Source organism: Pseudopipra pipra, chromosome 11 (genome assembly GCF_036250125.1).
Source record: "Pseudopipra pipra isolate bDixPip1 chromosome 11, bDixPip1.hap1, whole genome shotgun sequence".
In the NCBI taxonomy this organism is placed as follows: domain Eukaryota; kingdom Metazoa; phylum Chordata; class Aves; order Passeriformes; family Pipridae; genus Pseudopipra; species Pseudopipra pipra.
The window spans coordinates 17,971,415-18,495,978 of NC_087559.1; the positions used below are offsets into that span (position 1 = coordinate 17,971,415).

Consider the following 524,564-nt stretch of genomic DNA (forward strand, 5'->3'; position numbering starts at 1 on the left):
TGAGACGATGCTCCTTGTAGGTGGTGAAAACAGAGCACTTTATTCAAAATTCCCACTCTTAAATCCCTGTGTACCATGTGGCTTCTTCAGCCAATAGAGTTATATGTGACTGCGCATGTCCCCTCGGGCCCCTCGCCCTGGCACATCCCCTGTGCATCCAGACACGCCTCCCACAATGCCATTTCTAACTTCAACAGCATAAAGTCCCTGACATTTTAAAGGAGGTTAGCTAAATCCTGTTTGGAACAGGACCTGCTTGCTGGGAGATAGAAACATGTCACAGTAACACTGCAGCACAGGTTTAAGGCTTCCAGACCATCTCTGGCTGTACTTGCAGAAAACATTGTCTAGATGGAAGAGGTCCAAAGGAGAATGAGCACACAGAGCAATTGCAAGTTGGTGTTATATGAAACGTTACTGACAGTGTGTTTCCAAAGGGCCTACCTAAAACCTATTTGCACATAGCAAATAGGTCATTTCACACAGAGTATTCTGAGTTGGAAGTGACCCACAAGGATCAAAATAATAGCAAAGAAGACTGAGCATGAAACTGCTGCAGAAGTGAAGCTGAATATAATTGAGTGGGTAGTGGGTAAGCATAAGCTGGTAGCACAGAAGTTGTTCTTCAAGTAACTGTGTAACAGGCATGAGCAAGAAAGGACGCTCATCTCTTGCAGAACATTTTCCAGTATAAAGCCTCTCAGCATAGAATCACAGAATGGTTCAAGTTGGAAGGGACCACACACAGTTGATCATCTAGTCCAACCTCCCTGCTTAAACAGAGTCATCCCACAGCACATGGCACAGGATTCTGTCCAGAAGGTTCTGGAATATGTCCAGTAAGCGAGTCTCCACAGCCTCTCTGGGCAAAGTGTTCCAGTGTTCTGTCACCTACAGAGTAAAGAAGTTCTTCCTTATGTTCAGGTGGAACTTCCTGTGTGTCATTTTCTGCCTGTTGCCTCTTGTCTTATTGCTCAGCACCCCCAATAAGAGCCTGGCTCCATCCTCTTAACACCTTCAAACACATTATGGGTACTGCCTAACACTGACAAAGAGAAGGTTCTTGCACAAAATTGCTCTGACCAAACATCTACACAAGACAAGACCCAAGACCTTAACATCTGTTAAGAAATTGGTTTTATCATAATTGCAGTGGGACACTTAATTCAAGAACAAAAAGATTGCCCTAGTTAATGGCTATAACACTTCCTCACTGATAGAGGTGCACTTTTTGTCAAAGGATAATAAGGTGCACTATCCTCCTAGATAGTGAGCCGGAACATGGATATCTCCTGTATTTTCTTATTTGCTCATGGTGGGGGGGAATTGTGCAAAGTTTGATTACTCTTCACCAATTTCACAGCCAGTGAAGTTACTAAATGCCTAACAACACTATTTGCAAAAACATCATTGCATGAATTCTTCATGTCTTATGCAACAAAATAATCCCTTTGAATCCAGAGATTTGCGCGCAACACTTTTCTAAACATTTTTAGATGTGAAGCAAAAATAAACATGATCTTAAAGACAGAAATGAAAATTGTTAAGTTAGTTGTTTTCCCTTTGGAAAAAGAAACCAACAAACCCTGTGTGTTTGTTTAACATAGAGCAGATGTGCTGGATCTATGGAAGTCACAAAAATATCAGTTTAGTTAACATATGCGATAATGTGCTACATATTTGAGATTTTTCAGGTCTTGAACTAGTTTTGTAAGGCAGCTGCACTAAAAGAAACGACACATACCAAGCTACTTCAGGGCACATGCTCATTATCAGAGGAAGAGTGACAAGAGTGACAACCCTACGGCTGGATCAGGCATTGAAATGATCCCAAACCGAAATGTGATTTCTGATCTCCTGGTGTTTCCTCAGGTAAATTAACATGTCACCCTCAGGGCGGCTTCCCCTCTGCAGACGGAAGCAATCTCTGATTCCCACAGGTTTGCAATACAGGGGTTCACGGCCGAGCTGAGCCGGGAAAAGCCGCAGGGAGCAGAGCGGCAGCGCTGTGTCAGCTCGGGTACGCGGAACCGAGCTCGGTCCGCCAGCGCTGCATCGGGGAAGGGGGAAACTCGCTCTGCAGCTCCCAGAGTCCCGGCTAGCTCCGCACCGGAGGGGCGGGAGAGGGCAGGGCAGGGCAGGGCATCACATCCCGCCCCGGCCCTGCCCAGCCGGGGGCGCGGACACCGCACGGGGAGGGCGAAGGGAACGACCGCCACCGGCCCGGCCGGGGCTGCCCGAGCTGCCGGAGGTGCTGGGAGCCGGTCCCCGCTGTCCTCTTCGCTTTGCCGGTAAGTGGACGGCGGACGGGCAAAGGGAAGAGAGAGATGGGATGAAGGGGAGCGGCGGCATCCTCGGCTGGGGAGCGGGAGGGGAGATTGGAGGCTTGGGGAGCGCTGGGGGCTCCTCGGTCCCCGCTCGTCCCAGCCGAGACAGGCAACGATAGCACTGAGCGCGGGGAGGAGCGCTGGGGGGGAAGAAAGCAAGCAAGAGCAAAACAGCTCACCGGCACACTTCGGGTTTGACGTTTCCCAAGCATTGACTGAAAACACTTTGCAGAAGTAGGCTGCTCCTTATCGGGTTCCTGCAAGCTGGCAGCACAGCCCAGAAGAGCAGACGGGTGTACAGGCTTAGCGGCGAGCCAAGGATGCCACGTAGGGGCAAACAAAACTGAGGAAAAAAGACAAAAGGTGCTTCGATACACTCTAAGAAGCTCAGCCACCTTTCTTCCCCAGAGGACACTTGTCCAAGCTGCAGTCCTGGCAGCACCAAAGGGCGCTCCAGTCTGGCACCCAACAGCCCCAGCTGCTCCAGTAGCAGAGAGGAGCCCCAGGCCAGCAAGGGGCAGAGCATGAAGGTGATGTTCATGTGGAAGGGGAAAGGAAGGGAAGAGAAACAGATGGATAAGGTCCAGATTCTCCATTGTACTTAGTGGCCACACTGACCACTTGAATAAAGATGGTTAGGGGGAGTTTCTGTCTACCTGCAAAATATATTTACGCTCTTATTTTAAGCATTTTCCTCTTGACAAATGATAAGTTTCCATGAAAGAGTACATGGCTGAGAGAAAGCCAGGGAGGGGTTGGTTCTGTGTTTTAAGGATGAACAATGCCTTGGCTGAAGAAAGAGAAAGGTATGCCTGAATATCCTCATCCCTTTCTGAAGGAATTGTGCTCTTGCATGTGGGGAAAAAATCATAGATGCATTAATTTCCATAGAGATCTTGTCCATCCAGCACATCTGAGGGGGGCCAATGGGAATGGGGGCTATAGTAGGGACATAACCTGCTCTAAACCTATACCACAGACAATTCTTGAAGTAGCCTCCCCAGGCTTTCCTTTACAGACACTGGGTAGGAATGATGGAGAGGAATCGGGCTTCTTGGACAAGCTGCTTCTAAACTGTTCACTTGCAAAGCGCCAAGCTCTCGAGCTGTAAGAGACCTTGTGCTCCACCAGTGCATCTCAGTCATCTGTTTAATTCAACAAGAATCAGCAAAGCTGCCTGGAGAAAAGTTGGAGGTTATTGAAATCAGATATGTATTTTTATAAAGGAAAAAATTGTACATTCAATGACTTATTGCTAAAATATGAAGGAATTCATAATACTGCTACAGTAAGTTTAGCAGAAGTTTAAAGAGATTGATAACTCAATATACATTCCAAATTAGAGACCAAAAAAATTATTTGTACATTAACATATCTAAGTGAGCTGAAACCAAACCTTTCAGTAGCAGGGTTTACTTTTATTAACAGCACAAGGGCTGCTAGGATTTCTTAATTTGTGCATTTTTGTGATGACAGGTGGAGTTACATTTTTAAAAGTTGACTGCATTTCTGATGCAGAAGCATTAAAGCCAGCTAGTTTTACAGCTCATCAAGGGTTGCAGTAAGTAGTAATAGCAAGAGGTGGAATTGAAAAAATTCTAAAGAATTTTTGCTATCCCTGTATGAAAGATGTCCTGTTTTAGTGAGCTGGAATAATGGATTCCAATAACAGAATAGATCCTCAGTGAAAAGGCACACAAAGGCTACTCAGCTTTAAAGGAACCACATTACTGGGAAATTCCCCTTGTTTATAAGAGATTTTACAGCTCACGGTTTTGTTTACTACATCAAAACACAAAGGACTTTTCATCTATTACAGCACTTATTACATAGGTCTAACAACTACACAAAAGTGTCTTTTTACATACAAGTAATGGAGTAAAGAAGATAAGACTTCTCCAGCACAGCACATTTAAATAACATTTAAATATTGTTCTGCTGAGAGATCCCATTGACGACAAAGTGGATGATACAGATAATGTTTAAACTAGCAGGGAAAATTAATACCATATCTGGAGCTTTAGGATTGCAGTCATGATGGGGATTTCCGCCCTGTATCTGTGCAAAAATAATTCATATATGGGAGATACTACCACAGGAATAAGACTTTAGTATGAATTAAACTAGAAAGTTGAGCCACTGGGAGAAGAGTTTCATAGAAGTCTGAGCTTCTATGAGGGGATGACACATATTAACAATATGATGAACGACATATATTAACATATATTAACACATATTACATATATTAACATATATTAACAATAACAATATTATTGTTATTACATTTTGAAGGCCAAAATATTCTTTGGAATGCGTCCATCATCTGTAAGTTTTTTTGGTTTTAATGCTCATGAAATATAGACCCATTTTTACAGAGAGTTTTAAAAAATGCCAGCCAGAGTTTAAAAAGTATATATCTACCTCTTGATAATTTCAGGTTAAGGCACAAACTTAAAATTAATAAATAAATAAATACGCATCATAATACAATGGTATCTAGAAAATTGTTTAATTAAATAGTTGGTTATACTGCTAAATACATGTATATATCACCAACAATGTCAACTTAGGAAGGTTCAGTATTAATATATAAAAATGAAGCTCAGCCCTCAGAAGACAGCAGCATGACAAAGCTGGGGGGTTGGGATCAGGCAGGACACCAGGATAAAACAGAAACACCCAGACATCCAATAAATTTCCAAGTCTCATTTCATACATCCAGCACTTGAAAGATACTGAAGCTACGGTTTCAAACTATCCTGGTTTAGGAGACACTGTTGGAAATTAAAACATGATATCAAGATCTCTGCCTACTAATATTGATTCTACTACTCCACACTGAATATAAAAACACCCTCTGCTCCTGGTGTTCCACATCATAGATTAAAGCTGTCCATGATACACATTCATCAAAAGAAGTCTTAAATAAATAAACAAATAAACACATCAGCTCTCAAGTGGCTAAAACTAAATGATCTATCTGAGGATTCTCCAGAAGGGTTTCATTTTAAACCCTTATATATAAAGAGAAAAAGCAATAATATATCTGCATACAGCCAGATATTGGCTGCTACCAGGTTAGATGAGATTTTTAGGCTGCTTGTTGGATGCTTTTTGGATGTTCATTATTCACTGATTCAAAGGACATGGATCTACTCTGATACACGAACAAGAAGAAATTCAAGTTGATTATAATATTCAATGTAACTTGATAGCTTTCTTTTTTTATATGCTCCTTCTGGGATTCACTGTTCCATTTATGGGCTTCCCTACCCTCCTCTGTTCAGCTGTAGTTTTTTTTCTTTATTTTTCCATTTCCTAAGTTGTTTTCAGAGGGTTCCTAAACAAACAGCATGGAAGTTACTGCATTCACCTGTTCTGCTGAGAAGCTATGTGCCTGCAGCTCTAATCCTGTAAATTAAGGCTTTCTGGATTATGAATTGCATCCAGACTTTTTTTTAACTTTTTTTTTTGGTGTTTCCCTAGCCAAAGTTCTGTCAGTAACTGAATTGTCAGAGGATGTTTAATTTTTCCTGATACTATTCCTGTAGCTCTCATATGAATCATACAGGCAGGTTTTTAAGTTCTCCTCCAGCTAGAAGACAGGCCTGAGGGAATATCAGGAAAGATCTGGTAAAGGTCAGGGGACCTGAAGTAGAGGACTGAAAAAGGAGACCATGAGAGCCTTGGCACCATGCAGGATGTATTGAAACGCACAGGAAAACACCCTTGCTCATACTCTTCCTTTGCTTTCCATGTAAAAAGTAGTTTTCAACCACTGATTTATGTGTCCAGGAGTTATACAACACTGTTGAATATGCAGCAGCATCGGAACAATGAAAATTCAAATGAGCAGAACATGATTTGGAGCACAAACCTCAGTGCAGAGATATCAAAGACACTGATGCTCTGTTCATCATTATGCATTGAAAAATAATGCTCTCAAACAATCAATTCTCAGCCTAAAAAAAATATTGAGAACTCAGAACAATGTTATGGATTAGTAGCTACAGTGTGAGCCTGCATAACTCTGTAGTTCACTTAGGCTAAAGAGAAGAAAGATAAGAAAGAGATGATATGCAAAGAAATTAGTACCATAAATACACCAAGGAAAAACAAATCTGTAGGGACTTAAACAGCATGTGAAATCTGGGAGTACTAATGATAAACTGCTTGTGGATAAGAGCATACCCATAGTAACAGTGAATGTCACAAATGGTAACCAGCCTTTAAAGAAGAAAATATTGTTAGAAGTACCTTTTCCCTTTACTACTCACTAGCCTTTGACTAGTTAGGTAGGTTTTAGGAGAGTGTTTCAGCTCCAAACCACTCAATAACAAGCTGAACTTTGCGGGACTGAATTTGGTTTGGGTGTTTAACTTCCTGTCTTGGTGTGGTGGTTTGAAACTCCCAAGAATCTAATTTTTAAGTTCAAGCCCCCCCTCCCACAGTTTGCCCCTGTGAGCAGGGTTTAGTGATGGTATAGACTTTTTCACCCCATGTGGAGAGTTTTCAGATAAAACACAACCATTCGGTATTGGGGGAGGGGGAAAATATTTACAAAGGTTTATTTACACCCACATATTTATTTACATTAAATTAAATTATTTCTCCTCTTCTTCAATAAAAGTCCAAGAAGAAAAGAGAAAAGTCTTTCTATCACTTCTCAGGCCACAGTTCCTTCATTTCAGTTTTTTGTGGCACTGGGTAGTGTCCTTCATTTTCCTGAGGCAGCAGATTTATGTATGGCAGTCAGGATTTTTGTTCTTATTTTGTGGAAATTTCAACCCCGAGCCCGAGCCTTCGGGGGATTTCCTTGTAGATCTTCACTCCTTTTGGGTTAGAACATTGAAGGCAGCTTTCAGTTCAGTCTTACCAACGCTCTTTTGCTCTGTCCCAGCTCGACAGCTTGATAGAAACAGCAACAGCAGCAGCAGAGGGCACGGCCACCTCCTCCACATTCCGTCCTGGCTCAGCTCTCAGGACAAACTCCGGGTTTTCAGCTCCTTTCTCCCTCTCTCTCACTGCTGCTGCAGTTCGGGACTCCCTAAGGGTTTGGAAGTCCACCCCTCCTCTTCAGAGAGACTCTGTTTTTTGGGAAAATAATACAGTCTTACTTCAAACCAGCTCTGTTGAGTTTACCTCTGTTTTGTTGTCAACTCTCCCTCCTGCAGGAACATCTCTGCGTCTTTCAGCCGGCTTCACGTTATCTCGTTGCTACTGGCTACCTTTTGGCTTTTAGTCATCGCTGTCTCTGTTCAGGACTGCTCTGCTGCCACTTTCAGTGTCGTCTGCTGCTGCTGACAGTAAGGAAACTTTTCCAGTTCTTGATTATGGGACCCGGTCCAGTTTTGACACTATACTGGGTCTCCTGTAGCCTTGGGTGGGGGCTGGGGGCCCTTGGCCCCCAGAGGGGTTCACTGGCCCTCTGCCTCCTCGTGGCTCAGATCATGGCTACCTCTCTTCTAAACTATCTTCACCACCTTCTCTTCCGTTTCTGTGGGCACGTAATTTCCATAGGGTGCATGTGGACTATTGATTGATCCAGTAAGAATACTATCAGTGGGGCAAACCATTACTACCTCAAAAAAGGTTTTTCAAACCACCACACTTGGCATGGCCTCTTCATATTTAGAAGGAAGTATTGCTTAGCACTAAATTGTATGTTCACCTATGCCAATTAATTAGGACATGCATGCTCATTTAATCAAATTAATGATGGAGAGGCATGAACAGATTGCTCACAGACCCTTAAGATCAGCAAAATGTCAGCTTTATTAGAAGAAAGACAGTTTATATAGTCGTCATGACGCTTAGTTCTTGTTCACACTACATTGGTTACATAAAGAAAACATACTTTGCTGTCCACTGCTAATTGGATCACAACAGGTGGTCATAGGAGATGAGAAAACTTTATTCACCTGCCAAAACTCCTCCTTGGCATCTGGCATGAATCCACCTTTGTTCTAACTTCAGCTCCTGTAGCCATTTTAACTAGCTGACTACACCCAAACTGTGCTAAAGCAATACACACAGAAATGTAAGGGAAATTGTTCACACAATTTCTGTCTTCCGACATCAAATTATGGTATTGCCAGTCTTTTCTGCTCACACAAGGATTTCTCTACACAGGAAAGCATTTTAGATGCCCATTAAGCTTTACTTCTTGGGTACCTTTACTATGTAAAGGTACCTCTCCTTTTTGAGCCAATATTTGATATTTTTCTGTATATTGCATATTATTAGTTATGTGGACACTTCCTAAGACTAATGTGTCTGTATTTTGGATTTAATTTCCACTTCTGACATATTACTGCTGCTCCCAGAACATTGCCTTCCGAGCATCACTTTCTTGGCTTTAGTGGTGGGTTTTTGAATACAGTAATGAACACCTAAAATATACTTCCAGGTTCACATATGCTCAGCATCATATAGGAACTATACAGTAAAATTTGTACTTCTTGTCATCCTGGGAGATCAAATAATCAACTTGATTTAAAAAAAAAATAAAATTCAGAACACGGAAACACAGGAACACATAGCAAATATCAAAACCAGAATGAAGTTTTCCCTTGTCTCAGGGAAAAGAACTCTGATGGTGTTCTGGTTACTACTAATGAGAGCAAGAACTTCCAGAGGAGTATTTCTTCGATCACTCTTTGCTCAAGAACTGGCCCTTACAGTGAGTCTAAGTTTGGAAATTGAATTCTCGTGTTTGGCAGTGCCCAAGAACAGAAACAGAAGACTGGATGGGAGGATGCAAAGTTAGATTGAGCTGAAGTTAAACACCTGGGTTGGATTAGCTTTATTTCAGTTTGTCCATATAGACAAGTCATAAGCAGGTAGAAAATTAGGCTTCTTCACGTCAAACGACTTCAAATCATCATCCTTGTGTAGCCACAACTGAAGTAATAAACTCCTCAAACTTTGCATTGCTTGAGTGTGAAGCTGCATTTGTACCAAAGCTCCATTTGTACCATAAGCTTCCATATTTTACAGAAATAATTTGCTTTTGACAGGTTGTTATAGTTTGTCTAGTTCCCCTGCTGTGATGTGCATTCATAACTGTGTATAACACAATATCTCAATTAATCTGCAAAGTGACTGAGTACCCAGCCATGCCGTGGAAGTACCTATCAAACTCTGGGACTGAATCCCCTCCATGAACATACTATGAAAATAGCACAACATGCTATTTTAAAGTGGAAAGAGTATAAGATCAGCAAAAGCACACTGCTACAGTATTGCAAACAGAACTGCCTATACGGTTGTTTTGAGTTTTGGGTTTTATTAATTTTTTTGTTTTAATCGCAATGTTTCATATTATTGTTCTTACAGTATTTTTAAATGACCTCTGAGAAATGTCTGCAAGGCTGCACTCCTGCTCTAGCCTAAGTTGTTTCCTCAGGGGATTTAAGGATAATGGCACCCATCCCTGTGGAGAAACACAGGGAGGTATGTTCTCCCGACCCTTCATCCATTTCTCCTTTGGGTCGCTACAATTGCTTCTGGGAAGTTTAAATTCTCTTTAGATGTCAGAGATGTCTTACTCTTTGGGCTTTGTGTGCAAGTTTGTGCCATTATGGCACACCTAATATGAAGCCAGGGTCAGGAATCGTCAAGAATGCGTCCAGAAGCCCACCCCAGTGGTGGGAAACCTCGAGTGGCAGGGGTTATGGGAGGATATGGGTAAATTCTCAGAGAACTTTTCTGCTCCAACAACATGGAAGTTCACCCTTGAACAGCTCCTAAAGCCCATGAAAATAATGAAATCCATGAGGGAGAGAGGTTGTGGTAGACTCATGGAAAGGCAGCTCACAGTTGCATGCGGAGTTTTGGCCACTGCCTACCGGCAGCTGCTTGGTGTGGTGCAGCAAGGGAAAGGAAAATGCCTGATCCCATGGGGACTCAGGATATGGCCAAACCAAAAGAACAGACCAAGCCAATGGAGGTTGCCCCTATCCAAAAAAGGAAATATGAGACTATTTCACCAGTTGATGATGGCAGGGAGGCAGGACCCTCACAGGCGGCAGGCCCAGAGCCAGAGATCATCACAGAGGCCTTGTCATATAACAAACTCCGGAGTTTGTTACTTGTCACTCAAATGAGCCCATTCTGACCTGGATGATCTGAGTTTGGGACTCTACGGGTAAGGCCATAAACCTTGATGCAGTGAAGCAAGGTTCTTGAGGTCTATTGCCCAGGGTGCGAGTATCAAGGAGGTGTTTGTGAGAGAATCAAAGTCCCTTTCTCTCTGGACATGACTTCTGACCGGTGTGAGGGAGAGGTTCATTTACAGAGAACCTTTGCAGGAGCACCATTATTCAAAGGGCTGGAAGACCATAGAGGAGGGGATCCTACACCTGAGGGAACTGGCACTGTTAGAGGTACTTTTTGGAAGGGACCCTGACAGAGTTAGGTGCACACCACAGATGTGGTGGAGCCTCACACCCATGGAGCCGTCTGCACATGCCAGTTACCTGACACCATTGCAGGCTGGGGAAAACTGAGAGCCAGGGAGCTCTATAATAAATAAACTTCAGATGTATGACAGCATGATCAGTGGCCCGCTACAGGCCCCCATCCCCAGCGCAGAGACATTGATTGAGGGCCTCAAGACACTACACAGGCAAAGGATGGACAGAAAAAACTGAGAGAGAAGATTGAGGTAGACTGTTTCCATGTCTCGGCTGCAGGAGCTGAGGAAAAAAACTCCAAAGCAATTTAATTGGAGATAAGAAAAGGATTTAATTAAGTAACAAGACACCCCTCTGTACAGATGTTACAATTTATAATATTGGTTGTCCAATCCCAGGTTTCATCCACCCACTGGCTTTTGCCCTGGTCCACCCCTGGCCTGCCCGTGGAGAATTGAGGCTGGGGGCTTTTCAAGACCACTTCTTCATCATCTTCATCTTCTTCAGAGCACAAAGGGTACACAGTCACCCAGTTCTTGACTGTACTCTTGCAGTTCAGGCCAGGGTACAAGTGTTCTCTAAACAAAATAGGCCTACTCTTAAAGAGAGACTAAGCATTTTCTACTGGAATTCAGGGGATATTGATATGGGAGCATGGAATGGGGTGATGGGGTAGGGGAATGTGTGAGCTACTGTGCTAAAGGGTGAGTGAATAAGGGTTGCTGCTTCTAAAATCTACTTCTACTATATAACTACTTATAAAGCTGGATTTTGGGGTTCTCAAACCATGACAAAAGCTTATAAACATTAGTAAAATAAGAAAAAACCAGATGGACCTAAAGGCATCACATGTGGCACCGGTGTGAACTAGACGCCCCCCAGCTAGAGAGAGAGGACAGACCTCACAAACCAAGGTGTGGAAGTCCTAGAGGACCATGGAGAAGACATGAGGCGGTGGAACAGGAAACCCACCTGTGCTCCAGCAGCCTGACTACAGGAGCTGAAGGAGAGAGAAAAAGGGAAGTCAATGAGAGTGAGTGCAGTACCGGTATCCTATGGGCAGGGATCTGACCTGCTAGAAAGTACCTCCCATATGTATTCACAGGGAAAAACCTGTGATTGACTGAAGAACAGTTTTAGGGGATTTTGTTCTGTTACCTACATTTTTTAGTAAAGAGCTGTTATTTTCTTTTCCACACCTTTTCGACTGGAGCCTCTTAATTTCAAAGTTATAATTACCCAGAGGGAGGAGCTTGGTTTTTTCTCATATCCCGCCCTCCTTAGCAGACATCCCTGTCTCGTTAAACTGAGGCAGTGGTAAAATGAGTATGTTTGTTCTCACTGCACAAAATTCAAAGCTGTTTTTCCTTCCCTTCTCCCCATTCCCCTGAGATCCAACAGCATCACATATCCTTAGTAGTTACTCAAGGATATCAGACTGCAAAGCAGAGAGATGATTTAAGATGGGATACAGTACAATATTCTTAATCCAATGCAGTGAACAGTACACCAGTAAGAGGGAGGTGGGGGGAAGGTCAGCACACCAGAAGAGATGGTTATTTCTGAGAGAGACCAATATTTTCACAAGCAGACACAGTACAGCATCTTGATCAAGAGTTGAGCTCAGTGGTGCCTCAGATTCAAGTACTCAATTTCCTCACAAAGTTCACAGGCCTTGGGATCCATGCATGCAAATAATGATAGCATGGCTATATTGATTTGTGATCTTCATGCTAAAACTTTCAGAAGGCTCTGGAGGTCTACAGTTTTTGCTGGCAGAGAGCTAAAACTAACCAGTTTCTTTCCTACTGAACCAGGCCCCTCACCCAAATAAAAGCCTAAAGATCAGCAATCAGCAAAATCTATGTTGAGAGTAGCATGTAGTCTGCCAATCTGATCACTGCGTGAGGCTGGAGAAGCAACTGCTCTGATTCTATAAAAGCTAAAACCTGAAAATATCAAATATAATCAAGCTTCAGGCTTGTAGATGAAGCTTCCACTTATATTTTCTAAATTTTCAGCCAGCACAAATGTTTTCTTGCTCTTTGAATTATGCTTCACTTTAAATATCCCCATGTAATATTTCCTCAATTAAATAAAAGCAGAAGTATTTGTCTGCAATCCTGACAGCCTGTACCCTAATATCCAAATACACCAATTAAAAAAAAAAGAGTGATAGCACAGTAGAATCACTGGACTGAAAAGAAAATAGCCCTACATAAGTCAGTTACAAATTCAGTGTATTATATTTTCATAATAATAAATACTTTTTTCTCCTTGAAAGACTTCATAAAGTAACTCAGAAATGTCAATTGTCCTTCACAATAGGCTCTGCATTCCATCTTTTTGTTGTTCACAAGGTCTGCTTGTTATGCTTAGAATATCACCATCCAAGTTAGAGAAATAAGGGTAAATTTAAAATCACAGAACAGACCACAACCAAGTTAAATAGCTCCTATGTAGAAGGACAGACATGCTGACTTTGTTCTAGCCCTTTTCTAACACTGAATTAAGCAGTCCCCTGTTCACTGCTCTAGGCATGAGAGGACCATTCACAGGGTACTGCACACTCAGAACAGCTGGATAAATGAATTCAAGGAGCCTTCAGCTAAAGTATTTTAAAATAATTTGTAATGTGTATTGCTAGAGATAATTGAATAAATGTCTTAGGAGTGTGGATGTAACCACACTGTTCCTTCTATTCTGCTTTATTCTTGCTCTGAACCTATACAACCTATTGAAAATATTTTTTAGACAAGTGACAGAATAAGGAGGGATAAAAAAGGCATCAATTACAGCATTGGACCATCGAATCTCCTTGGAAGTGAAAGTGTGGAGAAGGCTTCAGAACCAGCCTGCTTGCCCTTCCCCTGCCCAGGAAGAATACCTTTCCCAGTCACCACTGGCACACTGAAGGCCTGCATCATTTTGCGGAGCATCCAGCTCCTAAATCAGCATGTAGATCTCAAATCCAACAACTCAGACAGCACTTTTCTCTGCAGTCTAGTCTGTAAAGTAGATTTCAGCACATCTGCTACATTAGTTCTGGCCTCATTTATTCCCCAAGACAGCATTTACTTCAAGAACGACTGAAAATCCTCTGCCACCAAATGCACACAATGCAAGTTAATGCAAAACTAGACAGTCACATGCCCAAATCTGTTGTTAAGGAGTTTCTCCACACAAAGGAAGAGTCATAATAAAAACAAGGAATGAAAGTATTTGTAAGTCAGACTGGCTTGTTTGTTCACAGAGTAAGAGATTTATTTATAACTCTCACTGCCCGTTAAAATAGGTATCTGAGGGGAAGAGGACAATCCAGCAGGACAAACTTTGACTGGTCAGACACTAAAGCTTCAGATTATGTATCTTTTCATTTTAGACTACCTAGGAGAGACAACTCAAGGACAGACGAAATTCAGTCTTTCCTTTGATAGTGGAAGACACTTTTCTGAGATAAAAAACCAAACAAACAACCAAAACCCAAAACAACAAACTTGTGTCCTCCCTGGACTGAGACAGTGGGAACAGCAGGCAAGTTATCAAGGTTTTTCATCTACTTTTTATCAAAAATGTTCCTTGAATATTGGCAGGCATTGAATAGGGAATGTTTCCTTACAGAGAAATAAATGAGTCTTTTGAGAGGGAAATTAATCAAACCTGTAGCAACATTAAAACTTTCAACACCTAAAGAATAATTAAAACAAATCACTAGAAACAAATAGGTTTCTCGAGTATAACATAATGAAGACAGGTCATCTGAAATCAAATTTTAGCTTCTAACTTGAACTTAGTCCGATGAACAAAAATTCAGCTCTAGCCCAGCCCTTTCCTATTGGAGCTGTAGTTTCTTACAAGCTCATCCATAAGAGATATGCTGGCATCTCTTTCTAGAAACTTCCTCCCACTTAGCCAGGGCTTAATAGATTGCACCTGCACTAATGAGTCAATAAGACATCCACTCAGCATGTCCCAGTAGATTCTTGTTCCTTATAACTGTGATACAATAATAAACAAATCATGATTACTGGTTTTCCTTATAGAAAAAGCTCTTTACAGACTGTAAAAATTAGAGAGGCATTTCATGGTGAGGTCAGGGTTCAGAAATTCCAAAAAGTAATCCAAGACCTTAGACTGACTGTTTTCTTTAAAATCTGTTTAGTATTAGTGAACTTTGTCTTGGTGTAACTCTTCAAACATTAAAACCCATTTATTCAGTATCATGACTGTTCCTCTACTGGGAACTGAGTTACAGATAAGGAATTAAACCAGTAGCTCCTGAACAGGGGTACATATACCACAAGCAGCTTACAGACACTTGCCAAATGGTGTGTGCCTCAAGGAAGAGAAAGGAACTGCTATTGCAAATCACAGAGCTACCACCATGACTAACTGCTGATGATATTTGGTACCATCACTACTAATGGTGTTGGGAGGAAGTTTAAGAAGGAAATTTGTAGACTACAATCTTCCTTAGAGCACAGAAGAGGAGAGTGGTGAATTTCACATTATGGAGAAAGGCTTATTGCTTTCTAATTAGCTTCCATTGGACAAAATGGTGTGGCAAAATGTACTAATTCCAACAAAGAGTGACAAATGTAGCAGTTCAATATAAGCTTACTGGGTAAGAGAGGGCAAAGGGCTCTGAATACAGTGTGGTATTGGAGGGCACTGAGTAGTAACATTTCTGCAAATGAAAGGAACTTCACTGCATGCTATTTTGTGTGCAGTCACCTTCACTTCTGAGGGGAACCTGACTCGTTTCTCTTGCACTGTTCTGCTGGTCTGTATAGAAAAGGGAGATGTGGGCCCTCTGTAACTAACTCCTTGTTGAAAGGGTACGGACACTGATGGGTGCAGGACGTACAGTCTCCTGCGTTGGAAGCCTTCTTTGGCCCCCAGAAGACTCAAGAAGGACACCAGATTATTTTTCATGTACACACATGAGTGTGGGACTACGGTATATCTGATATGTTGCCAAATGCCTACCAGAATTTAAGGAGAATTTTGTGCGATCTGAAAAATCTAAGGCAGAAACAGCAGCAGCACATGGTGTCATGTGCTAGGAAATGCAAAGAGACAGTTGCAAGGACTAGATCATACAAAGGCAACATTGCATTTCTGCTCTACTTTAAGCATTTTGTGCCCAATTCAATCCCTTGATACAACTTTTTAATGGATTCAGAGGTACAGTTTGGCTTCAGATTAAACTAAAAGATTCAGAAGCATGTGCTGGTATATAACTTTCGTGACAAAGGTATGGAGACCCTCCTCCAGTTATATCTTTAGTGGCTTCTTTCTTATCAACACACTCCAAAACCTAAATCAATCAGAGCCTTAAAGTACTGTCTTTGGTGGGAGAATACTCCCAAAATCAGGGTTGTAAAAGATCATCTGTGAAATCCACAAATTGTTCAACAGGGAAAATATGGTGTTACTGTAAAGCTTTCATATCCTAATCCAGCTTCAGAACTACTCACTCTAGACTAGGGCAAATGGTTCTTGCAAGCTCATTTCAGTAATTAATACTGTAGGGGTTTTTTACTGGGTATAGTCCCACTCATAGCCATATTAAACCTGTCATATAAGTGGACTTGTTCCAATGGAAGATGTCAGAAGATCAAAGTCAGACTAGATTGCTTGCACTGCGTTGAAGTTTAAAAAAACCCTAATTTCAAAATCTAGATTGCTTGTCTAGAGTGTCTGAAGGAGTACAGACCAAAAAAAGTCTAAACAGAAAAAATCAGTAAGTAGTCAGGACATTGGCTGGTTTTAGATGTATGATGTTTGCCGATCTGGCAAACTGTTCCTCAATTTCACTTTAAAATTTAATAATTCATGGCCAGCTCTCTACAAAGCTGAGAAGATAAGATACATGAGGGACTATGAATTGCTCAAATGATACTGTGATGAAAATTACATTATAAGACAGAATTATTATAAACATGAAGTACCACTTAGCATGTGTATTTTTTAAAGAGCAAGTGCATTACCCTGAATTTTTCTTGTTCTTAGCATTTTCAAATTATTTTCATCTCCTGACATAATTTTTGGATTCTTATAGCTTGCATAAGCTCTTCCAAAACAGAAAAGTAATCAAGCTTTGTAATGTAATAAAAGACATTTTAATAAAAGGGGAGTGTGAGTTGAAAACTTGACCTTCATGCCTTCTTTGGAGCACAACTCCAGATCGAGTTCTGCAAGTTGCTTTCTAAATCCTACCCTGTCTTACCACAGCAGTGCTAAGAAGAAAGTTTGGGAAGCAGTCAACAAAATTTACTGAATTCTGCTCTATGTTTTGTTCACAAAAGCACAGAATTGTTAGGGTTGGAAGGGATCTCTGAAGGTTGTCCAGTCCAACCCCATACGCATATATATTCCATATACAGTTCATAAATAACAAAGGAGAGCTGTCTAACCAGATAACTTTCTTTGCTGTTATTTTTAATGTTGAAGACTCAGTTAAAGTTGCCTTCTCTACCTTTATTTTACCATAAATTGAAATGAAAATACGTGAAGATCAGTCATTTCTTTATGGGGTCCCTGAAGCAATGAACATAATTCCTTGACCTGAGCACATCCTGTACCCTCACACCCAGTGAGGAGGTCACAGTGTTTAGCTGTGGAAAGGACAGAGTGGGATATAATAATTTTCCATCACCAGGAAAATTATTATATCCTGGTGATATATTATTATTTTCAAATCGAAGGAGTAATTTCTGTTCTCATTCTCACACAGGAGATGCTTGAGGCCTCTGATCTGCTGACATCTGTGCCAGGCTGCCACTGAGGACCTGTACCTGACAGAACCTGAGGGCTGTATGGAATATACAGAATACAAAATTCCAGAGCACAGCTGTCAAGCTCACACCCCATGGTGTCCCTATTTCCTCTGCCTATGGATGCTCCTGCTTCCAAGGACACATCTCAACACCAGGCATTTGTAAGTAAAGCCTAAGTAAAGCCCTCAAAGCAGGGATTTGACCTCTTATAAGAAAGCACACAAACATTTTAGTTTCAAACCTGATTTCTGGAATAAGAAAGATAAAGTTAGCACGAAACACTGAATTATTGAATTTCAATATTAAACATTGATCACTGAATAATCTATTGCATTGTATTGTTTAGACCTTGTTTAGAACTCTAAGGATGAGAAATCCCATATATATCTCAGTGCTAGCTGTGTAAAAACTTTGGGCTAATATCTTTACAATCTGTTTCTTTCCTCATTCGTTTAAGAGATTTACCAGAACATAAACTCAGACAAGCTCTATAAAATGGCACAAAACGTGTATCACCCTCACGGACATTTTTCTTCTATGTCCTGAAGGCAGAATTTGGTCAATTGACCATATGCTCCAAGACTTAAAATATTATTAATCATTTTTTGGACTTTAGATCAATGCATGAAGTTAGCAGTTGGGAAGTAGATTCTTAATAATCCTAAAAAATTCTATTATTTTGCACTTGATTTAAAATAAGAATAGCATCTTTAAATGTTTGAAATCTGTGTAAGCCTAAATTGTGTAGGAATAGATTACTCATTACCTATAATTTGAATGATTGCTTCTGGCTGCCAACTGCTGTATTCTCAAACTATTAGGTGTAGGTTGTAAATTACAGGTTTGTTTAAATGTTTTAGTACAAAATATGTTAATATACTTTTTACTACCACTTTAAATTGGTTTGCCAGTATGTAGTTTATATTTCTGTTTTTGATCAGCTATTTACTGAGATATAATGAATTAAACCAGTGAGGACTGAAATTTCTTCTCCAGATTCTGGGGTCAGAAATATATAAAGCCCTATGAAACACCTCTGCAAACCATTTTGGATTGGTTAGTGGAGCTTGCTCCAGTACTTTTCATAGAACACATCTTTTATTACCTTGTGGGTCCCTTCCAACTCAGAATATTCTGTGAAATCTGTGAAACCTATATGTAAAATGTTGTAAAAATTCATTACTTAGGAAAGCCCTAAAAGGGACAGTGATAAGGTGAAGCACAGATAAGCTTTATTATTTTATTTTATTTTAGTACTACAGTGATTAAGCACGTTTCTTTTCCTTTCCCTAGTTCTGGAAATAAAAATCACAAAGCAATCCAACACATTTTCATCCAGAAGTGTAAACCAAGAGTGACTTTCCAAGGCCTGGACATTGGCCCTGATTTTCATTCTGTGGGCCTATGAAAAAGATGTCAAAAAACACAACAGATAACTCAACTAACCCTCACTCAGCTCTTCTAGGCCTGTTCCTGGGAAGCATTTCACTGATCACTATTGTCATGAATATATTAGTACTATGTGCTGTGAAAACTGAGAAGAAGCTGCAGACAGTTGGCAATTTATACATTGTCAGCCTATCTATCGCAGATCTTATAGTTGGTGCAGCTGTCATGCCCCTGAATATTGTCTATCTTCTAAGTCCAGTGTGGCCTCTGGGTTTACCAATCTGTTTGTTCTGGCTGTCCATGGATTATGTGGCCAGCACTGCCTCCATTTTCAACCTCTTCATATTGTGCATCGACCGCTACCAGTCAGTTCAGCAACCACTGAAATATCTCAAGTACCGAACAAAAATGAGAGCATCGCTCATGATTTTGGGGATCTGGTTGCTCTCTTTCATGTGGGTCATTCCAATCCTAGGATGGCACCTTTTTGCTAACAATGGGGAAAGGAAAGTAAAGAAAAACAAGTGTGAGACGGAATTCTCTGAGGTCACCTGGTTCAAAGTGTTGACGGCCATTGTCAACTTCTACCTACCCTCGATCTTGATGTTGTGGTTCTATTATAAAATATTCAGAACTGTTCGAAAACACTGCCAACACCGAGAGCTCATCAATGGATCAGATGGGTCTTCCTCAGACAAAAACTTCATACAGTGTAGCAAGATGAAGGACGAGCAAAATGTTTGCCTCCAAAAGCAGATCTTAGATGAGAACACCCCGCCCAAAGACAAGCAAAGCTCCCCACAGCCTGAAAATGCGGAGGCAGAACTTCATTTCAGTAATCCTGACAAGTCTTCAAAGGCGCTTGATGGCAAGAGTAACAGGAAAGTCTTTAAATGGAGGTGTTTTCCTCTCAGCACTGCCCAGTCTGAGCGAGGCCTGGATAAAGCAGGAAAGAACTACCTGTGTGCAATGAAAGAGAGCGCAAACGAGAAGGAGCCCTGCTCACAAGACAGTGACTCAAGTGTTGCATCGGACAACCAGACTTTCCCTGAGGTGGTACCATGTGGAGAGAACTCCAACCCTAACTCGGAAAGAGCCTGCAGTGCTCAGGAAAAGACTGAGAACAGGGATTTCAGAGGACTGATTTACCTGAGGAAAACCTGGCAAAGTCTCCATACCCATTCCAAAGGGAACATTCAGGGACTGCATGGGAACAGGGAGAGGAAAGCAGCAAAGCAGTTAGGGGTCATAATGGCAACCTTCATGCTGTGCTGGATTCCCTATTTTGTGTCATTTATGGTAATAGCATTTCATGACCATGAACAGTTTTCAAAATTACATATGGTCACTGTATGGCTCGGCTATGTGAACTCCACCTTAAATCCCTTCCTGTATCCTCTTTGTAACCACAATTTCAAGAAGACATTCAAACAGATCCTTCACATTCACTGATATTGCTCTGAATTTTTGAGCTCAAAAGCAGCTCAAGAGGGCAAACAAACATAATCTTCCAGTCTCAAAGAAAAACACCAAAAAAGTTGTAATTTATAAGCAAATGTTAGTAAAAGTGGGAAATATGCATTTAACAGTTTTACCCATATTTGAAGAGAGCTACTTCAGATCAGGAATCTGAAAAATTCATGGTCAACCTCCAAACTGTTGGACTGTTGTAAACCATTTACAATTTGAGATGGCCTCTTTCATCACGCAGAACAAAACTGGAGGTATAAATAGAGATCTTCAGTGATTATAAATTATTCAGCTACAGAAAAGGAAGAAATAGAATAACACTTCTGTGATTGGCCAAATATATTTTTCTCTTTCAACTTACTCCATTAAACACAGGAACATATTGCTTGCAAAGTGGGATTTGCAAGTGGAGGTACTCTGCATAGTCAAAGAAAGAACTTTCAACTGTTTAAGAAAGTCTACCATATTTATTTAAAGCTTCCCCAAAAATCATAAACTTTTAATGAAATGTCAAGTCATATTGTACCCTACTGTATCTCTTTGATATCATGTTTGCTCCATTTATACCTGTACACTGACTTTGCTGAAAAAATTAGTATTTTTATGTCCTAGAAATTTTGCTAAGACTTTTCATGCTGTCACTATCTGTTCAAGAACAGTGTGCTGCTGTTTCCAGGCTTGCAGTTGATTATACATGAAGTATGTTTACCTTTTCTTTCCTTTATATTTAATTGCATTTTATAAATCTCGACTGAAGGCCCACACCAAGACCTTAAACCATCTTGTCTGGGAGCTGCTTTATGCTGATGACGCCGCCCTTGTTGCCCACACAGAAGCAGCTCTGCAGCGTTTAACATCCTGCTTTGCTGAGGCTGCTGAGCTCTTTGGGCTGGAAGTCAGCTTAAAGAAGACAGAGGTCCTCCATCAACCTGCACCTCAGGAAGTCCCCCATCATCCCCACATCACCATTGGCCAATCAGAACTCAAATCAGTCCAACAGTTTAATTACCTCGGTAGCCTCATCTCCTCAGAGGGTAAGATCGACGGAGAGCTAGACAAAAGGTTAGCTAAGGCATATAGTGCTTTTGGAAGACTCCACAAAAGAGTTTGGCGTAATAAACACTTGAAGAAAAGCACCAAGATCAGTGTTTACAAAGCCATAGTGTTGTCGACTCTCTTATATGGTTCCGAATCATGGGTCATCTACCGCCACCACCTGCGTCTCCTAGAACACTTCCATCAACGCTGCCTCTGTACAATCCTAAACATCCACTGGTCAGATTATGTGACCAATACATCTGTTCTAGAGCAAGCAGCTGTCACAAGTATTGAGGCCATGTTACTGAGAACGCAGCTGCAATGGGCAGAGCACATCTCAAGGATGAAGGACCACCCCCTCCCTAAGATCTGCTCTATGGTGAACTTGCCACTGGCTGCCGCAAGAGAGGAGCCCTGAAGAAAAGATACAAGGACTCCCTGAAACAACATCTCAGCCTTGGCCATATTGATCACCATAACTGGTCTACTCTGGCCTCAAATCGGGAGGTCTGGAGACACACCATCTATAACGCAGCTGTCTCCTTCGAGAACACACGCAGGATCACTCTTGAGGAGAAAAGGCAACGCAGAAAGAACCATGTATTTCAGAATACACAATCTAAGGAGTCTTTCTGCTGTGCCTTTTGCAATCGGATATGTCTGTCACGTATTGGCCTCATAAGCCACCAGCGTGCCTGTAGCAAATGTGGATAGAGCCTCCCAAATCTTTGTTCGCGAAGCCTAGCCATGATGATGATAAATCTTGTTGTAAATGCTGTAAAATATTTCAGGAGAAACTCATGATAATAGAATACTCTGTTTGAAGAGATCTCAAAAAAACATCTAAGTACAAGCTACAGCTGAAATCTGGGCTGGCTTTTACATTACATGATGTTGCTCAGGGCCTTTGTCCACAACTTCAAATCATAGAATAATAGAATCAACTGGGTTGGAAAAGACTTCTGAGATCATCAAGAACAACCCTTGAATGACAAACATCTGTAAAAACAGCTTCACGTGGAAAAGCTGGGAGGCAGCCTTGACAGATGAGGTTCATTCCACCAACTCTGAGCATTCACTTCCTCAGCCACTGATTTAACTGTTTCTAAGAATTGACTAATTCTCAGAACCAACATGCCCTGTTACACAGCAGAAATCAATCCCCTCTTCCTAAGTGCAGTCAAGTATAGATTAGTTCCCAAAGGAAGAACACACAGTCCCTCAGCACAGAATGGTTTGGGTTGAAAAGGATCTTAAAGACCATCTCGTTTCAACCCCCTGCCATGGGCAGGGAAACCTTCCACTAGCCCAGGTTGCTCCAAGCCCCGTCCAACCTGGCCTTGGACACTTCCAGGGATGGGGCAGCCACAGCTCCTCTGGGCAACCTGTGCCAGGGCCTCACCACCCTCATATATATAAATTTCTTCCTTATATCTGATTTAAATCTGCCCTCTATCAATTCAAAGCACGGTATATAGTGTCATATATCATATGAGCCAACTTATCAGGGAGCTTGCAACTTCACAGAATAATGACACCAAAATAAAAGCAGAGAGTACAGACTGGGGAGCAAGGAGGAGAATTGAGGCAGGCTAGATCTCAGGCCCTGGATTAGCCAAGTATATCAAGATACAATAGCACCTTGTTTGTGGCACATCAGTAAAGCTTTCATTCCTATTCTGCTGCTAGGAACAAGAGATGCTTCTCTATATGAGAGAGGCATTTTAAGCAAACACTGCGGAGTATGTTAGCTTTAAGAGAAATCCCAGAACCAGATGACTTCAACAGCTAAAGTCACATTTGCATGTCATGGTGAGTTTATGTAAGTATTTTCCCATACATTTTAGGAATGATGATTAAAGAGGCATCCTGAAGTTTCCAAGTAAAAAGATTGTCCTCTGATTTTGTTGTGATGATGTATTTACCATATCCTGGATGTTTTCTTGCTTCTGAAATTGCTGTTAGCTTAACAACAAACTTCTGATTGCACTTGGACTCCTTCAACTGACTATTGTCCTGAGTTTGGTGGGATGAGCGGAAGGGACATTCTGTGTAATACCTTTATTACATCAGGAGCAAAAAATGGTAGTTTAATGGTAGGAGGAGAAATTCTGAAATCTATGTTCTTAATTAAAGATCTTGAGCTACTTAAGTTGCTCTGTGCCTATTAAGTAAAGTGAATATAAGAAGACTTACAGTAACAGTGAAATACTCAGGGTAACATGTGAATGATGCTCATGAATGCTGGACATAATACTCTAAAGTATTCAAAGTATTATTATCCTCTGTCAACACTTCAGTGTTAATAGTTGCATTTAAAGTATTCAATATTAAATGAAGCTCTAATATACCTACATTTTAATAAATTGGAAAAATGTGTTAAAGGAATAAACTTAAATTCAGTCCATTTCAATGTATCATACAAGGTTCAGAGATTAATTGACTTTGGTTTCAAGTTGCATTTCAGAAAAATTGCATTTAGGGAACTTAAATCTAGAAGAAATAAAGGCAAAATGCAGAGACAATATAAAAGCAACAAAATTTATACCAGAATTCAGACAACTTTTTCACTGCAGGAGGAACACCTGCACAAGTAATAAAATACACATTCTTTTGGAGTACAGAGCAGCATCTCTGGAAACATATGCTCTAATCCCATGGCCTTCCACAAACAATTGCAGAGATTCACAGCCATTATGATTTTTTTTCTATTGTGATATGCAACAGCCAAAATGGAAGGCAATTTAGATGATCCCTGAGGAAATAAAAAGGCAGTACACTAAGTCAGTTACAGTTATTAGTGCACATTGCTGAAACATATTTACCCAAGGGCTAGTCAGAGTCATCAAGAAGTCTGTTCTCTTGAACATGACAATTGTCTTTTCTGATTTTAAAATGTACTAATACATGACAAAACAACAAAAACAAGATAATTGAAAATTTTTCTAAAAATTATAATGATCATAACAAGGAAAACCTTAGTAAAATTACAGAACGTTCAAACACAGCACAGCTAAACCCAAGCAAATAAAGTTGCTTGAATATTTTTTATCTCACTTTATTTTTATCCATGATTTTAGTGCAAATGTGTTAATAATAAAGACAGGAGAAGTAATCATGGGCTTCTCTGATGTGATAGCTATAATAGATAATAGTAAAGTAGGAGAATTTTATTTTTTTTTATAATATCCTGTTTTAAATGCCAATTATCATGGTACCTAAGAGGATTTATCAGTTTACTGTACTGAATAGGCAATTCAAATGGCTCTGGATGTAAGAGAAGGAGAGGAAAGCAAATTAGGGTAAGGAGTGGAGAAGCTTCCTACCACGTGGGGCTAAGGCTCAAGAGAGTATTTCAGGTGTGGTTTCCCGTAAAATATTTCAACGTTTTCTAGTTTATAAACAAGGTCAGAGGACACATAGCTTTAAGAGAACATAACAAGTGTCTTGGAATGTCTTGGATTGGAGTTCTGTTGTGATTAAAGTGTGGTGAGAACAACCGACCCGGCTTTTCAGAGGCAGAAAAAGCCGTTCTCACAATGTTTTCTGCGTCAACGGTGACATCTGGTGGGTAATGAGTGAATTCCGGGGTGCTGCATGGAATGCTGTGCATTGGGAAGTTTGCCATTTAGTATTTGCTTTCCCCCATATTATTTTCAGGAAATGTCGCCCTCAGAAAGGAAACGTAAGTGTAGGGACACAGCTGGGCCTCATTCCATCATCTAAAAGGACTCCATTACATTTTCTGTGAGACCGCTTAATGATGCACTTTGTGAAAGCACAATAACTGAAAATGACTGAAAGACTCACTTAAAAAATGCATTTCTAATGCTCAGATATTAATATAGAAACACTGTAAACACTTCTGGACAGTTCTAGAGAAGCCCCTGAATTCTGCAGATTTTCCACTGTTATCAGGGATTTTAGAGGACTAGTTCCTAACCTGGCTTAAGTTCCTACAGAGAAGGTGTAAGAATATACTTAAAAACTTCAATGCAGGTAATCCCTCCATCAGAACAAGAGTTCGTTCACTTGTAAATGCCAAATTAAGTTTAAATGCTATGCATACATATTCACTTTTGCTTATCAAATACAACGACAAAAGTATTAATTTTCATCAAACTGTGAGTCTATTTAAGAATTAGAATATAAAAACAACAATTAATGTTGACACAGTGTGAAAAATAACTCCTGAAAATAAGTTTACTCTCCTGATATTGAGTTCAAAATTATCTTAAAAAAATGCTACATATCTGACACCGAAATAAATTGTTTCTCCACTGTCATCTGAGAGTGTAAAATAGAAACAGGAAAAAAAATCAAAGGTGAGATGTACATTTTACACCCCTGCACAGACATGAGTTCACATACCAGGCTATTACAAAATTGCATTTGTGATCTCCACCAGTTAGGAAGTACAAGGGATGTACATTTGTGTGTGGCAATGGTTCAAACCATTTCGACATCTGGTAAGTTTAAGTGTTGCTATTTTTAACTGTATTTGTATCAGTTATCATTTGGGTTTGTCTGCAAAGATACCTTAAAAGGACTGCACAGTACCCACTGCTATATATTGACAGGTATCCTACCTGGCAACTAATTTCATCCTCACTAGACATGAATAATCCCTAGATCTGCACAATCTCTACAACTGCTGCGCAGAAATCCAACTCCTGGAGTCTGATTTCAGGTACCCTTCTCCTTCCCACTTGTAGCTGTGCATCTTTCATTATGACCTGCCTCCATCCTCACTCCAGACTACCTCAGACTGCCATCCAACTCCTCAGACTGCCATCCGACCCCGCCCCCCTTTGCCCCCCCCTCCGCTCTCTCCGCGCCTCCTGCCCCACCCCCGCCACAGGCAGAGAGCGCCCACGTGTCGTCATCGCTCCGCGCCGGCCGCCCTGATCACGTGGGTGCGGCGGGGTGACGTCACTCGGTGGAGCCGGCCGGCGATGTGGGAGGTGCGGAGCGGGCGGCGCGGGCGGTGAGGGGATCGCGGGGTCGGTCCCGCGGGGTCGGTCCCGCGGGGTCTGGCGCTGATCTTCCACGCCGCCCCACCAGGGTGCCGGCACTGATTCTCCCTCCCGCCCCCCGGGGTCCCGGCACTAGTCCTCTGCGCCACCCCCCCGGGATCCCAGCACTAGTTCTCCGCACCGTCCCCCCAGGGTCCCGGCGCTGGTCCCAACGCTGCCCCCGTACCAGCCCCGCACTGCACCTCGCCCGCCTCAGGGTCCCGCCGACCGCGAGCTCCCGCGCCCCTGGAGATCGCGGTGTCCCGAATCCTCAGCTAGGACTGCAGTCAGGCAGTGTGCGGTGCCGGGGCCGTGTCGGGTGCGGGGCCGGGGCCGTGTCGGTGTGCGGGGCCGGGGCCGTGTCGGTGTGCGGGGCCGGGGCCGTGTCGGTGTGCGGGGCCGGGGCCGTGTCGGTGTGCGGGGCCCGGAGGCGGGGCGGGCAGCGCCTGCCGGCTCGGTCAGTGTTTCGGCGGGACGGATGACCGCCGTTGCCAGCGTAGCCTTTTTGTGTGTTCATAATGACCTTGGGCACGGGGAAGAGTTCTTTGTCCCGAGAATTGGCTTGAAAAGGGGCATGAACCCAGAAGCAGCCTCTCTGAAAATTTTTTACTCTTCAGAGAATAATTCAGGCAATAGTGATCTTCTTTGCACAGGTACCGTTGACATACCCACCTCTGGGCCGCTGAATAAAACATTTTGTACAAAACCCTACACATGTTAGGGGACTGTGTGAATTCGGTTTAAAACCTGTAATTTCATGATAGTTTTAAATGCTGGGAAACCGGTAATCAGACTTTTACAACAGATTAATTATGTCTGTCAAGGGAAAGACCAATATTAGTAAAAGACCTGCTGTGTTTTTCACTTAACATATTACTCCATGAGATCAGTTTTAAACGTCTGCATGTTTAAGAGCAAGTGCTAGAACTTAGGCTGGTGATAAGGCATCTGTATTTGGGGTTAAATACTCCCAAATTCTGTGACTGGCAGGATATCTAAGGCATACTGGTAAATCTTTTTATTTCAAGCACAATTTTCAACTGTGCCCTTTTGTAACTCATGGTTGTTCCACATATAAAGTTTTGGATATATTTTTTCTACTTCTCTTTATTATATTTTCCTAGTCACTTCTTACCTTTAGAGGCTGTGTGTGAATTTCTGCATGCAACCTCCGCAAAATGTATACATTTTGTCTTCAGTCTTCTAAAATTTGTTGCACAGATTTACCTTGGATATTGCATTAAGAATGCATGTAGGCGAATGTTTATATCAGAATACATTAAATAAGATTTTTAAGAATCCGTACATCAGAGGTGATTGCATGTGCTCTTCTGTTTGCATGTGCATCACATAGTGAGATCCCCTGTTTGTATTCCTTAAGTTGCACCATAACTCTTGAGATGCTGTAATAAAATAAGGAGGGTGTTACAATTGATTCCAAGTGGATGCTTTTAGGCTGGTATTTTCAGTGTATGTTACTCATGTACATCTCGGTACTGTCACTGGTTTCTTGGTCGTGTAAAATGTTTGACAGGACACTTTTGTCTTGGGTGTGTCATGGGGGGAAAAGCAAAGTGAAAACATTACCTGTTTGAAAAGTTGAGAAAAGGCTTGAAGGAAATTCAGAATTTTTAGTTACAATAGAGCTTGTCTGGCAAGAAAAGTGACAACTTGATCTTGTTTCGGAAAAAAATGGTGATAGGGAACTTAGTGGATTCATATTGACTAGGCAGCTGTTGAACCTTTGAATAAAAGTTTTATCATGGAAGCCTTGGCATCAAGCACCCTGTAATCTGACTCTTATTGCTAACGTCTCTATGACAAATGATTGTTTGCCTGTTTTATGATAAGCTTTCAGTGACATACAGTTGCAAACAAAAAAATTATTAGGGCTTAAAAGCTATGTAGTAGTAAAAGTTAAATGTTTGCTGATTTATGTTACTTCTTATACTCGCAGAAAAAGAAGTTTATAAAAATGGTGAGAAAATTCCATGCAGTTAGTTGTGATCTTTACATTTCTAGGACTTGCAAAGTTTCAAGAAACTGATTTTTTTTGTGTTAATAAAAAGGGATAAGCTATCAAAGTTCACACTGCCATGCATTCCAGCTGCTGCTAAAAATTAAGGGAATGTAAGAAAAAGGTGGTGGAGGGGGAAGACAAAATGGTGTATTTGCAATATGCCAGTTACAGCAAGACATCGTGACAGAACTGAAACATGTAGCTTTCATCATGAAAGATATGGAAAACCTCAAACCTACACCCAAAAAACCACATTCCACAACTTAGCAGCAAGTAAAGAAAGCAGTTACAGTAAAAGGAGAAGCCAAGCTGGATAAATTGAACATAGAAGGCATAGCTGGGTTACACTGAAGACTGTTTAAGGAAGTGTCTTGTAAGGAAAAGCATAACTGCCTTTGACTCAAAGTTGGATATTTGGCAGTTATTAAGAAATTAAACCCACCACTTGTTCCTTTCCCCCTGTTCCAAAGAGAGCGAAAGAAAAGCTTGTAAGCTCAGTTCCTTTGCAAAAGTGACTTCACAGGATAGTAAACTTGGAGCAGTTCAATTCAATCCAAACTTCAATACAGCAAAACTGTAGTTATCTGTTCAGATTAGTGTCAGAGAACACAGCTGTGTTGGGAACCTTATTTTTGACTTTCCTGCTTTAAAATCCTAGCATTGATTCACGTGTAAAGGTAATGGGGGTATTGTGAAGGATCAGTAACAAAAACCAATTGCACAGGATTACATTATGCAAGCTAAAAAATAGTCTTTAAAAAATATTTAGTTGAAGGAATCATTTCAAGGTCATTTGAGTTCAGGTGGTTGATTTGATAAGCATTGGAACAGAACTGGAATCAATAGCTGTTGGCCTCCCTTCTGGACTTGGAAAACAGCAGTTGCTGGCTTGGCAGATGGATGTGCTGTGAGAGAGATATGAGCTTATGTTCATATCTTTGTGAGGAGTTTTAAAACTGATATTTTAAAATCTTAATTTTAATGTGTAACAAATCCTTGTTTTGCAGCATTTATGCTTATCTTAGATAATCACAGACTTTCTTCACTTTAATCCAACAAAATCTGTTAAAAAGTAGCTGCGAGTAGTCATAGGTGATACGATCTATTGAGTATATACTTATCAGGCATATCTGCTCTTACAGAATTCTGTTTAACAGTGATCATCAGCTGAAATTATGGCCACTGCCAGTGGTGAGGTGCACCATCCTGTAGATCCCGGAATCTCAAAGCTGCAGTTTGCTCCCTTCAGTAGTGCCTTGGATGCAGGATTCTGGCACGAACTAACCCAGAAGAAACTCAATGAATACCGACTGGATGAGACCCCCAAAGTTATCAAGGGATACTATTACAATGGTAGGTGGAAACTGCACATCTTCCTTAGCAGTTCAGGTTTCTCCTGTCATAGTCTTCTAAGTATTTGTGTAACATAATTTAGGTGTTTGGCTGAAACATTAGAAAATATGGCTGAATGAGCTGAGAATTCTTTGTGGGTAATTTATAACTTACGTTAACAAAAAAAGGGTAATTCATCTATGTATTTCAGTTTAAAAGAAGCATCTTGCTGCTTTTTGTCCAGGTGATCCTTTGGGTTTGCCAGCTCGCTTGACATTGGAGTTTAGTGCCTTTGATACGTAAGTACATACTGTGGTTTACCTTAATTCCTGCATGAAGACACTTTCCTTGCGTAACAGCTACACATAGGTATGTAATATTACTTAGATAAACTCTACATGAGAATAAATATACCTTTTCATGAACTTTATAACAGTGGAGAGACTACTTTCAGTTGCAAACACTAGCTCCTTGTGTCTGAAGGGCTGAGTTTAAAATATGGTGGTAAGTCTCAAATTCACTCAGTGTTTGTATATATGTTTATAAAATGCCACTTTTCCCATTTCTTCGGTTTTTCTGTGTAAAAAAGGCTATTTCAGTCATCCAATTTCAAATTTTTCCTTAGATCTTTATTTACTGAGGGATTCATCGTTGCAATCAGAATTTCAAAATAGTTTTTACTATCCCTGGTTGTTACGTTGCAGTCTTTTCCAAAATATTTTAACATTTCTGACTGGAGTTTTGTAGTTTTGTCTTCATCCCAAAGTGAAAGGTAAATCAAAGTTGCCTCAGTGTACAGAGCAAAAACGAGATGAGAGGGAAAATATTTTTTTAACGTGGTTTTAATTTCCAGCAATGCCTAAGTTAGTATAACTAACATAGGAACAGATGTCTTCATAGTTAGTGTCTTGTTTGTTTTAAAGTGGTGGATTATAGAGTTGTAAATCACAGTGTGCCTTGCTTGGTGAGGGTGTTAGGAGCCTGCTGAGGCTTTGTGCATTTTGAGATAATTTCCTAGGAGATATTATCCCATTAATTCTTACGTAAGAATATTTAGGTAAAATACTGAAGGCTTATGCAGCAAAGTGCAATTGGAAGACAGCTGTGACATTGGGAACAGGAATTGCAGGTTAGGAATAAAGGGATGGTACCATGGTGTTTGAACTCACAACCATTAGGACAAAAATAAAATTACGAAACGTCCACTTAGGTAGCGTTTAATTGTTCCTTCTACTATAGTAATTTTCTGTACCTTATGTAATCAATTTAGGTGATCATGAAGAAGTGCCTTTTAGTTTTAAAAATTTTTGGAAACTACATCATATGTATTTATGATGTAACTTAAACATTTACTGTATTTAAGTTTTAGCAATGGCCAGAAACGTATCAGTTTGGGAGAAGAATGTTAAAAAGGAGTCAATGGTCAGATCTATAAATAAGGGAATATTGTAGGGTTTTACCTAATTTATCTCAAAAAACCCCTCTGTATCTGCAAACAGCAGTTTTTCCTCTTAATCTTTTGTCTGCTTTAGACTTCCTTTGGGACATATTTTAAACATAAAATTTTAACTGAGTAACTCTTTATGTGAATACTGATGTCTAAGTTTAGCCTAAATTTTTTTTTCTGAGTGAAAATCACATTTGTCATGGATAGCTTATATTTGAACAGAATTTTTAAATCCATGTTTTAGTGTCACCTTGCTTAGAGACAATACAGATGCCTCATCTGTTTTCAAAGTCATAATGGAGAGGTGTATTTGTAACCAGTCCATATTCTATAAAGCATTATGATCATAAAATTGTTTTTATTTGAGGTGTTGTTGACTTGTGTTACTGTGCCTCATCACTTGGTAATTTCAGGGCAAGCTTACACCATAGGAAGCTACTGCTGCTATCTCTGATTGTGTTAAAGGTATATCCAATTCCCAGGTGTTTTCTTCTTTCTTTCAGGAACGCTTCGATACCAGCCCGTTGCTGTCCTGCTTTTGGAACGTTGTATAATACCAACACTTTTGAGACGTTCAAATCCTGTGATAAGAAATCACTTCTGGAAAAAGAAGCCAATGAGGTAAGACTAAAAAATCAAATCACCGGTTATTTCCAAATCCTTTCTACCAATTGAAGTGCCTTATAGTCTCTGCTCCAAGTATTGGAGATACTCACCCATATAAGTAGCCTCAGGATCTACCTTATTCTGGTAGGAATAGTTTGATGTTTGATTTTTACAGTTCTTTACAAGAGAGTGGAAAGTAGCTAATTATACTTTGAGAACTTGATTCACTGTTCTGCTAGGCTGCATTTTAAGCCTAGCAAGAGCTGCCAATTTGTCTTGACATCCAGAAACCAGCCAGTGCCTGGTTTAAACATTGGATTACTGCAATATATCTCTGTGACAAAGAGATGGAGAAGCTCCAGAACAGCAAGAAGACTGAAATAAAGCAAGAAAAAGGTGGCTGTCAAAGAGGCCGGTCTGCTTGCACTATAACGAGCTAAATTTAATGTCATGGCTTGGTAAGAAGCGAAAGTCAAACTTAAGGCAACCTTTTACTGTTTTAGGCACTTCACTTTGACCAACCCTTGATTCCTTTAGTTCAATTGATTGTCTGCATGCTGGCATGGAGTAGCAAAATTTTCATGCATCTCTTCACTCAAGACTGAATTTTTTGTGTTCCTGCATCTTGCCTTTAAGATCCTTTTTCCACAGATAACAGTGTGGATGAGATCAGTTAGGAAAGGATCACAGTGTATTACTGGGAGTGGTAATTTCCAGACTTTAAAGGTATAGCTTGAAGAATTAAAGCTTTTGCAGCTGTTCTCATGCTCTCTTTGTGTTTTGTTTTTCTGCCCTTTCTCTTCCTTCTTGTCCATCAATGACAGATATGGGAATCCATAAAATCTGGAGCTGCTCTTGAAAACCCCATGCTCTTGAACAGGTTTCTACTGCTGACATTTGCAGTGAGTAGAGATAATATATCTCATATTTAGAGCATTGTAGTGGAAATGATGAAGTGGTTTCTTTTAAGGAGAAATGCTGTATTACTGTTACCGTATCAATGTCACCAGGATCACTCTCAGACACCTTACAATGTCTGAAAATATTTTTAAAAAAACCTAATAAACCACTCTGATGTAGAGCTATCAAATATTTTAGGATGTGTTCTTTAAAAAATGCTGGTGCCATCTCATATAGTTTCTACAAATCTGTTAGATTACCTGATGGCTTTATACATACTAGTAAAAGTAGAGAAACTGTTTCATGTTTCACAAATTGGAAGTTTTAATAAATGCTCCAGTTAATAAAAACTGAAGGATTGTATACACATTATCTGTTTAAATCTTAAATAAAAATGTATACAGAGAAGGGAAGTTTTCTAGTATTTTTTATGGTTTTCTAAAGTCATGACACAGTGCCTTATGAGGTAAAGAGAACCGTGGTTCCTATGATTAGTATAATTGACCATCAATTATAATTAATATTCCAAACCATCATTTAGTTTGATGTATATTTTTATTATCTAATTTTACATTTCTTTTTCTAGGATTTAAAAAAGTATCACTTCTATTACTGGTTTTGTTACCCTGCTCTCTGCTTCCCCAGTGGAATACATATAATTCAGAAACCGGTGTGTCTTGGTGAGAGGTTCTCATTAAATCAGGTATTCAAAATGCTGAATATTCTGAAGTCTAGTACTAAGAAATTTTGTGAGCTGCAAAACTTAGTATTTTTCGTTAGCACGTACTGAATTAATTTGAGAACCTAATTTCTTTTAAAATCTTCACTTTTGTTATTTCCAAGTGGGTGTTTTGTTTACCTCTTTTTTTGTTATTGTATACAATCTCTCAGCTTAACATTACTTCACCTTTATTCATTTAGATGAGGTAATAATGATTCAGGCAATGAAGCAAATGATGTGGCAAACACTTCTTAAAGTGGCAGTTATGTTAATTTTTTTTATATACAGCTTAATGAATATATAGCTATGTGTTTGAAACCCATTATAAAAGAAAATTTTTTAAAAGGGCATCCCCTGGCAGAACCAAGTCATTAAAATTACAAAATTGTTAAAATAAATGATTGGATAAAGAAAAGGAGTTAATGGGGAAGATTTTTTTTTTTAAGGAGAAAAGATAACTATTTTGAGTTTCTTTCATACTACAGTGTAAAAGAACCAAAAAAATCCACTTGCCCACATGTGCCTTTTTTCTTTGACAGAAGTTAATACAAAACCTTGAATGGCTTTTTAATGGAAGAGTAATCAATGAGAAACAATTTTGGTTTTTTTCAGTGAAAAATACTTATATCCCTTTTTGGAAGACCTTTCTGTAGTGGTAAATAGTGTAAAAATACCTAACAGTCATGATCCAAAGACAAGAGTTTTAACTAAACACTGAAAATGCACCTAGTGAAATAAATTAAGTAGGACTGGTTTTTTCCTAATAAGAAAGGGACAGATTTAGTTTCTAAGAAGCTTCTCTGACTATCAGATGAGATTTTTATCTTGGTTTAATTCTTATTGCTACATCAGTTTGTGGCAATGATAATAATGCTCCTGTTTAAATTTACATTGACAAATGCTGTTTTAGCAACTTAATTTTTTTATCTCTGTTACTGTGGTTAAAACTGTTGGTTACAGTTATCTTTTTGCTTTTAGATTCAAGCACTTCAGAAAGCATATGATGACCTTTGCCAGAAAGAGGGAGTTACAGCCCTGCCTTATTTTTTAATCAAGTATCACGACAATTCTGTCATGATATCTCTATTGAAAAAGTGGGATGGTTTCTTTCAAGACCAAGGGGGAAAGGTAATGAGAATTTTAAATCTTATAAATGTTTAATTTTCAAATGGTTTGAAAATTGTCTGTGATACTGAGCTGGGCACAATGGTACCATCTTGAAGGTTGGCTTTACAAGTGATTTTTATGCTGGTTTTCCTTTAATTTATTGTCTTGCTGACATGTGTCCCTTCACTTTTTGATCATTCCAAAGTGAGTACAGAATTTTGTTTTGAAAGCAAGGCTTCAGTTGATGGGCTTCTCTCATAATGGTGTTTTTAAGCAAAGTAAGGAAGGTGCATTTATTGGAGTGAACATTGAATGTCCATAAAGAGACCAAACTAAATAAATGTCAAAGCTGTGGCAAATGCTTGACTGAAATCTAGCGTAACTATATAATAAATATTTGTAAATATGTAAAATGTGTGTGTAGGCCTTCCCTGTCCAGAATTTTTACATTAAAAATGCCAGATAACTTTTACTGCGAACTGAATTAATATATGTATGAATAGATGACTTCTCATGCAGATCAATTTCATTTGCAGGTGACGGTTGGAGTTTATGATCCATGTAATTTATCCCAATATCCAGGATGGCCACTGAGAAATTTCCTGATCTTGGCAGCCCACAATTGGTATCTATTTTATTCTTTCACACAAAGCTAATTTATTGGTTGATACCAAATTAGGCATTTTTCTCCCCATGGCACTTTACTTGTATCACCCATCAGAGATTTTGCTTTTACCCTCGACATGCCTCACCTTGAGTGATTCTGATTTTATATATTATTCTGGTTTTTATTTCTGTGAGCCACAAGTTCCTATTAATCCTAATCCTCACATGAATGCATGTGCCTGGAAATACCTGCTTCAGACCCCGATAATACCCGGTAGGTGCTTCAAATATTGTTAAAAGTATTCTATGAATTTATATCATTTATTAGTGTCAAGTAATAGTGAACCTCAATTTTGAAAATCATATATTCTTAGGTTTTCTTGTAGTGTACCATCTTGAATTTTTTTTGTTAGACAGAAGATGGGAGGCAGGACAGTTTTACGCTCTGGTTTTTGGGAGAAAAAAGTATAATTTAAACTGGTTTTTGGAAAAGAAGTATAATTTAAAGGATCAAATAAATTTGTGTTGCTGTAACAAAATTGTAATTAAGCTGCACTGCCATAGTTTTGACTGTCATGTTTTATTCCAAAGCACTAAGGAGAAGATGTGCAGGGTTGGGTGTGTTTTCTGGGCTGCCAGTGTGCAAAGATGTTGTAAGAGCCAAGGGGTTTGCATGTTCTTGGGATTCAGGGGGTTTTAGGCACTCAAGTTCTATTGGTTGATTTGAGAGTTTGAATCATAAGGAGGAAAAATTATACCATATTTAGAACTAAGAGGATCTTGCTTGTGACATATCACAGTCCATCGTCACCTGAGATGTGCTCTAGTGATTCCCTGCTTTTTATTCCTCTAAATATATAGTTTGTCCAGCAGCATTTTATATATGAGAGAGGACAGGCTGACAGTGTCATTACATAGAACTGTTCACAGCAAACTAGTTATTTTCATATTTTTATATCCTAAGGAGTTGTTTCTATTTCTGTTCTATTTCTGTGCCTGAGAAAAAGCCTTACTCAGAATCTACGAGGGACTAAACCTTTATGAAATGGTGTTTAAAAGAAGTCCCTCTTCTATTAAAGAAGTTGCATGTCTGTCTCTATTATCTTTTTTTTTTTTTTAATGGCAGGAGCAACATTCTCCAGACAGTTGAAGTGCTCTGCTTCAGAGACAGGACCATGCAAGGGGTGAGGGACATAACACACAGCATTATCTTTGAAATAAAACTTCCAGAGAAACCCCTTGGCCCAGGTAATCTAGTTAAAAAAAAATTCCTATTTTTTTTTCTCCCTCCTCAATCACTGCAGAGACAGAAAAATAAAATAATCATACCAAGTCATTGCTTATACTAAGTTATTTCAAAGGGATTTTAAATTGTTTGCATTTCTGTCAAATGTCTACAATGGAAATGGTTCTGTCTTCAACAAAGAAAGAAGAGAGCATATTCTCTTTTAATTTTTTCCTACATTAATTGTGTTTCTAATTTAAAAACAAGAAAAGTCCTCCTGGTATCATATGAAATACAAAAAGCCCAGGCAATCAGTATGTTCTTGTTAAATTTGTACACAGTTCCTCAGGTAGAAAAAAATGCATATAATAGTGAATTTATATGGTGTAAACTTTCTGTATATTGCTAAAATAGTAAAAGCCTGGAGCAGAGTGAAACTGTTTCTTCAATCCCGTAGTGACATATCCAGATGTATTTTAGAGCAATACATACGTAATGCTCAAGCATAATTTCAGAGTTAAAGGACATTATCACAACATTACCTCATCCAAAAAGTTCTGAATGCTTTATATATATCATTTTTATGAATTGTTTGATTATATATATATATATATAATTCTCCACTGAATTCACAGGTAGTGTCTAGGGAACGTGAAGAAATGATTGAACTTGGCAAAATTTACTGAGTTCTGATTTATGAATTTACTGAGCTTGACATTAAAGATCTGGAGGCTTGACGGGGAATGGTGCTGTCTCTTTTAGGTTTAAAGCAAGCTGAACAGGCAAGAGCAGCACATGGGACACCTGAGGGCAAAGCACTTCTCTGAGAATCAATGCTTTCAGGTGATGAAATCAGCAATATTTGTGTAGCAACATGCACTGGGTGGTTAAGATACAGATTATTTACCTAGAAGTTTAGCATTAGTGTTTTTCCAACAATGTTAAATCCAACAAAATTTCTTTTTTCTATCCTGTGATATTAAGGCTTTCATTCTTTCTTTTGTTTTTTTCTTCATTTTTTTTTCTCTCCATATGTCAAACAGATTGTCCAAAAGCTGTTGGATGGGAGAAAAACCAAAAGGGAGGCATGGGTCCGAGGATGGTGAATCTCAGTGAGTGCATGGATCCAAAAAGGTTTGGTTTTTATCTTTTAAATTCCAGTAGTTTTCTTTACTTGGGCTCAATCCATAACAAGTTGGAAGTGTGAAATGCAAGGAATATCTGTCTCTTAGGTCAGAATATCCAGTAACATATACAGTGGGTATTGTTTTGGCAGTCCTTTTGGAGGGAAGAACCTTAATGGAACAGTGCACTGCCTGCAGCAGAAATCTTTGCCATTTTTAACTTCAGCTTAAAATTTCAAATGCATTGTATTTAGAACTGAGTGAGATGTAGGCCATGATGTTACAGGCCTGTGGTTTTCACTGAATTCTATAACCTGCAGGTTGTTAATGATAATAAGCATGGAGAAAAGTTCAGCCTTTGGGAATTGTTAGAGTGTGACAGGAAAGAGCTCAGGAAACGTGACTTTAGTGATTTTTATCATTCAGTAATGGATTGAAAAGAGTTACAGGGCCTGTTGGCTCGTCTACTTTCACTGGCTGTATCTGTGTTCTTGGCTTGGAAACACCGTAAGAGTGTGCTGATCTAATGATTCAGGTTAACCTTTTACCCATCAAGCAAAGCCATTTTTGTCTTGCAATTGTGCCAATTCTCAGTATGTTCATACTTCCTTCGAGAAAGTTCATCTCAGGACTCTTGATTATAGGTAAATGTAACTTCTTTATTTTATGCATGTTCACTTCTGTTATTTCCTACAGGGGATGTTGGTAATATGCCAGCCTTGACAGCTGCCATCTTAAATCCTTGTTGAACAAATAATTTAGTGGATACTGCAAAATTTTTTATATGATGTATAAGGGAATGAAACTTAGGAATCTGAGAGCTGTGATGACCTGGTTGATGAGAGTTTTAACACCCTGTGTTCTGATGAATATAAAAATCCGAAACTAGCTTGAACATGGATTTCCTACCTCATTTTCCTTCTAAAACTTTCACAAAGAACTGACCAGATTCTTTAGGGGATAAATGTAATATTTCATGTTAAGGGCAGGTGTAATTGCATACAGGAAACCAATTTAAAGAAGAAAAAATAGTTGATGGGCAAATGATCTTAACAGGAATCTTGTCTGAGACACTGTTTTTATTTTCATGCTTGCATCAGTTTTGTTACTAAAATTTTAATTTTGGATTGTTACCTTTTTCAGAAGCTCTTAGAGACCTGTTCCAATTCCAAAGGACGTTAGTAGCAAGTCCAGAGTGGCCAGCTGACACCTTTTTAGTATATCCAGGCTTATGAAAGAGAGCATTTTCCTAGCAAAATTACCTGCTTAATAACCATCTTTTCAAATATCTACAAGTTATTTCTTTTAAACTTCCACTATCTTTTTACTGTTTCTTCAGTAGTGATTTACTCTTCTGTTTTTAAGCAGTGCAGTCACAGCTTTTCTGAGAATGTTATTGGGCCAACACATTGGTTACAATAAGAGGTTCCAAGGAAACTGAGTATCAGGAACTGTGTGTGTATTTATTTAGAATGATTTTTGGCATCTTCTTTTTGCATGTTTTGCATGTGTCATGAGTGAACAAGGAGCATAAAAAAAGTTTTTCCACTGTCCTTGCCATGCACCTTATTATTAGGTAGAAATATGCTTGAGAGACTTTGTTTGTCGTATTACTGATGTGTTAAATCGCCAAATTCTTTCTCTCCTTTAAAAAAATAAGTCTTGAACTTCTCCAGTTGAAAAACAAGTAATTGCTTTGTTGGAGAAACACAAGAGCATTCAGAAGTGTGTTGCTATTTATTTTGTGGTCTAGGTTAGCAGAATCATCTGTGGATCTTAATTTGAAATTGATGTGCTGGCGTTTGGTCCCTACTCTGGATTTAGAAAAGATTGTGTCTGCCAAGTGTCTGCTGCTAGGAGCTGGTACACTGGGTTGTAGTGTTGCAAGGACCTTGATGGTAAGTCCTGAGTTAATCTTAAAACTAATCTGCTGTTTCTTATAAATTCTGTGTTTCTTTTTTTTGTCCAGCTGCATGACACATAAGAGAAAAGTTGTATTCCTGTGCATTAAAATACACATAATGCATAATTAGTTGATACTATAAATTGCAGGAAAGAGGTAAGATCCGTAGCCAAAAAGTTCTGCTAATAGTAGAATAGCAGAAAGTCAGAGAACCATGGCAGAATAGTACTTGTTTAGAATTTACATTAAAAAAGATTGAACAAAAAGTTCTCGTTAATTTTAATGAGCTATAATATGCAGTATGGGTAACAAACAGGAGGAGCTGGGAGCCATTGTGCAGCAGGAAAACTGGGATGTGGTCACCATCAAAGAAACATGGTGGGATGACTCCCGTGACTGGAGTGCTGCCATGGGTGGCTACAGGCTCTTCAGAAGGGACAGGCAAGGTAGGAGAGGTGGAGGGGTGGCTCTGTATGTTAGAGAGTCTCTTGACTCTGTGGAATTTGAAGTCAGTAACAATAAGGTTGAGTGCCTGTGGATCAGAATCGGGTAAGGCCAACAAGGTTGATATCCTGATGGGAGTCTGTTACAGACTACCCAACCAGGATGATGAGGGTGATGAATTATTCTACAAGCAGCTAGTGGATGTCTCAAAATCGCCAGCCCTTGTCCTTGTAGGCAACTTTACCCTGCTGGATGTCTGTGTTCTCCCTGTGTGGGAACTCCACACAGTGGAGAAGAGGCAGTCTAGGGATCCTACACTGTATAGAGAATAATTTCCTGCTCCACCTGGTAAATGAGCCTGCCAAGGTGGGGCCCCACTAGACCTGCTGTTCACAGAGAGGAGCCGGTAGGAGATGTGGTGGTCAGAGGCCCTCTGGGGCAGGCACAGTGACCATGAAATAAGAGAGTTTTCCATACTCAGAGATGCAAGGAGGGCCATCAATAAAACTTCTGCCCTGGACTTTCAGAGGGAAGATTTTGGTCTATTCGGAAGACTAGTTCACAGGGTACCTTGGGAAACAGCCCTGGAAAACAAAGGGGTCCAGGAGGGATGGACATGCAAGTCTTGAAGGCACAGGAGCAGCTGTCCCAGTGTGCCGAAAGGCGAGCCGGCAGGGACGATGGCCAGCCTGGCTGAACAGGGAGATTTTAAAGGAAATTAGGGGAAAAAAGAGAACTTACCGACTGTGGAAAAAAGGGCTGGCTACTCATGAAGAGTATAGGAATACAGTTAGGTCACGTAGAAAGAAAATTAGAGAGACAAAGGCACAATTTGTACTCAGTCTAGCCATGGCTGTTAGGGATAACAAGAAGTGCTTCTACAAATTCATCAATAGCAAAAGGAGAGGCAAGGAAAACCTCCATTCTTTATTGGACATGGGGGGAGCATAGTCATGAAATATGAGGAAAAGGCTGAGGTACTTAACACCTTCTTTGCCTCACTTTTCAACAGTAAGACAGGTTGTCCTCGGGACATCTGACCTCTGGAGCTGGTAGACAGAGACAGGAAGCAGAACAGCCCCCCTGTAATCCAGGATGGAACAGTTAGCCACCTGCTAAGCCACTTGGATCCTCACAAGTCTATGGGACCAGACGGGATCCACCCAAGGGTGATGAGGAGCTGGCAGAAGAGCTCGCCAAGCCTCTCTCCATCCTTTCCCAACAGCCCTGGCTCACTGGGGAGGTCCCAGATGATGGAAGTTGGTGAATGTCATGCCCATCCACAAAAAGGGCTGCAAGGAGGACCCAGAAAACTCCAGGCCTGTCAGCCTTACCTAAGTGCCTGGCAAGGTTACGGAGCAGATCATCCTCAGTGCAATCACACAGCACCTACAGGATGGACAAGGAATCAGACCCAGCCAGCAGGGGTTTAGGAAGGGCAGGTCCTGCCTGACCAACCTGATCTCCTTTTATGATCAGGTGACCCGCCTGGTGGATGAGGGGAAGGCTGTGGATGTGTCTGTCTGGACTTCAGCAAAGCCTTGGACACCGTCTCCCATGGCACACTCCTGGAAAAACCGCAGCCCATGGCTTGGACAGGGGCACTCTGTGCTGGGTTAGGAACTGGCTGGAGGGCCAGGCCCAGAGAGTGGTAGGGAACAGTGCTGCATCCAGTTGGGATCTGGTCACTAGTGGTGTCCCCAAGGCATCAGTGTTGGGCCAAGTTCTGTTTCATCTTTTATTGATGATCTGGGTGATCGGATTGAGTGTACTATTAGCAAATTTGCAGATGACACCAAACTTGGGGGAGCGTCGATCAGCTGGAAGGCAGGAGGGCTCTGCAGAGGGACGTGGACAGGCTGGAGAGTTGGGCTGATTCCAATGGGATGAGGTTCAAGCAGGCCAAGTGCCGGGTCCTGCCCTTTGGCCACAACAACCCCTGGCAGCCCCACGGGCTGGGGACAGAGTGGCTGGAGAGCAGCCAGGCAGAGAGGGACCTGGGAGTTTGGATTGACAGGAGGCTGAATATGAGGCAGAGTGTGCCCAGGTGGCCAAGAAGGCCAATGAATCCTGGCCTGGATCAGGAACAGTGTGGCAGCAGGAGCAGGGAAGTGATTCTTCCCCTGTACTTGGCATTGGTGAGGCCACCCCTGGAGTGCTGTGTCCAGTTCTGGGCCCCTCAGTTCAGGAAGGACATGGAGGTGCTGGAGCAGGTCCAGAGAAGAGCAGCAAGGCTGGGGAAGGGAGTGGAGCACAAGTGGTGTGAGGAGAGGCTGAGGGAGCTGGGGCTGTTCAGCCTGGAGAAGAGGAGGCTTGGGGGAGACCTCCTCAGTCTCTACAACTACCTGCCAGAAGGGTGTAGCCAGGTGGGAGTTGGTCTCTTCTCCCAGGCAACCAGCAGTAGGACAAGATGGCACAGTGTAAAGCTGTGCCAGGGGAGGTTTAGGTTAGATGTTGGGAATAAATTTTTTACAGAGAGAGTAATCAGGCATTGGAATGGGTTGCCCAGGGAGGTGGTGGAGTCACCGTCCCTGGTGGTTTTTAAGATGAGACTGGATATGGCATCAGTGCCGTGGTCTGGGAACCACGGCAGGGTTGGATCAAGGGTTGGACTTGATCTTGGAGGTCTTTTCCAACCTGGTTGATTCTATGATTCTATGATCAAATTCACAGTGAAGCACTTAAAAGTAACTAACTATGCTGATAATTGCTTTCAGGGATGTTTCAGGTTTTGAGGGATTACTGTTAAATGATATATTTGGACAGACTATATTTTCTGTTCTTCGATTTCTGTGTGAGTACAAGGTTCAAAAGCTTTCGTAGCTTGATCTTTCTAGAAACAAAATGGACAATGTGTCTGGCATTACTCAAAAGTATTTATCTAAGGCTATGGTACTTGTCATTATTTGAACTCCTTTCTCATTTAGGGCTGGGGAGTCAGGAAGATCACATTTGTGGACAATGCAAAGATCTCCTACTCCAACCCTGTGCGGCAGCCGCTGTACGAGTTTGAGGACTGTCTGAGTGGGGGGAAGCCCAAGGCACTTGCAGCAGCAGACAGGCTACTGAAAATCTTCCCAGGAGTGGTAAGATCAGTATTTTACAACATATTGATACATTGCTTGGAAGAAAACCAGGGACTTTAAATTGCTATTCCACGTGCTAGTAATTAAACATTATTATGAGTGAGGAAAAATGCTACACAGGTGATATGTTGGTTACTGACAAACCTGCAAGCATTTTACTTCAGATACTCCATAGCTGTTAAACTTTATTGAGACAAATATTTGTAATCATGACATATAAGTAAACACCATCTGAATTATCTTGTAGCTCATTGATGGTGAAGTAAAATGTATTTCTGTCTAGTATGTCCTAAGGACATAAATGTGAGATCAGACATATTAATTGTCCATTTATGGGAGCAGGTCTTGGAACTGTAATAAATGTATCATTGAGATTCTCTATTATGTTTTACACTAAAAATTTGCAGTCTTATTTGCCACCGTCCAAAAGGGGTGGGGGACCGTGACACAAAGGGTCGAGTCCGTGACACAAAGGTGGGATGCAGGTAGAATGCTTTATTCATGCGTGCACCTGGTCTTTTTATCAGCTCGGGAGGGGAAAGGGCCAGAACATAGGGCAGAGCATGAGACAGACAAGCGGGGGGACAAACCAGGATAGGGACACGGGCAGAAGAGGGAGGAACCGGGGAGAGAAGGGGCGAATGGAGGCTGTCCCCTCTCTGCAGCTTCTCCAGCCAATCGGCAGAGAAGCAGGAGCAGGGAGGTGAGCAGGGAGGTGAACAGGCTGGGACATGCCTGGGAAATATAAATTCTGGAGAAGCATACAATGTGTATATACATAATAACTGTAAAGTCTGTATCATAAAGTCCTTTCAATCACTGTACATCTTTTTCCACTTCTGAGATTTTCCCCATTCTGATTCCTGGTCCTTCACACTTATTTAATTGATTTTCAACATTAGAAGAAAATAAGTTAATGGTTAACTTCCAGAAAAGTAGTTGGCCTATAATTTCAGAATAGACACACTCTCAGCATCCTCTATCATGAACAAAAAAATTTTAGACTAGTTTGGCATGTGATGAAAGTCACTCAACTGTTGATAAAACAGTGTTTGTTTTGGAATTGAGACTGTCTTAGAATGGGTAGCTATAGTTACCAGAGCTCAGCTGGCAAACAGTGTAGTAAGAACGCTCACTATGCAATTCTGTGTTTAAAGTGCTACTATGTTACTAGTCATAATAATGTTAGGAGTTATGAAAAGAGAAATACAGATTATGTCATTGGTGTTCAGCGTTGTGAACAACTTTACAGATCATTTCTAAACATCTTTAGGTTTGTTTAGTTTCAGCCAAGGAGTGCCCTGTGCTTTTATTCTTCTCTCTGTGTTGACCCTGTTATTATCCTACCATTATCATTTATGAAGTCAGCATTGCTACTAAGTAGTAATTCAGTGAATATTTGAGTATCAAACAATGATTGCCAGTATGAAAAAATTCTGAGCATTTCACTTTCAGAACTTTTGGTAAGTAAACCAGAAGAAACTCTCTGAAAGTTCCAAGAGCTTTATTTAAGCTTGCTGCACTATAGTGTTGCTGTTACTTGGTGATACTCCTTTAGTTATAGAAATATTAAATATCAAGTACAGAAGAGAAAGCATCTGTGCAGTGTCACACAGAGCACTAACAGGATGCCCTCTAGGGCATGTGTCACATGATTTCTCACTTTTTTTACTTGAGAACTCAAAAACAGGAATATTAAGAAAGCATGAGTACTTTAATTAGAGGAAATAAAGGCTGTTTGTGGAATCCTGACTTGTACAGTTATGAGTTTTCTTGTTAGAAATAACCAAGAAAGCAAAAGACCAAACTATACCATGGAATCGTGAGATTGTGATGAGGCTTGGGAAAAATAAAAAGGAAAAAAAAAAGTTAAAGTAGCCTGGAGAAGAGCTTCTAGTAATAAAGGGGAGCCAATAACAATGCTTTAGTGAGCCTGTATTGATGATGTATATACATGTATATTTGCTATACACAGGGAAAAAAACCAATTTTCCTGTTTGGTAATAGCATATACAATGTGCAACCTGTACTGTGTGTAAGGAATTTTTCCTCTACTATACACCTCAAATATTCTGCATCTCCCACTGTTTTTGTAGCACAGTATCCCCATTAGTGTTTTGCATTCCCTGTGTTTTCCTCATGCCATGGATGTGTCACATCTGATCAGCCTTCAGTGGGACTCACACCTGGTTTCATAGCTTTTTGGCACAAGTGAGGAGAAAGCAATTGCACAGTTCCTGTGTACCCACAGGATAGAATGTTTCTAATATATTTTTTCGTCAATCTCATTCCTGCAGTAGAATTCATGGAGGAGAGGGATCCTGTTTGAGGATCTGTAAATAAACAGAGAAACTACATGCCAGCACCAACAAGAATTAGCAGGGCTTCCTAGTAAAACCTCTGGTTCAAAGAGTTCATATCATGCTGGCAGCATGTGAGTCGTGAGGTTCAAGTGGCAGGCCAAGCGCAGGGACTAACAGTAAGTCTTTAATTAGTCAGGGTAAAATCTTGGTGCCTTGGAATGGTTTGGACAGTGAAGCTGCTGTAGCTGGAGATGTTCGTAGTCCAGTGACTGCACCGGGCTTCTCCACACGGAGCTACAGCTGTTCCTGCACACTGTGCTTTGCTTCTTACCAAAGTCCAGATTTATCAGTATAAATGTCTTTGAAGAAAAAGATTAGTTGTCCTGGATTTTGAGCCTTCTCATTTCTCTCATACTGAAGGAGTAGCCAAAGCTGTCTCTTGCTGTTTGGAAACCCACATGGTCCTTTCCGAGGGAATCCAATCAGCAATGCTGGTTCTGAAGGCATTTCTGAAAACTTGGGTTTACATTTGCAGTCTAATTTACTTTCTTTGATTCAATTTTGAGTAATATTTTGCATGTAAAATGCAGTTTCTCCTGGTTGACTTTGAAATGCTTGACTGCTCTCTGTGAATTCTGCTTTATTTTTTAATTTTACATCCTTTCTAGTTGGAAGAGTAACCACCTCATCATTGCAGATGAAACAAGAAGGAATGCTTTGGCAAGGAGCTTTGATTTGTTTCATTCCACTTCTAAGATTATCATTAGCTGTAGCTTAGAGTTTTACTATAGAAAAGAAGAGAAGCCTTGGAAATAGCAGCATTTATGAATTCACAGCTTTTCCTAACAAGTAGGTAATGCACAGAGTCATTCATGCAACTGTTCTGTGGAATTTAACTTTCTTACCTTCAGGCATGGAACTCCAGTGTATTTAGCATCTTATCATCCTTTATTCTGTACTGCCTGAGGGGGCCACTTTATGTAGATGCTTCTCATAGAACAATTTAATGATGCCAGCACCCCATTTCTTAATGTTGTATGTACCTACACACTTCTGTTCAGGTTTAATGTATTGAACACAGTTATATTCTAAGTGATCTGAGCCATGGTTTAACCAAAAATGCAGAAAGTTAATAGAAATGAGAAAAAAAATGAGACAGAATGTTATGGTAGCATCACAAATTGCAATATTTTGGCTGTTGGCTTTAAAAAGAAATGCAAAAAACCCAAAAGCACTAGAGCCTTTAGCACAGCTTTGATCAGCTGTCAGTGAAAGTGTTGAAAAGTACATTATCTTTTATGGTTTTGCACGTGTCAACATACTTTTAAAAAAAAGGAGTTCTGTGTGATTCTATGACTTTATGGGATGGTAACTTTAAAAACTTTTTTTAGTGTGAAGGTCTTAAAATCTAAGCTTTTTTGTGAGCAGTGAAGCAGAATTCTTTTCATCACATAGAGACTCCTGAGATTTTGGAATGAGCAAGATCTGTCTTTGGAGATATATGTGTATTTATTCTTCCTTAAAATAATATTCATGTGGCATCCCAAGCTACTCTTTGAGCTCTTTTTGCCAGCATTTGGCTGCAAAAGTGAACCTCAGCCACTTTTGCTAGTGACTGGTTGTGGTGGGGGGAAACAGTTTTCCCCCTGCAGTTATAAAATGGTAAAAACCCAGGGGGTGGTGACCCTTGAGGTTTTACCCAATGAGCGCTTCTGCAAAATATAAACATATCACAAGCAGACCGGAAGAGAAGGTGTAGTGATTGTTGTAGTTGAAGAAGTAGCCATGTTGTAGAGCCACGAGGAGAAGCAGCAGCAGCCCCACTGGGGGCTGCCCCCCCCCCCCCCCCAGCCCCCAGCTGAGGGGCTGCAGGGACTTGGAACAGTGTAAAACTGGGCTAAGTACCTGTAGCTAGAAAGCTAAAGGAGTTTTCTCCACCATGAGTTGACAGACAGAGCAGCAGCATGAGCAGTGTCCAGAGAGCAGTGGCAGAGAGCCAGAAGAGATAAGGGAGAAGCAGCAGAAACAAACATGCAGCCGAGCAAGAGACACAGAGTTGTCCGAGAGAAGGAGAGCCAGCAGCAGAGAGAGCAAGACTAAGCTCTACAGAGAGAGAGAGAGTGTTTGGGTAAGAACCAAAAAAAACCCCCAAACTCCTTTGAGACCCCTCCTAGGAGGAGGATGATATACTCTTACTTGAGAAGAGTCTGGAATGCTACAGCACTGCAGAAAGGAGCTGAAAAGCTCAGAGAAAGAGTGCGGAGGGGGTAACCTTGGCCCCCCTCGCCACTGCTGCCAAGCTAAGCTAGCAGCCTGAGATCAGAGCACAGAAGCTCTGATAGAACTCTTGAGGCAAAGGTCTTCAACTGAAAGCTGCTCGAGATGTTCTGACTCAGGGGTGAGTCCCCTGAGGAAGGGACCTTCATGGGGGTCTTACATCCCATGAAATGACATGGTGAAGTGAGTTTTGTCCCTGCTATGCAGTCCACGGAAGAGAAGACCCTCGCTTGGAGACGATGGGCTGAGGGGCTTGGATACCCCCTCGTGTGTACTGGCAGAGATCCAGCTACAGCTGCTGCATGAGAAGAAGAGAGCCTGCTGCCATAGAGACTGCTGCTCTGAAAGTAGAAAAGATCTTTTCCTTCTTCCCTCCTGGACTTTTATTTGGAGGGGAGAAGAGATTTGATCCATTGTAAATACTTTTATGTCATGGTAGAGATAGCTAAGATTGTATATAATGTACTGTAGTATTTATTTTGTACAGTCATTGTAATATATATTCCCTTCCCCCCATTTTGAGTCTCGTGTGGTGTCTGGAAAACCCATCTCACACTGGGTTGAGATGTGGGAGGGGGTTTGGACTAGGGAATTGGATTTTGGAGCTCTTAAACCATGATATTTTTGGTAGCAGAGGATGGTTTTGATCCATCGAGATAAAGAGAAGAGCCATGATGCTTGTGATAACAGAAAGAGTTTCCAGACAAAACACAGACTGGACCATTGTAGAGAAAGTAAGGCTATAGTAATGTAAGTTAAGTACTAAGAGTAGAGTTAAGTTTGTGATAATGCTATATTGATGTGTAGTAGAGAGATTTTGGTTATATTTTAGTTTATTGAAGATTGCATGTTGATTAGAGTTTTTCAAATTGTTGTGATATGTTATATTTCACAAAAGCGAGGCGGTGGACAGTTGTGGTGGGAGGAAACAGTTTTCCCCCTGAAGTTATAAAATGGTAAAAACCCAGGGGGTGGTGACCCTTGAGGTTTTACCCAATGAGCGCTTCTGCAAAATATAAACATATCACAAGCAGACCGGAAGAGAAGGTGTAGTGATTGTTGTAGTTGAAGAAGTAGCCATGTTGTAGAGCCATGAGGAGAAAGGGCAAGAGCCCCCTGGGGGGGCTCTGGCCCCCCCAGCCCCCAACTGGGGGCTGCAGGGACTTGGAACAGTGTAAGACTGGGCTAAGTGTCTGTAGCTGAGCCGGGGGATGTTTCTCCACTGTGAGCTGCAGCAAGAGATACTGAAAAGCAGCGGCAGAACAGCAGTGGACGGAGAAAGTGGCAGAGAGCCAGAAGAGATAAGACCAAGCAGCAACAACAGAGAGAACTCCTGGAAGGAGAGAGAGAAAGAGAAAGATAGCCAGCAGCAGAGAGAGAGAACAAGACTAAGCTCTACAGACAGAGACAGAGTTCTGGGATAAGAACTGAATCAAAAACCCCCAAACTCCTTTTGTGACCTTTCCTAAGTGGAGAGGATGGACTCCTACAGAATGGAAGTCCTAAAACTGCAGCAGCACTGGAGAAAGGAGCTGAAAAGCCCCGAGAAGGAATGCGGAGGGGGTGACCTTAGCCCCCCAGCTGCTTGAGACAGAGCACAGAGCTCTGCAAAGGGAATTTGAGTCCCCTGAAGATAGGGACCGTCACGAAGATCCCTGAGCTTCGTGATATGACGTAGTGAAGTGACCCTTGTCCCGGTGAACACAGCCTACGGAAGAGAAGACCCTCGCTTGGAGACGATGGGTCGAGGGGCTTGGATACCCCCTCGTGTGTACTGGCAGAGATCCAGCTACAGCTGCTGCATGGAAGAGAGAGACAGAGATGCCTGCTGCCTTAGAGACTCTGCTGCTCTGAGAGCGGAAAGGATCTTTTCCTTCTTCCCTCTTGGACTTTTATTTGGAGGGGAGAAGAGATTTGATCCATTGTAAATACTGTTTTGTCATGGTTAGAGATAGTTAAGATTGTATATAATGTACTGTAGTATTTATTTTGTACAGTCATTGTAATATATATTCCCTTCCCCCCATTTTGAGTCTCGTGTGGTGTCTGGAAAACCCATCTCACACTGGGTTGAGATGTGGGAGGGGGCTTGGACTAGGGAATTGGATTTTGGAGCTCTCAAACCATGACATTTTCAAGGAACAGTTGAAACTATTGAAGCTGCTAGACTTGTCTGTATTCCTACAGCTACAGTCACAGGATGTTTTTTTTCTGAATTCTGCTGAGATTTTTGTATTTTACAAACCCGGTTTCCATATTTCTATGCAAGTGGTGTTTAACTCATTTGTTTACTTGTTTGTGTTAATTTATTGAACAAAAATCAACCTCCTAAGTCACCAGCAGTGTCAGTTATGCTTATGTAATAAATCAGCACGTGTGTGCAGCATGACTTAATGAGTTATCTATAAATACATTATTCATGTACAACATGGATTAAGTTTTCTGTTCCTGCCACAGCTTTTTGAGGGTATAATGACCCTGAAGGTAGAACCTCCTTCAGTAATTACCCAGTGTTGTGCTGGTGATATAGAGCTGTTCTCACTGGGAAACAGCTCCCTGTTGGTAGCATGCTGGGTCACTGTGGGCTCTGCTTTCCTGCCCTTGGAGGTGGCAGTGAGGGAAAAAGGGGGGAAAAAAAGTATATCCTTTGGTGTGGTTAATACAGATATTACTGAATTAATTTCCCCAAGCTGCTATATGTACCTTGTTCTTTTTATCATCCTCAGGGGTATTTGTGACGTTTAGAATGTACATTCACCCTTCTGGTTATTTACCTCACCTGGATTTATGAGTTGTGCTTGTAGTCAGTCTATACAAGAAGCACATTCCACCAACCTTCCTTTTCTCTCTTTCCATGCAATTTTATCTTTGGTTCATCCAGCTTTTAAATTTTGTCTTTTAAACTGTTGGTTGCTTAGGGCACAGTGACAGGCAGGGAGGCTTTGGCAAAGCTTATGCTTTAACATATACGAAGATCCATTCTTCTCTTATAGCAGATGGCTGACAGATTGTGTTAATGTATTTCCAAATTAATGAGTTAATTCTTTGCATTGTATATGCATTGTGTATGTGCTTATTTGGCTCAGTGTTTTCTGCTTAGTATGCCTTGCCCAAGTAGGGGGTTGGAAGAGGAACATGTTTCTGCAACAGGAATACGCTCTTTTCAGCATCTGCACAGTACAAGTCTCCAGACAGCCAAGCTCTAGAGTAACAAGTCTCAGAAGTGCTTTTCTTGTATATCAGCTTCACATATGGCTGGTTGAATTACAGTAAAATCATTTGAGACTAAGGAATTTAAAACAAATAGCAGAATGTGTGATACTTCACGTGCCTTACTGTAACTAAGTCAGTATTCCATAATCAGAAATGTGAACTGCATCCTGTGAACATCATGTATGAAGTGACTGCGAAGAGAATCCAAAACAAAGATTTTATACATGTTTAACAACTGAATCATAGTCACATGTAAACGGGATTGCTTGCCTTTGTAGTGAGGATGTTTGTAATTTCTGGGATTAAGAGCAATTCAAATACCTTCTTGTAGTGATTTGCTAGGCCTAAAAAGACCTTCTGAGACACATAAACAGGGTTGGTCTGCACTCGTGACCCAAACTAGTCTGTTTGCACTGAGCTGCTCTGTTCTGGATAAATACAGCAGCTGAGACTCAGAAACTTTAGCACTGCGCTGTCACACAGAGATGTCAAGAAGAAAGTTGCCATTCTGCCAAAGAGTAATTGAATTTGTACTCTATACAGTTTTGTATTGAATTTTATACTAATTCTATTCAGTCACAAGGTTATCTTTTTAACCTGTTGTTTTCTGTCTGCCTCCATCTAGAGCTCAGAAGGCTATAACATGAGCATCCCTATGCCAGGTCACCCAGTGAATTTTTCTGAGGTAACAATGGCACAGGCTCGGAAGGACGTGGCTAAACTTGAAGAGCTTATTGATACTCATGATGTTGTTTTCCTACTGATGGACACTAGAGAAAGTCGATGGCTTCCTGCTGTCATTGCAGCCAGTAAGAGGAAGGTATTGTACCATTTCTTTTCTTTCATTCTTTCCTTAATTTAAATAGATTTCTGATCCTGAACAATAGTCTTGTATGTCTTTGTAGCTCAAATGAACTTCCCTTTGCCAGTAGAAAGATCAGTGTGTCTTTTTAGTGCAGACTTCACTGAACTATAACTTCAGGTGTGAGTGGGTGTAACTTGATAACTTAATCAATTCCTCCTTAATCCTCCTGTCTTCTCTGCAGTTTGCACCTGTGGTCTTTCAGCAATCTTTTAGCTGTTTAAAAAAGCTCAGAAATGGCATAAAGAGTGAGTTTGCAAAGCTGGGTATTGAACTGGAAAGTGCCAGCCTACTCTTCCATATGTATGGTGGTTGGTAATTGTAAGAAATATATGCAATTTTATATGCATATGCATATTTTATATGCAGCCTGTCTGGTTCAGTCAGAACAGGGTTGTTTTAATGATCTCTAAAACCTCCCCCCCGCATTTGCTTAGCTAACAGTGCCCCACTACGTTTGCCTTGCAGCATTCAAATCATATTCTGATGACAAAGTTTAAAATTTCTTTGTGACACTTCTCTGTTATTCAGTGGCATAGTGTGTCTGCATCACAGTTGGTTGATTTGATAAGATCACTTTGATATGAGGAGATGGAATTCCCTGTCACTGAATAAGCACAGCAGTGAAATCTCAAGGTGTCCAAACTGAAATGCTCAGTACTTCGTGCTGACACGCATCTACTGAGAGCTCTGTTTCAAATGCAATCTTGTATGATGACTGCAGATCTGAAGTACTGCAGTTTGGTCCCCAAGGTCTCAAAAAAGGCACATGGAATATGAAGAACCTAGTGAGTGAGAATGTGTGTAAAGTGCATAAAAACAGGTACATAGGTAGAAGAAAGAGCTGGTTTTCCCATATAGTCATTCTTTGATATTCCTGCAGTCCTCTCCCCAAAACAAGCATCTTAGACCCCTCAAGTGTTAAATCCTCATGTCAGATGTTAAACCTTTGTTCCTCTTGAGCACTGGAACTTGTAAAATTTTGCACCTTTTTTTTTTTTTTTTTTTTTTAATGCATGCCAAGAGACACTTTTCCATTGTCTCTTTATCCAAACCAGATGATTCTGGGTTTTTTTGTTAAGGGTCAATCAGTTAGATTGAAATAGTTGCGAGCCAGTAAACTGAAAAGAGAGAAACAGCTTATTGCAGTGGGAAGTGTTTGGCAATGTTATTAATTTCTGGTAATACCAGCCGTGCCATGTTACTGATATTTCGAAGGTGGAATACCATATTCAGGCTTTACAGGTAGATGTAATGAGAAGATGCAGTCTTTTAATTGCTGTAGACCTGGCTGTGCTGCCACAGATTCAACAGCATGGTTCTACTTTAGAAGCGAGGGGAGAAAAAACTACTACGAAAGAGACTATCCAGAAATTATTTGAAATACTGAGAATGATGATGCAACTCACAAGCTTGCTGTTAGGATGGCTAATTCTTCATAGCTTCCCTCAGAGTCTCTCTTTTAAATAATTCCTGCCTATAAGAATGAAAAATTACGAACTGCTGCACTAGAATTTCTATCAAAAGTATCTGCATGTGAAGCAGTGTAGAATTTTCCTTTAGATTTTACTGGCTACAGTCATTATTTTATTGATGTTATGCTTATAACATACAGAGCTCCAGATTACCCTAACACTTGCCAAAAACCAGAGAGAAAAGGGAAAATGATGACAGTGTAACTGTGCCATAGCTGCTTGTGCTCCCCACGTGACTAAGCATATGCATATGAAGACCATAAGTAATCATTAATTGCTTTCCTTACTGAGCAGAAGTGGGTTTTTTTTGGATAACAGATGGTGTTTCACTGCTTGAAGTTCCTGTTACTTCTTTGTCAGCAAGTGTGCATGGGTTTGTGTAGCAGGTAGTTGGAGTCATTAATTTGTATCAGATTTCCCTGAAAGACACAGAAAAAGGCAAAGGTTTATGCCTTTCTGAAACAGACTTTTATTTAGGTTTTGTTTCTTAGAAGCACTTGATAACTGGAATTCTGCACCTTTCAGAAACTTTATTGTTTATTACAAGGATGGTAGATATGCAGTTAATGGGTAGTTCATCTATCTACAGCATGTGGGGGTTTTTGACATTTACAGTTAATAAAGCCTTGAGGCCTTTTTTTCCCCTCCCTTTTTGGCTCCCTTAAAATCTCTTGTTCTCCCTTTATTGTTCACAGTTGGTCATCAATGCTGCCTTAGGATTTGACACTTTCGTTGTTATGAGACACGGCCTAAAGAAACCAAAACAGCAAGAGTCTGGTGATTCGTGTTTCAGCAATGCTGCTGGTCCTTCTGATCTTTTGGGATCGTCACTCTTTTCAAATATCCCTGGCTATAAACTGGGCTGCTACTTCTGCAATGATGTTGTGGCACCAGGGGATGTGAGTAGAACTTTATGCAACTGGTGATTATATATTTCTTCTGTCGTGACTTGAATTTTTTATTTCCTTTAAATGAAGTTTCATGAAGGGATTTGTTTTAAGTTGATGTACATGGGATTAAGAAATGGCTCATCTTTTACTTGGAAGATCAAAGAAATTAATTGCACAGAACTAAGGTTGTTTTGTGTAGCAGGACAGATAGTTACTTTTGAGTTACTTTTTTTCTTTCCTTTAGAATTGTCTATCTTTGTAGTCCACCAGGGATCGGACACTGGACCAGCAGTGCACAGTCAGTCGCCCTGGATTAGCCATGGTAGCTGGAGCCCTTGCAGTGGAATTAATGGTTTCTGTTTTACAGCATCCAGAAGGGTGAGTCATTTCTGCACTGGTATTATCTGAGAAATAAGACAAATTCAATAAAATCTTTTGAGAAGAAGGAAGTACACACCAAGTAGGACAATTCTGTAAGGTGTAGTGTTGTCTGTAGATTAATGTAATCTATAGATCACATCTACTGTATTAGTGTAATATAACAGTGTCTGAGAGAACTGATTCATCAAATCTTGAGTTTTTCTTTTTATTTTCTCTCTGAGTTTAACAGTAGAAAAGTATTGAGAAGAAAATATTGCTGTTAGTGGATCTTGGCATTCCCTTGTTGGACAGTGTTTGAGTGTAATGAACAGCTGTTGTAACTATCTGTGTCCCATGAAGGGCTTCAAGATAAGCCACATATTGCAAACCTTAATTAAAATTAAGTGGGTTTAATACAGTAATTATTCTGAAATCCTGCAACTTGAAATCGAGGCTTTTTTTCTGTCTTTAAAATCCGTGAACGAAAAAGTGACTTAGGAGTTGACCATGAGCACATTACAAGTCTCAGACTGATTTATATCCCCATGGTGTATCTTAGTTACTCTGAAACAGACTTTCCAGATAGGTTCCTTTCCAGATTCTAAACCGTGAGCTGTAACAAAATGCCTCGAAGCTGACTGGAAATTTTGACTCTGAGTGTGCTGTCTTGTTCTAATTTTCCTTCTTGAATTTTTGGCAGTGGTTATGCTGTGGCCAGCAGTAGTGATGATAGAATGAATGAGCCCCCTACTTCTCTTGGACTTGTTCCTCATCAGGTAAATAATTTGTGAGTAAATGCTTTTGTTTAAGACCTGGGAACTGATAAAAGACAAATGTCACAGATTTTGTCTCCTTAACAAAAACATGCAATATGCTGATTCCGTTCCTCAAAGGACCGACTCTCCATGTTTGTTTAAAAAAAACATATATGAATAATATTAATCCATCACACAGGCCAAGGTAGTTGTGTTCCTGGCATTGTGTCTGTCCTCCTTGTGGATGCACAGATCCTGCTATCTACATAGCAAGAATTTCTTTGGAGCAGGCAATATGTGAATAAGGCAGCCTCTGACTGTCCTGTTCCCCATCAGAGCTGACAATATGATCATTTCAAAGTGACTTTTGTTCCCTTTTTAAATCTCTTCAGAATATGAAAAAAATTCAAATCCAGCCAACTCACAATTATTATAGTTCTCCAAAATATTCATGTATTTTTGGTACAATACAGCACTTTTTTCTTTTACTCAACCCAAACGCTAGTTACAAATGTGCTAAGGATAAAGTTTTTCAAATTGCTGGATAGACTTGTTCTTATTTCTTATATTATACAGTCAAAAAACTGTCTCCTGATTTTACCCACAGTCATATCCTCTTTGATATTGTCATTGGGAACTAGAATTATTCTGTGCCTCTTTCCTTATGTTGCTATCCGAATGACTGTATGCTTCCATTGTATAAATAAACCATTTATTTGTTTCTGCGTTTCTAGGTTCTGTTGTTTTTTGCAGGTTTTTTACACTAAGAATGAATCTTGATTCAGAAAAACATAAAGCTACTAATATGTTGTCTTTGCAGCATCCAAGTGTCTCGGGGTCTGGACTGTATAAAATCTGTCTGATTTTGTTTATAATTTTATGTAATGACCAGTGTGCACACTTGGGTCATTTTATGCAGTGGGGTGCCCTAGGTTCTCCCTGGGTTCTCTCTCTCCAGGAAGTCTGGAGTCTCTTCAGTTCAGGAGTCCCCTGAAGTTTTTCCCCTTTTTACTGTGGACACTCAGCTTGGGACTGGTCAGGAATATCCAGTTCTTGATTGACTGGTTCAGATCCCCTCAGTATGAGGCTTTTGTCCCTGCTGGGACTTTTGATCTCATCTGGAAGGGTCTCAACATTTCCAGCTTTGGCACTAATTGATAAGTTTGTTGCTTTCCCAGTGTTACTTAATTATAACTTAGTTATTCCCATATCCTATAGTGTTATCTGTAGTTCCAGTGCTAATGCTGTTGTCAGTCAAGTCCAGCCCACACAAGCTGCTGAGGGAGATATTTTGACCTCTTACTTCTCAGTAGGAAGCAGAATCCAAATCTAAGTCTTGTTCATTTGCTGATCCAGATACTGATTTATCACTGGAGAAGTTTTTGCTTTCTTAGTTGACAAACTAATGTCTGTAATTATCGGGATTAATTATCTATTATTATCAGAATGCCTCCTGTGATCATATGGAATGGTAGTATGAAAGACATTTTACTCTTGCTAGATCAGTTTGTTTGGGAAAATAATTTCAGTAATTTTGACAGTTGAATCTTTGAGTCTTATACAGTGATTTTGTTCTCAAATAGTGGATATGCTCCAGACCTCCGAAAAACACATCTGCAATTTGAACTTTCTCTTAGCACCTAAAAAGGGATAGTGAAGAAGTAATTTACTTTCCCCCAACAAAAAGCAAGGAATATTACATAATGTAGTTAATATTTTTTAGAATATTTCCTAGTAAACTTTAAAAATTATACTGTTTCTAGTGGAAAAATAATGGTTTCTAAGTTCATGTGTTTCTGACTGATGAGAATATCAACTGTCCAGTCAGTGCTTTCTGATTTGGTTTATATCCCTTTTACTTGCGTTCTATCTCTGTTTTGGGGTATGCTTTCAGATATATTCGTGTCAAATATAGATTTTAACTGGAAAACTATTCATAGAATTGTGACTTCTGTCAATCCTATACCTGTTTTCACATTTACATTTAGTGACTGTTATGAATGTCTTCTCTTTTAGACATGCTAACATAAATACAGCTTCAGTTGGTATCAAGTGAAAACAGATAGTATTTTTTTCAAAGAATGTGAAATCTAATCCTTTTACAAACTGCTGGTTTCTCTTAGCAGTCAGCCATCTAACCAACTGGGGAAGTGCAATATTTTCTCCAGGAGTCTATAATTAACTGTTAGTTTTTGGGGAGGTGTTTTATGTTGGTCTTTGTTCACTTGGTGAGCCAAATACTGTGGAAAAAGTGGGGTAGTAATTAATGCAGCAGTCTTCTTTTTGAGATGGTATTGCTTGATGGATAAAAAGCATTGCACACTCATAGACTCTTGGACTGTCATAAATGAACTGGATTTATTTCCAGGAAGTGACTTGGAGTTCCTTGGATATTGGAAGTACAGAACAGTGGTACCAGAAAGGCTTGATTCTGTTGTTTTCTTTTCATCTTTCTTTGTGTCAAAAATGGCTGTATTTTTGTGTTCTGATACCATGTATGGCTTGGCGTTTCTGCAAAAATACCTTTGTATTAATACTAGTTATACTATTTAATAGTATAAATTGCTTTTGGCTTCCCAGGTCTCTGCCATTCCAGCTCCATTAAATGTGTGGAGTGTATGTTGGATGGATTTCCATAACAGACTTCAAAATTAAGGCATTATTTGTATTACAGAGTTACTAAAGTTCTGTTCTTGACATCTCTTCATTGTAATAGGCCTGTAAAAGCACAGAATAAAAAGGACGATCAATACTCCAAAGAGTTCATAGTCTGAATATTCAAACATGCTGCAAAGTGTTTGGTCTGGAATTTTAAATTCACCTATCAGTACTATCATATTAACATTACAGTTTAGTAATGCACAACAGCTGGATTTTCAGACTATATGTTAGAAATGGGCGATAAAAGTATGTTTAACTGGTTATACCATGACTTTTTATTTTTGATCAAATTTTTGCACTCAGAAAAGGCAAACTGCAGGTGGTGCTGTGCCTCTATTTCTGGCTAAATAGTGTTGCATTTAGATAGTTGTGCCTTTATTTGCATATAGAAAAACAGTAATATGTGTTAGTATGAATTTACTACAGGTGTTACTGAGGGTGACTGTTAGAATGGTATATACCCTAGTTAGAGATTGTGTATCTTCAGTTCATGTTGAATTCTGGGAGTGTTTTAAGACAGTATTGTAATTTTCTTTCCTCATCTAGATCCGAGGATTTTTATCAAGATTTGATAATGTTCTTCCAGTCAGCCTGGCATTTGATAAGTGCACAGCCTGCTCAGCCAAGGTAAGTCTAAGTTTGTCTGTGCTTTATTTATATGTCTTGCTCTGGGTCAGTCTTGGAGTACTGTGGACTGCTTTATGTTTGACTTTTTGTCTGTCTTCCTTAGGAATTGGAATCACTTCAGCTGAAGTTCTTGTGCCCTTCTACCCTTCTTTTTTTGCTGTTTTCCAAGTTTCTTTGACATCACCTATTAGCATGCTATCTCCATGTAAATGTTCTAGTCAGCTGAAGAATCCAAGAAGAGAGTGGATTCTGAAACATTTCTGAAAGGTTTTTCACATAAATACTGTCAATATCTTTTAGTTTTGTGGGAAGGAATAAGATTGATATTGTTTAAGAAATTCTTTCTGATGTCTGATAAATACAACTTTTTAGCTTTCTGGAACTTAAGCAACTTTGTGTATTTGTAAAGATACTAAATTTCTGTTTTGTGATACGAAACAGACATATAAAGAACAATTGAGAAAAAAAATTACTTCTTAATTGAAGAGACTGTTCATTTTGGTGCTGGTGTTGACAGTCCTGAGTCAGCTCACAGTTTGCAGCTGTTCCTTGACTCCGTGCTGTGTCCTGCCAGAACAGTGGGGCAGCTCTTGAGTTGTCTTCCTGTACTGTGGCCTGGAAAAGTTTTCTCTCACAAGTTTTCTATGGCCATGTAGTGCAAGTTCAAGAAGTTTTGAGTGGGATATCTTGATAGGAAGTTTCAGAGGTTTTGACTCGTGGTTTGGACTGCTTGGGAGTGCCATTGATTTGGTTCCCTTTTGTGTATCTTGAGACCGACTGCAAGAAGTTCTTTCTGTTCTTTTCACTGCACTTGCCTTTCTTTCAAACAGCCATCAAAAACTCCTGGACCACTGTCATTTTTTTGAGAACTTGCACAATATCTTATTCTACAGTATTCCTTTTATTCCTCTGGGCTACCTGGGTTCATTTGACAAGTTTTGAAGGACGCTTAATGTTCATTTCTCCTCAGAAGTTGAAGCATTAAACTTGCACATTTCTAAAAATAACAGCAGTTTGGTCTACCCTTTTGAATAGCTGACAGCTCAGCAGTAGCTAAAATTTGATGGTGGAACCTGAGGAGTTAAACTGTTAGAATAAGCTTATTTCTTTTTTTTCTTTTTTTTTTTAATCTCCAATCCAAGACATACCAATATATAAAAAGAATAAAAATGTTCACCTATATAGATAAATGCAGGTATCAATTTTTTGTTAGCAAATAATTTCCTCTCGGAGGTCATTTAAAGAGAGCCCAGTTTTACATAAACAGACTTGACGATTTAATAAAAACTGACTTGGATTTTAGCAGCTGTTCTATTCCCAGAGAGATCACTTTTCATGTGGTTTGGGTATTAAATTACTTCTGTGCTGAAAAGGTTGCTTCATTGGCGCACGTATTTCCTTACAGTAGAAACACAGGCTTTGTTTACTTTTCTAACTTTCTATTTATTAGCACAAGAATATGTCACCCTGCATTATGTGGAAATCTGATGCTAATACTTTGAAATGGCAAATCCACTTACAGTTTAGTCTTTATGTTGGTTTGTTGTATGGTGGTGTTTTCTTGGGGTTTTTTTTGGTTTTTTTTTAATATAGTAATTTAGCATAATTTCATCCTGCTCTATGTCAGATTTACTGTAGACTCAGACTTTTAGCACAGAAGTGGCTTCGCTGATATAATTGAATTTGCTGGCACCATATTCATTTTTGTTCTTTCTTACATCAGCATTCTCTCTCTTGAGCTCTTGCCACTCTGTTACTCTTAAAACATAAAACTAATAAATTAGGAATTTTTAAAAAAATCCAATACATTCTTAAGCCATCTAGTGTAGCTGGATGACTTAGGAGAACCCGCTAATGATCTGCAAGTCCTTTTTGGTTTGACTCGCAGTCATTACTTCATCTCGCTGGTTTTGAAGCTGAGGAGACCAGACGTCCAATAGCCAACTCTTCCATATCCAGAATTGTCCCAAACAGGCTGCATGCCAGAAAAGCTTCCCACAGGCAGTTGTTCAGGAATTTTGGGGTGGTCGCAGCAGGAAACCATTCTATTTTTGTTCTGGGCCAAATTTTCCTTTTGTGATTTCCCCTGCTGTCTTATTCTGATTCTGCAGAAGTGTGTGCTGGAATGTCAAATGTCCCTCCTCGGAGCTAAGGGCACTGCCGGTGGAGCTCTGAGGAGCAGGGAAAGCTCCTCTGGTGCCGAACTGGTTCTGTAACTGAAAAGGGAGAGCCCCAAGTTCTTTAGTATCGGTATTTATTTGTAACAACTGCTTTACTTACAGAATGTGAATATTAAGCTTATTACTGTGCTAATTAAGCTGTCTGTTTACCCTTATGGGAGCAAAATCAGGGTATTTGCTCATAATATTATGGTGAGAAGCATTGGAATTCCTTAAAAAAGCAGAGCAGTCCTAATCCTGTGCTAGTAGACCCTTGCAGACAACTGGCTAAAACCTTGACACATGTTAAAATATGTATTTTAATGCAAAACTGCCAGTGTTTATATTTTAATGAGGGTAGTAAACATTTTCATGTTATTGCTCCCCTTGTTGTGCATCGCGGAACAAACAAGAAGGCCTCGTAGAGTCAGAGTTTAACATCATTAAGGAAAATTGCTACCAACCAACTTGGATACACAGATACCCCCTCTGTTTTTACATAGATCTCACATCTCCTCCTGAGATAGGATTTATCATCCATGTGCTGGAAAGCTGGCTTGTTTTCCTTAAAGATATTTTCTCCTTCCCCTACTACAATCAGTCTCATGTAATTATGTCCACTACGAAATTTTAAAAAATCACTGTAAGTATGTCTACTAATTTTCAAGTTCTTTCTCAACTCTCCATTCAGTGTGCTGAAAACTTGAGCTGCTGATGTAATTTTTTAACCACTGAGCAATCTCACTGACTTAGCATTAAATGTTTTTCAGTTTCATCGCGTGTCAGGAAGGGACAGACACTGGGATCAGGGATGGTATTCTAGGCATTATGTTACAATTTCTGCTTTCAGTCAAGATAGTCCCCTACACTTGCAAATGTTTTCCCCTTTTAACATCCCAGGAATACATTAAACACTTTTGCTGGGACATTTACTGAGTGCCTGGGTTGTGTAAGTTGCTTGTGAGTGTTTCAGTTTTTAAATCTATCATCATGTAGACTTAACAATGCTTTCATTGTTCTCATCTGCTGACTGCTGTGCATGCATTTTTACTTTAAACTGTTCTGATCAGTTATGACAGTAACTTGCAATATTCAACTTACTGGTGTTTTTCAGTTGACATAATTTTAATTTTGATTCCAGCAAGTCCCTTCATATTTGCCCCAGCTGCACTGAGAAAAACATTCCTATTTGCTTTCTCCCAGTAGTAGCATATTGTACAACCTGTCAGTGAAACTCTTGAAGCATTTTATATTCTACATTTCTCAATTCAAGTACTGTGCTGATGTTAGAGATGTAAAAATCATGGGGGGGAAAAAAGCCTTGGTCTCTTCCTGTACTAAAAAAAGCCAACTCTTACAGAGCTTGCAGAAATGATGAAGGAAATGAAAAATTTGTCCTTCAGGAATTAATGTTTCAAAAATTTAAAAGAATGTTTTAAAAGAGCTAATTCTGGAGCTGTGCTGTAACATTGAGTCTGCATAACCAAGTCCATTTATAACTTTCCTTATTTCCTGAATTTACATATGTTAACATTTGGCTCGTCCATTTACAGTGCAGCCTCTATAATATTGGGCAGATTTCATTCAGACTTGAAGAATGTCTCATAGGTACACCTAGGCATATTTTCAACATACTGAGTTAAATCTAGTACTTTTCTTACCTTTAAGCTGGCATAGAAATTTGCTTTATGGTGAGTTACAGAAATTTATCACTTTTGCTTTTGCTCTTTGAAAAATGTCATTTTAACTGGAGGAAGCAGGAGGCAGGATTATCTTGCCCATAACTTTTGAAATATCAGGCAGCCTTTACCTCTCTGGAAATGAATTTTAAATTGAGAGAATTGAAATGATTTATCTTTTCAAAATGAGTCACAGTGAGAATGTTTTACTGCTCATTACCTGAAAGGTGTGCATTCTTCAAAATACTGCCTGGTCTTACTATTTTATAAATACTGAACTTTTACAATAAAGTCAACAAAATATAATGTAGAGTATCCCAAGTAAAAGGATACTTACAGAATGAAGCTGTGATGTGGAATGAGAATGCCACATCACACGCTAAGAAATTATGACCATGGTAATGTGACCATTATGGTGGAATTTTGTTCCCTTAGAGGGCAGCAAATGTGATAAAGAACCTCAGAAATCTTAAAAGTTACATTGCCCTGTTTTGTGAACAGAGAAGAGGGTGTGGAGGCTGTACAGACAGGAGAGGTGATCATTGAAAAATGGAACATGTATGTGTATATATATATAATGGAACAATAACAACACTGAATCTAATAGGGTAAGAGAGAGCTCATTATCTCTGTCCTATATCTGAGAAAAAATACATGGTTTTAATGAAGTATGTGTAGGTGAGTGGGGAAGTTACTCCTTGCTTAGTCCATCGTGATGACTGGGAACATCATGGCTAATCCTACATGAAGACAGTAGTGCTGAACTTGCACAGAACAGCTCCTTGTGAAAGGAAGGGACATGGGGAAAGATAGAACATATTCATGTCAACTCTTAAATCGTGCCCTTTACCAAAATTCAGCAAGCAGGAGACTGCCATGTGTTGGCACTGCTCTGGCTGGATTGTGAGTGGGAAATGGTGGATCTTTTGCACCAGCTGTTCAGAGGTGATGGATGCAGGTTGATCCATGTTTAATAGATAACATAAGTCGTTGACACCAAACAGCCCCCAAGTGTCAACAGAAGAGAGGATTTTTAAAAACAAAGCAAAACTTTATATTACACCTTATATTAAGGTACTGAAGAGAAACAAGGTTATTTAAAAACTCAGGCAGCTCACAAGGATAGTTTAGAACTTTAACCAGTGCTGCTGCTGGCAGCATTTGCTTGTGCTCTTCTGCCCCACCAGACATGATGATGTTGGACGTCTTTAACAAACAATTGCTCCTAACCATTCCACTGTTTCTGTGTTGCAACTTCTAACATATCTGTGAAATGGCTTCTTAATCAATTTACTGTTACATTTTCTTCAATTAAGATAAATCTATCAAGTAAAAAAGAATTCAGGCAACTTTTTTTTTTCTCTTTTTGACTACATTCTTATTCTCTGTTGTAATTTAGTTGGAGTTACAGTGGGGGCTAATTTCTTGCTGTTATTACTTACTGTTTCTTTTAAGGAGAAGAAATTGTGCTTCTCCATGGGAAATCGAGGAGACATTATTCCATTTCAGATTCTCTTATTAGTGTATTGATCTGTATTAATTGACATTGTTTATACAAAGTGAAAGATCAGTTTGTGTCTTGTCATACTAAACCACCCATCCAAATACTTTCACATGGGTGAGGATATGTTTTGTGTTCAGGGCTCAGAGAGGAGGATGCGTTTCATAACTTCTGACTTCAGGAGAGGTAGATCTTTCCCAAGGTAGCAGCTGGATATGCAGTGTCCAAGCACTTGTTTTGAGTGTGGGTGTTTGCAACTGCCTTTAAATGTTGAAAACTGAAGGTTTGTGTCTTTCATACTTTGCTGAACAAAACCGGTTTTTATTACTCAGCCCCCAATCCAAAGATAATTGTATTTATTGTCTCCAACCCACTTGTCTTCATCAGGTAAGACTTCTCTGCATGGCAAATGCAACTATTACAATCTTAGGGAGTGTAAGTACAACTTGGCATAGAAAATAACAAAGTAAACCACATTCCTTCCCAGATCATTCTGGTTTGGGGTCTTGCCTTCACAACACAAGGGAGTGGATAGAGTGCAGGTTTACTGCAAAGTGTTTTAGGAACCATTCTTCAGTATTGTGTTCTTTGCACTGGAAGTTCTGAACTCTGCTGATTAAATAATTAAGGAGGTTTCTTGAAAGGGAAAGACAAAGAGGAAGGGAGAAAAAAAGAACAGAGAACATAAAACTCTGAAATTCATGTTATTCTCTCTTCCTTTTGCTCTAGAAAATAAGCAGTTCTGTTTTTATTACTTCTGGTTTTGGAGTAGTAAAGTTGCTAGATGAAGAATCCCTTGCTAGTAAATAGGTAACACCTTTTTGCCCTTCAGAGAAGTAAACAAATTATTTTGTTGTTCTGTATTTCTTTTATTTGGTCAATTTGTTGTTTCCTGATGTTTCAGTGAAATAGCATGTCCATTCATGCTTCTGTGGCAATGTACCATGTTAGATGGTAGATTCAAAGTTATGTTGCAGAAAGTCCCAGAGTTCAGTCCAAGAAGCAGCTGGTGTGACTGATTGGTCCAAGACATTGACTCATTTGCTTCTTTCCACGTTAAATAGCATTAAAAGTAGTAAAAATATGTTCCAGTAATTGTTCAGTGACCTTAAATGGATGTAAGATATTATTCTAAATAGTCCTGAGTGGGAGAGAGAATGGTTTATGAAGTCCATTAAACAGAAGTCTGTATTATCTGAACTAAAAGAAAAAAATGGAATTGATTGAAGTCTTGAAGTGAAAATACTTATATAGTTTCTGAACCATGAATAAAATTAATTTTCCAAAGTAAGTTAAGTTTAACTTACTTTAAAATGCTGCTTTTTAAGGGGAAGAAGAAACCTGTCACTCTTAAAAACAATGGATTAATATTTCTGACAGGTTGTATTTCTGTTGCATTTAAATTAAATTCTGTGGGTCTTAGAAGATTGGGTTTTTGTTGTTGGGGTTTTTTCCCAATATTTATTGTTCCTTCGATTCAATTACATTTTAACTACAATTAGTACAAAGTAAAGGACTATCTGGAAAAAGACAGTATCATTGCAGTTTTCTAGTATTGACATGTTCAGTACCTAACTGCGCCTAGAATACCATTTGTAATAATTTATTCTAATGGCAATTAGGTAGTGCCTTGTCAGATCTCTGTAAAGCTATTACAGAATTCATTTTCTGTCAGTAAAAACAAAACCGAACTAAAACACTTTGACTTAAAATATCTAATGCCTCCTATTCCCTTATTTATTGTTCTGTTATTCCAAGGGTTCAATGCATATTCATAGACACAGTACACTTTTATATTTTTAATTATTATAATTGTTTCTTTTATGTTTTTCTGCATTCTCCTCATTGCAGTCTTTGACAGGAGTGGTCTACATCAATGCCTGTTTTCTTTAGTTAAACTTAAATCATCAGCCTTGCTTTACTGGAAAGCAGTTGTTTTGTTTAGAAAAGCCCATGTAGGCATTGTTGAACAGTTAAAGTTAAGTTTGACTTTTATTCAATTTTTCCACATTTCTACAGGGTTGCCCATATCTGTGTCTCTGCAGAATTGCTTCTGTTTTCTTTGAAATTGGAAAAGAGTGAAGGAAATTTAATTTAAAAAGATGATAAAACAGTTCAAATTTATGAAATCCACTAAATACAGTTTTGAAGAAAATACTGCTGTTCCTCCAGTGTGATTTTGCATAGATATTGTACACATCCAGATAGTGAAATCCTCTGCTCTGAAATAGCCTACAAAATCTGGGTTTTTAAGCCTAGATCTGAAACTACTGAGCAGCTGCAGTTTCTGTTTGAGGCAGTGATAGTTTTGGGTGCTCAATGTCTGACAGACCATGCCTTATTGTTGAAGTGCTGATGGCCGGGGAAAGCTGAATGGAATAAATGACTTTATGTGCAGTACCCAGTGCTGGCTTTTGGCTTGCTTAAATCAGCCCTTCAGAGATGGACTGCTCCTGTCTTTGTATAATCAAATTGTACATGCAGCCAAAGCAGCCTTCAGCGTCAGGCAGTTGCTTTTCTGTGAGAAGAATCATTTTCTTAGATGTTGGGGAAGTGCCCTTGCTTCACTCCCAGCATTAGGGAATCTCTGCTGCTTCTGGACTGTCCCTTCAAGGCAAACCCCAGGATTGTGCTCTGGATGTCTGTCCCCATATATGGGACGTGTTATCCAGCCCTAAATTGTCAATGCCCTCGGATGGGACTGGGGAAAGAGAAGGACTTTTTGAGTTGTTGTACAATAGATGGTGACTAATGCCAGAATGAACTGGAGCCAAACATGTTGTAACTGCTGATGAGCTAATCAGCATAAATTCTGGACAGGAAGTAGAATGGGGATAAATAAAGTTGTTAATATCCATCCGGTGTAAAACATGGAGCAAGCAGGAAATGGCAATTAGGTGACTTAAAGATATACCAGTGTGTTAAAAGAGGTCAGGACAGATGATCTAATGGTATTGACTACTAGAAAACTCTTTTGTTCCTCTTTCTTCATCTCTAGAATGGCGATGTTTATTTTCTTATGCTCTCTGTTCCTTTCTCCTCTTACCTTTCTATTTACTAATGCTTTCTGGCAGGGAGTGCCTTAAACTTGTATGCTGTGCAGTAGAGTCCTTGTATTGACTGGAATCTGCAAATGCTGTTATGTTTAATTGGTGAGAAATATTTTAGAAAGAAAAGAGTAGCTAAAATAAAAATCTTGTAGTTTTGTCTGTATTATTACTCTATCAATTTGTATCAGAAAAAATGATTACTTTTGTATAAAGCCCATCAAGGTCATTTCAGAAAAGCTCAGAATGCATGCAGCTCCCAAGAACTAAATGTTGGCGAGATCGACATATCTTAAAATTCTAAGAACTCTACTTTTCCTCCTTTTTCCTTTGTTTCTTTTTTCAGGAGAAACTGAAAAGTTCTAAGCAGAAAAAAAATCTTGTTGAGACCTTTCAGGGCCAGTTCTTCAGTAAGTTAGTATTCCATTTTCTGTCCACTGTCATTCAAAATTGCTGTAGGAAATAGCAACAGACAAAACACATTTGTCTGAATACATTCCTACTCTAAATTAAAGCAGCAATCTGTTCCTTAAATGATTTTTCAGCACATTGTACTCAGATTAGGTAAGGTTTGAGACTGATTTGCTCTCATTTTTAATCCTGATTATGGGAAGGTAAGGAGAGAATTGTGTATGCAGAGGGTGTTTTAATTATTTGGACGTGAGCCAAAAATTATGCAATTTTTGCCTTGTAACTTATAACTGTCCCATGTTTCCAGAGTAGCCTTGTTCAGTGTGGGCCTGGAGTGCAGCGTTTTTCAAAACTTTTTTCTGTGATCTTGTTCTTAAAACTTAGTCATGTGTGAATGCACTTGGAGTATTATCTAACGGTGAAGTGTTTTAAGAATCAATTTTGTGCTCATGTAACATTATCAGACTTTTTTGTTCCAATATCATGAACTGAGTCCCTGAAAAATCATTACCTGATTTTCACAAAAGTGCAGTTCTGTTGCATTCTTTTTCAGAGATGTATTACAGCATCACCTTATTAGACTTTTTTTTTACAACTTCTCAATATCAAATGGCAATAAAAATTGAGAACTTCATGAAAAGGCAGGAGTCTAGAAGATGAGGGTTTTTTAAGGAAACCAGAATTATGGGTCTCATGATAAAATTTTGAACATTAGTAGTGCTGTGCAACTGCCTGGGCCCAAGGTCCTGATAGTTCAGCTTATTATCTTCTCATTTAAGAGGATTCTTCACAGCATTGTCATCCTTCACTAAACTTACCGTTTTAATAGCAGATACGTTGAACTTTGAAGAGGGGACCTGGCAAGACTTTTACGTGTCTGTCTTATTTTCCAGATAGCTGTTGAAACTGAAATATCTCTTTTTTCAAGCTACACGGTAGTTTTCTATTCACTCTGCTTTGCCTGCGATAACCAGATACTTAACAGTGTGCAAAAATATATGTAGACATGTCAAATTTCTAAATAGAACATTGAATATTGTGATTTTCCTGACTCTGAAATGTTTAGTGAAGTATCTGCCCCCTTTGAAAGAGGCAGGACAGGGAGGGAAGTGTTCTGTCATCTTTGAAGAAAGTGTTTAAAGCCAGGAAGAGTGTAAAACACAGCACCCCTCATTTTGGAGGTGGGCTACTCATAGATCTTTCTTAGTGTAAACAATCCATCTAGTTTTAATAATAATTATTTTATTTTTCCTGGAAAGTAAACAACACTGTTTCAAGCTCTGCAGATGCAAAATGCCTAGGAAAGAAAAAAGCCAAACCAAATGTAAATACTGGTGAAAAGTTTTAAATTTCTGTGACAGAAATAGGGCATAAACCATAAGCCAGTTTTGCATCAGTAGCCAGGTTCTTTGGGTTAGGAGCTTGTTTTTTGTGTGCTTACTTAACCAGATATTAACTTTTATGCTATAAAGCAGTGCTGGAGCCCGATTCTCTTTCTGGATGTCTTTCTACCCAGCAAACTGAGACTGCTTTGTGCAGAATATTGTTAAAAAGAATATAACACAAAGGCTGCACATCTGTTTCCCATTTCAAAACAAGTTCTTTTACTCTAGGTCTGTATTTCTTTCCTCCTGCTATGAGATTTGTTTTTTTTTTTCCTTCAGTAAACAGACAAGTTTAAAAAGATTGCTCATGAAATGGGTTACTGGGTATTGTTTACATGGGAGACTTTGGCAATACATTAATTTGGCCCTGTTGTGATAACGTGCATCCACAGCTTCGTTTGTTCCACTAAAATGTGAATTCTCCTGTAGATGCTCTGAAATAGAGGACATGGTACTTTCCAGTTCTCCTCCTAAGATCTGACAAATGACCTACAAGTGAGAAAAAAGATAAGAATGCCCTAATAAATCTTTATTGCTCCAGCTTTCCAGGCCTGGTGCTAGAATTATACCCTTCTGGTTCTTTTTGTTGTTGCTGTTTTGCAGGTTTTTTCTGCTTGAGAAAATTAATTGCTGCATAGTGACATATGACTGGGTAGAGACACTTTTATTCCCAGGAAAAGTTTATGCAAGATTTTTCACATCTGCAACTAAATAGTTTGAGATCAATAGTAATAAAAATTAGAACATCTCTCAAGTATTTTCCTTCCATAAAGCTGTTATTCAGAATGATCACATTGGTTCCAAGTGTAGTGTCAGCAGCAAAGAGAATTGTTCAGAAGTGCAAAAGCAAGCTCATACCGACTTATTAAATCTGGAAAATTTTTTTAGAATTATTTTGTGTCCATTTGTTATCTTGACTGGCATTATTCCTGGTGATCCACAGAGTGTCCCTGTGTGGTCTCCTGGCATAGGAATCTGAGATGAGTTTTATTTTTCCTCATTCTTTTTTCTTTCTGAGGTCTGTTCAGTGGCTACTGAACAAATATATGCCATGTTACATTTATCAGAGAACAGCTGCTACTGAATTTGTGTAGTAAAGGTTAAAGGTGTTTATCCTTTTTGTGGCATTGTAAAGTTTTAATTGTCTGAACTGGGAAATAAAATCCCTGAGGGTGACAAAATGTTCTTTGAGTCGCTGTGTATATATTAAAAGGATTTCATTGTAATGTATGTCTTCTTTAATGGTACCACCACTGCTCAGGCAGCAGAGTGCTGCTGCCAGGTCCTTTGGCTCCTTGCTATGAAGTTTGTTGGGCCATGTGACTGGGATTTCAGATTTAAAAGTAGTTAACAGATACTTCTATTCAGCAGGCTGCTCTCATTATAAAAAGCAAGCAATTATAATCACCAAGTACATTTTTCAGTAAAGCTCTTCAGGTTTCTCTGGTTGCTAGTAGAAGAAAAAATATTCTTTTTTTCGTACTTTAAGTATTTCAGATACTGCAGCTATACTCAAATTTGTTATCCAAACCTAAGTTTGCCATTGTAGCACTGTGGAAAGTCACTGCCACAGAGCAGGATGGCATGATGGAGTTGCTACAGGGAGAAAATAAACCAGGGCAGTTCATGCAGAGCACCCTGGCACACTGAATTCGTGTACTTACTGAGGAAGCAATACCTGGAAGTTCTCACTTCAGGCCTGAGTCACAGGTTTTTTGGAAATGAGGATTAAAGCACAGTTAGCTGAGTAACAACATCAACCAGATTTAAAGGCTGTTTGATAAATGACTTGTATGTAGTAAGGTTGCACTCAATTCCTGCCTCTGCTCATAAAATTTGCATATCCCAAGATAGTTTACATCTTTAGCAAGTTTTACCTCTGGGAAGAGAGCAAAATATATTAATGTTGTTATCCCTGCATTTCATGGATATGCTGTAAAATTTTAAAATAAGGCTAGAGTTTATTGTGTATAGGCTGGAAATGGTTTCAGTGTGCCATGACCTATAACCTGGCCTGCATCACCAAAAATCTGCCTCCTGAGCTCTGGATTGTGGTTCCAACAAATGGCACCAGCAGCACACTGGAGAACACTGATAGCTTTTGGGGGATATGCACAGGCAGGGCTGTGAATACATTCTAAGCTTAGGAGTTGGCATCTGCATACAGTATTTCACAAAGAGCCAGATGCAAGAGATTTCTGCACTTCAGTTGGTATATTGTAATTTTGAAACACAGAAGAGTCATTAAATGTCTGTGTCTATCCACAGTGCAATTTGACTGGGATAATGTTAAGAGGACACATCTCAAATGAAATGCTGACGTTGTACAGTTCTCTGCATTGCATTGTGAATGTTCAGATTACTTTGTTTCTCTGGAATAAAAAAAACACAAACAAAACACAAAGAAATGGCTCTAATAATATTTTAATATCTTTTTTCCTTTCCTTTTTTCTTTTTTGATTTCTCATTATGTTATGGGTCAATGAACAAATACACAAAACCCCACGTATGGCAAAATAAATAAATAAAGCGTGAAGAACGATTTCTGCTGATTTAGTAAGAGAACACTAAGTGCTGGTTTTATCTACTTTAGGAGCATAAAGTGTGGTCAAGAAGGTGCCACGTGTTTGCTATATTCACCTACATCTGTCTTTTTCATAATTGTGTTTCTGTTGTTTCTCTTTGTGTTTTTTTGAAACCTAAGAATGCATTAGATAATTTTGCTGCTAAATGGACATTTTGCATGAAAATCTGAGTGAAGATCCTAGTCTGGTTTTATCAGTAAACTTACAATTCTGTCAGCTAAATATGAATATGTTTTTAAATGAGTTTGAATTCCTGTAGGACTCGGTGTAAAAGCTCACTGGACGTGTTTTGCTGAAAAATGCTATCGGATGGTGCAAGTTTCCACAATTTTAAGATTTATCAATGCAAAGGTTATTTGAGACAATTAGGAATTGTTAAACTAGAGAAGAATAAGATTGTTGAGAGTAAGTTGTGAAGACCAGTTGAGGAAGTTGGGGCTATTCAGCCTGGAGAAGAGAAGGTTGTGTGGAGACCTCAGAGCACCTTCCAGTGTCTGAAGGGGCTACAAGGAGGCCAGAGAGGGACTGTCCATCAGGAACTGTAGTGACAGACAAGGGGGAATGGCTTCAAACTGAAAGAGAGTAGGTTTAAATTATATATTAGGAAGAAATACTTCTCTGTGTGGGTGCTGACACCCTGACACAGGTTGCCCAGGGAACCTGTGGCTGCTCCGTCCCTGGAAGTGTCCAAGGCCAGGTTGGACAGGGCTTGGAGCAACCTGGGCTAGTGGAAGGTGTCCCTGCCCATGCCAGGGGTTTGAACAAGATGAGCTTTAAGGCCCCTTCCAACACAAGTCATTCTAGGGTTCTGTGATTTGGATGAGTTAGATGAATTCATAATGGAACTCTCATTTCCACTCTTCTGAAAAGCTTGCCTCTTCTGATCCAGGGTGATCCTGCTGATCCTTCTCCTGCCTCTCTAGCTCTGAAGTCATTTATATTTCTCCTTTGTATTTAAATATTGTGTGGTTTTGAGATCCCTACATGCATCCTGCTCTGCTACACAAACCTCTGTAGGAGAAGTTACTTTGGAGTCTGTCAAGCTCAGCTGCTTCATCTGTAAGCCTGGTGACAGCAAACCAGGGTATTAAATAATCAATGGTAGAACCTGGAACAAAAACGGGGAAACAGCAGATACTGTGTTGCGCAGTCATAAGTTCCTTCCGTTTTCTGGCTACCTGCTTTCACAAAACTTGTGGAATCATCTTTATCTTTGAGATTTTTCTTCTGTTCCCTTAATCTCCATCACACTGGATTGAAATCAGCCTGGCAAATAGTTTATCTAAGCTAAAGCTGTGTGAAGTAAAATTCTTCATGGTCGGGGGATTGAGACGAGCATAAGCTAAAATCTTCCTCACAGTTCTTGTAGGAGTCTGTAAAATTCTCCAAAGAAAAGATAAACTGTGAAGATTAGAGCAGAAAAATAGAGAGTGCTTTAAGATACAATAATCTCAGAACCATGAATCACTGGAGACTGGGAGGATGTTGGACTTGGACACCGAATCGGGGAATTTTTCAGTCTGTCCCAGCATGGTTCTTTCCCTTCAACTGATACATTGGAACAGTCTTTTACTGTGTTTTGTGTAACTCAAATGCTGCTTTCATGACTTTGCAGCGAAGTGTTTCTTCTTGCCATATCATCTGTCTTGTTACAAGCTTAAAGACGTGTTTAAACCAGGAAATCTTAAACCCTCTTCTGTTCCCTCTTGCCCTCACCTTTCCTCACTTTAGGAATAAAGTTGGGGAAATTTTTAGCTGCTTACAATATACAGTCATTTTCTGAGCATAAGAAAGTTTGTGCTTTTATTTTGTGAGCAAACTATGATGATGAATCATGTTATGGGTATTATATTTTAAATACTTTTCTGTTTGTTTATTTGACAGGTCCTTGAACAGTATGAGCGAGAAGGATTTAATTTCCTAGCTAAAGTTTTTAATTCTTCACATTCCTTCTTGGAAGATTTGACAGGTCTAACTTTATTACACCAGGAGACACAAGCTGCAGAGGTAAGAAAATACAATTTGGATTTTAAGAATTAGCCACGTGATTAAATGAATCACTGATAGAATCAAGCAGTGGTATTTGATTTACTCAGTGATTTGGACATTCTCTTAAATTACTTGTAACTTTTTGTATCCTGGGTTTTCAGATACTGCTTTTAAAGGAAATAAGTGACTTGTGTTATGTAGTATAAGGAAATCAATTACCATTTTAGGTCAATTAAAATGTAGTTATTATAGTGCTTGAGGGATTGTAGTATGGGGAAAACAATGCTGTTTGTCTAGTGACAAAAGTTGGAATGTGGGAAGAAATTGGGGTATGTTTTGATCTCATGGGCAATAACACTGTCTAAAGAGTTGTGATAGCTGAGTGTGTTCCATAAAAAATGAAACAGGTATCAGAATCATAGAATGGCCTGGGTAGGGAGGGACCTTAAAGATCATCTAGTTCCAATCCCCCTGCCATGGACCTCTCACTAGATCAGGTTGCTCAGGTATCTGTTTTAATATTGTATTTTAGTAATGATTAGTGTTCCCTACTCCATCTGCCAATGTCTATACCACTCTACATCATAATTTAATTTTGGCATAGTCGTATCACATGGATGTTTCTGAAGTGATTATTGAGTTACTGCAGCCTGTGCAAATGGTGGAGCTGTTTTTTCAGCTGGAAATGGCTCAACAGTGTTGCTTAATAAGGTTGGGGGGGATAATGATAACTTGGCTCTCTATTTCATGTTTTAACCTTTTAAAATAATTGGAGCAGATGCTGGAAACATTCAACTGTAAAATACCTGATGCATTCTTAAATCAACCTGGTAATACCTAGAAAATATTTAAATATATATATGAGAGGGATCCAAGAAAGGAGAAGAAACACCATTTAACACATACCACTTATTAACAGTTAGAATAATTGTGGTCTGATTGCCATGCCTGACTTTTAGACTGCTAATGTAAAATGTAAAAACAATTACAATTGCCCTAGTTAGTAATGTATTATTTTGCAGACATCAGTCAATAAATTTCTTTTGCAGTTTCAGCGTGTCCACAGGTGTTTGTTTATGAAGTTTTAGATACTTTCTACAAAATGTGGAGTCAGGTGTGAGTTTATTGCAACTTACTGAAGTTCAAAGTTTATAATAAAAATGAAATTAGTGTGCTTTCAAAAAATCTTTTGATTCAATGCTGAGGTTTATGTGATGAAATCATTACTCATACGTGGAAAAACTGACATACAAAATATTTGCAGAGCTAATGCTTTCAAATTAGCCTAATTGCCATAAAACCAGTGACTTTTCTTGATTGCTTTCCTGTAGTATTGGTATATTTTTGTAAAAATTCATCTGTTTTATCAGGATTAACTAGTATAATAGTCTTGATAAAGTCTGTGTTTATGAAGGTTAAGGTCTGATAGGCAGATTATCTGCAGATGCTGGAGTATGCTTGCTTGCTTCGGATTAAAAGACCTATTCTTTCGTTGCATTTTACCACTGTTGGCTCTTAAAATCAAAGGGGTTGTTTTGGGGTCTCCCACTACCCCCTCAGTACATAATTTGCGGCAAATTTTAATTTTTTTAGATGCACAAGAGAGTGCTTTTAATATATTTTCTGCTGAATTATTCTTGTATTTTGAGCTCATTTTTCTCACACTGCAGTTGGTGAGTGTGAGGTCTGCAAAATGGTTTTTCAGGTTTCTGGCTACTTTGGAGCTGCTGTTGGCAGAAAGTGTTCTCTAAAATGGAAGCATTAGATTTGTTAAGGTTGGTGCTCCTTAGATTGGTCTGAGATATTCTTGTTATGTTCTAAAGACTGCAGCAAAAGTACTGAGAGGTTTCATAAGACATTTATGGGCTCTTTTGGTGAATAGAATATTTGATTGTTCTGTTAAGGAGTTATGTGCCTTTCAGCATGCAAACTCTTCAGAGAGATTTTATAGGTTATTGGTGGGTTTGGAGACCATAAAAATGGTTTCTAGTAACTGAAGATTTTCCTTTCCTCCCGTTTAGTAAAATTTCACCAGTGCTATTTCTGCACTGTAAAGAAAATAGACTTGTAAAGTTAAATGTCATCCAACCTCATATTTACTGCAGTAGCATCATAATCAGGTTGTAATTCTGCATGCAAAATCACTGATATTTGACTGATAAATTTGCATCTGATAGGGAAACAACTCAATCTTGTGCTTTTTTAAAAAGGATTGCTCCTAAAATGTTGATTCATTAAGAGGATTTAAATGAATGTTTTGCTTAGAGTGTTTTGTTGCAGTCAGCAAAACTGTCATGCTGGTCTTATGCTTCAGTATCTTAAGTGAAATCACACACTGAAACTTTTTCTTGTTTTTTTAAATTCACCTAAATGCTTAGCTGCTTTCATGATGTGTGTATGTAATTGCTTTGATGAGAAATTGCTTCTAAATTTGAGTTGCTTAAAAGAGATTCTGGATAAGTTATGCGAGTTCCGTAGGAGTGACAGAACAGTTTTGGATGGCCTGAAGTTTCCATAAAAACTCTCCCTCCCTACATTATTAGCACAGACTGCATTTTCCCAGATTAAAGCAATACAACTTGCAGTAAGAAATGGGAGACTTTTCACTTACTGAATATCTTTTTTACTTGCATTGTTCAGTTTCCTTTTCCAGAGCTGGACTGTTGACCCAAGTATTAATGCCATCTTGACATGCTTTACCTTGTCTTTTTAAAATGACTGATAAGAATATAGTCCTAATTCAACGTGCAATCAGAGTAGCAATCATAATACAGATTTAGTTTGTGGTTTAACTTTGATACTTATTGCAGGAATTTTAGTTAATAAAGCACTTACTTCTTTGGCATGAGATGCATCAGGAAATTATAAATGTTCCACGTGACTTCCTTCATGACAATTTACTCAGTAAATAGTAATATTAGCAAGTGTTTCTATTCTATCTTGAAATGACAGTAAATTTTAGGCATCTGCTTTTTCCACATCTGGCTTTAATTTAGGTTCTATGGAACTTTTTTGATTATTTTTTTTTTTTTTAATACCGGTTAGATATTTATGTACAGCTTCAGCAAGAGACTCTGATGACACACATGGCTTTGAAGGCCAATAGAATCTGTGGGAAACTCCCATGTCAGCACTTAGGTCTTGTTTCCACTGGATACAGTTCATTTAGGGAGCTGCCCAAGCTCATGTAAAAACTGCACTTCTGTTTTCCAGATCACTTTGTCTCCTTGCTCTTAACCTAAACTTTTAAACTTGACACTTGTTCAATGTGTAGTCGAGTTTAATAGCTGGGCTTAAAATAGAGACAGCCTATGGATCCTTGAATTATTAGTGAGAAACTGGAGGTGTTGACTTGGAGACAGAACAACCAAGTGGATGATTTCCAGTTCAGAACTTGGCTGAGCTGGATTGTTGTGTCTCAGTGCATCCCTAACCCAGCTGGTTTGCTCCCCATAGACACCAGATTTAACCCTGCAAAGGGTAATGCTGTTTGCCAGGGTCGAAAGCTCTTCAGATTCAGTCTAAAATTACAGCTTTCCTGATATTCACTCTCCTACTCTGTGTTAAAGGTTAATTTTTACTGATGTGACACTGCTGGAAGTAAAAACTAACACAGTTATAAAGCCCACAGCCAAGGTTATTCCATACTTGTGGAAAAACCATTCCCATTTGTAAGATTTTCTAAGAAACTTAGTTCTTGAAGGGTGCTCGTTTCATTGTTGCCCTTTTCCTCCAGAAGTAACTGCCACTGTTCTTCAAGACCCAATTAAACAAAGTAACCAAGCTTATCTTTGCTGAGACTAATGTAAGTGCTCTTGAAATCACCAGGAGTGAAGCATCTTATTTGAAAGGGATTGTCAATACCAGAAGGAGTGATAATAGTGGGAAAGGGAAATTTTCGCATGAATTCACTGTAGTATGAGCAGTTGAATTTCTGTACAACGATTTTCCAACTATATTCATTTTCAGAAGTACAGAAGCCTCATTTCTCTCTGTTCCTAGTAAGACCCAAATGTAACTATACTTTCTCTTCCTTTGGATTTCAATTCCTAAATTACTTGAGTGCTTTACTGTACTTACTGCTTTCATGAGGATGAAAGAAGATTATAGAATATATACAAGAAATAAAATTTTCACTTTGTTTTATGATCGATTAAAACATGAGAAGGCGTAGAAGTCTTGTCATCTTAAGGGGGTCATAAAGAGTTTTGGAAAAAAAAATCAAATCCAGACCAGAGTTCGTATTTCTGAATGTGATTATAAAGGTCAGATATTGGTGCCAGCAAAATAACGTCTGTGTTATTTTGCTTTAGTAATGTTGTAATTCAAGTTTTTTGTCTCTTACAAAAAGTGGGATCCATAGCATCTGTAATTTCTATGACAAGTTCTTGTGGTCAGTGAATGTTTGTTATTTGCAAAATCACTTTTCTGTGCTGGTTTACTGTATCCCAAGCTATGTTTCTTATCCTATGCAAGGGTAGGCTCAATTTAAAAAAAAAGGGATTCATGCTAGTAAAATACTCAGAGCTCTTTGACTAAGAGAAAACACAGAAAACCCTTTTTTATTCTGTTTCTGCACTTGCTTGACATTTGTGCCTGACCATTTTTTCAGTCATTTCTTGAGGAACAAGGCTGAGCTGTATAATAGGCAACTGGTATTAAAAGGGAACTTATCCTAGTTTGGAAGAAAATTCAGAATTTCCAGTGTGCTTTGCTATTAAAAATATCCTGTTTGTTTGTGATTCTGCATTATATTATGCAATATATTTGATGTCGAAACAATAACATATGAATAGCCAAAAAAAATCCCAAGCAAAACAGAAAAACCCAACTGCAACAATATTTTAACAGTAAGTTCTTTAGCTTAACAGGTTTTTTCTGTTAGCCAAACAGTCTTCAGAAGTTAATTTTACTTGATGTTACGAAAACTTCCTGAAGAAATCACTACTGATGGGTAGACCAAAATTAATATTTGAGACTTTTCTGTGTCCGTGAGCTTTTTTGTTTTCATGTTTTTAATCTGGTGCATTTCAGGAGAAATTCACTTTGACAGATTCAGGCCTGCCCTGGAATTTCTTTCTGAAGAGATTAAGAGATTAATTTAGTTTTTTTCATGAGATAGGTTGTTTTTTTCTGTCTTAAGTTTTCTCATGGTGTCAATTAGTGTCATCATATTTCTTCATTCATCAAGCGGTATTTCCCAGATCTTCAAATAATGGTGAATTTTTTTCTGAAAAAGAATTCCTGTTGAACACAGTCCAAGTGAGAAATGAGTCTTGGTTAGAGCAGATTTTAAAATATGTGTAAATGTGCAGTGCCTAAAATAGATTTAGTTAGTCTGTCCTTCACACACTGTTCTGCTGAACTGATGGTATTTCTGCTACTGACATTTTGCCAGGTGAGGTAATTGTTACATCAACACAGAACAGTTCAAACTGAGTTTTATAGCCTCTGAACGAGCCCCAGAATGGTCTTTAAGCTGATACCTTATGTTGCTCTTTGAAGATTTTAGAAATACCTGTGAAGCGTTGCCTCTGTTTGGTACCAAAACATGATCTCCTTGTCTTTCCCCTGATATCTTTACTGATAACTTCAATTATTATCCCTTATTATCATCAGCAACCGGTGTGCACAAATACTCATATGTTTCATGATATGTTTGAATAAATACATATTCGTGCCTTTAGGATGGGGAGTGGCATTTGCAGTCATTTTATTTTGGGGGAGCCAGGAGGAAGAAGGGGGAAGGACAGTTGCTTGTAGGGTTGTATGGAAGGAAAGATGTCAGGGATGAGAACCAGCCAACCCTCTGAGCTGAGTCAGAGTTACAAACATCTTTTCATCAGACAACCCTCAGTATTGTTTGAATTCTGAAGGGATTTTAAGTGAGGGCAGCTATAAAAACACTATCCATACTACTACAAATGAATAAATCTGCATTGTCATAAACATCTGTTGTGACATCTCAAAAATATGAAATGACCTTATAAAATGTTTTTACTTGAAAGTTTTGACTTGTAAATGATGGCATCTTTCAGTAAAAGGCACTACTGCTTAGCTCCACAGATTGATAGATTTGCTAGACTGGTACAGTTATTAGTCAGATTAAATGAAACTCTGCAAATTCAAATATAAGAATCAATTCTTGAGGGCAAAGACAGAGAAAATGCTGATTTATTCAGTATAAAGAATTTTTTTTAATTTAAGCTGATGTTGCTATCAAGTTGTCTTTTTTGTTTGAAATTTCAAACACATGGAAAAAAATTTGACAAAACTACTAAAAGAAATAAAATAATGGCATTTGGATTAGCAACAGATGGAAGGGTTTTTAATGTTTTTTTCCTGTATTTATTTTCCTGTCAATTGCTGTCATAGTGCCAAAGCATTGATAGGGTTTAAATCTCTCTATACAATGTCACAGTAAATCTCACATAACTATAAAATGGAAAATGCTGCTGTGAATAAATTTATAATTTCATCAGTTTTTATGTGAGAGGGAAGAGCTGTGAACAAATAGCTGTACAAAGCCATCAACCTCAGTACTCCAGCACCTTTCCAGGTGCTAGGGAACTGCTGAACCATAAATGTGTACTTCATGTTCTTCATGCTGCTTATGCAGCTGGTGAGCACTGGATTTTTCATCCTCTGTCTAAACAGTATTGGTCAGCAGAGCTTTGTACTGTTCAATATCAGACATTCTCTACCAATAGGGCTCAGTGTCTGTGCTTTTTGACGTTTCCTGTTTTAATGATGACAGCTCCTCAGGTACATTTGCAAAGGTACACTCATTTTCTTTATGAATTGTAGTAAATGATATTAAATTGTACTTTATTTATGATTTTAGAGTAATTTTAGTTAATGATGAACATAGCACCCCAAAATTTGAAGTGAACGCCTATACTTAAGATGTAAAATCTGAAATAGAAACTTGCTGATGTCTCTAGAAATGAATTGTGCCTCTAAGGAACTTGGTACATCTCGTTACATTTCCATAAGTCAGAAGACATAGCCCCAGTTTTCATATGTAATGATCCATCACACCGAGTTGGCATCAGTATGACAGAACAGCTTCAATATTCCGGTATAATTTCTTTGCCAGTCTCTGACAGTGCAAGGTGACGAAGTTATCAATGAATTCTGTACCTGAAATGGCTCATCCATTACTAAAAATATTTGTTAAATTAGGATTATAACCTGGTGGGGTTTTGGTTTGGTTTTGTTGTTGGGGTTTGTTTTTTTTTTATGTGTGTGGGCTACCAATTCTCTTCTAGAAAGATTTTCAGACTTAATTGGAAGGAAAAATCACCAGTAAAGAAGGGAGAAGAAAAAGAATTTAGAGATTAAATTTCTTCCATTCCAATACACTTTGTCACAATGAAGAATGAATACATTTTTCAAGATGCATTCTATTATTCTGCTGTGAAGAATAAGAAATTACACAACACAGACAAACATGCTAATAAACTTCATTTTATAATTAAGAACATAAATTATACAATGTGCATCTTAGTTCAAGAGAACAGTTGCAGAGTATATGAGCCCTTGTCAAGTCAAAAAAGAGGAAAAAGTTTGCTGTTGGACAAATTACTCCCAGATGCAGGTTTCAAGAAGCACATATTGTTGTAGCCTTGCCGGAAGGTGCTGTGAATGTCTTGAGGCAAATCTTCCTCAGCATTCCCTGAACTGTTGAATGTTGGAGTGTTAATTGAGTTACTTATATTATGTCTGAGTGAGCTTTTATTGTGCTCAATTCATCTTATAGGCTGTTAAATGTTGTCCAAGAGTATTTAATTGTTAAAAGTATTTGCACTCTTCTGACAGTCTATATTTCCTCTGGAAATGTCTCTCAAACTTCTCTTAAGGCATTCGGAGTTGCGCAAGAGAATTCGTGCAGTCAGTTGTCACACATACTAAGGGCATTGGTGTTTTGTTATTGCCAGCATCTAATTTAGGCTACCTTTCTGCACAAACAGTTATGGCTTCTTTTCTAACTCTGTAAGCTTCTGACTTTCCTGTAAATATTTGTATACCTAGTGAATGGTAATAAGTGAAGTTGATTGCAATGTGAAGAGCTGTTGAAAAATCATATAGATTTAGCACAGCTTTTCTCTAGTACCAGCAGTTGCTAATTCATGTGACCATCAGAGGAAATTAAGCATCACAAATTTTAATAACAGAACATGAATTTCAGACGTACGTCTATGTGGAAATCTCATATGGAAAACCATTTGTAAACTACTTGTCAGCTTAAATTTTTGCAATGTCTTAGGGTTTCTTCCTTTATGAACTACGGCATAATTTTACCAGCACGAGTGTTTAAAGATTTGCATCTGTGTTGCTACAGTAATGCAAATATTGTTGGCTGAATTTTGGTTGAGACTAATTTTGCAGAGATTTATAAAACAGGCGAATTTGAGTAGCCTTGAAAATTAGTACTAACCTAGCTTTTACTGGCCTGAGTTTTCTTTCTGTTTGATTCTGAATATTTTCTGGGTGTTTGCACTTTAATGAACATCTCTGCAAAGTGCTGGTATTTCCTTTCCCTTACTGTATTTCAGGTTCTCTTGAAGTTTTCTTACTACAACATCTTTTTCTTGAATGCATTATAACTTGGCTTCCAGCTGAAGTCTGCCATGCAGCATAGGTTTTTTTGTATGAAGTTGGCTGGAATCCTGGAAAGACCACCTGATACTTTAGGAGTGATACAAATTAATGACCAATCTTGATTCCAAGATTAGCCTATTTGTGCTTGAGAAGATAAGGATTGGTCATCTCTTATCACTTAGCAGTGACTTCCAGTTGATTTAAGGTCAAACTGGGTGGAAAATCATGTTCTTGTAAATGAAAGTTGTGTCTGACCTCATGAAGAGACATCAAAAAAGTCTACAGTGTTATGCATACAATAAAAAATTTGCCCAGAGAAAAGGGATTAAGTTCAGAGAGCATAACATTTAAAAAAAAGTTTTAGGATAAGCTTCTGTTTTCTTGCTCTCTCAACGTCTAAAACCCCTACTCTAGGTATTAACTAATTAACATGCTTCAAATTACTAATGAGTTGTTGCATTCTCTAGGTATCCAGGCTGGGACACTGAAACTATATTTATATTTAATATTTCATGAAGCAAGAGCTGCTTGTCAGTTACTGAGTTTGTTGTTATTTTTGTATACTTTTTGTTATTCTACAGGTCTGATGATGATTTTTAACCATTTAATTGTTATGCAGCAGCCTTAAAATAGTGCAGTTTTACTGGATAAGTATGAATGGGAACATGCTAGACCTTGAAATCTGACAACATACTCTTTAAATTAGGCTGAGCTGCAAGCTCTGGTAGGAAGTGAAATTAATTCATGGTTGAGATGTGATAAGGATCAAATCACAGATCTGATTTTAAAGTCTGTGTGCAGCAGTTCTGCTGACATTTCTGTGTATGAAGGTTTACATGCAGATGTCTGATTACTGAAGTGTAAAATCTCACAAAATGGCTATTTAATGGCATGTGACTGTCTAAGAGAATAAGTGAATTGACTCTATTCCAGTTAAAACAAAAAATTAAATATAAAACTAGTCTAGTTGGAATGAACTTAAAGCAGTGAGATTATGGAAGTAAATTTGGAGAAATACTCTGTATGTGCAAGCACATCAGTACTTCGTCATCTTAAAATAGGGGTTCTGTTTAAGTACTTACTATACATAAAATAAACTTCTGTAATTGTAAAGTACTGACCTAAGCCTACCAGGTAGTGAATTGGATCCCCTGCGAGTCAAGTGTGAAATCAAATAGGTTAATCAGTAAATACAAAAAGTACATGGTTAAGAAAAAGATACGAACTGTGATTTAGACGGAGGTAACTGCTAAGATGCTTTATTTTTTTGTAACTAAAGAAAGTCAGTCACAGAAACGGAAAAGGGATGCACACATAAACCTGGAAAGAGTTAAGTAATCACTTTCCAGCCTCTCAGGGGGATAGGGGCTAAGAGATACAGTTTTAAAAGTCTTTATGTTGTTGAAAAGTTATTTGTCTGGTGTCTACTGAGTCAGTGTGCCAACAACAGCAAATCCAAAATGCAAGTTAAAAATACAAAACTACTACTGGAAGAGAATATGAAGACATAACAAAGCTTTTTAGAATTATTACAGTGCAACAGCTGGTTTTGCTAATGTTTCTTGGTTATTAAAAAAAAAAAATCATCTAAGTTTTAATCCCCTTTGTCTTCTCACTTTGAGTAACTGCAGTATATGAATTTTGCCTGCCTATGACTCGTTCTTCCCACAATACTCTTTCTTTGAAAAGCCCTTGTGAAAACATGCATTTTGTATTAGTTGCCTTAGTTGGCAACTGTGTAGGCTTTTTTCTTCCTGAGTGAGTGATTTATATGTACTAATCTCTGGATCTGCCTCTGCCACACATAGTGCATGTGAGAACAGTGGTGACCCTGTGCTGTACCTGTGCTTGCTGTGCTGGCAGTTCTGAAAGAGTGCAGTTGGCTGGGACAGTGTATCAAGCACCCAAACTGGTTTAATCTCTTGCTCCACAGGCAATAGTCTCATATGTAACAAATTCTGATACCTTGTGCACGTTTTCAGGGACATGCAGTCATGAAATTGAGGCTCAATTTTAAATCTTAATAGATTTGAAAGGATAAAGAACAAAGAAGACATAAATGCAAAATAAGATGTTATTTCCGGCCTCCAAAAGAAATGTCCTTGCATGAGTTTGGTTCACTATAAGAAATATGGAAGCTAAATGACTGAGGTTCATTCAGCTGAAGAATTAAAGAGTATCTGTTGTAGCTTTTGTATGTGAGTGCTGGGCAGTGTTTTTTAACTGTACCTCTGTAGGCAGCCCTGGCATTATTCTAAAGAATAGCCCTGGCCGTATTTTCTCTTGCTGCTTTCACAGGGCTTCACATTTTCTCTTCTGCCCCAATGGAACAGGCAAGCTCCTGTGAGAGAATTCTCTCCTGAATTCTGTATCCTCTGTGAGTTTGTCCAACTGTGCCAGCACACATCCATCACAGCAGCACGTGTGGAGATGGATATGGGCAGCATCCTCTCCAGCTGTCTTTGCTTCCCCAAAGGGAGGGATGGGTGAACTGGGTCATCCTTTGGATTGAGTCCAAACTGTAAAACACAAGCTCCCATGTTTAGATGGGTAATGAAATACTTTAAACTCTGCCTGCCTTGGAATTACAAGTTCTTTGTTGGCTGGGGCTACTTATTTGATACTTCTGCTTTCTGGATTTAATCTAGAGTTTAGTATTTGGATCAAATTGTTTAATGCATTTAATATGGAATTTAATATGGTCTAATGTGTATTTAATATGTAGATTTATGCCTGCAGATTATAGTTGGATTACTCAACAAAGTAAAATCCTGGTTGTAGCTGAAACATGTTGATAAAAGTTCAAGCAGCTGACTGTGAATTTTCTTTTTATACAGTGGAAATTAGAGATGGTTATGGGAGATTTGGGAAAAGAAAGTAATACTGTTAAATATCATTTTAGTTACATTGAGGTATAAAGGTCACAAATTTTTTGCTGAGTGAGGTTGAATTCAATCAAGGTTGGTCATTTTAAAAAAAATACCATTTTTTGTAGTGTAGCATTAGTAACACTTATGTCATAGCTGGTGGAGGATGCTACAGGACTTTTCAGGACAATACTAGAAAAAAGTTAGTGTATTTGGTAAACTGCTAGGATTTAAGCTTACTTATGAAAGAGAAAAATGTTGTTTTCGTGAAGAAATTTCTAAATTGAAGAATGAATATTTTGACCATTGAGTCTTTTGCATTCCAAGGAGAATGGTATTCCCAGTTCTAGCATGAAGTATGCAATCCTTCATTCTGGTTATAAAGTGGGATTTTTCTTTACTCTCTTCAGTTTAAAAGTGAAAGAACTTAATGGCAGAGAAAATTGCCTATAGAATAGACTGCCCATTTAGAAATGTTATTTTAATGTGAAGGGATGAGGTAATAGAGTAAAGCAATGACCAGCAAGCTGCAATGTTTGACTCCAGTATCAATGGCAACTTCACAGTCCTGATCTTTATTGTACTTTTTTTAAAAATGGCATATCTGTTTCAGGAAGAGTATCAGGAATACTCTAATTTCATACATAAATATGGGATCTGATTAATACTTGAGGCATGCAAGGGAGCTATAACATTAAGACTGTTGTTACTATAGTGAGGTGCTATTACAGACATCACAAGACTTGTTATACAAGGAAACATGATTTCTTTGGATTAGAGAAGTTGCCAGAGGCTTGAAGGATTTATAGGTGCTGCTGCTTTGAGTTATATATAACTTCATTTATTTTTTTTTTTAAATTTAGATCTAGAATTAATGATCTAGAATTAATGTTGATGAAATGAATTAGCAAGTTTGACAGCTTTTAATGACACCGAGCAAATGAGGAATTTCATTGGAGCATTCCTTAGCTCTCCAAATGGCTAGATAATTTACAGGAAGTTATAAATCCAGCTTCTGCACAGAGAAATGAAGCTAATATCCCTTATGACTGAAGTGAGGTGCGTTAGAGTTGACATGGTCAAGGTTGTTTTTCTTAAATGACTTATATTCTTACACAAGGGGAGGAGGAAATGATCTGTCATGTTGTGGGCATGGGACAAAAAATGATGAGAGCATCTGCAAAGATGTGAGGAGGAAGCACAGGGATGAGTGAGAGCACTGATCATGTGGGTCTGAGCAAGGCAAGAATTGAGTCCCATGAGAAATTGTGCTGTCCTGGGGCCCCCAGGGGTCCACAGGGGCTATAGTTCCAAAGGGCTCTGGAGCTTGCTGTTAATGCCAGGTGGGCTGAGTTAGTTTTAAATATTCTGAGTTTAAGAGGGGCATCAAGGAGTTTAGAAGGACAGGGATTGCAAGCCCCAGGCAAAGAGGAAGTGGGGAAATGTGACTTTAGAAACAAAGGATTGAAATTGGCTTTTTTTTTTCTGCAGCATCTCCAAAATTTAGTCACGGTTACTATAATGAGAAGGGACGTTGAAATACAAATGTGTAACAGCACTGGGATGTGCTGGGCTCCTGCAAGGTCTCTTTTTAGGTGAATTAGGAGTTCAGTGCATATCACATCCATTTGATCATTTCATTAATCTCAGCTGTATAAAATTGGCAGTATTGTAGCATTGCTTCACTAACCCAGCTCAGAGACTAGTGTGACATCCAGTAACTTTTTCTAGACAGCTGCATTCCATACTGTGAAGTCTGTAGTACTGCAGGGATGTTTCCAAATGATTATTACTTAAACAGCCAATTAATTGCAAATTATTTATTGGGTTCTTAGAGTTAGCTCAGCAGACATCATTTGCTCTTGTTACCATGACACAGAATTAGTGGTATGGGTATTAATGTGAGTGTCAGTAAATCTGAATGAGAAATGAGCTATAATCAATGATGAAAGGCTTCTAAGTTTTGAAGTAGTCTTACAACATTTGTTTCTTGCAAGCAATACTATAAAAAGAAAATATGTAATGGCAGAAATCGTTCTTGAGTTCCTTTTGACTCTCCCTCTTTAATGGGACTCAGGAATTTAGTTATGTAAAAATATGACTAAGTCTTTTTTGCCTTTGAGATATAGACCTGGATGAGATCCAGTATGAGATTGGATATCAGTAAATTGGAAAAGTTCTTTCCTAGTCTTTTTAACTTTGTATTTGGAACAAAACTACATCAAAAGCTGGAATAGGTTCCTCATCTAATTTTTCCATGACCGGGTGGGTTTTTTTGTCTTCAGATAGTGTCTGATTACTAAATTAAGCTCTCAGCATCAATAAATCATTCCCCTGCAGAGTAAAATCTGTAATTTTTCATATATGTTGTCTTTTATGCCTTTGAAATATAACTCTTAGGACTGTGGAGCGAATCCCTGGGTAGATACAGCAAAGAGGGAGAGAGTAGAAAGGAATCCCAGTGCATATTGTATAGTTTGTTAGGGTGACATGCTGAACATATGGCAGAGTATTTGCAGGTGCTGTATGAACTCCTGGGAGCAGTGGCTGGTTGGGTTATGGAGTTTATGTAATGAAGAGTCAGTGTAGTTCCTGTTACAGCCCAAATGAGGGTTTTTTCAGAAGCTTAATATGTGCTGTGGTGTGATACATCTGTCACACCAGTGCAGTTACACTGCCAGGAAGTGTAAGGAGGTAGGGAAGCACAGAGGAGCATCATTCCTGATGCTGTATGAGCAGTGTTAAAAAGCAAACTAACCCAACTTGGCGTTGGAATCTGCATTCATACTGTTTAGAGGGTAAAGCAGAGTCTGCAGAGCCAAGCATGTGGAAAGTGTTCGTGCTACCTTGCCAAGCCCGTGTTCCAAATGGCATTGGAATAGATTAACTTTTAATTTCTCTTAATGTTATACAGGACATCACAGAGTGAAAGTCTTAAAATGCAAACAGTCCGTTTGTTCTGTGTATCAGAGAGATGGGGGACAGAAGGGAAGAATGGAAATAATCTCCTACCCATATTATTATGTTAGTGGAAATTAGGCAAAATCTGTTAGTCCACAAAAACAACAGCTGGAATTTATCTTGTCGTGCGAGCCTTCAGCTAATTTTTCTCACTGTATCCTGCCCAAAGGTATTTTTAAAACTGGATGAAGACAGCTCTTATTTTCTCCGTTGTACTTATATTGACACAGTTACAGATGTTGTTACTATGCAAAGCACTATTATTATTTTTTTCTCTTAAGTACTCTCCCAGTTTCCCTTTCACTGTGACAATTTTTTTCATTGTTGTTGGGAGATGGAACTATTTCATTCATGGGCCACAAATGTTTTCTTTTAAGTATTTGAAATGTCCCATCCTTCTATTGTGCTTTTCCAGTTTACTATAAAATGCTCCAACCCTATTCAATATATTTTTGTTTAAACCTTCCATTCCTGTTATTTTTAAAACTGTATGTGTGTTGCTTTAGTTTTTCAAGATGTATCATCACTGTCATTTTAGCAATGAAATTCTGCTGTCTCAATCACTTACTTCAATGTGATCTGTTGCTTTCTTTGTATTTCACTTTATCACAGCACTTTCTCTCATCTCTGTCATCCATAATTTCTCTATTTGATTCATACCCGCTTGCAGATCTACTTTGTATCCTCTGTATGTTTTATTTTAATTGGGCATCTGCATGACTTGAAATAAAAATGTTAGTCTTTTCGTCTTCCAGATTTACGAAAATATTTCATATTATTTAGTAGTAAACTCTTGGAATAAACAGTTGTAGATTCCTATTATTTTTTTATTTCTCTGTAATAGTAGCTGTAAGTGGACATAGAAATGCTTCTAAACAATTTGCTTTTCAATAATCGACTTGGTTTTCCACCAGAATGTTGTAAAAAGTACTATTCATTAATGGTTCTTTCTTGCACTTCTGAGCACGTTGTCATGTTAAAAAAAAAAATCAGAATTTTTCTTCTGTCATTTTTTTATTTCACAATAATCTTGGTCTGTAATGTGGCATTTATTATATTTATGCTTGCAAACACTTTCATTTTGAAAAACTACTGGACAATTCTATTGAATTCCATCAATAATACTGTGGTACTGTTAACTGGTTGGTATTTAAATTTATTTTTTATTTTAATATTTAAATGTATTCTTACATTTAAAGGACTGCATTGGTATTTTATTTGTTTCTTTAGCTGCTCAGTTTGTCAGATGACAGATATTGTGCTCGCTGGACTCAGCACCATTGCCTTGCCTCAGCGTTTGCTCTGTTCTCCCTATAAACTCAATTTAGTAGTCTGGTTGATTTTCCATTCCTCTTGTACAAACATGCATCTTCCAATACTTGCATTCACATTGAGCAATAAGAAATTGTCAGTACCTGTTTTTCTTGACTGCTAAGTATCAGGTGTAATTTAGCAGTCATTTTTGGGAAGTATTCTTTCAGCCCATTGCCCCTTGTCAGCAACCTTCCTCAGCCGGGTGTGCCTGGGTATTATTCTAATACACAGCTCTTGCCAAGGCCTGTTACCTCCTAGATTTTGACAGTTAAGCATCAAAAGTTACACTTCAAACACTAATATTCGTACTAAAAAAATACCTTGTTTAATCTTTTTTTTTTTTGCCCCTAGCTCCTTCATGCCTGGGACCAGTATTTGAGGTAATGCAATTTCCTGAAAATTTAAGGCTATCCACATAACAATGCTTATGGCCTAAGATGCAGAGCATCCTCTGCCTTTTCTGAAAAAAAAAAATATATTTTTTCAAAAATAGATATCTGCCCTCATTAGTGTTGAGTTCAGACATGAGCAAGTCCATCTGTTTCTGGCAGGGTTTTGTAGAGGGCTTTCTATACTTTTTATTTGCATGTATCTCCTAAATAATGCTGTTATTTCACCCAAATTCCACGAAAAGAGTGCGGAGCAAATGAAAAAGCTGGACTAAATCCCTTGTATTGCAGTTTATGGAGTCTTTTGTATTAAAACTGTTGTTGATCTCTTAGGTTTCATGTTCTTTAGCTACAAGCCAGAGCATGTTGACATTACTAACAATTTCCAAGTATGTTTTCACCTCACACATACGAAAAAGAGAAGGAGCCCCTTCAGGTACTATTCCATGTCCAACTCCAATCTCTCCACAACTTTATGTGCTGAGCAGAAAAGCCAAGTAAGTGAAATACAAGGGAGAAGTTTGTCATCATTGTTCTCACCATTGACTCCAGCACATTTAAAGTCTAGTTTTTATCTCTGGCAACTGAGTATCTGTTCACAGAAAAATACTGGAAGTTCTTGGAATTACAAACATATCGAGTCATGAGCCAAGTTTTCCCTGGCTAAGGAGTGACAAAAGCTGCCAGTTGATCTGAATTTTATGTGGTGTTTTTTTCTGTTGAGAACTACTGTTCACTCTGAGATCATTAAAACTTATTGCAGCTAGGATCCAATATTAGATTTTAATCATTGTTCCAGAGTTAGAATGTGAATTCTCATTATGGAACACCAATGAGTTCATAGCTGAAGTTGTTCATCTTGAAATTTTACAATTAAATTAAATTTTATCCCAGTATATTAGTAATTTTAGCAGAATGTTCTAATCCAAAATGAAATCAGATGTTCTTCATGGAAATAGGGAAGTCCAGACAATGGGTATTGTATTTAGGTTACCAGACTTGTGGGGTTTTTTTTAATTTTATTTTCATTGTTTACATTGTAGGAACACTCTTTGCTCATTTTAAGGAGTAAAGCTATTAGTTTAAAAACATTTTTTTAAAGTTTGTATCCAAAAATATTTCTCTTGAGTTGTATAAAACATTAGGTCTTCTGGAAATTCATTGCCCTCCTGAATGGACTCCTGGTGAGTGAGGCACTTTTATGACTCCCTTAAAAAACAATTGCAAGCATTCCAAAAATAAACAATACGTTGATTTGGGGGGATGTTTTAATGAGTATTTTATAATTATTTGTTCTCCCATGTTTAATTCAGTATGGTATGTTTAAATTTTTAACTTGATTTTACTAAGAATTCTCTTGTAGCAGCAGAGAGAGTAGAGCTTTGGAGCAGGAGCCAATGCTGTTTCAATTCCCATGTACAGATACAGGACTGAGTAGGATATTTCACTGATTTCCATGAATTCTTGAAGAAGAGCTGGAATAGTTCAGTTACATAGGCCAGCTGCTTTCTACTTCTTTTTGCATTTCGCAATTAGGGTTTTTTGCATTGGCAGTTTTGATCTCATTTCCTAAATTAGTTTTTCCTTCTGTGTCTTTCATTAATAAATTTCACATGTGATTTTCTTTTGTTTTATTTTTCTTCTTTCGGGGCTGTTTTTGATGAAGAGTTGACCATACAGTTACGTTGGATTTGGTTTTTCCTGCCTGGGGTGTAAATTATTGCAAGTGACAATTCTTATTTTATTGGCACAATAAGTCAGTCATTCATTAAATATTCACAGAGCAGCTCTTGGTACAGCAGAAACCCTGATGCTGATATTGCAGAAGAGCTTTATTGGGGGTAAGAGGGACTTCACGTCATTGGATTGCTTGATGTCTCAAGGGAACAGCAGTTGCACGCCCATGAAAGCTCTCCTTGTTGCTTTTGGACAAGATTTACTTTTGACTGCTGAATCTCTAAATAATCCAGGAGATCCTGTTATCACCAGAAGTACAGCTTTTTTTTTTTTCAGTTCATGTTCAGTAGCTGCAGGACTTTTTCTGATTTTAATTCCTGGCAATAACGTTTTGTTCACCTTGAGTGAGCTCACGTGGAAGATGATAACATTTAGAACCTGAAAAATGTTGTGCAGCCAGTATGAACCCAGTTGCCTGGGATTTCAGACAGACTTCTCAGCCTTAATTTCCACTCTGTCAAACCTCTGTGTTTGTTCTCAGCAAGTTTTTCCTCTAGTCCTTTAATCCATTAGGTAGAAACTTTGCAGTGCTGTGCTGCCCTGGGGATGCAGCAGACCTTGCACGGCTGCAGGAGCAGGAGGGGGCTTAACAAGGACAATCGAAACACCTTCTGGATCTGCACATGAGTAGCACAAATATGAATAGTGGACCATGTTGACATGAGTACAGAGACAGAGACTGATCGGATTTTGAAGGTCCTTTCTCCTTTAAGGGAGCCTGGCAGACTTTCCAGGTTACTGCTGTTAGAAAATTATAAACCAGAAAAATACAGATCAAAGATAGAGTGATCATCTTCCAACTTTGCAAGAGCATAAAGGCATTCTGTGAGAAACCAGATCACTTCTTGGTTCTCCAGAACAACACAGGGACAGCTTCAGAAAGCAGAGCTTACTGATCCTGCTCTGATATTCAGGAGGCTCAGGAAGGGACATGGATGCTGTGGAGCAACACTACTCTTCTGGGATTTGCTGTCTTACAAAGCATGTTACAAACCTACTTGCAAGGATTCCTTATTTTTTTCTCTGAATCAGTATTTCTAACTGTGACAGAGTGATTTATGTCATGGTTCAGCACTGGCTTGGCCTCAGCAGAAAGATCAAAGAAAGAAATGGATGTAAGCATCAGAGCAATAGTAAGTAGGTGTGTTCAGAAGGTGAAATGAAGCTGGTTTAGTATAAGTTCAGTCTTGACTGGACTCTGATTTCTAATTAATTGATGAATTTTACAGACGTTTTATTTCATTACATAAAAAACCTTTGCAAAAGATAAATATTTTTATTGTAGAGCAGCTGAGAAATTATCTTCTCTGTGTATTTCTCCACTCTGGGGTTTCTACAAAACTCACAGATGCAGAAAGAGGGTCATTGAAAAGCAGTCTCTTACTGCTTTCATGCTCTATTAAAAATGGTATTTGTATTTTTTAGTTGCTAAAGAATAATTTTAATTTGGGGGATTTAGAAATACTCTACAGTTTACGGGTATAACTGCCCTGAGTGTCCGGTGATGTTATCCTGACTCCTGGAGTGTGATGCTGCCAAACAGGCAGCAGGATGTGTTCCCACACATCCAAGGACAAGTCCAAAACCAAGGAAGTGGAGCTTACTCAAAATGGGAAATTTCACATCCTCTCTGCTGACTGGGAGATGAATTGAGGAAAACTAATGTTACTAAGTGGTGTGTCAGCAGTTCCGAGGGAATTATTGGAGTGAGAAGAAAACCTGGATGAAACTTGGTAGTCACCTGTATTAATAACACAACTCTGAAACTAAGGACCTTTTCAATTTTTAGTTGCAATAACTATATTTTCCTCAACTGCATCTTAAAACTATGAGTATACTACTCTGAAATAATGTTTATATAGTTTTGAAAACTCCTTTAAAATTTTATTGTGCAACTCTCCAAATATTTCCACCCCAAAAATGCCGGCAAATAGATTTCTTGCTGCTAAACCGTTCCACACTTAAGTCAAAAAAAAGCGAGTGGATAAGTGAATTATCACAGAGAAAGCAGCATATTCACATTGTATTTTCCTCCCAAGTTCTTCACAGGACAAAATGAACGTGCAACCTCTGTTTGAAATAATTAGTCATGGTTTACTGGGGGAATTTTGGTACTTTCATGTTGTACTTGCTTTTGATCAAAATTTTTCTCCACTGCCTTGTTTAATTCTGGCCATCTGGATTAAAAGGCTTTCTTAAATACAGATTGTATGTCTCTCATTTGGAGTGCACTGCCATAAAATTCTGTCAGGTTTCCAGCTTTCTTCATTAAAGCTTTCTTTATTATGGTTTGTCATCCATTAAATGATTGTTATGCACAATGGTTACTTGATTATAATTTGCTGAAGCTGGGAATCAGTTACAGCAGTAACCCAGTTCTGTAATTAAAAGAGAACATGTTTATACCTGCTAGGATCTTGAGAGTGAGGAGAAAACCCAGTTGAAAGGCAACGATTTTTGCTAATAAGACATTTAAGCACTTTAATCTGACAGTATTTTGTACTGTGTTGTGGAAGTGTGACTTTCTGCATAATAACTATATTTGAACCAAAATTCCTGGTTGTGACAGGGATAAAAGGGCAGTTTCATTTGTTGTAAATCTTCTCACAGCTTTTATTTTTGTTTTGGGTTTAGAAAAGGGATGTACATTTCTGTTAGAAAAGGAGCAATTGGGGATCCTTGAATCCTCTCCAGGTTCTGTTTCTACTCTTGTGTGTTTTTTGTTGGGGAGCTCAATCTCTCTTTTGTTGTTTTTTACACCTGTAAAGTTTTGAAAAATTATGAGAAAATTGCCAGCTTTAAAATTATTTTATTAGTTTTTTTCATAGCTGCTTGTGTCATTTACTTTTGTATTTTTGTTGTTGTGGAGTTGCAAGATACCTAAGTTTGTCGTGGCTATGTAGTTGAACTGTTATGGACAAACAATAGCATGACATAGCTGGTGGTGTAATTGAATCTGATTCTTAGCAGTATGTTACTGATAACTTCGAAGTTATAAAGAAATATTTTCTAAGTTTATCATGTATATACTTTGGGTTAAGTAGCACAGCTTTGCAATACTTTTTTTCCCCTAACCTGTGTCTGTCCTATCTCCTAACACTCCATCTTTGAGATGCCTTTTAGAAAATCTTCACCTAAAAAAGGTCTCTGAGAACTGAATCTGTGGATATTTGGTGAGATGAAGCTGATTAATTAAATAATTTCACTTCAAATTTTGCAGGCATCTGTTTGGCTGAAAACAATTTCAGCCACAGCTGAAAACTAGAGATGCAAACACTGTGTGTGCAACAAATTCCTGTCTTGCAATTACCTATTAGTCTGCAGGGAATTGTTCATATAAGTAGGTCAGAAATGTACTTTTTAATATCTCTCAAATTGGGTCTCTCAAAGGAAATACAATTTGCCTGTTGCACTGAAAGAGACTTTATTGTAGGCTGTGGACTAAACAAAAAAAAAAATGAAGGAAACTTGCAGAATTTAAGTGCTCTTTCCCAACATCTCATGACAATTGTTGGTGATGTCATCAGGAGTTTTCAATCTCACTAAACAGGTGAGGAATAGAAATGAATAAATCCAGTACCTCATAATTCTGTCTTTACTCAGCATAGTGAACCCTGATGTTCTAGTGAACATACAATTGAGATATGCAAGTTTTTTGAGGGTAATTTAAATAATTTGGAAATTCAGAGTTACCTGAAAAATCCCTTCTCCTTTCAAACAAATCTTTTATTTTTACGAGGGTTTTTTTTTTAAGCTTTGTTGATTTCAGAAAAAGTAGAAGGCGTTTCTTGTGAGTCTAATCTTCTCAATGGCAAGTCCTTGCACTGCCTTTGCCAATAGTTGATTTCATATTCAGTCCAGTTTTCTTTTCACATATGTGAAATAACAGTTTGGCAAGTGGTAAACAAATTATATACTGTGAAGAAAAAAGGCTTGTATTTTTTTTTAGAGTAAAAATATATTTTTTATGAAATAATCCTTTCATTGAAGTGAATAATTAAAGCTAAAATAAATAAGATCTTATAAGAGATTGCACAATAATTATATAACTTTTAAGAAGAAAGGGTTCATGGTAATGAAGTATTTTCACTTCACTAGGTTTTTCTTGGAAAAGTACAGTGTCATGTGATGATGTGCCACAATGTGTGAGAGTAGTTTGCTGGTACAAAATCCAAACATCACAAAGTGCTTTCCAAAGACCAGATGTTTATCAGCTGTGTCCTATGGACTAGAGCAAAATAGTTCTTATTTAAAGTTTGTTGTCTGGTTCTGCACTGTAACTCCACGGTGGGCATTCATACAGGGTGACTGGTGTATGGCCTAGAAGGGATTTGTGTTTGGAGAAAGAAAATTGTTTATATGACTCCATAGTCAATAACCTGTTAGAACTGTGAGGAAAAACCAGCTGGAGCTATTCCTAGTTCAGGAAGTGCTGGGTATGGCTGGTTCACTATGGGCTTCTTCAACCCTTCCTTAGAGAAGTAGTGCACCTTTGATATTTAGAGAAGCCTTCCTCTTCCCAGCCCTCTTCACTTAGCAGTGTTTTTGAGAGTTATCAGGGGTAGAGACATGAGGAAATTCCTCTCATTAAGGCAGTAGTTAAAATGCACAGTGTGCTGGGTTTTGATAGTTTTGAACCTCTTAAGAATTTCACCCACATCTGAAAATTAATTATTATTGTCCTATTATATTGAATACAAACTGAATCAATTCCTGTGTCCCCAGAGTGTTTATCTGACACCGAGGGACATTCTCATGTGTTATATGTTACAGTATTTATGGCATAATGTACTGTTGAGCAGCAGCTGATAACTGGTCTCTGGTTTAAATGCAGCTGTGTTGCTCTGCTCTGCTCGTTTTCATCAGAATTATATCAATATTCTCAGTGTGTGTCTGTGTGTGTAATTTTAATACAAACCTCCCCTCTGTTCTTACTAATTAATAGATGTATTGTGACATAGTTGAAGGGCAGTTTCAAGTGGAAAAGTAAACTGCAGCTTGTAGTGCTTTCACCTGTTTAAATATTGTTTAGCTGGATGCAACATGTGCTTTGGTTCTGTACTTGGGTTTCCTATGGTGCCACTATACTCTTGCAAAGCTTAAAACAACTAATTTTTTTTTTTCTTACTGTAAGTAGAAGATGCAATTATAGATATTTTATTCACATATCTGCCTGACCGCTTTCACAGAATGACTAAGACCCTTAAACTGATTTAGATACCTAATGTTACCAGTAACATCATAAATTTCAGGGGCAAAAGGGAAAAGTTAGCAAGGCTCATTTAAAAAAATAAAATAAAAAATAAAGAAGGCAAAGCAAAACCCAATCTCTGCTTCCTCTGTGATAGTTCCAGTTCCAAAATACTAAACTGATTATGTTGAAACTGCATATTCTGAGCTGGGAATGCATTCTTTTACCATTTATTTCTATTGTCCAGAAAAAAAGAAATGCATTTTTCCAATAAGCTTATTTACCATCTATTTCAACATTGCCATGTTATCTGTGCCTGATTAGAAGTGCATATGTACTTGATTTGACGTGGGAAGTTACAGTCTGACAATAACATAACAAAAATTCATGTTGAATTAAATGATATTTTGGTTTATTTTAGTTCTGAAATTTATCTGTCAATCTATAATTTTAGCAAACAACAAGAATGTTTTTATATGAACATGCAGGATCTTGTTGCTAATCAAATATGTTAAGGTCACTCCTATGCAAATATTGTAAGAGATGGTCTTTGCACAAAGCCTTTTACCACAAAGCCCTTTGCCGAAAGAATTTTCTTTCAGAAGTTAGAATCAAATATTTACTGAGGGCTGTCGCTCTCTGAAGAATGCTCGTTCAGCCTTTCCTGTTGTGGTGCATTGATAATAAAGTCAGGTTTTAAGGCATGGTCTTTACATGATTGTAACTCTAAAGCTAATTTATTCCTCCAGTTCTTTCCATAGGGCAGGCAGGATTTGCTTGTTCCTGTTATTTGTATTGAATTTAGGTATTTGTAGTAACATTAGAATACTTAGATTAGAATTTAAAGGTATTTAGTGTCATTCCCCTTTAACGTCATAAGGTACAGTTATAACATGCAGTTACTGTGCAGCCACTGTGTCATTTCAGGGGCTGTGTTTTGAACAATTTAAAACAATGCCCGTATTTGCAGATACCTTTACAGAATACAACTCCCTTTGATTTGTTCTGATGAAGAAGTGGGAAGGGAATTAGAGTAGATTACATCTGAAGTACTTATATGATGCTTACAGTACAATTGTATCTTTTTGAAGGATTAATTTGAGCAGTGAAGCCTCTGGGGTATTTCACAATAACTATCAGAATTTTCACACACACTGATCTTCTCCGAGATCTTGAGCTCCTTGAAGTTACTCAATGCCAGTCAATATCTTTGGGTTATGAATTAGTTTTTAATTAACATAATTGAATTTTGACAGAAATTAATGTATTGACTTCTCGAGAGCTCTTGCTTGTGTTGCAGACTTTTCCGAAGTATCCTCCATAAATTCTCTTGGGAAAATAAGAGAAATTCAAACCTTGTAAACAAATACGCGAGTATTACAAAATTTGATTCCTAATTATGTTGTCTTACACTTGGCACTTCGTCTCACTTATCATGTCTCAAGTGTAGTTGGTTTCACAGTGTTCTTCCTCTTCACAGACAGAGGAAGAAATAAATGAAAAAAATGGTATCTTCAGCAAATGAAACCCCAGTATTGTCACTTGTGCTTTAGGCCACTGACTAATGCTGTTTCTTAGGGGACTCTGTCAACATTTTGCCAACTAGGAGAGAAAAAAAAGAAACTTTAGCAGTGAAGAGGTAGGTAAGAAATTACCTTTGTATTTATTCTATGTTGTGTTTTGTTGTTAAGGAAGAGATTTGAAAAATCAAAGTATCAAAGCTGTACTGGAAGTAGTTGAAATCCGTTTTTCTCCATTCACCAGTCAAATGTCATTCCCACGTATTAAAATACTCATTTCAGATATTATGAACCGTGGGATAAAAATAGCACTAAGTGCAAATTTGGACAGTGGCTTTTGTATGCACTTAGCTCCTGAACTCTGCTGCTGCACAGTGCTGCCACTGACATTTTTGCTGCTGTTATTTGAAGGGGGATTTTGTTGTTAATATTTCAGCAAAACCGATAGGGCTTTGTGTCTGTTAAGCCTTGTATTGTGATTTAAACAGCGTTGTTTGAGTATTTAGAAACATTAGGCAAATAAACTAAAGCTGGAAGAAGCAGGTTAGCTCGGCCTCTGAGTGATTGCTTGATACAAGGGACTCAGCATTTTCTGAGTGCTGATGTTATAATTCATCGAATATTTGAATAAGAGCAGAAGAGGAGGGGTTTGGCTTGGCTTCCCAGATGTCTTCCAGCTCTTCCAACAAAACAGTAGCCCTTGCTTGTCCTTGTTTCCATGGGTGCATGAGTCATAAGAAAGCAATTTAAAAAATCAACCAAGTAAGGACATACAACTGGAAAATAAACTTCCTGCAAGACTTGCAATTAAATCATGAAAAATGTTTGCAGAAGCATCTGTCTATAGCGTTCCCTAAGAGCCACGGTTGTGGGATTAGCCAAGCCAATGTGCAGCAAATGCTTCCCTCCCTCCTCGTCCCCCCCTTGCTTTTCCACAGCAGTTTCAGACTGCCAGGGTGTGATCGAGGCTTATTCTGCTTTGGTTTGTCTTTTTAAATTGTTGGCCAAGTACCTGTGAATGGGAACTGTAGCTGTGGCACTTGGGAATGTGGTATAAAGATGGAATTCTTTGTTGGAGGGCTTGTTTTTATTTTGTATCTCTGCCTCTGTATTATATAAGATGCTGACCAAAATCTAGGATTTTAGAATATATTTGCAGATGAAAAGTTAAGCTTCTACTGTATGTGGTGGTTTGAAAATTAGGAGGTAAAACCTTCTTTGAAAAAACTCAGTAAGTGCTGGATTTTGGAAGTATTTATGCTGTCATGCTGTGTTTGTTTTAGTTATCTTAAATAAAAAAATATATAGCAGTCAGGGAGTTGTTCTTTAATGTGTGCAAGTTGTCATTTGGGGCATTTTCATAATTGTGTTGGATATTTTAATATTTAACGCAAAAATAATTCAAATATCGTTCAAGTGTAAAAGTTTTCTTTTTCCTGCCAGAAGGAAAATAATCTTAAACTGTCAGCCTGTCTGTGCTTGTTTGGACTTGGTAATCTTAACTAAATGAAACAACCTCTTAACTGTTTGTTTTGACTGAATTTTTCCTCATAGTCAAAAAAGTAAGATTACACCTGTCCATTGTTTCATTTACTGTAGTATTTATTATGGTACTATTTAGAGGGAAGTCACATCTTTCAATAGGTATTGAAACCAGGTTTCTGATTAAGGTCAAGGTTAAACTTAAAGAAAATAGGCACTTTGCAAAACAACTCTGCTTATAAGCGATACAGGCTTCATTTGTGTGAGGCTGAACAAAACTCATTCTGCTGTTGTGAAGAAAACACCTTGGGCCATAAACATTTGTAATTTAAAAAATAAAACTCTTGTCTTCAGTTCACAAGAATTTGGTGAGTGTCGAGATTTTGACTTTAAATTGCCGATGCGAACAGAGAGATCTTTATTCTGAGGGGACTTTTTGTAGAATCCTGAGGAACAGGTTTGGTTTTAAAAGTGATTTCATTCCACCCTTTCACACTTGTATCTGATGTAATTTTTTTAAAAAAATAATCTCTCAAACCCAGTAAGGGCACTGCACTTGGAACATTTCTGTCTTTCTAAGCAGGCAGTGCTGTCAAAGGTGGGAAAGCAAAAGGGTGAAGATGATGACATTATCCCAGGCTGAGGAGAAGGTTTGAAATGGGATGAATTTCCTGTACAGTTATGTGCAAATTATATTTGTGACACGAGTAAATGAGACCTCAGGAGAGAATCTTGTATTCCAGCAGACTCCAACACAATGCTCTGGAGACCTGGAGCTATTTGGGGTTGACAGGGGAGAGCCAGTTTTGTCTGTTCTGATACTTCAAGGGTGTTTACAGAGAAAATGGAACCATATCATTCCTGGAGGTGTCTGGTGACAGGACAGTCATGAGAAATTCTGATTTGGTATGAGGAAAAAGGTTGTGTGCTTTTTTTTTTTTTTTTTTTAATGAGGTTGGTTAACCAGGGACAGAAGAAACTTATGGGGTCTTCTTTCTTGAAATTTAACTGGACAAGGCTTGAGTCTCATTTCCTTGACTTTGCTTGGTGTGGGGGTTACAGTAAATGACCACCAGGTGTCCCAAACTTATTTTTTCTCTAATTCTAAGCAAAATTATAATAATTCTTAAGAAGAACACACATGATGCATAGATCTGTCACTGTGTGCTGGTCTTGTGTTTTTTTGCTAAGCCTGCATTTCTGAAAGCTTTAATCACATTTGAACTGCACTGAAGTCTCATGTTGAGCTTGTGTTGAGCCATGCTTTTTACTTAGCAGAAATAAGAGTTGCCCCTGATTAATTAATTTGCAGTATAATTTTCCTGAAAATAATTTGAAAACTTTTTAATTCATTGATTTGAATGGAATTGATGGCATAGAAGGGGAAATGGTTTTTGTACAGTAGAAACAAGATAATTCTGCATATGACTGAACATTCAGAAACATTCTAACTTGGCTGGTTTTGGATATAGGACATGATACTAAGAAGACAGCTATTATTGTCCACATCAACTATTCATGAACCCTGCTTCTGAACTTGGGGCTCTGTTGACACATGCAAGAAAAAAACAAAACAAAGAAGTGCTACCTTTTTGCTAAACTTCAGCTTTATAATTATTAGATCTATCTCTGGTCTACCAGACCTCCTGTCTTGCCCCATAGCAAAGCTGCTGTTTCTATTTTGTCAGAACAAGCAGTTTTCGAAAATAATTGCTGTTCTAAATTAAATATAAAAAAAGTCTTGCTGGACAATGTTGTTCCCGTATCTGGCTTCCTTTTTGGAGAAGTAATTTCTGCTCACAGTTCTAGTGGTTTCTGCTGCCAGGAAGAGACAGGGAATTTTTATAATTCTTGCATTCTACTCATTAATTGAATATATTGTGTATCAGACTGAGGTTTTGTTGGAACTTGGCAGGACTGCCCAGCTCCCAGATCTCTGGATGTAGAGCTGACCATAATCCTTTTTGTTCATGCTTGTCATCAATTTTTATGCAAGGTTAATAACTATGTACCATAAACCTGGATTTTGGAAAACTTTACCTTAAGGATGAATTTGCTAGACCACACTATTGTTGGGTTGAGACAGCTCGTTCCTGTTTTAATGCTTTCTGTCCATAGACACAAATAGCTTAAAACTGTGTTGAACAAGTCCAAACTATGTTGAAACCATGTTTAGTAATAAACACACAAAACCAGTTTTGAACAAGTTGAAAATTTTATAAGGAGGCCAAAGGAAGTTTTGCTGTTGACTCTCATACAGTGTAATAAGGTTCAAGCTTTTCTTCATCAGTGTTATGAGAAATAAAAATGTGGTTTTTTTATATAGGCGTATCGTAAAGTTGTGAGATGTCCAAGTTCCAAAAACTGGATTTAGGAACTTTTTTGGGTTTCCCTTTCAAAGTCTCACAACACAAATAATTGAAAATTGGTTCTAGCTACAGCTGCTGGAAATAGGTTATAAATTAGATTACTTTGTCTAGATCAACTGGCAATGGAGCTTTTAAAAATACAACTGGGTGTAACTGATGGATGACTTCTTTAAACTGTAGTTTAAGTCATACACAAAACATTAAAAAAAATAAAGATTATGCATCCGAGGCTGTAATATTTTTGTGTCTCGGTAGGAAATGGCTTTCAGATTACTTGGAAGACTTGCATTCAATACTCAGTCTGTGTATCTAAGTCCACTGCATATGCATATATTCGTTTAAGTACTGTGACTCTTTTATAATCAAGTAAAATAGTGAAAAAATCATCATTTTCTGAACTGATTTTCAGCATGTGTTGCAGTGTTGTGTTTTGTACTGATGAACTCTCTAAATCTTAGAAACAGTGTTAAAATGAGTTATTAATGTATACTGTAGGCTTGCTTAAGCTGGAAATAGATATGCTGTTTCGTAGAAACAAATATAATTGACTTCAGCTGCTTTTAACTATTTGCCTCAGGCTACTAAATTAACTTTTCCATTCTCTGAATAGTTACCCTGACAAGAAGTCCCTCTTGTTTCCTGCTCTCAGTTCTTGCTCGACTGTGTGGATTGAGCTGTGTTACTTAACATTAAAATGAGGTGGTGTGGGTTCCTTCCCAGTCGTAAAACATATCGCCCTGTTCCAGGAAACACCACCCACTGTTGTTTCCAAGACTTTGCAGGTCTTACGTACATTAGGTAATTTAATTGTGATACAGTAATTAAAACCAAAAGTTCTTTTGCTCCCCACAAAAAAACCCCCTGTATTATTTTTTTTATAACATATATGCAAATTTAAAAACTAAAGACGTGCTGGTTTAAAAGTAAACTGGCAGAAGAAATGAACGCAACTCCAGAGAGGTTACAAGTCACAGTTACAATCTATTAAAAAAAAAATTACAATAAATGCAATGATACAGGGAAAACTACTTTAAACCCCCAAAGACAGATGTATAACCCAGCACCCTGGGACAAGAACAGAACAGTGTTTGTTGTCCCCTGTGCTGAGCACCCACGTGGCCCCCCGGATGCAAAGTAAAAGGAAAGGAAACCTGTTGGTCCAGATGATGGTGACAATCCTGTCAAAGTAATGATCACAGTATTCTTAGCTGGGATGAACAAATCCGTCCCTGCAGCACTTGAATATTATTTACTGATTTCTTACTAACCGTCAATTTACAGATGGTAACTTTTGGGGTTGTTTTTTTTCCAAATCAGTGTACACCTCTGACAGCTTGTTTTAAACTTTGCATTTTAAGGAAAAAAATTGTTTTTGGTTAGTTCTCAAATAAAAACCATTTTTGTAATGGAAAGGAAATTTTATGATGGGTGAAATATGAAGAATGAAGAATATATGCTGGTCTTTGTATATGTAGTAGAGGCAGTAAAATGTGTAAACAGATATTTATAGAATACTTAGAGCTTTCAAAAAACTGTAGAATTAGAAATTCTGGAGAATTTGTGCATGTAAATACTGCAGCAAGAAATAAATAAGATTACAAGGAATGTTGGACATCTATTAATCTTTTAAAAACATGTTCATGCAAGACTTCTAAGATCTGCTTTCAGTTGATGTCTTCACTTGTGCACTCTGCAAATGTGTCAGATTGTGTAGATACGACAAATGGTTGCTGCCTTTTATCTTCTCCCTGGAAGCCCTCAGCTATCCTTACACTTCAGCTTCTAATTCTATATGTGGTTCTAAAAAAAACCCTATGAAAATAGCAAATTGTGATAGTATGTTGTGTACTGAAAAGATAAGAACATGGTGATAACAAGCCACAGTGGAAAAAAAGTCTTATTTCCCACTCTAATTATTAGCTAATACTTTTAGAAAGTAGTGGTAGTAATACCCTTAGCATTTCTTTTGACTCCTTGTTTTTCATTGAAGCAATAGAACTAATTTTTGAAAAATAAATATTATAGCTTATCTTGAAAGGGATTCTTTCTCAAGGGGAAAACCTTGGTAAATTCATGAACTTCTTCCAACAGTAGGATTAAGATCCTGATGTGCCAGATTATCAAAGACATTATTACATTGGTGAAGATGAGAAAGAAACTCTGAATAGTATTTCAGTACTGCCAAGTCTTCACAAGCTTCTGATTCAAATGCTTGCAGTAACAAGAATATTGTATAATGAAATCTGTAGAATGTGTTGCAGTGCTGTGGTGCCACTGCTGAGGAGCATCAGTGTGCATTTCAGCTGAAAAAATATGCCAAATACTGGGATGTCTGAGTCTAAAAATAAATATTTTGATTGGCCATATCTTTAAAATGTGTTTCAATTAATTTTATTAAGACTGTTGTTCTTCCAGAACTGCTGAACAAACACTTTGGGATCTGATCCTTCATCATTTAGATAAATGCCAAAATTCCAGTTGACTTCAAAGAGAGCAGAATTAAGATCTTAGTCCCCAAAAGACACATTCTGATTTTATCTCATAAACGGGAGGGTAACGTGTGATAGTTTGACAGAACAGAAACAAGTGCCTGAAGGGAAGTGGCAGTTGGGTAAGTGAGTCTTCTGCATTAAAATCACCACTGAAGGCCTGTGTTAGTTTGTGCCAGGGAGGCAGCCTAATATTAAAGATGTTGTCTCTCATTAGACACGCAGTTAAGCAGTCAGGTACTAGCAGCTCACACTTACCAAGCAAACTCCTTCATCAATCCAATTGTCCAAATTATTGGTTGCTTCTAGCTTTTTAAATCTGTGATTCTCCACTCTGAGTTGGTGATGTGGAGCAGTCAACTAGTAATAATATAGCTCTGGCAGTCTAAGGAATAAACACAGCAAGGTTTGTAGAGAAGGAAATTCTTGTATTAGATGTACTGACATAGTTGGAAAAGCAAAATAACCTCTTGATGTAGAATATTTACATGTCAAGAAAAAGCTGAAAAGTTTCAGTTGGCTGGAACTGAGATTCAATAGCAAAGTTCCTCCTTGGCTTCATCATCATCCAGTCATTTCCATTTTCCTTTTTTTCCCCATTAGGAGCTGGTGTTAGATCCTGTTTAGAGTTTGTTCCTCAAAGGTAGATGACTTTCCTAAGCCATTTCAGAGTGCATATTCCTCCCCAGCTGTGTTGGCCATCTCTCCAAGCAGGATGAGCTGCAGTGTGGACAGGTGGGAGCAGGCAGGGAGCGTGTTGGGCTGGTGGCTCTGCCAAAGCCATGCTTGAATTTATCAGATGACTGACAGAGAATTAAGTGGTCAGGCTGAAATGAGGAATGTGAGCTCAGAGATGGTTTGATTTGATGGAAAGAAGTGGATGATTTGATGGAAACTGTCTTGTTGTTGATAACTGGATGCTTATCATATTCCAGGCAGCTTTGGCTGCTTTTGATTTGTCTTGAGACTATTGGCTGCAATACACATTGTGGAAATTTTAGATTAAAAAAAAACCTGCTTAAATATAGCTCCTTGTTAACTTCTTCTTTCCAAAGTCTCTGCATCTCCTATCCCTTCCTGTATCTCACTTTCTCTTCTGAATCAATGATGGCAGCTATACCCGTTTATAATTTTCTAATTAAACATAATTTTCTCGCATTATACCAAACCAGGTACCAGGTTTTTTAGTTACACTGATTCACAAGATCATTATTTTGCTTCTCCATGTTACTGTTCACAACTTAGTTAATCTGTGGCATCTCTAAGAAATTATCCATGTAAGAATCATGAGTTGAAGAGAAAATCATAGATATTTAACACTTTATTGGTTGATATTCTGCTCAAAATACTCTGAATGTAGAGATGTGTCAATACTTAGCCAGAACATCCTGTTTGCAGGAAGATGGACAGCCAGAAGGAGAGGTGCCAGCAGCAGGGAGGTGTTTTAAGGTGACTTGATGGCATCTGTGGGCAGCAAATGGGCCTTTGATGTACAGCCTGAACTCCAGACCAGATCTCTGATTGGCTTGAGCTGCCTTAGCAAATCATGGCATGGTGGCAGGAGGCCTGCAGTGCTACCTAACATAGTTATTTAATACCAGCAAGCACTGCAGGAAAATAGTTATAAGTAATGGCAATTTTAATGCTTTTCCTTTCTGCTGACAGTGCCTGTGTAGTTGTTTGATTGCTCGATGTAGAGCAGGAGAGGGGAGCGGGACAATGTCCTTTGAAGCCAGTCCAGTATTTGCAGGAACATGTAACACAAGGCTGAGCCTGACTTTAACCTTACCAGGTACTAATGAGGGCTGGACTCAAAGTTGGCTACTGGGGCTCAGCTTGTGACACCTTGCTCTGGTGAGTGACAGTGAGAATATAATAATATAGTCGGGATATAAGAGAATTGGGAGGTTGCTTGGTTTGTTATGTTCTTTGGTTTTATCTTGGATTTGGTCTTTGGGGGTTTTTTTAATTGGATTTTTTTTTTCAGGAACCTCAGTGTGGTTAATTGAAAACAATTTTGTTTAACAGACCTTAGCTCTACTAATTACCTCTTTCTATTTTATGATTATTTAGGAGAAGACCTAACTTTAGTAATGATAGTTAAGTCTCCCACACTCAACCTGTAGGAGACAAACTTCTCTTGCATTTTAAAGTCAGAGTATACAGGTATTTGTGGAGATGTGTGTAGCATCAGAAGACCCAACTTTTAGGGCTTCTCCTTTTTGATGGCTGACGTCTTTCTAGTTAAACAAATAAACAACAAAAAAAAAGTTCTCCTTTGAGCCAAAGATGGGAATTTCATTCAGCTGTGAAGACAGCTGATGTGCCTTGGGGCAAAATGTGGGAAGAAAGAGATGGCCATAAAAGGAGAAGCACTAGGGAATAAAATAATTAAAATTGCCAAACAAGAGCTTATAAATAAAATCTGTGAAAGCTTACTGTACATAAGCAAAAATCCAATTTAAGAGTATTGCATGCTATGTTGTGTCTTAAAGGGCTCATCCAGGTAACTTACTGGGTTTGCATTTACAGTCTTGTTTTGGACTTGGTACTATGTTGGAAAATTGTTGTCATGTTCCATAAGGGTATGCACATCATGTACATATAACATATATAATTTCAAATTGCATTTGGATTTTTCTTCAGGGTATTTTCAATATATTTGTTAGAGCATTTTTTGTTCATAAAAAATTAATGACAGCATGAGGCAAAACTTAAAAATTCAAATTGGCATTTGATATGGTTTGAAGCTGACTCCCTGCCAAGTCTCCAAACCTTACCACCAGAAGTCGTCGTCCCCCACCCCCCGCCAAACCTCAGGGAGAAGAGGGAGAAAAAAAACCTAAGAAAACCCGAAACGAGAGAGAGACAACCAAAGTGAGATATATAAATATATTTACACTTATATATAATTAAAATATACAATTTCAAAAGGGAAGGGGGAAGGGAAAAGGAACAAAACTAAAATAAAATATATGTATATGTATCCTGATTAGTGACACAATATCTAACAACTAAAAGAGTTAGCAAAGAAAATAGCTCACTACTCTCCTGGGACAACCGAGAGTCGCTCCGGAACGATCACCGGCAACCTCCGTCTCCCAAGGTCGGCAAGGCCTCACCAGGCCTCGCTCCCCAGCACGGCAGATCAACAGCAGGGAACCTGCACCTCCAAGCTGCTGAAGGAAAGAGAGCGAAGGCGTCTCCTCCTTTCTTCTTATAATCTGGCTTACGTAAAAATCGTAGGGAATACTGGGCAAATCTGGACCCTTCCTTGGTTACAAACTGGTCACCAAGGAAGGCCTAGCCCAAACCACCACAGCATTGCAGTGCTGTGAACTCCCTTTGAATTTTGCAAATTCCTGAAACATGTTCTCTATAAGTCTTATGTCTCCAATTATAAATATTTCTTCTTAGGTAGGGGCGTAATTCCTCAAAATGAAATAAGTTATTCTTTAGACTTTCTATTCCGGCTCTTGGTGAACTTATGCACATTCAACCCAGGCCATTCTATGATTCTCTGATCTTGATCATGGTTCTAATTATTATATTTGAAAAGTCTTATTTGGGTGTAACTTGGACATTGTTGTGTGTCCCTTCTGTGTTTCTGTGATTCTTGGGAACTATGATAAGGCACTACATTCTGTTGAAGTTGTATGTCTGTCTGTCCCTAATTCTAATTTATATGCTGTTAAAAAAGGTGTTCTCCTCCAGAAACAGAACTTTTGTTCATTCTTTGAGGGGAAAAAAAAAAGTCTCCTTACCTTGTATGTGCAGGTCAGCATAAAGCGTTGCATTTTGGCTTTCTCTCAGGAAATCATCTTACTATATTTCCTCATTGGTTGTTTCTTTTCACTGTTTCTGAAAAAGGCAAATGCTGATTAAAAGCATTTAAATGTATATCAAAGATGTAGAATTGTTTCCAGGGACATGTCTTCATTTTTATGTTGCAAGAATAATTATAATGAATTCGATTTGTAATTGCTGCCAGAGCAACAGTTCTAGTCTAGTCAACATACAGAAGGGTAAGAAATATGGTGGGATAAGTCTGGGCTTCAGCTGGAAAGAAAAACTCTGTTCTTACTTGCCCAGTATTAAGTGCAGAGTTCTCTCCTGCCCCCCCATTTTTCTTCCTTCCCCCACTCCTGTAACCACAAGCACTTTGTCATGTTGACACTGGCAATTGAACTGTCTTGCTTTGAGTATGAAAGAACTACTTTTATCATTTCTAATATGCAGCCTAGGGCCAAAACAGACAAAGCAATTTTAAAGGACTAGGTTCAGGAGGAGGCTGGAATTCCCATTGTACAGCCCTTGAACATGACTTCAGTAACCAACTCTGAAGCAGTTACTTATCACAACTGGTGCTCTGCCTGTGCTTGGTCAGCTGAGCTCCACACTGGTGGATTGTGATGAGCTTATGGCCATCAATCCCCAAACAGCAGAAATGATTTGTTATGCTCTGGCTTATTAGAGCTGTCAGGATACACCTATATTCTTTAATCTGGTTCTTAAACTTCAAAAATGGTAATATTCCATATTTCTTAAAAGTATTGGTCTAGATCAGTGTTTTGACACTTCAGAGGAGAACCTAATTCTTCAGCAAATGTACCATTAATACTGATGTCTACGTTACTTTCTATCAGTAGATACCTTTTCACATCAGTAGGACCTTTTCACATCAGAGTTTTCTCTTTTATTTACTTTCACGTGGCACTGTTCCTCCTGGTTTTTTCTACATGTTTTACCTATGTTTTGCATTAAGAACTTTTTTTATTCTAGCACCTTTGTCCTTTATATTGTAAGTCACCATAAACTTTTTGATGTTTTGATCCATGCATCTTGTGACCAAACTCTAGCTTGTCTTAAAAATGATTTTGCTTTATATCAATCTTCTTTTGAACTCTCCTCACCACTGCTGTCAGCTTTCTGACACCTTTCTTTTACTGCAGGATGTTTTCAGTCTGGAGTGATACTAGAACCCCAGTTAATACCTTTTTCATCTCAATTTCTATGAAACACTTCTAATAAATCTCCTTTAACTCATTTTTCATAGAGCTGTCACCAGTAATCAAACGTAGAGCTGTCACCAATAATCAGACAACCCATACATGTTTATCCTTCAGTCTCATTGCTACATGATTTAAGATGCTTCTAATTTCCTTTTTTTATGGATGATAAATCAGGTTGACACTGCCATTTTCTCCAAGTAAAAAATACTCCCTTTATTAATGTAATCATGCCATACTGTATAAGTCGAGGAACATAACTCTATCACCCCTGTGACATTGTCCTGCTTGTCTAATGTTCTTTTAGTCCAGTTACAAGCATGAAGAAATGCAATGGTTATCCCATTTCCCATTGTATTTTAATAACCCTTGACTCACTGCATAATTTTTCATAAGTTTTTATGATACTTCTAGTCTTTGTGTGAACTTTTATAATTATAATAACTTGGAACTTATTCTGCCTTTTGAATGCTTTGTTTGGTTTTGACTTCTTTCTTCTCATTAGCAGCAATGCCATAACTTTAAAAAAAAATTCCCCAAATGAAATAATGCGTTGTGCCTGCCCAGCTTTGTACTTAATCTCCATATGAATTTCATTTTTCCTTGGTGTGGGAAAAGTTCTAGTCTAGAGATAAATCCCATTCTGATTGACTGCTTTAAATAAAGGGACAGAGTGGCTGGAGAGCAGCCAGGCAGAAAGGGACCTGGGAGTTTGGATTGACAGGAAGCTGAACATGAGCCAGAGTGTGCCCAGGTGGGCAAGAAGGCCAATGGATCCTGGCCTGGATCAGGAACAGTGTGGCAGCAGGAGCAGGGAAGTGATTCTTGCCCGGGACTCAGCACTGGTGAGGCCACACCTTGAGTGCTGTGTCCAGTTCTGGGACCCTCAGCTCAGGAAGGACATGGAGGTGCTGGAGCAGGTCCAGAGAAGAGCAGCGAGGCTGGGGAAGGGACTGGAGCACAAGTCCTATGAGGAGAGGCTGAGGGAGCTGGGGCTGTTCAGCCTGGAGAAGAGGAGGCTCAGGGGAGACCTCCTCACTCTCTGCAACTCCCTGACAGGAGGGGGGAGCCAGGGGGGGGTTGGTCTCTTCTCCCAGGCACTTCTCAGTAAGACAAGAGGGCTGGGTCTTAAGCTGTGCCAGGGGAGGTTTAGGTTGGATATTAGGAAGAATTTCTTTCCAGAGAGAGTAATCAGGCATTGGAATGGGCTGCCCGGGGAAGTGATGGATTCTCTGTCCCTGGAGGTGTTTAAGATGAGACTGGATGTGGCATCAGTGCCATGGTCTGGGAACCATGGCGGGGTTGGACTTGATGATCTCAGAGATCCCTTCCAACCCAGCTGATTCTATGATTCTATGAAACAGCAATTGTCTCTAAACTAATGTCACTGATGTTATCACTGCCCCAGATTAGAACGTGAAGACATCGATAGAGATATATAATTTCTTTTATTGAACCTGATCTGTTAGGGTTTTTTTCTTATGAAAGGCAAATCCTACTCTGTTATTTAATGAGATGTGAAGCCGATACAGTTTTTTGACTCGAAGAGTTGAAGTTTAAGTTTAAACTATATACTAACATATTGTTATATATTAGTTAAGAATTTGGTAAAATACATATAAATAATGTGTGTCTGTGTCACCTGCCAGGCTTAAGATTCTCCAGAATGCAAATTTAAGCTGAAGGGAAAAATGTGTATTTCCATACAAATATAACAAATCCAACAGAATGAATACAGCTTTGGGCTGTACTGTACCCTCACTGAGTCAGAGAGGTCCAAACGTAAGATTTGTGCTAATTTGTATATGGTTTTGTTTAATATTTTGCTGATTGTCTGAACATTAACCTGGTCTTGTGGGGCAAGATTGACTCACATTGCATAGGTCATGAAGCTGCCCTTTACAGAGCTGGCACTTCACTGATGATTTCATAATCAGAGTACAGATGCATCTTAAACTGCTTCCTCCAATAAAGTGATAGAGGTAAAAGGGAGTGTATATGTTGGAAATGGAGGTACCACTGCCAAAGCAGGGAAACACTGTTTGGCTGTTTGTAGAGCACAGAACCACACTTACTCCTTGCATAGTTATTTACATGAGATCCACCTCCTTGCTGGTTTTCAATATCGTTTTGCTTCATGCAGCATGTTTTATAGGGGAATAGCTTCTGGCTGTTTTGGAGCACAGATTAAAAACCTTGCTAGAATATCTTAGAAAGAACCCACCCCATCCTTGCATAAGTGAAGGAACCATTTGAATTCATCTCCCAGTTTGAGCTGCTGCCTATACCCTTTGCCATTCCTGAGGTGTTTTAGATCTGTCATTTCTATCCTCAGTGGGGACTGCAGCTCTGAATTATGCTTGTTTTGAAATTTCACTGAGGCATACTTAGACTCTTACAAAATCCCTCCAGACATCACTGTGTGTTGACACTGCACGTCTATGAGGACGCTGAGATTGTTCCTTCGATTGCTCATTTTGAGCTTCTATTCAAAGATTCCTTGTGTGCTCACCAGGTGTACGGCCAACCAGGGGAATGGTGTCCATGTGTGCGGGGTTCTGGCTGGAGGAAAGGCGTGTAAAAACAGCCTTTGAGAACCAGTTGACCTATGTGGAAACAGCCTGTGCAGATGTGTTGTAATATCCTTCTCCGCTCAGCAGACATGACTAAACAGACTTTGTCTGCTCCGAACAATTAAGATGTTTGCCAGGGTGTGCAGGGCCCCATGCAAGTTCCAGCTTGCTCCCAGCTGGTAGAGGACTTTTTCAATTTGTGCAAAAATACTTTAGCTGTTCGTGTTCTCTTCATTTTGGGGTTTGCTCGAGACTTCTAACTTTTCAAGGAACGCTTTAGTCTTTGACACTTCCAGTCTTCAGATTTCTGTAGTTTTTTTAATTCCCTGGAAGCAGTGCTTCACATAGCCCAAAAAGCCGATCTTGCTTTATATGAAAATGAAATAAGAATACCCAGCAATGTTTATTCATGGCCATAACAGTTTTCCTGTAACATGACTCACTGAAAGACTGAGAATCTCTGCTCAGATTTTTGCTTTAATGTGGAGACTCTTGAGTGTGAGTTTAGAGCTCTTGAGTGATATCCCTGGGATGCAGATGGAAATGAGGACTGATGCTGTGCAACTGATGTCAGCTTTTTGCCATTAAATTAAATAAGGAAGGAACAGGGAAGTCACTAATAAAAGCTGGGAGAGAAATAAGATTAGGTTTATCATGCTGAATAGTGTGATCAACTCTGGCTCTTGGCCCAGGGATAAGTTATGATAGGTGGGTGATGGGACTCCACTGCCGCTGAAGGTGTGGTTTCCAGTGGGACAAATCTGTGCTCTTCTGAGACCAGTTGGAGAGTCATTTGTCTGCTGAGTTAGGCTGAAAAGTTGGATATATGTAGTTTTTTGACAAGGGCTTCATGTTCTCATGTCTCTCATGTCTATTTGGTAATTGGAGAAATCATCTGAAGCAAGTGAGTTTGAAGGATTGAATGCTGTTCAAAGAAACCATCACAGAAAATGAAGCATACAGATCCAAACCTGAGATACAATTGTTAATGGGGTTGGATGGTTTTTGGCCCCTCAATATTGCTGATTAGTGTTATGGAACTTTTTTTACTGTTGACATTTTAATTGAGCTATATAGTACAAAGACAAAGGAATATAAAAGTTTCCATGAGCGGCTACTTCCTTACCTCAGCAACAGCACTTAGAGCAATAATATTTAGGAATCAGATTAGTGGGAAATGAGTACATCAGGCTAGGACAGCTAATCATTTAGTCCTTCAGAAAGCTTTTGAACTAGAAAACAGTTCCATGGCTTTCAAAACAATAATTATAAAGGATGTTTTTGTATTAAGTATAGATTATTTGTTCCGTATTAAAATAATTAGACAGTATTTGGTTAAAACTTTGCTGCCTAGGTTTTTTAACTGGAAATTGAGCTTCACCAACTGAGCAGAACGTGAAAAAGAAACGCCAACCCCTCTCTCCCACAGCAATCTCCCCTCTGTCATGAACAAATAAGCCTTTAAAATAAATAATATTCAGTTAAGTTGCTAAACTCATTAGAGGATTTAATTTTTCATATATAACTAAGTCATCTGAGTAATGTAATGATGTTGATACAGCTTAATTTATAACACTTAACTGCCAGTTATTCAATATAGTAAGAATCCTAGAACATGGAGGCTGGAAGGGAGTTCATGGTCATCACATCCAGGTTCCTCCTCAGTGCAGGGCTCAGCCCTTGGGCAGTTTGTCCCAGTGCCCCACCACTGTCACTTGACAGTGTCTCCTGATTTCCAGACAGATTTTCTCTTGCCGCAGCTTATGCTCATTGCCTTTTCCTCTTTCTGTACATACCACTCTGATGGCAGGAGGGTTGGAATGAGATGATCTGTAAGGCCTCAAACCTTTCTATGATTCCACACCTGATTGCTGGAAGAGAAGGAGGAAATATTTTACTAGAATTTACAGAACTATCTAACACATGAGCTTTATAGACTGTTTACTCACTGAATTTCTTAGTAAAGCTTTCTGTTCAATGCTAAAAGCTAGTTTAAATCAAAGTTCAGCAAAACAAATTTTGAAAATCTATCTTCATAGAGGTAATTCTGTACTTTGCTGTTAGATACAGTTACTGAAGAGACTTATTGGATGATGTTTTGTCTTAGAGAAAGAAGGAATTGCTTTTTAAAAGACAGTTGTTCATTTAAGTGCAGTATATGTGACTAGAAGATTCTTCCTATTTTCCCAAAGTTTGTCTTATCTAAAGAGTGCACTGATAGAGCACTAATTTTTAAAAATCACAATATTTAACAAGCATATTCTCTTCATTATAACTGTGTCTGGAATTATCTCCATTATCTAGAATAGTGTATAAAGGTTGCCTGTGCCAGCTCTTGTTGACTACATAATCTTACCAGTGGAATAAACAGCTCATGACTTTGAAGATGAAGAAAAACTTTGCTTAATCTTTAGTTTATTAACCAGACCATGGATCATTATATTGAATGTTGTGCAGAGGGGCAGAGAAGAAAATAGTTCCTGCTTTCAATATCCTGTTTCAATTCCCCCCCCCCCCAAAAAAAAAAAAATTGCTGTCTTTGGTAGTTTGAAGCCATACTCAAAAATTCTACTTCCACAACATCCCATCACTTGTTTCTTTGATTTCTGAATGTGGTTAATTCACCTTTCGGGAATATCAAAGAATAAGTTATCAACTGTTAACATATAATTTTAATTGAGAATTGATCCCCTGTGGATAGATCAGTGTGGGAGAAAGCCCCACAGTAGCTGATAAAACAGATGAGTGGACAACAGAAATTTTGCTTAATGCCAGAATGACATGAGGTCTGTTACTGCAGATGGGAAAGATTTCAAAGGCAGAAATGAGTGGTTCTGAGCTAACATTTCCCTGCTATGGAGCTATGTAGAAATCAAGCTTCATTTATGTCTTTTGAAACTTGTTTTCTTGAATGTTTTCATTTTTGAAGTCTCTTCAACCACAGCCTGGGTATGGTATGTCTCTAATTCAGATTTAACTCATTAGAAAATATTTTCTGTTACCTATAATAAAAAAAAAAAAAACAAAATAGGGGAAAACTTCCATCTCTGCTGTATAGGAAATCAAAATCTCAATTCTTAATCACAATATAATTTTTTTAGACTGTTATGAGGACAAAGGACTCTATCAATAGAAGAGAAATATCAGAGCTACATAAGAACTCTTAAACAAATTTTGTGCTAAAATAGTAGCACTTGAAAGGTTAATCCAAGAGACATGGTCAGCTTTGCAGAGAATACAAAATTCACTTTTCTGAGCTCCCAGTGAGGATGCTTTGGTGGAATATTGCTCCTGGGAAACCGTATTTTGTGTTAGATGTGTTTTGTGTGGTGGTTTGGGTTTGCGTTTTTTGAAGTCTCTGCATTACACAAGAGGTGATGCAGTGGTGGCATTTTGTAAGAATATTCCAGTGAGCCAAAAAAACATTATAAAGATTTGGTGTGGAGTCAGACAGGCTAAGGATGAGATGATTCCACATGGAGCTGCAAGTGGGAATGCAGCTCACCACTGAGCACTGTGCAGCAAAAGGGTCCCAGTTTGCACAGGGCATGATCCATATTTTGGGAACGGGATCAAAGTAAAGAGATTATCAAAATAATTCTTCTAAGGTGTTTATTTTGGATAAAATCATTTCAATTTGAAGTCCCACAGTGTAGCTATTCAACACACTCATATGTTTCTCAAATTTAGACCCAAATGTTTCATAACACTGGAATGGTTTGAGTTGAAAGCGACCTTACAGATCATCATTATAAGAGTGCTCCTCAGATTTTTTTTTCAGTCTAAAAACAGGAGTTGCAAACAATAACTTAATGTTTCAATTATTAATAGAGTACCTTTTTTGTTTGATTTCTCCCACATCTTCAGTTTTCTCCTATGCAATATCTCTAATCACCTGTTCCTTTTCATGGCTAGGCTTCGCGAACGAAGATTTGGGAAGGCGCTACCCACGCTTGTTGCAAGCGCACTGGTGGCTAAAAAGGCCAATATGAGATAGACATGTCCGGTTGCAAAAGGCACAGCAGAAAGACTCCTTTGGTGGTAAATTCTGCAAGGCACGATTCTTTCTGCGCTGTCTTTTCTCTTCGAGAGTGATCCTGCGTGCGCTCTCAAAGGCATCAGCTGCGTTATAGATGGTGTGTCTCCAGACCTCCCGATTGGAGGCCAGAGTAGACCAGTTATGTTGGTCAATATGGCCGAGGCTGAGATGTTGTTTCAGGGAGTCCTTGTATCTTTGGGGCTCCTCTCTTGCGGCAGCCAGTGGCAAGTTCACCGTAAAGCAGGATCTTAGGGAGGTGGTGGTCCTTTATCCTGGAGATGTGCCCTGCCCATCGCAGCTGTGTTCTCAGCAACATGGCCTCAATACTTGTGACTGCTGCTTGTTCTAGAACAGATGTATTGGTGACATAATCTGACCAGTGGATGTTTAGGATTGTACAGAGGCAGCGTTGATGGAAGCGTTCTAGGAGTTGCAGGTGGTGGCGGTAGATGACCCATGATTCAAATCCGTATAAGAGAGTAGACAGCACAATGGCTCTGTGAACACTGATCTTGGTACTTTTCTTCAAGTGTTTATTTCGCCAAACTCTTTTATGGAGTCTTCCAAAAGCACTATATGCCTTTGCTAACCTGTTGTCTATCTCTTCGTCAGTCTTACCCTCTGAGGAGATGAGGCTACCTAGGTAATTAAACTGCTGGACTGATTCGAGCTATGATTGGCCAATGGTGATATGGGGGTGATGGAAGACTTCCTGAGGTGCTGGCTGATAGAGAACTTCTGTCTTTTTTAAGCTGACTTCCAGCCCAAAGAGCTCAGCAGCCTCAGCAAAGCAGGATGTTAAACGCTGCAGAGCTGCTTCTGTGTGGGCAACAAGGGCGGCATCATCAGCATAAAGCAGCTCCTGGATGAGATGGTTTAAGGTCTTGGTGTGGGCCTTCAGTCGCCTTAGGTTGAAAAGGCTTCCATCAGTATGATATTGAATGTAGTTACCATCCTGATCCTTGAGATCTGCCGTGGCCCTTTGCAGCATCATGCTGAAGAAGATTGTGAATAGGGTTGGTGCAAGAACGCAGCCTTGTTTCACACCATTGGTTATTAGAAAGGGCTCAGAAAGTGCATTGCCATATCTGACTTGGCCGTGCTGATCCTCATGGAGTGAGATGATCATTTTAAGGAACTTGGGGGGACAACCTAAACGTTCCAAAATCTGCCATAGACCTTTTCTGCTCACAGTATCGAAAGCCTTGGTGAGGTCGACAAAGGTTACATAGAGACCTTTGTTCTGTTCCCTACACTTCTCTTGCAGTTGTCTGAGAACAAATCCCATGTCTGTGGTACTCCTGTTGGCTCTGAAACCACACTGACTTTCAGGTAGAATTCTTTCAGCTATAGCGGGTATTAGTCTGTTCAAGAGTATTCTTGCCAGGATTTTACCAGCAATGGAGAGCAGAGTAATACCACTGGTAATTTGAGCAGTCTGATTTAATACCTTTCTTCTTATACAAAGTGATGATGACTGCATGTCAAAGGTCTGATGGGAGTTCGCCTAGTTCCCAACAGCGCACCACCAACTCAAACTTGCGTGGAATGCAAGGCCCCCATGTTTCCAAACTTCAGGTGGAATTCCATCAACCCCAGCTGCCTTGCCGATTTTCACCTGCTGTATGGCCTTAAAAAAAGTGGGGGCACTATCCAATTCATATTTCACCAGTTGTTGTGTGATGGACTGAATAGCTGAGTCTTGGACTACATGGTTGGTACTGAAAAGTGTTCAGACCATCGATTCAGAATGGAGGTTTTATCTGTTAGAAGCGTTTGACTATCAGCACTGTGTAGAGGGCTTTGGACTTGGTATGTAGGCACGTATGCTGTTTTCAGGGCCTCATAGAATCCTTTGTGATCACCCATGTCTGGACATAACTGAGTTTTTTCAGCTAGACTGATCCACCACTTGTTCTGGATGTCACGGAGTTTCTGTTGGAGCTTGTTGCATGCAAGACGAAAGGCTGTTTTTCTTGTGTGACAGGATGGCAGTGCAAGGTGTGCTTGGTGAGCGGTTCTCTTCTTCCTCAACAATTCCTGGATTTCTTGATTGTTTTCATCAAACCAGTCCTTGTTCTTCTTGAGGGAGAATCCTAAGGATTCTTCGGAGGATTGCAGGATGCTGTTTTTAATATGGTGCCAAATCGTTTCAGGAGAGGAATCTGTGGAATGGTTATCAAGCTTAATTTGAAGGTTTGCCTGGAATCTGTCTCCTACTGTGGCTGATTGGAGATTGTTAACTTAACGTCTTCTCCTTGGGAGACTGCCCTTTTTAGGTTTGATTTTGAGATTGAAGTTGAGTTTGCAGCACACAAGCCGATGGTCTGTTTGGCATTCTGCACTGGGCATCACGCGGGTATGGTGGACATCACGGACATCTTTCCGTCTCACCAAGACATAATCGATGAGGTGCCAATGCTTAGATCTGGGGTGCATCCAGGTTGTCTTCAGACTATTTTTCTGCTGAAAGATAGTATTAGTGATGGTGAACTGTTGCTCTGCACAGAATTCTAGCAGGAGTCGACCATTATCGTTGCAGTTTCCAACACCATGCTTGCCTAATATTCCTTTCCAGGCTTCAAAATTCTTGCGTACTCTGGCGTTGAAATCACCAAGGATAATGATCTTATCATCTGCAGGCGCCTTTTGGGTAAGGCAGTGCAGGTCAGTGTAAAATGTATCTTTTTCAGCAGGGTCAGCTTGGAGAGTTGGGGCGTATATACTAAAGAGGACAATGTGTTGCTTGTTGTGTAGTGGAAGGCGTAGAGAGATAATGCGGTCAGAGTGACCTGTCGGCAGATTTTCAAGTTTGGGAACAATAGAGTTTTTGATCATGAAAAAACTCCTGAGAGATGTTTTTCTGTTCTGGGCTTACCTGATCAAAAGAGGGTGGTAACCGGCACCATGTTCTCTGAGGCTGCCTTCCTCGTGAAGGTGAACTTCACTGAGAGCAGCAATGTCGATGTTGAGATGAGCCAGCTCATGGGCAATTAGGGCAAAGCAACGCTCAGGGCGTCCGCTATCCGCAGAATCGAGCATGGTTCTGATGTTCCAACATGCTAGAGTTAATTTGGGTACACCTTTGGAGGCAGGTGCGTGCCTTTGTCTTTTGATCTTTGTGCGACCGCATTGGAAGAAGATGCCCGTTAGCCTGCGATTAACCAACCGGGTGAAGGTGGAGATGAGCTTTGTTTAGGCCACCTTTTCTAGGCCCCTCTCTGAGTGGAGGAAGCAGTGTTGTTCTTGAAAAGGCTGCTTGGTCGTTCAGGGTGCTGCCCCAAGAGACTGTCATCTCCGGTCAGTCTCAAATGACCAATATCCTGAACCGCCTGCATGCAGGATTGGGTCTGCGGCTCCCAGTGCACCTTTCACCTGCTGTTTCGACCCTCGCCCGTCACTACAGGACTTTTTGCATGTGGGTAAAGCCTTCAAGCCTGCGCAATGGATTTTTTAGGTGAAATGCAGTATGCGCAGAACTGAACCCACTCTTCAATCCCAAGGTTCGTCTGCCAGGGCTATGCAAGCTTGGACGGTGGCAGCGAGGTCCTCAGGACGTAGGTTTGATTAGAGTGACCTTCTCTTAGATGGATGGCCTTACAGGGCTCATCATCTGCCCGGGTTTGGGATTAGAGTTGTCCTTCTCCTAGGATGACTGCCAGAAGGCTAACGAGCTCATCCTGCCCAATAATGTATTAAATCTGGCCCTACGTTTTTGACCTGTCTGGCATGGGCAACCCTACCGAAGGCATGTACCATTGGCAGCGTAGCTCACAACCACATAGGGGTACAAAGGCTATGTTCCTATTAGAATGATTCGGGCAAGTCTTTCATGTCTTACTTTACTATCACCTATCTATATACAATCTCAAGGAGATACTCAGGAACAACCCTTTGTCCTGTCCACCCTTTCAGGATGTAACAGCGCAAAGCAGATATATCCAGAACATGCTGAACCTGGGCAGTAGCCGCAGGTAAACCAGAAACAAACAGACAAACAAACAAACCACCCGTTCTGGTCCCTGTACCCATCCAAGGCTGGGGTGCCTTTCAAGGCCCCAGCCTGACCGGGACCTCCATCATTCTAAAAGAACCCACTATCCACCCTGACCTTATCCTTCACTACTGTTACCACATAACTTCAGGCGCACTGCTCACCTGCGCCATTTCATACAGGATTGCCCCGCTCTCCAACCCGCCACTTGGAGGAGCCTTCCCCTCTCCTCCTCTGCCTCCCCCGCCCCCCCAAACCTGGAATGGCAAACCTCTGCGTGCTCCAAAGCTCCTCTCTCCTCTTCTACAGGGGTGCAGTACCCGCTGGCAAGGCTTTCCCTCTTTCTCCTTTCTCCCGCTGTGGCCATGCCTGGGGGCCGAACCGCGCGCGTGCAGAGCGCACGCGGCACGGGGGCCTCCGACCAGCCCGGGACCCCGCGCAGCATGTGCGGCGACTTACGGCCCACCTGTCCCTTTTAATTTCTTCTTATTATCAGTTCTTTAAAAAATTGATTTAGAAACTGAGTAAAATGAATCATTTTATTCACTAATCATGGAACGCCTCTCCTATGGAGATAGGCTGAGAGAGCTGGGGCTGTTCAGCCTGGGGAAGAGAAGGCTCCAGGGAGATCTTAGAGCCCCTTCCAGTGCCTAAAAGGGCTTATAAAAAAAGGAGGGAGAGGGACTTTTTATATGAGCAGGTAGTGACAGAATAAGGGGCAATGGTTTTAAACTGAGAGTAAGTTTGGTTTAGACTTTAGGAAGAAATTCCTTACTCAGAGAGTGGTGAAACACTGGAACAAGTTGCCCAAAAAGGTTGTGACTGCCTGTCCAAGGCCAGGTTGGACAGGGCTTGGAGCAACCTGGTCTAGTGAAAGGTGTCCCTGCCCATGGCAGGGGGTGGAACTGGATCTTTAAGGTCCTTTTCAACCCAAACAATTCTGTGATTCTGTGATTCCAGGAGTGTAATATGATTTAAAATGTTTATAAATGAATATGACCTCAGCTTTGAATATTGTCCACAAAGGTGTCACTTGTGGCGTGTTGTCCAAGTGCTCCTTGATCCTGCTCCTCTTGGCACTAAAGGGAGAGCACAGCCCGATGGAACGGCAGTTGTGCTGGGGCAGGGTGCTCTGGGCTGTGTCTCTGCTGGATGCTAAGACGGCAAGGCTCGTGCAGCCTGTGGGAATCACAGCATGAGAGGATATCCCTGAGGACCCTGCAGTATTTGACCATTCTCTGTTTGAATTAAAACACTTAATTGTTCACAATTATGCAGAACAACCTCATAGGTGTATTCCAGTATTTTGTTTGGGAAGAAGAGGAGGTGGTGAAATGGAAAAAAAAAGAGATATTTAAGATAATGTAAATTTAGTGCCACAAAGAAGTAAAGTATGTTTTCATAGTGCAGGAGATCTGTTGCTTGTTTTGAGGTGAATTTTACGGAAAATTCCTTTAACAGCCTTGGTTTGTATTCCCATTTTGGAAACATACTAACTAATATTGGCTGCCTGCAATCAAACTTTTAAAAGTAGCTTCTCAGTCTGTTGCTCAGGGTTGGATTAATGCATTCTTTCTGCAGTCCTGTTGATCCCATAAACTCAGTATAGTTACAGTCCTATAATAGGCAAAAAGATCAAAGTAATCCCATAGTGGGGGGAAAGAGGATTCTTAGCCAAAACAAGCTGTTTGGCTTGTAAGCTTTGCTCTAGCACATCTGCCATGTCCCCAGCATTCCAGAGCTCCATGATGTGCCTCCTGTTCCTGTGACACCAGGGAAGTGCTGCAACAGGGCTTTGCTAATCCTGACTGGACTTGAAATAACAGGATTGGTTTGTACCAGATAGACTAGTTTGCAGGGGCCTATGTGTATTTCTCTTCTTTTTCAAAGCACTGGGTGGGATTTGGAATTGGTCAAGAATTTGCTGCACTCTAAGAAACCAATTGCTGGTCGTGCTATCTTCTGACAGCTTTGTGCTACCAGTCTGCAAAAAGGTTCACCCACCATAAGCAGCTTTTTAAAAGATTGCTTTCTTACTGGAAATGAAAAACCAACAGCAGAGCAAGTGAGCTTCCACTTTGTTACAGCAGGTCCAGCAGGACAGATAAAGGAAGGGAATATGAGGGAATTAAATAAGGAGACTTGATAGTTAGGACACAACTGTTTGCAAACCATCTGCTAGTCCAACAGATTTTGAAACTTTGGTCGAAAGCAATTTCAAAGCAATTTTGAAAAAGGCTTACAGAATCCAGAGTCATGCAAGCCCCTCCAAGCCCAAAATGTCTGCACAGGATCATCAGAATTCTTGTTTGTTCGGTTGTTTCTGTATTAATGGAGGTTTTACAGAAATAAATCTGACACTTGGACAAGTTTTCAGCTGAATCTGAGTAGAATTGAAGCACTGTTACCTGAGTCACTGCATGAGGTTTGAGTGAAGCTGAGGCTGCCTCTTTTATTTAGAAAATTGTTAATGTATTGGCATAGCAAATGTGCTTGTAGGGGTCTGTTACTGCTGATGCACCTTCTGCTTTTTCATGTTAGTTTTCTGTCCATTTGAAACAAAACTAAACCTTAAATCTGATCTGCCTGCTGTATTTCTAGAACATCATTACCTTACCTGTAATAACTAAATTTTGTCCTACCAATGCTTTTCTGGGTAATATTTATTTTTATATTATTTGATAAACATAATGGGGAAAGTGACAGGTATTATTATTATAATAATCATAGGGGAAACTGGCATGTAATATTTTAATAAATATTTATTTTAATAAAGCATTCATTAAAATAATCTATAAAATATACAATAATACTGTATAAAGTATTTATCTTTCCCAAGTTTTTGAACTATATAACATGAAATAAATCTGATATTCCGTTATCTTTTGTGCATTTAATACTGCCAGCCATGTTCCTTTATTCATTTAGTTTCAACTTGTGTCTTCCAAGATTATTTTTCTAACTATATGAAAAGCATTCTTTCTGCGTAAGAGGAGAGAGGAGAAAGTTTTCCATAACTTCTGGATGCCTCCTCCACAAGATAGAAATATTGTGTATACACCACAAGTATCTCCATGGAAGCAATGATGAGATTAGTGAGGTCACTGGATATATCAAAACTTTAATGAATTAATATTTTGATGGCTTTTCAAGTTTTTTATTACTTATGTGTTGCAGACAGTGCAGGAGAGGGTCTGTTTACGGTAAAGATGTGTACAAAATACACATGTAAGATGACATAACGGCATGTGGGAAATGTGTTGTTTTTTTCTGCGAAATGTTATTTTCTGATAATGGGAATTGAGCTGGAAAGGATGCCTATTATTGGAATAATGCATATCTTGCTTGCCTTTGCCAGCTACACTTTGTGAAGGTGCAGTGTGGTTGATCCAACAGGAACATGCCATAGGTGTAGGATTGAAATGTGACCCGTGTCTGAGTTAGGGGACATTCCAATAATACTTTTTATTGTTATGGGATTCTCTGTCTCCTCTGAAAATGTTCTGTGCTCTTTAATCACTCAGTACAGCTTCAAGGATTTCTGTTGACCTTTTTTGTTCTTCTAGAATTTGGGGGGTTTTTTTGAAAAGAAGAGGGAGATTTTCCCAGTTCTGGAGGGTATTCATCTGGCAGTCTCCTTTTGTGATATGATCTGCAAAGGCCGATCTTAGTTCCTTCTCCCACCCAAAATCTGTCTCCATGAAGACTGGTGGGATGATGGATGTTCACACAGGCTGTCAGAGCTCACCTCCAGCAGTGTGTCCCCTGTCTGACCAGGCAGATGGTTACGATTGGAGTTGCTTTTGAATATAAGGGTTATCTGGTTTTTGGGTGAATAGAACCGTGGCTTTATAGCTCAGCAGCTTTAAGCTGTTGGAAAGACTGGAAGTAGATGAGTGTGCTGTTCCTGCCAGGAAGGTGTTGCTCTGTCAGCTATGGGCAGGGGCTATAAAGAAGCATGAGGAGGAGGACGAGGAGGACATATTTATGGATATGTGGTGGGTATGGGCTAATCTGACAAAAACGATCCTTGTTTCAAGAGATGATTTAATCTTATGTTTGGATATAAAGTAAAACACTGGATCAGGATTTTTAGAGAGACTGAAATCACAGAGATATTTAAAATTCAGCTGAACAAACCATTCTATGAATCTATGGTGATTCTATTCACAGGACCCTGAGCAACTTGATTTAGTTGGTCCTGCTTTGAGGGAAGAGATGGCCAAAATGATTTCCAGAAGTACCCTCCAGTTGAGCTTGGTCTCTGATTCTGTGATCCTGTGTTAGAACACTGAGTGTACCTTAAATACCATGTTCTATAATCTCTTTATTGTTTCTGAATTATTTCTGCAATTCACTTGAAAAGTTCCTTGTCATGGTTTGAGATAGCCCCAAAATCCAATTCCCTAGCTCCATCCCCCCTCCCACATCTCAACCTAATGTGAGATGGGTTTTTCCAGACAAAACACACCAGACTCAAAGTGGGGGAAAGGGAATATATTACAATGACTGTACAAATAAATACCATATCACATTATACACACGATCACAACTATCTCTACCATGACATATAGTATTTACAATGGATCAGATCTCCTCTCCCCTCCAAATAAAAGTCCAGGAGGGAAAGAAGGACAGATCCCTTCCAGTCCTTAAGCAGCAGCATCTTCTGAGGCAGCAATCTGTCTGTCTTCTCCACATGCATGCAGCAGCTGCGGCTGGCTTTCTGCCAGCACTCAACGAGGGAGGTATCCAAGCTCCCTCGGCCCCCTTGACGCAGGCAAAGGGGTCTTCCGTGGGCTTCGTAACCCCAGACAAGGTCGTTTCACCACGTCATATCACGAAGACACAGGGGGGTCTTCGTGACGGTCTGGTATCTCTTGCAGGGCCTCTGTGCCCTGTCTCTCAGGCTGCCACCGTGGCAGCAGTGCGAGGGGGGGGAGCCAAGGTCAACTCCCCCCCCATTCCATCTGGCCGTCCCGGTCCAGCTCCGGGACATCTTTTGAGCTTCTCAGCTCCTCTCTCTCTCCGGTGCTGCATGTCCAAAACTCTTCTCCTTAAGAGGAGTCCATCTCCCTCTTTTCTCAGAGGGATCTCAAAGGAGTTTTGGGGGGCTGGTACAGTCTTACCCCCAGAACTCTGTCTCTCAGCTGCTGGCTCTCTTTCTTCCTGGCTCTCCTTCCAGGAGTCCTTTCTCTGGTTCTGCATGTTGCTTCTGCTGCTCCTTCAGTTCAGCTCTTATCTCTGGCTCTCTGCCACCGTTTCTCTGGTCAGCGCCAGCTGCTGCTCTGCGCCCATGGAGAAAACATCTCCCGGCATAACTACAGGCACCCAGCCCAGCTTTATGCTGTTCCAGGTCCCCGCAGGCCCCCCGCTGGGGGCTGGGGGCCAAAGCCCCCCTGTGGGGCTCAGAGCCCCTTCCTCGTGGCTCTACAACATGGCCACCTCTCCTCAACAACCAAACTACAACTCATCTCTTCCGTTGAGCTTGTGGGATGTTTACATTTCTGCAGGAGCACCCACTGGGCAGAACTTCAAAACTTCCAGGGGTTTCCACCCCTTGAGGTCTACCACTTTTCTTTAGCCTCTGGGGGAAAACAAAGTCCAAACCACGACAACACTCCACCCCTCGCTCCTGCGAAATGTCAACATATCACAACAACTTAAAAACTCTAATCAACATTCAATCTTCAATAAACTAAAATATAACCAAAATATCTCTACTACACATCAATATAGCACTATCACAAACTTAACTCTACTCTTAGTACTTAACTTACATTACTATAGCCTTACTTTCTCTACAATGGTACAGTCTGTGTTTTGTCTGGAAAAACCCATCTCACATTAGGTTGAGATGTGGGAGGGGGGATGGAGCTAGGGAATTGGATTTTGGGGCTATCTCAAACCATGGCATTCCTGTAGGTAAACTGCTGCTTATTTTTAATCAGTAACTATCAACTGTTTGATTGTGGGTGACCTGAGAGCTCATTTACAGACCTTAGACAGCAGTTCTGCATCACCTGTGAATTAAAAAGATGCAGTGGAACATGGCAAGCTATTGATTTACAGCAGAACAAATAAAGTCTGTGCAGTTGGAATGGCATAGACTCAGGTGTATAAATTGTGTTAATTGTTGTGAAAGATCCATTTATGTTTACAGTCCAGATTTCCTGTACAAGGGTGCACAACCCTTAAAAGTGTATGTGCCTTTACATGTACATTGTCAGGTTTTTTGCAGGGTTTATAAATGTGATGAAAATAGACTTACACACAGCTTTATTTTTAATGGAAAATCTGGACACATCAAAGGAGGAAGATGATAGAAGAATTTGAATGTATACTTTTATATACTATAATGTTTAATTTTCATTTCAGTCAAAGGGTTTATGTCAGATCTAATCATTACTATGACAATATTTACATTAATTGTGGCTTCCTTCAAACAACTGTTCTTTTTGGATAGTTGCCTTTTGGTGGTAGTAAAATGAAGTTTAAAATCCTGCACAAAATAAAATAATGGCAATCATCAAAAGTGCTTGTGGGGGTGTGTTTGTTTTCACACTAGTTTGTTTTCAGTTTTTAAGAGCCTGAAGAAAAGATTGAATAGTAGAAACTATCCTCTTAGGTACAGTCATTCCAACAACTCAAGTGCTGTGCCCTGAAAATGGCCTTTTCAGCTCTAAAGCACTTTAAGGTGAGAGAAATTGGTTTTGTGTTTGCTGCTTCTGTTTTTTTTTCTTTTTTTTTCCTTGTAAAACAAGGAACAATGGAAGGAAGTGTGTCTGAGCCATTCTTATACCAGAAAAACCATTTTTTGTATGTTTTCTTGTTGTATTGTTTCGTTAACTGTTAGTCATGTTCAAACAAAATTCTTTTAATGAATGTTTTCATATAATATTCGGATGAATATCTGGGAAAGCTACAATAAAACTAGAAGGGACTAAATACTATCTAGTGCTGTTTATTTGTGTATCTGTTTGGAACGTATTACTGGAGATATGAAAAAGGCTTTCTAGCTAAAAGTTTATTTGTAAATGAATACTTTCTTTACTGTTTACTTACCTTTTTTCAGTTTGTTCTTAAAAATAGCTTTCAAAGTGTTTGGTACCTTGAGATGCTAGTTCTATAAGATATTTAGGCAAGGGTCTGGTTTCGGGTGTGTGAGCTAAACTCAGGTGCTCAGGAGCTTTCTGCATCTGCCTTTTGCCCACCTGTTGCTCAAATGTAGGTGAGTCACACAAAGCCCATCTTGGAAAAGGATATTTTCAGAGAAAGACTTTGATCCCTCTTTCCCAGGCTCCTGGAAAACTGGTGCTGGATAAAAAGGATACAAAAATGGATAAAGAGTAAAGGGACAGCAAATAAACCTCAAGGCATTGATAGAATGGAGAACATCAGAGGAAGCAAGAAAGCAAGGAAATGTCTTGGAGGGCAATGTCAGGATTCTTAAGCAAACTGCAGCTGCCAGGATAGAAATCAGGAGGGTTGTTTTGAGAGGGTAACACTTGAGTTTTGTATGAGACCACTCATGGATGGAACTCTGAGTAACCTGATCTATTGGAGGGTGTCTGCCCATGGCAGAGGGCTGGAACGAAGTTTTTAAGGTCCCTTCCAACCCAAACCATTCTGTGATTCTAAGTATTGTACATCTGTTAAAAAAAATTGCATGCAAGAGGAACTTGAAGAATTGTTGCTGTTGGTTGAGATCAAAATGAGAATGCCCCAACACCTTGATAAGCTGTGGTTATGGGCTGAAAGTTTAGAATTTTGGAAAGACTGTAAAGGTAAATCAAACATCAGTCAGGGGCACCATCATTGAAAAAAAAAAGATATGAAGTTGATGGATTTGATTTTATTGCAAGATAGTAAACCATTCAGACAGGAAAGCCTTTGATGGCAGAGACAGAAAAACAGAACTTGTGGAGGTACCAGGAATGCCAGGAATTTGGCAGCCAGGTCAACTAGCTAGGATAGGACCATTGTGTAAAGGGATCTGGAGAAATTTTCTCTACCTGATAGTTGAATAAAGCAGCTTGAAGAAAGAAATGCAGTTTTTCTAGTCCTTGACTTTGACTTTTTTTTTTTAAGTTTAATTTGTTTCTGTGCATTTAGGTTTGCAATTTGTGTGTCAACGGAAGTAAAAAGTATCTCATGGATAGTTCTTCAGATTATAGCCAAAGCTGACTCTAGCTGTAGTTTAATTATACAAAGTTAGAAGCCAGTTCTGAAAAAAACAAACATGGGGGAACTACTGTGATAGTTGTAGGATAAGGTCTTGCACTGGGAGCACAGGTGGATCCTTGTTTTAAGTGCATCCCTTTGGTTCTTAGACAGCGAATGTACCTGACCGTGGAGTCAGTACATTCTGACAACCTGAGCAGGCTCTGACATGCAGCCAGGTCTAAATTCTGAACAAAGGAAAATGTTCCTGTTGGTCTAGAGCACTCTTCATGTTGTTTGTTCATTTATGGCCTTTTTTTTTTTTCCTGTGGGAAAGGGGGATGGGGAAGGAATTGTTGAATATGCAAAATGCTTGAAGTGTTTTGGGTTTCGGCAAGATGAAGGGTAATGCTCACTGTGCAGCCCAAGATGAAAGGAGCGTGCTGAACTTCATAATTATCCCCCTCGGTCTATACTGTAAAGTCTGAAAAAGTTGCAGGTTAGAACCTGCAGGTATTTAATGAATTTCAAGGTGCAATTTCATTTTTTGGGCATTCCTGAAAGATGCAGCCAGTAGACCAAGAAGAACATGGAACAGGTCACGTGAGGTGTGTTCGCGCAGCCTGCTCTGTGCAGTTCGTTTCTAGTACAAGTACATTTAACCACCCATGCATAAGATGTAAAGTAATTTAGGCTGCCCAAAGTTCTGTTGTATTGTCTTTTTGGTAGAGCATAGAACAAGAACATGTTTAACCTCATATCTATCAAAAAACTCACATTTTATAGCTATAAAATAATTTAGTTGCTTTAAATTTAAACAGATGCTCAAATATATTCTTTTTTCATTAAATTTACTGTTTGTTTCTAAATCACAAACTAAGATTTGGTAAGCCTTAATTGATCTGGGAAGCCATGTGTTCTCGTGGTACTCAGCTGTGCTCTTTGGTTGATGTAACATTTAATTTTCAGCCTTTACCTCTGCCTGCGAATTTTACTCTTTACTCCTCACCATATCTTAAGCATTTATTAACGTAGTAAACACTGTGGTTTACATAATAAAACTATTCCAGATTCTACTAAGCAGAGTGTTTTGGTACATGGGCATGTAAATTTATCTCAGTTGTGTGTAGAAAATAGTACGTGTGGGGGTTGTTTGTTTGTTTGGCAGTTTGGAGGCAAGAAACTTTTAAGAATCCCCTAAAGGTGCATTTATATTTCTTGCAAGTTTGTTTATAAGATCAACAGTTGTTATCTGTTTGAATCACATATGTTAATTCTAAGATGCAAAGCCACTACCTGCCTCAGTAGGTGAACACCAATTTTGGAACCGTTGTGGAAGTTCAGTTGCAGGTACCAGGTGTTACTGTTGTATGAAAGAAATGCAAAACTCTCTGTTCAGTGGGATTTATTGAATGCTACAGTCTGGAACTGTGTAAAATCAGTCAGTGGGAATTTGTGAACAATTAATACACAGGGCTTTTTTTCCCCCCTACTCTTCCCATTACTTAGGAAAATAATGCTTGTAACTTCAAGAAAACAAGTGTGGGAATTCTGCTCTTATCCTGAATAGGCATAATTTGTATGTGAAATTTAAGAACTTCTACAAAGAATTTTGAATATAAAAGCACATATTTGAAGAAACAGGTGCATTCAGATAATCGCCCAGATTTGTGCAGGCTGGGGTGAGGTTGACAGCTGGTTTATTATCTTCCCATTTTGAGACTTCTCCTGTCATTGCCTGTAGCTGCGTTTGGGTTTGACTCACCAGGTGTGCTCAGGACAGAGAAATGAGAACAAAATCCAGATTAACAGCTTGGTTTGGGTATCAAATTCTTGCCATGACAGTCATTTTAGGTGTTAGCTTTCATGGCTTTCTGTATTTCATTATTTCCCCTTTTAAAAGGTTCGCTTTGCATAGTCATAGTCTATTATAGCTTAAATGTCTTTCATGAAACATAGTTGCTTTTCGTTAAGAGCTTGTGATAATTCAGCTGTCACTATTGACATCTCACACAACTTCCTTTGCACAATACCCTGTAGCTTTTCTTGAAGTTAATTTGCAGTTGTTAACTTCTGTATTGAATTTTTCCCTTTTGTTTCATGTTTTCTCTTCCCTCTGCATGTCATTTATTAAGGTACCTCTACTTCGTTCTTTATGAACCGTAGTAAGATTTGACACACAATGCTGTGTCCCAGTCCTGGAAGTGTCCAAGGCCAGGTTGGACAGGGCTTGGAGCAACCTGGGCTAGTGGAAGGTGTCCCTGCCCATGGCAGGGGTATGGAACAAGATGACCTTTAAGGTCACTTCCAACCCAAACCATTCTATGGTTTGATGGTTCTGACTGCTCTGATAGTTGGATGAAGTGTAAACTGTCTTATAAAACTGTCTGTTGTCCTGGAGGTGAAATAATAGCATAGTTTTCAAACATTTAAAAAAAAATCCTCCTCAGTCCAAGATGTTTGAGTAGTGGTTAAATACCTGTGAACATCTGTTGCAGTCGTTTTGCAAATATTTTTTTTGTTAAAAGCCTCCTAGAAAAGAGCTGTGCTTGATAGGAGAGCATTTGATTGTCATTCTTTTCACTTTTTTTAATGAGCTTATTCCTAATAGGCCGTGGATGTATTTGGGCTGTCAGGTTGCCTGGACCCTCCAAGGGTTGCCTGTCCTATACCAGCAAACTCAGGGAAGCACTTTGTGCCCTCTAGTTCCAAGAAAAGCCCTGGCAGCGCCATTGGAGCTGCTGGCTGGGTTGGGCAGGGTGACAGAGCAGCACTGCACAGGAGACAGGGAGAGTAAAACAGCTCTTCAGGCTTTGCAGGAATCATGGAGCTGCCAGTTCCTGCATGGAAGGATTTGCCTATCACAGAATTACTGATGTAGCTGGTACCTGAACAGCCTTTCTCTCTACAAAACAAATAACCCAACAGGGAGTGTGCTCTCCTGCTCACCCCCCCACTGCTTGGATCAGGGCGATGATGGGAGGGCTTGGAGTGGAGGAGCTGGATCCCTGGGGATCTCTTGTGGAGATAAAGGAGACTTTTTAGGGCTATCAGTCGGCTCCTTTCACTTTGCCTTTGAATCACCTCATGGTGTATTTTTAAAAGTATTTGTTGTACTGCTGTGCCTGAGATGTGTTTGTCAAGGTTGCAGTCTATGGGCTTTGTTTCCAGGAGATTGGAGTAGGCCAGACAGAGAGGGACTGTCTGTCTAAAATTGAGATTTCTGCTTTTCTCTGGCTTGAATCATACCATAAACTCTATTTAAAGATTTTGGGTTTTGTATTTATTTTCCACATCCTTGACCCTGACTGGTGAGCTGGACATTTGTGTTTGCCTTGGCAAGCTCCAAGCTGCTCATCTAGGGCAGGATGAAAACTTTTTTTTTCCTTTTGTAAACAGACTGTTCCTTCAGTATTTTCCATAAGGATTTACACCACCATTTTGCAACGCTTCTAGGAATCAAGAAACTCTCGCCATTCGGAGTTTTCATTTTACACAGCTTGGAGCAAAGCTGCGAAATGTTTGATTTTATGTTTTCCAAGTTTGAATTTGAAGAGCTTTTTTCAGAATGTTTTTTAATTCCAGAAATACTACTTTTTTTTCTCAAAGAGATTTCTTAAAGCTAAAGGTCAATAGGCATTGTTACCTGTCTAGAAACAGGGTTATTTGTATTTTTTATTGGTCTATCCAGTGCCATGAGAACAGTGCCCCATTGTCCCAGGCACTGTATACATGTAAAATACTGCTTTGTGCCCTGAAGAATTTACAGCCTAAATAACTTCACATTCTGTTGGGGGGGGGGGGGGAGGGTTTGATATATTTTAGTGGTCAGGATGTAAAATGAGAGAATAACTCAGCTGGCAATTTTATGCCAACACACAAGTTATGTTTTGGAACAAATTAACTAAATTTCATTTTCCCAGGGACACAGGGCTGCTGCTCCTTTTGTCAGGTGAGAGACTTCCTCCTCTTCTGAAAGCTCTGTGCTCTAGAAATTTCATTCTTCGTACTCAGAAAGACTTGTCATGGTACTCCAACAGTATTGCAGATAATTTGGGCAAGTTTGAAATGCCCCAAGTCACAGATGAAGTTTTATGTATTGTAAACTTAGTATTATGATATTTTTAAGTCCAACTCAAAGCTGAGTACCCATGTTAGTCCTGAGCCTAAGCCTGCCAAGCGGAAGGAGGGTATTTGCCAGGAGCTAAACCTCCGAAAAATCATAGTCTCTTAAGTACCCCCCTGTTTCTCTGGAAGAAGAAGCTTGTGCTATATATTCAGAATACGTTACTCCCCCCAGAATAGTTCTGCTAGCAAGTCCCTGTATTTTCCCTCAGATCTGCTGCCTGGGAACTGCTCTGAATTTCCAACATTTACCTTAGTGTGTTCACAAGGGTACCAGATTCCTTGATGGTCTATGCAAATACTCATTTCTTTCCCCCATCTATAACCTCTTACTGAACAAGGGCAAGTTGGAAAGTAAAAGTACAATCCTGTTGTACTGCAGAAAAAAATCTGTAGTTTTTAATTTTTTTAAACAATAGAAAAGTACAAATTTCCATATAACTTCTTGTCTTTAAGCTGCTGTTTATGAGATTAATATTTGAGTGTAAAGTGAAGTATGGGATGTCTTGAAATTTTTCTCCAATGTTTAGTAGATTACGCTGGTTATTAAAAGTTATTACTCACATTAAGTATGTGCCAATGAGTCAACAAACCAAAACAAAATGTCTGGTTTTTGGTCTAAGTCTTACTGTAAATGATTCTAAATAACAAATAGCCGAAGTGACAAATGCTGAAAATTATATGTTTAAAAATATCCCAAGATGACAAATAATTAATGGTATGTAGGTTGTTAACAGAACAGAAGAACACTGAATTTTATGGAAAGCTCCATTGGTGCTAGTTAACAGTTCATAAAATGCTATTTATTCTTCCTTTTAAAGTAATTTAAATAGTAATTTGAATTTATAAAAGTATATTAAAAGCATATTTCAAGTCCACAGACTAAAATTACACTTCCTTTTTGTTGCAGATCTGGGACATGAGTGATGATGAAACAATCTGAAATCAGCTGGATAAGGAGGAGGATGACCTGGACTGCAGCCCTGCCTTTATCTGTTACCTGACAAGTTAATGATTGCTTACCCATTCTGACTGCTGCAAATACAAATATAATCCACATTTTGACATTAATAACTTCACCTTAAAAGCAGTCTGTTATGGACAGAACTCTCCATGTTTTCATTTTTATTTCGTAAATAACTAAAGCAGTGTGGTTATGTTTAAACTTGGTCTTTTTTTTTTTTTTGTTAGTTTCTAAATATGGCTTACGTATAAAATACACTGCTTAAATAAGCTTTGGAGGTTTATTTGTCCCAGGTTTTATTTTGCTTGTCAGTGGACACGTGGAAGCAGCATGTCTTTTTTCATCTTTCCCAGATTTGTGCCCCTTTAGTTGGAATCTGTTGTTAAGACTGAGCATGTTCTGCTACTGGGAATTAAACTTCATCTTTAAAGGAGGGTGGGAGTGGGGAAGAACCCACACCTCCTGCTTCCACCACATTGCTTTTGTCTCCAAGCACATATTTAGAGTACAGTTGTTCTTGATGTGTCAGTGCAGGTGTTATTCTCTGTAAAGATCTCATCATTTCATGCTATGGCAACAATGTAGTTTGACTTATTTTGCACAGAAAAGACCAGAATGCAATTTTTATGATGATGAAGCTTTCCTGAAGTTCAGAGAAGGCTCTGTTAATGTAGTAAAAAAAAAAAAGTGTTTTAGGGGGTGGATCACTGATTCAGTCAAAACTTCTAGAAAAATACTTAAATGAAATAAGAAATTGGTTCTCTGACTTTGCTGTTCTTGGATGTGGACCTCCAGTACTTTATAGGTGTTAAAAAGGAGCAGTTGTGAGATTTTTTTTTATTCATTTAAGTCTTTCCATTTTTACAGCATCAAGAATGGTTCCAGAGATTATGGCTGAGCACAAACAGTAGTTTGAGAATCCTCAAGTTTAACAGATAACTTGAGGAAAAGGACTTTTAAAATATCAAAGTAAATTACTACAAAATTGAATCTATTGCTTTTAACATGGAAAACATTTTAGAAGGATATTTGAAATCTCTTTTATAGCTTTATATTGTGGGGTTTATGGGCTAACTCACTAAGAAGAAGTGCAAATCGCCTTATCTGTCAAGCAGTCTCTGTTTCCCATATATGTTATGAAAAGTAGTTGCTCAATCCAATTATTTAGGTCCTTAAAATAAGCTCTGAATATTTTTTGTAGAGAATTTTGCAGCTTCTCTCTGTGCCACATCAGAAGTTCATTCAGATCAAGGATATCTGCAACTCCCATATTCTGACCATAAAAGAAGATTTATTGAAACGTGCTGGGGTTTGCACCAACTGTCTAAATTAGCAATTATTTGTACTTATTTTAACTATCATATTCATATATTTACATGATTTTTCATGTAGTGTAGTGTCTAGTTTAATTAACTTCATTGTAATATAAAAATATATATTGAAGCAATATATTTTTGAAAGGCTAGTAATGATAGCAATCTGATCTATAGGAGGTCAGGCACTGAACACTGAGATTGATAACATTCCATGTAAATTTTTAAAGCAGTTTGTTAAATTGTATAATTAGTTTGGAGCTCAAATGACTCCCATGTTGTTATCCATGCCATTGTCCAGCTGGAACCATGGATTGGTAGCAGGGTAGTTTAAAGGGAATAATCTGCTTTTTTGTCTTTTGGAGTTGCTGACCCTTGGAGCGTGAATGTCTTTGCAGAATCTGGTTATCTAAAACCTGAAAGCTGAATCTGATAAACATCAATAATTATTTTAAATGTCTGAAACTCTGCTTATCCTGTTACAGTTACCTTGTAGCTTTGCATTGGAAGTATCTGTTTAAGTGCAGAAGAGCACAAGGCAGGAAGGTTCAAAACTCAGGGTTAATGTAATGTTTCCTTACCTCAGTGTTTTCAGTAACATACAGCTCTCTGAGACTGAGCTGTGTCCTGCACATATGCTCCCCAGCTGTCTCTGATGTTCAAAAACACTTCAGTTGGACTTGGAATAACTTCCGTTTTCTAACTATAATGTTGTTTTCTTTCTCCTTGTGGACCAGAATTCCTCTTATTTTGCTTTTACTCAGTTTCTAGGCATTTACTGAGTGAGAAATTGTGAGAATCCATTCAAATGAATGAATGCACATTCACATACTATTAGCAGATAAACACATTTACTTGCTGGCTTGTATGCATCTAATGACAGGATTTCAGCACAGTCCTCAGCTCCAGTTATTGCTGGTTAATGGAAGAAGCTAAATTTTCCCTTTCTTCATGAAGGAGGTAGGATTTTGATGTTATTTGTGCTGCCATGACGTCAGTGAAGAACCCAAACTCATACTTATGCTGCAGAACCCAACGGCTACTGTGGCTTTTCAGGTGTAAAACAAATCTGTTGGGAAGAGGGAATGAGTAGCCTCAGAGGAACCTGCTCATCTTCCTAAACTATCTAACAGAAATGTAATGGCATTATAGGACTGTGGAGGTGGGAACTGTGACACCTACATATCTTGTCTGGGACCATTTAATACTGTTAGTAGAAGAGCACAGATCTCAGTGGAAAGCTCTTGACGCCGCTTTTGTACTTGAGTATTAAAGAAACAAATGGAATTATATCCTCTGTTTTGATGTCACACTTGTACTGACTGGAATTTTTCTTCAGTGTCACCCCTTCGTCGTGTTTGCTGGCTGGAGTTTGGATTTTGTTACATGAATGTGCCACATTCACTGAAGTGAGGAACTTGAGATTCTGTGTGAGACTTTTCTTCCTTAAAGCCCCCACTTGCTCTCATCCTTGCTTTCACAGTCTGCTGTGTCATAGTCTGTCAATCAGGAATAAATTTCCCTTAGGCCTTTGCCCTTTATGTCCCGTGTAAATGGTCCCACACCATTAGATCCAGGAGAATCATGGCCAGTACCTGCTTCAGCCCACACAAGAATCTGCTCATGGAGCGTGACTAGTTTGGGTCTTAAGCCTTCAACACTGGGCTCTGTAAGGGAGAAAAGGCACAAATTTGAAAATTTCACTTAGATCCATGAAAAAAGATTCATGATAGCAGAGACAGGTTGGTTGAGAAAGTCATCAGGGAGTGGGACCACAGGAGTTCTATTCCTGGGAAGCTGATGATGCCCAAGAGCTAAACAGAGATTCTGCTTCAGTAGAAGTCAACAGCACAACAGGTATTTTGTCATGTCAAAGAAAAATGTAGGGACTGCTCAGGCCTTAATATCATTGAGCTTGGAAAAATGCTTTTTCCTTCCTTGTGTTCTGTACGGCTTCAGTATTGTGTCTTCAGAGAAGTGATATAAACTAAAATTTCTGTGTTCTCATCTTTGATATTCTTATCTCACTTCCTGTATGTCCCTGCCCATGACAGGGGGGGTTGGGACTAGATGATATTTAAGATCCCTTCCAACCCCTTAGAACTATGATTCTAATTCTGTTTCTTTGTATAAAATTTGGCTGTTCATCTTAAATATATGCATCAGAATTATTAGCAAAATGTAGTAATTCTCCCATATATGAGCACTCTATTTTACTTTCTCACTTGTGCTCTCATAGATAACTTTTATTGAAATGGGTATTATGTATTTCTGAACTTTGTGCTGTAGAATCGCAGTACTTGTTTCTCCCTCTTACTGAATTCTTCCTAAATGTATGTTAACTAATGTAATTATTATTGCTGATGGAATCATAGAGTCATTTGGTTGGAAAAGACCTTTAAGATCATCAAATCCAGCTGTTGCCCCAGCACTGCTCTGGGACCATGTTGGGCCATGAAGAGTTCACCCAGTTCCTGACTCCCTGTTGAGTTTTCTTTCACTTTTTCAAGTCACATCGTAAAAACAGTGGAATTCTGAGGTTTGACTTTGCCATCCAGAATTCTCGTTAAGGCCAGTAATGTGTGAGGTCACTGAGTTGCTGATACCAACTTTTCTGATGGTGATCAAGAACAATTGTGCATGTTTCTTACAGAGTCCTGGAGAGGTGTGACAGAATCCACGAGGTTATTTTATATAGTTCCTTATGCAACATGGTAAACTTTAGCTGACTTCCTAAGAAACAGTCTGGAAGATATCTTGAGCCTGTTACTATTTTTCTTCTGAATCTTTTGATGTGGCTTCATTAATTCCTTTTCTCTTTTTTTTTAATTTAATTTTCAGTGCAGAGGATGTGCTTGTGCATATTCTAAGTTTCAGAAGAATGAAACTTCCCCTCAAGAGGGTGTTATGCACCTTTTCTCTCTTAGAGCACCTGGATTAATTGTTTTAAAAGACAGAAATACTACACTACAAGGACTTTGGACTGTCCCACCCTGGCAGTGTGTAAATTCCTAACCTATGAAAAACCTGCTTACCTGTCCCATTTCAGTTCCAGCTCTCCTTCCCCTGCAGCTGCCTGGACCTCTGCTAGACCTTAACAGTGTGTAAAAATACTGTGGCACCACACAGGTAATGCATTAGGTTTGAAAATAATCTAGACTGGCCCTCTCTATTGCCACTTCAGCTTTCCAGTGTAATGATTTCTGAAAAAGTTCACTTACTTATCTGTGCAGCACTTGACAAACTGTAACAGTTTGTTGACATTGGTTTTTTTTCCCTCATTTCACTTTTATTGATACCCTTTTGTCCCCTACTACTGACAGTACTTGGCAAAGAATATCTATGGGTTTTATTCTCAATTATCCTGGGTCAAACTGTTGTTCCAACCTGGGGTTTTTTTGCAGTATTCAAATCATGTCACGATAACCCAAGTGGGCTGTGGCTTGTGCTCATTTCTCCTCAGTACAGGAGCTGACAGTCAGAAATCCACATTCTTCCACCAGCCAGCAATTCTATCCAGGTCGTAGTGAAGTCTCTGGTGTGAGTCACTTGAGGATTTTAACCTGGCCAAGGAGGTTGGCACAGGGAAGAAGAACTGAAGCTCCTCCCCAAAGAATTAATAGCAATACTCTCCAACAGCAATGATGTTAAGTACCTTAAGGTATTCCATGTCTTAGGGCAGCAATTTTTTCACCTAATTCCCCAGCCCAAATGATCTCACCCCAGGGTAAGTATGCAGATGACTACTCCAGCCATGTATAAGTTTGAGTTCTGATTGCAGCCCTCATAACAGTATTAATATTATCTACCTGTTGTGATTTCACCACAGCATTTTTTCAAATCCAGTGGGATTATTTAGGACATTTTCTGAAAAGAGTTTCAAAACCCACCAGTCATTTGTCAGAACTTTGCAAATGAAGTAGCAGAGGTTCTTTCTGTTCAATGTTCTCTTGCCATTGAAGCTTCTTGCAGGCACTTCCTTGGGCTTACAGCTAAAAGGGGCAATCAGGAGTTCTAAAAACAAACATGTTTTGTTTCCTGGCTGGCATAGAGCACACACTCTCCTTCCATCTCCTGTAGCAGTCTAAATGCCTGTTTCCTCACGTTCTTTGAGTGGATGTTTATACAGGACATTGAATATAAAGTACAATGGGCTCTGTCTCTGGAGCTGAAAGGCACGTGCACACACTCATTTCATTTTAAATGCTAAAAATTTCAAATTAGTTCTCAACAAAATATCTTGGTAAGCTAACAGGGAAGGACAGAAGCATATGCACAGCACTGTACTGCTGCAAATGAAAAGCACAATTTTTAAAAAATCAGTCCTTGTAACTTCCATCCAGTTACTCTTTGTTCTTACATTCCTTGGCTGTAAATTGCTGCTTCAGTTGCCCTCAAGCATCCAAAAATCCAGGCTTGTGTGTAACTTCAGTTTTCTTTTTGGCACCAGGACATTTGATTTTTGCTAGGTCTCAGCAGAATGATTCATTGTTTGATTTGTTAATGAAATTCACTACTAATATTAATTACTAATGTTATGCACTATGGAAATAAGAGAGACGTTATTCTGGTTTGCTTCTTACAGAGAAGGTCAGTAGTTTTTTCCTTAATTTCTCCTTTGGTCTAATGGTCCTAATGGTCTTCTAATGATGCTCATCTCTTAAGAAGCTGCAGTTGATGCATCCTGGCAAGGCTGTGCTGCAGGATCTGGGGCATGTGAAATGCAAGCTGGCATCTTGTTGCTGGAATGGTTTTACTTTCTAAATCAAATGAATGTGGGCTAAAGCTGCCTGGAAAAATGCTGCTGGAATTGTTTCCTCGTCATGTCAATAGGCTGGGAAGGACAGCAAGGCCTGCAGAGCTTCCACATCTGCTGCACTGAATGCATTTGGACTCTGGTTTTTGGCAGTTTTTGATGTCCTTTCCATCTGCTTTTTTCTGTCCCTGTGAGTATCTTCCCCCACCCCCAGTGCTCATGTCCTCACTGCTGAGGGAGGGCTGTCAGCGAGCACCCAAATGAATTTCTAGTGACAGACTTCAATTAGTGGCGAGGAAACATCTAGCTTAGGGAGGATCTGACTTGAGGTTTTTCCTTTGTCTGTAAGTGTCCTCATTTCATGCTTCCAAGTCTGACTTTTATAAGGTAATTCTGTAGGTGTTGCCACTTCCTCCGGAACCTGTGACTCAGGCGCCCTATAAATGCCGTGACATCACCAGCAGCTCCTGTGGAATTGCCAGTTTCCTAAATGAGGCTGTTGGCTTCGCTTTTGGGACTTCCAGCTTTGCTTTGAGGGTTTTTTTTGTCAGGGGGGAGGGATTAAGGGTTTTAATTACTTAAGGCAGCCTTGCCATTCCAGGGAACCACACTGCAGGTGTTTTAGCCTTTTGAATTGTGGAAATTGCCAATGTAGAAGTTTACTTAAAACAGGAGATCCACATTCATATACCAGTTATTTATGAATGAAATAATTGTAATTAGGCCTTTGTAGAGGTTCTGTTGTTATAAATCAGTCTTAATTCACTCCTGGTTTAGGGAGGGGTGGAGACAAGGGGAGGAAAAGGTCTGAGCGTACTTTTCCATTGTTTTTTTGGAAGCAATGAAACAAAAGACGTGTTCATACTACAGAGTGTGAAATGACTCTCAGCAAGTGTGTATCTGCAGCACAGCAGATTCACGGCAGATTTCAGTGTTTCCTTTCCAGTGGCAGTGCTGTGTAAGTCCATGGCTGGAACAGGAGGAGCTGCAGTAAGTTCTGGTTCTGTGGGGAGTGTCCCTGAAGCCGGCAGGACTCGGGGTGGCAGCAGGAAGGCAGGGGCCACAGGCAGCTCCTGCGGCTGTGTGTCCTTGGCCACGAGCCCCAGCGTCACTGCAGGCAGGACCTGGCTGGGGAACTGCTGAGAGAAATAATGTCAGGAATTCTGGTCATCAGAGGAATGTGACGAGTTGGATGTCTGTCTAGGTCATGTGTTCATGGTGTTCTTGTACAGGCTGTAAAAGTGTTGGTTTATTTTTTATTGTTGGGAGCAAAGGATCCCCGTCCCTTTGTTTAAATAGTAGCATTTTGGAACTCCACAATAATTTGTGCAGCAGAGGCTTTAGGTGTGGCCTTTGATTGTGCTTGGATCGTGTGGGTTCTCACTGAGCAGGCAGTGCTGTTGTGGTTGTACTTAAAGGAAAATTCAGAGAACATCCATGTATGCAGGGAGGTGGCATCAGTGGCTACCATAGATAATGGTCTTTCTTCTAATGATATCAGTCCATGTCAAAATTTGGCACTATTGAGAACTATGTAATTAAAGTTATTTTTCAGATGACACATTAAACCAAAGTCCTAAAAGAAAGTTCTATTATCTCTTTCTACTTTCTTTCTGATAATTTATTTTCTTTCTTTCTGTTTTTTTCTTTTAATCGTACCTTCCTGAAGTTGCTATTGAGTTTCCTCTGGGCCCTTCATTTTCTAAGTTACTTTGTGCATGCTTTTAACTAAAAACTCTCACTCAAGTTTTACCCAGTGGCCAGTGGCTATTGGAGCACTAGTTGTTTATCATTATGGGCACTAAGCTGGGAGTGCTTTAAGTGATAACATTGCAATTATTTGATCACACAAATATGAAGACAGTTTTCCCCTAATTAGAACGTTTGCTGTTTTGTGCCTCTTGCATGCAGTTGAACACTATTTGTGGTTTTCCTTGGGGCAGTAGTTGGGATCTGTAAAAGCTCCTGCCCCATGAGCCATGATGGAGCAGCTGATGTCTGATCACACTCTCCAAACCCCTGGTACCCTCACATGGCCAGTGCTCCCCAAAATCCTGGGCTGGGGCATTCAATTACTTGCTAACTCTGTTGTGTTGAACAGGAATTCAGTCGAGTTTAGCAGTCAAATACTACAAACTCCAGACAGACTTCTTTTAACCACTAGTTTTCAAGGGAGGAAGACAGCAAGTCAGCTGGTGTGTGTCCAGTGTTGCCCTGTGGCTGGACATACTCTAGTTTCATTTTCAAAAATGATGATGTCTGTTACTTCATTTAATTTCCTGTTGATAGTATTTGGCAATGTCATTAAGAGATTCAGATAGATAACTTCATGATATCCGATACTGGAAAAGTATGTGACTCAAATGTCACTCGTGTGTACAGATGCCACGGGGACGTGCAGCAGAACATGTTTCAGAATATGACCAAAATCCTGGTTTTAAATTATTTTGTTGATGTAGTTGTAGGTGGTTGTGGCTTCAGAAATTTTGTAAGCCAAAGTGTTATTGTTATTTTCCAGCTTTCACGGTTTGGAATTTTTAAAAACATTGATTATTTAAAGGAACTTTGTCCTCTCCATAATAGTCACATCCATGGGAAGATGGATCGAGGCAGGGGCCTGAGGGGCTGTACTCCAGGCCTCCAGTGAGGCCAAAGAAAATCTCAGTTTGAGTTAGTTCAGTAGAGACTCTTGCTGAGTAAGGGCCTGGTGCAGTGAGACCAATCTCCATGGAGTCAGCTGGGCAAGAGAATAGTACAGGTGCTAGAGGTGATAAAGCTTTGTCTCACCTCTGATATTGTCTATTAATGCCTTTTAATTGAATTTGGATAAGTTGCTCAGGTTAGTGGAATTCATTTGTGTCAATTTTTGGATGCCAAAATTTGGATGCTCTGATCCAGACTTTGATGGTGTCTTAAACTGGGTTTCAGAATTCTAAAAGGAGTCTGTTTTGGAATGTAAAGACAATCTTAAGCATGTATTTCTAAAACTTATGTGTGTAAAAGAGGATGAAATAAATCTGTTCTTAAATTTTAACTGCTTGCTGTTTCAGTTTTGCACTTCCTTGCCGGGCTGTACTGGCCGAGGTGCTCCCCAGCACGGGCGCTGGGATTCGTGTAATAAATCAGCTAAAATAGAGAGGAGTCACCAAAGAGCTTTGCTATTCCTGGGGAAAAAAATAACAGAAAAGGAAAAAGTTAGTTGAGTGCACTTTTTAAAAAGGAGTTTCTGGTTTTGAGGCTTGTGGTGTTTGTTACCAGTCTTGTGATGTTTGTTACCAATCTTCCTGCCAGAAGCTTGACTTTGTCTCACAGCAAGTGCACGCTGCTCCCAGAGGGATTCACATCCACAGTCAGCTTGGGTTAGCATGGTTGGAAATGGAGTAATAAAGCTCAGCGACCCAGTCTGAGAGCGGCTGGAAATAACACTGGCTGTGTTCTCCCAGGCCTGAACTGACATTGAAAGTTTCTGTCCCCAGGAACTAGAGGTTTGGATTCAGTTACAAAAGGAAGGTGTGCACTGCCTTTAGTGGAACAGAATTAAGCAGGTAAGAATTGGACTTGGGTTTTTGAAATTTTCTTATTTAACAAACATTTCTTGATTAGTTCTGGCTATATATTATAAATGTACTCCAGAGGAGAAAAAAACCCTTCTTTTTTCATTTCCTGAGTGAACTCCAGAGAAGTGTTCATGAACTAAGTATAAAGTGTAAGTTGCCATGACATGTAATTTGTGGTGTTAGTGACATCTTTGTGTTTTACAAACCTTTCACAGTGTTTTCATTGGCTGTTTTCTCCAGTTAAACTTTTCACTAAAAAAAGTACAAAACTTCCATTATGAGAGAAGAACAAAATGAACTGAAATGATTTGAAATCGTCACCCATTGCCCCAAATCTTTGTTGTAGTGAAGCTCCAGCAATTCTTTTGTCCTACCATACTAATGTTTTTATTTCCTCCTTTGTTCCAGTTCTAGATGGGAGATATGAAGGGGCAGAAGAGGAACCTGGAGGAGAGGCAGGAAAGACACTGTATAGAGACTGGCTTCCTGTCTAAGGCTTTAGGAACAATGGACCAAGACTACCCCAGTTTGGGAGCTTTCCCATCAGAGGTATTGTCATTGGACATTCCTTCTAAGAGCTTCAGTTCTTCTCCTTGGCTGCTGACAGATCTTGGCACATCCTTTTTTCTGGCCAGGGCCTGTCTATCTATGGGGAGTTCTCCTGAGGCTTAGCATCAATTTTCTTCTATTGTGGAGCTTCCACAGTATTGTGGGTTGCTGTATCTGTGAGGTTTCAGAGGATCACAGGCAGTGGATCACAGCCAGCTTTCATGGAGATTAAGTACTACTCCTCTTTTGTCACCCAGCTTCTCTAGTGCTCTCAGGAAGGAGAGGAATGTTGTTCTGAATTTGTACCTACAGAGCAATTAGACCAATAGACTTGCTTAAGCAGATTTCTTAGCCACAAGCAAAATAAATAAATATATATCTGGAAGCTTCGTGATGTGATCTTGTATCTTAGTGAACAATCCCTTTGCTCCCTAAACACCATCCCATGTGAAGTTCAAGCAGTGTTTTGCTTTGAGGTTATAGTGTAGCTAATTCCCACATCATGGCTGCAGAGTTAAGCAGTGGAGGTTTCCTGAGGAGAGAATCTTTGCTTTTCATCAGTCTGCCTAGTTGGGCAGATTAGAGCTTTCACAACTCTCAGAATGTTGCTGGTCTCCCAGCACTGGGGTTTTGTTTTATGTTCCGTCAATTCCCAAGAATCTGTTTTCTTTTTTCTTGAATTTAAAAATGAACACATCTGGTTTGTGGCTGTGTAAAAAAGACATGAAAATGTGAAGCTAAATGGCTCAAGGACAGAATTAATTCCAAATGTCATTATTTATAATAACTTGATTTTAATTTTACTTCTGAAAAATTCGAGTGAAACATTTTCTGAGGTCTGTGAATGCGTAACACAGTTGTGGTGAGATAGCAGTGTTACCACCTTACAGTTGTTCATAGAAGTCAAAATAACTGATGGCAAGAAAACTCTCCAGGCACTGCAGCACTCTAATGTTGTTGTGCCTGGGTGTCTGTTCAAGGCAAACAGCCACAGAGCAGTAGAGATTTGTATAAGCAATATAAAAGCAATGGTCTGTATCTGTTCCTTGGTGTTATAAAGGCAGAAAACCAATTTTTGAATGTCTGGGGAGCAGTGTAAAGAACTCCCAAAGTCCAGATGCTGTTGATGCTCCAGCAGCAGGATCCCATTGTGGCAGCTGTGACACTTCCTTGCCTCTGTGCCCCAGCATCACATGTTACATTCTAGGCAGCTCATGAGGTTGGATACTCTCAGTTTTCTTTTTGTTGAGCTCTGGGAATCAGCACCCTGAATATAGACTTCTGTGCCATCAAGGGAAGAGCTTATTTTATAATTTAGAACAGCCAGCTAAAAGAACCGTGTGTTCAGTTGCAGATTTTGGAGCCTTGGGCAAATTTTACTTTTCTAGTCACTGGCAAGTGATTAGTTTTAAGCACTTTCTGCCCAGTTACTGCAACTTTGCACAGGCGGGAGGGATGTGTGAGAGGCTGTATTGCTCCACCTGAGAGCTGGACTGGTTGTGCCGTGGCAGAAAGGGAAGGATCCTGCAGGAGCTACAGAGAGAGGAGTGATGTGTAAGCTAATTTAGTTTTGCTGCTAACACTGACTTTTGTCTTAGGGGAAAATGCATCTAACTTGCTTTGGGAGTGTGTCACAGAAGGACAGAATGGAGAGAAGATGGGATCTGTCATGGGGCAACTGTTAAAAGGAACAAACTTTTCATATAAATAGGAGAATATTTCTTCTTGCCTTCATTAGCTTCTCTTTCTTTAATGATCTATTATGGGTGGATCGCTACTGACTTTAATTCTCAGCCCTTGCCCAGGCATTTTTCACATTTCCTGTGGGAATTGGTAGAACCATCTGCATCCCGAGTTCATCTGTACCAGGGCAGAGCAGGAGGAGAATCCCACATTCTTCTTTCCTGTATTTCCAAGTAGAAATTGTTTATATGTTGGATGAGTCACTAAAAGTTACAGACATGTCAGCGAAGTCACCATTTGATTTACTGCTGCTGATTTTGCATAGTCCTGAAAGGTCAGAGCCTGTCCCATATTACAGGCTTTATTTGTAAGCCTGGCAGCAACAAAAGCATTATTTTTTGTGGGGAGGAAATCTGTTGAAAATCTTTAAACCAAGAGCCCTGGAATCCCACCGTGCTCTGTGGGTGGTGGCTTTGGAGGGTTTTTCTTCATTTCTCCACCTGAAAGCTCTGCCTTAGAGCTCTCCCATTACACTGAACAGACCAGCAAAGAGAGAGGCTGAATTAGCAAGGCACGAACTGAGAGACAAGGGTGCAAAACAAAGCTTTGAAATAGCACGATTTAGGCAACATCTTTAAAAGCTGAAGTGCATTTTACATTTATGTGGTTGATCATTCTGAAGCTGGTTCTTAGCCCGTATTTATCCAGCCACATCTTTATTACAATAAAGAAAATGTCTTCCTTGCTTTTAGATATTACTTTCCTCTGGCCTAGCTAATTCCACTTTCCTGATGTGTCATCAGGGCTTTCTTAAAGCAAAAGGTTAATTATATACCTATGTATATAATTAATCTGTGTTTAGGGGGTCAAAATGAGAATATTGCCTACTTTTTAAGATCTAGGTTTACTGGTTGCTGTTGTTACTTTATTAATTGGCCCTGCAAGCTAAGAAATTACTTCTTTTAATCTTGATTTTCTGGTTCATGGGGGGAGGTGTGAGAGCCACTGGGAAAGAGAGACTTACAAACAAGTGGCAAAAGGTTGCCATTGAGGTAAAAAAGACCTTCACAGCAGAGGATGACTTTATTTTTAGCAGCTCTGAATAATGAGAAGAAATTATTATCTTCTTCAATTAGATATCTGTTCCCATTAGTTTCTTTCAGCATTTTCATTGGTAGGAAGGGGCAGATTGGTGGCAGGAGGTTTTCACCTTTCTTGCCTACTTGAGAGGAAATTATTTATCAGTCTATAAAGCATAACAAGCTGGAGCAGCTGGAACAATGTCAGTAACTACTCACACCCTGAGAAAATGTGTGATGGATAAAAGTAAAACCAAGTTAACTCAGGGCACGTCAGGGAAAGTAAGAGAAAAGACTTTGCTGCTGCCCTAAGCCCCATAACAGTGCTGTGCCACCTCTGGTGCTCCTTGAACACACACACTTTCTTCTGGGGAAGTTAATAAGCTGAAATTTTCTGTAGCTTTAGCAGAAGCTCAAGAACTTGTCACTTGAAAGGAAAAGGAAAGGCCCTCATTTTGATCTGTAAGTATTGTTACTTCTTTCCATTATTTTCATCTCCCTCTTCCCCTTCAAAAAAAAAAAAAAAAGAAGGAAAAAAGAATTCTACAGTGTGCCAGTGAAAAGGTTTGGGTTTAGGCTGAGAAATTTTTTTTTTTAACTAGTTGAATAATTTTTTTCTCTGAAAGCAAAAAAAAAAAAATAAAATTCCTGTGTTTTTTATACTTTCATTTAACTACCTGGAACTAATATAATCAGAGCGGTATATTGTGTATATTTTAACACACAAGCCACATGTCATTAATGCAACTCGACCCACGTTATTTTACTACTTTGGGAAGCAGGAGTTGGAGCTTTGTGTTTTCCTGGATTAGAAAAGTAGCCTTGATTCCCCACGATAGCAGACACTCTCAGAAGGATTTCTGTGTGCAGAGTATTTCCCCAAATGGAGTAAACAGTTTTAAGATAAGCAGCTTTCTATTAAATGTGGCAGGCATTTGGCTGACACAGCTTTGTGTTGACAGATGCCTTTGTGTCTCTTTGTGATGGAGAGAAGACAGATGTTCTCCTTGGCATTTAAGAAGGCTGTTGCTTAGCAAAATAAAATGTAAAATTAGACTGAACAGTGCAACAGTGAGCAGTGAAACTGGCAGGACTACAAGCAAGAAGAGATTGAAAGAGTTTCATGTGACTGAAGTAGCTCTTGCTGGAAGTCAGTAACTGCTTTGTCATTATGTAAAATTAGCCTATGGGAAAAGAAATTCTGTTTTTTCCAGCTCTGTTACAATATAAACTCATGCCAGTGAATATCCGTGTAAGACTAATCCTATGCCAACCATTCTCAGCAGGCAGGAATGTCAGTGGGTATTGATGCTGATGTGATACAGCAGTTAGCAGCTGTAAACCCCTCAGTCTGTGCATTGTTGTCTGATGAATTGGGCTCTTGATTGTGTCACAAAGGAGAATATGAGATTTTCTTATTGATGGCTGTAGGATGGGGACAGAGCCTGCCTTCAGCAGGACCCTGTCCACTCTGAGCACCAGAGGAAGGAGCAGCCCAAGAGGAGCCTGCACTGGGAATGGTCTGGTGTTTGGTGTGTTTGGCCCTGGTCCCACTGTCTCTGCAGGGTGGGTACATTGCAGAGGTGGACCTGGAGAGCTCTCATTTCTCTTTGAGCTGGGTCCTGTCCATGTTAAATGTAAACCCCGTATGGAGACTTTATGATGGTCTCAATGGAGCACTTGGTTCCCCTCATCAGTGCCTCAGAGCTGGTCTAGTGGGATCTGTGTCTCCTCAGTCAGTGGTGTGGAAGCTCCTGAGGAGCTCTTCACCTCTCACCTACCTCTGGAGACACGTAGTGCTGTTGCCTTATGTGTGTGACAGGAGAGCACCAAGGGAACACAGGAGAGCCTTGTCTGAAGAACAACGCAGCTGCTGTGGGGCTGTATATAACTGCAGCTTAAAAAAAATTGTCTCTCTTGGCTGCCTTATACCCAAGAAATACACTTGAGAGAGCTGCTACACAGAGAGGGATAGAATGTTCCCATGGAAGAAGAGGTTAAAAATTATTAAATTAGTATAGTTTCTATCATGAGCCCTTCAGGGATAAAATGTGTTTCAACAAACCACATAATCCAGCTGTGAAAAAACTGTCTGCTAAGGGAAGAGAGCTGGAGCCATGGTGTGTAACATGCTTTGGGTCTGTACCTGTGCCAGATGAGACAGGGAGCATGTCAGGAAGATGCAGAGTGGTTTCCTATTTCACTGTTCCTCAAGAAGGATCTAAAGAGAGTGTGAACGTTCCCCTCAGCCAAGCCCAAGTGAACCAGTTTTGGTGAGTGCAGCTCTTGCTCAAATAACATTGAAAATACTTGGGATGTGTTTTGCCAGGGTACCACGTTAAGCAACTTGACACGTTGGCACAGTGTGTGGATGCTGGAGAAGTCCTTCATTCACAGCTCCATGGATTGTCTCTCCCACACGTCAGGAGTTGGAGCAGCCTGAGCAATGAGTGCTCCCCATCCTGCCACTACACAGAGGCTGAAGGACATTTCTGCATCTCCACTGACCAGTTTGGCCTTGCTGGAACAGCTGTTCTCACCCCCAGCAGTGTCTCAGCCCTGGGAGTGTTCCCCCACTGCAATGACAGCTCAGCTGTGATTTGGGAAGCAGCTCCTCACTGGTGCAGTTACAGCCCCAGTCCATGATGGTGAGCTGGTTACAGCTGCGAGTTCTGTGCATGTGCCATGTGAAGTCTGACGGTTATTCTGGGATAAGTACAGCTGATTTAGGAGCAGCTGCAGCAATTCCCTGCTGAGCTCTCTGCAGCTATCTGACTCTAGAGTGCCCTCATCCAGTGCAGACCCCAGCGGGAGCAACTATGAGCCTGGTACCATCTATAAACTCCCTTTGCTGCTGTGTGTGGTTTTAGTTTTAGAGGACATGAACACTGTGCAAGGTCCCTTCCACCCTGCTGGGCAAGCCCAGTCCATGGATAGGTCAGTGGTCACTTACTTATCAGGGACACCACTCACTGAGGACACAGAGACATCGTGCCCAGGTATGTGGTACACACATGATTATGTTCTGTTGGGTCACACCAGCACTGGCTATCTCTCTGGCCTCTGGATATATTTGTATGCAAAAGTAATTTTCACAACCAATCCATCTTGAAATGCATAGAGACGGCACTCAACTCTGCACAAAGATCCCAACTCAATCCCAAGGGTATTTGTGGTCAGGTCCGTTTTCTAACATTAAAGTTTTGGCTAAAATTAAATTAGCAAAAATACGTGTATGTGTAGGGGTGAGCTGGAAGTTGCCTCTTGTTTAGCTCCTACAAAAAAGCCATTACAAATACTGTGGGACTTAATGAAATGTGTGTATATGGTCTGGTTGTGTGTGTATGGCCTTGTTTCTCCTGGCCATGGTGCCACCCTCCTGTGCAGAATTCCTGCTTAGTAATTAGAAATATCATGTGGTAGGAAAAAAAATTACTGTTTTCTTCCTTTTACCATGTAGAAAATGGAACACGTAAGTTACTGACCTGAAAAAGTGATGCTCTTTGGCATGTCTCATGGACACCCCCTCCCCAAAATCTCTGGTGCAAGGATGACTTTTTCCTGAAAGGAAACCAGCTCCCCTTGGAAAGCAGACTGTGAGGCTTGTGGGGCGTGTTGTCCTTGGACTCCCTCCCACACACCCTCACAACATGGATTTAGGCCTCTTTCCACCAGAGGGATGTGTTTCAGGTGTGTTAAACAAATCATTCTGGAAGGGGTCTCGCGGAATCTCTCCCACCCCAAGCCCAGCCGTTGGACAGCCAAGCCAGACCTGCTGTGTTTCCAAACCACTTAGGCCCCACTGCTCAAACAGGAACTTTGCGTCTTGTTACTTTTAGGGGCTCCTTTTTTAATTTTGGAACCCCCTCTCATGCATTCAGTGTTGAAAAGCCCTCTGCAGGCTCTTGCCTGGTTCACCGATCTTTCTCAAACTCAGGTAATTAGAACACTTGTTTTTAAGGATTAACCATCTTCAGTTGATGAATGAATGATCTGCCATTAGAATGCACCTTACCTGGAACACAAGATGGTGGATGCTGACATTTGAAATACAGTTGTCTTCTTCCTGTTCTCTAGGTAACACTTGAAGAAGTTGTGGGACAAATGAAATGGAAGAAAATGGACACATTGGTTATTTTATGAATGAGGCAGAAATGCAGGACCAGCTGGTGTTTTCCAAACCAGTCCCTGTTCAGGAGCAGCTGCTGGTGAGCTCCTGTAGGCCCAGCACAGCTGCTGGGGCAGCAACATTCTTTTTGTTGCTGAAAATATTTTTTTCTTGACAAAGTCTTGTAGGGACCCCCCTGCCAAGGCTCAGGTGAGGCTGTGGCAGCCCCTTTGGTGGGGTCACCGTCCTGAACAAGGTGGGTTCATTGGAAGGAGACCAGGACATGACCAGAGGCTTGTTTCTGCTTCCAGCTCCAGAGGCACAGACACCAATTTCCTCTCTTGCCAAGCAATACAGAGGCATAGGAACACACCTGTGATTTAAGAGCACTTTATTGTTCTTTAAGGCTACTTTTAAGTACAAAAAAAAAAGATGGCCTGCCAAACCTTTTTTTTTTCCAGGTGAAACAAGGCCACAAAAGAATGGTATATTACAGATTTACAAACAGAGAGAGAATTGTTTAAACTGAACTGTAGATAACCTGGCTCTGTGAAGAAACTTCACCACGTCTCGTGATGGTGAGTTCAGTTTAGCGTCCTTCCACCACCCCCCAACCCCTTGGCTTTCATGACATTGTTGGGTCCAATAATTTATGTTTTACTGGACATAGCACATTAAATCTTTATTGCCCTCAAATCCATTTACCTATCTCAGATAAGTAAATGTAACCTTGTAAAACAGCTATTATTGAAAATATTAGCTTTAAAACCATTATCTTACTTGTGTTTACAAAGAAATGTAGGAGTCACATTTTCCACAGAGTCCATCTACAGTATTAGTATTGACTGTTATACTGCTCAGTAGCCTCTAGCAATAACAAATGAGTGGCTATTAATGCTAATGCAGTGTCCTCATAGAATAACTGTGTTCCTGCACTTTTACTGTATTACAGACAAATCTACAACAAAAAAAAAAGATCAACTTTTTTCTCCAACCAAAAAAAAAAAATAATAAATGAATGATTACAATAAAGGAAAGGGAAAAATTAAATAGCTACATATCATTAACAAATTAATTGTTCCTCAAAAAATACCTACAAATTTCTCTGTACATTCTTTACGCACAGCGTAACGATGGTCTTAAAGTTACCTATATAAAAAAGTGTTCTTTTAACAATCTTCCTACAGAGAGTAGGGTACTGAATGCCAAAGCAAGGAAGCGTTGACTACCCAGTAAGATGGTAGTGAAATGTGTAAAACTGGGGGCTTAGATGTTGGGGGGTTTTTATATTTTTTTTTTTTAAAGAAAACTGAGCAGCCACCTTCTCACCAAGAGTAAGAGCCAATCTCCCCATCTCTTTCTACCCCGCACCCTTTCCAAATTAAATAGCTTAACTTTAAAAAAAAAAAAAAGGCATAAAATAAAAGCCACAGTGGACCCAATACTGTAACACAGTCCATAATACATCACGTGTAGTTCATCTTCCAACTAGTTCTCATTTTCTACACTGAACCAATCGTTTCAGGTAACCCAGTATAAAAAAAAAGCCCTAGCTGCAACTGTATTGGGAAGATGGAATGTACGGGGGAGAGTAGTTACACTTAACAAGAAAAAGAGAAGCTCTTAGCACTAGCACAGCTGTGGTTTCATGCCTGCCTCTACTACCTAATTTCTAGTTAGTAGCTATCAATATAGCAAATGATAATAAATGCAGTAATACCTGTATAAAGTCTCTACTGGAGGAATGTTTGCTGCAACTTGGCATCGGTTTAGGAATAGGCTTAAGAAAAAGGAAAAAAAAAGACAGAAAGAAAGATCATATGTCACAAACTGTAACAATCTGTTGTCCAGCCAAGATCCGTAACAGTAGCAGTTCCTGCAGCTAGTTAAGGGTAGATTACACAGACTTGGTTTTAGGAAGCAGATCCCTGTGAAGCAGCAGTGCTGCAACCAGGGAGGGTGGCTGGACCTGCGCAGAGCTCAGCATCCTGTGCCAGCAGCCACCAGCTCCAAGGGTGGCACGAGGCCTGTCCTGAGGCTGCCCTCGATGCTGGCTGCTGCTAAAGTGAATATCAAATACAAATACCATAGAGTACAACTGTACCAGCAGTAAGTATATCTAGGATTGTTACTGACAAAAATAAACTAGTTCTGAAGAAAAGCTAATAAGTATTATGATTCTTACTGTCTATACATTAATAGATACCAGCTATTTTTCATAAAACATGCATCGTTAAGCACTATGGAACCCTCCAACCTCAGCTCTAGTCTAACAAACTGCAGTGTTTAGGAAAAAATGCCCGTGTTCTGTAAATTATGCAGTCCAGTTGCAAGCACTAAGCACCTGAAATCTAAAGAGAGAAAGACCTATAACCTGTATGAGACTTCCCCTTCCAAAGCTGTTTTGCTTTAAGAAAAATCAAACTGATAGAAATGTCATCCTTAAACCCTTTTTTCAGCAGTTTGCCCTCAAAATATTAGCCTCTTCCAGAAAGTTGCTGTGCAACTTCAGTCCTCCTCCAATAGTGCAAATCATACATAACAGTTCTTTTCAAGTATATACATACAAAATTACTTCACAGAGGGAAAAAAAAAAAAGGCAATGTAAGCAAACCAGACAAATTCTAGTCTTAAGAAGCTAAGAAAAGCAAAAAGGACTGGGGTCAACCAACTAAGTGTAATGGCTTTTGTGGATCAGCGTGCATTATTTTCTTAAGGGGCAGCAGATTTGCATCAGAGGTTTCTTTGGTAATTGAGGCAGGAAAAAAGGATGCTACATCATATGAATCTTTATGAAATAGTTCCTGCTATTGTCTTTAAGGGCACCCTTTCACAAAAAAAAAGTGAGTACACAATAACATGTTGAAAACTAACCTCTCCTCCCCCAACACTACCTAAGCACTGTTCAAAGCTCAGTCAAACCATGCAAATTGACAAAGGGAAGGGTCCTCTCCTCAGGAGACCACGGAGGGTGAGTGATTATGATTGACCATGTGGGAGGAAGGGGAAGACTGGCCCCGCCGCGATGCTGACTCGGGGCTGCTGGAGACGCCGTCCTTGGCAGCCTTGATCTGCAGCCACGTGTCCCCCAGTGCTTTGGCAAAGTGGTCATCGACTGAGCCCGTGATGGACACCGAGTTTGCCACTGGCTCAGGCTCCTTGTAGTTCTTGCCGAGGCTCCGGCGGAAGTGCTCCTCCACCACCGGGTCACAGGCAGTGGTGGCTGCAGGGAAAGGAGGCACAGGATGTGTTAGAACCCTGGCACCAAGGGCTGGATCCACAACCCACATTTTCTCCTGTATTTCTGTCACAAAACACAGGATGGTTTGGGTAGGGAGAGACCTTAAAGCTAATCCCATGGACAGGGACACCTTCCACTAGCCCAAGTTGATCCAAGCCCTGTCCAGCCTGGTCTTGGACATTTCCAGGGATGGGGCAGCCACAGCTTCTCCGGGCAACCTGTGCCAAGGGTCTCACCACCCTCACAGGGAAGAAATTCTTTCCAATATCCAACCTAAATCTACCCTCCTTTAACTTAAGGCCACTTGTCCTGTCACTACAAGCCCTCATGAAAAGCCCCTGTCTCAGCATGAGGCCAGGCTTCCTTACATCATTAGGGGACTGTTAGTGAATGGGATGGGGAAGAAGAAATGAAAATGAAAAGAAGTAAAAATGGAGTTAAGTATTTTTGCATTTCTGTGACCTGCAACAGGTGAGCATTTTATATATAATTATATTCTCCCTCAGCCTACTAATAGCTACAGCTGCAATTCTGTGGAAACCCTCTCCCCGAACAATAACATAGTAAATTCTTTAGGCTTAAACAGAATTGAAGATGTAAATGGTTCTTTAAAATCACGTCCCAGTCAGGTGTGAGGCACCCTCATTCTAAATTACGTGCCAAGAGCTGACCTCAGGGTTTCATCTTACTTCACACACTTGTGCTTGGAGCAGTCAGCAAACTAAATGAAATCATTACCTTTGCATTGGGTGCATTAAACTGATGTAATACTATTAAAAAAGGAACAAAGAACCTGAAAAGACAGGTTTTGTACAGTAATTCCTCAGACTAAATATGAGAGAGCTGCAGTTTTACGTTTTAGAAACAGTATCTGTGTCTAAATGAGAATTATCTTTCAGAAAGCACTTGGAACTGTCGGGATCCATGGCACTGGCATCTGTGCTACAGCAAGGTCTAACTGATCCCAAAATAAACGTGAGTGTCATGCATAAACCTCTTCACCTGACAGGAGACAAATCTTTTCTGGAAACCTTTACCCTTCTTCCCAAGCCCATGTAAGTGCAGCTGAGGTCTCCTGCAGCTCTCCTGAGACCAGTAACACCAGTTCATGAGAAAACTTGTAACAGCTGAGGTCCCTATTGACTGATTTGTTCAAGAGTCTAAGGGTTTCCTTCAGCTTCTAATTCTAATTCTAGTTAGCACTTCAGCTTCTAAATCTAGTTATCAACAATACACTGAGCTTTACAAAATCAAAAAAATACTGCTACTAATAATACTAATACCCTACTATAGACTTCTAGGTTCCTGCCTACAACACACTGGTGTTGTTCCATGGACACATCCAGGTTGACGAAGCCCCACTGCCGTGACCTTTCAGCGATGCTGTGTATTAAAGCTCTGCCTCAGCAGGTAAAGGACTTGACATGAAAGGGCTGTGCTTCCCCTGGGCTTTCCCACTCTGCAGTGGGAGAGATGAACAGAAACGGGCCCAGGTTTCCCAGCAAGTATTGCCTGAATGAAAATCATAGAATCATAGAATCATAGAATCATAGAATAGATTGGGTTGGAAAAGACCTCCAAGATCATCAAGTCCAACCCCTGATCCAACTCCAATTACTATATCATGGCACTAAGGGCCACGTCCAATCTCTTTTTAAAAACCTCCAGGGATGGTGAATCCACCACCTCTCTGGGTAGGCCGTTCCAATGCCTGACAACCCTCTCCGTAAAGAATTTCTTCCTAACATCTAACCTAAACCTCCCCTGGCAGAGCTTGAGCCCATGTCCCCTTGTCCTATTGTTGGTTGCCTGGGAGAAGAGACCAACCCCCGCCTGGCTATAACCTCCCTTCAGGTAGTTGAAGAGAGTGATGAGGTCACCTCTAAGTCTTCTCTTCTCCAGACTAAACAACCCCAGCTCCCTCAGCCTCTCCTCATAGGACTTGTGCTCAAGTCCCTTCACCAGCCTCGTTGCTCTTCTAAAGTACCATAGAAGGCAGAAAGTTAAAACTTCCTGCTTGGGTTGCTGTAGCAACTGCCCTCCAAAGCTTTTTGTGTTATCCATGCAGAGCTGGGTGGAGTGTATGGGCTTTGGAAGAGTATTTGTAGCTGCAGGAAAGATTTTTGTGACTGCAGCTGAACAGTAAGAGTTTAGTGGCTATTGAAAGACTGGAGAAACTACAGCTTCTAAAATATGGTTCCATAGTTGGATCTGCTGGCCCTGGCTGCTGTTTGTCAGATGGACTAAAATAAACATCATGACTTATTTGTCTGTGTGGGGTGGTTTTTTTTAAGCAGCTTTTCAAAACAAGAAGAAAGAGCACCTCTCTCCTCCCCCCCCCCTACTTTGAATTGGTACTTTCTTCAGTGGCACAGGATTGATGGCTAGAAAGTGCATGTCCAGGGAGCAGATGTACAAAGAGGTGTCCATTGTTTCACCTCTTTTTTTATTGCTGTTAATACATCAGTGCCTGCACCAGCTAAGGTTGGTGAGCCCATTCTGTTCTCCTGGGATTCTCCTGAGGCCGTGGGGAGTTTGGAGGTGTCACTTACTGCTGGAGGGTCTCCTGTAGGCAGGCCCGGAGCCGCAGCCGCTGTGGGCGATGGGGCAGTGGGAGAGGCTGCAGTTGCGGTTGTTGGCAGAGGCACAGGTGATGACAGAGGGACGGTTCTGGGGGGGACACACAGGAAAGCTGTCACTCACTCAGGCAATCAGCCACAGCAGCACCAATTAAACCCATGAACTATCCGATTCAACAAAGCACATTAAACCCCCCAAATTATTCAGCTTTAAAAAAAATCCGCACTTAAAATTCCAAAATTCCACCGTTATGGAAATAAAGTGGTGAGTGGCCACACAGAAAAAGGGCAGTGTGAAAGCGAATCATTACAAGCATTAAAATGATTTTACAGTGACTGTTTCAACCTCACAGACATTCCATATGCAGCACTAAATGTCAAATGTCAACACATTAAATGTATGTTTCATCCTACGGCCACACATCCGTGTCATTCCAGGACTCAGAAGGGCTTTGCAGATTTTACAGGTATTTGTCATCTTGGTGTTACCCAAGTTTTTCATTCAGAAGTTGAGTTTTCCTAGCTCTAATTCTGTATTCTATATTGCAGACACAAAGTAATGTATAATCTGAAGAGCTCCTGAGCCAGTCTTGACCACAAATACTTTCCTGTTGTAATTAATCTGCTCTCCAGCACTACTTAATTAACATAATCTTTTTTCATTCTCAACACATGCAAATTTCCCAAAATCTATATTACATCATCATAGCTCTGCCATCTATACTCTGTACAAAGTGTAAACATAAAATACTCTTTTTATAGTTGTTTACTATGTAAATGTTACATTGAAACAAGGTCTTGGGAAAAGAAATGTCCCAGTTTCTCCAGGTGGCTGAAGGGAAAGAACACAGGTATTGGAATAGATTTGCTTTGCATCTTTGGTATATTTTCTGATACAAATAGTCCATTATACTCAATGCAAGTTAATTGTTAAGTGTTCAAAAAAAATTAACAGAATTGATGTAATTTAACTTCTTGTCCATTTTACAAATCTGTGAAGCAAACCCACAAAAATCACTGCATTACCCTGACACAAAGTCAGTGGGGAAGAAGGTGGTTCTTTAGGTAGAGTAAGAGCAAGGCCAGTGAAGTCTTGCTCTTACTAGTAAAGAGCAAGATCTGTAAAGTAAAAGAGCTGAGCTTTTCAGGGAGGTTTAACACCATTTGGCAGGACATGACACAACAGGAATTTTACACAACAGGATAGCTACATCTCACTGCACTGACAACAAAGTAAAAAAAAGGAAATAAAGAAAAGAAAGGAAGTATTTGATTTTTTGGAAGCACTTCACATGTGGAAGTATTTATTTTCTATAGAGGCCAAGATGTTGTACCTCTTCGAAGCGTTTTTTTGAGAAGGGTATGTATGCTAATCTTTTCAAAAGAGTATTTTGGACATGAAAGAGGTGGGAAGTAGAGACAGACAGGTAATAATGCCTCAGGAATCCATGTGCCAATACCACGAAGGATCCAAGAGGCAGGATAAGGCATCTTAGAGAGTCCTCTGCTGTGGCTGTGTGTTTGTACAGAGCACTGAGCAGAATACAGGCACTTGTATGAAAATACTGAGGTAAATTGAGGATTTAGTAGCAGTGAGTACAACGGAATACAGAATAACCCCGCCCTGCTGAAAATAAGAAGGAAATTTTTCCCCACCTGTTTATTAGAAACAGAGTAAGATGAAATCCCGTTCAACATGTTAAGGTGAAAAAAACCCACAAAACCGAACAATGAATCATCAACCTAAGGTTTCTTTTTATCACTAGACTTTTTATTTTGGATGATTTCTATTCCGTGATCTTAGCAAGGTCTTACCTCAACATCCTATTTTCCCAAGAAAAATGACTGTAATCTAATTCAGACCATCAAAGATGACAGGAGAGAGGAATCCAGTACTGGGCAGCAGGAATCAGCCCAGGTCAGACAGAATGTCAGTGGTGCAGCTGCTGAGCAGGGACACAGCAGTAATGCTGTCAACGGGCACTGGCGTTGTCACTGGAGCCTATCCCTTCTCTTCTGTCATCACTGATAACCAAGAGCAAGGAACAGCCGACCTGCACTGAACAGTAGCTCTGCAAGCTACTGCCAAAGGGTGTGAGAGAGCAGCAGTGCAAAGTTGGGGTTTGGCACAGCAAAATGTGAGGGACTTGTGTACACAGCCAACCCCCGTGGAAATCCACAGGGGATGGGAAGTTGATGGCTCCAGTGAAAAGCACGTGAAAAACCATCTACTCCACGTGTTCACCCTTTGCAGGCATCATTGCAGGAGGGAAGGAAGGAAGGATGGATGTGGGTACATGGGCCAGTTTCATTTCTCAGTGCTGCAGCTCATCACAACTCAATTCTCTTTGCTTTGTCTCTCCACTTGTAAGAGGGATTGAAGCAAGTCTGACACTTAACTGTTCTTGTAGAACCTGCATAGGCTCATCTTCAGCGCTTCTGAAGCAAAACAAGTGCAATGTGCGAGAAAGTCAAGAAACAACCAATCAACAAAAAAACCCCTCCAACAACCACTCCAGCATATGGAAATAAAGTATAAAATAATCAAAAACAATTACTTGGCTTTAGGAAAAGTCGTTATGACTTAGTGACACAACACTGCTCTGAACAATGCAGCTTTTGGCTGGCTAAAACAACTAAGATCATTCCAGCTTCTTTCACCTGGAACATTCAGTGCAAAATTTTCCCTTATGCCCTTTTTGTCCTGCACCCGTTTTTCAGCAGTCCTGGTGGGAGAGAGCCGGGACAGAGGGGAGGGGAGCACACATGGATCACCAAGAGAGGCACAATTGCATCAATTTGCAACTACCTCCAAATTGCATCAGTCATTGCCTAGCAGGTATTGGGACTTCACTGAACCACACACTTCGCATTCCCAATTAAAACACGTGCGTCAGGGAAAGCAGAAAGGCCAAGAAATCTGTGACAGATACATTTACACAGCAGTGATATATTCACATTACACACAATGAGTTGTGACATTCACTGCGTGTTTTTAAAATACATTTTGCCTGAGGAATAGTATCTCCTCTCTATTGTAATTCACAAAACGTTCTGCTTATACCTGGGAGTCCTCCCTGTGTCCACAGCCAACACTCTCCACCCACACAGCTCCTGCCAGCCCGTACCTGCTGCCGTTCCACAGAAGTCAGTGTTGGTGTGATGCCGACTGTCCTGGTTGCATCCATGCTGGTTTTGGTCAGTGCTAGAGGTTGATCCACACTCAAGCTTGGGATTGAGGCATATATATGATTGGCATGAAGGCTCATTGTCGGGGCAGCTGCCCTCTCGATGGGGCTGCGACTCCTCTCCCGGTGCTCCTTCCGGTAATCCCCGTTGGAAGTCTTGTTTCTAAGGCAGGAAAGAAAAAAGGCCTTACTGTTGTTCCAAGCTCTTCTGAGCTATGCAACATCAAATCCCTGTAAGAAACACCAGGAAATGCACTTTGCTTGGGTTGTGGGAGGTGTAGAACCAATCCCTCAGTGAGGTACCCCTGGTCTATCCAGCCTCCTTCCCTGCAAAGTGAAGCCAATCATCCCAATTTGCAACCTCTGGCAGCCAGCATTTCTCTTCACTGTAGAATTTCTTCAGATATTCATTCAGATGCACCGAGTTAAAGTGACAACTTTTTTAAGATCAGATAACTCCTCATTTAACATACTGTTAATCCCACTCCCTCTCCTAACACTGCAATATTCACTGCTGAAGCCCAAGGCAAGTTTATTTTACTGAAAAGACATAGTTGATATCAGCAAAAATGCAGTGAGTCAAGGCAGGAAGCAAAATCTTCAGAGTAGAAAATGACGGAAAAGCAAACTACACTGCACTTACCTCAGAATCACTTAATTACAACTGCTCTTTCAAAAGAGTAACTTCAAACTACTCCTGAAAAGTAAATCCCAGGAGATGTGCTCACATAATTAGCCTATCATTCACTGCAATGGAAATAAAGCTGGGTTTGTATCTAGGGATGAGAGACTTCAGTTTCCATACAGCAGTATAATTGTCATTAAAGGCAAACCAGTGACTCAAGGGAAAGGCACTTCACTCATAACTCAGGGAAGTGTGGGTATCACTGGCAGTCTGGGGAGTACCAGTGTTGTAAGAGTTCACACACTTGCAGGGACTGGTCACTGAGTTTCAAACTGCAAACTCCATCAATCCTTCCCATAGGAAGGCACTAGAGGAGAAAGTTGGCTTTGTGCAAAATAAAACCTGTCTTCAGAAGATTCTTGAAGTACTAATGAAGTGTCCTATGTGTCCTGTGTATAAGTGGGTAAAACTCAAAGTGGTTTTCCTCCCATTTTTTTAAAGCATATCACAGCAAGTTAATATACAGGAGCAACCTTTAAAAATGCTGATGAATATTAGGCAGAGAGAGAAAAGGAATCAATTCAATACTGAAGTTACAAGTTCAAAAAGCTAATGCCTGTTTCAATATCTGAGGAAATGTCTCCAAAAGGAAGGCTGAGGGGAAAAAAGCCCTGCCAGTCGAGGGAAATAAGGAACACCTAAAACACCCAAACAGGGTGTGGGGATGTCTCATGGTGATCCTGTCCTGGATCCTGGCCAGTCCTGAATCTTTTAGCCTCACCAGCATCCTGTGGCCAGGGATTCCGCAGTCTAAACGACATACTTTGTTAGTACCTTTTCTTCACGGGCTCTTTTTGTTTCTTTTTAACCTAAAATCTGTCTTGGTCTGCTTTGCCTCGATTCTTGTATTAGGAGAGAGACAAAGCCATTGCTTCCTGCTCATCATCTTCATGCCGCTCCCAAGTTCATCTCTGTTCAACAACCTTTTTTTCCCAATGTAATACTTTATTCAGATAAAACCTGTTCCCATATCTTTGTGGCCCCTCTCAGGTAAGAGCTAGAAAAGTGATCATCTTTCTAGGGATGAGGATCCAGATCTCTGCTGTGTTGAGAAACTTCTCACAGTTCTTCAGTGCTATTGTTGAGCTTGCTTAAGAGTCATGTGGTTGTACAGAAATCTGCTATTGCTGCCTGAATCAAATTTCATTTATTGTGGTAAAGATAGGGTTAATATGATGTCAGGCAACCAGTGACTTGAGAACCTCAGGACACAGCCCTCAAGCAGATTCCCTGTGCTTAGGAGGGAACAGCCAACAGCATAACAATAGGATTTGTAACCCTTTGGATCCCCCTGCTCTGCCCCCCATTGCTTTCAACTAATTCCAAATTAGCAGTTGCAGGTCAGCAGAACTGACCAGCAGATCCAGCCTCGAAGGTCTCACAGCTGGTGCTCAAGATGGTCCCTGAACACCCTGTGTTTCCCAAACCTCTCTGCAGGCTGGATTTGGACAGCATAAAGCAGCTCAAATCCAGCAGGAATGGCTTTCCCAGCCTTGGGCCTGTTTCAATTGCACTGCTCTGCAGGAGCAGAGCTCAGCAGGAAAGTTTGGAATTGCAGCGCTCTGAGCTAATGACTGATGCAAATGTGTGTTAATGGCAGCGCCGGGGACTATATTTAACATACAGTAGCCTCCTCTTGAATTACAGTATGGAAACAGCTCCTGGACACAACCAAACCCTCCTGCCCCACCCCGAGGAAGCAAGCGGGGAACTTCAGAAATAGCACAGCAGCCATGAGATATCCTGGGAAACAGCAACACGGAAAGCCACGGCAAAAAATCACCGTTTAAATGAAGGCTGTGTAGGGGTGGCTTGTTCTCCGTCCTGCAATGAAGAATCTTTGACGGCTGCAAGCCAAATTCTTACTTTTCAACAAAATATTATCTGGTCTACTACAATTTAAATGACCATTTGGAGGTTGCAAAACCACCTACAGCTCTAGCACATTCCTACTTTTCACTCCCTCAAAGAAAAGAATAATCTCTGTTCAGAATTTTTCTGTTTTAATAAGCACAAGTTGATTTTCAAGGGAAAAATTTAGTTTCCTCCACCAAAAATACTTGTAAAATGAGTCAAAAAAATGTAGCTACACCAGTTGTTTGGGGGTTTTGTCTTATAACTCACTTTTCAACAACTTAGTGCTGCATTTACTGGGGAGTGAGGCTGTCAAGTGACCACTGATGAACAAACTTACTGAAATTTCCAAGCAAAATACATTTTCCATTTTACACAACAGCACCTATTTCACGCGTCCTCACTTTAAACAAAAAGTCACAGCCCTAAATAGGGGTGAAGTGGTAGTTTTGCTGCCCCCAAAACACCCAAACCAACAAAAAAACAAACAAAACCCCCAACTCTTAACAAAAAACAAAACACAAAAAAACCCCAACAACACTTTCCTGCAAAGATTTTTGGAAGGGACCAAGAAACTGGGCAATGAGATCAGCCTGATGCCAGGAACAAGCCCAGCAGGCAGACTTTCCCTAAAGACACCTAAAATTGAGTTATCTCAGCAATCTCAGCAGGCCGCACCCCAGTCCTGTCTGTAAGCAAATAATGTCCTCTTCCTAAATTAGAACAACTCCTCTTCTGGTCAGGGAACTGTTTTATACTCCACTCTTCAAAGATCCTCTCCTCAATTCATCTACCTTCAACTATATAGTCTTTGCAAAAAAAAAGAAAAATATCTGAAGCTTCTACTTCCACATCAGATATTATTTTTTCTGAGCCCAGCTGGAAATGTTACAGCACCGTGTAGGACAGTAACATGATAGCTCTGCCCTTGTGAAAATACACCAGCACTTGTTAGTCCCTCCTATTTAAATATAAACAGCAAATCCTACAGATATCCGACTCCACTTGTAAGACAATTGTACTTAAAATTACTTACAGGGTATTCATCAATTTCCCATTATTAAGTAATTTTAGTTTAAAATGACACTTTAGAAATAATTTTCTATTAGAAATGGAAAATTTTTTACAATTTCAAAATGATTAATTATTATTATTGACAGAAGTCATTTTTGTTTTGCTATTAGACACTTTATCTGAGGGGGCAGCAAAACTGCATGTGTATGAAGATAATTACATTTCACTGAAGTCCATCAGCTTAAACATTCCACGTGCACTGAACAAGGAGAAATGCATCCCTTAGGTCAAACATAAGGGCAGAAAATTACAAAGAAGGATTTCTGACCAAGTTTGAAAAAGAACTTAAAAATATATATCACAAATAAATCTAGCTGTCTAAACAGCTTTGCCATCCCCAGACTCCACTTCATCTTAAAAACCAGGATATGCAGCCCTGGGCTCCACGTGCAGTGCAACTCTACTGGCTTAAAAAATAGCAATTCCCATGGTGAGACCATCAGTCATATCCACCACCCTTCCTCCCTGCTAACACAGGTAATTCCAGCTACTTGCAGGTTTATTTTAGCAAAATTACAATTCCAACCTAAAATTAATTTCTCCAACACTTGAAAAACAGACAATTGTTTCCCATGTTGCTTCCCAATGAATCATAACCCGGACTCCAGCACTTACCAAGCATCATGTGCTCGGGTGGATGTCATACCAAAACCACACACATCCTGACTGGAATTCTGCTGCAGTCTGGTTCTAAAGAAATTTCTACTGAAAGCAATGCTCCAGCCCTCCTCAGAACCAGCTCAAAGGGACTCAAATGCATTGTTTGCATTTTTTGCTGCAGACCCTTTAGCCGCGGCTGTTCTGTTCGCTGGCACTGAGCGGGGTAATTCACACTCTGCTACGGGAACAAGAGAACTCTGCCAGCTGCTTAAGGAAAAGGGAAAAAAGAGGCCCAGTGAAGGGGACAGTTTTGCTTGCACTCACTTTCAGCCTGCAGATCCTTAAGGAACAGTTGCCAAAAGCATTACTGTACCTCCAAGAGAAGAAATCACACTCTCTTTGGCAGAACCAGAGCTCTGACTTGAAATGGTTGCACAGGGGAGTGTGTTGCACAAAGAACAACTATGTAAAATGTTTTCTTTACACAAACACAGTGCATAATATTGCTTGGGAGTAAACTTCCATTTGTGTAACAAGTCAAATATGATTTAAATATTTTTAGCATCTTTGTAATATTTATTTTCTAACATCTTTTATTGTCTTTATTCATTAACTCTGAAGTCTGAAAGAGGACAGCTGCTTTTGTTTAAGATTGCTTAAGGATCTATAATCCTCTGATACTTAATATCTGCTCCACATGACGGGGATCATTTCCTGTGAAAGTATCTACTTTTATCTACATTACTTGTGTTACTTGTGTTACTTGTGAGGTGGGAAAACTAGAATTTAAGATGGTATTTCAAAATACAATGATGCATATGCATAGGGAAAAATCCGGAGTGTTCTTTACTCAGATTTTTTTTAAGCAAGCTGAATTGACTTAAAAAAACCCCCAACAACCCAAATAAAACCTGAAAGTAATATCACTTTGCTCTGTCAGCCAATCATCTGAAGTATTTATAACATGAAAAAATACCCCAAACAGCCCAATGCCCTCTTCAAACCACATCTCCTCTGAATGACTGTCATCTAAATATATAACCCTTTCCTATCCTGCTTTATTAACTTCATGCTTGGCAGTTCCTTCAAGTAGCCTTTTCCTTTTATGGCTCAGTACTCCATTCCAAAAAGCCTTCAAAGAGGCAACTTGCAGAGATCATTGTCTTTGCAGGAATCACTCCTGCCACGAAACCTGGACACACGACAGGGTTTCCCAAGAAAGTTAATGAATGTCCTCCCTTTCTTTGCCACTGCTGATATTTTAACATTATTTGTACAGTATCTCCATCCCTGCAGGAAACCTGGCCAAACTAAAGCTCATGTTTTTGTACCAACGCACAGGTCAAGCTGGCAACTGCTCTCCCGGGAAGGCCTTTCTGGAAGCAGCACTGGAGCATCCCTGTCTCCTGCTCTGGTCCTGCTGGGGCCAGCTGGCCATGGAGGGCTCTGCCACAGGTCTGGCCTGGCCTGGAACATCCTCCAGCCCTTTGCCCATCCCAGTGTGGTTTAACAAGGATAGAAACAAGCGGCTGAGCCTTCACTTTCTGCTTCAGGCTACAAACAACTCCTGAGAGCCACCCAGGATTTCAAGCACTGCCTCGAAGCTTCTCCAGCCACCAGTAATTAAAGTTAACTCCTCCCAGAAAAGAGCTTGTTGTTCTTTTGAATTTTTAACTTGAGCACCAGCCCCAGTCTGGGAAATTAAACATCATATTTATACAAGTTCTCTCAGAGTCCAAATCACACATGCACCAACCACACCAATTTTCCCTGCTCTCCCCACTCCTCTGTAGTTGGAATTGTGCAGTTCCTTCCCTTAAAAAGTTTCAATTAATGATATTTTTTTTCAGCTTAGTGCTACAGCTGATGGAAAGACCTTTGAAATGAGAAGTCTAAACCACTGAAAATACTCTAACAAATAGGATAATCTTACATATAAACAAACACAGGTCAGACTGTCTATATTTATCCTCATCAAAACAGGATTTTCAGAGATAAAATCTCGGACAAGATTGTCACTTACAAATGGAATCAACAAAGAGGACAGATTTCACAGTAAAGTAATCAATAATAAGCTGTGAAATGCATAAAGGAGTGTCCCATTACTGCCTGCACCAAGCACAAATTTTTAGATACAGATGAGCTTCTCTTCCTGAAGGCTTAATACTCACAAGTATGAAAGAATGCAAGAGAACCACAGGATGTAAGAACTCAATCCATAGCCAAACCCACAAAACTGAAATCTAAATCAAATGTACAGTAAAATCAATTAGCACAACCTCAGATCCTACTTATTTTCTCACAGGAATTTTTTTTTTAATATTTGGCCATCTTTGCTCCAACACTCGAAGGATTGTTTTAAAAGGTAGCACTGGTTTCTTCATAAAAGTAATCACTCATTCCATCCATAAGTAAAATGCTGGGATTCATTAAATGAAAAGTTACATCACTGCTGGAACACATGTACATATACAATGCAGAAACACTGACAAAGTTACCTCACTGCAATAGGTACAGGTTGCAGGTTACCTGTAATTCAACCTTCAAAAAAAAGGGGGGGAAAATCGCCCACTAATCTCTCTGCTCCGCAGTGCTACTGCCTGTTTGCTCAACTCCAAACCTACTCCAACTCCTGCATTTAAGTCCTCATTTTGCTTGGTACACCTGATGGCTCATTCTAAATTTCCATAACTTTTTGAAGAAATTAAACCATACCTGAGATGCAAACAACAAAATTTTAACACATAGTAAATATCCAGAAAAATTCTGAAATGGTAAGGGGTGTCATTAATTCTGTTGAGGCAGCTGTAAATATGAATTAGCCTGTTAGGAAAATTACATAAATTTTAACAATCATTAATTGTTCAAAAGGTGGAATTAGAGCAACAGAACGTTCCAGCATTTCAGTACTACCACAGTAACAAGTATCTGGGTATAACTGGTTATTGCAGTAAGCTTAAAAAATTTCCTAAAATGTACAGTGGTTTTTGGAGTATAAACATAATCCCATTTCACATCTTCAAACTTTGGTTTAACTCTTTCGAGGTGGGAACCAACAGCTGAGTACAGTTGCCACCAGCTCTGACTTAGTTTTCAAGGATTGAGGACAAAAAGTATTCATCCCTTAGTCAACGAGGAGAAACTTCCTGGTCCTCTAACCTGCAAGGGGGTATCTTTGGCTTCCCTCTCCCAACTCTGCCCAGGAACAGCACAGTTCTTGGGAAAGAGACAGGACAAGTAACTAACCTTTGAGATTTATCTGATTCAGCCACCCCTCCATAACTCCCTCTTGAAAGAACAACAGTAGCTTCAGTTGCCTTTGGAAAATCCTGCACAACTGCACTAGAAAAATGCATAACAGAAGAACTATTTCTGCCAACTGTGAAGAACAAAAGACAGAAGAAGCGAACATTTGGGAAGCTGAGAAAGGCACTGCAGAGGATGTGGTCTGTCTTTATGAGATGCTGCTACTGCAGTTCAGAGAGCACTTTTTTGGAAGGTAGTTTCAGTAAAAGTGAAAGACTCAGACATATCAAAGCATGCCAGAAACTCAATCCTACAGCTGCCAGTCAGGACCCACAACTAAGATTTCATTTCTAGCTCAAAAGTAAACTCCACAGAAGTCACCATAGTAGCAGGGTACTTGGTGGCACAATAACCTTATTTTGAGACAGTCAAACAAAGCTGGTGAAGCAGAGGGAGTCTGTCAGTGCTCACTTCTGGAGAGCAAGGCAGGGTAATGCAGATACTGGGATCAACAGAACAGGATCTAGAAAGGCAAGTCACTGCTGCAAGGGAAACTAGAAGTGTCTGTGCAGAAATCTGAACTGTTTCAAGTCCATAAGGCACTTTGAATGCTTGGAGGGGAGAACTTCCAGAAAAGCAAATGATAAAAAAACGAGGTTAAAGAGACACTCCAAACTTTCCCTAAAGTTTCTAACAAGCAGGAAGAAAAATCTGACAGCACAGGGAAAGAGCAAAGAGGCTTCCATGCAAACAGCTCGAAGGTCAGAGGGGTTACTGTAAAAATTCAGAGGCAGCTGTAAAGGGATTCATTTGTACCCACTGCATTGCCCACCCAAACACCTCTGGCAGACATTTCCTCCCACATTCTACCAATTCATGAGCTGGGTCACGTGCAGCTTTTATAATTCAGCCATATTAACATCCTTTGAAGTTCAACTTGGCACATGCAACAAACCTTTTATACCGAGTCACTGGAAAATACCGTAAAAACTATTTATGGTCACACAGAGAATCCCACAGGCCAATGGCAGAGAAAGGCTGCAACAGAAAATACAGCAGTGGGTCATGTCCCAGTGCAGCAAGATCAGCCACATCCACGTGTGCTCAACACTGCCAGGGAGCATCAGTCTGTTCTGCAGGCTCTAGGAAAACTCAGTGGTGAAGCTCTGCAGGACTGCCAGAGGAAATAAAAAATGGCAGTCACATTTTCTTAGAGGATTCACTGGGCTGCTCCTCACAATATTTTCTACTTTTTTTTATTTGGAAAAAATATTTTTGTTCATCACTCAATGCCTGTCATGGAACTGTTTCTGTAAAAGTGAGCACCAGGTTAAGTCAGTCTGTGAATCCCTAATTCTCACCAGTTTAAGGGATTTTACTTGGTTCCATCATCTAAAAGATGCATCAAGTGAAAATCTTACAGCAGAGGAGCATATAAAAATTTTTTTTCAAAGAGATGATGTGGGAAGTAAAAGATACCAACAACATGAGAATGGCAGGTTTATTTATTAAGAGCTTTAACAACACAACCCAATCTCTGAAAATAGTGCTGGAATTAACTGTGCCAAATTTCCAGCTTCAGTGGGTCTTATGAGAAAGAGGGAAAAGGGCCTGGATCCTTAAAGCTTATGAATTGTGGTCTCTATCCATCAGATACATACTATAACATTAGCTGATGTGCAGCGGGAAAAGCAGAGAAAGTACAATAAATCACCTTCATACAAAAATTTCAACAACTCTCAAAGAACCCCCAGGTTCTTCAGGCCTTTAGACTGAGAATAGTGTATAAATAACTGGTTTTAAGAAATCAGATTTTTTTCACAGGCTGTTTTATAAAAGGAATAAACATTTCATTAGAAGTTTATTGAAACTCTTTGTAATTGCTAATAAAATCTGAATTATCAAAACCTCTAGAAGCACTATAAATACAGTAACAGCTTCATTGTATATTGCACAACTGTTCTTACCAATATAGTTGCCATAGGTTTGAAAAGAAACGTTGGAATCCGTTTCTCCCGGGCTGGGGGTGGGGGCAGCGTGGGGAGGGCGGGGAGTCCTTTGTTCGGGGCCTTTTGAGGGTTTGGTCCGGGCCAGGACTGAGCAGGAGCCCGGTTTTTGGCCGCCTCCTTCTCTTTTCCTGAGAGGAAGTTTTTCCCCACAGGACACCTCGCGGAGGACAACTGAGAGAGAAACTGACCCATCTGAGAGCGAGGTATTCTGCTTTCGAGACTGCCTGTGGGAAAAAGACTTTTTTTTTTCATTTCTGACTGCCAGCACACGTGGCTGTGAGCACCTTCTGAACTGTCGGGACAGTCCTGCATTCCCCCCCTCCCCGGTTTGCCGCGGGTTTCTCCCCCTCCCCCCCGGGGATTTGGAACTTTGTTTTGTTTCTTCTGAAAGTTTTTGATTGCACCATTTGTTGTTTATTCAGACTTTGTTAATGCAAAGCTGTTTCTTTTCCTTTTCCACACTTCCACCTGAAGTCTCTTAATTTTTAAGTTGTAATCTTGTTAAACCAAGACAATAGTAAAACAATTCCTTTGAAAAGCTGATAAGCAAAGCAACCCCAGCAGCAGTTGCATGTTTAGAGGGCACTTCTGCAACTCAGGCGCTTGAGTTATCCATCACACTCTGCAATCAACAGTATCCTCTCACTGCAGCTTCTGGTTTAAAGGAGACTTTAGTTAAAAAATCAAACCACAAGCAAAAATGTTCGGGGATTTTACTCCCTTTCCTCCCCTCTCCCCCCTTTTAAAGTATTGGTTTGTGAATAATGAAAGTTACTGATTAAAAATGTGACTAAGAGATTCATGAGGCATCATTCAGGCACCACGACCTCAGCGACGTCAGTCATGTCCACATGGCTCACACACATATGGTACAAATTACTCGGACAGACAAGGACTGTAAAAGCAGGACTGTGACAGGAACATTGGAATCGACCACAACGTGACTGCACTGTGTGACTGTTCCTTACGGAGCACAGCACATGTGCACCACCTCAAACACAACATGCAGCAGTAACTGGAGCATGCCAAGCTCCCCCCAGATGCTCTGAAGGCTGTTCCCATGGCTTACCAAACCCACCCCTCTCCTTCCTCACCAGGTATCCTGCGCTCTGGTCAGTAAACCAGGTGTATCCCATCCCCCCCTGCACACACAGTCCCACAGGTACAGCTGCTGCTGTTCTGGGCACATCCTGCCGTGCTTCAGGAACATTTATATTGGGAATGAGGAGCTGCAGTTTGTGTACAGCACCAGCGCAGTTAGGTAAGAAATGCAGAGGCAGCTCAGTGTGAGCTGAGTGGTACAGACATGGGATCCACCCATACAGGGATCCACCCACACTGGATCCATCCACATGGGTGTACACCCACACAGGAGTCCACCCACCGTGGGATTTATCCACGAGGGGGTCCATCCACACCAGGACCCCATCCACACGGGATCTATCCACATAAGTGTCCACGCTCACAGTATCCACTCCCATGGCACCCATTCACAGGTCCATCCATACGGGTGACCAGCCACACAGGACCCATCTACACCGGATCCATCCCCACTGGATCCGATTCAGCACCACACCGCGTGGATCTCAGCAGCATTCCCTCCCCCCTGGGAGAAGCGGTCCCGTCACTGAGGTCAAACCCTCCAGACTGCAACGGCGGGGAAGCCCTTTTATTTCCCTCCTCGCTTTCTTTTGAGATAAACCTCAAACACAGCCCAGCCCTGGCCCAGTGCAGGGCAGGGTCCCCCCGGACTCCGGGCATCGCCGTCGGTGCAGGACATGACCCCCGGCCCACCCGTCCTGTCGGCGCAAGAGTCCCCCGGGATCGGCCCCCGTATCCGATGGGAGATCCATCAGCTCCCTTCCCCAGATCATGTTTGGGAATCACAGCCATGTCTGTTCACCCAGACCCACTGCAAGGAGTTAAACCTGCGGGGCTGTGCCTGCCGCCCTCCAGCACCAGCACTGCCAGCCCGGGGAACAAAACTACTGATTCAACTAGAAATTCATGTAACGTTTGATTCCAAATCTTACCCTCACAGAGTCATTGTCTATAGCAACAGTGTCCACAACATTCTAATTCTCAAGAGCGCAACTTTCTAGTAAAAGGCACATCTGTCAAACTGCAGGAAACATCTGGGAAAATGGTTAAATAGAAAGAAGTGAGATTAAACCTTTGTTTCCATGAGGTTGGGATATACATTTAGAATAAGCTTGCAAAGGTTCTTTTCTTCCCTCTTGCTTAGATATCAGGCTTTTGGATTGGTGCTGAATTTCACCCCATGACAATATATGATAGTTCACATAATGTAAAATTTTACTTTCACCCTGGGGTAAAAATCCAACACCAGGGCTCAAGGGATTCCCCATTCACTAAATAGTTGGACTCCATGATCCTTATGGGTCCCTTCAAATTAGGTGATTCATGTTCCATCCCTGTGTGCACAGGCGCCCAGGCACCTTCCCTAAGTGGGTGTCCAAACCTCCGTATGGGTGCTTGGACCCCCTGTGCAACACTAACACAGCTTTTCCCCTCACAAGGCATCTTGGAGCCTTGCCACACTATAGAAGGGTTATGCTTCTTCACATGAGATGTAAAATGAAAGTGGGAAACATGATATCAAAGCAGAAATCTGGAGCTCACTAACAAACCCCTTCTGTTTGCAAGTGGAGGAGACACCTGAGCTAACATTACTTGATTTTTCAAGTACTTCAACATATACCCAAATTTTGACAGATAGGTATTTTTGCAAAGGACTGATAAGCTATCAATCAGATTGCTTTTAGCCCTGGAACTGTTCATAACAAACCTTTTACATGTGCTTGAACTGAAAGGGAGTGGAGTGCATTCTGAAATTCCCCCTTGGCTAAGAACTGTAAAACTCAGTGTTAAATATTAACTCAGGTATGGTGGCTTTTTCAAGTCCACCTCTGAAGGTTCAATTAAACATATATTTCTTGGAAGCAACTGAACAGTGATTTTGTGTATTGTGCAATCTCCATTAGTAAATAAGAAAATACATCTGATTGATTCAGTCCATCATTCAAGCAAAGAAAAAAAAAATTAGGAAGAGCAGTTTGAAACCTGCCTTGTGATTCTTTGTCCACTTAATCAACAAGAGTAACATTGTATCAGTTCCACTGGCAATAGAGTTCAGCTTCAACAGGACTGATTTGAGAGGCCCAGGTGAACCGTAAAATACCTCAAGAGCATATTTGTGCCCGGAGGACTGAGTGAAGATGCTTCACTCAGCAAATGAGAAACACTTGGGGTGTTCTGAATTGTGTGTTGGGGTTTTTATCCAATTCCAATTTGTCACAATAAAGTGATAGTGTAAACATATTTCTTAATACCATATGAAGTTTGGAACCCAAAAAGGAGCAGTTAGCAGCAAAGAACTTCTCTGACAACTCCCACACTACCTCTGCAAGCCAGTTCTGCATCTTTTCAAACCCTGCTGGAGCTGGAGCCTCCTCCACAATGAGGACCTGATTTTCTGCAGAACATTTCCACTCTGGGTTCTCAGTCAGGCTCAGGGAATGGTAAGGAGGAAAGTGACAGAGCCCACCTCTAATGAGGAGGGCCTTGTTTTATTGAGTACTTCAGATCTTAAGGTTTCTGGCTTTGAGCTACCACAAGCTTGAAGAAGATGCAGCTGACCCTGCTCTGAGCAGGAGGTTGTTTCTGAAATGGCTTGTTCTAACACAAATTATTTTGTGGTCTTTGAATACAGGTCACTTTTAGGACAGATTTTTTTAAAGGCTGCCCTGGTGATTTCTACCACAGTGTCATTAAAGTGCACAGATGCCATTGGATGTTCATGGTAAAAAATCTGTGGTGTAGGGCAGCTTCCACGGTGTAGGGCAGCTTCCACACTGCAGGAGTCTTATGGGTGGGACTGACATGATTCTTCTTTGTAACAAAAGCGAAGACAAACCAGAATTTGAAACAGAAGAGTCTGGCTCTGGACGGTTTATGTCTGAAACTACACATCATTTTGCATGACACATTAAACTACTTTATTCATGTGCAGACCTTTCTTCATCACAAGAAAAAGCCGAATTATATATCACAGAAACCAAGAGATGATTATTCCTCAGACATCAACTTAACAGCTGCAAACATTTTGCCATAAGGTGATTTCTGTATAGAAATTAATTTACATTGCAATCCTAATGCCAACAAACCAAATGGGAATCCCAACAAGCAGAAAATACTCTGTCCACAAGCCTTCTTGTCCCAAACCCCAACTTCCAGCCTGATGTACTCCATGAGTAAACAAAAATAATGGTCACAATAGGAACTCAAATGGTTATTTCTCTTTAAAGCTCTTCGGCCTGGGCACCTCTGGCTGATGGAAGGGGAGCTGGGGACTCTTAGGGCAGAGGTGCGTCCCGCGGGCAGGGCTGTGTGTGCCCGGCTGGGACAAGGCGGTCTTTGTATTCCCGGGGATTCGGGAACCCGAGAGAGAGTGGGAGGGAGGGAGGAAGGGAGGGAGGGAGGAAGAGAACCCGAGAGGAGGGAGAGAGGGAACCCGCAGACACGCTCGGCCATGCCTGGGCAGCGCTCACCCCGCCAGGCTTCCCCAAACGCACCCCGGAGGTGGAACAACGCGGCCACCCTGCCCGCACACACAGAGAGAATTCTCACTTAATCCGAGTTCCTAATTACCCTCCTGTAAATCAGAGTGATTTTAGTGAATTCATGGGAAAACAAAGGTGTGTTTCAACCCGAGGCTCAAAACAAGCGCACTTCTATTTCACGCAGCACCAGAAAATGAAGTGCGGTGCAAAAAGCACTTTTTACTTCAGCAAGATTAACTTTAGTGAGTGCATTTCAAGTAAAACATCTGAGGGACACACCAGAAAGTGTGAAATGCAAACAAAGGAATTCCATATTACTTGTGGAAGGAGTGGAAATACTCTTTCTCCCCAAGGAGCTTATGGGAGTATACAACCTCTATCATCACAAAAATACAAAAGCTTTATAAGTATATGTAAGTAAGGAAGGTAGCACCACACACTGATTTTTAAAAATTAAACCACAAGGTCTCAAGTATATTCTATTATCTTAAAGCTGAGAATCATCTCCTTTGAAAATAGCTTTTGATAAATTGTTCTTTGCACAGAAATTCCATTACATATTTCAGAACGCCAGGAGGTTTGCCAGGGCATTTGATTCACTCTGCTCTGGACACTGTACTCCAATAGTTGTGTTTTTCCACAATAAAAGTAAAAACACTCACAGATGATACTTCAGGGAGTTACACCTGAGCAGGGAATATCTCAAAGCCCTCCGTTTCCAAACAAAAGGCTGACGTAACTGGATTTCTAATAAAATATTCAAAGCCTTTAAACGGATTCATTCCCACTGAAGCACAGTTGGGGTGCCGCTACCTAAGAGTTAAGACCAAATTGCTATTGAAAGATTCTACCATTTATAATGAACCAAAGACACAATTCTTGTCCTATTTAATTACATTTCCAACCACAAGACGCTGGTGTTAAGAGGATGAACACACAGCTGCTTCCCAGTTCTACCAGCACCATCACAAAGACCCAAATGCCTGACCAAGAGCTGCTGGAGGTTATAAAGACTTCTGTCTTCTAAGCACTGACTTCCAAATGAAAGTGGTCTGCCCATCTGGACACTGGGAATCACTGGAGGCATTCACACACTGCTTTGGGCAGAGATGTGCAGTCTGCAGCCCTCATATTGATCACGGCAGCTGTGCCCAGATTTTGTATCACCAACTCTTTCATCCTATGCTTTTCAGGGGACTTGGTCCTGAAAAGGAGACTGAAACTTATCTTTATAGTTTGAGTCACAGAAATAAATGTCTTTGCTATCACCAAAGATATTGTGCCATCTAGTTTCCCCACGTTACACTCCACGTCTCTTTACAGATCTGGTTTTCTAAATTAAATGTTGTCATACTTTCTAGAACCGTCAAGTCACACACTGCCATTATTGTGTTCTATAAAACATCTATTTCCCCAAACCTACTGTCTTTTTCCTTATTGTGAAAAACTCAAGCTTCTACAACACACTTCCCATCTCCAAACCAAAATTTTTAGGACAGTTCCACAGAGTTTGAGTAATCCATTTCATTTGTTAAACCAGAACATCAAAATCCAAAAAAGAGGGAAAACATTCAGAAAAAAAAACTTCACTGGTTGTGGAGGCAGGGAAATAGGAGTAAAATTTAAAGAATGTTTGTGAACTTCTCTGATACATCTGAAATACACGGACATTCAGCTATTTCAGATGCATCACAAAAGTTCCAGTTTCTGTAATATTCCATTGAAAGTACATTTTTCTTATGGTCAGATCAAACTTAAAATAAATAAAGTAGAAAAAAAGATGGCCTCATGGATGCTATTTTAGATTATAATTCATTTGCAGTAGATGGTTTAATTAAACACATTAAATCACATGAGCTCTGGACAGAAAACCAGTGCTTTTTATTATAAGGAGATGCATGTTTCATGTACAAAATCACAGAAAGAATCCATTGAGTAGAACCATAAAAAGATACCATACTGGAAAATATTGGATAGCTTTAATGTATATCTAAGGGATCATTGAAATAACTGCCTGTATCTTTTAGTTTTGAACCTTGGTTGCACAAGAGTCTGCTGGTTCAGACTTCATTATTTTTATGGTCTCCACTGTTATAATGTACATATGTGCCAGCTGTGTTTTATTTCATCACTAGAAAATAAGTTTTTTAAAAAAAATAGAAATCACACTTTTCCCCATAAAGTTGCATAATGTTTCAAAAATGCCATAAATCTCTTCGGTTGTGTGATGCATGTGTGCCACAAAACACAGCACACAGTTCTTTCCAATACCAGCACTCTCAGCTCCAAAGAAAGGCTACAAATAGTTAAATTTTTAGGCAAAAGAAGGAGGTATGTTGTAAAGTCTCTTTCAGCTTGTGAGCTTTTATTGTTTTGCATTACTTCAGTGCTGGATTCCGGATTTGTAACAAATTCCAAGAGTGCAGACTGCAGGCCCAGCCTCTGACTAACACTGTGGTGATTTATTTGAGGATAAATACCTCTGTCCACATCTCAGGGCTGCACACCAGAGTCCAAGGCAGCGCGCGGAATGCGCGGAATGCCGGGGCTGCAGGAGCTGAGGCAGCAGGGACAGGCATCGGGCTGCTGAACCGCTCCATGGCTTCCTCCAGTCAAGAATGAAAGGAATTCTCTAAGTCTGAACTTTGTGCCAACCACGCTTGCATTCCCAGGAATGAGAACGCAGCAAGAATGGCATTTGCTGATTGCCCAACACGTGCACCTCACTCACCGACACCTTACCTGTCCACATCTAACTGTCAGAGCCGTGCAATCCCTCAGTAATGTTTAGAAACAAATGCAGCTTGCCCAGTTGTCAAGGCAGACAAGGGAGCAGCCGGCTCACAAGTTCCTGGCCTCAAAAAAATGCAAAGCATTTGTGTTTCTCCTCCTCCTGCCTCCCCACCCCCACCCGCACAGAGCGCCCAGAATGGGGGGAAGTGAAAGGGGCAGATAACAAAGAACAACCGAACAATACTTCAGGAATTGCAAGGTGAATACGTGTGTTTTACTATAAATAGCTGAGCTAATTCCTGTTACTTCATGCTGTACGAAAACAAAAGAAAACAAGAAACCCCATCTAATCGCAGCAGCTTTTAGGCAGATCTCCCATACAAGCTGGAACAAAAGGAAAATCCAGGGCAAAGTTTTTAGCCAGGGCATGATTTGAGCACACAGAGAGATGCAGAGGATAACCTTAAATAGCGTGGCACTTACAGATGTGGATTGAACATCCGACTCATTTTAGAGACATGGTCGTTTTCACAGTCTAGCTCCTCGTCCCCTTGGTCCATGCTGAGCTTCCTCTTGTTGGGGCTGATGGGAGGAGGGCCTGTCCGGTGGTTGGTAAGCGCAGGGGACACGGGAAGGGGCTGAATTCGGGGCTCACCTCTCAGTGCTGCCTCACCTAGGGGGGAACACGGCAGAGAGTGAACACGGCAGGGAAAAGACAGGTGAAATAACATGTTTTGAAAACGTGCTTGCAGAAAAATTTCCCCAAAATTTCAAAATTTTCAAAAATTTTCCAAACTGCACGGGCACCTTCAACATGGTTGTACCACAACAATGCTTTATGCTGGGACAAAAAGTTGAGAAAAGGCAGCATAAGAGAGGTGGGAGCTCACCTCAGATGATCTGAAAGGCTGAGCTAACTCATCTTTGCAACAGCTTTTTTTACTCAGAAACATTCCTTCGCACAGGCTGCAATTCCAACACCGAGCTTTGATTACCTCACTCTGCAAACCATGACTGCTCACAGCGAAATAAGCTTTGTTCCTTTTCTTACAGTTGTGGTTATAAATTCCAGGGCTACAGTTCACATTTATGCCAAAAATCCAAGATATAAAACCGAATGAACGTTCAAATTCTCAGATGATTCCCTTTACAAAAAGCTGTCCAAAACAAGCTTGTCTGGTATATAACCATGCAAGGGAAAAATTAAAGAAAAAAATTGGAACTTGCTGATGCAAGTTTTAAGTACTTTAAAACTGTGGTTTTGGAGCTGTGAACAAAGAGCACAATTCTTCAGCACAGGAATCACAGAATTTCAATTGGATAATGCTAATTTCCATCTGGGCAGATGGGGGGGGGGAGGGTAGGCTCCTGAGTAGATTATAAATTTTTATATAATCTAACACTTACCAGAAAACACCATTCACAGCATATGAGAGCTGTGTATAAATAATTTCAGCAACAACAGAGTTGCCTTTGCATAAACACATTGACATAGCGTTGCTAAACAGGCATTAAAGCATGACTACAGCACTTTTCTAATTTAAATTAAATGTCTCAGTACTTGCACCAGCTGAAGCACAGTGCTGCACTTCATCAGCACTTACAGACTTTACCGGAACTCACATCCTTACAGCCACAGGCCATATTTAGACCTTATAGGGATTTAAAGATGTTAAAAAAAATGCTTTTGGGGCTTCATCAGGGGCCTGTAGAGAGCTAAATTAACCAGGGTTACCTATTCTGGTAATATCTCTGAAATAGCCACCTTTGCTAGAGTTTAAAATTTGTATTTTTCCTACACTGCCAGAAGCATTTTGTTTTCTACACAGCCATAATTTCCAGACCTAAAATTAGGATCAAGTTAACTCCATCCACAGCGCTGAGGTACCTGACAATGGAAATCTTTGTATACCACCACACATTTTCACATCAGCGCCGAGGCAGATGATTTATAAAATGCTGCCCTAATTCCACACATGACAAATGCCATTTTGTTGGAAAAAGGAGTGAGGAGAAAACCTCCTGAATGTTTACCAGTAAAAATAAGCATTCTGCCAATGTAGTCAGCATAATATAAACTAGCAAATACATGCTGACCTATAATACACCACAAGCCATGATTTCTATTAAAGACTCTGGCACCAAATCTAAATAGGAACTTTCCATCTCAGCTCTAAATAGCAAAAACTGTGCCCTGCTGCAAATGCTCTAGGACAGACATCCAGACCTCTCCTGTTCCAAAGAACCAAAGTGTTAATTGAGAAGCCCCCACAACTGCTCCAGTGTCACAGAGGAGCCTTTATTAAAAAGACCTCTCATAGAAATAGTCTTCAGACCAGTAAACTTCTGCATTTTTAATTCAGCCTTTGTATTTTGCCAGTAGAAACCTTCACCTACAGAGTGTTCATATCCTAAACTTTAAAAGTAAACCACATCATACCAGTTCCTTTCTGTGAGGAATCTCCCTCATTTTTGTCTTTGAAAAAAATTAAGTTAATACCAATGTCAAAAGATAAAGCTTTCACCACCTAAAGTGAAACAGTGATACTGTCTTCCCACCCACTTGCAATCACTCTTCTCCCTGCAGTATCTCTGATCACTTCTGAGGACTCCGATACAAAATTCCACTACAGCAATTACAAATTCCATGTAGGCACCTAACTCCTACTGACTTCTGACCAACTCCTGACAGGAACACAGGCAATTTAAATATCCATGGAAAGCTAACTGGGGTGTTTACAAAAAACAAAACCCAAAAAATCTCTAGATGTTGTTCAATTGACTAAATTAGTCATTTTTTTTCCCCAAACAGCAGGTAGGAGCCTGATATTAAATTACCACAATGGGATTTTTTTTCTTTAAAAAAATAATAAAAATTTCCATTTCTTATATGGATGGTAAGAACAGCATTTATATATTAGCATCCAGATTGAGTACAAAAGCTGGTAAAAATGCTATTGCATGCTAGAAGAAAACCCATTTTAAAGAAATTTTGCAAAGAAAGGAACAGCTTCTAACTAAAGCCTGTCAAATTTGGTAATGCATTTGCAGGGAACACCAAGGCCTTCAGTTAAACATACCAGAATCTGACCAGCACCATAGGGGCCATTTGTTCAAAATTAATCAAACACCAACACCTTGAACTGGTGGAAGCAATGTGCAGGTTGGAGCAGTGTGTCTCTCACAGGACAGACTGACAGCCACCAGTGAGAGGGTTCAAGTGGCCAGTGCTCAGCATCTTGTACAGCCCATCCTGCCAACACCAGACAAGCAGAACAATGCCAAAGATGGGTCCAGACAGCAGGGTAAGATCAAGAGGAAAAATCTCTTTAAATTGTTTATAGAGATAAACTGCTTATTCATATACTGAATTTGTACTGCACCATGAGTTCTCATGAGGCCTGTACATTTGATTAGGGCTAAAACTGCTTTTAATTTAAGATGGTGACTTCTTTCCCCACTACCTTCCTCCTTACCAAACTTGAATTTAAAGCAGAGAGGGAGAAACCACAAAGGAGACTACTGCCCCAAATGCTGCTTTAGGGACTAAATTTGTCTCCCCCAGCTGACCACACTCCATGGAAACCAGACTAGCATCACACAGCTGGCAAGACAACACTCTGATAGAACAACTGTGTTTTATAAAATTCCCCAAGTCCAAACTCCAGTCTTCAAAATTCATTACTGTGATGGCTTGTGTCTGCCCTGCAACTGAGAGCAGAGATAGCAAACACATTTATTGTGCCTCTCATAATGCTTCTCTTTGTCTCAGTCAGCAGCTGGTGTAAGGCACTCCAGATCTGCTGCTTTCAGATAGTTCTACTTACAACTATTCATACCAGTCCCTTCCCCCCCCCCCTCTTTTTTTTTATTAAAACTGTTGGGCAACACGATAAAAAGCACAGACAAGCTAAACAAAGATAACACCGTGACGTAGTGTCTGCCTATAGAGCAGCAGAGCTCTCAGTTGACTCAAGTCCATGCAGTCAGCAAGAATGTTCTTTATTTTAACCACTTACCAGCCTAAACTGAAAGTGGTTCGAATTAACACATGCAAACTAAATGTTTGTCAAACCAGCATGGCTCTTTTCAGTCCTACACACCACCAGACAGCTCTCTGTAAACAGTGGATCTCCAGCTCTGTTTGCCCTTCTCTCACAGCTCAGTCAGCAGGATCTGCATCCCCACCTGAACGTCCACGCAACACAAACATCACAACAGCAAAAGTCATGTTTTTACAAGTGTGGATTTGATAGCAAGACACCAGAGAAGTCTTAAATGTGTCTGAGAACTCCAGGAGTTACCAAGGACTGGAAAAAAAAAACCCCACACTATTTTGGCAGCTAAGCTTCCTTCCTCTGCCCCAGCAGCTCCATATGGGCTGCACGGAGCCATATCCTATCCCCCCTCCCAGCTTCCTCTCTCCTGCTGGCTGCTATTCATGCACAAAGTCTAAGCATTAATTACCACCCAGAAATGAAAGGCTTTGTCTCTCCAGCTGAAGACTGACATGATACAGACCTTAAGACAGATTGAAATAAAACTCCTCGAAAGAAAATTCCAGCACTGCCCTTGCCCGTTTTACTTCTGTGTTCTGCATCTGATAAATGGATTTGTTCACGAGAGTAAATTCCCAACAACTTTATTAACTTTGGACAAAAATTAATGAATTCCTCAGTTGTGGTGTTTGTCACCAAGACCTTGAAGGTCTTGGGAATTACCATGACCTCAGGCCACTCTATGAATTAATCAAATCATGGGCAAGAGCGTTTAAGAGACTTTAATTAATGGGTGTTACGCTTTTAATTACCTTTTCCAATACCTGCAGACCAACTCTCAGTAGTAGAAGGAGCTGCCTCATGTTCCTAGGGCCAGATTCCCAGGAATGAATAGTACATGGAGATCTTCAAGGGCAGTTTTCTCTACTGATTCAAGACCAAAATTTACCTTTGTGACATATGAAGCACTTCTGCTGAAAAGTCAAGATAATCACAAAAGCAATCTATGTGGGAAAAGGATAATATAAAATGAAATTTATATTATTTTCTATTCCTGTATTCTAACAATCATGAGGAGATTAAATCACAGGTAGATTGGAATGAATTTATAAAATACTGTATGTTTTTTCCACTATCTTAAACAGAGAAGTCAGTCTGTGTCAACATAAATTGGGATAAATGGCAAAAAAATTCCAATTCATGTACAAAATAAAAAATCACATGATTTGAGATATCAAATACCAAGTAGGGAAGTCACCACAAATTACTCAATTCAACAAGTCATCAAAACAAGTTATCAAAACAGAAGAACTGCAATACAGCCCCAGAGAATCAATGTGCAGATTTTGGCAGCTGCCTAGTTTAGGTGTTACTTCACAGCATACTGTACAGCAAGAGAATTGATACGCCTGAAATTGGGAAATTCCCCAGAAATTAGATATGTGTGAAACAGACAGTCTTAAAAATGTGTAATTTAAGGCAGATTTGCTTCACTTGCTTGAGCAAAGACAACAAATTAGTCCATTCAGACTCCTCAGTAAGAAATCTTTGGTTACCATAAGAGACATCCTAAGAAGCAGTTACAAATTATAATATTTATATAATTGCTGAAAATCTCTACAACCTCCACTCAGACAAACAAAATCCCTTATGTGGAATCATCACTTTTTACCATTACTTTGTTGCTGGGTTGCTTCTTCAAAATATATGATTTAAGCTGAGCTTAAATAAGACATAATTCTGGGAAGCAGTCTGTCAAACACTGTAAACAGAGTCACAGTAGTTGTATTTCCTTTAGAATATATTAAACAGGCCTATCGGGAGAGCATAATAAAACAGCAAACTACAAAACAACAAAAAATTAAGTATTGATGGCAACAGAATGGCAAAAAATGCTGCTATGAAATCAGATCTTGGAAATATTTTTTATCATAATTAATAGATTTTTTTTTTTCAGCAGCCAACTTACCAATTCCCTTACAGGTTCCCTTATTTGAAACGTATTTTACAGACTTTCTGGTATGATAACAAAAAGGCTAATTTAGGAGACCAGAAAGTTACATACACATACAGAAAAATTGGCAAAAGTTTCTTCTCCTCTGTTTACAAAACATATGAAAAACACTTACTCCTGGAACAAAGCTCTGGCTACCGCTGTGCAGAGACCTGTGTGCCAGAAAACCCATGGCCAAAGCCAAAATACAGTCATTAAATCGACTGTTCTGTCCTGGCTCCTCCATCTGGCCGTGCCTGCCAATGAGGGACACGTCACGCTTGACGTTGCAAGCAAAAACATAAAACAGTGACCTCCGCGTTCAATCACCTCCACCCACTTCTCCTCCACTTCCTGCAAAACCTTGTACAAAGGAGCCCCAAGTCAGGCACAGTGCACAGACGTGCAGTCTGCACACAAGCTCACTTGAGGATCCTTTCCAAAACACATACTGGCGTTCAGAGCTGAGCAGCACAGGTTAAAGCAGTTTTCCACTTTACAGGTCTTGAAAATGCTGTATTATATACCAAACACTACATTGCAACAGACAGAAAACAGTCAATTTGCCCTCTCAAAGCTAAGTATAACCGTATTTGCTCCTTCAAAGGTACTGTGAGAAACTGCCTGCCTCATCTTCTGTTGTCTCTGATCACGTTGTAAAAGCACAGCTGTACCAAATAGCATTGCACACTCTTGCATTAACTGACTTGTATGGATAACTGCTTAGTAGTTCTACAGACTACTTCACAAACATATAAGACACGTAAAAGGTCCCTGCTGACCACTTAAAGACTGAAAAATTCTCTCTGCTCTATCAACCAGGTACCAACTGAGGGAGTCTCTTTGGTAAGAAATGGATGGCATGGAAAGAAGAAGGGCAGCAGAGGTGCCACAAAGAAAGCAGGATGGAATAAATTTCAATGCTTTGGTCTGGCAGAGCTCCTTATTATCTCCTCTGTCAAACTCCAATTTTTCACACCTCAACAGTTGTGAATGTAGGGCTGTGTTCAGTTCCAACCCAACAATGAACTCAGGCTTGGGTCTAACTGCAGAGCATGAGATTACTTCATAAATTTGCAGATCTCCCTTTAAGATAATGTCCCATTTAGGTAACTCCTAAAAAACTCTGAAAAAATGTTCCTTTATTCTGCTTAGAATACCTGTACTCATGTAAACTATGGCTAAAATCAGATTCCAATTATCTGGCAGACAAGATTTAAATTTAATCAATTAAACTACACTAATCTCCAGATAAACAGCACTGGAGTTGCCTACAACACTAGTTAACATCAATGTCAAAAAAAAGATTCCTCTGTGTTCAAGGCAGAGGATGGGTGTTGGTTCAGGAAGCAGGGAGCACTCCTTTGAGCCTTTCTGCCAGCTCTCCCAGGAAACGCCAGTATCGACCATTTAAAATCAGTTAAGAGGGACTAAAAATCAACACAATTATAATTTTATGTTTGCCCAGTGCATTACAGAGGCTCCTGAAGAAGAACCAAGCTCTGCACTAAGCCCAGTTACTGAGTGGGGCCAAGTGCAGGAGGCAGCAGTTTGGGCATCCCAAACACAGGAGAGGAGAAAAGAGAAAGGAAAGCAAAGGGAGAAGTATAATTTACATTTTCTGCAGAAAACAGTGCATTTCACATTATTCTGTTTGCTTACTAAACATGACATTAGTATTTACTGGGCAGCAAAAGATACAGGAGCCATTTAATTCCCTGGCAAAACACAGTGCATTGTTAAGCAGTCCTGGTGCATCCCTACACCACACTCTGTATACTGGTACTGAAACTCAGTCATTGCAGTTTATTCAGTGCCGGGCAATGTTTTGTCCTCAGTGTGGTTGAAATCCTTAAAGATTCTAGACTGTGTGTGTCCCATGAAGAAAGATGAGGCACTGCATTTCCACCCTGGAATGTGGCTGGAATGACTCTGGGACACACACACCAGAAAGCAGGCAACAAACACCACGGTGAGGGTTACAGTAACCATAACATAGAAAATAATTCCAGAACGCTGAACGAAAACTATCACCATGCAAAGTTTAAATAATAACCACAGCATCAGAATGCAGCTCCATTTAATTTATTTGTAGAACAATTATACATCATTCTCCCACACAAGTTGAAGATGTTGCTTTCCAGATCTAGGTGTTCTTCCTTTGGTCACACTGCTAAATGACTTACTGTGTTATAGAAAAGACGGCAAGGCTAAACTGATCAAAGATCAGCCTGTCTTTCAGCTGAAACGATCAAAGCTAGAAGACCTGCCATCTATTTCAAAAGTAAATCAAAGTCACAGCAAGGTCACAACAGAAGAAATTGGATTGGGGGCTTGAGCAGTATTTCAATGTATTAAATGATACCTTACAACTATATTTTCATGAGATGGCAAAGACAAATAGGAAAATCGATTTATGAAAGCTCAAATTTGAATAATTCCTCCTGTCAGTGGATACTCAGGTCTGAAACACCCCCTTCTGCTCCGATGGCTGATATTTCATGGATATGATCCTGTAATGCAAATTAAACTTTATTGCACTGGGTAATCAGCGCTCCTCACAGATATGAGGACAGTCAGTATGTTCTACAGCAGCCATGCTTAAAATATTAATTCTGACGATGCTCACTTGCAATGGGGTCATATTAAAATTAAATCCAATAAATCGTGAACTGTTTCTTTCATAAGGATTTGAAGAAAAAGGCACTATGCAAAGGTTAAAAAAATATTCCACTTATTTCAACTATTTTTATTTTTAGAAATACTACAAGCTTTTATTGTAGTTTACTATAAACATGCTCTGAACACCTTTTCTCACATTATTCTCCTTTGCCACATGTGGAAAAATTCAGAGCATCGAGAAAATGAGCTTTCTAAAAGAGCTGTGAAATCTGATACTGCACTTTCAAGCAGTTTCGTTTATTCCCATATTATTTTCCCCCAAATTCCCTACCTGGAAGGTAAAATGCCCTCAAGAGAGCATAGAAATGCTTTAAAATACAAACACAAAAGCAAATGTATTCAAAATGTTAATAAAAGATATGCACAGGTGGGTGGCTCCTTTCAGAATGGACTTGGAACTAAGTCGGGCCAGTGTTCGGAGGACTGTGCTGCTGCAAGTCCTGCAAAGCTTTGTGCCCAGTTCCCTGAGGGAATCCCCACAAGAAGCAAACGACTGACCAAATTCTCTCCCTAAACTGAGCTGAAATGAGCAAATTACATTTGGCCTAATAAGCACAGGAAAAACTTCAATTTCCATTTTGGTTTTGCTACCTGACGGCAGCGCCTGTGAAACGGACGCGTGTGAAGGACACAGAGCTCCTTCAACCACAGTGCACACAATATTGAAGATATTTAATCCACAGAGCATCAGAACAATTCCAACCCATCTCCCACAAAGAATCCATTGTAGAGAACAAAATCCCTTTGTACTTCAAAGTGGGCTCCAAAATCCCTTCTAGAGAGGGAAAGCAAGGGAGCAGTGACGACTGTGCAGGGCGCTCAGGCACAGAATCCAGCAGCAAACCACAGGAGCCATTCAGATGAAAACAAGATCATCTTTTGGCTGTGCTCTTTCCATGGAAAATGAGGAGGATGTGTCAGTTTGCCAGTTCCTCGTGTGCAGGGTTGGTCTGCAGCTGATGGCAGGAGGCTGAGATACAACTCAGTCATTGCCTGAGCCAGTGGAAGAGCAGGATTTCAGCTCGTCACCAGCACTACAAGGGTGGATAACACAGAGCCTTCAAGCCACTGGCTCTGCATTATTCTGAGACATAACAGTGTCCCTCAGCCACTGCTCACATGGAGAACTTGTGAAGGCTTCATCTTCTGGAAGAGCCCAGAGAACAGTGCAGCTCATGAGATTCAGAGGAAAGGATTTCAGATAATTTCTCCAGGGTGTTGGTATAAAGAAACATACATAAAAACTGTAAAATATTAGCATTGTTCCTGACAGGACTGTCTTCCAAAATGAACAGACAAACAGGCACACACCACCAATAAGGAAAAAGATAAAATTAATTCTGTGCCTCTGACATAGCAGTTCTTAATCTTGGGTTCATGACATTCAACTACAATGAGTAATTTTATTGGGGAAAATAATGGCTATGACGAGATCTACAGAAAAAATTTAGGTAAACCACAGAGCACAAAAGCTTGAAAACTGTTGCTCCACTAGAGGACTCAAGTTGTGAAAAATCTGATACCAGAGAATATTATTAATTCCTCCCCAAAAGGACTGAAGGTAGTGGGTCTGAATTAACACTCCCACCCACCCCGAGGGTCAGTGTGGCTATGCAGGGGCTGACACTGCTGGTGGTTGTCAGAGGGATAAAAGGCAGCCAGTCCCACGGTGCCAGGGAATGGATGGGAGCACTGCCTGCCCGGCTGGTTACTCCACAAGAAGGAGGCTGGTTTATAAGGCCATGTTGCAGGGTCACTTAAAGTCAATGTTCTCTCCAAGGGAAGCGAAGGCAAGGAAGGTAGAGGGAGGGACTGTGTTTGCTACCAAGAAATTATAGACTGCCTGGCCAGCCTTTCTCACAGTTTTCTGGGCACTGAGGGCAGGTTTTCCAGAACTCTTGGAAAAACAAGGAACGAGCAGAAATTCATATTTGTGAAGTTATCTTGAAAGTCATGGGATTGGAAGGGATAAACACTACTAAAGTTACACTCTGCTTCTCAAAGACATTTACTCAGGGCTTTGTCTTCTTCCCCCTACACCTACTAGTCCTTAGCTGAATCTCCCTTTTGATTAACTTAACTCCAGGCCCCCAGTCTTTCTGTTTTAAAGCTGCAGAAGCAACTAATTCCTGACAAAACACAAAATGGACAAGGAAGTGCAGATAAAATGAAAGTAACAAAACATGTCAGTTGTGTGTTTGTGATCCACTACTCACATCCAGAAATGAAACCTGTCACTGCATTACTATGATATCATTCCCCAGTTAACTATCTCTTAAATCCTTCCCCATCTCACTCAAATGACATACATCTTATGCATTTCTGTAGATCTCTACCTCCTATCACACATTAAAGATGTTCTGCCCCATAATTAAGCAGCCACTTTATTAAATACCACTGTGAAGTTTTTAATGGAACCAAATGGCAATTTTGGGGGCAGCGAAACATGCATTAATAAAAAAGTTTGGAAGCACTGCTTCAGGTAATAAATGGGCTCTCAGCCTGTTGCTGATCACAGTTTGCTGATCCTGCAATGCTGATCCTGCATTGCAGGATCACAGTTTGACTGCTGTTTCACTGGAGTTTCTCATCCCAACTCATCTTTTGAAAGGAACACAAAATTACCTGCCAGCTCCCGTGGGCACGTTCCTTTTACACAACTCAACAGACCTAATCTAAAAGAAGAGATCTATGAAGGTCCTGTGGCTCAGACAGAGGAACTTAAAATTCTTCCCAAAATAAAATCCCTCTATTGTCTGTAAGGGCTCATTCCTTGCATCAGCTAAAAACACTCAACTACTTCCACTGAAACAAGTGCCATCACCTCAGTTTAAATGGGGTCCACTACAGACGAACCACAGTCACAATATTTTAGTCCAAAAGCTCTTGCTTTCCCTCCATGATGGCTGAGCACAAAGCAAGGACCTAGTTCATATGGTATCAGTCCAAGTTTCAGAGTTTTTATCTGCTTAGTTGATCAATGACTATTTTTATTTGCACATCTCAAACAGGCAAAAGCACTTTTTGTTTACTGGCAGGTCACAGTAAGGTTTAGCAGCCATGGCAAAATATTACAACTGAGGTACTTTGAATGTTGGGGTCAGCTTTATCCTTGACTTACGTGAAGTCAACCAATTACAGCTCTTTTTTCCCCCTCTGTAAGTAAGTTCACTCTTTATTTCATGGGGGAATCTAGAAGTTGAATTAACTATGCTTCTGTGAGAACTAGGACTCTGCAGAGAGGGTTGAAAATATATACATATATTAAAATGTCTGTTATCACATTTGTTTCTAAATGGACCCCCTGAGAAACACTTGAAATCAAATAGGGTAGTGTTCAATTTACCCTGCTACAAAGAAGAAGTCAGAACATCCACAGATTAGTTATTAAGGCAAACATAAAGTACCTCAAAGCAGTTACAGTCTTAGATAGCTGGTCTTTTAAGGATTTTTAAAGGAAGAAAACTTTTTAAGTTGTTTTTTTTTCTGGCTGACGAGCTGAGGTAAATACATTGACTATGTAACATCAATGAGAGAAGCATTTTCTAAAATACAGAAACCAAGCCAAGACTCTGTAAACATCCTTGTTAATGCTGGAATTCCTATTTTTGACACCTCTGGTAAATAGCTCAGTGTGATGCCTATGGCAAGACAAGAGCAAAGCGTTCCCCTCTTTAACTGGTTTTAGAGTGTTCAGCAGGAAAAGTGTGCACGTCAGCATTCTCCCAGCTGGCTCAAGGAGATTTAATTTACACCAACCACAGAGTGACTGTGACTGCTCTCTGAGATGCCACAGCATGAAAACTGAAGGGTGGGGGTTAAACAAGCAGCAATGCACACCAGATGTCTGAGGAGGACATCTGAAAGAGCCCGAGCACAAGGAAGCATATTAAAAAAATCCCCTTCAATGTCATAAATATTTATACTAAATCTGAGAAACTGGCCGAGTTCAAACTTGTCCTACACGAATCATACAGCATTTCCTTCGCCTCATCTTCATTTAGTGTGTTTGGGATAAAACCTCCACAAAGGAGGTGCCATAGTTATGTCAACTTCTTTTTCTATATGCTAAGAGCACTTTTCGTAGAGATCCTGCTCTAGAAGATATTACTTCCCAAAGAATATAAACAGAACAACTAAATAGTCCTACTTTACTCGGCCAGCTCTTGTGTGGCATTTACTGACCTTACTAGATAATTTAGATTCACAGAAATAGTTTCCTTTTGCCTGGACAACTTTAATTTTCTTCATAGGACCATTTAATTACAATTATCAAAACATCACAAAGAAAACAATTCAGTAATCTGGAGCCAAGAGACCATAATTTCCTGAAAGGGTCTGCTCTGAAAGTGTCCAAACCTGCTAATTTCACAAATACCTGAATTTACTTTCAGAAGTAAGACCTACCAAACAATAGCAATTAAATAACAAAATTGAAAATCTCAATACCAACTCTGAAGTGCAACCACAGTGTGTTGATGCCATTAGTAAAACAAGTAAATACTCACTTATTCCTAAAAGACAACAGCTATTTCAAAAGATCCATTTAGCAGCTTTGGTTTTCACTCTTCTTATGCAAAAGATTGCTGGGCTGGCCATTTGGTAGATGGTAACTATTGCTAATCAGCTGTTCTGGGATTTTTAGTTCAAACAACACATAATAAATGTTCCAATATTGGATTATATTCCCATACTAGAGTGCCATTCCTATCCTGGGTAAAAAAAATGGTAGGCTTATGTACTAAATCTCTCTCACATCTACCTACAAACCACATTTAAAGGCAAAAAACCCCTATTTCTGTATGCTGAGGAATAAATATTCAGTCTCACAAACAAGGGAAATGCAATGCTGAGTGGTCTGCCCTGTCAAATGGGTTTCCAGGAAAAACTACTGCTTTTTAAACACGACTGGGTCCAAACTTTTTCTGGGAGAGCAAATATATTTCCTGGAACCTGCTAGTGACATTTGGAAGAACAGAAAGAAAGTTATACACTACAGTGCCTGATTCTCACAGCTGACAGGGAACACTCCAAACTGCTGAGGAGTGAAAAAGTACATGTCTTTAAATAATCAGAGACTCTTGTAACAACATGTATTATGAAAAGAAGTAAATAAGCTGGCACCTACCTGCTGAAGACACCCTTCTCTTCCTCCCCGTGTGCCACAAAGGTTTTAACATTCCACTTTATCCAAAATATTACCTACCTCCATCCATGTACACCACCACACTGTGGATGAGTTTTTCCTCCAAAGACAAAATGAGGCACAAAGTGTCACATAACACTTAGGGAGGGAAAAGCTGGACTGCACCAAGTGCTGCTATGTTTAACAAGTTCTGGTTTTTAACACTAGCAGCAACAAAGTTTAAACGCAAAGAAAAAGAGGAAAGTTACTTTAAAAAATTCTGATGCCAAACAGTGCCATGAAATTTAGGCAAGGAAACATTCTAAACTCTTGTTTAAAAAAAAAAAAATCTGATACCAAACAGCACTGTGAAACTTAGGTAAAGGAAACATTCCAACATCCATTTCTCACTTTTGTCCCCACCACCCTGAGATTTTCAGGACCGACATTCCTATTAAAACTAGAGCTCTGAAGATCTTTGATGAAGACCCATCACCTCACTGAGGTTTCTAGATGACTTCTTTCTTTGGCTAGAACCAATGCCATGGTGGTCCCAGGAACAACATTACCTCAACTTCACCAAGGTTACACAGGAAGAAGCTGTACAGAGATCTTTCCTAACAAGGAAAGGCCCTTTCTAAGGGAATGGCCTGAAGTGGTGTCAGGGGAGGTTTAGGATGGATCTCAGGAAAAGGTTCTTTCCCCAGAGGGTGGCTGGGCACTGCCCAGGCTCCCCAGGGCAGTGGGCACAGCACCAAGGCTGCCAGAGCTCCAGGAGGGTTTGGACCCACATGGTGGGATTGTTGGGGTGTCCTGTGCAAGGCCAGGGGTTGGACTAGATGATCCTGATGGGTCCATTCCAACTCAGGAAATTCTGTGATTCTCTGATCTAAAGTCCTCCAAGCTTGACTGCCCCTACAATCAGTGCCAGACTACTCTTGATATTAAGACTCTCCCAACTCCATTCATCTGTAACATGAGGTTGACAAGTGGACAGAGATAACCCTAATTAAGAGCTCAACTGCCTGTTCAGTGCACTAGATGATCCATCAAGGCTCCCAGGATACACACCAGTGCTCACCAAGCTCCACAGACCATTAAGTCCACTTGTAGAGACAGGGCATGAGAATGTCCTCTCTCTGTCTCTTAAGAAAAGCTGTCAGAAGAAGCACCCAGGAAAATTTGCCTCCAGGAAACCCAAAGGGAGCAGGGTGGTGTGCATGTTACTGCAATCTCAGCCTCAGTGCTCACCCAGCAGCAGCCAGCAGTGCTGGATCCCAGAGTCAGTTGTCCCCCAAAGGCAGGGCTGTCACCCAGAGGGAAGGGAACAATGGCTCTGTGTGTCCAGCAACTGCTCCATGCTCATTTGCAAAGCAATTTCCAGGGAGATGATACAGACTGCATGAGGAAGGGAAAACTGGCTGGCTTTAAAGAAGGAATTAAAACCAAAATCACTTCTGATTCTTTAGTGCTGAGAAAGCATAATACCATTTTTGTAAACACGTCTCCAGAAACTTGTGTTCACCACTACCTTATACTATTATCAGGGAGAAATTATAGGCTCTGTCCTGCTGGCTTACTGTTAGTGTAAACAGCTTTACTAAATTGCTTGGCACACTGTCTGCATGCAGCATGTTCAAACTCTGTAGCCTATTCAGCCAAAATCAAATATAAAGGCCCATCTGTATTAATCCTCAAGAAGAAATTAATAGACAGCTATTTTCATGCAAAGCAGAAATTTAAAAAAGGCAAACCCGATACATATGGATGAACTTTTCCATTCATAATTTTAGATGCCACACAGTGAAGACTGTTGTTTAAGGTTTATTTTTTCTCTAACAGTTCCCCATACAATACAGTGCATTGTTCAAACTCTGGAGCAATTTAAGCTTTTTCAATGTCTCCTAAAATCCCTGGATTTATATCCAAAGAGACCTGGCACTGTAACAAATCTGACTTGTGAGTAAAAAGTTACAGCCTTTAAGCAAAGTGCTCATTAACACAGAATTTAACTTACTGCTACAAAACTCACTACCTTTTATCTCAGAAAAAAATGTGTTGCCTATCTTATCTACTGAAAGCTGTGGGATAACACTCTACTATATTTACGTTTTTAATTTCCTTTTTTGAATTCTCAGTACAAATGCTGAACTAGCATCCAGGGTGAGGAGAACAACAGAACTCCAGGGGGAAAAAAAAAAGAAAGCTTGAGTATGACCTAAATCTATCCCGCCTTTGATGAATGAGGAAAATAAACTGAATTTTGATGTCAGCACTGAAGAGGATATTCCCAACTTCATGTTAGGAGGAAATGAGTAAGAAAAGCCCAACTGTGAAGTTGGGGCTCTTTGTTTTTTTTCTGAAGATAAAAGACATTGAAAAGGCAAAACCCACAAAACCCACAAAATGTTCTATAAATAGGGAACATTTTGTAGGTGTATCTTAATTTACATGGCTTTGAACAGAAATTTTACACTGAATTACAAATAAGAACACTTAATTCACCATGAAGGAGATTTTTATCCCATTCTTAATAGAAGAATAGTGCTAAAGTCATTTCATATATTTAGAAACTAAACCAAATAATACGAGAAACTGATGTTACAAACCCAGTGAAAAATGCAAGGTCAGCAAAAACAGCTGACTGAAACTATTCTTTAGAACTTAAGAAAACACATGACATTTCATTAAAAAGCAAATGAAGCTTGCAGAATGCATGTGGGACTCCTCATCTGATACCAAACATCTGAACTGGCCTTTTGGGGAAGACAGACACATATTCAGAATGCCTTGCAGTGCCCTGAGAAGACACACAGCTATGCAAGCTCAGTGTTGTGGCCAAGTAATGCTTCATTGTTACAGGAAGGCAGTGAAAAAATTATGTAATATGCCACTAACTAATGTAAGCTGTCCTGAAACCAGAAAGGGGTGTTTTTCCAAAAATCTGGATCCAATTTTCTTCATTAAAAAAAAATATCTAGTCTTCTGGACTGTCCAGAGAACTCTGTATAACTATTTCAAGTGCTCCAAGTCTCGTAACATGCCTGGGGGATTTCTTAGCATCTTATTGCATTTCTTTATACCTTTCCCAGCACAGCATTTCCAGCCCTGAGAATGCACTAATAACCCAAAGCATTTGAAACTGGGAGAGAGAGTAAGACAGAAATCTGTACACTCCCTCGGATAAACAACAGAATGAAACAAATCTGCTTGGAGACTGCACCTCCTCATACATATTCTACTGGAAACGAGGAGCCAAAACTTGCTGGACAGAGTCAAAGAGCCGGATCACCTGAGATTTGTTTTCTTTAACTCTGAGCACTCCATTACCTCACACACAAGGCTCTCTGAGAAAGAATATTAAGCTGACTTTAAGTGAGTTTCCATTGCAAAACAAGATGCAGATGTTCTACCTCTGAATACATGCCCAGATTAAGTGCCTGTCATTCGATCCGAAGCCCTGAGAACGCCAGGCTGGTACAGAATGGTTCTGCTCCCTGGCCTTTGCACCTCAGCGAGGACAGCAGCCTCCCAAGAGTTTTCTGATGCCTCTGAGCTCATTAGGAAGAAAACAATGACATGAAAGCACTACTCATTAAACTGGCCATTGTTAATAATTGGCAGCAAATGTTTAGTGGAAGAATATCAGATGTATTAATACTACAAATCAGCATCCAGATACCAAGTCAACAATTCTCTATTTCTTCTTTTCTTTCCTATTGCACCAAATATATATTTAATAAAATTGCTTGAAATGGTTGATTAGTGCTAATATAACTATCCTTTTCTATTGGTGAAGACTAAACATTCTTATTTGATTGATTTAAAATCAAAACAAAGGAAAATGAAATTCAAATGTTCTGTTCTGTGCAACTTGTTAAAAAAACCCACCATGTTGTTAAAATTCAGGTTTTCCTCCAAAAGCACTAATCAGAGTTAAGATTATCACGGGGCATCACAAGGTGCTCAAAGCCAGTAATAAGATTAAGGAAACACTCAAAATTATAAGTGTAAAATAATCCTGAGGAAAGGAAATGGCTTTATTCTGTGGTTCAAAGCTATGGACCCCCTTCTCACCTCATCTCGGGTTATAAGCCTTTTCCTGGCTGTAGCTGCTTTAATTGCATGAGTGTACAGAACTTCCCAAGTGTTGAAGCTAGAAAGTCACCTCTAGAGATCATCTAGTCCAAATCTCCTGCTCAAAACCAGGACAGGATGCTCAGGGCCATGTCCAGACAGGTTTTGAGTATCTCTAAAGATGGAAACTCCATAACTTTACTGGGCAACCTGTGCCAGTGCTACAGCAATCTTACAGTTAAAAAAAAAAAAAGGAATAAAGGGCAAAAGTATGTTTGAAAGAACAGTCAACTTCAATTCAGGTTTCATCTACAAAGCCATCAGGTAAATCTACAACACACCGTTACCTCTTAAATGTTAATAGAACTTCTGATCTCCCGTTTCTCCCCCAGCCTCAGCAAAACGACGCTTTTCTGTCCATGAAGCAGATCTCATTTATGTTAACATCATTTACATTCTTCCCCCAGACTAGCCAAAAGCAGAAATTGTTTTATGAACTAAACAGCACTTGGACAATATCTCCATACTTGCTGGAGTGTGATCATGAATGGCACAACTTAGCAACCTCCCAGAGGTTCCTGCACCTACCAGCCAAGGAAGACTATCCCAGTGCTGGCATTAACTCAATAGCCTGGAGCTTACTGTGACTGGAGCTATCTTTGACTTTTGCTGGGCAAGAAAAAGCAGGACTCATCTTGGGCTGCAAATTATACTCTTTTATTCCATGTCAAACTAAAGGCCCACCAAATGCACATGATGGAAGAACTCTTCCTGTTTCTGTGTTCCAATACATCTCTTATCCATAAGGTGCAGCTACAAATCAATGGCACAGAGTTCCAGTGGCTTGTGTCAGAGATGAAAGATTAAAATCACTAGTAAACCTCATAAAATGATACTGACATATTTCACCAATAAGCAAAAACAACTGTTTCAAGAGAGAATCTAAAGGAATAAGGAACCCATCTCACTTCCATCCTGCAGCATATAGGCCCTTCATTCTTTCCTCTGAAATTCCAAACCTATTTTCCCATCATACAATGCATTTGTATCTTATCCTTCTCCAAAAGTACTTTTCAGGAAGGCACCTATTTATAAGTAGTTAAAGTGTGACATTCAGTAAATGCTAATTCATTGAGTTTGAAAGGATACTTTGTTGTCAATATAGTTACTACTGCGGCAGTGCCTTTGAAAAGACAAGATCTATCACTGCTGATACAACTCACTTATAAAAGAAATAGTAGGACAGAGGCTGGAAGATCTGTAGGCATCTCTAAAACACCCTTTGAGTTCAGTGCAGATGTTGCCAGTATTTATAATTTTTAAGCCACTGGGATATAAACACTTGACTATAAACACCACTGAAGTTTTGCTTTTCTTTTTTTCATTCTGTGTGTGTTTATTTTAGTGTTAAAAATGTTAACTTCAAGAATAAGAAAAAAGCAACAGATGTTTAAATTAAACAAAAACTGGTCCAATAGAGTATTTCTTAAGCTGTTCTTTTGCTTTTGAACTATTAAAGCTAAGATCCGGTTAAATAACAATTACTGGAGAAAAGGGTGGGGGGAAAAGGGGCTGGAAAGAATCTTCCATAAATACTAGGCATAATTACAATGAATTGAACTAATGAGCCAAAATTACAGGTCAACAAACTTAGTCAACAAAACACTCAGAAACTACATAAATAAAGTTCTGCATATAATGCTATGGTCTTCATCAGAAGTTATTGATTGTTTCCAAAGAAAATACTGGTTACTGTAGAGAGCAATGAAGAAGTTAGTTTCCTGCAAGTTGTTCTTCTTTATTTTCTTTAAAACTAGTTTTCTTGTGCTAATAAAGAAAGGATAAGAAAGAGGTTGGAAATTCAACTCCATTGAACCCCAGCTCTATATTTTTCAGCTCAATCTTCTGTAAAAGAGCTTTATTCAAATGAATATATACCTATTCATGCAGGAAAGAAAAAGAAGAAACCAAAATAAAAAGAAACAAAGATATTAACAGTTCAACAGGGAGCCACTCCACTTCCTGAAGGGAAGAAATGTGACCATGCTGGTTTAGTGATAGAAAAGACTATTTTCCAAAGTGAGATTCAGCTCCCTGTGTTCTGGCCTGGCCTGGCCTGGAGTATGAACAGATATCTCCTGGGCCTATGTATACTCTATATTGTTTCATTCCTGACAACTACAGCAAGATAATTTTCCAAACGAACATGGAAAATGTTTCTGCTGAATCAGAAAGAAAAAAAAAAAAATTTGCAGTGCTTGTGTGTGGCTACAGCAAAAACAGTTCTACTGCCAAGCTGAATTAGCTCTGTGGTGCCTTTCTTTCCAGGCAAAGCCAAGCCATAACCGCTTCTTCGAGACGCACGTAGAGAAAAACTCCACTAGATTAAGAAACTGATTTTGCCCTGTTACCTCAGGCGCCTTCCCAACAGGGCTCTGAATGCTGACAGTGTGCAGAGCAAGCGCCAGCCTACCCTGGATGGAGGCGACACCAGGGGAACTCAGCGCCGGGTTCCAGGAGCACAACCCGCGTTGTGTAATTCCCGGCGGGGGCCGGAGCGCGGGGCGGTGCTGGGGGAGGAGAGGAGGGGACGGAGCGGCCGAACAATGGACACGGCCCCGAGAGGGACACGGCGGGGCCCAGCCTGGCCACCGAGCCGTGTCGGGCAACGCCGAGGGACCCACGCGGGAACTCGCCCGTCCTCGCACCGCTTCTCCCACAGCTCCGGGAGCGACGGACAAACCCCCACCCGCACCGCGGGCCTTCGGTCTGAGCAATCCTGCCTGTAGGAAAAAGTAAAGTTGCCGCTGGAAACTCGTCTTGTAAAAAAAGAATAGAAAAACCAAATGAAGAGAAAGAAATTCCTGCCCTCAAAGCTCTGACAACAGCCCGCGGGGTGTCCCACACCGCCGATCTCCAGAGGGAACACTCCCGCTGACAAACAACAGCAAACAGCGCTCGGCGAAGGGATCCATTCCACCCCCCGTGGAAGGGAAGCGCTGCCTTCCCGTGGAAGGGATCCATTACCCTCCCGTGAAAAGGTACCATTACCTTCGTAGCACAGGATGCCGATATTGTTGTTCATCTTGTCCAAGTACTGGTAGTTCAACAGGTCCATCCTCATAAACAGCATTTATCGAGCTGGCGGAGAGGACCGGCTCGCTCGCTTTGGCCCGGGCTCAGAGAGGGGGAGGCAGCCGGGCAGACGGCGCCGAGGCTTTCCCGGCTCCCAAACTCCAGCAGCGCGAGGCCCAGCCTGGAGCGGGTCGGGACGGGGAGCGTGGGTTCCTCCGCACACGCTCCTCTGCCAGCCCGCCGAGGGGTAACGCGCAGCGGGGACGGGGGGGGCTGTGCGAGGGCTTCCCAATGCTTTTTTCAAGTTTGTTTGCTTGTTTGTTTGTTAAAAAAAAAAAAAAAAAAAAGTGGAAAAGCAAAGCAAACCCGTCGGGAAAAGGCGGCAGGGGAGAGAAGGGAGGGCAGTTCCCGGGGGGGGGAACCCGCTGCAAGCGCCGGCGCTGACAGCGGCAGTGCCCGGCACTGCCCGCCGGGGCCCCGCTCCGATCCCGACCGCGATCCCGATCCCGGCCCCGGTCCCGGCCCGCCTCCCGCGCACGCGCGGCCGCTGGGATGTTGGGGATGCTTTGTACACCAGATCAGCCCAAAAAGCGCCCAGTGTCGGAGCTGGGGCGGGGGGGCCGGAGGAGGAGGGAGGGCCGGCCCGGGGCCGCGTCAGAGCGGCGCTCACAGGAAACACCGCCCGGGAGGAGGAGGCGGCGGGTGGAAGGGGAGGAAGCCGCAGCCGCGGAGCTGAGGGGCCTCCTCCGGGCACGGGCACGGGCACGGGCACAAGCCAGCACACAGCAACTTTTGGGCCGGATGCTGATCTTCTGTTTAAAACTAATCCTGACTCTTCAGCTCCTGCTTCATTCCCTAGCACTGTCTCACACACCCCAGTGCCTTACCGTGAAAAATAATGTGGTTCTACAGCAACAGGACAGGACATCAGCCCTGGAATCACGGAATGCTATCACAGGAATGATAAATGGAATCATAGAAATGAGAAAGACAATTAAAATTAAAGGCGCGTGGTACAGTGGCCGTTTCCCCGTGTATATAGTTCATATATACAGTTTTAAAAGGTTTCTGTCTATGCATATAAACAGGCACTGCACATATTGGTGCGATTCTGTCAGGGCACAGCCACATTGGATTTTTTAAGGGCTATTAGCGGTTAAACATTCTGGGCTCTGGATCTTTAACAGCTGCCAAAGCTCTAGTTAGATGACAGAAATGATGATGCTTTGCAGTAACCGGAAAGAACACCGGCACACAGCAACGTTTTGGTCAGATGCTGAGCCTTCTATTTTAAACTAATTCTGACTCTTCAATGCCTATTTCATTCCCTAGCACGGCCTCAAATATGCCTTACAGTGAAAAATGGTGGTGCCTTACAGTAACAGGGCAGAACAGCAGCTCTAGAATCACAGAATGGTATCACTGGAATGATAAGTGGAATCACAGGAACTAAAAAGACAAAATTAAAGGCGTGAGGTACAGTGGCCATTTTCCCATGTATATAATTTATATATATAATTTAAAAAGGTTTCTGCCTATGCATGTAGACAGGCACTGCACACATTGCTACGATTCTGTCAGGGCACAGCCACATTGGATTTTTTAAGGGCTATTAGCGGTTAAACATTCTGGGCTCTGGATCTTTAACAGCTCCAGTCAGATGACAGAAATGATGGAGATTGGTGCTGCAGTCCTCTCATCTCAGGATGTGGTCTCTCCTTCTGCACTCCCAACCTTGATCATAAAGGCTCTGGCTGCTTATACAGATGTGTGTGACTCATCCTGAGAGGGCAGAACATTTGCATGGGTGTAAGCATGTGCTATCCCTATGGGCATCAGTCTGCATTTCCTGCAGCCCATCAGCACCTGACATCTGGGCTGATAGGAAAGACAAACACTGGGGAAGTTTGGTCCAAGAACATGGTGTAAAAACAAAAAAAGCTAATGGAGTCCTAATCTTCCCTCTGCCCTCTTAGGCTTGGAGGCTCATCCCTGCCTCTCTGGGATGGAGAATCTTCATCATACACATGAGAGCAGACAGTGAGAACCAGTAAAACATTTTCATTTCCACCCTGAGAACTTCTTCCCTCTGTTAGAGAAGGGGAAGATACAACATGACAGAGGCAACTCGTGGAGTCCCATTTGGTGATGGCATTTTGAAAATTACTGCTTGAATGCTCTGGGTATTTCAGTAAACAAGGTAGCTAGTTTACTTAAATTTACTACTGGTATCTACTGAATCTTCTAAGGAAGACTGCCTAGAACCTAAATAAGATTTCTCCTCATTTGAGATACACAAGGCAGTCCTGTGTGTTACCTACCTAGGTGCTTCAGCTGAAGGAGAATGGCCACTAACAGTGGCCATTCAACAGAGCAAGAAACAAAGCCCCCGAATGGCTGGGGAGCTGAAGGTTAAGAAGCCCTTTATTGATTATTTCTATACAAGAAGGGCACTCTCCTAATTGGAAATGCTATTAATCTACACTACTTTAACATGGTATAAAAACTTATGGGTACTTAATGCTGAGGTAACAGCACTTTTCTTGGATGGCACCTAATAAAAAGGTTACAGTTGTTTTTTCACTTCACAGGATTTGTTACTGCAAAAGTTGCAACCAGGCAGACCAAAGTAGCCCATAGTATTTTCTAGAAAGAGAAATATTTTTTAATAATGAAAAGTTCATTACGATTTTTAAGTAGGGGCCTGGAAGTTTTGCATAGCAGACCACATTGTGCATACTCAAAGATATTCTACACCATTGCATCAAATTAAACCAGCCATCTAATAAAGGCACTGAGAGATCTTAGCCCTTTAAGATATAAACTGCAATAAAAATCCCCATCTACAACGTTAACAAAAGAGAGGCTCATTTCTTCACCACGAAATGCAAGTTTCTTACATAAGTATACAAAATATTTTGGGGACAATATTTTGATATGTACAGTTTTTAACATAGAGAGCACCCCTGAATTTAAACTAATGCTACACTTTTATTGGATACTTAGGAAGGATAAGAAAAGTATTTAATTTTTCCAATTTAAAATGCTTAAATCTTTCTGAGAGGTGCAGGTGACAAGGAAGAAAAGAAAACACTGTTTTTCTACGCTCCTTTAGAGCACGGGCCTACAAGACAGGGTGTGCACACTGTGCTAGCTACACACGGGCATAACAGTTCCAAGGCCAATATGAATTCTCCTCTATATTCAAGGATATATATTTCTTCAAGCTGTTTGGAAAAGCATGGTTAGGTGTTGCCTACAAACCACTGAATACTCAGTAGTGCTGTCCAGACACCAAAAAATAAGTTAATTCTTCTTTATGAGACCAGTTGTCACTGGTGTACAGGTTTTTAGGCAGTAATGATCACTGTCATGTGAAATGGCTTTCAGCAGCACAGCACACTCTGATTAGACTTGTCAAATGTTGTGTAATGAACAACTCAGATGTTTCACAATAAATAATAATAAACTGGTACCAAATACTGGGAGCTTTATGAATTTCTAAATTAAAATATCTACGCTGAAAATAAGGTAATGCCTAGTGAAATAATGGGTGGGGGAAATTATCAATGTAAACGTATCTCTTATATTATATTTTAAATCCAAAATCCATTCATAGGAACCCCTTCTTCAAAAGAAAACTTATCAGCTCAACAAATTCAAGTCCAGCAGACATTAACTTTAAATACTGCCAAGGTCACTATAAAGTACTTGGTTCCTGTCAACAAATCCTTGATCCAGATTGCTCTAAACAGGTGTTGATTGTTCATCAAACACTTCACCCGTCTGAGAGACCTTCCACTGAACTGCAATCAGTAATCAATGCATCAGCAGGTTGGATGGAACTTACACTGAAAAACAAGCTATTAACATCCCCCAGGACCTTTGTTAAGTGCCTTCTGTTCTTCTACATATTGATCGTTGCAAACACAGTTACAAGCTGTAGTATCTCTGCTTCATGCTAGCTGGAGTACTTCCCGCAGGATTGCACATTTTTTCCTTCGGTCAGGTAGATAAACACCCAGATCTATAGATCAAATGTTAAAACACTAGAACTTTAACACAACAGCATCCCCTAGAGGTAACAGAAATCCACAGGGCTTGGAATCACCGGGGACTTCACATGGGAGTTGATTCTAATTATCCCACATAGCAGATAGATAGTGATCTTCTGGTTCACTTTAGTACAGGAAAGCAAATTCAGTCTTCACACAAGAATGTCCTATCACAGAAGTGTACTGTAGCAAGGATAGCAAAATACAGAAAAAAAAAAAGATGGTTCTAATGAGTAGAAAAATCACCATTGTCAAACCCAGGTGACTAAAAGTGTCTTTTGCCAGTTAGTCATAGAATAGTTTGGGTTGGAAAGGACCTTAGAGATCATCTAGTTCCAAGCCCCCTCCATAGGCAGACACCTGAATTAGTCCATGCATTAGGGTGGAGTTTGAAAGATTTCTGTGCCCTTCTACAGTTCTCACAATAAGAAAATACCAAATTCTCTCTCGGAGCATACAGTGGTGTGAAGCACCTGGAACAGTGGACTCAACCTTCTCAGCTCCACACGTTTTCCCTGATCTGGCTTTTATTCAGACAGACAGACCAATGTCCCCTCAGCAGCTGGAGCACATCAGGGGCACCCTCACTGCACTTCTCCCAGCTTCTTTTCATCTGAACACATCTAGTCCATGGCCAAGACCCCTCTGTGATGCAGATCAAAGAAAGGCAATCAGGAGGTTCACTCTGAAAGCAAACATCTGCCCCAACGAAAGCACTGCTATGGATGTACCAACAGCTGAGGAGAACCACAAAGCATTTTTCAGATTTAAAAAGAGCTTGAGAAACTTACCTTTCCAAAGAGTTACAGTGCATGTCATGAGTGTTATTGAGTCACTGGTTCCTAATGCTGATAAAACTTCTCCATGATAAAAACACACAGGCCTGCCTTATTTGAGCAATAATAGGACTTCATATAAAACTTACAGAGCCACAAAATATGCTGAGCTGGAAGGGACCCACAAGGATCATCCAGTCCAACCCCTGGCCCTGCACAGGCCCATCCCCAAGAGTCACCCCCTGTGCCCCAGAGGATCATCCAAACCCTCCTGGAGCTCTGGCAGCCTTGGGGCTGTGCCCACTGCCCTGGGGAGCCTGGGCAGTGCCCAACCAGCCTCTGGGGGAAGAACCTTTTCCTAATGTCCAGCCTAAACCTCCTCTGACAGAACTTCAGGCCATTCCCTTGAGTCCTGTCACTGGTCCACACAGAGAAAAGATCAATGCCTGCCCTTCCTCTTCCCCTCATGAAGAAGCTGTAGAGTGCAATGAGGTACAATTGTACATATTCGCTACTTGAATTTTTGCAGAGAAAAAATCCTTAATATATCAAGTCTATAATATCAGACTTGACAGTAAGAGTTTATATGGTTTTGACAGCACTTAAACATACACTGAGCTGCTTTAGAACAAATGTTTTCAAGCAAGCTACCACTGAGCTCTGCTGTCTGCCTTTCCTTCGCTGCCCTCAGCCAATGGACCATTGCCCTTCCCACCCTCTCCTCCCTCTTTATTCTCACACTTGCTGCTGCCTCAGGCAGTAGTGCTGAAGAGATTGAGAAAATGGCTTTGGTGCAGTTTTATCAGCTTGGCCTCCACTCCACACCACACAACATCTTTCAGTGGGAAAATGGCATCACTGGACAAGAATGGACACTACAAAAGAGAGACAACTGAAATTTCAGCTTTGATCATCAGTAAAGAACAGCTATTTATACAGTGACCGATTTTGCAACTGAGAGAAAAAATAGTCTTTATAGAGGTGAGACACACTCTGGTGTGTCTGTGTGACCATGCAGTGCTGTTCAGTATAATTCCATTTTTGAGTGGACAATTATCTGCTGCAGCTCCTGAGGTCAGGACACTGCATCTACTGATACCTCAGTATGCACCAAGGAGGTAGTGGAGGAATAAAGCACTTAAAAACAGGTTTTACCTTTTTTCTTTAACTAAGAAATGAGCAATTTTGAGTTGCCAGCTGCTAGGTGGCGATGTGCCTGAAGAAAAAAGGTTGCTTTTCTTCTTCCGTGCACTCCACTGCAAAACTGCTGCGCTTCACACCTCAATTCTTATATTTCAGTTAGAATACATTTCACAGGGAAAACCAAAACAAAAATTCTCCTTGAAGCAAGATGGGTTGTTTGCTTTGAAATACATTCAGATTTGATGAGGAAACACATTTAAAATGGATTGGACACACAGGAAGTTCAGAGATGCATTATAAGAAAAACGACATTCAAAGTTCCTTTGATAGCTGCAAGCAGCTATCTCACAGCTGTGCCTCTGACACCCACAGAGAGCAAAAGACAACTCAGCTCTGCTCAGTGAGTCAGATACCACAAAACATACCAACTTTATACACTTCTTATGAAGCATTAAGTACTGACAACTGCACCAGTGAACAGAAGGTATCAAAACACACATTCTTTCAGATGTGGACTCTTCTTTTTTTTTTTTTAATCATAAGGGTACATTGCAAATAGATTTTAATCACAAACTACCTGCTTCCTTTCACAGCCTTAAAAAAATAAAGAAAAAAGCCCTACCAGTTAGACCATCTCTGAATAAAGTTAGTGCTTGTCTTCTTGTTTTTCCTGTCCTTCGCTAGCTGAAGGTTTCAAAAACATGCCAGACATTATAGAACACAAAAGATGTTGTTGCTATTATCAGTGGAGCTTCTCAAAAATGAAATAGTAGACTTACACCCAATATTAAGTTGTAACAAAGTAATTTGTATATTCTTTCATTATTGTCATACCCTACCTTACTCAATATTGCTTCAAAAACCCAAACACAGTATTATCTAGTAAGGAATTCTGTTTATGACTGTGTATGTGTACTGGACTCACAAACTGCTGGGTAACTTATGTTAGGAATCACTCTATTCCCAGCAGGACCAAGCCAGCAGGCACCCTGGCTCCATTTCCCACTGAAAAAAATCCCAGAGAAACCAAAAATATAGTGATACCCAAGAATATCTGGAGTTGCAAGCTCTTCTAGGGCCCAGGAATGGATGGTAATGGCTTGTCTGGCAGCTGGACTTTTATTATTAGTTTTTTAAAAATATCTTGCTGTACTGCAGATCTCATTCTGTATTAGTTTTTTGAAGACACAGATTTTAAACAGCATATCACTGTGAATGTAAATAAAAAATTCAGATCACTTATTTGTAAATATTTAGATTTAGAACCAGCCATTTCATATCAGATCAAAAAACTCTGAGGCACTTAACAACTCACAAAGCTTTTTGGTTAATTAAATCCTGTCCTCATCAGCAAGAACCCTCTCCCTCTACCTTTCAGTTCCCCTCCCCCCATCATCCTCAGAAAGCCATTTGCCTTCTACCCCAAACTAAACACACCTGCTCTCATACCACAGCCCATTTTCACATGGCAATTGAGGACAGGGTGAGGGGACAGAAAATCCAGGGCCCAAGGCAGGGCACAGGCAAGTCTTCTCTGAGCTCCCACTTGGGTTTGGGGGGGTTTTTTGGCAATAGTGACATTTAGCTCCATGGGTGACTATATAAAATGGGCACAAAGGTCCTCTGTGAGGCCTCCAGGAGCAGCTGCTGCTCCAGCAGGTACTTTTTGTCTCCAAAAAGACACAGCTGGCAACTGGAAGGAGCCACTTCGCTCCCATCAGTGGGATCACACTGACCCAGGACTTGAGCCGTGTCCTTCCATCACCTTATTTTCTCTGGCTGTGGCACAAAAGCTGTAACTCCTGGTTGTTTCCAAGCTTAAAGTGCTTTTAAAAGCTTTTAATTGATGGTGAGCAGGGGCTTGGAAAGCACACGATCTACTGTTCCTTCTGACCTCCAGAACTATTTCGCACCTGCCAAAGGCCATGGGGCAGTCGAGGGAATGAAGCAGAGGATCACTCCAAATGCTACCAGGTGGAACACAAACGAGCAAACTCAATAGCACCTGATTTATCCTGACCTCATTCCCTGAATGCATGCTCAAAGTGAGCAGCAAGCTTGAGATCAGGTTTACCAAGAATTTTTTTTCATTTCTGAATGGTACTCTGCAATTCACAATTTGCTGGTGTTTTTATCTTTTTATTCTCTTAAGCTGAGCTGACAACACTTCAATAATGCAGCTAGAATACATAACAGATAAGTGTAGTTTATCTAGGCTGAAAAATTGTTATGTGCTAATTAAAAACTTGATAATCTTTCCTGTTATTTGCCTGCTAATATAAATTTCTGAAGGGCTGATGATAATCATAAACATAATTAAAATTGATCTACAAAGAGTCTCAAACACCACTGGAGCCTCCAGATGCAAACAGTGAAGTGCTAACTTTGCCATGCCCTGCTACCGTGCTAACAGGGCAAAGGAAACACTTCATGTTCTTCCAATATGAGAAATGAGAAGATAAAAAAATGAGAGAGTATTAAAGAAAAAAGCCAATTCTAAACCAGTTTGATGCTGAGGCATCTCAAATACTTTTAACTTAGAAAAGTTAGGAGCCAACCCATGTTTAGAGGTTAGATTTCAAAATTACTATGCATATCCCTCAGCTTTGGGAAGAAGCAAATCCAGTTTCCAGAACCCACTAATTACAGGGTTTAGAAATAAAGCAAAGAGCTCTAAGATTACTAAAGTCTTTGAAAACATTTCCCCTTACAGCTTGTTTGGTGAGACATAAGATATATATATAAATACATATATATACACACACACAGGGCCTAATTGAGCTTTGAAGTTGACATATGTAGATCTGTGGAGCTGACCTTACTTGCACACAGACTAAATATTACAGTAACCCAGGTAACAGCCTTATAAATGAGATAAAATCCCAATGCTATCCCACGTAGCAAAATCAATCACAACTTTTCTTATGAAACAAATTTAATTTGGCTTTTAAATGTTAAAGCAATTACTTATCCTAAATGTTAAGATGAAAATATTAGTAAGTACCTATTACAGATCCCAATTTTATAACTTACAATCTACTTCATTAACTTAAAATGAAATTTCACTGAAGTTCTAAGACTATTCTTTTCCAACCGAAGGTCTTATTCTCTAATATTTTTAAAGTATTTGACTGCAGTAAGCTGGTTTTTACCACATTAAGAAAAAAAACCCCAAACCCTAAACACACTCTCACTTATCCCAAACTGTAGTGCTCATAAAACCCCAGCCAGCCAGAGAACAGCACCTTTGCTCATGATCCTGATGGATGTCCTCCAGATCAAATAGAAGAATATAAGAAAAAAGAACCATGAAGTGTTGCTGTTGCATTGTTTAAAGCAGCATTACAAGAAAGAATATGTTGTAGCTGTATAGGATTTACACATACACATACACACACATATGTGCATGTTATGTAACATGCATGTGGAATGTTAAAAATTGTACTAATTCCGCTGCCTACTGCAGAGGGTGCCCTCACTGTCCATAAGCACAAATTCACAGGTCTCAGAAATAGAGAAATAACACCCCTGTCAGCCCCTGTATAAGGGAAAACCTCACAAAAGCAGTCGAGCTCTTCCTGTTCCAAAAAACAACCATCAGCTTCAAACATTCCTGCTTTCCACCCGTGAAAAGTACTAACAGTGGACAGGAAGCTGAAATCCTCCTTTTTCCAATGGATCAAAGTTACCATTTCCAATTCTACAGGTTCACACAAGGCAAGAAATTTTGCCTTCCAAAAGGGTAATTTTTAGTCTGAAACTCAGAGACTGCTGGAAATTCTCAATCAAAACTATCTATCAACACTAGCTTTTCTTGTTGTGCATTTGATGTTTTCACTTCAAAATGAAACAGAAACAAGAAGGATTAAATAAATTTTTCATGATTTGCATTAAAAAGACACTTATTTGTTATTAACTTCCAGCTTTCTGACAAAACCACCAATTCTATACTTACATGTCTTTCCTGTAGCTTCCCTGCTTTTCTTAGGGAACACAGTGCTCACGAGGATCACTCACCACCTTTAATAGAAGGGACCATTGCACAGCATGGAAAGTGTAACAGCAACATGGGGCTTCCAAACTGCAGTGCTAAAAATGCCATTTTAAACCCAAATGTTAGGCTTTCATTTACCATAAAGTCTCCAAACTTCCCCTCTGATGAACACTGCCCATGTGTCAGGTTGTGCTCAACTCTATTCACTGCCTCTGAAGCAAGACAAATATAACATCCCCAAAACTTCCTCAGCCTTTTAAAGTGTTTCCCATTTTATCATTCTCTTTCACTTATCTACAAGCTTCTCTGTCTCCTTCCAACCATCTCAACACCCTTACTCCAGATTTGTTCTCCAACTGCCCTAAATTCCATCCTTCTCTTCCTGCACTAAGAACCTACTTTTCTCATCAACCCCAACTTACCCAGAGCCTCCCATCCTCCCTCACCACAAATTCCCAGCCCTCCCCACCCAAAGTGTACTTCATAACCAAGGCTTTAAAATCCCCTCTGCCTGTTCCCCTCCAAAGCAGCCTCAGCTCCTCAGCTCCTCTGCTTCTGGTTGCTGCCAGCCCTGGAGCCACAGGACAGGCCCAAGCACGCACAACACCAAAAGATACACAATCCTAGGATCCTGATACCCCAAACATGAAGTCACAGGTCGCACTCTTAGCCTCGCACTACCTTCTCTCTCTTTGTCTTGGTCCTTTTCCTCTTGACCTTTTATTTCCTTTCTCTTGAGCTACAGGAACAGGGACTCAAGATAAGCAATGTTTGCTTCTACTAACCCAGTGATACACCATCTTCTTCCCAAAGTGCTAGAAAAAGAGAGAGTCATCCTGGGTATACTGGAGTTCACATACTCCTCCTTCAAGAGGAGAGGGCAAAAAAGGCATTATTTTGTAACAGGACTGGTGGCTAAAGAGGAAATGGTCCCAGCAATTCCTTCTGATAAAGACTCCACTGCAGATAAAATTCCCCTATAGACAGATCCCAGCTCCTAAGCAAGGAGAAAAAAAAACCAACAGTGGTAGGAGGTAAGCTGAGCTAATTACATGAAGTCATATTATTGCCAAAAGTTCTGGGCTTGTTATTTCCAGAAGTTAGAGAAAGTGAACTGTCATATGAAAATGATTGCTCAGGCTGGGTCACGACAATTAAATAGGGAGTCACATCACTGGCTGAACTGCTGATTTGTTGAGACAATGATAAATGAAGAGGCGAATAGACACAACCTGCACTGACAAGCATTTAAACCATGCACAAAAGTATGATATTGTATCCTTAAAATCAAAGGCTCTCAGTTTATGACCTTAATATGGAGCATAACTGAGTTTATGTCAGTCTTGGTAATTGGTCTGGAAGCAAGACTGACTCCAAGGTGTGTGAGCAGCCCTGACTAACTGCTCCATGAGCCACATGGCACCAAAATGCATGCGCACACACACACACACATCCCCCAGGTGAAGTCTGGTTTTGTCAGCATTTTCAGCCGTGATTTTGTTTTAAAAGAAGTAGCACCAAAAAGGTTACAAAACAAAAAACAATACAACAACAACAAATCCTAAGCTGGAGACATCCTACTGTTTCCATGACATGCCTTATGAAACATATCCTATGTTTAAAGGATATCATAGTGATTGTAAAAATCAAATACTGACAAGTTAAAATATACCAGGAAAGGGATTTTTGGTGCACCCCGGCTTTGCCACTGCATGATCACACTTGCTTACCTTGCAGGCTCTATTCCCACAGGACCTCACCACATTTTGTGTAAAGAAAGATTTACTGGCTCTGGTCCTGAATAATGATTGAATTGAATCATATCAAAAAGTTGTGAATATTAATTAAAGGTTTGTCAAGTTTTTTGGCAGCACAGTGACAGCCACACAAAAACCTACAAGGACTTGAACAATCCTGCCTGTTGGGCTTGCTTTGGACAGTGGGCAGAAATAAAGTTTAAGTTCCACACTAAGCAATGCAGAAAAAACCACCTAAATATCAAATAGTTCTTTCACTGTCCCTCTCAGCAAGTGAGACTATGGCCCTGAGTGAAAAACAGCTTATGGTCAAGAGTGCTCTATACCCTGCATTTTTAACAAAGAAGCTGAATTTAATCACCATCTTCAAAATTTCAAAACTTCAACACAAAATTTCAACATATAGGCTCTCCCTAACAGGGCAAGTTGCAAAGAACAGAACTGCCCCCCAGCACTGTTCCACAAAACTAGTACCCACAGAAGTTAAGGGTGAGGCTGAACTCCTCATATCCACCAAGCAGGCAAAATGCTTCCCAGCCCTCCTGCGCATCCCATTTTCCTCCTGTCCCATCGCCCTCCTTCCTGGGCTGCCTTATCACCTGAGCCTCCAACTCCCATGTCCCTTTTCAATGATCCTGGACTAGTACCTGCTTGTCCCAAACTCTTGCCTAACCAGTCCCAGCTCCTGTATTCTTCTGCCAACATGCACTGCTGCCTCCCAAAGCACGCCCTGCACTCAGACAGCTCACCTTGCTCTGCTTTCCCCTCTCTCTGCCCGATCTCACCTCTGAGGAGTTCAGTGTTGGAGACACCAGAGCCCAGCAGCTCCTTCCCCCATGCTGCCAGGACCAGGATCCACAGAAACATCCAAAATATGGGCACCGACACCTCTGAGCTTCTCCTTAACTTAAACTGATTCTTAGAGGGGCAGTAAAAAGTACACAAAGGTCAGCCTTCGAATCCCCCCTCTAAAACAGATCACCAAAATTAATGTGAGGTTTTTATAAATAAGGAGAAAATAATTCCTGGGGTTTCCCTATTATTTCCTGCATTTTTCCCTATCTTATTTTTGGCAATAGGTAACTCACTCTGAGTGAAGTTACAGGTTCTGTATATACATGTGTGTATCTATAATGACTTCTAAAACCAGGTTCGTTTTTCTCAATACCATCATTGCCTCAGTTTATTAAAACAAAATTAATGTGAAATACATTCCCACATGCATGCTATTGGCATAATTAAACAAATACAGAAAATCCTAGCAATATACATCTTGAAGAGAGTTGATGACCTTGTTTCTCTTTTTTTTTTTTTTGTGGAAATGCTTAATTTTATCACACACTTTATTCAAGTAGATACTCTACTAAATTATTCTGTGTTCTTATAAGTTCTTATACTTTTGACAATGGTACTTACGGGATTAAGAAGAAGAAATGTAAAACCACTTAAAACAAGACAAATTCAAATTATTCTTATTTTCCAATTTTCCATCAAGAAAAATTCAAATTATTCTTATTTTCTATCTACAGACGCATAAATCAAATCCTCCATGAAACAATCTTAAGAACCTGTATCAGAGACAGCAAAGTAAATATTGCCACCAAAATAAATGCCAGGGGCTAAAGTGGAAGTGACACAATTCACCACACCTCCCATAAGTCAGAATGTATTTGTCATACCACGTTAAAAAACCCTGTAATGTCTCTGCACATATTTGTAGCCTACAAAGTACAAATTCGCAATTAAAAGAGTGGAGCCAGTAAGTAAAACCAGTGGACATTCCCCTTTTCCCAGTGTTTTATTTCTCTGAGCCCCACCTTTGCCACCATTTGGGGAATGGGTTTAAACATCCCAGTGGCAAAGCTGCATCTAAAAGAAAAAAACAGCCCAAAGAGGGATCTCCACACAAAGCCTGAAGTGTCCCTGTGGAACCAGCTCCAGCCCATCTCCCCGTGCCCTGGCTGTGCCAAAGGAGCCGACAGGAGCTGTTCCCTGGAGCTTGAGGGCAGGGTGAGCCTGCCTAGCTGGAGCCAGCGCCCAGCCCTGCTCCTCCGCAGGGCTCTCACACCCTCCTGTCCACACCTGCCCTGCACGGGATGCAAATCACCCCCAGAACCAAGGAGTCAAACCTACAGCACTGGAGCTGATCATTTCCAAGTATTCCATACGTGTGTCTCAAGGAAAAATCAACTGTAGCAGAGCCATGACAGGGCCGACAGAACAGAACCCTGAGTGGCCCAGAACAGTGTTTACTTTCATATTCTGAGTGTTCTAACAGACCATGTAAAGTGAAATAAGGAGACTCTGCTCCTAAAAAACTGGTATCTAGCAGTGACCTGGCCCCTTTTTTCCCCATGTTCTTTATGTTGCAAGTGCATGATATTGCAAGGTTTTGCAATATTGATGTTTTTCTCAAAGCCTCATTTCTCCCATGGGCATCTGAAGACATTGCACACATTTTATTTTTTTTTCAGCTTTTAATTCTAACAGATTAAAAAAAAAGAGTCACGTAAATCAGGCCTCGAAGTGAATCCATGAGCTCAAACTTGAAAGTAGTTAAAACTTTTTTTAATTGAACATTTCTGAAGCCCAACTGCGAAGTGCTAAAATGTTTGGGTTTGGCAAAATACAACAACTTTTAAACGGTGTGGATGGATAAAGACTGTCAAAGTACATTTTTTTCTTAGGTATCTCATTCATCAAATGCACTCAGTCATGTAGATATCTTCTATTTCAGGAAAAATTCACCATCTTAAGCTTTCTCTGAAGTCAGATACCTGGACATCCATAACAAAATTGACAGAATTACATATTTTCCAGTTACTTTCCACAAAGAGAAGAAACAATGCACCTAAACTGAAGCCATGTGATCAGGATTTTTATTTTTCAACAGGTTAGTTTTCTAACATGTAATACAGACAACGTATTAGAAATACTATGTGCATAGAATTTCTACCTGCAAGGAACCGTGCAAACGTGAATATATTCTGCTTCCTCCTGAGGCAAGGATCACACCTCTATCACAGCTGGAGAAACCCAGGCAGGAGGATGAGATTCACCTGAAGGCACAGAAGCTAGTCAGATCCTGACTCTCCTCCTGGGCCAAAGGCCACACCTTGCTTTCATCCACTCTCATAATTACAAATAAAAGAACTCTTGGTCTGTATATTCTTTTCAGGCAGAACCTGTCTGACCTGTTAATTTACTGACAGCATATTTAAAAAGTCACCAGCCAGCAGAGAACCTTTATTAAAAGAATCCTGGTGCTGCACTTGTAGAGTATTTACCTCCTTTTCCTTGCTCTGAGCTGTGCTCATTCTGCAAAATACTCTCTTTAGTTTTGTTGATGGGGGATATAAACTCGGATTCTTCCAGGGACTGTGAGAAAGATTTGAACTCACACATAAGTGAAGCAGCATTTACCCTCTGCAAAGTCAATCAGATTCTTTAAGTGAGTGAAGCAGTTAATTCCTGTCTGTACATCCCGATTTGCAAGAGAGCATTGCAACAACAGGCCTCGGGAAGCTGGTTGAACTGCATATCTTCTGACATTCTTGGATTCTTGTGAACCTTTGCACATCTCGCTAAGCACAATCTGCTCGTTAACTTCAACTAAAAAAACTACAGCCTGACTTTGGTCTCAGAAAAGTGTCATTTCATAGTTTCTTTGTGTATAAGATACACCAAGATCAAAAAAAAGAAAGCTAGTCAAAAGGAGGACTTCATATCCACAAACATCACAATAATTAGAATTAATTACTGTTCATGGGAATAAGCATTGACAAGACAAGCAGCCTTAGAAAAAATCTGCAGTGCAGATGATGCCAAGATCAAAGTTCACCTTACAGACTTAACAGCAGCAGGATTCAGCTACAAAGGGAAACACACTACCCAGTTATATCACATATACACACCAACACAGCTCTCCCTGGGCACACATCACTTCCACAAGGAACAGTACATTCATAGGGCCACCAAAAGAACAAAAACAGTGTGCTGAAGCCATGCCAGTAGATTTTCCTAAATGAATAATTCTTCCAGCTCCAAAGCCAGTAAGTGCTTTATACTTTGTCAGGCTGCAGCAGATAGGCCAAATGTAAATTAATGTCACTAATAATACAAAATAGCAGATCAACTGAACTGCCAGTGTATAACAACTGACTAACGCATCATTCCCTGTCAAAACTGCTGCCTGATTTTTTATTTTTATTGAATTTTATACCACCAAGAAAATCTCTCTCTGAGCTATACACCTTCTCAACCTTGCTGCTGTTCTTCTCTGAACACAAATGTGTACGTGTGGAACATGAATTTTCAAAGTTCAACGCAATCTTCACAAACTGGTGATGACTCTGCTGCCACCGTGGTCACTATTCTCCAATCATTCTTATTTACTGATAGGCAGCAGTAGATTCATCTTTATACACCATTTTCTCCTCAGGTTTTCCACATACTAAACAAATACTGAACACTCAGAGCTCTCAAGTTTCAGAAGCATTGGTAAACTGATGCGTCTCTCCAGTTAGACAAATACAATAGACAGTCATCACATTACAGAATGATATTGGAGCAACATCATTTCTGTTGGGCTAATTTAGGCTTTATTCTGTACTCCCAGACAGGTCAACCAACTCAGGCTAAATCCTACTTGATTTAGGTTTCCTTTGCTTCCTTGATCACTGAGTTTCTGTCAGGAATGTATGTCTGTGCAGTAAAGACAATCTCGAAGAAACCAATTAACCACACCAGTCGGCACAGCAGCTGGCTTGGAATTCAGTATCAGGAATGCTACCTGAGCACTGTCAGAGGTTATCAGATATCTGACAGCTTGCAAAGTTTTGAGGAAAAAAATTACTATAAAAAAAGTGATACAACTCAGTTAACTGTGTTGCATAACAAACGTTCAAAATACATTCTGCCTCTTCGGATGCCAGGGCCAGAAATTGTGCAATATTGTTTACTGTAAACTCAGCACAACAGTGATTGTGGACACACAGGTCTGAGTGCAGGATGTCAGCAGATGACAGTGAGGCCTCCCAAATGCAATAAGCACAGAGAAAATCTAATAGAAGCATCAAGTTCTTGTCTTCACACATGTGTCTACTCCTCTAACATTCCAATTACAAAGTTTATTCTTGATCTCGGTCTGCAACTGCAGTAAACCCTATGAAGGCTTGAATCAATTAATATGGTTGTTTGTTAATGTTAATCATATGACTAAACTCACTAAACTGACACTACTTTGTCATAAGGGTCTACACTAATTCCACAAAGTTGGTTTGTGTATTGGTTTCCAAGTAAAATTGATAAAACACCTGTACACAGCCTAAAACGGAGAACAAACTGGGAGGGGATGTAGCTGTTTAAATAAACAAACTCTGGTTCCTCTGCAGTTGTGGAGAATCCCACTTTCCTCAGTGGGCAAGAAAAGGAATCAGAAACAAGTAACGTCCTCAGCAGAAGTGCTGACGTGGCAACAGTTTTTGGAGGGGATGCAGCATCTCTGACTGCCAAAGAGAACCCTGGGTATGAAATCGGATCCTGTGCCTACAGTCAACAGGGAGCACAGGGAGGCACAGCCCATCCACTGCCTTTCACTGAACCCTCTTCCCATGAACAAACACACTGATCCATCCTCCAGGGGTGACTAGCACTCTCTTTAAAGTTTAGCCTAAAGCCTCTGGCCACCCAGACAATTCCTGTTAAAAGCACGGTCGCACCTCCCCAAAAGTTTTTCTGCAGGATTGTAAACTGTAGTTAGGAATCAAGCTGGACATTCCAGTTACTTGTGCACTTTGTACAAAGCATCTAGTGTTCAAGAAACAGTGACAATTCTTAAATTTAGTGAGCTCTGGGGTGAAAGCTGGCTGGAACCTGGCCATCTATAAAGCAAAGGCATCACAGTCCATATCTCAAACTCTGTGGGAACTGAACAGTCACCACATTGCACTGTGTTAATTTTATCCCTCATATTTGTCTAACAGTGCACTAGTATAGCCTGCTGTCGTTGACTTAAATCATAAATTCAATGCCTGCTTCACAGTATAGTGACAAAAACCAAACCCTACAGTCTGGAAAAAACAGTATCAGCTAAAATATGACTGTAGCAGACATGAGAAAATAATGCTGCAGCTCTTAAAGGTTCTCTTAAGTCGTCAATTCCTTTCTCTCCACCCCCCCCTCTACACCTCCACTTTAATTCCATACAGAATTCCCTATGCTTTTCCAACTTTCTTCTTGTACATTTACTTCAGAATGACCTGAATATAATGCCTTATAACATATTTCTAAATCTAAACACTTATGAACTATAGGCTAAACCAACAATTCACACCATGGCAAAGAAATTGTGCTAAACATGCTAAGAATGTACTAACACAGGAAAGACTTGTCATTTCTTCAGCCCCATTTTCACCACTTCTCACCTCACCTTCCACTCTCTGTCAGTAATATACCTTTAAAAGAGAAACTATCAAATTGTAGAGAGGTACATTTCCGTTAAAGCTGATGACACAAACCACTGTTCCACTGTTCCAGGGATACCTTCTCAACTGAAACAAAAGTACATTCCAATTATTTCTTCCTATTCCAGCAAAATGTAAAAGAAGCCCACATTTTAAAAAAATTATTGGTTAAAAGCATTAAATATTTTAAATGTGTCACTACATTAATACATTCAATTTCAGTGCCATTTCTAGAAATTAATCTCGGTTACTTCACAAATGGCACCATGTGGATTTCCTTGCAGCCATACAAAAGAAAGGACACCAATTCATGTTGAACATGGAATGTAATTCCAACACTAAGTTGTACACTCATTTTTAGCCTCCAATCTATTACCCACACGTGCAAAGAACAAAAGAATAATCACACACCACTTCCATAATGGAAGGTAGAAAGAAAATAAAAAACAAGACCTCAGAGAATGCAGAGGGCTAACTGAACTGAGGCTTTAAAAAAAACCAATCTTCATTTATACCACAGCTTCTATTTCTCATAGGAAACATCAGTTATTCTATAGTTACTGGAGAAATTATTTATCTTTTTTGTGTGATAACAGTCAAAAGAAAAGAAGTCACCAAGTAGCATCATTTGCATAAGTATTTGCCACTTACTTCAGTGACCATGCAATTTCAGCCATAAAATGAAAGTGATAACCTCTTTCCAATTTAATGGAGAACGGGAATCCAAAGAAGAAAAGTAAATAAGACTTTAGTAACTAAAAATATATCTAGAATCAGTTTTGTCAGATGGAAAAGCTCTGTCCCAGATGAAACCAGGACAGAATCCAAATTGAGAAATACATAAAAGGTCTTCCACAAAACTCTTTCTTTTGTACTTGACACATGTTCATTATATTCATAAAATATGCATGGAATTCCATCCTACACACAAGTCTGCTAAAGGGGTGAGCTGAGTAGACCTTTCACTGCAGCTCACTGTCCACTATTTCCTACCTTGCTGGCACATCACTTTTCAGCTCTTTGTAACCATCATTAAGTCCCTCTGGAGAGGAAGCTCCGATCTCTGCCCTCTGTGACCAGTGACAGGACCGGAGGGAATGGCTGGAGCTGTGCCAGGGCAGGGTCAGGTTGGATCTCAGGGAAAGGTTCTTCCCCCAGAGGCTGGTTGGGCACTGACCAGGCTCCCCAGTCTTCCCTGGGCAGGTCCTACCTACACCAGCCTGAGATCACCTGAGTGGCCACTGCTCTGTTCTTCTAGAAATTCTCTGCCACTCCATCCAAGATTCTTCAGGTTTATCACATTTATCCCATGCTGGACCCATATGCTCATAATTTTACAACTAGTACAACACTGCGAAGCAGCAAGTGTATATCCATCCTGTCACTTCAGTGACTTGAAGTTACCTGAGTGCTACCAGAAAGCACAACCTGCTGTTATTAATAACTGAAATAGGTAAGGAGAGCAGAAGGGCACATGTTTGAACAGATTAGTGGTGGTTAGGAGTTAATAGACAGAAGCAGTAGTAAAGACCTACATTTTTCTATTGTCAGTCTTCCTCTCATTACTAAGTAATATTTGGGTATGACTGAAAGCAGAAAGACAGCGGCATTAATGTCAATGGAGCAGCTCATAATACCACTATGCCCTATTTCTGAGAAGTAAAAAGAAAACTGATTTTAGAATAGACCTGCCAGACTATCAGAAGATCAGACAGGCATATGCATGCAAACACAAACAGATGACCACAAAAAAAGAGTCTAGCTAGGGAGATCTATACTGGAAGCACTAACAATACAGGTACATAACAATGCTCAAGTTATGTGGGGATACCAGTTTGCCTCTGCTCTACCTATAGACACGGAGATATTTAGTCTTGAAGCCTTACAAAAATACAGTACTTAGAACTCCAATGATTGTGCCTTACACCGTTCAGAAAACCAACACATTCTAATTACTCGTACAGTCTTTTTATTTTGGCACTGTCTTATCCTTTTAAAACATGCTCTGCCAGTTGTTATGAAAGTGGGTATTGTGAGATTTGGTCGAATAACTAAGGAAGTGAAAAAGAAATTAATGAAATTTCATTCCTGATGTCCAACTACATTCCAGTTGTGAACTATGCTGGCACGCTCTAGGAAGCACAGAACCAGCCTGGTCAGAAAGTTAAAGTGACCTTTAAAGGCAAAACATCTGTTGGGAGTCATGAGAAGTTCAGTCCAAAGGATTAAGGCAGCTGAGCCCTGGCCCCATGGAACCACAGGGTAGTCATGTAACCAACTCCTGCTGTAACTCAGATAAAATCTCTCCAGTACTGTAGACAAGAAGAGTCAGACAGCTCAGAGGTTTCCACTGAGATTAGTTAATTATTATTGCACTAAAAAAAGAAAAAAGCAACAAACACCAGCTAGATTTCTGCAAAACGACTGAAATTTTCCTCCACAGAAGACAGTGGAAAGCCCATTACTTTCCTTCACATTCAAACACTGACAAATGACATTCTTAAGCCTATGTTATTCACGTGTTTTATTAAAGAGATCAAGAAATTATTGATTTATAACAAATTTATTAGGGACTACTATAAATCCTTTAATGTATTTAAATGCATAATGTTTAACATATGTAAAGATAATTAGCTATTCAACTGTACTTCTAAAAACAGAGCTCATCTTCTGAATAAAAGAATAGTTTGGGTGGGTGAATGTAACATAAAATGATGTCATTATGGTAAGTGCCAGCATTCTGCAATAAATACATGCATACATACATACATACATGCATACATACACGCATGCATACACGCACGCACGCGCGCGCGCACACGCGCACACGCACACATGCATGCATACATGCATACATTTATTTTCTGAGATACTTGCACAGTGAGGTCACGGATTTCAACCAGAGCCAACACTGCTCACCTTGAACATACTGGAAATCTAGACCACTATTGGAAAATCATTATATTGTCTAGTGATGGGATAACTCAGGATAAAACCAATTGAAAGAGGTCCTCATAATTTGGAGGTGAGTTCAGAGGGGAAAGTAACATTTTTGCCTGTTTATATAATCAAATGTTTTCCAAGTCAGGCTAAGCAAGAAGTGCATTAAGATACAAAAAGAGACAGATGGAGCTGTGGATGAACAGTCACTGCTGTACAACCCAGAGATATCCAGCTCTAAAGAAGGCAAGTAAAGGCTGGAGATTCACAGCAATAAAGTTACAGCTGTAATACACAGATGTTTTCACACAAACCAAACAGACGACATGGACATGACCCAGAAAATAAAAGCAGTTACTGCCACAGTTTCAGGAAAATTCAGCCTAGTGTGTGTGCTAAAATTGTTCCATTTAAAATAAGAACACACAAAAGGCTATTTCTGTCCAACTACTGTTTAGAATTTCTCTGCCTTACAAAGCAATAAATGTGTATCTAAAGCAAATTTATTCCAGTGTTATGAAGTCATTATCACCTAGTACAATACTGTTGTAGTGGATGCACAAAAATACTCTTGTAATACACCTTTCAATGAATGTCATTAAGCTTAAAGTCAGAAAAGAAGAGGAAAAAAAAATCAGAGGAGGGTAATAAATCATTCTTCACTCTTCAATTTGCTAAATAAGAAGCATTTCTCCTTTTAAGCTTAAGGATGACAGAAGTTTCTGTAGTCACATTGTTTATAGTTGTGCTGCAGATTTGTAGCCAGAATTCTGCTTACACAAGTAATTGATTTTTGGTTCAGCAGCAAAAGGGGGAGAAAATTGAAAGCAAGTAATTTTGGTGTTTGCTTCTTGGGGGAGAAATATGTTCTCTTCAGCCTGAAGCAAAGTACTGCTGCTTTTTTTAATTATTTTTTTATTTTATTTTTTCTTAAACAACAGAACAAAAGGCAAGAGCCAGTAAAACAGTGTGTTAATTGACAGTATCCCCTTTTTATTTCATAAACCATATAATTAGGACACTCATCTTGGATTGGGAAACCCATGTTCAAATCCCTCCTCCTTCAGGTCAGAATTTGAATGGCACAGCATAAATTAAGTCTGGGATCCCAACAAGGGAAAAGAAAATACCAAACAGATGCTCATTAACTAAGAACTTGCATATTGCTTTTTACAACAGATCTGTAAATATTCTATGCTCATTTCACCAAAGACTATGACTGAACAAGTAGTAAAGATTGTACAGGACAACCTCAATTTTAACAAAATTCTAACTGGCTTTATAACATTAAGTCTGGTTTAAGACATGGTGTTAGAGAGGCAATAAGGAAGCTGCAAGTGCTCTATTCTAACCCTTTCAGACACAGACAAAGTGCTGAAATAAGTATCTAAAAAACAATTAAATATGGAAAAAGCGGTAAACAATAGTAAATATTCCAAACCCAAAGTATTTCAGAAATATTTTAACTCTTTTCCTCACCAATTCTGCCTTGCCAGCTTTTCATGTGTGGCACTGTCATTTCCAAGATTGACCCAACTCTCTGTACTCTTAAAGACATGGAAAGGACATCCTGGGAAAGTACCCTGCATTTCCCAAGTCAGCCTGCAGTATTTCCAATTAACTAAGAACTTAAAAAAAAAAAATTAAAATTACATCAACCAAATAATACGTATCACATGAAGAATGGCCAGATTTTCACATGCCAGAATATTCTGCTAAGTTGGAAACCCCAGTCCATTTCTGTAATTCCACCCATCACTAAAAAACTCAATGGACAAAACCTAATGAGTGAATAATTTCCCCGCATCGTTTGAAAATTCAGTATATAATAAATACAGGTTATGGTAAAATAGACAAGCAGAGCACCCAGTTCCAAGCCCAGCATTTCAGAAATGCCAGTCATTTAGGAGCACATGCACCAACAAGATCCGGATAGGTCTGGATGTGCTCGCACACTTAACAACACGGTGTTCAGCCAGTTGTGATTTTCAGAGCAATGGTTGCTATCTGATGGCAAATTCCACCCTGGTAAAAAGATTCCTTCCTCTCCATTTGCCAAACAACATTTAAAGACAGCATTCCTGTAAACATCATTTACTTGGAGGTAATGCCACCAGTCACTGCAAATATTTTATCACCAATTAGCTGAAAAGGATTCAGAAAGAAAAGCCACGTTGTGGCTGCCACTGCTCAGGAGCTCTGAGCAGCCTCGGCAGAAATATCTGCTATGTTGAAGGATGTTACAACAGGTTTACAAACTGTAGGCAGCTGAACCTCTTGCAAATGTTTTTTAAAATTAATTTGAAAAAAACATGTAGACTCTTTTGTCCCTTGCAGGCATTACCACCACTCCATTGCCTATGCTAATGGCATTCCCCTGCTATTAAAATACATCCAGGCGCCAGGCAGACAATTGCCCCATTTTCCAGCCTATTTAACAAGCTGAAAACATAACTGTACTCATTCTTTATTTCCTTGCTACAATAAACTTGGAGGAAAAGAGGGTGAAACTTTCTGCGGGTAAGAATAATTTTTTTTTTTTTTTAAACAAAACAACCCAAATGAGTAGTTATCCTACTTAACACTCCTACTTTCAGGAAAATCCTAAAAATAATGAAATGGCCCTGACACTATTTACAGGAAGTTATCCTGTGAAATACCAAGTAATACAAAGAGCTAAAGGTTTTGGAAAAACAAAACCCAGAAGATCAGGAATTCACCCATTCTGATATTTTTACAAAAAACCAGACTAACTGATATTTAAAACAGATGATATTAGTATTTTCTGTATGGTTCATGAATTTAAAAGCAGAGGACTATGCATGTTACTACTCCGAATTTTAATTATTTCAAGCTTTTGGTGTTCAGACACAACATCAGATGATTGAGGCCACATCTCAAGGATCGAACCACTCACATTTCTCCATCACGTTATTATTAAGCTGAAACATCCCATTTCCATACTTTTCTCCTGTCCAGTAAAAAAAAAGGATTATTTATATCACAGGTTCTGCTCCAAAACTAACAGGACTCCCCTCTTCCGCTGCCATTGATTAAACATTACAAAAAGACAAATAGCTGACAAATCCACTTTTAACACCTCTCATAGCTGTTAAGGGACTACAAATGTAGATTTTTGCTGATGCTGCTCCTTCGAAATTAGAGCTTTTCCTTCAGAAACCTTCAGTTCCTCTCTTGCTGGACACCACAGACAAGCTCTGACCACAAACACAGTTGCTAAATCATACAAGCTATTCAGTTACTTAACTACACATTAATTTCTGCAACTAAAGAATTCAGTGTATTAAACTGAGTTGCAGAACACCAAAGTCTAACCCTACCTCTGATTTTTTAAGACCAACTCTTTGTGTCTATCAAATATCTGCCTCTTCTCTGAACCCACAGACATATTCATCCAATCACCAACCTGGCAGAAAGACAACCAAATCAATATTTTAATTTGCCATAAAAGAAGAAACAAACATCCATGTGGAGAGTCCGCCCACATTCATACAAGAAATTATCACAAAGTACTTCTTACCCTCCTCTCAACCCAATAAGGGAAAAGTCCTTCTGAAGAAGTCAAGTTCTAAATGAAAGTTTGCACTGGATTGGTTAAAAGAGACATCCAAGGGTTGCCAAACCCTGATTAAAAATCCCCAAACTTCAAAAGCACTGAAAAACAACATGCATATAAAATACTGTTAAATTTATTTACAGAATGCAAAAGAAAAATCTGGGTTAACATGGTCGTGTTTCCCTCAACATAGCCAAGCAGGATTGCAGCAAGTATTGTCCCACAAACCAAAAAATGTTTCACTGGAGGAGTCCTGAAAGTCATAGGAAGGAATATTTTTAGTAGAAGCATCACATACAACTTTTTCATTATAAGGTAAATTTTAATCTGGTCTAAATTGGGGAAAAAACAAGATTTAGTCAGCCCTACTGGCAATGGTATCTTAAGGTTATCCATAATGACTCCCAGCATGCCCTGGTAAAGGATCATAACCCAGCATGACACACTTCAAAGCAAGGAATTCCTTAAGAATACTTTCCCTGTGAGCAATTTCATGGTACAGCTGTGAGCTTCTGTAACAGACAATCACCCGTTCATTTCCTGAGTATTCCAAAAGTGACACTTCCAAGGTAGCAACAGTGTCCACAGCAGCAGACTCTGCCAGGACTCCTGGCCACGTCTTTTGCACACCAGCAGAGCTCAAGGGTTCAAAAGAAGCCTTGTGGCTTCAGTGTCGTGGTGCTACAGAGAGAAGTCAGGAATGGGAGTCTGGAGCTTCCATCCCTGCTCCTGACTCTCTGGGTAATGGGAAGCAGCCCCATATCAGGACAGCAGAGCTCTGCTTCCTGCCCTCGACACTGCCGAGAACCTTTTCCCAGGTATTTGTACAGCACCAAGAACTACAGAAAACATTCACATACTCCACACTGTGGCAGTGAAAAAATAATGACAAACTCCAGGAATAATGGCAGAACAATAAACACAAACCAGATTAACTGTGGTGTACTAAACTGCTCCATGTATTACACACAGGATTGGGGATGCCAAATAATGAATACCAGCATGAACAAAAACCGGTTTACCACCAAAACAGTCTATATGAGAACTACGGTTCAGTACATAAACATATTTTAGATGTCAAAAGAACTCTAAACATGCTCCAGGATGCCCTTATTAAACCAATTTGATTCCTTTCCACCCCTAAAGCAAACATTCCATAAATGAGAAGCAATACTGAAATATCTCTTCATACCGCGTGCCGCTAAGACCTTTTCCATTTATTTCTTTGCTACCAGATTTCCTATTTTGGATATATATGTGCAAATAGAAATACAAAGGGCAAGTCACATGACAAGATTATGTTCTCCTGGAAATATTTCATCTTGTTCCAAGTAATATTTGCTATATAATATTTATCATTCTTGCTACAAGCACCGCAATTCCTCCCACTTTTACTCAGAATGGTGTGAACTGGTGAATAGAAAATACTCAAGGACTGTGACATGATACTGCTTCTTCATTTCTGTGCAAAAATGCTGCCACTGTAACCCATTTTTCTGAAGCGGATGCCAGGAAAACCTCAAACCCCCCCCCTAAAAAGCAAATCTCAAATGAAACAGATCCTTGAGACTTGTACTAACTGCATCATACAGCAAGTTCCATCCAATTCCTCACTTTCAGTCAGTCAAAAACCCCTGAGGCCCTGAAGTATTTTCAGTGCTGATGTGAGTGTTCCCACTCACATCACTTAGGATTTTAAAACTTCTGCACACATTGATATTAAAACCTTTCTCAGGCTTATTGCCCATAATTTGCTATAAATTTACACAACAAACATTAGTAGTGTAGGTGCAAAAGTCCTGGTGATGCTGGAAATATTTCATCATTAATATCTCTAACACACATAACATTCAAGTCTAATTCTACTATAAATACTGCTTGTTTTGTATTTAAAGACAATAAGTCTACAGAATTAGTGTCCTCTTCAAGAGTCCTAAAAAATAATACATTGTTTTCACCTCTGCCTTGAAGTGATACGTATTTTAGGATCAGCTATCCAAAACAATTAATCAGTGCATATTTATTAATGATGAGCTGACAGCCAGCACAAAATTCCCACTTCTAACTATTGATACCAATGAAGAACAGTGAAAACTGACTTGTAGGTCTTGTCTACTGTAGTGGTTTGGACTTTGTTTTCCCCCAGAGGCTAAGAGAAGTGGTAGACCCCAAGGGGTGGAAACCCTTAGAAGTTTTGAAGTTCTGCCCAATGGACGCTCCTGCAGAAATGTCAACATATCACAACCAGACCAGAAGAGAAGAGTTGTAGTTTTGGGTTGTTGTAGGAGTGGTGGCCATGTTGTGAGCCACGAGGAAGGGGCTCTAAGCCCCTTGGGCCCTCTGGGGCCTCCCAGCCCCCGGCTGGGGGGGCTGCAGGGACCTGGAACAGCATAAAGCTGGGCTAGGTGCCTGTAGTTATGCCGGGAGATGTTTTTTCTCCATGGGCACAGACAGCAGCCGGCAAGCACCAGAGAAACGGTGGTAGAGAGCCAGAGATAAGAACCAGAACTGAAGGAGCAGCAGAAGCAACATGCAGCACCAGAGAAAAGACTCCTGGAAAGGGAGAGAGAGAGAACCAGCAGCTGAGAGACAGAGTTTGGGTCCACAGGTGAGGCCTTCGCTTGGACCGAAGGAGAGCCGAGGGGCTTGGAGACCCCCTTGTGTATGTTGAACAGAGATCCAGCTACAACAACCCAGTTACTGCTGCATGGAGGACAGAAGAGGAGCTGCTGCTTAAGGACTGGAAGGGATCTGTCCTTCTTTCCCTCCTGGACTTTTATTTGGAGGGGAGAAGAGATCTGATCATTGTAAATACTATATGTCATGGTAGAGATAGCTGTGATCATGTGTATAATGTGATATGGTATTTATTTGTACAGTCATTGTAATATATTTCCCTTTCCCCCACTTTGAGTCTGGTGTGTTTTGTCTGGAAAAAAACCCATCTCACATTGGGTTGAGATGTGGGAGGGGGGAATGGAGCTAGGGGATTGGATTTTGGGGCTATCTCAAACCATGACATCTACACAAGAATTTTATGACAAAGCAGATTAGGGCAGGGATTTTAAAGCACAATAATTCTTCTGTACTAGAAATATCAACTGTATGGTCCAATTATTTGAAGTGCATTAAACAAAACCACATAAGAGAAACTGCTGCCAAACAATAACAGTGTTCACAGGCAAGAAGTGTGGAATAGCAATTCCAGGCTTCCATATACCCAGGGATGACACATGTGGCTGATCCCACATATGCAAGAAGCATGACTTGATCAAAGATATTTTTTTTTATTCGTGTAGTTCTTTATCAGTTTTTCAAAACATAAATCAAGACTCAACAAGTATGGATTTGGTACAAGGCATTAGGTTGCTAAGTTCTTAGCCAGGACTTCAATGTGGCATTCATTAGCTGTTTCCAAACCTTTCATTTCCTTATGGACGTATATTTTCTCCTGTTTGTCAACAACAGATTTTTCACTATATTACCCTGAGAGAGTGAGAAATGACATATTTTTTCCTCATTCTTTCCCATATTCTTAAACTGGACTTAAATATTGGAGGAAAGTGTAAATGTTACTATAAAATCAGTACAGGTGAGTACTCACTGCTTACAACACATTCTGCAAGCACAACTCCTTCTTAGTGTTTTCCTTCACTATTTTCTCAATAACAAGATTATGCTTTTAAAACGCTGTTTATAACTGAAACACCAGTTCCCAAATCTCTTATTTTTACATGAGATAAATACAAAATTATAATCCTCCTTACTGTATGAACACTTGCTTAAATCTTACCAGCTTTCACTGTGGTCTTCTAAAACCAGCCAACTTGAACCCTGAACATACGAGAAATCAGTATAACCCCAGTGAGAAGTATAGGGAAAGAAGAGGAATAAGAGTAATGAGTATCAAACATCTCATTGTAAAATGGATTTCTGCAGTTTACAATAACCCACATTCAATAATGTTTATGGCCACAATAACATTCAAAAACCAGCAAACATGCATATCATACAGATGGTTACTCCATCTAAATCCCACTCCCGAAGTCCTGAAAAGAACCCAGAAAAACTTTACAGGTGCCACTTACAGATAAAATAGTTGCACATTACCTACTCCAGCACTGAACATCTGCTCATAAACAGCACAGGCTTCCTGTGGCCTTTCCTCCACGATTGACAAGTCAGAAACTAGTGACAAGCCTTTAAGATGTCTGGCTTATAATGACATCATTGTCTACCTTCTATTGCTCAGCCTTTTTTTTTTTTTTTTTTTTTAAGTACAGATCCACTGTATCATAACCTTAAATAGCTGTTTCCATCACAGTGGTAAGAGTTATAAACACAGAATTGCAGTAGTCATTTCTTCTCCCTATAATTTATCTTTTCCATGACACAGCAGTTAACCAAATGGGGTTCATAAATTTTTGTTGCTAACAAGTGCAGAATGATTTAAACTGGGAGCTGTTGAAATACAGTCTATAATACAGTTCATGAACTAAACCAGAGATGAGACTGAAAGCAACACCAAGTACTAATGTATCACTGAGGTTCAATCTCACTGACCCAGGTGCAGCTGGGAAAAAACACAAACCAAAAACATCAAGGTCATATTTGCTTAAGAAACCAATGACCATTCTGGGAAATCTCCATTGGCATGTCCTGGTTGCAGCTGGGATAGAGTTAATTGCCTTCCTAGTAGCTGGCATAGTGCTGTTTTGGATTTAGTACAGGAATAATGTTATAGAATCATAGAATCCCAGAATTGTTTGGGTTGGAAGGGAGTTAAAGCTCATCCGGTCCCACCCCCTGCCATGGGCAGGGACACCTTCCATTATCCCAGGTTGCTTCAAGCTCTGTCCAACCTGGCCTTGGACACTTCCAGGGATGGGGCAGCCACAGTTTCTCTGGGCAACCTGGGCCAGGGCCTCGCCACCCACACAGGGAGAAATTTCTTCCTAATATCCCATCTGAACCTACTCACTGTCCATGTGAAGCCATTCCCTTTTGATCTGTCACTCCAGGCTCTTGTAAATAGTCTCTCTCCATCCTTCCTTTAGGCTGTGGGCTCCCTTCAGGTCCGAAGGGATAAATACAATGCTGACAACACACTCCTGGTTGGTTGTTGCCGAGCAGTGCTCACCTGAAGCCAAGGACTTCCCAGTGCCCCAGGCTCTGCCAGTGAGGAGGTGCACAAGAAGCCAGGAGGGAGCATGGCCAGGACAGCTGACCTGAACTGGCCAAAGGGATATTCCACAGCACAGAATGCTGTGCTCAGTGTAGAAACTGGGGGGAACTGGCCACTGATCCCTGCCTGGGGACAGGCTCTGCATCGACAGGAGGTGGTGAGCACCTGTATTGTGCAGCACTTGTCTTTCTTGGGTTTTATTTCTCTCTCTCTTTTTGTTGTCTCCCTTTTCATTACTGTAATTATAATATTTTATTTCAATCATTAAACTGTTCTTATCTCAACACACAGGTTGAGATATTTTTATTCTGATTTTATTCTGATTCTTCTCCCCATTCCAGCAGGGCAGGGGACATGTAAGTGAGCAGCTGGGTGGTACGTGGGTGCTGGCTGAGGTTAAGCCACAATAACATACATCTCCTGGGAAGTTTAAAAGCATTTGTTTTAAACAGTATGTGATTTGTCTATAAACAAAGATATATGTGTTCATACAACATATAAGACAAAGACATTTTAATATTACTTGACACTGCAGTGAGTGCCCACAGAGATAAGAGGATCCTTCACTTTATAAAAAAATTATTCCTGAACTCCTGGACATGACTGGAATATTGGAAACTCTCTGTAGAACTCTGTGTGTCAGACAAAGTGAACGAGGATACAGAAATACAGACAGGACCACTGCTAGAACTCCATGAGCAGCATGCCAGGCACTTCACTGGAAAGCTCAAGGATAATTTCTGATTTCAAGACTAAGACTAACTTCAAGCTGTTAGTATCCACTTTAACAAAGGGTGAAGTCTGGCTGGTGCCATTTCCACTAAAGCTGACACAAAAAAGTGCAACTTCAGGGACTGCTCTTCTCTTCCTCTCAGCAGCTCTTCTTACTACAGCTTTTCGGTGTGTGATTCACACAAGAGGACAAGCTCAGAGATAGCACAAGTTAGAAGCTGCAGAGTGGCATAAATCTAATTAAGTCTAAGTGGTAAGACTAAAGGAATGTAAATTAGAACCAGATACACATCAGCTTCCTCACATGCAAGTTGCACTGAATCAGACTTCCTCTGGATTCTCCAGATCCAGCGCAATATTCCTACCCCATGGAACTCAAATTCAAACTAGAGTCTCAGGGAATAGTTAACCAAAAAGAATGCATTTAAGCTTAAGAACATTGAGAATACATATTCATAATATATTATAAAATATAGGCAAAGCAAAATAGGTTAAGCTTTTGACTTTTCTGCAAATATATGTTAGTTTGCAAGAGAAATCCCCCAGGCCAAATTCACAGTTGAAACTATTTCCTCAAGGAGTTCCATTGCTGTTCATTTTACCAGCAATAGTCAATAACTGTGGCAATCAACTAAGTCATCCATCTACAGTGAGACCAACAAAAACTTGGTAGTTATCCAGCAGCAAAGTGAACATGAAAGAACAGCAAAACCAATATTCATTATAAGGCTAAAAGCCAGTAACACAGAAGAGCTCATCAGGGTATGAAACCTTCATTTTATAGACTTCTGAAAGGGTGAGCTACTGCTTTCTTGACTATTTGAATACACACAAAAAATCTGGGACTTGTTATCCAAATATGCTGTATTTTTTTACTTTGTGATTACTTGAGTGAGTTGATTAACAACAGTGCATCAATTATTTTATTTAACATTCAATACAACTGCTTTTCAAAAACACATGCAGAATAAAGGAACAAAGATCAAAAGAAGAAAAGCTGAACTCATCTTGAAAGGCGATTTTAGGCACAGAAGCTACACACAAAAGCAGTTTGAAATCCAAAATATCATTTTGCTAGTCGGCACCTCTTGAGGCTGATAGCCAAGAGGCACACACTCCCTGAGTGCTTACACTACTCGGAAAAACCTGGCAAAGACATTTATCAGTGAGCATGCAGGTAACAATTTGATCTACAAAGCAGCACTGCAGTTTGGCAGAACTGAAAACATTATTCCAACATTAGTTAACCCACCTGAAACTCTTATTATTAATATTAAAAGCAAAAATACTACCCAAATGATGGGCTGCCACTGACATCACTATGTTAAAACCCTGTTATCACCTTTTACTGGCAGTGAAAGGAAAATGAAGTGCTCATTACTAATGATAACAGTCCACCTGGTAGTTTGTATGAACTGAAATCTTTGCAACCCACTCATGCCCACACAGTTCTGTGTTCTTAAATGAGAACAAGTCTAACCAATACCATTAGGGAGGGCAAGTTTTCAAACTGGCCTTAGTTTGACATAGTTCCATCACAACTTTTTGTCTACTCACAATGCATATGCAATTGGGAAAAGAGGGGCACCTTCACGTGAATTGGTAAGTAATTTTAAATAATAGGAATGATTCTGTCTTGCACACTAACCGATTTAAATGCAACATATTGGGTTTGCACCTGAGGAAGACAACCTCTAAAGGGTTCTTGACATTTTTCTACACATCTTTGATTCAGCAAAATACCAAGATTGATAGAGCAAACATCTAGGCTGACACACAGTGCAAATGTAATGATCTGGATCCAGCAAAGCAGAGCTAAATCGCAGACTTACGTTTCTCATCATCAGCGTGTACTAGAGATGCTGCTCTCGACAGTACATCCAATGGAGTCTCCATTCCTCCCTGGATCCTGCAAAATTCAGACCCAAAGTTACAGATAGGAAACTCAGAATCCTTAACATACCAAGTGCTGCATCACCTGTTCAGAGCATACATACATCAGGTTTTACAGAAGGAATGAAAAAGAGCATGACAGCAAAAAGAATCAAAAATCTAAGTTTCTGCTGTTCTTTTCATGTTATACCAGCACAGGACTTGTTAAAACTAAGTAATTGCTTAGTTTTGAAAACAAGGAAACACTGGAATTAGCTTTCCCACCAACTACTTGCCCAAACAAACCAGAAGACCAAATTCTCAAGTACTGAAGCTGATGACTGCTGGTCACAAATGTTGCAGCAGGGTTATCTACTACATGTTGTAAGTGCTTTTTTGTCCCACATGCTGGCCTTCCATCCCAATAAAGAGCTACTTGAGACACTATCCAAAGATGCAACTCATTTGCAGTGAAGGTGACAGCTGGCCTGACTACCCGAGCACGAGACTGCTTTAGAGCCACAGGATTCAATAAACTCCATCTCCACACTCCTGTGTCCAAGGGAGAATCATTCAAAGTTTATAAGCCATTTACTAATGAATATATAGCTGAACTCTGGGTATGTGTATATACAACAACACAGAGAACTGCAACCTGTATAATTACACACCTCAATAGCTGCTTCTCCCCAGTTTTAGCCCCTTGCAACACATAATTCTCATACACAAAACATTCATCCTACCACATTAAAAATGGACATTTCAGCACTGTATCAAGCAACAGACTCTCCCATTAAAACCAATGATTGCGCTGCAGCTCACATAAGCTTCTCAAAGCTTCACATAGATGGCTTCAAAACTAAAAAAAGAAGTTCCAATAGGAAATTCCAAAAATATGAAAGGGAAATCAAGGAAGAGAATAACGTGCTGTCAAGTTGCTTTTATTAAAAGGCCAGCAACTTATATGTGTTTTTAAACAAGAAGGCAACAGCATAGGCAGAACTGTTAAGAAAAAAAAATAGAGAAAGAAAATCTCAGAACAGCTAACAGTTTTGTTGGATTTCTTCCACCAAAAACTTAGCATGATCTTCTATCATAAAAACTGTTTACTGTAACTTACTTTACAGTATAATCTTAAAAAAAAAAAGAAGGTAGTGGCAACTACAGAAATCTCAAACATGTATAACATGTACACAGACTTAACAACAAGCATATGTTTGGGAAGCAATTTCCTTGACTTTGCACTAAAACAATAAACTTCACTGTCCTCCCTCCCTCTTCCTAAATAACCTCAAAGATTTTAATCAAAGGTTTTAAAGCATAAGAGAAAGGATTTTGAAGTATTTGTAAGTTTAAAAAATATATTTTTAAGTTTAAATAATTAAATCCAGTAATGTTTCCACAGAACTATATAAGAGAAAAACTTGAAATAACAAAGCATAGCACTTTAGGATTAAAACATGCACTTTCCCTCCCTGTCATCATCAGCTTTTGCTCAAGAACAGTATTTTAACTAAGCTGTAAGTCAATTAACTCTTTCATTTAAAGATAGTACCTGTGGGCAAGAGGTTTTAGAAAATAAGATCTGAGCTTCTTATTTTACTATTAAATATTTCTTCATATCTTGTCTGGCCACATTCTCCTCCAAACCAAAGCAAATATTTGGCAGAGCGTGTTTGCTGGAGAAGCCTTCAGCATCATTCCACTTTGATCCTTTAGACCTTGATGCTTAGTTTCTTTCCTGCTTTTTGTTTTCTTGGACTTCAAAATAACACTTTATTTCTCCCCAGACTGTTGATTACTGACCCTCTTACACAAATTCCTCTAACAGAGCAAAAATTCAGTCAGAAAAATTACTAAAATATGTCTGATCAGGTGATGCAGCTACACCAAACTGAAGGCTAACTCGTGATTTAGTGCTAACTTTGTCTTAAATTTCAAAGACAGGAATGTAAACCCTTTTAGTCAACTCTTTAGGAAAAGAAAAACAAAAAACCAAGCACCTCTTGATAAAGAACAACGCAAAGGATAGTAAAATGTTTTTTATTGACAACAAATTGCCTTTTTTCTTTAAGTTTTTCAGCAAATTTCAAGTAATGGGAGTAGCAGATGCCCAAACCCTTTCCGGAACATGTTCCTAGTAAAAGAATTAGCTGGTGACAGAAATCCACATTGAGAGAAGGAAACAGGAACCAGGTCTTAATTCTATTCAGGAAATTAGACACTTCAAAAACAACTTCACTAAAAGTGGGCTCTATATAATTTTGCACCTTTGTATATTATTCAAGTCCATATCATGAGAGAGCTGCTGAGATGCTCCTCTAAAATTAAGGCCTTGTGCAGAATACCGAGCTCATCCAAGAGCTGCTTTGAAGGGAGAGCTGCAAATCCCACAGTGCAATACCAAGTATTCTGGGATTTTTTTAAACACACTGAACACATTCACAGTTATGAAAGTTACCTTCAAGGAGATACAAACTTCCAGATTCTTTTCCAAACAACATTAAATATCCCTCTATCTCTAAATTAGACTAACAAGCCAGTGATAACACTTTAGAAAGTAATAAAGGTTGCCTATGAGAATGAGAGAGAAGGGATCTTAGACTGCTCAAAGCTTAAAAACCTAATCTGATTTGGGCAAGGTCAGCAACTGATACAGCTTTGCCAAGGCTGCCTTCAGAGAACAGCCCAGCCATCCTCAGGAGGAGTCACGTTTCAGAAATAAAGACCAGGACACTTTCCAGGGTTCCAAAAAAAAATTAAAAAAATAAAAAAGCGAGTTAAAAAGCAGACTCCTGACAAAATCCAGCTAATTCTCTGTGTGACACAGAAACCTGTGTATGCAGAAACCAGCCTGCATGAATGCTGGACTTTCATGAGTATCCCCATCAAAAACCAACTCTATCTTATGTGTAAGTACTGCTCTGCGCCCCGATCTGGTAAGGGAAAACAACTGACCAGTGAAATACAAGAACACAATTGAACTTCCTCTGGCTAAATCTGATTTAAACTATGGAAAGAGTTTCCCAAATATCTTACTTGTTACAATCCCTTAACTGTTAGATTTAAAGAGACATGAGCCAAAAGCACTTTTACAAACATTCAAGATATTTTTATCTACTGTAATTTGAAATATTAGTTTAATATCTTACTTAGTCCTTTCATTTATCAGCTACTGCTCCCATTCAACATGCCCTTAACTCTGTCCTCTCACCTACACTGCAGTACAGAAATATTCTGGAAAGTAGTAAAGACACAGAATGTAAAATCAGAGTACAATGCCTGGAAGACAAATAAGTTACTAAACACTGATCTACCTGTAATTTTTTTTATGCAGCACTTGAAACACGCAACACCCATTAGTATAACAAAACAGTGCATTTTTTTCCCCCTCTCCTTTTCACATTTTTGAAAATTCCAGGTACACATGGAATACTCTCAGCAAATGTCTGCTAACTTTTTTTTTTTTTTAAGACTATGGAGAAATAAAAGCTTTTGAAAATGAAGATTGAAGTGATTTCATGGATTTATACAGCACCCTCCAAGCACCCGGAAAAGCATTCGTGGAAAAATCCTAAAGTTGCTTGTTTGAAATTAAGTAAACAGCACCAATTCACTCAGCCTGAACAGAAAGACAATTATTTAATCTCACCAAAGTTATATTCAGGGTACGTCAGGAATAATTTGAAATAAAGAGAAGAACTTCATATTTGATTTTTTAAAAGGGGGAATAGCAAAGAGACAGAAAGAAAAGAGAAACATGAAAGATGATGTTTGGGTAGTACTCATTAAGGAGATATGATGGTTTTTGTCTAGGATGGACTTTACCTTGGAGCTGAAGTAACAAGTTAGATGATAGAAACAAGGACAAAGAGTGATGAGGACAACAGACATGCTGAGCAGGTAAGGAAAAAAAAAAAATCAGAAGAATTTTGACCCAGTTTGGATATGAAAAGTCAAAGTGAAATCACAGCCATGAGGATGACTGGATTCTAGGTGTGACTGACAGAACAGCCACTGCAAACACCTTCCTAAGGAACACCTGAAAGAGTTCTCTCAAATGTGTCCAGTGTGAACTAGAGACAGACAAGGAGAGAAAGGCTGAACCTTCTAATGATTGAGAGAAAAGTCTGGTACTTGAATTGCCATCTGGTGAAATTATAGAGATAACTTTAGAGGGAGAAAAGGAGGGTTCATAAACAAAGCCCATTGTAACAATGACAAAGTGATTCAAAATGACAAGACACTCGAGAAACAATCAAGACTAAAGTGAACAGAGTGCAGATAAACACAAGTACAGGGAAAACAAGATTAATTGAAAAGTATGGTCAAACAGGTCAAAAGCAGCTCCTACCTGGGGAAATACAGGCACAGTCCTGCCCAAATTCATAACCAGAAGTACCTATAGAGAGAGACTCAGCTGATTTCAATGAGAGAGAGCAAAACTGAAGAGGAAATCCAGGCACAGCTTATCAGCACAACCAGTAAGTCCACAGAGGAAAGGAAGATAAAGCAGCAGTTTGATGCAAAATAGGTGAATACCTTTTATTTTTTATTATAGGAGAGAGTAAATCAGATTTGCAACATGAATGAGAATAATGATGAGCACAGTATGTGTCTCAAATAGACACAATAAATTCCTTCAACTGCACTTAGATCAAAGCTTCTACTTGTTGATACATGAATCCTGTGTTGAGATACCCATGTGAAATGTTAACTGCAAGTACTCAGTGTAGGTCATGACTATGGTTAGTACTGCTCATTTCCTGCATTTACAACCCATCGTCCCCAGAGTGAGTTCAGGCCAAGTATGGCCAAGGAATCTTCAAAATATCACTTTCTTTAAAAAAAAAAAATTATTTATTCACTACTTTGAGGTTTTTTAACCATGGTTGTTTTTTTTGCATGTGGAAGAAGTGTTTGAACAGGCAAATCTTCAGGCAGAAACAACAATTTAACTCATCACACAGAAAATTATAAGCTTAAAGCAGAGCTTCGGCATTTTACCTTGTGCCTTTTGTTGCCTTGTCGCATAAAAACTCCTTAACAAAGTAACATTCTACAAAGAAATCTATTAGCAATGGTGTTTGAATTAAAAGCTAACCTAAGAAATTAAAGGTAGAGAAGTCCAACCTGACCATGTCTTGTATCTATCTGCAAGACCACTCAGTCCATCCTACATGTTACACACTCCGCTGCAAACCTATTATGAAACATTTAACTACAGCAGATAGAACTGAAGGTCCCTTTTATAATAGAAAACTTTCAAATGTTTCTGAGAACAAACAAATTAACTAATGTAATATGGAGATGCTGAGAAGGTTATCAGAGCTACATATATGTAAATAAGAACGTGACACTTTATTGTGTGAATGCTCTTAATTAATATGCCCCCAAGTGTGGCAATGGATTTGCCATATGCAGGATGGAAAAAGTCCTGTCAGAGATGGGCTGGTGAGGAAAACAGCTCAAGCCTGGAGGTCTGCCCCATCTCCCCAGTCCGCCGTACCCAAGAGTCTGTATAATGATTTTCTACCCTGTTTTAGCATCCTGCACCAAAACACCCCATTCTTGTTCCCCGCAGTACGCTGGGGATGCTGGAGATCCAGCAACAACTGTTCCAGCCCAGTTATTTACTTAAAAAATGCAAACCTCGAGAACTGATTACTGCTGATCGCATCTGGGGAACACATAAGACAGCCTGACATTGCACTGCTACAGATCGAATAAAAAAATATCTCTACAAATGGAATATACAAGATACAGAGTCAAAAACCTTCCCAGCGCCCTTGGGACTCATTCTAGAAGGTTTCACCTCTGCTACTGATGTGACCCCAGGGATTTTCCCTGTAGGAAAAGCACGCCGTGCGGGAGCCCACGTGTAAGTCGGGGACGGCAGGGACGCAGCGCCCGCTCAGTCCCGCTGCTCCTAACACCCGGGGTAGGGGCTCCTGGGGGGTATTTCCTCCCCGTTCCCGTTCGCCGGGACCTGCGGCACCTCGGGCACCTCCAGCCGGCGAAGCCAGTCCCTGTCGGGACAGCCTCGCTGCTCGGGCGGGCCCGGCCCCGCCGGCAGCGCTCGGAGCCCCCGCGGCCGCTCCGAGGTGGTTCCGCGGCCCCCCCGGGAGGCTCCGCTCCGCCCGCCCCGGGGAAAGTCCCGCAGCGCGGAGAACGCGCCAGGGCAGCACCTGCCCCCGCCCCCGCCCGGCCGCTCCCCCCTCACTCACCGGCACTCCGGGCGGCGGCGGGGCCGGGCGGCGGCAGGAGGAGCGGCGGCAGCGCGGCCGCGGCGCCCCCGGGCCGGGCCGGGAGTGGCGGGAAGGGGCGGCACTGGCGGCCCGGCAGCGGAGCGGAGCGGAGCGGAGCGGAGCAGGCGCGGCGAGCCTGGCCCCGCTGGCCCCGCTCGCTCGCGGGCCCGGGGAGGAATCCCAGGAATGAGGGAATTCTGCGCCGAGCAGGTGGGGAGCGCGGGGCGGCCCCATTGGCCGAGCCCGCTATGACGTCACCGTAATTAGGGTAATGATAAGCTGACGTCACATCCTCGCAGGTAGGGAGCGCGCGCGCCAGGCCCCGCCCCGGGGAGGGGCTCGCGGGGGCCAAGGTCGAAGGGCCAGCGGTTCGAACCCCGAGAAAGCCGGGAACGCCACACCGAGGAACAGGAGAACAGGGAGCGGGGACAACGCCGCCGGTCTGTGCCTGCTTGACTCCGACTCTGGTTTAAAAGCTTTTCTGAAACTACAGGCAAACAACAAAAAATTTTTCTTCACAACGCACTTTTTTAAAAGCCGAAGTGCGCCACTTGCGTTTCCAATTGAAACGCGCCGTCACTCAGCATCTCACAAACAGGCTGAGCAGCCACACGCACAAATGACGAGGAACAAGCGTTTCAGAGCCTGAGGTAACGTACTACAGCCGGGCTGAAGGACTGGGGGCTAACGTCCACCTATTCCACACAATTTGACGATAATTGGTCTGAACAGATCCGTCACTTTGTTTCCTGTTTACTGCTCGTACCGCAGCAGAGTTTTACAGAATCCCTTCTTGCACTCGATATGACTCATTCAGCCGCCGGAGGAACTGCCACCAGTCAGACGTGTGTGAAACTAAAGCTGAGCCATCGCCATGGTCAACGAATCGCTCTCGTACTCTTCCATCTCCAGAGCAGGAGCTCCCACGTGCAACTGCAAAAAGTCTGAATGTCTGCTAGGAGCCAGAACGATCCAGTCCCTCAGCACTGGACTACTGGGAAAAGCAAGAAACACTCCTGTTCTCACCATCCCAGCACTCCCCGAACACCAGCACATCCTCATTCCCCTTGCCTTGCAGCAGCACTCATTCCAAGTTTGCCATTCCCAAGATTCAAGCAATTTAGGAGCACATTTTGCCTGTTTTGAGTAATGTTACCAAAAACAAACTGGTTTGGAACAGCTTGTGTATTTGAAAGAGCCACTTCTCAGAAGCCAAACTAAGACTATTCCAATGCACTCTGAAGAACCCCGGAATGCTGTTTGTGCAACAGGCATTTAATTTGCAGAAATTAATTACAGAAAAGTAATGGGAAAGTGCTGTACTGATCTTCTGGTGTCCACATGAACATCAGTTGTCATGTAGAGAAACATGTCCAATAATTCTGCATTTTACCTTCACAAAGATCTGAGGGTGCTTTGGGCAGCTCTTGGAGTGCACTGCAAAGGGAAAGAATCCCAGAATGTGCTGAGTTGGAAGGGACCCACAGGGATCCTCCAGTCCAACCCCTGGCCCTGCCCAGACCCATCCCCAAAGGTCACCCCCTGTGCCCCAGAGGATCATCCAAACCCTCCTGGAGCTCTGGCAGCCTTGGGGAGCCTGGTCAGTGCCCAACCAGCCTCTGGGGGAAGAACCTTTTCCCGAGATCCAACCTGACCCTGCCCTGACACAACTTCAAATCAGTGTGAACCCCACAAAGAGCCTTAGGGCTGCAGATTTGGGGTGGAACCCAAAAAGAGCAACAGAAATGCCGTGTCTCAGTGGAATTCTGCTTATGGTATTTCTCCCACCCAGCTCCTCCTCCCTTCAGTGTGACAGACACACACACTATTATAATAAATGCATAAGTATATAAATGGCAGCACAACTGTCTGTGTTTTCTCAAGGAAAAAAAAAGTACCAAGGCACAGCAAGGTTTATTTTAGATCCTGAAACTGGGATTGGTGCATGAAATGGTGGAGGGAGCACAGCTCCCACATGTCACCAGAGGTGCAGCCAAAGCAGCAGCCTGGCCAAGTGGTGTGGGAGGCTGCACGGAAGGGAACGGCCGGGGATGAACCCACACACCCTGCACTTGGATTCCTTGAAAGATTCAGATCCCATGAAGGGCCTGTGCTGTCCAGTTCCCATTTAAAAGTCTATCAAAATCATGCAGGAATAGCTGACACTGAAGTATTTTCATATCCTTGCATGGACAGGTCATGAGATCTCCGGGCCACCAAAAGCTAGCCAAAAATGTATTCCAAACATTAAATGAAATCCAGATTTAGACTCCACACACTCAGTATACCTAATAGAAACATTTCAGTTGCTAAAAAACTGAAAGGCATATAGTCTCATAATGATAATAATAAACATCATTTTATACATACTTTTAAACCTTTGTCTATGACATTTATACCAATATATGGTAATATTTATATTTTTTAAAATTAATATTGTATTAATAGACTACTGAAAAATATTTTCATTACCAGCTAACAAGAACAGAATTTTGATGATCTAATATTTGGAAAAATACTAGTCATAATAATCTAAAACTTGAGAAAAAAAAGATATCAGAAAAAAAAATGAAATACGGAAAACAAACCCACAGGCACTGGGAAAAGATCTGAACTAGACATTGGTACACATCACGAGAATTAATTGCTGCAGACTTTTTAATATGCATCTTTAAGAAAAAAGTCTGCCACTCCTGTTTATAACTGCTGGAGGGAATAGGTAGGAAGGATTTTTTTGTTTAATGACACAGAGCTCCTGGGATGAGGAGGAGCTTGAAAAAGGAGAGGTCAAAACCAGCTTTTCATCCTTTGGATATTCTATTACAGCTCCCAGCAAAAGTTTTACAACAGGATATTTACTAAACATCTAAAGAGTCTGAGGAACATCAGCTTGCTGGGAACAGTGACCCTGTGCATTCCCGTACAGACACTGCTGGTGCAGACAGACAGACTTCCCCACTGAAGTGAGCTGTAAACACTCGTTAAAACAAAAAGAATGAAGGGCAAGTTGTCAAACCCTGGAAATCTTCGAAAACAGCATAAGAAAATCTTGTTGAAGCTGCTGAGTTCAACACAGGCTAATGTTCAGCGAAGCCACTCAAAAGGCAAATTCACAAACCAGTAAAGCAAACCCAGCCTTGGGTGATGAATGAGATTTTGTTTTGCTCAGCTGTTAAAATTTGTTTTCGTTTTTGCATGTACTTTCTAACTGAATGATATCAAAGGCTCTTTGCTGACTTGGATACCAGCAAAAATATACTTTGCTGAAACCCAAAAAGCGATTGAGACAGCTGAGGGTTCCTAGCTGAACTAAAACAAAAGTAGTGCTTGAAGCCTTAGGTAAGGCACCTAAGATATGATGCAAATCCTGGGACAGACTCCAGTTGCTACTCCTGTTCCAAATGTGTATTAATCACCAAAAATTAGTCACATTCTCCATACGGTATGGCCACCGCAACAGAAGATTTAACCCCTGCGTGAGGGAGCCGGTATCATTCCTGACGGTGCCTCTCAGGTGCCGCAGGATCGATGTCTCCCGACTTCTGCTGTGGATGTGCCAGTCACACAGAGATCTGCCACATCCCCCAGGCCCACTGAGCTCCTCAAACAATATGTTAGCACAGGGGCACAGAGAGACACCAGTATTTCACAAGCACCAAAAGCCACCAAGTCATTTCTAAGTATGTTTTGAGAGTTACCACTGTTTCACAAAGTGTTTTAACACTTTTTTCTTCTTTTTAGTATAGAAGAAGAACCTGAAACCAGAGGGGGAAACCTGTATACTAGCAAGTGCAGTTGCAGTCTGCAGGGAGATCTGATGGCCCAGTTCTACAGACCCTACTCAAACATTAATCTTGTAATTACTATTGAAATTAAGCCTGACATCTGTTCCATGGCCAACCAAGAAAATAAAACATTTTCACCATACCAAGAGTTGGTTAAAAATGCCTTGGGCAAGTACCTCCCTCCATGTGGGTCCCAACAGCAATAGCCTTATTATTGTGAAAGTCTGCAGTGTTCACCAGCCACGGGTGCTCCATGTGCAAAGGGACTCCAGCCTGGTTTGGTAAACTATTTTTGACTGATTTCAGCTTCTAAGAGTTGCAGCAGGGGGCACGTGTTGTGTGTTACTTCAATCAACAATACAAGTGTAGAGCTACAAAGAGATGGTTTCTTTTTCTTTAGGTGCCCATCTAAGGAAGTAATTTGCCAACTGGTATCACTGCAGGTAAGAGAGGAATTTATGGAAGTTCTTCCAGTTTCTTACTGCAATCTCATTTAGTTTTTCGAACAGCAACAATACAGTTATGTCTGTTACAACAGAGAGGAATGCATGAAGTTACCTTGAGTCTGAGGAGAAGCCCAAGACATACTAAACTTTGCATGAAGATGATTAAGTTGGTGCCAAAAGCAAACACTTTTCCCAAAGCTATCACAAAACACCATTACTTGTCAGCTTAGTAAGGCATGTCATTGCTTCCCAATCTCTGTCAGTACAACTACAATGCATGCTTCCATCTATCCACACATTCTTTTAATAAAACAGGTTGATTTTACACCAAATGACAGCAGCTTTTAAAATCATATCTCAAAACACATTTTATCACACACAAATTATGCAGCCGCTGAAACAAACATCTTTTCTTCCATGTTAACACTCCTAAGCTCTGAATCTAAAACTCTTCCCTGCAAAAATCTGGGTTCATTTGCACTGCATCTCAAAGCTACCTTATATAAAAACACACCCAAAATCCAAAACACTGTGGAATATCAGACTTAAAAAGACACTTTAAAATTTTTTGAAGATAGTTTATTATTTCATTACACCATAATGTGTTAAATTGCAGTAATTCCAGACAGACAAGTTGATCCAAACTGTAAGTTGATGGAGATGGTTATTTATTACCTGCTTCAAGACAAAGCTTGTCCTCTTCATAATTGTCTGCCTCATCATCCAAAGACAGATTAAAAGAGACAGTATAATTTCAGTTGGAGCAGGGTCATAACACCAGCATAATCTTCAAGCAAACAATGAGATACTTTCAGACTAAAACAGAAATATGAACACCACCAACTCTGTTCTTTCAGAACATTTAACCACAGGTACTTTTTCCTTGCTTTGTTCTAGGAAAGATTCCACCCTATGGATGTTCCCATAAAATGAAGACAGTCAAGATATCTGAGAAAAAAAAAAGTTAAAAATGAAGGAGTGTCAGATTAACAAATTAAAAGCAAGCTTTGGTCACACCCACTGTTTTTAATTTGTCCAAGTTTTGTTAAACACTGATAAAAAGACCACAAATGGTTCACAGAGAGACTGAATGATGAGCTCAGTGTAAAAAAAAGGTCAGTATAACCATGATACACAAATGCAGATAAAGATTCAAAGCAACCTCTTTACTGTACACTTTTTTCTTGTGCAACAAACACATACATATAATAGATTTAACTCCCTATTAGATTTGTATCCTTTCAAATAGGTCAAGAGGAACTTTAGTTCCACTGGGATCATTAAAATCATGGACTGGTTGCAATTCATGATAAAATGCAAATCTGTTTTTCTGAGTTTCCACACTAACTTATTGTAAGCTACATAATTTCTGTACATTTCGAGGTTATAAGGAAAGGTTCTTCAGTCACCTGAATTTCTTCTAAACCAGCAGTAGGTGACTGGATTAGAATAACATGCCTGCCTAAAGGAACTGGGCACCAGGAGACTGTCTAGGCCCCTAGGAATATCCATCTGTCAGCTGTCCATGTGTCATAGAATCACACCATATTGGTCAAAGGTTGCACTCAAGGATCCTGGAGGTCTTTTCCAACCTAAATGATTCTATGATTCTATAATACAAGTAACATGTTTTCAATTTTATACTGAAAATTAGTCACAAACTCTAGATAAGGAACAGAGGAGACATTCTTTAAACAACAAAAAGAAAAGCAGAAAAACCCAGAACTTTAAAAGCACCTGTGCAAGTACAACCCTTAAATATAATCCACTTTAAAATGTAAGCATTTTAAGCACAGTGACCATCTACTGTTGTCTGTACAAACTCACCTTCAAACTATGAAATTGCTGCTGACTCAGTCTTCTGCTTGGCAAGTCTAACCCAAGGATGCAGGCTCAAAGTTAACCAGGAGTGTGCAGAATGTGTACCATCTCCCCACCTAGGATTTATGCCCCAACACCAGACTTGGGAGGCAATGAGGGGAGAAAAAACAGAGGGGGAAAAAAAAAGAAAAAAAGAAATAGTCTAGAATTTATTGTGCAAATAATTTGGTTTTCAAAAGCCTTGCCCCAGGCTGTAATGCCAAAGCACTGTGACAATATCATGAGACAGACATTGGGAGGCTGCTTTATGTCAGCTCTGCCCCCTGTCCTGCACCACTTTTCAAAACATTTTTAAGGAGCCAAACTTCTTGGCTCTCACTGCTGTCTCATACAAGGAGTGAACCAGACATTTCACCACTGCTAAGCGCAAGACAGCTTGAGGATGGCAACATTAAAAGAACAAACCAAAATCACAAACAAAACCAAAAAAACTCCATTGAATGCCCCCCCCCCCCCCCCCCCCCTTCATGCTTCGATACCAAGGTTTGGAGAAGCTTTGGCAGGAAAGCAGAGATTAAAAAAATAATCCTCTGTGTGGGAGCAGAACCTTTCAAATTTACCAAGTATTTCATAGAGCTAGATAGATTCCATGTAGAGAAGTAGTACAAATTAATTAAATAAATGAGATATTTTACCATTTACTTGGCCTGTTTAACCAGTAGGGGAGGTATCTTAAACATCAGGCTCGAGTCTTTCAGAGCAGGTCTCACAGTACAACAAAAGCAAGTGAAGGAACCAAAAGACATAGTGTTATGACCGGTTTTTGGTTTGTTTTGTTTTTAAAGACTGTCCCCTGTGGTTGCAAGCTCCCAAGAATCAAATTCTATTCAAATTCAAAAGCAGGAGGAATCCTCTATAGCCATGACACTTGCATGAAGTTTCAGTCAGTTCAGAATATTGTCTTTACAGCTGCAGTATCTTCAATTTCTCAGGAAAAAAATGTGCATAATCGTCAAAATAGCCACCCACCACTAATGAAAAGGTTTGGGCAGAATGCTGAATTGTGAAGGCAAAAATGACATGAAAGTTCTACTGAAGGTGTAACTAAAACATTTGCAGCTTTCATGAATAATTTCAGAATGTATATAGTCCAAAGCTTCCTGTTCATGTACTAAAATTTAACCCATTTCTTAACATCTCTGATTTAACCAGTCTGAGTAAGAGGTTAAAATGTGCAAGAGTAAAGTGATTCCTGCCTCTCCCTAAGGCAGCCATTAAGTTCAGGATCAGTTAGCAACTATGATGTAAATTTTTATCTAGAAAAACAGGTAAATAAGGTCACTGCAAAATTTTGTGAAACCACAGTATTAAAAGTGACAGAGCAGCTGTTCACTCAGACAAAAAATATGCCAGAAAATACCTATGTAGAGGTAATGTCTCTTCTTCCTGCAGTAGATAATACAAAGAAAATTCATTTTCTACACAGAATATAGGCCAGCAGAACTGAATTTGAAAATGAATAATACTTCGTCCTCTATCAACACCTTACCCATGAAAAACTATCAGACACACACTGACCTGGCATTCTGACCTTCAAAGCATCAGTGTCAATTCTATTTTTAAATTAATTGCTGGGAAAAGGCATGAGTCACAACCCTGCTTGGATCCCCCTCCACTGGACACTCACCAAGGGCTCTGTTTATTCTGAAGTTTCCCAAGTCAGAACAAGATGTAGCATTACTACCTCAGTGTGGAGAACAAGGACCTCACAGTTCAGTTCCCTAAGCAACCCAGGAATACTGGTCTCTGGATCCATCTTTATCTTCCCAATTTGGCAAAGATTTTTGTTGCAAACATCAGGAAGCTCTGGAATACTCCAAAGTGCATCCCTCTAACAGAAAGGGATCCCACTTGCTCAGCTGTGTGCTAACCTACAGCACCTTGTTTATGATCAGGTTGCAGCTATTACTCCCCATCTGTTGGTCCAATTCCCTCACACTGAAGGTCAACCAAATTGAAAGAGAAGCCTCCCTGAAGCACAGGTGAGAAATACAGGCTCTGCAGTTAAAACTAAGTCAGGTGCACTCAATATAGGTGGTATTTGAGGGGTCCTACAGCCAACCAGCTGGAGAAACTCAGTGCTCAAACACCTGGAAAATGGGAAATGTGCACGTGATAAAGAACACATCCCACGAATGCTGATGGAGGAGGTCAGCATACTGTGTCCTACAGCTCTGTGCACTGCCCAAATCCAAAGTTTAGGAGCAGCCAAACATCCCACTGCTAGCCAAATGGGCTGCTCACAACAGTGGACAAGTTAACAAAGAAGTGGAAACCAGAATCTATGGTGATGTATCCAGTCAAATTTTGATTTCCCATTGTCATCTACTTCATTCCCTCTGAAGCATGAGATAGTTCCATACTTCACTGTGGACACTGTGGGTCTCAGAGCCAGCCAGGCCCATGCTGCTGACTCACCTATGGAAATCCTTAGTGGTTTGCTTGGCTCCAGGCTCTTCATTACAAAGAAGCCTTTTAAGACATCAGAAATAAATCATCTGCCTGGTTGCCTTTAATGAAAGCACTGTTACACAGGAAAAAGAGGGAGGGAGTATGAAACAATATCCATGTGGGACAGCGAAACCAAAAAAGAGGGATGTCTGAAGAACAGAATGAAAGACTTGAGAATTAAGTCAAGAAACAATAAAGCAGTATGGAAATGGAGCAGGAAGGTATAAACAGGAAAGTTACAAATGGAATGAAAAGCTGAAGTGACTATTTTTTGTGAAAGAGCAAACACCTCATTAGGACAAAGAGTTAGTAACATATTCCCATGTACCAACTTCCCATTCAACAATCACGAGTTATTTTAGTGCATTACAGCTGTACAACCGTAAGAAATCATTTCCACATACTGTTGAGGAACTTCAAAAGCAACTAACAAGTCTGAAATCAATCTCTCTTCTCTTAAAAGTCTCCCAGAGCAAGGCGTTGTAACAACTGCCCTAAGTATTCCCTATTAACAATCGAGAGGAGCCCAGGCTGAGCTGCTCAGGGCTATGATTCATTCATGGCACTCTGCCAAAAAAATAAATACGTTCAAGACCAATGGCCCCAAGGGGAAAGGTAGGCCACTTCTTAAAAGGCACAGAGATAAATGATTTACAGAACAGAATACAGTTGAAGATTTCAGCCTATATGGATGATGAGGAAGGACTTAAGATAAGTCTCACAAAGATTTAGTGCACAGACTTAGATACTGGCAATGTATCAACAGATGGAGTGAACTAGGAACTATTAAACTGGGATTTGCAAAACTCTCTCCAAAGAGCAAGAAGCGACCCATTATAGTGCTGTACACAAAGGAAGTTCATAAAGGAAAATCAAGATATGCAGGGGGTATCCAGCAATGTAAGACAAACATGACCAGCTCAGGTTACAGGCAAACTTCAGTAAAGTAACACCTGTAGAGGGGCAGAGCAATCCATGGCAGGACAAACAGTGTAAGGGTTGGGAGGGCCTGATGCCACACAGCATCTGCTGCACATAAAAATGGTTAATTAGCTGCCAGACAGCAAGCAGTACGTTACCTTTTTTTTTTCTAGGAGAACCTTATTTCTTGAATAAATGCCCTTGCTCAGCTAGCAAGGTGCAGGATGAAGACTGCTGTTTCGCTGCAGGAATGAGGCCAACTCATTCTCACATCACAGACTTGTTTTTGCCTTCTAATGTTTTGAAGCACCATTTCAGGGGCAAGCAGCTTCTGAAACACCAAACCCACTCTTAAATGTGTCTTATTTTAATATTCAGGACATTATCTTTGTATTACTAAGGGTTTTTAAAGAAAGCTGCTCTTTCAAATGCTTCCCTAGAGTTACAACTGCATTTCATCATTAAAAAATTCCAGATTTAACTGCTGCTTATCCCCAAACTCACCAATAGTGAGAAACTGCAGAGAAGGAGAAACACTGAGCCTCTCAGGATACAAGATATCCCCACAAGATACTCTATTTAAAGTTCTGGTGCACACATATCTCCAAGGCATTCTCTCTCAACAGAAGGGAAAACAGCCACAACTTCAAGGTAACAAATAAAAATCACCAGAGTGAATGAGCTGTTAAAATCCAGCCTTTACTTATGCGGCAGCCGTATCCCAGGAGGGGGTCAGCCATGTCCAACTGTACTGTACAACTCTCTACATCAAGGATTTGTACAATTTTTTTTACTCCTGTAGATTCAAGGCCAAGCTATATGTTGCCATTATGTCAAAAAGGAATTACATCCCTATTCAAAAACAGTGCTAACCTATGCATTTTAAGTCAAGCATGTGATTAAATGCTCTGCTAATAGGAATTCTCAACCAGATGTTGAGCAATCTTATGACACATGACCCCTCTCAACCAGTGCTTGAAGCAGTTACAATTTATGGCTTCCTATCCTGTGGTGCTGTTATTTAACCAGGTTAAAAAGCCCCAGTATCACCTTTTTGTGTTAAGGAAACAAAAGAAAAGAGTGCACGGGTTCGTCAGGATGGTTTTGTTCAATATTACTCCCCAGAATGCCTCATGATGTTTAAAACTTCATTCCACAATTACAGGAGGAAGGAATGAGCTTATTAAAATCTAAATGTCTTAGTTTTGCCACTGCCTCTTTTTTTCTTAATTTGGTCATATTGCTTATTCTATGGAAAACTTTTAGCTCCATCTGTGCACCACAGATGTCCTTTTGTTTTCTGTCAGCCTGTAGATTTCTATGCAATGCCTAGTAAAGCCTGCATCCTTGAGGGAATTATGGGAATCAGAAATGCAATAGTTATATTTTCATTTATGGACACAAAGAGGAAATAAATGAGGCAAAATCTGCAATAACATTTTAGTTGTTAGCCTTAATTATCTGGTAATGTATTCAGTATATGGAATAGATTTCTAACAGTCCAGTGTGCAGCAACTGGCACTTCTTAAAAACACAAAACCAACTCCATTTTTCTGCTTACAGACTTTATTTTCCAAAAGTTGACTAGAGGAACAGAATTCACACAGAAAAATACAGGTTCACTAGGAATGATCTCTCTGAATTTGTCGAGGACAAATCCTCACCAGTGGTTGGCGTCCTCTTCTTTGGAAGGAGCGAAGGCTCTCTTAGACCCCTTCCCATACAGCCTTCAAAGAAAAAGAACAAAACTACAAAAGATAAATACGATAAATAGTTTTGCTAACTACTTATGCAGAGGGATATGTTTGAAATTGTCCCGTTTCCTACAAGGATAATTTATGCACTGACAATTTCAGTTTTCCAATTTTTTCGTATCCTAAGCCTTTCACAGATGAGGACTTTCTTCCCTCCTTCCCTCCCCAGATACTACCCTGGACCCTACTAAAAGTTTTCTAACACCAGATAAAAAATCAGTGTTCTGTCTATGCTGCTGCACACGTGCCCAAGTGTTCCCCTATGGAGCATTTCATTTGGGACCAACTAATCAAAGCTGTCACCTTGTTAGATGACTAAATCAGGCAGTTCTCACTTTTTACCTGTTAACTATTTCATTCAGAAGGCCATGGCTCCATCCTGAATCTTTTCTCAGGCTGTTCATTTGTCCAAAACCTTTGTATCTGTCGGGATCTGTTTCTAGCACTGGGATCAGTGTTTTCTGTTCTTAAGAGCTTCCCACCGAGCACACCTAAGCAAGTCAACATCTGATTTCAGATTTCTTTTACTAGAGCTTATGCTGAAATGTTAAAAATGGTATGGCTACTGTAAGCCCTCACTTAATTAACTCGTATGAGGTTAATTTTAAGGTGGATAGGGTGTATTATGTATAAAAGACTTCTAGATTATCTACAAAGGAACCTCTTCGTGCAAACAAAAAAATCCAGCCAAAACCCAAGTTAAGTTTATTTAAGCAGTGGCTTAAAGCCCCTGGTGACATTTCTTATATGGTAAACTTTTCAAATTGGGGAATTTGGCCTCTTCCATTAGTAAGGGGGGACAGGGAATGCTAATACCACACATACAAACATTCTTCATCACCATAAAAAGGGTCATGAGCCTTCTAATATCAGCAAAGGGACATTTGAGGGGATTTGGCTCACCCATTCTGGATCTATCACCAATGGATAATGCAAAGTTTTAGGAATCTACCTATGGCCTTAGAAATTTTCACAGTAATTTCCTTACTATTTCACAGGAATAATATTTTTAAAGATAATAATTTTAAAAAGGGGACACATTTATTTCCTGACTCTGGTTTAAAATTTCAAACTCAAATATTTAAAAATAATCAATATTTTAAAGTTGTCCTATGATTAAAGTAAGCCTGCATGAGTCATATTACATACAATAATATATTTTCTGTTGTCTTTCTTAAATTCATGCTTTGAACTGCTCCCTGGAAACAATTAGCAGATAACTTCATTCCAATAATTTAAAGTGAGATCACTAAATTGAATGTAGCTTGAGATAACCCTACTGATCAGATAATATACAAGAAAAAAAACCCATGCTAATCAGGAAAGATACATTTTATTTCCATTTTTTACCATTACATTATTTTTATCATTGACATTTTCACTAACAAAATTAAATCTTGTCTCAATTTATTTCTAATAAGATAAACTTCCCAAAGTAGGAAACCCACCTGAGTGTGAAAAATATTCTGTTTACAAAAGATCCTCCAAATTTATTGCACCACACATGAAAACTGCCAGAAATGTCCAATCTTTAATGGCATGATTGACACATTATGTAAAACTCCAATTTTCTTTAGTTTAGCTAATTTTTAAAGGGAAAACAAGTTTCACCTTTGTGGACAGTATTTTCAGGGGAAAAAAAATAAAATCAAAGAATCAAAAAATATGTGCTTTTGTTCATAATATTCCCAACTTCAAAGTGCTTTGATAGAATCTTTTGCCAAACAACACATATTTCATAAGTCTGCACAAGTAGGTCCATGGAATTATGATTTTCCCTCCAACTCTGGCTCTTCTGACAAGGCTGAACCATGAGTTGGGCAGTTTTCATCTCAGGCTCATAAAAGGATTTTTATGAAAGGATTGAAACCTGACACCTGACAAGCTGCTCATTTCTCTTTCCCACACTGAAAGTCACCGTGGAAGTTTTTTGGATTCAGAATGTCACACGTGAGAAGAAATCTCCTTTCCATAAGGTCTGCCCTGCAGAAGCATCCAGTGAGGATCCTCAGAAGAATTCTAAGGATGAACTTGTCAATGCAGAAATGTGAAAGGACAGTTTCTTATCTACACAAAATTCAGTGGGCTCTCCAGTTCCATAAGTCCCTGAAAGAACTTGATTATTTTGAAAGAGCCTGAGGGTTTTTTTTAGGAAAATAAAGCTAGCAATACATAGAAAATGAGTGGCTTTGGGTTTTCATTCATATGTACAATCAATTCTTTTTACTAGGGGTTTCTGAAAATCCAAGCTCTAGTATACAAGAAAATACAGTTCAGTATTTACAGAGTAGAATTCCTTTGCCCTATTACCAGCAAACCTTCTCCCATTAAAAAGTTCCTATTTCATTCATAAAATTGGGCATGTAAATCATTAGAATGGACTTCTTAAATGCGTTGTAATCTTCTCAAGTATGCAAAGTGGCATTTGAAAAATATTTAGAGAAAATGTACCATTTATTTACCCATACATACTACGTCAAGACTCAAGATGTCTTTCTTAACCATCCCTTTGTCATTTTATATAATTTCTTCATACTGTAAGTTACAGATTTCTTTGCCCCTAAAAAAAAGACAAAAAAAAAGACAAAATGAAAAATATAAACATTTAGGAAGGCTGACTCAGATAATAGTTTTTACTACATCAAGTGAAGTATTTCCATGGAGGAATGACAACCTAATCCACCAGGCAGATATGCAAATAGCCTTCATAACATAGTAGATAATGACACAAAAAAAAACTTTAATAGTATCAAAGCATGTACAATAAACAGGTTCATTCTGAAGGCCTGACAATGCTGTATACAAGCACATTGTACAGACAATAACCGAGGGATAGCAAATGTAGAGATTCCTGCTGAAACAATTAACTGGTGCAGAGGGAAACTTCTCCTTCACATCACTGTTTCTAAATGCTACATACAGGAAGGCTTTTAACGCACCTGTGTGTACTGCAGATCCTCAGCAAACTAATACACTGTGCTTTTTCAAGCCCTTTCTCATCTACTGCAAGGTATGTCCAGCTGAGTAGGATTCCACTCTGGCTGGTAATGGACACCAGCAACCTGCCAGATTCCACTGTGCAGCAGGACACCTAAGCAGGACTGTTTGGAGGATTCCAGGCTGCCGTTAGCCATGCAGGTTACTTAGTTGGCCATGCCTGTGAGAAGAATCTAGTTGTCAAAGCAGTTTGGCTCTTGAGACAGGAGCCCAATTCCCAGATTCTGGAGATTAGATGAAGAACCTCAAGCTATGCCCAAAGCTATGCAGCCAAAATTTTACTGAAGGGATAAAGGGGAAGGAGTGAGAGGGCTGAACCAGGACAAAAGAACATCCTGCTCAAGCACAACAAGCAAAGTCCACGTGACTGGTAGGTAACAAGCTCTACACTTCCACCCCCTCCTGGGCCAATTCCTGGTGCCAAGCAGATGTTAGACAGCTGTGCTTAGTGCCATACACTGGGCACCTGCCTGCCTTGTTGGAGACCAATTCTACAGATAGAACTGAGAAGCATCACACTGATGCCCACCTCAACTACGTGTTTAATCAAACCCTGCAGACTATCAGCAGCCCAGGCACTGCTATGCAAAGGCTCTTGAATTAAAAGTGAAAACAGAGATCTGGGTTTGTCATAGGAACTGTGTTGCTGACTGTTAAGGTGCAAATCTGTTCTGGTTTCAACAAGCTGTAAAGTACACTGTAACTTCCTTGAATATTTTGTTATTGCCTCATGCCAACTAGGTACAAGGGCAGGTACAATTTCATAACTGACAGAATGGTACATCTGCCAGAGAATAAAACTGCTCAATCTGTGTGCTTAGGAGATGATACTGAAATGATGGGTCTGGAACACCAGGCAAGGCACATACCCAGCTGAACTGAAAGCAGCAAAAATAATGAGATGATGACAAGCAGCTATACTTTGGAGACACTGCCAATATCAGAGGTGTACCATGGACCTCAATGTGAAAAATGTCACGGGGATGTTGTCTGGACCAATTTTGCTTTAGAATAACCTGCTGTCACTTGGTTATAACAAACCTCATATGAAGCCAGAATAGCTGCCATACCCTAGCACTCTCCTGCCCACAAGTAGTGAACTCTGGTAAATACCACACCATCACACTGGGCCTACAGTGAAGGCAGGAATGTCTCAGTTTTCATAAAGACAGAGCAGCAGTCATTGCCTCCAAGCATTTAGGAGTTTTAGATAAGAAGGGACCAAGGATGACTCCCACACAATTTGTGAAGTGCACCCTTAGAGTTAAACACTTAAATTCTACCAGCCATCTCTTACAGACCGAGAATAAACAAAAGACATAGCCTTTTGCTGAGTTTAGTCATCTAGTATTTGTAAACTTAAAACCAAAATACTGTTACTTTTGGCATTTCAGTGGGGTCCTGAGATCCTAGCAAGTGGAGCTACTTGTTTTTCCATCTTTCAGCTTTTTTTGTTTAAAATACTCCCCAAAACAAACAAACAAAAAAACCCAACATAAGACACAGTGACTTTTCAGCTTACAACACAGTTCAATCACACCCTTACAAATTCAAAACTGAAAAGGGAAGCTTTTAATGCTGCACAAGAAGCTTTCATTTTGACACTTAAATGCAGAGATCGAAAGTATGGTACGTTATACTTACTACAGTCTTTCTTATGTTTATCTAATTGAACACCTCACAAGACTGACTAAAAATACACAGAAGCAATTTAGCCGTAAGGCACACAGTATGACAGACCAGAGTGCAAGGAAAGATATTCTGGAACAAGTACCACAGGTTTAGCCATCTACTGCCCTGGTCTTTTCTTGGGGAGAGGGAGGAGAGGAGGGTATGATCAGTTTTAATTTGAAAAAGACCTTAGAAAGCAATCAAATGAAGATAAAATATTTCAAGTGAAAAGATACATTCGGTATTGACAGTCTAGAGTAGCAAGAAGTCAAACGAGTATGCAGTAACAAGGAAAGGTGCATGCTCTGTTTCTGAGGGTAAAAATCCTATGATAAATACTCTGTATAGAATCAGTTTTACACTTCTGGTGCCTCTAACTGCAATTTAAATAAGCTCAGCTTTATCTTTCATAAGAAATAATCCATACCTGTATTTTGAACTTACAAACCCGCTCTATGCCGTATGCTCTAACTTTTCTACAATTAATAGGTTTTTGTAAAAGCGAGCACACTACTGAAGTCATGACAGGCTCCTCAAATAATAAGTGAATAATCATGTAAATTCCAAGGCAACTCACATATCCACATTGGAATTGCACACAGGGTAAGAATTCCAGTTGCAGAACAAGGCCAGGCTGAGCTCGGGCATAGCAAATAAATGAAAGAAGTGATTCCAATCTCCAAAGTTAAAACTGTGTGTATGGCTTTGAAAATGAATGTCCAGTCTCCCAGGTACTGTACATGCAGGATCCAGCCCCTCCAATACGGGAATTGCTCTGACAGGATGGATGCTGTTGTGCCATTACAATGAAGTCAGAGTACTTGTGGAAGTGCAGGATAATGTGGCAGACCAACAGCAACGCAGCTGATTCAGCCCTGCAGGACTGCAATTAACTGTGCTGGCACTGCAGCCTGCAAGTCAGCTTGTTCTACCAGCCTGCCAACTCACCCTGCCTCCTGAAGCAGCTCAACAGAAAGAGATTTTTCTCTTTCCTATTTTCCCCCTGCAGGGAGCACTCCACTGAACTCCACCCACCAGAGGCTTATGGAATGAGATGCTTACATTTCTGCCCCACCACATCAGCCTGCAAAGGAAAATGCAGGTTTATACATACAGCTGGTTTCTTAAAGCAGCCCTCAGGGTGATGAGTCACATCTGTAGTAAAAGTTAATGGTTGTAATTATGGCTCAGTCTCAGAATCTGAAGCAGTTGACCCACATAAAAATGTCTTTCTTACTTCAGCTATGAATCTATGACTTGGTGGTTCCACCTCCCCTTCAAATTTTTCCACTATAGGATACAGAACAAAGGCCTAATGCACATGGGACCGAGACCACAGCATCTCAGTGTAAACACAAGTTGTATCTGGTTTTACTTAACAATCTGCATTGAGTTTTTTGGAAGTGTTAGTGTTGTAAGACAGCAATTTGGCTGAAGTCCCCCAAAGTTTTCTGGTAGATATGCCTGGATGTAGTATTCCTTTTAAAAAGAAAGACTGATGTATGTACTGCTGAAGAGCTGTCATGTGGAGGCAAATAGTTACATACTGATAGTTGTCGTGCACAGACATATGCAAACTTTGTACACATATTCCCAGTGAAGTTGGTGGCAATGCAGTATCTGCTCAGGCAGCTGATGAGGACATCAGTTATCTGAACCCTACAGAGTATTTTACATATAAAGCTGATCCTTTAAGTTTAAAAGAATCCTTGAATACACAAGGATGATTATACTAATATCTCAATTCTAAGAAAACAAATGTTATTCAGAGCATTTGTGTTAACTTAAAAGTATCTTGAACAAATGCTTCAATTGATGATTTAATTCATAGTATTGTATTTATAGAAAAATTTTCAAGGCTTGCTGCATTCCTCGAGTGAAATATAAAGAAGAAATCCAAGCTAAATAAGTATCAACATCTCCTTCAGAGGAGCTAAATATAAGAGCTGCAGAGTTAGTTCCCAAAGACCATGCAAACTCTAGCTACATGGGAAAACAAATTAAACCATGGTGCCATCTCTAATGAGAAACAGAGAGGCAACCTCACCACAGACTCGAAGAAATGCACAGGCACATTTTCAAAAACTAAACAGGGCATTTAACAACAAACAAAAACACAGAGCTAGAGCTCAACTTCAAAACCACATTGTCAGAGAAAGATGAAAAAAGTTCTCTTAAATGGGTTGAAATTCTTTATTTTGCTTGTGCTCCTTGCCAATAATGTTAATACCCAGCATGCCACCTCAGCACAACGATTGCTGATTTAACATTTAGCATTCAATTTAGAAATATGCTGTACATTTGACAGCCATGCTATGGACCAGAGTAGGCATTTCACTTTTTTTGGTTGTTAAAGTAAAACAATCAGCTAAGGAAAAGATATTGTGTCCTCCCTTACATTCCAAAAAGAACGATGGCCAGGTAGTGAAAACGAATTCTTCCTCAAACAAACTATTTATACAGTTACTAGAAACAGCAACAAAAAAAAAAAAGTCAGAGCTTATTTAATGAAGCCACAGATTTAATGAACCTCTTTAATAATTCTCTTATTTTAAGCTACTATTCTTGACCTAAGCATTGCAGAAGGTCAGAGCCATATACTTTTCCTAAAGTCTCTACTAGAAAGCGTGAAAATAGGTCTTAGGGGAACAGAATATTAGACAAGATTTGGACAAAGAATGAAGAAATATGGCATCCTTAGGGATTGAATTTAGAGCTCCACACTTCCCTGTAAGACACATTCCTTGCATGAGTCAAGCAACTATTCCAATGCAGGAGCCACCCTGTGTTGTGCACATTCTGTGCACGTGGAGAGCCCCAAGGACTGGCACAGCCACGGCAGCAGCAGTACTGCTGCCCCTAGGAATGCATTTTTAAATTAAGAAACTGTACTTGAGAGAAAATCTTCATAAGAAGATACAGCAAGATTTAACATAATCATAAGTGTTTGGAGAGAATTATTTAAAAAAAAAAAAAGGCAACAAAAAGAAACCCCACAAGCAAAAAGCTTTTACTAACTAACTAACTAACTAACTCCTAAACCCATGGACACCCATTCCTCCTCAATTCCAGGGAAAATCATTTAAGATCATACAAACCTCACATCTGAAAAATCCATCAATCCTGAATTCTGTTGCAAATGGTTTTGGCCAGATTCTGACAGAAGACTGTAAATATGTTTAAAAAAAAGGAACTAAATTATGCTAAAAGTAAGAAAAATCAACTCCCCTAGGGCCTCCTTGCTCAAATTTGGCTCGTGCTTGAGGCAAAGGATCCAAATTGCTTTGCTTTACCTGAATCAAACCACAAAAATATGTTTTCAACACTAAAACCACCAGCAGAAAAAACATGTTTTTAAATATGAGTGTTATTCTATCTTAACTGGCTGGTTAGGAGACAACTCAAGTTTGTTTTAAAGGGGAAAAAAAGCCACTGTATATAAAGCAAAAAGCAGTTAAAGGAAAGTAAAGGCATTTCCCAAATAACTAGTTTCAAGTGCACAAGCAGAAAACATGGTAAGAATCACAAGTCCTACTAGAAGATGCATTAGGACCCCACAAAAGTCCCAGTACCAACACAGGCTGTGATTTACTGCATGACATGCAAAAGGAGCTAATAACTCCCAGAGGGGATTTTCTGTCCATCAGAACAGACAGAAGGAGAGCATAAATAACCTAGAAAGCTCAGCTGTCTCTATCCCTGCTCTTTAAGTTACACACAAACAGCTTTGCCCTACTGGGCAGTCAGGATAACTTTCCCAAGCACTGGATTCAATAGGATAACACTGTCTTTGACCCCTCCCCTACAATTATTTCACAAAAAAAATCTACGCTCCATGGATTTAGGAACAGATAGGATGCAAGTTGACATCTCTAAATGCACCAGAATTCTTGACCACTAGCAGGTAATTTTGACAACAAACCGTAGAAGAAAAATGTACCTATTTGGTTGGAAACCTTACATTAGAAACTAACATCTGCCATGCGCTTAATTGATATATAACAAAACTGCTTTACTTAGATGGAGTTCTGTCTCCTCCAGCTACTAAAAGTTAGGCAATAGTTTTGTCAGACTTCTTCCATTTAATAGAACTAAACTATTAACAGACACATATAAAAAGTAAAAGTGTTCCTGCTTATTTTACTCAGCAGACCTGTAATGGTCCTGAACACTGAAAGCTGTGTTTCTTTGCTAGGGGTAGGAGGTGTAACATGGAGTCACCAACACCAATGGAGGGGAACAGCCTCTGTAGAAGTCTGGATAAGGATTGCTCAGTAGGAACCTCTATAGCTGCTTTTAAAACCAGTACTGGCATCATTTGTATATAATTGCTTTTGTGGAAGAACTAGGAATAGGTATGAATGAGTTCAGAAAATTATTTAAGCAACTTCAAGAAAGCATGAAGCCTTTTTAATGCAGAAAGTGCAGAACTAGTGCATATCAGCCAGTTCTGGCCTGCATAGAAAATTAAACTGAACTCAGAAGTTGGTTTTTTCCTTACTTTTGGGTTGTTGGGGGGTTTGTTTATTTGTTTACAACTTGCACAGACTCCAGTTCCTTTTAGCATTTTACAATTTTGCAACAGTTACAGTAAATCTTCTGCTTTAAATATTACTTTTATCTCCCAGGGGCTTTCAATTAAATGCACAAAAGTTTAAAGAATAAACTCCTGTAACAAGATAGTCTTGGGGCCCTGTAATTTTTCCTTTGTGAAATTAAAAGACCTATGTTGATGGAAATCACACACATTCTTACCAGCTGTCAGTATGGTTTTAGCACTCTGCACTATACTGGAAGATCTCACAATTCCTGAAATGCCTGCAGAGAGAAAAGCACACAGATGTTATCCATCTTAGCAGTTTTGTGCCGATTTTTTTTTTTACCCTCCAACATACACAAGTCAAATATTGTTCCAGTTATACAATCAAGCCAGCCTGAAAGTAAAACATACATTTATGCTGACAATGTTTTGTTTCTTCTCTGCTTTGTCATATTAATTGAAAATATTCTCTAAGCTATTTTATTTTATATATAACATACAGGAAAAAACCAAACCAAATCAATATTAAAACAGACAACAACCGGTAGGAATTGATCAAATAAATGTATTTAGAGGTCCCACTACATCTCTACTAAGATAATGAGTCACAACGGATTCAGAGTTGTTTCATCTAAGTGCTGGTATCAACATTCTAGAGCAGAACAAATTATACTTCATGATTACTTCAATATAAAATTGGGATTTTGCACTTCTCTGATCAAGTAGAGATGTCACTATTGTGCAGAGCTTGTCTGGCTTTTCTAAATTATCAGCTTTGAAAGATAACTCTCATTTATCACTTTGCACTGTGCCACATTCAGTTCTCATTGTCCCGTGGTTCTTAGGTATTAATGGAAAAGTATATAAAACTTAAAATTCTTTTTTCAGAAGTATTGGTATGTTTGTTCTAACACATAAAAGCATACTGATATGTAAAAAAGTACTGCACGTTACTAAATACTTAAAAAAAAATGCAGGAATGCAGTAGTCTCAGTTAGGCTTCCAAACTGAAAGATATTATCCTGCATTAAACACCTAGAATATAATTTCAAATATTTTTAAACCCTTCTTTCAAAGCTACTTCCATAATGAAGAACAAAGTTTAGTGTAATCCATTAATAACTAAGAGGGATACAATGTTCCACTGAAAATAATTTGAGGGGTAGGGAGGGGAAAGGAAGAAATCATATTGATCTAGCAAAATATCTAGGGATAATATAATTCAGATTGAGTAATCAGCTTTGTCTTGTAGGATTCCCAAATGGCTTGTCCTGGCCTTCACTCAGAGTGATGAATTAGGAAAATCTTTTGGCCACAAAAGTGAAAGAGGGGTTTTGATTTGTTCTCCTAAGAGTTTAAACTGTTTGGCCTGAGAAGACCAGATCTATTCAGTGTTTTGATACTGAACTGCTGCACCACTGTGCACAGCCACAGCCACGTCTGCAAGACCCTACAGAAACACAACCACAAGGATGATGAGCTCAGGGGGGATAACTTGGAGCTCTAAAATCATGTGCAGCTCACAACACTGCTCCTGGATTCAGCTTTTATCCTGTTACTGTTGCAGCCCAGCACAGAAGACTGTCATGAAAAAGCTGGACACCTCAACGTCCAGATGCAATTCATCCTATACTGCCAGTGGAGAACTGCAAGTCTCAGGAGCTTTATTTCCCCAAACCAAAAACAGTCTAAAAGCTCCCTCAGCAGTTGCAGAGTGTCTAGTGGCTCCCAGGCACGTAGGGAACTTTTGCTGTGCTGAAAGGAGCTTGCAAAATTTGCTAACTGGAACTAAAAATTTGTCAAGTTCTTCAAGTACTAAACATTTTCCTTTTTCTGCAGCATATAAAAACATTGATGTCTGCAGCATTAGCTTTAACTTGCTCATATGACATAATCTTGCCTCAGAGCAGCTGTGATGATGAGACACACCTCAATCTTTTTCCTTAAAGCTTGAGTTCTCTGCCAGAGCTTACATGTCTGGACTAACCAACATGATTGGGAAGAGTAATGTCAGCAAGACAGAAAATTAGCTTATCCTTGCAACGTGTGACTGGTAGGATACATAGCTCAGTATTTCGATGAAGTTATGCCTAAAGGTGTAAGCACTACAGAGTTAAGACGGTCTAAGCAGGCCACACTAATCCCTAAAGACTGTCTCTTCCAGGACCCAAACCAAAACATATCTTCCTATATCACTAGGAATGCTATTTGCTAGTTTTTCAGATAACCTGTTTGCAATCAAAGAAGTCCGAACCGATGTTTTTAAGGAGGTATCTCGTGATTAATCTCTTGGGTTTTTCACCCTTCTCTTTAAACCATCCTTCTGAAATAGAAAAACAGGTACAGATACAGATTTGTATCTCTATCACGTCTTAAAAGAGATTACAGACACTGGTTAGGCCTACCTTGATGCACCACAAATCCACAGTCAGGGTCATGGGCAACTTGCAGTAAAATTTCTTCCACATCTCTGTTTTTTCCAGGAGGGTTTACCAGAGAAGTTATCTTTTGCTGCAGAGTCTTTGGCAAAGCCATTAGTTGTGCAAATTGACCTTCTGGACTTTTATCAATCTGAATGTTATAGAAAATAAGACAGAAAAAAACATTCAGTTCTCTTTATCTTAAAGAAGTCCGAAAATTCTTCTGGCTATCTTTGACCTCTGAGAAATATCTCTCAGAACCCAATCTATGTCACTAGCACAAGTAATGGACATTTGTAACGAAAATTTCCCAAGCACAGGGAAATGCAGTTATCTCAGTTCTGAACCTGAAGAATAACTCAATGCAAAGATGTTAATTTTAATTAAAGACATACATGATCTTCCTGTCTCTGTAAGTAACTTTTCATTGAAACTGTATAGTTTCTGTTATATCCAATTTCCTTTGGAAACATAAGTACACTACAATTAAAAAAAAATTCCCAAAAGACCACTTAGCTCAGTTTCTTCTGCCTGAATATAATCAAACTGTAGACACACACATTTCAAGTTTAGTTTGAAAACCATTTTCTCTGCTTTAAACTCAAACCACATCTGGTTTGTAAAATTTGAAGAAAACATTCATTCCACATTTTCCAATCTAAATCAGAAATTCAAGGACCCTTTTTTGAATACAACAATGCCAACGTACAAGCTTGTACATATTTATACAGAGTGTAAGCACAAACACTGAAAAATGCATGATGGAGCAGATCTCTCCAAAACTGGAGGAAAATATGAAGAGCTCAGTTCCTCCCACACAACATCTCAGACACTTCATGGAGACATCAGACAGGAGTCTAGTTCCCCTATCCACTCCCTTTTGTCAGTGTGGAGAAAATGATCTCCAGATGAATCACTCCAGAGTCAGCCGACGATGAGCAGGCTCTGAACATTATGTGGGAGGAATCCATGTCTGAACCAAAACTGTGAGAACTAGTGTCTGTCTTCAGTTGGTTTTGAGGAATCTTTTAAGAAAGAATTTTCTCTGTAACTCTGAAGACATATACTTGGAGAAGGGGGTTCTATTCTGCATTAAACTGCACTCCTGAGAGCAGACATTCACCTCAGTCTGGGTAATAACTGCCAATAATCACACCAAGGTGTGAACAATAGAATATTAAAGCACCTTACTTCAAATCAACAGTGAAATAATGGCATTTAATCAACAACCTTGATGACAATTGTGGAATTATGGACAGATTTATTATCCAACAGCATATTTGCAGTACGTTATCAGGATTTTTTTTAAAGGTAAAACAACGGGAAGTATTATTGTAACTAGCCTTTTTCTTGAAGAAAGTATTACTGATCCTTTTCAAAATTAAATATTTCTTCCACTAAACCGTTGAAGAGCACACTGATAAGAAAACATGGAGACAGCTGCAGTGTAAGACAGATCTGCCTATGCTGTCCTCCAAAGCGCTGCAGAACAATTTTTTACTGTATTCAGGTCTGCTTAAAACTGTACTTATATCAGTTTCTAACAAAGACGCATCCTAAAAGGAAGCATTTGGGAGATAATTACCACGGTGACTTGAGGATAAGAGTCCATAAGACAACCCGTGCTATTTGTAACTTCATGCTGAAGTTTATATCACACTTGAATATTCACACATGGACATGCAAACTACAAGAGGAAAACTGCTACTGGACCCCTGACTGTGTGGCATCTCTCCCCTAATTCCAATGTTATACCAGAAAGATCAAATTCAAGATACTGGTCATTTTGGATTTCCCAAATACTCAGGATAGAAATGGTTTAGGATGGGTATTTAAAGATAATGTCAGAATTTCACTTAGGTTTAGTCAGCCGATCTTCACAACTAGCACTTGATGAGTTTTTTTGTGAGATGCAGTTTTTGATTGTGGAAAGTTGCACCTCTGAGTTACAACCTAATCTTTTTAACATAAACCATATGTTCATTCATCACTGCCTAGACTGTTGTGTCCATGTGGTAGTCATTAGAACATGTGTTTTACAACCATCTTCTCTTGTTCCTTTGCTAGGGCTCTAGTTCTGTGCCCATACACAAAGAAAATGAGCAGTAGTTACTACATATGCAGAGACTGGTATTTAAGGCAAATCTTCCGGTTGCAGAATTAACTAAACAACAGAAACATAACAAATAGCAAGTACAGTGACTACAACTGCCCTCCTTAGTGCACGGCATAATTCCTGCCTTCTGTCAATGTGATAAAGCACTTCCACCTGTTTGTTTTAAAAATGTTTTGAAGAACACTTGCCTCTAGCCTTCCCAGATGGTGCTTATATACCACTTGAGGGCAGTCCTGTAATATGGTACTGTACAGCTTCTGAAAATGGGGTATGTTGGGTTTCACTATGTTCTGCACTTTCGATCTGTCTTCTCCTATTATCATTCTGAAATCACCTGGTCAAGAAAAGAGACACAGTTAATTCATTAGGAAAAACCCAAAAACTCAGAGAAGAAGAATATAACAGAAATCAATATAGTAAAAAGCTGTCATCTAAAGCTTTTTTCTTCAGTTCTACCAATGCCTGCATAATTCACAAGGTTCACCTTCTATTAGTCAAAAAGCTATTCAAATATCTTCAAGCACAGAAAATACGTGCTTAGAGTCAAATATTGTTTTGTGGCCTCTGATATGCTGTAATATCATCAGCCCATATGTCCACATTTTCACTTGTGGACGACAAAATAAGTCCAGCTGTCAAGTGGCAGTAGCAGTTACATTCTTTGCAATGATACATACATTTCAAAAGACTACTAAACAAACTGACCAGTTCTAATACTTTGTATCTACAAACAAATAAGCTTAATTTTCCAATATTGAGAGAAAATAATTTGCATTGTCTCTGCACTTCAAGGGCAGTACCTGAAGTTCACCTAATGGCAGTCATGGTAAGATTACTGTATTATCTTTTCCTCTTAGCCACGTATTTTGTTATTAGTCTGAAAAATCAACTGCTTTTAACACCACTGTTACATCACTGACCTTTACACTTTCTCTTCTGATACATGACTGAAAAGTTTCAGAGAGAATAAGTGAAAAGACAGCTAGTATGTAATAACTACCTCAGTTAGGTACTAGCCTGGTAACTTCCGGTGTTTCTAACCAGGAGTTAGAGGCTCAGTGCAGCGTGTATCAACAAACAAAATCCTGAATCAATTCATTTTCCCCACTTCCCACATTCAGGAGACAAATGTTATTGAAAGACGGCAACTTGCTAGCCTTACTTAGTTTTTTCAATTTATGCCAAGCCACAAAACAAACACTTTGCATACAAATGGTACTGACTCACTGCTCTCAAAAAATGCATAAAAAAATAAAGGCTAAACATTTTCTAAATTCAAGCATGAACAACTCTTTTCAGCAGTCTGCAAGGAGATTAATTAGAGTAACACATAAAATCAATTTTGTCTACTAGTATACCCTCTGAAAGACTTAACAAAATGGAAGCAAAATAAAATATCCACGAACATATAATCAGCAGCCTTTTCCTTGAATATTCCCAACTGGGAATCTTACTGCTTTAGCTTTGTTCACACAGCAGAGCCAATTTCAACATCTTATAGCACGGTAACTGATCTCCCATGTTTCTGTTTGATTACACTGTTTCAAAAACTATATAAAAAAGTATCTTGGTCACTAGTGCCCACCAAGAATGTAATGCCATTGCTGGGCAGGTTTCAGGTGGACAGGTCTGCAGCCCTGCAGCAAACAGCCTTGGCTGGCAATCCCATTGTCAGCACCCTCTTATTGTCACTTTAAAACAGGCAACAATTCAGAAAAAAACTACTACGGAAAAGCTGAAAAAGCTGCTCAGGGAAGTATTACATAAAGAACAGTAACACTCCTCAGTACAGCCAAGCTGCAGCTTATAACCCCCACCTGCCCACCTGTGATTTTTTAAAGCCAAACTTGCATTTCTACACAAGCAAAGGAAGTGCTGCATAAAGGAATCAAACTTGTTCATAGTGATTTCAATAAGGATATTGAAATTTAAATTTAAAAAGCAATGCTGAATTAAATTGTAACAACTAAATCTTACATTGAAGAGCCATTTGCAGTAGTTTCCTCAATTGTTTTCCATACTCATTTCCTAACTAAAGAAAGGAGGAAATTCTCTTAGCAAATAAAAAAAAAGTCAACAAATACTAACCAGGAGGTGAATGTTAAATATACATTGAGGAATCATAATCTGGATCCTTAAATTAACTAAATAAGAACCTTAAACACATCACGCTCAAAAAGTAAGAGATGACACGGTATGAGTCAGACTATAAGATGACTCAACATTACACTGAGAGTGGAAAGAAATTTTTTTCCAAGGTTTTGAAACACTAAACCAAAATACAATCCATACAAACAGAAAAAAACCCACATTATTTCATCATATTCAGTCGCTCATAGTTAGCTGTTCATAAATCAAGCAGGTATAAGAAGCTTTGTTTAGGTACCTACACCTATTTCCTAAGAATAAGCCCAATTAGTCATTTGGAGCTGTTATGTAACACAGCATTCAGATACAATTTTTGGAGCATGCAGCAGTGTGGGCCCAAAGCAAGAGGGCAAATGACTTACTACACATGAGACTTCCAACTGTGGTACAACAGCTCCAACTACAGCTTTTCTCCTCGGTGACTTTAGACACCACATACTAACCAGAGTAGGAGAGTCCTGCAATCTGCATATAGAGGTCTTCTTCAGAGAAACTTTCTGGTAACATGAGAAAGGCTGCTGTGACTGCACTCTTCAGGTTGCTAACAAGAGCAGCTTGCAGCTTGCTATTCTCATTCTGTGTCAGTATTTTCACCTGAAAAAGCAGAGCCATTGGAAGCAAGACTTCAGGAAAGTGCTACTGAAGATGGAACTAGAAATCCAGCATGAAAACTAAATAAGAAATTTATTCAAAATTAGATCTTATTAGTATGGTATAATAAGGACTAGTGTCCCCTTTTGTTTACACTGTGTGAGAAAGAGGACCATCTTTTTAAGAATTAACAGTCTGCTAGAAAAGGCTGGTTTTACAAACAGGTTTGGAACTGCCATATGTTACAGCCATTAGCCAATCTCTGAAGAGCTATTCACCTTTCCATATTCATAAATTTAAGACTGATCAAAACAATAAATATGAATGCATCAACAGAAATACTTCATATGTGATTATGCAATAAGAAAAAAGACCACTGTCTCACTGAAAGAGAATGGAACACCAAAGAGCTAAGTTTTAATATTCATCTTCATTCTTTTTTTTTAACAGAGGACTCCCCTACCAAATGCTTCTCAGACACTAGTTGTCCTCCTAGAAGAAGCAAGGTTTTATTTTTGCACTTTGCATGAGAAGAATGTGAACTCAACAGAATCTTCATCTATACATGAAGAACAGATCACTTTAACACTTCCACGCGCTGCATGAAGTATTTGTTTTTAGGAAACACTTTAACTGTTCAAGACCAACTAGAGAAACCAGTCACCTGGGATATGGAAATATACTGGAATAAAAAGCAGATCTTTGGTAAGAACAGAATATAGAAACACACCATTATAGAACATCAGACAGATGAAGTCATCCTGGTTTACAAGATGGCTCTATAACTATGCTCTTCCAGAAGCAACTCTCCAGGAATCCCTGCTTGTTGTCAGTTGCTGTCTTTTTCAAGTGTCTTGCTTATAAAAGGCAGATTTTTTAATATCTGTTTACCCTACAATACCTTAAAATGCAAAGGCTCTGGCAGTTATGAACAAAGGTACCCATTTGTTCTTTCTCCCCAAAAGCCCATTCACACACAAATGAGTTGCAGTATTACCTGAAATTCTGCCCCCACATATAACCTGAAACAGCTAAGGGACCCTTTCAAGTAACTATTTTTCTTCAGGAATACAAATACCCTGTTAATCAACGGGGGTAAAAACCCAAAACCAAACCTAGGTTCAATAAAGTACGACAATCAGACATATCTGCTACACACAATTCTTACAACAGAAAGGACACAGCCAATGCAATGTCATGGCTGACATTGCTGATATTCAGAACATACTTTTTAGTTATGACAAAATCTTTAAGAGGCATAAAACTTTAATAATATCTGATTTTGATACGATGGTGAATGCAACAGTACAGAGGTTACTTGTTTCAGTCATTCTGCACTATTTATTTATTTCCTTGAAAGCCACAGGAGAAGGTTACTGAATGCATAACAGACTTGCTTAAGTAGTTTCAATAACTAAGACATGCTGGTCATGGGGATGAACTAATAAATGTATGTTCATAGCTTGCTGCTACAGGGAATCTCTAAGGAAAGACAGAAGAGAGAAGTCTGTGGCACCACAAACACTCATATAGGTGCTTATACCTTAGGATAGCCCTGTAAATAGCACCATGTTATGGACTTGTTTTAAGAACACCATAGTTACAGCCTTTTAAAATGTGAAACTCCAAAGAGATCTTATTCCTCCTTACGGAAGACCACAGGAATTTTTTCCGAGGAAAACAATATGCTAGGCTTCAAAATCTGCATGCCTGGAAACACTGCAGTGGTGATAAAATTAATTTATGAACAAATTTTAAACAGTTCAGAGAGCTAAAAATCTCCCAGGAAGTCAGAATGCAATAGTTAACACCCTGTTACAAAAAGGCTGGATGTTGATTCTTGGAGTAAATCTGAAAGAGCACCAAAGTTAAGGAAGGCTTTTTCACAGTACAGAGAACTTTTAATTGGATCTATTCACTGTACCATATCACAAATCAAAGTAGCAGCAAGTGCAGTTACACTGAAAATAGCTATTCACTATTCATTGTTAATGTGACATTCAGGATTTTTCCTTCAGTTATTTTCCTCAATGTATTAAGTTTCACTCTTTACAGAGATAACAGCTACTCTGACCTGTATCATGCTACAATACGTCTCTGGAGATAGAGAAAAGCCAATAGTGCTGAGACAATCTATTCAAACTTTCACTCCAAATTTTTAGTTAAAAGCATAATTAACTTCTGTTCTAAGACCTGAAGAGTTCTCCTCTCCTTCTCACCCTCCTGTCTTAACAAATTTTTCCTCAGCCCTGCTGCCATCTGCTGAAACCACTCGGGGAAAGCAAACACCTCCTATTTTTTACGACACAAACACGGAGGAGAAAAACACACGTGTTTAACCCATAGTTCATTCAGTTATAAATACTTTAACAATACAATGCACTAGACAGTAACTGCACAGCAAAGCAGCTTTCACCTTTAAAGATTTCCACTATTTACCCACATTAAATTTTGGTGACCCCTATGTCTGTTATGAAAGGCACAGAATACATTTAACATTAAAGGGACTTTGCATTAATATAGTCCAGTTACCCAAGATTTACTACAGGCAGAAAGCTTTTATTAACATACTTACCTTTGCGGGTTTTCCACATCACACAGAATGTAATCAAGGACTACATTTCACTTCCTTTCTGAGAGATTATCCCTCCAGGGCTACACCTCTGAATCAGGGCACATTATTTGTTCAGTACCAACATATCCTTAACAGATAAAGTTAAAACTAAAACTGATCATTTTCCAGCCCTGTAATTTCCTGCATTTCAAGACAAAAAACTGAACAGGTAAACAGTTACCGGCTTTTGTAGGCGCCCAGCGACATAGAGGGTTTTCCAGTGAAATAAATCATCAATCAGGGTATCAGTGCTAATTACACCATATTTTATCATCTGGGAAAAAAGCAAAATAAAAGCTTTTGAAAAAACATACCTATACCTTTTTCACTACATGAAACTTACTACTTCCTGACATAACTGTCATTCATTCTAAAGAACACACACCTCCAATAAAAAACTGTAAAACATTTTCATGTTTTAATTAACACAGGAGGTAAAAGAAAAATTTCCTACTTACATGCAAACTTCTAGGAAAAATGGAATGCCTGGAACTCTAAGATCTTTTCTAGAATCAAAGCTGCAATAAAGTCTCCAGCCAAATGTTACAATATTTTGATTAATCCACAGTATCCTTTATGATATTGAAAATACTCAAGAAATAGTTTGTCAGAGATCTACAACTTGCTGGACACTTGCTGGACCACTTACCTAGAATTACACCCAAGCCTCACAGGTCAGGATTGCCAACACCAAAGAACATAGGTGTCAGTTCCAACTTGCTATGTTGCAATTTGCATTTTATGCCAAATAAACAGTAAGAATCCACTTTGCTATTACTACGTGGTCCACTGCTGAAGTTAAGGGCCTGTTTTCCCAGAATACACTTTACCACCACCAAAGCTGGCAGACAGCGAGTAATAAGGAATATAAATACAGTTTCTGAAGCACTTTAGCTCTAAGTTCCAAACATTGCTCACACTTTTAAGGCGCAAGAGCAGCTGGTCTGTTTGCTTTTTAATTAAAATGCTGTTTGTGAAGCAGTTTTGAGACAGAAATATTGAAGATACCATGAGTTAATCGACAGCTACAATCTACAAGATTGGCTTCCTGAAATTTGCTTTAAGCTAATCATTTCACTACTTCATACAGACAAATATTTTACTTAATTTGTACTTGTACAAAGACTAATCATACTTACCCTACCATTACATGGCACTAAAGTGTTGTAGTAAATTCCTGCTCCGTAGCTCTGCATACTAGTTATCTGTTTTGGCCCAAAAAATTTTAGGAAGGAATAATGATTCCTGTTCTTTAACAAGTTCATCATATGCCAGGTCACAGAATCATCAACAGCAAATACGAAATCCAGCATATTGTTCTGTGGTTGAGGAGCAGAGTGTTGGGGGTTATACGTCAAGAAGCAGCCAATGTTAATCATAATAACCTAAGATATACACAATCATAATAATCTAAGATATACGTTGTATCAAACTTCCAGCTAATAATTTTTCACAAGAAAAATATAAGAATAAAGCCTAATACACAAGTATTAAAGTCAGATACAGTTTAAAGATTCAGATAAAGTTGTGTTTTCTTGTCCGTTTAGCAAAGACTACTCAAAATTTTCCTGTGCTGGTCATGACCAAATTTCAACCCTCCAAAACCGAAGAGCAAGTGTAAGATCTCCACCACCTTAATTCACAGCTCAGTGGAACAGCTGACACTGCTAATGAACAGGACTTTTGGCAACTTGCAAGGCCGTGAATTGGGGGATGTGGGCAGATAAAGGCACCTGAGAGCTGGCAAAAAGTGTATTTCTAGCATATTCCTTTGCTTTTGACAACAAAACAATCCAAACTCCAAAGATTTCTAGTGTGCAGTGTATGTACTGCTCTTCTGGAGAAACCAGTGCACACACTGCCTGCACACAGACAGCACAAAAGCTCGGAACTCATACCTGCAACACACCACTATCTGGAGTGATGTTGCTTCAAATTCACTAGGATTGCCTCTCTGTGGCTTATTAATTGTGGGCAGCATCTCGGCTAACCATTAATACCACTAAAAAGATAATCTGTTAGCTACCTTTCTTCCTATTCTTTTGTGTGACGATGAGATGCTGTTAGAGCTCTGAAATTCTTGTCATCCCCGTTTAAAGAAAACGAGGCACATTTAAAGTCACATTTGTGGAGACTGCTTAGTAAGTGAAGCCAATAACGAGCAATACTGCTGATTAACAATTTTTAAAAGCTCGAACATAAGAAATAAATACAAAGAAACATTGTTTCCAAGCAGTTGACCCCCAAGTGATGTGGAAGCCCCGCGACTGCCACTTCAGGGTGGCAATATATTTTCAATTGCCCTCATACGGTGCACAGCAGTAAAAACAGCAGTAAATAACCTGACACACAAGAATGAAGGGGACCCCGAGCCCCTCACAATGACAAACCCACTGCCGGGACCACCCTGGGCCCTCCCCGGCAGCCCGGGGCACGGACCGGACAATATCCCGTAAGGGACTGAGATCTTCGCCCCTTCCCGTACACGAGCCGCAGCCGCAGGGCCGGAGGCGGCTCCAGGTAATGCGGTGCCCGGAACGCCCAGCACAGGGCCGCGGGGCCCGAGCGCTCACCTCGCCGTGCTCGGCCGCGGCCCCCGCCTGCCGGAACACCCCCGAGCCGTAGGCGAAGGCCAGGCTGAGCTCCTGCGGGAAGTGTGCCAGGACCCGCCGGAACTTCACGGCCGAGCTCGACAGCACCGGCAGCGCCATAACCGGGCCCGCCGGACCCGCGGCGGGAGGAGAGGCCGCGGCCGGGCAGGGGCTGCACCCACAGCGCCCTCTGCAGCCCGGCGGGGGCATGGCGGGCTCGGCCCCGCTCACAGGCTGGCTCGCCCCGGGCGGCGCTAACGGGGACACGGGCAGGGCTCCCGACGGGGACACGGGCAGGGCTCCCGAAAGGGACACGGGCAGGGCTCCCGAGGGGGACACGGGCAGGGCTCCCGAGGGGGACACGGGCAGGGCTCCCGACAGAGACACGGGCAGGGCTCCCGAAAGGGACACGGGCAGGGCTCCCGACGGGGACACGGGCAGGGCTCCCGAGGGAGACACGGGCAGGGCTCCCGAGGGGGACACGGGCACGGCTCCCGAGGGGGACACGGGCACGGCTCCCGAGGGGGACACGGGCAGGGCTCCCGACAGAGACACGGGCAGGGCTCCCGAAAGGGACACGGGCAGGGCTCCCGAGGGGGACACGGGCAGGGCTCCCGAAAGGGACACGGGCAGGGCTCCCGAGGGGGACACGGGCAGGGCTCCCGAAAGGGACACGGGCAGGGCTCCCGACGGGGACACGGGCAGGGCTCCCGAAAGGGACACGGGCAGGGCTCCCGACGGGGACACGGGCAGGGCTCCCGAAAGGGACACGGGCAGGGCTTCCTCCAGGGTCTCCTCAGGGGTCCCCTCAGGGGGCCTCTCAATGCTCCTTCAGGGCTCCCCTCAGCGAGCTGATGTTCAGCAGGTGGGTTTCGCATTTAGTCTTCCACCACCCTTTTTTCAGTTTAATTTTTTTAGGTCCTCGCAATTTTGTGCATCTTCTTTGATTATTTTTTTCCTCCTCCTTCCCTTTTTAATTATTATTTATCTTTTTATTCATGTTTTATACTGTTCCAAGGCTTTCCTCAGAAATTATCACCAGCGTTGCAGTTCTTCACACATTCCCCGTGGAACACAAACACAAAGACCACAACGTTTAATCATCCTGGTTGTGCTCAGGGTTGTCTCATGCTCTCCTCGTGCTGAGCCAGGCTTAGTTTGAATGTTCAAGTCCTACATAATAAACCTGCCTCAACTCGATGAGAGTGCTAAATGCATAAAAGTGGCTCAGGAAACTGAAGCGTGTCTTGTTCTCTCATGATTTTGTGCTTCCCTGAATCCGGTTCCCAAAGATCACGTTTTATCTTCCTATGGTTTATGACTTTCAAAATACCTTCTTTGCTACTATAAAGAAGTCTAATTTCATTAAATCAAAATAGAAGCTAAAGGTCTTTATAGATATTGGTATGGATGGTATTGACCTAGAATGCACTTATTCTAATGAGCAAGTAAAAAAGGGGAAGCTTGTTTGAAAATTAACAGACTGGTAACCCTTCAGTGAAGTTATACAGTTGACTAATACTAAAAATTAAGGTAACAAAGCAAATTCTTGAGAGGGTATGATATCTGGAACCTTTTTGCTTGAGTATTTGTGTATTAGAAAAAAATCTGGGGAAAAGGTTGCTTGAGTATTGCAGAATTGTCCATCTCAACCTTGCCAGCTCAAATCCTCTCCTTGGGGCCTCCAAGGTGGATTTTGTTCATATAATTTAAAACCCTTATATTCCAACTTTCCTACAACTCTGTTCTTTGCTATTCTTCCTTGACTGTCTTTTACGTATTTTAGACTAAACTTAAAGTTTGTTTCTTGCATCTACTACTAAGATTTAAATTGGTTTTGTTTCCAATAGCACAGTTAGTTTTTGAGACTAATAGCTTGATCTGGGACAAAATTCAGAACTGATCTGAAAGTTTATGTGGAGGTATCTTATGTGTTGTACTGCTTTTGACCTTGGCCTCTAATCTGTTTCAGTGGAACTTTTGCTTGGCTGACTTTGGTAACAAAGTCTGCAAACACCAGAAGGTCTTCAGTTGGATTTGCAGTTTTAGCTAGCACTGCTGTTGAGGGGAGCAGTTTTCCTCTATCCACTTGTATCAGTGTAGGTGTTTGTGTGGCTGCACATCAGAACAGACTGGGGAATTGATGTGGGTTAAAACCAACTGTTTTGGGTTGTCGAGATTTTTAAACCAGTCTAGTTTTAAGCAGGTCACCAGTGTTCTTTGCCACACGTTTGTGCTGGTACAAGCAGGGGAGATGATAAGATTTCTTCTGTTGACAGTGCTGGTTCAAAAGATACAAGTACTTGTTTTGAGGGTTTTTTTAACAAAATTTTCACACTTAGAATCTTGGCTGGGATGGAGTCCATGCATTAAAGTTGTGTTAGGAAGGGTACAATATTCTGTATGTTGCACAGTCATCTTTTATTCGTTCTTTTTCAGCCAGGTAAATTCTAATACTTACTGCAGTATGTTTCTCATGAGAGAGCATAATTTTTTGGCAATAAAATATGAACTTTGAATAGCCTCCACATAACTAGAAAGCTTGTCTGCAAGTGTGGTTTTTGTTTCTACCTTGCCTCTGTGTTCTCCAGTTCCTTTGAATGAAGGAGGCTCACTGACTCTGCTCAGTGTCTGAATTCCAAGACATGTATCATATCTTCCAGCATTGGATCTTCACAGAGGTATCTTAATAACACCATCTTCAATAAAAAATAACCATTTTCACTAAGTTAATACGGAAATCTGAATACTTACAGTCTGTCAGTCCCAGTGGTTCCTCTCCACGGTACCAGAAATGCTGTGGTTCAGGGGGTGCTGAGCACCTCACTGGGGTGCTGCTGCTGCCCCAGGATGGGCTCATTCAGATCTCTGCTTTTGCCTCTGTGGATCTTTCTCCAGCAAAACTGACAACTTTGTGTCCTTTAGTTTCTGAGTAGTGGGGATTCTGTCCTACTTTTCCATAGCATGTGCTTGTTGGAGGTGGCAGCCTCCTCTGAACATGCAGTTGCTACTTCTTGCCTGTAACCTTTATAAATAAAGAGCAATTTTCATAAAGAAGTGGCAGCATCTGGAATCAGCAGCTCATATTGTTTGTTTTAAATTTCTGTATTTTTCTGTGATTAGACTATTTTAGGTTCTCCATCGCTTCATATTTTATTTATTTAAAGAATGAATTACGTTAATTGTTGCTGGTGCAGCTGCACACACATCTGAGCTGGCTTGCTGTTTGTTTATGCTAACAACTAAACACCACCAGGTGTCCTCTGTTTCTTTATCAGATTTGAATTACCTCCTGGAGATCCTCCTCTGGATTGGAAAATACTGATTTAAAAAAAAAACCAGGAATGGGGAATAACACACAAACCTTTTTGCTTAGCTTTGACGAGGTCGAGGTGTGAAGCCACTTGGAAGCGTTAGGGGATGCGCACTGTTTGTTACATCTTGTTAGTATAGCTTTCCCCTCACTCCCCCAAGCTTATCTGTGTCCCTGTGACTCACCAGTATCCATGGGATTATTTTCCAACAAGGACAGAGTAGCAGATGGATATTTCTAGTTGTCTCTTCCAGACTTGTTGCTGAAACCAGTTCAGCCATCACCACACTAAGGCTTACCCTTCTCTTGCTGAGAGATTATTAGCAGGCAGCTGTTACAATCAATCAACAAATGGATTTTTACTAGGCAACAATAGTAGTCAAGATAATATGGAAATAAAAAGGAGCATAAAAGTTGGTTAAGTACCAAAATTTGTGGGTTTTCTTCTTGCCTTGGTTCTGTCTGCTTGCTTTTTCTAGTCGGGAAGGGGTTTCTGTGACAGACTCTGGCAACGTGCGAGAGAACATATTTTTACAAAGCAACAGATCACTCTGTGGGAAGCAGTGAAACACTGTGAGATGGAAATCGTGCTGTGCCCTTGCAGGTGGTGCACTGCAGGCTGCTCCACCCTGGGCCAGGGAGCTAATTTGTCCCCAGCACTTTGTGAGCTGAGGGGAACTGAGCTCTGTTAAACCGAGTATCCCGTACTGCCAGCTGAACTGCCATGGAAGCTGGGAGCCCCTGTTTTGGAGGAGTGATCAACAGCACTGTCATTCTTCTTCCTTTAAACTCATATCCTGCCTAAAAGCTTTTAGGGAAGTTGCACGTTATTTTATGTACTTGGGTAAGAGATAAGACAAAGCCACATTTTACAGGGTTTTTTCCCCTCTGTGGAGACATCAAAGAGCAACAAATTAGAGTGTTCCCTTGTGCCATTATTAGATGGAACAAACAGAATCTCTAGGTTATCCCCAGTTCAATACTTTCTATTTCAACTGTGTACTCCTGAATTATTAACATCCCTGGCTCTGGAATGGTAACAGAACTGCAGCTCTATTCCCAGCAGCATTAACCTAGAGCTACCCCAGATGGTGGCTTGCCAATGGCTCTTTTAGGCAAGTGATAAAACACCACCTGAAGGTGACTTCAGAAACAAGTGACTCCAGTAGTGGTAATGCTTTCAGGGCACTGACTGTGATAGGGTGTTTCCTTACCACGCTTATTTTTAATGCCATTTTGTGAGTATTTCTTACTGTAAAACTATAATGTTAGTTTATAATACATGTAGATAGTAATAAGTCATGTCAAATGTGTTAGGCTAAGGGTGTGATGATTCGAGTTGCTGAATGCTCACCATGTGTTCTGCAGTGGTTCTTTGGTGTTTCCATGGATTTTAGTTGACCAGCTGGTAAGTGTAGCTTAGACACTTTTGATTACATGGTAGTTTGTTCGTACCATTTGTGTGTTGGATGAATTTTATTGAACAACAGTTTGAATTTCGGTGTATTTAACTGTCTATATCATGACTAATATACTAATATCTTTAAATTTATTCATAAGAAAGGCAGTTATAGCTTCAATACAGGACATTATTTATTAGCCTAATAATTGTTGCCACCGGACTGCATATTCTCATCATCATCAGTTACTAAGGCAGCATTGTAAGTCTGTGCACACACAAGAGAAAATGAAAAGGATCATTAAGTGGAATAAACAGCAAGTGACACTGAAAAATACATTACAGTGATATTTTAAGCTAATGCTTGTGTGGGCTGTGTGAAAGCACAAAGAGTTTATCTCCTACAATCCTTTTTGCAGTTCTGCTGCTAAACAAGTAGTTTGTACTGCTGTTTTCCCTTACCTGGCCAGGCTGTGTAAGGCCCTTTATGTCCTGAAGCAAGACAGGGAGGAGAGCAAGGTGAGAGGACTGCAAAATGGAATAAAGATGAGTGAAGGCGTTGACCTAGAAAATGACTGACACACCATTAATGACCATTTCTTCAGAATGCCATTGTAAGATAACTTATTTTCATGAAGGGATTGATCTTAATCAGAAGGAATTTTTTGTCCTTTCTAGGTTCTACTCCAACTGAAGGCTCTGTGTCCATATAAAGAGCCCCATTTCATAGAGGAAAGGGCAAACTGTCATTCTAGTTCCTCATTTATGAAAATATTCACTTGTAGTATATTGTTGTCAGTGGAATCCTAGCTGCCCTTCCATTATGTAAGCTGATTTATTTGAAATTGTTATAGTGGGAGATATAATCAATGAAATTAATATTCTGTGACAATTGGTGCTTTTAATATTGAATATAGTTTATAATGTCATGGCAATGATGCATCATGTTAATGAAAACTGAGAATGTGTATTTTTTTTATGTTTTGTATAATAGTTTAGAAATTATTGTGCTTATCTGCATTTCATGTGAACTTCAATGTCTGTAGTGGAAATGAAAAATATTCAAAAGGGCATTTTCATGCAGCTAGTCAGTCCTATAGGATTTGATGTTTCATTTCTTTCATCACAGATGCTGCTCCTTGAAGTGCCTGAGTAGTTCTGTCTGAAATTTCTACAGTTCACATTTGCAGTTCACCTGAGTTGTGCTTATATTTACTTTCCTAGTCTGCCTTTAATTCCATAAGACTTTGTTTTCCTTATTTAGAAGAATCTCAGATGATGTTAAGTACATTGCAGAGCAGCAGTTCTAACCTAAATCTTTTTCTTTTGGTCTCTCTTGCAGTTATAAAATCTTTAGCATACTTTGTTCAGCAAACTTCTTCAAACTTCAGTGCACTCATAATTGGATAAATACAAAAGATAAACAGTTGAATTTTAGCTTCTGTTGAAAAGGTGTTTATCTTTCACTCAGAGGTTCAAAACTGTTGCAAAAATCCCAATGACGAACATATTTTGCCACAGCATTACAAGCTGCCTTGATGGTTTGCTACCTTGTTTGTGTATCTTCTATGATATTTTGTATGATACATAGTTAATACAGCTATGCAAGAAAATAGTTTAAATTTTGCCTGGTGTGGTGGAGCTCGTGGACTGTAACTGTTACAAATCGCATTAATCTTATAGTTAATTTGATGTATAAAAAGCAAGATATAGAATGAACTTAATTAACCATTCATAAATGTTTTGCATATTTCATGTATGTTGAAAATAGTTAAATTCCCTTGAGCTGCCACAACATCTTTATAAACAAACTGGTGAGGGATAGGCTGGATCAGAGCTGGAACACTGAACTGCCAGGCTCTAAGGGCAGCAGTTGTTGTGTCTGAGCTGAACTGGCAGCTGGTCCCAAGTACAGTTCTTCTGGGGCCACAACCAAGTCCAGTCTCACTCAATAGTTTCATAAACAATCTGGACTTTGACTGCTGTGTGAACCCTTCTCTCCTTGGCCCTTGAGAAATGCACAGTCTGTTCTATCCAGGTGTATTATCTGTGCCTGGGCTTGCTCATTCAATCAATCCAGGTTAATTATCTGCAATTAGGGGATACTTCAGTGCTGAACTATCACCCATATCAGTTAACAAAGTTGAATCAGACTATTGCTATTTTTCTTAGAGCATTAAGTTTCTATTACTTATTGGAATTTATTTACCTTTTAAATATTTTGGTGCTAACAACAGTAGCTTCTGGATATGGACCAGTGAATGCCTCAGTGTGGCTGATAAAACAGTTTCGGTTTTATAGATGTGTAAGACTTGTTGGTGCCAGAGGATGAGTTCTCAGCCTTGTTAGTACCTTGAGATCCTCAATAACCACTTTGCTGTATGTCTCTGTTTATGCATATGTTTTGTGGAAAATGTTCTTTGGATTTCAAAGCTGGTTTAGATTAAAAAAAAAATAGGATATTACTGTTGAATTTCTTTGAAGAGTCTGTGTTAACCTGATGAAACCAGTCTTGCACATAGGTGATATACTTAAGCAAGAAATTAATAGTATAGATCTGTAAAATACATCTTAAATGTTAGTGTCATGTCCAAAATAATAGTAATAACAGATAGTTAAATCTGGAGAAACCTTTTTATTACAGTAAAAATGATAATTCCATAGGAATCTTAATTTTAAGAATTCGTCCTGAATCTTTGAGATGCTCTAGATGGAAGTGTTAAATTAGCTGGCACAAAGTTTTAAAATCAGAATGTTTCACAAAATCTCATTAGCGTTTTATGAAGGAAATGGTATCAAATGGTATGGACAGATAGAATTTTAGTTCAAGGAGGTGGTTGGAGGATTTAGCAATGGTGAATTGAAATTAGGAAAACGGAGCTGAATGCATTTCAAGATAAATTATTTATTATAGGCCTACTCAAAGAAACAGTAAAAGGAGTATTGCTTTGCACATTTGGAATTATCTTAGACAAGGCATCAGATGAGTGTGTGTGGGGGGGAAGAATCCTTGGGAGAGAAATGCACCTTCTACAAGAAGATCTGGAATTTGGCCTGGTAGCTTAGGCCTTGTGAATAAATCATGGTCCAGTTTTCTTAAGGTTAACCTGTTTGAATGCCAACATGCAACTGTGCAGAAAGCAACAGGAAATATATTCTTTTTAAATACTGAAACTGAGAAAAGTAAGTCCTGATTGTCAGAGTTTCTCTAAATTGAAGGACTGGTGTTATTCTTTTCCCACTGTGACGTGAGCATGGTCAATGTGCAAGCTCCACTGTGCTGCTGTGCAGATGGAGGCACAGAAAGATGAACAGTCTGTTATCAGCAATGTTTCACTTACTTTTAGTTCTTAAACTCTTGTTTATTTTGCAAAAATTCCGTGTTCCAAGGCTGAGAACTACATAGTGAAATCGAGTAAAAAGCAGCAAAATGTACATAAGCGATTAATTTCAAAACAAAATAAAAGATTGTTAAAGGAGCTTGAAATGGGTTTAATTTTTTTTCTCAGTTCTAAAGCCACAGGTTTTGAACTGGATAACTTGAGTTTGAGTACCACTTGCATGATGCTCTATTTAGGCTTAGTAGGAAACTATACTTCTGCTTGACATTAGAAAATCAGGAATTTTGAAAACTAGGAAGGATCACAATGCCCATTAACTTGGTATATTCAGATGCACATAAAATGCTTTTTCTGATGTTTTCTGTAACATAATTCATAGTTACTTAAATACAAGCTTATTTAAGTTACAATTTTTAATGAATATATCCTGTATTACTTAGACTTCTTTTGACCCTAGATATAGCTTGCATTATCTATTTCTGTGGTTCATTTTTAGGACTACTCATTAGCTAAAAAAATAACAGATTTAGAAGCAAATTTTCCAAGAGATTATAATGCACCTTTTCCTGCTGGAGTGGTACTTTAAATAGTTTTGTTTAGTAACTTGTCATTAATTCTTTTTCTAATACATCTCTTTATTCTAAGTACATATTTAAATGTCCAAAAATTGTTCAGTAAGTTGGAATGTTCTGGATTCCCTTCTTTGATGTGTTAGTCAAAATGGGGAAAATAGCATCACACAAATCTCACTTTGTCAGAAATGACAAGGGATACTTTACTCACATTTGATTCCTCCACAATTTTCTCTTGATGGAGATTTTTAGTTACTGTCTGTGAGTGTAGGTGGTTGTAGAATTAGAGAAAACTAAAGAATACTCACGTGATACAGGGATATGAATCCTATGTCCACTAAACCCTCTGAAGTTTTGGGATAATATTTCAGTTTAATCTGAAGTAACAACAGTATTGAAGTGTTGTAATGCACAGAGCATCATGTGGTTTCTGAGCTGGTGGTGTTCATGAAATTTTGTGGGGTTTATTTCTTTCGTTTGCTGTTTTGTCAGAGCAAAACCACAGACTTTTACCAGAAGCCTGGAAACACTAAGAAGTTTTTTTCTTAAAAAATCATTTCCAGTTGATGGACCTAGAATACAAATCAGGAGTTGTTTTTTCCCAGCAACTACTGCTTTCTGGATATATCAAATTTTGGATGTTTGCTCTGTTCCCTCAATGCCTGAATAACTTATGAATTACTTGTCTTCAGGAGGGGAAAGAAAATCTTCTTACCTTAGTTATCTGTCTTATTTGGGAAAAAGTAGTTCTTGTACGTGCCAGTGTTCATGGAAGAGCACACACTGAAGGCAGTTGTGTTAGTCACTGCTCTCAGCCAGCACAGAAGGTTCTCACGTTGAATCAGGGAGATGTCAGCTGCATGGCGGGGTATTTTTAGTGCTTTCCTTAGGTTCTAATTAGTGATGTCTTAAAACACAGTGAAAATGCAGATGATTCCTAGACTAGCTGTTGACAGTAAATGAGAATAACAAATGTTTCTTAGTAGAAAAATGCCGTATTTGACTTCCCTGCTAGACACAGTCTGTGCTCCTAATGATGTAGGTCAGATTCTGTAAAGCTAAATAGATTTGTGACAGCAGTTCTTGAAAGGGTCGCTCTGTGCTCAAATGAGGCCAGGATTTAGGTGGCTATTGATCGATGAGGAAGCTGAGGCTGCTCCTGTAGCCTTTGGGAAAGGATGTACAGTTCTGCTGGCCTGTCACCACTGAATTCAAGTGTATCTGCCTTCATTAACATTGTGGGACTTAATTATTCTATGTTGTAGACCTTAGATACTTTCTTTTGAGCCCAACCTGATCGATGTTACTGTTAACCCTTCTTCCAGTGTAAGTGATTATATAATCAACATGTGCCCAAATTTAATGCTATATTCTGATATTCTTCTTGCATTTTGGACAGCAATTTTTAAAGATTTGATCAGGACTAGATTCCTCTAAACTTACTTTAGCCTCCTTAGAGGTAAGTGCTTTGTTTAAGGTTTTTATTTCAATATACTGCTAACAATTTTAAAGCCTAGCTGTTTTTGGCAGACTTAATTGCATATTACTGAGGAGAAAAAGATTTCTGTATTAATTAAGTAAAAGACATCTTTCCCCTTTAGAGGTACCCTGAATTTAGGAAATAGAAAAGGAGAATCCTGTACATATATGTATACATGTGGAGGATCATTAAAGGGGACTAACACCACTACTGTTTGTCCGGTGGCTGGAACACATTTCATGTGGGAAGTGATCGTGTGGAATCTGTCCAGTTCATAACTAGTTCCTGATGTTTGTATATATCCAGAGAAACAATATACCTATTAAATGTGTAGATTTTTACTATTACTGTAATTCCAAATAATTAAAATGATCTGATAACAAGCTGTCATGGGAGGCATTTCTCAAGGCGAAGGCTGCAGTTCCTTGGCAGAAGCACAGAAGAAGTCGGTGCACCTACTTGGTGCATTCTGATGCTGGTCTCTGGCTATGTAGGAGGCTTAATTCTCAGATCTATTTTTCTACTGTCTTCTGGGAGAATTGAAATGTCATGGCTTGAAACTCATATTTTCAGAATAAAATGCACAGCCTCCCAAAATACTGTATTGACTGAGTAGTTCACCCACTTTAAGCCAGATTTGTAAAGAATCCAAGCCAATTAGGCTGCCTCTGATCTCACTCCTTTAAGACTCCTCCATTCCAGAGCTAGAATCAATGTCAAATGTTTCTCTTGACTTTCTGAGCACTATAAAAAAAATCTCCTCTTCCCTTCACTAATAGCAATAGACTGATACTTACGATGATCTTAGGGTTGGATTTTGAAGCAATTTTAAATGCAGTTTTGAGTTTTAAAACACACTATGTAGCTCAAGTAGCCAAATAACAAGAGCATACTGGCAATGCAGGATACTTCACAGCTTGGCACTGAGTGCTTTCTTTCACATGGTGACATGTGCAGATCTTCTCAGACAAAAATGAGTCATGAGCAAATGATCTTTTTCTTTTACAGAGAGCACTGGGGAAAATTAGAGCTGCAAAATACCAGAAGATGTTTCCCACAGGACAAGCAGAAGGAAGTATATTAGGATATTGTTCAGCAGAAGACTCTTAATGGATTGTGGAAATTTCTGCTGGCAGGTAGGCTGGCTTTTCTTGAGGTCTGATCTGGGCAGATGCATGTTCCACAGAGCCTGCAATAATAGCTGCTGAGGAGCAGAGTGTGAGAATTCAAGTGTTTACACTGCCTCTGGGTGTGCAAAGCAAACTTCTTTTGCCCTGCAGACACACAGGTAAAGTCTAACTTGCTAGAAAATCACTAAAATGTGAGAAACCACTCATTATGGAATTGTATCCTTTAATACAGCTCTAGGATGAAGGATAACAAAGCAATGTGTAAAGAAGAATACTTGTGTTATTCTGAAGTGAAAGTGAATTAGTCAAAGTGGTGCAGAAGAATGTGAATATCTGCAGCATAACTAGAATTTAAAATGCAGTCGCAGATTTACTTTTTATTCAAGCATCAAAAATTCAAGTCTTGTGTATTCTGCAGGTAGCAAAAGCTGATTTTGGATTCAGACAGACGTAAACACTATTTCTGTCTAATGTACTCACAGAAGAAGGCACATCTTTATTTCAATCAAGTGTCCAAGATTGGTTGTGTGCCTATTTTTCTTGGGGCACTTCTCATTACATCAGGTTCCCAGTGGTTTATTTCTGCACTTTCCTTTAATTTTTTCCCGCTCTTTCTCATCCTCTTCCTTCAATGTACCATCACCCACCCATCATCTCTAGTTTATTGCAAACTTCAGTTTCCCCTTCAGAACGTAACATTCAACATTTTTCCTCAGCATTTTCTCCAAGCTCTGAGAAATCCAGCCCGAACTCCCACTCTCACATCTCACACTGGACATTTTGGCAACATTCACCTTGAGCAGGTCCAGTTGCCTTGAGGGCCTCCTGCCCCATGCAAGGCAACTGTGAGGCTCCACTCAGAGTGGAGAGTCTGGCATTCCCTGGGATGAAGCATCCCCACTCCATCTGTTGGCAAGGATGGGAAGGTAAGGCAAAGGAAATGGTCAACTGCTGTTCTGGGCATGACAGCAATTTTTTGGCTCTTCTCCACCTTCTCATTTGTCTGAAGGAATTATTACACTCCTTTCTAGCAGTGGTGGTCATTTCCAGAGAGGTCAGATACGAAGTCCAGGGGGAATATTCCTGAGGTTTCTCATATCTTTGTTCAGGAGGGTTGTCAGGAATCAGGCTTGGAAATGGCAGTAGGAAGTAATTTTACATAAGATTCCTAGTGACCTAAACATATGAATAACTCTTGCACTACCTTGCAGAGAGATCCAAAGTTCTTTAGGCAAAAATATACCACAGTATAACATTGATAACATAAAATAATTCAAATGTATGAGGACAGTTGAGGTGATTAATGTCTGCGTGTTATTGAAACATACCCTTTTTTTGTTGGTTTTTTCTTTAGTTCCAGATTTTAATCCGGATCTTATCCATGGAACAATGTCTATAATCTTTAGCATCACATAAAACCAAAAGTTGATTTGCTTGCAGATTGTGAAGTTTTCTGTGGAATTCCAGATTGTTGTAACCTTCTGGACATAAAATAATGACAGCAATTCTCTTTCCCCTCTTCCTCAGTTTAAGTGTCAATACTGTGCTATATTTGAACAGTATCACACGTGATGACTACCTGAAGTTTTATTGTTAACTACAACAGAAATATCATTTGGGCCTTTTTCCTTGTGTCAATCCATGAGACCCTTATCATAGTACATGCTTTAGTAATTAAAATGGTTCTCCTTCTAAAGTTTCCTTTCTTCACGGAATTTTAACAGGAAATTGGTGGTGATCAAATATTTTGAGCACTATTCTCTCAGTCTAGATTGACACAAGCAGTCCTATGCTTTGTTTTGAGAAGTGAAACAAGCAAACAACAGAAATCCCAAATGGTTCAAATTCACAATCTGGTATTATTTTTCTTTTTGCTAAGACTCTACTTTTCCCTGATGTGTGCAACCCACGTGGCAGTGGCTGTGTGGCCTGAGCTCAGGGTGAGCCGGGAGTGGGATCTGTGCTGCTGTGCCTGCCTGGAGAGGCACCACCACAGGACTTCCATGCACACGTGCAGTCACTTCACTTTGTCTCTCTTGACTGACATGAAAACAGACTGTTCTCATGCTACTGTTTTGTATATTGTTACTGAAATACTGGGAATTTTTCTTCAAGAAGTTCAAAACACAACCTTCCCCTGTAAGATTATTTTCTTGTGAGCAATCACACCAGAAATGATGATATAATGGGTAGCAACCAGATTTCAGTTTTAAGCTAGTATGTTATATAGTTTATTTAAAGATATTATTTAAGATATACATTAAAGTTCTTTTCAGATGTGACTGCTTTCAGCTACCAAATGTCTTGCTGATTAATTTCTCTTAAAATCTGGTGTGCTCTTTTCAAGAATGAACTTGAAAAGAGTAATCAGTTCTGCAGTTGTTGGTTTCTGCATTTACCCAATCTGACCATTTAAAAGAGCAGTGTAAGTGAAATAATCTGTTCCTATAGCAACACATAGAGTCTGGAAGAGCTTCCATAGTGTAGAGATTATATTTAAGGCTTATAAAATCCCAGAAGTTAAAACCAAGAGGTATGGGTTCTGAGGCAGCCCACATATAAGCAATAAGAGGACTTAGCTCCTGTTAGGCATTAGAATGCCCTTTATTAAGATGCCCTTCCTTCTTTCTTGGCAAAAGTATCTGGAATTGCAATACTTGTTTGACCTGACTTGTTTGCCAAGCAGCTGCGGTTGTGGCAGTGGCAGTGTGCCTGACTCAGGGAGGTTACAGCATGAACCATGTATTTAAATAGTGAGGAGTTGGCAAGAAGTGTTTTGTAGAGAATTAGAAAATGATTGGTTGTTTTGTTGGTTGTCTTTCTTTTTCTTGGTAAGTCAGACTTACCCTTTTCATTTATTTATTGGAGACTGAGCATTGAATTCCAAAGGAACAGGAAGTGGTGACTTTGTTTTCTTCTTACACTCCTGCTTTCTTAGATGAGAGAAGAAACAAGTCCTTGTCGAAAGGTAGACTCAAAATGCTTGTGAGTAGTTGGCTGTTGTGGTGAACAATGCTGTTTGTCTGCCAGCCTCTGACAACAAAACACACAAGGAAAATCTGTCTTTTCTCATGTGCATCGGTGTAGAAAAACACCAACAGAGAATCAACCTGGTGAAGATAAAGAGCTTAGAAGGGCTCTTACTTGAAAGAAAGCATGAAGTCAGAACTTGAAATAGAAATAAGTGAAAACACAGGAATATCTGATAAACGAAGAATGATGGTTTTGTGTCAACACCATTTCTAAAGTTTAATATAAATTCTAGTTTGTGTTGAAAGTCCGTATTAACAACTTCAGCAGTATGGTATGTCCAAGAATGAGAAAACCTTTCAAAAACTGAGAGAAGACAAGGCTTCTTGTTGATACATACACATACTATAAATTATATATAATAGAATCCAAATTCCAGGAGGAAACACCTGAAGTTTAATATAGGGCTATAATTCAGTGATGGAGATGCACTGGATTAACAGTTCTCTGCTTATTGAAGGAAGAAAGTCTTGTGACTTGCTTGTCCTCATTTGTTCCTCCCCATGATCCCAGAGTTCTCTGCCCCTCTCCAGCCCAGCTGTTGGGGTTGCCTGCAGGCAAGGTGGGCTGAGTCAGCTCTGTCACCTGGCTCTGAATTTGGCTGTTGCTGCGTCCATGAGCAAAGAAGCACCAGACAGCCCTCAGGCAAGCAATAGCTGAATGTGGAGAGGTGGGAGAGAATCACAAAGTCTTCCTCTTTCAGGTCAGCAATGAAGGTTTTTTGCTTAATCTAGGAGAAGAGAATTCCAGCTTGGTCCAGGGATTTATTTCTGTCTGTTACAGTCCTGATCTCGTAGAGATGCTGATGTTTGCAAGCAAATGTATAGATAATTTCTTATTTAGGACCTTTTAAAAATATGTAAGTCTGTTTAACTCAATAAAAATCCACTGGTTTTTTTCTTCTGAGCTCTTGCATGGCACTCTACTAGTCACACAGAGGAATTTTCAGAGTTTGAAATGTGTTTAATGTGACAGTTAAATTATTTTCTTGTGTATAGCACTTATAAGGACCATAATTTATGACTGCCTGCAGTAGCTGAACAACATATGTTAATACTAAACCAGACTTCATTTTGAGTCTCCTTCCCATTTATGAGTGGTGTCAGTAGACAACTTTGGATAAAGGAAATATGAACTCTGTAGGTATGAAAACTGTAACTATGTTACAGTGCAGCTTTTTTCTGTCTCCGTTTGACCTCCATTATCTTGTATATCTTGTGTTCCCCAACTCAACAAAAATCTGCATATTAACGGAATTTGTGATTAAGCTAATTCACTACTTTGAGAATAAAATTAGTGTTCCCTGTCTTAAAACAATTAGTGTTAACTTGCATATTAAAATTATAAAATGCAGTTAAAAAATTGTGGTGTAACTTTAAAATTAGAGAGAAATTGTATGTCTCTTGTTGGTTAATTTGGAAGTTCTGTTTTTCTCTCTTTTTTCTTCTTAGAATGTGAAAATTAAGTTAGATTTTCTAATAAAAATTATTTTTTCATTCTTTTATTTGTATTTTAACATTATTATATTAGTAAAAGTGAGACTCGATAATTTACTTTTAAAAATATTTGAAGAGTATTTTCTGATTATTCATCCTGGTGTCATATCCTCCAGCTTATATGCATATAGACTTCTCTGTCCACACTAGAACTTTTCAGGAAAGAACAACTTGAACACAAAGCCAAGTTCTAAAGCCTACATTTTTTTAACAACCAGAAACATGTATCTGTTACAGATTATGTGTCGAGGTTAAACTAGAACTTGCTTGGGTTAGGAAATTTTGAATTTACTGAGTATAATTCGTCTACAATGTTATTTTAAATGACTGGCGTGTAAGTTCCTCTAAACAGGACAAATGTTATAGTCACAGAAAAAGACTTGGAGGTCCATGGGGATGACAACATCTGGGATGACCATGGCAACAACGATGACTTGGACACCGACAGTGATGACTCAGGGGCCGATGACAGCATTGACATGGACACTGACTTAGATGATGACAACACTCAGATAATGATGACGATGTTGACTTCAACTTGGATGACTTTGACTTGGGTGACGTCAACTTGGACAACACTGACTTGGAAAACACTGACTTGGGCATTTTTGATTTGGATGACAGTGGATGCTGGGCAGTGTCCATAACACAGCTGTCCTTCGCCCCAGCTACGAAGGGCAGTGCAATCATTGCTTTGCTTCCCTGTCGTTACTCCAAACAAGGGATTGCAATAAAACGCCCTTTCAGCAGACAAGGTGTTCTCCTGACTCGGGACGTAGACAGACCTGGCCTGTAACCAGTGCTTTATTTGGTGTGGTATGGCACTGAAATGTTTCGACAAAGACAAGTTGCCTTGTACAGGATTCAACAAAGGCACTTGAAAGCTTCTTAGCATGAATAGAGTTGTTGGCTTAATAAATTCATCAAAGTAGTAGTTTGTCTGAAAACCCACAACCATATCCTTGAAACCTGTGCTTTTTCCATTCTCCCTTTCTGTCTTTGTCACTTGTGCTTTTTTTCTGCTGATGCTTGGCATGTACTTAACTTATCTCATTTGATATGTCAGGCAGAAAAAGCATTAAAAATGTCTTGCATGCTAGAGTAATTGTATTTTCCATTGTGCAGTGCTTTCATTATTTTTCCAAGTATTCTGTGACAAGAGAGCACTGTAAGGCAAAATAGGAAAATAAAATGCTCCTTTGAATTGTTTCAAATAACTTGCACTTCTGTTTTCTGTAGGAATGTTTTGTGCATTCCTATGCAGGTTTGCAAATTAAGATAATACAGATTGCAAACCTGTACCCTGGACTGCACAGATCTGTAGGCAACGGTAGATATTTTGGTATGCAGGTGTTATTCAATGGCTCAACCGTAGTGGGAAACAAAAGCCAATGTGGTAGAAATTCAGTCAGAATTCTGGGCATTCTACAAAATCCAGGGAATAAGACCATGAAGATTGTACCTAGTAAATGTGAATCCTAAGGTGTTGTGACAGAGTATAGAGATACTTAAAACATGATGGATATGAATGTAAAATGGAATGAAGATGAGCGCACTGCATGTTAGTAAACAGACAGTGTAGGGGGAACAGTGTTTGGCAGACTTGCTGCAAGCTCAAGGTAAATATTGTAGTTTCTTTGAAGAACGTAAGAATAGACTACAAACTACTGCAAGATAAGGAATGAAATGAAAGTCTGTTTGCCTTAGCTTTTTCTGAGTGAAATAAGAGTCTGATATCTCTATCAGCTTTTTCTAAATACATCAAACTTGGTTGAAATGTCTGTCTGGATTAGATCCAGAGATTTTGAGGCATTGCAATTGAAGATAATTATTTCATATAATATGATCAGATTTGTTTAGATAAGTTCAGGAGTATCTTTCATTCTTATTTACACTTTCTGTAGCCTCTAGCAGTTGTAATATTCTCATTACTGCATAGGAGTGTGAGCCAGCAAAAGACTCCTGCATGTGCATAAGCACAAATTGAGAATATGTTAAAAGTTAGTCACAGAAACATTCCTTCATTCTACAAAATTTTAGGAAAGTAAGTATCCCTGTTCTTCATTGTGATGATCCTAAGACATTTCTGAGAATAGTAACAAAATAAGAATACTGTAAATATTCTGAAATATTAAGGTATTTGTTCTCTCCAGAAACAGCAGTCTCCCATTATACCAAATGCTTTATGGCTGAGGTTCTGTCTCGTTTTCATAGTTGTCCTTTTTGGAGCTCTAGAACTATGTGTAACTATTTATGTTGCCAAGATTCTAAATACCTGAAGTCCAGGCTTGGAAAATCTTTTTCTGAAGTGTGAATATTTACACAAGATGAAATACATGCATTAAGAGAGCTGGCCACACAGCAGGCTGTTGGCTAGGCCTTTACCTTGGAATATGGGAGAAGGACAGAAAAAGGACATAAGTAATGATTTTCACAGTGTAGCCAATTGTCACAGTCAACAGACTACTGAGTTTATTTTTGCAAATTTTCAACCTTATCTAATTAAAACTTTCTCTGAGCAGTGGCTCAGAGATACAAATTAAATACAAATTTGTTGATACAAATTAAATAGATTTAGAAGTTTCCTCATAAGCATGTCCAAATGACTGACTCTTCTTGTTCCAGGTCGTGCCTGCAGCATGGGCTGGATCACTGATCTGCAGGACTGAGAGCACTGCATTGCCTCCTCCAACAGGCTGCTCAGAGTTCTTGCCCCTCTGAAGTGAGCTGTCTGCCTGCAGCCCCTGCTCCCCTTTTGCCCATCCCCACCACAGGTACCTCATTTCACATGCACTTTGTACATACGACTTGCAGCAATAGTGAATATACCCATGTGGAGACATTGAATATTCTTCTGTGTGAAATAACTGAGCCCTTGCTATGCAAAATGCCTTGTATGTACACACAGGAGCATTTCACTGTGTAATGAAGGTGAAATGCAGAGCTCCTGAGGAAAGTTTGTAATTAAATACACAGAGCACTGGGCATAGTAATTAGCAGTCATTATTTCTGTAGAGTTAAAAATATCAGACAAACCTGTATTTGATTGCTTCTTGGTATTGATTCACTTGTTTTAGAGAACTGAAGAAACACTCTATTTGCCTGCACATCGAATCCGTGCTAGAGGTGTTTGTTAGCATTTGTCATCCTGCAGCAATGTGTCCTGGAGAAACACACAGCATGCTGCAGCACTTTCTTGGGTTTTGGTAGGTTTTTTTTTTCCCAGTGACAGACATAATCACATAAAAATGTAGAAGTGATGATAAAAGTAGTGGTACCTCATTTTGGCTCTAAATAGTTATGCTTTTAAGCTATGCCTTCCAAAGAAAATTAGGTAAGATGAATACTAGGAGTTAGTTGACTGAGGTACAAGAGGTAATCAAATAGCAAAAATAATTTTAGTCTAGATATTTAAGATCAATTTATGAGAAATCTCTGGGGGTGGTCTGAGTGGTCTGCATGCCTGGCCTTGCCTAAGTAGTGCATTCTGTAGGGTAGTACCCAAACCTCAACTCTTCTATTCAAGTGTTCTTTTTCTCACCTAATGAACAGTAAACAGGAGTCAATTGTGCTCTTCACAGAACCCTTCCTGTTCAAACCTCTTCTCTTACTTACTGGATTATCCAGAAACACCCTCCCATGGAGCCAGTGAGATGCATCTGATTCAGTAGCCATATGAGCCAGATATCCCTTTATTTCTGGAGACAGCCCTAGTGCCTGGCTGATGCTCCCGTTTTTTGCTTTGGGCCATAAATTGATTACTGCTGAACTCAGAAAGGAAAACTGTCTTCTGAACCTCTGCCTGCTGCTACAGGGAAATGGACCAGACAGAGGTAATTGGCACTATTTCTCTACTGCTACATTCTAATTTTTCTGTTAACGTGAAGTTTGTTCTGAATGTAATTACAAATTGACAAGTATATATTTATTCTAATTGCATTTCATAAGACTACTTAATCTTCATAAAGACACTAGGTCTGCACAATGTCTCCATGCCCCAAGCAGTGACTCATCAAGAGAAGGAGGAAAATACAGAACTTTATGTCTTTCTGGTGCTCTGCAAAAGACTTGGTGGGTCTAACAAGGTATTTGATTTTTAACTTCAAAATCAGTCTCCTCTGCAGGACACTTTCAGAACCTACTACTTCATTCTGGCATTAGATGGGGAAATAAATTATAATATGTATTCATAAAAATACATAGAAAGCTTTTGTTTTTCATCTGGTAGTGGAAGATCAGGGGCTTTCCCAGCAGTCCAACAGTACTTATTTTCTGTTCATACAAACTGAATTATTCTGGAGAGAAGAGAATATGTGTGTAAGGGGAAAGAATAAAGAATTCAGTGCAATTGGTATAGTAGGATTTATAACAAAGGAGTTTTGATGATTTCATCATTTCCTCTCACTAAGACGATGCAACAGAGAAATGTTATGCAGATTATAGTGATCCTCATACATACATTGATCACTTATGCACTTAATTATTGCTCAGCTCTAATGAGATAGAACAGTTTTGGGAACATATTGCAGGTCCTTGGAGCGGAAATGCAGTTCTGGGAGGTGGATATTTTGTCACCATGCTGAAGGTAACAGTCAGCAGCAGGGCTGGCTCTGGCAGAGCAGCAGATGCAGTGCTAAGCCAGCATTCCCTCAGTCACTCAGTTCTTATAGACTTGCAGGATTTAGGCAGCCTGGCTGGGGATTGTCTGTTACCTCAGGGAGTGAGATAGTGAATAGCAGCGTGAAAGCTGAGACAACTGTTAAACAGTGGTTCCAAACAAGCTTGAACCTGATTCTTTTGGTCCTGATTCTTACTTTTGCCAAGTTACATCCAGTGTTTTCTGTCCTTCTGGAAGTGACATTTAAGAATATTCTTATACACTGCTAGCACCTTGAGCAGGAACTGAGAAGGTGCCTACCACCATGGTACATCAGATCTAATATACCCTTTTTAGCAAAGTGTATGGACCCCTTAGATGGTGAACAAATAAAACCGCTTTATAATGAAGTAATGCAAAAGTTTTGCCTAGACCTTAGCCCACAAACTGAATTTTTTTCCCACCTAGAATGAGGAAAACAAATATGCATTTCAAGAGAGACACACTTCAAAACAGGCTGATTGTCCCCTGGATGGAGTGGGCGATTCCAACAATGACTGAAGGACACTGCTGCCTGGCCAAAATGTAAGTAGAGCCTTTAAATAAAATCTGTTTTTTGGGCTGACTCTCATTGGCATGTATTTACCACATACAGCCTAAGAGACGTTCCCCCAGTGGCTGGGCTACTCTGCCTGCATTGGCAGAAGACAAGACCTGCTTTTGGAGAATTTATTTTCATAGAATCATTTGGTCTTGGCACTATGAAAACTGCAGCTTCAGAGCTTCCACCAGCTTGAGTGCAGGCAGAGATCACCATTTAGCCATAATACTAAGATATCAAAGCAACAGATTAAACTGGAGTCAGAAGTACAGGCTCTGCTATTCCACCATTCCCATGAGTGGCATAGGAATCACAGTGGTGGGCTAAGTTACAAGAATTTCTTCAAATCTGTAAGAGTGAAAAAATTTTGAGTGTTCTTGTAGGGTGTTTTTGAAAAGTACTGCATAAATACAGTAAATACAGGCTGTGTGGCCTTTTCCAGAAGTCCTTATCACAGCAGTTAGTGATTAAAGCGTTATTTAATCGAAGTACTAATATTAATTCATTAGCCATAATTTGTTTGTGGCTCAAAGTTAGCATACTGCAGTAAACAAATAAGATGGATCTGTAAATTGAAATCCTACTTAGTGACTTAGTGTTTCTGAAATTAGGAAAATTGTTACTTGGAAGCTGGGCTACTCACCTGGCTTCACCAAGTTAATGATTTCTCTGGAATGAAACGTAGAAGTTTTTTTTCATAGTGTATATTCAGCACTCATCTGTTCTGTGATCCGAGTAATCTGCTATCCATCCATCCATCATCTACAGCACTGAAAGGAAAGCTAAATGGCAGCCTTTTGCAATGAACTGAATGAGATGGGATAGAAATGATATTCTCACTTCCATCTGACAAGCTGTGTGATTGACAGTAAAATATTAGTTCTGGAGACTGAGCCATACTCCATGCAGGGCAGGGATGTTTGCAAGAGTTTTACAGAATTCTTTATATCAATTAAACCTTAGGAGACAAATCCCCGTTAGTTTTTGCAGGGGACTAGCCACACTTCTGAAGGAAAGTATCACAAACCCCTTTTAGTCCAGTTCCTGTGTAGATACGTGAAGGGTGTAGGTACACAGAAAACAGTGTGTTTGGATTTAAGGGTATTTCAAGTAAGAGACTCAAACATACACATATTTTTATCTGCTGAATAGAATCAAATAAATCCTATCAAAATTTCAAGCAGAACAAGAGAAAATGTGATACAGGTAGCTGTGATTTCTGTGTGCCGTATTTTGAAACATAAATATGCTGCTTGCAGACAGGCCTGGGAGAAGATGCAGAATGAGTGTTTTGGTTCCTATCTCAGTGATGCTGTTTTGCCTTTACATCGTTCCCTTATAAATCACAAATTAGAATGTCAGCACGTGGTTTTGCTCTTTGAACATGGAAAATATAACACTTAACACTGGGGATTTTAGATCTTAATTCAATTCCCTGCTGTGTATAATTTAGAATGCAGTGGCTAATGGCATGTTCACATTAGCTTTCTCTTGCTCTCTTGCACACACTATTTTACTTTTGTTTTACTTCTCCCCCACTCCACCTCACTGAGAGCACAGACAGCTTGCACAAGATGAGTCAGAGCTGTTCAGTAAACAGAGACGACTAAATTTCCCCTTCCTATGCTAAAAAAAGTTATATTACCTGTGTCTAAACAGTCATCTCTTTGAAACTGTAGAAGTGGTTTTCAAGAGGATTTTAACCCTGCTATAATAGACCAGTTGCCTGAAAATATTGAGAGCTCAAAAAAAACCCTGAAAGACTGCCTGGACAGACTGATAAAAACAGTAGAAAAATGGTGAGTGATACAGGACATTAATTAAAAAAAAAAAAAAAAAACCAAACCCCACAAGGGAATATTTTTAAGATACAATTGCCTTTTTATGGGTAGAAAAAAAATCACGCTAAAATTACATAGTGGTTTAAGTACACGATGGTGAAAAGAGATGGAGAAAAGCACTTTTTATGATCATAGGTGTTTTGATTTAAACAGGATGAAAATATTTGTTTAGCTTAGTCTAAACACTTGTGTGACACATTTGTCTTTAAAAATGCTTGTCTCTTTGGCATTCTTTTACACTGACATACGGAGTGATAAATGTGCCACTGTTTCTCAATTCTGCCCTTTACATTCTAATTAAAGGAGAAACAACCCAGTTTTCTGACTGTTTTCCAGAAGGAGGAATGATGAAATTTATGCTAGTTTGTGAGTTAGAGCCTTCTCCCACTCTCCCTGCATAAGACCTTAGAGAACAGAATCTGTTTCATAACTGCTAGAGGTGGGAATCTTTTAATGAGAGAATCTTGACATAAAAATATCACAGTTTACTTCTTATCCTGAGAGAGGGTAAACAATGAAAGATTTCTTATGTTCTCTAGTAATGGTGGTATTTTGGATGAGCAAAAATCAGAATCTTTCATCAAGGGCTCATTTGAGATGTGGATAGTCATTCTAAACAAAACAAAATTAATTTTCCAGTATTGTTCCAGATTTTTATATGGAAAAAATATTTAATATTCTCAAAGGAAATTCTTTATATATCTCTTCAGTTTATCATTCGCGCCCAGAATCATAGAGTGCAAGTAACCCCTGAGTGTTCCTGTTACAATGCTTTTGCTGCCTGGTAATTGTAATTAATGGGACTAAGTGCCCATAGTCTGTCCTCTGAGTATTGCTTCTCTTTGTATGAGCTTTATTCTTGTCCAGGTACAGCAGAATGTACAGAGGCCTAAAGCAGTGCTAAACAATATAGTGCCAGAACCAAATGCAGCACAAGCAGCTCTAGCAAGGACAGGAAATCCTGTCTGCTGGAAGTCACTGGGGAGAGGGACTGGCACAAAAGATGTCAAAGCAAACTTCATTTGAGGTATTTTTCCAACTGAGAGTATGAGAACATTCATGTAAGTCATATCAAAAAATACAATTTAAGATCATTTTCTGTAGTGATCGTCCAGGCAAAAGCCAGTAGGCCCAGAATTTTTGTTGAGTGAGCCATTGGAGGAGCACTGGCTGGGAAGGTTCTCTGGAGATTTCCTGTTCTGAGCTCCTGTGGGAAGCAAGGTTGTTCCTGGTCCTGGATGAGGTCAGGCCTGGTGTGCAGCTGGCCTGAGGACAGAGCCCACTGTCCCAGTGCTGCAGTGCCCCCTGAACAAACTCCTGTTCACAACCCACAGCGATGTCCCAATCTCCAAGATGTGGCTGCTGCCCCTGATTTTGCTCCCTTACAGGTTTTGGCCAGTTGTTTTTAAGCTGCCCTACAGACAACTGTAAGCTTGTATCAGATGTCACTGTCCCCTCCTCTTTGCCAGAGGGATCACTGTATTTCTCAGCCACCAACTGACATATCTTCTATTAAGCCATTTAATTAAAAACAAATGTGTTTTTACTCTGTCTTCCAAAGCAAGTATTTCCTTTTGGTTTTGAATGTCATTGCTTCTCACTTACATTACAGGACTCTCTCAAATTTCTCATCTCTTGCCATTGCTATTCTTGTGTGGGAAATCCCTGCTTTCTCAGTCCTTCCCACAAGAAAACAACTGTGCACTCCTTATTGGTTTTTTTCCCCTTCTGTTTATCATTTCCAATCCATCTGTATTTTTTGAGGTGGAACAGTGTGAAGTCACAGTTCCCCAAAGAATTCACAAGATTCTTCATCACAAGAGTATTATGAAGCAGCAGAACATCTTCTAATTCCTTCTCTATTCTTTTCCTATTGCTTTCTTACATTTTGAGTGTCTTTTCATGTTAAGCTTACATTCTTAGAGAGCTATCAGAATATCTTCCATATATTATCTGAGAGGCAACAGCTAATTTTAAAGCTGTAATTGGGTAAGCAAAAGTAATTATTTCTATGCATTGCTTCACACTTCTTCACATTGTGTCTTCAGTTCCAAACTCATCACTCAGCGAGATCCTTGAACACTGCTTGGATTTTAGTACCCTGGAAAACTCACTGGTTTTCACCTTTTCAATAATCAGTGGTTTTCACCCTTTCTTGCAGAACATTTCTGCAAGTGGTAAATAGTACAACTCCCACTAAACATTCTAATTATTAATATTGCTTCTTGGTGAAAACTGCCTACTGATTCCTAACCTTTTTTTCTTTATTGAAAGTGTTAGTCCATCCAAAGACTTGTCTTTTTGTTCTAAGAGAATTTATTTTCATGAAGAGCCTCTGGTGAGATGTTAGAGGTTCGAAAAATGCCTAAGTACACTTAGGTAATTTTAGCAGATACAGTGACTGATTTCTTTTAAGAGCTCTGGAAGATTCCACTTAGCTTTTCTGTATTGAGTGTATCTTCCCTTTTTGCTTTAACTGACTAACATTTTCCGAGAATTTTCTCCTCTCCTCAAGTATGTATCCATATCTGGTTTGGGGTTTTTGTTGTTTGTTTTGCTTTTTTTCCGACTTGCTACTATGCCTAATAACATGGCTTAGATTATTTTCAGCAAATATGGGATGCACAAAATGAACTAAATGGTGGAAATAGAAGAGCTGTCATTGTAGTTTTTAAAGAGAGGCCACTTAATAAATGAAGCCTCCAAAACAAACTCTGAAATTATTAAACTGACTGAAACTGAAAGCAGCAGCAAATGGTTTAAGTCTGGCTCATTAAACAGAAGCACTACATTCTCTTTATATGTCTATGCACAATCTTACAGAAGAGGTGAGGATTTTTCACAGTTGTGTTTAGTCCGTCTTTTGTAGCTGCTTGCTACTGATTCAATAGGCTTTTACAGTTGGAACAGATATTGTTACATAATTGAGTTTGTCACTGTATATGGATGGGATTTTCACGCAGTCACTGTGAAAAATCTTCTGAACTTTCTGCAAGTGAATTAAATTTCTGAGCAGTGCATCCCAAAGGTATGGGCTTGCCATTGGTTGGAGTGACACTTGTGATGCAGGTTGACTACTCCTGGAAATGTGAAAATGAAAATATTGTGCTCAGTTGCTGTCTGAAGAGAAGACCCAAATCCCTGACTTTAGTGGTGATACAAATACCAACATAAAGAGGAAAACAGGAGATACAAAAGGAAGGATGTAATTTCTATTTTCAACCTCTCTATTTTCCTTCTAAAACCTGTGTGATAAGGGCCATGTTTCCCATGGCAAATCCAACATTTGCCTGATCATTTGCAGTCACCCCAGCCCTGGAGGTGCGACAGTTTTTGCAAAGCCCTGACTTCTATTTATGATCAATTGTCAAAGCACTGCTGACCAGTATGGAAAAATCCTACCACGGTGTTCAATTTCATGCATTATCCCCAATTTTATTTTATCCAAATGCATTAGAAACTGTGCAGTACAAATATCTGTTACAACAAGGGAATTGTGAGGAAGATTAATAGATTGTGGATGTGAAAGATAAGAAAGAACTCACACATTGGTAACTTAGACCTGTAGGGAAGCTGCTGTTCTGTGCAGCAGACACTTATCTCCAGCAGCTGTAAATCAGGGCTGCACATTCCAGTCAATTAAAAAAATCCTCTTCTCTGAGTGTGGTGGTTACGCACAATCACAATTACAGCATCTAACCATTTTTAATTTCAAGTGAGTATTTTTTTTTACTAAGAGACAGATTTACATCAACAGCCTCTAATTTAGCAATCCCTGATAGATTTCATGGAATCCCAGAATATGCTGAGTTGGAAGGGACCCACAAGGATCATCCAGTCCAATCCTCAGCCCTGCACAGGCCCATCCCCAAGAGTCACCCCCTGTGCCCCAGAGGATCATCCAAACCCTCCTGGAGCTCTGGCAGCCTTGGGGCTGTGCCCACTGCCCTGGGGAGCCTGGGCAGTGCCCAACCAGCCTCTGGGGGAAGAACCTTTGGCTGAGATCCAACCTGACCCTGCCCTGACACAGCTCCAGCCATTCCCTGGGTGCTGTCCCTGGTCCCCCCAGAGCAGAGCTCAGTCCCTGCCCCTCCTCTGCCCCTGCCCAGGAAGCTGGAACTGCACTGAGGTCTCCTCTCAGTCTCCTCCAGCTGAACACACCAAGTGCCCTCAGTGTCCTCACACGGCTTCAAATCAAGGCCCTGCACCATCTTTGCTGCCCTCCTTTGGACTTGCCAGATCATTGATTCACAAGATGGTTTGAGTTGGAAGGGCACTTAAAGCTCATCTCCTTCCACCCCCTGCCATGGACCACTAGACCAGGTTGCCCCAAGCCCCATCCAGCCTGGCCTTGAACACTTGCAGGGATGGAGAAGCCACATCTTCTCTACACAACTTGTTTCAGTGCCTCACTACCCTCACAGTAAGGAATTTTTTCCTAATATCCGATCTAAATCTGCCTTCTATCAGTGTGAAGCCATTGCCCTTGTCCTGTCACTCCAGGCCCTTGTAAATAGTCTCTCTCCATCTTTCTTCCAGGCTCCTTCAGGTACTGGAAGGCCTCAGATAGGTCACCCTGGAGCTTCTCTTCTCCAGGCTGAACAACCCCAATTCTCTCCCCTTTCCCTGCAGCAGAGCTGCTCCATCCCTCTGATCATCTTGGTGCCTCCTCTGGACTCTCTCCAGCAGTTCCGTGTCCTCCCTGTGCTGTTCCCCAGGGCTGGAGCAGCTCTGCAGGGGGGTCTGACCTGAGGGGGCAGAGGGGCAGAACCCTCCCTGCCCTGCTGCCCATGCTGGGGGATCAGCCCAGGGCACAGGGGAGTTCTGGGCCAGGGCAGGTCCAGCCCCTCACCCTCCAGCACCCCCCAAGTCCTTCTCCTCAGGCTGCTCTCGAGCTGGTCATCCCTCAGCCTGGATTGATACAGCAGATGTAGCAGCAGAAGCTTGATTTATAAATAGGTGGCGTTTGTAATGCACAATCTCTGTAACTGAGAGGTTCCTAAATATTGTTTTCACTAGGCTTTGTTCTTACAAATCACTGTCTCTTCAAGTGGCATGCAGTGTGGGAAGGCAGCTAGCAATATCATGTGAATCAGAATGGGACTGCTGGCAAAGTATTCCAAAAACAGTAAGTGTCACTGGAGCCCTATAGCTTGAAGGTTTCTTCCATGAGGTTTGTCAGCTGCGCTCTAGTCTTCATGCTATTACAAAAAATAAATTAAAAAAAAAAAGTCTAATATTCATGTGTATTAAGAAAAGCTTACAGATGAAAACACTTATATATACAGAAAATAAGCAGTAAGTATAAAGTAATGAGTTAGTGCATTATACTGGAACATGGAGTGCTTTTAATTACAAGATGTACCAAAACCTCTGGGTAACCTGCTTTCCCCACAGGTTCAAGTGAGCACCCCTTTCGTCCTACTTGCCAGTCTTCCCCCAGCCAATGTGTACCTTGGCTGTTTAGGCAGCCCAGATCCTTTGCATTGCTACTGCTGTATAGTCATTCATCTTTCAATTGTCTTAAAAGTCAGGGTCTGTTCATTTCTTTGAACACCAGAAATCTCATCATAGAATTTGATTCCAGTTTCTCATGAAGACATGGGACTTCCTCCTGTTAAAAGAGATGGTCTAACCTAAATGTTTAACTAGCTATAAGTTTGGCTATTTCCATTAATGGCTACACACTAGTGTTAGGCAGGTGCAGTTGTTTCTTTTCAATACATAACTTGAATAAAAAGACTCTTTTGGTGACTGCTTTGAGGGAAAACAACAGCATGAAATGAAAAATTGAAGTCTGTGTTTGTCACAGATGTAGTCTCTACCACCCTCCATATGTAGCAGTTGTTTTAAATAAACCCAAAACTTAAAAAAATTCCAAAGCGACTGTAGAGATGAATTATGGAGAATGCTTTTTGTTAACATGGAATATATCAGTTTTTCTTCATCCAGGGGAAAAGAGAGTACAGGATCAGTGAGCAGAAAGAAGCAACCCTAAGGTGGGAGCAATGAGTCCTGCCTCCAGTGACACTTTGGACACTGTATCGTCTAATTGATGAGCATCTGCTGCTCTCTGAGAACAGCATATTCTTGGGTTGTGGAGTCACCTTGACCGAGCAATTTTCCATTATTTGCTTTGTTCCAACAGGCCTTATAGAAGGATACATAGACCTGGAACATAAGATTTGGGTTAGGCTGTTCCTGAGGCTTTGATTTTGTTGCAGGGGGAATTCTTTTGGTTTTACGTCTAAACCAGAATCAGCAGTTTCTATGTTTTGCTTGTATTGCTTTTTTTTTCTTTTATACATAATTGGTGTTGAATCTTTTCCAATGAAAAAGGTAAAAAGAATTGATTTTTCTCTTCATACATATTTATCTGCAGTAAAACATTTATACATTCTCTAATTTGTGTTAATAATAAAAGTCTCCAGATGTATTCTATAAATCTCTTCGAAGGTATAAAACTTCTGTTAGGAAAGTCTGGAAGGAATGTAAAATAGACTTTTTGAATATTTTTTTTAACTAAATGAATAGACACATATAGCTATGTAAGATTCAGCACTTGTCGCTGAAAAAAACCAAAAAACTAATACAAAGGTTTATTGATTCGGGTTGAATGCCAATTTTTCTCAAACCAAAAATTCTGTTCATTGAAGACTGAGTGGTTTCTCTGCAATAAAAGGAACATAGTGTATTTTTATCTGTTTCTCTGCCCATATCCCCACACACTCTCCTGTCCTGGGGTTCATCTCCACCTGTTTCTCCTCATGGGGAGGCACTGTAACTGTGCCCACCTGAGCCCTGAATTTCCAGTACAAACCCTTGGTTTACAGGCAAACAGACTCTGAAGCCAAATGCCTTTCCCTCCCCTGTGGGACCCCTGATCCTGTACACAGCAATATTGGGCAGATGAGCAGCCTAAGGGCTATTAGATGGTGTCAATGCTTCCCCTAGTGGGAACACAACCCCACACCTCCAGGGAGCACTGGCTGTGTGTTCTGTGTGCAGGATATCTTGCCACTACGTGTGCTTTTTTCTTTTCTTTGACAAACCAGGTTTGTTGTGGATGAAATGCAGTGGGTCTGGATATACCTGCATATATCTCGTCAGGAATTCCCAGAGCTGTGACAACCCTTGGTCTGGGAATTGACTCTCGTTATGGATCTTTAATCTTATAAATATTATCTTTCTGATCTTGCTATGAATTTTTTTTTTGCTCTAAGGAATTAAATAACGAGAGTTTAAATATAAGCTTGTTTAAAGGGGAACTGAGTGAACACATAGTTTGCTGCCTTCCCCTCTCTAACCATCTATTCTGCAGGGCCAGTCATAAGAACTGTGCTCAGCCAAGACGGTTAAACACTATTTCTGTTTTGTAACCAAAGATCCAGACCAAATTCCAAGGTTGCACTTGGAGATTCTAGTGTGAAATAGCTCAGATGTGAAATGAGCAGTGGTGTTTCCATGATGCCTTCTTTAATAAGAACTGAATCTATTGCTGAGTATTGTTGTATCCTACTATGTGCTGAATGTGACAGTAGTATCAGGAAATAGTTAAGAATAATACATTTGTCCTTTTAAAAAAATCAGCAACTGTTCAAAAACAGTTCTGTTTAAAAATGTGTTAGCTATTAAGATTTCTTCCTATATGTTTTTATGTACACCTCAGGCTGTTGTCACCAGCTACATGTACTTTTGCTTTGTAACCAAAAAATGTTATCATGACTTGTCCTGATCGTATGACCTATGTTATACAATTTAAATAATTATTTAAAAAACCCCAAACACATGCACTTTCTCTCTCTAAGAGGAAAATTTAGATAGGGAGAAGAAAGCTTGCTTAGGATACTGATCTCACTAACATGAATGGAGTGAAACTGAAGAAATAAGACTGAGAAACAAAACTGTACAATCCAATTTTTATCAAGAGAATATTGAATATTCCTGGTATGATAGATCTAATTAATGCTAATTATTTAAGGCTTTTTTGGACACAAATAGCCATAGGCAAGCCATCGGGTAGTATGTAAATACTTGAGAAGGAAAGATACTTGTTTGTCTCGCTCATTCATGATAGCTTATTATATCATATATGGCAGTGCTGACAAATGCTTGTTAAGCAGCTGGCTCTCCCTTAAATTTTATCTGAGTTTTGAATCCTCAGGTAAACCAGGGAATGTGGTTTGGATATCTCGATTATATAGTATTTCTTATGCTGACCTCTGCAGAAATCCAATAGAATAGAAGTAAAAGTCAAATTTCCTACCTCTTTCAAATTTCTTGACATTCAATTAGTCACCTTTTGAAATGATGGAAGGAAATGAAAATACCTACTATTTTTGTAACTGCCTTTCTGAGCACTGCTGGTCTTCAGTGACATTGTGTCAGAGCAGGTGGAAAAGAGATCCACAGCTCTGGCAAAGAGCAGAAACATTTCCCACAACAAACTATGTATTTCTGTTTGAATTTTGCTGGGGAAAGTGTTCTACATGAACTCCTGGTACCATCATTCAGTTTGCCAGATCTCACAGGCTGGGCACTGTGTTAATTTTTCTGGGTGCAGTTTGGCACTGTGGTGACAATCCTGCAACCATGGAATGGTTAGATAAACGAGGAAAACATGCCATCTAGCTAATGATCTGCTAGAAGACGACCCTGGAGATAATTATAGGCATTCTTGGTACGAATAGTCCCATTTGCTACGTGGCTTAGGATAACTGGATGGGAAGTCCGAGGGCATGAGGGCCACGTGAAAAACTGGCGGATTTCCCTGTCTTAAGTCTGGTGTTCCATTAACACGTGGAATTGCAGTTGTCAGCTTAAGGGATGGGTGGCTCTGGCTTGAACGTGTTTGTGGTCGCAGACCATGTCCCCTGCTCTCTAATATCCACACTGCAGCCCAGGCCCCTGTTTCCATGGAACTGTCCCAAGCTCTGTCAGCTTGGACTGACACTGGCCAACAGTGGCAGAAGCTGAGAGGGGGAAAGGTGCCATTCCAGTGCACACCCCACGTGATTGCACAAGCTGCAGTTCTAGGAAGCTGGATTGAACATATTTGCATTTAATATTGACTTCACAGAGTGCTTGTACACTATTTTAAAATGCCTCTCTATCAATAACTTCTATTTTCTGGTATAGTGTGACAGGGCATTGGCACATTTCGTCACCATCTTAAAGCCTGTTAACTTCTAATTCAGAAGTGCCCGTGTGCAGGTACGTTTCCACAGGAAGAGGCTTTGAAGTGGGGTCAGAAGGAGAAAAAATTACTTATTTGCTTCTATCCTTTGGTGTTTGTGTACAGAAAGCCAGTCTAAACCCACAATTGCTGCTGCAGTAATTAGGGCCAGTTGGATTTATTTTTTTGGCCAAGTAGATAAGATTTCCATAAACAGCCTGCAAGTGGGAGATACTTCAGTAGTTCTAAATGTTAAAATCAAAGCAGCAAAATTAAAGAATTCCTGAAAGAAGTGTGTGTGTTTGTGTGTATGTGTGTGTATGAGTAGTGTGAGCAGCTTTAACTAAATCCATGTCAGGCTTTGGATTCATACAGGCAACGTGCAGTCTGCAGCGGGAGGAGATGCTTCAGAGCACCTGGGCCCCACACGTCTGTCTTTGCAATACACAGAAGGTCTGTTTAGGGCAAGCAGCACTTTCACAGGTTGTACAAAATCAACAGGTTGGGTGGTGTTGACTGGTTGTTTTGTTATTTGTTGGGGGGTTTTTGGGGGAGTGGTTTGTTCTTATCGTTTGGTGTTTCTGGGAACTTCAGTTGGAACATTCCAAGAGAAGTAAATTGTTGCTGTTTGGGATTGATATCAAGTCACACCTCAAATGGATCTTTTCAGATAATACCATCATACTAAACAAAAATGGCAAGTGGCCCTAATTTGTTCTTTTTTTTCTTAAAGACAAAAACCCCAATAGATGTGCTTTGAAATTTTCTAGCAATAAAAATATTAATAATGCCAATAGTAAAATTATCTTTGTTTTTATTTGGGTAGGACTAGAATGCTACCTGTCACTTTTCTGATTTTTTAAATATAAAAAGAGCTGAGAGTTATGCAAAGAGGTAAAATCATTTATTACATCAGCTGATAAAGTTTGGGGGAGGTAGCTCAGAAAATAAAGGCTTCTACACTTGTATTCTGGCTTGGTTTTGTCCTACTTAACCCAACCATATTTATCAATTAAAATTTCTAGAAAGATATGCAGAGTCATCATCCTTATTGCCATCAAGGACACATTTTTACATCTTTTACATAGTCCTTCACAAAGGATGTGATTTAGAGAATAATCAGTAACAGCAGTAACAGTGAGATTTGTAAAATGGTTTCTGGTAAATAAGAGTTTGTATCCCACTTCTTCAACCCTATAATAAGAATAAAATCATTCTGAAAAGTTCATTATTCCAGTCATCTTACTCCAATTTTCACTGGCTGCAAGAGCTACAAATGATGATCTAAGGACTGAACCTGTTGACTGTAATAAACTATCATTCACCTCTGATCTGTAAGAATTAATGAAATAATGCTTTTAAAGGGAAAATAAAAACATTTCTTTTAAATTTGTAGAAAACATATAAAATATTTTGCCCAAAATGTTTTTCTTTTTTTTTCTTTAGATTTTTTTTGTTATTATCTACTGTTGCAAAATCCTTTCTCCTGTGAGATCTCTCTGGCTTCTGAATTCTTATTTGTGGGGTTTTCTTAGTGGTTTTTTTTTGATTGCCCGTGACAGTTGATATTCTGCACTGTGCCATGATTTCTTGTTTGTCTGAAGTGTTGCTTAGACATAAACACACACCGTTAATTCATGATCAGAATTCATGAACATTTGGCTCAGGTCTTGACAGCAGTTTGCAAAAAGAATGTGTAGCAAGTTTGCTTGGCTGCCTGGGCTCATGGATGAGACTTCCTGGGTGCATCATTTCTAACTTTTTGCTACAACAAGAAGAAAAATAACACATCCCCGCATTTGATGGTGTAAGGTAGTTTCAAATGTATTAGAGTGTAATAGGTACTGAGTAGAGCTCAAACCAGTCCAGCAGTTTAATTACCTAGGCAGCCTCATCTCCTCGGATGGTGAGATTGACGGAGAGACAGACAACAGGTTAGCAAAGGCATAGAGAGCTTTCAGAAAGCTTCATAAAAGAGTTTGGCAAAATAAACACCTGAAGAAAAGTACCAAGATCAGTGTTCACAGAGCCATTGTGCTGTCTACTCTCTTATACGGATCCGAATCATGGGTCATCTACCGCCACCACCTGCAACTCCTAGAACGCTTCCATCAACGCTGCCTCTGTACAATCCTAAACATCCACTGGTCAGATTATGTGACCAATACATCTGTTCTAGAACAAGCAGCAGTCACAAGTATTGAGGCCATGTTGCTGAGAACACAGCTGTGCTGGGCAGGGCACATCTCAAGGATGAAGGACCACCACCTCCCTAAGATCCTGCTCTGTGGTGAACTTGCCAGCAGCTGCTGCATGAGAGGAGCCCCGAAGAGGAGATACAAGGACTCCCTGAAACAACATCTCAGCCTCGGCCATATTGATCATCATAACTGGTCTACTTTGGCCTCCAATCGGGAGGTCTGGAGACACACCATCTATAACGCAGCTGATGCCTTTGAGAGCGCACGCAGGATCACTCTCGAGGAGAAAAGACAGCGCAGAAAGAATCGTGCCTTGCAGAATTTACCACCTAAGGAGTCTTTCTGCTGTGCCTTTTGCAACCGGACTTGTCTATCTCGTATTGGCCCTTTTAGCCACCAGCGTGCCTGTAACAAACGTGGGTAGAGCCTTCCCAAATCTCCATTCGCGAAGCCTAGCCATGATGACTGATTAATATTTATTAAGAAATTGCTTTATTCTTCCTTGCATCATAGCATAGTATATCTTGATTTTTCTACAGGGGGTTTAACTATCGTTCCATGTGGAGCTGTGCTTATAGCATCAAAAAACCTGAAACAAAACATCACGTGAAGGCAAAGGCGATTCAGCAATTTAGAGCCTCAAAGGAACGAGATGTTTGTTAGCAGAGCAAGCCTCGCGGAAGGTAGATGCAATGCAAACCTTCAACAATTTTTTTTCAATTTTCCACCTTCTTGGGAGGTCACATTGACTCACATAGAAATTAGAAATGTTCTGTATTAGCATAAGCTTTTAGGATCACTTAATTTCCTTAACTCATTTATCTAAGCATAATATATTGCATTTTAAAGGGTAGTTTTGAAGCTATTACAAAAAATGGTACTTATGGAACCAGTGTAATGCAGAAAAGACAAAACTGAAAGCACTTGACACTTATACAGGTTCTCTCCCTTTTATAAAGTTTCTTCCCACACGTTCACACCCCATGTGGATCATGCCTGTGTCCCAAACTGCACAGAGAACCCCATCCAAGCACATCAGACCTCAGTCCAGCAGGAATTGCACTCTTCCCTTTGGTGGTGACTGTGCCAAGCATGCAATCCTGTGCCCCAGTGGAGGGAAAAAAAAAACACAAATCCTTTTTACAGTACATATATTATGTTTCAGCTCAAAGCATTGTTTGTAAAGCAGTCTGTAAGTTTAGAGACAGTTTTGAAAGCTATGTAATTTTATTTTAATAATCTACTACTTTATGGTGAATTAAGAGGAGATGCTTCTCATAGTTAAGGAATTTGTGGTCATGGATCAGATTAATAGAATTTTTCTGATCAATTAAAAATGATAATTTAGTTGATAATTTCTTAAAGAGGAAAGGAAATCTTGGTATTGAAGACTGTCTGGAATCCTGCATGTCCATTGGAAAATTTATTTGCTGCTTAAACTTGATTGCTCAACCACAAGTTGCAGGCACCCAGAAACATTCCGGAGGAGTTTTCTCTTGGAGACATCTGTTGATGGATCACTGAAATCTGCTTATCTGACATGTGCTTTATGTGGGTTCATTTCTAACAGATCTGACTGAAATAAACTAAACCCCAAAGGATTCTGCAAGTATGACTCCTTTTCTTTTGCCTTGCTCTCAGGTTTCTCCATAAGTCTATCTTAGCCCTGTTCTGCACAATAGATGTGTTCTGAGATTACCCACATTGTGCTGTTTGAAATCCTGGAATTACCAGGTCACTTGTCTTTCACTAATTTTTATCATGTGAAACCTTTTTATCAAACTATGTATCCTTTGCTTATTTAGGTTTTTTTACTGAATTATGAGGAAGTATTTATGTTTTACGGAGACACTCTGGAATTACAGGGGGGAATGAAAGGAACAGCTTTAACGTACTTAGTCAAATACATATTTATCTCTGTAAGATTGTTAGTGGCATGTATGAAGAACTACTAGAAACAGAAAAGGTGAAATAATCCCTCTGAAACACTTAGCCTTTCGTTTTATTTTAGGTGTTTGGACGAGTAGGATCAGTCTATAGCAAGCAAAATTTACAGTTGTTACAGAAAATTTCCCTACAAATCACTATACATTTTTTATTATTATTTGTTATTTTATTTTTACCTTCTACTCCAACTGTGAAGTACAACTCTTCAATGTTTCCACTGTGATATGCTAGGGAAATATGGAAGAGTTGCACTTCAGACTTGGAGTACAAGGTAACAAGGTTCGTAATAACCTTTTACTGGAATTCTTTCTGTCCTCAAAGTGGGAGATTTAAATAATAATAAAAAAAGATAGTGATTTGTAATGAAATGTTTCCTTCCCTAGCATACCAGTATCCTCAGAGCCCAGTTTTAAATGTGCTATGCATGGTGTGACTGTGGACAGGGCATGAGAGAGGAAATAACCTGTGTGTGCCAGAACTTAGCCAGGCTATTTAATACAGACAGTGGAGGGGGTTTAAATGGATTTTACTGCCTTCCTGACAGAAGTATGGAAAATAGAGCAGAACAACAGGGATGTATTTGCTTTGATGACAGATGCGTTGCTGGTAATACCTAATATGGAATCTACAGTCTAGTTTTGTAGCACTGAAGCAATGTTGAAAGATTATTCTATATCTCACTAAAACTCTATTCCTGTAATTGTTTAGAGTTTCCTGCAGTGATAAAGTGCTTTTCCTCTCCCAGCACTGATATGATGGCATAACCTTCATCTTTTTAGAGACTTACCATTGCAATATAATCTGATTTGGGTAAGAACCCCTGGATGAGGGGCTGATAAGCACCGGGAAAAAGTGAACGTGGTAGCACTCAACAGAAGTAGTTTTGTATGTGACTATTGCAATCAAATACACAAATAACTTTTGGACAGAACTTGTGCTGGTGTTTCACCTTCAGAGTAAAAGGTGCCAGTTACCAAGGTACCAATGTTTTTAATAGTTATTATACTTTATTCCACTGGCTAAATTCCAGGAATTTCAGTGCTTTTCACTGTTGTGAGCAAAAGGGCACCTGTAAATCATGCTCTCTGTTACTGGAAAGTGACTGTTACCCACCAGGACCTAGTCATGACTCAGTCTTTCTAATTCCATTAAAAAAAATATTCTGCTAGATCATCTTTTACTAACAAATGTAAGAAATGCTCAAAATAGTAAATGGAAGCTGTGATTCTTGAAGTGCAGTGCTAGACTGAGAGACAGAGCAGTGGTCTCAGAACGTGCCTACAAAGAAAATCAGAGCAGCAGCAATGAGCTGTTTGCTTAGAGCAATATTAATAAAGTCAAACTGCCTCTGGCTTGGAGAAAATGCAAGTGCCTTTATTAGCCTTCAAGAGAATGCTGGAACAGTATGTGTGCTGTTGCTTTGGAGAATATTTGCTTCCTTTCTGACACACACATTAAGAACTTAGAGCAAACACTCAGATATCTTAATTGTCTTGCTGCCTTTACTATGCTGTGCTTGATTTTCATCCTGGGAAGCCATATGTGGAAGGCTTTTGGGATCAGCCAGACAGAATGCCTGTTTTTTCTTCCTAGCAATGAAATAGTAATCACTTCTTAAAATAGAGATGGCCCTGAAGTGTGACCGTGGTATGATCAGCCTTTGATAATACTGATCCTGTGCAGCATTTGTTTGTAGTGCTTGCAGCTTTTATTTGTAGTTAGCAAATATGGGCGCCCTTGAGGTTCACCCAACCTTTTAAGAATAGGTTAAAATTAGAAGTCACTGGTAGAGAGTTCATCTGCTAAAAAGCAAAAAGCTAAACTGCTTTTGGATTTGATGTCATTTCTCTGCAGGCAGTAAAATGCCAGCTTCCTGCTTTACCAACACAAACCCATTTGCATTAATAATGCCATATTCAATGTAGTGAAGGAAAAGATTAAATTTCCCTCAATAGATACAGAGCAGGTTTTCCTGAGGCTTTCCTAAGCAGGAAATCTGGCAAATAATGAGCACAGATTAGCAAACCAAACCTTGAAGCAGAGAGGTGATTCCTGGCAAAATCAGGTTTCACTTGTGATAATTCAACAACTCATTTAATCTTTCCTGTAGAATAGTTGGCAAAAGTATCATATATTTTATCATATCTGATATATATTGGTTTAGAAGTGTCCTACATAGATAACAAGAAAGACAGTATTGTAATAAGGATTTACTAACAGTCTTTCCTTAGTAAGTCTTCAATGATTTCTGTTGCTCTGAGCGTTCTCTTGCACTTTATCTCCTGTCACAGAATCTTTCAAGACAAAAAAAAAAAAAACCAAACCACAAAACTCCCTCTAGTCTAGAAAGGATGGATTTTGCCTTATTAAGAGTAAACTGATTTTCAATCAGCATAATTAAAAAAAAAGTAACAGAACTTTAATATAGACTAACTACTGCCCTAGATGTAATAGTCTTCAACTCTCAATAGTAAAAGACTGCTATGACATTTCATTGATAAGATGCTAATTTGTGAAGATTTCATTAATGATCTCAAGAAGTCAATAATTTAGTTTTAAAGAAGAATAGAATGGAATAGGAAAATGTGATGTTTGTGTTTTACAGGTTTCACTTGTTATCGATCACTCCCAAAATTAGAGAGGGGATTTTAATTCACTTTGATGTTGCTTTAGTTTATTTTACTTGTAGGCACATAGAGTAAAATGTGTCTCATACAGGAAATTAACTGCTCAGACTCTGGAAGAAAAATGTATCTATTGATATCTGACACATTTTATGACACTACTCAGTCTGGATGTAGATTCAAATTTGAATATGCAACATCTCCAGACTCTAGTGGTTACATGCTACAGCAGAATTCCCTTCTCTTCATGTTATTAAAGTGCAAAGATTCTACTTGAATGAAAATAGTTTCCTCTATGTATTTCTGACCATGTTGGATATACCAGAACAACCTTTCTCAGTGTTTAACTCTTCGTTTCTTCCTTGTTCTCTTTGCAGAGGTGATGCTGAAGCTGAAAGGGAGCTAAGAAGGAAGAGGATTATTCTGTTTTATGTTCATCTAGAGCCACATTGATACCTGGCAGGAAGAATACCAAGCTTCCAACTCTGTCTATTGGTCCTTGCTCTTCTTTTCCCTCAACACTCTTGTGCATTTAATTCCCTGCACTTAATGATAAAGATATAAACCAAACTTTATATGTTGTTTTGCATTCAGAACTTCTAAACTGATAATTAAACAACAATTTAATTGGCAGTGAGTGGTTTGTCTACCAGAAAAGTCAAAGTGAGAAAGACTTGTTTTGTTAATGACATTGTCCCACTGTTGGGTTTCGTTGCTGTTTAGTTCTATCACTCTTCTTAACAGGTAACAATGGAACTGAAAGTAAGTTGCTCCTGGTGTGCAGGGAGCATTTGGGATAGGATCCACCTAAGGCTTTGCATTTTAATCTATCATCTTATGTTTGCAGAGGAGACTAAAGAATTTTCTAAGGTTCCATAAGCTTTTCTACTGCTGCATATTTTGCTGTACCATTTACATCTAGAGCATTTTCGGACCATCTGGAGCAAATCTGTGTGCAAAAGAAAAATAGAAAAAAACTCCCTGTTCTTTATGGAAATCTATTCTGTGAGCCCCTCCTCTCAGTCAGGCAGGTTTTCATCCTCTTTTTCTCAGGATGGATGGAACACTGCTACTTATGTAACAAAGCAATGAGTTTTCTCTTTTAGAATAAAAAGTAGGGTAACTAAGCAACAAAAATCATCCTTGTGCTGAACAAAGATTGCTTTCTGATCGTTAGGATACTAACACCAATACTTTCAAGAATTCAACACTGATGCTTTCAGTGTGAGCAAGTAGCTTTCAGCCTTCTCATTCTCATTATGTTGTTTTAGTAATGCTCAAAATATTTTTAAACCCTTTTTTTGTAGGGAAAAATCTATGGTCCAGCTCTCACTCTAACCCACACAACTTCCAACAAGGTGCTGTTTTCTTCACCAGGATCCTGTCTTGGTGTGTTTATCTCCATGGGTAAATCAGGATACAGGATGAAGGCACTTAGCTTTCTGGTTAGGTAGAATTTTTTTCCATTAATTTGGCTTTTTTGACACCATACTAATGCTGGCATTAAAAACTTAATCTGAAATTTTAACCCAGGGTTTGCTGATGCCTCAACTAAACCGTAAACTGCTTAATGTGGTGATCTTCTCTGTCCCCTCACACAGCAAGGCTGGGGGGCTGTGCTGCTGAGCTTCCTGCCCACTGCTCTCACTGCTGAGGTGGATCCAGTTTCTGGTGACCCAATTCAGTCCCTTGATAGGAAAGTGAAGAGGGTTAATTGGTGGCTTTACCTGGGCTTTACTCAGGTGTCTCTGTGTGACCATGCAGACTTTGTGCCTGCCTGCCACGCCTGCAGAGTGGTGACAGCAGTTCTTTGCTGCTTGGGACATTGTGTTCAAGCTCCAGGAGCTACCAGAAAAAGTGTTCTTCAGGGCATTTATGATGTCATGGCTCATGTAAGGAATATGAGGGAAACAATCCCATTCCCATTCCAGTCGCCTGTAGAGCTCCAGGCATTCCATGGCACTGGTGTTGTTTAGTGGTGTCTTGTTCTTCCCTTTCCACTCTGCAGTGCTGGGGGTCTGAGCCTGCTTCCAGGAGCTGAGTGTAGGCCCAGCACCAAACCTCCACTCCAGATCAGAGCTGGGATCATCTCCAGGCAGGGTCTTCTAATAAGCCAAGAGCTCTCATAAAGCTTAATGTGATTATCCACACAAGCAAGCACACACAGAGACACAGCAAGCCTTAGCTGGAAATAGCATCTTGGGAGACACAAGCATAATGACACGTTCTTACATACCAATGTATGCTATGTGTGATAAAAGAATTCAGTTTAAAGATACCATTCACCATTCAAAAAGAAAAAAAAAAGAAAAAAAAGAAAAAGATGAGAGTTTTGAGGTCAAATTTTGAACCACAGGCTTTTTAGGGACCACAAATGGTGAAAGGGACTTTATCAACTGTGGAGGACGAAAATTTCTCAAACTTATTTCAATGTAGACTTTTCAAGTTAATTTTTAAGTTATTTCAATTTCTGTTCATGTAAGTAGTTACAAAGTCACACTTTACAGATGTTGTGTGTATCAGCTCAAGGGGATGTTTGAATCAGAAGATGGAGAAAGTGCCAGTTTCCAGGTTTGGGCCTGTTTAGTTGCACAGACCTAGTTAACAAGACAGATTTAGGATTATAGCCCTAAAATTCCCTGTTTGTAATCCCATTTGTTTGTAGCATTGTTAGTAAAAGTGGGAGACTGGTTTACTGGCAGAAAAGCCAGTATATTTAGTAGAGCTCCTACTTAGTAAAATTTGGAAATTTTTCTCTCACATGTTGCGTAACACAGTGAAGATCAGGAGGTCAGGAACACAGAGGTCAGGAAAGCTTTGTCAGGTGCCTTCTTCAAGAAGCTGGATGAGCAGAGTGCTTTGTGAGGGAACACGCAGGGTGACTTGAGTGCCAGGTTTAAATAGGAAAGAGGACTGGTATGGTCACAGGAGGCAGTGGTAGGCTGAATGGGAAGTCAACAAGCCCATGAGGAATTTTGCCATAGCCCTTGTTTCCTCTGGTAATCAGGAGCATGGATGCAAAGTTTGGCAGTACACTGGTTCCTTTGCTTCAGGACATACACTGTGGGGTGTTTGCCTGTGTTGCTGGCAGAAATTTGGTGTTGTGAATGCAGTTGTACACCGATATTGAAAGCACTGGGTAAGGAAGCTGTATTTTGAAATGGAGGAAAGGTTGTCAAATAAGTAGACACTAATTGTTCTGGAAGTTAGCACTGAAGAAACTAAACACTTGGAATTAAAGAGAGGATGGCAAAAAAAAAAAAACCTAAACAAAGTGAGAGGGTGTGCTTAACAAAGAAAGAGAAAATATCTGAAATAAGACACTGCATAGAGCAACTGGAGACAGGGGTAACCATCGGTATGAAATCACAGCTGTCCATAATTCCCAGTATCTGGGGGATTAGGGAAGAGAAGCTGAAGAATAAATGACAGATGAGGAAGATTCTAAATACAAGGAATAGGTGAAAATCTATTATAGTAACACAACTGAATGGTGAGCTGTGTGCGCAGACCCAAGGGAGAGGGTTTGGGGTTTAGTATCCATTCATGCTTGGACAGGACTAAAATCTTATCAAAGCTGAAGTAAAGAAATAGGGTTTGCAAGAAAAGTTGTACAGAGGATGAGATCCCAACCAAGCTGTGCCATTTGCTGTGCTGTGCTGCATTGCAGGGACCAACAGGAGGAGGGAATGAAGGCAACCTAAGCCTGGCAAAAGAAACCAGTGCCTGGGCCACCGAGCAGGGCTGAGAGCAGAGGATGGGAGTGGGATGATGGACAAGGGAAGGTGACCCAGATAACAGAGGAAAGAGAGATTACCTGTCTCTTCGAATCCGATAGTTTTGGGATTTATAACTTCCTTCTAAGGATGGTTTGTTCCAGTTTGTGCCTTTTATATGTCCCGTGACAAATGTTGGTCTGTTGCTGACCAAAGTACTTTCACTGGATCCTTCTATTTGATAAGAACTGCAGAGTCTCACTGTGTGATGGCAATTCAAAATCTTGGGAAATTTAAGAAATGGAATTTGACTCACTAGGATGGAAGCAAATAGTTTAACTGCGTTACTATGTCAATACTCCCCTGAATTTGCAGTATACTGTGTTTTAAAATTGGTGTCTCTATCAGTTTTGAGTCCATGCAAAGCCATTAGAGGTTACTAAAGTACAATTTCCCAAACTACCAGGAAGATGGCAAAATAAAAATTCAGAGCATAATCACGCTTTAACCTCTTGGTGCCTCAGTGCAATGGGTGCCAGCCTCTCCTCCCAGGGACACTGAATTCCTTAATTAATACTCAAAGTGCTGAGTGATTTGGGTAGGCTTTTTATGCAATTAAAAATATTAATTAAGTCTTAATGTTGCCCCTGGAACATCACTGTTACTTTTAATATTTTCTTACCATCGTTTCACTATACTCTGACTGCACTGCACTGATTTCCCCAGTTAAGCTTGGTTTTCCTCTGTTGTGCTACTGAAAACCTACTCAAGACCTCTTTCTTTGCTTCTCACTAAGAAATTGGTTGCTTTACTCAGACTAGCAAAAACCATTCTTTCACTAGCTTAAAATAAATTCATAGTTCTTGAGTTTAAGGCACTTTTATTTGTTCTTTCCTTATGGCCAACCCTCCATATTTCTTTTCCATTTCATAAATGCATTCTGTAAAGATGTGAGAAAAGGACAGACGAGGACCTCATTACAGTTCCCAAGTGTTTTCCCTTTCCTCCTCATAAATAAAGTACTTTTGAGGGCCTTCACTTGCAGAGAGATCATTCATATAGTTTGTGTTTCATAAGAGTAAACCGAATTACTTCCAAATGCAGCATATGATGTAAATATTCAGAAGATTTTGTGATTATGTCTCCCAAGCTCACCAGAGACCCGAATCATTGTGGAGAATAGCTCCTCTGGGCTGACACTGCCCAGCTCTCTGGGATGGGACTAGACAGAGGAGAAACAGGTGACACTTTTGATGCTTCTGAAGTCACGCTGTGCTCTCACTGTCTCCAAAGGAAGAAGGGATAGGATTGTGTTTGTCAATGATTTCATGTTCCCAGTCTTCCCTGGGTCATTTTTAATGTCTGACTTTCCTGTGTGCAGCTTTGGTTCTGTGTCAGGTGCTGGTTTTTGCAGCTGTCTGGGCCAGGGGCTGACTCCCAGCCTCACACACCTTCACTGAGTGATACCAACAGTAACACCACTTACACCAGGGATTTTTCTAGTACTTCCTCTTTCATTCACTTTTCATGAACAAACTTTACAGATTGAGAAGAAAAGTATTACGAAATAGATTAAGAGTGAAACTGGTAGATACTGAATAGGATTTAATGGAAATTAAATATTTACAGAGACCTGATATCTGTACAGACTTCTCCACACAGTCCCAGGGACAGAAGTCATCTCCTAGATGGCCTTGATCCAGCAGAGTGCTTAAGGCCAAGGGGTAGTTTCCCTGAGTTAATTGAGAATATGTATGCCTATTTAAGTGCTTTGCTGGACTGCAGCCTTGCAAACACTATGCTTTCATTTATATTCCTTTTTTTTTAGTTTTTATTTTTATGTAAGGATATGAATCTCCATTGGTTCATTGCCTTATATTATGACAGCAGCAAGAGACAAGTATCAATCAATACCTACAAATTGAAATGAAGGCTGATTTTTTTTTAGTAAATATTTAATAGCTGCCCTTAAGAACCACAAAATTCCTTTCATCTGTAATAAATAACTTACAAAAGCAAATTTACTTTTGGGCTAATGGGAGCAAGTGTGTTCTGTTCTGTGAACAGTGTTACGGAGGAAACAAATAAATTTAAAGGCTCATCTGAGTCCTTTCAACTACCTGAGTCCACACGTCTACTTCAAGGGGAAATTATTTATGGGATGAGCTATTTTATTTAAATGACTACTTATGAGACAAAAGCTGAGAGATGTTGAGTAAAGTATGTTTGTATCACCTACTCCTTCTCTGCCTGTACTTGGATGTCGCTTTAAAATAGAGTTTCTTTGTTTAGCTCCTTTGGTGGAGACAGTAATTCAGTACTTCAAAATACTGATTAATTCTAAGTCATTCTCTATTAAAGCCTAATTGAATCAAAATTTACCTTTAGTAAAACTATCATTAAGTTAATAATTTATTTCAAGCAATGACCAAAATATGAATTATTAATTTACACAATTAATTGAAATGCTGAAAATTTTAATTTTGTTAAAAAACCCACTACCACCACCACCACCGATAAGCGTCCACCCAGGAGTATGAAAACAGCGTGTTACAAAAGATTCAGATAGCATAAGATCACGAGACAGTTCAAAGGGAAATATTTACAGTTATAAAATCTTGATGATAAAGAGGAATAACAAATTAATATAAAACCCATTTAGTGAGACTAAACAGATCCATGGCAGTAAGTGCCTGTTTCTGGTTTTCTCAGATAAATTTACAGAAAGTTTTCCTCCAATGAAAATGGGGGAAAACTCCCAATGGAATCAATCCAGGATGTTTTTGTCAAAGGTGGCATTTGCTGGTTTTTGTTTGGTACTCTGGCAAGAATAACCTGTCTGGTTCAATTGTTCAAACCCATCCCCAATATTTATTTTTACATGATTATGAGGAGTAGGGTATGACATTCCAGTGCTAATGCACCTGCTGACATTGGATTTGCGTCACCTTCTTCTGGGCTGAATATAGAATGCATTCCAGATAATTAATTTAGAGAAATGCAGCCTGCCTGTCACTCTGTATTTCCCAGGCAGTGTTTCTGGTACACTGTATATTTGATCTGCACAATCTGATAAGGGAGACAGTGTGCAATTTTTCGGGTTGAGTGGTTTGGGGTTTTGTTTTTTGCTTTTTTGGAGAGGGAATTTGAAACTTAAGGAACCTGACTTTTTTATTTATTTACATTTTAAATGCTTAAACATGTTCAAAATCTCTTTCCCCCCTTACATACATCCATGTTACTAAGTCCTAATTTTGCATATTCATAATATTGAACAATCTGAGTGTCAGTAACTCCCCTGGGTTTTTCTTACCTGGCAGTAGTTGATAAAACTTCCAAACTGTTTTAAGTGTAGCCCTAATTCTACAAACTTTCAGTGGAGCAAAGCCTTCTTTCATCATTTAAGTCCTGGGTAAATACGTTATACTTGCTTAGACCACCTATGTTAAAATGAGTTTGTTTAATAAAACAATCACATTAGAGATCCAGCAAGGAAGCTCTAAGAAGTTGTGAAAAGATAGAATGAATCCCTTCAGGAGTGAATTGCTGGGTGGTGGGAAGACTGACTACTGAGGTCCCAGTGTTTTGTGCTTTGATGGCCAGACTGATGATGGATATCCCAGGGTTATTGCAACAGGGACAGTACAGAAGTTAGATGTGCTATATTAGGGACCAGAGATCATTCATGGGTGATGATTTATTTATTTATTGCACCCATTTCTGACTATCCTGAATTGAAGGATGCTCTTAGATAAGCATCAGCACTGAAGCTCACTGTGAATCAAAGCTCAAACATAAAACAAAAATGCTGACTGTAAGAACACAAGAACTCAGTGTCAGCCGGAATGGCTTCTTGGGTCTAAAATGAAGCTGTTGCCTGATTTGCTAAATTCAGTTCTGCAGTCTCTACATTTGCAAATTGAAAAATAATTATAAAATATAGTAGCAAATTGAAAAATAATTATAAAATTTTTAAAGATCTGTGACTTTGCCTTACTTGTCTTGATGGCAGGGAAAGGACATGACTGTAGAGAGTGTGCAGCTTTACTCAGATGTGAATACAAAACTTCCGATTTATATTATCAAAGCTTAAAATAAATTGGTTTAAATTATCCTCAGGTAAGTGATTGAAGCAAAATACCTGTCGGATAGAGAAGCATTTAAGCCTTGAGCATGGACTGCTTTCATTATACATGCAAGTAAAATTGTCAGCACTTTTTCTTTTCTCATTAGGGAGGACCATTTCTACAGCCATAAAATATTGAAAATGGAGATACGATAGAAGTTGACAGGATAGCTATTACACAGGTGGCTGTTAATGTTTCAATACTTTACTTATTTACTTTCCCTCTTTCTTATGAAAAGAAAAATTGGAATGAAAAATTCTGAAAGACTAAAATTTACTTGGCTTGAAGAACACGGGAACTTAATTAAAACAGTGCTTTCTGAAGGTGGAAATAATATCATGAAAATAAACTGCAGAGTATTTAATGATGTTGAAAATCTCCTTTCAGTTGAAAACTATGTCTATGAACTTTTTTCCCCAAGGATTGCATACCAAGTGAATGTTAATTTACAGGATTTAACCTTAATTGAAGTTGCAATGCCTCATTTCTTTCTGTGACTTTTCTTTTGGTATAAGATACATCCAATAGAAATACTAACACCATTCAGTTATTTTGGACCTATCGTGGAAGACAGTGAGCCAAATCTTTAAAGAAGTTTTTTACTTTAAGGTTGCAGTTCTATTACTGACTCAGGCACCTACATCTTGAGGAATGCTCAGGTGTTTGGGAAAGCTGGAACTCAGAGTGCAGTCTCACGGCTGTCTGTGTTTGCCTGAGATGTATGCAATATCCATAGCTTATAACTGAATGGCTGGGGTTTTAAAACAGGTTGACAGTGGCATTTGCAATGGAATTTCTTTCCATAGGGTGCATTCTTACCTGCTGTGCAACGCATTTAAAGCCTCTCACCATTCTCACTGTTCTATAATTATGCCTGTGCACTAATTACATGTCTCTACAAACCCACTGTCTTCGAAAGGATTTCCTACATAAGAGCTGATGTGAAACTCCATAAACGTGCCTGAAAATGAAAGACATAGGTGTGGAATATAGATTTTATACCATTTTCACTGTGGAGCTCCTCTGGCTTTTCAGAAAGAAACCAGACTAGGCACTGAGCACACAGCTGAAGATTCAGGACACTGAGGACTCAGCCGAGGAGGAAAGGATCCTTCTCCCCGCACCACTGGAGCAGTCACTGTAAGGATGTTACAGCTTTCATCTGTTCTGTTCCTTTATCTCAGCCAGTGACTCATACTGCAGTGCAACCAGAGGCAGCACATTTGCATCACCTATCAGCTTATTATTTAGGGCAAAGTAATTGTTGTTGGCATCTTAAAATACCCCATCGAGTCCTTCAGACTTTGCTTATGAAATATTGGAATTTTTCTTTGAACCAAATCTCTTCAGCCTACATCAGCTTAATATCTCCATGAAATCCCCCTGGTTCTCTTATTAATGTTATTTCTAATACGATATTTTTTTTGTTCTGCTGGTTTTGTAACAGCTGGCAGGGTCTGTGTTTGCAAACCCAAATCTTGTCTGAAGGAGCATGTCTACAACATCAGAAGATGAAGATAAACAGCACTTGAACCTTGTAGAACTTTCCAGCCTGCCTTCAGTCTGAGATTGGCTAATGGAATATATTGCCAAAATTAGAAAATTATTTTCAGCAGGACTGGTAGGCTAAGAGCAGAAGCTGTGATATTTGGGCCAAGTGTAACAGTGAGTTTCCTAAGAAAACTAGAAAATGCCTTTTTTCCCCATCTTGATTTCTATGTAAAAATCATTCTTGATATTTAAGTTGAAGTTATTTTGCTTCTATTTTTGCTGGGAAATTAGGCTTTTGGAATCTTCTGTCCACTGAATGTATGAAAACTGATTTTCTTCTAAAATACATATTTTCAAAGCCACTTAGCCTTGTTTTTGACAAGGTTATTGTGGTTATACCCAGTCTATTTGATGAGTTTTATTATGCTAGAATCTGCAGGCTATAATTAAAGGGATTTCAGAAGTAATTATTTTCCCAGCTTTTTTGCTTTCTTAGTGAATAACAGGAGAGCAAGGCCAGCAAACGGGAGTGAGGAAGAGGCAGAGCAGACACAGCAGCACATTTCACTATGTGCTCACATGAGCAGGAATGTCCAACATGTTTCTACAACATTTCAGAAATGTTCTGCCTTCAAATACGTTCAGTCATCAGTACCCAGTCAAGTTAAATCTGTCTCTCAGGACATGCTGCTCTTTGTCTGGGATTGGATTTCAGAATACACAGCTCAGGACAGTTCTGCTGCAACACTGAGCCTTTTTCTCTTGTTTTCCTTATCTTGCACTGAACCCCTCTGACTGGCCTAGTGAGATTCTGTCAGTAGGCACGTTTCTACTCAGCATATTTTATTTCATTCTCTCTTAAATTCTCTTTAATACAAATGGAACCACTGCCATAAGACCCACTCATGCCTTTGTATTAGTGAAGTAAATTGGGGTAGGTTTTAATGTTTCTTCCCTAAGTTTTGCTGTTGGCTGCAGAAACCTTATAAGACTTCAGTTTAAATTCAGTAACTTAGCTTATTTAACAGTGACAATTAAATGGTCAGAAAAAAATCAGGCAAAACTTCCAACAAAATATTCTACTTGTTTGTGTTTTTGTTTGTTTGTTTTTTTTTAGTTTTGTTTGTTTGTTTGTTTGTTTGTTTTGTTTTATAATGGCCTGGAAAGGTTGATTTAACAGTGAATGAAGGGCAAAAGGGATGTATTATAGTGCTACAGGGTGATGGTTTTTTTCTTTTTTTTTTTTTTAATGTATTACCTTCCCACATCCATTGACTTCAATAAATTAACTTGCACCAAGGTAAAACAATGGTTTAAATTAAATCCTATCAATGTGTCTTCTGTTTTAGGCATGAAGTAAGTGTGAAAGTATAGTGAAACTGAGGAATCTTGCCTTAGGATCATTCTATCTTAAATGACTGAAGTGTTTCTGCTATTTCACTTCGTTTACCTGTTGTAATTTAAAAAATATTAATTTTATATACTTTTTAAAACTTGACCATTTTACATATTGATAATTTTAATTTTCTTCCTTCCTCTGTTCATACTGTTGACCGTCTGTAAAAGCAAACTGGAAATTTCCTACAGTTCTTCTGTGGTGAGAAGACAGTCTTGGCTATATTTGTTTGGTTGGTGAGAAGTCAAGTTTTGTCAGCACTGAAGAACAGAGCTGCAAATTTAGAAGTGAAACATGGCTTTTTTGATGTCAGTGGATTGTCAGGACTGGCAGGTATTTCCTTTGGTTCCAGGCAGTCACTAGAAGTGCTCTGTTACCAGCTAAGAACTAGAGAACTCTGAAAAGTTCACAGTTTGCTTGGTTTTCATTAGAATTTTGAACTGCCAGGCTCCCCCAGTTCTACCTCCCTGGATTTTTGGTCTATTACATATCCTTGGATTTCTGCAGTTACATTATTTTTGTTCTCTATTCTTTCCTGTTTCTCCTTTAATCCCCATTTCACAGACCTACAGCACTGCTGCTCTTTTGCTATTGAGCTCTCAGTACAGGCCTAACCTGAAGATGATCATCCCTCACCAGCTAGGAAATGCAATGACAGAGTAGAGAGTTTAAATATGGACTCTTCTAGTTTCTAGCCTACCTGTCATTATTTCTCTAATTTGGAGGATTTTTTATCTTTAAATGTGCATTTTGGACACAATTTTTATTAGAAATTCACTGAAAGTAAGGGTAGTTTTAAGTAAATCAGTTTTGCCTTATCTGCCAGTAAACTTCTGCATGAAAAGCTTTTTGTTTGTGTGTTTGTGGGTTTTGTTTTTCCCTCAGCTCTTTGTGTGAACAGGTATCCGGGGGACACCAAGGGCAACTTTGAGATGTTGTAAAATTGTAAAATCAACTGCGAGAATTGTTTTTAATTACCTTAATATACTTGTTGTGAATGTGTTCATTTACATTTCCTAAATTTTTTGCAATGGAGGGTTTGGATTATCAGTTTGATAATAACTTTTAACTGCACTTCCAGTTTATTATCAGACTTCATTCAACAGTCACTTGTTTGAACACTTTTTTGGCTTCTTCTTTTTCTCAGTGCCAAGAATACAATACCTATGATCAGACAAATAAGGATGGTTGCAAGTGAGTGGCATCTGGTGAAGGTATTCCAGAAAACAAATCGATGGGGAATAACCCACAGTTGGAGTTAGGCAGTCTATTGACTGCTAATTTGTTCCTTTCCTCATTTGTGAATTTTAATTTAAAGGCCAATGTAGGCTTTTCTGTTCCCTAATTGTATGTATATGAACACCAAAATCAAAAATTCACTATGATCCTCCTGTTTCCATGTTTGGGAAAATTAAAAAGCCATTGTCAGGACACTGATGTGAACAAGCCCATGTTTTTAACAAGCAGCATCACAATGACTGAGCCATCTGGTTGTTAAGAATTTCCGTGGATGTTTCTGACCCAGGCTTTAAACTGCTTTACCAGAGAGCACAATTAATATCATATCACAAACTATAGTCTACTGATGTTTTTGTAGATATACTGGAAATATCATCCCTCTTGGCTATGATATATTAGTTGCTTAGCAAAGCAGAACTGCAATCTTAAGATGTATACAAAATAGATGCCTGGAAATCCAGGTGTTAATGCTGTTACATTGAAGGCACCATTTAATGGTTGTGAAAAGCTCAACCCAATTAATTCTATTAACCTGGAAAAGTTATGTCCATATATATCTTAACTTCATGATATGGATCATACCTTCAGGATCCAAATAGTTATTAGTAATACTAACAGGGAAGGTATCATGGCTGATCTGAGTAATGTCTGTTGAAATGACTGATCTTTATGACCAGTTGATTTGGATTTTCTGATAACTCAAGCACAGTTATTGACATCTTTTTCACTGTGTTCCTGTCTTGCAGGGCTCTTCATGGCCTTGACACTTTGCAGGATTTTCCCTGAAGGAAAGAAAGCCTGGAACATGATTCAGGTGTACCTGTATTCTGTCTCCCAGGTAATGCTCATGCTTAAAACAGCAGAAAGCTGTCTAGTCTGTACTCATCAGCCTTATGGTATAAAATGAAAGCTGTCACACTATATTTTGACACAAATCTTAAAATCACTTATCTGACATAAAGAATTGTGCTTTCATCTCTGTGGTGTTTTAAGCAAAGATTTAGGAGTTTAAGTTATATGGTAATTATTGACTGAATGTCCAACTTGCAGATTTGTAATGTGTTTGTTCATACATCACACTGTATTCCTTTTGTACCCATATGCTCACTATGCCTTTTTATATAAGCTGCCACTGTAGAGTAGGTGCCTTTTCAAGTGCTAGTTGCATCATATCAGCAAGCTGCAGTGGGCTCAAAAGAAACCTTGTCTTCTGTTTTTCAACAAAACTTTTATTCTCATGAAAATAAAAAATTTGTTTTTTGACTTCATAAAGATTTCTCAAGTGATGAAATGTGACTTTCTCCGGTAAGGGTAGTGATATTTTTTAAGTCTTTACTTGCTTTTCCCCCCAAGGTTATTTGATTGTACTGCAAAAAATAGTAAGCACTAATATGCACATTTTGTATAGGTGGATATAGAACTAAATGATCAACAGGGGAGCAGTGGCAGAGTCGGCAGTGGAACCAAGCCCTTCTCTGCTCACTCAGCTCCACTGCATTTGCCTTTGCAAGTAAGATTAATGTTAAAATTGCTTTTCCGTCATCTTGTATTTCTCATTCCCTTCCCCCAGTAAAATACAATGAGCAAAGCTGTGATTCAAGCACAATTAGAAATTGCCTGAGCAGTGGCAGTCAGTGGGGCTGACCCCTAGCCCAGCGTGTCTGCCAGCACAGCAGACAGCAGTTCAGAGAAGGAGAGGGACTTTCCACACACACACATCTACCTGGGAAACTTTCTTCCCAAGGCCCCGCACAGCTTAACCCTCTGAACCCTGAAAGGTAGTTTGAGATTTGTGTTTTCTTCACTGGTGTTTGATATGCAGCCCTGGAGATGAATTGGAAATTTAGAGAAATGCAGTGAGTAAAGGAGAAACACTTCCCTGTAGTATGAGTCAGGACACAAAGATCTGTGTCTCCCAGCTATTTACTTTTACCAGAGCTAAATTGTTTCAAACCACAGAACTCTGAGCACTCTTTAAAAGGCCCCTTTGTGAATTTGTCATCTGTCTAATACAAGAAAGAGCTACTTGGCTGGTAGATATTGCAGGTATTGTGTATTTAGCTGCATTCAAAGTACTCCTACACGTTCAGGCTGCCACACAACATCATTTCAGTGCTAAAAATTGAGAAGTGCTGCAGTCATGCAACCACCTCGAACACGCATGTGAAAGGACAATACATTGTCTGAGAGCCAGGGCTCTTATAAAACATGGAGGAGCCATAGAGAAGCAGCTGCTAACAACACAGATATTGGTTAATATTACTAGTGAATGACTCCTCCTGTAAGGATAACACATAAAATCTTGGAAGCTTACTGTGTGCTGCAAGGTGCTAACACTCAAACCAGATAGCTCAGATGACCAAATTCATAATCCTATTTTCTTCCCCCCCACCCCAAGGACTCTAATCAGAGCTATTTGTGGGCCTTTAGAATCATTACTGGATAAAACACAAGGCTCTGCTACCTCATTTATGAACTGAGGGCTGTAAAGAATATCCCAGTAAAGGATTCCAGGAGACAGAGACATCAGATTTAAGGGTTAACTTATGGCATAAATCCATCATTGACTGAAACTCTTACAGTGTGCAGCAAGCTTGTCTATTTTTATGACTTAACCTTTACTGCTCTACATCTGCTAATCAGCTCTATATTATGCAGATGGTATTTATGTTTATAGAGATTCAACTGAATGACCTTGGTGCTAACACTGCAAGATTTCTGGATTCTGTTTTCAGTCATATTCCTCGATGGTGACGTCCTCACCTCCTGGATGAGGCTCACTGACATATTTGTTTCCTACTGTGATGGGACTGTTGCTACAATACAGTGACTCAGCTAATGTAAGTTGTTTTCCCTGTATAAGGAATCAAAACATAGCATATTCTGTAAAAATACACAGACTCAAAAGAAAACCAACGTTAATTACCCATAAATAGCTAATTAGTTTCAACTACTTTGCCTAAATCTGTGATAAATCTAGATTTCTTGCAAAATATAAGCACCTGGCTTTTCCTGTCGTTCTCATTGCCTTGTATTTAGTATTTAGTAGTTATCCATGGATTATGGAATGTGAAGAAGCAGACTATGGAAAGCACTTTGAGCCCTTGACAGAAAGTTAAAATTTCTGTGCATATAGGACAAATACTAAATATTACTCTATAAAATAAATTTTAAACATTGAAATAAAACTCTCCCCTATAGCTTTCATAGTTGGCAAAAATGGGGCTGCCTCACAACTAACCATCATCCAGGATTCCTGCTGCAGAGGAACCCCCCCGCGTTTGCACGAGTGCCCTGTTTGCTATAGAAACAACAGCTGCTTTTGGAGGAGGCAGCTCTCCTATTTCAATGCTCTCCTGGAAGTTGTCCTGCGAACTGTTAGAATTATTTATTTACTTATTTACTGGGGGAGGGAAATGGGTATACCTTGGGCATCTCTCCTGGTCCTAAGAGATGGCAGAGAAAGAGGTTCAGCCTTGGAGTGATACCCATGTTTCTAGATCAGAGCCAACATCAGGGAAAAAAGACAAACACACTTTGAATAAGTACTAATATCTAGTATTAAGAGAAATTCCTCTTTAAGGGTTCTTACCTCTAATTTCCCACCTCATGACATTTCATATGTCTTTCTTCCACGCTCTGGTTTGATTTCCATTCACAAACTGCAACAGTTACTCCACAAAGGGGCAGGTAAAATGAGGGTCTTCATCCCAGACCACTGCAAAGTGCTTTGGGTTAAAATCTAAATACAAAGTATGAAAGTGAACAGCTTAGAAGGAACTACAACCAAGCAAAGGTTGTGGCTGATTGTGGAACTTCTAGAAATATAAGCTTTGGGAAGTTCCAAAATCTATTAAATTACTTTAAAAAGCTCTAATTTTTCAATCCCTATGAGAAAAGAAGTATTGTGTAACCAGGAACAATGTAACTTTGTTTATCTATTTTATATAGTAGTTTTATTTTATTTCAGACTGAAAATAACAGGAATAGGAATATTTTAGCACAGCAGTTTTGTAAAGGATGGGAAAGGGGATTATCACACAACTCTTTAAAAACCTTATACCATTTCTGAGTGTCATATGTCAGAGATTACTTCTTGTTCTCTCTCAGTTCTCTAAAAGAAACAGAATTAATCTCTAAAACCGAAAATGTTTCTAAGAAATCGAGTGCTTAAAGCACAGCTACCCTTAGAGTGATTTGAACATAGGATTAGTGCGGTGCAACTGCATGATGAGATAGCTATAACATATTAAAACTTTGAAAGTCTTCCTGATTTTCTAAGACATTCAAATCTTGATAAAGACCTAAACCTGTTGTTCTGTCTTGCACCTTCATCTTTTAGCCCATTGATTTCAAATAGCATATTGGAAAAGAAATTTCTTTCTAATTTTCATTCATTAATGGTCTCTGAAAGGACTACAGCACTTAATGAAACAGATAAAATTTAAAAATTGATGTGACAGTTTTAAGAGTAGTTACAGCAAATTAGCAACCATTACATTATGATTTCAATTCACAACATCATACAAACATGTCACTGTGATGCACTAGTCTTCATGACAATACCAAAATATATTGGGTAGACTGGTATTATCTGTTTCCAGATATTTTTAACTGGGAATATCCTATAGATTTGCTTTTAGGAAGCACTCTGACATGTATTTTATGTCCAGCTGATTATTGGTTGGGTTCTACATCAAACAGTAGAATAGAACATATGCTTAAGATTGTGTTGCTATATTGCTTAGTCTATGATTAATCCAGCAAGCCTGGGCTGGAACAGAGGTTTTTCTCCATTGTCCTGTGAAATTAGGACCCTCTGAAATCAGCTGTTTTCTCATTAGTGGGCAACGAAAGCAGCTGCACTGCTTTAGATGGTCATACATTGATAGTGGTGTGGCCAGAGGAGCATTTCAGGGCACGAGTGGTCCTCACACAGCTGATGACAGGCTGCTCCAGTCTGTACAGAACCAACTACAGAACACATCTGACAGGATTACATTTCCTCAGCTGGTGCTGAACCTACTCTGGTTAAACAGAAAATGAAAATTACCTGATAACAGCAAATACATTGCCCTGCCATTTATTGTGCACTCCACTGCACAGATTTAATCACGGATTTAGCCCAAAGGTATCAGCAAACACACAGTCAACTTCAGCGCAGCCCAAGTGTCCCTTCTCTCATGGCCCTACCCTGTGGTTATGAGTGAAGACCTTCAGGCTTTTAAGTCTCTGTAAGGGAGAATCTATGTAAATTCTGTATTTGTAAAAAGAGAAAGGATCTTTTTTTGGCTATTCATTGAGAAATAGTTTGTCCAGTTCACGTGATTTTAATGGGCAACAAGACAAACTGTTTCACAGTTCAATACACAATAGTAAACTTATTATTTGGATTTTTCAGATCTCTTACCCTCTGTATTTTTCTTCTACTTCTGTTAGTCTAAAACTTCTTAGGCAGAATTTCCATTGCATAAAAACTGGATGATATTAAACTCATTACAAGCAGAAAAGTGGAAATAATTTTCTGAAGAAATGCATGAACAGAGAAGTGGTAACATCTGTGTAAAATGCTGAGGAAGATAATAATAGTGTATTTGGCAGCACTGCAAGAAGGGACACAACAGTTCTAGACATGGGGCTGGCTGCTTTTAATTGCAGTGAGAAGGACCAAAGTTATGTGCATCATAATAATGCCTATGGGCACACATCCAGTCTCTGTGTTTTAAAAATAGTTCTCAGAAATTAATAACTCTTCACTGCTTAAAAAAAAATTAAACTGTCTAAATGTGTTTCACTAGCATTATATCTTCAGTGCTGTGGTACAAAGGTATCTGAGACAGAAGATTTCAGGTAAAAAGAGCAGCTGACAAAGAAAAGTTCATTATCCTACGTTAGACTTGCCAGAAGTGTTGAATTATCCTCTGCATACAGTTGTTTCTACTCTTTCTCTCTTTCCAGTTTCTCTCTTTCACAAGAACAGAATTCATAGGTGCACATTTCCACACTTTTCCTGAGAATCTCTGATTCTCAATCTTGCAACTGAATTGAATTTCTACTGTTAACATGTATTTGTCAGTAAATTATATATTCTACTGTGTTCTTTTGTATTCCATAAAAAAGTGGCCCTCATGTTTTAAAAGAGAATTTTAGAGCAGACAAGTGCATGTCAAATGGGATGCTCTAGATTTTGAGCCTCTGCTGTGCCAAGGGAAGGATGACAATATTTTGTCAGCAGAATAGAACCAGCTGATGGCTAATCACGAGTTCCAGTTTTGCTATAAAAGTGAGCAAATACAGTGATATAGCCACAGAGTTTGTGAACCAAGTAATGCTGAAGTAATTTTTTATTTTTCTGAGTTTCCCTCCTGTTTTTATCTGGAGGATATTTCACTCCTTCAGCTTTTAGGATACGGCTGTATGTAGGCATTTAGACCGGAATGTGGGATGACTTGTGCTTCACCGGGTGGCCTTTAAATAGAGACCTGCATCCAATTAGTTCACAATTCTTCAAGAAACGTTTGGGACAGGCCAGGCTGAGGACATAGTTTACATAACTCAGGAACCTGAGCTCCATTTTACTTTGCACCATTTTCCCTTATTTTACTGCTTACTGGGCTGAGGTGTGAGGTTTTGATATTGCAGCATAGAAAACTATACAGTGACTCAAACTTATTTAAAAGAGTGAACTCTGCTTTTAAGATATTTGAAGGTGTGCTTGTTTTCAAGCTATTGCTCAGTTGCCAACTTGTGCAAGTATACAAGAGAGCTAAAACTCTTTCTGTACTTTCTCATGTAAGCAATACAGCAGACAAGAAGAATTGCCAGTAAAACCAAAAGAGACATTTAGCGTTCTCAAGAGCCTTGAAATATTGTAGCCTCTTCAAAACATAACACCTGAGGAGTGAAAGTATTTCAGCTTTTGGTACTAAGGAATCAGCTCCTGAGAAAACAAACTATACAGTTTTCTTTAAATTGAATAAATAATGTAATAGTACCCTGAGAAAATCACACACGTTGTAGAACTCTTGGATAGGATTTGTTGGCCAAGAAAATCTTATCACGGGATGTTAAGGGTAGGAAGGGGTTTAAAGCTTATCCAGTGCCACCCCCTGCCATGGGCAGGGACACCTTCCACTAGACCAGGTTGCTCCAAGCCCCGTCCAACCTGGCCTTGGACACTTCCAGGGATGGGGCAGCCACAGCTTCTCTGGGCAACCTGTGCCAGGGCCTCACCACCCTCACAGGGAAGGATTTCTTCCTAATATCTAATATCTTAGCTAAACTTTCTTTAAAAAGAAAAAAATTGTATGTAAGATATATTGCAGATTGGTTATCCCAGCCTGTGTATCCCTTCCATGCTTTTAGCTAATGGTCCTCAAGAAAATACTGAGAATGCATGTAATTATATCTGCAAATATATATAATAAATATCTGTATTACACACATGCAAAAATGTATAAGATTTACATTGTATAGTTTACCTTTTACTTAGAAAGGAGTTTTTTCTTTAATTCTTCATCTTGACCTTTTTAATGTCTTATTTTGTAGAATAGAGCAGTATTACCTGACGATGGTGAGATGGAAGGTAATTTTTGAATCCTAGACATATTGCATAGTACTGGCTTTTGATTCATTTGAGAAAAAAAAGAGTAACAAAACATAATTCTATTGTTTAGCTTCTGTGCTGCCATCCCTTTAATTCTCTGCTCAGTTTGCATATTGCACATTAATGGCTTATCAGGTTTTCACATATATGGTATTCAAAATTAATTTGTGGTAACAAAACTAGGCAATTAATTAAGTAAATGTGCATTCATCTTAATCGCTTGATTAGTCACTTAAAAAGAACATTACAGTTTTATTGTGAAGACCAAATTGGATGTAAATGTCATATTTTGTTTGCTGTATTTCATCTAGAATTGTGGTTTACAGGGCTTTATTCTTTTTAATAGAAGCCAGTCCTGGGTTCATTTTTCACTACAGAACTGTGCTGTAGTTGATCTCACATTTATCTATTCAATCAATTAGAATGAGTCAGAATGGTAGGACACTTTCACTCTAAATTTCATAATGTCAATACAAAATCTGCAGAAGAAAAAAAGTTAAAAGAACAGATCGAACCATTTTTTGTTGATTAAATTCACTGTGTATGATTTACCTGACAGACTTTTTCATCTTCAGAGGATGTTTATGTACTGTTTAACCTCTTATTTGGAGGATGAAAATTTTATTTTTATATCATGGGGCTTTTTTTCTGATTAGGAAAATCTCCAGGTTTTACAGGCCAAGAATCCCAGCCTGTGTAGGGCTGTAGACTGGCTGTACACCACGTGCAGCTGGTGGAACTCGAGCCCTCAGCTCTGTTGTTTGCAGCAGATGAACTTTTTTTTTCTTCTTTACTTTTTCTATGGCCTTTGTATAGTATTTCTTGTTAGTTTTATTCTTTAGATATCAAACAAAGCGAAGTCCTAAATTATACAACTGGCAGCTATACATTGACTGGAACCTATGAGGAATTTATATTTTTCTGCTTTTTAAAAATATGTTTACTCTGCTGTCTTGTTCACATTCCAGTGTAACATTCACCATGACTATATGTCTCATTTTTGTTACATCTGCTACTTGTTCCTTTTCATAACAGTGCCTCTCCTCCATGCCAAGTTTTGTTGATAGGATTCTCCCTACATAATACCTGTAGTTTGTAAACAGTTTGTTTAAAAAGATCTGTATTTACTCATCTGCAAAATACTGAATGTGTCTTACTAGTTGGGGGTTCTGAATCTGTCCATATAATGATTTTTCTGTAATACAGAACATGGATTTTAAGAGGAAGCACTGCTCACTGAGATGCAAAGAAATAAACCAGCTGTTTTTGAGATTAGTAGTATAATAAAGACTGAGATCTCAAACCAAAGAGTAGAAAACACAAGAAATACAGGAGGTGATATAGGCATACCAGATTTATTGCATTCCTCTAGATGTATGATGACAGTAAACACTATTTTATATATACTTTAATGTATGTATATTATCACATGAAGTTAAGATATATATTAAAATACCCCTTATTTATATGGTCAATTTGTCGGTCCACATATATAATTGGTGTATTTTTTGTCCTACATTGTATTTAAAGGTTAATTATTTAGATTTCTGAGGCTTGAGTTCTGAGATACTTGCAAGATTGCCTTCAGCCTTTCCAGAAGACTAGTCTGATGTAGGGGCAGCAGTTTGAGCCTTAATCACATAGTAAAAAACTGCTTGAAGTTCCTTTGTATCTGTATCAAGGTATTTAAAAAATAAAATAAATTATAAAGAATCAATAAAGTACGGAAGGTTGTAACCTGTCTGTTTCTATTACAGGTTATTCTCATGTCAGGTATAGAATTTGTTTTGAACTCCCCCTCACATCCCAGCAAGTATTATCCATGAGACTGTAAAGCCCTCTTCTGTTGTATGAATTCATCCCTGTTCAAAGCTTGCAAAGGTAAAAGTCTAGCCTCTAATAAATTATGATTTATTAAATAAATTGTCATGAGTTTTCTAGATAAGATTTAATGGACTGCTGAGCACAGAGGATGTATAATACAGCACAATTTTTGTTGTTGTTCCTTTCAGGAACATGACCATCACGCAGGAAATGACCACCTGAGAAAAACCCAGTTCTGGTTAATTTGTGCTCTCTGATATTGTTCATAAATCAGAGCATGAGAGCCTAGATTTGGGACAGGAGGACTAGGCTGACTTTGTGTCCTTTCTAAAGCAATAACCGAGGCAGTTACTCACCCGTGTGCCTATTTCTGTCACATCTTCATATGGTTTAACTGCACTTCTGCCACCTTGGACAACCAAGTGCAAGGAAGATCAGAAATAGAAAGCTGACATGTTTTTGCTTCAGGGACATCATAACAGCAGGAGTTCTGGGACAATTCAGTGAAGCTGTCTAATGAAACTCAATGAAACTGTGCTAGTTAGGATGCTTCATCCTGTCTTTTTATTTTCCTCTCAGTTTGCCAACACAACTAATTCCCACTAATTTGATATCTTTTGGCATTTTGATTTCAATGTTAAGAAACAAAACTGTATTTAAAATTGCTATTGTGATCTCTGCTTTGATATTGAGTCCTTTTGTCATTTGACATAGTGGCAATTCAGTATTCGCACTTCCTAAGAGACATAATCATGTTGAATTACCTCACAAATGTGTTGTAAGGTGTTGAATTATCATGAATAATAGGTTGGACAAAAAATGCCATTAGTTCACTTTCAGGCACAGTTTTATGTGCTATGAAATTCGGCAAACTCCCTGTAATCCCTACTGATGCTCTTTGAACCAAGTTCTCCATCACAGAAACAACAGTGCTACACGGAGAGTTCTGCTCTTAGCTTTGTTCTGTACTAGAGAACAAGTGTTTGAAACTTTGACCAAATTCAGCTGCCAGTTGCCTTAGTGCAGTTTTGGACTTATAAGGTTGCTACAATACTGTTTAAAAATCCTCTGACCCAAGTAGTTGAGGATGATTGATATTTTTTAGCATTTTTGTCAGCATAGTGGTAAACCATATAGGGAGGAAAAGTAAAAAACCAACCAACAAACAAATCCTACAAAAAAACCCAAGTGCAAATTTCTGAGAAGATGCTTGTAGAGAAGAGCCAGTACATTCAAAGTGAATAAAGTGTGTAAACTCGGAAATACCTTCTATTCTAGCATTCCACATAGCCACAGCATATTCAGAGTGCACAGGCTAAGTGAAAAGGCTTCTGCTACTTGTCCAAACACTGAATAGCTTGTGAAACCAGAATGGGCAACTGTTTTGGACCTATTAGAATTGGTCCTTAAAATCTGAAAGTAATTGCTTGGCTGGACTGAGAACCTACGAGGAAGTACCATGGTTAGGAATCAGATTTCGTCAATCAAAAACCAAGTTTTCCACACAGATATGTTAACAAGGATAGATCTTGCATCGGTGACATTTGAGCAGCTTAACCACTCTGCTGAATATTTCTTTGATTTTGTTTTATGGTAATGGAACCTGACATGCAGATTGCTCCCTATATTTCCGTTTGCTACATGTATCTTGTCTTCCTACAAAGAACACAGCTGACACTGAAGGTAGTTTTCAGTCCTGTAGTAAAAACCTGGCAAATACTTCTGCTAATGTGCACAAAATGTAACACAGCTCATTCCTGCCATGGTTAATTGGGCTCCACAAGATCAAGTGAATGTTGTCAGTACAATATTGTATAACTGCTCCTCAATCTAGAATGGGAATCTAACAAATATCTAAACAGAATTTTTCAGTATCAGACTGGTTAAGAATGTTTTCAGCAATCCCTTTACAAGGAGGATGAAACAGTTTCTATCACATAAAAATCCACATCTGGAAAAGTATAAGCAGTCCCTTTTTTTCCTTTGAATTTGGTCAGCTTTTCAGATGAGAAGGAAGGATGGATTGTCAATACAACAAACAATTCCTCAGTCTTGTGAATTTTATCATTTTTGCACATGTAACATGAGTGAAAATGCTACATTTGCACTTGCCATGGTGAACTGCAAGTGCTTTGCTTCTCTGTCACGTGTTGTAGCTGATTTAACTCATGTTACTGCACTTACAGACATGCTTTTAAGAAATACAAATGGCCCCAAGAGATCTCAACACAACAAAAATATTCTCACTAGATCCTACTAGACCTAAATTTATCTCCATGTAAGTACAGGTCCACACCTTCTCTGGCAGCGTGGGACACAGAGTGCTGAAGTGACAGCAACACTCTAACTGCAGTTGTAGCTCAGGGTGGTTCCACTTGTTTACATTTTCTGTGCCCCACATGCAACAAGCTGTACTTGCACATACATATTATGGCTTGGCAGAGGCAACATTTTCCCCCAGTATGTCCATGGTGTTTAAAATGTAGTCATCTTCTAATAACCTTGCTGTTTTATTAGTATTTGTCATTATATAGCACATGAACATTTCTAAATTTGGCCATTCATTACAGAATCCTGTGCAGTTCTGCCTTCAAACATGTAAACTTCAAACTGTTATAGTGCTAGCACCAGGGATTTTAGTAAACCTCTAATTTTAAAAGAAATCACTGCATGACTTTACTGTGTTTAATATTAGAGTACCTGTTAGACACAGTATGGCCTGGAAAGATCAACTACAAAATGATTTGTGATTATGTGTATCTTGCATAAAAGGATAAAGGCTGAGTTACGTATTTTATGTTAAACATGTAGTGATTATCCCAAAACTCGGACAAAAGAGAATCCAAACTACTCTTAAAGAAAGCATAGCTTTTAAGAGATGGAAAAGCACCCATAATTCTCATGACAATGTGAAATTGCTTGAAGATGCACAGCACTTCACCTTCATTAATCTGCTTTTTAAAATAAATACTTGGGGGGTATTATAATAGAGGTTTCATTACCATTTCGGGGGATGCCGGTGTGGCAGTGCCTGCTCACACACTCAGCGCAGTTCCGAGTTGGGATCGCTGCCCTCGCACACCGCAGTGGTCGCACTGGGAGCAGCAGGACCGTGCCCTGCCCCGGCTGGAGCGTGTGCTGCTGCCCGCGCACGGCCGCTCTGCCCCGCGGGTCTCCCTCCCTCTCCACCTCCACCACCGCCACCCTCTGCTGCGCTGAACGGCGGCCAGCTCCGCTGCCAGGACTGCCGTGTGGGGATGAATTACGGCCCTCGGCCCCCGGGCTGGACATAACCCTCAGCGTGGGGGTGAATTACAACCCTCGGCCCCCGGGCCGGACACCACCCTCAGCGTGGGGACGAATTATGGCCCTCGGGCCGGACATAACCCTCAGCCCCCGGGCCGGACATAACCCTCACCCCCGGGCCGGACATAACCCTCACCCCCGGGCCGGACATAACCCTCACCCCCGGGCCGGACGCCCCCCTCAGCTCCCGGGCCGGACACAACCCTCACCCCCGGGCAGGACATAACCCTCACCCCCGGGCCGGACGCCCCCCTCAGCTCCCGGGCCGGACACAACCCTCACCCCCGGGCCGGACGCCCCCCTCAGCTCCCGGGCCGGACACAACCCTCACCCCCGGGCCGGACACAACCCTCACCCCCGGGCCGGACGCCCCCCTCAGCTCCCCGCCCCCGCCCCTGGCCCGGCGCGGCCCCTCCCGCCCGTCTCGCGCGCGGCCGCCCCCTGCCGGCGGGCGGGGGCGGTGCCGGTGCCGGGGGAGGCGGCGCTGCCGCCGCGGCCGCAGAGAGGCGGCGACCGCTCCCGCCGGCGGATCGGGATCGCAGAGCCCGCGCCCGCTCCCGCCGCAGCCCCGCCGCTCCCGCCCGGCCAGATGATGAACTTTCTGCGGCGCAGGCTCTCGGACAGCAGCTTCATCGCCAACCTGCCCAATGGCTACATGACCGATCTGCAGCGGCCGGAGCCGCAGCAGCCGCCGCCGCCGCCTCCCGCGGGCTCCTCGGCCCCCGCCTCAGCCTCCCCGGCCGCGGAGCGCCGGCAGCCGCCGCAGCCCGCGCCCCCCCAGCAGCAGCCGCCGCCGCCGCAGCAGTCGGCGGGCAGCAGCTTCTTCAGCTCCCTCTCCAACGCCGTGAAGCAGACGGCGGCCTCGGCCGGGCTGGTGGACGCGACCTCCGCCGTCTCCGCGGCTGTCGGCAGAAAGTTCAAGCTGCTCCTGGTCATCGACGAGCCGCACACGGACTGGTAGGTGCCCCCCGCATGCCCCTCCGCGCCCTCCTCCTCCCCCCATGTCCTTCCCCCATCCTCACTGCGGTCCCTTCCCCCGCGGATCCTTTCCCTGGCAGGTGTGGGCTCACCTGGGGCGGAGGGACGCGCCTCGGGCCCCGGGGAATGAAGCTGCGGGTGTGAGTGGCCGGGGCGCCGGGCAGAGCCCCCCACACTCGCCGGGCGGAGGACCCTGGCTGCCTGGCCTCGCTGAGGGTCTGGAGCGCAGCGTTACGGTCTGGAAGATGGAGCACAAACCAGCGAGCCCCGGAGCGCCTGACTAGCCGTGAAATCTGTTTTCCATCACACAACACTGAATAAAACGTATTTACCGCCCTGACAAAGCATATCCTGTGTTCTCTGGAGAAATAAAGCACCCGTGTGTAGCGGCAGGTAGGATTTAGGTGTCCTGGGCACGAATTTCTCTGTGGAACTGCGTGTGGTTGTAGCGTTGCGTGTGTTAATTCGTGTTTACGAGCAGGTTTGTTGTCACGCAGATTCCGCTGCTTCTGTGGCAGCGTCTCAAATGCGCGTTCGGGTGAAGGTCCTTCACGGTGTTGAGGACCAGCCCTCGGTTCTACCGTAGCCCTTTGAATTCGTGTGGTTAGGGTAATCAACTTGGCAGGTTTTATTTGGGCTGAGTCTTTTGCTTCCACTGTCAGCATTAAAAATGTGGCATTTACAATACCTGAAACTTGTACATCAGCTCGTTTCTCCTGTGCCTGGCTGGTACCAGCAGGAGAGGTTATTGGCTGTTTCAGACCTGTTTATCACGAACGGCTCCAGTGGATGCTGTGGTTTATAGGAAGGACATATTCTTATTAATCCTTCTCTCATTTGTTTCCATGTGTATTTGCACATCAAGCTGTGAATCGTCTCATTGCTAATTACAGTATAGAAGGTCTTAACAGTGCCTTAAAATATTACAGAGTAAAACAAGTATGTTTTTATAACACTGACATCATTCAGTAAGGGATTGTGGGGATTTTTTGTGGGAATATTTTATTATCAGCTTCTCAAATTTACAGTCTTACTGTCTAAATGGACTTGTGCAGCTCTATGATTTGATCCAAATTACCCAATTTGCTTTAAAATGCTACTTTAAATAAAATACCTGAAACAAAAATGTAAGCCTTTATTTGTAGCAAATATGTTATTAATGTTAAGATAATATTACCTGTTACAATTTTCAGGTTTTTTCTTCTGTTTGGTTTTGTGGTTAGCTGTGTGTGTTGTCTTTTTTTAAAAAAAAAAGATTGTTGTATCTGCCAGACTAAGGCAGGCTCTGTACCTACGTCATGGAGATGCATCCATGGACACTGCTCACTGCCTTGCAGAAACATCTATTTATTTCATATTCTACAGTGCACAGATTTCTGCTTGGGAAATTCAATAACTCTATATGTTCATAATGTTTGTTTCTGAGAGATTTTTTCAATGCTTACTGAAGCCATCCCGTGTATTGTGAACGTGACATTTTTTACGTACTTTATGAATGCACCCCAAATCAACACAATCTGTTGATAGTGGCAGAGCTTTTAAAGCTCTGCATAGTGAGTGCCACCAAGAGCACTCCAGCAGTGACAAATGTGCCCAAGGTTACTCATGCCTACTTGCTTTTGCTTTTTTTTTTTTTTTAATTTTATTTTTTTCCTCTCATAGTATGCGACATGGATACATAATAGTTCTAGAAAGAACAATTTGTTGTACTGGCTCTTTCCTCTCCAAGAAACTAGTAATTTTGTAACTGAAGATTATAAAATAAATTTTGAAAAACATATGTATGATCCTTGTGGGTCCCTTCCAACTCTGGATATATGTGTATTCTCATAATACATGCGGGAGAGTTTGTTCCATACCTTTGGGAGTACTGATGTCCGTATGGATATGCATTGATCTGCTATAGTATTTGACTATAAGGGCTAAAATGGAATATGTGTTATAATTCGGGGGGGGAAAAGGAAGATTGGAACTGGCAGCAGGTGAATGTCAGTGTCTGGTGGCTCCAGCTCCCTGCACTGCTGTGCAGTTTAGCAAGAGGAGGTTCGTAGAGCTGCTGTCATGTGATGCACTGAGCAAACCCTGTCAATAACAAGAAAAACAGCACCAAATCATCTCTTAGAGCATCCTGAGGAACCATTCCAGCTGATTTACGTTAATCCTGAGAGGAAGATCATATGCTGGGTGTTTGTTTTTGTGATGCTTTGATGTTTGTCTTAAATTGAAAGCGTATGTTTTGCTTTTGGATTGCAGTTTCAATAGAAATCAAAGGATTTTGGTCTGGATCACACTGAAATCCTGCTGATTCAGTATCCTCTTTTCATCCAGGGTCAGGGGAAGCATAAGCACCTTCATCTGTCAGCAAAGGATATTCTCTCTTACTCTGGCATCAAAGGGACATTTTATTTCTAATATATTTTATTTCTATGAAATATTGACTCATACTTGAAGCCTGAAATTTAGTAACCCAACATTGTTATTGTGGCTAATGGAATCCTATGGGATATTCTACATAGAAACAAATGCTCAGTTGTTGCTTGCATTTTATAATCTTGATCTCAATGACACCTTTCCTCAATTTCTTGCCCTAAGAGGTTTGTCCTAATGCAAGTCTTGAAAATTACCTTACTTTTATGAGATAGGACAGAGTAAAAATTGGGAGAATTGGCTTATCTGTACTAGTTTGTATATTTTTGCTATGTTACCTGACTTCTTAAGGGAAAAGAAAATACAATTGTTGTGTCAAACTATCCTCCTTTCTCAATCCAACACATGCTAGAGCTGTGAAAGATAATTATTTTCCTACACATTCGCTGAAACTTACAGCCACATAGAGGAGAGAGCCCTCTAAGGTCTTCTTCTGAAGGCAGGACTGCAAAATAAGATGATGTCAAAGCCGTTCTACCAACTGTAGCTTTATACGTGCCTCAGTGGCAAGTGAAAGGAAAACAGAAAAACAGACGGAAGGTTGTAGTCAGCTGTCAGAGACAAATCCAGGACAAGTGGTCTTTGTTGGTTCTGGTTCTCCTGGAAGACTTTCTCTTAGTCAGTTTATACAATAAATGGTCCTGTCGTCCTAAGGTGGAAGCAAAGAGCCAGCAATCGTTTTCACCAATTATCTTTGAAACTTTCTGTTGTTGCACAACAGCACCGTAAGGAGGAGGTGGCCTGTAATGCAAATACTCCTTCCAATGGAACTGAACTGTTAATTTACATAAGGGCATTGAAAAAGCTGATTTTATTGTCAGGGCTATTCTTTATGCATTTGAATATGACATCTTTTTCAACTGCAGGTGTGCACTGAACAGACCTTTTCAATACCTTGATGTCCAGAACCCTTTTCTGAGTTGACATATCTGATTAAGAACCCTGCAAAGTATTTAAAGATGTAGTGGAAAAGAGCCTGATTCACAGATGCTCTATGGATCTGTTGGCACTGGGGAAAAGCTTCAAGAACCACTTGTTAGGTTTAATGATGATTTGATGTGGCAGAGGACAATGGCTGTTTTACAGCTTTAGGGATCTTTGTTGGTAGCTTTACAAATGGAGGAAACTAAGAAGTGAAATAATTTGTTCAAGGTCATCCAGGAGACTAGTGACAGAGCTATATTAAAACCTAGACAGCTTGCTTAACCTTTTCTTTTAATTCTCATTTCCTAGTTACTGCTCTGCACTAAATGTCTAAATTTTCAGCTAGATAAGTTTATTTTAAAATGTTTTTCATTTTCTCAGGAAATAACCATTTTGTTCTGTACACAAAAAGTACTGAATCTTCAGTGCTGAACGAGCAATTGATTAAAGGCCATACATCAGTCGCAAGGTGCCAAAATGCTGTGTATAGATTATTATCTTTATTAAAAGCTTATGTGTAATATTTAGAAAGCTGTTTCAATATTGAAAACTAATCATCGCTTTGTCTGTCTTGTGCTTTAAAGATTGAATATAAAACTTGTTGGCAGTAACGATGAAACTATAAAAAGTATCAAGTCGGAAAATTTTTTTCTTGTATTTTTAAGCAGAAATATGGTTAAAAGTATCAGTACCCTTTTTTTTCCCCAGAGGATTACACATTTCTTTCAATGTTTACTGCCTTGGTAGTTAGTCATCTTGTGATAGGCCTGAAAGATAATCCCCAATTGGCTGGGACAAATGCTATATGAAGAGCAAACTTTCTGTTTTAAAATGACTGTCATTTATGGGCAAACATTGCTCATCATGAATGTTTTTAATATGAACACTGTTGTCATAGTGCAGCAAAACACTGGTTTGTGATACAAAAATGTAATAAAGTGAGCAGCATGAGTTTCTTAGGGTTTTTTTTTGTGGTTTGCTTGGTTTGGGTTTTGCATTTACTAGAAGGTGGGAAACAGTTTCAATTAAAAATACATATGTGATTGTTTTATGTAGGATAACTACCAAACAGTTTGCATGAATGTACTGCCATGAGAATTCACTGCAGTCTTTCTTTTCAGTTTGTTCAATGGTTCAGTTGTGAATAACTAATTAGTATTTCCTTATTCCAGTTGGACAAGAATTCTCATTTCTCTTATTTGATTGTAACACATTGATTTAGTAGATGTGGTTTTTATTGCGTTCAGTGTAAGTTTTCTGTTAGCAAATTTTCCAGTTTTAGGAGGTGTCATCTGATTTTAATCATGCATAAATGAGGGTGAGTGCTTTGCCAGAGCACTCTCTAGTCCTCTGGGATGACTCTGGAGAAGGACAGTGTCCTTGCCAGCCTCCTGGCAAGACAGAGCATCCTGCCACCAGGACAAAGGATGGAGCCAGATGTGGAATGGGGAGGGAGAACCAGGGCGTGGGTAAACGGGGAACTACTACTGATTGAAGGGATCCCTTGGCAGGGGCTGAAGGTGAGACACGTTTGGAGGCAAGGCCAGTGGTGTTGCAGAGGAGTAAGAAGTCTGCTTTTTAGAAGAGTCTAAGCTCTTAAAACTGACCAAATGGCCAAATGTAGAGTGTAAGGAGAAGGTAATCTTGTTAATAGATGTACTTTTTATGGGAAGGAAAAAAAAAATACACTAGCTCAGTTTGTTAAAACTTGGTGCAAATAACACCAAGAGTGTAAGGAAAAGGTAATCTTGTCAATAGATGTACTTTTTATGGGAAGAAAAAAAAAATACACTAGCTCAGTTTGTTAAAACTTGGTGCAAATAACACCAAGAGTGTAAGGAAAAGGTAATCTTGTCAATAGATGTACTTTTTATGGGAAGAAAAAAAAAATACACTAGCTCAGTTTGTTAAAACTTGATGCAAATAACATCAAGGTCAGGGATTCAGTCTCCTGTATGGGCCATTCACTTCAGAGATGGACTTGATGATCCTTGGAGGTCCCTTCCAACTCAGAATAGTCTGTGATTCTGTGATATACTAAGTTGCTTTTACTAATTTAAAATGCTAATTAGCAACTGTGCCTTTTGCAACAAGAAACTCCTAATATTAAAGTAAAAGTAACCTTGCCTTTGAGATAACACTGTAATCTTTCAAGGAGGCAACAGGTTCCTTAAAACCCCTGAAACTGAGCAAGGGGGATAAAGATTTTACTTTGGTTTCTCTCTGATTTTTGCTTCATATGAAAATTTCTTGTTTCAAAATTATCTTTTTGAGGCATTTCAGTCTAACTGTAGTTATGGCCTTTGGATGGAGGCCCTAGCACTCCAAAAAGGAACTGGCAACCAGATTTTACATGAAGACAGTGCATACTTAGCGCCTTACAAGCAGGTAATTAGATCAGCACTACTTCCCGGCACACACTTCAGTTTCCAGCTCTGCATTAAGGGCTCTCTGCTTTTGCAATCAAAATAAAAACCCAGTTAAAGGAGAGATGCAGGCATATGTGTCTGTGGGCTGGGAGGACACAGGCACACGAAGGAAACCACATGGGTTTCTGCAGAGCAAGGTGAAATTTATCCTGAGCTCTGTCTCATTTACTGTGAAAGCAGCAGTGAAGCTTAGCTCATTGAACTGTGTCACTTGTTCTTCATCCATCATTTAAATTTTAGGTGCCCACTGACCAGGGCATGAACAGCAGGAGGTGCAGCTGAGCTCCCTGCAGTGTGGAACATGGTAACAACCTCAACTTGGAGTGCACAGCAACCTCCTGCAAGTTGTGTTTCATGTCTGTTCACTGAAACAGCCAGCTGGTACAGCACCAGGCAGTGTGTGTGCTGGTATTTTAAGATGATCCAAGATAAACTTACTGATTTTTTTTCTGTTTATCTACAGTTCTGTCGTGTGTAATTTGTCGCTATATTAGTATAAATAGCAAAACACACTATGGGATAGAGATTACCTCTTTGACTAGATAGAAAATTTTAAAAAAGCTCTTAGTGGGAAACACTTTGTCCTCCATACTCTGTGTATTTCTCTATCTAAACAAACTCTTACAGGCTCTAATGTTATTTTAGGCCACTTAGTGTATATGAGATTCTGACTATAGATTTGGACAGATTCTATCTCTTGTCCTCCTCCATCCTACTCGTGTTCCCTGTGCTCAGGATTCAAGTGAATTTTTTCTTTTCTTCTTGATCTTTGAAGAGACAACAGAAATATCTCTGAAACGTAATGAAACCTATAATAAAATATTTAGTTGAATAGGTTGTATTAGGAAAAAAAAGTTTGCCAATATTTTCTTCTAAAATTTGCTTTCACAGAAAGTAAATGGAAAAATTGGCAAGGAAATAATGGATTTTAGGTAGGTTTATTTCAAAGTAATGAGACTGAAGTGAGAGTTAAAAGGAATAACAAACTGCTTTGTAGACTATAGAACCAAGTAAAATAAGAAATTCTACTTACAATCTATTCAGAATTTGATAATGGTTTGCCAGTAGCAAATTATAATCTGTTGAAAGAATAGATTATTAAAACCTATAATATTAGGCTTCTTATTGTTCATCTTGAAAAAGTGTGTCTAGAGGACTTCTTGTATTCTGAGTTGTATCTGTTTTAAATGGATGTCGTTTGCCATTCTGTAGCGCTGTAGGGCACTGGAAGACTGTACATGTTTTTGCTGAAAGCATGTTTCTCCAAAAGACTGATGCTGACTATTCCCACAGTATCCATATGTTCTTAAAGCTGTGACTTCACTATATGCAGTTTTAGTACTCAGTTCTTAATAGCACCATGCAAATCATAGAAGAATTTGTATCCAATACCACATAATTGTATTACCTTAGCTCTTGGGAATCTGCTTTAATATCATTGAAATAGGCTGATGTTTGAGATTTTTATACATTTCTAGATAAGATACACTGCAACCTGCATTTAAAAACATGATAAGACCTTAGTGAAAATATGTGAGTATGAAGTTCTGTCTGAGGCAGAGACTGGCAAACAGTCAGGTTTCCATATACAACCTCCACAGAAGGATTCTAGACCTGGTTGGATGAACACAGCAGAAAAGGGTAATTACAAGTAGGTGGAAAAGTTGTCAAGAGTGGAAAAGAGTCAATTGGCAGAGAGAAAGCAGTGTTGTAGATGACAAAAAGTGAAGCAATAAATTATTAAGTAAATGTTACCTGCAATAATGGTACTGTTTCCAAAGATGAGGCAACTCACCTTGTGGAGTGAAAAAATTGTGCAATGAGCTGATAAGACTTCACAGCCCCCATGGGTGAGAGGGCAGCGTCATATCTTGGGCTAGAATGAAAAATGCTTGCTTGATTGCACTGCTGCCTTTGCTAATTAAACAGCTTTATCTGTGCTGAGTCAAACTGATCTTCTCATAGAAAAGCTTGTGTGCTTTCAGCCAGCCAGCTGGAGGGACAGGTATTCATGAAAACACGAGCTGCAAACTTGTTTAAGCTTTATGCAAAAAGCATAAAGACTTTGCTGGTTTTGCTATACCCACTGTCACCACAGGTGTGTCCCTACCTGGCTGACACTCAACTAATAATGAACTGATTCCTAACAAAAAGTTGGTGACTAGGGTTTATAGATTTGCAAGCCAAAGTGATGGAAATGTTTCATTCAGAAGACACTGACTCTTACATCTGACGAGGCTGTTCCTGGTTTTCCTTCAGGTGTCTCGAGCAGTGCAGGGTTCCCCTCAGCTGGAGCTGAGGCCTGGTGCCTTTGGATGTGTCAGGGAATAGTGAGGGATGTGTGAGGCTCATGCTGTGGTTGTGGCTGCCCATCCATGAGCATGCTGATCAGGGCTGCCAGCCCATACCTGCTTGCTCCTTTTGGAATTGCAAATGTCGGTGGGATTCATTTAATTAATAGATTGGTCCAGTAGACAGTGCTGAAGAGCGTGGAACTCCAGGTTTTTAGAGCCTGGATTTTTTTGCACGCTGTAGTTGTCTGTGCCCTTCCTGTGTCTCTGTGATAGGAGCAGGTAGAAGACAACTGGGATGTCACTTTGTTGTGTAAGTGCACTTGGGAGTAGCTGTGAACACTGTTCCCTTAATTTTTACCTCCGAACACCTGTGTTTGCTGGGGCTCAGCCCACTTTTTGTAAGTTACTGTGAGCTCCTCATATAAGAGGTGGGGGCAGGAAAAGAGAAATTAAGGACTTAGTCCCAGCTGTGCAGAGAGAGGCATAAATGGGCTTTCCCTATTTTCCTTTTTAAACCCAAACAGCTCTGAGAGGTTTGGTGTCTAATAAGTGTGATGAACTGTTTTTGCCCCTCATCACATACCACCATCAGCCAGCCAGGTGGTAGAAGTTTTTAGAAAAGGCAGGTTTGGTACAACCATTAAATGCACTTTCTTTTAGTTGTTTTTTTTTTTTTTAATAGATGTTCCATGTTTGACCTTGCTTGATTAATCATTTTGTCTCTATAGCCTTATAACCCAATTGGATATTGGTGTTTATAACACATCGTATACACTGATTGCTAGTAGGAGTTATTAAAAATACGCACATTTCTTTGAATTTTTATCAGGTGATTAAAAAAATAAAATATTATCAGAGCCCCATATAAAATATTTTAAATATTTTCATTCTGTTCTAAAGCACTCACATAAAGTGATTTTATATAAACTTGTAGATTTCTTCAATTTAATGAATTATTTCTTTTTATATCTTTTATGTTATTAAAATATTTCTATATTTTAAAATGGAAAATGGATTAAACAAAACTGATATGACCTTTAGGAAAAAATGTTGCTATAATTTCCTGTCTTAAACCCCATTTTTTAAAAATATTACTTCTACAGAAATAAACTGTGAGTGACTAAGCATTAGGGAATCTCACAATGAATAGATGAAAGCACAGAAATTGTTCTTTAAAGAGGTGATAGGTATGGTTTCCTCATAAATATTGAGCATAAACAGTCGTAAATCAAACTATCAGCAATATGTGCTGCTTATTGGAGAGCTCCTGCAGATCATACAGTCATTGAGGTTGGAAAAGCCCTCCCAGCCCACTCAGTCCCCCCTGTGCCCAATGCCCACCTTGTCCCCCAGCCCAGAGCTCTGAGTGCCACATCCAGGCCTTCCTGGGACACCTCCAGGGCTGGGAACTCCAAACCTCCCTGGGCAGCTCCTTCCAGTGCCTGACAGAAAGAAATTCCTCCTGATATCCAACCTGACCCTCCACTGGCTCAGCTTGAGGCTATTTCCTCTTCTCATGTGGAATTAATTAGGAGATAATTATTTTGGTGTTTGTTGATAAGGCGTAAAGCCTGTGGCATGACTGGTAATAAATCCCAAATTACATCTGTGTTTGGATGTGTCCCTGTCTCTAGGAGTAAAAGTACGCTCATCCCAGTAACTTTCTGAGTAGGAATTTCAGAACTGAGTGCGAGTTTAGATATTCTCCATGCATATCTGAAAATAAAGTGGTTCTCTCATGCAAGAAGTGCTGCTGTCTCCCAGTTTTGACCTTGCAAATCTTATGCTGTTTATGAAACATTGACTTTTTTTGCTGAATTGCCTGGTTTGTAGGGCCTGAAATCTGCTAAGCTACGAGCTTACTGCTTTCTGTTGAGGATTGTGGCAGATGCCAAGATCCTTTATTGTGATAAGATTGACTTCTTGCAGGAGAAACCAGGGGTGACTGTATGGGGGAGATAAAAACAAGCCTAAGGAGGGGGGAGGAAGCAGAAGTTAAAATGCCTCCTTTTTTAGTGTTATGATTTAAGGGGAATTCCAAAAAAGAAAAAAATTGAAGTTTTCTATCTTAAACCCAAAGTAGCAACTTGCCCTTCCTGTGGTGTGTGTGTAGATAGCTCCGTGCCTAACTTCAGGTTTGTGTTGTTTAACCTCATTTCTTCTTTATTGCTTCCAATTTCTTACTAATAAAACTGGTTATAATTCCACTGAAACAATGCAAATTTAGTACATTAAACTCCAATATGAGATCAGTCACAGTATCTTAAGTCTCACATTTGGTGAACTTGGATGGTTCCAGAGAGGAAGGTTCACCACCATTTCACCACGTCTGAGTTTGCTTCAATGGTTTTGTTTGTGCTGAAGATCATTTCCAGTGAAAGCTCTTTATGTATGTGCACACTTCATCATGGTTTGTCATGAAGAAAGTTTTAAAAAATGTCAAAGGTTTCTTTCTTTTGTAGGACCAAAAACATTATTATTAGAAAAGCCACCATGTCAGATTTATGATTCTGAAAGTGTGATACAAAGATTTTATCACAAAACATGATAAATATGTCTGATTCCACTGAGTGGCAATAGGGTTAAATAATGTGCTGTGACTACAGGACTTGTTTTACTTGATAGTTGTTGTCTCGGCCATCCACTGTTCAAGGTAAATAAAAATCCCAGGGATATTTTTAATTAGGAAAAATTATTTATGAAGCCTTTGTCTTTGAACTGATAACCAAAATTGTTTTTCCTTAGCCTTATGTAATTGTTGTATACAATATATATTAATAAATGGTCATAGTGCTTATAGTAGTACTTCTAAAATTTTAGAGTAAAAGAATTTTAAGTCTTTGCAATGAGGTTTAAATACATGGGCATTACACTTAAAACAACAACAACAAAGTTCCTTTTTTAGTAGCGTGCAATAGTGACGGATATATTTGTGTGTATGCACACATAAGTATAATTTCTTTTTTTAAGAAGAATTTGTAGGAATTTTCCCTGATGGGCAAAGTCCAGATAGAAAATAATTTGTGGTTGTAGTTTTCTTGCTACTGGGTTGCACTGGAATAAAAGGAGGCTCTTCCATTGTCCAGTGAAAAGTCACTCAGCTATTTTGGAGACGGGTCTCACGAGAATCTCTTGTATGGGTTGTAATGCAGAAGGCGTGGGATTTAGAAAGTTGATATTTTGTGTCAGGTTGTACTTTACCTAAATTCTTTTAGTTGAACCCATGTTCTAGGATTTTTGTGCTGATTTATTTCCTTACTGAGGAAGGAATGTCTGGTGTGCACCAGCAGCAACAATGTACGCCAGGGTAAGATTAATTGTCCTGGCAATAATAATATGATAGAGGAGTCAAGAGAGACACTGATATAATTAATGTGTGTTAAGGTTTACATTATTTCTATTAAAGTATCATCCTCTGGATTGGTCTTTGTTCATGAAATGTGGGTGGAAGCAGACTGCAGGTGTGCCCTTTCCAGGTTGGTGGGGGTCTGACAGCAGACCTTTTCAGTTTTTAAATCTTGCAATGCTTGTCCAGGCTTTTGTTTGCTAGAAGGCCTTTCCAAAAAGTTAGGCAGCTAATGAAGTTTTTGGTTTATTGATTGTTGATTTTCTGGTTTTTTTTCTGAATAATGTGACCCATTATAAACACACATTTAAGAACCCCAAATCCTTGGCTGTTGGGTGGTGTATTGATGACATATCAGATCCTAAGTGGCCTTCAGAGTAAAATGCCACTTCACAATAAAATGAGATGTTATAGTGTGATTGTTATTGTCCAAATCCCTTGGTGATAATGTCCGCATATTTCAAGAGCAGTGCTCTGGAAGGCTTTCAATGTAGAATAAACATACTCTTATTCTGAAATCCAGGCTGCATGTGGTTTTGTATTATAACAATATAATTAAATCTGTATTTTATTGTTCGCTATGGTTGAGGTAGCTTGTTACTGAGCTTTTTCTTGAATGTTTGTTAGTCACTTCTTGTTTGAGGGACCTAGAACAATGAACTTATGATGCTTTCTGTGGAACAGAGTTCCAGTGTTGGTTTCAGCCTTTTGAAAAATGTGTAGCAAACTGCTGTCTGTCTGTCTGTCTGTCAGGGCAGGAAGAAGACTTTGTGCGTGCAACTGTTTAACAAACACCAGTGTGAGGTTTAGAGCACCTTACTTCATTTCAAGGCTTTTTCCAGTTTGTGAATTTTCAGTTGAGTGTTTGAAAGGAAGAAAACCTAATTGATGTCAAGAAAACATTTATTTTCGAGGGTCAAACAGAAATTCTTAAAGAGAGAGCCATAACTTTTCAAATATGTTATCAGGGTTGTTTGTACTCAGAGCTCTTACCTAATGCATTAATGCTTAGAACTGTTAAATAATTTTTTAACAACTCCTTTTACAGTCCTCTTTTCAATTATTTGATGAAGAATTCAAAGTATTGGAAAAAATTTCAACCTTGGTGCCTTTCTCATTGCTAGGATTTTTGTTCAGAATGACTCAGATATTCTAACATCAAATCAAGTTTGCTTGCAGGTTTGTCATAGCACTTCTGCAAGTCCTGAAGTTGCACAAAATAGCCCCAGAAGAATAAAGGATAATAAAGTTTTCATGTATGATTTTTATCTTGCGATCAGAACGAGTAAGCGTCAACTTTTCATGCTGGGCCATCGAAAAGATGCAGTCATCTGAAAATCTGTAGCTTGGACAAGTAATGAGTAATCATCCTATTACTATGACTAATAGGTTTAGAATATATTACAAAATTATTTTAAAAAATGTTAAAAGAAGCAAAAAGAAAATTTGAATAAACAAAAGAGAATTTTTTAGAGATCAGAATACTTACCATATCCTGAAATGTGTACTGTGCAGAATTTTTGATTTACTAGTTGGATTCTTCAAAATTTTCTGTTTTGAAGAAGTGTTACAAGAATAGAAAGGCACTTTTGTATTTCTTAAATAAGTCTATATTTTAGACTGGTTTTTTAATAGATGACTAGAAATTCTTTAGTTTTAGACACTGGACTCCTCAAGATGGGAAGAGAGTATTTTCACTTTGGGGACTTCAGCAAATAACTTTCATGGTGGAAAATAGGATTATGTGTAATATATAAATCCAAGTAAATGATACTAATCAGCAAAAGCAGCTTGTTGTAATACATGGTTGATCAAAGTCACCATCTCTGCTGCATGATTGAGTTGTGTACTGTGACTGGTAATCTCATAATCTTGTTAGCAGACAGGACTAATTTCATTTGGGGCATCAAGAAGAGGAAGATTAACATGCATGTGTGTAAAGGTGTGTACATCTCTATGTCTCTCTCTGCAGTAAATCAGGAATATTTTCCTGGAAGAGCTGTCCAAGGCATAAAATTGTATTGCATAACGAGAACAAATCCTTCAGTTTTGTCTGCAACATTGCCTGAAAACTCAGGGTAAAAACCCATGACTGTAAGGCTGGTAGCAGTTCTGTAAGTCTGTAAATGGAAAATAAATTGATTAGAAACAGCTTTGATCAAATAGTTAAAATTATAAATATTCAATCATCTTTAACACACTCAAACTTCTATTTAGATTCTTGTATTCAGGACCTGCCTATGTAGCTTCCTTTATTCTATTCAGAAAGAGTAAGTTGGGTTTTTTCTGTTGAAATTCAAATTAAACTGGGGTAAAGTGATGCACAGTTACTGTCTTTTACAATTCTCTTTGTCAGCTGTCTCCACTAATACTGTTACATATTTTGAGGTCACTGTGCAGTCAGCTTAAAAATGTTAAAAAATCACACCGAACTTCTAGAACTATTTAAAAGTTGAAATTTTTATTTAATAAGAATATTTCACAACTTGCTTTTGTTTGAATCAAGCATCACTGAAACTGTTTGGAAAGGGTGAAGAGGAAAACTCCAAGTACCTGTTTTTTTCATGTCATTGTCTTTTTTTTATTAGCAACTTCTAATCTGACCCTTCGTGTTGAACCCAAAATTGAACGTTTAGGGTGAAGGTACTGTGGGGGCTTTGAAGTGACAGTGAAGGATATAAAACAGTGATTAGGCACATTCTGCCACAATTCCTGGGGTTTTACTCTTGTACTTTTCCACTTGGGCAGTTTAGGATCTGCATGTGATAGTGGTAATGTTTTCGAGAAATAGCGTGGTTAGACATGAAATTTTTACTAGTTGTTACTTTGTAAAAGAGCTGTTTCAAACCACTTCTTAGGGATTAGTTAATTCAGAGAAGTTTACTGCTGTATTAGGCCAAATGTAGAGTATTCAGTGGAGCGTTGCTGTGGATCCAGCAGAGCTCCCTGTCCGGGGAGAGCTCTATTCCATGATCATCCTGACACTTGTCACACCTTCCCTTCCTACGAGCCATTAGCGATCACCTGGGGGTCTGTTACCTTTCAAACCAACACAAATACACGTCAGGATGTGACAGTCAGAGTCCGCGGCCAATTTCCAGCTGGGAAATTATTTTCCTCTTCACCTTCCGTTTTTTTATTAGAGTCCTCATATGGAAAAGCTGGAAGATAATCGAAAATTTAATGTAGATTTTTACATCAAGGAATCGTCACAGAATGAAGAGTAACAAAATTCTTAGTGTACATTACAGTGATTGCCAACAAATAAAATATTTGCCATTATTGAAACACATTTCCTTGGAAGTACCTTTCTGACTTCTAAATAAAGTATCCTTGCAGCTAATGCAGACATTATTAAAAAGTCACCTCTGCAGGATTTTAGTAGGATAAATGTGTTTAATTTTTTTCCTTTTTCCCTTTGAGAAATTGTACGTCTGTTTACAGCAGTAGCATCTGTTTGTAAAAATATATATACATCAAATGATGGAGACTTGCAATTTGCTTGTGGCTTAGCCATTGACAGATTGCTTTGCTGGATTTTTTTTTTTGCTTTCTCCTTCTCATCCTTCCCCTCTTCCAGTCTCACACAGAATGCTTATCCTTTTGGTCCTTAGCTCTTGGTGATTACAAGTACATGGCCTTTTGTGAAAAGTGTGAAGCTACTTTGCTTCATGGGCTGGAATAAATTGTCCTTGGTCAAGCTGTAGAAATGGATTTTAAAATTTTCATCATTGATTACTGGTACACTCAATTCATCATTGATACATTGAAATACATTCAGTATCTGAACGTCTTATTTTTTTTCCTTATATTTAAATTACAATATGAACTGCATTTTGATTGTCATAATTCAGAGTTCTCTCCTTGTGCACTTGCTGTCTGTGTAAAATTAGCTTTTCCTCTTTAGCAAAATGTATCAAAAAAAAAGTATCATCACTCCTGTTTCGTTAGAATATTTATTCATAAGAACCTATTAATAGCTCACATTCATGTTTCTCTTTATCCCAATATCTACTCTTTCCTTAAAGCCATAATGGCATGCCAAATTTTCTATTATGATCTTGGTGTATAAAAGAATAAAACTAAGGAAATACATGTATAGTATTTAAAATTAGACATTGGTTCAGATGTAGTAACATCTTGTAGTTTCAGTAGTAAAGCAGACTTTGGGAGCGATTTGGTCATAGTTTGTTCCCTGTAAATAAATAGCACAATATCTAATATTCTAAACCACTATTTAGTGAGTCACAAGTACATTGGAGGAATATTGAAACCATATTTTCATAGGAAAATGTTTGGAGTTTGCATCAGCTTCCATTTTTTCATGCCGTTTTCTTTTGCATGTTTTTAGCATTGCAGCAATTCAGTTTTTGAGAAGACAGATTGAGCAAGTGCTAAATTTCTAGAGAATATTGTAGAGTGCTCATGGAGAAGAAATATCCATTTGTTATTTCACATTTTTCATCTGACTCTGGATTGTGATTAAGGACAGAATAATATGGAAGAAGTAATAACACTCATAAGCAAATGCTTGTATTTTGCAGTTAAGGCCAAGAATTACTGAGGAAGCAAACCCTGATGGCAGACTGGGGAATGCAGTGAACAGCTCATTCACCTTGTCAAAATAGCAGAGCTTTCCTGAACCTGTTATTTGTTACTGGGGTTTGCTTGAGTTGTAGGGCACAGTGTTACAAATTCCAAAATAAATCAGGAACAGGATGAAATTGAGAGTTGGACAGCTTTGAGTAAGGCTTCAGTTCTGCAAGGATGGGCAGAGTTACTACAGATGATAATTATGGCTGTTCATCAGGTATTGACCCAGGAAATTACAGAGAAACACCACAATTTACTTGTAATAAGTACAGGAATTGCAGACAAACCTATATTTGCCTTTTTGGTTTTTAGTTTTCTTACAAGTCAGGAATGCTTTTGGTGAGGAAATGTAGGGAATTCCCGGAAATCTCAATTTATTTATTTTTTTAATTTAGCAATAAAGAATTATGTGAATGAGAAATTCCATCAAATGAAGCATTTGGACTTAAATCCTGGTCAGAGGTACCTGCCCAACTGAGCCGTGTTCTCTCTGTATATACAGAGGAAATAAAACAATTCAGGCAAATGTGTGTATGAGCTCACCTAACTGGAGTGGGAGCCATAGGGAATTAGAAACTGCCTCACAGGGCACAATTCCAGAATCACTAAGGTTGGAAAAGACCTCCAGTCATCGAGTCCACCCTGTGCCTGACCCCCCCCCTTGTCCCCCAGCCCAGAGCGCTGAGTGCCACATCCAGTCCTTCCTTGGACACCTCCAGGGATGGGGACTCCACCACCTCCCTGGGCAGCCCCTGCCAGTGCCTGACCACCCTTTCCAGGAGGAAATTCCTCCTGATGTCCAACCTGACCCTCCCCTGGCACAGCTGGAGGCCGTTCCCTCTCCTCCTGTCCCTTGTTCCCTGGGAGCAGAGCCCGACCCCCCCCGGCTCCCCCCTCCTGTCAGGGGGTTGCAGAGCCAGAAGGTCCCCCCTGAGCCTCCTTTTCTCCAGGCTGAGCCCCCCCAGCTGCTCCTGCTGCTCCAGCCCCTTCTCAGCTTGTTGCCAGTGGGTGGAGGTGTTGCCTGCCCAGGTCACTGACAGCCAGTGTGTGGGCACTGCCCTGTGCCACGATGGCATTTGAGTTCTGCTTCTGTGTTCCCTGTCTGCATCTTTGGATACCAGTGAGCCACAGAGCTGCAGTCACAGCTTCGTTTGAGGGGGGCTTAAAGGGTGATTTTCTTTCATAGTTATAAAATAATAATTAAAAAAATATAAATTATTGTAAAGCAGGGTAATACTTGAAAATGTAGGAAAATTAAGAATTTATAATCTAATTAAAAATTTTTGAATTGCATTCCGTTTATTCTTTTTAAATGCTTTTTAAACTTACTGTACATGCACCAAGATTGACTTTTAATAGCTTATTTTTAGTAGATTTTTTGTTTATGGGACAGAGTGACGTTCTACAAAGCGGTCGAATTCAAAATAAACAAAAAGAACAATTTCTGCATTGAATTATTGTTTATCATTATTTCTTTGCTGCTTTTCAGACACATCTAGAACGAGTAGCAAACCATATTTATCCCCATGGGCATCTAGCAAACACAGAATTAAATACATAAATACTAACACAGAATTTTCAGTGGAGTAATCATAAAGAGGCTTCACTCTTGTGTTTCACATGTTAAATGTTAAAGGGCTTTGGGTAGCAAAGGGCATATTTTGTTCATTTGGCTTTTAAAAATAATTTTGCTTTTTTTTTTTTTAATTATTATAATTCCTGCAATTCTGAATCTTGCCTTTGGAGGTTTTTTCTTTCACTTTGATTATCATTTGAGAAACATTTCAGAAGAGGTGCCTTTGACCTCCTGATAGTTGACGAACAGCAAAGGCTAAACCTTTTCCATTGTAGCAAACCACTGGAACGGATTTGCTACATTTCTAAAGTAGAGGTTTTTATCCAAAGCAATTCTGTCATAAGAAGTTTGGGGTTTGGATCCGTCTTCTGAATTTCCAGGCCTGGCAAAGATTTTGTGATTAATATAACGTTCATATTTGTACTGTATCAAAAAATAACTTGAGTAGAAGGCAAATACTTTACATTTAAATAAATATAATTGCTTGCATAAAATTAGTGGATGTGCTTTACTCTACAAACGTGCTTCTGTAAAAGGAAAAACCTGCATCTCCTGTACACAGAAAGCAAAGAATGTCCTCTCTGCATCTTCCCGGTGTGGAGGAGGAGCTGTGGGGCCGGGGAACACGCGTGGGAGGGGAGCTGTGCGTGGGCAGGGGCAGGAGGCGGCTCCCGCTGCCGCAGCACCGCCACCACCCCCGGGCTCCTCGGGAAAGAGCAGCGGCTGAGTCACGGCGCTGCCCTTCCCCGTGACAGGGATTTTCTCTAAGCTCAGATACATTCCTGTGATGATTAATTTTTCGTTTTTGGAGGACCAAACCTTAGAATTTATACAAACGCATCCTTATTCCTTTTGATGGTTACTGCTATTCCCTTTCCCCCCAGGATCTCGACTCAGACTTCTGCCAAAATCCAAGGATGAAATAGAACACATCGTCATAAAAAATGAGTGGAAATTTCCATGTCCACTAATTTTATGCAAACAATTATATTTATTTAAATGTAAAGTATTTGCTTTCTACTCAAGTTATTTTTTGATACAGTACAAATATGAACGTTATATTAATCACAAAATCTTTGCCAGGCCTGGAAATTCAGAAGACGGATCCAAACCCCAAACTTCTTATGACAGAATTGCTTTGGATAAAAACCTCTACTTTAGAAATGTAGCAAATCCGTTCCAGTGGTTTGCTACAATGGAAAAGGTTTAGCCTTTGCTGTTCGTCAACTATCAGGAGGTCAAAGGCACCTCTTCTGAAATGTTTCTCAAATGATAATCAAAGTGAAAGAAAAAACCTCCAAAGGCAAGATTCAGAATTGCAGGAATTATAATAATTAAAAAAAAAAAAGCAAAATTATTTTTAAAAGCCAAATGAACAAAATATGCCCTTTGCTACCCAAAGCCCTTTAACATTTAACATGTGAAACACAAGAGTGAAGCCTCTTTATGATTACTCCACTGAAAATTCTGTGTTAGTATTTATGTATTTAATTCTGTGTTTGCTAGATGCCCATGGGGATAAATATGGTTTGCTACTCGTTCTAGATGTGTCTGAAAAGCAGCAAAGAAATAATGATAAACAATAATTCAATGCAGAAATTGTTCTTTTTGTTTATTTTGAATTCGACCGCTTTGTAGAACGTCACTCTGTCCCATAAACAAAAAATCTACTAAAAATAAGCTATTAAAAGTCAATCTTGGTGCATGTACAGTAAGTTTAAAAAGCATTTAAAAAGAATAAACGGAATGCAATTCAAAAATTTTTAATTAGATTATAAATTCTTAATTTTCCTACATTTTCAAGTATTACCCTGCTTTACAATAATTTATATGAGCACTGGGAGATATCTATCGTCTGCAAACACTGGAAATTAATCATGTTTCTAGTGTGAAGTGGAAGGGATTTGTTTTTTATTCAGAAGAAATCCATTGAACAAAAAATAAACTTATTTCTTTATCATAAAATATCTTACAATATCTTATAGATGTTTTACTGAAACTGTTTTTCTTTAAAAGGCCAGAGATGATGGACAGCTGTCAGAATCTTCAGGAGGTGAGGAGTGGAGAATGGAGGAAGGTCAGGCTTTGCCTGTGTTTTTGGGAGGACAGCAGTTGTTACACACTGTTCAGGCCCTTCATTGCTGTGTCGCTTGGAATGAAAGGAAGAGTTGAAACCTGTATTACTTGTATTACACAGTGTGGCAGCTCTTAGTTCTTGTTGCCTTGATTCCTGGTTTTCTGTTCTCATGTGTTCGTTTTTCAGTTTTGGAACTAAGTGACGTGACAATCTGTGTATAGGCAGAATGACAAAAATTGAAATGATTTCCTGCCATGTGTCCCACTGTTTGGAAATCGTTGGGGGGGGGGGGGTGTGTGGACTCATTCTCATCCCTTCAGAGTCTCCCAGGGCATCTGTTGCCATGGCACATGCATTACAACCTTGCTGTAGAAGCCTGACCCTGCAAATCTTGTGGTTTTTCTAATCGGTGCTAGCATTCTATCAGGTAGAGCTGACCATGTGGAAATCAAACACTGAAGTCAAATGTCACCGAGCAAATATATTATTCCAGTTCAAAACAAACACAAAACCCAGCCAAAAGTCCCAATTTTCTGTGTCACATCCGTGCAATGAGTCCAGTTGCTGTTGAGCAGCTATTCTTCGTGCTCCTATTTGAAGTTGTACCCCTGCTCAGCAGGTAAACTGAGCCTGTCTTTTTTCAATTTATAGATTTTCCAATGCCTGATGAGTTGTTACTTTTATAAAATTCCCCTTCTCACTGCACTTGCTGATAGCTTTTTTAACTCTTAAAATGCTTTTCTTAATTGAATACTTGTAAATTATGAGGGAAATTATAGTGGTTTGAACATACCTTGGTGGTGTTGGCATTTTAAACAATGTTTTGCAGGGATGAGGCATGAAGGAAAGATCTTAGTGTTCAAGATGGTGCTAATCTGACAGGCTTTCTAGTTATTTTAAAAAGTGCCAGTTGGGAAGTTGTTTTGGGAAGCTTAGAATGCGATCCTGAAAGACTCAGAGGATTACAGCTTTAGTTTGTTTTCTGTACAAGTGTTTAAATATTATCTAACAAGTTATTCTCGCTCTTTTTTCATAAGCTTCCTTGGCAAAACTGACAGAAAATTCCCCATGCTTCATGCCCTTTTCTAATTTAAGTAATTAATCAATTGGTTCTGAGCTGATTGTACATAGCTTGTAAACACTCACTTGCTCTTAGGATCTGTTTGGTACAGTAAGATGTTTAATGATGAAAGAATTGACCAGCATATTTATAAGCAACTTCAATTCCAGATAAATTTTCAGTGAGAAATTATTCAGACAGGTTCTGCTGACTGGTAAGATGATGGGTTTGATTTCTGGGTCCATTTTAGATAAACAAGTGGCAGCAGACAGACAGTCTGAGCAAATGTTTTTTTGCCCCTGGGACGGTCAGTATTTTAGATTCAGTTCGTCAGTAGCAGTGACATTATTGAAATACAGGTTACAGAGAGTAATTTTGGGCTGAATAATCACAGACATTTAATTTCAGTTCAAAAAGGCAGGCATGAAGAAATTCCCTGTTGTTTACTGATTGAACATCTTGGAGTCAAGAATTTTTATTCTTCTTTCAATTCCTGAGCGTATCTTTTAGCTTTGCACTTGTATTTTCTTTGCATTGTCTTCAGATTTGGTAATTTAATGAAAAAAAAGTTAGTAAAAAAATATGAAAAATTTAAGCTTTACTTTTTGCTCTCTTTGCTCATAAGTCTTGCAAAATCTTTAGCAATTTCTATAGGTGAGGTGTGCAAACACAGCCTTTTGTTATTTTGTTTTTGTTATAATAAAATTTTGAGAATTAAGCCCTTTGGATAATTCTGTAATGTATCTAATAGTGCAGATAGTGCATCCTCAAACTCTCTAGGAAGGAGTGCTCATCTCTAAATCAGACAAAATCTTATTTAGTGATGGAAACTGCTTTAAATCCTGTGAGTAATGAAGACAACTTGTTGAATGTTCTGTTCTGATTAATTTGTCTGTGTTCCTATTAAGAAGGCTTCTACTTCAACTGAGCCATCTCTTTCAACGTTGCAGATTGTTAGAGGAAAAAGTTTATACCATTAACATTAGGAGAACTGAACCACACCTTGGGCACTAAAGCTCCAACCAGTATGGATGAGTGACCACACGGAGCTGTCTGAGGTGTGACACTTTTTGGTATTACAGTTGCAAGGAACACAAAGTGGTATCTATGAGGAAAGGAGGGGTTTATTATTTTTATTCCATTGAAAAAAAATATTTATTTTTATATATATATATGTGAACGATGCAACATGACATAACATAGTATAATTGTATGCTTGTACACTTTGACAATTTTGGGTGCTGCTCACCTCATCAGTCACTGCTGGGACAGGTGTGGACAATGAGGTGGTGATGGATGTGAGCATGGCTTGGTCCCACATGCACTGCCCTTCCCCATCCACAGTGGCTCTCCAGCTGGGGCTGTACTGCCGGCAGAGCTGCTGAATAATTTCAGTCTACATCTGCAAAAGGAAGGGAGCCAGGGAGGACTGCCAAAGCCAACATTATTTGGTTGTACTTGGCCAGTGTACCACTGAGGAGTACATAAAATGATTTTACAAATTATTTAACAGAGAGTGGAAATATGGAAGTAGAAGAAATGACAATGAAAACATTTTTAGCTGTACTTTCTGCGGGGTGTTCCAGCTCATTCAGGAAAACCCTTTGCTGACAAGGACTGAGTGGCCATTCCAGCTTGTGAAAGCACAGCATGGCTGGCTGCAGCAGTCCTGCTCTCAGCAAGATGTGCAACGTGTTCCAGAGTGTCAAAAATCCCACTGAATCTCGCACTTTCTGATGCTTCAGAGAGAAAAACTGTGTTGCCACCCTTACTTGCGGATGAACATGAGCCAGAGTGTGCCCATGTGGGCAAGAAGGCCAATGGCATCCTGGCCTGGATCAGGAACAGTGTGGCCAACAGGTCCAGGGAAGTGATTCTTCCCCTGGACTCAGCGCTGGTGAGGCCACACCTTGAGTGCTGTGTCCAGTTCTGGGCCCTCAGCTCAGGAAGGACATGGAGGGGCTGGAGCAGGTGCAGAGAAGAGCAGCGAGGCTGGGGAAGGGACTGGAGCACAAGTGCTGTGAGGAGAGGCTGGAGCTGTTCAGCCTGGAGAAGAGGAGGCTCAGGGGAGACCTCCTCACTCTCTGCAACTCCCTGACAGGAGGGGGGAGCCAGGGGGGGGTTGGTCTCCTTTCCCAGGCAACTGTCAGTAAGACAAGAGGGCGTGGTCTCAAGTTGTGCCAGGGGACGTTTAGCTTAGATGTTAGAAGAATTTCTTTGCAGAGAGGGTGCTCAGCCATTGGAACGGGCTGCCCAGGGAAGTGGTGGATTCTCCGTCCCTGGAGGTGTTTAAGATGAGACTGGATGTGGCATCAGTGCCGTGGTCTGGCAACTACAGTGGTAGTGGATCAAGAGTTGGACTTGATGATCTTGGAGGTCCCTTCCAACCCAGCTGATTCTATGATTCTATGTTAACAAAGGCATAGCTTTAAACAGCGAGTGCTACGTCCTGGTTGTAGTTCATACAATTTCTTCAATAATTCCCTTTTGTTAAAGAATAACAGTGATCAAGTAGCCAAAATAGATATGGATTTTATTCTGAAGATCCATGGTAATTTTGGCTTTGTTTGTTTGTTTTATTCTTTAAGGAATAGTAGCTTGACCAAAGAGAAATTGTTTACTTATGTGTATGTATGAAATCACGGCTGATAGTGGAGGTTGTGTCATGAAGAGACTGAAACTATTTTTCTGAGGGAGTTCATGGTTCCTTTGCGAGAAGCTCTGTCTTGAGAAGCTGTCGGTCCAAGGGGAAAATCTGTTCTTTTTTTCAGTACTTTAAAATAAGGCTGAGAGGTGTTATTTCCAGTCTCTCCTAGCAAACTACTACTACATGGCTACAGGCTAAAAACTGAATTCTCGCCTCAACTTCTTTCCAGATTCTTCCCACTACTAACAATCATTCAGCTTAACAAAATGGTTTGGAAAATACATGTAGAATTTTACCTTGAAGATAAAAGCTTCCAATAACATTCGTGTTCAGATGGATTTACTGTATGTGCAAAGATTTTCTTAGGCCATTTACAAGCAACATTCTTAGCAGTAAAGCAGTTGTCCGAAGTTAGGTTGGTAAAATACTAAGCATTGTTGGGAGGGTCTGAAATACTGTTAATTTGACCTAATAAAACTTCTTTCCTCCACTGTTTGGATGTTGGGTAGTGTAAAAAAGTTTTACTTGAGACTCTAAAGACAGTATCTTTATTCTGTATTTAGCTCTCCCTTTCTGATTATGTCTGGGTTTGTCTCACTAGCTCATATTCCCTTTGGGGAATAAAATGTTATCTAAAATAAGCAAGTTTCATGCATTGACCTATATAACACATGCACAACTCTCACCAGCCTTCCAGGCAGTTTGTTTAAGAGTTAGTTTGGATCAAATATTAAGTTGTTTGCTTTTACTGACATCCTTAATTTTAAATTCCTTCCTACGCTGTTAGAATGTGTGAAGGTGTGTGGAGGAGATGATTATGTAAAGGACAGTGATGATAGAAGAACAAACACCAACAAATACATTTGATTTTATATCTAAAAATCAGATAGAAGTTTCTCCTGTTAATAGTAATGTTCTTCCAGAATAGGTTTACAAAGAAAGCAGAGGCAAAATTACATCTCCTTTTGAAACACTTTATGGTGGAGTTTCCTGTGTGTTGACATACATTTCCTTTAGCCCAGTATTTTTCCTTCTGTAAACCATATAAGTACGTGCTTCAAATGTTACTGTAGACTGTTCCAGAGACTCTAAATGCATGGAAAATGACTGGTTAAAAAAACCCCCCAACCCAACATCTTTAACTTGATTCTCATTATTGCATAAATGAACCATTCAACTGAAAGAGAGACTGTTTAGGTACATAAGTCACCCTAAAGGTTTGACTGTGCATTGGTATCTTACAGAGCTTGTGTGTGTTACTTAAAGGACTAGGCTGGTATCAGAACTTCATGAGCTGTTTGTTCAATGGTTCTGGGGAAAGGTAACATATCCCTAAACACTCCCAGTAGCCCTGAAGCCGTACTGAGCTGATGCTTTCTGAAATGAGTGCATTTAAGAAAGTAAAAATAGAAATTTGTCATGCTCTTAACTGCTTTTATTACTCAGTCTCTACTCGTCTAACTTGTGTTTTCACTAGCCAAGATACAATGACATTTATTATTTTTTCACAGGACAGCTTTTGACAGCAAAATTTATTCGCAGTACCAGAAGGCTGTTTTTGGCTTTCTTTAATGCTTTTGCTCTAGTTAACGTCAGCATTTGATTGATAATGCATTTAATAAAGGACGTTTGTTTTAACTCCCAGGTTCTCTAAGCAGAGGGAAACTCTTCTGTCCTTGCTTTTTGTGCCTCCAGAATTATGTTCCTCACAGCGCTTGGCAAAACAATCCCACATTTTCTTTAGGTTTAAGATCGAAAAGGCTTTACATGATGAAAGGTGCTGTCTGGATTAATTGAAGTTGGTCCCTCTAGCCTCTAAGGACTGAGAGTCTTTAGGGATTTGTTGAGAATTTTGTGAGTTAGGCTGCTAGATGCTTTATCCCTGGCATACTGCTATCAAAACTGGGAGTTGACTGAGCATGTTTTGGGCAAGGTGTGCACATAAGGCTCCCAAAGTTCTAGTCCCCACAGTTCTCACAGTGGCACACGCAGTCCCAGTTGTACATCATTGTCACCACTGTGTTTCCATCTGTACTGCTGGGTTCTTGTGGCCACAGGAAATTTAATGCATTGCCCGATTCCTTATAAGCTGGTAATTTAGAAATGAGTAAGATTTTACACATCTCTACAGAAGGGAATGAGGTACCTCAAAAGAAAAACCTGGCTTCTGATCAACTCTTTTTCTCTTGTCATTTACTTTAATTAATGGCTGCAGCATTCACAGGGTCATTTTAGTAGTGTGTGTAATGGGTGGAAGTCAGATGCTTTGTCATTGATTGCACTTGATAACAGGCTTGGCCAAACCAAAAATGAATTCCAGCTATGATAATTATGTCAGTGTTGGTAAGTCCTCTCTCTTTTTTGCCAATGCTACACTTTCCTTTTGCCACCCCACTGCAGTTTTTGCTTTATGTTGGATTTACTCTGGTATGAATAAATCTATTCTGCATCTTCTGTAGTATGGTTATGGTGTTCACTTACTTTTCTATTGAAGTGACAAAATTGAACAGTACTAACAAATGAAATTAGTTCTGTACTGTGCAAAAGATTGAATTTAAGCAATTACAAACTTTGCAGATACTTTTGTTTCTATGCATTATTATAGAATAGTAGAAATTATTGATCTCAGAAGAATAAGTTGTATGTTAGATTGTCCTATAGTCTGTAACATGTTTCCCTTTTCTCTATTGCAGAGGGGTGGAATACAGGCACAAAATGACTGTGATAATCACTTCTGCCATACTGCTTTCCCTATGACTCTTCTCAGGGAACTGCAAAAAGGTTTAGATCTGAAAATCAGCAACTTCAAAGAGGAAGAATATTGTATCTTAAGTGAATACTAAATACCCACAGATTCTTTTAGCAGTCACAATTCCAAAATCAGGAAATGTACATCTCAGTAGGAGATTTGTATGAGCTCCTTGAAGTCTCATTCAGGAGATTGCTCGAAGCAATTTTGTATTTTTGAGAGAGAAATCACCTCCCATGATGGTGCTGGACAAATGCACAGTCAGGATTTCTCTTTTGGGGCTGAAAGCATGAAGGTGACATTACAATAATTACTGCAGGTTTTGTCTGGGGTTTATAATGGATAAGTAAACCTACTGCCTTATGTATATATGAAAAGAGGGTACAAACTGTGCATTTTGGGCCATTTTAGCTGACACAGATTAATAATTTATGTTTATCCAGAGCTAAGGATGTTCCAGACCTAGTATTTCTAGTTATTTTCTCAGAAGATATTTATTGGTTTTTAAGGTGAAATATCATGTCCTTGTATATTAAATGCTTTTGCAAAGAGGGTAAAAATTTCCACTTTTAAAATATAGTATTTTTTACAAGACCTAAAGATCTTTGCATGATAATGACTTCATTGATAACCTGTGAAACACATCTAATCTGATTATTGCTGAAACCACGTAAATGTTCAGTGTGGATAACCACATTTGTCCATGTGTACTTGTCATTACATGTTTTTTGTTACCTTAGACTCTTTGGTCTGTGCCTCAGCTTTAAAAGGCATTTAAGCCACAGGAAATTCAAGCTATACAAACCTTACTCAAAATGAACTGATACCGATTTTAGGCACCACTTACTCAGGTCCTTAAACTCAGGGAAGCATCAGGGGTGAAATGTTTGCAAACACACCTGCAGGTAGGGACAGGAGCTGCCATGGCCATGAAGCTGAGAAGTGGGTTTATGCTTGGTTTTTATTTTGCCTGTTAGGAAAAAAAGACTCAATTCAAATTCACTTTGTTCTATTAGTCTTTCCATCAGTCATATGCATTTATGAATTTCTCAAAATCCTTAAAGTTGTGGTGAACACACCGAAATAAATTTCCTTTTTAGTATGTGTCATTCTCCAGTTCAGGAAAAAAATCAAAGAAACCAACAACAGACCTGCTAAGAAACTTGGATGGTTTCAGCATAAGCTCTGTTTGCAGTACAGGAGCTGTATGTGTGCATGAACAGAAATGTAGTGTTGGAATGATCATTTCAATGTTTCTAAGCCTTGTTTAAGCAGAACTTGAAACATTGATGGTCACATCTGCCACTGGAAACTCTAAAAGAAGTCGGTCCAACTAGTGCCAGGCTGAGCTATCACAGTGATAAAATTTTGTAGTTTGTTGTTAAAATATAGAGCAGGGAAACATGAGAGAAGTGGAAATTATTTCCTTATTCTTGTAAAAGGGCAGGTTATAGTGCCCGTAGGGTCTGTGGAAAAAAAGAAATACATTTTTTGTATTTTCTTTTTACAATTCTGTTGATAAGAACAGAGGTCAAGAAGGGAAACAAATCCTCTGTACCAGTAAATGTCCACCTGGGTAAATGATTTTTTAAAAACTTATTTCCTTCATATACAAATTGCTTATTCAGTCACAGCTGTCTGAATAGAATGGGGACAGGATTTTCTCTAACATACAGGAGATTGTATTTGGAGTTGTGCTGAGTGGATGCTCAGTATATTTCCACTTTCCCTTGCTGAAAAATGGGTTCATGGTCAGAAGAATGTGAGCTATGCTCTCAGCAGTTTATTTCTTGAAATAATTATACTTAAAAGAAGAAAATTAAAGAAATGATATTGAAAATACTCTCTTTAGAAAAAGGTAAAGTCTTCATTTTATACATCCATTTACATAAAACATTGATGAATACTGGCTTCAGCATATAGTCATTCTACTGTGATATATTTTGTCTATTCAGCTGTGCTGTATCTGCATAAGTTACTTGGTCCAATTAATAGGAAATTATTAAAATATTATTATTAAAATACCAAGGCTGTGTCAGAATTGTCTGATAATGAGAGGAGATTTGAAGCTGTGTTCGATGCTGTGGAAGGGGCTCTGCTTGCACTCAGGCACTCTGCCCAGTGTCAGGCTCCGAACTGCTCTCTTTTGATAGAGATCACAGTAATGATACACCCTCAGTGTGCTTTCTCTGTTGTGACTGTTTTGGTTCACAGTGACTTTTGAACCAGAAACACACAGCGTGTGCTAAATGCTGTAAAAGCACAGCATAAACACAGTCCTTTCCCTTTCCAAATGAAGTTGAATTTCAAAATTCGGTTTCACGTCAGTAGACAGAAGTTATTTAAAGAATATTTTTAATCAGGTGCTAGCCAAATAGTTACTCCAACTCATGCAAAACAACATCACACACACTTAAATGACATTTCTATGTGTTTGTGCTTTTACTAGTCAGCATTGAGAAGAGTTTGGTTCCATCTTCTTTACTCCTTGCCATCAGGTGTTTATACACTGATGATTACCCCCTGAGCCCTTTCCAGAAGGTGGGCTCTTTTTTTGCAGTTAGAAGTAAATTCTGGTTCCAGTGTACATATTCCATGGAGCTGTTTTCAAGAAGCACGAGCCTTGAAATAGACTGGGAATTATCCTGAAGGAAAGGGTTTATGTTAGTACCCTACTTGTTGTCTTGGTGATCACAGAACTTCCTTTGGCAGAAGAGAATTTGAATGTTAATAAAGCCCAGGAAGAGTTCTGCAAAACAGGGTTTACATCATCCCTAAATCAGGATCCTCTTCAGTAAAAACAAGGAAATTCTTTAAAAAAGTAAGTCTGAAAAAGTTCTAATGGAGAGGGGAGGGTCTGCTTAGAAACACAGGGTTTATTATACTTTTCTGGACATAATAATTGTTGATATGGTGGTTGGGTTGGTTATAGAATAAATGCTTTCTCTCTGGCACTATTCTGCTTGCTTTTTATGAAGAGTAATTACATTGTAACTCAAGTCAAAGGATCAGATTAAAAACCAAGGGGGTTCTGTTTGGACACTGGAGTTATTTAGGGTTTTTTACTTCATTAAGGGTGAATTTAACAAACTTCAGTGGTCTTATCTATATGTGATGTAGGAAGGTAATTGTTTTGTTTACATTCTACATGGCTCCTAAATGTCTTTTAATGAATGAGTTTCCTGGACTGTAGCTCCATTAATTCCATGGACTGGAACATTAGTTTCAGGAACAAGCAATTGAGTGCTGCAGGTGCTGCAGGTACCTTCCAGCAGGATAATTCAATATTTGTTTTTTATACAGCTTCGGGTTTTCCTTGGAGCAGAATTTTGCTAATATCAACTAACCTAATAAAACTCTATTTATTTATTTCAGCTGAGAATGTGTAATTAGGTCAGCTGTAATTTCTGTGCATTGTGCCCAAGGGAACTTGCCAGACATTTTTCCACCCACAGTGTGGAAGCTCAGGTTCTGCATCACCAAAGTGTGTAAACCACAGGGGTGGAGGGGTTGGCATCAATACTGTGCAATAATACCATTTAGTGGAAAGGGTTAGAAGTGTTCTCTTGTCCAGTAATTTGTGTCTTTGTTAAGTTCCTCAAGCATAGAAAATCACCTCAGAAACATGAATAAAAGGACTCACTAATAGTGCCTAAACCTGGTGACATTGAAAGATATGTCTGCAATTCAGTGAATATTAAGCACTGGCTTTGCTGCCATTTCCATGAAAGGAAAAAGAAAAAACCCAAACCCAGACAGGTTTATGGCAGGATCTGCTTATGCTGCACGCCATATATTTGCATATATTTTCCACACACACCATATGGCAATTATTCACTTTGCAACAGCCAAGTGTTAGGAACTTATGTTGCTTATTTCTAAGTATAGGTCAAATATAGATTGCTGTGCTGATCAGTTTTATGCAAGTTTTCATTTATTTCATGCCTCAACTTTCAGTATTCAAAATCTTACCCATTTTGGTTATGGAGAGTTGAGTCATTTGCATTTGAGCATTTTGCCTCCAGTTAGAACCCAAGTATTTTTTAAAAAGCAGAAATAAAATGCAAGGAAAATGCATTGTGTCTCTCACAGCTGAGGTGAAGCAATATTACAGAGGTAGGATATTTGTTTTAAACCTAACAGAATGTTTGATTTTGTATCTTTAACAATGCCATACCTTTATTTGCAAACTCCAGTTTTTGATGTGCTATCCTTCGTTTCTATCATACTTAAGTACTTAAAAATTGACAGCTGCCTTAATAACAGAAAATATTTTATAATTCTTATGTTGCATTTCTAGACGTGGAGGAGTCTATAAAAATAAAATTTTGCAGTTTTGTTAATCCAATCTTTTATTAATTTACATGGCAGTCTATGGATTTTAAAAAGTCTGAGTCAGCATTCAGCTACCAACTTCAAAGGAGGAGTATTCAGTTCAGATTTAAGTAGAGTGTATGAGTCAACTCACCAGCTTTCTGGAATGTGCTTTTTATCAAGGAAAAGCAATGCTGAAGCTCAGGATATTTTCAAAAATATAGATGGCATGACTAAGTTCACTGTGAGAAAATGATGGCCATGCTGCAGTGTACAGGGTAGTGCAGATTTTCAGCTGCCTGTGTTATTGGAATCTTCTTAGACTTATCCAGTGCCATAAACTCTTGTCCAGTTTGCAGAAACCAATTAACTAAACAAGCACCAGGCCTATTCAGAAAGTGTGCAAGTAACAGAAAAGAAGCTATTCCATGGCAAAGAACTCAACTCATCCGTGTGTGTGGTATAGCAGTGGTATAACAGTAAATAGACACCCACAGCGGGGATTTTTAATTCATGATTCTGTAGCTTTTTGCTGTCGTTTAAATTTATAGTCTCATTTCCCATCATGGTATTCCTCATGGATTTGTGTGTTCAGGTGCTTTACTCCTTCCCTGATTTTTGTCAGATTTTTTTTAAGCTTATTCCCTACGTAGTGTTTATTTGCCAGTCCATTTCTTTTTAGTTCAAGATGTAACTTATTCAGGCATTTTTTCAGGTCTCTATGAAAATGGATATGAGCATTGATTATGTTTTCCACAGCATGACATGATCATAGGAATTAAAGAGAAACTTCTAAATTAATGTGATAATTTTCTTGAGGAAACAAAGTGTTTTAGGACCAGAGTTGTGCATTGTAGTGGGTTGACCCTTGGTGTCTACGTTGTTGTTCCCATGTTCTCACTCCGCTCTTCCATCGCTGGAATTCTTTCTGTGCCACAGCCTTCTGTTCCTAAATGTATTATCCCAGAGGTGTTACTATTACTCCTGGTTGGCTCGGCCTTGGCCAGCGGCAGGAATTCCGTCCTGGAGCCAGCTGGCATTGGCTCCATGGGACAGGGGAAGCTTCTGGCAGCTTCTAAGAGAAGCCACCCCTGTAGCCCCCCCACTACCAAAACTCAGCCACAGAAACCCACTACATGCATGTAATGCACAAAAGCAAAGGTAAATGCAGTATGAGTAACAAAATATTTTGGATTCATTTTGCTTTTCAAGCAGCAATTCACACCTAATTAATAGGAAACATTTATTACCAAATGACATTTTGACATCTGAGGATAATCATAAAACTGCTTACAGCAAAATGGACCTAAAAGGACTTCCTAAAATGACTTCATGTCCTTTGAAACTTATTTTCTTTGCATTACTTGTTTATTTTGTCAGTTAACTTGTAGTTAATCTTTTAATTAAAAAAGTTTAGAAGAAAATGCTTTTTAGTAGAGCTTTTGTAAATGTGCTGCACTTTCAGAGCAAGTGAAACCTTGGCAGTAGGTCTGAACCAAGCTTGAAACCTTGGTTCAAATTTGTTGCAGTTCATCTGTTCTTCTGTGATAAAGGCACATACAAGCTCCAGGGCATTTTTCACTGTTTCTGCAGATTTCTGGTTTTACTTTTTTTCTTTTTTTTAAGCTGTCCAAGCATTACTGATGTTAATTTGTGCACACAGGCTAAAAGATAAGCCATGAAATAAATAATCTGCTACATGGAATTTCACTTCCTCTGGTTTGCACAACTCCAGAGCTGAAAGAATGAAAAATACAGCTGATAATTGATGACTTGAGAGATGTGGAGGTCAGTCCGAAGTGTAATAATTAAATATCACACTTGTCTGTTGATAATCTGTACTTTCTATAGAGAAACTGGAAGAATTTGAGTTCTTCCTCACTTTTTTTTTTTTTTTTTAACCCTTGACTCACCTTCTGGCTTTGGAGGCCCTTGTTCTGTGGAATACGTGTCTGTGCTCTGCTTGAGGTAGGTTCTTTTCTAATATTGATATTTTGAAGTGACTCCTAACAGAACTTGTTGCATCAACAGGAGCTGTTTGAGTGTGTGATGCCTTCCTGGTGTCACATTAGGTTTAACTGCCTAAAGGTATGATTCAGGGTGGCTTTGATCTGTGACACGATTTGGTAGAACGCAACATTTCAATGAGCACAATTGGGCTGATTTATTTAGATCTGGTAATGTCAGAGGTACCTGCTGAAAGTTTATTGTCATCCTCGGGGGTTTTTTTAATAGAAACTTGCAAATATTAAGAGGAACAGCAAAGATTGCATTCCCTTTGGAATCTTTCCAGCAGGAGACCGTGTCAGGTGATACATTCACTTTGTGAGTAGGGCAGATCCCATGTGTCGTGTCTGTACACTGAAAATCTACCTATTTCTCAAAGTTATAGATGAGTGTCCAAAGAAATCTGGCATTCTTTATGGCAGAATAATGTCTTTGCTGGCCATTAATGTCTGTATGTTGCAGATATTTTTGGATTCTAAAATTTGTCAGTGACAATAGTTTCAAAGTACTGTTGATGTTAATTAATGTCTCTTAATTCATATCTTCTGAAACGAATGTATTCTGCTAAAATATAAGATCTACATGATTTGTATAAAATGATACATACAATTTTCAGACTTAAGAAACAGTGCTTATGTGGCTCATTTGGTAATGTCTGACTTGCTTTGCTTCCAGTAGTCTAAACGTTATATTCCAATAATATGCCAGGTTGGACAGGGCTTGAAGCAACCTGGTCTAGTGGAAGGTGCCCTGCCCATGGCAGGGGAATGGAATGAGATGGTTTTTAAGGTCCCTTCCAACCCAAACCAGTCTGGGATTCCAGGATTTTACAGGGACCTGGATGAACCTGGGGGTATATAAAGTCCTGCAGGTTTTGACCTGACACATAGAGAAAGGTACCTAGAGAAAGGCAAAAAACAGTCAAAAGGGAAATCTGTTTTTGAGAGGCAATGTGTGCCATGGCTGTGGAAAAGGTGCTCTGACCAACAGTTTTGGAGCTGAAAACAGGCAGTTGCTTTCACTTGCCATTTTGGATTATTGAAGTCCTAAGTACCGTGGAGGAACCCCCCAAGGTTTCATTTTCTTTTATACTATTTCACGACAGTTAACCATGGTCATGTCCTTCTTCTAAGGAAAGATGTGGTTTATACATGGCAGCACTAACTTTCATCTGTTAGAATGAGGCAGATTTAGGACTTTTGCTGCAATATAGACAATTATCTTTTTTTCGTAAGTAAATTTTCTGCGAAGTACTTGTTCAGTTTTCTTCAAAAGTGTTTTTTCAGTAGCAATATGCTTTCAGTGCTAGAAAATGTTTGATTTTGGAAATAATACAACAGCAGATTTTTACAGGTTGGGCTAATAATTTTTTTTGCTAGTGCTAAAAATGGAGTCGAAGTATTAAAAATCAAACTACAAGGCACAGCCAAATCTCAGATATATTCAGAACGTTCTGTTACAACTTGCTAATTGCTTTTAAATTAGGGTATTTGTGCCCATGATGATTACTGCAAAGCATCATTAGAGTCTAACAACTGGAGTAGCATCCTAATTGGGGTTTGATTTACAAAAGCTACTTGAGAAACATGGTGTTGTGGACTTGCAGTCATATTTTAAACCTTCCTTGTCAATGGCTGTCCTGCCAACAGGTGTTATCAGTATTGGGTGACAACTGTGCAGAAAATAAGTGACGTCTGGGTTGGAGGGAGTGGTTGTTTCAGAAATATAAATGATTTCTTAATCTATCTCTAAAAATTGCTTCAAGATTTTTTAAAATATTTTCTTAGTCACTTAATACTTTGGGCCTGGTTGGTCCAGCATTAACAATATTAAACTTCGAAAAGAGGAAATAACAATACAAAGAAAAGAAGAAGCTATTGACTGACAATAGCTCTGATGTAATCTACAATATTCAGTGTAGAGGGAGGTAGAGAAGGATGAAAGAGGAGATATTCTTTCTTTACATTAGAATATTGATATTCCCCCAAAATATTGTTTCGTGATTAGAAAATCAGAACAAAAAAGTGTTAGTATTAAAAATAGATTTTAAAACTGTTTAAAGTACCCATTTCAGATTAAAAATGCTATTAAATTTGTATAGCTTAGAAAAGTAACTATGCTAATACGTGTGCAAACCTACTGTGTGCCAACAGATGGGATTGAACAATGTACACACATTTTTAATACAATGTGCTTTTCTCTGTTCAAGTGATTTTCAGAGATCCTCTATGTGTCTATATCAGAGCCTGTAGCATAATTCCACAACTATTTTTTTCTTGAAGAAATCTTTTTGCTGTAATAATAGATCTTCTAACATTAGTACTATCTCTTTTTAGCAGATGGGTTTTGAGAAGTTCCTTCTCTTTTTCTGTGCCACATATCCACTCTTGATTTCTCTCACAGAGTCAGAATTTATGAAATACAATACCTGGTATTTCAATACTCATAACTAAGTGATGCTATTAAAGGCTCTAGTTATTATTTACATGTCTTTTTTAATGGCCAGAAGCTAAATACAGGAAGGTCAGAGAAATTCTCTTTTTGGACTTAATTTTTCTCTAAAGTCAGATGCAGTTTGTTGAATTTGAAGTTCTCTCCTATATTTTGATCTAAATGAAGACACTCTCTGCCAAAGTAACTGTGAATATTAAAGAACTTTATAGATAATATTATTCAAAAGGTATTTTCCTTTACATCTTCAGCTGTATCTTCATTATTTCCAGGGTGTTTACAAAGGAAAAGGAAGATTTCTACCCCCTTTTTTTAATTTTCTGATTTGTGGGTTCAAATTCTAGAAATGTCTCTGTGATTCCACAGTCAGAGTGGGGTCAAAGCTTACCAAGGGGAAGAAGGAACAATAGAATCTCTTCTCTGTGCTTGTGACCTAATTCATACTTTCCTATCATGTAGCCTTAGTTACTCCTCTGTCGTGCTTTTCCATCTTCCCCTTGGGTTGTCACGGACTTCTGGTGACCTTCTGAGAAGGGCAAATGCCCCCAGACGGTAAGTGGAAGCCAAACTAAAATCATTAATATAGTTGCTGAGAAAGTAGGCAAGTGGAGAGAGCATTTCTAATTTACAGATAATTTAACAGTGGAAGGGAGGAGAAGTTATTTTCTGTACTGCCTTATTTTTGCCTGCAAACAAAAATCTAGACAGGGAGCTGTGAAATATGTTAACTGAAGCAGTTAAATCCTCAGGAGAACTCGTGGCTGGTGGGTGATGTTATTTTTTTAGTTTCTGTTGTGTGTTTCAGTATCTGTTGATTGTACGAACAGTTGCTTTCCCAGGGGTGTGGAACTGCTTGATGTTTTAAATTTGAACAAAGTGCCTATAGATAAGTTTTAGAAGCTATTATAGAAATTCACCAAGTCAAAACCAGGTATACAATTGTTTGGCATCTCTTTGTAGTTCTATCTTCTTGTTTTGGACATAATGCTGCCATTAACACTGAGAAATCTTACTTTTTAGCTGTCCGTGCTAGATCATACCAATTATTTAGTCTGGTAATTTCAGTAAAAGCAGCACCAAAGAAGAAAGCTTGGAAGAAGAAAAATTCTTGATGGATCTGGAACACGACCTTGCACAGAGCACCATGAAGGTGTTGGAGCTGGAGGAGCAGTGACCACACCCCAGGGGAGGCCTGGGATGTGGTGTTTCTCCTGGGGCTCTATCCCAAGCTGCTGTGCCCACCTGAGAGGAGTCCAGACCTCCACACCTTCCTCTGCCAGAGCAGCCTAGCTGCAGCAGCACCAGGGTGTGCTCTGGAGCCACCGTCCTCCTCCTCTGCGTGCCCATCTCCTGCCAGCAGCAATGTCACTGCATTGCTGGGAATGACGGATGAAGACTCAGGCTACAGCGTTCCTTATCCTGTTGTCTTCTGAAAGGAATCAGTACTGAGAGTCTTTCAGCCCCCTCGGGGACAAACACCTGCCCCAGCCGATGGCCTGACCTGTCTTTTGCCCCCAGAGCACCCCCAGAGCACCCGAGAGCACCCCTGGGGTGCCCTCAGAGTGCTGTTGGTCAGGTGGCTTCTTGCATGGTGGTGAAGAGCCCTGGGGGCTGCCAGCCCTCCTCTTTGGGGGGCACCAGGACCCCCCATGCAGACAGTCCCTGCCCTGGCTGGGAGAGGAAGGACCTGCAGCCCTCTGCTCCAGCTCCTCTTGCCTCCAGCAGCACAGGAATCCTCCAGGTCCAACCATCAGCAGCCCTGCTGAATGCATGCAAGGAGATACACTGCAACTGTTTGCTATTCCTAAAGGGCAGGTGTTCCCATCTGGATGTGACGCTCAGTGTAGTATGAGGGCTCTCAGGCACAGGGTGGGACTCTTGGGGATGGTCCCGTGCAGAGCTAAGGGTTGGACTCCATGATCCTTGTGGATCCCTTCCAACTCAGCATGTTCTGGGATTCTGTTTTATGTGATTTCATTTTAGCAAACTGAAGATTACAGAAGGAGAATCACAGACTCCTAGAATATCTCAAGCTGTAAGGGACCTGTATGGATCATCGAGAAGTGACCTTTGCTGCAGTGCACTGTCCTTTCTTCAGACTCCAAGGAATAAGCAGGTGGCATTTATCAGTCACTGGAAAAAGTCATTACTGCAGAACTAGGGCATGAAATTTTGAGGAGAAAAGGCTTTTGAAAGAGGCAGATGGCACTACAATTTCTGTAAGGCCTTTGGTAGTTGTAATTTTTTTGATGTGAGTGCAGGTGGACAAGGGGGAATCAAGAAATCCTATCTAATATAGTCAAAGAACTGAGAAGGGAATAGTTTGGTGGTCTGCTTGGAGAAGAGGAAACTGAGGTGGGAGCTCATAGCAGCCTATAACTTCACAAGGGGCTATGGAGGAGCAGCTCCAATCTCTGCCCTCTGTGACCAGTGATAGGATCCGAGGCAACGGCTGGAGCTGTGCCAGGGCAGGGTCAGGTTGGATCTCAGGAAAAAGTTCTTCCCCCAGAGGCTGGTTGGGCACTGAACAGGCTCCCCAGGGCAGTGGGCACAGCATCAAGGCTGCCAGAGCTCCAGGAGCCTTTGGACAACACTCTCAGGGACAGGGTGGGATTGTTGGGGTGTCCTGTGCAGGGCCATGAGTCAGACTCAATGATCCTTGTGGGTCCCTTCCAACTCAGGATATTGTATGTATGAATTCTCTGATTCTGTTTGCCAGATATTGGGCATATCTTACCCAAGTCCTGTGAAACAGATTACATGAGGTACCAGCTGAAATGTGGTCTGTGAGAGTAAAGTAAATTGAATGTCACAAAGAACAGAGAAAAAGCTTTATGGCTTCTACCAGAGATGCACTTTTTACAGGTGATGTCCCTGGCTTTAAGCTCATGGATTATTTTAAAGGAGTCTTTGGAAGGTGATTAAAAAACAAAATCCATTTAAGGTATATTGCTGTTCGTATGTGTGACTTTCTAAATAGGTGGATAATTCAGAAATAATTCTAAGGAAGTGGGGAATGGGTTTCCCAGAGAATGCACCGCAACAGCCTTTCCTCACACCCGACCTTTGTTGCACGTTTCTCTTGCCCTCTCTGCACTAAACCAGCTGTTAAACTGCTAAATTTCTCTCTTTTGCACTGAGCACCAGGGGCTGTGCTGGAGTGGGCTGTGCCAGTGCCAAGGGCACAGGAGTGCGGGCAGCAGGTGCGCTCAGCCCAGCACTTGGATGGGAGACGGGAAGGGCTCAGCATGGAGCTGGCACTAGGGCTTGGGAGGGACCATATGGGTACAGGGATGCTTGTGAGGGAATAGCAGAACTAATGCATGGTCACACCACACCAAAGAGCTCTTTGTTTGACTGTCCCTTTCCGATACTGTTGATTGTTGCTCAGTACGAAGTAAGGAGCCAGCAGGGAATTTCCCTATCCCCACACAATATGGTTCTTTGAGAAGAGATCTAGTGCTTTGGTAGGGAATGGTTTCAAGATAAATGCAGAAGAAATGAAGGATTTAGAAAACGTGAAGGATTTAGAAAAGTAACCAAAATCACATAGAAGGTGCTTAACTTGTTTGGATGAAATTATTAATATGTGCCTAGCTCTTTCTCTTTGAAGAGATGCTGTTCTAAGTATTTTTGTACTGCCTTTTACTGTTTTCACAAGGCTAAATGGATTGTAAGGTTCCATCTCTCCCTCAAATTTGATTGGAAGTGCCCAGAAGGTTACTAGGGGTGCAGGATGATCACACAAGCCTTGCTTTTATGGAAAGCTGAACTAAATTTTCAGTAAAAACTGTGTATGTATGTACATGAAATTCATCAGTCTAAATACACCTTCCTTCTCATATGATGATATTTTTTTATATCAGTGAGAAAAGCATATGACAAGTAATTAATCTTTTGGAGATATTTGTCAGGTTATCAAGTACAGTGTAGCTGTTATCATATGTTAGGTGCCAGCTGCAATTAATAATACTGGGAAATTATCACCTTAAGAGCTATAATTTGTATTAGGCTGAAGAACCAGTGCAGGACATGATGTAAAATCTATAATATTGTGTGTTACCTGTTTCATATTTGCAAGAATTCTAGTTACGTAGTTCACAGCTCATTCTGTGAACCAGATGAACTATATGAGTAAGGCTTTAGCTTTACTTTTTGAAACTGAATCTCTATAATTTCTCTATACTTTGGTCAGTGTGAGCATATAAATAAGATATTTTTTGACAATTTATGGTGGTTATCATTCAGTAGTGCTGTTTCCCTGTATTTTGATAGCTTGTAGCTACTAATCGGCAAATTCTACTGATAATAATCCACAGACTTGTCTTCTCCCAGGTGGAATAATTGCCAATAATTTTATGATTTCTCATTTTTTTGTGTTGAGTTGATTTTTATTACCTGTTTCAGATTTTACAACTTCATGACTTTACGATAATTAAATTCACCAGTACGTGTTTGTACCCAAAACATTCTGTATCCTTGCTGGTATGAGGAAGACTGAAATTAGGTAAGTAAAGTTGTTACTCAGCAGGTAGAAAGATTTAATTCTGCTCTACTAAGCACAATTTGAATGTGAAGCTTGATTTTTCCCAGCTGCCAAGTGCTGCTGCTAATGGAAGTACTTGTTTTATTTTTAGGCACTTCTGTGCCTAAGTGCCTAAATCGTGAAAATTGAGGCACGACTGCGGTGGAAGTCGTGCTGTAGGACTGAGGCACAGCTTCAGGGGAGGGAACAAAAACACTGCAGCTCCTTACTAAGTATATGTTGCCCAGAACAAAATGTGTGTAAATAAGGTTTTAGTGAGTGATAGCTTATACTGTATTTAATATAGTGATCAGTGTTTGCATTGATGTTCAACATCCCTGTTCAGTGAACCAGCTAAATCTGCTTCTGTCACTTGTCCTCCTTCCTTCTGTCCTCCTCCTTCCTGGGTGAAGTGGGATCCTGAGGATCCAGGTGTCTATCTCCTTCCTCCCAGCTGAGGTTTATATGCTATTAATCCACTAGAGAGCATCCAAAGGAGGGCCACGAGGATGGGGGAGGGTCTGAAGGGGAAGCCATGAGAAGCACCTGAGGGCACTTGGTCTGTTCAGCTGGAGAAGAGGAGGCTGAGGGGAGACCTCATTGGGGGCCTTCAACATCCTCACATGGGGCAGCACGGATCTCTGCTCTCTGTGACCAGAGACAGCAGCCAGGGAATGGCTGGAGCTGTGTCAGGGCAGGGTCAGGTTGGATCTCAGGAAAAGGTTCTTCCCCCAGAGGCTGATTGGGCACTGCCCAGGCTCCCCAGGGCAGTGGGCACAGCATCAAGGCTACCAGAGCTCAAGAAGCATTTGGATAAATGCTCTCAGGCACATGGGGGGATTGTTGAGGTGTCCTGTGCAGGGCCCTGGGTTGGACTGATGATCCTTGTGGTTCCTTCCAGCTCAGCAGATTCTGGGATTCTATGATTCTATGCAGGCTGCTCAGCACATGCCACTGAGGACTGCAGCCTTCCCCAGCTGGTACAGCTTCACCTCTTGTAGTGTTTCAGGCTGGAGGTTTCCATGTGTGACATGGCAGCGGTGCACCATGGTGGGACAACACGTCGGAGCCATGAGGGCACTTGTGTTCTCCTCAGCAGTTCCACTCCCGCTGTCCCTGTGTAGTGACAGAGTGTGAGTAACTGTGTTACTGCTCTGCTTCCTACACGCACCCTCAGCGTGGGCCTCATGCCTGGCTTCCCTTGGCCGAGTGACCACAGGCCTTGGCAGCAATATTTGTGTGGAGCTGAACGGAGACAGCTGTGAGAAGGACAGAAATGCTGCTGCCCCCGTCGGGTATTAAAGCTCAACTGTACGTTGGAATGCAGGCAATAGATTCTGATTCTGTGTTTCAGGCATAATTTATTTGCAGGAAAAGTGTTATAAAATTTTAGTTTTCTATGTGGCATTTGGGCAAAATGACTTTTGATTAGGTGGCAGCATCTGAGTCAGCTGGACACTGGGAAGGTCCGTTCTGTGAGCTGCTTCTGAAGGGAGAGCCTGCGGCTGCTTCTCACCTTCCATCTGTCAGAGAACAAAGCTGGGTGAGTAAGGTGATAAACTAAACCCACATTTTACATTGAACTCAGCTCAGAGTGTCTTGTGATGACAATAATAGGGGGATATTTTGAATATAAATTCGTGATTCATGTCTGAATTCACTTTTGATTTTATTTTTCACTTGTGGTCTTTTTTCATGTAAGAATACACAGCTATGACTGTTCCTTCACGGAGGATTTAATTTCCTCCTTACTCACGAGTCAATCTGTGCACAACTACTAGACAGTAGATCTTTCTGTCTTTGCCGTGTAGGAACTTTTGAAGAAGGCTGAGCATGATAAAACTACTTGCATCTCTCTATACACTGTTGGTGTATAAGCAGGTTGTGTAGGTATGTATGTAGAATTAGAATTTCAGTTGGTTTTGTCAGCTTGCATAACTGGCTCCGTGGCTTCACTTTATACTCAGTGTGTGTAAAGTGAATTAATTTCTGCTTGCAAAAGATTACATATTTCTAGAATCTATATGTGCATTTAGACTGACCACTGAAAAAAAGATGCCTCTTGCAGTACTTTGTAAAGCATAAGAAAGCAACATGAGGTTACTCATTAGGTGAATGATTTTAACATATTCTAAGGAACAGCAGAAAATAGCCAGTCCTCTAATTGAAGTCACTGTGGAAGGATGAGTATGGATTGTGGGTGTTTTTTTAATGTACACGTGTGGTAGAAAGTGCAAGATTTGGGGATATCAAGGAAATGTGCCTTTTCCTTTTGAGCAGAACACAGAGGATTTTTCCCTGCCTTTTTTTCATGCTGCTTTTTAAAAAGTAGTAATTCTTTTACACTGCTGGAACAATGCTTTTGAAGAAATTGCAACGCTTTCTTTAAATGGGAGATTTCTAAATTGCAATGTTTCTCCAATGGTAATATTTGTAAGCATTCTGTGTAATTACAGATTCACAGAGCTGGCTGCCGGTCATGCAAATAATGACTTGGTGTTACTGCAAAGTAATTAAGTCAGGAATGAAAAAAGCAACAAAACAATATTTTGGAAAATCTCACCCGTGGAAATTAAATATTATCACTTTTCAAAACCCTCAAGAAAAAAATCCCACTGGAGCACTACAGTGAGAGAAAGGGAAGATGAAGGATACAGAATACTGACACAAAATTGCCATTTGTAATTCAGTGATGAAACAATAAGCCATGGAATAATCCATCATTTGTTATCACCAGTTATTTCAAGTGTTGATAAATTCAAGATAAAATATTATTGTAAGCCTGTGTACCAGCAGGTGTTTAATTCTTGTGTCAATATTTCTAATATGGGTCCTTTTGTTACAACCATTCTTTGTGACGCATCTGCTCTCCCAATAATGACTAAATTAAAATATGGTAGTTATTAGAAAATACAAATCCAGATCCTCTTCAGAAACTGGGAAGGCCATCATTTAGCAAATGTTGGTCTTAGATCCACGTAGAACGTTTTTTTGTGATCTGTGAAATAATTCTTCAGATTGGAAAGTTGATTCTGCTAGAAACAACAGTTTAAGATGTTTTAAAGATTACTTGACATAAATATAGTTTTATAAGGGGTAGGGGTTTTTTACCTTGTAATTCCACATGTGATATTTCAGCTTTAATAAGATTGTGTGGCTGTAAAAGAAAGGAAATTGGTATAACATGTACATGGATCCATTTATGTTCTCAGGGGAAGAAAAACAGTTATTCTTTCTTAAAATGGAATAAATTTCGTGATTTAAAATGCGTCAGCAAGATGCCGTGAAAAAGTCCTGTTAGTTTTTAACGCTGTTGTGAACAGGTTATTGAAGCACCTGGTGCGTGTGATTGCAGCAGACCTTGCCATGTGTCCTGGCTTTTGTCAAGTGCCTTAATCAACTTGTACCATTTTCATTGCAAGAGGAAAAGGAATGTAAAAATGTAGTGACGGTAATTGGAGCCACTCAGGTTTGAGCAGCATCCAGGTGGATGGAAGAGAAAGAGAGAAGGGATGAGTCATCACGTTTTACAGAGTCACTGCCAGTCCTTTATGCTTATATTCCAAATGAATTGGCACTGCCTGGAAATCCCTTTGTCCCTGTCCCTTTTAACTCCCCTGTCAGTACAATGAGCTTTGTCATTCAAGCCACACTTTGCTCTGTATTTTTATTTCCTTGGGGCTTTTTTCTTTGTAGGCTTTATTACAGTGCCACCTGTACTGACTTTTTTCTAATTAAAACTGCCCAATTTTGCTATGTCCATAATCATTAAATCACATGCAAAAGGATTTATCTAAAAGCAAGGAGACCATCCCAACTGACTGGCTTATGCAAGAATTTACATTGTCTTGCTACATAAATTCTGTAAACCAAAGGAGATTTTGTGGCTGATAATTTTCATGCCAAACATATTTGAGGGCTTGCTTTATATTTTCAAGACAATAAAGACATTTGTGTATGTGTGAAAGAGAATGAAATAATCACAGAATCACAGAATATGCTGAGTTGGAAGGGACCCACAAGGATCGAGTCCAACCCTTCGCCCTGCACAGGACCATCCCCAAGAGCTGTACCATCATAGATGTAGTTTAAAAATTAAGGCAAAGGATGATGAAATTTTGGAAGATGTTGTGTTGCACTGCTGGCATTACAAAAAAAACTCTGATAAATGATAGCTAAATACTAATTTAATATTCAAGCTTTAAGGCCATTGGTATCTGAAGGATGCTTGCAATATGCAAGGAATGAATTTTGGTGGCATTTTGTTTTGTAGTGAGCATGGCTTTAAGAAAAGATCCCGCCTTGTCCCACACAACATGAACAATATAAAATGAGAGTGAGAGCTAAGAATAGCATCTGTGGTTACACAGGCTGGAGGAGGAATAAATAGCTCTCCGTTTACGATGCTTTCAGGGTAGAGTAACATGCAAAGGATGTGCTCTTTGGGACAGGGTTCTCACTGGGAGAGGCTGGGAGCCGTATGTAGGCAGAGAAGGAGGGAATCAGCCCATTTTTAGTAACTCTGCAGAGAGACACAGGCATCTGCTGCTTTACCTTCAGCTGTGGAATCTCTAAAGCGAGCCTGGCTTTGAAGCCATAATAAAAATTTCAGCAGGGGAAAACATGTAGTCAAAAATGGCCTATTTGTTGTGGTGATTCCTTCTTTTTTTTTTTTATTTTTGTGAAGAACTGTCTCCCCAGAGCAATGAAGTAATGAAAAATATAGGTAATCCTTTTTGTCTGAATTGTTCATGCACACCAGAATGTTGACAAGCCAGCAGTATTGTCAATCCTAAGCATTTAAAAGTAATGAAGTCCCTGAAAAATCTACTACTTTATTGGAACATATGAGGCTTTAAAATGTGTGAGTTATGAGAATGAAGGCACATGAAGCCAAATGCTTTCTCCTTTTATTATTCCTATTTTAAAAAATTGTGTTTGTTTTCCCAAATGTTATCAGGTATAACACTTTTTCTCTTTCCTATTCTCATCTACTGTAAATGAGATTTTCATCAAATTACGGTGTTAATAATAAATATGCCACTCAGATCTACTGTTTCCAAGCCCAGGCCAGTAACAGGGAAGTCTGTTAAGAGCACCAGTGGCTCCATACATAAACTGCATATGCCCAGTTTGGTACCAGATTTTTGTTCATCATTCTGCCCAAATCATCTTGAACAATCAGGCATATCTTTCTTGTGGAATACATATCAGTTGTGTTAATGATTTTCCAGTTGTTTGGAAGTTGCGTGGAATGTGTTTAGAGGTAAAGAGTGATCTTTCTGCTGAGCAGAGATTTTCCTTCTGCTGTTGGAATTCCCCAGTGTATCAGGTTGCCAGGCACAAGCTGGCCTGTGACATGCAGGTGTTCCTGCAGCTCCCAAACTAAGCACATTGCACAGACAAAAGCAGCAGTGGGCAGAAATGAGGAATGGCCTCAGTACTCACTCGTTTTTCTTGTAAATGTGTATATTCGCATCTCATCCTGAGGGCTTTTTGCCTTCAGCTGAAATACAGGATCTTCCTTGAATCCAGGTTGCCAGGATTGAAGCTGATTGGGCTGTTGGTCCCAAATTTGCAGTTGCCCTCCCTGTGTGGTGGTGTTGTGACGTGACCTGTTGGGGTAATGGGCACTGTCTGTCTGTCTCGTTATTCAGAATTCAGACATAAATGTCTTCCATTCAAATTAATGGGACATGAACATTTGTCAGAAAAGATATTTTCCTGAGCTGCCATAAATATTCTCTGTGTACACACTGAAATGCTGGAGCAGGTACTCTGCTACTGCTGTGTGAAATTCAGAGTTATTGTTGAGTTTGATGTCCTCCTCAGAGGCATGAGCACTGTGAGAGAGACAGGCCCATGGTACCAACTTGTGCAGCGAGTCATGTTGTTAGAGGAACAGAATAATTTTGATTTAATATATTACATAACTAAAACCTTGTATTGACTTTTTTTTCACCTGAGAAATCCTTTTTGAAGTAATGCTTTTCTTTTTTAACTGAAAGAGGAATTTATGTAGGGGGAAATAAATTGCTCTAGTAGAAGTACATGTTAGAGAGTCAGTCTTTCAGGTTTCTTAGAGGCATCTTATTGTTCCTTTGTGCCTATAAAACTGCAATTTTTTTTTTGTTCTCTTAAATGACCTATGTTTTTGCATTGATTTCCCTGCCCTATCTAGTTTAAGTCTATGAATTTATAGTAAGATAAAATGATTAAAATTAAATAAGAAAACATTATCTTATTTCTTTTGTAGTCTGCTGTTTTTCAGAATAAGGAACATGTACATGATGTTGAAATAGGTTATGTAAATTGTGTTCTTTTCTCTGGCCTAAGGATTGACTTGCTTGGAAATTTCTTGAAGAGAGAGAACAAGAGAACTCAGTTGTTTGCATGAACTTCTTAAAGCTATTTCTCCTTTTTTCTTTCCTTTTCTTTTTAGTTTAGTGGCAGATTTGCTCCTGTGTGCAGATTTCAGCCTCACAGCAAAGGAAGAAGAGCACAACCATTGTCCTCATCTGTATTCAGCTCGTAGCTGAGGTTTATTTAAAGGGCTCTTTATGGTGACATTTGGGATTTCATAATGCCAGACTTTGGGTGGTGATAATGCTGCTGATGAGTCAGAATTAGCCCTTAGCCTTCTTACCCTGTGACATTAAAAAATTGAGTGTTGTCATTCTACCCTTATTCCAGTGAAATCTTTTGAGTTTTAATTTTCCATTTCTTGTCAGTCTCAGAGGACAACATTGGAATAACTGACCAGGCATTGAGAACCTGTGTTAATTCAGGTGATAAAGATCTTCAGAGAGTTCATCAGTCAGAATCCACTGGGAGGACTGGACTCTCCAAGCCTAGCATTTTTACTCCAACAGATGTTTTTCTGAAGTTTGGTTAATATAATTATATTCTTATTTAAAAAAAAAAACAAAACCCAAACCAAACAAAAAAATGCACTTGTTAAAAGCCATTACATCCATTTGCTGTAATTATGTTTTATACTGCAAGCTAATGAAATAATTTTCTCTTGTTTTCTTTTTAAAAAATAAAGTATATAATATATATAACACAGATTTTATATATGTAGTATATATGAATAAAATAGTTTATTGGAGTAAAATTTATATATATAAAGCGATTTAAAGATATAAAATATATTTTATATTAATATAAAGGTACAAAAATATAAAAAGATTCTTTGTATTTAAGTATCTGTATAAAAAATTGAAAGGAATTACTAACAAGATGATTTAGCTCTGTAGAACTGTACTCTTTATGCAGAATAAAAAATTGCACAAAGCTGGATTTAGTGGATCCATTTCTGTGCTTCTTTAAGGTCACCTCCCATTGCTGTCATTTAAAGTTATGAGGCCATCCTCACCCATTCTTGCCTCCCTGCTGCTCCTCTGACAGCACAATTGTTCCTGGGACAGCAAGAAAAATCACTGTTCAGTGTCCCTGTTGCTCTACTGGTACTTGCCTTCCAACTCCCTCTTTCTCCTTCATCCTTCTCTTTGTGCCTGTCCCCATCAGCACCGTGGGCTCCCGTGTCATGGTGGTGTGGACAGTTCCCCAAGTCACCCCAGGCTGCATTGGAGCACATGCCTGTGCATTCTGGGGTGAATTTGATTGGAAATGTGAAGCCTGGGAAAAGTACAATTTGTGCAGAAAGCTATAAATTGTTGGCGTAGTGAGTTAAAAAAAATAAAGCCTCGTCATTGTGCATATTTTTTCTCTGCCTTTATTGGGAGGTTGAGCAACAGATGATGGAGTGGTTGTTAAGGGAGGTTTCACTGTGTTCATTTTCCTTCTGTCCTTGTGGTGATAGTTTGTAAAATACCACATAAATAGTGACTCTGATACAATACTTGCACTCTTTAAAAGAAAGCCAGGGATTTATAGAGTCCCTAAAGGAAATGTGATACACTGTCTTCTTGCAGACCTCTGAATACACATATATTTGCATGTGTATGTATACACATGTAAATCATTTATAAGTAAGCATGCACAGGCATACACCCACCATTTCAGTTTTAGGTTACACATCTGAAATAATTGAACATGAAACAGAAGCACTGCAAGTAAAGTCGAAACTGCACAAAATATTACAATTTTTTTTACTTGATGTTAAGTACTTTGCTGACCATACATGGAGGATGAAAGCAAAAAAAACCCCTGAAACAGCTGGGGAAAATACAAAGCAGCAGAAAGGAAATAGAACCTGAGAGGGGAAAGGAAACTGGAAAAGTAGCTGGTAGTGGCCATCTGACATGCTGTTAGAAAGTCTGGCATGGAAAAGTGGGAGCAGTGTTTTGAGTGACCAGGAAGAGAGCAGAAAGCACACAGGAAATGTTGGTTTACTCTACCTGTATTTCACTGCATAAAAAATGCTTTGCTAGCAGGATTAGGGGGCAAAGTGTGAGAACCAGGGTACAACTTATGTGTAAAACTTATGTGATGATTTTGTCAGTAGGAGACTCAACTCTTTTGCAGCAGTGTCAGCAGATCATTTGAGAAGATCCACAGCACTGCACTGGGAAAAGGGAGTTACCAGTTAAAAGAAGAATAATGGCAGATTTTAATATCTCTTGCTGGATTTTGGAATCTCATGCTTCTTTCTTCTTTTTCAAGCTGTGACAATTTCAAATTCTTCAGATAAGTTTTTTATCAATCAAAAGTATACATTTCAGCAAGTTTGGAGATAGAAAAAAACATTCCTGTATCTTAGAGGAAGTTTAACAGTTAATGAACATAATGATACATTCTTTGGGCCTGATTTGTGTCCTTAATGTTGATGGTACTGCAATGGAATTAGAGCTGAACAGCAGTCATGGCATCACAGCCGGTCCAGTCACAGACTGGTTTGTCTGACGATTGCTTTTCCACATCTACAGATGAACCAGCACAGGTTATTAACATCCATAATATTCCAAGCACTCAAAATTTTCTTGTAAACATCTTTTTTTTTTTTAAGGTTACATCTTTTGTAAACAAGTAAGGACCCAGTTCTCCATTCAGATAAATAAGTGTACACTTTCTCTGAAGGGAGTTAAAAACATCGTCATCATCATGGCTGGGTTTTGCGAACGAAGATTTGGGGAGGGCTCTACCCACATTTGTTACAAGCACGTTGGTGGCTAAAAAGGCCAAAACGAGATAGGCACGTCTGGTTGCAAAAGGCACAGCAGAAAGACTCCTTAGGTGGTAAATTCTGCAAGGCACGATTCTTTCTGCGCTGTCTTTTCTCCTCGAGAGTGATCCTGCGTGCGCTCTCAAAGGCATCAGCTGCGTTATAGATGGTGTGTCTCCAGACCTCCCGATTGGAGGCCAGAGTAGACCAGTTATGATGATCAATATGGCCGAGGCTGAGATGTTGTTTCAGGGAGTCCTTGTATCTCCTCTTTGGGGCTCCTCTCATGCAGCAGCTGCTGGCAAGTTCACCATAAAGCAGGATCTTAGGGAGGGGGTGGTTGGTCCTTCATCCTTGAGACGTGCCCTGCCCGGCACAGCTGTGTTCTCAGCAACATGGCCTCAATACTTGTGACTGCTGCTTGTTCTATAACAGATGTATTGGTGACATAATCTGACCAGTGGATGTTTAGGATTGTACGGAGGCAGCGTTGATGGAAGCGTTCTAGGAGTCGCAGGTGGTGGCGGTAGATGACCCATGATTCAGATCCATATAAGAGAGTAGACAGCACAATGGCTCTGTGAACACTGATCTTGGTACTTTTCTTCAGGTGTTTATTTCGCCAAACTCTTTTATGGAGTCTTCCAAAGGCACTGTATGCCTTTGCTAACCTGTTGTCTATCTCTTCGTCAGTCTTACCCTCTGAGGAGATGAGGCTACCTAGGTAATTAAACTGTTGGACTGATTTGAGCTCTGATTGGCCAATGGTGATATGGAGATGATGGAAGATGTCCTGAGGTGCAGGTTGATAGAGAACTTCTGTTTTCTTTAAACTGACTTCCAGCCCAAAGAGCTCAGCAGCCTCAGCAAAGCAGGATGTTAAACGCTGCAGAGCTGCTTCTGTGTGGGCAACAAGGGCGGCGTCATCGGCATAAAGCAGCTCCCGGACGAGATGGTTTAAGGTCTTGGTGTGGGCCTTCAGTCGCCTTAGGTATTGAATGTAGTTACCATCCTGATCATCGAGGCCTGCCGTGGCCCTTTGCAGCATTCTGCTGAAAAAGATTGTGAATAGGGTTGGAGCAAGAACACAGCCTTGTTTCACACCATTGGTTATTAGAAAGGGCTCAGAAAGTGCATTGCCATATCTGACTTGGCCGTGCTGATCCTCATGGAGTGAGATGATCATTTTAAGGAACTTGGGGGGACAACCTAAACGTTCCAAAATCTGCCACAGACCTTTTCTGCTCACAGGATCGAAAGCCTTGCTGAGGTCGACAAAGGTTACATAGAGACCTTTGTTCTGTTCCCTACACTTCTCTTGCAGTTGTCTGAGAACAAATCCCATGTCTGTGGTGCTCCTGTTGGCTCTAAAACCACACTGGCTTTCAGGTAGAATTCCTTCTGCTATGGCGGGTATTAGTCTGTTCAAAGGTATTCTTGAATCAAAAACATACAACAAATAAAAATAATCATGTATCTATTTTCTTTAAAATATATGTTTCTCTTAAAATTTAGGGATCTCTTAAGCCAATCTTATGATTCTTACCAGGCCTGTGACTCAGATTTTTAAATTATTTTTTGTATTCTAAGTTTATGCTCGAACAGATTTCGCCTGCCCACAGACTGCTTCCCATCTGTTCAGGTTAATGGGTTTTCTGCCTGTGCTCAGAAAGGAGCATATTGTGGGATTTGAGAGAGGAATTTTATCTCAAGACACCACTAGTCCTTGGAGTCTACTTAAACTTGGTTGCCAGGACTACTCCATCCTAGGCAAACAGGATAAAGAATTTGAGATCGTCTTACAGAAAAATGAGAACTACAGCCTGCCTACAGAATGAGAAAAAAGACAGGTGTGATAATGAAATGTGAATTTTGGATAAACGTTGTGATTGAGAAATGTTTCAGCTCTCAAGTCTTAAATACATGGGGGGGGGGGGGGTGAGTGGGAAGAAGGGAAAAGGAGGAAGAAATTGTGAATCCAGAAATGAGACAGAAAGTTGTAATACCTTTTATAGGGGGATAGTACCAAAAAATCCCTCAGTAAAGTCTAAATCAAGTGATGCATTTGATATTGTCTCATATTAGAACTGAGAATTAATCAGAGTATCATAATATTGTGGGTTTGAATTAAGCCCTTAAAAGAACTGCTTTCTTCAAGCTGTCAGTCCAGAGAATATATTCAAAATATGATGATTCTCACAAGTATAGAAAGGATGAAGAGTTTGAAGGCTTGACCGACTACCTTTGGAGATTGTGTTTTAAAAAAGTGATTATTTAGAAAGAGTCACATTTGCTCTTTCTGTTATTTCGTAAATCCTTCCCTTCCTTGGCTGTGAATCACTCCACGTTTGTCTCTCACTCCCAGCTCAGCAGTTTGGATGCAGAGGTCAGGTGTGGTGTTCTCAGTCCCGCTGTGCTGGCTTGGATGCTACTGTTCTGTTTATTTGTGCTGCTGGGAGTTACACAGTAATTCACATTCCTCCGGGCTTTTAGGACTCCTTGGAATAGCTGCATAGCAAGGCTTTGCTTTGCAATATTTCTGTTCCTTTGCCTACTCTGGCTATTGGAATGGCAGCTTCTCGGCAATGTTACAGCAAGTAGAGGTTCTGTCTGTGAAATGTGTTCTGGGAGAGGTGAGGAATGAGCTCATCGTGCCCCAGCCCGAGGGACTGACCCTTCTGCACACTGCGGGCTGTGCTGGGGCACAGGGCGGGGGGTCATTAAAGGATGGGGAACATCTCGGAGAGAAAGGGCAATATCAAACCCTACCAGTTATCTCCTCCTCAGCAGCAAAGTGCAAAAACCAGCCCAATTTGCAACAGGACCGTGGAAGTGTTTTCAAGGTGTTTTTCTAACAGGGAATTGTGTCTGAATGTGCAGCAGTGATCTTCTGGTTTCTGTCAGGCTGACCAAGGAAATAGCACTGCTTTGGAGAGAGCTGCTCACGTTAACTTGTTCCTTTCTGAGCACATATATTGAAAATTGGGTATTCTGAGTTGCTTTTAGACATGCCGTCCTGCCACGAGGAGCGTGTACTGGGGGTGATGTGGTAGTTTGAGGAGAAGTTATCGAGGGAAGGTGGAGACGAACAAGGATTCAGCCATCAGTGTGCCCAGCTGTCCTGTCTGTTACTTAGGGCCGTTGTCAAGATGTGGACACTCAGTCACAAGGCCAGTCCTTGATTTGATGAGAAATTAAGATTTAATCTCTTAAAAATTATGAAAACTGGGTAGTTTTGCTTTATTTTGTCTATTGTTTATATAGACACCTAATGATAAACTGGACTACAAGTGACTCTGTGTCCTGTTCTTTCCTTGGGATGAATGATGCAAAATAATGGTCATAAACTGGTACTAAGAATTTCCCAGTTTTCTTTGTCTCACAGTTTTTGATATCTAGACCTGTCTTGTGTTCATTTCTGAGTACAAGTTTCCACTTTGCTTTCCCTCTAAGCCTACCTTGGTGAGCTTGTTCCAAGAGCCGTGTACGTGCCAAGGGAGCCACAGAGGTGTTACATTCAATAATGGGGGACCACAAAAGACTCTCCCACTGGAGGTGCATCTTACCAGTTCCCCTTCTTCCCCACACAGCACAACTTATTAAGTGAGATTTACTGTGCTGGGAGAAAGAAAAACTTAGGAAATCTAATCTAGCTGTTATTGATTTAGTAAATAATAATGCATTAACATTTTTTTAAATTTATTTTTATTTTTTTCAGTCTCTCATACTGAGATAAATTGTAAAAGAAAAAGGTGGTGATGGCTTTTGGCCATCATTTGTGCCAATGTGTCTTGTGAAATCTGCACTGCAGCTTGGGTTGTGATAAATTCACTTGTTTTGTTGTAATCTAAGGTACATCTGAGAAAACACCTCAGCTATTTCTTTTCCCTCGGAAGTTTGCAGAAGCAGAATTAGAGCTCAATATGTAGCAATAGAAAATAGATGGAAATTACTGCTCAAATTACCTTTCACTGCTCCGAGTTTGTTTACAGCGATTAATATTCCAGTTTGAAATTAAACCACCATTACTTTTTAATAATTAGTTTTTGATTGGCAAATTGGTGAGCACTCGAAACTGGAATATTTTTTCCCAGTGATTTCCCAGAGCTGCAGCTCCCGGCAGATGGCAGTGCTGGACTGGATGTAGGTGAGAACCTGCTCTGGTCGGTTCTGAAGAGGCATCAATTCATGCAGAAGCTCTGATTCACTTCAGGATTCATTATTGCCTAAATGAGACATTGTAGAAATGAATCTTTGTTTTGCTTTCCTTTTCCAGGAAGGTAGGGACAGTGAGCATCCCAGGGAAGTCTTGAAATGGCTGAAGATACAAAATAATGTAAAGAGGTGTAGGATTTTTGTCTTAAGTAATCCTGGTTGAATTGACAGAATTTGAACTGTATTTAGAAGAAATGCCCATAATCGTGGGATCCTTCATTAAAACTCACTAAGATTGGTTTGATTGCCCATAAATCTTGATGAAGGAATCTGTCCTTATTTGCTATATACTGTTAGTGCATGTTATGACTATATTATCAAAAAATGAGATCCACTCAATGAGAAATATTAAAAAAAAAACCAAACCCCACAAAAGTAGTATTTCTATTTCTGTCTGTAACTCAACAGTGCAAGTTTTTTTTTCATTACCTGCTGGACAATGGAACATAGGAAGCAATTCATGAGAATGGAGAAACTCAGACTACAGGAGCTTAAAATAAAGTTAATGAACATAATGCTCACCAGGTTTGCTGCAGATTGCTATAGAAAATAGATGTTGTTTCAGAAAATAAAGTTAAAGAAACTTCTTGGGATAAGAATGAACCTCTAAAGTGAAAAAGGAGAAAATACATAAAATACCAACTTCAAAAGTAGTCATAAATATTTGCTGAGTTGCTTAAAAAAATTAACAACCATGTCTGCAAATCCTGTCGAATTTTCCTTTGACTGTGCTGTTCGGAGCTTAGGGATTACTTGCTCATCTTGTTTGTTCTAGGTTTTTTCCTCATTCACAAATGAAAAAAGAAGGATTTTAGGAGAAACTAGCAGTGTGCCACTCTTTGGGATTTTAATAAGAGAGTCTCCTCAAAGCCATCACTGCTCTAACTACAGACCAATTTGTGTTGATGCAGTAGCAAACAGCCTTTCTTCCTTAAGGAAATTAAACTTGCAGTTTGGATACCCTGGGTCTCCAGCTCCGAGAGGTTTTCAACACATCCTGAATTTTTATCCCAACAGGCCTTACTGTAGAATAATCATAAACATATTCTCACTCTGAATGCTGTTGTTTGTTCATGTTTTGTTTACTCCCCAGGATGATTATCCTTGCGCAGAGTCATAAATTCACTCGTGAAATCATTTCCCGGTAACTTGCTGCAGCTTCGGGTGTTACGTAAGGAGGGCTTGCACATGCCTGCCATGGGCTTTGCCAAATGGCAGCGTGTCCATGGGAAAAGCACTCCCATTCCCTTCTCCAGTGACTCCCATCCAGATGAACCCCTGCCATGGACTCCAGACTTGTGGTTGCCCAAGGATGCATTAGCAGAGAGGTGACCGACAGCATAAACCAGCCCCTTCCCGCTGGGGACTCACGGGGTGGATGTAGCCCACAAAGTGACCTCAGTTCATCTGCTGAGCATCCTGGACTAGGTGCTCTGGGTCACCAAGGGAGCGTAAGGCAGTCTTTGTAAGGCACAGCTCCTAGAGTAAAGACTTGCTGAAATCTCTGAGATTTTGGAACAGGCTTTGCTATTGTGTGCAGAAGAGAACAAGTCCTGTTCTCACCCCTGTAGTCACTGGGGAAATTAATTCCATAAATGTGAATCCTTCAATTATGTAATTATTGCAATTATTGCTAAGCATGACTGTATGTCAAAAGAGAATGTTTGTTTGCATTTGAGTTGCTTCACGTCTGTTACACTACCATTTTTTAGCAGTAAATCTCAGATTTGACAGCATTTAGTTGTGCAAAGCAAACAGTGTTCATCTGGGAAGGGGGAGAGATGTTGGAATCCTGCTCCTGTTCAGCAGTGGCCTCTGCTCCTCACAGCTGGGAGGGCTTGGGGCTGCTGGGGACTTGCAACAAGCCTCGTTGGGAGATTGCTGCTCAATTCTCTGGCACACTGTTGGATTTCCAGCTCCCCAGTCCGAGGGACAGTGGGATGCTCCATATTGCTTCATATTGCTCCTCTGCAGGGCTGAACACAACCCGAGTGAGACACAGCCCTTGCCTAGAGCAGCCTATGCAGCTGTACACCAAACACTTGGGATAGTGTGGGACTCATTTGATTCCGCTGTTCATGAAGCACTACAAGCTCAGCTCACCTTGTTTTACAAATGATGAGGAGGGTGTGAGCCATTGTGGGATTTTGTATCATTATAATGCATAATTAGACCAAAATGAATGTGTCTCTCTCACAGAGATTTTTTGTTTTCAGTTCAGCTCCTAATTAGATACACTGTGAGCAGATGAAATGTTTGCACAGCTGTCTCCAGAAATGCCTGTCAGATACCACTGTCACAAAAGTCCTGTTTCTCATCTCCGATGGCTCCCCCTGTGTCACAACATCCTTGAGGCTTGGGGTCTGTTTTGTGTTACAGATCCCAATAGATTTAGTTGACTTTTAGGTTTTTGGACTGTTTTCATGTTGGGATTTTTAAAGTCCATATTTCCAAGGTCAGCTTCACCTGGGGAAGGGGTGGGTAATGCTTCCTGTCTAGAGTATGAATTATGGGGCCAGTTTACTGTAATGAAAAATATAATTCACTGCCTTCAGCAGTATTAGAAAATTCTTTTGTTCCCTAATCTGTAGTGGGAACTGAATAAAACTCAGGAACACAGGCTCTTAGTTATTTAGAGAATATTAGCTTTTTAGAGAATATTGAAATCAATAAACCAAACATGAATATTTGAAGTACAGACAAAATTATATATGATTGTACTTTAAAGTAAAATATTAAAATACAAGGTGGTTAGATTAATTTTCTAACATATTTGGGAAGCTTAAACAAAAGTGAAAAAGTGATAATGGCAAAAACATTTTCTGTTTTCTTAGTATCCATTTGCACTGAGAATTATCAGTTTAATGTAATTCCAAGGGCTGTTGTAACTTGAGCACCTTGAAGCAATTGGGTTTTTGTGGCAGCATTCTGGACCTTCCTCTAAAGCCAATGGGTAGATAAAATGCATGTTTCTGAGGCTCATTCTTCCATAATAACTGATAAATTAATATTTTTCCTCTCCTCAGCACAGGGCATGAAATCCTTCTTCCCTTGTGGGAGCAATTGCACTGGAGGTACCACCCACCTTTCTGATACACTGGGAATCTTGTTTGGAGTCAGAGGAGACTGTCATGAAGCCAATGGAAACTGTGTGTGAGAGAGAGAAAAAAATCCCACCTTAATAATATTCAGTAATTCAGCTGAAAACAGGAGAAGTAGCATGGAAAGCATTGGCAATTACAAGTAATTTAATCTATGTTGATGTCAGTGATTAATTTCCTTGTAGGTTGTTGCTAATGCTGCGTTAAATACATGGAGAGTGTTCTTACTATTGCTGTTAATATGCTTTTTCTAGTAGATTTAAACTATTTTCAAGTTGGGTTCATGATACATATCATACCTAACACCCATCCCTGAGCCCAAACAAACACCTGACTTATGATATTGAAATATTCTCACTGTTTCCAGCCAGCTCCTGTGTGGGACTCCCACCTGGCCCTGCTGCTCTTGCAAAGAGAAGGTACTCTAAAGCTGGTAAAGCCAGGATGATCATGGATCTATTTAGCTATTTATCTAATTTATCTACTGACTGGAAACAAGTTTTTAGCCAATCTGATCTACATTTCTTCCTACAGAAGAGGGCAGCAAAAGCCATATGCTCTTACAGCATATGCTAAACCATTCAGCAGATGCTAAACCAAGATTAAGTTTTCTGATTGGTCTGCTCAGGGTAGCACTTGACTGTCTGAAGTATAAACATAAAAGCACAAGTTTCAGTTGCCTGGAAAAAGTTGAAACATCGAATACTGTTTTACACCACTTATTTGGGCTCTATTCAAACTGGACCTCTAGTGTTTCTGCAAAGTGACACTAGTGATAGAATTGGAAGAGACTGGATCTGCGTGATGGAGATAAAAGGATACCTGAGCCAGAGATAAAGCAATTGCTGATCTGTGAAAAATATTTTTATTTCAGCTCATTGAAACCTAGTTCAGTATTGGTAGAGTCACAGAAGTGTTGCTGCCAGGGTGTAACTCTGTGGGGTTCCAGGTGGGGACAAAAGTACCCAGCCTTGCCTGTGGCACCGGTGGCACTCTCTGCCAGGGCCAGAGTGTGGGTGTGTCTGCAGGGAGGTGTTCTGGCACTCAAGGCAGTCCTTCCTTCTCCCTGGGTCTGGTCCCTGCGTGGGGCTCAAGATTTAAGGTCTGACATGAGGACTGAAGGTTTGATGTTGTACTTCAGCTGGTTTAGCTCCAAGGTCTGGGTGAAAGGTGTGCCTCTCCCACTCTCTCCACACGTGCATGACTTTCACTCTTCCCTCTCCTTCTTACCCCTGTTGACCAGTTCATTCATGACCTCATCCACAGGACAGGCTCAGAGAGGGACAAGCTGGAGAGATTTTCAAGATACAGTTTCTGAATTAAGTGCCGGATCCTCAACGGTGAAAATCCATCCAACGTGTTGATAGCTCAACACGTTATATATGAGTGACACTTTGTAGTGTCTCCAGGCATAAATGGTTCAAATTTACTTACCTCACAGTCACATGTCTTAGAGGTATTTGAAACATGTTATAGAACTCAGTATAAATAGAAAAAATAGAAGACAGATAAATTTCTGCTGAAGATTTTATTGACAATATGGATTCTGTCTCAAAGATTCTTTCTCTTCGTTCTAGTTTATATGGCTTTTCAGGAGTTGCCAGAAATTACTTCCTGGCAGTGTAAAGTCTTTTAGGCTCAGCCTATTTTCTTTATTTCAATAAGAAAAAAGTAAAGTAACATATCTCTACATTATATTTCTAGATAATTTGGGTTTTTTCTATCATAAGTGGCTGAATTGTGGGACATTTTTGCCACTTCAAGGTAATTTAGCATGCCTTCCATTCTAAACAGTAGGGTTGCTCATTAACAGGTCGTACCAATCTGTCTTGGTTATCAGCAGATGAGTTGGTAAGAGTGAATTTAGTTGGTAGGAGACTTGGAAATGACTTTGTTACTTCAGTCTGCAATGTAATTCCTTTAGTAGATAAGATTAAGGAACTTGGAGCAGCTGGTGCAGAAGACAAAGTTTGAGTCTTCAGCACTGAGAACTCTTAAAACCTCCACCAGGATTCAGAGCAGTAGTATTTCATAATTTGGCTAGTGATGTTTTTCTGTATAAAAGTTGGAACTTTCTGTTCATCTCATGAATACAAATATTTTTATGACCCTAACCCTGGGAAAATGTAGTAGTCCTTCTAATGAGTCTAACAGATTTGGAAAAGGTTATAATGTGTTGCATCACATATTAGGTCTTCTACTGGTGAGGGAATGAACATTTTTAAAAAGACTCTCATTTGTCATCTAATTTGCAAAAAAAAAAAGCCCTCAGAAGTTACATCGTGACATAAATCTTGCACAGAAGTAATGGGCTAATGGTAAATATTACATAACCAGAGGTGTGGGATTTTGAGACATTACCAGTGTTTGGGCATGAAAGAGGATTTGTTTCACCTTGAGTGGGCAGAAAATGAGGCATTTTCAGTTAAGCATGCTGCTGAAAAGACCCAGAAAATTTAAGTTCAAATGAGAGATCCAAGGGTAGGAGGCACTTTCTTCTTCATTAGATCTCTAGAGAAAACACTGTGTTAAGGCACAGAGCAGAGGGACCAATAGAAGGGCTCTAGATTAAAGCCACAAATATGGTTTGGGGGGTTGAAAGAAAAAGATGGCTGTGTTTTATTAAAATTTCATCATCAGAGTAAAGGAGATAGCATTCTGATACATGCCAAGGGATGGGAGAACTTGTTAAATAGGGAAGGCTGCTAATAAATTAGGAGAATAAAAAAGGGATTGAATTGGAGATTATGGAAGCCTCTGGAAGTGCTACATATAAAACTGTTGTGAAAAAAAAAAACCTTTTCTAGCAAGAGGGATATGCAGCACTGGCAGGGAAATGGAATAATTGCTGTTTAACAAACTTGTGTTCTTTATTACGAGATGGTTTATGCTTTATTTTTAAATAAGCTTTTAGAGCTGAATCTCTTTGGGCAGCCTTTCTACTGTCTGGGCCGGAAAGTCCTCCACTGAAGAGTGTTAACTGTGATTTTTCATGAGTTTAGCCATCCCTGGTGAAGGAAGTGGGGAAGGGTTTGAGGGTTCAGAGCCTCTGTAGAGGAGGCCGCATGCAGGACCTTTGGTTTATAAGCAGGTATTTAACAAAGTTCTTTACTCCAAGTTGCAGAAGTGAGGGAAGGACAGCCCTGTTCCAGAGGAGCAGTGCTGCCTACAGACCTTTCCTGTTCCCTATTCAGTTTGAGCTGCTGAGGTAGCTGAGCTCTCATGGTCCCCAATAAAAGTGGGCAGATGAGTGATGAAGGAATTCCCTGGCCTGGTAGAATTAGCTGTGTCAGAGGTTCCAGGGTGAGGCCATCTGGGATGACTCCATCGTGTGCTAAGGTACACCAGGACCATAAGTGCTTGCCTTTGTTCCCAGTACTTCTCTTTCCATAGATTCGAATTGACAAGATTGTTACAGTAGTGGAGACAGTGATTTCAGATGAAAACACACAGTGAACCCTGAGACCTTACTGGCAGAAGCACTTTTTTTGTAGTGAATGCTCTGTTTTCCCCTTCAAAAGGCCAGACTAGGACTTGGAGTGAAGAACTGCATTGGTCGTGTCCTGCCTGTCATACTGAGTTTTTATGAAATGAATCAAGTTGCAGGTGGGATTTCTGTGAGTTGTCATCTCACACTGTGAATGACTCCAAAGAGCAGTCCTTGTGTCCTTGCCATTGCAGTGCTTCCCCTGGATTCCAGCTGAGTGATTAACAGCAAAATGCAACTGGCCTGATACAAATATGAGCTATGGAACCTGTTAAAATAACCTGTGCTGTTTCAGAGCCAATAAAGTGTGCTGCTGTGCAGATTTACAGGCTCCTGGTGATGGAGATTATCATTAATCTGGTGAAATCCAACTCAACAGGGAGCACTTCTAAAGCTAGAAGTCACACCTTTTATGTGTTCTGTCATTTATTTTGTGGTGATGGTCTGCTTCTTCTGAGGCAATTTCTGTATGAAGTAATAGCTTGAGCAAACATGTTTTATGTGAGAGTGAAATACTGGCTGGGTCAAGTGCCAAGAGCACAACTTCACATTGCAGGAACAAAAAGAACGTGTTTTAAATCCAAATAGGTCTTTGCAGAACCCGAATAACACTTTTAAGAGTATCCTGGTCTATAAAAGTCAGGTTTTAAGTAGAATACTTATATTTTGTAAGTCTCCTATCTATCTCTTGTTGCAGAAACGTGGAACAAGTAAATTAAAAGAAGTCAGCGTGTTTACAGTATTCTTAATATCTTCTTCTATTTAGTCATGATAACCTCATCAGAGCAGTTCCAAAGGGTGAGTTTTATTAGCTTGGCTGGTTGGTTGGAAGTCAACATAGCAAATGTTGGTAGTCTCAGATCGAGAGCACATTGATGTTGAGAGAGATTCCTACTGCTTTCAGTAGATTGTTGTTTAATTCACATCAAATGAAAATACTGTGCAGATCTTACCATATGCTTACTTTTTGTAACAGTTTCTTATGGTTTTCATGTATTTACAAAAGTCTTCTTTTTTTTAATTGAATTAAAGAATCAGTTATTTCTATTCAGACTTGAATTTGAAGACTGATCTTACTTTCTCTTCATCATCTGTTCTGTCACTGAGTGACACAACATTTTTTAAGTCCAACGAAGTCTGGCTGAGTCTGTGGCATTACTCTGCCAGTATGTTTACATGGATGTGGTAATTCCAGTGAACCAGTTATCTGAGCATATTGTGTGTATTTGGATGTGTATATGTACATCACCTTGCTTGCAGTGAATCCCACCACCTATTTCCAGATGTTGGCAGTGTGCAGTTTGTGTGCTCTGGAGGGGGCTACTGATCTAAATGATGGACAAACTTTTGTCCTGTTGTAGCAATTATTGTACTATGATTATTTTAGAGCATACAGTCTTCTTATTGATCAGATCAATAAAGTTTTGACTTTAATAAAGGCTGTTGCTGATCAGCTCATCATTGTGTTAATGCAAATTGTAGTGGCATGACCCTACTGTTGATTTTGTTGTCAGTCAAAAGTACCAGCAGTTTTAATGCTTCATTTATATGAAATGGAACCACAATGAAACCAGATTGGTCTCATGGCATAGTAAAATACTGTGGAAAAGTATGTAGATACTGTGTAGTGGAAGAGGGAAACATATCATGCCTTTTTGATATATTTGAAACACTTTTAATGATTAATGCTTAATTCATTGTCCTTGCCAAAGTTCAGTGAGTGGTATGAGTTTGTGTTAGACTGCATCTACAGCAACTGCATATTCTAAAGTTTAATGTTAAATGTGAAAGGTTTTCATCCAGAAAATGAACTGTGAAGCAAAAAATGCATAAATAATTTGCATATATTTTGAAAAGATTCTGACTGGAAGAGGTCATACTGGTAACTCCAGTAGGCAGCATCCCTGCTAGAGCTGGGCTTTGGAAAGCAGTGTTTGAGTTTCAGATGGATAATGGCACCACTTTCTTTCCTTCTCGTGTAAAATATAACAAATCATCAACAACAGGCAGCAAATGTTCCCTGAATTGGGGCATATTTGTTTTTTAACTTTACTCCTGCTGACAGCTCACCTCACACGAGCCCCTGTCCCTGGAAGCTCTGAGAGTTGATATACAGGTGTTCTATGCTCAGGACCAAGAGTAATAAGGCTTTATAGGAATTTCAAACTACAGTTGAGTGGAATTCTGTAAATTCTTTGACTTTTGTTCCCCATCTCCCCACAGTAAAAAAAAAGAAATTAATGTAAGTATGTAATGAATGTCTTTACGATAGGATTGCACGTTCCTTATATTGAGAATGGGAAATTCAAGTCAAGCAGGGCGTGACTTTATTTCCTAGGTAGAGTAAATAAAATGAAAGTTAGATTCTATTTCACAGCAGTTTCTTAGAATTTGTTCTGAAATGCCTGAGTCATGAGTCAGTAAGTTATTTTTTTGAGATATCAAGATAAATTCTTGCAAGTTTTTGCTCAACATTTGGAGAATTTCATGGAATATTATAGATTTTTATAAAAATTTTTCTTAAAGCTGCTTTGAAATGAAGTCTCTAAATGATTAAATTTTGCATTTGTTTTCAAGCCCCAGATTGCTTAACTTCAGTACTTACTATTACTGTTTATTTTCAAAGCCGAAGTCATTTGTTGAAAGGTGAATCATGTCAGAGTTTAGTTGTTTGGAGGTTGCCTCATCTGAATGGTGTTTAAGTAGAAAGACTGAATTTAAAGGAATAGCACCTCACTAATTAATAATTAACTAATATTTTTATTATCTCCCTAACCAATATGTGCACTGGACTTGGGGGTAAAGAGTAGAAGAGCCTCCTGTCTTTGGCTCTCTGTGGTTTCCCAGTTCCAATTCCTTTCTGAAAGAAGAAATCAGTTGCTGATATTTGTTAAAGTGAACATTGGGGGAGGTTTAATCTCTGTGTATGGCCAAGTTACAATTCAGCTTTGAAGAAACTAAGTATTATTCTAAGCTTATTTTTCAGTGTCCAAGCGGCAGCTGTACCATAATGTAGCCAACATAATTCTGTTTAAATTAAGTTTGTGTCATGTAATGTCCAATAATGCATTTACCTCACCTGTTGCTACCTCAGAAGTAAAATCCAGGAGCTCATCCTGTTCCCAACAGAATTCGGCAAGAACATTGCTGTTAAATCCATGAGGATCAGAATGGGAATTTTAAATATTTTTTGCAGTGGTAAATCTTAGTTTTTCAGAGAGACATTAGAGCTGTCTTTGTGAATTGGGTGTTTTCTCCTGAGGCAGATGTGGTGTTATCTTTGATCATGAGACCTTCCTCTCTGGTCTGGCACAAATAACCTGGGTTATCCTGCCTCTGTTAGATTAAAATGGTCCAGCTGATGCTTCAACATAAACAACACTATAAAACTTTAGCCAGGTCCAGACATCTTCAAAGCTTTCCAGAGGTAATATTCATATTCCCAACATGGGATTTCAAAACAGATTTAGAAAGAAAAACAAGTGATCAATGATATTTCTGTAAGTTACACTTGTGCCACAGGATATTTAACTTCTACTTTTGATGGCAAAAATATTTGATAACATTCAGGTAAGTATACACCTCCTATGATAACACAATGGATTTCAAACTTCATCTTGCATGTGTATTTATTGCAAGAATACAGTATAAACCCATAACACAAATGCTTTCTTCCTTGTTTTCTTCTTATCAATTGCACATTTGTACAGAATGGATTGTTGAGCAATATTTTAGTGTGTGATTTCAGTATAAACACCTTCTTTGCTTTCTCCCATCCTTTATCCATAACACATAAGATATCCTTAAGAAATATGCTGCCAAAGGAAGTATTGCCAGTTGTTTATTATGAAGTTTGGTTCTTCCACTATTGAAACCAGTGGTGAAACTCTTCTGGCCCACGGTGGGAATAAGATTTTCCATAAGCAAAAATAAATTGTTTTAATTTGTACATAATTTTTTATGTATTACTTTCACTGGTGAAGTGGACTTTGTGTAATATAATAGCATTTTGTCAGATGTTGAAAATGGGCAGTTACTTTTTTTTTAACACTTGAGAGGGTGTTCTGTAGTGTTCTGGTTTTGGACTGTGCAACAAATTTGTGCTTGCTTGTAATAGAAGTGGGAAAGGTACTCTAAGCTTTGGCTTGAGCAAAGAAAGCGCAGACAGACTGAACCCATATCCCTTTTCCAATGTCCAAGTGTTAGAGTAGTTCCCTTTTATCAACAGATTTACCTTGTTTTGTAATTTCTCTTTTACTCCAAAGCATATCCATGCTGCCTAAGGGATACAATGGACAAATTCCTAGAAGAATGTCATTGTTAGGCCTGGGAGACTGGATCAGGGAATTCAGTTCTGTTTTATTGCTGCAATCCTGGCACGTAATAATTACTCATGAGCTCTCCTTCCCGTTAATTACTTCAACTCAAGTTATAATCTAGAGAAAGGAAAACTGATCAGTAAACCAGGCACTTGCAAATTTGACAACAGTCTTCAGTACCTCTGATGCTTTCTTTAAAAACAATGTAAAGTTTCTAAGCACAGTGTTTCCAATAAACCATTTTTCTAAACCAACGATGTGGATAAAGATGAACATGAAGTGGTTCACATTGACATTAATGTCCACTGGCGCTGTTGACTTTAACAAGAGCAAGATTGCACCTGTTTAGTGGAAATCCTTTCAGATTAACAAATAACTGAAAAACATGTATTTCAGTATGTTTTAATATTTCAGTAGGTTTTCACTTTAATGTTGAAAATCGCACTATGCTTTTTATCACAAAGTACTGCGTGATGGGATGGTAAGGATACCAGGATGTCAAAAGACAAAGAATTGTACATGTGTAGTAGACAGATACAATTGCTATGTATATATGTTTTTAAGACACTTGAAGGCCTTACAAGCAGCTTTTCTGTAGCTACTGATTATAGATACATATATCCTTGATTTTCTCTCTCCCTTTTTTCCTGCAGGGCCAAGGCTTTTCGTGGAAAAAAGGTCCATGGAGAATATGACATAAAGGTTGAACAGGTAACTGACTTAATCTGAATGTTATTTTTATATTTGTGTATTTATACAAATACAGATATATAATACACACCTCCCAGGAGGAATTGAAAAGGCATGTCAGTGTGGCTCTTAGGGACATGGTTAGTGGTGGCCTTGGCTGTGCAGGGTTAATGGTTGGGCCCCTGATCTAAGAGGGATTTTCCAGCCTGAATGATTCCATGATTCTATGTGCATATGTGTATAGACAGACACACGATCTCCTCCCATCCCACGGGGAGGGAGTGACTGAGTTGCTGTGTGGGACTGAGCTGCCAACTGGGGTTAAACCACAACAGCCCTTTTTTGGCACCCAATATGGGCTCTTTTTACAGGATTTTGACCATAATTTGCACAACATGAAAAACATCTTGTATTCAAAAGTTGTTGCTTAGAGACGTTGAGGTTCCCAGACACTCCATGAATGACTTGTGGCATTTCTGTATCACTGATTCCTCACTCAAGAATATAACTCTGCAACTCTGGTTGCAGTACTAGCATGTGGGGTTTAAAAAAACCTGTAACAAATAAGAATAAATATGGGGATATATTCAAGGTGTATTAGAATTATGGCTTTTTTATTTAAGCTGTTTATCTGAAACTAGGGAAGTAAATAGGTCTTTTACTTACTTTTCTTAATTTATTTATTTTTTCACTGCTTTTCAATCTTGAATTCTACAAATAGATCCTACTCTAAGAAGCATCAGTACTTAAACTGAGTTGTTTTGTCATAGAATTTCAAAGAGTGAGGGAGAATGATCACTAGTTGTGTGGATCCAGCTTATCTAAATTCACTGTAATAGTACAGCATCCATTCTTTACACCATTGAATATCTGCTGATGCTCTTGGCTTGGAAACATGCAAGGCTTTGCCAGAGATCTTCAAGAGTTTTGAGGGAGAGGCAGGAAAAAGAAGATAAGCTGTTTTGTCCCAAAGTGCCATTCACACCTAGATCAGACCAGGCATTTAACATCACACACAGTCTCTTTAATAGGAAAAAAAGCTCAGTTTAAGCCTGGAATTTCCTTCATATGGTCTGTTGTGGGACCAGATTTGCCTTTAATCAGTGAGAGACTGGAAGTTTCTGAACCACACTGATCACTTTGTAACACATTAGCACTGTGACAATTGAATATAAATAGTTATTCACAACTGCTTCAGAGTTCCATTGCTGACACCAGAGCAGTATTTTATTTTACACTGCCTACAGCAACCTATCTTAACACAATATTTTCTATCATGTACTAAGCTTTTAAAATGATTTCTTATTTGGAGAGTTCAGTTTTCAGTCTCAGATTCAATAGGTGGTAAATGATTCTTTGACATTGTCAGCGCTTACACAAATATTTCATTCTCCCACCATTTGTACTGTTTTTAAAAAAACTTAAAATGTCCCCTGTGCTTAGAATGTTCTAACGCTGATCCCAGAAGGTGTAAAAGTATAGAGGGTTTAAAGAAGAGAACTGTGTGCTGGAAATCAAGCCCGTACTGCAGCAGTGGAGTTGGAACAGTGGTTGGAAGAGTCAGCACTCCCTTAACTGGGCACCAAATTGTGAGAGCCTCTCACAAATTTGACTGGGGAAGACTTTCAGTGATACCATTTTTCAAGAGGAGACTAATGAGGATTGTGACACTCTCTATTCTGTGCTGGTGTCCGGGACAGCAAAGACGCTTTTATTTATCCCCCAGAAGACAGTTGGCTGCATTTCAATTATTCTGCTGGGTAATGTTATTGTAAAGTGCCTTGAGAGTCTAAGCTGGTGAAAGACTGTGGATAAATGAAAAACATCCTGTCCTTTCCTTTCAAATAACTGTAGATTCAGAGTATGGAAGTGGTTCCTTTTCAATTCCACATTTCCAGTGTGAGAAGACTTTTGAAAAAGTTCTTTAATTGTGAATTTTTTGAGACAATAGTTCATTAGCACCAGATCTTTTTAAAAGAAGAATAAATGAATGTGAAGGAAATAGAAAGGGCTAAGCTATATGAAGAGACATTAAATTCTATGACAATATTATTTTTATCCCAATGATTTTAATGCTGCTTTTGTGCGATTTTCTTCAAAACATTGTGTAAATGTTAGGTCTGTTTGATAACACCATGCAAAGCAAAAATATAATCCCTACATTTCTATGCAGACATGAACAAGTAAATCCACTTGCTACTGCCCCACAGGTCATTTTCACCAATGTTTTTTACTTTTTGCTTTATTTGGATTAGAATTTCTTCAAATATGATGTGTCATACTTGGCAAATGCTGTTGGATTAATGTCCTCTTGGTGCTCATTACATTTCAAAGGTATACTGTCAGCAGTTCAGATACTAATGCTTAAAATAAGGGACTTGGGAAAATAAAGGTAAAATAAACTAGACTGACTAATGTGAGTCTTGTTTTCATAGGCAGAATTTTCAGAAATCAACTTGATAGCCCATGCTGATGGCAATTATGCAGTGGATGTCCAAGTAATTCGAAATGGCGCTAAAGTCGTCAGGTAAGAAAAACTTAACAGAACAACAACAAAAAAGCAATTAATGGCATAATACATGTATGTAAAAGGTGCTGAATGGTCTTTTTGTATGTGTGCAATAGGGGGTTTGACTGATGGTCATGAAAAATAGGGAAATAAAGTATCTGATCCCTCCAGGATGTCCTGCTTGTGACAGGAAGGACATATCTTGTCATTTTGATCGTAGGAAAGATAGGTCTGATTAAGAAGGGAATGAACTCCAGTATGAAGAACACATAATTGGGAAATAGGGTTATTGATTTAGGTTTTATCTTTGCTTTGCAAATACACACAGTCTTGGTGATTCTGTACTTGCCAGACTTTCCCAGATGAGCAGTATTTATTTCCAATGTTGAATATTTGCTGTTGAAACAGACCAAGGAATAACACTTCTCTCAGGCCAGAATATCACTGTCTGTTTGAAAGATTTCAGTTTAAATGCCTGAGATTTCCCAATAGGCTGTTTTGTCCAAAAAAGATGATGCCAATTGAAGACCTAATAATTTAACATTATTTTTTTCAGTGAGGACATCAACAGTCTTGTAAATGTAAGGGGAGAAAACAGGGGTATGTCTGGGCAATGTAAAAGCTTAAGCAAAATTATATCAGTCAGTCCTATATTTTATCTAAATTGTGAAATTGCTCCTATTTTGGCTGGAGCAGTTGTGTGAGTGGGGCATAGCAGTTTTTTGGCTGAATTGTAATCAGAAACGTAGAGCCAACAGTGATCCTGGATTTTACTGCTCATGTTTATCTGTGGGCAAGAGTGAGAGGTCAGGGAGCTGGACAGCATGTCTTGGATCTTCATGGCTTTGCACAACATCTGTCCAAATAAAAGATGTGAAAATTTTTACTCATTCATGTAATAAAAATCAGGGAAAAAATATTGAAAATAAGTTTATGCTTCAAAACTCACAACTGTTTAATCTGTTACATGTTCTAAAAATATTGCAGCTAAAAACAACAACAATAATCTTGTGCCAAATCCACAAAATAATTTCCTTAGAAGAGGAAGAGATTTAATTTTTTAGGGTTGGTGGGATTTTTTACCCAATGATACAGGTTTTGGAGCCAGGAAATCTTGATCACTGCTCCTTAGTGGCTTTTCTGTAGGGAATTTTCCAAAAAAAGAACAAAAATATTGAGGCCAAGTTAGCATGAAAACATGTCAATAGTTTATGAGTTGAGAACCTCCAGAAAACAGCATCTACAAAAGTGTACATTTGTAGTTCATGAGAAAACTTAGCAAAACTGCTGCTTATGTCATCAGATAACTGCTAATGAGATGACAAGGGATTTTGTAATCTCCTCAGATTTATGGGTAATTTATTTATCCAAAAAGAACTGCCTGAAGTTGATAAATGTCCCTCAAACCTGGTGTGAGATACCTGCATGTGTGTGTGTGTTTTGTGAAGTGAGAGGGAGATTGAGACATGATGGGAGAGCAGTTTTCTGTTTCTATGATAACTGGAGATATGTGTCATTAATTTGAGGTCCAAAGTGACCGTAAATCAGAGATTTATGGGCAGAATATTAGTTAGCAACAGAACAATTTCAGTGACAAAATTTTTCTGTCTCAGTTTTAGGGGGAAAAAAATGTGTAACAGGCACCTACTTGTTTGGTTTCTGTGAATGAAAGTCAAATCCTGAAAAATTATATCTTATGCTACATAATGCTGAGGTTTTGGATCTTACAGGTGCTTGAGCCAGGATTAAAATTTTTCTCATGACCTTTTTCTGTATCCAGTCACTGGCCAGCATTAATTACAGAACTAGAACAATTGTGTGAATGTATAATATTCCTTTGAGGAGCTTTTGCAAAGGAAAATATATTTCTTTTTTTATAATTTTTAAAAACTCCATTCCCTCAATTCCCCAATTGTTTCATTAAATGGGTCTTTTAAAGGACACTTTCTGTTCTTTTATTTCAAACCATAGTGCTGTCTCTGGATGTGTTATCCCCTTACCACTGTTTTAGGTGATAGAGGTGGTCTCTTTCTTTTACTGAAGGATCTGCAATTTTGGTTGTTAGTCCTCTGAGTATTAGAGGCTAGTAAATTGGATTTCTATGTTTCAAATTCTTGACACAGCACCAAGAAACCCAGATCACAAATTCTCAGAGCTATGCTGCAAACACATCTTAGGAAACCTGTTTAAAGGCAAGCATTTCTTTACAGGTTTTGGTCACTGAGCTACGGTGCCGTTTGAATGACTCTTGACAACAAATCTATAATGTTGCTTTTGCCAAATTGCGCAAGTCTGATTTGGGTTGGTTTTGCCCTGGCAGTGGTAAAACACTGGCACAGGTTGCCCAGAGAAGCTGTGGCTGCCCCTGGATCCCTGGGAGTGTCCAAGGCCAGGTTGGACAGGGCTTGGAGCAACCTGGGATAGTGGAACCATGGCAGGGGGTGGAACAAGATGGGCTTTAAAAAATCCCTTCCAACTCAAACTGTTCTATGATTCTGTGATTTGAAAGCCAAGTTAAGAATCCAGCTAATCTACTTTGACTACTGCATTCAGGCTGGAATCTCAAAATTGCTAAAGCGATTTTAAACATGGATTTTAGTTTGGTTTTCTTGGAGTGAGACCTTCTGAATCATTTTGTGGTCTTCAGAGTTTCTCATTCCAATATACAGCTTGTATTTATTGATGACATGTAAATAATTAATTTACCCTGTAGTTACACTTCTATCAGGAGGTTGATAGCTTCAAGCTACTCAGGGTTTTCTTCCAACTATAACATTGGAATGCAGAAGAAACTCTTTCAACAGTCAAGTTTAGGAGCAAATTGCCCCTGTGCTGATGGCTCTCTCCTATTGTACTGTTTCTTGTTTTCCATAATCTTCTTCAGTAGCTAAATGTCAGGGTTTGAGTAAAGTGAAGGTGGTGTCAGACTGTTCTCAAAGTTGCAGGGTGATAGGGCAGGAAACCACAGCCACTGCAACAGGGGAAATGCTCATTAGATACAAGAGGGAAAAGAGGGCTGAAATGCAGTTGTAAGTTTAGAAATTCATTTTGACAAATCTCTTGATCAAAAGCTGAATTGTGATTATCTCCATTTTGGTGTGATGCCTTTTGGCAGCAACGGTGTTGCTTCATCTCTTACTGTCTTGAAAACAACCTGACAATAGTTATGAAAAACCTTTTTTCCCAAAAAGCTCAAGTTTCTGGCAGAGCCAATTGCCTGCTTTAGTTTTGATTGTCTTTGCTCAGAAATGGGAGTACACAAGCTTAAGAACATGCTCAGAGTTTATAGATGTGAGATTTTTATATGTGTTTTTCTTTCAGGAAAACAACCTGAAATCAATGATAATTTCTCTTTCCTCTTAATGGATTCACATTATTGAGGAGATGCCGATGTTTTCTGAACATCAGTTGAAAAATGATGCAGTACAGATTTTCATAGAGCCATCACAAGTCTTTTCCATCTTGTAGCATTTACCTTTGTTTTGAGTGGTCTTTCAGCCCTTCTCTACCCCTCAGTTTTTCCCTTTTGAATAATTTGCTCTTGAAGGGAAAACACTTATTATCATTGACTATCAGCAATGTCTCTTTTTCCTGCTAGGTCATTCAGGCCTGACTTCGTCCTTGTTCGACAACATTCCTTCAGTATGGCAGAAAATGAGGATTTCCGTAACCTGATCATTGGGATGCAGTACGCTGGCATCCCCAGTGTCAACTCCCTGGAGTCCATCTACAACTTCTGTGACAAACCCTGGGTGGTAAGTGATGCAGCCGAAACTTCTGCTCCTGCTGCAAAGCCAGATAGTGCCTTTTTTTTTGACTGCTGGTTTAGTTCCCCTTCATGAATATTGACTGTCAGACTGCAGAGTTGTTCTGCTGAGCAGTGAAGCAATAGTGAAAGGAATAAAAAGTAAGCTTAAATAATTTTTTTTTCAAAGAGACAGAGTGGAGACAGAGAGAAAAAAATATTTGTAGTCCAACCAGTGATCTAAGTGAGGAAGCTAAGGGAAAGGCTGTCCCCTGCTAACATACTTCCTCAAGTGAGGAGAGTGTGTTTATTCACAATTTGTCTGGGAAAAGCAAGCTGAGAATATTTTTCATATTTGTGGTTTTGAGCATAATTTAAACAGACTTTAGCCAGTGTTTTCCTTGTGCCTGTGAAATTTTGGGGGCTCTGCTGTAGCAAGGAAATCTGAAGCTCCTCGTTTCCTCATTTCAAAGCCCTTTTCATGATCCTGTGCCTATGGGGTAGGAGTTGCTGCTTTCAGTTACACCTGGAGAATCACTGCTCTTTGCCAGTTTTAGTGTAGGAGCCAATGCAGTTTTTCTTAACATGCTTTGTAGTGATGGAGGAAGAATTTGGTGGTCTTTTTGATTCATAGAGAACTGAACATTGTTAGCCACAAATTACCCATGGTGCAGTCACTATCCCTCTAATAGGTGCATTCAGCTGTCCAACACCTAACAGAATTTTAAAGAATCCCACATGTTATAAATAGCCAAAATTTCATTTTTTTTCTCTGATGTCGGGGTAAGAAAAGAACAGTTGTCAATATTTTTCACACTGAAGAAAAGTTTTACTATTATACTTTTTATTGCCTTGAAGATGTTTATTTTTTCACATTTACTATGAAAATCCCTCCAAAAAATTGTCAGCAGATTTGAACATATACCTTCTGGCAGCTAATTTTATTATACCTTTATGTCACAGCAAACTACTGGAGGGAATAAATAATTAATAGAGCATTTATAACTTGTCAGAACACATAATGTACAGTGCTGGATTAATTATTTTCATAAATTACATATTCTAGCTGTGTGGCATTTCTCAATGGTTTGATTCACTGTATATAATAAAACTGGGAAGCAAACCCAGTAGCATTTATTTGAAATTATGATGCAATAAAAAGTAAATTAATAATTCCTCCTTACACATTGCCATATCTGTACCTTTGGGTTTTGCAAAAATTCTCTTTTTTTTTAGCTGAAATTTCTCTAGTTTGTCTCAGAATAGATACGAGTGAAATGAAAATATTTTTCAGATGATCTTATTTTTACTTGAATATAGAGATGATGAATATTTTTCCCTTTGAGATTTTCTACCTTGCCACTTGTACATCTGGCAGCCAAAATATGTTTTCTTTTAAATACTCAAGTTTTGCAGAGTTTCAGCAGGAGTCCATTTCACATCTCTTATGTTTTTCCTCTCAGAAATAACTGTTGTAGAGACATTTTAGCATCAGACAGGTCACATGCTCCAAACTAATTTCCTTTATGTTTTGATTATCTGCTGTAGTTCCCTTAAGTTGTTTCATGAAGGTGTATAACAGATCAGGGCCTGCCTGTGCCCCCACTGCAGGTCTGGGAACAAGGAGGTTGAGCAGCAATGTCCATGTGCTGTGACTGTGGCCAGGCTTGGCTCCACCACCCATCTCAGTCCTGGGTTTTAACTACCCATGACCATAAACTAAGCCTCGAAACCTGACATCGGTTCCCTTTCTGACTATGTGGTGGCACTGTCCCTTAGTTGGGTCCTAATTAGGAGTCTGGACTTTTAATGGGAGCACAAAAATAATTTCTGTACACACAGAGGGGGCTTTGTTTGGCTGTTTAACCTGGAATATCCTGCCTTCAGTTCTTTGTGCTCCTGGGAGATGTAGGCACAACAGTTTATATCCCAGAGCATGGTGAAATCTTTGTCAGATTTAGGAAAGGTAAACACTGGAAGGAGACATGCAGGCTGGTGGGATTGTTGGGATGTCCTGTGCAAGGCCAGGAGTTGGACTGATGATCCTTATGGGTCCCTTCCAACTCAGGATATTCTGTGATTCTATGGAGCCCATGCCCAGAATAGATACTGTAAGGGTAATTAATCCCTTGATTCAGCTGATTTAATGAATGTTCGAATATTGCAGCAGAATCCAGGGATTGTTGGTTTTGCCAATATCATCCTCTACCTTGTTGCATTACACCTTTCTCATACATCCTACCTGCCTGTGAGAAATCCCTGCTACAAACTGTTTGGGATGCCTGGGAGTGCACTCCTCAGTCTGCTGCTGTATTAAGGGTGAAAAGCACTGATGCTGCTGTGCTCCAACAGGAAGCACATTCTGCAGTCTTGACATCCATGTCAGGTTTGCAATAGTGCAGGTAAGGAATCCCATGCTTGGACTTACCCTCCATGTGTCTTTCTGTACAATTCCTTTGTCAAAACCTGATATTTGTATGAACGTTATTTCTATAAACATTGAAAGTTCAAAAGCCCTAGGAAAAACTGGAAAGGAGAACGCCAGATAAAACCGTAAGTAACAATCTCTATTAATTTATAAGAAAGAGGTTGATTTTCCTGCAGGTAAAATTTGAGTGGCAAAATTGAATTGCAACTTGGATAGCAGCAGGAAAAAAAAAAAAAAAGGGTGTGCAATGGAATGGGCTTTTAAAGAATGGGAAATACTGAACGGGCAATCAATCTTACTTACACCAGTGCAAAATTAGGAGTAGTATAGAACTAGGGAGGGAAGTCTGGGAAGTTATAAAATGAGAATACAAGACCTTTGGTTTTTAAATTCCTGTTCTTCAGAGTGTCAGGTGTTTGATGTTTTTAGAACTCGCAGCTCCAGATGCACAACATCCCTTTTCAACCCTGAGGGCAGATTCATAACCTGCATCACAAACTGAAGCACCTGCCCTTAATTTTCCAGCAGAACTCTTTTTGTGCTCTGCCTGCAGACACACCTGCGTTTCTGTGCATTTGCCAATAAACAGTGAACAAATTTGTATTTGACCTGAGTTATATTCTTGGAAGATGGGGTGTGGTGGGAAGATTGCCAGGAACATACTGAAGTCTTAAAGCTTGTCTTCTCTGGTGTCAGGACATACATAATTCCTTCAAATGCTTGTCAGAAGTTCAGAGCATTGTATAGCCCTTTGAAAAGCTGGGTGTGAGCAATATGGCAAAGAAAATGTTGAAATGGCTGTTTATGGTGAGATGTTTAAGTACTGAAACGTATTCATGATTTGGGGTTGTCGCAGCGCTCGGGTGATAACACCACCTACTTCATGAAACATTCATGATCGTGGCTTGAGATGAATTCCACTTAAATGCCAGTAAGAATGTCAGAAAGTTACCTAGCTAGGGGGAAAGTGTGAGTTTTATAAATAAAAACTGAGTTCTTTGTTGCTGGGTTCATGCAGAGCTGGGGAGGAACCTCGTCTGTTCATGCCCCCGTCTCACCACATTAGAATGTTTCATTGCAGTGTCACATTGCAAGAGAATAGTCTTGTGTGTGACATGTTCCAGTCAAATGAGACTAAAATTTTAACTAGCTTAATTTACAGCTGCATTGAATTAAGGTGAGGCAAAAACTTATACTATCCTAGATGGATTCCCAATCCATCTTAGTTTCATTCATGTCTAATGTGTGCATCCTATTGTAAAGCATTATGAAAGGAAAAGTAAAGAGGAAAAAGAGCGTAACTAATTACCTGAAGTTATGATTTGATATTATTTAAAGTAGCAATCTAGACATTTCTTTATTCTGTTTTCCTTTAGAAAACGTCATTCCAGAAATAAATGAGACTTTTCTTTACTAAGGCTTAAAGGTTGTATGTAAACTTTCTCACAGTACATGATGTCACCATCCCTGGAGGGATTTAAGACATGTAGGTGTGGGACTTAAGGGCCTGGGTTAGTGGTGGACTTAGCAGGTTAATGGTTGGTCTTGGTGATCTTAGGGGTCTCTTCCAACCTATATGATTCTGTGGATCTATGTAGGTGGGTGAAATAACTAATTGTGGAGGCCAGAAGTAACTGGAAAATGTGATGATGATGTCAGTGCTTGCAGTAATAGGTAAAATTTAAGGATTCAGACTGGGGAAATAATATTTTAAAAATATGCTAGTAAGTGTAATTAGGAAGGGAGGGAGAGTTAAGTGGAGTACACTAAACGTGAAGACTGATTTACTTGTCAGGGATTGCAAGGTTCAATGTCCATGGCTGCTGTAGATAGAATATAGCTCTTTTTTTTTTTAATTTCAGTTAAGCCTGCACTGTGATATACTCATAACGTGCATTAAAGGAGCTGGATTGCATCTTCTGGGTTCTGAGAGATAAGTATTTCAGTACTGCAGAGACCACGGAGTTGCTGCAGCTGTATAGAAAAACTGTATATGACTTAAGAGAAAGAAAATCCTTATAGAATCACTCCAATTCCATGAGTGTAGTTCTGTTTCCTTTACTGCAGAGGAAAAACTTAGCAGCACCTGCAGCTGACTGCACATGTGTTCTCCTGGGAGTGCCTCAGGAGGCTGCATGGTAGGGGTTGGTGGATGAGGCTGCCAGGACGTGCTGATACCTAAATTACACATTTACTCTGCTGAAGGGTGGCAAAACCTGACACGTAACGGTGGGTTTGCAAAAATCATTTGCACTTGAGCACTGTGACCTTAATTAGCTGTTGCCACGGTGATGCAAGGGTCTGTATTTAGCTTGAAATACTGACCTGATGGAATCACAGAGGGATGTAGAGAGGCCACTGTGGTGTGTCGAGCTACGGCAGAGCTGTGACAGCTTGTGAAGAGGCATCTGGCAGTGTGGGGATGGAAAGCTGGGTGCTGAGCAGGCTTGGCCTCAAGCAGAGGACAATGCTGCCATCATGACACACTGCTCCATCGGTCCAGGGATGTGAGAAAAAGAGGAACCAAATAGGAAGTGTTTTTTGGGCAAAAGCTGACAGAATGGAAGGCAGAGATACTTGTAGGATGTTAAGACAGCTGAAAGGTCCTGGTGTTTTTTACACAGAGCTCCAGATTAGAGCCCACTTTGTCCTGAAACATCTTCAGGTGTCAGACTCTGCTTCATTGAAGGAATTTATTGTTATTCAGGGTTTTAAGTGTAAGAGAAGTTCCATAGAACACTTTGTTATGCCAAAATTTACTTCCTTGCTCATCTGCAGCCATTCCGAGGGAAGACTTTTCCTTTTGTCAGACTTGGTAGTACTGTAAATCTCACAGTTCTTCTTTGTTTCTTTTCCTATAGTTTGGGAGCAGACAGCCAAATACTTTTTTGCAAGTTTGTTGATATTTTTCTTGTCTGCTCCTTTTGCCAAGCTTACACAATTCCGAGCCTTCATGAGCCATATTCTGCTTTGCCTTTCTTTTGCAGATGATTTTCTACTTATCTGTCTTCATCTTTCTACTCTTATTGAATACTTCATTTCTCTATTCTTGCTTTGCTTTCTTTGGAAAGTCTGTTTTAACTGCTCTTTCTTCCTATTTGATGGTATTATAGTGCTCTCCCCCACTTTGTTTTCTCATTCATGTATTGCTGCTCAAAGTTACCCTCTTGTGCTTTTTCCCCTTCAAGTTATACTTTAATAATCTTGAGCAACAGATTGGGGCACTGGCAGGGCACTTATGGGCACTCCACAGGGAGGAGCAGAGAAAAGAGACTAGTTCTGTTCATTCCAGCATCCTGTTGACACAAATTATTGAAGATATGCTAACAGGAGATACAACCACATAGACGAGTTTCAATGTTGTGTCAAAGTATCTTATGGAGAGGGAATAACAAACAAATGTGTGCAAGAAGAGAAGTATTTATTTACTGTAAATCTTGGAGATTTTCAATGCTTGCCCATGTTTGGTTTAAAGAAAGAAATTATAAATATGTATTGCACTATAAGAAAATTCTGTGCTCATTACCCAAAACGAGATTTGTACAATAATGCTGAACAATGGGATAGGATTTGGCTGTTTATTGCTCTCTTCTATGTGCCAGAGGGGATCTTCTTAAAGGTCAAGACTAAAGAATGCATACCTACAATCTGAGAAGACATTTAGGGATGTTCAGATTTGATGTCTGTTATCATGATAAATGTTAGAAATGTTAAGATGTATTTCAGTCAGTGGCTATAGTTTTATGTGTTTCATTAGATGAAACCTGGAGCCAGCCTTGAACTTTCTTTTTATTTCCACTGTTCTGGCAAGATTGATCTATTTGATAGGTAAAGGCAGGGACACAGGGCAACCAAAGGTGGGGAGTGGCCTTTTGCTGCCCTGTCACTTTAGGAAGCTACTGAAGCAAGAGCAGTTCCTTTCTGTAGCTGCAGGACTGGAGCCAGGAGCTGCCTGTGTCCCTCAAGCAGAGCAGAGTTCCTTTTTTGAGGCGTTGGGCACCATGACATGGGTGACAGGGCTTGACCAGCCCCATGTGATGGTGTGTGGCAAAGTGTGTAACAAATTCCATTGGCCTATTAGCAAATATTTACCTCAGTGGTGGAGGTCTTTGTGACCCTTATTCATGTGAAGGGTGTTAAAGTGAAGGCAGAGGTCTGTGTATCTACAGGGCAGCCAGAGAACAAACTGTCCACAGGTGCTTTTCCTCCAGTGCTGCTCTGAGCACAACTTTCTTAAGCACAAAATCTGCAGCTTAATTCTGTCAGCCAGTGAAGATTTTGGCCTCTTTGCCCAGTCTGCCAGTTAAAGCAAAACATGTTGATGGCTTTGTAGTGCAAGAGCTGAAAGTAAATTCATGAAACTGTGTCAGAAGGAAAGTGAAAACATTTTAAGCTTTCTGATCAAAAGACAATTTTACTACCAGGTTTGAACATGGAACTGGAGCAAATTTCATAAATAGTTATTAATTTAAATGCATAACTAGAAATCTAAATACATGAAACCTAGCAGTGTGTTTGCTCTTTGCACCTCTTTATAGAGCTGCTGTAGTTTAATCTAGCCTTGAAATAGAAAGGATATATTCCAATCTTGCTTACTGATTTTCTTTCCTAAAATAAGTAAGGTCACTTGAAATTCCTTGAAAAAAGCAGTGATATACCTGAATAATGAATATACCTCAGTGTGGTGATGATTTGTTTTCTGTTCCGTACAGACAGAATATACAGCTCTATATTCATCAATACTTGCTTGCACTCTGAAGTACTTTATATATGTACTGACAATGTATGGATTTCGCTTTGTCCAGCATTTACTGCATTTAATGCAAAAGTAGGCTCAGATTTTTTAACTGCATCCCTGAATTTCAGGGTAGATTGCTGCCACTTTTCCCTGTTGTTCCCTGCACTAAAAAGTAGCAGTGGGAGCTCTTGACATCCATTACAGACTTTCATTGCATTGAACATTTCTAGTGGCAGAAAATTCAAATAGACTTTTAACTGTTTCTTACCTTCTACTGAAAGAAACTGTATTTAAATAAAGGCTGTAAAATTAATCTGAAAAACAGGACTGTAAAGCTGTGGTTCATATCCCTTTTTTATCTGCTGTTCCTGCCACAGTATTGAAACTCAGCAACCCTCTTTTGTGCTTTCTTAAGGCAAATATCCATACCTGAAGGCCAGATTATGAAAATAAGGCTTGCTTTCTTGTGCAATCTTAATGTGCAATTAAAAACAAAACCTGTGTGTTATATTCCCTATTAAGTACCTTAGAAGATCATTTTTTCAAGTAAAAATCTAGGTAGAGGTTTTATTTGCTTCTTTTATATACGACCATGGTGACTCAGTGCTGAGCAGAATCAGGAGGGGAGGACTCCCCTTCCTGATAAAGGAATTTGTCACCCATCCAGGAAAAGCCCTCCCATTGTACTTCCTCCATCAGGAGGACAGTCCCCTCTCCATCCTCTCCCCTCTCCCTCTACACAAGAATTGTTTCCCCACGTTATCTCCAGAAGTCCCACCAGCACTGCCCTCCCCCACGGATTTCCTTGCTGTCATTCCTTGATGTTTAGGTTCTATCCTTACTGCAGTTCCCATCCGAAATGGGTGCCAAGTCTACTTGTCCTGGTTTCTTTATGAGGTGTCATAACTGCCACACCTGCTCTCTGAAGTGTCTTTAGTTGACGGTTCACTTTAAAATGCTGGGTTTTTTTAAAAATGCACTTTTTGGGTATCGAGCACCTCAGAGAAGTCCTCTGACTTTCTGTGCTGAACTTAACAGAAAGTGGGTTGGCTGGTGGTGTCTGAGGAATGGAATTCTGCCATGGAAATCCACCATTGATTTCTTCATCTACTGTGAAGTTTCACTGAATTCAGTCTTTGTTATAAAACCCTACTATTTGAACTGGAAAGTCTCAGGACCTTAACATCCCTCAAAAATCCCACAAACAATAAAATCTCTTTCTATTGTAATGAGCCCCAAACCCCTTTGAGAAGTGCTTAAGCACATGACTGAGTCCCATCAAGATAAACAGGTGCACAAATATTTCCTTGCTCAGAACACTGAACTCCATGTTCCCACAGCAGTGGAATAAAGTGCACATTCTCCTTGCTGCAAGAGCACCCAGAAAGGAGTTCCCAGAGCCTCTCACTTCCATAAGCTTCTTTTTTTCCTCTAACTTTTCATTCTGGAATACAGAGTTCCAGAAGGCCTCTTGATCTAGGTATTACTTTATCATCATGGTATTACTTTTTGCAAATTCTTTTCTAACAAACATGTCTTGATCTGTTTTCTTCTCTTTATGCTTATAGGCTGTTTTCCTTCATTTTAATCCGTGTGTCTTCCTTAAGTCTCGCTTTCCTCAGTGTTTACACATTTTGTCAGTGCTTCTTCCATCAGCCAAGGTGTTTCTTGTTGCCAGATGCTTTGCTGCCCAGCCTTGCAAGCCAAGAGGAGATGTTTTTGTGTCTCACTGTGACCCTTTTCTGGTTGTTCGGGTCTTTTTTTAATCCTGCTTGTTGTTGAAAACACTTTTTTTCTCTCATGGATGCACTGTGGTAATTTGTAGGCGAGTTCATGCAGTTCTTCCAAGGGCATGAGGTTTTTATTTAAGGCTTTTTTTTTTTTTTTATCCTGTAGAAGCTCTTAATGGTTTGTATCTCATCTGCTGTAACTCCAGTGTGAAAATATTCCAGCAGCTAATTACAGCAGTGATGAGCAGTGGGAGAGCTGTGCCTCTCAGAGGCAGTGCTCGTGCTGCAGGGCAGGTGCAGGAGCCAAATGAATGCCCTTGGAAATTCTGGGTAACCTGGAGCAGACAGCCCAAATCGCTCTGGGAAGGGTCAGCACAATCCAGACAGGCTGAGCAGTAACATCTCAGGAGGTGCAGACAAGAACCCCAGAGGTCAATGGAGCTGAAGGTGAAGAAGGTGAGGAAATATCAGCTGCAGTCAAAGGTGTAGAGGTGCTGTGAGTCCCAGAGCATGGGAGAAGAGAGGGCTTGAGAGAAAAGTCCAGCGGGGGAGAGAGCTCAGCTGGGAAGGCAGAGATCACCACCTTGCTCTTGTGTGATGCCAGGCTGCACGAGGGTTAGGGAACAGCTCATCCGTGTTGTGAAACTACCACTCAAGTTCCAGAGCAGGGTCCATGTCAGTAATCTTTCCATTCGTAGTCCAACTGTGTTGTCTTTGGCTTTGGATCATGATGGAAAACCACTGGAGGAACACCAAGTTCTGCTGTCAGTTCCCATCTTTTCTGTATTCTGTTAATGTGCCCAAACTGATCTGTAGGCATTGTTCCACCTTTCAGTTGCCATGTCAAACTCTGAATTGACTTTGGAAGTTTGAATACTTCCATTAAGTTGTCTGTCAGCTCCTGCTGACAGAGAAAAGTACATAAGCTGCAGTCAGTGGTCTGTTCCCCTCCATTCTCCTATTAGGTATCAAATAGCAAATCAAATGTGTATGAACTCACCCTTCTGGAAAAGTATTTAATGTTTACTAAGGTGTAAGAGAAGAAATGTTGGCCAATCACAACAAGGAAGCACATGGAGAGGGTAAAAAGGGTAACACAGATACTTCCCAGGTAATAATAATTTCAAAACCCAATCATCCAAACAAACAAACACAAAGACAATACAGAAACTATGTTTAAAATCCAGGCATAATGAAAAATCTTAGCTAAAGTAAATTTACTCAGAGTACATGTGTCAAATGTATCCTCCCGGCCCCTTCCACAAAACTGCCTGATTCCTTCTCCCTCTGAAGGGTATGAAATGTTTGTGTCTCAATCTACTGGCCTCCAAGGACCCCTGATATGTTTGCTCTGATGGTGCTTAGTCTGTGCTTTTGAACCTCTCTTACAAGGCAATTATGCTTTTCTGGAATGACCAACCATATTTCTGAGCCTCAGCCTGAAAAAGGACATTTCAGTCTAAAAACAGACTTCAGGATATTTTTCGTGGTGCCATCTGAAGGGGATGAAAAAGTCAATGTGTCATTTTCTTTGTTAGATTCCTATAATGGAACTGTAACATAACCAACCTATAATGTGACCCAGCTCATCTTTCAGCTTTGTGGTCTGCAGGCCCTCTAAGGGACATGTGCTGGCCACTGTAGGAATTGTATATTGAAAGGAAAATCCCATTTCTGAGGGATCAGCATGCTCACATGTGATCATCCATGCTCACATAGTGAATACAGAAATCACATTAGAAACTTAGGAATTTTACTGTAGTAATTTCACCCACAAACACTGCTACTCATTAATCCATTTGGTAAGAAGCAAGTTTATGGATGGAAATCCGGAAGCCAACTGGTATTGCATGGAATTTCTTCACTCCTTAGGTGTGCCCACACCTTAGAGAAGCCAAAGATAAGTCTCAGCTAAAAGTGCTATTTTTTATGACAGAAGGATTCAAGGAGTGTTCACCCATCCAAGTTTTCCTGTTTCTCCAGTCTTAGAGAGTGCCAGCTCCTCTGCATTGACTATCCAGAGAATTTTGCCATTGTTTTAGTTGTTACCATGAAGTATTAGATGGCTGGCTGGAGTTCTCCCACTGCCAGCAGAAGCAAGGACAGGGAATGAACACTCCCAAGACAGAGAAATCGTTGACAAAAGGTTCAGTAACACAGCCCAGTGGTGCTGCCCTGCCAGGGAACAACTCTACAGCAAATGGGAAGCAGTTTGTTGCATGAAAATCTTACGCAGCATCCCAGGAAATTCCCCACAGGAATGGGCAATGATATAAATCCTTCAGCCTGGCAAGAGAGATTAGCAGTGTGCTGGAATTAAAGATAACACAAAGCACCATCTGGAGTAAATAGTTTTAAATATTATGTCTAATTATCTTTGAGGGAAAAGTTTGTGTGGTTTGTTCAGGAGCAAATCTGAGCCTTTCAAAGATGACACATGTAATTAAGCACATTTTAACTCATCTAAAGTGATAAGCAAAGTAATTATTCAGATTGTTATGAAGGTAGCAAAGGGATTTTTGGTAACTACTGCTTGGTTACAGCACATTCTGTGCAGTCAAATTTCGAGTGTTTCAGTCTTAGGGTGATGAAATCCCAGAAAGCTTTTATATGAAATAAAAGAGAATAAGTGCCTTTTTGGCTATGTATTTCTTCTTATCTGTGTCATACCTTGTTGGAGAGTTAAAAAAAGTACAGCTGGCCTTCTTCTCTTCTGCTGTGGAGGAACAATCTATAGGCCTGGATGTGAAAGCATTTAATCCTACTAGAAAAGAGAAGAGCTGGCATGACAGTGAATGTTGCAAAATCCAACTATTTTCCTGTTAAACTAATGCTCTGAAAACTGTAAATACATGTACCTAAGGTCACCCCTCTTTGAGCTGAAAATAAGATGCAGAATTTGAAAATGAGAAGTAAATTCAGCTACCTAAACTAAGAACTTTTTTCCACTTCCTTGGTTTTTTCTAAAGATTTTGAGAAGACTTCTGCTGAAATACTAAGCTCTATGACTTTATTTTTTTAAAGTAATTATTAAAATCTCCCAGGGGTTTTGGCATCCATAAAATACTTCATTTAAATATAAAATGGCTCTACTGGCATTTTCTACTTCATGACCATCCCATGGCTGAAAACAGTCAGCATTGGATTGGATAGTTCAGCAGTTTATCATCTAAAAAGATGATGCTCTTGCCCAGGACTGGTATTTATTTGCTTTGGCTACTCAACAGGAAAATATAAAAAGATATAGTCCGGATCACACTTAAAAATTGATAGAAGCTCATTAAAACTTTAGGGAAATTCCCCTTTATAAATAGCCCAGTAGGAATCAGGGGAAATAATAAATATTTCTAGCAATTTGTGGATGCAAAAAATTCTATGTGAATTGAGGTTGAATTTAGCAAGATGCCCTTTGGGGAAGAAATGTTTGACAGGAGATTCCCAGAATTGTAGACATGGAGGTGAAGCAGCATCCCAGCAGGGGCAAAGGATAAATCATTCCCCTGGCTGTGGGAAATCTGAGATATTTCCTTCCTCTGTCTCACAAATTGAAACCTACTTTTCCTACTTGCTATTTCATCGCTTAATTACTGGACTAGAGGATACTTTAGAGTGATACATGGGTGTTGATGCTATTTTAAGTAAACAAGCATTGGCTAATATTAATCTGAATTACAACTTTCTTACCTCTTGCATGAATGCCACAATCCCTAAAAATAGAGTCAGTTTCTCACTGTCTTTTTCTCACTCTCAGTGAAAATGGAAAAGAGACTAAGAAAAGAATCACAGGAAATACAGTAATAGGATTTTTTTTTTAAGTTTTTTACCTAAAGCTAGGTAAATAGATTTATTTTAACCTAACAATTTCTTGGCAAAAATCGTGTATTTAATAGGAAGTATTTGCTTGTGAAATTTTGAAGTTGGATTTTGCATAAGAACAGCAATAACTAGTAAGTTGTCAGGAATCCTATTCTCAAACCACCTTATTTTGGTAGCTGTGATAATATTTCCTTTCCTTGAGGTCTGATTTGCACAGCACACTATCCAGCTACAATTTCATAGGCTTTTGGTGAAGACTACTCATCATTAAGGTATTTTCCACTGGAATTCCAAATTTAAAGATGTATTTTACCAAACCTAAGTAAACACCACTAAATTAAACAAATCCTCTGTGCCAGCTGGAAATGCATGCAAGGCTTTCATTGGGGTTTTTTTGCCTTTAAAGAGTTTTTGCTCTCCCTGCCCCCTCAGAATCGTCTCAGAGTAGGTATTTTATCTGCATTATGGACAGAGTTCTGTTGTTCTCTGCTTTTTGTGCTGTTTGCAACCAGCAAATCCCACTATTCAAACTGTTGTGCTGAGTTGTTTATGTCTCATCTTGGCATAATGACAATTGAACACATCACAGGCATGGCCGAGCCAGAGCTCTGGAGTCCTGGAACAACACTGGGCTTGTGGCTGCCAAAACCCTCCTGCTCCCTGGAAACCTCCCTGAGCCCCACACTCAGGAGTGAGGTCGGTTTTGAACCCCTACAAGAGAAGAGTTATCTGCTCACTAAAGAGGAAGAACAGCCCCCAAAGACATTTCTATTTAATAAAGAATCCTTTGTCTTTTTGTGTGTAAATGTTGTTTTGCTTTTTTAAGCAAAAAAAAATGTTGTTTTGCTTTTTAAGGTACTGCAGTCCAGAGTACAGGTAGGCTGGATGTGCCACCAAAAGGGCCCAGAAACATTAATAGAATATTATATTAGAATATTGTATAATAGACATTACTGGAAATGATGTAACATGGAGCCATTTAAATTATCCACATCTTTGTTGATGGTGGAAGGGTGGCCATGTGGTACAAGGCTGCAGCCTAGGAAATTAAGATTCCCCTGTTTGTTCCTCAGCTGACCTCTTACTGTGACAAACTTACTGCTTTTATCTCTTTGCCAAGTCTGCAAAATCGTGTTTCAATGTCAGGGGGGTACCAGACACTAAATTAATGATAAACCTGGTTTTTATATTAAAGACAGTAGAAAAGGTGAAGTTATAATGATTTTATTATCAGTATTAAAATCAGTTTAAAATATATAGACAATGAGATATCTGAAACCCAGTGTTCCAGTATATTTCATTTTCTGTACCTGTGAGGACTTAACTCTTAGAGATGTTGTTCGGTGTTGATCTCTACATGAAATCCCAGTTTGGATGGATTAAAAAGGTGTGTGGGGGAAAGAGGAGTAGAAAGGCCACGTGTACTGGGCGTGTGGATTTGCTGAGTTTATGAAACACCAAAGACAAGAAGCAAAACGACAGTATGAGATCATTTGGGTATAATGTGGTTTCTCTCCTAAGCTTTCTGTTTTGTTTTGCTTTATTTTGCAGTTTGCCCAGCTGGTGTCTGTCTACAAAACTTTGGGTCCCGAGAAGTTCCCTTTAATCGAGCAAACGTTCTACCCAAATCACAAGGAAATGGTAGGTGCAAATAGCAACACTAAATACACTTCCTGTCTGTGTAAAGCAATAACTGTAACACACTGGTCCTTTTTCCCATTTACTGTCCATTTTAAAAGCCATGTGGAAAGCTTTCAGGGGGATGAGACTGAGTGACCACTTGAAAGCATTGTGATGGTGAGCTGGAGGATTCTCAGATGGGAAGGCAGTAATTTTTCAGCTAACCAGCTTCACATCTTGAAGAGATTAAATGCTGATAAAGACAGTGAACAACCGTTAAAGTGCAAGAGTTACTTCTCTGGTTTGTTTTCACCCCAGTCCTTTATGATATGTTCAAAGTGTTTATTGTCTTTGGAGATGATGCACAAGGCTGTGTGTAGATTAGTGTGGAGCTTTGAATTCACCTAAAGTCAGGGTGGTTTTTATTTGTGATCTTCATGTACCTGAGCCAACATTGATTCCCAGTCCCTTACAGACATAAATGCATTCTTAAAAATAACACAAATGACCTTTACTCATGACCTGTGTTATGCTGCCGTCATTCTTTTCTTATTTTTCTTAGGATTTCTAATCAGAAATTCTTTCCTGAGTATATTTCTCGAGAGGAAACACTGAGAGAGACTAGAGAGAGGCTCTTTGCTGATTGAATAGCCTGGCAGAGAAGCATCAATTATTGTAGAATCTAATCCATTCAGTATACGTCCCACAGCTGGGATTCAAGTACTGCAGCAAGGTCAGGATATATCTGTGAGTCAGCTGTTTGTGCAAGGTCCCTAAGCTGTCATTGCTGTGAGTCTGTCCTGAGACTCTGGCTGGCACTTGGTTAGCATAGGTGGGACCTCAGGTAAGCCCCGGGAACAGCAGGTGACTGAGATCCCTTCTGAACTCTTCCTTCTCCCACATCTGCCTCATCCTTGGGTAACAAACAGTATGGAGCAGTTCTGCTGTATTTTTTGCAAGAGTACCAGGATGGCTCTTCATCCTGCTTTTCCAGTTCTCTCTGGTTCCTTTGGATTATGAATTCACAGATGTTTCCACTTCTCTTGTCATATATGACACTTCCGAGAGGAGATTTCACCACAGTGAGGTGGCACACAGAGGTTTCATAGAGCCAAAGGTACTGATTTGGAGCAGCAGGTCTAAATTTTGTCCCAGACAGTCAGATCTTTCCAGAGGGAAAGGGGGTTCTGTTGATGGATCTGTCAGGAAAATATACAATGCACAGGAAGTGTTTTTTGCCTTAGGCATTCCTTCGTGACCGGCAGAGAGGCAGAACCACATCTCATTTTGCAAGATGCTTTTTTAAATAGTGATAAGTTTTTAGATCTGTTTTCCTGAGAATATCTAAGATATTCTTATCTGGTTTGTCATTTCCTGCTTGCAGTTTACTGTTCTTTCTTCGTTATTTTATCGTCTATTCAGGCCCCCCAGGGAACTGGCCATGGCATCTCACCAAGCCTGTCAGAATTCAAGGAGCATCTGGATGGTGCTCTTGGGTGTATGGTTTAGTTGTAGGCAGTCCTGTGGGACTCCATGACCCTTAACTGGAGATAGCCTATGATTTTATTGAAAAAGCAAGTATTTTGAATGCATTGCTAAATTGCAGTACATAGAAACAAAGAGCATATCCTATAATTTTGGGGCAAGAATTAATGTTTTAGATTTATAAGTTTATATGGCATATTTTGCTGTGGAGTATAACAACTGTGTCAGTGCTTCCCCCCCTTTGTTCCCCTATATGCTCATTAAAGTCTAAGCTGCTAAGTTATTTGCCTTTTGTTTGAACTTTTGAATGTTGTTCTCCACAGCTGAGTAATCTTCTTTACATATTTTATGTAATGAATGTTAATCTAGAGAAAATTAACACGTTTGGGTATTACATTGCCATATGTGGCTTACAAGTGCTGCAATAACTGACTCTGATGGGGCTCATTTCTTTGGTTTTATTCCTTCTGAAGAAAGGATTTGGAACTCTGTGGCTTGGGAAATAATGAGGCAACATGGTACAAGATAACACTGTGTTCAGATTTCTAGAATGGGTTCTAAGATGGTCTGGATACCAGTCTTCTGTTGCTGAACTGAAAACATATCATGCTATTTATTTTTTGTTTCATTTTTTTGAACCCTTTAATAACAGCTGGCCTCATTTGCTTATACAGAATTCAGAAATTATGGTTTAAAATATTTTTTCTGTAGTTCCTCTTGTGTTTGCTCCTTCCTTTCTTATTCCTTAAGGGGAAACCTTAGGGAGCTCTCCCTCCCCTGCAGTGCAAACCAGCCCAGGGGCGATGGGGGAGCAGGAGAAAGCCTCAAGTCTCTGGGAATGGAGGGCTCAGCTGAGCGTGCCAGAGGTGTGCCTGTGTTGGGCTTTCCTCTGCTTCTTTCACACTCTACTGACAGTTTGTGCCGAGTCTTTAGCCAGCAAAAAAAGGTAAATAAACAAAGATGCCATTCTTTTGTGTAAAAATGGAGCTGCTTTAATGAAACACTTTTTGAAACAGAAACATTCATCCCAGACTGATTATACAAAACGCTGTAAGGCTTTTGAACTCATTGGTAGTTGAGTCATATCTCCAGCCTTTCCCTCAGTAATTAGTTCCCTTTATTTCACTATATTCCCACCTCTTATGTTCTCTGTCATGAAAAAAAAGACAGCATGGCTTTTTCAACAGAATTGTTGAACAATTTAATTAAAACTTAACTGGAACATTGAGAAAAAGCCAGCAATATTCAAGGTGGTGTTTCTTCCCCATTGATCTGTACAATCTCCCTTCTCTCTTCTATTCCCTAATCTTATCATAAGTTGTGTGAGTCATTTTCAAATTAGAATCAAGTGTTGTGCCAGGCTATATTCCTGCTCTAACCTTTCATATAAACACATACGTTTTCAAGAAGTAAAAATAAAGTGTTGTAAAAATAATCCGCCGTGGATAATATATCAATGCCACTACAGTAAAAACCTTGATAGGAAAATAACATATTGATGATGCCACATCGTAGTCAAGCCTTTTCATAATCTTTCTCAGTGCTGAATCTCAGGGAAAATAAAAACTCGTTCTGAGAGGGGTTTTTGTAAAGCTTTGCTTGCCATATTTATTGACACGAGGGAGAAAAATAATCTTTGTGCCACCCGTCGTGGTGAGTTTGTTCAGATTTATGCTCAGCCAGAAATCAAAGTCAACAGCCACTAACTGTGAAACACCTCATGTGGGATATTTTATGGCAGGACAAATATAAAATGTGTTTAAAACTAATTATGGCATACAATTTGTATTACAGTCTGTTCATAAATATAAAAGAAAACCTTTACTTGTACAAGGCACACAAAGAAGACAATCTGTGTCGGGTGAGTTGAGTTTAAGGTTTAGTTACTCTAAAACTGAAAGAGAAACAGAACTATGTTGAGTTAAAAAGCAGAAAATATCTGTTTACTGCAGAGTGCTGTCCAAAAGACAGCATCACATCAAAATGGATTTGGAAACAAATGCTACACTGGACGTATATTGAATAATAATCAGCCCTGTGCTTGACTCAGACACTGTGTGGTTATTAAGCTCTCATGGGCTTCTCTAGGAATTGTTCTGATTTGACATGAGGAAATAAGGCCTGGCTTTAAGTCTTTCTTCAAATTAGTAATATAAATGCACAGCACTGCCAATATTTTCACTGCAATATCAATTCTTTCTGGAAGAAGTGAAGCCGTTTTATTCTTTTTATTTCATTTATATAAGTAGCCATAGTAAATCTATGGTCCAAATGAATAGTGTTTGGTAATTTTAGTTTTGTCTTTATAAAAACATGGTGGTTTAATTTAGGATTGTAAATTAAAATAACAAAACTGATTTACAGTGCATAAAAAGTGAAACATTGACTTTTATATATTATAGGACATATATTCCTGAAAGAAACAATGACATGCCTTCCTGTTGGCCTTGCACCATTTGCATTTCATTGGAAATGTATAAATTTAGCCCCAGAAAAAGAAAACAACGATATTTATTCTCAGAAGAGCGTTTTGAAACCTATCCTTTTAATATGCATTTGTGCAATAGTCAAAATAAACATTAAAAAGGTGAAAATAGGTCACAAAAATAATTTGTGCAGTGAGGTTTCTTTCAGGTCTCTGTTATTTATCCAGTGCATCATACCTTAGTTTGTTTGTTCTATGTTGCATGGGACTTGCTGAATTTCATGGCCAAACTACTACCTCATTGAATTGAATGACATGAGAGATGTCTGTGCGCTTAAAGATGTGCACATATTATTTGCAAGTTCAAGTCCCAGTGGTTTTATTAGGAGTCTACAGCAAACAGATTTGAGGAACTATTTGGAAAACCCTTGAGCAATAATGTGGTGGCTCTGACTGAGCCCCCAGGCTGGGAATGTCACCCTGGGGTTAACAGGAGCCAGTAAAGGATGTTAACCCTTTAAATAGACCTGATCCAACCAAATGAGAGCTGAACTGTCTAAATCTCTGCCTGTGTTCTAAAGTCTCATGTAAGGAACACTCAAGAGTAATTCTAGACAAAATTGGAATGAAGTGAAAGAAATCCAATATAGAAAATTGGGGAGAGTAAAATACAGCAGAGATGGCAGCTATCAGAGATTCCCACCCTGCCTGAGGGTTCTGCCCCAGTTTCTGGGACACAAGGAGCTGGACAACTGTCTGAACTTTGGCATTTACTGAAATAGTTTCTGAAATTTCACCGCTGTGAATTGAATTACTTTTGTAAACTTAGATATGTGTGAGATTAGCTACTAGCTACAGGAATCAATTTAGAAAAGTTAAGGCATTAAAAAAATAAAAGGCAAAATGTGTCGTAACGCTTCTCTAGTACAAGTTCACGAGCAGCCAAATTCACTGTGACAGACTACAATAGGTATTCATGAATGAAAAATCATTAAATATGATCAAATATTTGAGAGCTTTCAGAAATCACTTGCTGTGTAAGTGCAGTATCTATTGCATATGTTTTCACATGAGTTTCTAAAGCCAAGGCTTTTAACAGTGCTGGAATACAATGACCTGGTCACATATTGAGAGAGGCATTAGCAAGTGCTGCAGCTGCCCTGAGGGTGGACAAGTTTTCTGTAAATATGAGCAGTTTCAGCCTATCATCATTTGTGTTGGTTCCATGAATTGCTGAAGCATTAGAAGATCTGACTTTTCTTTCAGCAAGGTGTGGCTAGTCCATAGGAATGCTGAGTTGGGAAGAGGCTTTTGTATATCAAGGCTGTTTCTTAGCTTAGTTATCACTGAATGTTACAACTCCATAGATAAAGAAAGCTGTGACATAAGGAATATACAAAATGTGGAGCACAGATTGTTTTAATCCCAGAAGTGTTCAACTTGTTTCAACAGGTAAGGAAATATTTGTGAATCTTTTTTTTTAATAGCACATTGTTATAATACTTTACATATACACTGTACAATAATTCTTTTGCATCAAAGACTTTCATACAGAAAAAAAATAGTTCTATAAAACATTCCGTAGTTCATTGGAAAGATTTGGAATACAACACGGGGTGCTCTCAATCTGTAGGTTATCAAACGGGGGACAAATTCTGGCAACTCTTTTGTTCTTGTACATTCATATTGGCAAAGGGAACCTGTTATGCCTTGGAGGACACAGAGGAGCTTTCTCAGCTCAAGCCTCTGTGCAAAGCATAACAGCACAGAGTAGGTACCCCCAGGAGGTTTGTCCCTTGTCTTACGCCAGTGCCAGTCCCACAGACTGGGACTTTACAGGACAATTTGTTTGTGTTTCTAAGCAACAGATACATTAGACGATGGCAGTTCAAAGCTGGGAGCGGGCAGTGGTGGATGGAATGAGACTCCAAGGCTTTTTAGGAAGTGCTTGTTTTAAGGTTCGCTGATATCAATGAACTCTTTCTCGGGGGGGGGCCCACCTCGGTACCAGCTGCAGGTGCCATCACTCCTCTTGATGCAGGCGTAGTGCTTGGCTTGGTGCCCGTAGAGCTTCCTCTCGATCAGCCAGTCTGTCCAGAGGCACTCGTTGGGGGCAGTGATGGAGCAGGGCACCATGTAGCAGGTGGTTATCTGTGGGAAACAGTGCATTGCTTTAGCACCTCGCAGCTTTCCTTAAAATGCTGTTTATAAGAGAACAGTACCCACTACTGCAAGCTGCTGGTGCCTGTCAGGTGGCTCCACCACAGGCACTGTTTTGTTCTGTACTCACCTTGCAGCCACAGCCCATTTGATATCTCTGATTCAGACTCTTCTTTTGAGACAAGGATAAATCATCCCATGGTTCAATGTAGTTGCACAAATGGATGAGGACTTTGCCATCACTTAAAATTTGGCCTGCAGCGTGGAAAACACAAAATATAAGCCAAACAATTAAAAGTGTTTTCTAAATACTAAACCAGAAGTGTAAGAATACCTCAAGTTTTTTACTAATTGCACCAGGTTAGTCATACTTAACATTTTTTAAAAATTAATTTAATCATAACAGAGAGAATATTCTTCTGACTGCATGCTGTATAAACGTAAAAGATTTAAGAAGGATATTTTTCAAAAGATACCAATAATCTGCCAGCAAGAGATGGATGCAAATGTTAAACAAGATTTTAGGACTCTATAAAAAAATTTGTAGTTCCTTAGTACGCCAGATCTGCACCGGCATAGCATGTGTTGTCTCATTATGCGTGTGTGCATTCCTGGGGAAATCAGTACTGTTGGTTTTAATCAAGTAATAATGGCATAGTTCTTTCTATTTACTAATTATTACTGACCTTCGCTTCCTTTGGAACTACTTTAAGATTGTTGGATGAAGGATGGAAAACATGGAAGATCACACTATAACTACAGCTTAACACAATTTGTACATCTCATCGTATTTGTGTTTAGTACATACATACATTCCTTTTTAACAAGGGCTGGCATGTTTTAGCAAATTCAATCTAAGCAGTTACTTCTGGTTTTACAGGTACATTAGTTGTCACAGAATAGGCTGAGTTGGAAGGGCCCCATATTTTACCTGTCAGAAGATACTGTTTTTTGTTGTTGGCTTCTAATTTCACTCCACAGAGTGACGAATCAAAAGGGGTGTAGACATACTGGACATCCTTGAGCTTTTCAAATCCTTTAAACATCTGAAAATTAATAGAAACAGAAAGTCAGTCGTGGGGAAAAACCATGAAAGAACAGTTGCAAACAGCAGCTGAAAGAAATAGATGGTCTCTTTAAGGAAGGCTCCAAAGTCTAAAATTCAGTGAGAAAACACCAACAATTAGACCCTTTCAATTCACTGAATAAAACATTTCCAAGAGTTTTAGAAGGAAATTAGGTAGTTCTTCATTTTTTAAATTATAGGTTTTAAAATGTGCTTTTTCAGTGTTTTTAATGGATTGTTAAAGCTTTCCCTTCCATTTATATTCTACTGTCATGTTCCATTTAAGGAGCAATCAGAGACATCAATCATCTCAACCTTGGTGCTGCAGCATCATAAGATGCAAATGTTTCTCAGTATATTAGTATGGGAAATTTTCTCTTCATCAGTGTAATGGTGGGTATCTCCTGGGACATTAAACATGCTGAGGAACTTAGTATTGTTCTTCTATTTGGTCACTAAAGCAAGCTGGTTTTCCATATCCAGAGTTCTGATCCGTGGGACCTTCTCAAATAACTGTTGGAAAATGGGATCCAGCTCTTAGGTTTTACAGGACCAAAATGGATAGATCAGGATCAAAGCAGTTTTCAGAGTGGCTGCTCCTCAGTCAGCGTTTTCAACTGCAAAAGAAATCTTTACAATAAGCCATTAAAAGATCCAAACAAGTTTCGCTGTGCCCCAACGTGAGAAGGCTCAGCCTCAGAAGGGTCAGCCTGTCATCACCTTCCGTGACATCACCAAACCCAGTGGCCTGGGGTGACATCATGGCACGTGGTGACAGCTGGGGACAATGGCAGGACTCACAACTCCCCAGGGCAGCTCTCCCAGTTGCAGCTGGTGTCACTGGAAAATGTGTTTGTGTTTTACTCAAGTTCTCCCAGGAGATTTAAATAGCACGGGGCGCTAGAAAACACGCTGTAATATGTTGGTTTTTCTGAAGCCTTATTTATGGAAGGAAAAGAGCCAACGTTGTCACCAGGCTCCGGGTCCAAAAATATTAAATGTGACTTGAAACACTTAAGTAAAAAAAACCAAACAGACTGAACCAAAGCAAAACACAAACCAAACTGGTATCCTGTACAGAGCAGCAGAGAAAATCACAAGAACCCTCTGTAATGATGAGGAAAATGTGCCTAATTTTATTAGAGTAAAAGAAGTCTGGTGCGGCAGCCCAGCACAGAAGTTCATCCCTTGATCTCAAATAACTTAAGAGGCATTATGCAGGCAACACAAATTGATTTATTTATTAAAACCCCTCAACAAACAGAGCAAAATATAATAGAGGTCTAGTTAGTATTTAAATGAGATTGATGTTTGTTTTGTTGCAGGTTTTTTGGTTGCTTGGTTGGGATGGTTTTTTTGAAGTTGCAGTCTGACTTATCTTAGGTTTTGACCTATATATTTGTTAAAGCATTTATTAAGAATATAATCTTCTGCTTAACTCAGTCAATTGTATTTGATCTTCTCAAAAGTATTCTCTCATCTCCTGAAAGCTTGGATATTTCTCTGTGGTTTGATTTCCACTGTGCACATTTGGGCTCCTGATAGGGCTTCACTGAGGTAGGAAAACAGGATGAGGAACTGGGGGAACAGAGAGGTGTGAGCCTGGTGCTAACATCTATCTTTACACTGTCCTTGTCTTCCTGATGGGTGTAACCAAGATCAGCACACAGCCAGGGCTTTAAAATTTTAAAATACTCCTTTTTAAAAAACCATCTGTATTACTTCCAGTGTCTCAGGCATGTTTCTGTTCTAGTAATTACATTCTTCTATCTTCTTTCTTCTCTAAGGTTTTTCAACTATATCATGGCTTATTTTCTTAGCTTTATATAGTGATTAATATCTAGTTTTAAAACTGCAGGTGTCACTGTAAAGTGTAGATACCTTCATGTTTAGCTTGAATATCTCCTCATATTCCCACTGGGAGTGACCCCACCCCTTGGAAAAGCAGTCTGGTTCTCTCAGAGGGTTTCCATCCATGCGCCTCGTGAAAAATAGTTAGCAATTTTGTTTATACTTGTTTAATTTGGTAAAAACTGTTGATTTCACGTATCTAGTCATGGCACTGTTTTAATGTGTAGCTGGCTCCTTGGGGCAAGTGCGATGACCAAGTCAGTCACGATAATATTATATAGACACATATTCAATTGCATATAAATCACGTATTATCTCCTCTCTTTAGTATAATGCTGTAAATAAGAACAGCAATTGAAAAAATTTATGGCTTCTCGATATGCCAACCTATCTCTATAAAATCAATAAAGCCCCTTGTTATTATTTCTAGAAATTAATATCAAAAGAATGTTTAATATTTCTGACTAAAATAGCAGTGTTTTCATGTGAAGCCTAATGCATGGGATTTAAAATAACAGGAATATAATTTTTGTAACAGGGTTACCATAAGCAAGCCACACTACTGTTACATGTCAAACAGCCCAGAGAGCCCAGAGCAGAGAAACAGCACCATTTTGCTGAATTTTCAGTTGCAGTAAAATGTAACCTTCACAGATTCTGTGTTCCTTTTCCAAGAGGGGAGAAGAACTGATGAGGGAAGTGTGAATATGTGAGTAGCCTAAAAAGTATTCACCAAAACTCACACGGAGTTGATAATCGTATTTTAGTTCAATGCATCTTTTAGCTCAAAAGAGATGATTAGAGAGTCTGTTCTTCCTTTCTGTGCTATATAAACAAATTCTTAGCCTATCCGCCATCCTGCACGTGTTCCTGCATAGGATTAGCCCCAAGCCCGTGGGCAGTGCCACTGGCCATTCCAAGGGCCCTGCAGTTTGTCCTTCGGGTCATCAGGAGAAAGGGCTCTGGAGCACTCAGAGAAGAAAGACTGTAACAGTGAACAGAGAATATTCGACCCTTTGACGTGCACTGTTGATTTAGATTCTTTTAAATGTTATCACCTGAGGTGAGAAATGGTGTGATCAAGTTAATTGCTGTAGCCAGCAAGTTCTCAGTTACCCAGGAGTGTGGCCACCGACCCAGGAGGCTCCATCTGAGGATCTCTGCCCAGCTATTTCTGTGCCATTACTAGTCAGGCTGAGAGCTGTCCCATTCCATTGAGATGGCCAAATCTGGCTGGCTTTGTACACCATTATATTTTTTTATTGATTATTTTACATTTACCAAATGTTTATAGGCACGAGCTATTTAAAATTCCTCACTCTTTTTACTTTTGTGACGTGGTGAGTGCTTTACAGTGTAAACAATTTTCTGTTAAACTTCTGTTAATTTAAATGTATTTCTCAGTAATTTTTCAGTAGGCTCGGTCATGTTCAATTTTTGCCCACACACCAACTCTGAATTACATGCCTAGAACATAACAGGTTGCCTCACTCTTTAACTCTGCTGTGGGATTTATCAGGCACAGTTGCCTTTATGGGCTTTTTTCAGTTCCACAGGTCACAGAGCTCCTGTGTGCTTTCACGCTCTGTGGGGTGGAGATTTCAAACCAAAGTCCTTCCATTTAGGCTGGTCAGTGCCTGGAGCAGGGACCTGGGTCCCAAGGCAGCTGAGTGCCAGGGAAGGCTCGGCTCCTGCCTCCTCTGAACTCCTCTGGCCAGAGGAAAGAATTTGAAGGGTGGGACAATTCAGACCCATTTGTTAGTCTAATGTTTCATGTAATAATGTAGGGCATCTTTTATTAGAAAATAGATCTCTCTGGTTTGTCCAGTCCTAGTTGATTTGCCTTCTGAAGCTGACTGGGATTAAATAAACATCTCTAACTGATGCTGAGTTTTGAATAGGCCTCCACTTGTGAAAAATAGGGAGAAACTCCAGAACAGCTTCGATATACAAATGTATTTCAGAGATTTCAGTGTACTATTACTGAAGTACAGGATTATAGACTGGAAATAATCATTCAGACTAGACTTCTCGCTGTTCTTGTTTGTGCTGAAGCGTAAGATGATTTGTATTTCTATAAAATTACTGAAGTGTTGCCGAGGAGCAATAGAACATTAAAGTGCTAATGGGGGGAAGGAGAATTCCTCTGGTATTTATGTGCTTATTTCTGTAAAGAAACATTTGAATATATCCTTAGTATTTAAGAAGACAGAAAGTGGCAGATTGTGAAGAGCTTTGGAGTTTGTTTTAGCAATGTAAAGACTGGCTTGTTGAAATTGCTTTAAAACCTTAACAGAAGTTGTGTGTGATAACCATCCTTATTTACCGTAGATTTTTCTCAGTAGATCCTGTGAGGGGATCTACTGATATAGCTTGAATGATTGAATTTTCTTTCAAAAGCATGTAGCTATTCATAAGGATTTTCTTAAGTGTTCCAGCAAGTGTAAAAGTGCAAATAATATAAAACAATGTTCAGTGAAAAATGAGAGGTGAAACTGCCTGGAAAACAAACCAACCAACCAACCAAACCACCCCACTAATGCACACTCACACACGTAAATTTAGAGAGACTATTTTTTGTGTATTCCAGAAACAGGTAGATCATGATTATTTTAACATCAGTGAGAGTTCAACAGTGACTTGAAGGGGACCAAGATGCATCTTCTTAAAGTGCATTAATGAATATATCCCCCTGCTGGAGCTGAACAAATAATGGAAAAATCCTGTGAGATTCTGAATGACTGTGTCTTTTGGTGCCCCCACTTGGTGTTTGCTTCCCTAGCAACTTTCATAAAAATGGAGTTTGGTTTGTATTAATATGAGGGAAGGACTCCTGTTCCTGCAAATATCCCTATTCACTGTGAACATAGGGCCTTGCTCTTTTAGACTCTTTCCAAGTCATCTTTAAGCAATTGTGAATAATAAAATTGTCATCAAAATATCATTATTTGACAAACAGCTCCTGAATGTCAGAACAGCCTTCTGCTTTTTCCTTTTGCATTTTTTTTAAACCCTCCTTTGATTTATTCTGTGTAGTTCACCCAGGTCTAATTGGGTCTTTTTCAGCTTCCAGCATTTTAGGCTAAACTAGTCATATACAGAGGTTATGACCATTGAATTTCAAAAGAGCAGAGTGATTCCATGTACCTTTATTTGTTTGATTTCATACCGGATCATTTTGTGGGTATCAAGGGGATCATCACTGGCAGGAACCACCTTTTCACTGGATATTTTTGCTCGAATCACTGTAACAGAGAGAAAGATTTAAATGCAAATAAGCACGTGCCTCATTTTGCAAGCAAAACCAAAAATTATCTTGATAGATTTTAGCATTGTTTTGACACTTTAGCTAGAATTAAGGCTCTTACTATAAGATCACTACCTTAAGTTAACTCCTGAAAATAAAAATAAATGGGCTGCCTGTGATGTAAATCTGAATTCCCATGAATCTGGAAATCTGATTGATGTTACCACTCAGTTTTGACAAAAACTCTCCATCAAAATCTTTGAAAGACTTGAATCCCATAGAATGTTACAAAATACCCATCATTACAATCAGTGTGGAAAGGGACACTTCTGTTGATGACAGAAGAATTGTTGATCAATTAAATAGACTTGAAGTAACACTGAAAACCTGTGCCAGACAAAATGAAAGCATTGATTTTATGCATAAAATCAGAAGTCAAGAATAGACTTTTATTTGCTTTTCTGAAGCTTAACAAAGCACATCATCAGTTGTGTAAACCTGTATAAACCAATTCCTCCCTCTTTTGACACACTTTATTTCCTGTTCTTTAATCAAGGAAAGTATGAGATTTAATGAAAGAAGAAATTGATTGTTCTCCTCTCTTTGTTTGGGGCATCTCTCTTGTGTATGATGTTTAAAATATGCCAGGACTATTAGGCACAGCGAATAATAAGGTTCTAAGAATATGGTATATGGCCAAAATCCCTCTGGGGACTTCTATCCCCCCAAATTATTGAGCATCCTATTTTTGCTCTGTTCTGGGTGGTGACTCCTGCAGCTCCTCTGCAGGTGAGGGGCTTGTAAAACAAACAATCTGTGCCTGCATGGACAGACACTGGCAAAGGCCAGAGTAGAGGAAAATTTTTGTGACATCGAAATCATGCTTTTCCAAAAAAACCTCATATTTATCATATCTAAAGGAAAAGAATAAAAAACACAGATTGAAACCCAGCCAGGCAGAGGTCAGTCCCACCTCATCACGGGCAATTCTCATTTCCTTGCTCATTAGCAGAGCAAAGTCGATGTAATAACCAACGTGATACAGATACCTCCAGCTTCAAAGCTCAGGTCCTCTATCTTTTGGCACAGTCATCCCTCCTCCCAAGCCATTTAAACTCTTTTTAAGGAGCATTTGAGACTTATGGATTGGAAGGAAAGAGTTCTTTTGAATCTGAGCGGCAGATTCCTCATTTCACATGGTAAGTGGCAGCGTCTCTTTAATCATCTGCAGATGTGCTGTGTTCCCACAAATTAACAGTGTGTCTTCAGAGCTTTGATCTAATTCCAGAGGAAAAGTGTTGTGGATTGTGTGTACTACACTGCTAGCAAGGACAAATTAGAATCATGTTTTGTTTTCTTTCCATCATTACTGCTTTAAAAAAGGTTTTCTCATTAAAGAGTCTGTTCAATATTGAAGGTAAGGCCTGAGAAAACAGGATTGAGCTCCATTATTTTCCCAGTACCATAACATGGTTTATATGCAGGAAATCTTTTCCTGCCTACTCAATGCAAACATTTTTAGGATAATTAAAACGACGTTCCCCCTTGTGTTTGATGTTGAAACATTAGTAGTTTTCCTATTTTTATTAAATTCTACTTGTTAGCATCTGAGAGGAACATTACAGATGATCACTGATGGCTGCAGGGGTCTCCATGGAGTTGTGAGAAGCTGAAACCAACATTCTGGGGGTTGTCATTAAGAGATCTCTTACTGGATGTGTAGAAGAAAATGAAAAGTATTTTTGTGTTGTGTGTGTTTCATTCATTTGTTTAAGAGAAAGCTTCCAGATGGCAAAGGAAAACCAAATTGAGCTTTGGATTTTTTTTTTTAACAGTAAGAAAGTTTTATTATTACAGGATGTCTAAATTTCTAGTTATTTGGATTTTACTCTTCTGTTCTCCTGAAACCAGATTCAGATTCACACAGATCTTTTGGGGCCTTTTAATCCTGCTCGGTTTTCTTTTTTCCTGTGCATTAATATTTTTTTTCAATTGATGTCGTCTAGCTGTCTCCTGAAACCTCTGATTCATGTGGTTGCTTCTGTTTTTAACCACAAGCACTTCCTGATGGAGCATTCCTGGGCCTGGCCATCTCCCTCTCCTCACTCGTGGTCCAGAGGGTGGTCAGGACTCAGGATTCCTCTGAGTCTACACTTCTTTTCAAGACATGGTTTCAAGTATTCCGTGGCTGTCTTGGCTTCTCCTCTGTGTGAATGAGAACAGCCTCTGGTTGTTTAGTGTAATAATATCATTTTATCTGTCAGGCAGTTATTGGTTCCTTATGAGGAATTTGCATATATGGAACACATATGCATAGCCTTGATATTCCAATGCCAGTAATCCCGTCGGCCTCAGATTTGTTCTGCACTGAAAATACAGACTGTTTTGCAAAAGACTTCACCCTGATATTTCAGTAGGGGGATGTAGCTTTTCCGTGGAATTCATATGCTGTAAATCAACTTTGATAAAATTTAAACTTTTCTGCCTACTTTGTAGTTGCTGGTTGTTGTGGGAACCGAACCGAGAGGGAGTGAATGTGAGTTATAGGAGACCAGTGCTCTGTTTAGTAAATCAGCTTGGCTCTTGGGCAGTCAGTGTTACAGGTGTGTTAGGAATAGGATTCCTTCTTTCCTCAGTAATAATAAACCTCTTCCAGCCATCTCTACATGTATGAAAGGTCATTTTGAACTGGATAAAAGACAGAACTTACTAGGTATAACATCAGATATATTTGTGTTTAATACAGCTAGGATAAAAGGGTTGAGGTTTATACAATCCAAAATTGTTTATATATAATAAGAACAGAAAGATATTAAGTGCATGTTTCCTAAAGCGGGGTGATTTCCCTCTGAAATAAGCTACACTAATTAATACCTGTAAATAATCGGCACCATCACTTTGTGTGTTAGAGATTTCTATGATCATGAGGAAGTACTTACACTAAGGGCTTTTTTATAAGAAGTTCACTGCCACGAGACTGATTTTACCCCACTACAGAGGCAAACACAAGGAAATACGATTCAAGAGAAAAGACACAAAGAACTGGAGAGCCCATACCAAGGCACAGATAGAGCTGGAATCTGAACAGAGCAAATACTTGCACTTTGTGCACTGAAATTCATATGTTTCCTAAAAGTAGTATCTTTTTAGACTGTTGAGTTATTTCTAAGGCAGTAACAGAGGGAAACCTCTTGATTGAAGAATTACTCTCATTGTTACAAGTTAGAATTATGAAATAATATGTTCTGTATTATAATATTTTATATAGTATTACTGTACTTAAACAAGTGGTAAGATTATGTTACTTAACCTTCTGGTTGCAGTCCCAGTGTTTGAAGACAGGCAACTTTGCTCAACTAAAGTAATCATTTATATATTGGGATAAACTACTTGGAAATACCTAAAGCCTGCAGTACAGTGGTGGTGGTGCCACAAGGTTACGTTGCAGCCAGAACAAAACTCAGCCAAGAGTTGTCTATTAACAAATCCTCACAAGCAAAGGACAGGGGATTGCCTTCAGGTGTTTAGTGTAGGATTAAAAAAAAAAAAGAAGGAATTTTATTAACACCCTGTCACTTGTTGTATACAATGCTAAAATCTGTGTATTCTGTAAGAGAAGACTGGGGACGTATCGGATAATGAGATTTCCAGCAGTGCCCATCTTCAGTCTGGGAGGTGAATTAATGGAGAGGATTCAGTGTGAGACCAGAGAGGAACCTTGAATTCCCAGGAGGAACTGTAATTAATTCCTTCTTGTCACAAAATAGCTGCTCCAGGTGCAATGCCTGTATTCAGCATTACCTGGCCACCATGTCTGGAGGCAGATCAGATTTGCCTCCAGTTTAACTCAGGCGTCTCTCACTGGCCAAAAATTTAAATGTGAACAACCAGAAAGCAAACTAACTAAAAGTCTGTGGGCAGAACTGGCCTCGTCTGCTGTATTCACCTAAAGTCAAGTTATGGTAAAATAATGCAAAGAGCCCAAGAAAAACTCCATAGAGAAGGTGTAGCCACACTATTTCATTGACCTCATTTGCATCTAGAGGCCATAGGTACTGTACCCTCTATATTATGGTCCAGTCTGAAATGCTCTTGGTCTCTTGAAGAATAATACTGGCAAGAAATGCTCTCAGAGCTGCCAAGGAACCTGAGAACACAATGTAGAATACTTGTGTTTCATGAGTACAGAGATATGACCAAAGAAATTTATTCTTCAGATAGGGAACTAGACTTTCCTGCAGAGAGGGGAAAGAGTCAGCAGGCAAGGAGAATGAATGATCAACCTCAAAAAAGAACAGGAATCTGCACAGAATTTGTCACAACAGACAAAAATTAATGAACCCACTTAAAGCAATACTGCACAAGATAGAATAGATAAAAATCTTGGATAGAATTCTAAGTAAAATATGGTCTATTGGCCGCTGATTTGTATTGCCTAAAAAATCCCAAAATAGACAAGAAGTTGTAGGAGTCTTCTTCTGTAATTTAGAGCCACTGTCCCATGTGTACCGCATTACCACTCTCCCTTTCTCTGCCATCTGTTTGACTCAGTTGTTCACACTTCCTTGCCACATTTACTTATGGTAAAGCTTTGAGTCTCACCAATGAAGAAAGCAAATTAACCTGCTTAAATATTCATGTACTATGTATTCATGGATATGGAAAATATTATAATTTCTCAAAATACGTATGAAATGAAGAAAGGAGCAGTGGCGATACAGAAGGAGCATTGTAACTGCTTGAAACTCATAGGTATCACTAATGTTTCCAAAAGAAGGCAATTTGTCCAAAAGGAGGCAAAAGTTATGGACTGATTGACATTAAAATAAGTCATTTAATACCCAATATATACTTCTACATACACACTGAATTTTTAAAGCAGATTATTTTAGAGACTTTAGAAAGTTTGGGGAGAATGAAGGTTTTCTTACACTTGTGTTTCAGTATTTGATTTGCCTATGTTGGCTTCCAAAACGATTGGCAGTAGTGCCATCTCAGTCATTTGAAATCTCTACAAGAGAGGTGTGTGAAATACAGAGGATGTACCTGTTCTGTGTGTAGGTACTTGAGCATTCACTTACTATTCCCTCAGTAAGGGAGGAAGTGTAGCCATTGGGATGATGAGAAATTGGGGGAATCTCTGCGTGTGTTCCATACGTCCCTGGGAGCAGGGATTGTGGCTGCTGTGTTTTCATGCAACAAAGCAATGAGTAACACTATTATGTGCCAGTACCGTGAGGATATTATGGATCAGTAAGCTGTCCTTAACTTGAACTGTTTAAAGCCTTTTCAAAGCAAGTCTCTGAACTGCAAATATTCTGGTTTCTCTGTTCTTGCTGAAGGATTTGCCAACTACAGTCTCATAAAAATGCCATTATTTTTTATCTTGTTCCCACTTGTATTTTTTTTTTCATTTTTCTCTACTCTGAGTCCAAAAAAAGGCTCTGCTAGGGCTGGAGCTCCATTTACACATTTTGGGTTGAGGTTGTCTGTACTGCATAAAAAAGGTTTGTACTCTACGTTTGCAAAAGCTCCGCTACTTTTTATTGCTTCAGGTATTTGCTTTTCAGCCTGGGGGCATGTGAATCCTTATCTTTATTTCCAGTAAGCAGCCTGAGCTGAACTCAGGCAACTTGCACTTTTGCAAAGTAATTCGTGTTTGTTTGGATCTTTCAGAATCTGGTAGTTATGAATTCACTGGAACACTTCCAGTCATCCAGAGACCACCTCTGCCATGACTGTCCAAATGCTTTACCACCAATTAGTTTTGTTTTGGGTTTTTTAATCAAAATTTGCTGGCTGCCATCATCACCTGTGAAAAATTGTTTGTAGTATTCATTCTTTTTGCTTGCTTTCTTTGCTTTTGATGCTTTACAACATCAAGGAGACTGCAACAATTCTTTTGCAGTGTTAATTTGTGAATTATTTCACGAGTTTTTAATTGTTTCAGACTTCAGTAGAGAGAGAGATGTTTACTTCAGGATATCCACTGAGATTCTAGTCCACTTTGATTCTTTTGGGAAAGGAAACCTAACATTAATCCCTGTACTTTTTTGAGAATCAGTCAGTGTTGAATGTTCTTTGAATGATCTTTAAACAGCTAAAAAGGAACAAATGTGTTTAGCAAATGGCTCATCTGTCAATTTATCTTTCAACAGGACAGATCAGCAAACAGTAGTTTCACTTCCCAGCTGTAACTCAACTCAGATGTTTGAAGCTGTGGTACTAAGTTCAATTCTAGATGCAAACAGAATGAGCAGCAACAAAGATGGCCCAATTCTGAGAAAAAATTCTTCTCCTGTGGGCTTGCAGGATGGATTTCTTATCTGTAAGTCTACATTGTCAATATTCACTCTTCCTCCACAACTCCTAGACCCAAAATCAAGGAATCTTTTGTTCAAAAGATGTTTTGCTAGTTAGGACATAAAGGCAATTTCATTTTTCCCTGCTTAGTCTTTTAGTTTCCTGATATTCCATCAATAAATGCTTATAGCCATCTGTAAGATAACTAAATCATCAGTGCAGTACTTAACTGAACCACAGTTTCTGAAATCACAAGAAATCAGAAAAGGAGAACTTTTTGGACTATTTGGACACAAGTGGTTTGATCTGTAAACAAAGAGCTTGTTGAAGAATGTGACTGTAACAGTAGCATAATTTTCCCCTTTATTCTATGGAAAGCCATGTATGGATGAGTATTGCCTGGTCTTAGTGGTGTATCCAGTTACATGAGAAGTGTGGTGAGATCAGAATCATATCTGTAACTGAGAAACCAAAGCCTTTGAGTGAAGGTTTGTCACGTGGGCTAAAAAGAACCTCATTGTAATCTTTGAAAAACCTATGAGTATTTTCAAAATTGATTAAACAGATACCTAGGATTTTTTTATCACCATTTGATATGGATGTTAATTTGCACTGTATTATATTTCAATGTAAATGCTTTGCAGAATTTGGTTACTCTTAAGTGTTTTATTAACACAGATCTGTGCTATTCTGCATCCAAACTGCATTTCCATTTGAGGCTTTCAGAATGTAGAAGGTCCATATTTAAGCTCATTAGGACTCTCAGGTAGGTCAGGATTTTGTGGATCTCTGTGTTTTTGGCTCAGGATGCAAAAATTCCTTGTGTTGAAGGCAAGAGTTGATTGGGTTTGGCTTCCTTGTTAAACCAGAAGATTATGTGGTGGTTTTTTTTTTTTTTAATTAGAAGAATACATTCCATTTATGAGAGTGAAGTCTTAAAATCTAGTTTTTATAAACTTTCAAATAGAAGAGGTAAGTGTATTTTTAACAGACGTATGGTATTCTTTTAACTTAAATATTACCTAAAAACTACCATGATTTCCTAATGTTGTTCAAGGTCAGTTTTATTTTTCTGCACTGTTTTTACAGCTGCTGCTCATGTTACCAGAAATATTTCTCTCTACTTTGCAAGCCTCAAATACCACATCATTTGACTAGTAATCAACATCTGCCTAATTTCAGCTGAAGAATAACACTCCCTTTCTGTTCTGAAGTCTGTAGAACAACATACATGATGTTATTGTGGATTTCCAGTCACAGTGGCCTGGCCCTTCCTCCGGGCGGAAGAAACCCCACATTGCTGAGATACTTTTTAATGAGAAAGTTAGGGATTAAAGTTGGGAGAATAATAGGATTAAGAGTTTTACAGTCTTTCATGTTCTGTTTCATCATATTTAGTCTTTGTTTCTAGGCTTGAATTTTGTTTTCCAGCTGGTGTGTGTAGAATGTTGTTTTTGAAAGGATGGGGTTTAGTTTCCCGGCACTACAACACATGCTTTTCAATAAAAGTAACTTAATTTCTTAGCTTTCTTATCCTGCATTAAGAACACACTCAGCAACAAGTTGGTGTTACTGAGTTCTGAATCAGGCAACCAGCTTAATTCTTCTGAGATTTTATTCTACTGCACAATAGCCAGCTTTGCTTTTTTTCACTAAAACTAAATTATGTTACGGTTTTCAGCTACATTCAAATTGACAGGAATGTCAATCCAGTGGATTTGGCTCCTTAAAAATCTGTACTGTTGTTCAGTTTTGTGATGCCACTGCGTTTCACCACTATGACTTTGAACTGTTGGGAACAATGCCATGAAAAGCCAAGCAGAGGGAAGGAGGACGACTGCATTTTTCCCAGATTGAGCCCCATTTTCCTGTTTAAGTAGCAGGGTTTTGAAGAGCAGTCATCTACAGAACATGGGAAATATTTCGTAGAGTTGCATGCTATTGGCATGCTAAGTCTTTAATTCAGAGCTGAGAAAGTAACTTCCCAAGGACTTTTGAAGTAAGTGTTTGCTTCTATCCTAAACCCTCAAGCAGGTGTAGAGTTACTTGTAGGTCTTATTCAGGTCTTATTCTTTCTGCTCCCAAACAGGAGATTCAGTCTGGGTCCTAGGAAGCTGTTTCACTAACATTTTGTTAAATGTCAGCTGCAAATGGAAGGACTCACTGCTATTCCCGTGGCAGCACTCCAGCAATTCATGGAATAGGAACGTTGAGGTGCTTCACTGGACATGCAGCTAGACAGGTACAAACACATGGAGTTGTAAGTAGTGATTAACTCCACAGCATCTCCGCAGTCAGAGCAGCCAGTTTATGGTATTTTTGAAAGCATTTAGAAGTTTCAGGCGATGATGCCAAGAAATTTATATGTACTGCAATTATGCCTTAATTGTAATCCGCAGGCATTTGTACCAGTGATGGGCCTTTGCAGGGTGGCAGGTGTTTTTTCTTCACTCTAAATGCATCAGCATTTACTACTTTAAACTAAATAACTTATTAGGATTCACGTTGTCCAGGGTTTTTTAAATTTTATTTGAAAATTCTATTAATTTATATAAAAGTATATATAAGAAACAAGTAATAAAAATTACTCTATGTTTCTTCTTTGATAGCCAAAATAGATGAAAAATGGGTTGAAATGTCTATTTCTCAATAATTTTTGTTAATGAACTCAATATTTGTCATGTAAAAAAAAGTGGGCATAGGGAAGAGTGACTGTTAATGACTCCTACCTACCAACACTGCTTTCTGAGCACTAATGGGACACATAGGACTGGAACTCCACTTCCCTCAGCCCCTTGCTGAGGACATAATATTATCAACCCCTGTGCATTAAACCTGCCAAATATGAATAACATTAGTTTTGAGATTAATATAATTTCTAGCTTGTTTTAAGAGGATTGATTGGTTAATATAATTAAAGCTCTGAAGATACAGCTCTGACAGCATGCTCCTTCCATGGCACTCATGCAGTCTCACCACTTCTTTTTTCATAATAATCCTTGCAAGAACCATGCTCAGGTGCAGTGCTTTGCCTGTTCTTTGAGACAGAACTAGAACAGCACTTCTGTCCTTGAATTCACAATTCTTGGAGTAAAAACTCATCTTCCATTCCTGTGGGGGACCCCTGAGAAATAAGAAAATGCATATTCTTTTCCAGTCAGTGACAGGTTACTCTAGAAATGCATTATGGTCACTGATTTCCACTCTAGAGCTCTGTTTGGTAGGACAATAATATAAATGCAGGTCGTACACCAGGTGCCATCAGTTTTCCATGTCATGGCCAAGTCCAGAAGGCTGTAGACAACTCTAAGACGTGAGCTGTGACCCCAGGGCTGTCGGGGTGTCTGGAAGAGTCACCTGTGACTCCGGGTCCTGCCAGGGTCTCCCACAGCCAGGCTGTCCTGCCCAACCCCCCAAGCAACAGCATCAAGGGTCTACATTTTTATGGGACTCAGCTGAAACCTTCACAGAAGACTGGGGTTTGTTGCATCGTGGTTTTTGGTGGGGTTGTTACTGTCTGTATGAACACTGTACCCCAAAACACGTGAAGGTTGGTGACCTCAATGATAACCTTGTGTCAAACCCCCCACTGAAGGTGCCCATCAACCAGCACGTGCAGTAACCAGACCTGCACAGTCACACTGCTGTGGGAGTAGGGGTGTGGTGAGTGCATATAACACAAAAGAAGTAAGAGTAAAACATAAAAACTGCTTTGATTTCACTGTTCCCCTTTTCTCCCTAACCTGGAAGAAGTACCATCCACATTTCCAATACATTTTCCATTTGTTGATTTTTCCCATCAGGCAAAGTTACTTCCCACACTAATGATGCACAAATTAATCAATTCCAGTACTATTCAAGTATTATATTGCAGAGAGGCAAAATTGTGGGACACTGAGCTCTGAAAGTTTTAATTTGAAATTCAGTAATAAAGAAATAGGATGTTGTAATTTTGTCCCAGAAGAGCTGACTTTGAAAACTTAATCTTGATGTACTTAAAGAAAATTTTTACTGTTATGTTTAAATGTGATTAAAATTTAATATATCATTGGGCACATCTTTACAGTGCTTGATCTCAGTGATCTTGGGAGATTTTAACAGGCTGAAAACGCTGCCAAGCTCCAGCTGTAAAGTTTCCATCGTATTTTGAAACATGTCACTCTTCTGCAAAACTACAGAACTATTCTCTGAAGCTATATTATGTATTTATTGGTACTCCAGATCATTTCTGTTGGACTGTGGTGCCCAATATTCAGTAAAAATATAATTTTTAATATATGCTTAAGAAAAAAACAATAATAAGACAAATAAGAAATCTGACTTTGAGGTTGGGAACTGGTGTTACAGAGCTAAGAAATGCAAAGTGTTTACATATTTATCCTTCTGTCAAAAAAATAACCTTGCTTATGCCTAAGGGAGAAAATCATCATGAATTAGAAGTGCCAGACTTTAGAAAGGTATCAGTGCTCTCCACAAATACCATTTCTCTCTACAGATTGTCTGTTTTGATGTTCTCGCTGGTTTAGAATTGAGGCCAGGAAGCCAAAGTCAGTGGCAAAAGGGAAATTTGTTGTCTTGGCATTGTCTGGTAAACCCAATTGCATCCGTGTTTTGCTCCAGAAAAAACAATTACCAGAAGAATTTTGTTGTATTGGCTTGGCACTATAGTGAAATATTTGAAATATTGATCAGCATATCCTGCCCACATTGCATTTCTGTGAGGAGAAAACCTGGGCATAGGGGTCAGCGCTGACAATTAGCAGTGCAATTAGTGAAAGTTTAATAAACCTCTCCTCTCTATTCCCAGTGAAAGTCCTGTTGGAAAGCAGAGGTGTTTGCTGGGGTCTGAAGGCATCCAGCACATTCTAGGAGGGCCTCAGCACTATTTAAAGGAACACAAGAATGTATCTCCCTTTTTTAACAAAAGGTGTGCATTTCATGGGGCTCAGCACTTCCTGCTGATGAGGAGTTACCTCTGTCTGAAGGGAAATTTAAAACTTCTGAGAAGTTCACGAAAACTGCTCAAATTGGTACAAAATCACATCCTATCAAGGCTACATGGTCAGATGAGCAAACCCAAGGGCAGGTGAATGGCAGGACCGGTGCAACGCTCCTGATTTACTGTTCTTCCCATGGGGTACAACCTTCTAACACCTGTAGGGCTCTGCACTCATCCCTTATTCTAGGTTTAGGCAGCACCTCGTAGGACCAGAAGCTCCCTCTGCCCCCAGGTCTGTCAGGAAGCCCATTATTGCTACCAGGTTACTCAGTTGTGTGGTACCTGTGGCCATTTAGAGAGTAAAGCCACAAAAGCCTCCTAGCCCTAGAAGACAAAAGTGTTGCAGCACTAATCACCTGAACAAAAGGAAAAGTGAAAGAGCTTGTCCTGGATTTAATTAATTTCTCTGCTTGTTTTTTTCCTTGAGTCTCTCTCACAAACACTGAGGTTGATGAGTTGTTCCACACATTCAGTTAGTGGCTCAAGTAAGGTCTGTCAATTCAACCCCCTCCACCTCTGTTTTCACTCCACCCAAATCACAAGTCATCCTAAAGGATATTAAAAATGTTACAGTTATGGAATGAAACTGAGAAATAGCACAGTAACTGGCAAGGGGATGGTTGGTAGCTCCATGAGCAAACCTGAGACTTGTCTCTATTTTTACTGTGGAATCTAGAGACATAGTGTGGGGGGTTTTTTGTTTTTAATAAGATGTTCTAGGGGTGTATTCTGCAAGGAAATACTTGACTATATTTGCGGGTACATAGGTGGATGAACTTAAATGAAAGAAATAACCCATGTCACTGGGTTAGCATTCAGCTCTCTTGGACTTGGGTAGCTGAAGAGTGGCTGTTCCTTTCTTTATCAGTATTTTGGAAGTATGAAAATGTCGAGTCTTTCAGTGTGGTGCTGCTGCCAGGAGAGGTTTGTGATATGTGTCTGCATGGCAGACTTGCTGTTTTACAGTCCCTCTTTAGATGCTGGTGGCCCAAAGACCACAGGTGTGGTCACAAGGCAGAGCTGTGGAGGCACAGCCCTAATTCCCAGGGGATGTGCTGTGTGTGTCCAGGGCTCCAGCCTCATGCTGCCGCTTCCCATGGGCAGTCCCAGCCCACAGCCTGGGGGGAAGGCACAAAGGCTGCTGGCACTGGGATGGAGGAGCTGTCTCTGCCAAGCTGCTTCATGGAGTTTGCTCTCACACAGGGCAGGCAGCTCCACTGGCCTTCTCCAGCTCCTTAAAAGGGATTTTGCTCAGCTTATGCAAAATATTGTGGCCAAAGCAAACCCAGTAAATGCTTAGAGCTGGGTTTATGTGTGTGTATATGCAAATGCATATAGAAAAATATTTATTTATATGAGGAATTACCTTCATCTCTTGTTTTATAATATGTAGAAATGCTATTTTAAAACTACAAATATTGAACAAAGGGATCCTTGACATAAACATTTCTTAGCCAAAAGGTGCAGTTTACTTAAATAGGAATATTTATAGAAGTGAGAGTTTGAGCATCAAGTCCAAACATAGTTTTATTTATTTATATTTAAATACTGAAGATTGCAAAAAAGTAGCATGATATAGCTGCCATTCATAAAATACATCTCAGAATGGGATAAATCTTAAAATATTCATTATGGGCAATCCTCATTAGAGAAGCCATTCTTATGATATATATTGAGTTTCCTCTATACTATAAAATTGTGTATTTAGGAAAATCTCTACATTAAGTCTATTGAAAAACTGTTACTTTCTTATGTACAGACTCATACAGTTAAATGTACACACATACAGTTGAGCTCCTGGTAGCACAGCTTCTATTTCCTTTCACTCCTTAAACAACCCCAAGTGTGTAATGCCTGGCATAGGTAATTTCATGAAAGAGATTGCTTAACATGGGCAGATTAAAAACCAATTTAACTGATGGCCACAAACAGAGCTTAGAGTTTGTAGTGGCCACAAAGATTTTCTGTCAGGGCATAAAAGCAATGAATCAGTATGCAGAAGGTATTGCCTGTCCCATAGAGATGCTAATTCTGTGACACTTTGGAAACTCATGTTCTACATTTACTGTTCACACCCGATGGAAGTTAACCAGCCTTAGCTTGAGCTAATGAAATCAAAAGACTGCAAAGTGTCACATTTTCCCATCCCCATGCACTTTAATTTTGAGATCTTTAGTCTCAAGCACAGTGCTGACTGAATATCATGAAACACATTTGTCCCAAAGGCTGGAAAGTTATATTTATACAGAGCTGCTGTAGCCAGTTTGTCTGCAGAAAATAAAGGGCCTATCACTTTCCTGCTCGAGTATTTTTTGAAAATTCCAGAAAACCCCAAGAATAAATTAAAGAAATTGTAGTTTAGCAGAACAAAGATCAAATGTTTCGGCATGTTGGCACTGGGGACTTTTATTTTGTGAGTTTTTTTGTTTGGGGTTTTTTTCCCACCAAAGTGCTGTAGAAATATCTATATGCACAGTTTACACATAGCAGGCATATTTTAGGTAGAATATTCTCTTACAGATACTGCTAAGAGTAGCCATTTGAAAGCCCGGGTATTCCTCCCTGCGTACTCTAAGTTAGGACCTGAAAGAAGCCGTTTCTCTGTTAGAAATCAGAAAAAGCCGCTCTATAGCACAGCAATTTCAGCAATTTGTAACCACAGAACGCTCTGGGAAAGCAGAACAGCTTCTGGCATACATTTTGCCATAGCCCTCTCTTTAGGAGAGTGGGGTTTTTAAGATCCTGGCAGAGCCCAAGGCACCTGGCGGAGCCGATTCCCCCGGAGCCGGGAATTCCCGTGGGATGCCCCCCGGCCCTCGGGACTCACCCAGAGCCGAGTCGCAGAGGAGCTGCTGCGGGTGCGCGGGGGCACAGCTGCACGATTCCACCAGCGCTGGAATCCCGGGCGTCAGGAGCAGCAGCGCGGAGAACACCACGGTGCTGCCCGCGGGGCTCATGCTGCCCGCGCCGGGGAAGGGCTCCCGGCACCGCGGCTGCGCTTCCAGCGGCTGTGCGCTCCCTGTGGGATCCCTGGGGGATCGGTCCCTGCCGCCCGCAGGGATGTGGGATCGATCCCTGCCGCCCGCACGGATGTGGGATCGATCCCTGCCCGGCTGCTCGCCGGCCCGGGCGCGGAGGGTTCAGGCAAGCCCTCTAATGCTCGCTCGGAGCGTTGGCTCGTGGTAACTCACGCCTGGTTTCCATAGGACCCCTATTTATGGCCCCGACACCGACTCCTAACTCCGCCTTCCCGTAAGAACGAGCGCATCACTGGTGACAGCCCGCGCTTACCTTAGCCAGCTGCGGGCCAGCACAGCTATTAATAATCCAAAACCAGCTGGTACGAGGATCTGAAGCTGATTATATGATTTAGCAGAAGAAAGATTTTATCTTGTTCTAGAAAGTTTCTTTCCAGTTTAGATTTAAAAGCCAGTCCTGCGACCTTCTCTTTTTTGGTCAAGTAAACAAAGCTGTCCTGTTTTAAGCTCAGTTTTCATTTGCAGGCCCTGATCTTCCCCTGCACTTCTGGGCATTTTCTTGAACTGACATCCCTGTTTTCAGGCTGGACAGAACTTCATTCATGAAAGGGAAAGGTCTCAGTGCTCTGTTTGTGAGCCTTGAACAATTGGCAGTTACAAGGAATAATTAATTACACATAAAGGCTGCAATAAAAGGCATTTTTTAAAAATAATTTTGTCACAGATTTAATTTAAAATAACAAGGAAAAATATCCCAGTGGTGTATGTTGGAGGCTCAGCTCTTTCCCCACATTCCTTATTGATGTAAGTCCTGCTCAGCACAGATCACAGTGTCTGTATTTTCTGGCTGATGTTCTAGGTGGAATACAGACATAAGTACAGAGTTTGGAAATCTTTTTCAACTTCAAATCTTTGGTTGCTGTAGCAATCTGGGTATGTGGAACCTGTAGCCACCCTCTTTTTATAGTGAAAAATGTTTCATGAGGAAGCAATCTAAAGTTTGATTAGAGAGTAATAAAATACATCTCTACATTGACATGCAGGACAGGGCTGCCTAAAGGATTGCATATTTTGTCACTTCCCAAATCGGGCCTAGGACTGAAAATTCATTGACATGACTTGAACCATTTCAATCCAGACTCATGAAAATGTATTTTGTTGAGGCTGAGATTTAGGTGTAACCAAAGTAGCTTGTTACCTTTATGGAGATGTGTACATGTTTTACAGCAACAGATTTATTTTATTTCTGAACAGTTATACAAATATTAGTACTCTGATTCTTTTTGTTCCTCCCATCTGCCTTGAGACACACGGTTAAAAAAAAAATACATAGGTACTCAGAATTATTAGAATTGGGTCTCATTTTTAAAATTTTGACCCACACTCAGCACTGAGCCAGAAGTGTTATACACTATACCCTGACTTAGTTCATGCAGCCATGTTTTGACTTTTCACTTTTCCAGTCTGAAGTTTTGGCATGAAATAATAAGGCTGGATCCAAGTCCAGGACTAACACCTGAAAATAATTTAGACCTGTTAACATCTCTGTTCTTACCGAGAGGAAATGGACTCCTTTCATGGGAGTGAAGAGGTAAAAAGATGTGAGACTGAAGCCTTACACAGGAAGTTCAGGCTGCAAGAAGGCCACAAAAACCCAAAGCAGATATGCCAGTGGCCTCTGTGCTCAGTGGGTCTGGGACTATTCATTTTCAAGTCTCAGGGCAGTAGGACTAGGAAGTGATGAAGGAATTAATTGGGAGCCATTGATTGGTTTCCATATGACATCACATGGCTGCTGTTATAGATAGCTAAGTAGACCAATTTGATTACTGTTTGCTTAAAATTCAAATAATAGAGAAATATGCTGGGCAAACTGTCTTCTCTCACATTGAGTGTGCAGCTCTACCTGTCCTGTGGTTACTTAAGGCACATGTTGTCCAAGATTCTCCAGAACATGTCAAGTTATGCTCTGCATGTCCTCAAGATTTTCATATCTAGTACAATCAAACTAATTGTATAATCAATATAAAAACATTATGCTCAGAACTGAACTTAAAAATAATTTTGTGACAAGTTGAAAATTAATTTACCACTATCTTGGTAGATATAGTTGAGAATTAAATACTTTCACCTGAGTGTGTAGAAATGTAAAAATGTTAAAACTAAATATATGCATATCAATTGTGCAAATGCCATTAACACATTTTAATTGTGATCTTACCTAGTATTGCCTGCAACTGCTCTTGGGATAATTCAGTTGGATTTCTAGGAGTGTCCCAAAGCCATCTGTGCATAGGTGGAATATTGTAAGTATGATCACACCTAGAGAAGCGAGTGGCCATAGGAGAGGTTCTCAATAAATGTATTACCCAGTGGTCCCTCCCCCTAGCTGGCTTTGGGAGGGATGGGTTTTTTGAAACTTCAGCAGAACTCCTGTTTTCTGGTAAATCTTCATTCTGAAAAGTGAGTTTTGTCAAGTTACTGTCAGAGTTTAGACAATTACATCTTAGCTTTTGAAAGGGATTTTAGTAGGTCTGTACTCAGAAACATGCTCTCACAAGTGCAAGAAAATGCACTTTTAGCCTATCAGAGGAGACAAATACTCCCTGTATCTTCTGGTATCAGTGTAGTGCTTAAGTACCTGTTATCACTGAACAGTATCAGCAAGCATTTGGTCTTAGCTTGAAGCTGCATTGGCCTTTTTTATATTTTATGTTGTGGTGGTTTTCATTGTATTAGGAAAATTACTTTTAGGGAGTTTAAAAGGAGCCCCTCTGCTCTGGAGCCAGGCTGGGAGAGCTGGGGGTGTTCACTTGTTGAAGAAAAGGCTCTGGGGAGACCTGAAAGCCCCTTCCAGGGCATAAAGGGGCTCCAGGAGAGCTGGAGAGGGACTGGGGACAGGACAAGGGGAATGGCTTCCCGCTGCCAGAGGGCAGGGTTAGATGGGATATTGGGAAGGAATTCTTCCCTGTGAGGGTGGGGAGGCCCTGGCACAGGTTGCCCAGAGAAGCTGTGGCTGCCCCTGGATCCCTGGGAGTGTCCAAGGCCAGGTTGGATGGGGCTTGGAGCAACCTGGGCTGGTGGAAGGTGTCCCTGCCCATGGCAGGAGTGGAACAAAATTTTTGATATCCTTTCCAACCCAAAGCATTCTGGGATTCTGTGTGAGAAGGAACCCTTGACTCAGCACCCATTCTGTATTGCAGTTAGATCTTGACCTCATAAAATAAAAAGATTATTCCCAAAAGACGGGAATATTCCTTGACTAACTCTTAAGCAAAATAATATTTTATCTTAAATAATAGTAGAGAATTTATAGCCAACATTTACAAATATAAGCAAAATAAAAAGAGATTTCTGTTTGTATAAATGGACTAACAGTACAGGGCTTCTTTCACTGCACAGTATGTGATGATGGCAATTTTCCTTTAGTTTGATAAGTAAGGCATGATATCATAGCAAATTATGTCATCACACTCATGAAGGATGGAGGGGGGCAGGATGAAATTGTGCCCACTCCCTGGTTCTGTTCTGATACAGATGCCACTTGCTAATAAGAAACAGAGAAGTTCATTTATCCTGATTCCTTCAATTTGTTATTGACACAGTAGAAACAACACTTGGCAATTTTTCATTTCTGTCTGGATGAGGAAGTCTGGTGTTGAACTAATGTCTGTTTTCTACTAAAATACAAGCAAATAAAGAGGATTGGGGATGAGCCACTGTACTTGTTGAGTTGTGCAATATCAAAACAAGGCAGGAAACCTAACTGCAGGCAAATTTATGAGCAACTTCATCTCTTCTCCAAGGGAATCCTGATTTTTACAGGACTTCTAATTCTGGAGGGACTTTTTGTACTGTGGTTGTCAGGGGCTCTGTTAATTTTTACTATGAGGCATTAGCAGCCATCAACAGCACCGTGGGCATTAACTACCATCACTCTGTCTTCTAAGAGCCCCCAGAGACCTGTACTAAAACCACTGGTGTTCCTGAATTATGCTGCATAGGGATTGTCCACACAGCTTTTTCCAAAGGTTTTTGATTGTGATGGGATGTGCCGGGGCCACCTTGCTGTCCCTTCCAGCTGTCCGGTGGTCTGAGTCTACTCAGTCTTTTCCTTGGACTGCCTGCTCTGGGCATTACCTCCTGGCAGTCTACAGAGTACAATTTTTTTATCCATCTCAATCTTATTTTCTCTCCATTGTAGCAAATGAATCTTATTTGAGAACGGTAGCAGGCAGGATCCTCCACAGCAATAATTTATCTGTTGCCTACTTGATGCTTTGCTACGATTCTTTTCTCTCTGGTTCTCATTTGGCATTGCATTTACTTCTCCTAAAAACTACTTTCAGTTTACCTGATGTAGTCACAGTACACATCCTGAACAAAACGTGTCCAGTCATGTAGAAAATTCGGAGTTAGAATAATATTTCACAAAATAGGTGAGTTTTTAGGGATTTTAAATTCCAGTGTCTCTGTATGTACTACCTGCTTCAAAAGGGAGAATATTTGTAGCTGTCACTTCTGAAACACTACAGTAAAAAAAACCATCCAGTTTATAGTCACAGCAATTGGGGTAATTGTTTTATAATGTGGCAAAATGTTTCTTGACTTTAGAGGCAGCAGTTTGCTAATTAGTTGGTTGAATGACAGGGATTGAATGAAACACTGATATGCCAGAATCAAAATATCATTTGTTTCTGCAAAGTTTTTGTCTCCAGAATTTCTGCTAGGGATCTGTGGGAACTGCTCTCTTTGATTCACTGCCAGTACACTTAATGTTTTCCTTCTTAGTGACAATTTCTGGTTTTATACTGAGCAGCTACTAAAAGTAGAAGACTTTTCTGCCATCAGATCACTTAGTGTTGATTTAGATATCTGTGATTTTTCAATTGAAAAACCAGTCGTGGGGACGTTGTAGGTTGATTTCCTGATGACAGTGTGGTGTCACTTCACACACTAAGGTCATCTCCAGCCTTGCAGTGACTTCAGGGAAGTGGTTTCTGCAGATCCAGGCTCTGGAGTTGATGTTGATGGGAGATGAAGGCACGGGGTTCTCAGAACACCCAGTTCTGCACCAGCTGCCATTAACATCAGTGGGAATTGAGGTGGCCCAGCAATTGCACTTAGTTTATAAACCAATTTAACTCTCTGTTTTGGGTAAAGGACTCACAGTTAAAGTGTATTTGCCTCTCTCTGGGTACCTGGCGCAATAATAAATTAAAGTTCTACTCTTTTTATCCACTTCAGCTTTTAGATTTCTTTAATGCACCTGTATCTGAAAAAAAAAAAAAAACCAAAGCACATCAGATTCTCCCTTGGCTTGGGGGTATAAAACCTTACTCCAGAGACACAGAATTTTACACCTACTTTTGGCAGGTACAAGGCAGGGGAAAATCTGGCTCGACATTTCCAGACTCTGTTTGTTGGGAACAGCAGCTGGTTGAGGATGAGGTTCCTGCTTTCCTTGATGCAGAGAGGCCTGTGCTGGGCTGTCTCAGTGGTGACAGGAGCTCCCGCCTGGCTGAGCCCTCACTTTATCTGGAAATTGTGTTTTCTGAAAATGAAACAGACCAGAGAAAGTACATCTGCTGCTTGTTTATTGATTTAGGACTCTTCCTGCCTGTTTCTGGGAAAGAAAAAATGGATAAAAGGCCACCTTCGTTATTTCACTTTTAATTTCCTTTCTCCAAAGTAAGCAGAGCAAAATTAGATTTAGGCTGATGCATATTCCACAAATAAATTACATGGAACTAGAGTGATTAAATGAACTTTGCTTGGGGATTATTGGAAAGATAAATATTTAAACACTGAACTCGAGGTAAGTCATGTTTATGCAACACCTGGGGGTTTTTGTTGCTACTTCTCCACCCCCTCTTTTTTTTCTTATTGTGGCTTTTCTAGTCAGCTCAACCATGAGGACATTAAAGCAGGGTGAATACAACCTTCAAAAAACTGTGTTGTCTGTATTATTGCCAGCAGAAGGGGTTTTTTTACTTTTTTTTTAGCCGATGATCTTTGCCTAGTTCTATTTTTATTGACAGATTTGATTATATTTTACACAATATCTTAGATAGAAGAATTCAAAGTAAATTTAGAAGAATTCAAATTATATCTCTTGGAAACTAACCTGTATTGAACCCTGAGCATTGTTAAAAAATACTTAAATTCCAGTAGAAGTTATAAACCTTTGGGTGCCATAGTGTATGAAGCTTGAATTTTAAGGTTTTCTTTTAAATTATTAGACTAACAGTGAAGAAATTGCAGGATGACACTCTACTAACCAGACCTATAAAGTCCAGGAAATTTCTGCAATAGGAAAGGAGAGGTATTTCTATTACAAAATGCAAACAATAATACAAATGGAGACTGTGCTGGTTAACTCTATAGCCATCTACTGGGTAGCTGTATTACCTGCACTACATGTTATCCAAGACAATAATAGTGCCTGGAGGTATTGTGGAAGAAGTTTTATCAAACTAGAATATTCCCTTCATCAGTAAAGGGCATGTTAAGCACATTTACGAAATCTTTAGATGAGCAGATGCAAAAGATTGATACAACAAAGGGATATTTGTCTTTTCAATCTCATAGTGCAAAGAATATTCAATTTTAAAAGGTTGGTGCAGATGAAGTGTTAGGAAGCCATGGTAATAATTATCCTTGCTATTGTGACATCAGTAAGAGAATTATAAATTCTTTTTTGATTTTCATACTAATCTAGAACTGTCTCTAACTGTAAGCCACCTTTATGTTATCAGCTAATTTACATGAAATTTATACTCTCTTGAGGATGTGGATGTGTCCAGAAATTAAAGACCTGAAATGTCTATAGTTGTCAGCATTTTGCAAATGGCTTTTCATTTTCCAAATTGAGCGTAGTTGAGTGTCTGGTCTTCATAGCTAGATAAAATAAAAAAAGGATGTGCTTTTAGTGAGTATTCATGGTGTTTTTATGTAGAGATCTCTAGGCATCTCTACATAATAGATCACAGTGTTACCATCTATGAAAATGTCCTACAGTGCCAATATCCAACAGGATTCCCAGGTAGGTGTGAATGGGATTGTGGTTGTAGTTATTGAACCTTACAGGACCAGGTGTACACAATCCTGGGATTTCAAAGCTGAGCTGGAATCAGACAATTCCTTCAAAAATTATTGTGGAAAAACTGTGTCACCTCCTGCACTTAACAGACTCCATTCCGGGGGGGGAACCATTACATAGCATTTCTGACCAAGAGCTCGAGTTTGGCTCGAGTTTAGAAAAGAATAAACTGAGAAGGCAGAGGTGTAAGGAAAGATGTCAAATCTCTGGTCGCTGCACAAATCCTGCAGAGTCAACCCACATTCACCAAAGCAGAACTGCAGCAGCTGCCTCAACTTACAGAGGGAGTTTCTCCATAAAACACCAGTGAGGTTTATTTTGTCATGTTCACTGGAAGGACATGACTCTTGTTGATGTGTTCAAGGAACAGTTTTTTCTCTGCTGCTGCTGCTGCTGCTACGCTGGAACTGCATGCACAGGACCCAAATTTCAGTTGAAAGGAAATGGATTCAGGAAGGAGAGAAGCATTAGGCATTTCTTAGCAAGAGGTACTGTAGCACAGTATTCATTTTACTTCTGATTTTTCATTAAAGATCGCTGAAAATACTGGTAGCAGTAGAATGTGAAAACAGGGCACTTCTTCCTGGGCATAAGATTAATTCATGAGCTTTATAATTCTCTTAATTTAACTGCTCAGATGTCAGAATTGTAGCATCTCTTTCAATACTTTCCTTCTCACAGAGCAGTTTTTGTTTTGCTCGTTGTTTTGCCTTGTTTGTTGGTTTGTCGGGTTTTTTTCTACCTGGCAGTTCCAAACTGGGGATCTCAATACCACTAGGCTGCATAGCTGTTGGCCTGTCATATACTCTAGGCCAGTGGACAGAAATGGTGGTTTGAATAATGTTAATGAATTCTTTGACAAACACTCTACACTTAGATAACAAATTAAGTCTTCCAGAAGGGTATGGATTCCTTTTCTCAACGAGAAAAAGAATCCTCTGCCAGCTTGTGACAGATGAGGAGAAGGGAAACTCTATGTTTTATCTTTAACTATTTTTTCCTAATTTTTGGCTGGCAGGGTGTGCTTAGTTTTGATCCTGCAATATGTTCTGAATGCAGCCAGTTTGCCAATTTACTACTGTGCATCTCCAGAGCAGGGGTCAGGAGCTTTCAAGCCTTTTTGTGTTCATGCAGTCCTCTGGGACCCATGATTTCACTGGTTATCTGATGTGACAATAGCAGTTCTCAACATACTTGCTTGCTCTTTTAAGCACCTATATAATGTGATCAGTGTCTTTGTTTAACTGTTTTAATTTGGCACATTCGTCTTACATTCTGGCAAAAGCAAAGACCAGTAATTGCAGTCTTTTCTGAACCTGACTGAATTTGCTGTATGTCCTGTTCATTCTGTGTACTTATTAATGGGAACAGAACAGAAGATAGGCCATATGCAAATCTCCTACAAAAAACCATATGCAACATATTAAAAATATCTTGACATTTCAGAAAAGTAGTGCAATTTTATTTTGCGGATTTCAGGCATTTAAAATAGGTTCTGACCAGTAACTAATGAATCTTTGAACCTAATTTGTGTTTGAATCCAATTTGAAAACTTTCCTTGCGACATAGAAAAGGAACGTTTGATGTAATAACTTAACATCTACAGAGAAGTAAAAATCCAAAGCATTTCGAGCCTTAATTAGGATGATTTGATCCCTTACTGCTCCCAGCCCCAGCAGTTTCAAAAAGCTTTGTGGTCCCAGGCTAGGTAACCCCACAGTTGTCATGACCTGAATCCAAGAGACTTAATGACGTGAGAAAAGTGCTTCTGTGACCTGTGTCAGAACACTTGGCTGGCAATTCACACTTGCCTTAATTCAGATTTATCCAGCAGCTTCAGAATACTGGGTCAAATCCTCCCTGTAATTTCATCAGTAGAACTCCTGTTTCAGGTAGTTCCTTGTCTGTAAATCTAAATAGCTTAATTGCAGCTGTAATTACTTTGTAGGTTCCCTGTGTGGGAAACAAAAAAGAGCAAATGGAAAATTGGAGAAATAATGAATATCCTGAGTTCCAGTACTGTCTTTGCTCTTATCAAACTAATACGAGTAGATCCAGTGAAAAACAAATGGTGAACCCACAGCTGTGAGGCCTGTTGAGGGGCTGCTGTCTGGGTTGTTTTCAGCAATTTAAAAGAATTAAAGAATATTGCAGTTGCTACCGGAGGTGGTTTGAAAGGATGACTCTTGGACATGGGCCTCCAGCTTCCCCACGGAGATTGTGGAGTCCAGATCTCAGGGTGTTTAGAAGCTCTGCCAGTGCAGCTCCTCTTGGTGTCAGTTCCCAGCTGCTGTATTCCCGTTGCAAGGACACAGCCAAAACCCCAAATCCATTAATTTTAGAAAAAATGCTCCTGCAACAACTACAACAATTAACCTCAAAGGTGTTCATCTGAAAAAACGTGTCAGGCCCACCACAGGATCCATTTCGGGGACATTCATGCAATGCCATGAAGAGGTTGATTTTCAACTGGACTGCCTTGAAAATGATAAAATAAATGGTAGTTATGTAAAATAAAGTGATAGTAAAGAATTAAGCTGCAAGCAAATGAGCTCCTGAATGAAAACCACTAATAGATAGTCATTTGGAGAGAAAAAAAGATATATGTTATTAAAAACATGGTGATTTTTCAGACAGGAGATTACAGATATTATTATCACTTTTTAAACCCATATATTCTGTTGTATTTCCATGACAGATTTAATCACTTCTAATATTTAATCCCTAATTCTCCTGTGTCCTTAAACCCTTCCACAGTGCAGTTAACCATGAGAGCATTAGACTTCTAACACTTAGGGAAGTGCCTGGTCTGCCAAGTGGTGTTAAAACATTGCTGCTACACTCGTTGCAACTCATGTCACCTGAGAGCAAACCCCCAGTTGGAAGGTGTAACAACCATTAGATATGTCCAGTCATTAACTATGAATTTTTATTCATGCTATTAGTATATGACAAAAAACATTGAAACACGTCAGTTCAGTAAAGCCACTTCCGTGCTAAATATTTGTGAGGTTAAAACTGAAGAATTGACTTCTGTTATCCAGATTTTAAAAGGATTCCTCTTCAAAACATTTTTCACTACTGCCTTTTATCTGCTGTTTGCTCTCCTTGGCAATGTGTCTTCAAGTAGTAGTACTTAGTTCTAATCATAGAAGTGAGTCATGCAACTTATCCTAAGTCAGTGTTCTGTTGAAATGAGACATCACATTTACATAAAATAACAATATGAGAAGTTGAAACCAGATAAATGGAAGTGTGTTGACTGAACCCATCTTTGCAATTTTTGAGCTGATAAAACATTTGAATACTCAGTGGTGTTATTTTGATTAATGACATTGTATTAGCAAATATCAGTATATACCTCAACTGCCTGTATATGTGTTCCTACATAACAGTTTCTCCAGTTGCTATCGACATTTATTACCAATCCTATCATATTCATATCTATCTACAGAAAATTTTATTCCATATTTGCCAAGTATTCTGTTTTATGTCTAATTAATAATGATGGTTTATTACATTGCTATTTAAGTTAGAAGTGCTGTTTATCCTATTTTTTTAATTCTGCCATATTTCGTGTATATTATATGTATGTGCAATGTTTCATGCAGTGTAGACATTTCCATCTCTCATATTTATGAACTTACCGGATTTCTTCTTGGTCTTTGGGGTTTTTTCCCTCAGTTTTTAATTGCCACTGTAGAATTGTTTTGTAAAATGGCCTTTGCCCCTCAGTGATACATTCCAAAGCAAACACACAGTGAGTCCTATTAGTATCCACTCTGTTGAAAGTGGATCCATTGATAGATCTTCTTTCAAGGTGCCTCCTTATCAAGTAATTATACTGTAAATTAAAGGGGAAAATCGTGGAACCAGTAAGTTTTCACCATCACTATCACACTTTTATCATATATAATAGGTAGATAGATAGGCAGACAGACAGATAGATAGATAGATAGATAGATAGATAGATAGATAGATAGATAGATAGATAGATAGATAGATAGATAGAAATAACTACAACTTCATCAGCCCTGGGTTTATGGGCCTGTCACAGAGATTGATAAAAACAAGAGAAGTGCTGGGATAACTTAATTTTGTCTGCCTTCTGTGCTAGCTGTCTTTTTTCTATTTGAAGTTTGAAACACATCATTCAGCTCTTTTTCCCAGCTGCCACCTCTTCCCTCAGGCTGTTCTGGGATGTGGTGTCCCACATGGAATCTTGGGATCAGGCTCCAGAGGGAAATGATGTTAGTGCATTTTGTGAGGTAGAAAGCACAGATACTTTTCCTTTTAAAAAAAAAAAAAAAAAGAATTGGTGCTTGTTCCTGTGGCCCACAGAGGGTTCCACAGCTTTGGGATCATAGGAAGATATGTGGTCCTCTTAATTACAGGAGTGCCATTTGTATTTCTATAGTTAGAGCATTTCCATTACAAACCCCAGTTCAGTGGTTTGTAGTTCAGTCATAGAAATGTGGTCCTGTCCTTATGACTCTTGAGTCAGGCAATGATTTGTTCCCACTCTTACCCCCCAAAATTAAAAAAACCTGCTTAGCTTTAAAATCTGAAAGCAATCCACAAGTGACTAGATGTTGACTGTGCAGGACTTCATGTTCCTACAGTTTAGCAAGGACTTTCTTCTTAAATTGCTGTATAGGTGACCTTTACTGTATAATGCTTTTGCAAATGCTTATGGCTATTCTGAAACTAACCTATTGTTTTCATGCTTATGTGCCTTAACTTAAACTGGTTATATGGAAACAGAACTTTAAAAAGCAATTGAATGTATTTTAGATTTAAAGACCAGGGCTTTAAGTGGTGCATAAACAAGAGTTAAATAAAGGGTGTTCAGAGTTTTCAGTTATCAATTCCTGCAATGTTAACCAAAGTATCCAGAATTTCTCCAAGAAAATACAAGTTCCCTTTACACAGGCACAGAAATGTGGCAGCTGCAGTTACACGTGTAATATAAACAACTAAGAGATGGTTTGAGAATGGTCTGCTTGCCTGTGGTCCTGGATTTCAAAGCTCAAGGGTGCCCTGGCAGAAGATACATATATGAGATCTTAACTTATGAGATAAATTAACCAGGAAAACTGCACATCTTTAAATCAAATCTGGTTCTCTCCTCCAAAGACACACTAGCCCTAGTTTTGGGTTTGATGCAGAAATCAGTGAGAAACCTCCCCAGCCTATGTTGTGTAGCTGCCAACTGTGGGACCCTGTAGTTTCACCAGGCTTTGAAAACTCTGGTGTGTTAAAAGGGTAGATCCAAAGATTCCTTCTCTTTCTTTTGATGAGGCAGAGCAGAAACTGAGATTCTGTCAAAAAACAAAGAACTTGGTTTGATTTGATTAGATGTCCTTTATATATATATTTATATATAATATTGCATCAGTATGCATTTTAGAAAGATCAGAGAAAGTTCATTAAAAAAAAATAAGAAAAGAAAGAGATTCATGTCTTGTACTGGGAATGTGAGGGTACGTAGTGTGGAATATGATCCTTTCAGTGAATGCTCACTTGTTCTCGTGCAGTTCCAGTATTTTTAAAGCAGACATCTTTAAATCATATTGAAAATAAATGTTTAAAATATAGGAAAAGTGTGTGTGTATTGTAACCAGCTTTGTAACCTGCAAATAGGTTTGGGCATTACCAAACACCAAATGACCTTCCTATTCTTGATTTCAATGTCATTTACTGTCCCATGATATTTTCCATATAAATTCTGTGTCTTTGTGTGCAATGTTGTGCACAGTGAGATAAGTGTGAACTCCATTTAATCTCTTGCCAATCCTTTTTAAGTATTTGGAAAACTGACATCTCATAAAACCTCTCGTAATTCTTAGTTCATTTTCTAAAGCGTCATCTTTGCCTTTGATTGTATTTACTGCATTGAAATGTGGTTCTAAATGAAGGTTTTGGAGCCCATAACACTGTCCTACTGCTTCCCGGTTTTATTACATGTTGCAGATGTTCAGTTTTTTATTTCTAGTTACAATCCTCTTCTACTAAGTCTGTGTGTTTGTGCTTGGTTGAGAGATGTTCAATATATGTGCATTTTAGGTGGAAGAAAAAGAAGTGCCAGCTGTGCCCATGACTGGGAGATATAAAACTTCAAATGAATGATGGAAGTAAAACTGGCCATTCACAGACCTCTCTGAGAGACAGAACCACTGCCATTACATTGAATAAAGTGTTTTCATATGCTTTTGTATATTTGATTTCCCACCCAATAGCTGAATTATTCCTTGCATTCTATGCTGGAGCTTTCCTAGAAAACTTGGATGTTCTGTGTCAGGATCTGCCTTTAAAGCAAGCTTTGTGGTGAATTAAACATCACTGCTTTCATAAATGGTCACAAAATGTATCTATAGCCATGCTAAAGAATGGAAATCAAGGTGAAAAGGTGGCTAATTTGACCTTGTTAATGATTATAACCTTGAGGACTGTGAGTTTATGGGTCAAAAAACACAAGCAGGAAAACATAAAATAGGAAACAGCAGAAATTCAGTTAAAAAGTGAAGTCAAAGGACAGACATAGAAAAGAGAAATAAACCACTTGGCTGTCTTGGGAATAACACAGACCTCAGAAAACACACACAGTAAGTCATCAAAGCACAGGATTACACAGATGATTAACAGTTCGAGTAACTACATGGCAAGAGCAGCTTTGGCCTCATTGTTGTTATACTTAAATAATTTCCCTAAATGATGTTGCTTAATCCTTTAACTGCTGGTTGCTATCTCTAACCTGTCTGTTTTGTTTCCCCCCTCAGCTAACAATGCCAACCTTTCCTGTTGTTGTGAAGATTGGACATGCTCATTCAGGCATGGGAAAGGTGCAGATGCTACTTATTGCATGTCAGGAGCCTGGGTGTTTGTCTACAGTACTGTGCATGTTCATTCTTTTCCTGGATATTTTACTTTTCAACTGTCCAGATTCTGCCTCAGATCCCTACCCTTGCAAATCTCTGCTTGTCTGTTGTTCAAGAAAGCATCTCTCTTCGGGAAAATAGAAATATGCACAATATTTTTTCACATGGAGGCCTTTGCAATTTATGCATTGCCCTGCCCAGGACACTCTTTGAAATATGCTGAGATGCTTTCTCGAAGCAAAACCTTGTTTATTAATTTGGTTGATTGCACTGAAACTCTGAGAGTCAAGATCTGTTGCACAATCCAGCTTTTTGAACCTGGGAATATGGGAAGGTTTTGCCTTGGTTCTTTATTAGTTTCAGCTTGATACTGAACTTTTATTAATATATTCTCTGTGATTGTTTCATACCACTATATAACTGCTGCTTTCTTTCTCCAAAGTAATTGCATTTCAGTGGTGAGTACAGTTGTTTTGGTATCACTTATCTCACAGTGCTGGGTCGATGGGATATGATTCCAATCCCAATTTCATGGCTATCAGTGCCAATTTCTAGTCATTACAGGGTAACTTCACTCACTGAAAACATTTCAATGCTTTAAGTGTTTTAGATTTTAAAACAAATCATCAGAGAATAGTTACATTTATCATTTTGAATTCTTCAAAAGCTCCATGAACATAATGTTTGCCACTAGTAATAGAAATAGAAAACTGTTTTTATTACAAGTTATACTATATGTTATCTTCTTTCGTCTATCACTGTTTTGCTTTATTTCATGGTTAGTAAGTCAGTGGAAATCCAGCAGCCAATTTAATTGAGAGCAGAATTGACCACTAATTAAACTGCAGTTTATGTGGATTGCATATGTGAAGTGTTAGAATATTTCAATATTCACCTCTCGTTTATAGAAAAAGAAAAATAATGGACAGAAATGTTCAGCATGTCATATGTCTAGAAATAAATCTAGGGTTTTTTTAAAAAACCCTTAGAGATTAAATGCCAGCCTTTTGTTATTAACTGCTTAGTCAGAGTGGAAAGGAAGGTTCTCCTCATAACCCAGGCCTCCCTGAGGGCACTGCCAGCAGGAGTGTTTCCAGTGGTCCCAATTACACTTGTACAGGCCAGTAAATTTTCAGAAAATCAAGTTGAAAGCAGGCTTTGTGTCTAGTTTTGTGGCTCTCAAATGGCAAATTACTCTGTATCTTTCTCCATCTGAGAGCTGGGAGTGAATAGTTAGACTTTGGACTTTTAAATGCTGTTTGACATGCAAGTCCCACCTCCCTGAGGGCCCTCAGAGTCCCTTTAAGTACCAGGTGACAGTAAAAGCAAAGGAGATACTGGACTTGCAAAGAGTTACAAACTCTCCAAATATTAGATACCATGAGAAATACTAATCCCTGCCTCCTTTCCTCACCATTCTGACATTTGGAGCAGTATGGTGGAGATCCACCTTCCCTCTCCCATTTTCTACCAGCCCCAAGGTTTCTCTTCTGAGTTGCTTTTACTCCCTGTTTCAGCCAGCTTTGAGTCACCCACAGAGATTTGCCCTCCCTTGGACAAAAGCGATGTCTCTCTGTCCACTAAAGTCTCCTCCCTTTCCCTCTAGATCAATATTCCCCACTTTTCCACCTCCTCCTTATTTCAAGATGTGGAAGTTGATGGCTTAAGTACCATTTAGAACCACCTTAGCACAGTGTTCCACAACTAGGAAATTTTACTCCTGCAAAGCCCAAATCCTTGCAGAGAAGTGAGAAAAATGAGAATAATGATCCTGCTGATTTGGGCCAACCCTCTGTGCTTCCCGTGAATGTGCACTTATCAGGATATCCTGACCCTTCAGCTCCTCCTTCATGGGAGGAGCTTCATGGTGGGCTTCAGATACATTTAGTTACTTGAGCAATTTATAGAAGCGGCAAGAACTCTATATAAATTAGGGTTGGATATCACACCTTAAAAAATGCTAACGCTTGCAGATGTATGTTTGACAACCACCACTTAAAAAAAAAATTAAGGCAAAATGAAATTCCACTATCTGCAATTTTCTTTCCATAGATGAACAGGTAATATTTTGCTTAGAAAAACAGAAACTTTAATGCAAAAATGTTATAGAATCTAGAGATCAGATAAAATATCCTATACTTTTTTAAATAAACTCATGCTGTCAGAAAACATACTTCTCATGAATGCCATTTGCAACTGAAATTTTACATTTTATTCCTAATTACTCTTTTTTCTTTTGTATATGCTGTTGTCTTGTGACATGATGACTGCAGATCAAGGTAGACAACCACTACGATTTTCAGGACATAGCCAGCGTGGTAGCACTTACTCAGACCTACGCCACCACTGAGCCCTTCATAGACTCCAAATATGACATCAGGATCCAAAAGATAGGCAGTAACTACAAAGCATACATGTGAGCCAAAACCTTATATTCTTTCCTGCTTTGTTTCAAAATTGATATGCACCAATGAGATGATGTTGGATGAATCTCTGAGCTGATGTGGTGACTCCATGCCTCCATTGTCATACTGTCTGGGAAGAGTGTTTCAGACTTTTTAGATCTATCAAGACTATTTTTTAAGTTGATTGTGACTGGGAGGAGGAGAATAAGACAGCATGTGAGCCTGCCAGAATTGGTTTTCTGCTAACCTGTGCTTATTATTTTCTTTTAAAGAAAGAAACAGTTGGAAGGGGATTTGTTTTTGTAGGGAACTTGTTAAAAAAGATTCCTTTGTGTCTTTTCAACTTAGGATCAAATTTTCTTCTCCCTCTAAGGATAGCTGGATGTCATTCATTCACACAAATCTGAATTGTCACACTTTTATGGAACAAAGCCCTTTCTTTTTAACATAACACATGTAAAAACAATTCCAATCTTGCAGTGACCTTCACATAGAGGGAGAAAAATCTCTTCTAATTTTGGAATCCAGGTGTTTGTTTAAAGGTCATGACTATATGAGTCATGTTTCATATTTACAGACAACATTAAGCTGGAGCAGCAAAACAGGTTGTCGTGTAGCAGTTGAGGTATGGTAACTGTGTTTATATATATTTTTACTTATCAATTTTTAATTATCAAGCAATGTAATCTGATGTACACTGATTTTGTTCCTGGTTTTAAGACAAGTTAGATAATCTCATGGCTTAGTTCCCTCATGCTTATGATTCTGAGGCAGCAAAAATATATCAGAATACAGATAAAAATACACATGTACGTTTACATACGTGCACCCATGTACACACACAGAGATATTTCTGGAGGAACTGGTGAACATTGGAGGGATCAGAGATTTCTTGTATGTCAACATTTGTAAGGTTCTTTATCAGTCAGGTTCTTTATGAGTAGAAACATTTGAACTCCAAGCAAAGCATAAATACCAGGAGCAGGAAAAGTTGGAGCTTGGTTAATGCAAATGCGTAAAATGTTTTATAATTTCAATGTTTTATACTTTAAATGGGTTGACATTAAGTGCCAAGTAATTTAGGAACAGCTGACAAGTTCTATGAGAAAGCAGAACCTTTTGCCCAATGTGTAAAAATATATCTCCTTAGGTTGCTATCAGAAGGTCACACACTCTTGACTTCTCTGCTGAGACACGACTGTCAGAGGATCCAAACTGAGTAACTGCTGGTCTCTCCTTACCTGTGACTGACCAGGCACTGGAGGGAGAACACCAAAGGTTGGGCCTTTCCAGGACAGCTCAGTAGTTCATCTGCCACTCACGATACATCTGAGAGGCCTCAAGAAAGCACAGCACAGACCTGGGTGGAAATACTGTTCCCATAGGTCAGACCACCCAGCAGTGTGGACACTCACTCTTTCTGATTTGTTTTGAACCCAGAGTTATCTAAGTTTTGCAGAAACGGTGTGTTGGAAATCTGAGTTGGACACAATGACCAAGGCAGAACACCCAAAAAGCTCGTGCGGATTGAAAGGTTTCTGAAATCCCTTGCTGGTGATTTTCAGTGACACAGAACTGTGACATGCTCCCTACAGAATTACAGTGTGTTGGGCATTCCCCACCTCTCCCTAAAGGCAACAAGAATCTTAAAAAATGCTTCTGAATTATACAGCATTTAATCCCCAGCTGCTTCAGGAAAGTTAATTCTAATTCTGCTTGTTTGTCTTAACATTGGTACTCCAGACTGTTGACTTTTTCTGGCTTTACCCCCTCTCTGAGGACACCCATCCTACTTTTCCTAATAGCACGGTGCTCCTACACCCCAAGGTCACCTCTCTTACCTGTGCAGGCCATGTCTTGATCCAGTCCCACTGCTTGCCCAGACCTTCCTGTCTCTTTAGTCCTTACCTCTTGTTCCTAACCTTTTCTGTTGCTCTAGGCTCTCTCCTATCCCTTGGATTCTCATTCCTTCTCCATCACAGACCTTTTCATGAAACTATTTCTGCCTCTGCAAGTCTGGATGGTATTTTCTCTCTTGTTGGTGCTTTGACAGGTAGATTCCTTGTGTTGTGCTGCCCATCTCTCCCCTCCTCTCTTTTTTATAATAAATTAAGCTGATTTTTCCCACTCTTACAGCTCCCAAGGGTAGAGTCTTAGGAATAAGGCCCAGCTCTTACTGGCTCTGATACATCACCACATACCAGATGCAATATTAGTAATGTTTGCTCATCCCTTGTGGTAGAAATTGGACCACAACATTTTGTAGGAAAGAGCCACTCTTTTTTCTCCTTTGACTTGAAATTTAAATGCTGTTCAGCGTCTAGAATAATTTTGGAAGAGTCAGCCACGGTAAATTTATCATTTTAAAACATAAATTTTTCTTTTTCACAGACAAAGCAGTTGACCTAAGGGACAGCAAAAATAAGTTGAAATGACAGCCTGTTCCTCCAACCTTTTCTTTATTTTTACGTTTCTACTCAGAAACTATGGGTTCATCCAAATGCTAAAAGGCTAGTGATCATTTTTTCTCTAGATTCTTTCGTACAGCTTATTCACACACAAAAATGAAATACTGATCCATTGTTACAAAGCTTCATGGAAAGGAGAAGATTTACCAAATGTCTGAAAAATTATTCATGTGCATACATATCCATGATGTCAGTAGAATATTGTTTTACAGCTGGTTTTCATTTTGTTCTGTGACACAGGAACAGAGCACTTAGAGAGTCACCGCAAAAAAAGACCAGCTGAACATTTGTTTTTGTAGTTTAAAGAGAGTTATTAAGAGCTTCAGTTTTATAATTCTGTGGGAAATTGTGGTTTAAGTGGATCCATGACTCACCAAACACTGGTACTTATTGTCTGTCAGTGGAGATTATGGCCAAAATGCAGCATTGGATCCCTGTAAATACCACAGCTCCTTGGACCCTTTGTGACACATACTTAACTGCCCTGGGTACCCGGACAGAATTCAGCTGACTTCAAGGAAATGGAGTTTAAAAGGGTCACACATGATGTACAAAACCAGAAATACAAAAGCCCTGTAACTAAATCCCCCCTCCAAAAGCAGTGCTCTGAACCCGGAGCTTAAAGTACTTTGATCAAAAGGTCAATAAACCAAAAGTAAAGCACATCAACCAAAGAAACAGTGCTAGAGGATCAAACCACAGAGCAGGCTGCCTACACAAGGGTAGTAGGCAGACATTTCTACATATTTTTCTGATGACCAGTCCCTGTCTCAGCAATTTGGATTGGGTACTGTAAATGCTACTAAATAAAGCAGGAAGATGTTGGAAAAGGGGAAGCTCAAGTTACTATGAATTGTTTAGCAATTTTAAAACAGTTCTTCCTTCTTGCAAAGACCGAATCCAGTGTAAACATGCTAAGCCTAAGTGTAAAGCACTCAAAAGTGTAGGAGTTGTTTTATTTATTTTTCAGTCTTTAGTAACAGAGGAGGAAATAACGATGTGAAAGACTCTTAGCAATTATCAAAAGTGAAGAAGGGTGGGAAACCTTCCCGTGTCAGTAGAGGAATTCATATGTTAAATACGGAAATCATAGCTAGGGTTTAGAGTGCCAGATGGTCTGGTTAGATAGTTCTGTAGCAGTTAACCATGGTCTGATGGAACCCCTCTGGTCCTGAAGGGCTTCTGTGTCAAGCCCACAAGCTGCTGAGATTCCTCCAGTTAGGTCTGCCCTTCCTCAGCTGGTCCCTACAGCATCCTTAGAGCCCACCAAGCATCAGTTGTGAGATTTCTTCAGGTTCAACAGGGAGCCTTTGGCATTGGGCAGTGAAAGCAGGGCTAAAAGCAAACCTTCTTTGCTTCTCTAGTCAGCCTCTAGGGCTGAGGTTACATCACTGCAGCTGAGGATCTTGAACTAAATACTTGCTAAAAGTCCTCAGGATGATTTTTTCCTGATTTGGTCACATCTTGCTTCCTAAAAGCCACCTAAAATAGTCCATGCACAATCCCTGCCTGTGAGAACTCTGCGATAGAGTTGGATTGTGATTTGTGAGGAGTGTTATCTCTCTGATCCAGAATGTGTGTGTAGAGTAGTAATGAACTTAAAGTTATTAATTTGCAAGTAGACAAATATATAAAAATATCACTTAAAAAAATGAAGCAGAAATCACAACACAGTCTTATTACCGGGCTTATTACATGCATGTTCCCCTCTCACTAGTTTCTCCCACATCAACAAAGCACATGACATCATGTGCTTTAAAATTCAGCTAAGTTTATGAGACTCCCAAAGAAAAGTCAATATTCCCCCACAATTGCTACTGACCCTCATAATTATGTTAATGGAAAAATGGAGAGAAAACTATAGCTGCTGCCTAATATACTTTTAATACATTACAGATGTTCCTACGATTTTACTGACTGGAAACACTTCATAACTTGTATCCTTAGCCTTTTCCCAGTACAGCATTTAGGTTTCAGAAAGCAGTAATCTTCTCAGCCCTGGTAGCAATTCCAAGGTCTGAGGAGAAAAAAAACTTTACATGGATTTTTTTTCTTAGAGATTAAACAGGAGGTGGTGTACTCAGGTCCTGGCATAGACTATTTAGATTATATTAGTAGATAGCAAAGAGTGAAAAGTGGAGAAGAACCCAAAATCCAGCTCCAAAACAGCTCTGAAATCACTTCAGAGATGTTAGAAACCCTGTAGTTATCTTGCTTTTTAAGTATTGGGACCTAACTCTGCAGTGTAACGGGTTTGAAACAACAAGCTGAAGCTTCTGGACACTTCCATTTGCAGTAACGGTATGTTCCAGGCCATCAGTCCCTTTACAATCATCCCAGCTCTTTGCTAACACTGTCAATCAGAGTAGGTTGGTTTTTCTTTAAAAAGTCTTATATGAATAAACGGGGAGCAGAAATTTCACAGCACTGTCATACTTTGTAACGTGCCTCCAACCAAGTATTCCTGACAATGGCAATGTCTCTCAGAATTCCTCGTGGTTTAGATGTTCTGTTATAACATGCCAGGTATGAAAAAGGTGTAAATACTGCTACTGTGTTCATGTGAAAAGCAGAGTAACTTAATGGACAGTGAAAGTATGAAACCACTGGCTCTCTTTGTAATGTTTTCCCCCTTTCAGGAGAACTTCCATATCTGGAAACTGGAAGACAAACACGGGCTCTGCAATGTTGGAACAAATTGCTATGTCAGATAAGTAAGTCAAGTCTCATGTAAAAGGTAATTAAAAAAAATTAATGGAATTTTATTTTGAATTAATTTTTAGAAAATCCCAGTGCTGATAAGCAATTCACAGTAAGTGCATGTCTTATGTTTGTTTTGGGAAAGAAAATCTTCCAATTAGGTGGAAGAAGATGAGCCAAGAGTTTCATACGGCTCCTCTCACAGTTCACTCACCACATGCAGCAGCCTTAGGTGCTTATGTACACCCTTAAGTTCCTACATCTGTATCTGCACCTTGAAAACTACTGGAATTCCTTTCAAAAATTTTATATTCAACCTGTCATTCATTTCTTCTGGTTTCTTTGTCTCTTTTACCTTTCAGTCTTACCCTATGCACATTGTTTTAAATTTTTCTCTTTCTACCTCCTTCATTATAACCAAGCAATACAGTCTTCACTTTGCCTATTTGAATCACATTTCTCTTTTCTACTTTCAATCCTAAATTGCTATTTTTTTCTTTTATAAATTTCCACTAAACTTCACTGTGAGGCTTTTCCCCCTGTTGGTGAGATACGCTGGAGCTTATTTCCCTCATGCCATCGTTCCAGCTCTCTACTTTGGTTTACTGTAGTCCCCATTTGCTCCAAGTTCCTCCACAACACCTAAACCTCTTCTCCCTGCAAAAAATAAATCTGAGAAGCTTTTGGATGGCTACGAATTTTCTGTTGTTCAGCTTCTCCAAAGGCTGCTACTAGTTTTAACTGAAAAAAAAAGTTTTGTACAATAAAAGTGTAATTTGAAAGGTCTTACAGTTCAACAGTAATCCTTTTCTGGTGTTTGGGGGGTTTGTTTGTTATTTTTTTTTAAGTCTGGAACCTACCACTTGGTCCCTCTTATGAGCTGAGGGAGACACAGGAACTGAACCATTGCCTCCCCTGGAAAGGTGAAAACAAGTGAGATGGGAATTGCAGCTCCCTGCTGTCCAAGCCCTGTCTAGACTGTGTGTCCTCACTGAGCTCTGCTCTGGGCATGGACTGGAGCCACAGCATTTTCTCTTTCTCATTCCCACCCACCTTCCTCTAGCAAGTGAGGTTATGTTTTCACTGAGAAGGAAAAGCCAGACTGTGCTCTGGTGTGTGTGTAATTACAGTCCATGGGCTGTTCTGTGAAAACACAGGCATTGCAGTTCTGCCCTGAGGAAAATGAACAGTATCAGTAGGAGTGGGAAATGCTCCCCTTGGCCCTGCACTTGCTGGAAATACTCCATGTGCTTTGCTTCTGCTTCCATTTTTGAATGTAAGATAATTAGAGATTATAAATAGGTATTTTCCTGTTTAATAATAATATATTTATTTAATAATATTTAATCTATTAAATATGTAATTTAATTTTTTATAATTTTTGTGAATTTTGCAAGCTTATATTTATATATAGTATATTTATATAATAAAATAAATAGATATTTTCACATTAAAACAAAGTCCAACAAACCAAAACTTTGAAGCAAGGCAAAAGCATAGAAAATATGGATGTTTTCTCATAAGAGGAAGGGGTATGTGTGATTACCCACTGAGTGCACACTGCACAGCAAGGGAGAGGAGGAAAAAATAAAGTTTTCTGAAGAGTTGAAGCAGTTTCACGACACAGCAAGAGCAATCAGATCTGATGCATTTAATTTATAATGCATGCCATGAATGAGGAAGAAGTGCTTTGAAAGCACTTCCTGATTGACATCGTTGGCTGAATACAAATCTGAGTCTAGAAATTAGAAAAGAAAGATTGTGGCCCAGCAAGGGGCAGAGAGGAGGTGGAAGAGCAGCACATTTCAGTGTTACTCTTTCTCACTGCCCCCCTGTTTGAAGGGCTCTGCTCCCCAAATAGTTCCAGAAGAACAGAGAGCTGTGCCAACAGTGCCCACCTCACCTGGCACACCTGATATTTTCTGTCAGACACCTGGAGCAATCCTGTATTAATTGCCTTTATTATCCAGGGCTGCTGCATACTGTATTATTGGCTCTGGGAAAATAAGAACTGTGACATTTTGTCAAACCTACTGTGAAAACCTCGGGTTTAAAACACTACAGGCTACTCCATCCAAAACCTCCCTTTCCAAATATAACTGTATTTTTCCAGCTCTGTGTGTGTTGGCAGAAGATAGACTATTAAAAATACTTTCACAAATCTGATTCATGTTTCAATATTTTAAGGAAAATGTCTTCATTTTTGTTTTCATAAAAAGTCCAGATATTTTCTGTTAAAGACAAGTTTTGCTGTCCTCATGACTTTCTAAGATGATTTAGCAGCAAAAAAAAAAGTTATTTATAAACAAGTGCATGCAAACTGTGCAGTCAGTGCATCTACAGATGTTGAAATTGTCAGGCATCCAAAGAAACCTCTTATATTAGACAAAAAACATGTTTCCCTCAGGAAAAAAAATTATTTTCATTTCTTAGATATTACCATCAGGATCTTTTCAAACAGTTTTATCAATTTCTTTGTATTCTGCTGGAAAGAAAAACTTTTCCACTGGAACAGATTTGATATAAGAAAATAAAAAGAATCTGACCTAATAAGTTCACTTGTAAAGGATGCTGTTACTGAAGATACTTGTACATGAATGAGACTCTCAGCCCAGCAATGAGTTTCCTTTGATCCTACAGTGAAATGCTGTTTATTACAGCAGGGTTTTGCAATGGAAAATCCTGAGGTGGCAAATCTATGATCATGGCTCAAGGGCTGGAGCAGGAGAGAGTTTATTAGAGGAAACAGCTCTGGTTTAGACTCCAGTGCTGGTCAATGAAAGTTTGTGATAAATGGCTTCTTTTTGTTGGGTTCTTTTCTAAGCAAATCCTATCCTTCAGTTGGTGTCACTGTGATATCTGCCTGCGTAACCTTTCAGGGTCATTTCACCACGGACTGATCCCATACCCAGCTCTGCTGTTGGTTAATGAACGTTCCCAGTGTTGTTCTGTGTCCCCTGGGTCAGTCCTTGCCATTGAACGAGCACACACAGCTCGTGTCACCCCAGGCAGTTCCCAGCACTGTTCTGTGCTGATGTCACCTGCAGCTCTGGGCTTGATCACACTAATTGCCTCACTCTTTTACTACTAATTCCCACTTCACCCCCTTGTTGGTCAGATAATCTCTCTATTCATAGAGAAAGAAAGAAAAATAAATCATATTCCTGTGTGTAGAATGAGTCAAATGTCCATTCCTTGGGCCATATTTCTTACCATGATGTTGCAAAAGAAGCAGAGGAGTTTTTATGTTTGGTATTGTATGAAACACTAGACTTTTTTAGGAGCTGTAGAATTCCTTTGCATTCTTTGAATTCCAATTGAATTTTGTTGTAGTTGCCCGTAACCCTACATGAAGACAATTATCCTTGTCTGCATGGTATATAACATTTAAAGTCATACATCTGGTTCTCTTGTGCCATCTTAAGGGTTTTCTGGCTTGATTTCTCTTTTGCCATGTTCAGTGCCATAGGTATAAAGCCATCATTGCCTCTTTGGAACAAGTTGGATCTGTAATTTGGGATGGAGACTCACTCACTTTCCTGATACAAGAGTAAAACCCAACCAGAACTAAGCACACTGCCAAGCACGATAGGCAGCAGGACCATCACACTTGAACCCGGGCAGAACTTTGAATTTCCCAGAAAAAAACAAGCCTACTTTCTCAAAACCTTTGGCATCTCTGAAGCCAAAGAAACTGGTCAGATGATAAATCCTCCTACTGTGGAGAATTTCTATGGCAGCCCAGCCACAACCAGCTGGGGGTACTGGCATGAGGGCTTTGGCAATGCAGGGTGGGATAGAGCTAAATGTGTTTGTGTTTCAGCACAGCTTATCTTCAGGTTACTCACAGTTGAGAGCAAACACAAAATTTTGGATCAATCTAAACCGGGACAGAATCCAGCATAACACTAAGTCAGGATAGAGAACCACAGCTTTGCTGGAGTCTGCTGGGAAAAGCAGAGTAATAAGGCCAGTACCTCTAAGCTACTACTGTGAGAAATACAACTGACAATACAGGGAAAATTCATACAGGGCAAATGTTATATAGAATACATTACTAGGTAAGCCTGTAGAAAATCTAGAGCTTGATGAGATACTCACAGAAAAAAATTATTTTTATGAAACAGGTACAAGCTTTGGGTTGACACCTGTTCTGAAATATTTGGTGGTTTGGACATCTGTGCTGTTAAAGCTGTACATGGAAAGGATGGAAAAGATTATATTTTTGAGGTAAGCAATTCCACTTTTTTCAGTATATGCTTTTATATATTACACACAAACAGCCAAGTAAAGAACATTTTTGATAGTTAGGCATTGCCTTATTTGTGTTTCAGGAAAGACTGTGTATTTTTGAGCAGTGTTGAAATCATAATACAAAGCCACATGTCCAAATTAGTGGCAACACTTGCTGGAAAATGTAACCATATAGATGGTAATGTCTTTTAGTGTTTGAGGAAATGTACACAAACTACAAAACAAAACCAAATGTGGATGGCACATTTTCCCAACCCTTATGGTTTCTTTCCTGAGCAGGCTTACCAGTTTTTCCTGGAAGGTTTATAGATAGCACTATCCCAAGGGAACCCCAAGAAAATTATACTTTTCCACAGAAAGGGAGATTAGGAATGAAGTGGAAACAACTTTTTTTGTAACCAAAATATTACCCTCTAGATCTGAATCCTCATGAATCAGAAGTTTCTACCATTGGTAATTTTGAAAAGTTTAAATTTTTCATTTACCTTAAGTTTACTATGGAGAAATATCACTTTATGTAGCCATAAAACAAGCTATTATCACTTGCCTATCACACAATTCAGCATTTCTTCAGCATCTTCCATGTTCTTAGAATTTTATTCAGGAGGTGGGCAAGGATCTTCACAATCTTCCCCAATCTAAAAGAAGTTGGTGAAGCAAAAATAAGAGTATTTTTCTAAACTATGAGAGTAAGCTGGTGCTTATGAATTAACCCTTTCTAGTTCTTTGTGTTCGTTTATAACAGAAAAGCTTTGTAGAAGTGAAAACGTTTATTTTGTCACAGAGTTAAACAGCTCTGTGTATTTTGCTCTCATCTAATTTCACAGAACTATTTATCACTATTGCCATTGCTAATAATTCCCAAATCAATAACAGCACTTTAAAGGCCTGAGCAGCTCACAGTATTAAACAAACTGAATCAGTCACTGCCTCCTGAGATGCTGAGGAGGATTTCAAGAAATCCGTGCCATAGTCTTCCTGGCCAAATCAGGCCTCAGTGTGTCTTATTGTATCAAAATCCACTCTAGCATAAAATCTGGGATTCCACACTGAACCGCCTCCGTTCTTCCTCCTAGGATCCAACCTTTCCCCTCCATTTCACCCCAAAGTTCCTGTAAATCTGTAGTGTTTGACCCAAGGGCTGAGATTTGAAAGAGTGAAAAAAAGGTGTTTTCCTCTTTCTGCAGCCAGAGTGCTCTGACCTCTGATGATCCACTCTAGTGGGAATTCCTGAGCGCAGGAATTGTCCTGTGTGCTGCTCCACAACTTGGCTGTGGCCATGGTGTGTCTTGGACACATCTGCCTCCTGGGAAGGTGCTGATTTCCACTCCTCTCCAGCAGCTGGGCTTTGGCAGCCTCCCTGGCCATTTAAAGTGTTGTAGGATGCTCTGCAGTTCCTGTACCCCTAAACCTCTCCGAGGTTGGGCCTCAGCCTTTTCCACACACCCCCATGTAGCCAAATTCATTACATTTGAGAGAGTTCATGCTGATTTGGCTGGCTTTAATGAAATAAATTTCAACCTCAGTGTTTGAACTATAAAATAAAGAAATATGGATTATTTTCAGATAAGATCTCAGTTATCTCGTAGTAGTTAAAAACTGAAAGACTGCAAGCAAAAAGTTACAAAACTGGAGCAGGACTGCTTTTTTTTGTATCTTTTAATAAGGATATTCTTGTAAGAAATAGAGATTTCACAGACAAAACAATGCTTCCTGTGGAAGTGGAGGATGTCTCCTTTATTTTAACAGTTGACACCTCTGTGGAATTCCTCAGCTAGCAAGTTCCTGTCAGACTTTTCATTCACTGAATGTGACTGTTTCCACATTTTTGATGTTGTGCGATATTTTAAATTTCTGAGCCAAGCCAGCAAGCACCATCAGCCTCCATGAAGCCAGGCACACAAGCTTAGACCTGCACTGAGAGGTCTGCTGGGTAGGAGAAGAAGGTAGAGCAGTTTGAATGAAATAGCCAGTGCAAGTAATATAATGGACTGAGAGACTGCCTCCCTTCCCGCTTCTGAACAAGTACCCTAATTTTCCATGCCAGAGACAGCCATACTTCCTAAAGCCCAGAATTCTAAGAACTGCAAGATACATCAGGAACTGGGTTTATAGAGCATTTTAATTAGTGTACATAATGGATGTTGCATTTTAAGAAAGAACAGATAGAAGTGTGATAATTCTTGCTGTTGTACAGAATCAGCTGAATTGTTTGGAAGATGGCAATGCTCCTCAGCAGGGATATTTAGGATCTGTGTGAGACATTGAAATGTAGAACTGTTTGCAAAGTTCACATCCAACAGAGCATCTGTACAACTTATGGTTTTGCTACTAAAGAGCCAACTCACATCAACAGTTATTACACTGTCATTTTAATGGGCATTGCACCAGAATCCATGATACAATGAAGAGTAAAAGACTGGCTCCACCAGTATAGGAAGAATTTTCTCCTTTTGTGTCCTTTCAACATGGGAAAATAAATATAGATATAAGGCCTTAGTGGACACCGGCGCACAATGTACTTTAATGCCATCAAGATACGTAGGGGCAGAATCCATCTCCATTTCTGGGGTGACAGGGGGATCCCAACAGCTGACTGTACTGGAAGCTGAAGTGAGCCTGACTGGGAAGGAATGGCACAGACACCCCATCGTGACTGGCCCAGAGGCCCCGTGCATCCTTGGCATAGATTACCCGAGGAGTGGGTATTTCAAAGACCCAAAAGGACTTCGTTGGGCTTTTGGCATAGCTGCTGTGGAGACCGAGGAAATTAGACAGTTGAACACCTTGCCTGGTCTCTCAGAGGACCCCTCTGCTGTGGGACTGCTGAAGGTTGAAGAACAATTGGTACCGATAGCCACAGCAACAGTGCACCGTCGGCAATACCGCACCGACCGAGACTCTGTGACCCCCATACATGAGATGATCCGTGACCTGGAGACCCAGGGGGTGGTCAGCAAGACTCGCTCACCCTTTAATAGCCCTATATGGCCAGTGCGTAAGTCCAGTGGAGAGTGGAGGCTGACGGTGGATCACCGTGGACTCAATGAAGTCACACCACCCCTGAGTGCTGCTGTGCCGGACATGCTGGAGCTCCAGTATGAGCTGGAGTCCAAGGAAGCCAAGTGGTGCCACCATTGACATTGCCAATGCTTTTTTCTCCATTCCTTTGGCAGCAGAGTGCAGGCCACAATTTGCTTTCACTTGGAGAGGTGTGCAGCACACCTAGAATCGACTGCCTCAGGGGTGGAAACACAGTCCCAGCATTTGCCATGGACTGATCCAGACTGCACTGGAAAAGGGTGAGGCTCCAGAGCACCTACAGTACATTGAGGACATCATTGTATGGGGGAACACAGCGGGCGAAGTCTTCGAGAAAGGAGAGAAGATAATCCAGATTCTCCTAAGAGCTGGTTTTGCCATTAAACAAAGTGAGGTCAAGGGACCTGCTCAGGAAATTCAGTTCCTAGGAGTGAAGTGGCAAGATGGACGCCGCCTAATTCCAACGGAGATGATTAACAAAATAGCAGCCATGTCCCCACCAACCAGCAAGAAGGAAACACAGGCTTTCCTAGGCACTGTGGGCTTTTGGAGGATGCATATCCCCGAGTATAGTCAGATTGTAAGCCCTCTCTACCTTGTGACACAGAAGAAAAATGATTTCCAGTGGGGCCCTGAACAACAACAAGCCTTTGAACAAATTAAACAGGAGATTGCCCATGCGGTAGCCCTTGGGCCAGTAAGGACAGGACAGGACGTGAAGAACGTGCTCTACACCGCAGCCGGGGAGAATGGCCCTTCCTGGAGCCTCTGGCAGAAAGTGCCTGGGGAGACCCGAGGACGACCGCTGGGATTCTGGAGTCGGGGATACAAAGGATCTGAAGCCAGCTATACACCAACTGAGAAAGAGATCCTGGCTGCTTATGAAGGAGTTCGAGCTGCCTCAGAAGTGATCGGCACCGAAGCGCAACTCCTCCTGGCACCCCGACTACCAGTGCTGGGCTGGATGTTCAAGGGAAGAGTTCCTTCCACACATCATGCCACCAATGCCACGTGGAGTAAGTGGATCGCTCTGATCACACAAGTGAACCCGGATAGGGAATCCTAATCGCCCTGGGATTCTGGAAATTATCACCAATTGGCCCGAAGGTGAGAGTTTCGGACTATCCTCTGAAGAAGAAGAGGAGCAGGTGACACGGGCTGAGGAGGCCCCACCATATGACAAGCTGCCAGCAGATGAAAGGCGATATGCGCTCTTCACGGATAGCTCCTGCCGCATTGGGGGGACAAACCGAAAATGGAAGGCAGCTGTATGGAGTCCCACACGGCAAGTTGCAGAAGCCCTGCCCAATCAGAACCTTTGCATACTGTAGATGAAGTCCCCATGGTGCATATGAGAGGTATGTTAGGGAAGACTGTTTGGATTAGTCCCATCTCAAGCAAAGGTAAACCCATCCGAGGGATTGTTTTTGCCCAAGGGCCGGGTTTCACCTGGTGGGTAATGCAAAAAGATGGGGAGACACGTTGTGTACCACAAGGGGACCTAATTCCGAGTGAGAATGGTCTGTAATATTTTCATTGTATATATATATAGATGTATATAGTTTTAAAGGGATATAGTTTTTAAAGGAGGTTAATTTGGGCATGACATGGATGGCATAGAATAAGGGGTCGATAATGTCCTAGTTAGGACAGCTGAGACCAGTTCATCATGGTATGGATGTAACCCAAAACTGTGTATTCTATAGCCTTCCATGCCATTTCCCAGAAATTGTTAGCAGTAGAGGCCTGTAGATGTTCCAGTCCTCATACCCTTTTATGGAATTCCGGGCTCTGAGGGAAGGACTGAGCATCCTCATATCCTTTTATGGAATTCCCTGCTCTGAGGGAAGGACTGAGCATTCCTGCCTGAACTGGAGAATATATAAACTTGGAGTTTTGGAACCTCTTTACCACTCGTGGGATCCAGAGGAGGACTGCAGCTCACCGCTCTCGGCCAGACTGAGACCACCACCCTCGACTGGACTGCAATCACCATTTTGACCAGACTGCAACAGCTCTCCCACCAGCAGATTTTTCCACTCTCCCTTTACTTTGGACTCAGGGGGGGCCCGGGGAACACCGTTTTGTTCATGTCCCAGGGTACTGGGTTGTACATTTGGGTTTTTGTGGATTGAAGCCGGTTGTTTGTCTGTATAATCATACTTGTTGTGTTGTTTTATTAAATTGTTATTCTGACTTGTGGTCTCTCTTTTGAGTTGAGTTCATTTCCCCTGCTGGTTCACCTTTAAACCAGCACAACATGTCACCCACCCTCAGAGGGAACAGGAATTAGAGTAGAATTCTGCTGAAATATCCTTTGTGTACTCAGCATTTTAGGCAGAAATTAGTTCTGTAATAAGGTTGGGTGAACAGCATTTTGCATGAATAACTACTTAACACAAAGGTGTTCAACAAGACTTTAGGACATGCATAATTGAAGACAATAGTTTTAAAATACCCACACTGTGTAAGTATTACATGTAGCAACTCATATGCTTACAAAAATCCATTTTAAACTAATGTTATAAAGTACAACACATAAACTACTTTTTACATTACTGTTTCTGGAAGGTAATTAATTAATTTCGTATTTCCTTTTTTATCCTCTACCAAAATGTTATTATTTTAGAGTTGCAGCCATGCAACTGCTTTGTGATGGTCATTTTGTTATTCCGATTTAATATTGTGCTTTCTTTTATTCCCCAAAACTGTGGGGCAACAAATTGTGCTAGTGGTTGATATTAGAGAATCAGTACAACCTTGTTCTCATGAATCTAACGTTCTAGTGGTATCTCTTAAAAACACCACTTTAAAGTGATCTTTTATGTATGACCTAATACAGTACATTTACACTGCAGGTAGGAATGTGTTGGTTCTTAATGTTAGATCCAGTCACATGCCCCACTTCTTCAGGAAGGGTAAACATATTTTTTCTGTTTGAATTTCTCCAGTTGTTGCTCTCCTCTATATATTTGATCAAAATTATGACAAATGTTAAATAACTTGTTATTTTAAAGCCCCCTGGCCATTCCAGTTATGCAAAGTGTGCTTGCTGTGTAAGTAAAGTAATGACCATTCAGGAATAACCTGGAAGGATTAGAGAACTAAAAGGAAAGGAAAAAAAAAAAGAGTATTTAGTGACAGTGAAGCAGTTCTAGACACTCGATTTCTGCATACACAGATATTGTTATGAAAAAAAAAATACCCAGACCTTTATTACTGTCTCCCTCGTAGGAGGTGCACCTTCCTTTGAGCAAGTAGGTCTCCATGTAATAAAAAAACAAGACATTGCAAAGTAAGTACAGCTTTATAGTTTTGGGTGGTAGATTTGGGTCCATTTTATAGATTTGGTTTGGTTCCTCAGTGCTAGTTTTGCATCAGTGTCTTCATCTTTCTATAGCCACCCGAGAGATTTCTGGTCACTTGATCAAGCTGAAGCCAACAGTGCTGTTGTTTCCCAAACATTATAAAAAGGATATGCTTTTACTGTACCATTCATCTTTCCACACTGCTATAAATGCTATTCCCATGGTATGTCGAAGGATGTCTATTTGTACTTTCTTGCTCTGCAGTTGAGGGATACCTTATGCATCCCCAGAAAAAAATCCAAACCAATTTTTCTGAACATAGGAAGGATGAAATATTGAAGTAATAATATTATTCAAGCACAAAACAACCCCTCTTTTTCTGTGAAGCTTCACAGTCCCTGCATTTTTTTTGGGGGGGAGGCTCTAGGAGGTAACTTTGCCCTTTAAAAGAATATGGTCTTCTAAATATGGTTCCTTGAAAGAAACAGCCTTCTCCAAAAGAACCCAGTGGTTCTTCTCTGTCCCCGCTCTACTCCAAGAGAGACCAATGAACTAATTAAAGAATTACTCAGATAAATGGAGGGGCTGTTAGGTTGATCAGGAGGAGGGACAAGTTATTATTCTGTTTTATCTCTTAATTTAGTGTCTTTTCTTTTCCCCTCAATGGGAACGCTCAGCTGCCAAGCATCATCATGCCAGAGACAAGCTGTAGAAACAAGATTCTTGTTAACACATCATTTATTAACACAACATTTTTAACCGTCTCCCCAATTCTTCCTAATAAGACTTCAAATTAGGGTCCATTCAACTTTTAACTTCTTAAATATAAGAAAGACTTTTAATCTTTCCGTTCTTAAATTAACACTTCTGTAGTTTCAATACTTGAAGGAACAGATCCTCGCCTTGTTTATGTTTCTGACTCCACTGAATATTAACTTTCCTGTTTCGCTCTTGGAAAACCAGACCTCTGGGAAACTAAACAAAAGCTCATGCTGGTGATGAGCACAGTAAAGAAGAACAAATGTAAGAGAATCCTTCACAGTGGCCTCACAGGCAGTCTCCCAAATTTTGCTCACAATTGAGTGGGTGAGTGGTGGCTGCAGCAGGTGTCTTATTTCTACTTGCTTAATTTTACCCTGAGCTAAATTAAAATTAGCTTCCAAGTGGTTTGTGACCTAGAAAGATGAAAACTGTTTGGATTTCATGAAGAAAACTTTCAGCCACCAATAAACCCACACAAGAAATTAAGAAACTGTATTTGTGCATAATTGCATGTGAAGTTGTGCTTTGGCACAACTTTATTGAGTATGAGCCTCTAATGCTTCTTGCCAAGTGCTCAGAAACGAAACTGTCTTCCAGCTTTCCAGCCATTAAAGAATATCCTCTGTTCAGGTTAGGAAGGGAGCTAAATTCAAGCTGATAAAGTCAGAAGTCTCTCATAATTTATGATCTGGAATATATTGAACATTTAGAAATATTGAATATTTAGAAGTCTAAATTACACTTTTGGTGGTATAAAATCAGTTATAATTAAGACCACATCTCTGTGAACATTATTCCAAAGCAAGAGCATTGCTTCATTTTCGTTAATATAACTTAGTTATTCCTAATAAGACTTAATATAACTTAATAAGAAATGGCTAAGAAGGTACGATTCTAGAAAAAACCTCAACCTATTAAATTAAGATTTTCCAAGTTTATCATGCATTAGTGCTGAATTCATTAGTACATTCCCTCACATGTGGTCTTCCTGTGATAGAAAAAAATCCGTTTATTCAATGGCCTTATTTATATTTTGGAAGTAGCATATTTAATCCACTGAAATTTTCCAGACATCATTCCTCAAACAATGATATCGGCTCTTCTTTTAGATAGAAAAGTAAATGAAGTGTATTTAGTGACATAGTTAATGAAAGGGGCAAATATGTTTTTCTAGGACACTGGTTTGCATTTGAATGGAGCAATAATTATTGAGCTGCATCAATAACATTAATATTTTGGTTTCCATCCTAAGAATAATTATTCACTAATTTTTTTTTTACACATCATATTTATGTTTTATTGTATCTATTGTCAAAATACTTGTAACTTTTTAAATTTTAAACTAACAGCAATAGCACTTCTTATGGGTGACCAGCTTAATGTTTTCTTTAGTAAGTAATGAACCACACTTTGTTAATAGGGGGATGAATACAGGTAAAATTCATGTGATGTTGAAACAGTTATCATTTTATAGATTGAAACAATCTCTTTCACATACTCTCTTTGAAGTGTCTCTATTTTTCTCAGTTATGTTAACTGCATTTCCTATATAGTTTTATCTCTTTTTTAGTACAATTGCCTAAGTTCACAACATACAAATTCAGAATCATCCGGAGATTTTGATTGAATGTAGAAATCATTGGCTTGGTTTGTTTTCATTCCAGATTAAATCAAGACCATATCAATTTGTCTGTAGGCACTGGATCCTTCAGCTAAAAGTGCTTGATGCGCTTTGCCGACTGTTCTTATTTTTCCTGCAGATGTTGTTATTCACCCACTACAGGAGGGACTCTAAAAGTTTCCAAGCAGTCACCACTGATTTTCTGTACTATCCCCTTCCGACTCCTCAGGTGTGGTTACCTTTCCAATGACAAATTATCTCTGCATCTGCTATGGAGACCTCAGGGAAGGCTCTGGGATTACCTCACATCCAGTCACTCCCTCACTTCTCAGAAATAACACCAGCTCTTCTTAGTCCCACTTAGTCTTAAATAACCTCCTCAAACTGTTAGTTTTTCTTTAGGTCAGTGACTTTCCTATACTCAGAATTAAAGTCTGTATCAGCCTCTGCCTTTACAGTCAAAATTTCCACCACAATCAGAGACATCCAGGTCCAACAAAAACAGCCCAGAAGAATAACACATGGCTGAGGTGGTAACACCACACAATCCAGCTGCCCTTACTCAGAGAGCAGATGTTTTTTCCCAGTTCTCCCACTCTCAAACACGGACCTTCAAAATGACGCTGATTCACAATGAAATTAATTCCTCCTCCCTCTGTACTTACCAATCATCCTACCTTCTGGAATTCATAGGTCTTTTCCTATTTGCGCTGGGTTTTCCTAAAACCCTGACCAAGACATCCCAAGTCTTTGGTGGTAAACATGTGGTGCAATGGAGCTGTGTCTGGGCAGTGGTAGAGGAGTTTCTCCCTCAAACATGATGATCCCTTTGTAATTACTGATATCTTATAATTGCATTGGGTCCTTTATTAATCCCATCCCATTTCCTTTCCTATTCATCAGGATTAAACAACATTTCTCTTCTCTTTCTTGTGCCAGGGTCGGTCTTGCAGCCCAAATTTTAGATTTCAAATTTTAAAATGACTAGTTCACTAAAAGATCCTGGCACTGAAAGGTCTTTCACTTTGTCACAGAATTATGTTGACTTCAGCATGCTGCTGTACTTTCTGTCACTACTGCTAATATATCCAGTCAGTTCGTGAGTGATAAAAGAAATTCATCCATAGGATGAATGCTACTGAAATGCTTATAAATAAAAGGTAACAGTGATATGAATGAAGTGACCGTAATTCATAGTGACCCATGTTGTCACTGGCATCTGCAAAAGTAACAGATTTGATTTTATAAATTACAGATGTCTTTTTTTTTCTATGAAATCCTCTTGGTGGGATGTACTGAACTAAAAACTGGCTCGTTTTAAATGGTGTTTTAAAACTAACACAGGCTGTAAATAGACTATTTATCAACAGAGTGCATTGTATATGTTTAAACTTTGTTAAGTCTTCTAAAGTAGGCAAAATGTCAGCATGACATTCCTGTCAGTGCTCACAGGCGCAAAATATTTTTATTCTGAAGATACATTTATATAAAACATTACTGACTTGTGGTAACTGTCATTAATTATTTTACTAGGAATGAAAATAGACTGCCTAAAGAAAGTCTGTGTGTGAACTTGCAGTTGTAGTAGTACTTCAAACCAGAAATTCAAACCAGATCCTCCAGATCTTAATCCTGTCTAATCCTTTGGCAGGACCTTATTTTAGACAATTTATTTCACAGTCATTCCAACTAATTGTTTTAATGTAAGTGAATGGTAAACAAAAGGAAGTTTTCTTTGCACACCTGTGAAAGATATAACTGATGTTGGGTGAGAGGGGGGCTAAAATGTACCTCATAGTGTATATTTGCAAAAATAGCTGCCATTAAACCCTGCCTTCAAGGGGGGCAGATTTTTAGATCACAGGAATCACTCCCCCTCTGAACATCAAATGGTTTTCAGTGGACAGCTAAACATCCAATGCCCTTGACACCAACATCAAGACATTCTATATTCAATCATTATTAACACTTTACAGATCCTCTGGCACTTTGGCTGCCTCCTCCCTCCAGGCATGATGCAATTACGCTTGCAAGAAACAGTTTAGGATACAACGAAGTGGATCTTTCAGCATTATGACAATGTGAAGACATAGAAGAAACTGAGCAGAAATTAATATTAAAGATTTGTATTTCAAGTGCCACACAACCTACATTTTGCCTCTTCAGAAATATAACACATTGGTTCAATACTTTTCTCTCAATTAATTAAAAACACTGGGGATGTTCCACTTAAAGTTATGATTGTTAAAAAAAAAAATGGTAAATTTTCAAGAAACTTTCAGTGTACTCATTAAGCATTTCTTCACTGTTGCTGATGTGGCCCAAGAGCGGAAAACCATTCATTCATTTCTTGATAAACGTTTGCTCTGGAGTTCAGTTATTATTGCACTGTTTACTTTGGGGTTATTTTAAAGGCTTTTGGCTGTGAGGAAGCTCAGAGGAGACATCCTAGATCTGAAAATCCCAGCACAGGTGTTGCCAGCATTTTGGTTGTCAGTACACAATGCCAGTGTCTCTTGTAAATGAGCAAATGGACGAGTAGTGTAAATCATTTTGGACTTCAAACTAATGCCATTTTTGGATCAAAGTAGTCAGTAAGAATTTCCGTAGCACTCACCATAATTTGGAAACCTCAAGGTTAGGTTCATATTATTTACAATGCAGTTCCTTCCCAACTAATGAGCAAGGTGAGAGATTACGTTCCAGTGTCGTAATGGACGTGCATGTTCTTTTAAATCCAAGTGTCTTTTTACATACCAAATTTTTGTGTCTGATTCCTAGAAGAACTTGAGTCTCAGTTTAACAAAATTACTTAGAAATTAAGAAACTTCAGGTGCAAGCGTGGAAAAGGGAAAGAACAGCTCTTTATTAACAAAACCCAAATAAACAAAAAAATGGTGCAATCAAAACTTTCAGAAGAAACAAAACAATGTCCCAATTCCCCAGGTGGGGGGGAAGAAACCCGGGGCAACCAGGGAAGGGAAAGGGGGAGAAGGCTGAAGGCAAACTGTCCTGACAGTCCTGGGGTGGGTGGGGGGACATTGAGGAAAAAATTCCAATGTCTCTTTTCAAACCTATGACATCATCCACCCCTGAATTTTTTCCATACTAACACTCTGTATCGGTTTCAAACTTTCCAGCCATAAACATATGTACATTACCCCAACTGTGTACGTATTACAAATATTTACATACAAATACAAGCGAAATGTTATGGGAAATTCACCGAAAAATGAGGTCCCCTTGAGGTATACACCATGTTTCTCTGTCTTCCAGCATTACCTACCACGTGCTACCTGATCCTTGAGCAAAAACAATGCCATGAATGGATTTGCCTTTGCTCAAGGCAGGATTGATCCAAACTGTTTTACCTAAGATACCTCTCATGTGAATCACTGGGACTTTGTCCCCATGTACAGTGTGAAGGGACTCTGATTGGGCAGGGCCAGCTTGGTTGATGGAGCCTCTGGTGTGGACCAACCATGTAGCCTTTGCTAGGTGCTGATTCCAGTTCTTGAAGATCCCTCCACCCAATGCCTTCAGGGTGGTTTTCAACAGTCCATTACACCGTTCAACCTTCCCCGCGGCTGCTGCATGATACACCCACTCGATGCCGTGCTTCTTTGCCTAGGTGGTAACTAAGCTGTTCTTAAAATGTCCCATTATCTGCCTCAATGCACTCTGGGGTGCCGTGTCGCCACAGGACTTGCTTTTCAAGGCCCAGGACGGTGTTTCAGGCGGTGGCGTGGGGCACCGGATGTGTCTCCAGCCATCCAGTGGTGGCTTCCACCAAGGTGAGCACATAGCGCTTGCCTTGGCGGGTTCGTGGCAGTGTGATGTAATCAACCTGCCAGGCCTCTCCATATCTATACTTACTCCAGCATCCACCATACCACAGGGGCTTCAGCTCTTAGCCTCTTTGATGGCAGCACGTCTCACAGTCATGGATAATCTGGGAAATAATGTCCATGGTTAAGTCCACCCCTCGGTCTCGTGCTCATCTATAGGTGGCATTTCTGCCCTGATGACCTGAAGCATCATGGGCCCACCATGCCTGGAACGACTCTCCTTTGTGCTGCCAGTCCACATTCACCTGTGACATCTCGACTCGTGCAGCTCGGTCTGCCTGTTCATGGTTGCAATGTTCCTCATTGGCTCAGCCTTTGGGCACATGGGCATCTACATGATGGACTCTCACAATCAAGTTCTCTACCCAGGTAGCAATGTCTTGCCACATATCAGTGGCCCAGATGGGTTTCCCTCTGCATTTCCAGTTGGCCTTCTTCCATCTGTCCAACCACCCCCACAGAGCACTGGCAACCATCTACGAGTCAGAAGCTTTGGCCACTTCTCTCGTTCAGCGATGTCCAATGCCAACTGGACAGCTTTGAGCTCTGAGAATTGTCTCGATTCACCTTCTCCTTCAGTAGCTTCTGCAACTTGTCAGGTGGGGCTCCATACATCTGCTTTCCATTTACGTTTCATCCCTACAATGCAACGAGAACCGTCATTAAAGAGGGCATAGCGTGTTTCTTCCTCTGGTAGTTGATTTTACGGTGGGGCTTCCTCAGCCCGTACCACCTGCTCTCCTTCTTCTTCATCCGCCAGACCAAAACTCTCACCTTCCGGCCAGTTTGTGATGACTTCTAGGATCCCAGGGCAATTCAGATTTCCAATACGGGCACGCTGCGTGAGCAGAGCGATCCCCTTACTCCATGTAGCATCAGTGGCATGATGTGTAGAGGGCGCCTTTCCCTTGAACATCCAACTCAGCACTGGTAGTCGAGGTGCCAGGAGGAGCTGTTCTTCTGTGCCAATCACCTCTGAGGCAACTTGTACTCCTTCATAAGCTGCTAGGATCTCCTTCTCTGTTGGGGTGTAGTTGGCTTCAGATCCTCTGTAGCTTCGGCTCCAGAATCCAAGTGGGCAGCCTCGGGTCTCACCAGGCACCTTTGCCAGAGTCTCCAGGAAAGACTCTTATCCCCAGCTGCAGAGTAGAGTACCTTTTTCACATCTGGTCCTGTCCTGACTGGCCCGAGGGCTACAGCATGTGCGATCTCCTGCTTAATCTGTTCAAATACTTGCTGCTGTTCAGGGCCCCACTGGAAATCATTCTTTTTGTGGATTACCAGATAGAGAGGACTTACGATTTGACTGTACTCCGGGATGTGCATCCTCCAGAAACCTATGGCACCCAGAAAAGCTTGCCTTTCCTTCTTGCTGGTCGGTGGGGCCATTGCTGTGATCTTATCGATGATTTCTGTTGGGATCTGACCATGTCCATCTTGCCACTTCACCCCCAGGAACTGGATCTCTCAGGCAGGTCCCTTGACCTTACTCTTTTTTATGGCAAACCCGGTTCCCAGGAGGATCTGGATGATTTTCTCTCCTTTCTCAAAAACCTCCTCTGTAGTGTCCCCCATACGATGATGTCATCAATGTACTGCAGGTGTTCTGGAGCCTCACCCTGCTCTGGTGTGGCCTGGATCAGTCCGTGGCAGATGGTGGGACTGTGTTTCCACCCCTGGGACAGTCGGTTCCCGGTGTACTGCACGCCCTCCAGGTGAAAGCAAACTGTGGCCTGCACTCTGCTGCTAAGGGAATGGAGAAGAACGCATTTGCAATATCAGTAGTGGTGTACCACCTCATTGCCTTGGACTCCAGCTCGTACTGGAGCTCCAGCATGTCTGGAACAGCAGCACTCAGGGGCGGGGTGGCTTTATTCAGGCCACGATAGTCCACAGTCAATCTCCATCCTCCATCAGGCTGACGCACAAGCCAGATGGGGCTGTTGAGGGGGGGGTGAATCTTGCTGACCACCCCTTGGCTCTCCAGCTCACGGATCATCTTACGTATGGGGATCACAGAGTCTCGGTTCATTCGTTACTGCCGGCAATGCACTATTGTGGTGGCGATTGGCACTTGCTGTTCTTCAACCTTCAGCAGTCCAACAGCAGAAGGGCTCTCCGAGAGGCCCAGTAACAATTCACCTGCTTAGCCACCTCTGTCTCCACAGCAGCTATTCCAAAAACCCATCTATGTCCCTTGGGGTCCTTGAAGTACCCGTTCCTGAGGTAGTCAATGCCCAGGATACATGGGGCATCTGGACCAGTCACAATGGTGTGTTTCTGCCAATCCTTCCCGGTCAAGCTCACCTCAGCTTCCACCATGGTCAACTCTTGAGACCCTCCAGTCACCCCAGAAGTGGAAATAGTCTCTGAGGGCTTTAACGTGCATTGAGGGCCAGTGTCAACTATGCCTTGTATTCCTGTGGGTCTGACGTGCCAGGCCATCAGATCCACGCAGTTCAATAGACAGGGTTGTCCTGTGCCTCTACCTGGCTAGAGGCAGGGCCCCTCTAACACTGGTCTTGGTTGGGGCCATCACAGCCCTTTCCCTGTGAGTGTGCATTCAGGAGGAACCTTCTAGTGGTCAGACCCTTGTCCCTGAGATACTGGTACTGCACTTACTCTCATGGGCTTCCCTTTTTCTCTCTCCTTCAGCTCTTGTCTGTCCACTCTCTCTAACTGGGGAATGTCTGGCTCTGACTTCAGAGGCTCTGGTTTGCACTGGTGACGTGGAAGCTTCTTTCCTTCATCTCCTCTCTGAGTTTCTTCTCTTCGTCTTGTACTTCTGTAGTCAGTGCCTTGAGATTCTCAACCATTGTCCCTAAAGTGGAGATATGGGCGTCCCTTGGGATCCATCCCTGTGAAAAACACCAGAGTACAGGGCTGCAGGTGACATGGACGTACCTTCACCTGCTTCTGAATAGTCTTGATGCACATGGCAAAAGGATTGCCATTTCTCAGAAGTAAATTAAATCCTATTATTTTTTGAAATAAGAACATCCAGTGCCATTGTGAATAATTATTGGGGTTATTATGTTATGCTTTTATTTCCCCTGAAACAAACACAGATGTGCCAAAAGTAGATACACTGGAGAAACAAAAAATATTCTGGAGAAATAACAAATGTTTGTAACCCACTGAAGTGATGAAATTCAGTATCATAAAATCATAGTTTTATTGACCTCAATAGCTGCAATAAATAACCACTGAACACTATTAACCTGCCACATTTAGAATGGAAATGTGCACATTTTTATTTTCCTCTCTGCTATCCTACTTTTTTTGTAGAAACTCTTCTTTGCATCAGCTGCACTGCCACCACACTACTTTTTGAAAAAGGGTATCAATAATAACAAGGTATTATTTAAATTTTTTCATGAATCAATGGGGATCCAGCCTTCCTTAGCAAAATCCCACAAAAATTTAGGAAGCTGGAAGTTCTACTTTGCATGTCCATGTTCTAATTCAGTTCACGAACATGGAATGAGCCACAGAAAGAGAAAACCTTCAGATATGTAGCTGAGACAGAAGAACAGTTGCTTCAGATTTTCAGCAGATCACTGAACAGCTTGAGAAATCTCATTTTCCTTATCTGCTCTGTGCTTCCCACTGGAGTCCCATTCCCCAGAGAATGAATCCCCAGGTGTCCTACTGAATTTTGTGTGAAGATTGGAAGGGGATGGCATTGCAAAGTTGCTGCTCTGCTGCCCCATGTCCTGCACTCAGGCTTTATTTTCTGATGTAGCACGTACCATTTCTACAGCTGGTGTTTGACTTCTGTTAAAAACAATTAAGTGAATAGATGACCTGACATTCCAAACAGCTGTGGAAGAAGTTTCCTTTGTGCCACCTCTGTAGCTGCTGATTCATTTTGCAGGTCATGGACTGTGCGATGCCTCTGATCGGGGAGCACCAGACCGAAGACAGGCAGCACATAACTGAGCTGGTCGTAAGCAAAATGAACCAAATGTTGTCCAAAACTCCTATTCCATCTCCTCAGAGACCCACTGCCACTCAGCAGCCTCAGGTAGGAAACTTTTACTTTTAAAATGCTGCATCTTGATATATAATTTTAAGCTCAAAATTTTCCTCAAAGAAATTGGCTGGAAAACCATGCAGACACCTGAAACTACAGGGATTCAAGATCTTATGAACATGTTTTATCAGTTTGTCATGTTTAAATGAGATCATTTCCAGATATAATCAAGAAGTGCAAGTATTGGTGTGTTTCTACCAGGAAATGATAACTGTGGATTCAGTGAATTACCAGAATTTGTACTGTTTCCTTTCAGCTACATATGTATAAAATATCATGGAAATAATAAGAAGCACAGTCATAGACAACCTTTGCCCTGAGGATGTCGGAAAGAACATTAAGATAATAATTCTTGTTGTTCCTATGAGAAATTAATTACATTATAATCTTTTTTATTTGTGCTGCAGTACATGAAAACACCTTAGAAATCTAGAAAACTCCTGAAATATTTTTAGCATACTGGAAAACGCATGCCAAAGGTTGCAAATAGATGAACTTCACGTATTTTATCTTGTATGGCCTGGCAATTACAGTGTGGGGATGCAGAATTCTGGCCCTGGCCTTGCTTGCAGGCTTTCAGACTTTGGAAATCATCTTTGTGTTGCCATTTCCGTGCTTATGAAATGTGAAGTTTATTTTACTGATAGTTTAAAATAACTTCAGGGAGCGTGGTATTTTCGTAAAAGGCTCTGAGAACATAAAATTTTTTGTTCCTAGATTGGAGAAGTATGGATTTGATGGGTGGAATATTAGGGCAGATTTCCGTGCCCAGAGTTATCGATGGCTCAGTGTTCGGATGGAAACCAGTAGCAAGTGGTGACCCTGGAGGGTCTGTGCTGTTTAACACCTTTATTAATGGCACTGAGTGCACCCTCCGAGTGTTTGTGGATGACACCAAGCTGTGTGGTGCATACAGATTCTGGAGAGGGAAGGGATGCCAGCCAGGGGGACCTGGGTGCCAGAGTCCTGCGCTTGGGCCCTGGCAGTCCCCCACTGTCACCCAGACTGGGTGATGAATTGGTTGAGAGCAGCCCTGCCAAGAGGACTTGGGGATGGAAAACTGGGTATGAGTCAGGAATGAGCACTTGCAGCCCAGAACACCAACTGTGTCCTGGGCTGCATCCAAATGGTGACCAGCAGGTCGAGGGAAGTGATTGTCCCCCTCTTCTCCACTCTGCAGATCTGCCTTCAGCTCTGGGGCCCCCAACATAAGGGCATGGACCTGTTGGAGTAGGTCTAGAAGAAGCCACAAAGATGCTCTGAGGGCTGGAACCCCTCTGCTCTGGAGACAAGCTGGGAGAGCAGGAGGTGTTCACCTGGAGAAGAGAAGGCTCCAGGGAAACACTACTGAGCCCTTTCAGTACATAAAAAGGGCTTATAAGCCCCTTTTTTTAACCAAGACTGTAGTGACAAGGTAATAGTTTTAAACTGAAAGAGGGTAGATTTAGATTGGATATAAGGAAGAAATTCCTTATGGTGAGGTTGGTAAGAAACTAGAACAGGTTGTCCAGAGAAGTTGTGCATACAGGAAAATCACTCTGACCATAACCTGTAAGGATGTGTTGCTGCTCTGGACCAGCACAGCTCCACGGGGATCAGTTAAGCAACAGAATAAGCCAAACTGTAATACAGGAGTTACCAAGCCTAAATCAAGAATCTATTTTTACTTCCAGTAGGCTCCACACCAGGTAAACAATTTGAAAACAATTTTGTGGCATACCTCAGACAGACTAGTTCTTGAGGCAGAATGACTAATTTGTTGTTCAAATATATCATCATGCTTTAAGATACAAAAATACCCCAGCCCACATAAAAAAGTGGTGTGGCTTCTATTTATAATATGGTCACTTGAAACTAAGCTCAAAATTGTTTCAACCATGGAACCACATACAATGGAGAAGTTTCCATCCAACATGACTCAAGTCCATTGTAAAGGGATGAAAAAAGAAAGACAAGGAGGGAAAAAAATAAATCACCTTATGCCAAAATAGCTTCTTTCAGGACTAGTAAATTATCCATATATTAAAATGAAGGAAAGAGTCAAATTTAGAGTTTCCCAGGCAATACAAGTCAACATAAATAAAAATTTAAACCAATAATAGACATTATTGTAACATTAATAGATTCATATTTGATAATTCACATTTTGGGGGAAAAAAATAGAAGTTCTTGAGTCAGCATGCTTTCCTGGATCTCAGAGAGGGCAAGGGAGGAGGAACATTTACGGTTACTGGGGTCATCCAAAGAAACTGGCTATTTGTTGTATGTAAAAAAAGTTTTCACTTATTTCCAAAGAAAAACTGCCTACCTAAGCCCAGAATGAAAATAGGGCACAAGGAACATTTGCAGAAGGTTCCTAAATTCCTGGGTCGTTGCTGTCACTCAGCATGTCGATTGAATAATTTTTTTCCCTCTTAAACAAAAAAACTTTGAATGTATCCAAAGATAATATTCTGGGTATCTGATGGACTTCTGGTAGGTTTCTGTTTAGCTTAGGTTATTACTGAGGGATTCAGCCCTTGCTAACGACAACAGGATGTTATTCAACATTAATCTTCTTTTCCGTATCCTATCCTTAAATTCCGGATTGCAGTTGGCCAAAACCAGAGATATGCCTTCAGAATACTTACAATATCTGTTAATTTTCTTCTCAGTTAATCAGATTCTGCTTCCTTAGAATTGGTCTTGTTGTAGGATCCACCAGTTTAGGACAGGTAAATAGGATCTGAATTTCTACAGAAGAGTCTATTTGCAAATGCCCCCTAATCTTCCCAGCTTTAAGGGACAATCATGAAACAGCTCTGTAGTATTTAAAGCAGATTTCTCATCATGTGCAGTTAATTTTTATCTGGGTTGTTTTGCTAAGAATAAAATCAGTCTGTTAAAACAATCTGCCCCTTTCATCTTTGAGCAGTGTTCTCCTTTTCTAATCCTGTTCTTGGGAAACACAGTCCATTTATTTGTGGGGCAGGGGGACATTCCCCATTTCTACAGGTCACATAAAATGCAAAGCCAGTAATTTATCCCAAATCAACTATGTGCATGTGTACATGTGGTCTTAGAAACCGAAGTAACAGAGATATCAAAGAGTAATTGGTGTGTTTTGCTACTTCCGTTTACAGCTACAATTGTGCCATGTTTTGAATTCCCTTATAATCTGTGTGGGCTTTTAAAAAGTATTTACAGTCTGCTGGCTCCTGTAGCACTGGGTGCATCGTGCAGAAAACATCCTTCAATTCAAAACTGCCCACAATGGTCAGGACTATTCCAATTAACCATCCGTCAGAAAACAAATCAATGATTAGGAAAATAAGCCTTTGTTTAGTACTGTGCAGCCAAATCTTGGTGGAAATGATTGGCTTTGCAATGTGTTATGAAGGCTGACAAAGTTCTCCCTGTCTGAGTGCCAAAAGGAGCAAATTCCAAAGGGAAACCTTAGAGGGGCAGATCCTGTGGTTCTTAAACCATTAAATCTATAATCTGAGGTATCAGATATATCAAGATTTAAAAAATATGTGGTTTGCATGTTACATATTTCTTTATTTATCTATAAACACTTGCACAGACTCTGTAGCACGTTCTTCTGGTGCACAGAGGGCAGTGAAGCTGTGCAGGAGGAGGCTTGGACTCAGAGAAGTTCTATCTGTTAAAACTAATTACACTCAAAAAAATCTTTCAAAAAATGGAGCGGTTTCTATTAATTTAAAAACATTACAGCTTGTTTTACCCTAAACCAAGCTGAAAATACATAATAGAACTTGATCTAAGAACGTGATTTTAAAATTTTTCACTTTTTTTTCTACTTGCGGCATTTAAAAGATGGAAATCTAGATTTCCACCTTTTGTAACGTCTTTGCATACTTTTGATAGATCTCTAGAGAAGCCTTTTTCAAGTCTTTCCTGAAAACCAAACCAGTAGGTTGAACTACTCAGTGAAGTGTTCTCAGCAGGGTAACTACTCCTCACTGCCTCCATCTGTTGATAGGAAAGACCACTGCCCAAAGTCCTGCTGCCTGGGTTTGCAGAGCCCTGCAGGAGGTTGCTCAGTGCAGACTGGTTTAGGCTTCTTTCTGTACCAGCATTTGCATATTAAACAATAATGGTCAAACATCTACTCAAGTCAGGATATGAATTGTGCTGAACTAAATTCTGCAGAGGGTGTGACACTGTCCATGCACGTTATCACACAATGCCAGTGGTGATGTTCATGTTGAAGCTGAAGCTGAGGAAAATCCCATTAGGGAAATGTTAATTCAGCCCTCCCCTATAGAGACCACGTTGCATTATCCACAAAAGAAGAAGGAATTTATTATTCTTAATGGAAGAAAGGAATTTGTGCACCAGAGACACAATATCCGTAATGACGTGACGTCACAAAGAGCACAGCATTCCCACCTATATCCTGGCTCTTGGTTAAAAAGAGAGGAGTAGCACAGTGGTAATAACCCAAAAATAAACCCGTGTCATTCTTCATTCCCTGACCCCTCCTATGATGTTGCTGAAGCCAAGCAGTTTTATCCAGTTTTATTCTTCTATGTTCAGAGAGAAAATTGAACCAAATGTCAGCATAGTGTAAATAACAAAAAGTACTAATTCTAGAGAGAAAAGCAAACCATTAACAAACTCCCTATTCTTGGGCTTCCATAGGAGCAGTCACAGTTCTGTTACCTTCCATCTGTTGCATTTAAGGGTTTTTTAAAGCAAACTACTTATGATGAGCAGCAACTTGTTTCAAATCAGTGAAGCTTTTGTGATGATCAGAAGATATGGTTACTTGATTTGATCTTAACTGAAGGGGAATGCATTTAATTGGAAAGGATCTCATCATGGAGTTATATGGAAGTATAGAATTCAGTATTATTCTGCTTTTTAGAAGTAAACTCTGCACTAAATTTGAGGTGTGGAACTTATCTCTAAGTTATTTTCTCCTTTCACAGTCTCATAGAGGCTCACCTCAATTGTATCCACAGATTAGGAGAAGAGGAACAGGGCCATGACTTGCAGTTTTCCTACAGCTTTATATTATCCTTCAGACCCCTCACACTGAATCTTGCTTTAGCCAGGCCATTCATCCAGCAGCAGGAATTATCTTTTATGTCTGGAAGGAAAGGCTGCCTAAAACAAACAAGTTAAAAGAGCACACTGAATTATTCTGTGGAAGTGAAGGTGCATAGTGAGATCTATTCTAACAGGCAGCAGGAGGGGTTGAAGGACAGCTTGCCTTCAGAAGGTTGCTAAATGATCTAATGACCCCCACAACCATCTGTACGGTATTTCTTTCTTTTAGGAAGAGATTTAAATAGGGGATAAATGGCTGCTATGGCATCATGTGACCATAAAACTGATGTCCCTAGATTTGTGGAATAACATCTTAAATACACTCAAGAGTCTGACTTTCTCTTTGCTCTGAGCAAGGCAGCACAGAGGCACTGGAGAAAGTCTAGACAGGATTTTACTGTATCACTCTGTAATAAAAGAACTATATCACTCTGTATTACTTTAACATTTTAATTAATATTAATTATTTAAAATGTAATTTCCATATTTTATATATGTTTATATTTCTAATTTATTTATAATGGAATTCATATTAATATCAATAATACTTTAGTATAGTAATAGTAATATTACTAGATCACTCTGTAATTAAAAAAATTAAAATTCAGGTTACTCTGATAAACAGAGCAATACAGCTTGGCAATAAACAAGCTGTGTAGAGACTAATTGAGCACCTTCTATGGTCTGCATTAGAAATCACTGAGGTTTTCTCTGTTCACTGTTTACCTCAGAAGGTCTGTAGGGACTTTGACAACCATCAATGCCTCAGACAACACCCACGTGCTTCTTTACCACTTACCCTGTCCACCTGCATAGTTCTTTCAAATCAATGCAAACTGTGCTTCATATTTAAATGCTTATAGAGTTATTGTCGTGACTTAAAGGAAAAAAAAAGGCAGCAGCAAGGCGCCTTCCTAAATATATTGGTAGAGAATTTAAAACATTGGCAGAAAAAAAACACTGCTGGGACATACAAATCACAGAACACGGAGTGCAAAACCTTCCCAAGGTTATTGAAGTCAAAAACCATTCCTGAGTCTGTCATATTCCACCCATTCTTGCAGTGGGGAAGGCAGTGACCTCTTTCCCACAGTGTTTGGGTTTCTTTGCATCCCAGCGACATCTTGTGGCTTCTTCTCCTGTGGGATAAGTGATTTGGGGAGTTATCTCTTATTTGTTACTACAATGCATTATAATCATTACAGAAGCTGTAGCACGTTAAACAAGATATTGGCTATATATCTTACAAATAATAAAGGCTATTTTAATGTATTTGTTTCGTTAACTTTATTATTTAAATATGGGATATATTTTTATATATATATTTTAATATGCTCTTAATATGTACATATATATAAGTATGTGTATATATATACACAATGTTTATCTTTGTATAGTTGGAAGGGAAGATGCTTATTTTAATCAGTGGGGTTTTTTAACTTCTTAGTTATTTTATGTTTGTGAAAACATAAGACAAACAGCTGTAACTCTTAGATCCTAATAGAAACATCAGGAATTAAGAAAAGCAGAAAATAAACATGTATGGAGCCTGAGCTCACCACATCCTGGTAAAAGGCTACATTTGAGGCACACTTCATCCAGTAAAATTTGTTTGTCACAAGTATAAAATTATACCTTTCTTTTTTCCTACATCGAGGTTGTTTTTTCCCTCTTTGAATATGACTTCTATTTGGGGCAGGTGTTCTGTGTGTCACAGAGGCAGGGACTCAGACTTCAACTGCTGGCTGAAGGATGTCTGTATATTTAAAACAGTCACTATTTCATTACAGAAAGCTTGATGTAATTGAAACATTTGAACTTGACGTGCAGGTATTGTAGTCTATTAAAATATAAAAACAAAGTTCATGCAGGAAAATAAATCCTAAGACTTTCAGTGTTGACAGTAATTAAAAACTAATGGGAGATAACTTACAAATGCTCAGCAGAGATTTTACCAATAAGTTGATCATGAAAGTGAAAGTAACCTATTCCAAAATACTTCCTGAGCTCCTGAGCCAGCAGATGGAGTGATTGCTAAGGGAGGTACAGATGTGCTGCTCAGTTCTGTTCTTTACTGAGTCTCCCTCTGCACAGGAGTCACAGGCAAATTCCTGGGTATGTCCTAGTGATAAAACTCTGCATAAATGCTTTTGGATGTTAACTGTGAATCAAAACACTAATAATTGCTTATCTTTCTTAGCTTGTTTCAAAGTAATGTGCCAAGACCTAGTTAATAGTGCTCTTTCTGAGAGGATCTGATGACCTGTAGACTATAGGAGAATATACAAAGGGGCATATATTGAAGGTTTAGAATTGTTTGGTCAAAATTTCTACTACTGACATCAACAGAAATTTGCCCAAATGAAAGAAAGCTTTCTGGGTGTCGCCTGATAGTTTTTTTTTTTTATTTCTGAATATATTGAATGCTTATCACCAGCAGTACACCTGGAAAAAAAATATGATCCCTGCAGAGAGGCTGAGCAAAGCTTGGTAAGAGAAAGGGTTGCTAACAAAATACTCGTTAGGTGAGAAGGCCAAAGGAAAAAGCCCCCAGGCAACCTGACAGGTTCAAGCTTCAGGCCCAGGATGACTTGGATAACTTCAGTTGTCTGTAGGATATAGTGATTTAGCCTTAGTCCTAATTTTATAATACAGAAGGCAACAAAGTGCTAAAACTGAAAAAAACAAAACAATTATTACTGCTTAGTACATACTTTTCCAAATTTATTTTATATAAGAACAATACTGTTCTCTTTTTTTCTTCATTCACACAACAAAATGATTCTTTTGGTAACTTTTTTATTATCTTCTGCCAGATGATCTTGTGATAGTCTCCCAGTCTGCCAGTGGTATTTAGGATTCTGAATTCCATGGTCACTCGTCTCAAGAAGAAAGAAAACAACTGGTTTTTAAGTAATAATGAGCCCACCACTATGGAGTAGCCTCTCTGTTCTTAGTCGACTTCTGTGAGAAATGCTTTTCGCTCCCACAGGCATTTTTTTTGGAAACTTCAAAAATTGTCTTCATTCCATTACAGAGCAAACTCCAGCCTTTTCCAAATTAAAACAAGGGAAGCAGTAATTCCATGTCTAGAGAACAGGCAATAGCTGCCACTTACACAAGCAGAACAGGAGAATGAGTCCAAGTTAGATCTCTCTACTTTGTCTTAGTGCTATAATTGCTACCACATAACATACTTTGATTTTATATTTTATCTGATTTTTCATCTATTTTTACTCTCTGATTTTTTTTCTTTAAGCTGGACCTAACAGAAATATCTTTTTTTTGGAGACTCTTCCTTGGTCTCCCTTCGTTTCCCCACTGTTGTGGGTATTTCCTCTCTACTTTTTTTGTTATTATTCCCTGCCTCCACTTGACTTTTCTGTTTGATTTCTCTGACCTTTAAATCATAACCTGTTAAGAAAAGTGGTTTGGCTTTACTTCATGTTTAACTTGCAAGGATTCTGCTGCTCTCCCCAGCAATCACTGCAGTTTATTTTGAATAAGGACCATGTGCTAAATATGCGTCAAAATTTTTAAACAAGGATAAGCACCAAGAGAAATTATGGAAGTATCCAAACCAGAGCAGCTCATTTTCAAATGTTCTTGATTTGTCCATAGAAAAAAAAATAAGCAGCCCACACACACACACACTTCCAACAGTGGAATCTGGTGATGGACCAGGCTCCATCTGTCTGGCTGCCAGGAGAGCAAACTTGTCTTCAGCTGCCTAAATATCCTCCTCCAGTGTCTCTCAACTTCTAGGAGAGACTCAGGGAGCTCATCAGAGCTCAGACCAGCCACTGGTACCCCTGTGTGTGGCTGTGGACTTGTGCAGCACCACGAGGAGCAGGAAAAGAAGCACCATGGGTGGTTGTTCTGCTCTGTTCATACCAGAGTTCTGAACTTCACTTTTATTTGGGGGAGAGCTCAAGTGTCTCACCCAGTCTCTCCCTCCTTCCTGTGCTTCCTCCCACTCCACTGCTCTGATGCAGAACTAGTAAGATAAAATGTGGGTTGTGACACTGGATTTGAGTCGACTCCACCACCTTTTTTCCTGACTTTCCTTTTTCAAAGCATAAACTTCAATTCTGAATGGATCCAGTAATGATGGATGGTGGTGGCTGAAGGTGAAGTTCTGCAGATCTTAAGCTCTTCCTGTTCGTGCAAGGCTCACTTGCCAGCCCATATTTAAAAACGGTAATAATAATAACCTTTTTTTTTTTTTAAGACTGGAGAAGCAGATACAGCACAGCATCAGCCAAAGCCATAGTCCCTGGATCCAAGGGTCAAAACCTTACAGCTTCAGATCTCAGCACAGGATTTTGACACCGTCAAGCTCCAAGGAATACCTTATCCACTGTGTCCCTGTGTACCCTGGGAAAGGTGTGAGGAAATTTAACTGGCCCCTTTCCCTTGCCTTTCCATCTGTCTGTGAGCTCTTTCCCTGGTAAAAAAAACATGCAGCACACTCATTTAGTCTCAGCACGTGGGGGAGCTCGTTCCTATCCCATACTCCGCATTCCTTCCTTGTCTGTGGGGAGCAGTTTTTTCACTGGAAAGAGCTGCATGAAAACTGCTGTGCAACTGCTTGTTTTTATTGTTCCCTGTTAAAAAAAACAGAAGTGGAAATCTGGCTTCTTCAAGCAAGAGCTGCAATAAAAAAGCTGCATCCTTGTCCATTAGAATTATTGACTGGCAGTGGAAGGGACCAACCAGCTTCAACATGCAATGCTACTACAGAAATTCTTTTTCCCTAATAAGTCAACATCCTACTTTTCCTTTAGAAACCTCATCTCCTTGGGGGGTGGGATTATTTTTATCATAGAAAATAGGGCTGGAATGGCCAATGGGAAGTCAGATGTTTCATTCTGTCAGGGAAAATCCTGGAGTGTACATGTTGACAGCAGTGAGTCCCCCCCAGGGTACTCACCTTCCCTGACAACCTGGCAGAGGGTTGGAAACAGATGATCCTTAAGGTCCTTTCCAACCCAAACCATTATATGATTCTATGATTTTTAAGACTGTGTGCAAAAATATTCTAGAAGGAAACTATTGGCTAGTAAGTAATTAGTTATCCAGCAATGGAAAGCACTTGGTCTGTGAAATATAAGTTAGAATACTCTTTGATGTTTAAAGAAAAAATGCCCTTTTCAGTGCATTTTTAAAATACTATTCCATGTAAAAATTGTGCTGCATAGCTTGTTTTCTGCTCTGACCAGTCATTTTCCTTCCCATTCACTGGAAAACCTTAACAGGATTTGAAAGTTTGTTGAGCAATAACAAAAGCTGCTCTAAGTTTTTGAATTCTTTATCACAACTTCGACATAAAGAAACTCTAGGCTGGCATCAGTTTTGCTGAGAGTGTCTTTTCCATACAGATTTCCAAGGCTTAACACTGGTACTCCAAAAAACTGTGAAAAGCACGAGCCAACTCTCCTCTAAGTGCCCCTTCCTGCACTAGACAATGTGAAGGTGGATTCTTTTTACTGTGTGCTGTATGAACACACCTCTCCGTTGTGCCTGTCACTGTTTCACTGCCTTTCTCAGTCCACAGAGAATATATAACATGATAAATAGCAAAACCTTTGTAGTCCTGTTCAGCACCACTGGAATGAAGCAGATACATCACCTGCCCCAGACTCACCTGAAATAGGGTAAGGTCTTGACCAGCAACCAAAAAGCCTCCCTGCCACACTCACTGCACATTAAATGTATAAAGCAGGAAGCAACAAGTTCCTAAAGAGTTTTGTATTTTTGGGTGCTCCCTATCAGAAAGCCACTTTCAGGATTTCACTGCTTTGCTCCATTATACAATATGTGTTTATTTCCAGCCCGGTTTTATTCAGTTTATAGGCATTTCTTCTTGGTTTGTATTGTCCTTTGGCTTGTTTTTCTACCTCTAGTTCTTTACCAGTACAACATGTTTATAAAAAGCAACTGCACTGTGTCCAAGCCTTCCTTTTACCAAACCAAGCAAGACATATTCCTCCAAATGCTGGAGGTAGAACCTCTTCTCTCTGCCCAGGCAGTTTAATAGCACTTTTCTGTGCCAGCTCAGTTTACATTCAGCTTTCCTGAGCAGGGCTGATGTCAGTGATACCCAGCATCATGTCTCACACCTCCTGCAAACACTTCACTGAACCTGTGATGAGATTCTGATTTTTTCACTGCACAGATCTTTCCAATTAGATTTCAGTTAGTGAGCTCTGCATTTCTGACAGATGCATGTTATTATGCCATAAATAAATCATTTTGGACATTACATTTAAGGGGTTTTTCCTTTTTTTTTTTTTTTTTTTTTTTTGGTAACTTCACGCATCAATTTTGTTCTTTCTTTAGGATATTTTGGTCCTATGGTCTTCCAGCTCTGTATATCTACAGCTTTTAGGATCACACTCCTCTTTCTTTTTGCCAGCTTAATTAATGGATATTCTATTTGAGTTCTAAATGCCACTTATATCCTTCCCATGACTTTTTATTCAATAACTGCCTATATCCTCAGCAGCCACTTCCTTACCCATGGTTTAATTCCTGTAGTATTAGTGTTTAACCTTCTCCAGTGTAACTTGTATGTTCCCAATTGCTAGAGAGAACTGGTATGGAATCCTGTATTTCATGACTCAGCTGGTTTTAATTTCTGAGATGAAGAATATTTGATTTTTACCTGCATCTCATTTTTAGCTTTTATCCCACCTGCCATCTTGCCCCTGCTCCTGTATTTATCATAATCTATCACACTTCAAACATTCATTTACTATTGACATCCTACTTAAACTATCTAAATTACCTCTCTCCTTAGCACTCACATTTTTTCTTAGTTCTCCTGTTGCTTAATTGTTCTGCTATTTAATCTTGTTCCTTTACAAGATCTGACTCAGCTCATATTTTGGCAGCTCTCAATTGATCTCTCTACTTCTTGACCTGAAAAATATGGCTTTTCCCTTCAAATATTGAAATACCTAGGAAAAGCTTCTGTCCTTGCCTTACAAAGAAAACCAAACGAGACCCAAAACCAACTATACGTGCTCCAACTATAGTTCACAAAGTTTTCAAACTCAGCCAAATCAAAATCAATTTTTACTAGGTCTCTGTTTAGCATCTCTTTTGCCCAAGGGCTATTTCCCTGCCAAGTTGCTGCTTTTGCTCCCACCCATTTCAGCATTCTTCAGACTATTTAAAATTCAAGTGTATATGGATCCAATCTGCATTTATATAAATATACAAGGTAGAAAAGGAAGTAATACCTTGTTCAAATTCTAATGCAACATGTTGTGTAGAACAAACAGTTCTTTCCTCCAGTTCTGTCCCTAAAATTCAAAGGAGACTTTCAGGTAAGTATGGAAAGGAAGGAAGTGTTACAGATGAATCTAGAGACATCTGTCTTCTAGATAAGTAGTGGGGTTTCTGCTTTGGCTGTAATTAGCCAATATTCTTAAAGATCCTTATACAGCCAAATCATCTCTTCTTACACCCAGAGCTGAGAAATCACTGGAGTATATTTGCAGCATTCATGTGGCTTAGAGGTTTCCACAAGTAAAGCCTTATTTTTTTAGGATAGTTATATAAACAATAAAGCCCTTTGAACAGGAGAGCTTCTATAAGCAGTTCTTTATAATGTTACTGTCAACATCAGCAATCCCTTCTCTTTGGGGAACTTGGATGTGATATAAAAGTCGTGTTCCTTAAAATGAAAACCAAAAAGGCTCCTTATGACATCAGTTACCACACCTCGGTCGGGTAATCCTAAACCATACCAAACACTGTCCTTTTATGCTGATAATTTTGCTCTTTAGCCCTGAGCATCCAGATAAGAAACTATGAAGGGTCATTTTTCATGGTATATGCTGCATTTAATGTTTGATTTGATGAATCAGCAATAGGCAAGTTTGTAGATCAGAACTGTATTACAGGAAAACGTGTTTGTGCTAAAAGGAGGTAGTAGGGTGAGATTCTAGGCTGGGCAACAAAGGAGAACACAAAAAACCAAGAAGGATGAATAAATCTGCAGGACAGGGCTGGTCCAGCATCTCTGCTCAGAGAGGCTGTGCTGCCTGTGAGGAGCGAGCAGCTCTCACAATTACATTGGCACAGCACCTTGGAGAGGTGAGAAGGAACAGTCTGGAGTTAATGTGCCAACAACTGGTGTTTTAGAAGAAGCTTGGATTTTATTAAAGTTCTTGGCTCAGGACAGCAAACGAGGCTGGTTCAAAGCCTGTCTTTAATATCAAGTATCAAGGTTTCTGACTGTCTGAAAGAAAGACTCATGAAAAGGGCTGGATTACTACAGACCACTGAAAAACTATGAGTAAGATTTCTCAATTAGGAATGTAATGCTAATTAGACTTTTTGGGTCAGCCTGGGTGGGTTGGCTAATTAGCCAAAGTAATATACCCATGTGATTGGCCTGGAGTGTGGGTGAGGCTTCTGGAAGCACCAGGTGATATCTGGTGGAAAAAAAAGGATGTGTGGGTGGTAAAATCAGGACAGCTGCAGTCAGTGACTGGAGAGGGGGAAATACATCTTCAACAGAAAATGCACAAAGGCTCTAAATTTTCGGAAGAGTTTAGGTAAGGATTAGCAAGCTCCTATAATGTTTGTTGAAAGCTTAATTTAGGATAAAATAATTTCTTTGTAAGATGGAGAGATATGCAGATTGCATGAGTGCTGGTGTTGTCACGCCAAGTCAGCTCAGTTGTGTGATAAAACCCAAGACCATTTCAGGGCAATAACAAATGGCAGATTTGCTTCATCCTCAAAGCATGGAGGAGACAGAGGCCCTGCAGTTGTTGTTTTAACATTAAAGTAGATGCGAATTCAAACTGCCAGCCCGTGTTTTCAGTTTCTAAATAAAACATGAGTTTTACCTACGTAATCTTTTGTTTCGGTAGAAAAATGATAACACTCATGTCCTTCCTAGTCACCCTCTGCCCCTGCAGAGAACACACAGGTTGGGTTATGGCCCTGCCTAAGCCTACCATATGGTGATCACAGTCCTTGTGATTATGAAATATTATGTGTGCTCGCTGACAAAGCCACATGGTCTGTTCAGTGCTTCAGAAGAGAACTCTTGGACTTCCTTAGGCCCAATGCCTGTGGTTTCCTCTGAGAGCACTGGCTGTGTCACAGGGGGCTCTCTGCGGTGCCTGGGCACAGAGGAGGCTGCCAGGTGCACCAGAACAATGGGATAGGAAAGGACTTGGCTCCTCCAGGGCAGCTTTTCAAGGTTTCCACTGTGGGCTGATTGCCCTGGTCTCCAGGGAGCTCCTGCTGGAAATGCACATTGTTCCAGTGAGTGGATCCCACAAACACTCCAGGTCCTGAACATGGAGAGGAGAGCACGGCAGCTTTTACATGTGGTTCAGAAAATTAGAGGAAGGAGGGAAACAAAACAGAGAGGACTTTAACCCACACTAAAGCAGTACAAAATTTTCTGCCGGCTGTGTCTTTCCTTACAAAATTCTCTTATTTTCTATATATGCTCATCCTCACAATGATGCTAACCAAGAACTATGTAACTGGGCCAGGTCATACAAGGAGCAGAGTTTGTACGTATCGCTTTTATTCCTCATTTGGGCTTCTGAAGGTTGGTAACACTGAATAATTTGAGTTTTAGACCTGTCCTCTGTCCTTTTATTTATGTAGCTGAAGCAGACAAAGCAATTTGCAACAGCTGCATGTGATGGAGAGTTGTCTTGTAACATTTAAAACTGTAAGTGCTGGATTGCTGTGCAGGAATTCACAGCTCAATGACTAAGATTTATTCTGTAGTTATAAGATCAATTGCAAATCTACCAGGAAAAAACAGTAAGCCTTGCAAGAAACATGTTTAATTGATTTTACATTTACTATTTAATAAATTCTGAGGGTTTTCCCTCTTGACAGATGGCAATTTAATTTCTGGATTCTTAAAGAGAAAAAAAACCCCTAAGCTATTATGCCCAGTGATTTAACGTATTTCACATTTCAAAATGTTAGAGATGGGAGGATGTTCTGCTCCAAGGTTTTGGTTCAGGCCCATCTTTTCCTCTCAACAAGTTTACATGTGAAAAAGATACTGCCAAATAAATCTCCTCAAAGTGAAACTATGGCTGCAAAACACCCTGCTGTGCTCACACTTGTGGATACAAGTGAACAGAGTTAGAAATAAATTATTTCTTAAATTACACAGAGATATCTGTTGAAATCTATTTCCTAGTCAGTCTATCCTAAAAAAACCAGAGCAGAAGTACTGAGATACAGAAAAGTCATTCACAGTTCTAGGAACTGAGGAGAAAGACCTTGCACAAATGGAGGTAGGTTTGAGCAGGCATTCCTTGTGTTGTGATCACATGCTGCAAAGGAAAAACAATTTTTTTAAGAGCTTTGGATTAGCCCAAGATTCATATATCATGTCAGACAGCAAGTAAATTAAAAAATGTTATCTGGAATAAATTTTACGTGTATGTTCAGCCCCAACACTAAAGAAGTTTCTAATGAAAATAAAGACAAATCAGTGGAAAATTGGAACTAAGCTACTCTAATTTTTTTTCTCTTCTGTTTTCAAATGTATTTTCCAGAGTGGATCACTAAAGGAGCCAGAGCCAAACAAAATACCACCTCAGCGACCACCACCTCAAGGTTGTTTACAGTACATTCTCGACTGTAATGGCGTTGCAGTAGGACCAAAACAAGTCCAGGCTACTTAGATATCTAATTGAGACTAAAAGCAAGGGTTAAAGCAAAAAAACGAAAAAAAAAATGAAAAAAAAAAAAGGAAAGGAAAAGAAATGAACACAAACAATCTCAAAAGCAAACATCTCAATTTTGCTCAGTTTTTGCATTGTTTCAGTGCTGACCTGGACTGTGTTTTTTCTATGCAGTGTCAACTCTCCCGTCTGGTTGTTTCCTTGTTCCTGTCTGTGCGTGTAATGCTTTACCAACTTTCCTCTGTAAAACTCGTGATTTCAGGGCTGTTGTCAACAGTGTACAAAGAATGTGCCTCTCTAGAGCCCCGTGCAACTGTACATTATGGATGGTTAGACAGTATTTTTGGAGTATTATATATATATATATATCGTTCAGTAAAATACCACCGAGGTGCAAATCTAAATCCTTTTGCTTACTCTGTGAGTGTGTGCACACTGTACTCATAGCCTTTATTTTTGTGTGCATGACTAATAGGTAGGTGATCCAGATATATTTTTAAAAGTCTAGATTAGAATTTGCTAGTGAGGCTTTTTATTTATAATTTTATAAAGTTTATTAACATTTGAGTTTTACTTATACACAAGTGGAAGTCTGATATTTCAGTGACTCCATAAAATACAGTTCTTCCCAAGGAATATTTAAAATATCTTCTATTTTACATACTGGTATTCATATTTTTAGTAAATCTGCATTAAATTATTAGCTACAAAGCTATGTAAATGGGCCACCTATGTGCAATATCTCAGTGAAAGTGTATTTAATATATCCTATTTCAATTAAGTAGTACCGTTTGCTGTCATTCTGAATTAGTAATCTATGGATATTTTTAATGAAAACTAATGCAAATACTTTCAAAAAATCTTATACTTACCTAAGATTTAAATCCCAGGTTGTTTAGTGAGAAGTACCTCAAGGACTGTTAAACTTCCTATAAGAGCTCATTTTTTTTCAAATACTGAGATGTGAAGGGATGGCAGAGCAAGGTACCTTTAACCAGCCAAGGATGTTGCTCTTGGATTAGAGTGCAAGACAACAGTGTCAGTGGTTTTCTTTACCAACTCAGGTCTATCTACTGTTTTACACCTAGGATTATCCAGATAGTTATAAAGAAAATCCAGTCCCGACATTGTCCACATTAATAAGGTTTATAATAATTGCTTGACATCAAAGATGCAAAAAGACTTGAGATGCCTGACAGGTGCTAGATTTTCTGTAGGTAAATTATTTGTGATTTTTACAGAACCCATTTACAATGTAATGGTTATGAGAACTCCACAGGCAGGCAGTTAATCTGTTGTGAGAAATCTAGCCCAGAGTCACAGGCTGCACACTAGTGGCATACCAGAGAGCTTAGTTGCAAATGAGCCACAAAACTATAATTTTCGTCTTGAATATGTACAAAGATGAGTAGTGGCCATTAGTTTCGTGCAAACAATTATGTTTAAAAGGAAAACAGCCTTATGTTCTACTTCTGTTTTCCCTACAAGCACTGGAAAAAATTATCAGTGAGTCTCATCATTCTTAGTGTTTCTTTTATTTGTACAAGCTGGCTGGTGAGATGAGAATTAAGGTATGCATTATTAGCTATTTAAATGTTTGTGGTAAGTGCTACTGTTTACTACCTATCAGTAAATTACATGAATATTTTGCTTTAGTGATCAGCAGTTGTCTGGGTCAGTGAGTATTCCAATGATGGCATTGGCTATTTTGTTCTATATTAAGAAAATTTCACTTAGAATCAGGTTCACAAATCCTTCCCTCCAGACACCCTAAAAGTGAAGAAACCATACTGCCCTGGGGTGGAGAAATGAATCTGATGACTGATTTTCTTTCAAGCAGTTGGTATTTTGTTTTGCATGGAGTAGTACCAGTGATCACAAGTGCTTTTCACACGACATTTGTGTGCTGTGTGTGAACAGAAGGGTGTTCCAGGCAGGATTTTAGCCTGTTGACTGTCAAGGATTTGCAGGGGCACACAGTATTCCTACATCCCACAGCCAAGACACAAGCCAAAATGTCTCTCTGCATGTCAGCATGCTTAGGTGCAATATTGTGGGTAACAGGGAACAGATGTTTTACAGTGTAGGCTTAATGTTCACTTTTGTTGACTTATTTTTAGTAAAAGTTTCTTTCATGATTGTTGCCTTTTGTACAACCCAGCTGCAAGAAAGTGAGCAAACGCTGGAAATGTGACAGCAGTATATCTTTTATGTGAAATATCTTGTACAGCTTAATGTGCAATAAAAGAAAGTTATATCTGTCTTCAGTGTAAAGTTTCTGGCATTCAAGCCTGTATGTACAAGTGGGGGAAAAAAACCTTTCTGGGTTTCAATACTGAGTGAAAGGAGACTAATAAGAAAATGATCCTTATTAAGATGTTGCAAGACCATGTTATCACCTTCAAATATTTCCTACAAAAGTGGTTCAAATTAATAAACAATGAAGGCACATTCCTTAACATACAGTACGTGCTATTTATCTTTTTACATCACACTAACACACTGCTACGACTGTATGAAAACTTACTGAAGCATTAGCACGTGCTGTTGTCAGACACATACACTGGAATCTCAAGTAGCAAGGGGAAAGCTGACTACACTAGCAATTTAAAACCAAAAAAACACATGTATTGCAGCGGTACCTCCAAATACGAAGGTTTGCTTTTAAGACCTGACTAGATGAAGTCTTTCACTTGCACTAAATATCTGTGTAAGACTAAAAATTCCCAGATATCTAGAACATCTAGATCAGTTGTGTTCTATAGTATTTACTGTTCAGCAAAGCTCTTTTCCTGAGTGAAACGATACAAAGAAATACTCAGAATTTCACCCCATCCTTTCTTCCCCTAAAGGCAGATGTCCTGTGTGCATGTCATGTGCAAGAATTAAGATTCAGTTATAACATTCAGTCCAGAAAACCACAATCAGACATGGGGTATGAGATAAAAGCAGCCCACTGATGTCTGACACAGCACTATTTCAGTTAGAAAGCAGAAAAAAACCTGCTGTATGATGATGTAGCATCTTTCAGCCGTGGATTTCACAACCTAAGTCTCTACTACACGTTGCATTTTCACACTTAATGCGGTAGCTTGCCAGCATCCTTCCTTTTCAGTGGAAAGATCATCTTGGTGAAGAATTAGTAATGACTTTCTTGTGTTTCTTGTAATGTTCTTGACATATCTCACTAGGGGGTTAAGTAAGTTATTAAAATACTTTAAATTAGCCAGAAAATTTCAGTATAAAGTTGTTTTACTGCTGTAAGAGTGAATCTGAGAGGCCTATTACAGAAATAATTTAAAAACTTCGGAGGAACAAAACTGCAATAACTACACAGAAAATAGTAACTATATTGCTGAAATAGATATTACTGTTATTTCGCAGCCTCTCCTTAACTCGAGCCAACATTATTCTGGGTGTAACTCCGTTGATTTGGTTTGAAGTCAGTTCCTCTACTGCTGGGATAAATTGGGTACTATTTAGCAATTTAAAGGGTGAATCATGGGTGCTCCAAGCAAGTTACTAATGTACGGAGTGTGATTAGTAGTATTGACTACCTGACAGTACGATCCATATGAATAGAATTTTGCCTCAGAAGTAGAATTAATCACGTTCGAGGATTATTTTGAAGTGTTGGATGTGAAGTCTAATAAGGACTCTTTGAAACTATAAGATTATGAAGTTTTTCTTGTGCTGAAACCTAGGGGGCCCAGTGCAACCCCAAGGAATGCAATCCCAAAGCCAGGAGCCATTGCAGCCCCAGCGCATGTTCCCCCCGGGGCAGTCAGCAAAGCCCTCAACTTCCCAGCCACAGCGGCCACCCGGACCTACCACCCAGCAGCCACGGCCCCAGGCTCAAGGTCCTCCCAGCACCAGATTATCAAAGGAAGCAGAGCCACAGACACAGCCAGCTCCACAGCCTGCTCCACAGCCTGCTCCACAACAGAAGCCACAGTCTCATCCACAACTTAAGTAAGATTTGCTTTATCCATTTTATTTTCTCCTCGTTACACAGATCTTGCTGCCATAACTGTAATTTGGGAGTTGGGCTAATATTCAGGGAAAAAAATGGGCGTACGTTCTCAGGTTTAAAATGAGGTTAAAGTATTTCAAAATATTCAAAATATTTTAATATTTTGGGTGGTGGAACAGGCTCCCCAGGGAGCAGCACCAAGCCTGACAGAGCTCAAGGAGTGTTTGGATGATCCTCTCAGGCACATGGTGTGACTCTTGGGGGTGGTCCTGTACAGGGCCAGGAGTTGGACTCAGTGATCCTTGTGAGTCCCTTCCAACTTGGCATATTCTGTGATTCTGTGATACCTGTTTATGGTTAGTAATTCAGTATCATCTGTTATATCCTAAGCACTGCACAGAATTTCATTTAGTAGTTGTGCAATCTCCACCCTAGTGAGGTCTGAAAACACATCATCTTTCTGCTCTTTGTTTCCTCCTTTTGGTGCCACTGACTCACAAGCTGGGTGTGCTGTAAGTCTGCACACAAAGAGGAAGTCTTATCTATTTAAACTTTTAACCTTGCAGTCACTCAGACAACAGATTCCATTTCCAAAGGCCTATCTCAGAAACAATCTCAGTGAACACTTTGGACAGTGGCTGCCAAATTGTTTCTTTACAGCTGCACTTGGTCCATGGTTGGGTGGTGGCACTGACTGTAGAGCCCAGGTGATGCACAGAAAAGGCTGCACAGAACTGTCTCTGGGTATCTCACTTCTGGAAGATTCCTTACAGTAAGGAATCCTCACAGCTTAAACCTAGCTGGAAACAGAAAACTTGGGGAAGTTTTTAGCAATGATTTGCAGTTTTTCAGCACATAAATCCTATTGCTGATGGAATCACAGGCACATTCTCCTTAGTTTGGTACGTAAAAGACTGGCGTGTAGGCTTTGTTTCATCCCAGGAACACAGATCCCCTTGTTCCACCCACTCGTATGTTAATAGTGGTGGAAAACAACTCTGAGTCCTCCCCTGAGCCCCATTGAGTGGAAGAGAGACGTTAGATGACAAAATGCAAAGATGAGGGTATTTTCCTTGCCTTCATAGGACAGTGTATTTCTTTATTCTGTTTTATAATCCTAAAACTCAAGTTCATTGATCCATCATTTAAGTATACATAGTGAATAGAGAGGTCGATTTTCTTAAACAAGATGGAAACTAGTTTGTAGTTTGAAACTTAACTTGACAACTCCTGACATTGAAGAAAAGCAGCTAAGAACAGTTACAGGACTGTACCATTTCCAGCTTTCTCCCTTTAGTTCTTTGTTCACATCTAGATTCATTTTTCTCTTCTTCAAATGGAAGAGTGTCTATTTAAAACAAAATAACAAAGGAGAAATTAAAGTTTTTAAGATGTAAGTCATAATGAGAGTAGTTTTTCTAACTTTCAGAAGCAGTTTTAGGTCCACACCAAGGCTCAGATCTCCTGCCTGTAGGATTAACTCTATTTGCATGTGTATGCTTTGTATTCACCCACATGCTGTTGCCTAACCTGTATGTACATGTTATTAATCTGTGAATAAATATTTAATTAGGCTACTTATTGTGTTACTAATCAAGTCAAGTGCTGCTTCCCACCCTCCCTCTTTCAGTGAGTACAAACAAACATTTATCAGTCTATTCTCATTAGCACAACTATAATTTATGAAAAACCTAAAACGCCTGTAGCACTGTTTGCTGTACATTATTAGTTTAGAAGTAGAGAGGCTGCAAACCATGAAGAGTCTCAAGCAATCAGAATAAGAAAAGTGTTTCAGTTTTACTATAGCCAAAACTGAAATCTATTGTACTGAGATAAAAATGAAATCAGTTAACTAGTTTTACTAATGCAGGGATGTCTTTGTAAGAACTTTATAACTCAATTATGTATTCTATTTAAATACAAGCCTATTTTTTAGATATTATTTTAATTGACGAATCAGGAGTTAAAGTTTTAAACTTTAGCTATTTTCTTTCTTGTTTTCCTTGTGTGTTATGTGTTTCGTGCTTATGGAAACTCACACAGAAGTTACATGATAGCACTAAGGATGGAGTAGCATTGCTAGACTAACTGCCTATAGGCAAGAAAAATTATATCTGATTTGCAGTATTTTTTAAAGCTATAAACTGTCATTAAGCCTCCATTAAGGATCTAATGTCCAATATGGAGAGAGAGAGAGAGAGAGAAAGAGAGAGCACATTACAACTTTCGGATTCATTCTTCAAACTCTTGCCAATATACCTAATTTTTCTTTGTGCATAACTGTTTTCAGCCATAACAAACCCAGTTATTAATTGTCCATGTTCAGTTGTGATTTGGATTTAGTAGACAGGCCCCCATTTTTCTCAGGTTCTAATTTACACCATCCAGTTTACTGGAATACAATGTTTCAGATCTGTAAAAAGAAAACAAACCACCAGTGTGTGCCTTAAAAAAATGTTTTCCTCAGATATTAAGTCAAAGTGCAGGATGAATGTGGTGGGTTGCCCATAACTGCGTTGCTTGTGGTCAATGCCCATTTTGTTCACTGTCTAGGGAAGGGCCTAGAGCTGTGCCAGGGCAGGGTCAGGTTGGATCTCAGGGAAAGGTTCTTCCCCCAGAGGCTGGTTGGGCACTGCCCAGGCTCCCCAGGGCAGTGGGCACAGCCCCAAGGCTGCCAGAGCTCCAGGAGGGTTTGGCTGATCCTCTGGGGCACAGGGGGTGACTCCTGGGGATGGGCCTGTGCAGGGCCAGGGGTTGGACTGGATGATCCCTGTGGGTCCCTTCCAGCTGAGCACATTCTGTGGTTCCGTGATTTTCCTGTTCTCCTCACTGGCACAAGTGATGAATGGACAGAAGCTGGGGGACAATGTGACCAAACCAAACCTGTTGTGTTTTTGTCTTGCAGCAAGTCTCAGTCTTTGACAAACGCCTTCAGCTTCACAGAATCCTCCTTCTTCCGGTCATCTGTGAATGAAGACGAAGCAAAAGCTGAAACCATCCGAAACTTGAGGAAATCCTTTGCTAGTCTCTTTTCTGATTAGCCAGCTTCATCTAAATGCACCCAACATATAGTCTGAAAACTCCGTGAATATTCCATAGGTTTTGTTTTCCCTGTTCCAGTACCCTTCTCTACTGTGCTAACTGTTGTATTAAGCAATATGTTAAACTTACAGAAAAAAAATAAGTAGCAGGAGGACTTTGATGAGATCCCATCCAGGAACAGGTATAAACATCTGTAAAGAATGAAGAGTTCAATTGCTACCACAGAATGTTGAAGTCTGAGGTCCTTATCCATTGTAATATTGTGGCCTTACTGTGACTGAAGTATATAATCCTATTTGAGACTCCTTTGTAGAACTGTGTTAATAAAGCATTGAGGAATGGGTTTCTCCTTGCTTTACCCATTCCCAATGCATTGCAATGCATGTGTATTTTGTGTGTAAATGTTTTGTACTGCAAAAGTATAGTCTTGACTTGTTCTTACCTCCCAGATTTAGGAGGCAATTCACACTGACATTGTCAAGCCACATAAATAATGTGAGAAATTGAAGCAGTTTCTTCCTCCTTATACAATCTTTCCATCAGCTGGTTGTAGACTTCTGATGTATTGCTGAGAGTTATCAGTACAATAAATGTCATAAATAGAGTGTAAATGTACTACTGTATCTCCATATGTCTATTTAAATTTATTTCCAAACTGTAACCATAACTGGGTTTAGTTGCAAAGAATATGCATGATGTTACCCCTATTTTTGTGAACACCTTCTAATAAATGTAAAGTCCCATGCCTGATTTAAAAAAAATGTCTTCTACAAAGCTTGTTTTAATGTCAATATATATTGTCTATTTTGAGTGATATAAAAAGGGTTTATGATTATAAAATATTTGGACACAAACCACAGCTGTAAGAAAATAAACTATCACAATTAATTCCTTTGTTGAATCAGCATAATAAAAAAAATGTATAAATTCTGGGAATCACATTTACATTTTCTAGTAAGTAGTGTCTTTTAAAAATATTTAACTTGTGAAAACATAAATGATCCCAGACTTTGAGGTAGTAGCTGTATTTAAAAAAAAAAAAATTCTAAATCAACCTGAAGTTCATTAATAATCTCTAGATTATCCATTTCCAAAAGATTATTGGGTCTTTTTGCCTATGACACAGTATTCCTTGACAGGGGGAAAACAACAAAAAAAATAACTGTAATATTAACGTCTGAGGGAGAAAAAGAGCAACACCACAGTAACTTAAAAACCAAATGGGTTTTGTAATGGGTTTGTAGAGACACATCTGTTTGCCTCAGAAATTTTAGCTCCTGTAGATCTGGTAGTTTATGAAGCCTGGGTAAATCAGAGTCAACCTTTGCTGACATCAGTCCTGTCAGCAGTTTTGGATTCCTTTGGGTGAGGAGCCTGGCTGGGGCCGGGAGGTTGGCAGTGAAGGATGGAAACTTGGCTGTGCAGTGATGTCAGAGCTGGGTTCGGACACGAGCCTCGGGTGGCTCTGCCTGTCAGCAGGCTTGGCTTGGCTGAGGACCTGAGCACACATTCCCTGAAAAGCAGGCACGTCCAAATCCCTCACAGCCAACACACTTGGCACCTTTGGGGACTGACAGCGAGGCCCGACTCTGTTCCAGAGTTCAACAACCATGCCCAGAACAATGCAGGTGAAGACTAAAAGGAATTTCTGGGTGAGTTTGCACTGCAACATTGGAAACAGATACAGAGCATTGCCCTCTGTAAGATGGAATCTCAGTCCCCCACCTTTGGAATGACCCTCGGAGGAGCTCTCTTACTCACTGACAATTCTCTCTTCTTTCAGGATGAATGCACTGTGTACAGAAGCCTGTAGTTTAGTCGATGAATTCTGTGACAAAAACAGAATGCTTTAACAGTTAAGAGTTTATATTAGTTCATATATATCAGCTATACTTTGATTTTTTCAAGCTTTGTCCCCCTCACTGGATTGAAACACCCTCCACTGGGCTGCAATAACAACCTCGAGCACTTACAGAGCCTTTCATGTCTGAGAGGCACTTTACTTTTAGATTAGAAAGATTAATCAAAGTTGCTAACACAAATTAATTACTGCTACAGAGAAAGCATAGTAATTATGCATAGTTTGGCATGTGTCATGATTAGTACATGCCTAGTTTCAGCAATATTTAGTACAATATGAATTACAGGTAGTTCATTAGTCCAGCCCCAGATTTCGACTTGAGGCAAAGTTTCTCGCTCATATAAAATTCCCTCCCACCTCTTCCTGGGAGAAAACGGGTTTCACTACAGTCTTTGTTTTACCATCTGGAACAAAAATAAGAAAGAAAGGAAAGAAAAAAGAGAGCAAGATGATGCAATCAAATCTGTATGGTGTATCCTCCCACACAATGTACATAACACATTGCCTCTCCACAATGCCAGAACTTCTTTATGCCTCCGAGCGTGCTAAAGCGTGTCGCACACAAGCTGGTGCCTGCTTGTGTTCCTCCTGCAGTGCTTCATGTTTAAGACATTTCTAAGCAATCTATAACACATCTCCAAAATACTAATCTCTGTGAAAAAAAAGAGTTTTTACGAAAAGTCTGTTCAATCTTGGATAGCCCATTTTGTCTTGCTTCATTAAAGAGGCTGTGCTTCAGCTTCATGTGCAAGCTCTGAACACCCAGTTATCCAGTGGAATGCTGTGTAGGGTTGCACAGATGGTAACACAGGAGTGGCTGTGGGTGCTCATCTCTATGTACCTCAGCCCAGGAACACAAGGGCTGTACTTCATTTGCACCTTTCCATACAAATGCAGCTTACGATGCCACAGGTTTCTGTGCATGGCACTCCATCCTTTTTCATTTTTCACTTATAAATCAGGATAGTGTGAAGGCTACAAGAGCTACTAATCAAGTTTAGTCTTGAGATTGAGACGGAGCCACTTTCTGACCATTAGGCCTGAAGCTAATTCAAAACACTGAAGCAGATTTCAAGAGATTGTAATTATGGTCAGAGTGACTAATCTAGCTTTGAAACAACCACTAACTCTCCAGTAAAAATTAGTCAAAATAGTACTAAGGTACTTTGTAAACACTGCGTGTGCTTTGCATACTTCCTACTTCACTCAAACAAAGTCCCTTCTCTGAGCCAGCGCTGGCTCCATGACCAGCTCACGTACAATAAAGCTCCTGTTTGCAGAGCTGAGAAAGTCAGGGCATGTTGTCTGGGCACGGACAGGGCTGTTGCCACAGTTCGGTTGAAGGCTACAAACAAAGTTCCCAGCGAGTTGTCCATCAAGAGCAGCTGCCAGCAAGGAAGCAAGAGGCTGAATAAGTCCAGCCCAGCTCTCGAGTGCTTTTTTAGGTGTCGTATCTCAGTAGCCCAATCTCCATCTGTCTCAGGAACCAGGAGAGCCACACGGCTGAGATGGGATCTGTGGGGACCTGGGCCACACCAGCTGGAGGCTGGGCAGGGTAGATAAAGGTGATCCAAAAAGGCACTACTTGCCAAGGGTTGGGACTGAGTTTCCTTTTCTCTCTGGACACTCAGCTGTCCCATCCTTCAGAACCATCCCAACTTCCAACACAGAGTAAGAGGCAGCTTAATTGGGCTCTGCCTTTGTGCTTCCCCTGGCAAAACAAAGCTGTTTAGCTACAAACAAAGAGGCGTTTGCAAATTTTGATCGCTAGTAAAGTTTATTTTTCCACACCAAAAGTAACTAGGAGTGATTATTCACTCACAGCAATTTAAGAAAGCTCACCTAAACTATCACACGTGCCACTACAGATGAATTTAAGTTCTGAAAAACAATACAGGTCTCCAACATGGAAATGCCTTTTATTAGACGCACATTTCTAAATGAGCACGAATTTTTAAGATGTTTTTTAAATCTTGTACTGAAAGATTCAAAGTGAGCATGTAAAATTAGTCATTCATTTTGTAAATGAACATTCAGTTATGTAAATATGCAGCCAAATTTCAAAAATCCCATTTTTCTTATTTCCTCTACTTTTTCCTCTTTTCAAGGGAAAATATTCCACATTGATTTGTTCCTCTGTCATTAAATTATTGCAGTTCAAAAATTAACTCAATATTAAGAACGATAATTAAACTTTTTTAAAAGAGAAAGAATTCAAACAATGTCTACAGCATCGAGTAAGTCCTTTAAATTTAAAATAAGCGAGGAAGAATGACAGAAAGATTATCCCCCTGTTTGACATTAAGATAATCCAGGAGAAACATGTTTGAGGGTTATTTTCCCTCACAAATAACAATACGAAAAATTAGAAAGAGGATCAATATAAACAAAACAAATAAAATTAACAGAATGTTTGGCTTTTGCTGGGACTGGAGTTTTAACTTCTTTCTAGATGTGGTGTTTAAAAACTGATCCACTTCACATCATTCAACAGTGCAGTTTCCCAGTACAGGATGTGTTCCATGGAGAGGGTCCCTGAATTTACAGCTAAATCTCCATTCTATAAAAGTAATGGATGGTAACAGGTAAAATGGAAGGTAACCTGACAATGGATTTGACTGGGAGCTAACTCATTACTCATGGGTTTTATTAGCATTTTTCTCCTCTCCTATTTCTACTTTCCATGCATGTTCCTGTTTCTCTGACCAGTCCCAATGAGCAAAATTCTACTTCAAGGTTTTATAAGCTCTAAGGAGCCATTTTTTATTTCAAGTCAAGATTTTGAGTTTTCATCATTGCCTCGCACTTCCCAACACCACAAAGATAGTGACAGTAAGCAGTAACAAATGGAAGCTGACTGTTCATGTTCTTCCCTCCCTTTCTTAACTAAAAATGAATTTTTGGTAAAAGATTCTGTAGATTTAAAAAGCACCTACACAGTCAGTACAAAAGAACTGTTGTCTCTCCAGATGAGAAAAGAAAGAAAAGAAACAAGTAGTGTATGTGGGCTGGTACTTAACCCTTTTTTAGTTTGGGAGCTACTTCTCAGAAGTCTGTTACAAGTGTTTGAGGTGGTGTAAGGACTTAAAATTATACAGCTTTATCTGCTCCATCAGTCACAGAATTTCTGCAGTGAAGAAACTCTAGATAGTACTTCAGATGCCCGAAACTAAAATTAACAGGAGCTGTGCTTCATTAGTGCGCCATGTTCCCTTTCGAGGTTGTAGCAAAACCTAAAGTGTGGATTTCTTTTCCCTATAAGAACAATGAAGATGATCATCCAAAGAACTAACATGGACCATGGATGTTAGATTATTAGTAGTTCTGCCACTAAGGAAAAGCAAGATAAGCTGATGCTTCTTTTCCACTGCCCCTTAGATATTTCACATAAAATTCTGACATCTCAGTCTCCTGACATTTTGTTTGTGGGAGCTGGGACTATTAAGCAAAATTTCAGAAAATCAGAAAAATATGTTGATGTGAGAGGAGATATTTATTTCTTTCCCACCCACCACAATAAAACCTGAGCATCTCACAGCCTCGCTCCTACCATGCCTCCTCCCCTGAAGCTGAGTGGGGCAAAGCATCCTTTCACTAAGTGCACAATGCCTTAAGCCAACACCTCACTTGCCAAGGGTGCTCTAGCTGGAGATCTATTGTACAGATCTCTCCAACTGGTGATTATGTAAATCTTCCAGATGGGCCCTTTAAACAGTAGATTGCTATCCTGATTCTATCTATCATCACTAAATACTTCATAATTTTGGCTGGTTCAAGCCAAACTGCTGCAGTCTCTGCTTTTTGCACGTTTTTCTTTCTTTGCAACCCATGTTGACTGTAGTTTCATGAGAATGGGGATATCTTAGGCATGCTTTCCCCATGTACAATTTTTTTATCCTCAGTCATGCACAGCCTGAGCCCAAAAACTCCACTGGCCTCAAGCAGTTAGAAACATAGTGTGCTACGAAAAGGCTACCACTGGAATTTAGTGTGCAAACAAACCGTGCTGCCAGGGTGACACAGGGACTCACAGTCCACATGTGATCTATCTCACACAATAGATCCACCAAACAGTTCTCAGTGCCAGGTACTCCAGCTTAAGAAAAAGGAAATGTTCCTTTCCTCCCCTCTCCTCGTGGGGAAATGGAAATTAGTCACTCCCAATCCACTCACTGAACCAGGACTAATTACTACCTAGAAATGATGGTAAATCCCAGCTGTGCTGGGCTGCAGTGAGCTGTTTGTCTTGGGGACAATTTCAATATCTTAGCAGCCAGTGCTGGATGCTTCACCTTAAAACTCCTGTGGAACTGGGTAGTTTCCATATAGAATGGATTCTACCCCTGATATTGTTACTGCACAATCCAAACCAAACATTCATCTTTTAGCACTTGAAAATGGGTGTTGCACCCACTGCGACTCACTGTGAAAAGGTCTTTTCTCATTGCTTGGTGGAATTGTAACAAATTTGGGTATATGGAGGAGACCTGTAACTGAAAGGCCTCTGCCCCACCTGTTATGGGAAAGTCTCTGAACTAGGATCAAGGAAGCATTCTTTTTCTTATTTAGATGGTTTTTTGTCTGTTTGCAAGTCATGACTTAATCTATTGAAAAAGCAAAATGGTCGTTTTAAAAGTACAATGTCTCAATTTCTTCTCCCCTTCACCTGGAAGTGAACTTCAATTTAACATTACACTATAATATATATTCCTTTACTCAGCTTTGTTCTAGGGTACATTTTTGAAGACATTAGCATTTTTCACACCTTTTTTTTACTAGAAAGGGAAAGCATGTGCATTGACTCTGGGCCACAGAGAGCTGATGTAATTTCATGGCAAGAAGACTCCTGCTGCCCTTAAGAATGTTAGTACAAGTTCTGAACTGACTTACCCTCCTCTGGAATAATTACGCATTCCACTCTGGCACATTTTATCATGCAATTCTCCTGCTTTGTAGATTACATGTCTTGAGGAGGTACAAAAGGGAAGAGTAAAGACTGTTTTATTTCTATATATGCATCTAACAAAATTATATATACACACACACCTCAAATAGTACTTTTAAATGTAAAATTATGTGAGAATTTACAGACTTATTTAATATGCACATTAAATACAGGCATCCTTTCATGCAGCAAGGAGATGCAAGTATCTCTTGGGAGGAACACAGCAAGTATGGGGAAAATATATTGTAAAATTATAATTGAACAAGCTGAAACTTGTCAGGTTAAACAGCCCACCCTCAAACTGCAAAAAGCCAAATTTTGCCCTCAGCAACATCTGAAAAGCAAACTGCCTTCAGTGGATTTCTGTGAATTTAACTGTCTAGAGTCTCCAGCCACATCAGAATACGTCTCCCTGATCTCAGAGATTAGCAGTCCCCAGCCTAGGAAGTATTTGGATTAGAGACCACTTGGCAATTCCACCCAACGTTAGACGTTAGCACAGTTAGCTGAGAGCTTGGATGTGAGGGCTGTTCACAACATCAGACCTACAGATATAGTAAATCAACCCAGCAGAGGTTTTAGGATGAGTTCATTAGCCTACCTCTCTGACTATAGCAAAAGCCTAAAATTGGTTAAACCCCCCTCCAAACCCAAACAAACAAAAAAACAAACAAAACTGTCCCCACTCCCACCCTCCAAAAAAAAAAACCAACCCAACCAAAACAGACAAACAAGAAAAAAATTAAAGAAAACACCAACAAAACAAACAAAAAAGGCAAAAACCAAACAAACAAGAAAACAAAAAACTAAACTGGAGGCTTAACTGGTCTGAGTTCTCTTTATCAATAGCAGATAATAAAAACTGGTTGAATGAAAAGACTGAATGCAATTTGAATTCCATCCTGAAAAATGGGAATTAAAGTATAACTATGTCCAAGAATGACTACAGAGCAGGTCAGTTTTTAGACTGAAGACATAAAAATGGATGTTGCTGGAGTCAGCAGAAGCACACTGGGAAATGGAGCTGCTGGATAAAGTTACTTGGACACTTGTTCTTCAGGACAAAGCCGGGAAGAGGAATTTTCCTACAGCAACTCTTTCCAGAGGTGTATTTGGTCCATCTTTTTGAGGTGTAGATATTTCAAATCAACATTTTCCGACCTTCAGTATGTCATGCAAAGAACTTAGAAGAAGGGGAGCAGGTGCACTGACCAGTTCTGAACTCTAGGTTCAGAAGGAGTTTGGCCTTCCAAACCCATAAAGGACTCGGTGTTTCATTCAGAACACTCCTGAAACATTAATTTCACTATTAAAACTTTCTACCCTGGTCAACAAAACACAGACCATTCCACACTAAAAATTTCTGAGGACTGGTCAGTCATACTGAGCTGCAAAGTGTCTGTGTTCCTCTGGGATGTGGGGTGAGACACAGGCGATGTGTATGGAAAATCTGCACCCAAAAAGGTTGGAAAAAGGCCCACAGATGTTTTCAATTTCCATCTAATTCTGAAATTCAGATAAACCAACAAGTCAATAGCAGAGGGGACAACTTGGACTACTGTTCCTACCTGTGTATATGAACTGCTGTGTTTATAACTTACAATCCTTCCCACCCCCCCCCCACAGGTTCTCCTCATTTGTTTCTTGCTTCCTGATCGAACCAAAACTCAGGTTTCTATGAATGGTCAGATTTATGATGGGGTGTGGGAAGAGAGGAATAAATAGGGGCAACACAGAGATCATAGTCACAAAATATGGATAGTTACAAAATACAAATAATTATTTTTGTGCTTTTTCTCCCCATTAACACACTAAAGACCTCATTGTGATGCACATTTTAAAAAAGCCAAAATTTACATTAAACTGGAAAATAGTGTGTTAAATTGCTAAACAGTAGTGATGGGTTTTGTACTCTCTCACACATATGGCTAACTGAGAATGTGTAGCAAGTTCAAGCTTGAAATGAACTTTTTTTTTAAGCAACAAGTACATAACACTAAACATGATTTAATAATGGAAAGACTGGCACAGCCTTAAAGGAATATCATCAAGTAGGCAAGGTATGCTTGTGACTTATTATAAAACAGTTAAATCGAGTCGGAAGCATAATCCAGATTCTTTACATAATTATGGCAGACGGGTGTGGAAGAAGGAGGATCAATTTTTTTTTAAACTGGAGAGCTTCTAACAGTAAAACAAGCAATACACTGATCTCATGTCTCTCAACTCTCTTGAAAATGCCTGTAGCTTTTCATTTACATTAGTCTTAAATGCCAGTTTAACATTTTGCTAACATTGAGCTTATTCTTTTAATGCAGAGGTCAGTACAATTTTTATCACAATTATTAACAGGTCAAGCTTAACATTCTTTGGACAGTTTTTTCTCTCCTGAATCAAGCTGATCACAAAGTAAATGAAACAACATAGCTGGTCCTCATTCCATTGGTAACAAAACATTATTAACTTAGTCACAAAGAGAAATTACTTAATTAAAGTGATACAATCTGATGTTAAGCACAAAATCAGAAAAGTGACTGAAAATGGAGAATTTGTTGTTTTACACTCAAAGTTTAAATAATTTCTGCTACAATTAAAAATAGATAATTTTGTGCTGTTTGCCACAATAAAGACTTTCAACTAGTGTTGAAAGTCAACACGCACATCAAAATATTAGAATAGTGTTCCATTCTTAGAAGTGCTTTTGCCCTGAATTTCTGTGCACAAGCCACCTTAGAGTTCCATGGTAAGAGACAGAAATTTCCTTAGATATCTGTCATTCAAATTTCAAACCTTCATTCTTAGAGATTGGGATTAGAAAACAAGAATGTGATTTGTACACGCTGGGTTAGGTCTGAGGAATCGGGAGTCCTTCAGCAAAGCTATTGAAACAAGAGGTGTGTCTGTGATTACCCAGAGATCTTCCGGTGATAAAAGGAGAATTGCATCAGCTTTTGGCTCGGGGTGTCCGGGTGACTCAGCAATCCAGAGGAATGTGTTTCCATTTGCTTTCCGGTTGGAAGATGGGAAACCTTCACTGGCACTTTCTCTTAAAAAGACACAAAACAGGCAAAATGGGCAGGTTTCACTTCTCAGCAACAGGTTGCGGGTGTTGAGCCCCGTGATCCCACTGATCCCATCACAATTCCTGTGCTTTCTCTGCAGCAGCACCAAGAAATTTATTTCCAGGGCTCAGCAGCTGTTCCCCTGTGAGTTACCAGCTCATTGCTGCAAGTTAGTACAACACACAGCACAGGAAATTCTAATTTGGAATTAAAATGTAATTGTGAGAGCAAACATTCCTGGTAATTCTGATGACTAATTAGCTTTTTTTTTTTTAATTATTATTTTGGCCTTCCAAACCAGAATTTTCTCCATTCTGTAGAAGTCCAAAGAGAAAAGTAGAACATTTCAGGAAATTCTCATTAATTGGGACTCTCTATTTTGGGTACTACACCAAAGTACCGTGGTTATCAAATTTGACTACATAAAATATGTTTTTCTTGACATCCTCTCATATTGCCATTAGTCAGAGATGGAATACTGAATTATACTGACCATTGGGTGGACCCAGCTGGACAGTTCTTGGGGTCTTTCTCTTCTTCCCCCTAAGCAAGGAGTTTGCACCTATTACTTTAAGTTTGAGTTAAAGTTACTGTGGCAGGGTTGCCAGAATTTCCTCTGAAACAGGATTGTAGCCATGCCAGTTACTTGTGGAAGGTGAATGGTTCTGTTTCTTTCCTCACCAGAAAGACTTGTGAAAACTGAGTGAACCCACCTGGATATTTGTATTAAGTCTTCATAGAATCATCCAGTTTGTATGGGAAATAGTAGATTCAGGAACATTTATAGTTGTTTTTGGAGACGGCTGCTGTTTGGTCTGTCACTGAGTACCAGAGTCAACATCCAACTGCAGGTAGTTCATACCTGCACCTTTATCTACGTTTCTGTCTCACCACTCAGCATCAGCTCAGCTTGGCACCTCTGTTCTCAGAACTGCAGCCCCCTCTGACTAAAACTGAGCCCATCATACCCTACTTTCCATTCTGTCCCTGCTTTCTAATATTTAAATCACTTCCTTGACCACTGGCAGGAAGCAATAACAGTCTGTGCATACTTCAACAATATATCACCAGACCTTAGCTAAATTTCATCATCACAGAGTGATAGACCAGACCTTTCCTTTGGGCTGTGTAATGTTTAAACAGTGGTCCTCAAGAACTGGAAAAATCTAAAAGCTACATTTCCAGTTAGCCTTGTTCTTAGAACAGGACTCTGAAAACTCCTGAACAATTACAAACATATGGGAATAAAATTGACGCAGACAAGGAAAAAAGCATTCATTTAAACCAATCAATCATTGTCACATACTGTACCCTGTTCCAGAAAGTCTGTTCATTCTCCCAAAATAAGAACTTGCATATTCTAGGTCATATTCGTGAAGTTTAGGAGGAACTTTAAAACAATTTTTGAAGTCTGCCATTTCCTTTGCTTCGAGTTCAGTGAGTCTGAAAAAGGCGATGAAATAATGATGAAGTCGAGAGTAACTTTCATGCCCAGTTTGCACAATATACTTCTGAAATAAAATTCATCATCTAATCTAGAAAACTATCTTAATGCCAGCTGTGGTTTTCATCAACATGCCCTTTTGAATCAGCATCCAAAGTGATTTAACAGCACAACTGATCAAAACCCAAAGTCACGGAGCTTCTGACACACACACAAAAGACCAAGTGGTTTTCTGCTTATTTAGCTGATCTTTCTGCACCAACGTTGAAATTTGTTTTAAAATAATTTAATTAATTTGTCACTTTTGTAGGAGTCGGTCACTTTTTTGGAACAGAGCGGGTTTTGCCTGTTTTCTCTCTGAAATATTGGCATCCAATCTGCTGCTAAGGTAAGCATTGTCTGTTCATGAAATCCATACCAAAAGGAGTCCAATGCATTTACAAGCCAATTACACTTACTTTAGTATCAGTGAAGGCTAAAAATCGTGTGTGTTCTATAAGGAGGATCCAAGCCAGAAAAGGCCATAATGTTGCAAAATTGATTGCTACCCAGCACAAGGATCACTCATATTTTAAACAAATGGTAGGGTGGGTTACTCTGTGTGTCAGTATATACCTAATGGAGGAAACACCTTTCCCAAATGCAAACACTATGTTCCACAGTTTCCAAGACACCAATGAAAATTTTGGGACTAAAGAGTGGTTGAAACACGCTACTTAAAAAACCCCAGAAGCCTCTTTTCTGTCCAAGACATCAGCTATCTTCTCAAAAGAGTTGTTTTACCAAAAAATCCTGCAAAGCAAAGTAACTGCCAGCTCGGAGCAGTTATGCTGCCTTACAGGAAAAGTGGCACTGGGATGAGCAGCATTCCAGAACACTGATGTTCTTGTTCCCTTGTGAAAGACAGAAACCTCGGGGACCAAACGTTGGGCAGCAGCAGGTGAGAGGCTGCAGGGCCCTTCCAAGGAGAACGCTGGAGTGCAGGAGGTGAGCTGTTCCCTGGCAGAGCCCTTAGGGAATTGCACTTGCACCAGGTCCCTGTGTGGCATCCTCCATCTAGAGAACAGCATGGAGGCCCAGGTGTTAGCAAGGCTTCTGGGGGAGGAAGAGGATTTTCCCAAGAGTAAATAAAAAAAACCACACTTATATATTTAATATTTCATATAATTTAATATATTTATTAATATAGAATATCAACTCTATAATATTCTATTATTAATGCCATCATTATATATTATATTTAATATTCTGTATGTTTAATATTTCTATATTTGATATCATTTATATATAATAATAAAATAAAAAAATTAAAAATTCAGTATGCTCTCTGAGCAAAGAAACATTTTTTAGCCTTATGTATGTACTTTTACCAGTTCTGTACATCTTACTCCAAAGACTTGCTTTCAATTACCAAGAGGAAAGACAGTTCACATCAGCCTTTTGCCTCCCAATGCACACAATATATGTAATTCATATGTGATTGCACTCAGTGACCTGTGCTATTTCTTACTCTGAGCACATCAACTTTTGTGACAGTGTACAGAAAACATATGCCAAAAACTCACTTCAGCATAGAAGGCCCACCCTCTCTCTTCTCTGCAGCAAACTTGGTTAGAATGGATTTTCCAAGCCTACTGCTGGTACTCAGGAGATACTCTGTAGCTGTCCTTTGGCTGTAGGCTTCCTGATATTAATATAATTACCACATAATTGGAAAGCAAAACTCACCGTGAAAATTTCTGTAAAAATACTGTTACAATATTATCAAAAACAAAAGCAAAAAGAGGATTAGTAGGATACATTCATTAACTTGTCTACTATCTTATCCCTTCTGCAATGCCCAGAGATCCTGAAAACAGCACTGCTTGTGTGCTGAATTCCTGATTTGTCACCCAGCGACTGTTTCAGTCATGACACCGTTGGTTGAGCTGCTGTTACTCCATCGTTCTGTGGGAGAAGCTCCTTGCCTTTACATTAATCACCAAATTCTGGGGCATTCCACCAGCTCAACAGCTGCTGCCACACCCGGCTCCACCAACGTCAGCAAACATCCATTACCATTTTCTGTGTGATGCAAACACCGAGATCAATCTTATTGATTTTGTGAAGCAGGAAATTCATTTGTGACTATTTGTAAGAGTTTTACACCTTTACGCCTATGTTTTGAATTTGAACTTGTATTGCCTGTTAGAGCAGCTGCTTCTTATTATGGCAAAACGCAAAATATTAAAGAAAAGACCAAATAGACGCTTTTTAGAAGATCAGCACTGTGGGTACTCGGAACAAATCTCGGTGAGGCAGCCTTCAATTCTCTTTCTGTTTTGAAAAACAGTTTCCTCTGAATACCACAGAGCCACTGCTGTTAAATTTATTTAGTTAGTCCAGTTTTCACACTGGAAACCGAAGCCGTTCATCAGCTTGGAAGGAGGAGCTGGTGTGCCGTGAATTATTCCCTGGATCAGCGCGAAGGAAGGACCGTCCCGCGGTGTTTTGCCGGGAAGGGCCAGCATTCCCACCGCTCCAGCATTCCCACCGCTCCAGCATTCCCACCGCTCCAGCATTCCCACTGCTCCCGCATTCCCACCGCTGCAGCATTCCCACCGCTCCCGCATTCCCACCGCTCCAGCATTCCCACCGCTCCAGCATTCCCACTGCTCCCGCATTCCCACCGCTGCAGCATTCCCACTGCTCCCGCATTCCCACCGCTGCAGCATTCCCACTGCTCCCGCATTCCCACCGCTCCAGCATTCCCACTGCTCCCGCATTCCCACCGCTCCAGCATTCCCACCGTTCCCTTGGCGCCCAGCAGGGGGCGGTGGCGCCATCCCGGCTCGATCCCGCATCCATCCCGATCCCCCCCGGGATGCCGCCGATCCCCCCCGGGATGCCGCCGATCCCCCCCGGGATCCCGCCGATCCCCCCCGGGATGCCGCCGATCCCCCCCGGGATCCCGCTGATCCCGCTGGAGCCCAGTGCCGCGTCCAGACAGTGAGAAACCACATGAACGGGGTTTACCAAAAGAGAAAATAATGAGTGACAGAGAGAGAGCGGGCTACAAATACCTGAATGACTTACAAAAATACTGCCGAATCATGCACTTTCGATGTTTTACCTTCGATAAAAAAATCCTTTTGAACACGACTGCACGTTCAAAAAGCCTTCTGTAAAGGGAAGACCTTAGACAGAAATAAAAAAAAAAAAAAAAAAAAAAAAAAAAAAAGAAAAGAAAAAAAAGAAAAAGTATCCCTACAATTAAAAATTAAAAATGTCACGTGAAGTTCTTTGGCTGAGTATACCTTCTTCTTTATTGCAGCTGCAGGAAGGAGGCTTTTGGGGTTGTTTCTCAGGCCCCAACCCAAGTGCACACACACACAACCTCAGTGCCAATTCCCCCGGTTGACAACAGGGAGATGGGAGGGAAACAAGGGAACAGAAAAAGAGAAACAGGATTTGGGTTTTTTCCATCTGTGGGCTCTGAAACAGATCTTGGCTACGCTACCTATAGGAGAGTTACAATTGCAGTTCAACTGATCCCATTAGAGCATCACAGCTAAAAGAAACAAAACACATTTTTGAAAAATTTTACTCTGTAGTTTTCTACATAGATTCTGTAATCCCTGCTTTAAAAGGATATACACCTTCAGCACTGAGCCTCGTTAGGGGAATAACTCACCCTTGGGATGCAAGAAAATTCAGACCACATATGCTAGAACAGTTCTGGGATTATCTTATAAACACACAAAAATACTCCTGCCAACAGTGACACATTGGGCTGATTTATTTTCTGTGTGTTTT

General features: G+C 39.8%; 7 protein-coding genes and 2 long non-coding RNA genes across 31 annotated transcripts; 5 read left to right on the plus strand and 4 right to left on the minus strand.

Moving 5' to 3' along the window:
• Positions 1–1,741: 1,741 nt before the first annotated feature.
• Positions 1,742–21,399, plus strand: HRH1 (histamine receptor H1). Its single transcript, XM_064667962.1, has 3 exons — positions 1,742–2,291; positions 17,484–17,687; positions 18,820–21,399. Exon 3 carries the CDS (start codon positions 18,931–18,933, stop codon positions 20,365–20,367), a length of 1,437 nt encoding a protein of 478 aa, XP_064524032.1. The 5' UTR covers positions 1,742–2,291; positions 17,484–17,687; positions 18,820–18,930; the 3' UTR covers positions 20,368–21,399.
• A 4,916-nt stretch (positions 21,400–26,315) lies between these two features.
• Positions 26,316–150,988, plus strand: ATG7 (autophagy related 7). 8 transcript variants are annotated; one of them, XM_064667966.1, is made up of 20 exons: positions 26,316–26,387; positions 29,601–29,811; positions 30,035–30,089; positions 31,741–31,858; positions 32,668–32,745; positions 33,330–33,446; positions 34,443–34,592; positions 35,108–35,196; positions 36,304–36,425; positions 37,446–37,536; positions 39,280–39,424; positions 42,801–42,959; positions 51,378–51,572; positions 53,785–53,988; positions 54,242–54,357; positions 55,040–55,115; positions 58,302–58,382; positions 73,034–73,156; positions 97,780–97,840; positions 132,875–150,988. In XM_064667966.1, exons 2-19 carry the CDS (start codon positions 29,634–29,636, stop codon positions 97,828–97,830), a joined length of 2,148 nt encoding a protein of 715 aa, XP_064524036.1. In that variant the 5' UTR covers positions 26,316–26,387; positions 29,601–29,633; the 3' UTR covers positions 97,831–97,840; positions 132,875–150,988. The 8 variants fall into 8 exon arrangements, with proteins under 8 accessions (XP_064524036.1, XP_064524033.1, XP_064524038.1 ...); XM_064667963.1 differs by lacking the exon at positions 97,780–97,840 and adding an exon at positions 126,305–126,373; XM_064667965.1 differs by lacking the exons at positions 26,316–26,387; positions 97,780–97,840 and adding exons at positions 26,453–26,757; positions 126,305–126,373.
• On the minus strand, positions 150,350–235,543 carry VGLL4 (vestigial like family member 4). 2 transcript variants are annotated; one of them, XM_064667972.1, is made up of 6 exons: positions 235,438–235,543; positions 229,171–229,247; positions 176,249–176,438; positions 158,922–159,144; positions 155,767–155,884; positions 150,350–153,196 (listed from the first exon to the last, which is right to left on the minus strand). In XM_064667972.1, the coding sequence occupies exons 2-6, from the start codon at positions 229,232–229,234 to the stop codon at positions 152,928–152,930; spliced, it is 864 nt and encodes a 287-aa protein (XP_064524042.1). In that variant the 5' UTR covers positions 229,235–229,247; positions 235,438–235,543; the 3' UTR covers positions 150,350–152,927. The 2 variants fall into 2 exon arrangements, with proteins under 2 accessions (XP_064524042.1, XP_064524041.1); XM_064667971.1 differs by lacking the exons at positions 229,171–229,247; positions 235,438–235,543 and adding an exon at positions 196,692–197,296.
• Positions 235,544–240,249: 4,706 nt separating this feature from the next.
• On the minus strand, positions 240,250–268,567 carry TAMM41 (TAM41 mitochondrial translocator assembly and maintenance homolog). 13 transcript variants are annotated; one of them, XM_064667974.1, is made up of 9 exons: positions 268,367–268,567; positions 266,933–267,178; positions 265,975–266,067; positions 263,032–263,182; positions 260,635–260,774; positions 258,310–258,481; positions 256,120–256,182; positions 241,517–241,651; positions 240,250–240,637 (listed from the first exon to the last, which is right to left on the minus strand). In XM_064667974.1, the coding sequence occupies exons 1-8, from the start codon at positions 268,502–268,504 to the stop codon at positions 241,524–241,526; spliced, it is 1,131 nt and encodes a 376-aa protein (XP_064524044.1). In that variant the 5' UTR covers positions 268,505–268,567; the 3' UTR covers positions 240,250–240,637; positions 241,517–241,523. The 13 variants fall into 13 exon arrangements, 11 of the variants coding, with proteins under 11 accessions (XP_064524044.1, XP_064524052.1, XP_064524054.1 ...); XM_064667982.1 differs by having other exon boundaries at positions 240,251–240,637; positions 266,933–267,112; positions 268,367–268,565; XR_010433528.1 differs by lacking the exons at positions 240,250–240,637; positions 241,517–241,651 and adding exons at positions 246,491–246,669; positions 247,039–249,256 and having other exon boundaries at positions 268,367–268,565.
• LOC135420467 (S-antigen protein-like) lies at positions 268,547–269,606 on the plus strand. Its single transcript, XM_064667986.1, has 2 exons — positions 268,547–269,249; positions 269,403–269,606. The coding sequence occupies exons 1-2, from the start codon at positions 268,593–268,595 to the stop codon at positions 269,544–269,546; spliced, it is 801 nt and encodes a 266-aa protein (XP_064524056.1). The 5' UTR covers positions 268,547–268,592; the 3' UTR covers positions 269,547–269,606.
• Positions 269,607–286,702: 17,096 nt separating this feature from the next.
• LOC135420468 (uncharacterized) lies at positions 286,703–325,508 on the plus strand. The gene is made up of 5 exons (XR_010433529.1): positions 286,703–287,978; positions 288,094–288,230; positions 289,211–289,327; positions 319,847–319,938; positions 320,509–325,508. It is a non-coding gene; the product is annotated as an uncharacterized LOC135420468 (long non-coding RNA).
• LOC135420469 (uncharacterized) lies at positions 303,020–310,210 on the minus strand. 2 transcript variants are annotated; one of them, XR_010433530.1, is made up of 2 exons: positions 308,859–310,210; positions 303,020–303,149 (listed from the first exon to the last, which is right to left on the minus strand). It is a non-coding gene; the product is annotated as an uncharacterized LOC135420469 (long non-coding RNA). The 2 variants fall into 2 exon arrangements; XR_010433531.1 differs by lacking the exon at positions 303,020–303,149 and adding an exon at positions 305,861–307,676.
• A 6,820-nt stretch (positions 325,509–332,328) lies between the features above and the next one.
• On the plus strand, positions 332,329–510,398 carry SYN2 (synapsin II). 2 transcript variants are annotated; one of them, XM_064667987.1, is made up of 13 exons: positions 332,333–332,793; positions 397,136–397,193; positions 399,608–399,699; positions 403,280–403,436; positions 417,690–417,779; positions 458,154–458,216; positions 460,526–460,668; positions 465,765–465,839; positions 469,953–470,055; positions 486,538–486,687; positions 502,314–502,374; positions 506,147–506,414; positions 509,321–510,398. In XM_064667987.1, exons 1-13 carry the CDS (start codon positions 332,426–332,428, stop codon positions 509,454–509,456), a joined length of 1,764 nt encoding a protein of 587 aa, XP_064524057.1. In that variant the 5' UTR covers positions 332,333–332,425; the 3' UTR covers positions 509,457–510,398. The 2 variants fall into 2 exon arrangements, with proteins under 2 accessions (XP_064524058.1, XP_064524057.1); XM_064667988.1 differs by lacking the exons at positions 458,154–458,216; positions 460,526–460,668; positions 465,765–465,839; positions 469,953–470,055 and having other exon boundaries at positions 332,329–332,793.
• TIMP4 (TIMP metallopeptidase inhibitor 4) lies at positions 417,349–444,487 on the minus strand. Its single transcript, XM_064667989.1, has 5 exons — positions 444,122–444,487; positions 429,893–429,990; positions 424,760–424,874; positions 423,959–424,083; positions 417,349–423,819 (listed from the first exon to the last, which is right to left on the minus strand). The coding sequence occupies exons 1-5, from the start codon at positions 444,249–444,251 to the stop codon at positions 423,622–423,624; spliced, it is 666 nt and encodes a 221-aa protein (XP_064524059.1). The 5' UTR covers positions 444,252–444,487; the 3' UTR covers positions 417,349–423,621.
• Positions 510,399–524,564: the final 14,166 nt, after the last annotated feature.

Excerpts from the sequence above, each read along its gene's own strand:
- HRH1 (XM_064667962.1), top strand. The coding sequence starts at position 18,931 with ATGAAAAAGATGTCAAAAAACACAACAGATAACTCAACTAACCCTCAC.
- ATG7 (XM_064667963.1), top strand. The coding sequence starts at position 29,634 with ATGGCCACTGCCAGTGGTGAGGTGCACCATCCTGTAGATCCCGGAATC. Across the intron at positions 33,447-34,442 it reads AGAGGTTCTCATTAAATCAG|ATTCAAGCACTTCAGAAAGC; the intron begins GTATTCAAAATG and ends TTTTGCTTTTAG. Across the intron at positions 53,989-54,241 it reads ATGTTGTGGCACCAGGGGAT|TCCACCAGGGATCGGACACT; the intron begins GTGAGTAGAACT and ends CTATCTTTGTAG.
- VGLL4 (XM_064667971.1), bottom strand. The coding sequence starts at position 196,773 with ATGCTGTTTATGAGGATGGACCTGTTGAACTACCAGTACTTGGACAAG. Across the intron at positions 155,885-158,921 it reads CTTCTGTGGAACGGCAGCAG|AACCGTCCCTCTGTCATCAC; the intron begins GTACGGGCTGGC and ends TGTCCCCCCCAG. Across the intron at positions 153,197-155,766 it reads CTACAGGAGACCCTCCAGCA|CCACCACTGCCTGTGACCCG; the intron begins GTAAGTGACACC and ends CTTTCCCTGCAG.
- TAMM41 (XM_064667974.1), bottom strand. The coding sequence starts at position 268,504 with ATGGCGCTGCCGGTGCTGTCGAGCTCGGCCGTGAAGTTCCGGCGGGTC. Across the intron at positions 263,183-265,974 it reads CTGGGCGCCTACAAAAGCCG|GTGAAAATACTGACACAGAA; the intron begins GTAACTGTTTAC and ends CTGCTTTTTCAG. Across the intron at positions 260,775-263,031 it reads TGCAGGACTCTCCTACTCTG|GTGATTTCAGAATGATAATA; the intron begins GTTAGTATGTGG and ends TTTCTTGACCAG.
- LOC135420467 (XM_064667986.1), top strand. The coding sequence starts at position 268,593 with ATGGCGGGCTCGGCCCCGCTCACAGGCTGGCTCGCCCCGGGCGGCGCT. Across the intron at positions 269,250-269,402 it reads AGCGAGCTGATGTTCAGCAG|GCTTTCCTCAGAAATTATCA; the intron begins GTGGGTTTCGCA and ends TACTGTTCCAAG.
- SYN2 (XM_064667987.1), top strand. The coding sequence starts at position 332,426 with ATGATGAACTTTCTGCGGCGCAGGCTCTCGGACAGCAGCTTCATCGCC. Across the intron at positions 332,794-397,135 it reads GACGAGCCGCACACGGACTG|GGCCAAGGCTTTTCGTGGAA; the intron begins GTAGGTGCCCCC and ends TTTTTCCTGCAG. Across the intron at positions 417,780-458,153 it reads ACCCAAATCACAAGGAAATG|CTAACAATGCCAACCTTTCC; the intron begins GTAGGTGCAAAT and ends TTCCCCCCTCAG.
- TIMP4 (XM_064667989.1), bottom strand. The coding sequence starts at position 444,251 with ATGAGCCCCGCGGGCAGCACCGTGGTGTTCTCCGCGCTGCTGCTCCTG. Across the intron at positions 424,875-429,892 it reads ATGAAATCAAACAAATAAAG|ATGTTTAAAGGATTTGAAAA; the intron begins GTACATGGAATC and ends ATTAATTTTCAG. Across the intron at positions 423,820-423,958 it reads AAATGGGCTGTGGCTGCAAG|ATAACCACCTGCTACATGGT; the intron begins GTGAGTACAGAA and ends TGTTTCCCACAG.